The following is a 428143-nucleotide window of genomic DNA, read 5'->3' as shown; positions in this document are numbered from 1 at the left end:
ATGCACATATAGTGCCTTTTCTGTAACCATTATACATATACAGTACATCAAAATGCGTAACACAAAATATAATGTCTTGTAAAAGTGAAATATTAATTCTAAATATATTGAAATAGAGGTTTAGAAATTTAGAAAAATAGATAGGAATAAACAAAAACTAAATAAATATGCTCTGCTGTCCCAGTCTTGCACAAATAGTATTACCTTTGTTTAAGCCAAACACAGGCTCCAGCCAGCAATCCATCTCAGAAAAACTAACAGTTTTTCCATCTACAGGCCTTCAGCTTCCTTCTCCCCCACAAAGCCTCAACATTTTATTTTTTGTTTTAAAAGATTATTTTAACATATCTTGACCCTCCCGTGAAGAAAAACAGACATGCACAGTGCAATTCCATGCTGGAAGACCAACTGCAAGATTCAGAGAACAATACAGAAGCCACTGCACACTCTCTGCGGAGGAGTTAGTCCATCCATATTTGTCTAAATGTTATTATATCACATTATTGAGCAAACATCTAACTTAGCCTCAGTTAAAAGTTGTACCGAAGCCCTCTTCCCTTCTCTCTGCTTGTAATTCATTGTCCAAGTACCCTGGAGTCCAGGATTTAGCCACATCTCCCCCTCTCACACCCAGAAATATGCCTCTCCATACATCCCCTGCCATTTCCAGCTACAGAAATTCCCTCTCTTAGAGCTGGATCAGAAATATCAGCACACAGGCTGCAGTCCCAGCCCAAGTACTCTGATCCCCTTTGCCACCTTTGAAGTTGGCACTGCCTTAGCTTCAGAGAGCAGCCAAGGACACACGGAAGTTTGGACAGCGTAGGGGAAGGAACAGGACTCGCAGCAAGGACCTTTCTTCTCCTGCATGAGGTTCCTCACACCTTCATTGTCTGTAGTTTCAGTTAACAGGGCACCTCACCCCATGCAGAAGTCACACATTGCCACACTGATACAGTGAAAAACATTTCTGATCAGCCAAGGAATGTTACAAAGCAGCATGGATTACAAGAACAGGGCTGTGTACAGCTATATGTCCACGCTGCTTATCCTTCCTCATTTATTTGCAGAGCTGAGCTAAGAGGGCGAAGGGGAACAAGACATTCTGCTAGCAAGCATCTGCATCCCAGGGCAGCACTGCATTATCATTTCTCCTCTAATAAATACTCCACTTAACAAAGCAAGAGCAGTAACAGTCTATCAGATTTCTGAAGAGGGCGATCACACGAGGACTGCGCTGGTCACTTACTAAGCCTCTCCATTTGCTGACATACTGCTCACTTCACAGGCTCCTTGGCACAGGGAGGTGGAACATTCCCTCTGGCCTCAGATATTAGTTCTTTTTTTCCATTATGGTATTTTAGAAACAGTTATACTGTCCAGGCCTTCTCTAGCCTGAAGCAAAGTTAGAACCAGCACTGGTAACGGGCTCTCCTAGGCCAAATTCTAACGTTATTAAACTGCTGTTAATGTAACATGCCTGTAGACACCACTAGCAAGGGCTGCTGTTGAAATGCACAGAGGGAGGAGGGTTCAGTGAAGGAGGAAGTTCTGCCAAGCAAAAGGAAGAGCTCTTCAGGTAGCCATTACTGATTTTAGATATTTTGAGCACATAAACATACAGATCATTTTAATTCATGCTACACAGGAGTTATTTTACCTGTATATGTACATGCAGCTAGTGACTTTAAAAGGGCTTGGCTCTAACTGTTTAGTTAATTATTTGGTTTGTTTTTAAAATATGTTGCTACCTGGATTCTGCACATGCAGAAAAGCCAATGAACAGATTACTAAGCTGTATTAAAGGTGCACAATATCATGATCACGTAAGACCTAAAGCCATAATAAGCCTACAAGACACATGGTCACTTAACATCTGAAACTCTCGCTAAGCTTATAATCCCATGAAGTCTGTAACAAATTAACTTATGGCTGTAAAGTAAAATCTAATTAAAAAATGATTAAAATTGTTCAAACCACGATAGCCTCCCTCAGAAATTCTAATCCTCTGTCACTAGTGTATGCAGGGTATCTCTTAGTTCTCCCACCTGCCTTGATCAAAGTCCCAGTAATGAAGGGAGACTTTTTGGTTACCCCTATCAGCTCTGTAAAAAAGCTGACTCCTTACCATACCCTGCAGGAAAATACCTCTGTGCCTACAGGTGCAGGGTTCTGTCAAGCCTCAGTCTAATTGGTGATCCTGACCACACTGGTATCCAAATTGAATTGTTTGATATTTTTTCTTCTTTTTCTAGCAAATAGGCACTTGGTCTCCTAAAAACATTGGTGCTGTGTGACTTTCCTCAATATGGTATATTGGCATTCACAAATGGACATTGAGCTAGGCCACAGTCTACAAAAATAAGGAACTCCCTTGGAAAAAATATAATGAAGCTCTTTTGGAACTGATATACTTTTCTTTTTAGAGGGCCAAGTGGGAGCAGGTATGCCATCTGTACAGTACTTACCAGTTCAGAAGGTCTAATCTCTGAAAATAATCTTTTATTTCTTATCTTCATATTTCTTATCTTCATGTCCCACTGTTGGTTCTGCAAAGCATATAAAACAACCTGGCTTCCATCCATCTTGAATCCCCAGTCCATCCACAAACTGCACACTAACTGCAGTATTCATCACACCTGCTGAGTCTGTGACCTCATCCTCCATGTTCTGTACCTTCCACATTGCAGGAAAAAAAGTATTCTGAATGCCACTGATTTCACCAAACATCTGCTCCACAGCATAAGCAACTTGCCTGCAAGCAGGAGTAATCAATCCACTTATAAAACACAGATTTGAACAGAGAAAGCTCAGGAAAATACAGAATAGGAAAAGCCTTACTTAAATGTGACAATGGGCTAAAATCACTGCCTCAAAGGGCACAGCAAGCTCTCTCCCAGTGTACCACAGACCAACTCTCAGCATAGTTCCAGTTGCTGAGGCACTAAGATCTCTGGGGTATGCTTCCAGAAATCCTCAGGAGAAATAGCTACAGCAGTATTGAAAGTGTGGGAATATACCATTGGTATGCCTCTATCCCCAAAGAAGGAATTTCTGAATTTTAAGACTGACTGTCTTGTACATGCTGGCTCGCAAAACACAGGAACACACTGAACATGTCCCAGAAGCACAGGAGTAATTATGCCTGGGAGAGCAAATGCTATAAGGCAAGCAGAGACAGCACTACGGCACCTGTCTCCACAATACGTAGAGAAATAAACTTCTGCCTGTTCCAGCTTGTAGATGAACGTACAGTGCCACACTACTCCAAAGACTGATAGTCATTTGTTTCCCTCTCAGATGATATTCCAGAGATATATACAAGCTGCAAGTAGCGCTATAATTCCAAGGGGGAAAAATCCCAACAGAGTGGTTTAGAACAAGCATATCACCCTTTCACATTTTCTCACATAGGTGCCCAGTTTCCTGGGGCAGAGATTATTCCTAATGCCATGGTAATTCTGTTTCTGGCAGCACAGACGCTGTCACTAATTCCTCCCTCACTCTGCCTCTCAGTGGTTCCTACTGTCCCGGCTATTAACTTAATCTAGAAGTCTGGTGATTTGGAACTAGAATCTGATTTTGAAAATCTTTCCTTAAAGTTCATTAACAGACAGAGTAACTGGTTTTATTTTTTCAATCACACATTGTCTGATCTCTCTCTCTCGTTACAAATGTCACAAAGCATTCAAACACCACACTGGTCGTATGTTGAATTTCTGAATACTGACATGTTGCTTTGCATGCTGAACAAGCAATGTGATATAAGAAGTCAAGGTCCAAGCCAGTGAACCACTGCTTTTAATTACCTTGAAACAAATGGAATAAACTTTCACCAGTTCCGAGCTGACATCTACTGGTAGAATATTGCAACAGCACAGGACACTGGGCACAATCGCGAAACGCACAGTGAGCCATTTGCTAGGGGTCTCCAAGGGGTACCTGGTGAAATGAGCTGGGACTGGAAAGGATAAGAGCTCAAAAATATATATATTTATCTTCCTCCCCACCTGTAAAAACCAGTGTCTCAGATATCGGGGTAAGCGTCCTTCTGTGCAAGGAAGATGATAGAGTGGGCACACACCCCGTGCCACCCTATGGTTTTACGTACACGACCATGGAGAGGACATGAGAAAATGGAAAAGTGGAAATGGTCAATGGAAAATCGACCTCGACACTAGAGGCACGGGTATGTGAGTTGAAAGGAAAAAAAAAGGGGGGGGGGGGTGGAAGGGTTCTCTGAGAAAGTTGCTGCTCAACTTCCAGTGGGCAATCCTCTGTCCCAGATCTGTCCCAGCACGGGATAGCCCCCAGATCCACGTACAGATACACCCTCGGTGCAGATTTCTGACACTACTGACATAACAGAACCAAGCTGGCCATTGGAAGTGAGGGCCTGACCACGCAGAAATGATTGAGAATGTAAGTGTAACCCGTGAGGGGAACAAGGAAAAAGGAAGAACTAGGAAGATATAAGGAGCAAGCAGACATCCCTTACCAACCCAATGAACAGTAAAGCCAGGTGCGAAGCAAAGCAGCTGGATGGACACAATTGTTTTGGGTGAGAAGATGAAATGCCAAAAGAAATCTCAAGGCAAAAGAGATTGCTCATCTGCAGGCTGGTAGAGACCAGTAGCAGGAGTACAAGGAACATCTCACTGGCTGAGTGTCAGAAACAATTGACTCAACTGTAATGAAAGAGTTTAGAAATTAATTTTCAGGTAGAGAAAGAGAGAGTTGCCAGCTCCATCAACTCATAATAGGTAATATGGTCCAAGTCAAGATCATTCTGCAATAACTCCTTGGTCGGACACTTATTGAAGGCTGAGTTAATGAAGTGTGAGATGCCTGTAGCAAGTGAGACCACTCTAAATGGCAAGAAAGCAGTAAGTGGGAACAGGGTTGCTTTCTAGAATGGATGATTTTTTTTTTTTACAGTAGAACAACTTTCATGGTATTGGGGTTTTGGCTGGGATAGAGTTAATTTTCTTCCTAGTGGCTCACACAACGCTGTGTTTTAGATTTTTGATGAAAACAGTGGTGATAACACACCAGTGTTTTAGCTGTTGCAGAGCAGTTCTTACACAGAGCCCAGGACTTTTCTGCTCCTCTTGCTGCCCTGCCAGTGAAGAGGCTGGGGGCGCACAAGAAGCCACGAGGGGACACAGCCAGGACAGTGGACCCCAAAGGACCAAAGAGGTATTCCCTACCACATGCATCATGCTCAGCAATAACAGCTGGGGTAAAGGAGGAGGAAAGAGGGATGTTTGGGGTGATGGCCTTTGTCTTCCCAAGAAACTGTTACACGTGATGAGTCCTGAATTCCTGGGAGTGGCTGACACCTGCCTGCCAATGGGATGTAGTGAAGGAATTCCTGGTTTTGCTTGGCTAAGACATGGATTTTGCTTTACCTAGTAAACTCTTTTAATCTCAACCCATGAGCTGTTGCAATGTTACCTTTCTGCTTCTCTCCCCCATCCCACCTGGGAAGAGCAAGCAGTGACTGAGTGGTGCTGAGCTGCCTGCTGGGGTTAAACCACTGGACATGGGCATGCTAGCACAGACTCTTGGATGAGTGTAGCTTTATAAATAACTGGCAAAAGTGATTCAATGAGAAAAATGAAGAGCATAGGGGAATGATCATTACAGCAAACCCACCTTAAATATTGTGTGCAGTTCTGGGCTCCACAGTACAAAAAGGATATTAAGATACTTAAATGCATCCAAAGGAGGGCAACAAAGCTGGTAAAAGGGCTGGGGGGCACAGCCTCTGAGGGGAGGCTGAGGATATTTGGCTTGCCTAGTCTGAAGAGGAGGTTGAGAGGAGACCTCGTTGCTCTCTATAGCTCCTGAGGAAGGGAAGTCCAGAGGGAGGTGCTGGCCTCTGCTCCCTGGGAACCAGTGACAGGACATGTGGGAATGGCACAAAGCTGCACCAGGGGAGGTTCAGACTGGATATTAGGAAAAAATTCTTTACCATGAGAGTGGTCAGACACTGGAACAGGCTTCCTAGAGAGGTGGTGGATGCCCCCTGCCTCTCAGCGTTCAAGAGGCATTTGGACAGTGTCCCCAGTAGCATGCTTTAACTTTTGGTTAGCCCTGAAGCAGTCAGGCAGTCGGACTTTGATGTTTGCATGTCCCTTCCAACTGAACTATTCTATTCTAAATATAAGGCAATTCTATTGAAGTTAGTAGAGTTATTCCAAATTTACTGTGGTATCTGAGAGCCAAATTTGACCTATAAATTAAAGCACTAGTCATCAACTTCAGTGTTTATATCTTGGTATGATCCAGAGTTACTAAAATCACATTTAGCCTGTAGGGAGCTTCAGTCCCCTTTTCTCCATTTCCTGTGGTTTCTGAAGTATTTGTTACTTGCATAATTATGTGTGTTGTCACAGCATTCACACTGTGAAGTGCAGTGCTTTAAATATTCACTAAGACAACAAAATTAACATGCTCTAAGTGAGTACTTTAGGGAAATACCATTTAATTGTAATAAATTAAAATAAAGTCTTCATTCACAAGGTTTCAATTTTGCAGGTTACAAAGCTGATTCAACAGTCTCAGAGTAACAGCCAGAAACACAAAGTAAGCATATATCAATGCAGGTGGAGAGGAAGGGGGAGAAATAGAAGAAAGTAACAGTTCGGAATCTGATTTATAAGTGATCTTGTCTTAGTTACTCCCACAGTCCATGCAATTCTGCAAAGCACTTGCCCTTGTTCAACACTGTTCCAGAGACAATATTACTGAAATGCATTAAAACACTTTTTTTTTTTTTTTTGGGGGGGGGGAGTATTTTAATGCTACTGTAAATAATAAGATCAAATTCTAAGAACTTAATTCTGACCCAAGTGTATTACTTTCCTTATCAAAGGCTCCAATGTTTTAAATTGTTGCATCACATTTCCACAGACTGCATAAAAACACGATAAACTCCATGAGTCAAAATCAGACTAGCTCTTAAATAAAAAACTTCATTCACGTACCATTAGAATCACTATCCTACATCCACAAAGGCTGATTTCTTGACACCTTCTTCCTATTCAACTCTTCTTCAGCAAGTGACCTTTCCTTCTCAGTCTCAGGTTGGCTGCAGATTCAGTATCAAAACCATATAATGCATACACACAATAGATGTTTTGCTTAGCCTCTTGCCACTGGGTCTAGAAATAATAAGGAGCTGTGGCTATTTCCAAAGACAAGATTGCATTTACCTCTTCTAAGTGAGATATAGTAAAGGTGTATCAGTTACAGGTAAAGGTTTTCATAAAGGAGAGTTTCTACCAGATGACATATACCATTGCAACTTCAGAAACTATACTTGAAGTATGATTTCATATGAAAGATATGGGTTAGTCAATGAAATAATTACGTGGTTACAGATGCTAAGGAGTAGGGGCTGAAAATCTATCTATCCTTAACACGCACGTTAAACTTTTTACAAGGAATATAGGACGTGGTTACTGGTGGCAAGAGGAGATTCAAGTCAGTGAGCCAAGATGTCCCTTCCAGTCACAGTTAATAAAAAAAAAATCCTTGTTAGCTCAAGCTGGGTGCATAAATTTCTTTTTGGTCACATCTTCTCCCCTCATTTCTGAACCTTGTTTGTCAAAACATAATGACCTATTATGCAATGAGTATTGCTTATCACCACTAGACAATTTTTATATAGATATTTAAAATCTGGAAGAGTTCATCTTGATTAAGGGATAAACAGCTATCCATAATAGAAGTTTCCACCAGAAGATACAGAATTTGCAAAATATCAACTAACATGATATACAGCAATTGAAAAACATTCCCTTTAGTAAGATGCCATGTTTGATTTAAAGATTAGAAGAAATAGGTAGCTCCCTATTGCACTTGGTTAATTATCTCCAACAATGTTTTATCTCATCCTCTTAGCAAGGATTTAAAATTCCCTGTCTACTCATTAGAACTTCAGATGTCCTTGTTGTAGGTCAGATCCCACTCACAATAGATATTCTCCATGTTTGTAGAAGTTTATGAATAATCAGTGAGACTTGATTTAATAGTCTGAATAACTGAATCACTTCACATACAATACCCAATCTACAGTCACCAATCTATTTCCCTCATGATACACACCAGGTCTACAGAGTCTCAGGCCACTAGCTTAGACATTGTCTTGCAGTCTTCCAGACAGAAACGGTTCGAAGTCTTTGCTGAATAACACATCTTCACAAAGATGCAGTCTAACCCACTGCAGAAATGGAAAACTGTCAAGAAGCCTGCCACTGAAATACCACTCCATCTCAGCCATTCCATCAGCCCTGTAAAAATTAATTGTCTGGAACAAGTTCAGGAATGTTATTCTAATCTCCCACCTGAATGGATAACACTATGATTGTTTCAGAAATAGTACATACTGGGGAAGGACAAAGGCATGAAGGTGACCACCTCTTTCCACTCTTTTGTTGTCTTCTTCTGTCTACTTTTGGAAGAATTGCTGAAAGCACTGTCAGCAGCCACCTACCAAACGGCTGCAAAAAGCCAGAATCCGAGCTTGTAGCAAGCATTAATGCTACAGAGCCAGCAAGGGATACTACAAGACTTTTTCAGAGGGCTTTTTTTTTTCCAAATGTCATATTTAAATAAAAGTTATTATAATTCATTTTTTTCAGCTTATTTTAACTTCAGATACACTTCAAAGACAGGAAGCTGAGTTTTAAAAAAAAAAAACTGAAATTATTACAAACCAAACCAACTTGGTTTTCAAGCACAGTGTTTCCCCATTCACAGCACAGCCTAACAAAGCCAACAGGCTAAAATTTTTTACAGAACAGAATCAAAGAAGATTAAGCAATGACAAGCTAAAAATTAAAGGGGAAAGTTTAAGTAAGACAGCAAATAAAAACATTTAATGGGCAACAGATTCTCTCTTCTTTTACCACAACTGTGATTTTTGTCAGTATCCTCCCTATCCCACTGCCCAACTCCATCAATAGTAAGAAAGCCTCACGGTCCCCATAAAAGAATAAAGTCTTCCATTCAAATAAAAAGATCACTCAGTTCAACAAACCTGGAAAACTACCTATACAGGACACCTCTTATTCCTTAGTTCCCTTCATTGAGGCAGATTTCTACTAAGTCTGTGTAAAAGAAGTCTGCTTTGCTTTAAATACAAGATCATTTCCATCCCAGTAAAAATATCCCTTCCCTATCACCTGTAAAGAATAAATTTCACATTACCTACTCCCAGCTCAGCAGAGGTGCTAGAAGAAGCAACTGTTTTCTGTTTCTCTGACAACTTCATCCATCTGCTCCTAACAGATTGGGCTGCCTGAGTCAGAACACTTAGCACTTGCTGGATCTACCTAGATATTTTAGATCCAACAGCAACACTTCAGACTTTTGCCAGAAACAAAAAGAAGTCTACCTAAGTTTAGCCCAGTCACCAGGACATCTTGCTAGAAAAAAAAAAAAAAAAAAAGCACATTTGCAGTTGACAAACACAACTGCATGAAACAACATATCCAATATACAAATCTGATTTTGCAGTGCAACTTTGTACTACAGCATGCCAGGGCTGAAGTTTATAGGTGTAGTGAGAGCAACAAAAGTTTAACGAATAGCCAAAATTCGAGGTGGCTAAACTGCAGGTCTTTGTAGTTTTAATGACAACAAGCTGAATTTATTAGGGAACACCCTGATCCTTATTTCTATGCTACAGCAGCATTTACTAAATGTATTTGTTTTTTAAATTAAGTAACGGAACTGAATAGCAAAGGAAGGGGTGAACACTGTAGAGTGCTTAACAAGATACAATACTTATGCAGCGCTTATACCATAACCCAGTATAATTCAGAATAACTGACATAAAACATTAGTGTTATGCATTATCTTTAAGCTTTAAACTTTAAAGCTAAGATTAGAAAATCAAACCAAAACTGGCCTAAGTAGAATCACTCATATTTTTACATCCTTCCACCTTGTTTCATTGATTAACTAGCAACTGAGTAGGTCTGACATAAATAGCCATCTGGTGTGTCTTAGCCCTTAACAGCTGTTCCCACCTTCTACTGATAACCTTCCAGTTATAACTGCTCACAGGGCAAATCTTAGGGAGGGTTGTAGGTATACAGCTGTGTTAGTGCTGAGGAGCAAAACAAGGTGAATAGATTATAAATGCTTTTCTGTTCTTTTTTCTGAAGCTGTGTTTTTCCTTTTCCTCTTAGATGGAAAGCAAATGAGGTTTGGTTTTTCTTAAAACTGAGGTAAAAAGGATGCCTGATCTCTTTTAAGGGTAGCTACTCAATTTTGAGTTATTTGAAGCTGGTAAGATGGGCTGGTTATGGTAGGAGCTGTGAATCAATGGTTTTTGTGGTTCTATTCTTTAAATGGTTTGTCTCTACAGTTAATGTTCCTTTGAAGTTTCCCAGGAGAGGTTCTAAAAGTAATGGAATAATGCTTTATGGGCAGTTGTAAGGGGATAACTGTTCCTCTGAAAGAAGGCATTATGCTACTTAGAGTAAATAGGCTAGGCTTGTCTCTGGGTGGCCTTAGTAAGTCAACATAGGAGGGTTTTTTCAATATTTGTTTTTAAAAAAATGTAATGACTAATTATCAGTTTAACAAAAAGCTGTTAAAAAGGCTCTCAAGAATGAAATGTTCATAGTATGTAGAACCTGATAGTATCTTTCATAAAGAACAGAGACACAGTCTAGTGCTTCTTTGAGTTGCTATTCTTGATTATGTTGAGATATATAGGTTGAACTTGAGTAAATTTAATGCTGAACTTAAACAAAAGAGAATAGCCTTTTTCAACAAGTTAGCTAATACTCAGAAAGTTATTAGAAAACAAATACCCTTTTCTTAAAAAGCATAGCATAGAAGTCTTTTTTTTTAAAAAAAAGTTCAAACTGTAGTATTTCTTTTTCTATCTCCAGTTACTAGCCTCTGTGCTTCAGGTGGGAAGGTAAACAACTTGCACTTTATATCATAAAATGTGCTTTTAGCAGAAAGTATCTGGAGAAAATGATAGCGTGGTCTAACAGATGGATACAGTGGACAATTGACTTGGCTGGGTTATGGGGCTCTCAAAGCTGCCTCAGAACTTTTTCCAATTCTTCTGCTATAGATTGGTTAAATGTAGGTCCTGCGTGCCTGGGTTTTTATAAGCTGAGATACATAGATTGGTGGAAAGATCATTATTTAGTATAGTGCGTGGGAGTACAAACTACATGTACTCTTATCTGAAGTTCAATAAATAAATATGGAGTTCAACTTAAGCCCTTCAGCTTGTTTTAACTGTAAGCTCTTCCTTGTGTGAGAGATGACATGGCAGCAGAAATAGCTTATATTCAAAGCAGCTTTTTGGGGACAGGATGCAGCCATAAGTTTGAGGGAATGTGTATATGTGCTTTACATGTGAAGTGTATATTGGGTTGTGAGGGGAGGACACCACTTCGTTCTTTGTGCATGTTGGTATAAAACCTCTCTATGTCCATAGTGCTGGAGTAGATGAGGATGTTACTGCTTCTGCAACTCTTATTCCCTTAATCTTTGTGTCGTCCCCCCCCGCCCCTTTCCCCTCTTGCTAGAGTAAGTAAGACCTTGATTAGATGAAACAACTCAGTATTTGGAATTTAATTGGCCTTCCAGACTAATTTGCAAGTTCTTCATAAAACTGCCTATTAAGTTCTAATCCTTTCTTGTTTTGGATACTGTTACCTATTTGTATGTCTCCATCTGAAGAAGGCATACAAGTTCCAAGACTGGGTAGTTGGTAATAAAAATAAATGTAAATGTCATTCTTACCTATTATGCAGATATTGCTATTTTCTGAGGCACATGAACACTCAGTGTGCATGCAACGAACTCCAGAGAATGAATGAGTGTTTTTTGTGCAGAGTGAGAATAAGGTTGATGCCGTAAACTTGGAGCTGCATCTTTAGAAGGTATCATAGTGACCTTGTTACTGGTTTGTGCTAGCAGGGAGGGAGGGCTCTGCACTGACTACAGGGAGAATGCCAGTAAAGCTGTTCTTGATGCTTCACCTAGCTGGGTTCTCTCTGGGTAGCTAAAAGCATCTCCATTTGAAAGTATGTGATTACTGGTTGGACCAGGTTAGTCTATCAGCCTCTCCCTAAGAGAAAATAAGGAAGACTCTGGAGAACCGACAGCTGTAAAAGACACTATGCTTTTGTGCTATATTGTTGGTGCCTCAGCACCTATAGTCAGCAGATTAAAACTGTGAACTTCTATAAGAAGGCAACTGGGACCTCAGTATTTAAAGGTGAGATGTTGCTAGTTATGGTGTTTCTAAGTCTTCCAGGAAGAAAGGAATGAGAACGGGGGGGGGGGGGGGGGGAACAGGCTGTAAATCACACATGAATTCAAAAGAAGACTTTCCCTAGTACATCATGTTGTATGAAAGGAGAGAAGGTTAGCACTCCCCTTGATAAGGATGGAAGAGGCCCCAGTGGCCTGTACAACACGCATACAGTTAAGGCACTGCCACCTACTTCGTGGCATCTAACCATGTTTTTGGGCCCCTCGCTACAGGAAGGACATGGACATGCTCGAGCGAGTCCAGAGAAGGGCAACAAAGCTGGTGAGGGGTCTGCAGAACAAGTCTTACAAGGAGCGGCTGAGGGAGCTGGGGTTGTTCAGCCTGGAGAAGAGGAGGCTCAGGGGCGACCTTATTGCTCTCTACAGTTACCTTAAACGAGGCTGTAAAGAGGTGGGGGTTGGTCTGTTCTCCTATGTGCCTGGTGACAGGACGAGGGGGAGTGGGCGAAAGTTGCGACAGGGGAGTTTTAGGTTGGATGTTAGGAAGTACTTCTTTACCGAAAGGGTTATTAAGCATTGGAATGGGCTACCCAGGGAGGTGGTGGAGTCACCATCCCTGGAGGTCTTTAAAAGACGTTTAGATGTAGAGCTTAGTGATATGGTTTAGTGGAGTACTTAGTGTTAGGTCGAAGGTTGGACTCGATGATCTTGAGGTCTCTTCCAACCTAGAAATCTGTGATACTGTGATCATTTCCCTAGTATATCACACTCTAATATGTACTACTGTATCAACTAGATTTGCAAAAGCAAACAGCATTGAAAAGCTTAACTTCATAGTTAGCATACTATTAAGCACAAGGCAGGCCATCTTCATCTGTAGGCTACAAGTTCTTTTGCATATACTTGAATATCTATTCCATAAAAATATGTTCCCCTTGGTTCTGTTGAAATCTGCTTTAGAATTCTAGGTTTAGTCTTATCAGAACAGGCAGACTACACAATGTGACTACTTTCGAACTTAAAACTAACATCGTTTGTGATTTATGACTTGAAACTAAAACTTCGAGCCCAAACTAGTAAAGTTCTCTCAATTGAAATTGGTTTGAAAAGTAACAGTACTCTTGAAACCTCCTGCATTGTGAACCTCAAAGAGGTGATCTTGTACTAAATTTATTATTGTTGTCTACACAAGTATATCTCTCAGCCCAGAACTGTTCCTAGCTTTAAAGACTGGTTTTATATGTTCTCCTTATTTAAGGAAGTCCTTTTACTTTGATAGCAGTACTGTTCGATGAAAGACATCTGTGTTCTGTAATGACTAGAATGAACACATGAAGGAGAAAACAAAGCTCTTTAGCTTTAAGAGCTTTGAAATAAGCTTGCTTTTGAATGCAGGTATAAGAACAAAAATGAAAATGTGTTATATGTAATGTCTCATGGGATCCCACAATTGTAAGAGTGGGACATAAACACTATTCTTGTAGTGTGGTGATTACAGTAGCTATCCAGCTACTTATGACCTTTTCTAGAGTTTTCAAGAAATACTATGTACAGTGACCAAAAGCAGGCTACTAGACTTTTTTTTAAGGAAAAAGCAGGACAACTAGAGAATGTTTGATCTGGTGAATGCATAAAAAGCAACTGTTACATGGGTAAAATGAGGAGCTTATCATAGAATGGTTTGGGTTGGAATAGACCTTAAGGAGTATTTTAATTCCAAACCCCCTTGCTGTGGGCAGGGACACTTCCCACTAAATCAGGTTGCTCAAAGCCCCATCCAAGGTGGTCTTAAAAATTTCTAGGGGTAGGGAAAATGTTAAAATGAGGAATGTGGCTTTTTCTCTCTTAATGGACTGAAGGAAGTGGGACTGTCATCTGAGTGTTTAGAACTCAATGACCTAAGAAGGTGGGCCAAGACAGGAATTTCTGTAATTGTGCTTGGTGAAGGTCTTGCCTAGCTTAGTGCTGATGTTATGCATTCCAAACCACAGCTTCTCTACCATACCAAAGTACCTATGTGTTCTACTCCAGTGCAGCAACACCGTGCTGGATAAATGCAAATTACTACAGCTGTTCTTTGAAGTACTCTAATTGATTCAAAATGGGATGGGGGAAAATGAACATTTCATGATTGTATATAACAAAGCTGATGCACACTGGCAGAAAATGCAGTTGTGCACTTGTGCAAACCTGAAAACCAGTGTTAGAAAATGCACTTCTAAGCTAAAACATAGTATTGGTGGCTGCATGACTTCTGTGAGGTGACTTGGTGGAGATGCATGAGTAAGGTAGTATATAGCTGTTGCTGCTTTTTGCTAGATGAGGCACTGCAGTGTAAAGCTGTTTTTTTTCTTTAGGTCAAATGTCTTCCTATAAGACTCCATCTGTGGAGGTGGGGGAGGTAGAGAATGTCTTTCTGGACTTCAGTACATGAACCTGAATGAGGAAGTTTATTTCTAGGGAGACCTTACATGTCTCAGCATGCTTCTTTAAGCCTCTTCAAATATAGCTGTTTATAACCTAAAGAACTGATCTTAGTAGTTCAGCACATCTAACTAGGCATTGTAAAACAAATGTGCCTTGGTTAAACTATGAGGGCATGCCTGCGACTACAGTATTGATACTTTGCTAAGAGAATTAGATCTAGATATCTTTACTGAATAGTATTTTTTCCCACCCACAGGTTAGATGTATAATGAAGATCTTGGAACAAGTGGATATACATCCTTGCTGAAGATGTCTCTTCCAAGCCAGCAATGTTCCAAAATTGTTAACCCTCCTCCACCAGAATATATAAACAATAAAAACAGTGGTTGTCAAACAAACCAACTTCAGTACTTACAGAGAGTGGTCATGAAAGCCATGTGGAGACACAACTTTTCCTGGCCATTTCATCAGCCTGTAGATGCAGCAGCACTGAATCTTCCTGTAAGAACCAATTTGGAAATGGAATATTAGTATGTGAAATATTACAAGACTTGTGAATTAGCTTAAGCTTTTCTTCATGATACACCAGATCATGGAAGACTACTTTAACATGTGAACTACTTTAATTACTCCAAGAACTTTCAGTACAAAACTGCTTTCTCTCTGGTTCATACCAGATGCTGCATCTTTGCTCCTTTTCCTTTCTGAGACTGTTGCAAATCAGTATTTCTGTAAGAAGCATGAACAGCACTTAAATAGGTCTTTTGGAGCTTCTTAATGAAGCACTGGTTTAGCCATATTTCTTAATGCTGGATATAATGAGTATTTTCCTTTTCCTTCACTCTTTCCACTCTTAATGGAAGTGGCCAACCTCTTTATATGGTAAATACTTTCATGATGGAACAGCAGATCTGATTGATCCTAAGATAAATAGGCAAATTTAGATTCAGTTTGATGTATAGAAGTAATTACAGTTTAACTTTAAAGTGATTTGGAGATCTTGCTCTAAAGCTTCTAAAGGAATTAAATGACTCTGCAAAAACAGGGAAGAAAAAGGAGATATGGTATAATCATACTACAGTGGTAGAACATTCTTCTAGGAAATGTAAGGTCATGTTTAAATTCCTGTCCCTGTTTTGTATTGCCCTGTGACTTTGCCAGGTACAAAAGCATGACTTAACACATTCCTGGGCAGAACAGAATGTCTTGCAACAAGCTAGATATATTTAGACTCCAATTTTGGATCACCCCAGCTTTTTCTGTCAAATGAAGACAATGAAATGCTACTGTGTCAAGGTTACTTCAATTCTTCGTTTTCCAGCTTAATGAAATGTATTTAGTTCTCTCAAATCTCCAAGACTAATTCTACTAAATTATTGGTTCTGTTTAGGCAAACAAAAGCCTTTACCTGCAACTGTTTCTTATGAGAAACTCATTTAGTCAGTTTGTCCAAAAGCAAAGTGGCTTTGTGTTTTCTTACCTTTTTTTTCCTTCTTGGAAGGAACTGTCATTTACAGTTAAAATTAGAGGTAATTCAGTCAGAATTGTGGCAACAAATGCAGCTGGCCTCAGGCCTGTTCTGCCTCTCTGGATTTCTAAGCCAGATGTTTGTGTTCTGAAAGTATGTATTAGTTCACTCTCCATACAACAAGCAAAACTCTGGCTTCATGGCAAGGATGGTGAAGGCATTTGACTCATTTGCCTTTCTTCTTGTTGTTAGAATATGCAGAGTTGATGATAGTAATTAGTTGCATTATTTAAGTTTTCCTGCCGTTGCTTTGGTAAACTACAAGTCTGCTATGATGTATTTAGCTTTCTAATTTCACTGAAATTGTTAGGATACCTTTAGAAGCCTTGTTTAATAGTAAATTTACACAACTGCCATGTGTACGCACATTTAGCGGTGATATTCCTATCCTGATTTCTTAAATACAGTGTTAAGAATTGGCTTCATAATCTTAATTACAGGCTTGTAGCAGTGCTGCTAACACAATCACAGTAGTTCATGTTCCTATTGTGTTTCAGTCTTCTTGCATCCTCACTAGACTCTCCCTGAGAGGAGAGGCAATATGACCCAGTAGATAAGTATTTGATAAGCGGCAGTGAAAACTTGGCTGCTTCTCCATTTTTGTCAGCAACTAAGTCGTTGTCTGCCTTTAGATTTTTTTCCCCTGCTCTGTAAGTCAGAGTGCTACTTCAAGTAAATGGCCTTAAGATAGCAAGTGTATACTTTTCGTAAGTACTACTACAAATATAGCTCTGGACCCTGTGGAAACAATTCTTTGGAGTTTTGAAAACTCTTGATCTCACATGAAAGAGTGAGGAGAAAATAGAAGGTGACAAGTTCCTGAACGCTTCTATGGTACCTATGACTACAATGCAAAATTTCAATTTAATAAAATATTCCCTCCAACATAATGAAGTTCTTCTCTTGCAATTTACCTTTTGTAACTGTCAGATTCTTCATGTCCTAATATTTAAGAGATTTGTTATGTGACTCTTTCAAAAACTACAGGATTACTACAGTATTATAAAGAAACCTATGGACCTGAGCACAATTAAAAAGCGTCTGGAACATAATTACTATGCGAAAGCAGCAGAATGCATTGATGACTTCAAAACTATGTTCTTGAACTGCCACATATATAACAAGGTATGTGAAACACGACCATCTCTTACTAGTAACCAATGATATTGAATACCAGCCAATACTTACAATCTGCATGCTCCTTGTCAATATCTTCAGGTTTTTTTGATGCTAGTTGCTTTGAAAAGGGGGAGGGCTTTGTTCCTAGGTTTAACTGAAGACATAAGTGAAGCCTAACCTGCTGTGACAACAACTGAATGCACAGTCTTTACTGCACAAGTATTCTGTTGGCAAAATTTCTAGGTTTTGTTTACACAGCTCCTGAATGGCCCAATGTAAGAGCTAAACAAGTTCAAGGCCAGCTATCCTGAGCTATGCTCCACTACTCCATTAAGTTTAGATAAGCTAACCTAACTTGAAGTGTGAGCATCTGCCCAAGCTTGGATGTTTGTTGGCTGTGCCTTAGTATCATCTTTGAGCTTTGACAGCTTCCTTCAGAACACAGGAATAAAAAATGGAGGTGCAGCTCTGCCCCCTTTTCCCTTTGCTAAGGGAAATATGTGGACGTATGGTAAGGAGGACTATGCCCAGGGACAGTGGGGAAAAGGGTCTATTATTTCAACAGGAAAGCAACTTCTATTAGTGTTAGAGGGCAGGGATGATAAGTACCTGTCTGGTACTGGTGGCTTGCTTCAGTCTGGTCAATATAGACTATGGTTAGTTGAAGAGGTAGCATTTTATTGCAACTTCTCCTGCACTTAATGTTACCAACTGTATTTTGCAGCCAGGTGATGACATTGTGTTTATGGCCCAAGAACTAGAAAAAGTGTTTATGCAGAAAATAGCACAAATGCCACCAGAAGAAAGACTGATTCCCAACAAAGGAAAGAGAAAAGGAAAGTCATCAGAAGGTAAGGGCTATATATTGAATTGTTAACATATTAAACAAGCAAAAGCTGAAAACAGGGAATCCTCTAACTCATCACATCTCAGTCCTGGAGTAGTCATGATGCTCTCCACCTTTCCCAGAACATATCAGACAAGCAATAATGTTATGAAGCTTTAGCAGATTCAGTGCAGCCATAATATTTTCATAGGTACTTTTTTCTACTAATGAAATATATTTGAGAAGGGAAAAAAGTCAGAATTGGCAACTTCACCAGTAGTGTAATAGCACAGTTTCACAGGTGAAATACTCTTGCCCACAAGAAGGAAGATGCAGTCAAGGCATCTCAAACTTATGAGGAAATTATGTAGTAGGTGCTTCAAGCTATATTGGGAAGCTTAGTTAAGAGTCCAGGAGATAAGCTGCAACTCACTACTCATCATCAACTTTGTCTTTAATTGCTCTTGTAATTTCCTTCACTACCCTGGAAAATGTTTCACTTCTACAAAGTGCTTGCTTCAGCATCTATTTTTTAACACTTAGAAAAATATTATTACTAGAAGTAGGACTAGTAGTGTTTTGAATTGTATGTGCATCTCTATGGATGAATTTGAGGACATGTAATGTAGTCTCCCAAATGGGCCTGAAGGTACTGCTGTCAGTTGCTGGATGTATGCTAGCTCTAATGGAAGGATGCTGTGCCTTAGAAGGAGCTTGTAGCACTCCTTCATTTTGATACCTCTTAATGATTTGACTTCTCATAGCTGTTGAGCAGTGATTTTTAGCTCACTTCTTATTGGTCCAGCTAACAGATGTTCTTACAACTGTGACTATGCAACTCTTCAGTGTCTCATGTTTACTTCATTGCCGCCTTCCTGCTGTTAGTGATGTGATGGTCCTTGCTGCTGCCAGTATCTGAAACAAATATTTTTTTCCAAAATAGCATTACTGCTTGATAAATCTCAAGTTTTTGCCTCAAAGTAAACTTGAGGAGCAACACTATCTTTCATAGTGATCTGTTAGATGAGTATGGAAAATCTGTGGATAAATTGATCCCTTCATAAGAATTTCTGAATGGGATTAGGAGGATGAAGAGAATGCTCAGCTGCCTTCCTACTCATTAGCTTGAGGGAAATTTCAGGTAATTCATAACCTTGGCAGAATATTTTCACTGAACAGGTAGAAGTGGCTCCCAAAGAGTCTTCTGAGAAATTTGATGGAAGCTGAACTAGCTTTTTGGTTCTCAAATGACTGCAATAACTTGAGATGCATTCATAATACTGTCTTTCTGGTATTAAAGCTGTTTAATACCCTGATCTGCTTTACACACAAATGTAACTTGAACAACTTTTGGTATGTTTTAAGTACTTGATTTTCATGTGTATGTATAAAATGACTTAGTACTTTCTTGGCAAGAACTTTTTAACAACATGGGGGGGTTTATTACGATGTCTCTTTAATCTCCATTCTGAAGTTAATCCATGGTTTTCTTGAAGCCAAGTATCCATAACCTGGCACAACAATCCAGCTGATGGGGCAAGTAGATAAGGACAACAATGTTGTAATACGTAATGCTTTTGTATAGCTTGGGTGTAGTTCTATTGAAAACTGTCTAGTATGATCATGAAAGAAATTAAGTCATATTTAAAGAGTAAGCTAAAACTTTGTTTTAAAATAACCAGAAATTCAGCAGCCCAACCCTAGGACTTCAACTAAAGAGAGCACAATGCAGAAACAAGCTGACAGTGGTGAGCAATCTCCAGTGATGACTGAAGAGCTACAGCAGGTTATGCTAACTCCTTTGTCAGCAGCTCAGCTGACTGCTTCAATGCCAGCTGCAGTCCCTATAACAAAAGTAAGTTGTCTGAAATAACTTTCAGAAAGGTATTGAAATTACTGCTCCAGGTAATAACAGCAAAACCAAAGTAGCCATGCTTATAGCAGTGTATTTTCAAAACTTCTACTGTGATAGAAGATATCTAGAAGACTTAGATCACTTATTCCCTGATAAATAACAGGGCTAGTACTAACTTTCAGAAATATGCAGAAACTGGGATGACTGCTTGGTAAGTCTTTTAAATATGGTTTAAATACTGTTTCTTTCAAAGAAACAAAGTAAACTAAGATGTTCGTTCTTAAAGCATATTTCATCCCTCTGCAGGTTTCACCTTGATTTAAAATAGTTCTTTCCTTGTGGTCTAAATAAAGGCCTTAGTAATAAAATAAAGCTTTTTCCTAAGTTCTATTAACTTCTAATTTTTTCAATTTAAACCAAATGCTTGAATCCCCCAAATAGCATGTTTAACTAGCTGGGAAAGGTGTTTGTAGCCCACAAAAAGCAAATTCTTATATGAATTGTATGTGAACAGCGACACTTTTGATCAAATAGGCTTGTAACAGATTAGCTTTATTTATCCTCCTCCAATGAGGAACAGGCATGTGCACCAGGCTTTCCAAGAGGGTTTTTACACATTTACACTGAACAGCTTGAACATAATGGCAAAGCACATGCATCTCTTCCAAACCCAATACAATCCAGGGTAAAAAAAAGACAAACTTGTACATAAATCCCTCTGCTAGGTTTAAAATAAAGTCACTTTTTCTTCCCATGGTATTCATCTTCTGGGTATCTTATAACTTCTTATCTTCTTGGAGTTTTCTTGATTGGCTAAAAGCTACCCACAACCTACCTACTTTTCTTTCTCATACATTTCAGACCGAGCTTGGCATTGGCTTGTAATGCCTTGTAGGCTCAGTATAAACTTGTGGATATAACAAGTTATTCTGGTTTCATTAGCTGTAGAAGTTTTGAGACACTCTAGACTTTCTTGTGTAGTCTCAAAGCTGACCATTCTCTCACTGTTCTGGATGTATGTATTTTAAACTGCAAAATCTCTTTTCTAGACAAAAAAAGGTGTGAAGAGGAAGGCTGATACTACAACTCCTATGACTTCAATATTCAAAGCAAGCAGTGAATCTTTGGCAACATTTAATGAAAGTAAAGCTATTAAAGCATGCAGAGGTGATGATGAATGCATGATACCAAATAAGCTTCTGAAGAGGGACTTGCCAGATTCTCAACAGTCACATGGATTTCTTAAAAAAAATCGGTTATCAGAACAACTAAAACATTGTAATGAGATTCTTAGAGAAATGTTTTCAGAGAAACATTCGGCATATGCATGGCCCTTCTTAAAACCTGTAGGTGTTGCATCCTTCTCACTTGGCAAGGAACAAGGGATCACTAAATGTTCTACAGACCTAGGAACCATAAAGGTAAGGGAAACTGGGCAATTTGTCTGCTTAAATCCATTGTCATTACTGTAGCTATTTTAAGTCTTAGTTGAAGAGGTGCCATGAAAGCAGCTTCTGGTTTGAAAGAAATAATGGGCATAGATCCTATGTACAGTTCTCTTCCAGGAAGCCACAACTTAATACAGAAAGTCTGTCTCATTGTGACTATGTGCATGCTGACTAATCTACCTTGAAAAAGCTAATTAAAGGTGTGGTGGGAATTACCCTTGTCCATGAAGTGTTTCCAAGCAGGCTGCTAATAAAGCATATTAAATAGCCTTAAGTCTGCCTGCACAATGCTGTTGCTCTTGCTCTAGAAAACTATAATTTTGTAATGCCTGCTTCTGTCTGAACTTCAAAGTCCTTGGAGTGCCCTGGAACCTCAAACACTGGATATCTGTGACACCTTTTTACCTTTTCTGTGGAAAGTATCCCTTCTAGAAGAAGATATTAGTGGCAGTAGCTTGCAAATACTGGGTAGATCCATTGGGGTTGAATTATTTACTGCAGATCCACTGTTGTACAGAGGTACTTCTAAAGTTAACCACTAAATATGTTTAATTTCCTTTCCTCTAGAAAAAAATGGATAACTTTGAATATAGAGATATACAAGAATTTGCCACAGATGTTAGGTTAATGTTCATGGATTACTACAAACGTAACTCTCCAGACCATGAAGCAGTTGCTATGGCAAGAAAACTTCAGGTGAGTTATTGTTTAAGTCAGATTTGAAACAGGAAACAGAATAGGACTAAAGATACCCTTGGTCATCTTAAGTCCTGATGTAGCATCTACTAATGTTACTAACTACTATGTTGTGTAGTTCTAGAAAACAAGCAGCAGCTTCACAATGTTTTGAGAAGTGAGCACCTATTTGCTGTTCCTAAACCTCACTCTTTAGGACGTTTTTGAGATGCACTTTGCCAAAATTCCTGATGAGCCTGCTGCAAGTGTTTCTCTCCCACTACACACAAGAGAAATGAGAAAAGTTTATTCTAGTGACAGCAGTAGTGATGACTCTTCAGAAGAGAAATCATCTGAAGACTCTGAAAAGGAGAGAAGAGTGCACCTTGCAAAGCTTCAGGAGCAAGTAAGCATTAGTACTCAGTGTGTGGTTGCTGACTGTAATCTCTCTGATAGCGCCCTTGCAATTGTCCATTCTAGAGCTTAGCATTATGAATCAGTATTTACAAGACTCTAAGGAATACAGATGACTGTAATACTAAACTTTACCCCTGTTTGGAGGCACTTGCAAAGATTTTTAATCTGCAAGTGAATAGTGCCTCAGCAACTACAAAGTTTTTACTAAATCATGAGTCTAGTGTTCTTGCCTAGCGTCTTTTCAGATGAGATTTGTTTTGAACAAAAATAAGACTGTTGCCATGACACCATGGATGAGAGCATCCAGGTACTCTGTACGCAGCTTAGTGGCGTGTGATTCTAAATGTCATTTGCTTCATGTGGTTGAAGAGCTCTGGTTTTATGTTCAGTGTTTCAGGGTGTGCTAGTTGCTTTAGGTAGTCATGAATGTTTTTACACCTCTTAAAAGCAAGTCATTAAACTCTACTCAAGAAAGCTCCCTATGAAATAAAACCAAGGAATTTCATGCTGATGCCAATAGCATGGCTTTGTTTTACTGGCTAATAGTAGTCTTGCTTTTGCATGAGCATATCACTCTAAACTGTTGCTGTATCTACAATCCAGGGAGAAAACTAGCATTTGTTCTGCTAGTTTAGTTTTCAGTGTTTACCAGAGTAGTGCATATCCTATGAATATAGACCTAAAGATAAATACTATTGAGAAGGCTCTCTTTTAGAATTTTAGTTGAGTGGGGTTGAATTCTAGTTCTCATTGTTCATTCATCTTTCTAATCCCTATGAGATTTAAACAAACTTTTTAGGTTTAGGTCTTTCACTGAAGCTTAGTTAATGTTCCAGCTAGCCATTTCATATCACAAAATAGCTGAGGCTTACAGATTGAAGAAGCCCAAGCCCAACTCAAGCTAGCAAATACAGGCATTTGGGAAGCACACGAGTGCTTAATTTAAAGAGAAGCTGCTGCATTACTCCTGCTTTTTTCTTTTTTTTTGCTGTTCTTCATAGTATGCTGGAAGACATATGCTCTTAGAAATGCCTATATAAAATAAGTAGCCCCATCTTCTAAATGTGTAGTCTGTGACTTTGTTGAAAGAGTAAGATGTTTGGGGGGGGAAAAACATTAGAAAGCAAATACTACTAATATCCATTTGGGTGCCACAAGCCTCCTGTGATTTATAGGAACAGTTCATAGCTTTCTACTATCTTAAGACTCAACTTTTTGTTTTGGTAGCTTAACGCTGTTCACCAGCAGCTACAGGCTTTGACCAGAGCATCCTTACCTAGACTGAAAAGGAAAAAAGGGAAGACTAAAAGGGAAAAAAGGAAGAACAAGGCAAAATCTAAAATAAAAAGCCTGAATCAGAAGAAGAAAGACCTAAAACACAAGTCAAAGAAAAAGCAGTCTTTAAGCACGTAAGTGTGGGGGATTTGTGTGGGTGTTAAATTATTTTAAACTGCTGTTACTGTGGTATACTTCTTGTTGCAGTCAACCAAAGAAAACCACGCAGCAGGTCTTGTTGGCACATAAGTCGGAAGATGATGGTGCCAAGCCTATGAATTATGATGAAAAAAGGCAGCTGAGTTTGGACATAAATAAACTCCCTGGAGACAGGCTGGGGAAAGTAGTCCATATAATACAGTCAAGAGAACCTTCTCTGAGGAACTCTAACCCTGATGAGATAGAAATAGACTTTGAAACTTTAAAAACTTCAACACTCAGAGAACTAGAGAAATATGTGGCAACGTGTTTGAGGAAGAGACCAAGAAAGCAGCATGGTATGTAGCATAAATAATGCTTTAAAAAGATTTTATTAGATCAGTTTTCTGTTTTGCTGCAATGTTAACTTCTGTTTCATGTACAGTTAAAAAATCAGTGAAGTCAAAAGAACAACGTAATTCTGAGAGGAAACAAGAGCTAGAGAAGAGACTACTGGATGTCAATGGTCAGCTGAACCCGAAGAAAGGAAACTGCAAATGTAACGTGACTTTCATTCATTTGCTAAGAGCTTAGTGTTGTGCCTGTGTACTCTTATGCTGTTGGGGATTTTCTCTTCAGAATATTTGGGTCTTAAGCTTCCGCTTGTCAGTCTGAAGATTGTTCCTGGGGTGTCACAGCAGCAAAATAGACAGGACAAGTAACTTGTTGAAAACATCTGCCTTATTTCTTGTACTTAATCCTTTATTAAGGTAAAGATGGTAGATCTTGCTTTTGCAGTAGAAGACGAGACACAACAATGGGGCTGGTGAAGTTCATGTCGGGCATGCTATTGCTGATGGCCAATGCTATACTGAGAAATCCAACTAAAGACTTATCTCCACCCCTAATCCTATTCTTCTGGATTAGATGGCCAAAGCCTGGCCCAGTGCATTCAAGTGCCTTAAAAGGCTAGTATGGATTGAATAAACTTGGTATCAAAGCTGTTTCTTTAAAGAAATAAGCAATACCTGTCACACCAGCACTTTGATATGAATCTTACAGTTGTTTTGGTTTTGATCCCTTCACAGCGTAAGACACTGAACACATCCCTTACACTGACATACGAAAACAAAGGGGAGGAAAAAAGCCCTGCAGTTTACTTGTTTATAATTCACTTTGTCTCACAGAGATCCAAGAATAACAAACTAGTTATACTCGTTTGGCTGCGGACTCACTATTGTCATTGTGCTAGCAGAACTTCTGTATCAGTGACAGCTGTGCTGTGTCTTTAGGCATACAGAATTGCCTTAGGAGACTCAATTCAGTTTTTCAGGCAATAATGCATTTCAATATCAAAAGCAAGAAATTCAGTACATCCTTGACCATATTGACAGTTACTCATGGATCTCATGCAAGGAGTGAGAACAAATCAATGTGGCTGATGCTACTATTATAGGTCAAGTTGCTCCTCATTAAACTAGTGAGTACTACTATTGCCCTTTATTGGATAGCTATTAAGCTCCCATGTGAAAACACTTTTCTGAAGTGATAGAAGCAGTCTTGCAAGGCACAGGCTTGTGTTCAACATAAGCTCAGGCAACAGTTTTCCTGTCTGGTAATACACAATGGCTTGAAAACATCCTAGAAAGAACAGCTGTAAGAAGCAGCTAAAATCAGTTGCTAAGACCCTTGGGGAAAGGGAGGAAGCAGGCTAGATGATCTTTAAAAGTGGCATTTGACTCCTTTGCAAGGAAGAGCTTAAGCTGGCATTTAGCAAAGATGTATCCAAGGAAACAGGTATGTGGCTTCTTGTTGAAACTTCTATCAGAGCAACACACTTGAAAAAAGCTTTTTGACTATAAAATATAAACTAAGTTAAATCAACCCTGCAGATGCAAAATAATCAGATGGTGGTGAGGTGGCAAAAGATACGATACAAGATGATAATTCTGGGGTACATACAGCTTGAGAAGAAGGAGAGTCATCCTTTGATAAAGGCCTAAGTGTGCAAGTTTGGCAGTGGCAACAAACAGAAACAGACTTAACAGCAGGAAAACTTCTGGGGAAAACTCTGCTTGAAAACTCTACTTGAACTGGCTTAGCAGAAGCTATAACCTAGTTTAGGATTACAAGTTGTGTGGTTACAGCTCCTCAACTCAATTTCATTGATACAACTAGCTTGCTGCTGGTAAATATCCCTCTTCTATAAAGATTTAAAATCTACTGCTAAGCTGACAGGGAAATGATAGAAGACCAGTTGGAGCACAGGCCTGCTAAGGTGGTTCCTAATCTTGTATGTGAAGATTGATTGAAGGGTGTTTTGAATTCTTCCTTTTTGTCCTTCAGTTGAAAGCAATGCTGAGTCTGGTATTGGACCAAGCCGACTGAGTGACAGCAGCAACAGTAGCAGTTCCTTGGACTCTGGCAGCAGTACTAGCAGTGATTCTAGCTCCTCAGATAGCAGCGACTCTGAATCGGGTCAGAAAGCTTCCTTTTGTGCCTGTGCAGGCAGAATATCTGCCTTCAGATTTAGTACCTACTGTTCCAAATGCTTACCAAGAATCTGTCATTCTTGTTCGCTTGTTCCATGTTGAAGGATTAATTCCAGTGCTATTAAATGAATGTCTTAAAACTGAGTTTAAAAAAAAATTGTGAAACTTATCAATGAAGAATTCTAGATTAAAAACCAATGAAGAATTTTAGATTAAAATTTGCTAGCAAGAGGTCTGTATATCTAACCTGGGGATCTGGCTATCAGGCTATAGCTTGACTGTTATTTTACTCCTTTTTAAAAATTTGATTTATGTTAATTGTTCAGTATGCCACACAAAGAGCCTTACCTTGTTGGTGAAGTTTAGTCCCTAAGCCTAGGGACAAAAGTACCAATAGTACTGACTGTAGAGCCAAACTCTACCCTGCTGCTTAAGTTGTCTCAAGCTTGTGCAAGGGACATTAGCATTGCAGCATCAAGGCATTAGAGTGATGCTTCTAGGATGCTTTGTCTGTTTGGGACAGAATAGACTTCCCAAATGTGAGGTGTAGATATCTGTATGTGGTAACAGTCTAAGGCTGGATGAATCCCATGCAGGCTGCTTCAGCATGGAGAAGCAAATGCAGTGAAACCCTTGTAGCAAAGATCTTGCTTAACTTTATCAAGTTCAAGTATTCAAGATAATGTTTCTTTCCATGTGAGGTTTGGCTCTCTGGGTACAACTGCAACTTATATCTTGTATGTGTGAATAATGCAACATGTGGATGACTGATTTCTTCTTTTCCTTTCCCCTCTTTCTGCTCACCTTACTGTATTTACAGTTACAGAAACATGCTCAAAACAGAATGAAACCAGGCAGAACTGTCCAATTTCTATGGAGCAACCTCAGGTAAACTGACTGAAATGTGTATAATGCTTTTGCTCTAAGCAGTTACTTGTTACATAGTGTTATTGAAAATCATTATTTCCCAAGCTATACTCATTTCCTGCTAAATTTGAGTATAGCTTGAATACTACTTGTTACATAGGACTGACTGAAGTAGATTTAAAAGTTGTTTGTTGAAAGTAGTTTCTTTAGCTGTACAGAAGCTGAGGTACTGGGAGAACTGTTTTACCCCTTACAAACACAAACACTGTGGTAGCTCACAAGGGCTAGGAGAAGGGAAGGGAAAACATAAGGAGAAAATGCTTCGCCCCTACTCTCCCACCCACCAAAAAAATCCTTTCCAGCTTATTCTTTGAGTATAAAATTGACTGGTGTGCAAACCCAACTTATTTTTCCCTGCTTATTTTTTTCTATATATAAATAACCTCACTTCTACACACTTTAATTGCATGAGTATCCTAGGTATTTTCTGCTATACCTGCTATATCTCTGTGGTATCATTTTGAGCAACAGCAGAGTTGTATGTAGAAACATTTAATGCCTCTAAGACTGAATTCTCTATTCCTGTATATGCAGTGGGTGTTAATTCCTGTCAGGGTTGTCTCTGCCTCTCACAGCTTCCTTTAAAGCTTCCAGAGATGGAGACCTCAGATTTCAAAGCAAGGAGGATGAAGGCTTTGCAATGATCTTATGACAGACTTGCTTTCATTTAAAGTGCTTAGTTTGATATAGGAATCCAGCCTGCGAATTTGCAAGGATGCAGAAGCAGCAGCTGAATAATAGTCAGACTTGAAGGGAAGAATTATGCAACACTTTTTTGTGCTATAAAGCTCAGTCTCTGCAAAAGCAAAATGAAGACAAAAAACTGGAGGAAACAGGATACAGGAATTATGTTGCAGCTTGGTCAGTTACAACAATGCCAAACTGATTTAGAATAACAGCAGATAATACTTCACAACAAAACGCAATGTGATCATTTGGTGGTTTTCGGTATCTGTCAAACCAAGGTAGGGCAGTTTATTTCATAGGGCTTTGTCACCTAAACTTCTTAGGAACACCAAACTACAAATACAAGGGCTACTAGATCCTATAAATAGTGGAAATGGGGAAGGGAATAAATAGTTATTAAAAATTAAGATTTGACTTATTAATTACTTCAGTCTCCTTCCAGAGAATACCACTGGGCTTACAGAAGATGCCCTGTGATGCTGTTCTGCAAGCACAGCCCTCATCTTCTACCAGTAGCTTGCAAATTTCTGGATCGTCTGAATTGCAGCAGCCATCTCCAAATGTGCTACAGAGGCTTCAGCCTTTACAGAGTAGATCTCTTAAACCACCAGAACAAAATACCCAGTCTCCCTCAGGTAACATCTTTATGCAAGAATCATGCTATTTGATTGAAACCTGAAGAAAGAAGCAGTGGCAGAACTGATGTTCTTACTGGCCAATAGGCTTATCTTAAGGTTTTGGAGGCATCAAGTGGGTAATAACAAGTTCTTGCAGGGTGTGGATTATAAGGAGCATGATGTAGATAAAAGTATGATCAGATAGAACTTGAGATTACTCTGGCGCTTATGCTGGGGCAGAAGAGCATTGAAGCAGGGAGAGGTGTTCCCTCCCTCAAAGAGAAGCAATTGGAGACAAGATGACAAATGATGCCTTAATGAATCTAAGGTTACAAGAAGTATTCAACATCCCAGGGCAGGAATTAAATGCTTAAACCCACCACCACCACTGAAGTTAACATCAAATTCAATACTAACTGAATTTGAGAGCCTCAGGCACTCTGAAATGATTACTGCTTGCTCTCCAAATATATCAAATGGAAGTTGCTTAAACTTGATTAAGGAGCTGTTCTTCTTCCCTCCATCACACTAAAAGGTCTAACTTTGACACTTCTGAGGGTTTGGGTAAAAGGCAGTTTGAGCTGGTTGCTGAAAATCTGAAAAACGAATTTAAAAACGAATAGAAATAACTCTTTTATAGTACAACTAGGATACACATCTTCACAGCTAGTTAATCCACTCTAAACAGTGACCTAATTTTGAGATGTAGGGTTGTACTTTGCAGGTTATGGGGAATCATTCACCTCTTTTTCTTGGGTATGATCACAACTGCATGCTCTGCACAATGTTCCACTCACCCCAACGTCTGAGTGCTCCTAGGACAAACCAGCCTTTTGTCACCCACTGTACACATCCTCTTCCAGAGGTGAATGCATCTCTCCATCACATTCACTTCAAATAGCCTTTTTTTAAAGCACACACTTACTCCTTTAAGATCTGATGTAATACTTCAGGCTTGAACTTGATGCAATGAGGTCACTTTAGATCTATAACAAAGCCCTTACCTAAAAGCCTACTAAATAAGTTGTTCTCATCCTTAATAAGAGCCTGAATTCATGGGCTGCAACATAAAAGGAAAGTTTGGCATTATCAACTTCAAAATGCACTATAAGGCTTCCTTTTATTTCTCTTCTCTTCAGTGCTACAGGTTAAACTCAAGTAGCCCTGGTAGACATAGAGGTCAAAAACCCACCATGTAAACCTACAGTTGTGCAAAAGAAATGAGCAATTAATACTGTGTTCTCACTCTAGAAATATCAATCTCTATAAGTTCAACAAAACTCTGATTTAGGAGGATAGCTCCTGTATAAATGTTGCTTTTTCTTCCTGCTCCTAAAGGCATAGGAATGGGGGCTTTCAGGTTGATAGATCAGATGGTGCAAAATTCAGTCAGTCCATTTGTCTCCATAGGTTTGTCTCCATAGGTCTGTCTCAATATGGACTTGGAGAATATCCTGGTTAGAAGGCCTCTGCATGTGTTGGACTCTACATAAGGAATCTACATAAGGAAGCTATTGTTATTGCAGCAACAGGATCTCTTCAATCTTTGGGTATTAAATTCTTTCTCAGTATGGTTTCAAACATAGCTGCTTTAGCCAGGTTTTAATACCTTTATTTTTCTTCAATGGGTTGAAATCAACTCTTCTCTTGGGGCTATGAGTACAAGAATGCTTTGCCCTTCCTTGCAAGAAACAACCTCCCCTTTATCATTTGCATCCACTATCTAAGGTCTCTAATATTGCACAAACCTGAGTCTCAATATCTTCCATTGTTCAAGGGTTACTCTACTACACCCTCTTGCACAGAGAAAAGGTACCACTGAACTAAAGTAATATAGCTGTTCTCTATCCTGATTTGTAGAGGAGGGGTAAATGCCTTTACAAATGTAAGAGCTGCCTTCTACTACATTGCACCATGTTAAGGGTTAGGAGCTTGTATCAGTTTCTCATATTCTACTTGGTCTGTTGCTTAGAATCTGAGCAGCTCATGTTATAAATCCAAAGTGTTAATATAAGAACACACTTTGACTCCCAGAACATGAATGAAAGCTACTTCTACCGTGGTGTTTGCAGAAGCTAGTGGCAACAGCTTACTGCTCTCATTCGGCATCCTTCATACTGTTCATACTGTTACTGTATAATAACCCATATGTTAAGCATCCCAGGGTATATTTTGAAGTGTAATTTCCTCTTCTAGGTATGCAATAAAACTTCCCAGGTTGACAATGCTGATTGGAGTAAAGCTGAGAAAACAATTACTCTAGACAAATCAAACTTCAAAGAAGGGACAGTGAGAGAACCACTGATCTGATATCCCTAAGTCAAGAGCAAAGTATGTGTTGTCATAATAAAAACTAATTGATACCACGGCTATCAAGTTAAATGTATAGAACCTGGCTTAAAGAAATAAAATTTTGAACATCTGTACACCACTCTGTTTACAAAATAATGGGATGCTGCGCAGTTCTCCCTTCTTCTTTTGACTTGCTGCTTTTTAAAAGAAAGTTAAATGGATGTTATGTTCTTCTTCAGTATTTAATATATAAAGCACATGACTTTGATTTAAGGACTTAACTTTCTGACTTCAGTACAAGGGATAAGTAACTCGGTATTCCAGGAAGTTTGAGAGCACTGATTCTCTTATCTCTGCAGAACTCTGGCCTTTGAATTGTGTTCTGCTGAAGTTCTGCAGAGCTCTTTGCCCCGTGCCTTTGGATCAAGAATAACGTTCTCAACTCTTCACCATGGGACAAACTTGCAGATATTACAAGAAAAGGGGTTCACTGAAAACTACAAAAGAATGCACTGGGCTTTGTGCATATTTCAAACTAAAGACTGAGCTGGACACTGAATCTCTATGCTGAGAACCAAGTGTTACAGACATTATTTTTGTTCCTTCTTCAGTCTTCCCTCTCCAAACACCTTGTATACCCTTGAACAGGGCAGGGAACAACCTGATGTAAGTAAAAGGCACAGCCTTATGACTGAGCTCTTTAACCCTGGCCAAAGAATAGTTCTTGAGTTACATTTAAAAAAATAAAAAACTTGATAGGCCCTAATGCTCTACACACTAATCCATATACACACTGATCCATTTTTTTAAACACTTGTAACAGCTCAAGCAAATAATCATTCCTGAAGTTTCTGGGCCTTCTAAGACTTGGATTCTACCATGTGACTATCAAGACCCTGGTCTTTTATTTTGTATGTTAAAAGGTTGGGAAAACAAGCAGGAATAAAGCTTGCGGGAATGGTAGGGGGAAGTAAACACAGCCAAAATCATTGGGAAAGCTCATGACCTTTGCATACTTAACTGTTTATTGCTTAGTCTTTATTTCTCTTAATTTTTATTCCTAATCTTCACATAATTTGTCCTGTACCACTATCTCTTTTTCTATTCCTTGCTTTTTCAATTTTGCGTGTGCATAGCTGTAGAGGGACTCCGTCGTAATTAATAATATATGAATTACCCATAGAGGAAACTTTGCCTTTGGGTACATGTGAACTTCAGCATTTTGTTGCACAGCAGACCTCCTAACAGTGTTGAGTGAGAGTGGTTATCTGCCATCTGCCCCTTCCATAATAGTGGTGGTTTGACTGTTCCTGCAACTATACGTGCCCCAGATGTTCTCACGGTTATCTAAGAAAAACCCTTCCATTATTAACACCTCCTGACGAAGACCAGAAGAATGGGGGGGGACGACACATTGAATTTTGGCTGGTATTTGTGTTTTTTTTAAACAGCAAAAGCTTTGCCAATCTGGAACTGCTAATCTAATCTATTCTTCTAATCTATTGATGCAAAGTGTAGAGTGCTCTGTACTATATATGCGCATAGGTCAAATAGATTTTTAGGATGGGTTACTTAAAGAACTTACTGAATTTTGTAGATGATTCTACTGTCAGGCATTTCTGTGAGACTACCTGCCTCTGAAACGAGCTCTTGAATTTAGACTTGTTATGCTTCTGGTGCTGTAGGTGCAGGCTTGGTGCTGTGTATTATTGAATTCAGTGGTGGCTTATTAGAAAGATTTACTCATGAAACTGTTATCTATAAGCTTTCCTTAGATTAAGGGTTTGTCAGTGAGAGGTTCTGTAAAGGCTAGTATGGCTGTAAGCAGCTCCACAATGCATGCTTCGAAGTCCACAGTTGTAGACGTTTCAATACAAAGCTTCAGATTCCTGCATTATTTCTAGAGCTTTAACAAACGTGACTGTGAACTTAAATGCATTTTAAGTTTGCTTCAGGTAGGTCTTCTTGGCAGATATAACAGCTCAACTGAAATTTGTTAGAACCAGGAGTTAATTTCCTATCTGTAGTTGAACTGAATCATTCTTTTCTCTGATCCAAACTGGAGAAAAGTGGTCCAAGCCAACTTAAAGGCTAAGAAACATACCTGTATTTGGGAGTGTTTCTGTAATTTTGAACCAAATGGTAAGAAAAACCTGCACTGAGAATTAAGTCACTTTCTAGAATGATTAAATACGTTCTCATCTAAATTTGAGGTAACATAGTCTGTAAAATCAACACAAGTAAAAAAAAACCCTTTTTTATTTTTTCATCAGGTTATTGTAACACACCTAATGGTCAAAATGCTCAAGAGACAGAATTCCAATTTTCTCCAGAAAAGGTAGGTGCAGTCTTGTGAATTCATGTTTTCTGGAATTAAAAGGTGGGCATAAGAGATTGGATAAGAATAGCTGTAAATGCTAATGATTTTTAAAGTATTTTGCTAAAGAATCTCAAAATTGATGAGAAAATGTATTGTGTAAACGTTTAGACTACTGTATTTACATAAACATTCTAGACAAGCAAGGATGTTTTGTTGCAGATGGTCCCAAATAGGTCCCTCAAAACAATATTGTGCTAATGTAAGAACTAAGCAGATAATGGATGACAGAGTAAAAATAAAAAAAACTCTAGTATCTGTATTATTGCTTCTTCCCTATCTTCCTTTTCTGTTTATCTTGGTTTTCCTTTTAAATAACTTCAGGATACAGGAATTAAGAACATAGATTCCTGGGTAAGCTTATATAAAACGATGATGCTTCCAGCTCCAGTAAAGACATCTGCTGAGAGCTTCAAACAATTCAGGAAAGCGGTATTAGAGAAAAAGGATGGGCAAGCCCAGGAATTAAAAAGGCCTCTGGTGCAAGCTGAGAGGGAACTGCAAAACCTTCCTCAAGAAAAAGAGAGGTTTGTAACCACATGTTTAAAAGTTATTTTTTGCTTATGTGTTATCTACGTGCAGGGTCTAACATCTGAATAGCTGAATAATTTTGTGGACTCTCTAAGAAACATAAATACAGCCTCAGGCTGCTTAGTTGATGCAATATGTGTCTCGCATCGTGAATAAAGATACAAAAGTGTTGAAGAACCAAAGCCTTATAAATGGATAGAACCATTATTTAAAATTCTATGATAAATATTGTTAGAGTGGGCACTGTTACAGCTGAATAAACTGGCTAGTGACAGTAACTAGTGGAACACTGGCCTGATGCTCCACAATTGCGCTCATTATGTCCTATAAGAAAATAAGCATACTAATGCAGTTCAGCAATTCACTAATGATTGGTTAGAACCTTTATGGAATCTGTTATGTATCTATGTATTACTTGATTAGTCAGAGGAGAGAAAATTAGCAGCTTTTGAGTTAATAAAGGCCGTAAGCACGTGTAGCTTGCTGTCCAAAACTTTGATCCTGGGTGGCTTGGCTATTCAGGAGTGACTGGTTCAGACTAGGTAGCTGCCAAGTGTCAAATAACTACCTGAAGTACCGGGTGGTTGTACCACTCTAAGCACAATGGCACATCCAAAATTCACAAAGTATTTTTTTTTCTCGAAACGTAGTCAAGAAGCTACTGTTGTAGTATTCATCACTAATTATTGTCAGCCACTGTTTTAGTGAGTGCCACGTAAGTATCCCAGCCTGAGGTCTGTTATTAAGTTCAGGGGGATAGTTGACTGCCTACTAACTGCCGCATTGCAGTAATACCGTAAATAGCTATGTGCTACGTTTTTGAAGCTTGCTGTAGAATTTCCCTCTTTGGTACTCTTTTTTTTTTTTTCTTGTCTGTTTGTCCCTGTTTTAGAGTCAGTGCCTAAGTTCTCCTGCTACTGTCCATCACTGGCTGTCTTAGCATCTTTTGTTTAGAGTGTGTTGGACCTCGCTTGAAGTCCTCCCCCTCCTTACATTAGCACTACTACTTTAGCAGGACTTGTTAGAGATAACAGTGCAGCCTGTACCTAACAACTACAAGAGCAACTGTTTTAGTTGGCAGTGATGGTTCCTTCCCTCCTCACTGCCACGTAGCATAACCATTGTCGGTTCCAGGTAGTTGCCAGAGCTACTGAATCTTTTATTTTCTTTCTTTTTTTTTTTTCCAATGACCTGACAGTTCCTCTTTGCAATTTTGTACCTTCTATAAATAATTCTTTGCAAGTCTTTAGGATGATAAAGATTCCCTGGTGTATGATACTGCTTTTTGTCCAACTACTCCATTTTTAATGCAAGAGAAGTATCTACGGAATGACATCAGAGATGCTTGCCTTAAGTTAGTGAAATCAAACTCAAACAGCTAGTTGAAAAGGAAGAAGTTGGAAGAAAAACATCACTGGCCAAGAAAGTAACAGAAAATTAAGTTTGTATGTCTTTCAAAGAATGTGACTTCAATGAAAGTTTTGTGTAGCATATATCTTTAAATCCTGTGCACATATAGATGAGAAATGTACCATGGGCAGCCTTATCACAGCATAAAAATTACATACATCTTGGGAAGAGAAATTATTATGAATTAACATGTAAAATGGAACCACACCAAATGCCATTCACTGATTTATATGCAGATTCTGTTAAGTTGCACAGGCTTGTTATGAAGAAAATAAGTGACTTTTAGCCTATACTTGTCCCTTCTCCTTTCTCTAAAGGAGCCATGAAGGCACAGGATTGGATGTCATAGCAATAAAAGACTCTGAGTCCCCAGAAGAAGAGGATAAGACCAAACAACTGTCAGAAGCTCAACAACACGCTCTCGTTCAAGACCGTAACTTGGCTAGAAAAATGGAACAAGAACGCAGAAGGAGAGAAGCAGTAAGTTGCTGACTCTTTAAAAAAGATAGATCAGGTCTTATTTTAAAGGACCTGGACAATTGAAACTAACAGAACTATGCTACCTGAAGAGTTAGTCCAGAAAATGAAGCTGGAGACTCAAATAAGTCTTCAAGTGGCATTACATGAAAAGCTTGGTCTTCTTACTCCTATAAGGTTACAATAATTAATTGCACAGTAACATCAAAATGCAAAGGGAAATCCCTGCCCTGTAAATAACTTCAAACCTCAGGTCTTGCAGGTTGTCAGTCCTTGTCAACATCACACATACAACATGTCATCAAAAGCGCTAGCCGTTCTGTTCTACTCTGAAATATCAACATGAGCCTTTTCTTAAACTGATTGGGTTTATTGGTATAGGTAATGAATGGTTTTTATTTGCTATGTTTAAATTTTTTCATAGTATTGTACAACTGAATTTAAAAACTACAGTGTGATGAAGATCATACTAGATTCAGAAAAGGTCTTCTGAAGCTTTCATCCTGTTCAATGTTTTTCAGAGAGGACTTCAGCAATGTGCTTATGCAAACTTGTAGTAACGGGAAGCATACGCTTTTTTGGAAAGAAGTTTTGTGGGTTGTTCTTAGATCTTTATATTTGGCCTGCATAGTATTCGTTACTGTCTAACTGCTCTGAAAAATACACCACTTTGCTTTTTTGCAGATGGCTTGCACAATTGATATGAATTTGCAGAGTGACATTATGGCAAGTTTTGAAGAAAGTCTTGAATGAAAGCTGTAGTTAATGTAGAACTTAACCTCGACACTACTACCAGCCGCACAACTTTGAAAATGTACTAGTTATGAGTTTAAACATTGTCTACTTTAAAGCGCTTCTAAGCTCCTGTAAAATGCTTAATATTAAAAGCTTGTTCATCGACACAAGCATCATAAGAATTTTTTTCTTGTTTACAATGTAATCTAGCCCACTGTGCAATGGAACATCATTGTTTTTTTGATTACTGTTTCATGTTTTGTGTGTATACATGAGAAAATATCAGCTTCTTTATTTTTTTCTCTTTTGCTTTAATCCATTTTTCAGAAACAATTGAGAACATTACACTGTGCATGGCCAAATTCTCATGCTTGTATTAAGTCAGCGTACTCGATATGCACCTATAGAAACTACTTTAAATCCCAGTCTTGTCAATTACGTGATTTCCATTAGGAGAATCATTTACTATGATGCATTTGCACAGAATCTGGGCTGTGACAAAAGACATAATGAAAATTTCTACAGGATGTGTAATGCTACTCATAATCAGAAAACAATATTTCCTGGAAATCTGTAATTTCAGCAGCAAATCTAACTCACAAATCCTGTATATTCACATGTATTGAGACATAGACATGCTGATCTTTTGTTGAATGTATTTTATGCTAACATAACGTTTAGATAAGTGTCCAAGCATGTTTGCCAGATGGTTCTGATTCTTCATGGGAAGAAATTAAAATATTGTACTTCTGGCTCCAGTTTGAAAGGCTTTCTGATTAATGCAAGATTCTAATAATGTTGGGATACTTATCTGAAGTAGGAACTAGTCTAAAAGACCTATTTTCTTCTTGGTTACATATAGCTTTCTCAGTAAACCAAGTACAGGACTAGCCTGACTTCTCTTTGAAGAATTAATACCAAAATATAATGTGTACTATAGAAAAGTTGGGGAAGAAGAGCCCCCCTCAAGATAATCTAGTTCAACAGTTTGCAAACCTTTTTGATCATCAGTAAAAAAAATAAATGAAAAAATAAAGCATGCACCAACCAGTATATGTATACTTATTTATAAATTATATATATGTACTACTCTACAAATATATTACATACATTATAACACACAAATGATATAAAGAAAAGGATTAAATAGACACTAATTTTTGTTGTTTAATAATAGTACAAAATATTTTCTTCTTGTACCCCAGTGGATTGTCTTGTGCTCCACATTCACATTTGAGCTATACTGACATCAAGGCCTGGCTGAATCTCCACCTCAAATCTCCTGGGGAGAGCCCCAGGGAGACCTCTGGTCTATCACGTTCCTGGATCAAAGCTGGAAGTGAAGGTAACACTGGCAATGGTGTAGTGTGGGTCTGTCACAGACCACCCAAACAAAAAACTGGACAAGAGTTTCTACAGACAACTGAATTTTCAGATACAGGAAATAAACTGCATTTGAATACATAAATGACAGTTAAGGTATGCATAAAAACAGCAGCCTTATCTTTCAGGTAGCTGGGTGAAAAGGTAGTGCTAGCTCCAAAATACGTATTTCGCCTTAAAAAGCTGCTCTGTATCTTCTGTTACTCTTGGAATGCTAGTAGTTGATTAATTTGTAGAAAGACTGTATATTGACAAATGCTCAGATTAAGGTATTGCTCCTTGAACTATCTAAGGATGTCCTCATACATGAGCTCCACGTGGATGTATGCTCATGTCCACTGTTTGGGAGATCTGAGCACTTGGCTAGGAAAGGGACTCTGGGTGACAAGATGGGTTATGACACAGAGTGGTGCTCTTAAGATGTATTGTTTGCTCTCCGCATTAAAAGTGATTTAGCCCTACCTTCTTTTCTTAGTACATTGTTAATAACTATTTGTCCTACAATAAAATATTACAGTTCACATTCAGGACTCCCTGCCTTGCCGCTGTATGGGTTAATGCATGCTTAAAACGTCCTGCTTTGGAAATAGGAGGTGATGGAAGGGGAGGTGAGAATTTATTCTTTGCATTTTGTCCATTCTATATAGCCACATGTGCAATACTAATGGTATGAGCTGGTACTTTTGCCTGTTCAAAAAATAATTCTAGCTTCTATAACAACAACTCTGGTCACAGCATCACCTGCTCACCAAGAGCTATATATGAAATTAGCCTTCTCTTATTAATCGCGATGCACGGGGGGAAAAACACTATTATTTTGTACTGCTTTAGATTGTCATGATGACTTGAAGTCATAATATCAGTGGTGCTAATACTAATCTGATGAACCTTTTATCTGCATACTACAAGTCACTTGGGAGATAATGGGTTTCTACCTACAGGCAGACTGATTTCAGCAGAGAGATGGCTTCCAAATGTAAGCAGCAGGCCTATAACGGCTACATTTTCACAGAGCTCTCACCACTCTCGATGCCAGCAAGAATCCTACTTGAGCAGATACAGCCTGTATCCAAATACTGCTTAAACAGACATTGCTTAAGTATGCAAATTACCTAACTATTAAAATGTGAATAAAGTTCTGTTATTCCATTAAGTTACCTTGAACATTTGTGAAAATACCTGCACAAATGCACCATTTCTATATTAGCCTCCACCCTAGTAGATAGTATCCATACTTAAGTGGAAAGTAAGTTAAAAGCTTTGATGTCCTGGCCCTAATCAATGAAACATGTTAATTTTTTTGTACTATCAGGTGGAGGGGAGGATGAAATTAGTTGAACTGACAGAAGATAAGCAGGCAGATGGCACATCATGAAGTGCAAAGCACACTGACAGAGCTTGTAAAACAATCTGCCCTCAGGTTTGTTTGGCTTGGAACCCATTAGAAAAACAATTTAGAGCAGAAAACAGAAAAATCAAAATACAAGGACTCCAGAGAAATAATTGTTGTTTTTCTCAATTTTGCTTATTCATCTTTGCCATTAGTTGGCATGAGATATACAGAAGATTCTGCTATTCTGGAGAATGTGTGGAAGAGATTTGATATGCAAACAGGCTTGCCACAGGTGTGTAGGCACCATGGTCTTGGAATACAGAGGAAGCATTCCTCAGTGGAATAGGAATTCTACTGCTTTTTGGCAGAGGACAGCTAAAGCAGCTCAGCTGGAGATCCAAGGAGACACTGAGCCCAGGGTGGGCTGAAGGCAGCAACAGCAACAATCTCACTGTACAAAAGCTGCTTTGAACTGCCAGCTCCCCAGTGGTATCATCTTCCCAGCTCTGATACTGGATCCATATCTGAAGATTGCATAGCCAAACTCTATAAGCTTTTGCAAAAGTTGTGTGTCATTTTAAAGTTTAACGTAAAGCTACCTAGGTAGTTAGATGTATAAGCTAGAAATAGATTTGGTTCCATCCTTGGGGGGGGGGGGGGGGGGGGGGGGAAGCTCTGAGTTTTGTACAAGAAATATGGCTTAGTTTGGCCAAGTACCTGCTTATAAGAATGCACATCGCTATTCCATTCTTAATCCCTCTTGTGTCCTAGGTGCCTAATCTATGGCTGGGCTTTCATCAACCTTTCTTTGGAAGTAGGTGGAAGCTTGTGGACAACTCCAGGATTTCCAACCTTGTTTCTCCAATTATTCTTAGGGGAGGCTTTCTGCTAATTCATTCTGGTGGCTTCTTTATTAGGGAGCCCAATGACTACTGCAACACAATAATATTGGCTGTTTTCCCCCTGCCAAACTTTCTACCTTATCTAACTGGGTCACTGGTCTACTCAGGTACACTTTGGGGAAAATCCTTAGCCTTAAAAAAAAGCTGCAAAAAGCTTCTTCCCTCCAAAAAAAAAAAAAAAGGGTTATCAGCACAAAGGCTGATGCATAAAAAATCAGTTATGTGCTATTCCTAGGGTTGGTGGTATGAGTAATCGGAATATGAACGGAAGGCTCAGGCTTGGTAGGCATGACTCATATAATCCTGCTGGAGTCTGCAGAGGTTAGTTTCGTAACTGAATCATACCAGCTTCTGATGTTATTCCTTCTCTTCTTGCCTAAGACAAGGAAGGGAGCCTTAAATAGCCCTGCATTTTTTCCCCAGCAGCCTGATAAAGTTCCCAACCTCAAATCTGGGGGTCTTGCATGCAGCCAATAAGCACGGACAGTGAGCAGCGTGATTCATGGCATTTTCTACATACGTAAACCAACAACTGTTGTCAGCTGCTCTGGGCTACTGAGATTTCATTTCTTATTGATAAAAGGAAGTTAGGCGGTTTTTTACCACTGCTTGAAGATCTTATCTGTATCAGTAAAAAATTAATTTCAGATACTGGTTTTGTATTTTTTAAGATTAAAAATGCATGAAAATGGGCAATCATTTATAACATGCCTTTCTGCTGCTTATCTGATTTTTTTAAAAAATTGAACATGTTGAAATCAGCATTAATTCTGCCACGGCTTTCAAAGGGACAAGGTTTCAACATCAGTGTCTATATTTGTAAGTCTGAATTTAGAATGAGTAGGAGAAAGCATTTGGTATGTTACAGACAAAAATTGTCTGCAAGCTGTGTTCTATGCGCAGTTTAAAATGATATATATTCTTTCCATATGTATGTATATCCTTTTTTTTTAATAACTCATTAAATTACATGTGTTAGTTAACAGACACATGGTGTCTTTGCACCAGCTTCTACATGCACTGTTTGAAGGAGTTAAAAAACATCTTTTGGAAGCTCTAATCCTCTGAACTCAGCTGGATCAAGCACAAATTCTGGTCTTGGTCAAATTCAAGTAAAATTTGGCTAAATCCTCAGAAGCCCTGCCAGCAGCTGTGCACGGTTCTGCCTTATTGGCAGTGACTCTCCCACATGGCCTCTAGAAGCCATGGACCAGCCTGTACCCTGAGAAACAAGGGGCTTACACCATGGAGCGGAGGTGAGCAGGCTCTGCGATGAGTTGGATCAGAATTTAACACGCAAGCTCAATGCCGCTTTTCTTGCACTCAGCAACTACTCAGCCCATGCTTCTTCATCTTGCAGAACTAACCAACTGCAGCATGTATCTGTGTTTTGATAACATGTAGGATCAATGGCGTAATATAGTCGTGCTTTATCTTGTAATTTTGGATTACATAAATTGTTCTAATCCTGAATTACTCTTTACCTATCAGTAGGTTCACACCTGATATGTGCTGACTGGCGCCGTTCTTTGTATCTCAGTATCTGTGGCCGCGTGTGTGACAGCCTCCTTGCCTTGTCCCTGGAGCAATTTGCAGCTAGTGGACGGGCATCAGCTTGGCTAATGTCCACCTTGTATGGCTGAGATCTCAGTAGCACATTGATCCCTGCTGGAACTGATCCGGTAACGATGATCCAATTTCCTCTGCTAGCAAATTTCTTGATTAGAATAAATTCTGTTTTTATAGATGTTCGTGCTGGAGCTCCGAATCGGCGTGTTTTTCAGAAACGTGCACGCTGACAGCATGCACTTAAGGTAGTAATGTATTACAGGCTGACCTTTCAGCGGCCAATTGCTAAGGACAGAAGGCAGTTTTACAACCACAGGGCTGCAAGCGCGCAGCCACCTCCCCGAGCTTCACTCCCTGCGCAAAGGAGGTGAGCGCGCCCCAACCCTCCGGCGGAGCGGCGTCGCCCCGGGCCCTCGCGGGGCATGGGAGGCGAGGCTGCCCCGCGTGGCCTGGCGCCGGGGGGAGCCGCTTGGCAGCGCCGGGGCCGGGCCGGGCCGCTACGGCCGGGGCGGCGGCGGGAGAGCGGCGCGGCGCTGTGCCCGGCGGCGGCGGCGGCGGCGGCGGCGGGGCGAGGGCCGCGGGGGGCCGCGGGGCGGGCGTGCCGCTGCCGCTGCTGGTGCCTCAGCTCGGGCGGCTCCTGGCGGCGGCGGCGCTCGCAGCCCCTCCCGGGCGGCGGCGGCGGGGCCCGATGGCGAGACCCAGCGCTGCGTGCCCGCCGCCCGCCCGCCGGCTGCTGGCGGCCGCCCGGGCGCTGCTCTTCTGGGCGCTGGTGTACGGCTACTGCGGGCTGTGCGCCTGCATCGCCGGGCTGCGGCTGCTCTGGAGCATCGGCCGGCGGCCGGGCGAGACGTTCCGCCGGGCGGTGCGGGAGAACCCTCCCGCCTGCCTCAACGACCCCTCGCTGGGCACCCACTGCTACGTCCGGATCAAGGTGAAGGCTCGGGGCAGGGCGGGAAAGGCCCGAGGGCGCCCCCGCGAGCGCGCCCCCGCCCCGTGCGCGCGGCTGTCCTGCGCGCTCCCCGTGCCCGCGCGTCCTTGTCCCTGTCCCTGTCCCTGTCCCTGTCCCTGTCCCTGTCCCTGTCCCTGTCCCTGTCCCTGTCCCTGTCCCTGTCCCTGCCTCTGTGCCCCCGGCCCGTCCCCGCGGGGTCCCCGCCGTGCGCAGGGGCCGCAGGGAGGAAGGGCCCCGGTCCTGGCCCCCCCCGGGAGCAGCGCCCCGCGGAGCTGGGGAGCTCCCGGGGTCGTAGAAGGCGCCGCGGATGTCCTCGAGCCGTATTTGGGGTGAAACGAGTGCCGAGCCCTAAGTTCTGTGGGGTCCGGGCAGGTGCTTTTTTTGCCAGGCGGCACTGATCCGAACTACCGAGCCTCCCCGCTGCTCGTGATCCGCCTGCTTTCTTTTTCCAGCATCACTGGGAGGCACGCACATGCTTCTTCACTCCTGTGCTGCATTCTTCTTCCCTATAGTGCCAAACTGCAAGTGGCTGGGGTGCTGGGAAGTGGGGACTGTGGCAGGACGGAGAGAGCTCTGGGGGCAAAGGGAACTCTGTCGATGTGACGGTTGGTCACGCTTTTCGGGCAATATGAAACCCGCTTGCCGTTGGCTACTGTGTGGCTTTCCTACATGTATCCTACAGACCTGGACAGATTTCAGCAAAAGAAAGAACAAAGCGTGTTTCAGATAAGATGGCAATGACCTACGTGTGTCTTGGGGGACTGCAAGGATTGTTGCAGTAACAGAAAAAAGGGAACTGAAAGGAGCAACCGAAAAGGTAGAGGGTGGGCTTATTTTGGGGCATGTGACATTTAAACTGCTGCTGTGCAAGTGACGATCGAATCTGTATGGGTAAAGGCCATGTCCTTAAAAGCAATAAATAGATTAAAGTAAAAGCACTGAGGGTAAATCCCTAAAGGACACTAACTGAAAGAAGCAGGATGGAGGAGGGCGAACCGACTACCCATGGAATGAGAATCTCTGGAAGAGAACTGAGAAACTTCTGTTGTTTTAAAGGGGTCAAAGGCAGGGATGATACAGGGAATGGTGAAGATGATGTACTGGCCCTAAAATGTAGTGAGAAGGTATCAGCAAGTGCTTAGAAATGTACCACCATCTGTATTTCTAGGGACTCCAAATTCACTGGCATCCCAGAAGAGAAATATTAGTGTAACTTTGGGCAGAACTGAGCCAAAAGTTCCTACTATATCTATAGTGAATATGAAGATACGAAAACATTTTTTTCCATTCCAGAGCTCTTTCCAAAACCAAGATGTAAGTTCATGGCTTTTTAGCTGGTTGGTGACTTAGCAGTGCCAAGGTATTTCAGAGACTCTGAAGCATCTCAGGCAAGAAAAACCTGTGCAGTTGCGATCCTCAACATGACATGAGATCTTGATCTACTGCAAAGGCAGGGTTTTTTTCTTCCCTTTTTAAAATAGCAGCGATGGTGCAGGCTCTGACATTTGTTCAGGAGCTGTATGACCTTTCTTCCTGCAGTTTCTTTCACATGACTTCTAAACAGCATGTTGTATTTTGTGAGCTAAGTCTTTGCTGACTTCTGTATCCACCCCTGTGCAAGAATTCAGTAGCCTGGTAGGCATAATTTCAGCTTATTTACTGGACTTGACCTGGAGTTAGTGCAAGCTTGCATTTATTCACTTCAGTGGCATTTCAGTGTTCAGCATCTGGACTGCTAACAGTAAGTTACTTGCCTGCTGGTAATTCTCGTAAGACCCATTTTCTTAAAAGGTGCATCAGAAATAGTGGCTAGGCTACAAAGAAGATGATTACATTAAGGCTTTATTTTCTGAAGCAAGTCTGAAGCCTTGAACAGTAAAAGAAACAAGCAAAAAGTACTTGCTTTGTAGTTGCTTAACTTCGATTTCTTTATGTTTTTAAGAATGCATGCCATCCTTTATTGTGCCACACTGCAGTGTGATGGTTTTAAATAGTTTTTAAATAGTTGCACAACCTTAGAAACTAAGCGAAAGTGTGAAAGTGCATTTAAAGTATACTATGTCTTAAAGTCTTTCCACAAAGCACATGCCATGTCTGTGTGAAGAAAGGTCCTAGTTCCTACAATGATCCTCACTGCCTAGTGCCCATGGGTGTGCTCTTTCAGACCATGAGTGTGCTCATGGCTGAATCGACACACAGTCAACACAGCTTGGCACGCAGCAAGGACGCCCTGCCCAGGACTGTAGCAGCTGGGGTGTGGGATGCTCAGCATTGCCAGGGGGCAGTGGTACCTGATCTCGGGAACGTGTTAGACTTCAGCTTTGAGAATTGACAATTCGATTTTTTTTTCAGGGACAATACATTGTTCCTTAGAGTATTGTCTAAAGCCATTTTCATTCTCAAATCCAAGTACAGCAGTTCTATGCAGCAATAAAAACACAATACTTCTTCTTCTCTCGTTCTAGGATTCAGGGTTAAGATTCCACTATGTGGCTGCTGGAGAAAGGGGTAAACCACTCATGCTGCTGCTTCATGGCTTTCCAGAATTCTGGTAAAACTCCCTACAAGCTTTCGTTGTATAAATGAGGCTGCTTAAGATACCTGAGAGTGATGATCAAGCTTAAATATCCTCAAAGTGAACTTTTTTATATATCTGTGGATACTAAAAGCATTAAGTTCTAGTAGGAAACAAACCATTGAAATTTTTAACTGCAGCAACCACAAAAAAAAATCCTGCAGTCTGACTTAACCCAACTATCTTTTTTTTGTATTGTCTGTGCACTTTCATTCAAATTTTGGGGAGGAACTACTCATTTTTAATGAACTTCCCACTTGGAAAACACATAACATTTATACTGACATGGCTAAACTTAGGAATTATAGTAGAGGGTGCTAAAATGAGGATCCAAGATATGTGTGCAGTACGGATGGCTTTGTTAAAAATACTACATGTAAGTTTTAACTAGGGGAGGGGGAGAACTGTGAATTCTATAGGCTACTTTGCAGCCTAATTTCAGAGTGCTACTCAGGGAAGAAGGCTCTATTTTTAGTTCGTCATAAGATGAATGACGAATCACAACCAACCCAAAATGTTTGTTTGTAACAAAGAAAAGCAGTCATGTGTCCAGCGTTTGAACAGAATTGCTTGGGCTGTCACTGCCAGATTTGCCTAGTGAGGCACGGCATGCAGAACTTACACCTAAAATCAGTAAGTGAATAGAGGAAGTGGTGATGCCAGTAATTCAGCAAATTAAATGATCCTTTTCCTTTCTAAACTCAGATATGGAGCTAGGCTCCAGCGTTGGAATTGTGATCTTTCAAGCTGGACTCAGGTCATGCCATGATAAAGTGACCCAGGTAAAATAGAGGTCAGTTCTCTTCCCTTAGAAATTTCCTGGAGATAATAAAGGCATTGAGGATGACGGTAGAAAGTCATATTTATTACTTTACAATACATTTTCAAAGAAGCAGATTACTCTAATAATAAATTGCTAATTAAAAGTCTAAAAGCTGTAAACTTTGATTAAAAGTCAGTTAGACGGAGGGGAGTTGCATATTCTATGCAAGCATTATGCATATCTTGCATAACATGTATTTAACGTGTATTCTAACATAATAAGACAGCTGAGACTAGAGCTAATTTCCCCTGCAGTGGGAATAATATGCAAAATTCAGCATTTTATGTATTTATTCTACTGAGATCCAGTGTATTGTTTTCAAAATTCAGAGAGCTGTTTTCATGGTTTGCAATGGTAAATGACAATTAGTCTATAAATTAGTCACACTACAAATACTGATGCTAATTCAATTAGTGCAGAATTTTAATGCAAGAACAGAGATTGTTCTGAGAGCATGTAATAAAATAATCACAAGAGATTTTAAAACAGCATCAGCTTTGTACTGTTTGACTAGCAAAAAAAAATGGATAAAAATGGATAAGATTCACAGTTACAATTCTCAATTGTAACAAATCCTCTGCCTTCAAATGTCTCAAGGTTATAAGTAAGACAACTATAACCAGACAACACTGACCTTAGTGAGTGACTGAGTACATCTGAAGATGAAAGATCACTAAAGAATATAATGCACCAGAGCCATTAAGTGCTTTAGATGTACAAGAACTTGAAAATCAATATCAATTTTGTGGAAAGACAATATTCAAATATTTGAAAATGAGCATGATGTATTGAGACAGCTGAGTACCTATAAAGACATGTGTTAGCTCCTAGATTTTATACAAGCTGCCCTTCAGAAATAATGTGATCAAAAAGTCACAGAGTAGTTTCCATTATTCAGCCTTATGAAAATGAAGGCATCCACCAGCGTTTCCAAATTATGCCTGCAGAACAATTGTCCAGTAGTTACATTTCAGATAGGGTTAAAGGATTTCTTTGGATATAAAGCCCAGTCAGCCAGACATTTGGTGACTGATAGACTGTTGTGAAAACAGGAGATGAGGATAGCAACTAGACATGTTTCTAAAACAAACGCAGTTTATTTATTTATTTATGGGCTTTGTTGATTATTCTTACTCAGGTATATATGATAGCTGCAACAGTTACCATGGCAAATTCAGCTTCCAAGTTATTGTATAATGCCTTTAAAAATTTAATTCCTAGAGATCTTTGCTAAGTCTTGCATTTGCATTATACAGCACTGACATGAAAAGATTCTGACTGTTCTGTTTACATGAATACAAATTTCTATAATTAATGGGTATTATTGTAATATTACTTACGGTATGTTCAAAATCATGGAGGCAAGGCTGGAGGCAAAGCTAAAGTGGAACAGCCAATGGACTGATATAGACACTGTTTTGAATTAAGGTAGAATTCTGTGCTTCTGATGATTCAAATGCATTCAGATAAATATCATTTATCTGAGACTATTGAAACGAGAGCAGAAATAAAAGCTAGATCCTAGCAAAGAGGGATTCAGCCATTGTTACATAGACCTAGAAGGATCGTGTTTTTCGTGTACCTTTCTATTGCAATATAAGATAAGGCCATGTCTTTCTTGGTAGTGGCTATTCTGAAATTTAATTGGTTTAAATTAACAATTGAAGGCAGGCAGTTCTTGTAGGATCAAGCCTTCCATTTTCTTATTGTTTTTGCTCTTATAATGCAGTCATCCACTCAGTATGTACTAAAACAGAATGAGGAATAGCCCAGGACTTACTAAGTTCTTTACCTTGTATGTCTTTAAAGTATGTAATGCTATCACTTTTCCATAGAAATGCAAACAATACAATACTTTATGCAGTACCAACACACTGTGAGATTGCTCTGGAACAATTCTGGTAGTATAGCAATACAGAGGTGTACATAACATAAATCATATGGAATTCACCAAGTTCATTCGTTATTCATTGTATTTCTTTCTTTGGTTAATTTAGCATATGAATTATCTGACATTCCTTTTCTGAAGAGAAAAAAAAATCTGTCCCTTGAGGCATATTTCTCTAGTCTTACCAAAATTTGCATGTGAACAAGCCAGGGAGGAAAGAAAGCTTGTCAGACCTTTCTTTTTGGATGATATTATGGTTACAAAGATAAAACAGAATACTTCTCTCTGTGCTCTGGTTGCCTGCTTCCTTAGCAACAAAGGGACCACGCCAGACTCTAGAAACCACTGAAATATCCAGGCTCTGGCCATGCCCCCGCTCTAGCAGCTGCATTTCCTTACTGGAGAATTCAAGAAGGGAGCACAAAATTGCTGTAGCCACAAACAACTATCAGCGTACCACAGAAAGAAAAAAGAATCTCATTGCAAACAAAGCCATGATAACTTACGTTCAGCTATCTGGGAGCAAAAGCATTGACTGCATTTTAGTATCATACTGCTTGACCTTATAACTCCAACTTTTTTTTTCCTCTTTGTTAGGTATTCTTGGCGCCATCAATTGCGGGAATTTAAAAGCGAATATCGAGTGGTGGCCCTGGATTTGAGAGGTTATGGAGAAACAGATGCTCCTTCTCACAAAGAAAATTACAAGTTAGATTGCCTGATAACAGATATAAAGGATATTTTGGAATCTCTGGGTGCGTTAAAAGAGAAACTACTCAGATCATAGACAATTTAATTTTCTGGGAAAAGAAAACACATTAATATCTATAATTGATTTCAAAAAAAATGCATTCTGTTTAACATATACACATTATGGATATGTATGGATATAAAGCTAAAGATACTCATATTTTATGGACGATTATCAATACTAGTGGAAAAAAATTGTTTTCCAATTGTCACATGTATGTCTGCGTAAACAATATGTAGAGATGATTTTCCGTCATGAGTTTAAAATGCTGTGAAATCCAGCAGGACAAACCTTTGGTCTTTTCCCCTAACTAAAAAGACTTTCACTTACTCCTACCCATTGCACTCAATGGGTACTGTTGTAGATTAGTCTAATAGCACTTGCAGACAAGAGAACTGGTATCAGGTGAAATTCTTCTAGCACAAACAAGATAGAATAAATGTTGTGGGCTTTACAAATATGGTGACAGTGCATCTGCTGTGTTAAGAAAAAAAAAATCCCAAAATACTACTCCTGCATAGTAGTCAGTGCACAAGAGCTGAATCCCCGTGTCTTATACAGCAATGAAAGCAACAGAAGGAAGAACAGCGAATACATTGCTCTCTGTGGCAAATACACGGTGTGGTAATCTTGAACTAAAGCAAGTGTGCAAAATTTGCTCCTCCAGTTCAGCAGGAAGTATAGCTGTTCTGGCAATAAACTAACACCTAGTGAAGGGTATTTCTCCTCTGTACCAATAATAAGATGAGATTAGACCCATTCTCTGAACCATTTTAATTCCTTGGATACTCTAGGGATACAGTGCTAGAGATAAGTACAACTTCCTGCGTTTCACATGAAGAAATAGCAGAGCAGTGATGCCAGTCTTAAGGTTTGAATTTAGGATTTGCTTTGATTGTGATATTTGAATAGCATCAAAAAATTGGGCAAGCTGTCCCCACACTGTGTTTACATTTTCCAACTTTCACTGGTTGTGTTAATCTCCATGGTAATGCCATGGTTATGCTTGTGAAGTGCTCTCATCATAATGCAATTTCATAGGGATTTAAGTATTTCTGGGGGAAAAAAAAAAGTATTTCTGAGGCTTCCTATCATAGTTTGTTCTAACCCCAAGGTAAATTCTTTTGGAGAACTTGATTATATCACAAATGCTCCATGAGATTTCTATTCAAGAGGGGTTTTAAGATGCTTTGACAACTGTGTCCAAATTTCTGTCAGAATTCAAAACATTTGGGCTTTTATACATTTTATTTGTAGCATACATACTCAGTATTACAATCCTCAAGGAGGATTGTGATGGCATGTGAGACTGTAGTATGTATTCTAGGAAGGGTTAAAGGAGGAGTAGTTAGGCTTTCAAAAACAGTCATGATTTTTCCTCCTTTTATTGTTGCAAAAGTCCCATTTTCATGAATGGAAGAATAAGTAGATGAATGCTAAGAGCTTTTAAAATTGCCATTAAAACAGCATGTGGAAAAGTGCTACAAGCCTGCTAAATATATAAATGTGTTTAATATGTATATGTATTATATATATGGCTATTAAGTGTAATTCCCCCTTTTTGCATAATGGTGGTGTTTAGTCCTTAGATAACCTCCCATATTCAAAGCAATTCATAAAGATTAATTTTGTTCAGGAGGGGCTCAGGACATCTCAGTCTTTCTGTTTGCAGTTTCAAACTTCAAACTCCCTAAACACAGTAACTGTACATGCATTATAATGACTGCAGCTTGAATCATGCATTTGACCCTGAATTAGCTGATATGTGTGGCTATTTGGATGCCAAATTACTTCAGCTTCACATTTACACTTCAAGTGTGATTGAAGCTAAATTAAATAATTTTAATTATGTGCTAAATTTTTAGCTATAATAATGCACTATTTTTTCTGCCTTTAGTAATGGAAGCAGTGCAGTATTACATAGTTACATTAATACATATGCTGGACCACCTACTTTACCCAGAAATTGCAATATTTTTTATGGATACAAATTTCACTGAAATAAAAGCACAAATCTGTGTTTATGTGGTAGGATACAACAAGTGCGTGTTGATTGGCCATGACTGGGGAGGAATGATCGCTTGGTTAGTGGCTATATGTTACCCTGAAATGGTGACTAAGCTGATTGTGGTTAATTTCCCTCATCCTTCTGTGTTTACAGGTGAGTTTTATAATAGTTATAATGTTACATATGTATATGTGTTAACCCAGACTATTTGCATTTTCATTAAGATTGTGTTTTCTTTGAGGTTGCTTAAAGAAGAACCAACTACTTGCTCTTCTAGATGTTCAGCGGATAAGTTACCAGAACTCAGTCCTTCTCACAATCTGGAGTGTATTTTATGAAGCTGTAAAGTATTAGGTATTTTACTTTGGGAAAAAATTTACTGTAGGAAGTGGGAGTGTTTGCAAGCAAATTTACTGATCTTTTTTCTTAGTCCTGGAAGGTTCACAAAAACATAATTTTCATGTACATGAACCTGGCAGGATAAAGTTCCCTGAACATGAATGTGTATTGCATTATGCCTAGGTTAAGGTCTCACTGCATTATTATAACTACAAAACAGCCTTTGTATAAATGACGATCAGACTTTTAGAGTTTAATCCTGATTTAGGTGACAAATGAAACTATGATCTTGTACAATATTCACTGCAACAAGACAACTTCTTCAGGCTACATACTAGAGGAGTGTGCTAGCAATGAGTTCAAAAAGGGTGCACTAGCGGAATTTGTTGTATGATAGGCTTTGAGCTTGTCTGCTACCCAGAATGACAAAATATTTCGTAGGTATTAGATCTATGTTCAGTAGTTACAATGACAGTAGTATCTCATTGATTTTAATTTCTTAAATTGCAGACTTTATACTATTTCCATTCTAAAGTCACCCCACTTGCCCAGAAATAGTTGAGAAAACTCAGTGAAGCTTTAATTTTCATCTCAGAACCATTCATACCTATTGTTCTCACAGTGTTCTTGGCCACCTTTCTATGGTATTAAAGAATATTTTGCCAGGTAGTTAAGCTTCACTTACCCAACGAAATGTCCATTCCCCACCACTGGAGCAAGCAGGAGCTTTTGCAGCATTTTCACTGAGATTGGGAGCCAGGCTGTACAGAAGCAAAATACATATTACTATAGCTTTTCTTAGTATTTGTTTGCATATTTTTAAAAGTACAAAACATGTTATGTAGCTTCATAAAGTATCCCTGGATCAAATTTGTTTGACTGTGGATTAAATGAAAATAGCTTATAAATGGAGTATTCTCCATTGCCTTTAACATCGTAATCTTTACTATGATAAAAGTCTGGGTTTTAATTATTTTTTTATTTACACAATTAATTCTGTAATAGCCGTTAACATCCTCCCAACCACTCGTAAGGGATTATTGTATTTATGCATTTGAAATCACGATCTTTCTTTGTGCCTTACATATCACTACTTTGGGCACACCTTAATGACTTAGTTACTTGATGCATGCCATTTCTCATTGCTAACTGATAGCAATTATGATACCAGATTTTTTGAGAGTTTCCATCTCAGGATTTTTTGACTTACCACTACATTCACATATTCTAACATCAATGGACTGGTAACAGTGCTGTATTTGTTAGATTAAGCAATGAGGCGGGGAAGTCTCCCTATTAGAAAATGGTGATTTATCCTTTCCCAATATTGAGAAAATCTCTATAATCCTCTTAGTAAAAATAAATTTTAAAACAAAAACTTTGTATGTCACGCAATATTGGAAATATTTTAGTTTAATAACATATTTGGAAACATAATAGTAATATATTAGCACAGAAAAGTCAAGTAAGCATTATCGATGATGGTCCATTAATGGAAAAATGTAATGACTGATGCAGTTTAGGAGTGTGTAAGATATGAGTGCTTAGAAGGTGGCTGAGGCTCCAATTTACTTTTTTTTTTTTAAACCCATTTTTATTCACTACCAGAATGGGAGTGCAATTTTGCTTTTCTGAATTCGCATATCTAAAGGATAGGTTCTAGACCTCCTGGTATCTGCGTACATTCTGTGCTTGCTTTGAGAAGTTAGACACTTGAATGTCGGTGTTGGCTCTTGCAATTTATCAGAGACATAAAATTTCAGTTTCAAAAAAGAGATTGCAAATTTGGCTGTATCACTCTCCTGTTATATATTCTTCAATGTCTTTCAAAAGTGGCACTGTAATCTTGATTACGGTTCTTGAAATTGCCAAGAAAGAAGACTTAGAAAAATTCTGTCCTTTCATGACCAGGATTGATGCTCCCTTTACAATGTAAGTGGATTGTCATCTACAGATTTCTGTACATCACATCTTTGATGACAGAAATACTGAAATGACAGAAGTAATACTTGCATTTATGCCTCTTATTCTACACCTGAAAAAATGCCTTGGACTCGCTATACAAATAGATCTCTAAGTGAAAATCATATCAAGCAATTAAACTCTCAAATGTCAGTGCTCTCACCCAATCTTTGGCAGGCTTCAGTTTTGCTGTCTGTTTCTATTACCACTTATAAAACAAGAAGTATATTTTAATGGCCACATCATATACTTACTCCTGAAACAGTAATCATCTTATGTAACATAGCATACTCGAACGTAGTATTTTTAAAGCATTCCTTTAAGTTTAAAAAATAGTGATATTAGCAGTAATTTGCTTTGAGTCATCAGTTTTCATTTTTAATTCATGGGCATTTTTGTTTCAGAATACATTCTACGACATCCATCACAATTGATTAAATCTGCTTACTACTTCTTTTTCCAAATGCCATGGTTTCCTGAATTCATGTTTACAGTAAATGATTTCAAGGTGAGCAAACTGAGTGCTCTTCTTTATATATTTAACTGTCAGTGATGGAAGAATTGCCTACCTATGTTGGTGCCTTCTGATGTAATAATTACTGGAAAAAATAAAGAGCTTTCTGATTTTTCTTCAGTTGTATATATTTATACAAAGTGGAATATAAGTGTATACCATCTGTGGGATTCACAATTGCTTTTGCATTTCTGGCAGGCATTCAGGTACATACATCCTTTTAACCTCCATCTCTACTGTGTGTTGCTCCACCTCAGTAGTCAGCTGGTAACATTTTACTTCTGCCAATGCTGTGGGACACATTTGGTGCCTGGAGAACTCCTGCTGACTTAGCCAAAGCTTCCTGTGAGTGGTGGGCCATCCTCTCGTCCCTCACTGCCTGCTTCAGGGCAGGCAGCCTGGGAGTCTGGCTAGCACATTCTTCCAGGTGATTAATCGTGCCCGAGAAACCAATAAGGCCAACACCTTACATAACATTAAACAATCAATACAAATGTGTAGAAATGGAAAAAGCAGCTGAAGGCATGCATCCTCCCAGACGCATGCAGCCCCGTACCATGCTCCCGGTGCTGCATGCCTGTGGGACCGCGAGGTGGGGAGCTCCCATCTCCTCCCTCCCAGCCTCTCAGCTGCTGGGGCCCATCCCCGAGAAAAGTGTGTGCCTGCAGCCTGCCTCTGCCTCTCACGTTGCTGTGCAGAACTGAGTAACTTGGTGATACTCATGTTTGCCTATACTTCAATTATTCTGGAGTAAGTTACACCAGAAATAAGTTTAGTGTGTGCTTTACATATAGCTCTCTAATAAAAGCATTTGAACCATTCATTCTATTCCCAACAACGTATAAATAGATTTTAGAAAGATGTGTCCTCTTGAAGGAGAAAAATAACATTTCTTAGATATCTTAGGCTCTTTATTCCTCCTTTGTAGGTTCTGAAAAGTTTATTTACCAGCCAGGCCACTGGAATTGGAAGGAAAGGCTGCAGATTAACAGCAGAGGATATCGAAGCTTATCTCTACGTCTTTTCACAACCCGGAGCATTAACTGGACCCATCAACCACTACAGAAATATTTTCAGGTCAGTGTAACATTCCGCAACAAGGTAAAATATTCTAGAGACCTCTAGAGGCCAAAAACGTTATTGTATCTTCTGCTACCAACATAGAAGAGAAAAAAGCCAATTGTTTTCAAAGTTTCAACAAGTGATGAATGCGTTGAGTGTCAAGCAGCCCAATGCAAAGTTAATTTTATGATGTATCCACGCAAAACAGTGAAACAACCAGAGTGCTGGTAAGGAAAATCTTTGTTCACAATCTGATAAAGTGAAGCCTCTTCCTCGCTGACAGAACTCATGGCAATCACAAAAATTCATCTCTAAACAATACTTGCAAACAAGTACCATTGATGTTAATTTCTATTATAGCTCCAAGTAAGTTACCCTCACTTTTCCTTGTAACTTTACAAAACTGTGTCTGGCTTCAATTTTGTTGTGCTTGGGCTGTTTTTTATAAAAACATTAGTTAGTTTGTTTAGTAACTAACCCCTTTTACTAACCCCTTTTTTTTGTTCTTGCATAGATTTCATATTGCTCACTGGCACCACTGAGCATGTATAGCAGGGAGCAGTCATGGAAAGCCAGCATCATAGGAAAGATTTTTGCAAGCTTAATATTTTCTCAAACAGTTTTCTGATCGTTTTAACTTTTGTGGAAGTCACTGGCTTGGCCTTAGTGGCTGACACGCTGTGGTTATCTACCAAAAGCTTAACAGGACCAGAGCATCTTTGATTCTGCTTATTCTCTATTTGTGACTTGCAGCCTTATAGCTAGCTACAAGGAATATACCAAGAGGAGTGGGTTTGAACTCTTTAGTCCGTTCCTGCCTCCAGGCTTCAGCAGTGCTAAACCTCCTGAGTGCCTCTCTAGCTTTCCTAAACTCAGCAGAGTCTCTGCAGTAGATTAACTTTCCATTTTCCCTGGACCACGCTTAGTGCCACCCTTACTGCTCTTCCTGTGCCCTCCATGCTGTCCCTGGAACTACACAGCAGGGCCCCAGCATAGGGCTAACGAGGAGCTAGGGAGGCAGGAGAACCTAAGCCTTGCTCGTCACATTTGCTGCAGCACCTCGCACCTGTGAGCACACATGAACCAGCTGCTTCTCTGACAGTGACAGGGAAGGAGCTGTGACAGCCGGTAGCTGGATTGCTGTGGGATTCTGATGAGATGAGAAGAGTTGCACATTTCAACTATTGTTTCAGGCTTTTTGCAGGCTCAAGAAAGAAAGCTTAGTATCAGTTATTAATCAGAATGGATTTTCACAGATATTAATTACTGTTGATCACTATTAATTACTGTTAATCACTACTAATTCCTCTGTGTGTGTATGCTTATGCACTGTTTGGTTTATTTTTTTGATGAAAGTGGGCTGGCACTGGTTGCTTACATGTGACAGGTTTCCAATCCATTGCTATTCATCTGGAGTTTTGGCTCTTCGGGGCTTATTTTTTCTAGGAAGTTATTTCCAAAGAGATGATTGAAATCACCTACTTCCATCCATCATGAGCACATTCTTGTATAAAAAGCACAGCAATCCTTCCATTCACTGTACTTTAGATACAGGCCCAGGAGAGTTTTCCTAAGGCAACAAATCTTGCAAGGCACTTAGCACAAAGGAATAATAATGAACTGTACAGTAGTGAAAAATATACATAAAAATAGTAAAGGGATCCAGAATAGTTTGAAACTTAAAGAGATTAATGTAAATGTACTGAACCAGATCATCAGATAACCAGTTTAAAAAAACGATACTATGAATGAGCTATGGTTCAGTGGGTTGGGTCAATTTGGTTTGAAAAATGAGATCTAAATCCACTGCTACAAAAGTCATTTTAAGAATTTTCCAAGTTCATCCATCAAAATGAAATTAAATAATTATGTGCAATTAAATAATAATGTGACATTTCATTAATAATTATTGATGTTATATATAAGTAGAGAGGAGGAATGTCTTCAAAGTCTCCAGTTTTGTCTTACATTAAACTAATGCATGCCATCTTTGTTCTTCGTCTTTCCCTTCTTACAGAGTATAGTTTCTTAACTAACTCCCAGGTTTCAACCTAGCACTCTAACTGTCATAACAGTTCATTCAGAATATCATTTTTATACATTATTGGTTTAAAATTGTTGTTTGGGCATCAGCATAGTAATGATTTGTATCTGATCACAGAATCTGTTCTGAATTGTTGCAGCTTGTCTGTTCTAATATGTGGCTAAGATAAAGTAATTCAAGAGTGGATATAAATAAAATTTTCAGCATCTCTGAAATAGATGCTTTGGAATAAATTCTGATGTGCTAATATGATTTATGTTGAAATAGTCTTTCATTTGTACCTATTTGTCTTCTACCATCTAATGGCTACCGTTAACATATGGAAGCATTTGTAAAGTAATTCCGTTTAAAATAATTGTATTACATAAAAATAATGAAAAGCTTTTATGGGAAATTTAAATGGGTCATTGTGGCACTATAATTTTTATTAACATTTTACCTTCTAAGGGCTTTTCTTCAAAATATCAACAAAATGACGTATAACGTATTTATCCTTAAACCAGTTTCAGTCTGCCAAATCTCTGGGTTGTGATGTTCGGGTTTTAAATAGATTATTACTCCATGAGAGGCAAATTTTTAAGGAACAGTGTTCTTTCACAGATTTAGGTACATAAATCCAAGGCCTTCAGAAACATACTGTAACTCTTTGGACAAAGAACTCTATTCCAGTTTGAAAGTTATCATGAATTTCATAGAGGAGTGAATGTAACTGACTTCAGTTCAGTATTGCGGTCATCAGTGCTCTATAGAATATCTTTTTCTAGAAATACTTTTACTTTTAGCTATACCACACAGTATTTAATTTTGATTAGGTCTGAAACACCCTAGCTGCTGTCTTCCACAGTGTCTAAAAATGGCAGCCTGCCATTTCCTTTACTTTTTGGGAAAGCAGTTGGGCTAGTCAGGATGATTTGAACACATATTCTAATTGTGAATCAAAGCATCATATTTCATTAAAACCTACTTACAGTAAACAATACAAGTTCAGAAATTTGCTATAGCATTCATCAATCCAGGGAAATCCACTGACCGACAGCGTTCTGGCCACATTGTTCTACGTTCCCTTTTGCAGAGACCATGTGGCTCCTGAGCTCTGCATCTTGAGGAAGCACCATTTGTGCTCCAAAAATAAGACCTCTGTTGCAACCAGCTCCTGAAATCAGACACGTAACTTTAGCATCCTTAAAAACAGTTAGAGTACTTTGAGTCACATTAATGTTTTATTGGTGTTGTAGAAGATAATACAGAACCTGGAAAGCTTGCAATAAGATTATATGTATTGATTTCAAAAGCTAAGTTGATTGAAACCTGTCTTGGTGATTTCTATAAAACAAGACTAAACTAAGTATATTTTATTTTTAAAGCTGCCTACCTCTGCAGCACCATGAAGTCATCATGCCAACCCTGCTGTTATGGGGAGAAAGAGATGCGTTTATGGAAGTTGATATGGCAGAAATTACACGGATTTATGTTAAAAATCATTTCAGATTAACTATTTTGTCTGAAGCCAGTCATTGGCTCCAGCAGGATCAACCTGACATAGTGAACAAGTTGATATGGACCTTTCTAAAGGAAGAGACGACAAGAAAAAGAGAATGACTGTTTGTACATGTTCTAAGGGGTCTACATAAAAGCTCTTCAGATTTAAAAAGTAATTGTTATCAGGGCCATATTTCCAGCTTGCCTTCTATTTTGAGCTCTGTTAGAGAAAAGTGTTTTCAATGTACTGTACATTTGGACACCAATGTTACTGCTAAAAGAAGTGAGTATGAGAATATCTGATACCAACATTGGTTTTACCTGTATACTTGTATTTTGCACATAAAAGCACCTGCCTTAAGATATATGTATTTGTACAGAAAGAAAATCACAGAAAGTTGCTTGGTTTTGTTTTCTCCCTTGCTTTACAGTCTCAATGTATGGTGCCTTTTACAAATTTATAATGAAAGAATGGAGCGGTGCCATACAGAGGGAAGTCATGGGTTGTCATTCTCAATTTACCTGATTCTTTTTTTTAATTTTACCATTATTTACCCTTATTTCACCATTAAACAGTTACTAACTCTTTTTATTATCTGTATTTTAGCATATTGAATGACTGAAAACTTTCTGGGCACATTTCTAGTCTTCAAGTGAATAATGACACAGATCTTGTTGTATTGTTGGATGCAGCTGCTTTGTGTGATGTGTTTTTTTCTTTTTGGACTGAAAAATGGGAACCTGTACACTCAACATACCTGAACAAGAAGAATGAAAAATTACGAGCTAATGTGTATCGAGTCCACCTTTGTCCAATAAAATGCAACTGACACTACTCCCTTTATCTGGCTTCCTACGGAGCGGTTTCTTAGCGAAGCTTCCAGCTGGCCTGGGCTAGCCGAGGTGCCTGGGCACTGAGCAGCCGTGCTCATGCTCTCGGCGGGGGAGCCGGGCCGCGAGGCCACGCCTCCTCCTGCATCGCCCCGCCCTTTTGCACTGCCGCGCCTCTCTGCATCGCCCCGCCCCAGCCTCAGGGGAGGGCGGGGGCAGGGGCAGGCGGGCCCCGCCGCCTCCCGTTGGCGACGGGCTCCCCCCGTTCCCCGCGCGGCTGACGGCGCCGTGCAGCGCGGGGCCGGTTGCGCCTTCGCAAGTAGCGCGGGGCGCGCAGCCGAGGCACCGTGCGTGATCGCCGCCCCGCCTGCGGCACATGGCGCGTTGCGGCGGCGGCTCCGCGCCGAAGGGCCCCGGCCCGGGAGCGACGGAGCGGCAGCGGCTGCGGGAGGCGCTGGCCGAGCAGCTGCGGCGGGACGTAGGCAGGTGAGCACGGGGCGAGGTGGGGTGGCGGCGGTAAGACGGTAACGGCGCTGCTAACGGCGCTGCTAACAGCAAGGGTGCGCTCCCGCAGGCTGCTGGCGGAGGGGACGCGCTCCGACGTGACGCTGCGGGCGGGCGGCGCGGCGCTGCGGGCGCACCGGGCCGTGCTGCTGGCGCGGGCGCCGCGGCTCTTCGCCCCGCTGGGCAGCCCCCGGGAGGCGCTGCGGCTGCGCGGCGTGGGACCGGCCGAGCTCCGGCGCTTCCTGCGGTGAGTGCGCGGCCGCGGCGGGCCGGGCTCCCCGTGCTGCCTGCGGGAACGCCGGCTGGGGGCTCGCCCCTTCCCAGCAGCCTGCGGGACGCCCTCCCGTAGCTGCCCGCTTCGTCACGGGTTTGTAAAGTGCGGGCGGGCTTCGGAATGGGACCGGGGGAAAAGTTGCAAAAACCCCGAATGTGTCCTTTAAACCGGCTGCGGCTGTTGGCACCGCTGAGAGTAGGGCTGCCTGGTGGAAACAGCGAAGGAAGAACTGCTGAGGGGTGCCCGGCCCAGCACAGCGCGCTGGGACGCCAGAGCCAGGAGTACCACGGCGGGGCAGCAAGTGGTGCGAGGGTCGGTGTGCTGCCCCTGTGCCAGCTGTTCGCAGCGATGGGACATCTCACGGGGCTGCCTAAACACTAGGCAGATACCTCTGGGGTGCTGGCTGCTGCTGTACTGAGCACAGCCGTAGGCACTGTCAGACTTCAGAAGACATCAGGATGTGCCTAGAAAACGCGTGCGCTTCTAGGCTTTAGAGAGTTGGCAAGAGGAAGGTGTTGCAGTTGTAGAGTTTAATGCCTAAAATAACATAGGCTGACCTCTCCCTATTGGTGTCATCCATCCTTTCCTTAAAGGTGTAAAGGCAGCAGATGGCTAAAATACGTATTCAGGATATTAAAATTGCAGTAAGTATGAAAGAATACTTTTTGCACTGAGAGCAGCATCTAAAACACAGTCATTGTAGTTGGGCAGGCCGATGAACAAACGGGTGTTTGTCAGTTTCCCACTACAGCCTCAAGCAGGAGCATCGGCCAAGCAGCGAGAAAGAAAACGGGGTTTGTCTTTAGATTTTTCTTAAATTCATCCTTAGTTCAGTTTCATTAATTTGCTTCATATTCGTGTAAGTGGCAGTACAGAAGACTTCCATGCAGAAGCATGACACTGCAAATTAAAAACATATATATTTTAATTTTTAAATTGGGAAATTATTGGGAATAATGATTTCATTACCTGCTGTTATATTATACCTTTGCTTTCTTACTGGTAAGCACTTGATATGTCTACAGTTCATAAACATTTGCTTTCAACTTTGTCTGCATTTGCTGAAAGGCAAATAATGATCTCCAGAGTATTGCAGGTTCTCCAAAAAGTATGCTTTTAAGTCTTGAAAAACATCTTTTGATTCAAAACAGTTCATCTAAATATAAATGTTTTTTAGTTCTTAAAAACTCTTTTTTGAAAAGAGTTCTCAAACCTTTCTAGCCTTAAAGTCAACCTCCACACATACTCTGAACGACATATGAAGTGCATTTTGCAAGACGGTTGTTTCTTCTTCATCTTCAATGCTGTTTGCCACTTCAGCTTTTGAATTCTCTAACTTAGCACACTGTGGAAATGTGTGTCACAGAAAGCACTGAAGTTGGACGGACATAAATGGCTTTAGACCAAGGAAAAGAAGCAGCACTGGTTGAAAAGAGCCTAATTTCGTTGTTGGACTGATGACTTCTGCTTGTAGCGATGGTACTTACAGCTAAGGTATAAATGACTTTGATCTCAGCAAATCCAAAATAATGCCTTGATTTACAGCTTGAGGTTGAGAGGAATCAAGCCTACTTCATCTCCATGCTGAGTTGTAACAAAGACCTTCATAAAGGCCCATTCTTGTAGTTGAGCTCCTGAGAGAAAGTTGTAGTCTACAAAAGTTGCAGGTTTTATGGTTATAAATAATGTTCTTCTATCAAACAGAAGTGGAAGCCTAGTGTAGTATTGAAGCATTCATCAAAGCTGTAGAAAAAATCTCATTCCCACTTCCTGTTTGCATTTAGCTTTTCTTTTAGCTTTCCTTTGGGATTTAGGGATTTTTTTTCCCACAAGCTATATTCGGCTCGCACCTCAGCGGGACTTACTTCCTTTGGGCCCCTGTCCCTCTTAATCAGGAGGGACATAAGTTACAAGTTACTTGCGTGCTGAAGGCTGTGCAGCTCCTATTGCCAAACTTCTGAGCACTTTTGAGCAGGGAGGAGGATGTGGTGAACTTCATGATCTTTCTGCACAGCCTCAGCATGAAGTAGGTAGGCAGCTGAGCGCTGGTTTGTTTCTGTCCCTACACCTCACTGTCTGAGGACACCAGGAAGAAACTGTTGGTCACCAGAAGTACAGAATCCGTACTACAGACACTGCTCAACCCCCATTTTGTCAATATGACAGTAATGTACTATTGACTCTGCCCTCCAATAGCTTTCTGTCAAATCTTCAAAAACGCAACCAGAAAAGGTCAGCAACTGCAAGCACGTCACTGTCGCGAGCTTACTGCTCCAGCAGGGTTCTGCAGTCTGCCTTGAGAGGCGAACAACTTAGCATACCCGAAGGACAGCAGTTTGTCACATGTCATTAGATCATTAATATCTTGCCGTCTAAGAGGCAAACTGCTTTTTACCCTTTGTCCCATGAAGGGTAAGAAAGTATGTGAAGTTATATAGAATCCGTATTTTGAGTTGACTACTTGCTGTGGTGAGGATGGTCTGTTGAACTAAAGCATGTTAGGGGAATTTGTTCCTTGAGATTGCTAAGATACGAGAAAGGAAAGTATTCTTTCTTAATAGGTTTGGAACCTACATTTTATTACTTCATACCACTTAAAAATGCAGAAAAGCACAGGTATGCAAAATATATATGCTACATGGTCAAATAGGATCTAGATGAGAGATTAAATTCTATAGATCATCAAGCAGGAGTATGCGGAACATATATACTATGCACACACATACATGTGTGTATGCACACACAAACATCTACCTATGCACACATTAACAGAACGTTTGGTCTTGGCTATGCAGTGCTTTCTTAGCAAGTCTACAGCTTTAACTGTAAATCATCTCAATTCATTGTAATGCCACCGTGCTTTTAGGTACTTTAACTAAAATACTGGTAGAATGGCTTCCAGTAGAGTTCTAGTGGGTAGTTGATTTTTTTTTCTGTGTTTGTTTGTTTGTTTCTATTTTACCAAGGCAAAGTGAATGCTTCTAATAAATAAAGGGGGTATAAATTATATTTATGGGCATGTGGGAGCTGGGGGCTGTTTTCTTAAATGTTTTTGTTTGTCTTAGTTTGTATTCCCCAGTAAATATTCTGGTGATCTGTGCTCTGGAGTGCAGGTCTGAAACTGAGCATCAAGATGTTATTAATGTCAGGGCCTGCTGTCATCCAGCTGAGGAAAATCTGCCCAAATTCAAAATGAGCACCTCCTCAGCTGATAGACTAGTTAGAAGTTTAGGCTGTTCTGTGCCTGAGCTAGACGTTTTTCCCTGTAGTTGCAGTCTTGATTTGGTAAGTGTTTTAATTTTTAACTACTGTATTTTTAAATATTCATCTGCGTGCTGTTTTAGACTAGTATTAGAAATGTTATGAGTAGGAAAGGGGAGGATAATTGTATATCATAACAAATATCCATGTTACATCATATAACCAGAGGAAAAGTTTCTTTACTGGTGTGTGTTACTTTAAAGTGTGCAATATGTATTTTTTCCATTCATACACTTATGTTTATTTGAGATTTTGAATGGCTTAATAATGTCACAGTGTTTCAGTACTGGTTTAAATAAATAAATAAAATAAAAATGCCAATCTGGCATTTCAGTTTGGAAAAGATAGCTTTAGAAATCAAAGTCTAGTTACTACTCTCATTATCTCCCAATATTTGTATTAAAGGGATGTGATTTAAGGAAGGCCAGAAGAGGACCTAATGACAGGATGCTGAAGTTAAAAATCAATAAATATGGATTAAATACAAAGGAATACAGTTGTCATTGTGACGTTTACAGCCACAGGGATCAATGTGCAGCACCAGCAGTTGATTCAAAGTAGATCAGCCAAGGCTTTGACCTTGTTATGTTTGTATAGTTGCATATCAGGCAGTAGAAGGATGCTACATCTAGTATAAGTACAGAGAAAAACATTCTTGAAGGTGAGCTACCAGACAGCGTGATGACAATAATCTTTCTGTAGACTCACCTTTCCTGTATAGAATAAATTTTAGGCTGTAACAACTACCTACAATTAGTACAACAGATGCCCAATAGCATTGTTGCAGTTTTATCTGTCACTTAGTCACACCTCTTGCAATCTCCCTGTTGTCGTGTCTGTCAGAATCTTTCCTGTGTGCAGGGAACAGCAAACAAGCCAGAAGGTGGGGGTACCTGCTAAAATTACATGACCTCAAGCCAACACCACAGAAGGTGATGGTTTAGCTCTATTTTTAGATTGACCGTCTCTTGCATGTGAGGTTTCCATAAAACAGTTGCACCAAATACAACACAATTTGTTTGTGCATATTTGTTCTTTAAATACAGCTAATACACAGTTAAAGTTTGTTTGCTGTGGTTATAAACAGGAGCTAAGCTAGTCACTAAGAATAATCAAACTTTGCTAAAGCAAGCAAGGTGGGAGGGAACGAAATACGTAAGATACTATGTGAAGCTTGTAGACTTTATGCTATATCCTGTTGTGTGAGTGTTGGGGGAGGGGAATGGGAAGAAAACCTTCACCATGCTGACATGCCTCTTTTACTAAAAAGAGGCTTTCAATGCATGTCAGACAGTCATAATGACAATCTTACCTCCTTTCCACCTACACAGAAACAATGAGTTTCTTTTATTATTTTTTTGATCCATGTTTACATATAATCTCAACTTCTTAGGGAAAGCTGAGAAGTTAAATTGTCAAGTAGCAGTATATTCAGTAGATGTGACATTAGTATCTTGCTTTGGAAAATAAAATATTTTAATGCCATGGATCTACATGTCCCCCACAAGGGAAAAAATCAATTTATGAGAAATGGGCAGAAACCTTTCACTGGGACAATGCTTGCTTAAAGGCCATATTCTTCTTCTGCTAAAATTACTAGTTTTAATATAGAACTGTAAAATTGAAATGGCATCTGCACGAGGCACTGAAGCAGCTGATGTATCTCATGAGAAGAAAGTTACTGAAATACTTGTTGCGATAAATCAATTCAATTAAAATAACCATCTCAGCTACAAAAAGCTAAGAACTGTCAAGCAGATAGTTCTTTTAGCAAATCTAAAGGGAAACAGAAGAATCTTGACGTGATTCAGGTAGGCTGAGGTTGAACATGTGACATGCCTAACTTATGATCACAAAGATGTAGCGCTATAGTAGATTGCTGAAATATTTTAGCAAGCCCTCCAAGGTTAAATGCAGTGCGCAAAAGTGTTTGCTGGAGATTTCAATGCATTAAACCCTGAGTAGGAAACTGTTCAGAGATCTCCTACCTTCTCAGTGTTATTTTATCAACAAAAGTTAACAGATCTTGTTTATTTTGACATTTCATTGTGATGATACATAGCTTTACTGTTTGAGTAAAACTGCATGATACAGTATTTTACACAGGTACAGAAGATATTTCGTGCTAATCTAGCTACTACTTGAAGTTCTAGTAGTATGTGCTATACCAAGTTCTACTGAAAATGGCACACAACATCTGTACAAGTTGGAATAAAAGAAAAACATAGTTTGTTTTATCTGTGTCCATTTATTGCATTATCCCCCACATTACAAGTAAGTATCCTGTTTGGGGCATCTACTTGTTTTGTCCCTTTATTCTAAAGTTACTGCAGTATCTTTTTTTTTTTTTTTTTCCCAGGACAATTAAACTGATGTGCTGCCAAACAGCAGAATTACCTCTTTTCATACAGGTCAGACTTCTGTGCTGACGGCTTCATGCTACCTTTAGTATTTCTGATCAAGAATTTTCTGATGGACTTTAGGATTAACAGTTTGTACTGCTAGCTGAACTTAAGAAAAAAAAATCAAGATAGAAAAATGACCCCTCTCTCCTAGCATTAATGACTTGTTCAAGCCTCCTTTGTCATCTCTTTACTAATGCTCTACAAATCTTGGCATATATACAACATGTACAAGATCCTGTTTGTCTAAACACTGATCATTTAAGAACTCAAAAAAAGCACTTATCTAGTGACATGGATGATGTGTATTCATATATAAATATGTATGTGTACATACATATGTGTATACATATGTATGTGTACATACATATGTATACACATATATATAAATAAGGAGAATGTGGGTAAGGAGAAGAAAGCTGGTAACTGTTTTTCCAGATGGGCTTTAAGTGAAGGACTCTGTCTTAGAAAGTAGAATCTGCAGTAGGGAGGATTTAAAAGGCTGCTGCCTAACTAGTTGAGAATATGCTTTTAGATTTGGATAACATGGATAACATTTGGATAACATTTAAATCCCGTGTTGTTTCATGCTGGTTTACAACTAGGCTCGGACAGTAAGAGTGGCTGTCCTAACAGGTTTCTGTAAAGTGTGGTGGTGATAGTGTTAATTCCAGTGACTACGTATTCTTGGAAATAACAAAAATGGGTTTCTCATAATTTTAACTATTGTATTTCTTTTAAAATAAAGCCTTTTTCCCACCTCTCTGCTTTTTTGTGTTGTCTCCATGGTCACTAGTGGTTTGGAACATGTCAGTTTGGGATTTTGTTAGTTTTGCAGACGATGGGTGTGACCTACAGTAAGGAAAGGTACTTCTTAACTCAAAGGACCAAAGAAGTGGATTGCAGAATAATTTTTCAGATCTGGAAATCAGTTACTTGGTTTTGGTTTAACGGCATATCAGTTTACTTGTTTTATTTGTAGACTTCCTTGTTGTGCTAACTGTTGCCATTTTTATCAACTTAAGCTTACTGGTAACAGAATCACATTCCTGAGGTTTCTGATGTATATTTGAAAATACTCTGAGGATTCCCTAGAGGTTTTTGCCTTATTGCCTAGCTTATTATATTGCCTATGAGTGTGTTTTTCAATTACTGGCAGAAAGAAAGCAAGAACATTACAACAATTATTGTAATGGCAAAGCAGTGTATCTATTATAACCAGTTTTCTTTCTCCCTCAAAGCCAATTTGTACCATCCTTACATGGCAAGTATGCAACAGCAACAGAAAGGTGAAAAAAATAAGTTTTGGCACAAATTTAACCTAATATGTTAAGAATGAGAAGCTGTATCATGAAGAAAAAAAAAAAAAATTCTACCTAACCCAATCCTTTAAATACAGGAATTACAGAAGAAGATGATTTCTTGATTTCTCTTTATCTCTCCTCTGCCCCTTTACAGCAGTGTTCAAACAGCATCTTCAAATTACTGTTCCCAGTATAAACAATAAATCGTCTTTGCCATGGAATGAGTAGTTAGAGGCAGATCTGCAAGTATATATCTACTGAATCCAAAGTAACTGTAGCCCTTCTGTTAAACTGTGCTAACTTCATCTGTCTGGTATGAAACCACTGATAAAACATGTTATCTGTTCACACTGACTTTTTAAAGCTCCATTAAGTTGCTGAAGAAGAGCATCTTTTCATAAATATGAGATCTCTGCAATCACAGACTGCAGGCTTTGTTAGCCGTTCTAGATCTTGAGCCAAAAATAAGCTGGTAAAACAGATGGGAAAGTGAGAAGCTGGAATTACTGTATGGGCAAAGTAAAATCCTTCGGGTAATCTGAACTGATAACATTTTCATGCTTTCAAGCACTTCCTCTGAAATTAAAACATATATCTCTAAAACTTGCTATGGTTCTGTACCTGTAGCCTTGATGTTAGAAGGTCTTTATATTTTGATTTTTTAAATTGATTTACAAAGGACAATCAAATATCAAATGCCTTTTCTTAGTCATGCTAAGATTTATAAAATCAGTGATCTATTATTACTAACACAATTTGCTTCTGCTTTTGCCTGTAGTAGGTGATGATTATAGTAGATGAGGTATGAAGAGCAGATGAAAATTTTGTTAATTGAAAAAGTTGATGGGGATAAACCTTTGTTCCCTGTAACCTGGCAATACATTTTATTTGTAATGCCTGTTTATGCTTTTTGAAGCATTACAGAAATGCATTTGTTTTCAGAGAGAGGTGTTGTTTCAATGATTAAGTGCTGTACTGTCCAGCTTTTTTCTGTTCATGAACTTCATCAGATAAAATACATGTCATTTTAGACCTTTTGTGTTGGTCAATTAAAACATTACATGAGTAAACTCAGTGTCATCTTCTAGGCTTGTATATTCATCTGATAAAAATCTTCAAGAATCAGAGGAACTGGCTATGATGAAAAAAGTACTGGAACCCAAATTAATGCAAGAAAACAACATTGCTGCTCTTCAGAACACTCAAACAGATGTAAATTGTCTTGGAGATGACGAAAGCACAGCAGCTGAACAGAATGCTCCAGGTGGAGCTGTGCAGGAAGAAGTTGCTTATGTATCTTGTATTGAAGAGGAAATTTCAGAAGTAGCCATTGATGCAGAAAGCAACAAAGCCATGGCAGGTAGGTTTGGTATATTTTTCTTAGTTTTATTGTTGTTTGTTTTTTCCTTTTAAATAATTATCCAAAGATTTATACAGATGTAAAAATGAGGGAAGAGGTTAAAGCTATTGTTATAACAACCTACATGGATATTCTTTGCTATACCTCGGTCTCTCACACTTTGAAAAAATGAATTGCTGGAGAAGTTTGGCAGGAACAGTTCCCTACCAATGTCTAGCAGAAATCTGAAAGGACATGCCAGGCATTGGGCGTGTACGTCGTCATTGCGTCCTGTCTTTTCTCTGTAATGCAGCAAACTTGAGTCCTGAGCATGTGGGACTTGCACAGAACACAATCTCTCCATTCCTTTCCTTTTCTAGCAAATTATACAAGTTCCACTGTGCTTTATTTCGTGACGAATATGGAATCTTTCGGAGCCTTTCCTACTACAACTGTGAACTAAGTCTGTAACTCCAGGAAACACACGACTGCATCCACACTAGAGGTGTTGGCTGCTGCAGCTGTGACGTTAGGGTAGGATCAAGCAACTAATCTGGTAGCACTACATGATCCTACCCTTCTTCAAAGTCAACTTTTCTTGAACACTGAAGTACCAGATCTTAGCAGAAGAAATGAACTGGGTACATAATCTTACAAAACAGTCCCTGTAACACTCTTATGCTGTAGATATCAAATGTGAAGCACTGGTTATTTCCCTGAATCTCTGCTTACAATGACAAGTAAAACACATGTTCCATTGCCGGGTCTGAAAAACCTTGCAAGGAAAAATCTACCTTGAATGTGCAATGTTAGAATCTGACACCATGTAAATTTTTTTCTCACTAATACTTCCAATTGTATCCTAACAATAGTCTAGTATACACTGAACGAGTGAAAATAGCCACTTCTCCCCACCTCCAGGTGATTCCAAGCTAGAAGCTGCATCTGTGTTAGGAGAAGACTTAGTGAAGCTCTACAAGAAGCATTGTTGTCCAGATATTAATATTTGCGTAGAAGGCCACAACTTTCAAGCTCACAGGTATATAAACAACTTTTCTTCTAAGATTGCCATTGTAAACTCATATAATGAGTATATTGTCTTGTATAAATACTAGGTAGGCTTTCTTTGCTAACTTCTTAAAATTCGTCTGTACTCTCTGAAGAAAATGAAAAATCTATTCATAAACTTCAGCTATTTTATTCGGCTACTAGTGCTGAATAAAATTACCATACAGGTAGAAGTCTTCTGGAGTTGAAATTACTTCATTTTTTTCTGCTTTTCAGAATCTGTGCATCACAATCTGATTTTACTTTGATTACTTAAGTCATGCGGATGTAAAGACTGTTGAGCTGTCTTCAGGAAGTCATCAGTCTTTATTGGGTGTAAAGTCCAAGACCATTTAACAACTTTGGCTCATTGGACTTCTGTAGGTTGGGAAAGCAAATTATAGGGGCAGTATCACTCTTGTCTTCCCTGTACATTTGGTATCAGTCTGTTTGCATTTAATGTTTGAATTTGAAGTAGCAAACTGGAGAGCCTGTATTTTGTTTACTTTATGTATATAAATAACAGAGAAATGATCAAAAACCTCCACTATTTTTAGTATTTTCTCAACACAAAACCAGTGTGGGGTGTTGTATTACTGGCATCATAAATATCTTTACAGAAGAAGTATCTTAACAGTGGTGATGGTGGTGTTTTATGGTTTTTGTTTTTTTTTTGTTTGTTTTTAAATAATTAATTCTGTTATATTTTAGACTCCCAGAATGGAGTGTAGTTAGGAATGGAGTGTAGTTAGGCATGGTTTTAATTCTGGTCTACACTATAAGAAGGCATGTTCTTAGAGCTGAAACTTTGAGAAACAAATATTTCATTGCAAAAGAAAACTTGACAAAGTATTCCATTGTCAGAGCTTCTTTAATTTAGGCCACTTACTGCCTGGAGCAATGTATGTAGTCTAACCAGAAAAAAAATATGGCAGTAAATCATAGAGGAAACAAGGAAGTTCTAAAACAGGCACAAAAGTTGCTTGTTTTAACACCACAACATATGAATGGTAGGAGTGAATAACGGAAAGCTAATTTTGGGTATAATTGCGAAAGCACCAGTATGATCTATTTTGAAGTTTGTTGTTGTTTTTGTTTGTTTGTTTTTTTGTTGTTGTTGTTGTTTTTTAATTCTAAGACTGGAGACAGTTTAAGCTCCCACCCTCCCCCACGCAGTCATCTCCATATTCTTTACTTTCTCATGAAGTCTGATGACCTTCCAGTAGACTTTGCACAGTGTAAGGAGCAGTGCTCTGAGTGAGGTGCCAAGTTTTGTCTTACTGGTGCTGTGCTGTATCATTACAGTTCCGTGTAGCAACACAACTTGTTCAGTAATAAACTTGTGGCACAAACCATGACAGCAGGAAAGCGCAGATAAATTTACTTCAAGTTCATGTGATATCTTGATATATTTCATAAGTTAAATTTTTATCAATGCCATATATTTAGGTAATACGTATTTGTCAATATTTTGCTAAGTAGCCATCTAATTTAAAACAAATCTTGGAAATAACCACTTAACTATGTCTTTGTAGTTGATTGAGCCCTGTTTATTACTAAAAATTATTTGGAATAGAATGACAAACATCCCTATGGTACTGTGTTCTAACTTTCAAAAACAAGATAGTATGGTATGTATTTTTGAATTTCACGGGGTTTCAAGGGTTGTTTTTTTTTCAATTTCAAGGGTTGTTTTTTTTATTGTCTTTGAAGGAAGTAGAAGGAAATTGGATGAGCCCCTTTATTATGAAGTTAGGCTTTTTGAATATAAAATACAGGACAGTAAGTCTAAACAGGACTGATAGCTCTTCTCAAATAGTGCTGGAAACGCACATCAAGTTGTTGGATTATGTTGTTATTAAGTTTGTTTGACTTTTAGTATGTGCTGGTAGGTAGCCAGCCAATTTTGAGTAAGAGAAGCTTTATACTTCTCTTTTCATTTTAATAAATAGACATTTTGCAGTATAAAGAGAAATTGATACAGAGGTTCAGGATATAACTATTTGGCCTAAATGGTGCTGTGAAAACAAGGTAATTTACTGTTACTTGGTAAATAAAACAGAAGAAATACACTTGCAATTTCATGTTATATAAAAGGAAAATGCTTGTGACAATAGATTTCCTTTATGTGAATGTCAAAGTCATACTAGAAAAAAGCTGTAGCTGAGAAAAATTTGGAGTACTGCTTTTGTTTTTTCTTTAGCATATTTTAAAATTTCAAACATACTGGAAGAAAAGGCATGCAGTATACAGGTGACACCTTAATGCGTAAAGGGCAAAGATTTAAGTCAATGTTATCAGAGTCTCATAATAAATATTTGTATCTAGTGGAATAATGTTTACTTTTTCTCTCTCAGGGCCATTTTATGTGCCAGATCTCGTTACTTTGCTGCTATGCTGAGTGGAAGTTGGGCTGAAAGCTCCCAAGAGCACATCACTCTTCAAGGGTAAGTGTTGTCTTTGCAAGTTGTGCAGGAGCAAAGGTAGGCGATTTAAAATCACTGCAAATATGCAGCAAGTGTGCTGTGTATAGAGCACTGGAGATTAATCTGCCTTGACATTTTTGTTCAGCCTGATACATTTCCTGACTACCGTTTTGACTTCAGTATGAAACAGTGTATGTAATATATTCGTTAATGCTGTCAGATGGCTCAGGGAAGAAGTCTTTATCATCAACAAAAGGGTACTAATCCTTTTTTTTTTTCTGGAGAGTATATCTTAGTATTTACAGTCTATTTAACACCTCTTCTCCTGACTTCAAGTTGTAGACGTCATAAAAAGCATCAGAAATGGATGAAGTGTAATACATTTTCATAATTATTTGTACAGTACTTTTATTGATGTAAAGACAAATAAACAATTATATTTCCTATATAGTTTAATAATGATAATTCAGGATCATACACTAAGATAATTTTGACTAGTGTGCTTGTTCACAATGGCTTTCTTTGTAAGTGCTGAAAATAACAGAGCAGTCAGCACAGGATAAATAGTTAAGACTTTGTAGATAACCCAGGTACTGCCATGTTAGTTCTTTTTAGTATCAGAAAAAACATTTGCAATAGTTTAAATTACCTTTAAAAGCAAACTAATAGTGCTACTTCTACATGTTAGCTTTTTTAATTTAAGCGTGGTGTTGGCTCACTCAGCTTTCTTCAGAAAGAACTGTGTACCTTACAGTGCTGCAAAGTATAATTAGTTTGTGTTAATATAAAATCGCTTCACCAAGTGATGCTTTCTTGTATTTTCATCATTTTAATTTTCTGTCTGTGCAATAATACTGCTGCAAAATCAGGCAGGTTATCTGTTCGTTTGGTTATAACTTTAATGCTCATAAAAACAATGCATTTTTACTTGATTGTTTGGCTTTTATACTGTACTTAGAATGCTTTAGAGGCTGATCGTCACCAATTGCTCTAGTACTTAAAATTCTCTCACTGCAATTGATATCTTTATATGTTAATTTCTGGTTAAGAAACTTTAATCCTTATTTTTCAGTAAAGAATTTCTCCTGAGAGGTACTTAATCTTTTTATTAGTATGTTCTCATTGCCATTGTCTCATAATTTCTGGTATTAAGAATCATGTCAATTTATTTTACCTTTTCTGATTCATTTTTCTGCTAGGTACAGATTTCCGTGCTGTCTTTTTAAACATTTATAAATAAAGTACACATGGCATGTTCTGAAATAATGAAAATTCTGCATAAGAAAACAGCTGTCAAGACTGAGGAAAATTTCTTACTGATTTTATGGCTATCATGTGCTAACAGAGAGAGATAACTGTGTTGGTTTTGCTTCTTAGTATGTTGCAACAATTTTTTTCTTTTGTTTTTATTCATCAATGTCTGTTGCTTAAACATGTCTAATGTTTTAACTCAACTCAATCTGCATGCCTAATTTCTACTTCTGTACATAGCCCTTGTGGGCTCTAAAAATTGCACATGGAGTTGTACGTACGTAAGTAGATCAATGTATTTTTCAGGAGATTGTGTACACCATTTATAATAGACATTCCGTGCCTTTCCCCATAATGGTGCTGGGAGGATGGAAGGATGCAAATGCAGCTCTGTGAAGGACTTCCAGATTTCTTTATCTGAATCTAGCCATAAAGAATTTTTCTAAATATTCTGAAATGCAACATTCCTACCTAGCATTGTCATAAAACTACTAAATCTATTTTTATTGCAGGAAAAGCTTAAATAGATTTGTAAAAGTAATGAATTAAAAATATTATAAAACAATTTTGAAATACAGACTTAGTAATTGACTTACTAGTAGTAAAGGGCTTAGAGAAGATTTGTTTTTAAAATCCTTTCTGCATATTATCAGCATAAGTAATCTAGATATTTAGGTAATTACATCAAATCTTACTAGTAGATGGTAATAGTCTTCTTATGACTAATTTCAAAGATTTAAAGTACTGCAAAATTTCAGCAAGACTACTGAGTAACAAAGTTCAGCCAAAATGTTGATAATTCAGATAATTTTACATTGCAGTGATCTTTAGGATTATCAGGTCATTACCTTCCATTGGTAAGGCTGGATGATGTATTCTGATTAATGTATTTTGGCTAACAAATGTGGTACTTGTTCTGAACTTGTCTCTATTTGTATTTTTTTTCTTACTTTTTTTTCAGCATAAACCATATAGAAATGAGTGTCATCTTGCATTTTATATATGGAGCTATTCTGGACTTCCCAGATGAAGTTGATGTTGGGTATAAGTCAACTTTTATTACTTTTAATTGCAGTTCGTGCTTGTTCTATATTTTTCTCAGTTAAGAGTCTAAAGGAAAAAATGTCTTGTAGAATATAAATAAGACAAAGATGTCAAATATAATGATCATTACACCTAAACATACTTGAGGAAAATCCAAAAATAGAGCTGTTGAAGAAATACTGTTTATTCAGCAGCTACTGGAAAAGATAGGCCAGACGCTTTTGGAATATTAATGAGGACAGTGAAAAACATGAGGGAGTTTTATACCATAATAATGTACATTTTGCTTGTACGTTCCTTTTAGCTTTCAGAACAACATCCACAGCATGTAAAATATGTAAGAGTTATTATTTGGAATGTATTTTGAAACAAGCATTTGATGCAAAGGCTAAGTAATTAGTCTTAGATCCATAAACGATGATATATATAGCAACTAATGTAATTGCTGGCATTTTATTCTGTTAAAGTTTTTAATCCCAGTTTTATGTTGCAATTGTACAATAATCCTGTATTAGTGAAATAAGATCTAAAATGTTTGAATTGTCTTCTGAAATAATTCATACACTAGCTTTTGAACTCTGCCAAAAAAAAAAAAATACATCTGAAAAACTACGTTGAAAAACTACAGCTTCTCAGTGCTAGAAATTGTTGGTCAAAGTTTACATGTAGATTTAAAATGTGGAACTGTTTACAATGTGCTCCCCAATGTCAACTTTTATATAATGAATTTAGATAATAACCAATACCTTTTTTTCTATATAAATTATTAATAGTTTGCTCACTGTGCTTTCTAGTATATGAAAGGGGCACAGTTCTCAGATACTCTGTCATTGCTAACATTTTATGTAATCCTTGGACAAATTACAGAATGCCAAAACTCCACTGGCACAAATATCTTTTCTACTTGTTACTCTTAAATAGAGGAACTGAGAGTCTTTTAAACTCAGCCAGTAGTTGAGCCTTACTTTTATATGGAAATGTGGTACCACTCTCAGTGGCTGCGAGATTATTTTTAGGTCTGTACATGCTTCTGTTTGAAGATTACTCTTTGGCAAGTTTCACATTTGGTTATCAATCTGTTTTTCTGCAGTAACTTCTGACTGAATAAAGAGGTGAAAATAGTGTGTAAATTGTAAGCAAAATGTATATATCAAAATGATTTTTAATTTCTATTGTTTCTGCTTTCTCTTTAGTCGAATGTTGGGCATTGCAGATATGTATGGGCTAGATGGGTTGAAAGAAGTAGCTATCTACATTTTGAAGAGAGATTACTGCAATTTTTTCCAAAAGGTATGTCAGTTCTCATGCTACTTTGTGAATTGTAAAGCCTAGAGAAAGAATTTTGATTCTATTACTTACAGATCATATTGATGAGATACTTAATAACCATGTGGTCCAAGGGTTACCTTAAGTCAGCAGAACCTATTCATATGTGTAAATCTGTTAAATTCAGTAGCACTGATGATGGGAGTAAGGCCTGTGGTATCATCCACCTATTTATAGAAACTTGTAAACCACAACTGATGAAAAGCAGCATTCCATCCCATGAACTAAACATATTAAATTACACTGAGTATAACTTAATACATTCCATGGCATATGTAATTGTTCTTAACAGAAGTAGGAATATGGAAATACTATATATGTGCGTAACAGATTTCATGGGCATATAGTTCAAATCTATTTCTCTCCAATAAAAAATAGTTTAAAAACAAGCAACAGCTTGGAGACAAGCATTTTTACGCATTAGGCTCATTAAGCTGAATGCTACTTTGTTGACCTGTGAGGAAACAGATGACTTCCCTATTCCATATTAAGGCAATCAAACTTAAATACTGTGGCGGCTAACAGTAGCTCTGTTTGAACTGTAGATTTTGTACTTCTGTACAGTTTCTCCATCTCAGAATGTGTAATAATTGTGGTGATTTTATAACAATTCCAGCCTATTCCTGGAAAACAGCAACCTGTACTAGAATGCATGGCTATTGCTCATTCACTGGGAGTGGAAAGCCTATATGCTGCCTGCATGAAGTAAGTAAAACAAATTAAGTTATGGTTTATGTTTTTCATTTCTCTACTTTCTGTTCAAATGATTTTCCCTTGAGAGATTGGGTTTATTTTGACATTAACAGTTCACGTTTAAAACATTTTTCCTCACAATACGTTACAGGGATCACATACACTAGCAAGTGAAGATGGAACATTTTTCATCTTTCTTATTTAAGACTCTTTTTTTTTTTTCAACAGATGGGTGGGAAAACATTTTGCAAAATGCTTGTCAGAGAGAAGCTTTGCCAGTTTACCTCCTGAACTTCAGAACAACTGTCTTGTTATGTTGATAAAGTCTTTGGTAAGTAGTATATAGTGTATTTTATATAAAAACAGTGGTGTAAATTTTTTGCATATTTAGCTGTAGAGTGCAATTTAAGAAATAATAACAGCAGTATTTTAGATCTGTAGTACATACATACTTCATAAAAGTTCCCATTAAAATAACAATTTAAGAAACAGATTTTGATGTGCAGATGTAGTTGCTATGCTTCATGGAACACAGTCTAGTGAAAATCACATGGAAGTCCAGCATAATAATACAAAAGGAGTTTATGAAACACAGCTCTGACATCACAGCACAGCATTCATTACATATTCAGAGAGTGAGGAGCAGCAAATTGCTATATCAAATTTTATGTTAGGTAGCGGCACGCATTGTTTGTGGTTGTCTACTCCTCTTTGCCTATGTTTTAATTTGGAAAATAATACCTTCCTTTTTCCCAGACTTCAGGTGATCACTGGCTATCAGTGATAACAAACCATCCGTTTAAATGCCAGCTATCTTTCAAAAAGAAAGTAACAGTATAGTATACATATCTTCAACTTCACGGGTGACAGTACTGAATTGGTCCCCTCACAGTTCAGAATTCATTGTTTGTAGCATGTATTTACATTGTTCCAATTTTGATCTGCCTAAATGTAAATATTTTATAATTGTCTTTGTGTATAAAACTATCGTCAGTGCTGACTTAACAGATCTAGTTCAAATCAGTTATTTTAACAGGAATTTGGCCCAGTAATTAGCCTAGAAATAGAGTGAATTGCTGTAGAAATATAAAGAGCAGGTAAAGGAGCTAAAGATAAATCTGGACAGCTGTTGTCAGGCATAACTGTATGTGTGTGTATATATAAATACAACTAATGTGGATTGGCATGCACAAAGTTTAATCTAACTAGCTCAGCTAATGTTCACAGGACAATTTTTGTTCTAGCATACACTAGACAGCTGAGTATATACGGTCTCCAGAATGCTTGTGTATCTCATGCTGAAGTTGTTCTTGTGTCTTGTTACTCTTATCCAAGGTAACTAGCTTAGGTATGTCTGACAAACATACCCCTTAGCTCAAGAGATGTACTGTAAAATAATTCTGTCCAAGAACTGCCCCTTGCTGAAAGTGCTGTGAAGGCTTATTGGGGCCTTTCTGGATGATTTATCAAGAGAGTACTTACCCCATCAAGTGCTGAGGCCAGTAGGTCAGCTGTAAGCAGTGGCTGCTAGTCTGTATTCAGGTGAAGGCCTGAAAAACAAGAGATTTCAGATCTATGTGGCTGTACCAGGAGAAGCTTGTGAGTATCCACAGCTATAATAACCAGTCCTTCTACCAGCATGCATCAACTTTTAACAGAATATAGTAGCTATGGCTTTTAAGATAGTAGGAGGGTTTTGCCATTGTATGAAATCAGTACACTCATTTGTTCCCAGAATATGTGTGTAGCTTTGTGGTACTGATTTTGTGTTGAAATACATGAGCTATCTTGAAGCTACCAGCTTTCAAAGAACCTGTGGCACTTGGTACTGCTCTAGCTGTGTATCTAGCCTCTCCAGAACATTTTGGAGTCCAGACTGAAGTGTATTTTGGTTCCCATTTTACTGAGTTAGCATTTTTGTTGGTAGCTCTTTGCAAGACTCACCAATATTTTATAGACTGAAGCCTAGAAAACTTTTCTAATTGCAATTCTAATTGCATAAGCCTCATCTGCCCACAGAACAGTTCTGATGAGTGATCATCTAATTCCGAGCTCTTAAGATACCCAGTCCACTTGTGGAATTCCCACTGGAATTTTTAAAACTAAGAATCTGCAAAAATGCTTCAAGTTGCTTGAGGGAGAGACAAGAAGGCTAACATTAATTTTGCAGGAGCTGCCCTATGTTTTGCAATCCTCTAAGTTCTCTGTTGTAGAACTTTTTAACAGTTACACCGAGTTAAACAGTATGACTCTTGAGCTTGCCATTAATCAATCTTGCAAATGTCAAAGCTTATAAATACAGGCAACCCTTAGAGGACAAAAAGGGACAAAGAAAAGGAGACTGCTGACTGGAAAATCTCTGGGCAGCCACAGTGACAAGCACAGCAATGTTAAAAGGGGAGTGCAGCTTAAAACACCATCCAGGTACTACCCCCGAGTCTCAATGAGATGTCAGAGATTTACACTTTTATAGGCAAGTAAAGTGGACACCATTTTAGAATGATTAGGAGAAACATTATAACAAGAGAAGTAAAACTCAGATAGGGCCCCTCCTGCCAAGGGCTGGTTTAATTAGATGTCAATGACAGCATTTTGTGTTTCAGTGGACGTGTCTGAAGGGGGTGAATGCTTATTGCCTTACAAGCAGGGGCGAATCCTGGACAATTTCAAAAGCTTGCAATTGAGTCCAGTGGGAGCAAGATCAAACCATAAACACATGCTTAATCCTTAATTTACCTTAAATGCATATAAACAAACTTGTTTTACCCGCAGCTGAGTAAAATAATAAAACACATAGTTGAACAGTGGCTGTTCAACAGCATAACAGATGTTATGCTTTAACTGCAATATGCATGAAGAAAATCCTCACTGCTTTTTAATTGCATGGGCCAAACATGGTTATAATCTGAATTTACGGTGTTGGGTTTTTTTTGTGTGTGTGTGTCAAATATTTATCTGAATTGTTGCTTTCTCCACTGTTGATCTGGATAGGCTGGACCAATGGGCTGAGGTCAACTGCATGAAGTTCAACAAGGCCAAGTGCCGGGTCCTGCATCTGGGGCGTAACAACCCCAAGCAGAGCTACAGGCTGGGAGATGAGTGGTTGGAAAGCTGCCTGGCAGAGAAGGACCTGGGAGTACTGGTTGATAGGCAGCTGAATATGAGCCAGCAGTGTGCTCAGGTGGCCAAGAAGGCCAACAGCATCCTGGCTTGCATAAGAAGCAGTGTGGCCAGCAGGTCTAGGGAGGTGATTGTCCCCCTGTACTCGGCTCTGGTGAGGCTGCACCTCGAGTACTGTGTTCAGTTTTGGGCCCCTCGCTACAAGAAGGACATGGAGGTGCTTGAGAGAGTCCAGAGAAGGGCAACAAAGCTGGTGAGGGGTCTGCAGAACAAGTCTTACAAGGAGCGGCTGAGGGAGCTGGGGTTGTTTAGCCTGGAGAAGAGGAGGCTCAGGGGAGACCTCATCGCTCTCTATAGGTACCTTAAAGGAGGCTGTAGAGAGGTGGGGGTTGGTCTGTTCTCCCACGTGCCTGGTGACAGGACGAGGGGGAATGGGCTAAAGTTGCGCCAGGGAAGGTTTAGGTTGGATGTTAGGAAGAACTTCTTTACCGAAAGGGTTGTTAGGCGTTGGAATGGACTGCCCAGGGAGGTGGTTGAGTCGCCATCCCTGGAGGTCTTTAAAAGACGTTTAGATGTAGCCCTTAGTGATATGGTTTAGTGTAGGACTTGTTAGTGTTAGGTCCCAGGTTGGACTCGGTGATCTTGGAGGTCTCTTCCAACCTAGACGATTCTGTGATTCTGTTACTGATCTTACCACATCATTTATTAGTGACCTGCTAGATTATGTTGAGTAGAGCTGTCAATCCATCCTAATGTGGATCCATCCTAATAAATTGCAAGTTCATTTTAAGCCACATATCAGCCAGTAGAAGTTGCCCTTGGTTACTGGGTTGATGAGGCAATGCAAATGCTTAGACAAGTATGAAAGAAGCAAAAGAATTGACCAGGGGAGTAGATATTAGGAATTTGGTTTTCTTTTCTTTCAAATTTACCTATAAACATAACAGTTGTGCTTCTTAGAGAAATGTCAGTTAAAAAAGAAGATAAGTTCTCCATATGAGAAGACAGATATTTGATGTCTCCATTAAATAAGGCAAAAGGATTCATAGCTATGAAAATGCTTGGATATTTATGTATTCTGAATGCTGGACCATCCACAATCACCTAAAATATTCACTTATGCATTTTATTAAAGAATTTATTATGTCTTGCAGTGACCTAGAATGATTTTCTCTGTTCAGTAATATCGTATCAGGTGAGATTTTTTTTAAGGACTGCAGTATGTATGTAATGACAGTTGGAAAATACAATAAAAGCTACTGAAAACTTTACTGCCTAACTTCAGTAGACAAAACAGAGCAACAGATTATTTTTTTTTTCCTCTTTTAGTTTCGAAGGTACCTATAATGTTCAGAATTATCAAAAGCCAAATTTATTTTTTAAAAGGGAAATGAACATATCATTGAATCCTTGTATAAGTACTCAGGAAATGAACAGAAGCTATTTTATAAGCAGCAATTCTTTAGGCAACAGGCTAATCTCTGTTTTTATTTTCTAAGAACCACAAGAATGCTGCTTTCCTTTTGATGGAAAGTGACCGGCTGATCAACAGTCTTCCCCAAGTGAAGTGGACGGAGGCAGCTGTGGCGGTGGCATCTAGGCTACAAGAAGAATGCATAACATTTATTGTGGCAAACTTCCTACATGTAGTACAAAGTGAAGCCTTCCATACTTTGTTGCAGGTAAAAGTGCCCTCAAGTTACTCTGTGTTTCCAAGTAAACTGAATCATATCAGGCTTTGGATAGTTCAGGCTGTTAAATAACTGCAATAGTTTCAACTTTTGCTTTAAAATACAGTAATACGGGAAAAAAAGGCAGCATTAAATTTAAATGTTATAAAGCATTATTAAGGGTTAATACTGCATTTGGCTATGTGCCTCAGCTAAGACAAGTGTTCACACAGAATTTAGTGGGACAATTTCTATGTTGCAAAGAGATAGTAAGTATGTACATAAAATTCCCAAAAACTTTCCTATCTTCAGCCCCGCAGATTACAACAGGTATTTACAGGAATGATTATAAGTATTAGTATACTCAAACTTCAACTGATCTTTGTTGCAAGTTACTGGCTATGCTGCAAGTCCTAGTTAGAAAATACCTGTTTATAGAGGGAGTTCATTGCTCCAATGAAAAGTTTTGTTTATTTGTTTAATGTGTAGAGAATTTTAGATATGGAGATGCTAGAACATTTTGTCTTTGAATTTATAGTTAGATGTGGCTGTAAATTCATCACAGCATGTTTATTCCTAAAATTTGGATTAGCAAGAGTTCTCAAGATTATTTGTTAGAGGCCTGGAGTGGGATGTGTGTGAAAGGAATACACAGGAATGGATACTCAGCTTTTGGAAGGCTTCCCGCACCAGCGTGATAGCAGACCCTTTCTGTTCAGTAATGCTTTTGCATAGTGCGCACTCTTTTGTTTTAAATGGCTGCCTTTTGTTGTTTCCTCAGGCTCAGGCAATGAGCAGCAAACCTGACCTTCTCGAACTAATCTTTAATGCAATTGAAAAAAGTATTAATAACGAAAATAGCTGCTTTCTTCTTGTAGCTGTGGATACATTGCTGGACTCTGCAAATGTGAAGGAGATGGTAGGTTTTGCCATGTGCAGTGTCTGTAGGATAAACTATTCTAGTCTTTTCACTTGAGGGTTCAAATCATGTGATGTACTTTGAGCTCAGGTTGGAAGTGCCCAAGACATTGGCATTTGTTCACTGGATATTAACATTTTTCTTTTAAAGAGAAACCATATATATGGCCATAAAAAAAAAAAAAAGTATTACTAAGTCCCATGGGCACCATTTGCTCTGTTGATCTTTACTATCACTTTAAATTTGTGATGAGGAAAAACTTACCAAAATGTTTCATTACCTGAAACTTAAAGGGGAAGAGAGTTTAATTCTCTATTTCTCTATATAGCTAACCCCCTTCCACATTTTCTAAAAGTCACAGCTACATCTGGGTTTAAGACTGTCCTCTGAAGCAAGGGCTGCCTAATCTAGTGAGTGTGTGTTGGACTGGGGGGAAGTGTCAGTCTGTGTGTATGTAACATACCATGTATATGCCCACAGTCTAAATAATGAATAAAGATATTTAAGCTGTGGTTGACTGTAATGCTGGGGATAACTCATGAATAATATGACATACTGATTAAAATCTGGAATGATGCTACAAGCAAAGAATGAAAAATAAATGCAAAATGAATTACTGCAATCTGGTGCTATTGTAGATCATCTTGGTAAAAGCAATGAAAATTTAATCAGATACATTATTTTTCCCTAGAGTATTTGACCTTGCTGTGACACAGCTGACAGTGAAGAGCTATTAAGGGGTTCATTTAAAAAAAACAGGAAGAAGGAGAAGGAAAAAAAAGGAATGCAGTGTTTTCTAGTGCTTTAGTATGCCTTGCAGTGATTTGGTATCAAAGCATTATAAAAATTACCATGGTGGGCAATAATCCTTCAAAAACAGCATCCCCATCTACCAGGCCATTATAAAATATAAGTGATGACATCATTGATCTAGCTTAGGGAGTAAGTAGATTCTGCAAGGAATAATGACTGGTTGCTATGACAATCTGCCTCTCGCCAGCTGCTGATTTGTTACTTGAACACAGGGTTTTACGTGCAAGATCCAGGCTCTGCGTGATAAGCTCTGGGTCTTCCTGGTTCAGTCTTTTTATGCTGTTCGTCACACAGAAAGCTGGAAGCTGATGAGACCAGACCATCAACAGAAAATACAAGCAGGTATGTCTGGCATCAAATGGCATTAAAATTTTTTAGCAATCTGTTTAGCAGATAAAATGTAGGTGGTATTGTGGAGCCAGATACAAATTAAAGCACAGTTTGTGATGCGGTAGGTTTCTGAAATGGTATTTTAGAATAGATGCATGCTTAGCTAGTTTCAAACATGGAAATCAGTAAGTCATTTTCTGTGAAGTCTCCCCTGCTTTTATTTTTAGGAGAGCATGTAATAGAAGCCGGAGATGGGTATGCTGATTCTCCCCTTGTTTACAGCTACTCTAAGTCATTTAAAATACTGCAGTAGGATTAATAGACCTTATCTGTCTCATTTTTAAGGAGATAGGCACCGTGGAAATATTAAATTTACACAAAGCAGATTACCCATTCTATGAATTCAGTTTCTATCCTTTATCATTTTCTACATAATGTATAAATATTGTCTCTTGCATAATGCTTATCTCAGGCTCCGTGAGTAAATGCAGCTAGCTTGACTTCACAGTTGATTGGTATTGTGATCCTGTGTACGCTACTGCAGAGAGCCCCTAAGGAGCTGCACTGTGCTCTAAAAATGTGGACAGGCAGCCCTTCCAACAAAAAGGAGTTTTTGTTCTGAGCCTTTCTTTGTGCTGAAGTACACAAGTATTCTGCGGGTGCGAACTGATGATGGAGTTGCGGTTGAATATTAACTGTGACAGTACAGTGTAAGACTTGTATAAAATGAAAGCATTTTGACTCAAAGAAGGTAAACGTTTCAGTGTTCTTTCTGTTAAGGACGTTAGGGGTTAGACCATGCTAGTTATAGAGCTGTTCATGCCTGTAGGCTGATGAAAATTTTATTCTAGAATTGCACGCTGAGGTAAAGATGCAGTGTCAGTCTTTATAAGCATGATTTAAGGGTGTAGCCCACTAACGTCTCGCTGCTAAACCTGCATGAAACAGGTTTATGATTATTTTCTGGATTATGAAGTTTTTCAGAGGCTAAGGAGCTGGCTTCAGAAACCAGAGGATTTTTGTTTGTTTGTTGGGGAGGTGTTTTTAGTATGCTTGTGCCCTTATTGTACATAATGTTTGGGCTGTTTTGCACCAGTGCTTTCAATACAAAAAGAAATACTTAAGACTGAGGTGTGCCTTAGTTGTCCAAACTCCATCTTGACAGACATTGTTTTGTTTTTCTCTAAATTAACCCTAACTCAGAGCTAGCATACAGTTTATTTGTAAACAACCAATCTGAAATGTTCCCATGCATTATCTGTTTTTAATTACAGGCAAAGCAATCACACAATATTGGTAGACAAATTTTAATCTTCAGGTGAAATTTGCCTTAGATAATTTAAATCAACTTTCATCTTAAAAGATTTTGGGGGAGGGGGGAGGGAACGACATCTTTTAGAGATTTAGCCTATCTAGAATTGGAACACGGTAACAGAAGAGGAAAAATGCCAAAAGAAGAAATGATATGGTGTGGCTTTTTGGTGTGTTTTTTTTTTTTTTTTTTTTCCAATCACAACATGTCATGTGTTTTCTTAGGCTCAAGTTTAAATGGCTTTTATCTTAGTATGTATTATTGTGCAGAGTCATCCCTGGAAAAAGGGATAGGTCCCTGGTGTGCCATTTTCAGTATATCTTTTCTTGTTTGATTTTTGCAGAAATATAAAAAAAAAAATTATCTTCAATAAGAATTCAGCAGATTTTTTGTTTCATTGTTATAAATGGATACATATTTACATTTTTATATATGTACAAATACTATGTCAGAACAAGAGGAACTGAATGCTTAATTTTAACTACGTTTTTTGTAAAACCTCTTTTTCAGCTGAAACATTAATTAAAAAAAAAGGAAACCTTATTGATTCTGGTTCTGTATAGTGTCTATAAATATCTTTTTTATATTCTACAAGCACAATTAATTCAAAAGCTTTATTGAAAAATGCTTCTCTCCCAGTGTAGAACAGTCAAAAAAAAAAAAAAAAGAGGCATTCACTGCCTGAAAATTTCACATGACAATCACAGGGATAACTCTCATGATGTTAAGCTGCATGCTGTCTAAAGAGGCACTGCTCAGTACATTTAGATATTTTGACTTTACCATGTTTGAAAACTAATTTAATTTACCTTTCTGTAATCAATCTCCTGTTTAAATATTACAAATACTTAATCTATAAATTACAGTATGTCACATTAAAGTCATTAGTACTCTAAATCTGAAGGTCTGTCTTTTTTGTAAATTTTTGTATACACTTTCCAAAGTCTCAGTGTATTTCAAGCTTTAAGTAAGGTAAGCTTGGATCAACAAACGTGTCTTACTATGAAAATGGGGAAACAAGTTAGAGTTAAAAAAAACTTGCTTGTGGCCATGTGACCTCATTACAAATATCACAATTTTTGTTCCAAATATAAAGCTGTTTCTCCTCTTAACATTTGCCACATCACCAAAATTAGCCTTCTTAAAATAATTACAGGACCCAAAGAATCACTTCCTGATTTCAAAAGATGCTAATTGAGTAGGCTGAATTGTTTTCTGTCCCCCTTCTTTTCTGCTAAATATTAAAGAAAGTGCTTTTCCTCTTTACAGCTGCATTTGACAAGGGTGATGACCGAAGACTTGGCAAAAAACCTGTATTCACTAGTTCTCAGGTAAACTTTCATATCCGAGCATTAAAAGTACTCGAAAGCTTGTGAACATAACTATTTTTGTCATTCGTTTTATATTTAATGTTAATTTTTCACATTAATTAATGCAACTTCCTTTTGAAAAAATTGTATTCTCTTGAACTCTTATTTCTGCAGAATCAGTGATGTCCATTACTGGAAACATTTTAGGACTCAGCCTATGCTCTACTACATTTTCAAACAGATAAGCTCAAATAAAAGATTGGAATTTGTGTTCAGAATCTCACATTCCCCTGTTGCTACGTAATGAAACAGATCTGTTTCCCAGAGCAAATGGTTTGCTACTGAGCTAACAAATCTCTACTATTATCACAAGCCATGGCATCAGCGAGTCTGTTACGCTCCCTGCCATGAAAATTATGTTTTAATGCCCTGAACGACAACACCTCTGTTGAGACTCATGCTCAAAATTAGGTTACTATTTAGTAGAAAACTAGTGTGGGTTTCATATGATTTGATGGTCATGGATACATTGCAATTACACAAAGATTCCATTTTATGTACTTAATTCTCCATATTTCAGAATATCTTTACCTAAGAGAGAGAGTAATTATCATCACTTATCTGATGGATATACTTTGGTAACGGTTTAAAAAAAACACATGTATTTCAAATTAATTTTTATGTTTCTAATAATTCATAGTCTTTATTTCTCCTTGGAAAATAGGCGTGTGTAGCTCAAAAAAAGTTTCCTTCCATCAGCAGACAGTAGTAATACATAACAGAAAAAATTGTCTAAAGTAAAAGTGCGACTCTGCTTAGATATTTCTATATCCTCTATATAGAGCAGCATTTTGTAAGACAAAAAAATAAACTAGGCACTCTAGATTTTTTTCTGGTACTTTTGTAAGCCAGCAATCTGAGCTGAAAATATGATTTTTAAAAATTACATCAATGCTGAAACTTGTTGTTTTAGATTCATATACTACTTAATAAATAGCTGTGTTTCAGAAGTTACAGATTATGATTATTTAGTCTTCTGTTTTCTTTTTCTGATTTTCTTTTCTAGCTAAATAAATCTGGTACTGAATCTGTTGGTATAAGGAATACTTCTTGGACAGAACGCGGCAAGAAAGATTGTGGAAGAGATTCTTCCACTAATCAGGATAAAATGAAATCTGATGGATTAGGAGCATCTGGACATGCATCAAGCACCAACAGAAACACTGCCAATAAGACTTCAAAGCATGAGGATACAAAGGGAAAAGATAGCAAAAAAACTGTTTCCAAAATTACTAAAGATTCAAAACCTGGGGAAAAAACTGCTTCACCAAAGGCTAGAGCTGTCATCAAAACAAAAATAGAAAATAACGGAAATACAAAGGCTGAAAGCATGCCTACCAAGCAAGATACTGAAAAGACATCATCTGCAAGTGGACAAAAAAATTCAGGAAGTGGCAAAGGATTAAAGAACCACGAAGGAAAAATCACAGGTGCCAGGCCTAAAGTGCTGACTGTAACCGCAAGTGTGCAAATCAAAACAAAACCATTGAAAAAAAACACAGGGAAGGAATCTCCATCCATAGTGACTGTGGCAGGAACATCCAGCAAGTTAACAAACTCAAGCATGGATATCCAGACTGCCAGCGAACAGGCAGAGGAACCCAAAGAGGATAAATTGGTAGAGGAAGGAAAAAAACATACTGGTAATTTACTTATTTATTTTTTAAAAGTCTATCATCAATTGAGAGCCATATGTTAAAAATTTTACATGTTTAGCATCTATGCAGTTTTCAATAGCTGACCGTCATGTATTAGAATTTTTCAGTACCTATATGCAATGCATTTTCCCTTATAATTAACTTTTAATTTATTTTACAACAGTAATAACAAAGTCTTCTTTGAAGACATCAAATGGAGTCACCAACAAAAAAAAAAAGACTGAGCTTGAGGCTAATGCCACAACAAGCAGGTTTGTTAATAATATGCTTTTTTAGTTTGTATGGATGCATGCTTGTGAAGTCTTTTTTTTTCAGTTAAACTATTAAATTTACTGTTAAACCAACATGTTACTTCTAACCTGAGTATGTTTCAGAATGATTGTCTATTGCATGTTATTTTAAAAAAAAAATAGTTACTGGAAACACTTTGGATTTCGTGTTGGATTGTTTCATGCTAATCATTTGAACGTTGTTGTAGGTCATTCAGAACTCTGCACAATTGGAACAGTTAATGACTACACAAGGTGTTGTAAACTTAGTATTTCTGGGATAGCTTAGAGTGAGCTGCAAAAACACTGCACAGGAAGACAGTTGAAACCCTGTGAAAATACGACAACGGTCACTTGTATTTATATATATATATGTGTGTGTGTGCCTATATACATACATAGGTGTATATTTTCTTTCCAAAAAAGTACAGGGTTTAGGTTGGATTTTAAATGTTTATATATATGTGTGTACATTAAAACACATATATTGCTTGTTCAAATATAATCAAACATTGCTAGATCTTATGCTTGAAAATCATGCATATAATTTCTTTGCAGTCTAACAAAAAAGTCAACTGGAAAAGGGTGCAATGAACAAAATGCACAAGCTGTTCTAAAGAAAAAAGGGAATGTGAGTAGCAACTTTGCTACACAGCAAAAAGCTCAGAACACACCTACCAATTCCCCCAAAAATCAAGGTAAAGTTTCCAGTGGTAATGAAACAGTCCTGCATTGTTTTTACAAAAACTTGGTGGGTGGGTTTTTTTTGGTTTTGTTTGTTTGGCTGGTTGTTTTTTTTTGTTTGGTTGGTTGGTTTGTAGTTGTTTTAATTTTTAGTGCAAGCATTGGCAAAATCTTCTGAACAATTTTATTTTCCATATTTCACTATTGGTGAAAACACTAAACTGTAAAATGTAAATGAATGGCTATTTCAAAATATTTAGAGATGGCCTTCTCTGCCAATTGGTGTTTTCTTCTGTTTATCTGCTTTGCTGAGTCTTTTATTTGCTAATAGCTCACACTTCTGCACTTAAAACTACGACTGAGTTCAATAGAAATCCTGTAGGTCAAGCGCTTACAATATGCATCAAAGATCCAGACTGCAGACTGTTTCAAGAACTGTTAGTTTATGCCTCCCTTTTTTGTTGATTGCCCCCCTAGTAGTTGTTCTGCTGATGCTGACCTACCCCCATGAACGAATATTCAATTTCGACAGCTGTTCAGAGGAGGTGTGGGAAATGACATAGAGCACAGAGAGGATAACCAGCTTTATGAAAATACAAAGTGTTAAGGATGGAGCTCCTTCTAATCCCATTTGGATCTAGCACTTACTGAGGATGGGCTGGGAAAGAACGTTCCAGTTGCGTTATCTTATATGCATTATGATACAGAAACCACAGGTCCTGTCAATTTATGGTCATTAGAGATCTTGCAGTATGATCAGACAGAGCAGGGATGTTCATTCTGGTATTCTAATCACATTTCAAGTAATGCAATTAGCTTGTACCTCCTGTCATTTCCTCTACAATATAAACTGAATACAGTACTCATCACTTCCTGTGCTAACTGCTGTGCGGTGTTTCTGTGCACTATTACATTGCTGATGCTTTCTACTCCAGTGATGACTACTTTGGTGACAGGTCAAATTCTTTCAGGTATAGTCTACAAAGTGCTTTAGTTCCAAAGATGGCATGTAAATGCAGGATGGCATTTTCGTCTTGTTTGTATTTAAGATCTCAACTCTTGATTCTTTAACAAGCCTTAAATCCCTTAGTTGCATGAAAAGTTGAGTAACCTGTTTCTCAATACAAATGCACACTAACCTAAATTCAGTGCATATACATAGACTAAAATCTACAATCTTTGTCTGTTTGTTCACTGTTTGTTAGGACCTATGGTGGAATCACCAAACTCACTGAAATCAGGAATGTCTCCAAAACGTAACGAAGAAAAAAATGTGGTACAGCACCTGGTTCAGACAGCACTCCCAGAAAAACTTCCTTCAGCCAAGAAGAAGAGTGTTAAGCAGTCTCTAGCACCTGTAACAAAAGCCGCTGCAAAAACACTAACACCCAAACCTCAGACTCCATCAAAGCATGGTGAGATCATGAATAATAAAGACCCAAAACTAAGAACAGCTGGGCAATCTGTATTAAAATCTCAGTCCTCTGCCCAAAAACATTCAAGGAGTGAATCTCCTGTTGTTCAGAAGAATATGCACACCTCAGAGCACAGAAGTCCTGGACAGAAACTTGAAAAATATATGGCTGATGCTGTGGCAGTTCAGCTTCATGAAAATAATGAATGCAGTTCTGCAAAGCAAAGTGAATGTCTAAAATCTATGATGGAAGGTAGCAGAGAAGATAAATCCTGCCAACCCGATAAACAAAAACTATTGGATCCTCCTGAAAATGAGGAATACAAATCACAATCTAAATCTTTGCCTCTGATTATAGAAGAAACTCTTTCTAAATTGCATGTTTCACTGCAAAATGAAATGGAAGCAAGACAAATCTGTGAAGATCAGCCTGCAATTCAACAGAATAAAGACAGAAAGAAGACAGATGATAATACTGCTGAATTTCACTGTCAAGCGCAGTCTACCAGTGATGGATACTCAGACTTTTCCAAGAAAACCAATCAAAAGGCTACTGCTTCAGGAGAACTGGTAGAACATTCAAAAGCAACAACAGTCTGTATCAAACAAAGTGATAAATTAAGCAGTGATATGGGTCTTAACCATGGTGAAAATACTTCACCGAGCTTTTCCCAAAGGATAACCAATAAAGATGTAACATCATCTCCTGAGATTCATATGGAGGGATTTCTTTCAGCTAATGAGTTGTGTGATACATCAGCCCTGACTGAATACAAATCAGTTGCAGTAGCTTTAGATGATGTTTCCAAATGTTCCACAGAAGGAGTAAGGGACAAATGTGCACATCATTACACAGAAGGTATTGATCCCATGGAAACGCCAGAAAACCAAGAAAATGCAGAAATTCCCTTTGTGGACCACTGGAATACTGGTGCACTAGATCCAAAAGAGAGTCCCGAATCAGATACTGGCAGTGCCACCACATCCTCTGATGATATAAAACCAAGATCAGAAGATTATGATGCTGGAGGCTCTCAGGATGATGAAGGATCCAATGAAAGAGGGATTTCTAAATGCAGCACTATGTTATGCCATGATTTTCTTGGAAGAAGCAGCAGTGACACTAGCACACCTGAAGAATTAAAAATTTATGACAGCAGCCTAAGAATAGAAGTAAAAATGAAAAAAGAAGGTTCTGATCTCTTCCGTGTTAATTCAACAAGTGATGATGAAATACCAAGAAAAAAAAATGAAATTTGGTCCCATCAGGGAAGCGCAAGGACCAATACTAAAGAAACTGAAAATTCTGCTTTTGGCAATGCACAGTTTACTCAGGAAGCAGACCAAGTTTCTTCTTCTGCTGATGAAACAGAAGATGACAGATCTGAAGCAGAAAATGTTGCAAAAAACATTCCTCCATCAAATGTTCCCACTCAGCAGTTCCAAGGAATTGATAATTTAGCTTTTGAAGATGCAACAGAAAACAATAGTGCAAGACAAGAGTTTTCTATAACTAAAAATTTCAAACGATCTGCTTTACTTTCAGTAGATGAATGTGAAGAATTGGGATCTGATGATAGAGCAGAAACTCATCCTTCACATCAGCATTCAATAGATTCTCTTACTCCTTCAGATGTATTTGACAGTGTTTCTCAAGAGCACCACGGAAAGACTTTTTATTCAAGATACTCATTGGAAATTGAAGGTGGATTCCTGGATTGCAAACAGCCTAAGGATAGAGACAACGGACTGGAAAAAAGTGAAAGTTGTCTCCTACCTCTTCATGGCACTGAAATTCCAGAGAAGGAGAATCAAGGTACGTCAATGACTGAACAAAATTGCCCAGAGAAAGTATATTCAGAGGCTAGTCCATGTCCAGGGGAAAATCAAAAAGTAAATATAAAGAATGAGGTGGCTATTGAGTTTCAGCAGTGCAATAAATACTTAGACAATGATGCAAAATCTCAAGGAAGACCATGTCATTTGGATCTTCATCAAAGAGAAACAAATGTTGATATGCAAAAAAGCAACTCTGTAAAACCTGTAGAAGCCAGTAAGAATCAGGTACTGACTCAGGAAGGTCAAGTGAGAGACAGTCAAGCAGCACCTACTGAATTCGCTAATACTGATTTACTTCCAGGTAATGTACAGAAATAGAAACGTTCAGTCATTCAAGAGCAAATTACTAGGGAAAACTGGCAATTTGCCTGGGATTGAATCCTAAACTGAAGTAATTTTGGCGGAAATTATATTAAATTTAAGTATTTTTAAGTATTTCACTAGGGTAAAGAATGATTGTCTGAAATATCCATAAATACCATGCTGTTCAATGAGAAACTTAACTACTACAGGAAAAGATTTAAATGTAATGCTAAAATAAAGATTGGATGCAGCTTTCTGTACTTAAGTTATTTTTGATCCAATCTAACATTGACAGCATCAACTTTTTATGGAAACTTAGTATTTGTTTTGTCTGCTTGACAACATATAGTATGTCTGAATGGGATGTGCAATAACTACAGTAATAACCTTAACTAAAGCGCACTGAACTGCTTACCTGAACAGCTATATGTATTACTGTTGTAATTTATTTATTTATATATTATACACAAACTTGGTCCTTCTCCCATTGAATATAACTGAATATTTGCCATATATGTCAGTGGGAGCAGGTTTGAACTCTGATTTAGAGCTTATGAGATGTCTAAAATTCTAAATTTTACCAGTAAAAGCTTATTTCCTAAAAGAGAGATTATACTTAGAACTAATGCTTATTCACAGAAGAGTTCTAACTTGTTTGATGTGACTAGATGAATACTTGTCTAGTTGTTTTGTGTTTTGTCTTTATACCAATAATTCAGTCTGTTTTTCCCATCAAAAATACACAATAGTGTTATCAACTATTGTGTATTCAAGAGCAATGAAATGCTGATGACGATCTATGTTCAGCCAGACCATATAACACTTAAGACAACAAAAGTTGTACTATTTTATTTTTTAAGTTTGCTTGCCCTTGCCTGCAGCTGCTGTTGCATGTGCAGTGTAGAAATAAGCCGGTGGATGAAGTATTTTGTTTTTAATTCTTTTCTAAGCTGACATGGCTTAAGTCACCATACAGTAGTCATTCTCTATTAATTCCCTCCATGCACCTCCTGGTCTAAATTTATGTAGTAAATGAGAAATTTCATGTGCATTAAATGTGTATTTACATTGTCATTTTCTGTATCAGAAACTTAATTATGGAGGTTATTGTTAATTACCAGTGGTGATTGCTGCTTTAACTTGATTTATAAACCATACTTTGTTTTTTATATAGGAAATAAATGCCTAAAATTTTGTCAATTTTGTATAACCCTCCATCACCCCCTTTTTAACCTGGTTGGATTATCTTTCATGAATGAGTTAAATTTGTTCTACACAGCCCTGAGGGGAGGATCATCTGCAATTTTTACATTGTACAGTATTGTGAATTATTTCAGGAGACATAGATGATTATGACACAATGGCACAAACCTGCATGTTTGAGCACCGGCCTGCAAAAACCCTTTCTCCAATATATGAGATGGATGTTGGAGAAGCAATTGAGCAGAGGATGGATTCAGAAACAGCAGTTCTAGATGTGGATCTTGAAGATCAGCAGTTTGCAGAACAGGATTGGACTCTTCTCAGGCAACTGTTATCTGAGCAGGACTCAAATATAGGTTTCAAAAACTCTGTTCCTGAAGACCTTAACTTAGCACAATGTCTAATCAATCAGACACTGTTTCTGGCACGAGATGGTTCGAATCCTCAGGGTACATCACAAGTCGACACATTCAGTAGGTGGACTGAACTTATGTCTCCACTTGATGATTCTTCAGCAAGCATTACAGTGGCAAGCTTTTCATCTGAAGACTGTTCTTCCCCTCAAGGGGAATGGACAATTCTTGAACTGGAAACTCATCATTAAGGTGATCAAATGTTTGCAACTAACTCCAATCCATTCCCCAAATCTATTTTTGATGCATTGCTTCCATACAATAATGAAATACTGCATCAGTCAAGAACAAGCAATTCTTGGTACTGAGGCAATCTTTCTGATATAATGAGGTAAATATGTTAATTTATAATCGAGATTTAATTGAAAGTACAGTAATTTTTCAAGACTTAAACGTATGTCTTTTCTAAAATGAATTTTGAGCATGTATTTTCTAGAATTGTTAGAAAAACTAGATGACCTGAAAGGAAGATCGTGGTTTCCTCTCTCCTTTTATCTTCCTTTTTGCCATTTAATAGTCTCATTAAGCAAGAATTTAAAGATGACTGCACAATTAGTAGAGTTATTCCCTCCTTTTTTTCTCTCTCTTTCTCTATATGGTGACTCAATTTTACAACAATAAAGATTCAGAATGGTTGTGTCGAAAGGTCAATTCTGCTTTAAATAACAGAAATTTGTGTTCACAGGAAAGGTTCCAATATGAATCCTCTTTGGGCTTTATTAATATGAGCAGCTTGTTTCATCTGTTTCATCCACGTTTGATTTTTTTTGTATTTTTTGTTTACAAGTTTTCAATAAATTTTTGTAATGGTCTTTCCTTTAAATATAAGTCTTAAGAGGCTCTGTGCTCTAGGAAGGGCATTGTTTCTTGAAAATGCATGTATTTAAGTAAATATTTTTAATGGCATAGTACGTTAATTCAGAAGAGTCAGGAGAATGCTGCTCCTGTTTGAAAAGAGTATGTCTGATATTTCTAAAAGTATATCTCAGTCTGAAGTCCTGGTAGAAATAATCTAGTCACTCATATCAGAAGTCTGACTTTGTCTAGAACTAGCTTTGGGTTTCACTTCCTTATAGTTGCACCCTTCTGACACTTCCTGAGGCATAGCTAGATTCTCAGAGATTTGGTTTTGTTTATTCTCATAGATACTACATTTTTGGAGGGGTAATAAGATTCTTTTATCTCTCTAGTGTAGCTTCTATCCAGAGACTAAATGTCAACATAACCATTCTTCTGTGAGCGGAATGAGATAGGACATCCTTCTCAGTACTGCTCCTTCTGTTGCTTCTAGATATGAATTTGGGCATAGAGGGGACTGTTTATTGTCTCTTCTGATTTGACGGGGGAAGAGGGGAGGGAGAAATTATTCATTGTTCTTACAAAGACAGAGGGGTTTTCTCCCTGCAGGGGTTAGCCTCTCTAAAATACCTTTAGTAAGGAAATGGTAGGGCTTGTCATTCACACAGTTCAAAATCTAAAGAAGTATTCTACCTCCTCTTAGTCATTAGGAGAAGTGCTGTATGGCAGTAAAAGGCTAACTTTTTTTTTTTTTTTTTTTTTAACTATAAAGCACAACTTTAGCTGACTTTACCCACTGATAATACAGTCAGTTTTGCCGACTTTTGCAGAACTCTGACAGGGCACCTTAATTTTCTGTAGGAACTTCATTTATTTTTATCAACAGTCAGAAACTCTCAGTTATGCTGAAATATGAAGTTGCCCTAACACATGACTAAAGTTGTCATAAAGTCATAACTTGTCTTTGGACTTGACACAATAAAGGGCTCTAAGGCAAAACATTTACTCAAGAAAGCCCCTTTTTTGAACTTCTGATACAGAAGTAAAAGTGACATTTTATTTTCCCTTAAGTAAACTGAGGAGGAATTGTATTCCTTTCTTTAATATCAAGAAAGGGGGGGAAAAAATAAAACCCTCCTTTCTCTTCATGTCAATGAAGAAGGACTCAAAACCCATGCAAGAAAGATATTCAATCTCATAGTAACTTTTCCTGTAGTCTTCTTAGCTTTTACCAGCATTAATATTCTGTGATAATAAAATTCATAGTATTTTAAATATAATATATGTTGTATATAGCCAAGCCTTTATTATTGGAGGAGTTAGGAGAACCTTTAGAGGTGCAAGTCATCAAGAAAACTTAGCTTTCACCTTCAAGGTCACAAGCAAGGACATTAACTTCTGAATCAATTAAAGAACTCTAGTATCAGCCACAGTAAAAGACTCTACAGTAAAAAAAACTCTAGAGAAGCTCTCACAGAATGTTGAGGAAATGGTTTTTTTTCTCAACTTCTGTGCAAAAGACTGTCATAAAAGATGATTACAATGCAGTTTAATCAACTTTAAAATCCTGGTTGATGTCTCTGGTGGACGTTCAAATGTTAAATGAAATGATGGAAAAGAGAAGATAAAGGATTAGGAAAAGTGACAAAGTGAAAGAAAGATTCCCCTTGTCTATTTTTTGCTTTAACCATATTTTTAACTTCTTACCGAATTAAAAAAGTAACTGAAAACCAGCACACAGTTTCACACTTCGCATATTGAGATATAATCACATTACTGAGCTGTGTTTTTATTTATTTTTCCAGCTGTAGTGTAACAAATCAGATTCTCTCTTCAAGTACCCACTGATGTTATAATTCCTGTAATAGTTTAGCAGCAGACCAATGATTAGGATTTGGTGTATTGTTCAATTGATGCATATGTAGCAATAGAATTCAGCTTCCCACAGCCACAGACTCTCTGTAGAAGTAGCAGGAACAAAAAGCAGTATTGTTTTTAATTCACATTACCAGACTGCCTGAGAGTCTTAATCAGACCAGCATCCCACTGGCTAGACACTGTACAAACAGAACAAAAACAAAGGCTTCCTAGAGTGGCTATAATCCAAGTTAAGACAAAAGATTTTAAAAAAAAAAATACAAATGGATGTAAAAGTGAAATCAGAGTCAATATTAGTTCAGCCAATTAGCAATAGTTTCAGTGTACCATCAGTTTAAACGGTTGTGTTTTTTTTTTCTCTGTATGCATTACGGGAAGGGAAAATTGGAGGAAGCTGTAAGGATCTATATTCCTGCTCGTGCTCGATGTTGTTTAATAGTCCCTCCTCATTTAGGAGGTTGTGCAAGCTTTAGGCTGGTATAGGTGGCTATCTGTTTAATAGCTTCAATGACTTCAGTTCTCTGGAGTCCTGCTCACATCTCCTGACAATCATTCTGCCAATGTATTGGTCTCTTCTCCAAAACATGAAAGAATGGACAAAGGTTTGTTTGAAAATTTAATATGCAGGTAACCAAAGCTGTTAGTGGGCCCCGAATGAATACTGCGTAAGAGATCCTGAATGACCTCTGAAGTAAAGACAAGATACGTACACCCAGTGAAACAAGATGGCATAGTCAAAGTAATGGTTAAGGATTTACCTTGGCAGTAATATTTTGAATGAGTAACAGCAGTAAAATTGTTTTTTTGTCAAAGTCTAGAAGAGAAACTTGCAGTCAAAAGGTAATACTGACAGCTTCCATAAGATCCGCTTATGTGAACGGATAAAGTTGCCTGTAGCCTACAGGGAATAAAGAATCAGAAATTTAGAAGGGAGGACTTGGAAATCAGACTTTAAGATGATGACCCTGGTTTTGCTTATCCTGAATGACGTTTTATGGAAGCGAAAAACAAGGAAGGATGTTTAACAGGTATAGATGTATTAAGTTCAAAATAGGCTAGACCTCCAGAAGGTGATGTTAATAGGCATAATTAACTGTTTTTGTCTGGAAATGAAGAGTCTGGATTGCACTGGAGAAGCGGCTCTGCCAGTTTTTCACATGCTAACTAAAATTGTATTTGTGGAATAAATCACATTGCAGACATGAAAAGACAAAGAACTTGAGGCCTGAACACTTGGACCCCTACAGGAAATTGAAGAAAGAGGAGGTTCTTTCAAAGGCTTTGGTTGAAAAATAATCAGGGAAGCTAAGAAAATAAGCAAAGGGGGGGACACGAGTTAAATGAGGAAGGCAGAATATAAGAAAAATTATTGAAAATGGACCATGAGATAGATGATGTGAATAAAATAGCAATTTTGAGGCTGGTTAAGAAAATGTTCTTAGGTGCAATCAAAATGAGATTCTAGCTTCCTTCGAATGAATGGCAGGCAGATACCAGCTTGGAGGTGTATGAGAGAAAGGTAGGAAGGAAACTGAAACTAGTGATTAAAGAGAGAGGCATCAGTTAACAAAACACATCAGTTAATATGTTTAATTTTGATTTTAAATGCGTAAGATGCCATATTTATACAGCATAGCACAAGAAATCAGGAGACTAAGACCTAAAATGAAGATCAGGAGAGATGAGTAAGTATGCATGAAATAAGATCAGCATGCAGTCGGGGCTGTTACTGTAAGTGATCGGATGAGAGTGCAAGAGATGAATGTGTGCTTTTGTGGTATGGGTAGTGGAAAAGATGCATCATAAATGTATCATTTTTCTCTTGGAAAAATTTGCTATAGAATCATAGAATGAATAGAAACAGAAAAACCATAGAATTACAGAAGAATTCAGGCCTGAATGGACCTCTGAAGGTCTCTAGGCTAATCTCCTGCTAAAAGCAGGGGTAACTTCAAAGTTAGTTGAGGTTGCTGGGCCTTACGAAGGTCTGTAGCATGTCAAATTGGAATAAGGTCAGTAGACAGGAACACAATGCTCACTGGAAATAGTTACTTGAGATACAAATGTTTGCATTATAATAAAACTACTTTGAAAGTATTTTGAAAAAGATTAGTCAAGAAGTGTAAGAAATACGCCTTGCAATATTTTTAATTTCTCGCTAATACATGATTTGACTGTATGTATTGAATAATCTTATTCCACGTTTTACTTTTTAAGGTTTTAAATCTATTTCAAAACGACACTGAATTGTCAAACCTACAGATTTTAATATTGCTTCAGAGGAGCTAGTGGGCAAGAGAACTTCCCATTTTCCTCACACAAAGTTTGTCCATAATACGAATTCCCCTAACATCATCTATCTTATTTTCTTTCAGGAAATATACACACAAAAATTAATGTACCTGTTCTAATCACAGATCACAGGGGACTATTTTAAAACTCTGAATATATATTACTGCCATCTGCAAAATAATTACTAGCATGTTCATACTACTTTGTTACAGAAAAGCTAAACCTTTGCATGAAGGAATTAAGAACTGCTCTTATGTTGATCATCTGTTGCTCAAATCCAAGACGTTTAAGTAGGCATAATTTTGGTTCCACTAATATCAAAGGCAAAACAACTCCTGTTGACCTCTGCTAAAATAGGTTCAAGGCTTAGCTATATTAAATGCATGTACTAGAAATGCTATTTTTCCAGTATCTGTATTTCTTACTATTCTAGTTTTATTCCAACCTATAATACTGTACAATTGGAATGGTGACAAATTGCAGCTAGAAAGACTTCAATTTAGGAGTCATAATTGTATGTATTCTGTTAATATTTCATGCCTGGAGTGATTTAACATTTATACTTTGATAGATGACATTCTTGCCAGGACTACAGAGGAACTAAAGACAAAAGAGAGAATCAGAGGTAGCAGCTTTGCTACAATAGATGATTCCATGGAAAGGGGCTTTTACATTTGAAACCCAATATAATTAGAAGCTTTAATCTCTTGCAGAAAATCCATAGTGGTTTTCACCTATATCTCTTGAACACTATAGCTATAAGCTATATATGCTGTTTTTCAAAAATAAGCTTTAATGTATTCTATTTTGGAAAAATTACAGCTCAAATCCATTCTTTGCTCATTTAAAACCAAGCTTCCTATCGGCGACTACTACATGTGTTTAAGGAAACCAAACATGGAAGAAAATTATTTATATAAAATGTGGATATCAGTTAAGGAAAAATACTGATTTCAGTGTGTATATATATATACATACATATTTTTTACCTTTGATAACTAATAGGTGAATAAGCTAAACAATGCGTGCAAGCACATGCACACCTATTTATTTCTTGCATTTAACCTTTCTTTTTTACTTGCTATACAATCATCTACACTGTACAGTGAATTAGGCTACAGTTTTGCAAACGTGAATAAATCTGCTCAGACATTTGCCGACTGGCTTTCAGGTTAACATTCACTTCTCAGAAAGGTTAATGGAACTGGCACTGGGCGCAGGCCCTATGCATACTCATGGTTTTAGATGGTACTCTCAACTTACTTAATGAGATTCTAATCCTGATGAACCATCTGGATGGAGTTAAAGTATGCGATAATTAATAATGGAATTCCGTTAGGTTGCTTCTCTGATCTCTTTGATTTATTACTGAAATTCCCAGCTCAGAAGACTGTTCCATTAGGGAAATCAAAGTCCTGAGAAATATAACTTTCTGCATTATGTGGAACAAACGATCTTTTGCTATTGCACTGTAAAATATGAATGCTGATCAGATCTCCAAAACCAGAAGTCTCAATATCTGGGGGGAGGTGACTATACCTCAGTAATTAGATACAGTTAGCAAGGACATCAATGGTCAAAATATTTTTTTTCAAAATGTTAACTGAAGAAAACTGAAGTGGACAGAACTGAATGCTCTGGTGAATCTGAACACTTGCATGCACAAATGTGGGGACTGACCCCCATTACCCAGACAATTCATCACATTTTATAATTACGTACTGGAGTAAAAGTGACTCTGACTTTTTCTCAGCTCCCCCTGAAGTTACTGTGAGTGGTATCAGATACATATTTGTAAAACTAGGGATATTTTAAAGAGTTTGAACAGAAGGATTGGTAACCTGAATAAAAAATTTAGCTTGTATAACCAAATTAAGACTGAGCTTAGTAAGGCTGTAACAAAGGTTGGATATTAGGAAAAACTTCTTTACCGAAAGAGTTGTTAGGCATTGGAATGGGCTGCCCAGGGAAGTGGTTGAGTCACCATCCCTGGAGGTCTTTAAGAGACGTTTAGATGTTGAGCTTAGTGATATGGTTTAGTGGAGGACTTGTTAGTGTTAGGTCAGAGGTTGGACTTGGTGATCTTGGAGGTCTCTTCCAACCTAGACGATTCTGTGAAAGTACTTAAATTGAAAAGCATCCTCATTTCTGCAACCCTCACTTAATCCTCTTGTACCTTGTGTTTACTCTGATCAAACAAATGTGTGATTTTTCTTAAACTTGTGTTTAGTGAGATCATTTTAGTTTCTTGCTTCTTTTTTTATAACCCTCCTTTGAATGCAGCATGGCATCCTGCCTTTCACTAGAATTATATCAATATGCTTAAGATTAGTATAACTAGGACAAAACATACGTACATGCCAGATTCAGTGTTGGTAGCATAAAAACTTTTAGTTACCTTCATAGAATGAGGTAATTTTAATGCTCGTGAACATAAGACCCACCTCTAAGTGAAATTTTGTACCTGTAACAAGAGGTCTGCCTGTATCTTTGTGGTAGAGCAAGAAACTTAAATCCCTATTTTCTGGATTGTCGTGCTCTAGTAATTGAGATTAATCCTAAATATGCATAATGGGATGCATTTGGAGAAAAGTCTGAGTCACTAGCTGTAGTCCATGCCTTAATGGATCCTATACTATTTTGACCATTCAGTCTTTGGGAGAGTAAGGAGCATGTTAAGCTCTCAAGCTGAATGCTTGCATGTTTTCTACCTGCTTGTTTTCCAAACGTTAATAATTAGAATCACAGCTGGGGCCTAAGTAACCGTATTTCCAAATGATTCCTTGTGAACCTAGTCTTTTGCTTCCAGAATCACTGTATGGTTGCATAGTCCCACAAACTTTTTTCCCCATGCTACATATTGAAGATTCTTAATTGATTTGTGTATGACAGATGGAAATAATAAACCCTACATGTAACTTAAAAGCTGTGTCATTGTACTTCATTGAATGCGTGGACTGCTGCCATCAATTTTAATTTGTGTTCTGTAAATTGAAAGAAAAGTGACTTTCTTTTTTCCATTCATTTAGTGGAACTTCAGTCCAACTTTCTTTCCTCTAATACGGAAAAAAATACTTTTTCTTGGATCATGTCATCAGAGAACAAGACAGGTGATGTGTGTGAAGATGAAAAATTAGTTTTCTCATAGGAATCCATAGAAAAGGAAGATAAGTAGCTGTGGGACTGACCTGCAAAATCAGGTATCAAAAAAGGTGCTGATTCAGAACATACAGGATATGTTCCAGGAGAGCAGAGAAACATTAATTTTGTGAGCGATACTGCCTTGTCATAAATTAGTTATTAATCCAAATGCTTAAGCCATTATCTTCATCATATGAAAGTTCTAATCCCAAGATCTTTCTATTCCTGCCTAAGAGGAGTTCTTCACTCTGTGCCCAGGCCTTACTTGGTATGCTGCCAGACACAGCCCTATTTCTCCTCTCTGCTGCAGCTTCACCCTGTCTTTTATCATAAAAAAAGCAGCATAAAAATCTTCTCATTTAAAGCTCTTTTGCTTTCTTCTTGATTCATTATTAGAATTCTAACAATCATTCTCTTGATGCACTGGTCAAGAAGAACTGAAGGTCCTTCAGTAACATCAGTTGTGCATCTACATACTTCCTTTCAACCTAACCCTACACAATTCTTCTTACACATTTTTTACATTCTTGCAGAACACTTGAGTAGGTCTACAAAGTTTAGTAATAATTGGATACTTAATCTCCATACATTTACAACTGAGTTTTTACTGTAGTCCCAAGTAGCCTCCTATGTTGGCCTCAATTGCCTCTTACGTCAAAATCACTGCAAATAACACAAGTTCCAGGGAGTTTGCGTGTGGCGCTGTGTGCATGTCCCCAAAAGGACAAAGAACTGGGTTAACAGCTGTAAGAAGTCATAGACTTGAACCTTTGCTGCAAAATTAAATCTCAATGTTGCAGGGGTCAATTGTAGTGTCAAGGCTGCAGCATTGATCTGAGTGGTTCAGTAGGGAAGAGGAAGGATGGACACTCACATCAAGCACGGAATTAGTGCAGATATGGTAGTGAAGCAGTACTTAGCTCATAACATCAGACTGCACAGGATCCCTCAAAGTCACTTTTTGAAAGGGAGAACACTTAGGGGGAAGAATACTCTAAAGAATATGTTATTGAAAAAGTATACATCTTTTTTTAGTCCAAGCTCTATTTAAATGGCCTTCTACTTAGATGGCAGGAAGCAACTATAATTCGAAATTATGCAAATACCTTATTTCAAAACTAAAACCTAGTCAGTCAGTATATAAATACTACTGTTTCTCATGTAAACACAGTTTTAATAAAATATAATGACACACCTCTGAGGACTAGGAGGTTTAATAAAACCATTTTTGATAGTCCTTCACTTTTTAGTATGTTGAATGAAGACTTGAACGTCTTTGTATTTCTTGAAACCAAGCCTGTTTTTATATTCAAGCGGACTGGCTGGAAGCAAGATTCTTGCTGATGTCATAAACTGCACTGCTTATACTGCCCTACTGCATAAAGCAAATGAATACACTGCAGATGCTGAGGACAGCCTTGATATACCTAGCAATTCTCCACCTCATCAGAAAACTTTCCAGATGTGGATTGAAAATTATTTTCAGTTTCAGATTCAACATGCTTCATTTGCCCACTTGACCTCCAAACATTAACAAATACTATTTAAAAAATATATTTCAGAGATGGAGTCAGTAACAAGAAATCATCCTGCTCAAAAGTGAGAGTAGGACTGTCTAATATGTATTTTTGCTTGCCTGTTTTTGTATAGTTACTGTACTAATCTTTAAGCTAATGATGGGTATCCTAGTGGTAAAATGTTAAAACTTCTCGAAATGGTTAATTTTCAGTATGTGCAAACCTCATACAGCCCAGATACAGCATTAAGGTTAGAAATCCAGCATGAAGAAAGGCACAGCCGAGACAGACATATGTTGAGAACAGGCTCATAAGCTGTGAAGAGGCAACCCCTTCGTATTTAGTAAATGGCTATAGCAGAAAAAGACATCTGCTGGTATCCCAGGAGCCTAAACCCAGTATTTATATTTCTCCATATTTTTTAAAATGTAGTAATTTATTCTTGTACTGTATATTTCTAACAATATTACACAGAATGAAACAAAAACCTACTCACCTGTTAAGTATATTTATATTGTGAATTGTCATTTTATTCCAACCTGCTCCATCAGAATTGATGTAATTCACTTAATGCTCATACATATTAAACATATTCCAAAATATTAATTCAAAGGCACTATAGTGTTATAAAATCAAGTACAACCACTTCAGCAACAGATCCTACTCCGTACCCCAGAATTCCTCTGTACTGGAAGTACTGAAACACCAACTCATTCACAGTGTGCACGAATTCAAACGTCACATCAGCAGATGTCAGTTGGATCATCCACCCTCATCATAAAACTGCCTTATTATTTTATAATTGTATTTTTAAAGAATTCCTGATGTTCTCAATGCTCTGATTTTTGTATGCAGTCAGAACAGTCAAAAAAGGTAACGGCTCCACTGTGTTACAGGAAATGGCTTCACAGTTCATTGGTCATGTCACAGCCATCCAGAAAAACATTGGAGCCTGGATTTGTTTTCCTTTAATATGCTGACTCCTACATTTACACTTCATAGAAATTTAAGAATTAGGAATTAGACGTATTTGATTTATTTTCAATAGTTGTGTGACATTTCCATACTCTTGCAGTGAGGGGTAACTCTCTGGTGCATTTGACCAACAGAAGGTAACCATCAGGTGTAAATCTGCTTCTCATTCACCTGAAACAAGAAGGTGGAAAGTCATTTTTAAATCACTAAGATGTCTAACTCCCTCTTCCTAAGCAAGCCAGACAACTTGCTATTTGTTTTTGTTTTAAATATATACTTAAGGTCACTTTTTTTCTATTTAAAAATGCTCTAAAATGTTTTAAAAGGAAATGTTTTCATTACTATCTCAGATTTTCAGTAAAAATACAGTTTTCAATACATGATCACGAGTCTACATACAGATACAGTGCAACAAACAGAGATGGGAATCAATGTTGTATTTTTTACTACTTTTAATGGCTCTGGGCTCGAGCTCCTCTTTGCTGCATAAAAGAAACATTGTTTCCTCACATATAATGGAAAAAAGAAGCATCAATACTCTGGAATTCCTCTTTCTCTCAAAGTGGTGCTGGGTTTACATTTTTGTATTAACTTCTATATTTAGAACACCAAAGAAATGATTTGGAACATTCTTCCCTGGAAACAGCTGCATAATTAGCTGTCCGTTAAAAACATTCCCTCACGATTTTTCCTATGCTGAAGTAAACTTATTGCCGTTATTGTTTATGACACCTACTTGTTCTGCCTGGGATCTTCCCATGGTTTTTGTCTTTTCTGTCCTTTTTATCACGTAAATATGTTACACAATCATACTTGTGTGGCAGCTGCCTCTCTCACTGACCTTCTGGATGATTTTTAGTAGGACGCTGACTAGGTGTCTGGGCTCCCACCTGTTCCTCAGCAGAGGCCAATGGCCCTGCGGGCTCCAGGGCAACACGGAGACCCTGACAGGGGCCAGGGCGCAGCAACCGGCTTCGGTGTTTCCTCAGTTCCCACGAAGTTCCCTTTTTCCTAGCGGTAAATTAAGTGCTCTTTATCTGTTTGCTGGGAGATGTTGTTCGCTTTCTCTTCGTTCCTGAGAAGCCATGAGGGAAAGCTGGTTCGGTGACCGCACGTCGCCAGCATGGAGCTGCCACGGTTCCTCCCAAGGGCCGCGGGAAGGAGTTGGGGCCCCGGGAAAGGCCGGACTACCACCGGCCCCATGTTCTGCGGTGTCCTTTCATGTCAGAGGCCCCCGGTCCGAAAAAGCCCCGTTCCCTTGCCCAGCTGCGAGGCCGAGAGGCGCCGTGCACGGGAACCACGGCTGTGAGGGAGCGGAGAGCCCTCAGGGCGGGAAGCACGAGCCCCAGCTCCCCTCGCTCCGCCTTCCCTGCGACCTTGCCGGGCCCCGGGGCCTACATCGCTGCCAAATACCCAGTTTTTTTCAAGCGAGGAGAGGCTCTGTTAGAATGTAAATTGGGAACCAAGTGGCAGAAGGGGTTGTGCAAACCACCTCTCCCAGCGCCTAAGGCGGTGGTGGCGTGCCCCGGGCGGGCACCTCAGGAGGGCCAGGCCCCACTTGGGCTGCCTCAGGCACGTCCCCACTGCCCCGAGCGCTCCTCACCCAGGTAGAAAATGGACGCCAAGCTGGAACTCGGGGAGTGCTTTCAGAAGAGTGAAACGCAGCCGTCCACGGAAAAAGCTGCTGATCCGGGCTGGGCAGGAGGCCTGGGGAAGACTGCCTAAAAATACTTTCCTGTAAAAGGAGCAGAGTAACAACTGTGCCCTTTGAAAACAGAGCAAAAGTTCCTTAGACATCAAAGAAATTCTAGAAATTTCTAGAAATGTGTTCTTGAAGTCATTTACAGTGCTCGCTCCCTGTTAACACCTCTAGATGCAAATTCTGTGAAAAGCCATTTAGATACGTAACTGCCATTTTATATAGATCAGTTCAGTGGTGGTAGGTACCTGTAAACATCTTGGAGAACTGGGTAGTGACCTGGTTTTTAATCATACCTTCAATGGATCCCTGTGCCTTAAATATTGTATCTCTTTAATTAAGATATTTGTTATCTCTATTTTCTTGTTTTGTTTTGTTTTTTCAGAGAGGAAGCTGAGATTTCATTGCAAAGCCATTAAAACCACAAAAAAAAAATGACAGAGAGTGGTGGGCAGGAACAGTCAAGATGGATTACAACAGTTATTATGAGTATGGGTCTGCAGGTATAAGACTATTTGTCAAGAGCAGCATGTGACTCGCTAAGAAGCAGTGAAAGAAGTATTTTTTACGTTATATACATGGAAATTTTTTTTTCAATATCAATTAATATACCTTTTAGATGATTAAGCAGCAACGTTGTTTGAAGTTGCTTCTACCACAGCATAGGTTGCTGTCTTTTTTATTTTTATTTTTCCCTACCTACTTCTGTACGTATTTAGTATTCTAGTCACCTCCTATTCTGCGTTGTACTGCTTTAGGCCTGTTCTCCTGACTCATCACTTCTGCATTGTGCTGATGCTGCTTTCAATTAGTAGTATAAATAATTATTCCAGGAATGTTTTTAATTGTCTGAATTTCTCCCTAAACACTTTATTTTCTACCGTACAGTATCAACAATGGATTAGATTATTACTCAGTAAGTGTGCAATTCAGTTTAAAATAGTCTTACAGATAGTGATGTATATTTATAACTGTTAATATCAATTCCCCAGTATAATGAAAGGGGCTGTCAAGGAGCTGATAATTAGTTCCTTCAGCTATGGCCAATTTCATGCTAGCTTGAGAGAATTTAGAGGCTGAGGGCTTTGACTTACGATCAAGTATAGCCTACGTTAGTTTGGCTAACGAGGTTATTACTCTATCTTTGCTGTGCAAATAGGTGAATGGTTTTGAATTAATTCCTGCGTTGTTTCACTTTAAAGCCTATTCTTATCTATCTGCTTGCGTTGGGAGGGTAGCTGGTAAACTGTTCCAGTTTGGTAAAAGTTTCAAGAGCAACCTAATCCGTAATATGGTGAGAGCTATCAGAGTATGATGATTGCATCAGCTATACTGGTTTAACTTGTTCCTTATTCATGAGTCCTATTCAAGGACTCCCAGTGAGCAAAGATACGTAAATAGCTGAAGTACAATTCTAAGATGGCTTTTCTTTTACAGAGGTATTGCTTTGTATCAGTTTTGGTTACTTCTGCATTATGAGCTTCCTCCTACCTGTGCAGCTATCATTTTCTTAAAGCTGTTGCTTATATTTGTACATTAAATATTTCACTTTCAACAGTGACTTAAAGTACAGAGTTTTTCCAGACTTGTAGTTATACCTCATAAGTAGCTGTCACTGAGTGTTCCCATTCCATACCAATTCAAAGCATGAAATTTCTGGTTGCTGTCTCCTTCAGGGTACACTTGCCATCCTGACTGTATTTTGTACTCTTTTATTAGGTCATGACACCTCCCTACATGACAGGTTGGCTACATTTTAAAAGGGTAACCTAAAAAACATGTTAGTTAAAAAGGATTCAGTGGTCTAATCTTTAAAATGTGTGGGCTTGAACAGCTTTTATATACTGCAGAAATGCTTTTTGTAGGCTGAAAACTATATCCAAACCCACTCCATTCTGCAGATGATTATGTTGGATACTGCAGTGTGTTAGTTTGCCTGATTGGATTGCATACTGTCAAAAAGCTTTAATGAAAATCATCTCCCATGCAGATTTTCTGAATTATCTTCCAAATGAAATGCTGATATCCATGAAAATAATGCAGTCTAATTAACTGGAGTCTTAGAAACACACGACTGTATGTTCCTCGCTTCTGCAAATCTTCCTTTAGCATATCTTACAAAAATAGGCTGTAAAATGTTTGAGCTTCTTTATGTTTTATGCAACAGTTCCCTGTGGCAAACTGAATGTATGCATACAAAATTGCCGTTCAATGATTTCATATCTTTCAATACAAATTTTCCAAAATTTAATTAACTGAAAAAGTTTAATTAATGCTTTACTACTTTTATTGCAAGTAGAATAAAATATTTTTAAAGCAACGATGCTAAAGTTCTATCTAAAACCTTCAATGTTTTAAAAATCTTTGTATTTAATTTGTTGGCTGAAAACATAAAAATAACATTACAATTTATTTAGAATCATGAAATCTCTACAGTTCTACAGAGGCAACAACACAGAGTTCGATATTCAGGATCAGTGGAAATTGGATCTGTGATTTTTTCTCTTTCTGGTACGGTACTTTGAAGTTTGTTTTTAAACTCCTAATCTCTAATGATGCACGGAGTCAGGCTCTGTTGTAGGCTGCAGTGAACTGAATAAAAGCTTCTGTGTTGGGGTGTCATGCAGTCGTGGAAGGAGCTGTGATATGGTAGCACTTTAAGTCAAAGGATGGAATGTTTCCATTGATCTCTACATTGGATTTGGTGATCATCAGCTGGACTGTTTAGTATATTTTTGTTAAAACTGAGTAAACTTGTTGAGTGCCATTTAAACCTAAGATAGCCATCGCGATTTTTTAGTATACATGGCTGTAAATGTAAGAGTGAACTGAGATATTTGGCTTTAATTATTCCAGTTGAGTTTGCAGTTCTGGTGGTAACAAGGGAGTTAACGAGAGTATTTGTTGACTGAACAGGTTTGATTAGGAAATCACTGAAACTGCAAACATGAAACACCTATCTATCCTTTTTAGAGCAGTGGATGCTTTAGACAGGTAGACAAGACCTTTAGTCTAAAGCTTCCCTGAACTATAAGGATTAAAGGCATAGATTGGTCCAGTCTTTTGTATCTTCTTGTTAAACCTCCTAAATTTACAACATAACTTTCCCTTTCAGAATGACTTAGTTGATGGGGTTATAATTTCATTTTTCATGGTAGACATTTTAGCTTAATCTTAAGATAAAGAGTATTTGAAATTATTAGAAATAAGAATTGCTAAACTCTTCAATCTGTCTTTGCATTTGTCCTAAATACATTCCATATTAGCAATTTCTTGTTTCTGAAGCATGTACATGCAAAGGCATTCAGATGTCTATACTTTTGAGTAGACTGGATGCTTTTTTGATGTTATGGTAGAAAACCTCTGAGTTTTTTGTAGTTTTATCTTTAAATTACTAGCCAAATCTCATGATTGCATTTCACCATCAAGATGTGTGAATTCATTCACATATTTTGTTCTATTGACTTTTAAACTAATACTTGAATAACAATTCTGCTTCCCAATCAGGGAAGAAGTGAGTAGGCTTAAAAGTGAGTAGGCGTAGTGAGAAGGCTTAATCACATTATTTCCATGACATATATTTATATTAATTTCTTCAATAGGTGTCGCATTTATACTAGCAGACATTCAAGACTTGGTTATGAGAGGGGAAGAACAGTTTTTAGAAAGAATTCAGAAGTTCATAAACATACATCGGAATAGTTTTTTGGTTTTGTCAGCTACTCTTCATGGACCACAAGAATGGAATATAATTTTTAGGATTCAGAGAAGGTATGATTTCAACATCAAACCAAGCTTTTTATTGCTAGGAAGAAATAAAATAATTGTTTACTCAGCAGTCCTAAATTCAGATGAATTTTATTTTCCCCAGGCAAGAAAAAAAAAAAGTTTATTAATGGAAAATGAAAAAAATGCAGAGTGAATCAATTTGACATGTCATAGTTAACAAAAAGGGATCTTCCTCAAAACAGCAAATAACCTTCCTTTCAATCACTTTATGGCTATGTAATCCTTTTTCAAGTTTTTCTCTCGCACTGGAAAATTACGCAATTTTCATAAACTTTTTTTTTTAGTTCTGTCAGCATCTGTTCATGGTCATTTTCAAAACAGAACAGGTAAGTTTTCTTCATGTGAAAAGGCTTTATTGTAAAGTACAGATTCCTTACCAGGTTTTAAAATCTGTTCACTTTGAACAGTGTCTATTATGCACAGCTAAACAATGGAAATAATGTTATTCTACACTAGGAGTATAAAACTGGACATTAAAACTGGTGTATTTAAAATATTATCTGTGATTTCTAATGAAGCCTGAAAACTTGCATGTTTCAGTATGCACCTGCTGAGAACAGTTATCAGATTCTGTTCCATACGTTTAATCAAAACTATTTTCAGGTAGGTACACTAGTCTTAACTGCAGTTGATTTTCACTCTTGACATCAAAGAAGTGACTATTCTAATGGAGTCTTTGATTTTTACCTCCTTGAAACTAGTACCACGTTCATTAAATCCAGGGCACATTGCCAAAATGCTGATGAGTAGCAGAGTGTATGGGATGAAATGTAGGAAATCCATTATCCTTATATGAAAATTCCATAAATTTTCATGAGAGCTCTTAAAAGCTCTGCCATCATTCAGCAACAACGTATTATTCAGCTGATGGCAATGCTAATTCTCAATCTACTTTTGTGCCTATATTCAGCTGATTTGGAAGTGTGTTGATCACTAACAAACGTGACATTTTGAAAATACATTCCCTTTGGCAAGTCAGTAATTTTATTAAAATAAAAAAATAGTTTTCTCATTCAGGCCACGCCAAATTGATAGTGACAAGACAATTATATTTTAGATATTTATATTTTTAGATTAAATTATATTTTCTACAACAGAAAATGACAGCAATGCTAACTTTATTGTCACTGTTACAACATACTTAGGCTAAAAGTCTAAAGAGAGAAGCTCTGTGCTTGTCTAAGCTTTGATACCTGTCTTCCATGACTGCCTTGAATGACAACTGGTGCTAGTTATTTTAATCTTCAGATTCCATTCTCAAGCATGAATGCGTATGAATAACACAGAGAGAGAATGAATTTCAGGTTAAATTACTGGAATAAGGTTAAATTATTGGTCCAAGTCTTTCATTGGTCACAATCTTAATCACATCTAATTCATGTACGGATTGCTATATTTAGATAGCACACTACAAAGATATAGTTCAAGCAGCTGAACAAATTGTATAGAAATGGGACAGATAGGTATACAAACAGCATGAATTCTCCTGTTGCCGTTAAAAATAAAAGCAATCTTCTTCATCTAAAAATAAAAGCAATTTGTGGTGCAGACATAGAAGTTGTTTAGATTGTGTGGGAGTGATTTCTGAGTTTTATGGCATAACAATTCAAGTGCATTCAGAAAGTAACCTAAATTTATTTTGATGTGCAGATTCCTGAGCAGCAATTTACATATAATACCAGTTCATAATACTGCTGAAACGGTTAAGTTAATGTTAACTATAGCAAAGGTAAGTCTAGTTATATGTACTTAAATTTATTAGCTCCTCAGAACTTCAAGTACTTCAGAAGTATATTAACCAGGAAAAGTAAAATAAATAAATAAATAAATAATAAAATACTTAATTTTCCTTACTGGAACTTTGTGCCATATTGACCACAATCCATGTAATAACCTTGAGGTAAAACTGTTGCTCAGTTCTTTAACAAAATGTTTAAACTATTGTTAAAGGTAACTTTAAAAGCTTCTAATAGCATGTATGAAAACAAATGAGATACTTAAGAGCTAATTCAGCTCTTACTTACCACAGTTACTTTAGGGTGTCTCGATTTCATCAATGAGATCTAAGTATGTAATGGCTTCTTAAAGTAAAATAGCTATCTGAAAACTCTGGTTACCTGTAGATTTTTAAATGATGCACATAATAATGTTATTCCTATAGCTTAACAAGTGTAATTTATCTGTAACAGCAACATATCCTGTACACATACACATTATTAAAGTATGTTCACTAATCTGCTTTTAAGAACATTTTTTTTCCACAAGAATTTTAACTTGCACACTAACTATAACAATACTAGCAGCATCTCATGTACCAAAAATTAAAAAAGTAGGTTAGATAGCATGTTAGAAATCAAATATGAATTTTTGTCCTTTCCTGAAGTTATCTAAAAATAGTATTAACCTGTTTAGAGTATTCATCATTTTAAGTGTGTAACCTACATCTCATTTATTGTATGTGAAGAGTTGTTAAACACTTATTACAAGGTTGAACATTGTACTTTTCTAACTTTTTATGGACTCTATTGTGGTCTCATCTCTTAATGAAGCATTAACTTAAAAGCTTTTAAGATTACTGTTGATTCTATAAACCTGAACGTGCTTTTCTGCTTGTTCAGAATGAATACTCCAGATTTCAACAGGACAGCCCTGTAAGAAGTGACATAGTACATACTACGAGTTGTCATTACATTATTTCTTGCTAATGCAGTACAGAGCCAATTTAATGACCTCTTGCATGAGAGTCCCTAATTGTCATGGGGCCTAAAAAATATTTTTTTGTTGTTCTAGCATAGGCCAAGGGAACAATACCATCCAACTAGTCCTGAGCTATCACACCAACTCCTCTTGAAATACTATCCAGATAATCAGAAGCAATGCTGATGGAACCAGTTACTTTAGGACTGGTCTTGCAGCTAAAGGAATACATTCAATCACCTCTGTGTACATTATTTCTAAATATTTACTTCAGATAACGTGATTAAAATCTCATTATGATAAATACATTTATACTATTTGAAAAATAAGATATTGAACATTTGTTTATCTAAAAAGAATTGTTACCTATTTCTAATATTTTTCTTTCCTCTAAGATGACTTCCAAGCTGTGTGCAGATGATATTCGTTACAAAATGGCAATGACAAAAGCCCACATAATGGAAAACAGTCCAGTTTGGAAGACGCTTCAGGAATACCAGTTGCATTGTAATTAATTCACTGGTGTTTTTATTCATAAATATAGCAGCTACATTTTGAACAAAATATAGAATGTTCTTAAAATATACCATTGCATTTAAAAGACTGTATATACAACTTATGCATTTGGAACAAAAAATTGTATTAAAATACCATACAGTGAAAAATAACATACATTATACCCAATGTATGTTCTAACAAAAAATTAAAAATGTGGTTTAACTGCACTAATAGAAAAAACATCCTGATATTTGATTAAGTTCTGAACTTATATATTCATCTTTTTATAACTTCCCAAAATATGTAATGTATCTTAAGGAAAACTTTATCATTAGAAACAACAATGATCAAAACAATTCCAAAATACATTTTCCTGTGCATAAATAGTTGTGTATGAAGCCTTACAGAGTACATTTTTAAACACAAGTTATCTGTTCTGTTACTAAGTTTTAACGTCTTATTTGGCTCAAGGTTGATGTGTTTTTCTTTAAACCTTGTTTAGTTCGCCATAGTCTATTATCTGTAGCTTCCAGTTCAGTTTGTAAATATAGAAGCTTGTTTGTCAAAAAGTGCTAATAAAAATAGCTACTGCTTAAACAGTGCTTTTTAATTCATGTCTCTCCAAGTTAATTTATAAAAATCTTCATAATTCAGAACACCAGTCAGCAACTATTACCTAAAGTATTTTGAAAATGAACAGAACAAGAAATGCACAATCATACCTCTCTTTACACAGCATAACAACAACAACAAAAAAACCTTGTAGACGTACTTTCTAAATTTTGGAAAAAGCACCAAATTCTGAAGAGGAGTACTTTAACAAATAGGCCATCTCTGTGAATCACAGATAAAAATAGCTGAAGACTTTTTAATAATAATAAAAAAAAAGCAACAAGACAAAGAGCAGGATTTACAATTTTTCTAGAGGCTACTCTACACTACTCTTCTTTAAAGGTTGGTAGCCTCCTTTTCAACTAAAGGCTAATAATCAAAATTATCTTGCAAGAAGGATGCTAATTCAAGTATTTCAGTTGACCTAAATGTTTTCATCCATTGCAGCTTTTACTTTCACTTCAATGAGTTCTTCTACTCGAGCTAGAACACTTTCTATTAAATCAAATGTGAAGAGAGCTGAGTGCAAAACCTGAAATGACAGAAGAGATTTGTTATTTTTATTAGAACAATGATTTTCTTATCTACTGTACATTTCCATTTGTCTCTAGATTGAAAACTATTCAATACTTCTGAACAGCTTGGTAAGAACTGCCAACTCACCTGAAGCTGCATTTCAGTAGTCATGGCAGGCATCTTTTCCTCACTGACCGTTAAAGAATAAACTGTGTTAGAATTATTTGCCTCTGTAGAAGAAAAGTACCAGAGATCAAGCTGCTGTTCCACATAACTTTTAGAATATTTAAAAAAACATTTAATATATTAGCATTTATAGGCAGCAGTTGTTAAAAGCAGAAACCTAAAGACTGACAAAACACTGAGGAGAGAAGGTACTGAACTTTAAGAGGACAGGTTGAGCTGGATGCTCTCTTTGCACTTACTATATGATGTATGACTACATTACTAAACAGGTAATATCTGTAACTTGAAACAATTTTATATAGCTAAAATTCTCCTTAAAAGGAAAAAATATATATATACATAATCTGGTCACTTTTTGGATACATTTTTAATACTTTCACATCCAGAGATAGCAGGAGATCCTTGAGCTTCAAGCAACAAATCCAGACATGAAATACTTATTTAATTAAGAAAAGGCTTCAGGTGTCTGTTTCTGACAGACTACTTATCACTGATAAAGCTACATGGATAGTTTGAAAACTAAGAGGAAAATTCTAACATTCAAACCATGTACTTGAAATTTAATGTAATGCTTACAAAGATTATACACTGGGGAGAAAGACTAAACCATTTATTTTTATGAGTTAGATGTTCTCTTCTGAACTCAGATCTCTTTGCTTTGTCAAAGGCTAGAGAAATGTAAGAGACAAAAATGAATTAGGAAGCTTTTTCTTTAAAAGAAAGGTTCCCTTTAGAAAGATATCCACAGGTTACCTTCAGAAAAAATCCCCTCACTCTGCCTTGTACTTATATAGTTTATAACAACACAAGAGGATAAGACTAGGGGCAAAAGACTGTACTGACATTCCTGGCAGCAGAAGCAATTTCCTTGGGCTCTCTTAATTATACTGGAGACCACAAAGGAACAGAGGATGTGACATACACAGAGATGGCCTAAAGCAGCTATAGCTCTCATTCCCTGTGGGATGTATCTGCTTAACCCTGAGCAGAATCTGATTCTGTGTGTCAGAGTAAAAAAAAAAAAATAATAATAATAATCAGTGTAACCCTTCAGGCTTTAAGAGAGTACCTATTTGCTGTGTGAATTATTTCTTTTCTTGTTAGCCTCCCCACATCTAGTATGAAACCTAAGGGCTATATATTCACAGAGAGACTTAGATGCTCCTGTCTAACCTTAAAATCAGAAGTATAAATGCAGAACAAGGTTTGAATGTCTTCATGTGACGTATCTGTCACGATTCCATAAGGTTTACAAATGTGATGAGAAAGAAACAAGTTCAGATTTTTCTGACTAATCATGAAAAGTATTAATATCACATATAGCAACTCCTGAATTATTATTTGAAACCTGAAATAGCATGAACAGTTAAATAAAAATGTAATCTATACATCATTCACCAATTCTCTGTTTCCAAAGGTTCTGAATATGAACAAAGCTAAGAAGAAAATAACTAACCTCTTCTGTTTTCTCTCTTATTCTTTATTTCTGCTTCATAGTGTGCTTTTGACATATTGAGTCCTACATGCAGTGGTTTTAAAAAATTTTTCTCAATCTTAGCAAGTGTGGTCCATACACCAGTCTATTCAAAAAGAAAAGAACAGAGAAGATTGGAAATTATTTTTAATGAAGCATCACAATGCTAAGTTTTCAAGCAGAAGTTTTGACTAGTCTTTATAACATACACTGCTGTGCTGGAAAGAAAAAGAAAAGAATTTAGACTTAACCACTTATTCTTAAGGAAGAATAGCATGGTGACAGATATTTAAGCTCCTTTCTTTCTACTCTCCTGCATTTTCAAAATTATTTTTTGAAAATCAGAGGATGAAGAAGTCAAGAAAAAGGGCAAATGTAGTATGTACAAGAATACTACAGCAATGGAAATGCACATTTTCAACTCATTCTCGTAAATAAAGCTGAAAGGAGCTTGATATGTTGGTACAGTGGCAAAATAGCACAAGTATTTGAATTAACATTCCTAAATCACCATTGTATTGAGATGACAAATGAAAGCTGTGGTAAATGTCATGCTCCTCACATAATAAGGTTCTTGTCTATATTGCAATTAGTTTAAGAAGCAATGGAGGAGTGTTACTGGATATGCTGCTACTTCAGCCTTTATATTCTGAACTGTCATGGTGAATTACACTCTGCCAGTATGTAGAAATTATATGAACTTACTTTTAAGGTCTTTTTATCTATTGTTTTTAGAACATGTACCAAATATGCACCATGTTCCAATCTACCTTAAAATATATACAAAAAAACCTAGATATTTGCTTACTGCAGAATCAATTTTTGCTTTAAGCTGTACCAATGTTGCTACTATACACATACAACCACACTAGTAAGAGTTCAGACTTGTTACTGGTTCTGATATGCTGATAACTCCGAATTTGCTGGCAAGTAACGCCAGTCCCCCAGGCTCTACAATCTAGTTACATAGTTTTTCCTTGTTAACTTCACTATATGTGTATATATATATATATATACATTTTTATATGAAGTGTGTGTATATATAAAACCACAAAAAGCATTCAGCGTTCTACTACTGTTAAGATTTTAATGAAATCCCCAGTGAATCACACAAAAAATAAATATTATATCGTTATGCTCTGTATTCATTTATGCCCTTAGGCACAGTAGTCGAAGTGACACACAAACCTCCTCCCCAGTTTGGGATGGGTGAAAGGAGTATATAAATGGTATTCATGAAGCAAGTGATATGATGAAAAGATGCTCAAAAGCAAGGGCTGTTCAAAGTTATATGCCATGAGAGGAAAACTACACTGCTTTGGCACCTTCTAAACTTGTAGTTACAAAACTTCTGTAGAAAAAAACATATAAAGCAGTCTTTGTGTCTTTAGATACAGGAGCTATTTATATGACTCCTTTCCTCAGGCAGTATCATCAAAGGGCAGGGTAAAGATGAAAAAAAAATAAGAATTCTTGATGTTAAATGGCATTGTTGATTACAGGGGATAATTCACCAAATTTGAATGCTAAGTGACTCAAAGGTAAGTGATCAAATAAAAAGACCAGTAATAACTTCCACATGAATGGTGCTGAAATGAAAAAATAACTATTCAGAAAAATCTCATTTTTATACTTGATTAGTGAAAGTGCTTGTTACGCAGCAATCGAAACATCCAAACTGACATGAAAGGAAGCATTTTCTTTGCGTCCCACTTGTGCTGTATGAAGGGAGACGGGGGGGGGAAGTCAAGAAGAAGTGGTAGCGCTTAGATTTATTTTAGGGAAAACTTCAGAAGTGATGATGTTATTTTCTCCTCAAACTGTAAGGACATTCTTTATGGCAGACACTAGACGTGAATGTTACAGCAATTGCGTGCTACTATATATAGATTTTTAATAATAATAAAAGGGGAACTTTTTTTTCTTACAAAGCTATGCATTTACATGAAATAGAGTAGGCCATAATGAGCACTTAAATTGAAATTACACCATAAATCTGAGAAACAGTCTATCAATGCTAACTAATTAAATAATAAATTAGAAATGCACCAATTGAAAGCTATTTTTACTATTCATTTTCATAACTGTTTTAGTAATCACTACCAATCATGATATTATTATTCTATTTAAATAACATCATTAGGCACTTAAGAAGCTGGTATTCATAGAACCCGCAAGTGCTCTAAAAGTGGATCACAATTTTTTCTGTATTTTAAAAGCAGAAAAAGAGGTGCCAATGTCAATTACTCCAAACCATAAAGAAAGTAGAGGAACTGGGTGATAAACAACAAAATATCTTAGTATATTTATCTGCTGGTTGGAATATTTGTCTGGCTATGATACTGCTTATTGAAGTCAGGAAAGGCTTTACTGTACTTTAAAACTGAAAAGTAGTTTATCTTTACACTATCACTAATTTTAAGAACGCAAAATCAAAACGTTTAGTACTAACGAGATAGGTGATACACTGCAAGATATAGCAGATAAAAAGCTACTGAATTGCATGAGTTAGAGGAACATTGGAACATAATGATTTGAAAGGAGTCAAGAGAAGTTGAAATTATTATTAGAGTAAATAGTCATTTGGTAACAGAATGCAATCAGAAAACTAAACCACACAATTTCACTGGCTCTTCAATGCTGTAGTGACACAATGAAAGTCAGAGCACCTATAAATCATCTGCAGGAATATGAAGTCTGAATATCAACCCAGCTGTGAAAATTAAAACAAAATTTCTGACTACCCAGAAACACACGTCCCTCATCTGCAGATGAACAGGAGTGACTACACACACGAAAAAGACCCAGATCCATCATAATATACTACCTTGAAAAGCCACACAGCACTTGAATAACAAACAGTTAGCACTGATTTACCACTAACAGGTATCGCTGACTGCTTCAGACAGAAAAGAGCTAAACAAAACAGAGAAGAAAGATGTAGGTATTACAAAGTAATAAAATCCCAGTTAGAAGTGAGGCAGCATAACATTATATGGATAAAACACATAAGGGCAGTTTCATTTAAAATATACTGCAAAGTATATACAGAGTATTCCTGAAATATCTACATTCAAACATCCACACACAGGAGAAATGAAGGTAAAAAGATATAGGTATAATAAATACATAGGTAAACTGCACCGGTGGGCAGTTTAGCCTGGCAAATTGCCTTTCTGCATAAAACAGGCTATATCTGATAAAGCAATGGAACAGAAACCTGGACAGGCCTATCAATTCCTTTCATTACTTCAGAAGATGGATCTCACAGACAAAACCTTTTTCTATGTTAATACCCAGAGAAGCTGTTAATATGTACCTATCATGCATAAATACAGAATATGTCTTTGCACAGTTAAAAACTATTTAAATATGATTATTAAATATTTTCTGAGAAATCTTAATGCTAATAACTTTAAGCACGTTACACAAAAAATATTTTACCTAAAGATGAATAAATGGGATCTTTTGAATTGCAAAGGCTTGTAAAGAAATCCATTATAAAGATATTCACTTGGGGGCTTATCAGTGAATAAATAATCAAGACTAATGATTTTTTTTTTCTTATGGGAATACTTGCTAGGGATGTTATTTGATGGTGACATACTCTAAAATTATGGACAGTGACCAGAACTCATTAGGCAGAGTAAAAGGATTAGCTTGTTTATGGTAACAGTTAAGTACGAATGCAACCAAATTTCATCAGGATAAAATAACACATCGTGCATCTCTAAATACAGCCAAGTAAAATATCACTTCTGGATTGCTGTCCATTTTGGAGAAAAATGCAAAAAACATGTTTTTGACTTGAGGAAACTCTCAGTCCTCTGCTAATCAGAAATCAATCAGCTACAAATCAGTTACTACTTACTTGATTGTCACTTTCACAATCCTTAATGACTAAGTATCTCAGCAGATTTAGTGATGCCATAATCCTGTGAATGAGAAACACTACTGATCATTTAAAGTGCAGATATTTATTACAGGGGTGATAACTTAAATTGCCCATTACCCAGGCATCCTAAAAATATCCCTTTGTATAAAATGAAATTACCTCTCTGTTGAGTAATATAGCTTAATTGAGAGCACCAGTGTGCAGTGACTCCCCTGTTACAACAGAAGCTGACACTTTACAAGTAAGATTAAAGCCAGCAGCAGATTAGACAAGGTCAGTGATTGCAAGGAAAAGAGTTTTCTAAAGAGAGAGAACTGTATTACAGAATTTCTAATATATATCACCGGAGAGATCCACAGTTGATTTGAAACTAGTCTAGCAGTTTTCTCTTTTTTATTGTATTGATTTTTTACTTTTGTATGCTTTTTAAATGTGTATTTTGCTTTTGTTTTACTCTACTTTTTCTTTTTTTTTTTTAGCAAAAAAATTATTTATTGCTTTTTCCAGATAAACAGTAGCACTGTCTCCAAGTACAGATTTTACATCTGGGTTTTTAAGCAGTTATGTGTCCATCTGGACACCATCATCCTGTGGATTTACAAGCTCAATTTTTATTCATCACATACGAAAAGACTTGTCCTGTACAGGAGATTTTCAGAGACATTTCCAATTATTTTTATACTATTTAATGCAAGTATTGTTGAGATACCTCTGTATCTGAGCAGAAACTCATGACATACAGGGCTCCCAGCAGCAATCTGTGCAAGAGCCTTGACAAGGCTGTGTGCTGTAAGTTACATCAGATCATTGTTATACCCCTGTATCATGTAAGGCAACACACCACATTTCTTCTGTTCTGCCAATTGCTGAAGTTATTCTTCTGTTTCCGCAGAAAAATGACAAACCATGCATTTCTGAAGGAATAATGCTTTACCAATTAGCTCCGTAGTCTGACATAAGCCTTATATTCTTGAGGAATGCAGGAAGAATTCATTTCTTATTGTTAACACCAATATAATAGCACTGTAACATTCTTCTATGCACAGTTAGTTGAAATGATGTTTTAAATAAATGATCGTTTGCAGCTCTATTTCAAAACGAATCTAAAATACATTGATGTTGTCACTTCATTAATTATGTAGTAAGGTGGTCTGAATTTTTTTAAGCAATTAAAAAAAAAAAAACGAGAGAAGCCTCTAGTTGTAACTACAACTCACCTATCTGAGTTTTGTAGAAGATCTGTCTCAGCGCCTTCAGGAAGAAAAAGCACTAAATCTAGAAGGGAGATCAGGTGATGTCTTGTAAACCAGACGTTGTCATGTGCCTTCTGAAAAATGATACAGAAAGTTTATCTGAGTACAAAATTTAAATCTTAAATAAAGATAAATAAATCTTAAGTAATTTAACACAAGTAATATAAAGGCAAAGGGTCTAAAAGGGAAGCAGTTTAGGTCACTGTTTCTTCAGCCCAGAGCAGAGGAGGCTGAGGGGAAGTCTCATGGCGGCCTGCAGCTTCTTCACAAGGGGAGAAGAGAGGCAGGCACTGAGCTCTGCTCTCTGGGGACGGCGACAGGACCCGAGGGAATGGCATGGAGCTGGGACAGGGGAGGGTCAGGCTGGGGGTTACGGAAAGGTTCTGCACTGAGATGGTGGTCGGACACTGCAACAGGCTCCCCAGGGAAGCAGCAAGCCTGGTGGAGTTCAAGAAGTATTTGGACTTTGCCCTCAGAAATATGTATTTTGGGTGGTCCTGTGTGGAGCCAGGAGCTGGACTCAATGATCCTTGTGGGTCCCTTCCAACTCAGGATATTCTATGATTAACAAGAATAATTTGGGGAAAATAGAAAGCTAATAAATACACAAATCAAATGCTGGAGGAAATATTTTCTAATTACTACATTGTGATCAAAGTATATAAATTAATCTCTTCATAATCCTCTCTATCTGTATACCGATATTAGATGAGACAAGAAGGGTACCTGTCAGTGTTAAGTTAGATCAGATGAGAAACCTAAAAAGATAAAGACTACCTGGGCAGTAAAAATGTTATCCACATTGAAAAAATGTAAAAATGATATCCACATATCATGATGTCTATAGCAGAATTCTTTGCAACAAACATAGAATATTCAAATCCATGTGATAAAATTTTAAAATTATTAGACTTTTAGACAGCTTTCTCTACATAGAAGTTCTGTATTGACAGAATTCTGAAGCTGCATAGTCAACAAATTCAGTAGTAAAGAATTTTCAGAATGTATTTTACCTATTCAATTTTAGTGCAAGCTTCTTTTGGGAGAATTTTCATAGTATTAATTTCTTCACCCCCTGCTGATTCTATATACAGGACAGACTATGATCTAATAAATAGTAATTCACAGTTCTCTAACACAGTCGTGCCCTTAGTACTATATTATAATTGTGTTACACTTCATAAACGCTAGCATGAAATATGTGCAAGTTTACTATGTTGTCCTATTTGACAAAATGAAGACCTTGGAGATGAAATCTGCTTTGAAAAAGGCCTTAAGTAAAAAGGGGAGGAGACAGGAAAAGAAAAAAAAAAAGAAAAGAAAAAGAGATAATCATTTATTTATTAAGTTTTCCAATTTCCTGGTATCAATTATTATAAAATATGAGATTTAAATGGCTTTGATCTGGCTCAACCCTTTCTGATGAATATAACATTTGTGAAGCACTCATAATATAATGCTGACTGTCATAATAAAACCCAAGAGAAAAATCAATAGTCTAGACTGTAGTATTTAAATTATATTCAGGAAATGCAAGAATAAAAAAAAATACCAAGCAGTTCCCCCTTAAGGACTATGTTTTTCAAGCACAGAGAAGGTAGTAATAACCTGTAAAATAGTGTAATTAAAACTGCACATATATAAAATTATAATGTAAAAATACATACACAGAAAAAAGGCAAATAAGTATTTTTAATTATTTCCCAATCTTATGTTTCTTTTCAATGTATAGTTGTTGTTTTTTTTTTGTTTTTGTTTTAAATGCATCACTCAAATCTTAAGTTATATGTATTTGCTCAACATTTGAGATGACAATTTTTTTTTAAAGGCAATAGGCTTACCGTTAATGATAAGTGAATCTGATCTTTTATTTTTTGAATAATGTATCCCTCTACACCAGCGTGGTTGCTTGTCTTCAGTAAACACCTTCGAACAAAAATAAAGATATTATCATTTAAAAGCTGCCTATAGAGTTAGCTCAAGACTTGGATGATATTATGGCCTTATTCACTAAGTGGGACTTCCGCCTCAGAAAAAGAACATATCCAACTTTTAAACACTGGGTTACAAAAGACAGATGATTTTATGAAAGGCAACTGAAATTCATTATTTATCCACAATTTAACATAGTGAAACTACTGTGGCTTACCAGATAGATAAAAATGATTTCTGACTGAGTTTCTAAGCAATTAAGTTGCAACAAGGCTTATACTACACAATCTACACTCATTTGAATGCATACCTGAATAACGTGTACTTTCCTTCTGCATCAAATTTGTCTATGAACAACTGCAACATATTTAAACTCTTCTTTCTCTAAAAAAAATAATAAAAAGTTATCTGATAGTTTTCTAATTAAAAAAAAAAATCACATAATTCATTCTGTGTGTTTTATTACGTACCAGGTGCTCTATGGGACAAAGGGTCATAACTTTCACCAAATCCTGTAGTTGGACAAAAAAAAAAAACAAATTGTAATTACATGCAGATTATTAGACTACCTCACACTGAATAAAATCTATTCAAGGTATTAACAAACAAACCAAACAAACAACCACAAACAACCAAAAAAAATCTCAGCCCACTAACAACTGTGTCCAAATAAGAATGTGATCAAGCAACACACTTCCAAGGAAGGAGCAAAAATTAGCAAGTGCTCTCTTTCAGCTAAGATCAGTGCCCAGCTGCCTCAGTGGCCTGTACATACACTTAGTGTATTTTAGTTGTCACAGTAACTTCATGCTGCTGCACATAGAAAAAGACAAACAATTTTGTATAGCATGACACTACAGGTTTCAATTTGACAACACAATTGTATACAGGTTCAGTAGTATATTCCCTCTCAAACACATAGAAAACTGGTAGGTATTATTTATAATCAACTACAGAGACTTCTGTACATTGCTTCTTATTACCTGAGGCACGTTAATAAAATCTCTGAATTCTAAATACTGATGGAGAAGGCTATTATCTTCCATCCTCAATAAACAGTTCTCAAACAGATCCTGTGGGTGAGAAAAAAAAGAGGCAAACAAACAAAAAACAACTACCAACACCTTGTACATATACAAGACATTAATTTATATGTTTCACATTTCATAGCTACAACTGCCTTTACCATAAATGCTCTTTTGCATATCCAAAGCTCCTAGGAGCTACAAATTTAAGTGGTAACAGTAATTTAAAGGTATATGCATGTGTGTAATGTTCAATAAATTTAAATGTTTGTAAGACTTATGAAAATATTATCTGAACTATTATTTGTACACCTTTCTAAGAAAGGGAAACTTTTACTGTTTACTGAAAGGGAAGTTTTACTGTTTCTCAAATCAGAAAGAGTAAGCATTCTAATAATGAAAATTTGATTAAACTAAAAACAAACTTACAAGTCCTTTAGATAACATAGACTCTTCTGTTCTAGAAAGAAAAAGACATTAAAATTGTTGTAAATTAAAGAGATGCTGCTGATGTTTCAGATGAAATTGTAGAACAGATGTCAAAAAGAAACTTGGCCCTCAACAATTTTCATTCTGCTTTCCAAATATGATACCTTCATAACGTCTCTCAAAGATTTTCAGAATATATTGACTGATAAAAAGTTGCAAACTGGACTCTTCTCTTTAGGGTCAACTTTTTCCCCCTCTCAATATCTGTAAATGCTCAAAGGCAGTAGCTCATATCCCACAGGTATTAATCAACAAATAAAATGAAGCTTCACAGATGATTTCATATGCATAATCCTGCAAGCCAAAGAAAAATATGACAAATCCTAAGATTTGTTTTGGCCTTGGAAAAGGCCAAGAAATTTTGTTTAAATTTTACCACAAAATGATAAGCAGTGATAATGCTTCCCTTCTACAGCAATGCTAGAAATTTTTTGGTCAACGCTGCTTCTTATGGAAGACAAAATGAACACAATATGCAGAAAGTCTGGTTTCCTCTAGAAAGCATAACTTCTAATTAGATTGCGTATCATACCAGAATACATTCAAATAAGTACTATCATTATAGTCTCTGTTAGTAGTAAACTGTTACAGGGTTACAAATAAATATACATTCTAAATATTCTTCATGGGTATAAATGGCCTTAATGTTGCATTTTCAGAATAAAGTTTCTAAAAACAATAAATGAATGTTTTAGGCAACTTTTTATAACTCTTAGAAAAAGAGAACGCTATCTTATCATGTAGCTTTCCATTTTAACCTTGAGCTTTAAAAACCTCCTCTGAATTTATTTGGTTTTCATTTATATGAATTACTATAAAAGATCAGGAACAAACCATAGGACAAACACCTGACACACATTATCTAGAAATCCAAATATCACATAACCTACCTTTTCAGCAGCACTTCAATATGTGTCATATTGCACTGCAGAAGGTATGATGGACTAGAAGAGAAAGTTAGGTTTATATTAAACTGCATAAAGACACATACATTGTTACAGTTAATATATTTGACTGGTTTAGTCTCTTGAAAAATCTACAAAATTACCCTTACAAAATTTATAATTTTGAAATAGACACAAAGCAATAAGTCAAATTTCTGTTCATAATTTGCAGTTGACATCTGCCTATAAATTTATAATTGAAATTTTCATATATGTTCGCTTTCAGAATGAGACAAATCCTGTCAGTTTCTTTAAAAGGTCAGCTCATCTACAATTAAGCAGTAATAAAGTAATCTAAAAGACTGAAGTATGTTCTTAAGCTACATAAATGATAAGTGTTAGCAAAAAAATAAACACTAGGGAAATCCACAGCTTTCATTATAGCTATTCCAAATAAAACGTTTTCTTCTGCTCAGAAACAAACTTCAAAATACAAACTTACAGTAGGTCCTCACTAAGAATAGCTCTTACCTAAATACCATTGGAAAGCAATTGATACCGAAGTGCTGAACAAACATCAGATATGACAGACATGCCAAAGAATCTGCAGAATTCTTTCGCTCTATGTCCTCAAACTCCTGATTCTCCCAGTATGATCTTTTGCCTTTATGATGTAAAAATACTAGTGGCATCAATTCTCTTATATCCTGCAAAATGTCCTAAAAAAGAAAGTTAGATTTCATTCAGTTGCCTTTAGAAAACTGCATACCCAATACTTTTAAAAGCTTAAGCTGTATTTGCAGTAAAATCTCTTATGTAGCATATGTATAAGTTACTAGAAATATTTTGTGAATATTTATGATACATACATAAAAAAGCCTTCCAGGAAAAATAACCACTGTCAGAAGAATGTTACTAAGATAGCAAAGTCAAGCACTCAAAAGTTAGCAAAAGACAAAATTAAAGTCACCCTGCAAAACCCAATTTGGTTCCCTTATCCACAAAAGCTATGAATGATAGCTTCATGATCACATTATGCCACAGGACCCATGTGTTTTTCACTGAACACTCACTTAGTATTTTGCTTTTTGATCACTGGTCATATGCAATGTAATGTTTATCTACTAAAGGCAAGCCCTGTTTTAAAGTTAGAATTGTTTTGTATGGCCTTTCTTTCCAGCAATTCACAACACAATGACACCTGAGTACTTCACAAATATTAAGTGCTTTTTTTCACACATTTTTGTAATTCTTATTGTATGGATTATGAAGAAGCAGAGAGATCAGGGTTAACTCATTCTTCCAGGGTTGTCCAAACCAAACATCCAGGCTCTGACATTTTGGATAATTAGGATTATACAAAATGTCATCTAGTCAAAGTATGTCATTACTAACCTTAGCTGCAGCTCTCATTACCCAATTCCACAAACATCAGAAGTGAATTTCTTGAGAAAATGAAGAAAAGGTAATTCATAATTAGTGTAATAAACATGGTTTCAGACTGTGCCCAACAGGAGAGGCAGGGACAAAAGACCATTTTTCAGAGTAGACTTCAACTATCTTAACCATTAGATGATCTTCTGGTAATCCCTGCCTCCATCGCTACACATCTTAAAAGTACTGCAATAAAAGAAGCAAAGATCTCACAGACAGATTCTCTTGCATTGCACAACCCTGACTGATCCACATAGCAGTTCTATCCTATGGTGACCGAGACTTGCTGTGGAAAAAAGTTGATGTGATCACAATAGAAAACCCAGTTATGGTGGAAAACAACCAGAAGTTTTGCTAGCTGCTTAGTGTGCTTCACTTTACAATCTTAATAAAATTTTGCATGCATAAATTTTTATTTTTAAAAACAAATTGGAGAAGAAACAATTGTATCACATGACAACTTCCAGACTTCCTTTGTGTGCATGCAAACACACACATGTATTTATACATGCTTTCCTCATCCCAGTTGGCTCCCAGTTTTTTGACATCTATCACACCTTCTCATGTCATTCCCTCCTCACAAAATGACAACCTGACCTAGTCTCTCCACTTTTCCAGGACTAGTTCCTCCCCATATAAAAAGCTGCCTCTTTTCTAACTCTCTGGTTCATAGTTCTCAGCCAATTTCAGCCTTCTTCCTCAGGTAGTTGGATTTCCTCAGTTCCTCAGCCAGCTTCACCCCTCCTACTCTACCTTTTCTAAAACTTCCATTTCCCTCCATGCGTTCTTCAATTTTTTTCTCTTCTGTATTTGACTTGTGAGTTTTCCTCCTCTAACCAAAGATAACAAGGTAGAATAAATTCCGAAGCTCAAACTTAGTATCAACTCCATGAAAGAATAGAGTTAAGATGAGAAACAAGTGTATCCATAGCTATGGAAACAACTTAATCTTGCGCTAATAAAACACAGATGCTATGCAAAACATTCAAAACCAGAGTAACAGCATTGGTAGCATGGAGTGGGCATGTTCACACTGAATTTCCAGCTATAGCATCAGCAGCAGTCAAGAATCAACTTACATTTCTTAACTGGCAGCTGGCACTGCACTTTAGGCATATTAGAGATGTCTCTGTGTGCAAAACTTGGATTAATACTTGGATTTTTACCTTCATCTAATACTGCAACAAAAACAATCCTTTAGGTATTTCAAAAAATTAAAAATAATACATCACCAAGAAAAAGTTACAAAAAAAAAAGTTACAACAAAGTAGCAACTGCTGATTCAGAGAACAATCCAAATTGGCTTATCAAGGAGCAAAACTGTGTCTGCAAGATTTATAATTTCTAGGGATGGAACCTTTAACTATTCCAAACCTTTATCTACCTGCATTATCTTACAGGACCTGGTAAGCCATCACACACCAGTAACAGAAGCAAAATGAGCTCCACAACTAATTAATGGGAATTCTGAACCATAACACTGCTTTTGCAAACACTGTAATTCATTTTGACTACACTTACTATAATTTCAGTTGCAAAATGCCTGAAGGGCTGTTCTTCAATGCCTTCAAGCTGTTCGAGCTGAGCGGTCAACAATGGGTATTTCAGGCTTTTCATACAGCTGAAATAAGAAGGGGTGAAACAAAAAATCACCAATAAGGTCACAAATAGAGACTATACTAATGTCATTAATGACCAACAGCAAAGTCTACACTCATATTAGCTGCTGCTATTCCCAATATTCCAAGAATGAAAATAAGAATGTCTCTCAGAGAAGCATTCCTTAGAATTAGCCTCCAAAATACGATTATCCTCAGTTATACCTTTGAGTAGAAGCACAGGGCCGCCAAATTAGCTCTGTATCACAGAGACTAACATTTCTTTACCAATTCCTTGTACTAAAACAATGATTTTTGCCTTTCTTCTCTCACTTCATAAAAATGTAAAGGATTATTTTTTTTTCATTTTTGAAATACAGCACTGGTTTATATGCTGACAGCATTATAAAAACACTAATAAGATGATTTATTTACTGCCTACGCAATAAATGCCTACTGTTCATTTTGTTACTTTATAAAATACAATAATTTGACAAAAAGTGCTCACAACTTTAATAATTCTTCTTTCAGCTCCATGTCATTGTATTCTGATGACTTTTCCATGTTTTTAACAACTTCATTCACAAAAGGTTTAGCAAAGTCCACCACTGCATTACAACATTGGCAGAGACCAAGTTTATCTTCCTGTATTTGTTGTTTTGTGTAAGGCACAGGCAAGGGAGTAAGCTGATTCATAATCATAGCCAAAGATAAGCCCACTGAGTAGGCCTTCTTGTTCTGAAGTTTCAAAAGCACTGAAACAAAGAGAACATTTTGGGACATTAAGTTATTACTTGCAGGAAGAAAGTGTGAAGAAAAACAATGTGACTGCATAACAAAGCCTTTAGTTTCTGGGGAGGAAAGAGACTAATGCCTGAACTCATATGACTAAGTACAGCAAGACTAAACAATACCACCAGCTAGTCTAAGACACTGTAGTTAACATGACTATATAGCTGAGAATGACATAATAAAGCAGTCCCACATTTCCACACATTCTTCCTTTCTCTGTAGCACAGTCATGTTACTTATTTAGTTGGTATCCAAAACCAACACTTTTCATTTTTTTATGCAAATCAGAAGAACGTATCTTTCAGCTCAAACATTTCAACTGCTTCAATTACAAATATAAGTTTTATACCATGAAAATATGGAAATGTATGTTTTAAAAGTTAATTACTGAAAAATTCCCCATTTATATTTTGCAGAATATAAAAAAACTGTAAAGACTACCAGGACAGCAATATTCTGAAACTATTCTAGCAAAGGTTAAAGTAATTTGATAAATAAGATTTTTTTTTCTTCAGAAACTACATGAGCAAGTGAATGTTACCTGTCTGCAGAGGCTGAAGTAGTAGCATGACAGTTGGGCACACTTTCTCTCCCGACGTCTGCTCTATCTGCTCAAGTAAACCCAAAAAAAGTTCCTTCGGATTGCATAGCTGCAAGAGAGGAACAACATACATGTTTTAACTGCTATGGTCATAAAATATTTAAAAAAAAAAAAAACCCACACCACAAACAAACTACAATACAGAAGTTCCTGAACATTAAGAAAGCAGATCAGAACATCCAAAATAATCTTTAAGGAAATAAATATGAAACAATAAGTACTTCCCTACAGTTAATGCCTTCTGTAACATGTATATGCAAGTACACTTTTATGTAAGCTGAAAACATAGCAAATCTAATGGCATAAAACTTGATTTCTACATTCTATAAACACCTCACAGTACTGTAGCAAGAAATTCCTTAGGAGCAGAGAGAAAAGAAAAACTTCAGTGTGAATTCTGCTCAGTTTGCAAGTTGTTCTCTAAGTAGGTGAACGAAAGGGAACTGATTTCCTACAGAATAAATTTTATTTCCCTGTTACTCCCCCAGAATCAGCAGATACTCACTGTCATACTGTAACTGCTGAAGACAAGAGGCAGCATTGCTGTGGCTAAACTGACTGCAGAAGCTGGCCATTAAAAACTTTGTATCAGATGAGGTCTAGCTACTTTTTCCTGAGTAATTCTCTGTCTCTATGCTTTGTCTAGTTAATAAATTCTCCAAATTTGTTAAAAGGCTGAATACCTCTGAGAATGCTAATCTTTTGTCTACTTCAGTGAAAACTGGCCTGTGTGCTTAAAAGTTATGCGGAATGGGCAGAAGAACACAGAAGTATTCATGCCCTGTTTTTTTTGCAAATCAGAAGGAGAAAAGGACATCTCCCTTCCACTTCCCTGCAATTATTTTATTTTAACTATGTATTTCAAAGCCATACCTGTACCAACTGATCTAGTATCTTCAGGCAGTGTTCTCGCTTATCATCTCGCTTATCATCTTCCTGTTTATATGCTAAAATGCACCTAACAAGAGGAGAAATGAGATTCCAACCCATATTCTTGATGATAACCTACAAAACAGATTTTCAGAGAATAAACGAAAACCTGACATCTTCTAAACACAGAAAAATTGTATATATGAAGGTCAAAAAAAGACAACAGATCAATGTCCTGGTTGCAACCAATACCATAATAATGTCACTGAAAACGTAACATCTATTACTATAAAGTTTTGTACTTGACATGCATCGTATTCTCTCCCCATACCTATCAATATAGATTCATATTTTGTCCAGCTTTCTTTAATGTATTATTTCTAACACGTATATAGTTCAATGAATTTACATGGCAATAAATGTCAAACAGGACTAGGTAGAGGGGTTTTGCTGGATTAAGCAAAGCAGAGAAAGAAAGTCTAGAAAAAATGTGTTTAAAGTGAGGGGATCAGGATTTTCAATTGTTACACCAAACTCACAGAATTCGTGACTAGATGGGGACCCCCAGTAACACTGGGCAAAAATTCCATCCTTCACTTTCTTCCTGAACTTCCTATTTGTGTACAACTTAGTATGTTAGCATCATCTTAGTCAACTCTTACAGTTTTGACCCATATTATTGTATCCATCTGTGGTGGTTTGACCCTGGCCAGAAAATAAGCACCCACCAGACAGCTGCTCATTCTCCACCCACATCAAGATGGGGAAGAGTATCAGTGCAAAATAGAGAAAAACTCATGGGTCATGACAAAGACAATTTAATAAGTGAAGGGAAAAAAGAGGAAAAAAAGCAAGTGACGCAAAGGCAATCACTCACTAACTCCCATCAGCAGACCAATGCCCAGCCAGTCTCTGAGCAACAGCTACCTTGGGAAGACTGTCCCCCTTTTCACTGGCAAGCATGATATTATCTGGTATGGAATCTCTCTTTGATCGAATAGGGTCAGCTGTCCCAGCTGTGTCCCCTTCCAACCTCTTGCAACCTCCCAGTCTATTTGCCGAGGGGGCAGAGTGAAAAGTAGAAATGGCCTTGATGCTGTGCATGCACTGCTCAGTAACAGCTGTGACACCAGTGTGTTATCAACCCTGTCTTGGCCACAAACCTAAAGCAGCACCATACAAGCTGCCATGAAGAAAATGCCATTCAGCGCCTCATCTGAAATTCTGTCCTGCAACAGAAGGCCAAGGGCACTTTCTCTTAGTTATGTTTTCGGCATCTCTTTTCTATTTCCTTAACTCACTAGAAAGTAGTTATGAATGGTTTTCTTAAATTACCACGGCTTGACTTCGGTAAACTACCTGCAGTCGCACAAGAACGTGCACTTAACAGACAGCAACTGATTAACTGTTCATATGCACACACTTGCTGCACAGTGAAAGTAGCTTTCCCTTTTTAATAGTTTTATCTATTTAAGTGTGCTTAATGTACAACTAATATATAGTGCAAACTTCAACTCACCTTATTTTTCTCATTTTGAATTACTTCTAACAACTGAGCAGCATATCCATCTTCTAAACATTTCTGACCTGCAACCTGAAACAGATTAAAATCTTCTCCTCTAAAATCAGATTCTTCCAGAATTTGCTAGAAAGAAAATATACATGCTTAACTCCATATTTATAAAAATCAAATAAAAAATAGGTAAATCCAAGTTTTCATCTCAAAATTAGATATACTGTCACTGTAACTTATCATTTCTTACTAACATCTTTTACATGTTAAAAGGAGTTACCAAGAGCTACCACAGAAGACAAAGCAGTATTTCAGTAGCATTTTCTAACTCTAAACTACAGCACAATATATGGATGATGTATTTTCTACAACAGTCTGCTGGTGATTTGTTCCCTTAGACAGGTACCGTTGAGAGAAATATGAACAATTCTTTCTCTGGGAGGCAGAACTTGGGATAAGCACCATGCAGAAGTCAATGAAACATGGAGGCTGAACCTAGCTGCCCAATGAGGAGATCTGCTAATGAACGTCTTGTGTTTTGCAGTCATAAAGAAAAACTTGAACTGCTTACATTTGTCATGTTTATGAAGAGAAAAGTACTTACGCATCTTTGTATTATGGCTTGAAGTTCATCAACTGCCATTGTAGTTTGACTTCGTTCTTCTGACATTGAAAACTATTATAAATTAAGGGGTGCAGTATTAAAACACATGAAGTAAACGTAGAGACTGAAAAATAATCACATTACCAAAAAAATGCCCAGTAGCGAAATGAGAACAATCTATATGAATAGATCTTATGAAGATTACATGATTTTAAAAAAGGCAAAAATATATTTTTAAGAAATGTATACTGTATTATTCTACATAGAAAATAACCTGCATTCTGTGTACAGGGAAGCAATTTCTGAGTGCCATCAGGATCATCTTAGGAAGTCAGGAGGCCTTAGCTATGACACAGACACTGAAAACTGCAACGAATACAGCCTGGGGTCGCTGTATAACAACCCTGGACTCCCATGATACACTATGTTTTCTATGCATGTCTTCACTGGATAAGCTCTCTGCTCAGCTCTGACTAGAACACTCTAACCTGATGCCCAGGATGTGCACAGCTGATCCAGCCGCTGTGCCAGTTTGTGTCAACAGTGTTTTAGTCCAGTCAAGACTACATAGGCAACATCAATTCTTTCCTCCCAGTATCTAGGTTGGTTGTTCAGTGTCCTTTTACCTCTAGATGCAATTAAAAACTTCCTTGCTGAAAAGTAAGTGAGCATTTCAATAAAGTTACCATAAGTTACACATAAAATCAAGCTCAATTATTGCATGATATATCAGAGCAATGGTTGTAATCTTTATAGTTTTGCGTAACTCCACGTGCCTAAACCTGGTTATATAATCACTGTGGCTGTCAATTACCTCTGCACTTCAATAATTGGCAAACTATTCATCCAAGCACCCAAGATTCATATTTACACAGATATTTCAACGTAACATCCTCAATCTTTCCTCCTAAGTTTGACCTCAGCTACCTAACACAGCATCTGGATAACTAAGCTATTTGGACATTTATAAAAAACAGTCAACTCACAATAGCTTAAAAAGCACATGTGCAAATTTTATTACTCAAAGATCAGGTAACTTTCTATTCTCAACCGCCTAATTTAACACTTTAACTTCACTGCAATCTAGCGATGTTTCAAACCTGATCTTTCCGATTTTGTGATTATCATATACTTTATTAACACACATTGTACCACTTGAGCTTTTAATTTTGGAGAACATACTAAGATGCCCAAAACAATTTACATGTACTTTTGAACGCTCATATTTTGGGGTTTTCAGCCCTCAGAAATTTTACAGCGTACTTACAGCCTTGAGATATGCCCTGGCAGGGATTTGCCAGTTAACCTCGCAGACGGTCTCAGGCCTTAATACTTAATCCAGTTTCTAATTATATCTTTTCACTGGTTCCCGCGGCAAGCGTACAGCATCTAAATAACGAGAAAAAATCCGCTTTTAACCCTCAGGAAGCTCCCTCCTCTACCAAACGCACCCCCCAGCCCCCTCCCCAGGCAGGTACCACACGCAGGCCGATCCCGAGGGCTACTACCGAGCCTCTCGTACACGGCTGGACCAAAGCCCCCGACTCCGCTTCCTCACCCCTCGCCCCGCCGACGGAGCCGGGCTCCCCCTGCAGCGCCTCAGCCCTCGGCCGGCCACGCGCACCGCTCAGCCGCCGCCGCTCTGCCGCCTCCCGCCGGGCCGGGCCACACCGAGACGGCTCCGCCTCCGGTGAGAGGTCAGGGGGAGGAGGGAGGGAGCCGGCAGCCGCCACCACCACGATGGCGGCCAGGAGGCCGCAGGGCAGCGCCAAGGGGAAGCCCGGCCGGCGGCGCGCAGGTAAGCTCCGAGCGCCGCTTCCCCCCCTCCCCGCGCTGTAGGCTCTCCCTTGTGCCCTTAGGCCGGCGCAGCGGGCTCGCCTAACTCGCTGTACCGAAGGGGGTGAGGAGCGGCGGGACGGCCGGCGGTGCGGGGACGCTACCGCCAGCGCAGTGGGGCTGGGGCGGGCCGGCGGCGGGTGTGGGGCTGGGTCCCGGGCGCTCCGCCCGCCCCCTCAGGCTCCGGGGGGCTGCAGCGCCGGGAGCCCGCCCCCGGCCGTTCGGCTGGTCGGGGAGCCGCGGCTCCGATATGTTCTGTTGGTGAAGGAAGAAAATAAACTTATAGATTTCCATATTCTTGATTTCTAGGAAATAAACATTCAGCTGCTCTGGAAAATGAAGACGTTACTCAGAGGTATAATTTCTGACTAACAATGCGTGGTCGTCATGTTGTTTTGCTTCACTTTGCAACTGTATTCTTTGCCTGGCATGGGTTTTTTTTGGCTTTCTTAGAGTGCCGTAAGAGATAGCCAGTACCCCCTTCGGGTACACTTGTTTGGGACAACGCTATGTGTCTTTCAACTGCATTCCCACAGTAGTTACTATAAAGATAACTCATCCAAACATTTACAAGAAAAAATACACATGCATTTCTGTACTCAAGGTAAAAGGGACGACAGTGGGATGCTATCACAGTAGTGAGTGGTATTGTTACTTTTTTTTTCCCCCTGGAAACCATTTATTCAGTATGTGACTGAAGCGTACCTAGAAGATACCTTTATCATGCTTTAATTTCATTGTTCAATGTGTGGCTTAATTCTTCTTTTACTTCTCAATTCAGACCTTGTTCTGAAAACAGAATTGTTGATCTTATCCTGAAGGTTTTTGTTAATACGTTGAATGTTTGCTGAATCGTTTTCACAACAGCCAGTAAAAGACAGTATGTTGAGATAGTGTATTAGCATTTATACTTTCAGATGGAAAAGTGAGGCAAAGAGATTAAGGACAATTTTTTCTACTACTTTTGAGTTAGGGCTTCCAAAATAGACTCTGCACATATATACATGGTATAATATGCCACAAGTTTATGAATCTGAACTCCATAGTTGTATTTCCTTACTCTGTAGTGCCTGATTTTTGCCAGTTTAATTTCCTTGCATACTTTCCAGTCTTCTTTATTCACTTTAAAAACCAAATCTGAAAGATTTGGCCATGGCAGATTTTTTTGCCATGGGCAGTTACCTAAAAATTCATTTGACTGCATAGAAGACTTTCAGATGAATATCGTGGACCTCTACCAGTTAAGAAAGTAGAATGATTGTACGTTGACAGCCTCTGTGGGAGGTGCTGCTAGATGGAGATGAGAGACACCTGTATGGGTCCTGGTAGACGACAGGTTGACCATGTGCCAGCAGTGTGCCCTGGTGGCCAAGAGGGCCAATGGGATCCTGACGTGCATTAAAAGGAGTGTGGCCAGCAGGGCAGGGGAGGTGATCCTCCCCCTCTACTCTGCCCTGGTCAGGCCTCACCTGGAGTACTGTGTCCAGTTCTGGGCTCCCCGGTACAAAAAAAGACAGGGATCTCCTGGAAAGAGTCCAGCGGAGGGCCACAAAGATGATACGGGGCCTGGAGCATCTTCCCTATGAGGAAAGGCTGAGAGACCTGTGCCTGTTCAGCCTGGAGAAAAGAAGACTGAGAGGGGATCTTATCAATGTTTATAAATACCTGAAATGTGGGAGACAGAGGGATTTGGCCAACCTCTTTCCAGTGGTTTCTGGGGACAGGACAAGGGGTAATGGCCACAAAACTGGGCACAGGAAGTTCCGCACCAACATGAGAAAGAACTTCTTCACGGTGAGGGTGACAGAGCACTGGAACAGGCTGCCCAGGGAGGTTGTGGGGTCTCCTTCTCTGGAGATATTCAAGGCCCGTCTGGATGCCTACCTGGGCAGCCTGCTCTAAGGAACCTGCTTTGGCAGGGGGGTTGGACCCGGTGATCTTTTGAGGTCCCTTCCAACCCCTACAATTCTGTGATTCTGTGATATCATTGATATTTGGTAAAGATACAGGTGGAGAACTGTTCATGGAACCTACTCTCTGTGTCATTCAATATCCTTTATGTTACAGGAAAGCAGCCCTGGAGGCTGCTACTAGAAAGAAGATTGAATTTGAGAAAAAAGCACTGCATATTGTTGAGCAGCTCTTGGAAGAGAACATTACTGAAGAGTTCCTTCTGAATTCTGTATGTGTTGCAAATTTTTACACTATTTTGTATCTCAGTGTTCAACTTTTTAAGTTCTTGGAGTGATTTGCTGAAGTTTAAAGTAAACAAGGTTATTCTCTCTCTTGTCAGCTCTGATTGCCTTATTTTCAGGAGTTTTGTAATGAAAATATGCTGTAGTTTTGTAGGACTATATGTATTTATGAATCCTCACTTTATTACCTTTGTTTATATCCACAGGTTTTGGACTCAGAGGTGAAGTATAAAAAGTTAGGTCCATATCATATCCTCTGTGAATTTAGACAACGGTACTCTTTACCCCACAGTTCATACTGGCAGCACAATTTTTATAATACCACTGGGATGGTATGAGGATTATTCCTGTTAAAGTTGTAAATACACTGGTAGATAGGTGTATATAACATATAAAGAGAGGAAAATTGTGAGAATAGGTACCACGCTAGAGGCAAAATGATGAGGCTTTCGTATATATGAGTATCCATGTCTTTCTTTTCCTCCGAGTGTTTACCTTGTTACCAATTTTACTTCGGAGGTTCTGAATGCTGTTTATTAAACTTACTTGATACTATTATAAAATGAAATGTATTTACTTGCTTATGAGAAGTTTTGAGTGTGAAAAATGACCTTCCAGTATCTGTTGTTGAACTGTTTTCTTGTCATTTCAGGGAAAAAGTATTACTCCATCTCACTATAAAGACATTGTTGATGAACGGTCTATCATCAAATTATGTGGTTATCCTATATGTCAAAATAAACTGGAAAATGTAAGTTGCTTTTTATTAATGCTGTTAACATAAGAACCTCTTAGTGGTTTTTATATTATTGCTTTTTTTTTACATAGATAAAAATACTGTTAGGTAATGGGCCAGATATCCTGTAGTTCCATTTCAGCTTAAGACTTCTGAAGTAAAAAGTTAAATCTGACCTGTTGACAATCATTGCTGTATGACAGAATCAGTTAGCATATTAAAATATGTGCATTAAGAATCAAGTTGAATGTAAAATCATGACAGAGGTGACAGTCTTGCTGATGAAAGTATATCATTTTAGGTGCCAAAACAGAAGTACAGAATTTCAACAAAAACTAACAGAGTTTATGATATTACTGAAAGAAAGGTATGGTAACAAGCTATTTCTATACTGTATTTAATATTGTTTCTACATTAGAAATGCATTTTGTAAAAGTATTCATATAGTGGCTTGGTTCAGAACCAACATATTTGGATCTGCTCTTTGAACTTTTTTGATTATGTAGAACCCAACACAGGCTTGTTTCTGATAATGAAAGCGCAAAAAGGAGCAGGGGGGTGGGGAGAAAAAGAAAAAACTAAGAGTGATTTGTGGGAAATGAGATAGACCTGTTTGGTTTCTCACATAAATTAAAAAATTGATTATAAGCTGAAAAAGAAATATGAATTGGTACTTAAATTTCACGGGTATGAAAAACAATTGATTTTGTCCCTTTCGTTGAGTATTAAAGATGTCTTTAGTCATACTTTACACACTGCTTTGTTTCCAGTGCTTCTGCAGCAACTTCTGCTACAGAGCATCTAAATATTTTGAAGCTCAAATTTCCAAAAGTCCAGTATGGATGCGAGAAGAAGAAATGTAAGTATAACCTGATATATTTGTAGTTCATTTTGAGGATGCTATTTTCTCTATCCAAGCTGTGATGGTAATTAATTAGTTGCAATACATCCAAATGCTTAGGCTGAAGCAAATGTAACTGATGTTAACATGTTAGCTGAGTATGGTGTCAGTTTCAGAAGTGTTGTTGCAGTATGGATTACTGTAATTGACATGGCTCAGTTCTGCTCATGAGTACTCAACAGACATAACTGTGTTAGTTTAGAGGGCAGGCTAGTCATAAATAATAATGACGTCCCAGTAACTTTAAAATTTCTTGTGATTGGATTCTTAAAAACCACATAACATAATGCAAAGAATTAATTAATCTTATCTTGGTACAAAAGATTTTCTAATTATAGCAGAGCACTTGCATTGGGCTTAAAGTTAGACTGTGAAGGCTTACACCTGAAAGCAGGCTATAAATGAAGAGGTTCTTTATCCTGCATAAAACTATAATTTCAGATTGCCCATTTCCTGCTGTTACTGCAATACACACTTTGGAAGAGTGTAATATGGTTCACGTTTTAATATGCTGACTAGTTCAAGAAACATAGGCTTGCAAATAATGAATTGAGCCACTGGGTGTCACTGTTCAACAATAAATACTTACCTAGAGAACATTTAGGTAAATTTTTCATTCTCCAAGACACTACTTTTCATAGTATCCTGGTTTTCAACAGAATAACCAAGCTGAAATTATATATCTGAGCTCAGTTTCACAGATCCGATCAATCATGTGAAATACCTGATCAATAAGAGTAGTGGTTTAGAACAGCCTGATACGGTAGGTAAAACTGTTTTCTTTGTGAAATATTTAAATAAACTTACCAGTATTATTGTGGTATTGTTACTTGCTCTCTCTAAAGAAAGTGTTTATTGTTAACATTAAAAGCATACAGTTCTGATATGCCTGATGTACTTAATTATTTATGCTGGGGTGGGTGTATTTTCCAAAACAAGCAAAACAAAAATGCAAAAAAAAACAAACAGGTAGTGCACGGCTAGTTATGTCTGTTTGCATAATCACATATATTTGCACACATTGTATGTTTACACATGAGAATATCTGAAATTCTTTTTGAAAGAAAAAGCTAAAAACCTCAATTTTAATCTCTAAAGAGTAAGTATTTGGAATTAATAATTTAAATCACTTTATGTTATCACCTTTAGTTTCCAGACTCAATTCACTCATATGACTGGTGCAGCTTTCAACTTTTTTTAAACCTATTGTTTTTTATATATATACTGACTGAGTTTAAGGTTTTATAGCATTGACTTGTATTCGGTGCATGCTTAAAAGGTTTTCTTTCACTCATAAGGCAGGTGAGGATTTCAACATTCAGTGTTGGGTAAGATAAATAGCATTATGTTACCTTATAACTGAATTGAAGCAGGTGAACTGCAGGTAGAATTTTGGAAAGAAACACATCAGAATCTGTTTCGTAACAGTTCTTCGAGCTTCTGGAAATTTTTTGAACTCAATTTTCCTAAAGCAGTATAACTGTAATAGCCTAATTTTGACCAAATAAAAATTCAAATTAAAAAAAAAAAAGATATCTTGAATATTCATATTTTTTGCATGAATTTGGAGCATTTTCTTACAAACTGCACAGAGCCCTTTTTACTATAGGGACTCTTGTGACCAGATGCGGATGTTTAGCTTCATGAAGAAACCAAGGGGTGATCTGAAAGCAGTCTATAGCTACTTGGGGGGGGGGGGGGGGGGGAGGCAAAGATTACAGACCCAAACTGTTCTTGGTTGGTTACAGAAATCTTAACAACGGGTGACTGTTAAGTGTACTGTGCTTTGAACAGAGGATGATGTTGGACTAGAAGATCATTAGAGGTCCCTTCCAGCCTTAACTGTATCTTCTGTGTGTATGTGTATTTCAAGAGCATTGATTTAGCAGAAAACTCTTCATTCTTTGTCTTCTTTTTGCAGACCACCAGACATAGAGCTGCTGAAGGAGGGGCAGAGGTACACTGAACAATACTTTTTTTATGTGCATTTATAGTTACAAGTATTAGCATCATATAAGATAAAAGGAGAATCTTTGATTTCATGTGTTACAGAAAAGGCCTTATTAGAGTCTACACAAAGGATTACTTGTCTCTCTCTTTTTTTTCTCTTTTTTTTTTTTTATCTTTGTGATTCTAAGCCGGCATGTTTGACCTGTATGATTTAGTGTACAGCTGTTCTTGGCCTGTATGTTGTAATTGAGTCTGTTGAAATCTGAAACCAATACACTGTTTGTACTTTGCATATTTTATACCATCTATTCTTTTAAAAAAAAAGGTACCAATTATATGTGATGAAAGCTTCTGTACTTCCTATTCTGAAACATCAATATCTGGTAGATTAAAATCATGCTACTCTGTCATCTCTCTGTACCTTGCTGTGTGAATTATGGCTTTGTTTGTTTTCTCTTGCAACACATGGCCATTAGATGGCAAACTTACATATACTAAAAGAGCTCTGCTGGCCTACTGATTTTAGAGTACTGTGTTCATAGCTATGTTGAGATGCTGATCTTAATTTTGAATTGCAATTTTTTAAAAATTCATTATGCTAAGTTTAACCTCATTTTGTTGTCTTTAATAATAACTTACTATTCTAATTGCCAATGAGCAACTGGGAATTTATTTCTCTAAACGATGTCTGTACTTGCTATCTTGATTCCAGAACACTAAAACTCCTTGCATTTAAAGACTTTTGGAAGATAAATTATTTATAGAGCAAAAAAGTACACTTCTACTATAAGGGAAAATGTTTTCTTTATCTTACATGAGAAAGAAAAGCTATTATAGGTAACACCCATTTCTTATTTCATTGATGGCGTGTGTTTTCTCTTACAGTGGTGAGTCTGGAGAAGAGGTGAAACTACGTGATGAAGCAATTAAAGCTTCTGACATTGAAAATCCTAGGCTATCTTCAAATCCATGTGAATCTACTTCTCATGACACAGCCAGTGACAGCAGTAGTGATACCGAACAAGAATTTGTTTCTTCTGTTCTACCAGGAAGTCAGTCAAGTTCAGCTAATCTTGCACAGCAATTGCACAGAAACAGCATCCTCAAAAAGAAACATACTCAGAAAGCCTATTCCAGCCCTAAAGCTGAAGACTTGGATGTGGTAGAAGCCACTGAACAACTATCTAATTGTAAATTTGATGTTCAGGATGAAATGCATGCTTGCTCTGTTCAAAATAACGTAACTGCAACACCTTCAAAAAATACTACTCCAGGAACATCAAATGCTTCAGAAAACTACGAAAACACCTATAGCGGATCACAGATAGTTTTTCTAGGTGTGAGCAAAAAGGGGGCAGAACGTCTTACAAGAATACTAGCTAACTCAAAACAATATAAAAAAACTGAACTGCAGGATCCAGTTAATTCCTTGGCCGCCAAAGGCAGTTTATTAGAAGTCCTTAAGCAAACACTTACTGAATGGAGAACTGAGGAAACTTTAAAATTTCTCTATGGTCCAAACTACACTTCTTTATGCTCATCAGAATGCAAATCATCTGCCAACCAAGAAAGTGAAGAACTTGATGAGGATGACTTAGATGCAGCTGATGATCTTGACACTGTTGCAGCAGGGGAGTCTGAAAACAGTTTGAACTATTCCTTACCTTATACAGGCTCAGGTGGAGTAGCTAAGCCTGTGCCTAGTTACAAAAAGTTAAAAGAAGAAACAGAATTCCTAGAACTCCGAGTAAAAGAGTTCTATAAAGGGAAGTGCATCTTGGCTGAAGAGGCAGTGACACATGCACAAACAGAGGAACTTCCAAGCAAAGACAAAGTAAGTGCCCATGAGATAGTGTCCATGCTATTTAAAGCCTGCTTTCAAGCAGTTATTACAAGCTTTTTGTCTCTGTAAGTGGATATGGCCAAGGTACCATCAAGCTATTAATGTGAACTAGTAAAAGGAAGGTTGACTAGATTCAAAACAATCCCATCAGGTTGAGGAAACATATTTTAGGTTGAAAAAGAATGACTTTGGAATACATTCAGTTCTGACAGCAGCCTTTCAGTTTGTGAAGCCTGAAAGATTATTCCATTTGCTCAAGCACAGTTTGATCATGGACTGAGGCAAGCAGAGGAGGTACTGGTAAGTTGGAACGGGAGAGGAGTTAAGAACTATCTGAGCCCTGTGTAGTTTTTGCAAGAGGATGGGTCAAGGAGCTATAGCTGTTGTAATCTCAGCAGAAAGGTTAACTACAACTGCTGTCATCACTTCCAAGGCCTGTCCTTTCCAGCACCTCTACATCTTATAAAGACTCTACAATTGTTGCATTGCATAATTGCAGTGAGGTGAAGCTGTTAAAGAATCAATGTAAGAACAGTTTATTGGCAAGAAAAACTGGTGATTAAAGAGAAAGAAGGACTAGGGCTTCTAAGAGTCTTTATAGCGAAGGCTTTCTCTAAAACTGATGCCTTGGAGGGCGGGTAAGGAATGTTTATGTAGAAGAAACAAATCTGTCATAAGACAGAGTAGGCCTTGGCTGAAGGAAGAACATGATATTTTTCTCTTCCCCTTTAATTCATGAGATAAAATTTATATCTACATTTTTGCCTTTAATTCATGACAAGGATTGGATTTCTTTCTTTTTAGTAAGACTAGATCTCTGACATTATCTGTTGTTAAAATTCTTTGAGTTGGAGCCTGCTGATTTGTTTACATATGTTGCTGTAACCTATACTCTTTTTTTTTTTTTTGGGGGGGGGGGGGGGGCGGAGTCTGGAGGGTTGTAGCCTTAAAGAAGTATAGAGTGCTCTGAGGTTTCTCTATGACCCTTCCAGGTCAGGCAGGCCAGCTGTTAGCAATAAGGTGGTCTTGTCAGTACCGTAAAACAGTGTACTAACTGTGCTAGGTAGGTTGTACAGTTTGTAATGGCATCTGAAATTGCTTTTGCTTTTAAATATTTGCATCAGAGGGTATAACTTTCACAGTGCTGCTTCCTGTAAAATAAAACTATTACATTGCTTCTTGCAAAAAGTTTAGACATATAATTTTGAAGGAATTTACCATTGAATTAAAGTATCTAGCATACTGCTTTGCAAGAAAAGAGGAAAAGTAGGTTAGCTGCAAACTGTATATGGGGTCAAATCAACCAGCATTCTGTCTATTAAAAAATTACTAATTGTTTTTTTCTCTTTCTTCGTTCAGAGATGAGTTTTCCTATGTTTAAACATTTATTGATAATCTGTAACTATTTTGATGCATAGCCTGCAATTAAGTATTAGGTTATAATTGTTAAAGGTTTTAATGCTGTAATACAGGATGATGAACAGCAAGATCTCACGTTCCCACTTGTTGATTCAAATGCACAAATGCAGATTAGAAAGCGAATCGTCCTTGAAAAACTGAGAAAAGCGTAAGTATTCTTTACTTCAGTAAATATCAAATTGAAGTTGGTGCTCATTCATCATCATTTTAAGTAATAAACACACTGTGCAAGGACATTCTTGCCTTTTCCTGAGTGGCATTACTCATAATTTGTAATCATTATTGCCCTAAAGAACTTATTTCTAAGACATTTCTAAGTCATCTGTGATAAAGCAGCAGATGTCAGTTTGCACAGCCTGCTGAGGTGGATGTCAGAATCTCACTGCTAAAGTGTTCTCTAACAGAAACTTCTCCCTTCCTGCATGCACCAGAACTTTTAGTTGACAACATTCATGGCTGGCAGGACAGCATGGTCCCACTCTTCAGCACTTGGCAGAAGGCGTGTTGCTGTGCTGTTACAAGGAAAACTTCTGTGTTTTCTCAATCAAAACGTTGGTGCAACACATGAAGCTTAAAATAAGAATGTGCTTCAAAAAAAAATAATCCACAGCACCCTTTATTTATCAGACTCTTTCTTCTCACATATCTGGAAACAACTAAACTATCTAATTTCTTGCAAGTTGTTTAGAAACAGATTCTGATGGACCTAAAATAGGAACTGTAAATCAACAGTATCTGAACATATAAATATAGAATATGTATATATAAAATAATAAATTATTTTTAAATAGCTGTGTATATTGTATGTAATTTATATATGTACTACATGTAATTTTCATTGTGGTAAAGCACTTATTTCCTGGTATGTTCAGATGAAGCCAGTGGGAATATGAACGTGCACAGCAGAGTTCTTGTAAAACATGCAGTGATATAGAAGCAAATAGAAATCTTGATTCTTCCAGCAATATCAACACACTGCATGCACATATAAATGTAAATATTCAAATGCAAGAGGATATTAACTATTAAACAAGTAAATAGAGGCAAAAGTTTCATCTTAAATCCACCTCTGAAATGTGAATAGTACATGTTATTTCCAGCACTTGTGGATATGGAGACCTAGTTAAACAGCGTGTGTGTTTTGTGGTGTGCTATATCAAGTTTTACATGCAGTCAAGTAGAGAGGCAATCTGTGTTTGAAATTTTCTGATTGCCTGCTAACATCATGGTTCTAGTTATCAGGCTTACAATGGAGTGCTGTATCCTCTTTATGTAGTATAAGAGTTAGCAGATGGATTCTCTGTGTGAACCTCATTTAGGCATGCAGTTTTCCTTTTGTACTGTTATTTTTCAACCACGTAAATATAAACATTGAAAGCATTTATGAGGCCTGGAATTGTAATCCTCATAACGTAAAACTTTTTTTTTTTTTTTTTACAAGAATGTCATATCAGAACTGATATGGAAGTTAATAGAGTATGCATGTAAAATACAGTTAATTTCTACTTCACTTTCACACTAAACTTGATACAAGCAAGCTGTTTTAAAGTGAAGGTATTGCCCAAACACCACTGAGAGAAATATGAAATATAAACATCATGCCAGATCTATTGCACAAAAATAACCCTTTTCTTTTTCTATTTACTTTAATGAGCTCTGGTAGAGAAGAAGTTAAAAACTTGAGGGGAAAAAAAAAAAAAGCAGAGGAAAACATATATTAACCAGTGTCTTTTGCCTTCTAGATTACCTGCAGTTTTGGGCCCTCTTCAGATTACTCTAGGAGACGTTTACACAGAGCTAAAAAATCTTGTGAAAACTTTCCAGTAAGTATTGGTCTTTAATTAGAGATTCTTCTTGATTGATTAATTAAACATCCTGTTGAATGATCTGTGATTTGGGCACAGAGAGGATCCCCCTGCAGATTTTTCCCTTTTCTGGCTGTGTGTTCATGTAGGTAATGCCACGTTCCCTGTGGACTAACGAGCCCTTCCTTGCTCCTGACAGTGGCTGGGTCACCAGGAGTATTTGCAGATTTTTAAAAACTAGGCCAGTGGTCTCTGGAGGACGGTGGTGAGTCTTTTAAAGGTTCTGCTACCTCATCACCTCCTATTAAGCGTGAGTTTCTGAGATCTGTCACTTTCTTTTGCTCTGGCTCCCTGTAGCTGGGCTAACTGGTTTTAACGTGAGTAATAATTGTTAACCACTAACTTCTACAGCTGGGAAGAAGGCCCAGCTTGAGCCGTCTTGCCCATTTCAAGGGGAAACAGACCTAGGGTATGCTCCGTCACCACAATTAGAAGCACTGAAGAGGGTATTTGGAAACACTGGGACTAAAGAAAAGAGGGAAATCAGAATTGTGGTAACTTCTTTGAACATTTTTAGGTTTTGTTTGGGCCACAACTCCTATATCTTAGACCTGGATCATGTCCTGCATCTTGCAGCATTGTCAGAAAAAGGAGCAACAAGAGTTATTAACTCTGTGTATGCTATCACTCTTGGAACTCTCCCCCCCCCCCCCCCCCCCCCCAGTAAACTGCATGATGTTTACATGTGAAATTACCAAAGCTCATTCTTGCGGTATTTGCAACAAGACATCTAGGCTTTGGTGAACAGAGACCCAACTCCACCTAATTCTTCATGATTTATCTGATATCTGGAAGAATGCCACAAAAACACAGATTTCTATATATGTTGGATTTTTTTTTTTTTTTACTATGGAAGATAATCATTTCCTTTTCCTTTCTGGTGATACTGTGCACGATCTCTTATTTAAGAGTTCCTAGTGTTTGAACTTGATTTTGCAATTGCAGTCATTTAATTGTGATTTTATTTTAACAACATTGGAACTGGGAAAGATATTTTTGGTTATACTGGAGCGGCATCTATATACTGTATATATACTGTTTCTTTGAATAAGGTCTTTGTATCTTAAAACTTTGCACATTTTTCTTGCTCTGCAGTCTAAATGCTTAGTAGTGATAGAACTGGAAAAAACTGTTTGGTCTTTTTCAGTCTACTTTTTGTATGCTTACATTAAAAGGAGGAAGGTTACCTGGAGGTTCTCAAAAGCAGAACTTATATTTCAAATTATTTTTGCTATTCAAAGATAATGTGGCCTGGATATCAGGTTTTAAAAGCAGTTTATAGCAAAGGAGCCTTGAAGCCAAAATAGCCTTCTAAAAACGTAGATATGCACTTAAAAACACATGTGGATTTACAGGATGGAACCAAATCTAATTAATTTGGGTTTTGATCCCAAAATGTTATTGTTAATATCTCTTAGTGGAAGTGTGAGACCTGGCTAATGTAGCAATAATTTGCTATTTTTTAATTCTCCACAGATCTCTTTCTGATCCTTCAGATAACACTGAATGAGTTAATTTTTCAGTCTCTTTTGTTAAGGAGCAAGTTGAAGGGAATGGTAGCAAGTTCTTGGGGTTCTTTTGCTGTGAAGATTCCAGACAAATTGCTTAGAAACTCTGCTTTTTGGGAGGAGGGTGGCTGACAACAATTGTGAGCACTACACGAGAATTTGTATGTGCCTTTATGTACATCTCAAAATAATTGGAGTGTTATTGTTGCTGACAGTAAAATAATATGAAAATACAGGAAATAAGTAATAAAAACCTTTGAGCCCTTTCTGATTGTTGCATTTGTGATACAGAAGAGTCTGCTGACAAAACAGGAAAAAAAAAGCTAGCTGTCTAGAAGAAGGCATAGGTTTGAATCCCTATTTCTATACTTAAATATAAATTTACTTAATGGGTGGTCTCTCTGATTTTAAGTTGAATGTGTTAGCAGGGATTCTGAGATTTTTTTTGACTGATATTTGTTTGTAGGGTTTAGAAATTTAAAAGTTACTTTCTTTGTTAATATGGTTAAAATGCTTAATGACTATGGAGGCAGCCCTGACAAATGCTGGTGCTGTTCCTTGCTTTTCATGTTAGAAATGTTTCAGGCTGAAGAACTTGCTGAAGAGGGAAGGAGATAAAACACACGGCAGTAGTAGAGCTTAGCTGAAGAAGGGTAAAAGAGCATGTGGTGAACTAAGCAACAACAATTTTCAGCTCCATTGGTTTTTAAAGGAACACGTGCAGTTCAGCCTCCTTTGGGCAACATTTTATTCAATCACCACTGCTGGGAAACACACTAGAGGGATCTCAGGAGACATTTTAGAATGGTTAGAGCTCTTCCCAAACAGAGTCCCTCAGCGCCTGTAAGCTTTTGTTACGAAAACTGAGATGTCAAATAATTCTCCAGAGGGTGTAAGGGCATTTTCTTAAAAGATCAAGACAAAATTAGCTATTTATATAGAAATTGAGGCTAACTTGCAATGTTTGTGAATGTATGATTTATTTTATTTTTTAAAGCTTAATGTTGTATATTAAAAATAGAATTTCTGTTGTATCTTATGGTTGTAAATATTTTAATTCATTTTATGGAGCTTGTTATTGACAATGAACTCTCACAATGCTAGTGACATAGCTGTTTCTTAAAGATGTGTTCATGATTTTCTATTACAGGCTTTGTCTTGTTTACAAGACAGTATTTTAGCTTTTAAAATATGTATAATGAGTGTATGTTATCTAGTCTATATTCACTAATAGGCTTTTGCTTATTACCCTTTATTAAGTGGAATTTTAGATTCTGAGTTTCAACTCAGTAATACTTCATTGTAGTCAGGGTTTTCTGTGGAAATGTGGAAGTACCAGACGGTCGATGACCTTTTCTCTTCAGCACAGCAGATTATGGGTTTCCATGGCTGAAGTGCCAGTGCAGCACACCATTACAGCCAGATAGGATGGGATGTAACAGTGTTTGTTAACACATCTAGAGTATTTATCCTGTGTTAAACTTGAGCTAACTTGTGTTAAATCTTGATCAGTCAGAGTAATTAGTGTAGAGCTGTTTCTAAAGCAGCAGATAAAAATTAAATGGGCTTCTTCTAAAGAAAATTTAAACTTAAAATAGCAGGCCATTTTTGCTCATGATCATCAAACTGAATTATACTTCAGCATGGAAATATGCTGCTCTTCTTCAGGGGGTAGAGGAGAGCTGGGTTTTATGTTTAAATTTTTCTAGCTGAAGCTTGAAGCATAGATTATGTTTCTTTCATATTTGCCTGTGCTAACCTGGGTTAGTAAAATTACAACTTTGCCCATATTAGTGCAAGCTTTTGAAAAATTATAGGTAGCTGAGCTTCTCTAAAGTTACAACTTGAACATCCTCATCCATGAAGTCTGTCTTACAGAACAGGCAAATGGCCAAACTAGGAGGTCAGATTCTTGAACTGACATTAATAACATATCCCTACATCGAGGAATATAGATGTGTGAGTGAAAAGGCTGCTTTGTTTGCAAAGATGCTGACAACTTTACCTTGCAACAAAGTTCGATTGTATAAACAAATGTTTAGAAAAGGAAAGAATACTCAGGATTAGTTTATAAATGGTTATAAAGAAAATACATTTAGCAAAGATTATTTTATGTTAACCAGTTGCTTTTTTTTTCATCTTTTTTGTAATATCTGATGCTGTGGACCTGATCAGGGGGAGGAGGGGAGGTGTTAATTACTCTGCACAATAATCTTTTTGTCTATCTGCCATTTCTTGTTGGACTGTGTTCCTGTTATCAAATTGTTTCCTAGAAGTCTCAGAAAATGTAATCCTGCTGAGGTGTTGAGCACCTGCATTGCTGAGAGTTTCCTTCCTATAAATTCAAGTTTCCTGAAGTACCTGTCCAAATTCTAGCATAGGGCTTTTATGGATGTGCTTAAATTTGCTGCCACAGCAAGTACTGGTTACAGATCAGGCCATCGTTGCTAATGGAGTTCTGCTAGCAAAATCAGCAGCTGACAGAAATTGAATGGGAAGCCAACCGAAGGAAAAGAAGTAGGACCGACTTGTGTGCTCTTTTTGTGTCATTTTTGGGTTTACTTTTTCATTTACTGCTTACTTCAACCTTGGACTCCCCTGTACTCCCAAAGCTTCTTTATTAGAGTTGACTTTCTTTGCAGGCTGGGCTCCAGTCAGGTACTGGGAGGAGATTCGAAAGGGAATTTGTCTGCATCTTACTTTTTAGTGCTTTATTTGTCAATTTGTGCCACTTTGATTCATCTGCTCAGTCTGAGCTTCTTCATACAGCATTAGAACTGCTTTGTGGGTCCTATTGCCTAATGGATGAGGGAAGCAGTTAAGTCCAGCTATAGTGCATCTTCCTCCCACAAGCTGTGCAGGGGCAAAATACAACACCCATAAACTACCAGTTAAGCAACCCACACAGCTATTTGGGAGCATCCAGGACTCTTGGCTTACCTATCCATTACTACAAAGCCTAAGAAAGTGGAGATGTTCTCTTCTGAAAAGTTGTATATTGTTTTCTTTCTTTGGGTAGGTGTGGGAAAATTTAGCCAAACTGTAACAGAAAATATTTCACTGCAAATCCCAAATCATGTACCCAAACTTTTGTAGTGTTTTAACATTTCCATAGTATGTGTATGACAGAAATCTAGTGACCTTTTTCTCCCGTCTTTCAAGGATTGTTCTGAAGTAACAATTTTGGACAGAAGCAAGACAAAGAATTAATGAACCATTTTTACAGAGGACTTGCACTTTCCTGTTTTCTGAAAGCTTTACTCTTCAGAGGCCTTGGTGTTGACACACAGCATGTTCTTGAAAGTGACTGCCCTTCCTCTGCTCTGTATTATTTAAGGGTTTACACCTGTAGGTTGCCAGCTTTAGTCTGATCTGCCTAAAATGTGTGAGGTTTTTTTTTTTTTTTTTTTTTCAGTTGCACAAGAGCTTTAGGACAGGTGTTGTAATGAAAGGTTGTGGAAGCCTCACTTCATCCAGTCCAGTGACAGGTACATCAGCAGATCTGTACTGCCACATGCTGCTGGTTATCTGTCTTAGGACTACCTCCTTCATAAATGGCATATTGATGGCAGTGACTAGTGTTGAGACCTTGCCAATCAATACTAACATTGAATAAGAGTTAATTGACACAAATAACTGCATCTCTCAGTTTGTGTACAAGAATGACACCTTCCTGTGCTCTAATCAATAATAACTCCTTGTAGAGCATTGAAATAAAGCTGCTTTCTCTATTTGACAGAGTTTTCCCCGGTGATTTGGATCTGTCTCTTCCATTGTGTCTTATCATAGCAGATTAACTGGAATGTTACATATGAATTGCCTGTCAAGATGATTCCATCAGGCATTTCTTGGTAGTGTTTATCACTGTCATCAATATTGAGTCAAGACCTTCAGCCTTTGTTTTGTTTCTTTTTCTATAACCAGAAAAATGAAACAGCTTTGTTGCCAGCTACTGCCATTAGCTATTTCAAATAGTAATTGGTAGACATGCATCTTTTAATAGCAAAAATCATCTATATTTACCAAAATTATTGGTTCTAGTTTGACATGATAATTCCTATACATGTAGTATAATACACTGCTTTTCCTTTCATCATTTAACAAAACTAGGGCAGTTAAGGTACTATTTGAGTAATCATTGCTTCAAAATCTTACTTTGGTTGGAAAACTTGGAGATTTGAGGAGGAAAACAGGATAATATTGCTTTGTTCATTACTATTCTTAAAAATATGTTTTTGAATATATTTCTGAAAAAAGGGAAACAATCCTTTAAAACACCTTCATAACTATTTTTAATGATTATTTTGAATATAACTGGCTAGAATTTTTCAAAAAATAGAAAATAAAAGTTGAATTTTAACAATGGCAAGTATGAGCACGTCTGTTTTTCCACCTTTGAAGGTGTTGGGTTTGTTTTTTTTTGGTAACTGCATATTTTCCCAAAGAGATTAAAAATAATTTAAAAAATCTTACTGAGGGAAGAATACCGTGGAATTGAATTTGTTGTGAGGTATTTCATTTTATAACTTGTGTTTGGAGTAAGAAGGAAAAAAAAAAAAAGACTTAAGTTCCTAGTCTAGAAACCTAAATGTCTAAATGATCTGCATGGTCATTGCTGTGCTTTGGGATCCCTTGAGCACAGTAGCATTCTGGTCTGCTCCTGAAGCTGAATTTATCATACACCACCAGGAGAAGGGATGTGCCTACACTCTGAATGCAGCCGTGTCCTAGTAAGGAAATAGAGGCACAGTTAACATTTGATTTTTTTATTATTATTATTATTATTTTGGGAGCTAACATAAGCTGTGTCATGAGCATCTGTCTTGCTACCATAATGATGTTTAGTTGGTAATATTGTGATAAAATTGTCAGAGCTGGTAAGGGATCTGGTGATAAAGCCCCTATGGCTAGGCTGCCAACTTTTACAGCTAATGCTGCCACATAGTTTTCCATATGTGACTTCTAAATCATGTATTTCTGCCAGCTGCCACAGTGCATTTAAAACTTCAAGGAATCATGTCTTCCTTTGAAATGTCTAAAACAATGTCTCTCCTCCTAAACTGAACCTTGAACATGTTATAGAAACCTATTCTCCTACCTCTGCAGTGGGCGATGTTCTCAACCCTCACTGTGTCCCCTCTCGTAATGAACACTGGTAAACAGCCCCTGATGGAGCAGGTGAAATACCAATTTTTAGGAAAGTGGTTTACTCCCAGACCTTTTAACTGTCTCCCAGCTTCACCAGTGCCTGTAGACCTGTGTTAATAACAGGGTAGCTTCTTCCTGTGTCTGAATTTATGCAAGTCTACAGAGAGGGGAAGCGGAGAGCAAGAAGGAAGCAAACATATTGAGGCACTTACCCATTAGTATTTCTGCTATATGGCGGCACCTGTCTGAATAAAATTAATGCTGCTAGCTTTTTTTGGATGCCTACATAGCCACAGCTTCTTTTTGAGCTGTGACTTTTCCATAAATTGCTCATCCTAAACACATGCCTAAATGCAGCTGTAACAATTGACACATTGTTTTAAGTCAAATTAACATTTGAGTTAAAGAAAATGTCTTACTATGGAATTATACCATGTGAGTCAGTGGGTATAAAATGTAGTGGTCTTGTTGTTGAGCAGCTGTGTGGTTCTTGATTCACACCTTTTCTTGCTCTTTTATCTGCCCTGGCTCCCATTGCATAAGTTAGAATTCTAGATTTTCATTTTAATAACAAGGATCATCAGAGTACTGTCCCCCAGTATCTTAAAATCCAGTCTATTTCTGCAACATTAGCTTTTACAGCAAATCTGGATCTGAAACTAACAGGGGAAACAGTGTAGGAAGGCCCATCTTTGCAGAAAGTGTATGTGTGGTTCCTGAGAACGTCCCTTTGGGTGTCAGGGACAGTTGAGCCCTCACAGCAGCCAAGATTGTGAATTCAAAGAATTAGCTTCTGTTCAGTCTTCCCCATCCAGCTTTCATGTGGAACAAAGACAGATATTGGGACTTGTACAAATCCTTTGTTACAGGATATGAAGAAACAGATTCCTGAAAGTTGGTGACTTGCTCAGACAGAGCTGTAATTTCCACATCGTAACTCTGCATACTAAGTCTTTTAATGGTAGACTTCTAATTCAGCAATTAAAATCTGTTTACTTTCACTTTGAAATGTGCTGATTTTTTTATTTTTTTTAAATTATTACAGGTTAACGAACAGAAACATTATTCACAAAATGCCTGAATGGACTCTAATTGCTATCGTTCTGTTATCTGTGTAAGTACCCTTTAATGTCAAATATTCTTACACACAGCTGTCTTAACTGGCCTATTAAGATGAGATTTAATTTTCAGATAAAAGAGAGAAAATATTTCTTGTAATTGACTGGGGGAATCAACAGAAATATTCTTTTATGCAAATGAAATGAATTATCTGGAACAACAAGTTAACAGTGGACAAGCTTAATGTTATTTAAATATATATATGTGTGTGTGTATATATATATATATGTATGTATGTATGTATTTTTAAAGAAGAATGGTGGGAGGAAGGAAGAGGGTACTTCACTTTCTTCTATTCAGTAATGCCAGACTTTCTTCCCTTGTCTGACAGTAGGATATAATGACACGCATTATTTGGATGCAGCATAATTGTTATAGTTTCCCATTTTACTTCTAGTTTCTTAAGAGATTTTACTTTCACAATTAAAGTCAAATTACTTCCATAAAGATATGGCGTGCTTCTACTTGTGTTTATTTGAATAATCTAGCAAATTTGTTTGGCAAGGGAAAGCTTTTTAAGCAGCTCTGACTTCCTGAAAGCAACGTTGGGACACAGTATTTTATTTTATGTGGATTAGTTTTATTGCTTAAGATTATGATACTGAAGTGCCTAAAGTCCTCCTCAGCTTTGTTCTACATGCTTTCCAAGGGTTTTACTAACTGGAAGTTTGTTTTTATTATAGTGTATTTCAGTAAACTTGTATGCTCAGGCATGAATTATAAAAGCTGTAGTCATATGCTTCAAATACGTTCCTTAATTTCTATTTTCCAAATTAATGTACCTCTCTGAGGTTAAAGATATAAACTCTGCGGTGTATAAAACAGTTATCTCAGACATTCATATTAAACATTTAACATTAGCTCACCTTTTAAGAAATCACTGGTGGTTTCACATAGTGTCAGGCCCTGCCTTTCAGTAGGGTTAAACCATCAAGCAAGCCTTGTATGTCTTTCAGCTTGAATTACAAGATTGCAGAAATCTTATTTCAGAGACTGTTTATTACCGTGCTGCTGCTGCTGGGTTTCCTGGGTCACTGGAGCCAGTAGGACACAGAAGTACTTACAGACATTCAGAGGTCAAGAAGTGTTGTGGGCCAACCTCACAGCGTCCCCAGTACTGCACTTACTTTCTTTGATATTACTGCAGTCTGACACATTGTTCTGGCTTTACTGTCCCAAGGAAGGCTGTACTAGTAGGCATTAGAGTAGGCTTCAGCGAGCCTTACATCTGTGTCACCCAGCCAGATACTGCTCAAATGATTCATTAAATCAGAACACAGAAAGTAACTTTACTTGAATGCCTTGGCATAAATATTTTATCAACTATAAGAACAAATCTTTTGTCATTTTTACTATATATTCTTATGGTTGAATTGGTAATTTGTGAAACAGATCTTACGAATTTTTCAAGTAGTTTCGTACATTTAAGGAAATTGTGATTCTTTTGCTAAGAAGTTAAAATATGTTGCTGGTCTCTGCTGCAGATGATGAGCTCTAAATGTTTACATACCTAATGATTGTTTTACAGTTGTTTTAAAATGTTCTACAAGTAGCAGGCAGTCTTGGTAGTAGAAGCAGAGAACCAAGTCTTGTTTTACCTTGGCTTTCTAAGGGCCCACCCCTAAATAAATAGGTTGTATTCGATCCCAAAGTAGAGTGGATTTTACCTCTAATACTATTCTAGTTAAATTTCTAATACTATTCTAGTTAAATCACAAATAAAACTGCATTTGATTTCAACTCACTCTAAGATTCTTGCAAGGTCATATAATCTTCAGATTTCAAACAACTTCTCCTGGCCTCCTCTTAGGAGAGACTGTGGGAAAAATGTAGACGGTGTAGAATGAGTGTTAGGTTTCTCTATGAAGATTAAATGTCCAGTTTTGACCTTTCCGGAAAGGATGCAACATGCTTCATGACTTGGAAATGATAATCAAACTTGAGGATATAGTGGAAGATAGACGTGTTAGGAGAAAAGCTACTGAGTACTTTTTCCAGAAACCTGGCCAAGATCCTCACAAACAGATCTTCAGATTGTGGGCCTTTGTCACCTCCTATAGTCTGCTAGGGAATCAACCCTATCTTACTGATGGTGCTCACAAAAAAGGATTATAATCTGTTAAATCCTCTGCAGCCTCCCCGTCACTACACTGAATGATGATGCATGTTGCAGCAGATGTAATGTCACTTAGATTGAGGAGTTATATGGGGCCTGAGTCAGAATGCCTTTTTACTAGCTTCTGTAGCTGATGAGGAGAACCTTTGCAGGACATGTGTTCACGTCTTCATCTAGTCCCAGACACAGGATGGCCATTTTACTCCTAACGCTAAACAGTGGAGTAAATAAGCAAGACCCTGAAATAAGGTAATACTACTTCTTTCCATCAGGACAAAAGACCATATTACACATACCCTGTGGTGCAGGATGTTTGAGAACACAGACCAAAAAAAGGCAGAGTGAGCATGGGATTTCAGGGTATACATCAAGAGAAACTACGAAGACCTCAAGTATTTTTGCTTGTTTGGAAGGGGGCAGAGTTGTTTTGTTTCAAGTAGCAACTGTTGCACTTGCACCCCGTTTTGTGCATTGATATTGTGGCTCACCACTTCCTTCTCATATATAGCTGAGGACTCATACAGCGTACTCAACTTCACAGTGCAATTTCAGAGTGCCCTGACACTTTTTGAGGTATGCTACTGGGCAGAATCACTATTATCATTACAATGGTATCGACTTAAAGTGTCATCACTGCTTAATACTTCGTATTATGTTATGATAGTGCTATCCTCTTTTCATTAAGTGCGTGTGGATTAAATCTTTGTAGGATACCATGTGTAGGATAGTAACAACACCTAATTTTGGTGCTTAAATAAGACCTGGGCTCCCTTTAGAGTCTGCTGGTCTTCAAAAATTATTCTAAGTACTTACACACCCTTAAGTCTATTGACTAGTAAAAAAATCTGGGCATTCAATTAATTGTTCTAAAGGAAAGTACCTGAAACTAGACAGTGTGACTATCTTTCTAAAATTTATAAAATGATGGAGATCCCAACAGTGGTGCATTTCTTCTTTCTAGTGAACAGCTGGATTTATTCAATCAAACTATGGTATAAAATATGAACAGCCAGTCTGAGCCTCTGTTGAAAATGTAGCTTGAGGCACTACTGTCTTTGTGACCAGCACTTTCAGCAATGCTGTATCGACTTTTCTAGAGTATACTTCAACAGCCGGAGAGTTACATTCAAATAATTGCATTCATACCTACCATGGAGTGGGTAACTCTTTAAAAATGATCTGTAGAAAAAATTTCTTATTTATTTGCCAGTTGGCAGTAGTAGATTCCTATGTCTTCCTGTTGTAATATTTAGTATGTTAAGCAGAATTTTGTGTTATAGTAATGACTTTGAAATGTGAACTAGAATACAGAAATTATATCTTTTTTCCCCAAAAGAACTTTGCAAGATAACAAATTGAAGCAGATAATAGGTACACATACAGTAGTCAAGAAAGAATGGAGAAAGCAGTGGGAAGATTGGTTGCTATACAAGCATGGGCACTTGCTGTTTTTAGTGTATACCCCTGGTACAGTCTAATGGAAAGCTTTCAAGATATTTTCAGGAAATGTCTGCTTTCATCTTACTTATCTGAGCTGGCTGGTTCCAGTGAACTGTGGTCAGCTTCATCTACAAAGCCTATGCAAGAGGTTCCTCCTGCTAAAAGCTTTGAAACATTTCAGAATGTTCTGGGATTAGTGTATATGCATTGGGCTGTAGTATTTAAACAAACTCAAAATGAACATGATCACAAAACAAAAGCCATCGTTATATGTGTGCAGCCACTTTAGATAAATGTGTCATGTGGAGATGTACTCTAGAGGTTTACTCTCTTGGAGATAACAGTTCAGGAACTGGAGAATCTTGGGTTCAAGTACGTTTTTTTATTTCTTTGCACACCAAGAGTATGTCTATTGCTCAACACTGACATTTCTGCATTATTTTAAGAGGAATTCAGATGTTTGTGATATCTCTACTGTGTTCTCATCTGAATGTCTGAAATGTACTAACACATATCGGATATGAATCAGATTTGCAGAGTGACTGTAAAAAGTGCACTTATAGATAGGCTTTTTCCTACAGAAACCACATACAGATCAGCTGGATGATGCTTTATTTGGCAAGTCTGATGATAGAAAATAGGTTCCAGTTGAGAAAAGTCGTTCCTCATTGAGCTAGAAATATAATTATTTCCCATTCTGAAACAGAGTTTGCAGGATCAAAAATCCAAAAAGCCTTTCTTTTTATAAAAGCATTTGAATTTTGTCCCAGTCTTTGTCCCTACTCTCGGTCACAATCTGTAGAGTCATATTTCTGTATGAGATAGAGAAAAGGCAAGTTTTTTGAACATGGTAAAAATAAATAAATAAATAAATAAATGTCATTCTTCCCTTTTATTCTCTTTATAATTTTAGATTGTCATTTGGGTACGTGTGAACTCAAATATGTTTTCTGTTAAGCAGTTCTTACTTATCAGCACTTCCTAAGCAAACTCAATCTGCTTATTTAGCATGTTGTGCAGGAGATCAGTGTTACTTTACTTCCTCCTAGCGTGTTGCAGTATTACTTGGGAAATATATATATAGAATGGTATTTTGAGGGATTTGCAGGGTTGCTCATTGGGATGTTAATAGTGCCAACATGAAAATTAATGAAATATCTTCTTCATTTGTAAGGGAGAAAAGAGAAGAAGAAGAAACCTAAACAATTTGAAAGAGGTGTTTCTCCCCATACAAAAAAGCGCTGTGTTGCTAGCACTGGTGTACAAGAAAGTGACCGTCTGTCTGTATTTCAGTGCAACATACGTAACAGCTGCAGTCTTTTTCCACTCTAGTATTTCTTGTGGATAGCCTCTTGAATGGGATATTTGGAAGTACTATACCCAGTGCAAACTGTCTGGGGTGAATCCAGGGTAATTAGTTCCCCTTTATGGTTCTGGTCCTTGGTCTCATCAGCAGGAGTGGAGCCTTAGCACACGCTGTGTCCTGGACCTTTGCGTGTCGCTAGCGGGTTTTGGAGCTTCTTATTTAGTTGCCCTTGGGAACTTTATATTCCAAATGTACTTGTGGTTTATGAATTAAAAGAAGGGTACTAGGGAAAGTACTTTCCTCTGCCACTCCATTTTTGCCTTTTGTATGAGTAAACAAAAGATTTCTGTTGCAGCTTCTTTTTCATCCCTCTGAAAGATAGCATGCCTGATTTTGGAAGACATTTTTATCGTGCTGACTCTTTGGGGAGCTTACTTGGTCAGTGGAGTTCATGTCCTATTGAACTTCGTGCCACAACTATGTGCTGATCAAGCAGATCAGAAAAAGTGCCCAGCCCTATTAGAGACAGAACTGTCTTAAATTTATGTTTCTTGAAAAGATATATATTCAGCAGAGTTCTTTTTTAATGTCATATTTTCTCTCCTTCTATAATTGCTGCATACAGCTTTGCTTATTGGAAGTAATGTCATAGTAGAGTAAATTGTACAGTTACTCTGTAATATAGGCAGTTCTGAACGGATAATGCAAGTATGGCATTGTGAGTAATACAACACCTTTATCAGCTGCCCTAAACTTAGTTTTAAACATATTTTAACTTCAACCACTGTGCAAACTGAGCTGTTAATTTTGCAACTGAGTCCTGAAGCTCTAGCCTTATGAAAATATACTTGCTTCCTTATTAATAATTAATCTTAATACATTCAATGCAAACTTTTTTTTTTTTACTATGAAACATTACCCATCTGTTAGAAGAAAAACATGACTGACACACAAACACATCGTTTATTTTCAGAGTTTTAACTTTATCTTGGTAAACTTTCCGAAGTTACATTTGCTGGGGACATAATATACAGATGATGTTTTTGACTTACAGGAAACTTTGCATCATAAGATGCAAATCAATGTTTATTTGGCTTGTTGTTTCTGAACAACAAACAAATAAATTCAGAGGTATACATCATTGAACGGTTACTACCGCTTCTTAGAATGTGATCTCCTGTTATTCTGTACCAGTATAATTTCTAGCATGGGTTCTAGATTAATTTGTTTTGTGCTATGCAGAGTGTCATAACAATACCACTGTTAGCCTAAGAGATGTGTCCTGTTGTTCTTTCAGGTCTGAAATAAACTGTGCCCAAAGTAGAAGTGTTGCATTACTTAACTCTTCTGGAACCCCTATAACAGAAAAACTTTGATTATAGAAAATCCCCAAACGAACAGTATCTTTCAAAGATCTTACCAGTTTTCTCCTTATGGTGCTTGATGCAGATTATGAAATGTAAAACGTTATAATGCAAGACAGAAAGATAGACTATCTAAAAAGACAGTACTTCATTTTGGGGATGCAGGTTTCTTTTGTTGTATTGCTGTTAAAAGTGTCAGACCTGACATGGCACACAAGTGTTTTTATTACAAAGTAAATAACATTTTTTTAAGGAGAAGGAATCCTGCAAATGATGGAAAAGCATGAAGAAGAAAAGTGGCTTTATGAATGAATTACGTCTTGGAAAACAAAATTAGTTGAATAACTGAGCAAAGTTATAATTTGCTTGGATCAGAGCAGTAATCCCGGTAACTACTCAAAGACCCATGCATCAAAGATCTATGTCAGTTGGGGGAAATGAACAGAGATGCATTTCATTAGCTTTTATATGGATAATGTTATGTTGTAGAGTGTTGGTGTTTCTATAATACTCTATAGTAACCAGAGAGAAACTGAAAATTACTTAGAGGCATGAAAAATTTGGAGGGAGGAAGAGGTTACAACTAATTAATTCAGAAAGGAAAGAAATGCGTTTTGATACGATAAATGATAGTGAGTAGTACATTGATGAACTGAAGATTTGTTTTCATTCCCTACTAATGTAGGAAATGAGTACAAAGAAAATTTGTACTTCTCCTTAGTTTGTTACTTCTTGAGACATAAAAGCATTTTGACACCAAGTGTCCTGATCCACTCTGGCAATAAAGTTCTGGTCCTGATATAGAACGTAAAGACAGAAAGTGAAAAATGTACAGTATTTTCTGAAATGTGTTCCTTTCATATTTATGAAAACAGGCAGAAAATACAGTCTTTTTGGGGAGTTCATATGTTTAACTTCTGAAAGAAAAAAAATTGAACACAGTTGAAGCAAATCTATTCCTAGCATGTGTCTTTACTCAGCTGCATTATTCCAGGTGTTTGATTTGTATGTTGGACTGAAAGGCAGATAATCAAGTTACAGTGTAAGAAAGTTCTGAAACTAAACTATGGTCAATTTTATGATCATTGTTTCCGTGGTAACTGAGTACAGGTGAGTACATTTTATAAAGTCAAGTATTGGCAAATTATTTACCTAAGCACATTACGTTGTAGCTGTTCCAACTGTATGACAGCATATTTCTGATTTAATCTTTATTGAAGTGTTGTTGTTTTTTTAGTGTGGGTTTTTTTTTCATAACATTGAGATAATGACTTGATGGGAATAGACTGCCAGTGTGTGGCAGCAATAAAAACCCAGCAACTGCAAAAATGGATGTATGTGAAATAATACTGAATTCATAAAATGCACCAGGTTGATACATAAATCTTTTAGATATTAAATTGTCTCACTGTATGTGCCCAATAATTTACAAAATTTTACAAAGCACTTAAAAGGTTCAGGCTTTCTAAAGCTTAGATCTTAGTATTTGTTAATTTCACTGTGACTTATACCTGTGCTTAATTTCATGTAGCTAAGTAACCCAAGGACTTCAATGGCATAGATTGCAGTATGTGGGAGGTGTCAAAGGAAAACTTTGTGGACCATAAAATTTAAGGAATAGAAGACCGAAAAGGATGAAAGGATCAATTTTAAAATAAATTTTAAATGTATTACGTTTAAATTTTTGGCCAAGTTGAAAAAGAGGGAAAAATGTGGGAGCAAACACTAGAACTGAGAAGTACCCGTGATCTGTCAGCTGGTTAGCAGGAAACAGACTTCACATAAATGGAGCTCTTTAAACAAGGCCTGTCCTTGAAATGTGTACCTAAGAAACTTAGATTTGTTAGAGGGGAAACAGCTGATAGTGATTTCTTTTCTTCTGGGCTTATATTGTGAACATTTTATTGCCTTGGATTTATGCAGCTAAGTAAGCTAAATTGAACCTTTTGGAACAATTCCTTGTATGAATGGGCTTTAAACGGCACACGGTATTACTAAGTTCTGATACTTTGTTTCTGTGAACTAACGTTGTAGTAATAACTTGGAACGTGGTGATGCAAAGGTGGGTACAGTACTGGATTAGGTATTTAAATAATCATTCTGCAGTCATATCTGCTAACACAAAATGGTGAAACAGTCATTGATCCAGCTAAACTGAAAAGTACTTAGGATAAGAAACCACAGAGGTTTTTCTAATCCACTGTTAAAGAAATTTTCTGGAAGGTCTGTCTTATACAAGACTGCCCAAATAATTGTTGTGGTGTGGTTTTTTTGGTTTGTTTGTTTGTTTTCTGAACCTGTATGATATTTTGTGGTGGTAGTCACTTTAAAATAAGCAAATATTTGAAAATAGAGTTCCTAAAATCCTTAATACAGGATGCAAATAGAACCGTTCCGTATTATTGTTATAGCTTTAAGGGAGTCCTGTCCTTGAATTTTTTTCACTGGCATTGTATCACCAAAGTATTTCCAGGGTGTTGGTCATCTTCTTTCCTATTAGACAGGCTAAGCCTGGGTGTGAAAACCAGTGTTCCCCAAGTACTTAATGAAGTCAACTACTTAATGTTCCAGGAACAGCATATATCTGGCAAATGCTGGCAGAGAACGTGACATCATTTTCCATCCGCTGAATGTTCTGAAAAGTGTAGTTCCTTTCCAGGACACTTATCAAGGGAACTCAGTTTGTTTTATGTGTGTATACATAAGGTCAGGAAACTTGTTCAGAAGGAACATTATAGGAGTGGATTCTGTGTCGATGCTTGCATTCCAAAGGTTAAAATAATTGTCCAATGATAAGACTTGTAAACTTACTCTCATCTGCATAGAAATTGTTGTGATCATGCTTATGTACTGCTGGTCACTCACACGGAGTTGAAATATGAGAATAGTGAGAAATTCCACTTTCAATTTGCTTTTGGAGACGAACCATATTACACTATTACGTTGTGGCAGAATTGAATGTCCAAGCCAACCTGGTCCAAGCCCCCTGCTCAAGCTGGGCCACCCAGAGCAGGCTACCCAGGACCATGTCCAGGCGGCTTCTGAATGTCTCCCAGGGGAGAGACCCTCCAGCCTCTCTGGGCAGCCCCTGCCAGTGCTCCGTCACCTGCACAGTAAAGGAGACCTTCCTGTCTTCCAGTTTGTACCCATTGCCTCTTGTAGAAACTCTCATTACTGCAGGTATGCTTTCTGTTTGCTGTTAGTTGTATTCATTCTGCTGCAACAGGAGTGACATTTTGGTCCCACTCAAAGGGAATGGAAGTTGACTTCTATTTGATTACCAACTGAATGAAAAGTGTGCGGAAGGTGAACTTTGAAAGAAGAAAAATATAATTATTGTAAGTATATACATAAATATGGTTCAAAAAACAATTTTGTAGAAGCTGCATACGAAAAAGTGAAGGTAGTGGAAACCGTGAACAAAGCTACCTCTTGAATGAACCCTAAGTTTTGCAATATGTTTGAATTAAGTAGGAATTCCAGTTATTGATTTTGAGTCCATGTTTGTAGCATTGCTTTAAGTGTAGTGGACAAAAAAATAAAATATGAATAATTTAGTTTCTGTTGTCATCAGAGGATTAAACTGTCTGTGCATGGATGCTGTGGACAAGTCAGTACACAATAATGAAAGGAAAGTTAAATAATAAATAAAATATAAACTGCACTTTAGCTACAAAATTCTTGTTTTTATGATGAGAATAGGATCTTTAGGCTACATTTAAAACTAGACCAGAAGTAGCTTTTTTCCCTCAGTAAGAAAATTATCTATTTCTGTCAGTTGCTATCATTCAACATTGTATGTTTTATCTTTCTTTGAGGAAAACAGAAAACACAAATAATAAATCTGTGGAGATGAAAGAAAAATGCCTCTGAATACTAACTTTCCTCTTTGGCCAATAGGAGATACTAAAAAAGGGTCCCAAAGTAGGAGTTGCTTTTATTTCAGAGTTGCAAATGATACTAACCATAATCATATTTTTTCCCCACTAGTATAATTATTTAATTAAAAGGAAGACAACATGAGAGATATTTTTAAATACCACTGCATCATGTTTGTAAGTTAGATTCTTCCAGTTCAAGATTGTCTGTCAAATATTAATGAGTTCTAATGGAAAATTCACTTTAGGACAGTCTTTTGCTTTTAACAAGTTTTTTTTTTTTTTTTTTTGAAATGTTGAGCTTTTTAAATCATGCTCAAACTAAAGTTGTAAGAAATCAGTGTGTTTTTTTAATGAAACTGAGCATAGTGGCTAAATTAAATAATGGGGATGTAACATTTATAATTTCTGCACAGTATGGTTGTGTAACTATTTAAATATACCAAAGATTATAATTTTTCTAAGTTCCATAGTATTGCAACTTTAACCTACAACTACACACACACTGTGCTTCAGATCGATTTTCTGGCTAATACTAACTTGCCTGATGGACATGTTTTGCTTCAACGTCTGTGGAAATCCCTGCTGTGATTTAAGATACTTCACTAACAAAACTGCTGTCCCTAGACAAGTATACTGTGTGTAGTGATACACTGGTGAATGAAGGACTCTATCTCAAATTGAGCAAGTAGACAATATGTTGGGGGTAGAACATCCAGAATGACAGTGATTTATTGACTTACTCTGTCAAAATGCCCGAGCACCTTTCAGTAGGGATTTATGCAGTGGATAAATGCAGAAAGTTTTTCAGTTCATCCCATCAACAGAAGCACTACTATTAAGGGATTGATACATTGGCCACAGTCCAGTTACATGTAGAGGCAGATGGTCTACAGGCCACAATGCCTATCTATTTCAATGAGTTTTACTGCTGATCTGTAACACTTGTTGTATTGACTCAGTCAACAACAAAACAGTGACTTCTGTTTAATCAGTTGCATTAGAGGCTTCCGCCATAGGAATATAATTGAAATGGAATCTAAGAGTGTATTCTGGAAAACTCTGCTATATTAAAAGAATGTCATTTCTGATTAGTAACATTTTTATTGCGTTGCTAAGCCCATCAAATCTGTAACACAAGTAGTACAAATATATGGTATTTGTTAAGGCAAAAAAAAAGTTCCTTGTGTGTTGACAGAGTAGGACAGATTATAATGGAATGGTTGCACCAATTTAACATGGCTTTGTGTATTTCCAGAGGATTGTTAACACTTTATGAGATGAACTATTAATGAGAATGACTTGCAGCATGACACTGCTATTCAGGTTTTATAAATCTGTTCAAAAGCTTATTTACATCTACGGACAAGGTTTTGTGCTATCTCTTTTGGTTCAGTGCAAGGAGTGGGAAATTTACCGTAGATTGGTGCTGAAGGAGTCTTGGGCTGTTGATGAAATTAAAGTGCCTTGTATTACTGAAACAACTTTAGGGGTGCCTGTCAAAGTGACGGCAGCCTCCTTGGCACTGTCCTATGACTTACCGTTGATCCCAGAAGTGGTTCGACATGCTCAGCTTGGCCATCGGCCTACCTTCTGTAGAAGGACTTGCTCTGGGCTCCCCAGTGGCTCCCGCTTTGACCAGCCTTCCACGGGATCAGTTTGAAGACAACACCCTCTCCTAGCACTTGCCAGCCAGCACTGCTGCGTATGGCACATTTTGAGCCGCTCAGCACTGTGCCGATCCTCTACACCCTATAGAAGCAATCCAAGCAGAGATAACTTCACCTTGGAATGGTAGATACCGAGATGGAAAAAGGTACTCTTTTTCTTAATGCTCCTTGTAACTCACCAGAACAGAAGATATTTAGGTAATACTGTCCCAAACTGTATTTTTTACAAAAAGAATATGCAGGATGAGAAAAGTGGGAAATACTGTGTCCTTGTAACTTAGTTCCTCTAAGTACTGATTAATTATTCATAAAGATAACTGCTGTCCTACATTCATGAATTCATTTTTCCAGATACATAAGTGACTTGTAAGAGTCTTGCAAGTGTGAGTTTTGAGTGGAAATTAGCCAGACTTCCAAATTAACTTCCGTTATCTGTGACTCGCACGATGGTAGTAATCCCTGCTTTTGATTTAAAGACTTATGTCCACATGACAACAAAAGTGGTTCACAGGCATGCAACTATTAAGGCATTAAACTATATCTGGTGCAGTAAGAAAACCAACCAGTATCCAATTGTTGAGAACGAGTTTGGTTTTTTTGCAATAGTGTAAACTCTCAAATGTACTCATATGTTTGCATAGCAAGGGTGACTCAGCCCAATGTGGAAGAGTAGAGATGATTATGGCCAGGAAAACATGAAGTGCAGAAAAGACAAAATGGTGTATTTAGCTTTTAGCAGCCTGCTCAATGAGGGAGTCCTCAGATAAGAATTTACATCAGCTGCTCTGCTTTCACAGCCATTTGATCACAGGCACAAAAAGAGCCATGATCTTTCACCAGTCCATGCCAAACCCCAGCAACATGCTTTGATGTAGAGTTGTCACTGAAATATTTGTCATTTGTGCCCAAATATTGGTGATAACCTTGAAAACTTTTAGTATTCAAGGTTTTCCTGTTCAGGCAGAGATCTGTTTAATGCTTTGTTGTAGCTGATAGGTAATGATAAATGGCGCTCTGCAGCGTGGCACCTGCACAGTTACATTGCTTCATGTTTTTTAGCATCGTGTCTCCTAAATCAGTCCTCATTGATAATGTGACATGACTTTGTCATAGCGGTGGAGCAAATATGCTTTGGCTATTTTAAGTGCTAATAGTATGTTGCTGGAATGGCTGCTTGATCTTTCAGGCCCTTTACTAGCTATGTTAAATCACCTGAAGTGATGCTTGAGGCTTGCAAACATTTTTATTCTTTGTCAGGTGTAAACAGTGTGTGATTCCAGACCTTCAGCTAAAATGCTTGTGGGATAAAAGCTAGCCATAGTCCAATTGGCGACTATCCAAAGACAGCAGAAAAATGCTTTGGACTTCCTTGCAGGTGGGGACCCTTAGTGAGAGTCTGCTGAAGGCACCTTGGTCAGAAGCTTGTTGGCACCTTCCCTGAAGCACATATGCGGCAGTCTGTGACTGTTTGCTGGGGAAGGAAAAAAATGTGCTGCCGCTATTTGCCACCAGTTCTTGCTTCATTTCCATGTTCTGAAATGAGTGTTCAAGAAACTTTTGTGATCATTATTGCAACTCTGTCATTCTGGTAGAAAAATAGGTATCAGTCATCCTGGTTATGATGAGCTTAAAAAATATTAAGTGCCTGAAGCTAGATGAAAACTGAGAAAATTAAAAGGAAAAGAACTTCTATGTTGTGATGAATATGTTAGTCATTCATAGTGCTCAAACACCTATAGTTGGCAAAAATGTTTATATCCTACTTTCTAAAGCTTTCTGCACAAAGACAGGTGGCACTTGCCTGTTCCTTCATTCTGCTTTAGAATTCTGTTCTTGCTCCACCTCCAAGCATGCCAAACAAGGTAAAGCTTTTCTTCATGAGTGTACAACTGCTTTGCATGATACCGAGTACACTTCCGTGCACCCCTATTCTCTGCACTTCTTCTGTAAGTTTAAGTGACCAATTTTAGAGACTGGAAAGGAAAACAACTCTTAGGTGGTTGTGTTCTGACCGTTGTTTTCAGGTGCATGTTCAGAGGTCTCCAACTTGGTGATATCATATGGGTGGCTTCAAAATTTTAGCTTTTTCAAAGGGGACTGCAGAGTTCATTTTAAACAAGAAGTCCAGAAAGTTTTTCTTGAAGTCCAGTGTATGTAGGGGGGATGGTTTTGTAAGTATTGTAAAGTTTATTTAGACAGACTTTTTGCATCTTTGTTTAGGAAGTGCCAACTAGTGATTTATCACCATACAAAAATTGCCACTCTGCCATCATCTTTTCTGAATGTATTCTGTTGTATTGGTTAAGGTAGGTGTAGAGCTGTGAACAAATCATTCACACAACACTATCAATTTATTACATTTACTCCATGAAATGTGACTGACTTCTAGAAATGTTCTAATTTAGGTCAAACTTCTAAATGTACTTGTCAAATGTTTTTGTAAGGCGACTAATTCATAGAAAGCTTGGGGCTTGAGTAGAAGCACTGAAGCTATGTAAACATTCTGTAGTAGCCAGATGTCACTTAATGGCTTTATAGTAATACCTTGGTCTTCACATGATTTTTTTTTTGAACATGTAGCATATGTGGAATAGCCAGCAAATACAAATTTTATCGCTCAGATATCGTTTGACAATCTTAACACTTTTTAAACTTTACAAAGACCTGTTTACCATATGGTATAAGTGGGTGTGCAGGAAACGACACTGTTTCATGAAGCCTGATCTATACCGTACTACTTTTCCATGAAGTGAGCATGAAAGTTTCCCCTTAACAGCGTGCTGAGGGCACTCCTTTGAAGCACAGGCGTATAACTTTGGACAGTAACATTTGTGTGTGCTTCTGTAGATGATGGTTGTTTGGTTTTAATCACTTAATCCTTTATACTCTCGTATTTGACTTTTTCACAACAGTTTGTTCCACGTTAATGTTGCAACATGTGAAAGAACTAACAGAAAGGCATGATTTTTTTTTAACTGTTGCAGTAACCAGTCATTATTATTGTCCTAGTATCTCCTGTCCTTTTTATATTCTGCCTTTTTTGAAGATGCTGAGAGTTTCAAGGCAATTCCACGATGCTTAAAGTCGAAATCCTGTATATCATTACATTGAATTAGTCATGAGAGCTTTTTCAGAGCTATGGTCATTGTAGCTGACAAGATAATGATTCCAAAGACTGTTCTGGTTTATTTGCATACAATTATGGTTTAATTGAGTTAGCATGCAAAGATGAGAGCACAGCCTTCAATGCTCTATTGTGCAGTACCTTGAATATACGTTGGACCAGTGTTACTAAGACCATGAAACTTATTACTCAGTGCAAACTGGCAAGTTGTGCTTGCTCGAAAAACAAAAGATTCTGCTTCTGTTCAAACAGCCATTTAAAAGCAGAAAAGTACCTGAGACCAACTGCTTTTCAAATGACAAGTCAGAGCATCATTTAAATGCCAAAAGGACACAGTTTTCCAAGACTAAAGTGTTTGTATACGTGTTCATAAATGTTTAATCCATTGCTTCATCTAGATGCCTTTTTTTTAAATAATTGCTAGAAACTTCTGTGTGTCTCTGAACTTACTTTTCAGTTTTGTCTCCTGCTTATCAGATGATTAATAGCTTAATGACCTTTTTTAAACAAAGGTCATGTAAGAAAAAAAAAATCAACAGCTAAAACTTATTTTCATTTTTTAAGTTTGTTCCTCAGTATTGAATGCCTGGCAGTTTCTCTGACAATAGGAATACTTTTTTCTTCCTTAGCGTGGGCTATAATAGCTGCTCTATATACAGGATGTCTTAAACAGGGTGCAGTAGTTAGGAAATATTTGTAATTTATGAAACTATGTAATTTCACAAACTGCAGTTCCAAAAATATATACATACAAATGCACACACATACGTGTATACATGGGGAGAGAGAGAGACTGTTTAGCCTGTGAGCTTCGTGGCATAAAGGTTTTGGTATGTTAGTATATTGCTTAAAACTGCGTAAGATTTCTGCTCTTTTAGAGAAATAATATTTTTATTACTCTCTTAACCACAAGGTAGGAGAAAGAAAATTCTGTTGAAACGTATGTAGATCTACAGTAGTGCAGTGTGTTTTGCAGCCTCCTGGCACCAGCACTCAGGAAGTCATGACACCAGTTTATGCCACCAGTCTCTTCTCGTATACAGCCTCGTAAATCTGGAGGAGTGACTTGAAGAGGAGGAACAATGCATTTCCAGGTCTTTGACCCACTCACCTCATCTCCAGACCAACAACCTGAAGTGGCCACTCTGATCTTCTATCAGCAATTTCTGTTTCCCTGCTGATAAAGCATCATGATGCAAAAATCAACCTACAGATTGTCAGCCCTGGTTGGAGGCACTCTGTTTTACTAGATGAAACAGTAACTACTGTAATTCTCACCAGGAAGGAGACAACTCAGTCCTGTCTGTCAAATTACAGAAAAAAAAAGTGGCCTCAGTCCAAACATCACAAATCCCACTGTGAATATTTTGCTTTTGTGGGAGGATTCGTATAGCAGGGTTAGTGCATCAGTCTGTTTTGTGCCACACCATGTCATTACTTCGAGCATCCCTTAAAATCCTACTCAGCAAGTGTCAGTGCTAGGTAGTTATTTAGCATATACATATTAGCGTATACATATTGAAATAGAATCAAAAATAAATGAAAAAATAATTCTTAAAAGTATTATTAATGAAAAAATTTCCGAAACTTATTTTTTGTGTTAAGGAACTGTTTTATTTAATTTAAGTCTTTTATATGCAGCTTTTTTTAAGGGAAGATTGTCTTAATACCAATGACTGCATGGAGATTCTCAGTTGTTACTTGCAGGCTCTCTGAGCTGTGAAGTTTATAGAAGCTATAGACTACCTTGAGCAACTTCTTAAAAGCACATCATTTCGCAAACATTCTGAAATATTCCTGTATGGTGTCTATTTATCTATGGCACTACTTATCTAAATATAGTATTTGTGACCAAGTGACTGCATTTTGTGCCGTGCTGCATGGGGGCAGTCCCCCAAGTAACCAGACCGGACCCTCATGTATCTTACAAATGTAATGGTATGAAGCCTGACAGCATGTGACTCTGCAGTTATATACAACGTCTGCCAAGCAGCCCTGCTAAGAATTTGTGGTTAAAATATTCTTAGGTACTTTAAGGTGAATTTTATACCTCTTTTATATTTCATTCATACAAGGAACCATACAACTTCTACGAGATTAACATTTAGGAGCTTTTTGGTAAAGATAAAAATATTTTTTCCTTTTTATATGTAAATTTGCATTTTGTTCTGAAATTTGCCTACGGTAGGTAGCATCAGTATACAACTGATTAGAGGCATACAAACTAGTAGCCCATTTTTTTTTCTATTTAAACTTTTTTAGTTTCACTATATCTTAATAAGATTAAATATTTCAGTACAGCTCATACATATTGTATATAATGTATATAATCTTATGTATTGTACTGTAAAAAACCAAGTGTGACATTATAAACCACCTTTCTTCAGTACAGTGGTTTGAACTTTTACAAGCCTTGCTTTTTTACATCTAATACTGCAAGGTCTCTTTTCTGTATCAAAAAAAAAAAGTTGGTTTGTTTTTTTTTTTCCACAGATTGTCACAAATTAGTCCAGTTTTCAAGAACACTCAGACAAGCCCAACGTACACACAGTTCCTGACCACGTTGCTAGAAGAACTGCATTTCAAAAATAAAGATCTGGAAAGTTTAACAAGAATATTTAGGAAGGACAGCCTACCTGAATGGTCAGTCACTTTTAAGCTATTCTGCATTTCATAAAACTAAGCAAATTGATTATTTTAATTTCCAGCATTTTGTAAGTATGCATAGTAACTATAGATCATATCAACCTTAGTAGAAAATGTGTAAAGTACATTTTAAAGTATAGAAATATATATGGTATGGAAATGAGTGTCATGATTCTGTCACTTACAGTAAATGCCAGCTGCTTATTACTTATCACTTTAATCTTTTGAGAATATATAGTTGTTTTATATGTAGTTGGCTTACTGCAATTTTGGGAGGAATTTTTACTCAAGTTCTATAAGGATTTACAACCAAAAAAAAAAAAAACACAAGTGGCTACAATGGCTAAGTCTCAGCAAAATGTAATTGTTATATTTAGTCTATGTGATACAAAGTTAAGCTAAAAGCTACACATTTTTTTGCAATAAGGCTGAGACCTCATTTTGCATTCTAGATAGGTGGGGAAAAAAATGAGAGCACATACCTTATGTATGCTGACATTCAACTGATTCAATAAATCTAGCATTATAGTATTTAATTAAATAATTTGAGTATTAATATTACTGATCTCAGTCCTTTGTTCCCCACAGAACAAAACAATCATCTTTACATCTCCCGCTATCTGAAATAAGGGCATGGAGAACAAAAAAGAACCTTCAATTGTTGGATATTTTAAAATGAAAAATAAAATAAAGAATTCATTGTACTTGCACTTTTGCTTTCTTATGAAGAAGAACTTTGAAGTCTTTTGCAGAAGCTGACTCAGTAACAGCAATTCTTCAAGGTATGCATAAAAACTAGTTAAAATGTGGATGGTCTGAAGACTGTATTTAAAAGCAGTAGAAAGGAACCCGGATTTTTTTTGGTTTGGATTTTTGTTTAGGAAATTTTGACTCAAATTTGCCTACAGGAACTGGGGAAAGAAAGAAAAAAATCTTGGGGGTTAAGAACACCGCTGCCTTTTTTCCAGTTGACTGAGTGCAGGGAGCAGTATTCTTTAAGAATGATGAAGATGATACACAAAGATGTTTGATCTATTGTCGGTTTATCTTGCTACTTCTAAAAAAAGGTGTGGTCTTTGAACTTGTGTAAAAGATTTCTAAACATTCTCTATTCGTTACTCATTTGGACTTCAAAATAGGTTTATTTAAAATTTATTTTTTAAAGACTAATTTTTGGCTTTCTGTAGTAATTTCATTTAAAATAGCTGCGTTGTTTAGATTGTGTTCAAACTTGCTCCTATTACTAAGTGATTATGAAATGCAATTTAAGACTAATCCACTGGTAATTCTTAATGGTGCAATATACCATCTAAAGGCACAGTGCTCAGTTCATTGACACTGTTTTTTGAGAGACTTGAAAATGAAGTTGTAACTGACTATTTAGTCTGCAGCAAATGCCAGCAGTAGTTAAGACTGAAGCAAGACTTATCAGGACTACTGTATAGCAACTCTATTTAAAAAACAAAGTTTATTCCTTTGTCTTTCTTCCATAATTGGACACTGAAAGTAAACTCTGCACCTCCTTTATTGCTTGGTAGTTCCTTCACGATAAATGAGATAAATATGTTGATTCTCCCTGACACACAGAAGCCCATGCAGCTTTTTTCAGTGGCAGCTCAATTGTACAGTAGTATATTTAGGTGATGCCTGAGTTTTCCTAACATACCTTGTAATGGGAAGTCATGTTCAGTTTAGCTTGTAAAAGCACTGATTAAGAACGAAGAAAACCTTAATGCAGAGTTCAAGCTATGCATTTTTCTAAGTATGCAATAGGAGGAAAAAAATACCCATCATGATCAGAGCATCTGATGTCAAATTCATCAGAATGCATGCTGTAATTTAGTTAGTTTTTTTTTTTTTATACCGTGATGGAAAACTTTTTACTAGATACATATGCAAAGAAGGGACAAGACCTCAACAAAAGATAAGCTTTTAGAAGACTGAGTAATAGGTAAGATACACTGAGCAAAACTTTAATCTTTAATTTAATTCTATTTAGTTCTGATTTAGAAAGGTAGGTAGTTATAGGTATTATTTCCCTGTAGATTCTGAGCCAGCCACTGTTCTGGTCTGTGGATGTTTACCTTGGGACGTAGAGATTATAACTGCCCCATAACAATGCTGCTATTTGGTGTTTAAAATGCCCATCAAACTGGGAATATAAACGTGTTTCATCAGGTTTGCTGTCTCACATTTGAAAAGTTTTTACATTTCCTGTCAGTTTAGTGGTTTGGTTTTTTTTGTTTGGTTGTTTTTTTTTTTTTTTTTTTTTTGCTATTTTTAGGCCTGGTCTTCAGCACTTACTGTGTTGGAAACACATATTTGTAATAAGACTGAACAGGTCACACGTCCAAAGATCTCTTTGTCAGGGTTCACTGTAACTGCTTTTACTTTCTGAGTTAGCAGCTCAAAAAAAGTAAGCTACCAGGATTTTTGCATCTCCTCCCGGGCAGCTGGACAGTAAGCTCACTCATTCTTTTCCTTGTGTTTAGTGAACAGAATAACTTTTCTCCTTCCATGACCTTCTTACCCAGTCCAGAGGAAATACTTCTGTGATAAGCTGGAAGTGCCCTGAAGGGATATTCTTCACTTACCTATAATGATCTTATCTCCCTTCAGTAAAACTTGTGTAAATAAATGCAGAAAGCGTACATATACCCATTACTTTCAGTAGTGGGAAGGCTGTAGACTCATTTCAAGAGGATCTTTCATACTACCAGCCTTAACCAGTTGTACAAAGAGCACAAACTCGAGCACCAAAAATTAAGTTCATTTATGTAGTTTTCTTATGAGCATGTTTTGTAACAGCTTAACTGCTTAGAAATGTTCAAATCTAGACCTCGTGAGCTTAAAGCTAGTTTCTGCTACAACTATCTGTCATTTAGCTGATCTGTCTTTTTCAGCTCACTTTTTTTTTTCCTTCTCATTTTGGTTCTGTTTTTAGGCAGATGGTTTCTTTGTGGCCTGGTTGCTATGCTTAATGTTTTTCTTCCTATGTTTGTTGAACAGGTGAGAACAAGTGACACTAGGCAAAAAGGTGGGTTTGAGCCTCATCTCAGATATACTAAATTTAGTGGCTCACTTGTAAAAGCCTCCATTTCTGAATGAGCTAGACAAAGCCATCAGTTACTTAGATCATAAGGATCACTAAGTCCTGGTAGTTCATTACAATAGCTAAGTAAATTATCCAATTCTGTGTGCCATGGGACCTGTGGCAAGGCAAATACAGTATGATGGGGTTTTTTTGTTTGTTTTTAAGGGGGGGAGGCGTTTTACATCTCTCTGTATGAGAAGTAATTTCAGAAAGAAAACAGTGTTAATAAAGCCACGTATATAAGGAAAATCAATAGTTGTTCAAGGTTCTGCGACAGTCTTCGTGTTAATAAAAGAGGATGGAGTAAAAGCTTTTGTCACACAGCTCAGGCCACAGCCTTGTAAATGCTGTCACTGTAACTACTGCACTCCATAACACTGCATTTCCTAGCACAGAGATCAATCCCTTCACTGCTACAGTTCAGTTCTTTGAGCCTGTTGACCAAACTTGCTGATTCTTCATGGGAAAGAAGGGGACTCCGTGGTTATTTAGTCTCTATTTCAGGGAAGTGAACAGGTCATAATGTAAATTATCAGGTATTTGAATTACAGGTTAAGTTGCATCTCGATGGAGTTTGCAAATCATGTGCTTACATAAGGTAATCAAAAATTCTGCATTAAAACAAGCAGGAGAGCTTGATTTATTTCACTGAAGACTATCAAAACAAAAAGGTGCCATAGTAAATCTAAAGCAACAGAACTGACATGATTCTGCTGCCATCTAAACCCAGGACTGGAAAATTTTATCTGCCCAGTTTTTAAAGAGTGATGCAGGGAGCAACAGAGAGCATGGTGCCTGCATGAGATGCATCTGGGGCCTCAAGGCTGCATCACACAGCGCCTAGATGGTCACCTGGATTTTCACTCTTCACTCTCAGTGAGTAGTGTGATGCAGCTGTTGTAGGTGTGTGGGGTTTGTTCAGTGGTGGTGGTGAATCCTGTGTATCTTAGTGCTGAACCTGCATGCCCTACCCACTTCTCCTTGGGCTGAAGGAATCTGAACTCCACAAAACACAAGAGGGGCTGAGCAGCTCCGCTTGACGGTGAGTCTTAGCTGACCCTTAACCACTGGACAGAAAAGAACTGACACGCATCAGGGAGAAGAAGAAAGAGATAAGCAGAAAGTGGTATTCACACCTTCTATATTTAGTTATCCACCCATAGCTACCTGCCAGTCTACTTCAGAGAGAACTGATGCTTGTAATGTACGTTCTCTAAGTCATACCTTACTGCGCCGTATGAAACAGGTGCCTCTCCCCCTGTTTCCTGGTGGCAGAAAGAAAGCAGATAGAAGTCAGCAGAGAGCTTCGACCATAGCTGACTCTCACTGGAGCCATTTATTTAGTAATTAAAGGCCTGCCACTGCCAAGCAGGGTTTCTGAGCAGCCTGATCCTGTTCGGTTACTGTGATGGCTACCATCTCACACAGAATTGTTTTTCTTGTCCTGTAAGAGTTAAAACAAAAAGAATTGAAGAAGTGAATGACAGTCTTTTGGAAAAAAATTAATGTCACTGTCTTGAAAGTACGTCCAGGAGGTAACAGTCTCGTTCTACAGCTTGCCTCTACACTTTCCACACTTTCTGTTTATTTCTGCAATTGTGTACGAACATCCACTACTGTGGGTGGCAATTAGCTTGATCTCACTGGGGTAATGGGTAACGCTGCTGTCATTTCCAACGAGTATTAAATATTGAAAACCCAGAACCAGCCTCTCTTTGGCAAGTCTTAAGTTTCCGTAAGTGGCAGATGGTATATAAGGCAGGGCTAGGCACTTGTAAAGCTCTGTTTCTCAACTGCATTGCTACCACCTGACAGCCAGTCCTCCTCTGGTTAGAGTCAGAGGAAGTAGGTGTGCCTGCCATTAGCAAAGACAAAGTAATAGTACTAGAGACATTGCCTCCTGTGATCCTTCTTTTTGTGACTCTTCATCTTAGAACCACTTCTCCACACAGACTGCAGGCAGCTTCAGGAAGTGGGCTGCCTGGAAGGTGCTCTAGGATGAACTCGGGCATGTGTTGGGCTAAACAGGATTTGGTTAGGTGGGGGGAGAGATCTGGAAACCTAAGCCTTTAAGCAGTCGTCGTTTAAGCACTCTGGCTTGAAAAAGCAAGTAAAAGCCTACATTGCCGCAGTGACCGATCTGGATGTATGTGATTCATGTTAGTCATTCCCCCTTGGTTGCTAGAAACTACAGGGCAAGGCACAACAAAACAGAGCAGACTAGCAAAAATGAGCACCAATTAGCAAGAAGAAAGTTGTGTAAGAAGCACAAGCCTTATCAATCAGGAATGCAATAACCATGGTCCTCGCAACACTTGAGATGTCCACTAACTTTTTTTTACCATGCTATCCTGCAGCTCACCCAAGAGAAGGGCTCCCTAACCAGACACCTTTCCAAGCACAGGCTTGAGCTGACACCTTGGTGCTCATAAGGCAGCCACATCCCACCACTCCAAAACCTCCTCCCTCCAAAGTCAGTCCCTGGGATGCTTTGGTTGCCTTTGCTTTGTAGCCAAAGTCTTCAGGACATTTTGCAAGCTGAGATTACCTGCAGGAACTGCATGCAAAGATCAGAGAACAATGCCAGTGCATTGGTACATCCTGCATCACTGCAAACCACATCAAATCAGTGCCATTTCTGGTGCTTCTTAGCCTCTTAAGATTCCTGGTATGTGTAACTGAATTGAAGAGGGAGTGGGACAGCAGCAGCTTCCTGAGAAGTCCGATGATTTGGTTAGAATTAGTCATCGCCACGGCGAGGCTGATTGACTTTGGATACAGCTTTAATCAGCTACAAACACAACAGGATTTACATCATAAATCTTGCCTTTCTGTTTTACTCAAATGGGAGTGTCTACAAATCAGGTTAGTATTATTTAACAGTAAAGTAGTTAGTTAAGTAACAAACAACAAAAAAAGATGGTAAGTGGTAGTATTATCTAAGAAGCCAGAACAACCTTGCCTACAGCTGCCAGCTAAGATCTGACTCATCTAAGCTATTTTATAGTAACCATATGTTAGGTATGTGTATCTCACCTATTATGCAAAAAAAAAAAAAAAAAGATAACATTTCCTAATCAGGCTTTGCCACTGAGCAGGATTTTCCGTGAACTTCTCGGTATTGCAAGCACTATCCACAGCCTGTTGCTGACACTCCTGATTTGTTAATTTAACAAATCGAATAAATGGCTATAAATCTGTGGCTAGTACTGACTCAGCAGGGTCATTTTAAAACATCATTCCATGTTAAAAGGTAACTTCAGAATACATGCACTTCTTGTACAGAAAAGCTGGGTGTTTCAAGTTGGTCTGGAAGCAGGAGCTACCCCATGATACGTTTAAAAAAAAAAAAAACCTATCTGAGGCAACACAAGCAGTCATACAGTACAGTCACTTGCACAGCCAGAAAAGAGAGGGTGAAGAATAATCATGGTGTTTTAACAAAGGCAGACAACATTATAAATGCCCTTGTCTGTTATTTTTTAGCCAGATTTACATACGGGTCACTTCTACACAGAAAGCTGCCTCAGCCTACACAGCTCTGCAATTCGAACTTACTCCGTCTTGGCTGAATGTCTACATGCACTGGTCAAACTTCCGTCTGTTCGAACTATTCCTAGGCTCTTGCTGCAGTACCCAGGTACTCTGAAGCACGGGGGGATGAAGCCATGGTCCCAACGCTCCCTCCTGTTCTCTGAAGGGCAGTAATTTTACTGCTCAACGCCCTGACAACAAAGCTCCCATTGACATAACTGAGAGTGAGCTGTTGTCCTGGCAATTGTATCTCTTCTTTAGAAATCATGATTTATTTATTTATTTTATTAAGAGAAGCCCTTCACTTAAAAGCTTTTTTGAATGCATTCTTTTTTTTGACACTGTGGGCGGCTGCTAAATAAAAAATAAAATAAAAAACGAAGTGGATATTCTTGATGCTTAAGATCCTTGGCTTTTTATAAAATGTCACAACTATAACTGTAGTTAAACTGTTTCTTTCTTATTATGATAATTTTCCAGAGGGCATTTGAAAGCTTGACAAACAAGTAATTTTACAGATAGCATGTTAGCCCTCAACAGCTCTGGGTCAAATGAATGTCATCTCTGCTAACTGTTTCTAAGATCCTCCCAAGCTCTGCTTCTTTGTGCACTGAACATTTGATGCTTCTTGTTTTTCTTCTATAACCACAGATGTGCCCTCTTCAAAAAAACTCACAATCTCAAAAAGCTAAACTGACTAGCTGAGTGTCAAACCACACACCCCAAGCAGCAAGCAGTGCTGAAGAAAAACAGAATCACGCTTGAAGAAAAACAGAAGAAATCACACAAATTGTTTCCAAAGAATGAATCTGAAACATTTTTGACTTGGCACAAGCCCTGTTTTTTATGTACATGAGGATTTTGAGCTTTTACACTCATTTACTGTATAAGCAGAGGCTGCTCTCTGAAAGAGGTGAAGCTGAACAACACTTTGCACTTTCCTGTTAGGCTTAATTCTCTCTGAGCCAAACCGGGACCGAGAGGGGGCTCCTGGTTTGCCAGCGAGCAGCCCGGGCGCCTGCAAGAGGCATGGGGCAAGCAAGGCCACGAGTGCGAGGTCCCTGCACGCTGCAGAGCCTCTCTGCTTTGCTAGCACTAAGGTGACAAATATTTACAAGCTAGCTTGGCAGCAATGCCTTCAGTCACCAACCAGGAGTCACAATGCTGCTACACAAAGGAGGACATGGAGGAGCAGTGGGGAGGTCATTTTCACACTGAAAAAATGCGTAAGATCAGCTAGCTGGTTTCTTAATTATTCTGTCAAACAGACCGTGCAGCGTGCTGGCACCTCGTCTCTGCAGTTCAGAACTTGTCACAGCATTAAACACAATTTAAAAGCACAGCTACACGTGTGTACTTGGCTGCCTTGAAGTCTGGTAGCGTGCAACGGTAAGATGGCACTGCTGTGCAGGTTTCACTGAAACAAGCACTTTTTTTTTTTTTAAAAAATCTGGTGATTCAAAGGTAAGACATCAATCTGCAGTTTTGGTATTTGACTGCTGATCTTCTGTAAGATCTGTAAAGTAAGAGCAATGCTGGATCCTGGGTTCCATCAGTTATATTTTAAGTGTCCGAGTCAAAAGCACAGAATTTTTTCCTAGTTCATCTCTATCTGATAACCTTGACTACAGAAGAGGAGACGCCTGAAGCAAAGCTGATGAAGTCACCAGTACTAAGAAGTACGAGTGCTGGGGGGGCACAACAGCACAGATACATATCTTCACATTCCTGTTTCCTTTGCAAACAGGAGGAAGGAAGTTCCCTGCAGGTTAGCCCAAGAGTATACTGTCTTACAGCCTGAGAGCTAGCAAAATGCCGTTTCCAAGAGCCACGGGCTGTCAGAAGTACCAATTTCAGTATTTTACGGATGATGCACTCACTTCATCAGGCTTTTCTATACCCAGCGTTACTGAAAGCCTTTTGCTAAAAGTTCACAACTACGTATTGCAGTGTTCAGAGCTGCACTCACCCCACCCCATTTCCTCTCTCGGCTTTGCTCATCTCGTCCCTCCTCTTCCAAGGCTTTCGGGGGTCTTCTCACCCCTGTGCCTTGCCAGCCCTCTCCCCGGCCCGTTGGCTGTATCAGCCTCCTGGACAGCTCACGCCCAGCACCTCGCCTCCCAGCTCCCTGTCCTCGGGGCACAGCCATGTGGGCTCAGCCCCTCTGCCCCTGAGCACCTGCAGGGAATCCACCACGGTGCTCACTATCCCAAAAAATGGACAACTGCCTCCTCTCTGCCTTTGGCCAGACAGAAGACTTTCACAGGCCACATGCTGCGTGCCCATCACACCCACGGCCTCCAGCACCAGGAGGGCACTGCCACGCTGCGGGTCACCTCCCCTCGGGTGTATGAGGGCCGCTGGACATGCAAAGAGGACTTCTGTAATGATTCTTACAGCAGCATCTATAGATTATTATGAAACTTGTTTATAAAACAGATATGAATCACCCAACAGCTAAAGCAGTGCTCCTGTGCGGGGCTGATTAAGATTTTTTTATGCAACTTCTTTAATCAGAAGAGGCCTACTTGGTTGAAAATGAAACTTCAGCAGGAAAAGGTTGGTTTTGATTAATTTCTCAACTTGAAAAAGTGTCCAAGTTGACAGTATGTTTCAGTTCAACATTTCTAAACACAAAAAAGAAAATCAAGATTAATGTCATCTTAAAATGAAAAGTCACTTTAATTTCACTATGATCAACTGGTTTCCAGCCATTTTAACACATTTCACAGTATTTTTCCCCAAAATTTATATTTCCATTTCTCTAACCAAATTGTACAGGAAAAAAAATGTAAATACTTTTTGTAGGTTAGCTTCTATAAAGAAATTTACATTTGAGTGTTTGTATAAGTACAGTATTTTTTTTTTTTTGAAACTAACATGATGAGAAGCAGTAATACCTTTGTTCAGAATTTCATTCCTATACCAGACTCCCCAAATAACACAGCCTTTATCCCTACAGGCTGCTACCTACCAAAAGCCATTCTCTATCATAATGCAACCTCAGCGAAGATGTTATTGCTCAAAGAAGAGACGCACTCCTACTTCTAACTAATTGCTGTAAGAAGTTGTCAAGATGGATCAAATTGCAGGATTATACTTGTTTTTCGTTGCTAATTTTTTGGACAAAGTCAATTGTCTTCTTATGGCATATTTTTGTGCATTGGGGTGAGCTCTTTACCATCTGAGGCCTCACTTATAAGGATTATCAATTAGCAGTTTCATCATCAATGTCAAGGCGCCTTCCAAAGATAGGTAACCCCTTTTCACAGAAAAGGAAAGTGAAAGGGGAGAGGAGTGACTCACCCAGGCACGTGGACTGCCAGACAGAGCCAGAAATAGACTCGGGGCTCCTGGTACCCGCACACATGGCCTGGGGACTAAGACGGGCTTTCACCGAAATCGATAGCAGGCATCCCACTATTTTGGGAAGGAAAATCCCCTTCACACATATGAACATGCATCTGAAGTTCAAAATATATTTGCTTTTTTCTTGGTGATGTGTGCTGTAGTATTTCCCTTATGCTTCTGTCTAACCCTACCCAGAGCTGAAAGAAAAATAAAGCTTCATTGAACACTTCTGTTACCTTGTCTTGATGTTGCTGATGCTATAAACTTGGCTCCACATCGAATAAAAATTTTACAGCTGAATGGGGTCAAATTTTCATAAGTATTCACCACCAGATGCGGGTCATATTTGTAGATATATCCACTGCAACCTTTAGACGCGATTTTCAACATGGTTAAATATGTTGATTCCAGACATGTCATAATAAAAAGAGACTAAAAACAGGCCATTTGCTCTGGCCTCAATTGTGAATGCCGAGGTCTTTGACAAATCTGGGCCACCTTGTCTGCCTTATTGTCTATTTATAACCTTCCTGTCCATTGAAGAAGAAAGATGAGGCTACAGACGCAGGGGAGCAGAGGGCTGGGACAGACCTGCATGGGAGGTGCTTGGGCGCTGCAGAGTGCAGGACAGGAGCGCACTGGGGATGGAGAGCTTGAGATCCTCTGCTCAGTAACGCTCAGTACACTCAGTGGCCTAGCCCAGGGGCTTTAAACTGACCTCAGGGAGAAGGTAGCACAGCCACTGCAGTACAGTGGGCTATTCTGGTCTATACGAGAAAGAAACCAGGATGACGGCCTCCTTTCCTGTCACCCAGTGTATGCACTAGGCCAACTAATGTTAGGTTCTAAGAGTCTTGCAAAACTGGAGCAAGTTTGAAAGCAACACTGAATTTCATTATGTTTCCAGTAGTAAAAGATGAAAGGGGATATGAGAGAGGCAGTCCAAGGAAGCCTCAGCCAGGTGGTGCAACCCCAGTTCTGGGCCGATCTGGGACTCCAGCAAAGGAACAGATGCATGGGGACTGGGCAAGGGGGGTGCTGCTCACGAGAGCATGTAGTTATGACAAAATAACCCTGACTTTTTCCCCTCCCAGTAAGACTGCAAATCTTGAGTTACTTCTACCAGACAATAAACCCTTCCATTAGGGAGAAAAAATAAGAATGGCACACATTAAATGCGCTGATAAGGAAGGGCCAGCACCAGGTGCTGTGTGGGAGCCTCAGCAGCGCAAGGGTAAGAGGACAGATAGCATCAGCAGAGGTTTGGACAGAGAAAAAAGGCAACAACAGGGGCTTGGTAGACAAGGGAGCAGCAGATCAGCTCCAGGTGAGGAAGAGAAAGGGCTGGAAGAAGCAGCAATGATGCCAAAATGTCCAAAAGGGAAGCCAGCAGAGGACATCAGAGCACACAGAGCAGTAAGGCAATGAGGGGGTAGGTCAGTGCCCCTGAGCGACCTGAATCGCACGGTCACAAAGGGTTTTTAATACAACCAGATGCAAGGGGACCCACACAGGAGAAAAGAAAGCAAATGCATGCGGTAGGATGAGAATCTGCCTCTGAAAGCGATGGTGGAAACTGGGGTACAGAGTCACTCTGAATAAACAGTTCCACTCAGCACCCAGCATGAGGGCGTAAATACGCTTTTAGCATCTGCATCTATGTACCAGTGCTACATACCTCCTATCTCTGTACAGATGTTTCTTTCAGTACAGCTGTAATAATAATAGGAGAATCACCAGGAAATCAGCGCAAGCATCGCAGCTCTGTGAAACCGTTGCGGATCCAAGCCACACTGCAGATGATGAAATACAGCATTGCGTGGGAGTTACCTATTTCCACATTAACGTTATTCAATCACGGTGGCCCATTTTCACACAGCTCACTGAACTTCAGAAAGTTTGCACAAAGGTTAAGGTTTGACATTTTGAGACATAATAGCTTAGACCTCTATCCTCTAGCGAGAGCTACAATAAATAATCAATAATACATGAGAAACATAGAACCTTACTTCATCCCTTTCCAGAGTGGAAGCACTGAAAACATGCTTTTTTTTTTTGACACAAATGCTTATTCTGAGGTCTTCATTACCAGGATTTCCAGTAAAATAGCCACAGGCAAAAAAGCACTTAATCCGCCTGTTACATTAGGCTTCCTTAAACCACACGTAGGTGCAGGCATAAGAACACATCCTCACACTTCTCACGGCCTAACAGAACAATATTTCTATCAATATGTAAAGTTGTGATGAGGTCCTGCATGAACGGTGGTCATTTCGTGTGTTAGGATTTATTTTAACTGCTATGGCTTCCCACGTTAGCTTATGCAAAGTGTGCCTCTAAGAATGAAACAGGTTGAGACAGGGCCTTGTTCACAGCAGCATAATTCATGACCGCACTCAGAAATCACTTCTCTATCTAGATTTAGGTATTGCTTCAGGGATGCTTCTAGAAACACTTGGTTCGACGGATCCCTAGTTCTATGTTTTGCTGATTTACTGCTGTGGTACACCTTATTTCTGCAGTGCAGGATACATCTTCACGAGTGTGCAGTACACGTCTCAACACCTGCAGCATTATTACCATCTTGGAAACACCACTGGCGCTGCTTGTTTGCAGCACGGCTGCTCTTTAAGCTTTTCCTCATCGGTGCAGTGGTACCCCGCAGAGTTTCCTGCCTTTCCCAATTGAACTCCTCTCAACCTTTGTAGCCAACAGGTCAGGGTTCACACAGAAAGCCACCTTGGTTGATTACCCAGTCGCGAGTCCTCCCTAAGCAGGTCAGCCCAGCCTATCCTCTGGATAAAGGTGGTCCTGGAGCCAGAGCTCACACAGCGACAGATGTGCAAGGCAGCAGCAAAAACACCGGCATTTCCACAAGACACCTGCCTTTACAACCAAGCATATCCATTTACCAAGTTTTGCCTGAGTTTTGGTTGGGGAGAAACCCCAAAACCCATTAGCAGAAAAGCTGTTGTGTTGCAGCAAAGCTCCTTTTATAGCCTGAATTCCAGGCTCCAGCCCTCAGCCACGCACGTGGTGTCCCTGCGCATCTCCATTTCCAGGGCCCTTGTCCAAATTCCAAAGTCTCCTCAATTTAACCTGCCCTTGCTCCCTCTGCTCCAGGACCCCTCCACCTGTGTTGGGTGGTTTGTCTCCCCCTGGAGCAGTGTGTCCTCATGCCCTGGGAGGAGATGGGGGACCCCGGAGACAGCCTGCCTGCTCTCCCCTCTTCCTCCTGGCTGCAGGGAGCACTCATCAGGGAATTCAGCTGCAAAGAACTTGAGAGTCTCCACCAAGCCTGTATGAATTGTGGGGTCACAGCCTCTAGAAAGTCTTGCAGGTCAGACAGAGGTAGAATCCTGGTACTAAACCCAGCTACAGCCTTGATCCCCGCGTCCTGGAGCAACACAAGAGCAGTGGAGGTACCAAACCAGGACTCACCACCAGCACAGCAGGGGTCAGAGCCCTCTGGGCTGTGCCCCAGCCCTTCATCCAGACACCACTCCTGGGCCTGCAGGCAGTCATGGACAGGGGCACTGAGGAAAAATGGAAATGGGACCATGCAGACAAGGGATGGGCAGGCATCCCACCCAGCGTGCCATGAGAGGGAACTGCAGCTTCATACAGAGACGGGCACAGAGCCAGAGTGACATTTCCCCAAGACCTCGTTCTGAGAGCGCTGAACCACAGTGACTGCCTGTAACCCAGGCAGAGAGCAACGTGAAAGTTCAGGCAGCAACCTAACAGAGTGCAGCCTACTTTGTTAGTCTGACAGTTACAGGCGAATGAGAACAGGGACCATAACATCAACTGCTAGGCATCTTTTAAACATGTGGTGTTTCCTATAGTCACAACATACAGCAACCACAAGGAATAACTTCTCTTGGCATGCAATGACTGCTAAGTCACCCACTAGAAGAAGAAGAAAAAAAAAAAACCTGCACTGAGCAATTCTGCTTTTTAAATGCAACAAAGAGATCCAAGCAAGGTGTTTGAAGTAACACCTGCTACAAAGCAGGAGAGGATCATCAAATGCTGCCATGTGCATTGTGCTAATCGGACCAACCCGCTCCACGAAGCACTGAGGCACAGCGTGACCCCACAGCAGGCAGGCTCCCATCGCAGTCACCTCCCCGCTCTGCTGAGGTCGACTCCTGATTAGGAACCGGTTAACCCTTTGCCCTGTTTTCTGAGGACCAAGTGTTTTGTGATAGCATTGGGTACAGAATCATAGAATCAGTAGGGTTGGAAAAGACCTCCAGGATCATCTCGTCCAACCATCCCCCACCACCGATACCACCCACTAAACCTGTAATGTTACGTTATGTTAGGCTAGGTTAGTTCCCAACCTGGAGGCAGAGCAGGGTGAAAACCAGACACAAACCAGACACAAGCGCAAACCCCAAATGTGCTGAGCCATGCCAAACTGCAGTGGAAGTACTTTAGATAAGAGCAACGCTTACTGACCTGGCATTTCCAATAGTCAGCAGTGACCAGGAAACAATCGTTTTTCCCCTGGTGGACTGATCTTTGCTGAGTTTTGCCTGCAGAAATGCTCTGCCAGCATGAGGGAGATGCTCGCTATGGCAGTTAGATGTAGTCCACGTATTATTGACCAGGCTACAGAGCTACAAGTAGGTTCAGTTCAGTTTAGAGCACAGTCCACTTAGGTTTACCCTAAATGTGACAGGTTAGATGTAGGTCATCCTATAGTCAAGCTCTTGCTGTTCGATTTCAGTTAGAGTAAGAAAAACCTGTTATAAGTGAGTCAGCTCCTGAACACTCCCGAGGCAATGGGAGTTCGCCTAGATGCGGAGCTATGTAAATACCAAAAAAGAAACTAAAGATTTGACCTTTATTTACCCAAGCGATTCTCTGTTGACCAAAAGGCACATCAGATTTTAATGTGATTTCTAGGGCTGATTCAACCCCTGATTCAACTTCCACAACTCAACTGCAAGCACAGCAAGTGTGTCGGCACGAAGCCTACAGCGAGGCTGCAATAGCACCAGGAACCCGAAAGTCACACACAGTAAAAAGTTTGGTACAGAAAGCTAGAAGAGGAACACAACCAGGAGGGTCAAATACAGTGATTTACCCACTGCCTCCATCACGCACAGCTCTGCCACATCCCATCTGCCCAGGGGAACAGCTGGAAAAGGAGCAGGAGCAGCAGTGGCGAAGAGCCAACCTTGCCCTCACCAGCATGTGGCCACAAGGGGTGACCTGAAACTGTCACCAGCGGCAGCAGATGAGCCTGGTGGCATCAGAGATGGGGCATCAGAAAGCACTGGGTCCCCTCGTCCACATGTTGGTCCAAGAGCAGTCTTCAGCCAGGGCATTCTTCCCTTTAGTCAGAATTTGATGACCATCTTTGTAATACCTTGGGCAAATATTGACTCTGGGATCCAACAGACTGAAAGTATTTGGTTTGTACCAGATGCATTGCATATATACCTTTGAAACATTAGCTAAAGGAGTGATTTGGGAAAATAAAAGTTCTAGGTGGATGTGTTTACTTTGCAAGGTTGTTCGCATTGTGCTCTGATCCCGAGAAGTGTGCCTGAAGCTCTTAACCACAGGAAGAAAGCCAACCGTAAGCGCGGCAGCGCTCAGCTCAACCGTGCACACGCACGTGCAGCCTGCCTGCGAGAGTGGAAGGGCTGGGGATGGCTGGCGAGCAGCAAACCTATCCCACACAACCCCACGCTCCTGGAGGAGCCCATCAGGCCAAGAGCTCACCACCCAGCACCGGTCCTGCACAGAGCTCAGCACCCCGTGCCGGGCCTGCTTTCTGCAAGGACTTGAGCGCTGGCTCCCCGGCTCCCAGCTGCCATGTGGGAACAGCTTTTGGGATTGCTGGCACTGCTCCTGCAGGAAGGTGAGGTGGCTGCCCCCTCCTCTCCCATTTATCTTGACCCAGGTAATTAGAAGAAGTCATGCAAAAAGCACGTATGCAGGCAGAGAAACAGCTTGTGTCAGGAGGCTGAAGGTTAGGGGTGGTTTGAGTGGTTTAAGTTGCTTCACTTTTCAATTTTTAGGTTCACCACCACCACCCCAAGCATCAGTTCCCCAGGTGTCTACTCTCACCTGCTAAAAATCATCGTTCAGGTGTGGTTTTGGCAGTTACAGAGCTTATAGGACTTGGGGGAGGGAAGGAAAACAACATGGGAACTAAAGCAAACACTGCAGCAGCATTCAGTCACCTTTGAGTATTCTTTTTGTCTAATGGTTTCACCGGAGAGTGGAGGGCTGATCATCTGGGGGCCTTTTAGAGGATCAGGGGCATCAGAAAAAGATCTTTTGCATATTTACCAAATCCGCACAGAAGCGGGAAAGGGAATGAATTGTGTTCAGTATATTTTCTGAAGAATTTTTCTTGTGAAAACTCAGAAATTGAGTTATCTGGACAACCTGGGGCCACGCTCAATAGCTAGATGTTACTGCCAAACAGAGTTGTTTGGGACTGTAAATGCATAGCGGTGCTTTTTGACCACTTCTAAAATAATCTTATTTGAGTATGCAATGCAACTGGGACAGCACTTGAGACATACAAGAGTAAGATTTTGCTGAGTCTTTTTTCCCAAGTGCATCTCTGCATCAGATGTACAACAACGCACTGGCAACTGGGGCTCTCCTGCCCTCTGAACAATCATCAGAAGTTGCCCAGAGCAGCAAAAATGGGCAAGCCACACACCAACCCCCTCAAACACCTACCTCGGATGACTTCCCTCCCAATCTCACTGGAAGTTCAAGGGTTTTGGAGCCTTCCTGGTCACAAAACCCCACTGCACAGGGCCACAGCAGCCAACCTGTCCCTCCAGACATGATACCTAAAGGCTCACTGTGAATCCCTGCAGGAAACCAACCCCAAAAACTTCACTCAGACACTAAGCTTGCACTGAAATCAGTCTGATAACCTTTGGGAGCTGTAGGAGCATCACGCCCCTCAAAAAGGCAGTTACAGATTGGTTTCATTATGGTGATCAGCTAAACCAGCACTGAAAACAAGAGATTCACACTTTGGCTATATGTTACCTTGAAAATATTCACAGGGCTCACTGCTGGAAGCCTGTCTTCGAATACTGCAGATCCCAGCCATATCCGGGTCATATTTCCCTTCCAAGGCACCTGATGCCTTTCTGAGGAGGAATCAAATCCCTCCAGCACCACTTTGTGCAACCTAGCCCGAGCCCTCAGGCTACCACACACAGACACACACACACACACGCACGCACGCGTGCGTGCCTTCTCTCAAGTACTCTTGTGGAGTTTCCTCCACCTCTTTGTCAATCCCTGTTACAACACACAACCGAGCGCTACAGTTAGCGAGATGTGCAATTACTCCCCTTGAAATGTCTCTTTCGGGTCTATAGGGCTGCAGACGCACACGGATTCCCGGCCCAGGGTCTTTGTGGGTCTCCTCACACCAAGGACGTGGGAGCCAAACACGATCTCGTGTGGCCACAGCTTTTTGGCCTTCTCCCCATCCCCAAGCCCTGACTGGCCTTTACACAGAGGGTCATTTTTAGCTTGTTTTCGCTTTACAGAAGTGAATTTCAGTCCTCAGGGCAACAAATGAAGCTGTTAGGTCAGATTCTCGGTCATAGGAAGGCTGCTTTGTACTGAGCTAACAATACCCAGGGTCTTTGAAAAGCCCTTTGCTGCTGCCCGGCCAGGAGGTAGGCCCCTTTCACACTTGTTGGAGCTGACAAAACACTTCGTTATGCTGTTAACAACAAGAAACCTCCCAGAAGCATGGCTGGGGCAGCTGTGGTGTCAATGCCATCGGAGATCATGCCACATCCCCTGGACGCTAGCGTCATGCCAAAGGGGTGCCTTAGCTCCCTCCCTCAGCCTTCAGCCTGCTCTCTCAATTTCAGGCAGCACCCTTCACCCGCAGCCAGCACAGGAACACCCTTTGGGGCAAAAGGACTGAACTGACAAGGACAGGAGCACCTGGGACATGGCCACCCACCCTCACACCAGCACGGCCCCATCGCACAGCACAGGGGGCCTCACCCAGCTCCTACCTCTCAGAGGGGCAGTGAGGCTGCAGGAGCACTGACCTGGGGGGGCGTCACTGCCAGCCACGACAGACACCCGCACTGCAGGTCGTGCTGCGTGTCCAGCCACGCTGAGCAATGGCAGCACCTGCCCTGCTTCAGAGGGACCACACCAGCAGCCAGCCCACCAGCGCTGTTGTGCTTTTGTGTCTCTCTTCACTGTACAACATCCCTAGGACCCAACAAACTTTCTGGGTGGAGAACCACATCTCCTTATGCCTGCATTTTGCAGAGAGCTCCTTGGGTCTCCAGCCACTGCTGAGATCTAAAGCACCAGCAAAGAGAACAAGGCCATTCAACTTGCCCGAGCATCAGCACGAAGGCTGCAGCAGCCTTCTCCATCCTGCGCAGAGCCACAAAAAATTGCTCAAACATGAGATTTCAGCAACTGAACATGCAGAGGAACAAAACAGACATCCAAATGGCAAGTGGAAAGAGCCACAGTTAAAACCAAACCACAGCATTCTCAAAAGAGAGAAGTTAGAGTCGAGCATCTCCCCCTGCACAGCCACTCGATGCCCAGCAGTGAGGCACTTCACACTTCAGCAGGCACGTGCTGCCCTGTGCCCCATGCCCCACTGAGTCCCGCTCGGAGCTGCATGGGAGGTTTCAGGCCAAGGTATTCAGAGCACAGTGATGAATACAGAGGACGGAGCTCACTGCACTTGCATAAACCCCTTCCTCCCATAAATGCAACCGTTCTTTTCCATCCCCTGCAAGTGTCGGTGATGCAACCTTGGCTGGGGAAACCGGGAAGGAAGCACAGGCGGGAACATTGCCCCCCCTGCCCGGGATCAGGGAGAGGTGGCAAACGGCCTCACTGCCTCAACTGGCCACAAAAAATCAGTCCAGAGATTGCCAAAGCCCCATCGGAAACAGCATCAGGGAGCACAACGGAGCTGGGCCCCTCCTGAAAAACAGGCAGGGAGTGGGGCTGGGTGGCTCCTGGGGTACATGAACTCTCAAGGAAAGTAACTCAGAGGAAAAAAATAAAAATCATGCAGGAGGAGACTTCTCAATTAATGATAATTTAAACTAATGAAAACACAAATAATTCCAAGATCAACTGAACACAGACATGGCAGAGCACAGAAAAGGTCAGGCTCTTGCAGTGCAAAGCCTTGCATGTGCACACAGAAAACCCAGCTCCTCACACCCAGAGCACGAGGCCGGCAACATGACTCACCCCTGCTGCTATTCCCTGCCCACAGGAGCATCCTGCTCCAGCAGGTCTGAGCTCCTGACTGCCGAGTGTGCAATACATGGGATGTCCACACCAACTGCTAACACGGCAGCTCAGAGCTGGAACCGCTGTATAAAGCAGATCGTGAGCAATTCTCACCTATTCCCTTTTCCTTTCTGGAAGCTGGTGGTCCTCCTGCACATATCTCCATGTTGCCATGTTTCAGAGAGGCGAAGGCAAAAGCACAGGCAAAGTTGACAGTTTGTGAAGCTGGGAATTTAGCCAGTTCAGCACGTAACTTCAGGTCCCTTGGCTTAAATCAGGGTTAACTAGAACCAGCTACTGCAAGCAATTTAGGCTAAGTGAACATCTAATCTGTTCTAGCTAATCACTTAATGAAATACAACTAATTTGTTGTGGCTCTTCACTGCAATACTTAACATTTCCGATATGAAACACTGAAAACATCTATTTTGGCATCCCTCTTGTCAGATGAGCATACTCTCCAACAACCCCAGGAGTTCAGCTTCCTGTTTCTTGCACCAATACCTCTTTTTGCCCTTTGAACTCACCTGCTGAGTCTATCAGCAATGTTTGGGAATACAGTACTCACAAGAGAGAAAAAAAAAAGGGTAAATCATAAGCAGATACATCATACTGAAATGTCCATCACCTTCAAGGATTTTATTTTCTCTTCGCTGCCAGGTGGCTACATTACAGTAACCAAATCAGTGGAACGTATTGGCCACCCTAAACACACGTGGTGCTGCCCTCCTGCTAGTGCTCTCTGCTAACTAGAGACCTCCAGACCGCCTGCTGAGGAGGGGGCTGGCAGGAGGAGCCGGGGGCCAGGAGCCCCCTGGCCATGCCGCAATGACTGCTTCCAGTGCCTCGGCCCATAGGGCTAAAGAGGAGCCTGGGTGCAACCCATGTGTGGTGGCATCCAGCTACCTGGGAGCTTGCACACGTCAGGAAGTTGGCGGGATGGTGTTTAAGAGAAGGAAAACAATCCTTTCATTAGCCATCAGATTATTTTCTATGTTTTTCTTATTCGGCATTGTTTTATCTAAAAAGAATTGTATAGAATAAGAAAGTTTAGAGTAAGTCTCTCTACAAAAAAAAATGAAATCCAGATATGAGAAGAAGCATCTTCTTTGGAACAAGCACACAAAAGTGATTCGCTTTCATCTTATTTGAGAGATTTATCATGCTCCTGTTTAATCTGTTAGGCAATATTATGCTAACAAGGTGTGGCCAGCATTTTTGAAATGTATGAAGCATTTTCTTCCAGATTTATATTCTCCCTCTATGTGTAGTCCATATATTGTATGTATTACATTGTGGTGATAAAGACTCGAGATATTTTCTGTGACTTTTTTTTTAATCTTTCTCCACTCCCCCCCAACTAAATGGACAGTCAAAGCCATGACTAGATACCCACACCCAATGCATATTCAGATGTGTCTGCAGATTTAGATGCATAAACACATTTTTAATTCTGTTGCCATCACTTTAAATGCTTTATAATGCATTATAGACATGTATATGCCTTAAATCAATTTTGACTGCTTTATTACGCAGAGCGGAAAGCACTGGAAATAACCATTATCCTACTGACAATTTAAAAAAGGTTGCCCTTGGTGTTCTCACAAGTCACCTCCAGTGCAAGTACGAACAAGCCAGCCAGCCAGGATGTGGCTTTGCACTGGACTGAGATCTAGGATTCAGCTGGAAAAATCTCTAGAATTTTTACTCCAAGCAGGCATCTCATAAGCAAGGCCCCTGCTAGAGAAGCACTTCATCGACTTACATGCATATTTCAGTGCTTTTCTAAATCAGAATTACCTCAAAGTGCTTCACTATTAAGTTTAGAGTAAGACACGAATCATAAATAACAGCAAAATCCACTCCTGATGTGAACTGGGGTTATGCTGGAGATGAATTTGACACAACTGACCTGTTCGTTTTTTCTCTCTCAAGGAAAAAAAAATACAGAGAACTGAGAACCAACACGCAACAGCAGCATAGCTTGCAAATACAGTTGCACGAGTCTCGCAATCTTTCACCCTGAGCTTATTCTAGAAACCTCTTCCTCCTCCCCCTATCATCAACTGCAACAAAAGTTTTGCTTGAGGAAGGTGCAAGACCCAGAAGAGCTGGTCTCTCCCTTCTGTTGCAATATCCAATCTGAGTGTTACTACCTGCTTTTGGAAACTGTGTATAGAAAGTACAGATGATGCTTGCATATTTTAATTTTAAACATCTCTGCTCACTATAAGGATGGAACCTAGTAAGTTGCTTTGTTTCTGCCTCATGAATTAATTCAGCCTGCTAACTGATTTGGATAAAGCACTTTGATTCCAACTGATAAACTTGTTTTCTGGGCAGGCAAAACAATTTTTGGAGGATTAGTAACACGTTCATTAGCTTGCCAGAAGTACTTTTATAGTATCTATAAGGAATAGACTTTTTTTAACTCACTTGTTCCACCCATGTCTTTTAAATCAATCAGATAAATTCACCTTGTTTTTCAATGCCCTGAATCCTGATAGCTCTGCACATTTGATAGGTAATTTAATCATCATTGGCGTGGATGAACACAAGCTCAAATTAGCTTCTGAAAGGCTTAGTCGCCCTGTAGATAGCTCTGCCTTTCTACTTTTATGCAGGAACTGAGCTTCACCAACTGGTTAGCTGGAGGTGTTATTAAAAATTTACAGAAAGAAACAAAGGTGTGCTCCAGTGTCTCTCCTTACCCTTTCTACTGTTACTCCGGCAGACAAAAGGTATGGAACCTGCTTCATGAATAATGAGTCATGTAATATGCACAATGTATTTTTAATGGCACGCAGTAATAACACTGAGAGAGATATTTCCAATCTTCAGACTTGCACTTCGGCCTCTTAGTAGCCTGTTCTGATTCTCCCCAGATAGATGTTTTTTCCATGCCCGTTTGTTTCTAAGAGCCCACCTCCAGCTGTGGCTGCATCCCAGGCCCGCTGCCTTTCACCTCAGCCCTGTGCCGCACCACAGGCACACCAACTCATCTCAGGTTTGGGCCTGAGGCACAGCTCAGTGCTGGGGCCTGAGGTTCACCACTAAGTTGCAAGACTCTCCAAAGGAAGACATGCTTAAACCATTAAAAATACCCTCTGAGATTTCTTTCCTTGAAAGACAACCTGGGCACGCTGGCCATGTCAGCAACACCACGCCCTGCTTCCCTGACAAACCAACCCACACATTTACACTAGGCTCAAACACCACAAGCTGTCCCATTTGAAAATGAGACACTTCTGGGGAACAACAATATCTTGGTATCATATTTTTAAGGGTAAATGCTGGCAACTGAGGCTCCTCAGGCCTGCTAGATTTACACCTGCCTGCAGGTAGAGCCCAGGCTGGAAAACATGGTCCTGAGGGCAGAGGCTGGGGCACTGCCCCGTGCCTAGCACCACAGGGCCAGCACTCCCTCCTTCCACAGCAGCAGCCTTCCCATAAAATTAAATATAAAACATTCCTCGCGGCAGCCCCGAGCCTACCTGTGCCACCAATTGAGCCACTCCACAGATCCTCCTGCAACGTGCACTGCTCCTGAGGCACCACCAGGCCTTTCCAGGCAGCCGCTTAGTCTCCTATGCCGATCTCCTGTGTTAATTAACCCAACGTAATGGGCCTAATGCGGTGCCGAGAGCACCTGGCAGCTCCGGCGGAGCCTGCACCACAGCCCCTCACGGTGGTCGCTGCGATGGCGAGGGGCGGCCCTGTGGGGCCGGGGCTGCGGGTTGCGCCCTCAGAGGCAGCGGGAAGGAAAGCAGCTCCCGGAGGCACACGGACCTCCGGATCGTCACCCCCACAGCACGGCCCTGGGACCAAGAAGGGACCAGCGAGTTCAGGACTGAACCTCAGGAAACGCCAAGGCCCCTCACACGAGAGGGCTCAGGCACCTGGCTGCCGCTGAGGCTGGGGCAGGGCATCCCCCCGCACTGCTGTTCGAGCTGCTCCCCGTTCTCATGTGACAGAATTAAATATTCTTTGTGTTAAAGAGGGAGAAAGGAAGCAACGCTAACCCTGTAACCCACTGCTTCAGGCACTCGTCAGCCTGCAGTCCTATCCATGTGTAACAAGTTTTTATCCAGAATAAAGGTATAAACAAAGCCAGAAACAGAGCCTGCGTTCATGTGGACGCCCAAGGTTATGTGCACACTGAAAAGCTCTGGCTGCTATACTGTGCTCTGCTGGGAGAAGGACACAAGACTCCTCCATCTTCCTCCTGCGTCTGTTTTGTATGGGCTGCAGCTGCCAGCTGGAGCAAGCCCTGCTGATGTGGCAGGCAGGGAAAAGGCCTTTTTGTAAGCCACACAGGCTTCAGTATAAATGATGCACCTGATGTTCAGGGGTCCCTGTAAACTCCTGGAACAGCCATTCTATCTTAGAGGAGGACATTCAAGTTCCTCCTGGGCTGAGCAGGGAATTCTGGTAGACTGTGTTTCAAATGCAGACACTTAGAACTGCTTGCTGTTCCCCCTCTAAACCCTTTCATGGTGATAGTCCTAAACATAGCATACTCCAGTCTTCAAGTGTTAAGTATTTAACTGAAATCAGTGGGAGCTGTACACATAAATAGGATGCTGGTGTTCTTTAATCACCAGAGCTCCTTGAATACCATCTCTGACCATCACCAGAAGTGGTTTAGCATTATAATGGCTAACATTCACAAACATGTTAAAGACACATATTAAATAAAAAAATCACTCTGGATGATCCTCAATACTTTATTAATTTAAAACATTGTTCCAATAAATATGTACTAATAAACATAAGACACTCCATAAAACCTAAATAAAGACATTTACAAACCTGGCAATAAAGTAAAAACAGCTTTTTTAACTGAGGTACATGCAGGGTCATTTAAGGCAAATTCAGTCAATTATACTTTTATCATGATTCCTGCCCACCTCAGGTGAGTTTCCCTTTAAAAACTAAAAAACAACAAAAAAAACAAAATATACAAATGATGCTATTGAGTAGCTATTTTCCAGTTACTTGTAACAAGCCCAGAGTGCAGAGGCCAACAATTGCTCTGGACAGAAAGTCTGTGCCTCACCTACGCTCCTGCTCTCTTAGTCAAGATCTGTTGCTGGGTAGATTTCCAGTTATAAGGCATAACTCTGTGCTTTGGTTTTTCCAGTTGTCTTTCACAAACTTCCTTTTCCCCAGTGGATGTAGCAAGACGTAACCCCCATACCTCAAACACACACTCACACAGCCAGGCCTTGCTTAGGCACAGAGACAGCTTTGGGAGGAATAAAAAGGGCCTCCTCCTAACTGTCAGTGCAACTCCTGATTTACACCAGAATAACTAAGAGCAGGATCAGGCCCAAGCTAGTGCCTTAGCTTAAAAAACAACCAGATGTCAAACTGCACACTTCAGTTCAGATCCTCCAGGCTTTCCTGACAGGAAACCAAGAGTGAAGCTATTCAGCACTGAAACTCAATGAAGGCAAGCACTCCCTACGCCATTTACTGACTGCTCTGTGATTACCATGTAAACACTGTTATACCCATGTTTTCCTGCATGGTAATTCAAGCTATTGAAAATATCAGGGTTTTCATCTTGGCCATGGGAGAAATACTTTCCTGCTTACAGATATTTGGTAGCTTATCCGTCTTTGGAGAATCAGGCTTCATATCTAAAGGCTTATTTTCCTGTGTTATTTCAGAAAAAGAGAGGGGAAAAGAGAGAAACCTCAGCCTTTGATTTCCACTCTCAGTCATGCAGGTTGAGCTGCCAGTGCCATGTCCCTGTCCTCTTTCGTCTCCAAGCTCCTGGTCAGAAAGGTAATGCCAGGGTTTGTGCTGCAGACAAGGTTCAGGTCCAGTGGGGAATCCGAAGGAGTCTGTTCTCATAGTGTTGTAGGTGCTTTCCATTATTGCAGGGCTCATTTCAGGCCATGCTGTGTCTCCCGGTGTCTCCGTAAATCCACCTTTCTTTGGAAGCCTTTGCCACACAGATCACAGCCAAAGGGCTTGAAGCCTGTGTGCTTCCGACTGTGGGTGATGAGGTTGGAGCTCTGACTAAAGGCTTTTCCACACACCTGACACTTGTGAGGTTTCTCACCTGCAAGCAGAAGGCAGTAGAGAGTGTGTGAAAGAGACAACATGCTGCTTACACAGGGTCAGAGCAAACAGGAAATGCACTCTGGGCCTTAGAGCTAATCAAAGCGATTCCTGTGTGATTACCAAAAAAACTCATTCCTCCTTAAATCATGCAACTGTGAGCCCCAAAGCATTAGCTGGGGCTTTGGCACAACTGGCTTTGTGGCCTAGAAACATCAGGAATTCCTGGAAAGACCCCAGCTCACGATGACTACCTGGTATCAATTATTATAGCATCAACATGGATGCAAGTGGAATAGATGGAGGTTGTTAAGCCAAACCAATGAGCTGGGGCCTGTCCCCAAGGGAATACAAGGGCCATTGAGTAAACCCTGAGGGACAGGGTTCACCCAAAGATCTGCTCTTCTCTCTCTCTCTAGTTCCCAGCCTGAAATGCTAGCAGTCACCTTCAGCAAGCCCTGAAGTTCTCCTGCAGGCAAACAATGGTAATGAGAATAAATTCATCCTCTGAACTACTCCCACAGAGGGGTCTGTGGAACAACTCCGCTGGCCTCCAAGCGAGCAGGATCTCAGTGTGTTTTCGTAGTGTTTATTATCAAATAACGGATAAAAGGGAACCCCAACCACAAAACCAAGCCTGATTTTCAGAGTGACTTTGCACCTGCAGAGCTTACTAACTTCAGCAGGAGCAACTAGCACTCTTTGTACATTTGAAAATTAGATTCTTAGAAAAAAAAAAAATGTGTAAAATGTGCTGGAGGCTCAGTTCACAAGTGTATGTTGCATATGAAAGTGATTCCTGATTCTATTAAGGAGCTGGTTTTATATCAGCAATTTGAAAGCCCAGGGACAGTTTCTGATCTCAGAATAATAATACAAATAACATTTTTGGCCAATTCAAAATTTGGCTGAAATTCCACTTAATCAAGCCTCATTTGAAAAAGTTACTACGGAAATACTTTTTGCTTTTCTTCACAATCAGTTCACTTTCATCCAGCAGACACCTGGTAGAGAATCTTTTTAAGTAATAATTATTTTTCACTGCTTGTGATCTAGAAAAAAACACAAGCAGGCAGCACTATATATAATGCCATCTTTCTACATATTTGCCATTTTTATACTTCACCCTTGATACCTGCTGATATTCCACTCTCAGGAAACAGGATTTTGGTCATCTAAACTTTGGGTTAGGCCAGTAGAGCTACTATTTTATGCCTACAAATGTTTCTGTATCTCACATATCACTCACTTCCCTCTACTTCAAGTGATCAGTGAGGGTCTGAAAGGCAAGATTTACTTTTAAAGAATTCTGATAAACCTACCTTCTCACTGAACAATACTTTTAAAACAATTGCCTTTGGTGATTCACCTGCACTTTATTCGTTTCCATGTTTATTACTAACAGTGAAACTTGAGAACTCTGCACCTCTCCTTGCATTCTGTATCAGACTGCAGCCATTTCTCAGAAAGTCCGGGTGGAAGTGCAGACAATCAATCTCTGAACAAATATTTAGTCTAAGAGTTGGATCCTGGGACTGCCAGTTTAGTGTTTGACCTAGAGGAGGAGACTCCTCTTGTTCCTATTATAAATTGGTAGATCCTGTAAAAAGGGATGCTGCAAATTCCCTTATCATTTTCCAGGGACCTCAGCTGTAAATCAAGGCCACATGAATATAATACTCTACAAATCATCTTACACAAAAGCACTTTGAATAAACATTGGTGCATCCTATTAAGGGAACACTGATTGGATTGCGAGGATTTTGGTTATTTTGCAGCTGCTGTTCATGAAACCACATTCAAATCACCCTCATTTGCACAAGTAGAACTCAGATAGTGTGAACCGCAGCAGGGCAGTGAGAAGCATGGGGAGGTGCACGTGCTGTCCCAGCTAAGGAGGAACAGGCTGCTGCAGAGAAACCTCTTCAGAGACCTGCACCTACAGCTGGGGCTGAACAGCAGCACCTGCAGGGCTTACCTGTGTGAATGAAGGTGTGTTTCTTCATATCAGATTTCTGGTGGAACCTCTTCCCACAATACTGGCAGGGATAGGGCCGTGTGTCTGAGTGAATGAGCAGGTGAGTGGACAGAGTAGAAGATCTCTTAAAACTCTTGCCACAGATCTTACAATCAAAGCTGCGTTCCTGCAGAAAGAGGAGCCCAAACATGCCCACGTTACACCATGCCAGAGAACCCACCAGTAACAAACTGGCCAGCAGCATATCAGTGTTGCCCCTCCTGCCTTAGCAAGCACTTCCACTTCTCCAGAGAACAGGACTGGCCTGAGGAGATGCTAAAACTGGCATGACAGCACCACACGGTAAAAAAGATTAAGTGTATCCTCTCCCAGTGCTCTGCACCACTTTTCACAAAAATTTAATTGAATAGCTCTTCCTGCTGTCAGGAATGGCCAGGTGGGAGCAGCCCCAGCTGGACAGAGTCCGCCAGCACATTTCAACGTGGGCCTGAGACATGATCGCTCTGCTGGGAAGACCAACAGCAGCAGATCTGTTCGAAGGCCACCTCTCCACTCTACACAGGAGAGTGGGTGCCAAGGTCTGCGTGGCTCTCCTGGGAAATCTCCATGGCAGGCTGATTTCTGCTGTAAGCATAACAACTAACTGCATATTTCTATTTCCATTATAATTCAAGTGAAAGGTACCTAGAGCACCTGGGGAAAAGAGCTTTCTGGCTTACTACTTTAACAAATCAAACTAAATGCATTAAGACTCCTGTCTTTCTCTCCTTTCCCTCACACATGCATTTCTATCACTTTCTTCCACCATCTCTTTCTCCCACCCTTTATCTCCCTCTTCCTGATATGCTTTCATACAGTCACCTTATTATATTTGGCTTTTTATTCACTCTCCCTGAAATGTTCTCCCCTCCATGGACTTAATATGCAGTGCTGCTCTTTTCAACATTATTTAATGGGTGATATTTCCCTTCATTGTGTGCTCTGCTGTTGCACACTCATGCAACTGTAAATAAGACAGTTAGCAAACAAACACTGCTGTAACTCTATCCTCCCAAACCCAATCTGAGGAAGGAAGATTTGCCAGGTTAAGTGAGTGGGTGAAGGGGAAATATGGCACAGTATCAGCAGGTGGAAAATGTTACAAATCCTCCTACCAAAATTAACTACCATATTCTTTTGGTGTGTGACTCAGAGGGTGTCGAGACGGGTGAAGTCTGTGCTCTATACCTGACTGGTCGCTCAGATGTTCCCTGCACAGACACAATGACTGCAAACAAAGGAAGATTCACTTATTTGGGGGACAGGGAGGAGAAAGAATGAGGAGAGCTGTGTCAAAAGAAAGCACGGTGACTTGCTTTAGCTGTTAAAAAAGTACACACCCTCATTACAGTTTACAGCTCAGAGAGTAAAAATTTATTATTTATTATCTTTTACTTCTGGATTGCCAAAAGAGACCTTTGCTTATTACACACATATGAAGTCAGGGGAATGGAAACAAAGTCTGTGTTCTTTAATTTGTTGATTTGTTCCTACTCTTCTTTTGCTCCCTAGCTGCCCACCCTTTACTCTGCCTGCCACCATACTCTTCACCCACAACTCTCCGCTGCAGCCCTACCACGCTTTCTTCCTCTCCTCAGCTTCAACGCCCACCTACTGGCCTGTGATTGCCTTCGTGCCCTGCCCAGTGCTGGCTGAAGCAAGCAGCTGGCCCTGGCCCTCCAACTTTCATCCTGGCTGCCCGCCCCGCTCTCACCTGTGAGTGCACGGCCTTGTGCTGCTCCAGGCTGACTGCATGGCCGAAGGTCTTGCCACACATGTCACAGGCAAAGGGCCTTGTGCCACTGTGTGAGCGGCGCACATGTACCTCAAGGCCATGCGGCGTGGAGAAGACCTGAAGGGGAGAGAGTGTACAGGGTCAGGCTAGCCAGGGAGAAGGGGCTGGAAAAGAGTCAAGCCGGAGTGGGAGAAAAAAGTCCCTACCTTGCTGCACTTGACACACTTGTAAGAGCCAGTGCTGATGAGCAATGGGCGGCACAAGAGGTCTGACTCCACTTTGATGCCGCCAGGCACCTTCTCCTGCTGCAGCCCAGGCTGCGCCTCAGCATAGAGTCCGGGTGCTGCTGCTGGAGGCCGCTCAAACAGCCCTGGGCCTGGGGAGCCGAAGTCACCGTAAAGTCCGAGGGAAGAGCTACATTCCGCACCATAGAGGGCAGGCTCGGAGCTGCGCTCACAGAAGAGCCCCAAGGCTGAGGTTCGCTCCAGTGTCGGGCAGGGCCTGTAGCTTTGCACGAGGTGCCTCAGCTCAGAGCCCCCCAGGCTGCTCCACGCATACGGTTTGAAGGGCACTGAGAAGGGGGGTGCTTCATCCAGGGATGGACACACAGATTGCTCCGAGGCTGTGGAAACACAAGGGCATGGGAATTAGTGCATTTCACAGTCCAGTCTCTGTTGTGGAGCAGAATTGGCTCAGCACCCAGGCTTGTGGCAGAGCCAGACCCCTGTACTGCACATTAGAGCTGGCCTTTCACCCCCCGTGGGAGGGCATTTTATATTGCTTCCAGTGCTAACTCCTCACCTGCTGCCCAAAGCCAAATTATTTAAAGCAACCACCAGTTTTGTCTGCCTCCATCTTTGGGTGCCCAGGTGCATAGACACTGATCTGACTGTTGAGATACTAAACAACTCGGTCTTCAACTTCCTTTGGTTTTATCTGCATCTCCTCAGAAAAGTGTATGTATTATATCCCAGGCTGAGCACCGCAGCTGACAGTCCAAATATGTAAGTTCTGATGTAGATCGCACCCACCCATGTTATAAAAATGACATTATAGAGGTATCAAAAGAAGCAAGCGTGCTAAGATTTACCTGTTCAACAGAACTAAAAATTGTTTCTTGTGCAATTTCATGTCCAAATCTAGTCTCTCAACTTCATGTAACAACTGCCTGCAACTGTACTAACTACAGCATAATCGAAACAAAGAACAGCTTCTTTCTGAGATGCTTGAATTTGATGTCTCACTTTTTCCAAAAAAAAGGAAAAAGAAAAAGAAATCTGAAATAAAATCATGGTTGTTTCAGATTCCTCTGAGTAAAGAAACTGAGTCCACCCAAAACACTGAGTTCATAAACACATTATGAAAACCACTGGTATAGACTGCATTAAAAATTGAAGAGACAAAGAGATTTTCCTATCAGCCATAATCAAAGCTATCTTCCACCAGGACAAGCTCAGATGGCTTCAGCTGGCTGTAACAGCCTCACCTTTGGCAACAACATCTGACCAAGACAGTAGGCACAAGATGAATCACACTTGGTGGGGGCTTTAGCAGAGACTGATGCAATGGCAGGAACACAGCCTCTGAGATCAGTGTCTTGACAGCACAAATGCTCAGGGTGCCTTGCGCAGAGGAAAGCACAGTTGGGCAGGGAACACGGGTACCAGACCCCAACTGTGTCTGCCAGAGATGGTGATTAACGCCCGAGGTGCTCTGCTTTCACTCTTCATCACAAGAGTCAGCAGCGCTGGGAGAGTCAAATGTTTCCACTGGACAAATGTGTTAGCGAAACAAGGAAAAGATGAACAAATTAACTGTTCAAGTGCTGATGCCTTCAGAGAGATATTGGCATCCCAATTGGGCTACCAGAACAATTTCCCCTAAGCAAAAACGTGCACACTCACAATTGCTTGACTTTTGTCATTCCTGTCAGCTTGGCAGATCCCACGGCTTTAACAGCCTTCAGCAAATCAAGATAAGCCGGGGTGGGATAGGGAAGAGAGGCACGGTGTGTTAGCCTACCCATTTAGGTAGGCTGATGGTCACTGAGGGTTACAGAAGGGAGTGAAAATAAGGCAAAAATCGAGTTTTGATTGGCCTGTTTTCCTTCTTTTATATAGTTTCATATGTTAACGGCCTCAAGTTCTGCCATTGAAATTACTAGTCTTTCGGATGGAAAGATATGCACGCATACCAACTGGGACATTTGAACAGACAGATGAAATCAAATTAGCTGACATGGTGCTGAGCATGATTTTTCCTGTTCTGCACTGACTGCAAAGTTGTGGTCAGCATCACATCATCTATCTTTGTGTCTTTGCAACCAGTTTCAGTGTTGCCATCTCTCACGATTTTATCACAAGATTCAAAACTATCTTAAAGCCCCAGCTCTTGAAACTGCATGATTTCATCAGGCCCTCAGCTTTCCTTTTGTTTGCTTGTTCTTGTTGTAACTAATTTTTTCCCCTTGAAGTCAACTACTAGTACAGACTGTAAAGAAAAGCACGAAAACGTAGACCCTCAATATTTCAACACCAGAATCGAATATCCATAAGGTATTACTTACAATCTTGATCTCTATGCCAGTCTGTTGAGAGAGAGGGGAGGGAAGGCTGACCTGATTTTTGAGCCCTCGGAATTGGCAACACTGGACATGTAAACGTTGCACCGCAGATCAGTTTGCGTGCAATGTTCCTTCCATCACCTCACACGCTTTGGAGACCTCGCAAGCACAAGTGCAAGGGAGCCACTCACGCTACACTTCCCAAGGGCAAGCTTAAGCCACCCAAGCCCCACATCCAGCGTCAAACCCTGCTCTGCTACACTGCAAGGCAAAAGACATTGCTGTGTCTGCCTCTCCTCTGCTTCACAGCACTTAGCCCTCCACAGGGTGATCAGGGAGGGACTGACAGACTCTCCCTCCTCTTCCTAGCAATTCTGTGCAGCCACTGGGAGAAGAAACATCAATGTTCCTTTTTTGAAGGCAAGGCAAACTCAACCTGAAACGGCTGGGAACTGATTGATACACACAAAAAGAAAGATTCAAAGGTCCACCTCCACAGACCAAAAAATACCACAATGACAATGGAATGACAATGCTGTTATACCCAGTAAATGGTTCCCTCCAAGACTCTAACATCAATTGGCTCATCAGACAATACCAATATACTGCTGCACAGAGTTATCAGGCACTTTCTGCATATGCAAACGTGATTACAGACACACAGAGAAAGCGAGGTTAAATAATACAGTGATTTGCACTGATGGAGACGATGTATGTAGAATGCCAACAACACTGTAAAGGTACTGTGTTGTGCCTCTGTCTGCTCACTTGGATCAGCAGCACTGCACGCAAAGACAGACCTGAAATCAGGCTTTCACTGCACATCGAAGTGCAGCCTGCATCCATGTTCACTGCTGGGGTGAGGGGGTGACGGTACTGCTCACTGCACCTGCCCTAAGCGTGATTTAGAAACATCATTTCACATCTGACCTGCCTGTGGAAGCACAGAAACTGTGCCCCACCCAGGCAAACACAATCAAAAAAATCCAGAATCTCACCAGCACATCCTGCAGAAGCGACCTAGGCACAAATTCTAGCTTCGGACTGAATGTGACCAGGGCAGGGATTCGGGGGGAGCAGAGGGAGGAAGCCCGCCTATCTAATCCTGCTGCCGCTGCCTCAATCCTTAACATAACAGCACCTCTCCCAACATACTGAGGTTCCTTTAATGAAGGCTTTTCATGCCAGGACTGGGAGTCCTGTACCTTCCCTTGTCCCCTGTGAATGCGATCATACAGTCTGAGACTGAGCCTCTCCTCTGAAAAATCTTGATCTGGGGATGCATTTTGTAGAGGTACCTTTCCCAGGTAACTGGACGGGCGGCAGGGAGCTAATGAATCCCACAGCACAGGAAGAAATCATTGAGGAGGAGGCAAAGGCAGAGCAGCCCTGGGAAACAGCTGCTCCATTTTATGTCTGTCTTTTAGACATCTTGTGAGAACGGTCTGTTTCCTATCAAGGAATCATAATTATTTGGGGAATGAGGAGTGGGACCAATTTGTTAGAATAAAAATTACACATTGTTATGCTTTGTGAAGAAATATTAGCAAAAGACAGGCTGTTGCATTCCTGCTTTTGGTCCAGTTTGTCATTTGCACAAACTGAAACCATTCCGCGGCTGGCTGTAACAATACTGTACTCATGAACATTTTGAATGTCCCCTCAAAGGGCTTTAAAACTTTTAAACGGGGCAGGGGCTTTAAAACTGCAACTCCCCATCATTACAATCAGCCATCGATATGCAAGGACGCTATACAGATGAAGCAGGAAAATCAGTGGGGAAACAGGACAAAGTATTCGTTTGCTGGCATCTGCTGTCATTTTGTAAAGCTGAGACAGTTTTTCCTTTGCTAAGATAGAAATTGTTCTTTTTTCAGACATCAATTTTTAACCAAAGCAATAAAAATGTGGGGTTTATATATACATATTTTTGTTATAAAATGTCAACGTTTTATTTTTAAACGAGATAAGTATTCACGCCAGGTTGGGGACAGCATCTCCCACTGCTCCAACCACATCAAAGGCAGGATGAGGGAGCTAGAGACAAGCGCTGCAGCCATAAGTGTGAGTTTCCTGGATTTGGGGTGTTTAAATCTGACTGCCATTATTTTCATCTGGTTTTTACGAATGCGTTTTTATAGAGGAAAAAAAAAAGAGAGAAGAGAAAGAGAGAGAGGGAGAGATCCTTTTTATAGACAAGAGACAAGAAAAAAACTCAAAGAGAGTATGGGAAAACGTCTAGCAGGAATACAAAGCCAACACTGTTTACTACAGGTATACAAATAGCCACATACAAACATTTACTGTCTTAAAAACTATTTATCCGCTAAGCACCAGGGTAGCAGGGCCCTGTAGAAAAATGCCGTGACTTTTCAAACATAACCGGCTTGCCTTTACCAATTAATCAGAAACAAACAACAACAAAAAGAAAACAACGCCCTGTGGTATCACGACTATCGTACAGCCTGACCGTAACCTGCGACTCCCTTAGCAGTGGGAGACGGGCTGGAAAAGCACCCCGAAAGAGAGAGGACACTAAAAGGAGCGGGAAAGGCAAATCTGTCCCTTCCACTCGTTTTCGACAGCGGCGCCCAGCCACCCGCGGCACTGCCCCACGGCACCGGCACGCAGCCGGCCCCACGCCGAGCGCTGGTCGCCCCGCTCCTACCTGGCGAGACGGAGGGCGAGGGCGGCCTCCAGAAGTCCTCGAATTCGGACACCCTGTCGCAGACACTGCCCTCGCAGCTGGGCACTGACTCGGAGGTGCCATCGGCAGCCTCGGTAAGGTGGGACTCCGGGGAGAAGCGGTGCTGGGACGGCTCCGGGTCGGGCAGGACCGTGCGGCACAGCCCAGTGCCCTCGGGGATCTTGCTGTCTGCGGGGAAGTGGAGGCGAGGGGCTGCTCAGCGCGGGGCAAACCGGCCGCCGCCTCCCTTCCCCGCCCTGAGCCCCTCCGCCTCCCGCGGCGGCCCCGCTGCCCCCGAGGCTCCCCGCCGGGCTCTGCAAAGCGAGACGCCCGCACCGGCCCCTGCGGGGGGCTGCGGCGGCCGGCAGCGGGGTGCCGCCGAGGGAGCCCCTACCTGCGCAGATCTGGGCCAGCACCGTCTCCAGCCGCAGGCTGTAGTCCTCGTCGGCGGAGCGGGGCTGGTGGTAGCTGTGCGCCTTCTTGCTCTTCACCAGGAAGGACCTCGGCATGGTGGGGTGCTGGCGCGGCCGCGCTCCGTCTCCGAGCGGCCGGGCACGGCGGCGGCGTCGAGCGTCACCCCCGAGCGTCCCGCGGGGCGGCGGCGGCGGGGAGGCGACCTGCGGGGAGGCGCCGAGCCCGCCGCTGAGGGCCGGGGGCGCCGCTCGCCTGGGGGCGGCGCGCAGGTGGCGGCGCGCAGGTGGCTGCGGCCGCCGCCCCCGCCCCCCCCGCCGAGGGGCCTCTCCCGAGCTTCAGCGGGAGCACCGGCGGCCGTCCCAGCGGCTAAAGCAGGAGCGGCGCCGGCCGCACGCCCTCCCCGGGCCGCCCCGTCCGTCCCCAGCAGCCCCCGAGGGGCCAAGCAGCGCGGGGCGGCCGCCGCAACCGGCAGGACCCGGGCCGGGAGGGTTGGTACAAAACCGCCGCCAACCCCGACGGCCGCGGCGCTCCCCGCCGTCGGAGGGACTGATTCAGCCCCCGGCGCCGAGCGCAATAACATGAAAACGAACAAAGCGGAATGGGACCCGAGGCCCGCGGCTGCCAGCGGCGCGACGCCTCGCAGCTGCGGGCACTCAGAGACGTGGCCGGGGGGCGAGGTGGGAAACGCCGGGGGGGGCCCCGCCGGGAGCCGGGGGGACGGGAGCGGGGCCGCCTCAGCCGGCTTCTGCGGGGCGAACCGAACCGGCCAGCGCTTCGGCCTTGGCAAAGAGCCGCGGTAGGTCGCGTCCGTCGGGCGCTTCCCGAGAACTCGCAGGTCTTTACTCAGCTCCTCGAGCTGCGAGAGAGCAAAGGGAAGGGGCCGGTCCCCCCCACCCCGGAGCTGCCCCCCACGAGCGAACCCGCGCCGGCCCCCGGCAGCCGACGGGGGCAGGGCTGGGAGGCACCGCCCCCGGGCACGGCGCCGGGCGAGCGGGTGGGAGCGGCGCTGCCCGGACCCACCTGCGCCGCCGTTCATCCTTGAGCGGGGCGGGGGGCGAGAGATCAAAGCGGCCCCGGCACGCCGCGCCCCCCCGGCACCAACGGCAGCCACCGGGGGGATCGGGGAGGGGCTCGGTGCGGCGGGGCCGCTCCGCCGCGTGCTGCCGCGCCGTCGCGGCTCTCCTCCCTCCGAGAGCTCAAGGCCGGGGCCCGTGGGAAGGCGAGGCCCGGGCCCACCTGCCCGACGGAGCCCGCCGCCCCCCTCCCGGCGGCCGTTGGCCTGAGGGCAGCGCGCGGGGCCCGCGCCCGCCAACGGCTGCCGCTGTGGGGGCGCGAGCCCGGAGCCTCCCCGAGCCGCTCAGGCGAGGCCGAGGGCCGGGGGCGAGCTGGGCAGAGGGGGCGCTGCCACCCGGCGAGGGAATCAGGAGCGCTTACCCATCTGGAGGGGCGACGGGAGCCGGGCTGCACAGGTGGGGGTTTGCGCCGCAGCCTGCTCGTTTGGGTGACTTTAAATTTAGCCTCCCTTTAAGGAGCGATGGTGCTTGAGTTGGGTTGGTTTTTGGTGTGTTGTTTTTTTTTTCTGTCTCTCTCAACTCCTTCAGAGCTCGGCCCCCTAAACCACAAATTCCACTTCCTGAGCGTTAGGAGCTTCTGAAAAAAAAAAAAAAGCTTAAAAAAAAAGCCAAAGCCTCACAAATCAGCACCGTTCCCCCTCCTCTCTCTCTCATTTTTCCTTAAATGAAAATGTCTTACCGTATTCCACCTCACAGGGCCCGCTGAAGTGACATCAAAGTGTCACTGGAATGGGGCGTTTCATTTCTCTCGGGGTTCTGCTCTAGAAATTACACACATCTATCTGAACTATTCTTGGATCCCCTTCGACTTCCGCAACGAGAACAAGTCACAGATTCAAAACACAGATTGACTCGGCGCAGGCACAGGCAGAGGGCAGGGGATGGAGGAGCCGGCCCCGGCCCCGACCCCGGCCCAGGCCCCGCCGAGCGGAGCCGAGCCTAGCCGGCTGCGGGCAGCATCGCCCCGCTCGGCCCCGCGGCTGGCGGCAGACGCCCCCCGCGCATAATCGGGGCTAAGGCAGGGCCTGGGCACCGGAGACCTCCCCTAGCCTAGAAATAACTTGTTGTGGAAAACTCTTTCGGGATAAATACGCCCAACAGCGCTGAAAATACCTAAAGCCCCAAGCCTGGAGGTTTGCTCATTTCCCCTCGGATTTAGGTAATGGTTAAATATGGAAGGGGTAGGCGAGGTCCCCCGGCCCCCCTCCTGCGGAGGCCGCTGTCGCCTGCCAGCCATCGAGGGCCGGCGGGGAGCGGCGCCAGGCGGGACGGCAGCGGGGGCGGCCGGGGGCTGCCGCGGGACCCCCCGGCTGGGCAGGGCGAGGGGAGCTCGCCCCGCTCCACCCCCAGCCGCCCCCCGCACGCCGTATTCCAGGCCCGGCGGGTTCCCGACGCCAGCATCTTTGTGCGGCAGCGGCTGCAGCTGGGCGGCCGCGGGGCCGTGCTCGGCAGGGTGCTGCAGCACGGCTCTGCAGCCAGCCGGCCTGGGGGACAGCGCCGCTTCACCTTCCGAAACGACTGAGCGACCCCAGAGGGACAAGGCAGAAGCAGCCGCTGGCCCCCGGAGCTCGCTGCCTTGGCGGAGCAGGTGCTTTCCTCCAGCAGACACCGAGAAATTAGTCACTTTGTGCCCGTGAGGGACACGGCACTAACCTAGCTTCCCAAAACCTAGCTGAGCAAGCAAACACCACCACGAAAAAAAAAAAAAAGAAAAAAAAACCTCTCCAACCTTTCGAAGGTTGTGTGTGGTAGTGACACAGAGGAAGTCGAAGCACACGCCTGAGACGTCGCCCTTAACACCTTTATTAACGCCGGAAAGTTCCTGGTGCTGGGCACAGCACTTTTGCTTACAGCAGCTGTGCACAGCGGTCTCCTGGCTGCACTCTGGGCTGCTTACGCTAACTCTGAAAATCATTCACGCCGTCGGTTTTAAAAATAAATGATGGAATCAGTAGAAATAACTGGAACTACTCGACGTAGTTTCGTGTATGCGTAGCTGTGACTTTCTGTAAAGCCATCTCGTTAACCTCCACATCGGGACCGTGAGCGGATGGCCCTTCGCCTACCTTTTCGAGCAGCCCTTTGACTGCACCTTACGAAAGCAGCAGAAAGCATTCCTGTGCACTACTTCTTGCGCTCACAAACTGTTGTGGCCCCGGGACAAGAAAACGCGCACCCCTCCAGGGAGCCGTGACCAAGCTGTACACGCGGCTTACCCAGACGCGTGAAAACGGCTTCGTCCCGTAGCGTGCGGGGCCAAGCCTCACCCGAACGCTCCCCGCCTGCCCGTCGAGGACGGGGAAAGCGGAGCGCGGCCACCGCCCGCCGGGCCGAGCCGAGCCCCGCGGGAGCCCTGTGCCGGCCTGGCTGCATCCCCGCCGGCTCTGGGCACGCACAAGGGCCGGCGCCGCCGGAGCGGTCTGCCACAGGCGCTGCGTGCACGTGCCCGCGGGCGGTGGCGCGAGGCGGGAAATGGGCGCCGCCTCCTCAGCCCTGAGGAGAGCCGTTGCGGGCGGGCAGGTGGCAGCCCGGCCCCGTTCCCAGGCTCCGTTTTCGCCTTCTCCGGGACGGTGGCGAAGGCTGCCGCTGGCTGCCAGGGACCCTCGGGTCTCTGCCGGCCGCCGCGCACCTCGCCAGCTGGGGCAGCGCCGTCTCCTCGCCTGCCCCCAGGGCTTTGCGGGCCCGGGCTCACGGTGCAGTGCGTGAGCTGTCCTCATCCCGCCATCTCCATTTTCTTTGCAGATCGCCCCTCACGCGATCGTGAGGCTGATGAGCAAGGGACAGAAAGGAAAGTGGTGCTGCGAGCCGGGCGGAGCGCCTGAGGGCGATCCCCGCTCCTGTGCCAGGAGGTCGCACCGCCCCCCCCCCAGGAGCTCGCTGACTGAAGTATGACTGAAGCGCAGGGCAGAACGCACACACTGAGCAGGGGGAAAGAGAGCGAGCTTTTAGTCTGGGTTACGGTGCGACCTATTTGCCACAGGTCGGAAATCTTTACGAGGGTGTATGCAGTGTATGCAGTGGTCATCGCATGATACTGTTAGAGCTGTGTGAAAATACTAAATATTCCATATCCCAGTGTGAAAATGCCAAAAGCCAATGATCCTGAGTTGGCAGAGATGGAATTCATATGAAATACAAGTCATAGGAGTGGAGCTGGACTTAATAGAATTTCCCTAATGCTCCCCCCAAAAGGATAAAGGATGTGTAATATTCAAAGTTAACCATCAAAACTTGGCAAGATACAGTTAATGCAACATAAGTACATGGTTATTACCCCATTGTGACAAAAGAGAGGAAATCAATAAAAGGATAGGTTTAAATAATCAAATTAATAATAAATGAAAGGACGGGTTTAGTGTGGGATTATATTACAGCAGTGTTTAAGACTGAAGAGAGCTACTTGATGTAATTTACTGCACTGTTCACAGCAGCTGCCTGACATCACCACTCGAGCTAAGAAGGCATAAGGAAGCAAAGGTGATGGGATGCAGATGAGATCTTCATGGTCAGAAGTGATGAGACTGTAGAGAGAGGAAGGAGTTGAAGAGCTGGATTTGACAGGTTAGCTGCTTGGTATGTTGGGGAGAAGAAGCATTTTTTTATCTGTAGAAGTCAGTCAGAAGTTTTAGGTTGGATATTAGGAAGAACTTCTTTACTGAAAGGGTTGTTAAGCATTGGAATGGGCTGCCCAGGGAAGTGGTTGAGTCACCATCCCTAGAGGTCTTTAAGAGACGTTTAGATGTTGAACTTAGTGATATGGTTTAGTGGAGGACTTGTTAGTGTTAGGTCAGAGGTTGGACTCGGTGATCTTGGAGGTCTCTTCCAACCTAGATGATTCTGTGATTCTGTGAAGTCAGGATTGGGAATAAGCAGCAGTGGAGAGAATGATTCTATGGGGAGCTCATGAGTAACATCCATACTTTAACATGATAAAACCTGAGATCACAGACCACTTTCACTAGGAGAAGCTGCTAGAACTTGTAGCACTGAACATTTTCTTGGGAAGTGTCTTAATTTTTATAATAACTTTTGGTAATATTTAATTATTTTTAATATATTTCCTGCTTATTGTCTTGTGTTTCATTGTTGTTGTTGTTTGTTTTGTTTCTCCCCCAAGTGGCAGTTCATAACTTTATGTTTCTCCTTGAGGCATAAAAATGTGCTGTAAATATGTGAGACTTTAATCAGTGATTTTGATAGTAGTTTTTCAGATCACTGGGGAAACCAAAGTAACTTCATCTGCTGCTCTCAGAGCAGATTAGAAAAATAATGAACACTGCGAGCACAAACTGGAGACAGAAAGTGATAGTAAGCTGGGGTGTTGTTGAAGACTGGGATGAAAAGAAGTATTCCAGCTTTGGGAAGGAGTAGACCCAGAACTTACCTCTGCTATTACATACAAAGGAGAAATATTTTGTGATGAGGGTGGTCAGACACTGATAGGTTGCTCAGAGCTGTGGATGCCCCATCACTGGAGGTGTTCAAGGCCAGGTTGGTTGCGGCGTTGAGCAACGTGATCTAGTGAAAGATGGCCGGGGGTTGGGCTAGCTGATCTTTAGAAGCCCCTTCCAACCTACCCCATTCTATGATTATGACCAGAAGCAAGTTGAATCAGTGGATTACAGAATGTAGACTATGCAAAATGGTCTCAGGAATTTTATTTCTAGTAGAGGGACACCAGAAATTTCAGTCACTTTATGCAACAGTATACATGCAACTCTAAGTGTATGCCACATTGCATTTGTAGCTCATAATTTTGAAATGAGGTATTCATTCTTGGAAAGAGAAGGTGTTACACTTGTATTTTGGATCTAGCATGTGTATGGTTGTATCTGAGTCAATCAGTGACCATGTATGTTTAGTCATATGTACATTACCATGTTTGCTCCACTCTAAGAAGCTGAAACTTCTCGCTATTTAGAATTTATGTTGAAAGGCAATTTGTGGTGTGCTTTTCATTCCACCATTTAGAGTCTCTCGTTCTAAAGACTACTGTATGAATTTATTTAATTGATTTTTCTTGTCTTGAACTAGTTTGTGAAAATAAACCCGAACCTCAGAGCCTTATATTGATGTAAGCAATATATATATTATTGATTATATCGTCTTATATTGATGTAATTATACTGATGAGAGTATTTCAGAGAACAAAATAAAACGTAATTAAATCTAGAAATCCAATAGTTAACACACAGCTTTTTCCTTCCCTCTCAACACACACAGATTCGGTAGCTGATGTGTAATTAAACTTAACACTGTAATTTCTACTTAGATTGTACTAACCACTATTTTATAGCTTGAATTCTTTTTCTTTCTTTCTTAGTCTTTGGGACTAGCCTAATGACTCTCCTAGGAAATTTGCATTTTCTTGCATCAAAATGTGTAACACTTTGCTCCTCTGCAAGTAAAGGAATTAGCAGCACATCCATTCCAAAATGTGAATATTTTTATGCTCACATATCTTTAGGTCACTCTAGCTTAAAATACAATTTTTGTATGAGCATTGTTTCACTCAAAGTCAATAGCATGGTGTCTGATATAGAACAGCGATTACATAAAAACAACAACAGAACAACGCCAAAACGGAGAAACATGCAATTCCTTCTGTGCTGCTATTCCACAAAAGGGCTGAGTAGTGATTAAGTACAGTATTACATGATTTACAAAGTGATTTTCTTAAATTTATGCTAACATCTCTTTTTTTTAATAGCTGATATGAATTTATTTCAGTGAAAATTATATAGGAATCCACATTGACGGTTGAAAATTGAATTTAGTGGGAAATAATACTTTGTTAATATGTACAGAGATGAGGCCTGCATTTTGTCAAAAGCATGGAATCACGGAATATCCTGAGGTGGAAGGGACCCACAAGGATCATCAAGTCCAACTCCTGGCTCCCCACGGGACCACCCAAAAATCAGACCTTATATCTAAGAGCGTTGTCCAAATGCTTCTTCAACTCTATCAGGCTCGGTGCCATGACCACTGCCCTGGGCAGCCTGTCCCAGTGCCCAACCACCATCTGGGTGCAGAACCTTTCCGTAACCCCCAGCCTGACCCTCCCCTGTCCCAGCTCCATGCCATTCCCTTGGGTCCTGTTGCTGTCCCCAGAGAGCAGAGCTCAGCGCCTGCCCCTCCGCTCCCCTCGTGAGGGAGCTGCAGGCCGCCATGAGGCCTCCCCTCAGCCTGCTCTGCTCTGGGCTGAACAAACCAAGAGACCTCAGCCACTCCTCTTATGTCTTCCTCTAGACCCTTCTCTGTCTTTGTAGGCCTTCTTTAGAGGTTCCCTAATAGTTTTATGTCCTTCTTATACTGCGGCACTCAAAAGTGCACGCAGTACTCGAGGTGAGGCCATACCAGTGCAGAGTTGAGGATGGTCACTTCCATTGACCAGCTAGCAATGCTGTGGCCAACATGAACAAATTAGTTGAGCCTTTTATGTATGTAATACATGCTTCTTGCCCTCACAGATATACTTGCTCCCAACTACTCATGTTTTTACTTTTTAACAAATATTATAAAGTCCTAATTTTTTATTATTACAGTAAGCAAAATAAAAGGGATCCATGACTATCACATAATTCATCAAATGAACATGCCTAAAGTAAGAAGAGGTCTGATAATCAATGCTATCCTAAAATGTGAATTCCCTTAGACTGGAGGAGTAAAAAACCTGTAAATACTGAAGCTTTTGTAGCTAATGAAGAAATTTGATTATGACACTGATGAAGCAGAACCATTTTTACTGCCAAACACAGAATAGAATGTACATGGAAACTGTGGATGGCACAGAATCCTCTTTTCTTGCCTTACCTAAATGCCTTCTCAACTGCAGCACTTATATATTCCATAATTCTAAGTTTTCGTATTTACATGGTGTTTATTTGTCTTTTTACTTTTCACATTCAGATTGAGCTCTTGCACCCTGCATGTAGCAAACCAGCAAATATAAGAGATGTGCAAAGCTTCTTTAGAAGGTCATGCAAGCAAGGTCATGGTAATGTAGCATAATATGCCTTCTTTATCAATCTACTAATAAATACATTATCTGTGCTGCTAATTATTTGCCATTATTCATATTCAAATTGTAATACACACAGGCAAAGACATTAGCATCATTTTTGGCAGAGTATCAGAGGAAAAGTACGATGAGCCTGAACAACCTCTGTGGGGTTGCTGTCTGAGGATATTGTGTCTGAGTCTTCTGAAGCTGTAGCACATCAACCATTCACTCTCATCTCTAGAACAGATGCAACTAGCTGGATAAAGCCTTTTGCTTTTCTCTTGGTGTTTATATTTATGCTATTATTCAGTATCTGTTATAATATTATTAGCATACATAGAAATACAGAAGTTCACAAAATAACCCTTGCCAACTAATCTCATTTACTATCACTTGAACAGTAAGGCAGTTACTACAAAATCATAACACTCCACTGTTCAAACAGACAGGATTTTTATGGCACTCCAACTGAATTTTATTTCTGTCACTTAATATATACAACATTACCTCTAAGAGAAGCTTGCAGCTGGTATTGATGACAGGCAACAAGACATTTGTCACCTATTCTCTTGAGCAACAATTGCCCAGGTGCAAAATAAGTTACCAGATGCTCATTGGAAGGGGAAAACAAAAACAAAAGAAAGTGTTACTTACTAGCAAACAAAACAAAACAGCATGGCTTGTCTCTGCACGCCTGGAATTTCTAACAGTGATCAGAACCAAAGTCAAACTAACCCTCCTCAGAGATGACAATTTCCATAGGTTATACGGGGAACAATGTAGTCAGTGGTAAGATGGAGTACCATCTGCAGAAATATTAGAGCAAGTCAGGAGCTACAGAAGTAGGTAAACTTAGGATGTCTTCCACCTGCTTTTAGATTTATATTGCATCATACCTAGACAGATTTTGCAGTTGAGTGGCCCAGAAGGTGCTTTTCCCATTTAGCCTTCCCTATCATTCTTTGAAATTTTTTCTCCTCACTTTTACTGTTTTTCTAAGGACTCATTCAGAAGGTGTTCAAACATGTTCAGCAGTATGCTTCTACAGTTCCATGATTTTAAACAACTACACTGCTTCTCACAAGTTACAAAACACATGCTAGCAGTACCAACTTGTGGCTTATTTTTGAATAAAATAATCGCAAACATTGCTAGAATACAAGTCTTAAGGATTGTTAGTTATGTATGATGGCAATAACCACTCTTAAGGATATTCTTGACTAGAAGGTGCCTCAGAGGATAAGAGTTCATATGACTATATTAGAAGATGAAGTTGTTCTGTTCAAGAACTGAGGGCCATGTTACTTGACCTCAGTTTGAATGAGAGGGTGAAAGCAGAACGCTCCGCACTTACTGCTTTGATGAACTACAACTATTTTGGTGACAGAACCTATCTCAGTACCTAGGTAGCTCTGCCATATAAGACTGCAGTAAACAACTTACATATTTTTACTGCATTGATCATAAGTTCATTAGAACTGTTAAGAGTGAGACACAAGTAATTTTTCACCTTATATGAAGTACCACTCTAATCCAGACCCCAAGAGAAACTACATGGTAACTCAGGACTGTAGGTTAGAAGCAACTAAACAGTAAATGCTACAACCTTGTTAAATCATGAAAAATTTATTTTCATTACATATATATGAAGGTAAAAGACTTCAGTCAATAGTGTTTTGAACAAGCATTTCAGACATGAACCTGTTAGTGTAGCTAGGCTGAAACTAAATGTAAAGTTAGTGTTTTGCTTTTATTTAGTAATTCATTTCTAGTGTGTATATACAGAATTCATTTTCCAGGTAGAGTACCAGAGACAGTCATATTGCAACATTTACATTCCTCGTATAAAATGGTATAATACACATTTTCAGCTTGGTGCAGATATATAAATATGTACAAAATAAACATTATTGTAGTTAATATATTCAGACCAGGTATTATTTAGCAACATCAAAAGCAGATGCACATAAATTTAAGTGAAAATGGTGAAAAACACCTTTATGACAGTGACCAGTATTTGCACATATGAAGTAGTACAGATAAAGGCTCCTCTTTCAAGCCTTCTGTGGGCATTCAGTAACTTGAGTAAAACAAAAGTAATCGAGAAGCATAATTATATATATGCCATGATCAGATGGTTTATTAGGGTCCATCTTGATCACAAATGGATAACAATGTAAAACATACACATTTGTTCAGAGCATAAAATATTGCACAAGAGCAAATTCTTCTGAGGAAAATAATCCCCTGCTTGTGAACAGCAAGAAGGGTTCTTATGCATTAAAGAAATTATGTATTTGTAGTTTCTAAAACAAGGAACATTCAGTAATACTGTCAGAACTGTCATCCATTAACTTCCTTCCAGCTTCTTATGGCAATGGTATATCATTAGCAAGATTTGGCAAAGAGAAGGCAGATAGACAGTACGTGTGTATATTTATCACAGTCCAGACCAGATTCAATAATTACCTAAACCAACTGCTGGATACTTTCAGTTACCTGACAATCTAATCCTTAAACAAATAGAAATAGGAAAGTCTTCAAATGCTAGTCACAGTGATAATCACACAGTAGTAGAGTAAGATTCCATTCTCCTCTGCTTGGAAATTATCTTGTCTGAATTCCCAGTCTGGAGGGCACTTTCCTCAGCATCACTGTCACTGCTGTCTACAACTGTGTGATCCAAAGCCATCTGACCAGTCCTCCTGTGTAGATGAAAGTTCACCCCACTCTCCTGTATGGAGTTAGTTATAAAATCTTCATCAGAAGAATGAAATGATTCATCATCTCCTGTGAAATGGTTGACAATGTGAATCCCATCAAAAGTGGGTTGGTCTGAGAAGTCTCTCTGGCCTTTCAGGCATTTGATCTGTTTAAAAAAAAAAGTGGAATTCAGCAGTTAAACAGAGCTAAAGAGTCTGGCAGTAAAAACCAAAACAGAACCATCCAACAACATTTTCAAGAAGCATCTCCTCATTGAAACCTTACTTAAATTAACGGCTAGAAGTAGCATATTTGGTGATAACTTCTAAAAGAGAACAAAAGCAACTTCTCATTTCTGGCTGTCTAATCAGAGACCTTAATAGAATGTCTTTGACAGTACTGGGAGTTTTCAAAAGTTCTCCTCTTGCCCCCAGACTATTTCAGTTTTAAGGCTTAATAATCAAGGTATGTAGAATCACAGATGACAGATTCCTCCAGGCTATTTACTGCATCTTTAATATCCCCACGATGATGACTTACGCTTGCTTTTCTAGAGTGGATAATTCGTTTTCACAGCACTTTTGGCCTTCACATCTCACACCTTTAAAGCTTCATTCTTTCCCTTATCACCAGACTTCCCTTATCACCTGACTTCTCACTTGAGAAAAGCCCTCTCACAACCCTAAGCAGAAAGATCCCAAGGAAATATTGCTAGTTTCATACAGCCATAGAAAAAACTTAATTTTAACTACACTGCAACATCGTGTCTTTTCATTATCTAGTTCAGAACTGGGGAGATTTCAGATCAAGACTACAAGACAAACTTCTCTTCATACAGCATAAATAAATCCTAATTTCATTTTTTTCAATTTTAGGAGAACAAACAAGAAAAAATATTCTCAGTCCGCAGACAGATATGATAATATTAATTCAAAATGCACTTTGAAGTTAAGTTATTTAACCATATATTCAAGATATTCAAAAGTAAAACTTAAAGCTCTAAAGACTGGCAAGTCCTCCTCTTAATTTAAATCAAAATAAACACTGCTTACTGAAGACATTCCTGAGATTTTCTTTAGAATTTCACTTCTGCTAGCTTTTAGTAACAATCATCTCAGGGTCAGTCTGACAATTCAAGACTATTAAGATAAAAAAAAAAATAAGGATGCAGAAGAATATTAAAAAGCATTACAGAAACTTCCTAACATCACAAAGTTTAAGGAGGAAGATAAATCAAGTGCTATTTTGTAAGCAACTTCTCATAGTAACAGAGTCTTGGAAAACAGAAAAAGTCTGAAGAGCTATTTATAACACAAATCTATCTGATGTTTTGGAAATTTGAAGTGATGTTCACTTTGACAAGTAAAAAGTGCTTGTAGGCTCTTGCTATTTACATCAGTAGAAGATTTTACCTGTCCATTTGGAGAAGAAGAAATCTCTATACTTATCATGGGCTTGTACAAAAGACGAGAGTAAAAAAGGGTTTGGAAAAAAAGATCACAAGAGTCACAACAAGCTAAAAAGCCATCAAGTCAGATGTTACCAGCGTGTAAAAGCTCCATGTATCTAATCACTTTTAATGCATGTAAAAATATCCCTGTTGGGAACATAGGTACATGTGGCAGACCTAAACCTTGCTTATAACTACACATACTAGTGTTAGTATTTGCATTTTATTTTCAGGTGCATAGGCTGCAGTTGTTTAATGAGGAACTTGCTTGTGTAAAGACGAGCAAAACAAGTTCTACACTTGCACAACATAATTCATGATTAAGTGAAATCTGGTCATGTCATGTATTAGATATTGGACAGTAATATATATCTGGAACAAGATTCGTACTAATTCATATACCTGGATACAGAAAGCCTGATACAGAGATTCTTGCATGATTTAGAAATATTGTCCCTAAAAATATCCTGCAATATGATCAGATTAGTTGCCACATAACATTTCCAAAACAGCTATCAGTTTTAGTCACCAAGAAAATAAACCCCAGAAAAACAAAACAAAACCCAGCAATTCCTCTCCACTCTTACCACAAAAAAAAAAACCTACAAATTTCACATTAGAGTAAGAGATAAACACTTTTGTATCTGCACACTTCAGCTGTGGGCTCATCTGAACTATAAAGCTGATATTCAGTATTAGTTGTTTTAAACATTCATAAAGCCAAGCCAACAGCCTCAACTGTTTTTGAAGTCCTGAGGACTTCAACATGTGGTACCTTTAGATGAACACACTTAGGTAACGTGACAGAATCACGGCTTTGTGGTTTTAAGCAGTAGCCTTTCCAGACACCAAATATGTGCCTATGGAAAAGGCGGGGGGGGGGGGGGGTGGGGGGGTGGCTGGCAGATCATAATAGACACTGCCTTTGTGAAATCCTAAAGTAAGTCTGAGATAACAGTGTGATGTTGTATTTATTTTTTTTTTTTTTTTTACCTTAATGAAAGGATACACAGTCTGTTAGCTTCCAGAAACACTTCTTTTGGCCTGCAGCTTTATGCTTGCCTGCCTTCTTTTCCAACTACTCCTCACATCCAAGAGGAACCAGACTGCTAGGAAGAAACATGAATGTATTGTAGAGAACGTGTGACAAGTGTGTGCTTGGTGATACAGTCCCACAACTTCTGTCTGCTTGAAAAATGACTTGCACAGAGAAATACAGAAACACTGTAGCATAGAATTTGTTTGTATTATAGGGATTGACTGGCTGGCTACCAACTCTGAAGATGACATGGGAGTCCTGACACACAGTAAGCTAAACATGAATCACCAGCATCCCCGAGCAGCAAGGAAGGCTAATCTCATACTAGGCTGTACTGCAAGGGCATAGCCAGTACATCACGGGAAATGATTCTTCTTTACCTGGCACTCAGACTACATCTGGCCTATTTTGCTCATTACGTCACTCCTTCCTCAGTACAAGATACTGAGGAGTAGATTCAGTGGAAGGGCATCAGGACAGTTAAAAGACAGGACCTCATGCCCTACGATGACAGAGGTGTGCTCCTTACTGAAATGCATGTTGTGAGAAAAGACATTGATCATAACACAGAACAGAAGGTTGTTTGAATATGAAGGAAAAATAATTGTTACGAGGCAGTTAAGAATTAAAACAGGTTGCCCAAAGAGACTGGTTTTCAACAGCCAAGTGAAAAAAAAAGCCTTGAGCAGCTTGCTTTGGAATTGTCAACCCTGTTTTGAGCAGGTGGTTGAAGCAGAGACCCAGCAGGGTCCCCTCCAACCTGGAAAGATTCTAGTTCAGTGATGTATGAAAAGCATAGACAGTGGGATGCGCATTACTATTCTCATGGCAGCCATTCTGAGTTTGAGAAATTAAAAAAGCAACACCTGAAAAAAAAACTTGTTAAAATGTAAGCGCAGTCATTCATATCCAAATGTCTTTGAACACTGAAGTGACTGAATTGTCAAATAAAATTAATATTCTGCTGAATCTAGGTTTTGTGATCATTAATGTACTGACATTTCATCTTGAAAATACTTTCCCCCCAATTGAAGATAGTGATTTACATCTTAAATTCTTTTAAATATGAATGTTGATAGAAAAAAGGAGATTTTGGAAACAACTAATCTTCAAGAAATTAAAAGCACCAAACAGATGAGTATAGGAAGAACTTGGCACTATTTACAACTTTGAGAAATTTGAGTTGAAAATACTTCAAGGGCACCTCTAATATTTGTTTAGGCACATTTCTGAAGGAGACCCATTATCAGTAGTATGTGTTGCAGCAGAAAAGCTTGGGAAGGTTTCTGAAAACATTTGGAATAACTTGCAAACAGTATGTACTCCTTTGTAATTAGTACTCCTTTGTAATTAGATACCAGTGGCTGACACCAGTAAAATGCTCTAACAGATGTTCAGTAAAATGAAGAGTTTCATACTAATGCCACTTTGCAGTGTAGAAGTGAGGTTCTGCACTTCTAATAAGAAAGTAGTATTCTGCCCCCCAAGACAGGACCTTTAGCATCCTTTTTCAGTCAGGGCAGCAATCCAATCAGCCCAGTATTCTGTCTCCCATAGCAAGAATAGGACTGCACGTTGTTTTGCTTTTAAGGACAAACATGAGCATGACCAATTTTTGCATCCATTCCCTTCATATTCTCAATCTCCCACTTCGGAACTGTCATAGCAGGTACAAGAATACATCTGCCTAGCTGTTTTGGCATTCACTTATAGACCAGTTATCCTTGAATGATGAGTTGGCTTTTATGAGTTGGCTTTTATTTTTTTTGGTGGTGGTGGTTTGTTTGTTTGTTGTGTTTTTTTCCTAGTTTGTCTACCTCAACAGTTTCCTGTGGCAGTAAGTTCCAGGCATTCCTTTGTTTTAAGCTGATCTCCTACTTTTTTTTCAGGGATTGTTCCCAAGTTCTAGTAATGCAGGAGCTAGTGGTAAAAAGCAATTCTTCAGTCACAATTCTGAAACCTTGAAGATAATGCTTCCCTCAACCTTATCTCTAAAACTGGTGAGTTGCAGTCTTCTTAGCCTCTCCTCACAAAGCAGCAGCACTCAAGACCATTGATCATTTTAGTTGCCCTTTAACTTCCCTCCAGACCTTCTTTAACTTCTCTACATCCATCTTAAGGTGGAAACTAGCCCTGCACCAAAGTTCTGTGATGGCAGTAAGGTGGCCTTTTTTTCTTTTTTTAAATACACTCTTCTTGTCACCCAACAACGTTATGTTGGTTTTGGCTGCCACTGCGCACTGATGTCAGAGGACTCCGTGATAACCCCAAAATATCTTTCCTGAATCACAGCTACTGTTTATTGTTCAGTAGGCATGGCTTAGATTTTGCAGTTGATGAATTACCTTATTTTTTTTGTTCACCTACTTTTGAGAGACTCCTTGAGATCCTTACCATCAGCATGTTGCTTGAACATAATGTAGGAAATAAAGCATCATGCCAAGATGTTGTCATTCAGGTAGTAAAGCATCATACATAATGGGACATCTAACTAAGGATTCGGGGGGAGGGGAAAACAAACAAAAACACAAACCAACCTAGTTTTACTCTCTATCTATCTTTATCATTCCACCTGAAGAAAAAGAACAGCCTTTTTCTTGCAGCCATGATGAATAGAATATGGACTTACACCCCAGGTACACACCAGGATCTGTCACTTCTGTAAAAAGAGCCAATACTAGTTAATCCTTTCAGTCTTAGGTCTGGCTCTGCTTCTTATGAAGGGAACTAGACCTCTCTGACCCTGAGAAGTAACACTCAAATGAACTTTGTTTTTTTCTATTGCTTCAGTTTTGCAAGAATCTCCAATCTCATCAGGTCTGTAAAACTAGGTCTTGTAAACCCACATGTTTTGCTTTAATTTGCACATCCAGGTCATACTGTCTAGGTGGCTGTGGCTTTAACCCAGTTTTCACTGTATTTCACTATAACATTCACATGGTCTTTGGGATGTTACAAAGGGTTAATGACACTGACCAAAACATTTCATCATTATCCTTTCACAAAAGCCATCTGAACCAAGAACAAAATCATAATGACTAAACAACCAACTTCTTGCATTTATGTACCTTCTTGTGCTTAAAGGATTCAGCATGTCCTGCTGGTCAACATATGAAGAGACTTACACATACTCATGAATAATGGTGTACTTTCAGAAATTCAGAGGAGCAGGAAAAAAAGGCTGGAAGAGTATTAACAATCAGATCCTTCACCGTCCATGAACTTTCTTACCTGTTGCTGACTGCCTCATCAAGCCAGGCATAAGGGAGAGACAGCAAAGAAACATTTAGAATTTTTAGTACATTTCATAAGTTCTTACAAGTTAAATGGAGGGTGCTAGTCAGTTACAAGCAAGTTAAGTTTCTAAGCCCCTTTGTTTTTTAAATATAAAATGTAACTCAAGCTTTTAAGAGCGTCTTTTTGTTATGAAGAGTTCAACTTAAGCTCTGTGAAACATTTTTATGTTTAACCTCAGATTTTTTATTTTTAGCTAGGAATTCAGTGGTCAAAAGAAGTCAAACTGAAGTATTACTTTGATTCCTTTAAAAGGCTTCAGCAACCAATTCTTGAGATTCACCCAATTCTGAAGTAGTAAGGACAGGTTCCAAGAATATTTGCCAATAAATATTCAATCTATTCACAGTAGGATAAAGCAAGCAATGCACAACTGTTATCAAAATAAGAAAAATATGATTGCTGGCTTGGGTGAATAAAGTTGATTTTGGCAGAAGGCAGTATGTTAAACTTGCATTTACAGAATAATGATACTGAAATTTCAAGGCTACCGTTTGCAGCAAGAGAAATCTAAAAATCAGAGTTCCCTCTTTCTTTGTCTCTACCTTAGTAACAGTAGGAAGTCTTAGTAACTCTTAGTAAGATTTCCTGGTTATAAACCAAATATGATTCAAAAGAAAACTAGTGTGTTGCTGAAAGTGTGATCTAACCACGTTTAGCTAAAGGAAACAAGTTATAAGCATTTTCAAATGCCTGTCCTATAATTCAGTAAAAACACTGTCAACATGAAAAGACAACTGAAAATTAAGTCTAATTATAAGCCAATTAAAAATATCAAATAAATTATAATCACATTTAACATGAATAAAAGCAGTTTAATTTCCTTCAAGTTCCTGAGACTAACGGTCCACAGCATTTAATAGGATCCCTGGTAGTCAGCAGTTGACTACTACTTACTGCTGACACTCATCCATTGTGAGGGTCCCACTCCAGTTAATGCATATACTAGCACACTATCATTTCTCCTGGCAGCTTCTTTGGGAAGAGTGCTCATTTCAGAAAATGAAGCAGTCAGAGCATCTCGGATTGAACAAATGGGAAATACGTTGTAACTTGAGAGACAAATAGCAGTATTATGTCCAGTTGGCACTGCAATGCAGAAACATTTCTGCATATGCACACAAAAAGCATGTACAAAGTTAAGGTTACAAGCCTTTTCATGCTGCATTTTCACTTCCACGCACACAAGCATCTCCTTAGATGTCTTATGCTTTCTGAAACCCATTTTTAAATATAAGGTTGTACTTCCACAGCCAGACACATTCATAATGAAACCATTGCAACATGAACCCTGCACAAACAGAATTCATGAGCTAAACCAAATAGTTGCAGAAACTAATATTAGCAATCCTTCACCTAAAACCTCTTAGCAAGTTTAATGGCTGTACAGCTAGAATGCAAATGGCGTTTAAGTTCCCCAACAAAATCAGCTTCCTTATACAAAAGGTACTGCTAGGCTTGCATTGTGACAGAACTGTATCAGAGCATTTTAACAGTCTGAGATTTAAGAAAAGCAGAAGTATGACATAATATATCACACAATAAAGAAAAAGTTTAATGCAAAAAAAGTGACTTAAAGGCATCCTTAATTTTTCTTCAATTGTAAGGCAGCTTTACCCAAACACATGGGCCATATGCAAAAGGCTAAGGACAGTCTTTTGAGAACTTCCTGATAACTTGCACAGTACTCAATATTGTGTGTAAAATAAGTTATCATGTATTACAGAAGACATTCTTTGTGTAGAAACATGATGACATTCTCTGACAATTTAAGAAAGGTTTGCTAAATTAGAAGTGTACTATCATTATAATTGTATTAAGACAAAGCTCAAGGCTGTGGCTCTTATTTCAGTGCCAGTGAATTTCCTGTCTCACTTTAACGTTGTTTTGTTGTCTTTTTTTTTTTTTAACCCTAAAGCCATAGCTATAAATGCAGGCCTAATTATGATTATTAATTTGTAAATAACAGCCATCACAAATGCCAAATGAGAGTCATTCCTGGAAATTACTGACAATTCACGAAGACCAAACCAACCAAACTAGGACAGGTGCTGAATACAAGAACTTCTGTTTACTCTGCCTATTCAAGTTATCCAATCACTGCTGTTCCTCCTGAGGAAGAGGCCTTAATAACAGGGACTGCTGTTTGAAAGATAGCAGCTGAGAGGGACTGTATGGGCCTCTCTTCCATGAGATCCATATGAAAATTTAGAGATAGCCATCCCTATCTCTTACAAAAGCCATTTTGGTTTCTCCACTGCCATATCTACCCCTAGATTAAAAACTGAAACAGTTAGAATACATTTTGCAGACCTCAGAAGATTTGCAAGCAACGTGTAAAAACAAGAAAAAAGGAAAAGAAAAAAAATCAGTAAATTTTTCTTCCTTTTCACTTTGAGGCAGACATGAAGGATAGTTGTATATCTCCTTAGAAGAGGAATTCAGGAAATAAGTCACATCTTCATTGCATGTTTTCAGACAGTTTTTATGTAAAATATTAAGATTAAGCTATTCAGACTATTCCAGAACTTTGAGTCACCTCAGATTTCCTTCTTTAGGAAAAAAGCTTCAGCTTGAGATCTGACTTGAAATGGACAAAACAGACAAGTATATTCTTACATAGATAGTGTTATTATGCTGTTGTATTTACTGGTGCTTTCCCTCAGGTTTAATTTCATGTCGAAATTCTTAAATCCACACGTAGGAAACTGTCTAGATTTTGCTGAAATGCAAATCATTCAACATGTTCTAATAGCTCATTGAAGAGACATGAACATAAGTAGGAGAGTGAAAATCCATTAAAAGACTGGAAAACTATTTCAGGGAAATTTTAATACAACAGTAGCCTGGACAAAAACACTTACTTCCCTTTGTAGCTCACCTAAACTACAAATAGTAAAGTTTGCCTGAATTGTTAGGGGTGTGGGCTTGACATAAGTTTGCATTCTAGCAGACTGGAATCACCATCACATCACATTGGAATCACCATTACATGGCTTTACAACTTGTCTTTGATTTCCCCTCCTCCCCACCCCCAAAAGTGAGGTTTGTGAGGCAATACAAATCAGTATTTAATGCATTAATAAAATCACTGAACAAAAAATCACTGAACAAAAAATCACTGAACAAAAAATCACTGAACAAAAAATCACTGAACAAAAAATCACTGAACAAAAAATCACTGAACAAAAAATCACTGAACAAAAAATCACTGAACAAAAAATCACTGAACAAAAAATCACTGAACAAAAAATCACTGAACAAAAAATCACTGAACAAAAAATCACTGAACAAAAAATCACTGAACAAAAAATCACTGAACAAAAAATCACTGAACAAAAAATCACTGAACAAAAAATCACTGAACAAAAAATCACTGAACAAAAAATCACTGAACAAAAAATCACTGAACAAAAAATCACTGAACAAAAAATCACTGAACAAAAAATCACTGAACAAAAAATCACTGAACAAAAAATCACTGAACAAAAAATCACTGAACAAAAAATCACTGAACAAAAAATCACTGAACAAAAAATCACTGAACAAAAAATCACTGAACAAAAAATCACTGAACAAAAAATCACTGAACAAAAAATCACTGAACAAAAAATCACTGAACAAAAAATCACTGAACAAAAAATCACTGAACAAAAAATCACTGAACAAAAAATCACTGAACAAAAAATCACTGAACAAAAAATCACTGAACAAAAAATCACTGAACAAAAAATCACTGAACAAAAAATCACTGAACAAAAAATCACTGAACAAAAAATCACTGAACAAAAAATCACTGAACAAAAAATCACTGAACAAAAAATCACTGAACAAAAAATCACTGAACAAAAAATCACTGAACAAAAAATCACTGAACAAAAAATCACTGAACAAAAAATCACTGAACAAAAAATCACTGAACAAAAAATCACTGAACAAAAAATCACTGAACAAAAAATCACTGAACAAAAAATCACTGAACAAAAAATCACTGAACAAAAAATCACTGAACAAAAAATCACTGAACAAAAAATCACTGAACAAAAAATCACTGAACAAAAAATCACTGAACAAAAAATCACTGAACAAAAAATCACTGAACAAAAAATCACTGAACAAAAAATCACTGAACAAAAAATCACTGAACAAAAAATCACTGAACAAAAAATCACTGAACAAAAAATCACTGAACAAAAAATCACTGAACAAAAAATCACTGAACAAAAAATCACTGAACAAAAAATCACTGAACAAAAAATCACTGAACAAAAAATCACTGAACAAAAAATCACTGAACAAAAAATCACTGAACAAAAAATCACTGAACAAAAAATCACTGAACAAAAAATCACTGAACAAAAAATCACTGAACAAATTGAAATTGCTGTTTAAGAACAGTGTATTAGGTACTGTGACTTAGAGCAGGAAATATCTTGATCATGCCATACAAATAACATCAGTAAGAGTTTCAAAGTTTGTTTGCAAAATTGCTTCCTTTGCTACTAAGCTAATAAAACCCTATTAAACATCTCCTTTATCATGGAGGCTTTTTACTTATTTTTAAAGTTTGTTTTTTTTTTTAAACAGCTTTGATTTGGATTTCTTTAAATGTAGAAATTAATTTCCTCATCTAAAAAATTTCACACTACAAAAGTTTTAAATCAGATCAACAAAATGTTGATTTTTAGGGAGTCTAGCAATGCTCTCTGAAATTACGTTGTTGGTCAGTCAGCGTAGGAAAATCCAACTGTACCCCAGCATACTGAAGATTGTTTGGAACTCAGCACATTTGGCCATTTAATTGGGATGGAGTTTGGCATAACTGAAGTAGGAACCTTGCACAATCCACGACGGACCCTAATAAAAATTAGTGATTCTAGACAGAAAAAGTTTGGTGATTTCTCTTAAATAGTATTCCTTTTAATAGGTGTTTCCTGAAGAAAATTAACTCCACTTTGTATTGATGAGTTCAAACTGTGTTTGCCTATTCAGATTACCTCATCTGCCCATACCAAGAAATTTATAATGTTTATAATGTACATACCAAGATAAAAATCAGTTGACAAAAATTCTTCGGCTCTTCCTTTTGAAATGTAATAAAATGAATCTTAGAGAAAATTCCATTTGATTTGTTAGGGTTTTTAAAACATGCAGAAAGAAGCAGATAGAGGAAATTAATTTCATGTTGTTTTTAGTAAGGCATAAGGGATTAAAGAAGGCCAACTTGCAGCATAACTCCATGGTAGGAAGATGCTGCATCTCTCTATATCCAGTTGCCTCCATGGTCTCATGTGTCTGAACTTCTTGATCCATACTATCTCAAAACAGTACAACTGTTTCTGAAGTTTATAAATTGAATTCAGTCTAACAGTTTCAGTATGACCTACCAACTTGTTATAGCAATTGCAGCAAAACACCTTGAAACTGGCAACAATAGAAACTAAGAGACAAGCGAACACTAAATGCCAGGCCTTATAACTTCATTGCGGGCCCAAACCAAACCACCAATGAATGGCAATGTTATTTACTAGAAAGGACCTAGGGTGCCTTTTCAGTTGTACCAATATGGCTGCTGCTGTCTTTAAAAGCTGAAAGCCCAGTCTCCAGAGTGAGATTTTTTTTGTCATCTCTGATGGGATTAAATACAACAGTCATAAGGTACCACGATATTAGATGAATTTTACCCACTCGTCATTAATTCTTTGTATTCCAAGCTCATATGATTATCTATGTTTTGCAGTTTAAAGAAAGAACTACCTTTGGATGATCCTTTAAAAACTATGAGTTTTAAAAGCAGAGTAACACTGGCACACAAACTATTTACTAAAAATGAACTTTGCTGACCATATCACTAAACAGAGTTCAAGCCATTGCAGTGTGTCAAAAGTGAAAAAAGCAAAACAGCAGCAAGAAATTTCCAAGACTGAGTCATTTCAGGCTTATTTAAGTGCTATAAGAAAAAATGTGGCCTCTGTTTTAAATTGCCTCTTTAAAAGTCATACTCAGTCTTACTGTAGTACAAAAGGCTTTATAAAATCCCTATAGATGCCAGTAAGCTGAAATAAAAACTATGAAGTAGTTTTAATGCATTAAAGCAAGCTCATTTCTAGTTCTCCCACTATGTACTTCATATTGCTCTGAATGTAAGAGTACATTTGCTGCCTTTTTTTTAAAATAAAAAGTGTTTTTTCAATATTATCAAAGAGTTCTTAAGCCAAAACGAAATATATTAAGTGTATGTTGTATATCAGTTTTACTAAAGACTAGTCTGCTGTATTGTAAACGTGACAAAGATTAAAACTAGCAACAAGTGTTCAGACCAGAAGGTTTCCAGTGAATCAGAACAGGAAACCAATAAAGCGATCAATGGGAGGTCATGACTTTTTGATCACTGTACTATATGGTTAAAGAGTGTTTTTGATCTACTGCCGTATAATCAAATTAAACTTTGAAGTTCTGTATCAAATACGCAATTGAAATAGTAACAGTGCTAAGGAAGTAACCAACTTTTAAACTACAAATATTTTCAAAAGTAGTCATTCTTCAGTAACTCTAAGTCAGATTTTGTCTATTAAGGGTATTTTTCTAAGATCTTGCCAAATTTATTTTAATGAGATCATATATAATTCCAGAAAAGTTAAGCTGACTTAACCCTGAGAAGTTTCTGTAAGTAGCTAGCTGGTAGGTGGAAAGTTCCCAGAAACTCTTCCCACATGAAGTTTTAATGAAGGTGTTTATTTGGAGTGAGGACATAGCAACAAAAATAATTTAAAACAGCATGATCACACTGAATGCACTGCAATTATCACAAACTTATATCCAAGGAACTACCTAAATCTCACTGCTCCTTCTCCCTATAGAGCACGCACATCTATAAATAGAATAATTACTGAAACTTCAAGTGTTAACTAGAATGTACTGGCTGATACAGAGACTGAAAATGTACCCATAATGGGTACAGTTACAGGAAATGATCATTTCGCACTTTTACTCTGTCCTTTTAAAACACGAGTTAACCTCTGCATTTTTATCAGACTATGTAACATTAATTTCATGGATCAGAGGCAAAAACTTCTATCCATGCTGCCTGCTATTCTGAGAGCAGTAAGAGAATTTTAGGATGGGTTTCTACCACATGCCCACCGTTTGCTCCACATACAAACAAGCTAATACATGGCATTCTTCTCCTGAGCTTGTTTCTCGAGTAGAAAATAGATGGCACCTGTGTTACCACTGTACATACAACATCTTTCCAAGGAGCAACTACTCAGTTAAGTTCGAACCAGTACCACAACCCCTCCCTCTGCTCAATCCCCAACAGAACTTGATTTGTAAGCAGCAGCACAGGACAGATCCTGACAAAGCTCTGTGTGGTACAGCAGAGAGGTCACACACCTTAAGCAACATGCAAGGAGAGCAGCATTACTGCCATGATAATGAAGTACTGTTACCTATAATCAGTTCACTTCCTTTAGCAATCCAAATTCTAAACAGGGAGTATAGTTAGGTACAGCTTGCTACATTCATTTCTAATACTGCAATCAAGAACTAGTATATTTCTCCACAATACAGATCTGAAGCTCAGATATTGTAGGATACAAACAAGGGGAAAAAAAGGGAAGTGTTTCTACAGAGAACAGTCACCAGCCTTCATTTTATCACTGAATCTGTCAGTAGTGGCAGTGAAACAGTTAAGATTCATATCTAAAACTGTTGCCCTCATCTTCTAGTCCCACTGCAGTGAACAAATTCATACCTGCTCTAAGGTGACACTGCATCACTGTTCTTGGTTACACTGTTCACTCATTTTGTTGAAGACGTTATTGAGGGGCATGTAGCTGATGCAAAGATGAAGGTGGAGTCAATGGCCAAAGGTTTGTGGAACAGAGTAGCATTGTTATGAAATCAATCATGCCTTTTTGGACAAGTGTAGGATGTCTGTGTTAACTATGCTATAAACACCCATTCAAAATGAATCAAAATAAAAAACTGATTTTCACAAAATACACACACACAGCTTCCACTGTGCAATAGAACTTCTGCCTGTTCATCGCTTAGTTAAGCCAGATAGTCTTTAAAGCCAGCTGTTTTGTGAAGAACACGGTAACTAAACTAGAGAAAGTAATAGAAAGTATTAAGTCTCTCAATCTGTTCAGTCTCACTTCTGTAACAGTCTTGGGATTATCAAGCCAGCATAACATCTTTGATTCTTAAGTACAAGCTGAAATAAAGAAATAAAGCAATTCACTTTTCTAAAGCATACACTATATATTTAACTATCGTGTGTAGACAAAGCTGCTACATTAGACTGGGTGCTTGCAAACCACATGACCTCACAAACGCTATCTTATCACATCACAGGTTCCTCAGACTGACCACAACCACTTAAATCAGACTCCGCCAGCACAGAGACTCTATCTTTGACACGTACTAGTAGAGCAATTACATTTTTAGCTGTCCAGCAGCCTTGCAAGAACTTTGCTTGTGGGGAGGGAAAATCTGATGGTCTGTTGTCCAACTGTGCTTGCAAGATATGGTAGAAGAAAAGCACATGATTTATTGTGCTATAAACTTCTACCACAAGTTGAAGCACTTGTTTTGTAAATCTGAGGGCTAACATATTTCCTTTAAGGGACAGCACTTCTTATCAAGTAAGAAAACGTTTAGAGAGACACATTTTGAAAGCATTTGTCCAGTAAAACAAACTATTGGAAGGTGATAATGTGATTCTGGTCAGTATTGAGAAACAAGCAGTACTTTTAACAAGCATTAGTTTTAGTGAAAACTGAAATAAGAACAATGTAGAAATTGACTGCAATCTTAGAGATTAGCTGTTTTTATGAAAGCAAGCATGAAAAGTGACAACCACAAAAAGCCAAATACATATCTGCCTGTACAGTACAGTACACAGCATACTACATGGACAATAAGCAGCACACTTCCAACCTTTCATGAATCTCATTATCTCCAGGAGACAAGGAGGGGAAGTAAGTTCACGAGACTGAGTAGAAGAGCATTATATCCAACTATAGATGTTACAAGAACAGTAGTAAGCCTTTTTGGACTTGCTGTTCTCACCCCAATTCTAATGAAATAAGTTACATATTTCTTTCCAAGATCTAAATACTGGTAAGTCTGATCTTGTCTCATTAACTCATACGATTTGATGCATGCAAGTCATTGCCTTATAAATACATCTTCAGTGAAGAACTTTGTTTCTGATAGCTTGAACTAGAATCCATTTCTCACAGTTAATCCTTCTATGTCCATCACCCAAAGCTATGTATAACCTTTAAAGCTCTGAATGGGTGGAAGACATGTCCACATTGCAGTCACTTGTTATAGCAAAGCAGTACAGGCACATCCAAATTGAGTAGCTGGATGACAGTAGCCTAAGTACAGCAGAATAAAGCTCGGTTATTTACCCTGCTTCTGAATGCAGTCTAGTGGTGCTTCAGATTACAGAGCATTTGATTTGCTAAGCATTGAATTTGACTCAAAGATGACCTAATAACAAAATGAAGAGGAAAGGGATAATGCTCCCTGCTGGTATGCCATCACCAAAGCCAGATACTATTGTTGAGAGAATCAGGAGCTAGGAATGCTGCTAGGAGTGATCAACTGATCTCATGCTACTAAAGTGGCCACAAACAGCAGTGTCATTTTGTGCTCATCCATGGTTGACACAGTCATCATTTAGCTGCTTGTACAGCTTGTATAAAGACTAAACTGTGCTTGGGACCAGAACCACTCACTGTACCATGCTGATTTAAGATTAACCACTGAAATAAAAATAAGGAGGAAACAAATGAGCACTTTTTAAACAGAGCTTACCTACAAGTTCATGGTATTTAAGACCAAAGGAACTGTTAATGTGGTTTAAACTTTCCTCCTGCAGATGACAGCACACTGAATTCTGTTTGGTTGTTGTATTATGTGGCCTATACAGGTTTTCTTCATCCTTCAGGCTGATGGCTAGAGTTTACTTTCCCTTCTCCATTTTAGTTTCAGCAGTGGTAAGTCTAGAAAGCTACCCTAAGTTGCAAAAAGTAGCTTTAACTCATAGCTTTAGCCATATTAGCAATTACTCCTTTGAGGATAAATAATGCATAAGATATGACCAAAGTAATTACCTAAAGTGTCCTAAAAGATTTTGCTTGTGTAATAATTCAAAAGCATATTAATTAATCCCCAACTTTTATATCTCTTTTCATTAAGCCAACCTTAAAATGCAAGTTCACCATGAACAAGATCAGACCATGAGATAACACCTGTATCAGAATCTTACTGACTGCATTAGGTTCTTACAACATAGTATCAGATCCATTCCTAGATAAAACTCTGTACGTGGGAATGGAAAGGTAGTAAACTAGTGGTCACTACTTCTTTGAGAAGCCATCAAGTTTTCAAGATACTAAAAGTGAGAAATATAAAAGACACAAACATAACCCTTTTTCTGCATTGTCAATATGCAAGAATTTAATCACCAGAATTTCCCTTGAAGTTACCATTATAGCCTTCTAAAAACCTCACAAAATCATTTTGGAAAGTAATGCTCTAGCTGCATCTGTCATCTTCTTTTCCATCAGCTATGCTGTTAATGAGGGCAGTTTGCAGAGGGTTTTCTAACCTCTTGAATTCTTCACCTTTGTGGCACACTAATATCAGGATTTTGTTTTTCATTCAAACACCAAAAACATATGCATAAGATTTTTATATTTGAGAGCTATCTCATCCTTCCTTCCTCAAAATATTTCAAGCATTTATTTGTTAAAAGCATATATCATTTACAGAAGAACAGCTAGGACAAAACTAGCTCCATATCCTGTCTCTGATGTTGGTCAATAGCAGATGCCTGAGAAATATTATAAGAGGCAGAAAGAATATAAGAGGCAAACAGCAGTATTTTCCCAGAACATTCTCCCTGGCCTTTAGCAAGTAGCTCATTTTTCAGTGATGCAAGTGGCATCTATGCAACTTCAGGAATTTATCCCTGCCCCCATTTCACTTGAGGATCTTGATTTTTGCACTGAAGTGAGTAAATGCTCCTTACTCATCAACTACCAGATCCCTGAAGTACAGGTAAGTGTGAAAAATGGTTTTAAATATATCAGATATACTCCTGCCTTCTATGGACAGAAAGTTAAAGCAGCTAGTCAGCTTGAGTGAGATCAGGAAAACATTTAAATTGAGTCTATTTCAGTCCTAAACTTATACTGCAATGTACAATAAATACAAAATGTGTTGGAACTGCATTAAGAAAAATGAAGTGAGCAAAATCGGCACCTTAGAAGTGAAATTTCAGACACACTGTAGTATTTGGAGGATCCACTTAATGCTACTTTTTTGAAAACTGAAATTGGAGCTCGCCTGGACAATGACAATTTCCACTGGCAACTAAGAAAATCTCATGATTATTCATCCCTTAGACATTCAGTGCCATTCTATTATTCTTGCATGCTTTGAGTTTTATACCCTTCAGTGATTTTCAAATATCAAGGAAGAACACATACTGAGTGAAAGAAGCAGTAAGTTTCTGTATGCTGCTGCTTTCCTTCATAAAGCTATCCCCCAATGCATATGTACAACATGCAGTAGTGACAGCATAGAATAATGCTCTACAATCCCAAATCGTAGAGGCTACGTGCTTTATTGTATTTGAATACATACTAGGAAGAATTTAGCTTATTATGAAAATTGTGCTAAGATTAAAGACTTAATAAAAAACTAAAATGTAACAGCAAAACTCATTAAAACATTCCAAGAGACACAAAAATCAGCTAGCAGTATGACAAGGACAAGTTTTTACACAGTTTTGCTTTGAATACAATTTAACCTTAAGCACTTCAGTCCTAAAACACAAAGTCTGTAAGACTGGAAACCACTTGCTTCTGTCTCCAAAGGTGTCTTGTGGTCTGCCAGTGTAGCTTGTGGGTAAGCATGTCAATTCTAATCTTTTGTACCACTCCTGTAATCTAGGTAACACATATGAGCCTTGCAACATCCAACAGGAAGCAGAGACAGCTGCTGTGTAATATATATAAAGTACTGCATGTACAAAGGGGTAGTATATGAAATACAGAACTTAAGCACTTTATAAATCATTTAATTTCATTCAGTTTGAATTAAAAGTAAAAAAAAGTGGCAAACTACAAAGTACCTCCTCCCTTTTCTTCCTCCCACTATGTGATTTATGTTGAAATGAACAAGAACTAGTTTATGATTTACTTCAGTTTTCCTTAAGCCCTTTACTTTATTTAATGGGAATTCAAAGCAGCTTAACATTTCCATGTATTTTTCCCCCACAAACATTAACTGTTCACTTCTGTGCTACCTACTGAAGTGAGACAGTTTCTTGAATAGTGAAAATGTTTCACAGAAGATGCTTTTACTTAATACCTTAGAGTCTACTCAAAGGAAACTTCACTGAAATACAAGCACTCAGTACACAATCTGACAATACGTAACCCGTTACAAATCTTGCAGTGCCTGTAAACTTATGTCATAAACATTAAAATTTAACCTGCTCTAAATGATGTAAGGTCAAATGACACTCATCTGATCTGACTTCTGTGCCAAAGACAGGGGAACCAAGCTTACTGTATTTAATGACAAGTAATAAAGCTGCTTCACAGAAACTGCAGCCTGTCAGAGCTCAGAAGAGACAGGCCAAAATTAATTACGTAGATGACAACAAAAGGCAGAGGATTGGAAATAAAAACTTTTAAAAATAAAATTTATAATCTTACATTATATGCAGAGTTCTGATAACATAGCTGATTTGGGTTACTTCTCTCACCTGTTCCAGTATGGTAACTGAAATTTGGGTGTCAGCTTTCTCCATTACAAAGTCAAGATGTGCCACATCAGCAGCAGCCTGTTGCTCCTGCTCTGTAGTAGCACACCCAAAACCCAACTTTCCACTGGGAGAATTCAGCTTGAGACCCCAGGCAGCATTAATAACCAACTCCTGCTGCCCCATTCTCTGGTGTTTCTTACTGGAGACCTTCCACTGACATGATCACATCACAGGATGGAATTAGAGTATCTCACTACTCCAGGTTCCACTGATAATAGGGACACACGCACTCATATTTCTGGCCAAAGACACAAAAGTGTTTGTCAGAAGGCTAATATGGACTTCACTCCAATTACTTGTATTCATTCAATACATGATTTTTCATTATTTTGTTCCAGCCTTCAGATTGAGAACCTTCTGACGTAAACTTCTGTAAGAATTCAGTACTGCAAGAAGTGTTCAGCAAGGAAAAGTGTTCAATAAACAGAATCATCAATAAGTATCTTGGCACCGCCAAGAACCTTGTGTCACTTCGCCCAACTATAACTTTTGCGTTAATTGGTGTCCAGTTTAAAGTTCTGCAGGTAAAATATATGAAGTGTTAACTTCATACAGTCACTAAGAACTCTATTGCTTTACCAGTGCCTTTTACCTTTAACCAGCTAGGAGGCTGTGGTCAGCCTATCACCATGTCTTCAGGAAGATGACTTCACAGAGTTATTTGTAATTTTTTTTTTTTGCCCCCAGCTTTTGCAAAAGTATAATAAAAAAGCAGCCAAGTAGTATGGTCATTAATGCAGCTACACACGAAGACATTTCAGTGCAGATTTCATATAGTTAGTTAATCTTAATCGGTGTTGACTGAAGTATACTAGTCCTAGCATTTAGCAGTTGAGAGCAAACATTTTTGCCTCTTCTTATTGCCAGTTAAATATTGCTTTTCCAGGAAACACTACAAATGAAGTTCTTCACTTAGCAGCTGTTGATTGAAGACTTCATTAGAATCAATCTACCCACAAATACTACCTACATTTCAGACTTAATCTTACATTATCATAAAAATCAGCCTAGTGGGTTATGCTCAAAATAAAGCCTTAAGTATTACTTTCCCTCCATAAAGCCTGATTGTGCCTGAAGTGTTACTTTCCCTCTAAAGTTTCTATTTAAATACTAGACAACTAGATATATTAAAGTACAGGAAAAAAGTGATTAATAAACAAGGACTTCCAGGATTAAAAAAACTGTAAGGAAGCATTCAGAGATGCTATCAGCTTATAATTTGTTTAGTATATAAGGGTTTCTTGCTGCTGTTTCTATATATTCTAGAATGAGATATTTTGTTTCTATAGTTTAATTCTCAAACTAGGTAAGCAGTAAGCCATAACAAAGTGCACCACTGGGAGAGAAGTGCTCTTCTACATGGAATTATGTGAACTCTAGTATTGTAGAGATTCGTATACTCCCTAGCTGGCCTTTTCCTTTAAGCAAATAGAAATACTATTAAAGATTTGTCCAGACTTAACTGTTTAGGATTCACTAGAATGACTCCATCATTGTTCTCTCAGATAACAAACCTAACCTTCCTTCCAACCTGTTCACAATAAAAACAAACACTTGTTTGCCTTCATGAAAAGAGTGTTGCTCAGACAGGCATATGACAATTGCTTGTATACAGAAAATTATTCAACAGCTGTCCAACGGTAACCCTACTTTTTCCCCAAAACTTTTAATCTTTTAAACTTACACTGAGCAGAATCAGTACAGTTCTTTTTTTCTTTATTTTTTTTTCATAATGCAAAATACACAAGGTATCTGGCTTTCTGGGAATTCTACAAGCAACGTTCTCATACAAAGCAAGCTAGTTATAGTCCTTTAATGGAAAATGCCAGGTTATTGATTTTTAAATTTATTTTTTAAGTGAGCTTAGTGATCAGTAGAGGTGCTGGACTGATGGCTCTAGAGACTATCTTCTATCTATAGAAGAGACAGCATTCCAAGAGCCTCTGCTATATTATAACTCTCAAGGGATGGGTTCTAAGAGTTTGAATCTACTAGGGTTGTTACAAAAACACTAACTACACTTAAAGAAAGGATGTGCTTATTTAACAAAACCAAAAAGACAAACAAAATTATTGTTGTATTTGTTTACAATTCTACAATTTTAAGCTACTCTATCAGAGCTGTCTATTAGAATGCATACAGAAGCATACTAAAATGCAGTGACGACTGGGCATTTTGCACATAACAGTGTTAAGTAAAGACATTTCTTCACAACATACGACAAACTGAAATGAGCCAGTGAGCACAGCAGTTACACAAGCCATTTCGGTTTCAAGACCTTCTGATCTTTTTAACTAAGAGACAGTTATGACAACTATTGAAGCAAGGAAGTCTGAAGACAAATTTCATAGGCTAAAGGCTTTGGCAGTTTAAAACTTAATCTGTTAACTGATATTAAGCAAGCATCCTTTTTCTTTTTAAGCAATCTCGGTACACTACCACATAAAATTCGTCCTCACAATAGCAAGTACCAAAAGAGATCTCCACAGACTCTTCAGCTTGTACAAACGCAGTTTAGTTTCTAACTGAATTATCCTCAAAAGCTGTAACAAATAAAGACAAAGGGGCTTATTTTCACGCACATAGCTCTGAATGCAGCAAATAACAACACAGCACAATGTATGATCAACTCATGAAATCAAGGAGAACACAAGATGGAACATGCTGGTCTCATTTAATGTCAAATCATATAATTAAGGGGATTTTTGTTCTCTTACATCCCAGGATACAAGGGCAAGACTCATATACAAAAGTTAATTCAATTCATTTAAAATAATTTACGCTGGCAAAATCAGGTTCTGAAGCTATAATAGCTACTTGAAAAGCAAGACCTACTACATTTAAAATATGACAAAAGGTGCAAGTGATCAGACACTAGAATTTTATCACTTACCTCATGATGCAGCTCAGCTATCTGATCTTTCAGTTCTCTGATATACTGGTTAGAATCAGAATTATTAAGCTGCCCTTGAATTTTTCCTTCTTCTTTCTGTTTTGATTTAAAAAAAGAATCTTATTCAAATTGTTCACAGATATGGTATATTAAAATTCTATTTTAACAGCTTGCTTATTTTTGTCACGTACAGACAACATTCACACACACGCACACACAAACCATCCAGCATTTTGCATCTGGTTGAAGTTACAAGCAGGTATAAGTAGTTCAGACCAAGCTGATCCCCTGGGAAACACTGTATGAAAAGGGCTCCCCCCCAAGTAAAATTATATTTATTGTGCAGGAACCCCAGAGAGCAAAAGTGAAGAAAAGAATGTCCCTTAGTACCAATGCTGTAAGAGGTACAATGACAATGACAAATTGGCAAGTAAAAAAAAAGTCAGAGATGAAAAGGTTTGTCAACCTAATGTAGCTCTTAAGTGCCAACGACATCTTTTTGAGCATCTTGAAACGTGAAAGCCTGCAACACTTTCAGCTTATCTCTAAAGGGAATCCTAATGTGGCAATCTCTAAAGGGAATCCTAACGTGACTAAACCAAATTCTTGGCAGATCTCAGAAAAATAACTACCTGCTGCAAAGAACTCTTTTCTGAAAGCAGCCCATGTCTTCACTTTGCTAGGTACAAGTCAACAGCTGTAGGTATGTTGTAGTGTCCCCCTCTACCCTCCAATGAATAATTTCCAAAGCAGCTATAAACTTCGGAAGGTAGAAGCACCTTGATTTTATGCAAGTCTTTAACCTGACTGTAAATCACATACAACCAGAAATCTATAACAAGAAAATCTGGCTTCTCCACCTGTAGCTCATTTTGCTAAATCTCTACATATGCTTAAGAAAGCAAAAAAAAAAAAATCAACTTCAACAGGCAAGCTTGAAGTTACTTGCAAATGGAACTTAAATACCTTGTAGAATGAGAGGTGTCAACTATTCTTCAAAATACAAAGCAAAAAGCTTTAACAGATAGCTTTCCCTGAAAGGGCACCAGGGCACAAATATGTACTAGGACAGTATTTTGCATTCCAAAATCTTTTTGCTGAATAAAGAGAACAATCCTGCATAGTCTCAGTGTTGGCAAACTCAAAGCAATTTCCCTTTCAGAGATGTTTTTTTCTTGCAGAGTATACATCACTAGAATGACTTTCTGATATTCACTGTTAATTTACATATGCACTATTACTCCATGTTGTAAATTAACTGCACAAACTTAGTTTCCTAGCCAATCCATGGCTCAAATTTACAAAAAAAGTAGCAAGTATTATCATTTTTCCCATGCTAAATAGATTAAACAACAACAATGCAAACAAAACTTATCTCCCTTTACAAGGATGACTATTGGTACTGAGAAATCCAAACAGAAGCAACAAAACTTGCAGACCAAAAATAATGCAGTTTACATTCATACACAGAAAAGGCTTCATTGGTATTGAGATTCCAGACAAGAAGGACTGTATCTCTTGCGACAGCAAAAATGTACATGGGAGAAACATTAATCTAAATCCTTTATCCCCATTTGAAATGGACTTTTCCATTTTAGCCTCTGGTACCTTGGATTCCAAATCATGATGTGACCATAAACCACTGTATCATAAAACAAGGGTAAAGTCGGATTTTCACCATAAATTTAAGACAGGTGCCATAACCCTTTTAAAACAAGTAAATATGTGGCTTTACATTGGAATTGAGTGCACAGGAAGACACAAAACAGGCATTTTCCGATTAAATCGGAATAAACAGCAGAGACAATAAAAGTTACTAGCTTAAATTCAACGCTGCACAAATTGCTGAAAACTGCTACTGTATACTATGCAGAGTATATATGCTATTGGGAATTATATATTATCATTAAATTTAAATGCTTTTTATCCCAAATATTACCGTAAAGTTAATGCCAAGTTATTCTGTGATATCTGTGTTAAGTTTGCTCATGGAAGAGCAGACTCTACCTCCAGTCAGCTTAAACTGACTTAAGCTGAATGTCAGCATAAGCCTGGCTTGCAAGGTCCTCATTACTAGTGAAGGACAAGGAAGGTTTCAGTTTTCCTTTCATAACAGAAATTTCCTTACAGATTTTGTAGAGCTGACAACTCAAGAAGTATTTAGCACAAAAAAGGAACCCTGCAATGTGATTTTCTACAAATACATTTTTCAAAGAAAACTCATGCTGTAACTTCCTCTTGCAGTATTCAAAATACTAGAAGTCAGAAGCTGATCCTTTTCACCAGCTGTGGAAAATAAAAATAAAGAAATCAGGTATTTCTACCTCTAACTATTTAAGACTATGTTCTATAAGCTACAAAATATATTTGCAGTGGGTAAATTGGATGGGTGCTACATAAATTTTAGGACAAGGTATTAATCTTCTCAGTTGTTGTCCATCTCTCTGAGCAGCAAAGATGTACATATGCACACATACACACACTTTAAAACCTATTTTAAAGTTGCTTAAAGTTGCTGCTGTTAAATTAGGTTTGTTGTTTGTGTCATTGGTTATTTAAAACACACTCATGCAGCTGCATTAGCAAACCACTGGAAAACATGCAGGCATCAGACATAGCATTAAAATATTTAATTCTTCCGAAGAAGTATTACTTGTTCTCTAAACCAGATATGCAGACAGATGAAATTTTACATCTTTCAGATGAATCAAAACATTTCAAGTAGTTTTATGTCAGAAAATGGTCTTTGTTGTCTATAATTCTTTAAAACTGTAGAAGATTGAAGTTTCTCACCAATATTTTCATATAATAAAAAAATATATGAAAAACTGTTGCATTTTCCAATCATTTTATATTTGCATTAAGTTCATACTACTTGCTAGCAATTTTCAGCTTCTGATGAGCATTTGGTAATTAAAGGCAAGTTTTATTTTGAACAGCTTAAATTTAGTAGTAACATTCTTTAACACTAGCTTTTTATTATTAGAGCAGTTGACAGACATCAAAACCAAAACCTGATGGCAGGAAACTTTCAACATGTGCAGTTCCTTTTACTACTCCAGAAAAGGATACGAACAGCTTTCCCTACTTTTTTTTTCCTATGTCACAAAGGAAGAATACTTACTTCCCAAAATTCTGTCATTCTAGATTTGTTTCTCAGCCTACGCTAGGTTATATGACACAGCACTATGTATTGTTTTTTTTATGGTAATTGTGAAACAAGAACTTAATGTTTTTATAAAATGATCGTGGTATCATCCTAGGGTCACTTTTTAAGGAGTACTGTCAGTGTGTGCGTTATCTTGAAATAGTGAAAAACCACCACCACAGTAAAACCCCAAGTTCTGTCCCCATGCTGGTCAGATTCCCACTTGTGCACCATAATTCTGGATGATGTTAGCTGTGCTTTAATGCTATGTGCCACTGAGACTGCTGGAAACTCCAGACTGTAAGCATACCCATGCTCCAAATATTTGTCTCACAAAAGGAAGCTGCAGAAAGGATTTTTAGGTTCGTGTTTCATTTAGTGGCTTATTAAGCTTGAGCCGTTTCAGCTTAGCTTTTTCAGCCTTGAATATAACACCATATTATGCAGAAATAATTTCTGACTCTTCAAATTTATCTAGTCATGTGGCATGCTGCAACTGATGGTTATTGTTTGTTCTCAGCTCTGAATCTGAATTAAACTTGGCTTGAAGTAGAGGGACAAGGAATTAGCTAGGTTGCAAATGACATACAAGTGGGAAAGAAACTGAGAAGTGAAGATATAACAAGTACTGAATAGAACTGAAACACATGTAAGGACTTTAGACAGTAATACTGATGAATTCTTGCACATTTCATCCTCAACCTATTATTTGCAGGATAAGGTTGTTGCAATTAGTTATGGTTGTTGATATACTGCAGGGTAACGGAAGATAATTTTCGAGGAATAGCTATAGCCCTCTATCATGCATTTCTCTACAGAAATGAGTTTTTCCATTTTTCTGTTCTTCTGCTGCCAGACTTACTTCACTTCCAGATATCAAACTAGTCTGTTCTTTATAGGGTTACTTCTCCTCCTGAGACACCACTAGGAAGGAATATTGAAAATATTTATTCAGACAGGCAGAAATCAATCTTATGTGGATCAAGTCTTCTCTTGCTCCAGTCATTTCAGCCTAGGAACCTGCTGTGGTAGATGGAAGCTCAGCTACTAAGCTTCCATTTCAAGAGTAACTTGAGATGGGGAACAAAGAGCTACCTGCCCAAAGGACAGAGCCTGGACTCTCCACAGTCCAGCCCCAGCAGCCTAGAAGGTCTGAGCCTACATTCAGAACATTTTTAATACTCTTCTTCCTTGTCAATCTTATTATTATTGCTAGTTTCTAGCTTCAAGCATCAAGCCATTGCAGATGTGCTGGAAGATGCATGTTTTAGGATGGATAGATTCAGGAAGTCTTCCACAGCAAAAAAATAAAATTCATCTTAACGGTCTTGAATGCCAAGGGTGGACATAAAGGACAAAGGACATAAAACCTGTCTCGTATAAAGACAGGTAATACAATATAAGGGTTTCTGTTTCCATTAAGTCACATTTTTATATGTTTTGGCTGTAAACTGCCTTGTCCTCCTCATTTAGCAGACAGTTCCACTGACAAAAGAAAAATTAAACTGCTTTCATGTAGGCTGAGTTAATTAAATGCTTCCTATCATAGCATTTACTTCAGTAGGTACCATGCATTTTGCTCTGCATTAGTTTTATACTGTACTTGAGTTGTTATATATTTCTGAAAAAACACTCAAACTGGACTGGTTCAAAAGTGAATGCTTACTTACATCTTAACAAGCCTTTAGGGTATTAACATCACAACTTTTAAAAGGAAATAACATAAGCAATTACTAATCTCTCTTCATAGGGGTTTAAAAAAATCTAAGACGGCACACATAGGATGTGGCTTGTTTTCTTTTTTTTTTTTTAAGTGGAGCATTATTACAGAAAATCTGTGGTCTTTGGGGAGGTCACGACACAAGAATGCCTGGTCTCTAGGCAAATAATAGTAATTTTAAGTTTAAAACAAACATTCTTGAAGCTAGGTAACATATCAAGAAGAAAAAATGTCTAAGTAACCAGAATAGCAAAAAAAATTAAAGCTAGGCAACTCTGTAATCAAGGAATTTCTGTTTAAAAACCCACAGTCATATGAATGAATTTCCACATAAATTTCCTTGAGATATTGTTTCTGCATACTGGCACCAATGCATTGCCTACCTCCCCTTCCCGGGAAGGTTTTTAGAAAAGTTAGAAGAGTAATACCAGTTGGTGCTACATAACATAATTTGAGGGCCATCATCTCAATTTTGCTACTTTTGGAGAGGACTTATTGTCCCCCTCAGACTTTTTCAACTGACGGGCTCTACCAGCACTAACAGGGTTAGAAATCCCTGTACCAGGGAAAAACGCCCTGGTAGCCAGGTATCAGCTCTACTCAAGGCAAAGTTACAGTGCAAACAGCCAACATGCAATCCAGCCTCTGGCCTGAGAGGTTGTGCATAGAGAGGGAGCAGCACAGGCAGCGAAGGAGCAGGAAATGAGCCCTGCAGATCAAAAAAGCAACTGCTAAAACAGAAGTCACTTAGGCCTCTTCAGCTGTAGAAGCTCTCACCTCCCTCACCCTGCTCTGAAGTTCAAGAGTACTTGTCTGCATACCCAGATCTATACCCAGAGCTCCTGAGACAAGAAGTCTGTTCCTCAAAAATTTGCTTTTTAGCTTGAGGAAAAGTTCTGCCCACAAAATTTATCAGTTGAGATACATGGCTGTAATATCAGACATAATCCTCCTTTGTCTGCCTTTTTAAGAGAAAAGCATCGTTACTATACCTTCCCAAGCAGCAGCAGCAAGTTCTCCAGAAGCACATTAACCTGCAGTCTGAGAACTACTGAGTATGTGGAGAACCTCCAGCCTCAATCAGCCCAGAACCAGGGTTCACTGCTGGCAAAAGCAGCACAGGGACAGAGTGCTAGTATTAAATACCTGAAACTATTACTGTATAGTATCCTCTACAAAAATCAAGTACAGTAATAGTCATGACAAAAAGTTTAAATTGAAAAATTCACTGAGAACACCTGGAACACACCGGAGGCCTTATGTCTGTAGTTGCAGGTGCTTCATCCCAAGAAAATTGCAAGATTAAAGTTTTCTAAAACATTCTTGATGATAACAGTTGGAAAATACATGTCAACAAGAAATTAGACTACTTAAATTCGATATCATGGGTTGTTTTCACATTAATAACTATGAACTTAAATACAGAAAAACAAAACCAATAGTTTTATGGGCAGTAAAAATGAAGGGACACCAGACAGATACTGTTCCTCAGACAGTGTATCTATCAGCTTTACTAAAGATGTATAAAGGGTAGGATATTTCCCTCTTTTTTTCCCTGACTTAAAAATATTTACTTAGTACCAATCTGCCTCAGCCTCTTTTCAGGGCAGGCTTTTAAACTCTTACTCTGTGGCAAGATAGCATTAAAAAATGTAAATGAAGTTTATTCAGAAGGGTAAATGTGGTAACTAGTGTCCTTTCAGTGACTTTACAATGACTCATTCTAGACTTTCAAAAAACACATCACTAACATCACACACCACTATTGATAAGAGTAAAAAAAGTTTCCTGTAATTTGAAAAGATGGAAACAATTTCTTTACTCAACAGTTAGTACTTGGAAAAGTTATTAAACAGAGGTCATAGAAAGGCTTCATTCTAGCGAAATAGTGCTAAGAGTTTAAACTGTGGGGGAGAGAACTAGCACAATCATGGATTTCCTTTACAGTTGCTCTTAAAGCAGCTTTGACATGGTTAAAGATAGGGTAAGTGTGACAATTCTCTGAATCTGCCAGGAAACACACCAAGAAGGAAGTGATGTTACCCCCTGTCCAGATCAACATAACCAACAGAAGAATGAACTCTAATAGACAGTTTCCCCTTTAAGATTACTCAGATGTAAAAAGTTTTCTATATTACAAGTGTGCTCTGTACCTCCTCATCCCAATGCAGACACGGACTATTTCAAGAGGATAGCCACAGGTCACCAGCCAGAATGGAAATGGAGAGCAAGGGAGTAAGATGCAGAGCAGAGTCTGCAGCTGCCACAGCTCTGCTTCCTCAGTCTGTCTATGCTTCACTGGCACTGTGCTCCTTACCTTGGCCAGCTGACTAACTGCAGCTTTTAACTACAACTTATTTAACCCTGCCTGAATTTCTCTAAAGCCTCCCTCCCCCCCTTAGCCCATCCTGCCTTCGACTACTACAAGGAAAGCTTTGAAAAAAAAAAAACAAAGAAAACACCCAACCGAAAGAAAACTTCAGCAGTGCAGAGTGACCAACAGGACTGCCGATATGATCGGGAGGAACTCTTGCTATTAGGCCAAAAGTGTAGTTAAGCTTGGTAGACTGCTCTCTCGGCAGTTTTAAGAAAGCACTACACAAACTAATAGTGTGCTAAAGGCTGATATTAGGACATTAAAAGCTATAAGGACATTTAAAGCTATCAGTCCAGATCAAGTGAAAACAAAAAAGATGAATTACATGAGGAAGCATTACATGAGGAAGCAAACCCAGCGTTTTACTGATTGACTATAGGAATAAAGGGAGACAATATCCATTCCTTGTCCTAGCTATCTACTAAATCTTACACAAGAATGAGATAAAAGGGGTCAGAGTACACAGACTCCCATCTTATAACTGACTTATTTTGGCCAAACTAACTTCTGTAAGAAAGTGAAACATCAAATGAGGAGGACGGCTTTTCACCAGCACAGAGGTACAAAAACCTGCAGCCCAGCCATCCAAAAATCCTTTATTTGTTAATGATTTGGTTAAGTGCCCTGTTCAAAACTCAGAAGCCTGCTAAGTACTTCAGGTGATACTTGCTTCACAAGGGCTTCATGAGCTGAATTAGCGAGGGGAAAAAACAAGAGAGCAGAGGACAAAACAAGAGCTGATGGAGTACACCTTTGTTTATATACAACTTCAGGGTTTTTCCTTTGTCACTTCTGTGGCTTAGGCATATGCAACAAATTAAACTTCAGTAACACTTCAGTTTTGTGTTATTTTCATTAAGGAATGCATCAGACTTGTTTAAGAACATCCATCATGCATTGGACTATTTTTTGCACTTCAAAACACATAAGTGTAAAGAGTCAGCGTCAGGAACTGAATGCCTGACAAAGATGAGATGACATTCAGAATATATAAAAACTTCCTAATATCACAATAAACCGACATTTTGCTATACAATTACATCTACTAGTAAGTGATAGAACTACCTCCTTCACCCTCTGTCATTATTACTAACCAAAACTACAAGTGACCCAGAAACTGTGATTTAAATCTAGCATTTGTGTATGTAACGTCAGATCAGTTCTTACGTGGGAGTAGTGATACTCTGTGTTACAGAGTTAACGCCAGTGTCTTGCACCTACACCTACATGAACATTTAAAAAGAAAACCACATGATTTAGGTTAAGCATTTCTATGGACCATGTGGACCTTGCACTGAATCCCTAGATTTTACCCTTGCTTCTCATAAAAGCATCTGTTTTTTTTTTTCCAGGGGAATGGTATGTGTTAACTTCCTCCCTTCACTGTTATCAGCTTTGAAACAATAATCCCAGACAGACCTATTTATGATGCTCCATATTAAGCATGATTACTTTGAGAGAAACCTACACACTAAAGACTAGTCACATGCACTTTATGGTCTTAAATGTTGTATTTCAAATCATTAAGGCAAGCCCAGATTAAAACGCCCTCCACTCTTCACATCAGACCACAGCATCCCAGTAACAAGCTGATCTGAAGAAAATTGAAGGCAGCTCTTTCTCTGGGAAAGAAGTTCTCTAGTATCTTGTCTCTCTGCCTAGACTAGCAGTTTCCTTAAAAGGCCATTTTTTGTTTTTTTGTTTTTTTTTTTTTTAACTGAAGCTCTAGTATCAATTGCATGTTTTAGTTTACTCCTTTGGAAATTAAGGCTTTCCAACTCCATCCGTATTTTTGTTGCAGGTGTTTCAGAGGCCTTTGAGGCCAAGTACCCAAAAAGAAATTTTGACCTTAAGTTTCAAATTTGCTGAGAAAAAACACGCTGGTCAAATACCTATTTGCTTACAGAATCTTACATGCAGAAAAAGTTGTCACAGCCCTATAGAAACCTCTGAAATCAAGTCTGGAGTATCGAAAATAACCAAATTGACATTAGAGGAACTTACTTCAACTAAATCACTTTTGTTTTAAATGTTTCTACACAGTTAACACTCAAAACATGTATTTCACAGCTGAACAAGCTATACTTCAGACTAGCATAAGTTTGAGATGAATAGTTCACCAAAAACCTAACATGGAAACTCATTAAAAGTATGAACCACTGACTTCGTGCTCCAGACTGTACAGAAAGTAGGGCCATTCTCATTCGTGCAGAATGAAAGAATCTTACTAAGAGGTTACAGATCAAGAAATCATTAACAGGTGATGATCTAAGAATACCAAAGAGATGAGAACTTCAAATGTACTTTAATAGGAAACCAAAAACAAGGCAACCTAGAAAATGAGAAAAATGGAAAAACATAACTAAAGATTACATCATGCAAAGTAGTGATTGTGAAAAGGAAGGAGCGATGATGTGGATAAACAAATGAACATGAGACAGTGCATTCTTTGGATGTATAAGGCAGACTTACAAAACAGATTCCCTGCCTGTATTTACCTTCTTAATCCATCTTATATAAGGTATTATAAAAATCTACACACAATTCTGACACCCATAGCTCCAGCAGAAATACGTAAACAATAGAAGAACACTATAGTATGATTAAGCACTGATGATTTGATCTGTCAAACCACAGAAAACAAGTGTATTTACATTAAAATATGAATACAATTCTAATGGGGTGACAAAACAGATCATTGGGGGATTCACTGTTTCTTCATTTAGTAGTAACAGAACTACAGTGCTTTTTGGGCTACCCGTACTAGCGAAACAAACGAAGCAGGATAGCATTTAAAGTCTGTTAAAATAGAAATAATTCAAAATAAACTACTGACTTCTCACCTACAAAATAACATTATTTGAAATAAACGTAATCTTTTTAAAATAAATTGCTAACACAGGAGTAAAAGATTGACCTAAACTCAGCTATTCTCTCGTTATCTTACTAGAAGATAAGTGATTCATATGCAATGCTTACTTAGATAAGTATTTCTAATGCACTGATCACAGCATTATCTAAGCATTATGTGATTAAAAGAAGTGATTACTTTATCTTTTAATATACTTGGTGCCTACTGCAGTACAGGAAAAAATATTCAAAGTGAAAAATCTTTATGCAATCTCCATTAGATTTATTTTACAGTCATTTACATAATACAAGTTGATCTTACAGAAACAAGATGAGAACATGTTACTGTACATTTTTCTCATGCTGTTAGCAAAATGGTAACCAAGACTTATGTAGGAATAAAAAGCTGTTTTAGGAAGCAAGTTAATTCCATATACAAAGAGTTGAAAAATATTTAAGTAGTTGGAAATCACAGGCAAAAAGAAGGCTTTGACACTGTACAATGAAGTCATTGTGAAGGGGAGATTTCAAAGGAAAAATTGACACTAGCATTGCCAGTTTCTAAAAATGTAAGTTTAAAGCTACTTATTCTCTTACAAATAACAACCAAGAAAACCTTTACAGATAGACATAGCAAAATTCAGACAGAGGAACAGTGTAAGAGTATATATGAAGGACAGTATATCCATCATAATTTCTCAAAGGAAAAAAATAGAAAAAGCAATCACTCCCATAAGTGGTTCTCTCATCAAGGGAGCAGTGAGTTCATGGGACTATAAAAGCTCCAAAGGGAACTGAAAGTGTAAGGAACAGCACAGGGGCTAAAGGATACACCTTCAGATCCTACAGTGGCATGACAGCATTAAATAACATTTCTGGTTTCAAGATTTAAACAAAGGGAGTAAGCTTTACAACAAATCCACCAACTGATCATAGCAGAAGAGTAAGTGCAGATAAGGATGCTTACTGGAATTAAAACGTGGGCTTTTTTTAATAATAATTTTCAATCTAATATACTAGTAAAAATTACTAATTACAAGATGAAAAACAAATACAGAAGTCAGAGTTTAAAAGTGTTGCCTTACACAAGCAGCTTGTACAAAAGCAATTACTAACAGCTGACCAGTATGCCCAGAAGATAAATTTAAGGCCTTTGTTTACAAAGGAGGCACATTCAGCAAGATAGTATTATCCCTCTTGGCAAAGCAATGCCTTGTATGCACAGCAAGTTAAAAAGGAAAGAAAGTGGAGGAAGGAAAAAGTACAGAAAGTAATCAGGATCCAGTCACACATTTAATGCCATCACTTATTACCTGGATTTCTAATTCAGCAATATGCTGTTGGAGTTCCACCACAGCTGCAATGCGGTCTGCCTCACGGAGCCGTACTGCCATCACTTCTTCTTTACTCTAAAAGAAGTAATAAATTAAAGCTAACAAATAATACCAGTTTTAATTGATTAAAAACCATGTGCTCCATTTACTCAAAATCACGTAAACAAAGAAAACTTATACCAAAGAGTAGCATACCTACTGATAAGGCATATTCTAAAGAATCCACATTTAATTTTAGCCCATATAATTGTGCAATCATCTGCTATCAATTCCAAACTACAATCCCCTAATACTCATGAAACTTTCAAAAGTACTGTAGGTCCAAAAACGTCCGGGTTCAAACAATACATGTCTTGTGTTCCAGAAACATTATTTTTAAGTTAAGATAAAGCATCAACATGATTATAACAGGCCATCAGGTTATTCTTCCACTTCCGGCTTTGTTAATAAATAGCAAAGCTACATAGAAGTTACTTGTATCATCATTATTTGAATAAGTTTGTCTAAAAGTAATAATAAAGCATTTTAGTCCAGCTATCTTAGTAACAGTATACAACAACGATCTGCGAGACAGTTTAGGATAAAATTCTAATGCCCATAACCTATGATCAGATTCCTGGTATAAGTTTAACAGTGACAGGCAATTCGAGTTTGGACAAGAGAAGGAAATTTCCTTATTTCTATCTGATGTAGCAAGCCCTCAAGACTTGAGAACATAAAACTAATATTATGTTGTCACTAGCTTGGTACAACCACATAGGAAGAAGAGGGATAGATAGTCAGCAACACTTTCAGCTGGAGCACAAATTAGTCTGCTTTTGTCCAGAATAGGCTCAGGGACACAAACTTTTATGGCAGACTCGTGGAACTCTGCAAACTGCAGTTGCTGTGAGTCAGTTACAGTATTTCAGTTACTTCCATGCGTGCTTTCAACTGACAGTACTTAACTTCATTAGGCAGTTTGATCAAGACTGATTTTAACATGCCAAAGTTTATCCATGATAGCTACCTGAAAAGATGTCATTTGTTTTTAAGGTTGCTGTAATGAAAGTGTATCTTCTATAGTATCCAATTAACAGCATTTGTAATCAGTTGATTTCATTTCAGAGGAATGTATCCTGTGCCAGCCAAAACTTAGCTATTATTGCTAAATTCTGCTGCACAATTGCCCACACAAAGCAAAACCCACAAGTCCACAGGATTGCATGAATTTAACTGAAAGCTAAATGACTCTTTGACTTGGTTTGACTTGAATATCTGAGATGAGTCAATAGTGTCGTTCTAGATGGTGCTGATGGCTTTATCACTGAAACGCGGTATGTTCTCAATAATTACCACAGAAGTTGATATGAGGAAAGACAAGACTGGGATGAGGGAACAAATCTTATGTTGTAAATTCCTTAACATAACCGATTAGAGATAGTGCTATGTTTCAAGAAAGTTTGAAGTGAAATTCTTGCTGTAGAAGCACCATTCAGATTAAAGGAAATCCATAACACAGGACACAATGACAGGAAACAATTACTGTATAGGTGGTATAAGATGCACACTTGCTACACAAGTTTTAATTTAAGCTATTATTTAAAGAAAATAAGCTCCAGAACTAATAGACTAGCTCTTTTTACATAGAAGAACTGAGGAGTTGAAAATACAAATGTCTTTTTGATAAACCTTTAAGTAGAAATCTCACTACCTAGCAGAGTTGTAATGACAAATAAAACTAGATCATGCTTCAGATAATTTGAAATAACAGGAGCAGGGAAATAAAATACAAATAAAAATTTCTAATGGAATCAGGAAAAACAAACTTGCCATGTTTAAGGAAATGCAAAGTAGACCTTTAAGTTTCTGTAGCACTAAATATTTTTTAACTTTTGTCTTCATTCCTCAATGACATTACCTGAAAAATCACTGAGACTTTTCCTGCTGCATCAGTGACATTAAATAACCTTATTTCAGGTATTTACACAGCAAAAGTGTCTTTTCAATTCAACCTTGCTGCTATTATCAAGCCAAATTTAAGTCAGTAGCAACACTATAAAGTGACAGGCACTGAATCTACTTCTAGAAGGGCTGTAGATAAGACAAACGTTTTTGCTGGACATCAGCCCTTCACACTTGCCGCATGTACATTACATAGTAGTCAGAGGATACGCTGGTTTCTCATAAACCCAGTCAATTTAGAAAAAAAGGCAGTGATGTCACAAGATTTTGGCTCGGCAAGCATAACAACACTTCTTTCTACTTCAGTTTTTACTTCAAGTTCACTTTAATTTTAAAGTCTCACTTTCCTGATAGTGAAATAACCTTAAACAATCCCAAGCAGTAACTTGTTTGGGGTATAGAGATGGGGAGACAGAAACCTAAGAGAGACTGTTCTAGAACAAGAAAAGAAAACTCGTCATAAATCTTAGATTAAGCTAAAAAAATCATCCTTCTAGTAGCTTGCATGTGGAGAACGAGGGGAAGGAATCAGAACAAACCAACAGTCAAAGTACGAGGGCTTTTAATATCCTCTCATTTTTCACTTAATAGTATGCTATCATATAGTTTGAAATAGAAAAGTTTTTCATAAGTTTGAAATAGCAGTGTTAAGTTCAATACTAAGTTATGTCCTATTTAAGGAGTAGGAGAACAGTTAAACTTGTGTATATTGTTCAACATGGTTTAAGTTTTGATGACAGCATTCTTACTAAATCCATAAAAAATTTGAATTGTTTGTACAGATTGCAGAATAAAGTCACAACAACTTGCAACAAGTGTCAGAGGAAGAGGGAAAAAGGAACAAGTTAAAGCTATGCTTAACAAAGGTAGTTTCCAACAAATTAAATTTAACTACCTTTCAATACAGTTAGCAAAAAAAATCTATTTAAACAGAAAAGGTCACAATCTAACAGTTAAACAGTAGAACTCCAGAGAGTGTGCATACATCAAATGGGTAGTATTTCATTTTACACTATAAAATTGAGACGATGTAAACTGTAATCTTTTTAATAGCAATTGCAAAACAAGTTTCAAAATCTAATGTTACTGTATGTCAGTACTAGTAACTTGTTGGTTATTAACAACTGCTATTTTCAAAGAATCTTGAAGCAATTTCATCCAAGTTAAAAGAAAAACCTTGTAAGACTAATCCTTTATTGCTTTTCCATATCGTATGCACAGTTTATAAGATAAAGTATTAAGGATTGGTTATGAATTTACTTACAAAATTAGTCTGAGACCCAAGCATCAGATAGAGCTCTTGTGCACTGACAGTAAGAAACATTACTTTCTTACCCATTTTTTTTAGGCTGATCTCTTAGAGGCTAGTTACTTTTTAGGCAATGAATACCGTAACACTCCTTTCTGTACACCTCTCCATTCAAACACTACTTTTACTCCCTTTTTTAAACCTAAGCTAGTTCTACAGTAATAGCCAGCGTTGAAGTAATTAACCTCTTCTGTCACTGAAGACAGTACACAGCGATCAGAATCTGTTGAGCAGAAGAGTACCTTTTTTATATATTGCACACAGACTTTTCTGAGTAGAACCACATTTTGAAGTAAAAGCTTATCTTTGTGGGACCACAAAGAAGCAGCTCTGTCAAAGCCTCAAATGATTTTGAGAGATGGTAAATTCAAGATGACACTGTCAAATTGGTAAAGAAAGTTTTGATTTTGTGATTTTACTTCTTAGTTAGAACTATTCAACACAAGTGGAAAATACTAAAATTACATATGCATTAGTGGACAAATATTCTATTCATGTTGTTTACCTTACATTCAATCTCTGCTTGTCTTCGTTTTGCTTCATTCAGCTGAGCAAGAAGTCCTTTGTTCTGTGCAGAAAGATACTGTACCTTCCCTTGTAGGCTAGTAACCTCCTGCTCTGCCCTTCGCAAATGGTTATTATTGATCTGACCCTGACATTTGTAACAAGAAAGAAAAAGAAGATGCATGGTAAGGAAATATTATTATTATTATATTTTTTAAGATTAGTCTACTTCCCTGAAGTCTGACAAGACAGACTTGACAGATCAGTCACTATAGAAAGACTTGATGGAAATGCATTCAGAATTTTCTTTCTAAATACAATTAGAAAAGTTTTAAACATCAGCCAGGATAATTAAAGAGTTCTTAAACAATATAAGATTCACTGTAAAAACATCAGCACAATGCTGCTGTACATCTGTTTCTACTGGTCTCATGCTTAGGTAAGTCAAAGATTTTGTGAACTTGCATCCCAATCACAGCTACAAGCTGACATAACCAAGAAACATCAGGTATGGCAAAAATAAGTGAATTTCTAAGTGAAGCTGTGCACAGAGTAGCACACAACACGAGAATCAGTGCCTTTCTTTCAAGTGACAGCTGGACAACATAAGCATGCACAGGGACTTGATGCCTAACACTGAAGCGAGAACTACCTAGAGGTCTTGCAATTACTACATGTAATGCAGAGTACAGGATACCTATGCCCCCTACCGACTAAACCAAATAGGTAGGGGAAAACCAACAAAACAAAACACATTAGTGCTGCTGTGAAACAGTATTAACACTTCAGTAAAAGTTTTAGAAGTTAAGGCAATAGGAAACTTATCAAGTTACTATAACAAGAAGTGGTCCTCTGTCAGTAGTAAGCCACCACATACCTTACAATCATGTCATCTCTCTCCAGTAGCACTTATTTACATATTCTCCTGGTTTCTGGGATTGCCAAAAGCTTGACAAGTTTTTGTTTGCGTACTTCCCTCAAGTATCATTTAGCATGGGAAGATTTCTCAAAATCCTGTTACAAACACTTCTCAATAAACAACACATTCTGCTGAGTCATTTGAGAGTTCACAAATGTAATATGAACTTAGAAATTTTAATGCACTTTCAGATTTGTTTGGTTAACATACTGTAGTTGCAAAAGAAAGATCTTGGCAGACGAGTTTTTTTTTTTTCCTCCCTTTTCTGCACATCTCAACAATGCTAGATCATTCTTTTCCTTTTTGGCACATTAAAGTTAAAACTTCTGCCAGGAACTGACAACATGCAGTTATTTTGCTCAGAGTCCATTCTAGTAATCACATTCATGCCCTTGGTAGAGGGTCTAGTATAGACAATTTCATCAGAAGTAAACAGTAATTCTGATTCTCAAAGTGACAGTGCTATATGAATCAACAATTAGGTAAAGGCTTGTGAAATTGGAAATAACTTAAGTGCACTTGTTATTATACCAGTTACAATTTGATGAATTAAGACTCACATTCACGCAGAGTCCGCTAATTAGTCCAAATTAGAAATTAAGAAAGCTTAGTACTGTAAGAGACTAAGAGACATTAAACTGGACTGTATGCACTAAATTCTTCCTCCTAATCCACCAGTTGGGAAATGGGGAAAAACAGCTGAAAAAAGCACAAGACATATTTTGGAGCTGAAGTCACACCCATAGATGGTGAAGACCAGTAACTGATATTTGTCATTTGATACCAATTAGATCAATTCACACATGCCAGCATTCAATATCATACCTGCGTTTCCATCTCCATCATTCTTTGTTTGGTCTCCTTTAGTTCGGCCTGTGTTTCTGCTTCTCTCAATCGGACTGTCATCAGCTCATCCTGTAGCTCATTCACTGTATTTTTTCTTGGAGGATCTTTCCATCTTCCAGTGGTGCGAGCTAGATGACGCTAAAAAACATGTCACTGCTGATAAACCTGATCTTTTCTGCTGTTCCCTAATTTCATTTAAGCAATTTCTTTCAAAGAACTCCTTGGTGTCTCAGCTGTATGGTGCACAGTTACTAAGAGCGCTACAGTTTTTCCTCAAACTAGAAAGCCATGCAAATTAACTAGCTTTAAGAACAGAGTTAAAAAGCCAAAGACAGTACTTCCCAACTACAGTAAGTCAGCTAACTGCAAGTATATCCTGAAAGAGAGCTTTGCTTACTTCCAGCTCTTATTAAAATTTAAGCAAGTGGGAATATGGATCAAGTACTTCCTTTCTACTAGAATGGTTGGTAGCACAGGCCTTTCTGCCATCTATAACATTCTTGTGGCAGTTTAATTTAAAGACTTTCTTACCTCATAGGCTTGATCCATAATCACTCATTCTTATTTGACATCTCAAATTTTCAGCCTATTGCTTTATTATCACCGATAAAAAGAAAAAAAAAATGGAACAGTACATTGCTACCCATACCTGCCAGTGTTCTTCTAAATCTTTGACTTGCTGCCTTAGTTCTTTGAGACCCATCAGAGCTTCTGCTTCTCTTAATTTTACTGCAATCAGTTCTTCTTGTAGTCTAGCAACATTTTCCTCATCAGGGAGAGAGCTGTTCCTCTGGAACAAGGAACATCCTCGTAAGTATGTATTTGAATGAAATAGTGCTTGGTGAGACCCACTCAAAAAAAGATATATGGAATAACTCTTATTGTTAACCAAAACTTCTTAATGACATAACCCTTACAAAATAAAATCCCTTAGGTATCTAAGTTCCTGCATGCAGTGAGTCTAAGCATCTTCAAACCATCAACTACAGAAACAAGTTAACAAGGTTTTTAAGTATTCTGACTTCCAGATTTCCTTGGACAGGATCCCTAAAAAAGCATTATTTACTACACTACTTTTGGCACGTCATCAACAGTATGGGGATAAGCATGAAAGATTTTGAACTGGTTGATAAAAGTAAAGCAATTGAGAAACTGAAGTTATACCTTTAGATTTATATCTCTTATTTAGACATACAAGAAAAAATAATAACTGGAAGTTTAGTTTTTGGGAAGTAGGTCATCTGCCTTTGAAAAAGGCAGAAAAGGTATGTTGACAAAAGGAACCAACCATTAATATTTAAAACAATAATTAGTCAAGGAAAGCTCTTACAGATAGCTGAAAGTGCATGGATGTTTACGAAGAACATGAGAAAAAGTAGACAGACTGGAGAAAGCTAAACAGAAAACAGCAAAACACACTGCAGGAATGATGTGGGGCAAGTAAAACAGTGATGACAACATAATAATGAAAGTCTGTAAAAGAGAGAGGAAGAAGGACATGGTCTGCCCAACTACAGTTGGCCTACATTGAGTCACTGGTCACCAGTGACTTCAATACTCAAAAGTTGAACTGTACTTCATCACTTTCCACTATACTTTTCAGTAGTAGTTTTCTGCAAAATCAAGTATTTTTGTAGATACTTAGTACCGTCACAGTTGCCAGATTTTCTTAAGTAATATATAAGATGAACACAAACACCATTTATTAGTATCTGCTTCAAACCACAGGCTGTAAGTACCGCCAAATTTAAGAACTGACAGAATTCTGAAAAAAAGATCATTTAGATGCTGAATTCTTACAAGCATTCAGTAGAGTAAGAACTACCACACTACTAGCCTGTCAGGTTCCCAAACAAACGCCTTAGGTAATTAAAAAAGTGAAATCTTAGTGAGATTAATCCAGTGGAGTTAACTAGTAAGTTCTGGCCACATTCTTGAGTATAGAGCTTTTTAGGGTTTCCATGGCAAAACAATTTCCCAAGCTAATGCATTGGCTAAATAGCATGCTTTATGTAAGGTCAGTTCGATTTCTTCTATTCTATTTGCAGTTTTTTGTTTTGTTTTTTCAAAGAAAATTGTTTGACAGATGGTTTGAGTACAACTGGAGTTCCAGCACAGAGAATTACAAGCTGAGATGTCACCCGAAAAGCAGTAGAGATTTTTATCTACTGTCCTTAGCATCTTCTTTCCCTGCCCATAACAGGAGGTGGGAGAGACTCAAGAACTTAACACCTGCAAGAGATAACATTGAACTCTTCCTTCTTCCCCCTCATCCCCAAACTATTTGTGGATTTCATGTCACTTCAAAGCTTACCATAAGACAACTGCTCATGGCAGGATATAATTTTGAAACAGTTAACATTAATTATGAGGACTATTATGAGGACTCCACCAGAATCTGTTTTCCAGTGTAGTGGGCTTCAGGAAGAAGAGAAAATGAACTTTCTTCATAGACCTTTCCCAGTGCAAGCAGATATATTTTTTTTGGTGTTTCTGGATGTTTTCTTTTGCTATATTAACTTCAGTTTTGAAGAGCATCTTGCAATCAAGGAAACATATAAGAAGTATAGAGCACAACTACACAAACTTACAGGGACTTGTATTCTATTTCTCATACTATTTTACACAGGAGAGCCTGGATTTGATTTACCTTTTCCATCTCTAGAACTTTATCTTGCATCTCCTTCAGGGCACAATGGGATTCTGCTTCACTCAGCCTGGCTTGGACCAGCTCTTTTTCCAGCTGTAGCACAAAGTCTTCACTGTATCGTGAACTGCATTTATGCTACAAAGTTTGCAGAAATATATTTAGTATGAAGCACAAATGGTTTGAAGTGGGTTTTATGTGCCAGATTTAGAGTAAAAAAGATTCAAATGCTTAATATTAGGAACACCACCTTAAGATCACCAGAACTGCTTACCTTATACAGGCCTACTAACACATCCATCCTCACTGCTAACAGTATGAGCCCTAATGCTATTCCTTTCAAACAGCAGCACCTACACACAGCCAAACACATAGGACCAGACTTAGACCCCTAGTAGTACTGATGAGCAACAACTCATACTTTCTTCTCATTGCTATTAAAAAAAGGATCTGTGGCTATTTTGTGATACGCAGAAAAAGAAGCTTGGGAAAGATCAATTATTTACAAGGTTAATACAAGAAACTCTCGATCCCTACTCAGACTTGGATTCAACAGAAGCCTTCCATAACCTTGGGTGTAAAATAAGTGCATTGAAGTACATACATGACTATCACTTTGGCTTGCCTCTTTAATCCACTCCAACCCTTGGCTCCTAATTGTTCACACTAAACATGTTCTTTCTGAGGTTCTCTTTTAAGGCAAGCCCCGTGGATTAAAGTGAAAAAATCCAGACATAAGTAGCAGTATAACCCCTTCTAAACAAATAGCAGAAGCCCAGGCTACATCAAATTCAGTTCTTTCAACACTGGACTTCCTCCAAGATGATCCTCAGCCAGCTTTGCACACCTGAACATTCCCCCAGTAATAAGACAACAGTTCAGAACTTAAATGTCAGTCTTTCCAAACTTCAGGGGGAAGGAAAAAAATCCCACAATCTGATTCAAGTTAATTCCCATTAACCATTTGGATTGTTGATTAGCCAGAGCTAAAGTGAGAGCTTTCCTTCCATTTGCTGAAGTATAATTTTGTGGAACTGTCTCTTTCAACAGATATATCCAATTGAATACAAGTGCTTAGTATGATTTCAGAACTCCCACCTAACTTTTCACTCCAGTGAATAGTAAGAAAATATTTAAAGTCATTCAAGAAAGAAAATGTAACTTGAGATTCATCACAGACTGTGAGACCTGCCTGACAGGCTATGCCATCCTAAATCACCATTTACATTCCTGATTTAGGAAAACAAAGTTGAAATCCCCAAAGCATAGCTGCCCAGTTACTGTCTAGGCATAGCTACCCTCAAAATTCAGTTGAAAGGGAAATTATTCAACACATCTTTGGTGCTTTTAACTACATTGTGACAAATTAATACTATACTTGAACTCATAGATGAAGTTTTATTCAATTAACAATGCAACTTTAATACTCTATGAACTTTTATAAAACTATTTCTATTTTGTTTTTGCAAATGACTTAGTTTTTGGCATCTAAAAACAGCTGACAAAGTTAACAAGAATTCTTCAGTTCTGTACGCTACTATTAGGGTATGACATTCCCTGAACTTCAATGCACAAACTAAAGACTAACAGGACAAAATAAGGATTTACCACACACAACTACATGGTCATGGAAGTTTATCATTTTCATACTTCCTCATGCCAACTAAGCCATTTAATCAAAATTCAACACGTAAATTAACTCCTGAAGTTCACTGTTACATTTTTATTACATTTCTTAAAACACACAGGATATACATCTACAGGGAGCTATAACAGAGGGGATGCATATAAGGCATTAGAAGGCAAATACACAGTCTAATATTAAGGCTATCCATTTAGAACAGTTACGAGTTCATCCTGCTTAGCTGTATAGTTGAACACACCAGGAACACAATACACAAAGATCATAGGATATTTAACTTCCCCTTACACAATACTGATCTAATGCGTACTGTTTTCAATCTGCATGTTATCTTTCCTCAGCAAGTAGCAGAGGTAACCCTGATTTGGATGATACAAAACGATCAGTAGACGACGATGTACTTCTACAATTGCTTCACATGATATGAGAGCATAAGTAGCATATGAAGCAAAATGGGGAGGCAGATAACCAACAGCTTTCTTCTTCCCTGGCTGTTTGTACAAGTTCATTACATGATACAGACAGCAACTTGAATGGAGTCTCAGTTTCTCGCTCCAGATTCTCCTTCTGAGATGGTATGAAACAAGAATGAATGCAAAGTGCGTTTTTCAGGTAGAGAATCCTCCTATACTTTTCAGGAAACAGAGGAAACAGAAGATCTGAACTAAATACATCTGATTTTGGTGCAATATATATATGCACCTACTATAAATAGTTTTGGACTACAAAAAGTCTGATTGTCAAATAACAGGTACTGTAAGAACACTTGAGTGTAAAAAGATAAGTTACTTATCCAGTTTCAGGCACAACTCACCCTTTTTTTTTTTAAAAAAAATCTGTCTTTAGACCTAGCCTACCTAAGGAATATGTTAGGAGTATTTATCTACTTTGCAACAAAAGAAAAAAAACAACCCCACACCTTCAAGCCTAGTCTTGAGAGACTGGCAAGGAAGTACAACCAAGATCAAAACATATTTATAAAACAACATTCAGAAGTTCAAAGTTGTGATTTTTAATTCTTAAAAATGCATATCCTTACATATTAAAATTAACCGAAGTTTATAGTCAAAACAACTTCAAAGTTTTCTACTTTAAGACAGACATCTTCAGCACCAAAAATAATTGCTTTTATGTATTTGCCTTAAGCTGCAATGTTTGTGACAGAACAACATGAATCTAGCTTTCCAAGCACCATCCCAATCTTTTTATCACAAAAGCACCATCTCCTTGGCATGTGCTGAAGAGATGCCTCTGTAATATGAAGTACTAAAAATGTAGTTTTAAAAAGTAGTTTTACAGCCATCTACTCCTGAAAGAAAGAAATCCTTGCTTGGCTTCACAAAACTAGACATTTTTTTCCATTATTCCTTAAAATCTAAGATATTAAAATTCAGAGATTAGTGTCATAACCGTTCTTAATATTATCGTGGTCATCAACAGATTACATGCAATTATATACACTAAATGCCTTTCGAGTACTCTAGCACACCCACACTCCAGAGCAGAGTTATCAGGAGTATGTTAGAGCAGTCTCCCTGCCCTCACTGTAACTCAAACACCAGCACTCTTAACACACCTCAGAACAAGGTCTTCTGCATTCTGTTGAAGTCAGGCACAGCTTCCTTTCTATAGTTCTTGGTTCACTAGCACTATGAGGAAGAAACCACCTTCTTAATCTTTTGGTTACCCACTAGGTCTAGAAGCCTTTGACAAGTTTCTTCATTTAAGGACTGGACATGCCACAAAGATAGATTAGTATCATTTTCTTCGAAACCATTCAGGCAAACGTTTGAGGAGTAGCTGCGGCACTGAATTCTAAGAGCACTACAGAATGTTGTTAGCTTTACAGATATTCTTCCTGGGTAGAAATATAAAAATTGTAAAGATTATGCACTATTTTTTAAAAACATATCACTGATAGAGTTATAAAGATGTGAAAGCTGATGTACAAAGTAAAATGAAATGTGAAGTCTCCATCTCAAACCTTACTATTTTCTGCTTCGTCCTCCTCCATCTTCCCTACCTCTAGCTTCCAAATGACCTAAAATATATTCAGAAATACATAGAATGCGTTTGATGACTTACTATACTATTTGGGGGGGGGGGGGGGGGGGGGGGGCGGCGCGCAGGGCGGCATTAGCATTATTTTCAGGTCATCCAAGGGAACTACAGCAGAATTTCCCTTCCTTACACCAGGAAACGATGGTACAATAAACTTCAAACTCTGTAATTCTGTAATAAGGTCATTCTGGTTCAACTGAAAACTCCCTACAATTACTTCAGCACAGGAAGAGTTGCACATAATTAGGGCTTCCAGGGTCAGATGTCAGAAGAATGTTTTTCTACCCATCTCTATATTTACCCTTAGAAAAAAGTACTGTAAGGGCGAATTTCTTCACGTGCACACACACACTCTGTAGGCCCCTTCAAGATTTACATTTAAGACATCCAATTTGTGCCATCAAAGCTCACAGGACAGATATAAGAAACCTTAAATAATATTTAAATACAAACGCACATCCTTTTTACTAAGGTTATGTTAGTCTTCTTAGAAATTCTATGGCATTTATAATATGTAGCAATAAGTCCACTATGCAATTATTTTTTCTAACCACAAATGAAACTAAAGTAACTGGAGGAAAAAAACAATCAGAACAGCTATAAGGCAATACTGACGATGAGTACTGTCAAGAGCTACTGGCATTAGGATGTGGCAAGAATATTCACCATCAGGTTCTGCCTGAAGTGAAACACCAGAATTGGAAAGGAATTCGTGGCTTCCCACTAGGTGGTGCCCAAGGTGCAAGAGACCTGCTCACACTTGTTGCTCCTGTTAGCATGCTTGGAAGCAGTTCAGTTACAAATTTCATTAATGCAGCAGAATCTAGGAAACTATTAACTCAAACCATAACACTTTCACCACATTAAGTTAATTCAGGCTATTTTCAGAACCATATTACAGTAAATTGCATGTCAAAATTAATCAGCTAGTACGCAAAAATCCCTCTATAATGACTTGAATTTACAGCCTCGGCACCAAGCATTTCCTACAGGCATGCTCATGCTTAAGTGGAAAAAAACCAAGGCTGCAAGCCAAGCACACAAGTTTGGAAATGAGGCATAAATTAAGTGCCCACTCTTGCACTGCTTTCTCTCCACTCCTGCAGTATATATTTGATCTTCTGTACTCACAGATCAAATCCAGCCAATATTGCAATTCAGTTATCTGTAGCATTGGTCAAGACCAGTTCCCATGCCTGGTCAACCTGCCAGGATTCTCTACCATTGCTACCTAATAAGATGCCCCAGCATAACTAAAAGCATTAGCTTTGAACATATTAACCATCAATTAACTAATAGATGGAGTTCAGCAAGTTTAAAACTGAATTCACAAAATGAATTTTTAATGTGGCCTTTTGGTCTTTTTGTAAGATGCAGAAGAGTAAAGTTAATTAACAGTCACTAGGATGCCTTGAAAAACATTCTAAGTGTACTACTATATAATTCTAAGCATACTATCATATTTAGATAGTTAAAAACCCTAGTTAGTTTATAAACGTTTTGTAATCTCGCCAATGAAATAGAATATCTAAAACTTTGCCAAACATTACTAGAACATCCCCAACTTCCTCAGTCATAATTTCTTCATGCTTTTTCCTCAAGAAGAAATTGCTGAAATAGAAATCAGCATTACACATTACAGTCACAGCCCAGTTGTGACTCCCCACAACTACTCTAAAAGCTGTATCACTTGTACACTGAACTGCATTAAACAGAGGTAATAAATACAGTATTATAGGAATAGTTTAAGTTACAATTTCTTTCAGTCTAATATTGAATCTGTTCTCTACCTTCCATGAGGGAAGGCAAGTATTTCCAGACTTTTGGTGCAGGATATGTAAAGAGACTGCTGTACTGACCATAAGGGATTTGGTAAGCAGCTGCAATATGCTGTAGTTCCATGAAATTGCATTGCATACACCTAGAGCACCCAGGGCTTTAGACAAGTACTTAGATACCACTTATTTGAAGCAGTATGAGCATATTTGCATCAACACTGCAAACACACAGTTTATTCAGCAAGTGAAGACTGCATAAACTGCTTTTCTCTCTCTGATATCAAGCATAGGTGGCTTAGGGAAAGTTAACTTCAGTTGCACAGTAACAGTCTGAAGTCTTGCAAGTTATACAACCTAGAACACACAGTACACACAAACACAGTACTTACTACATACGGCTGCTAACAGGCAGTTATTTTCCTGCTCTATCTTCATATAAACCCACACTTTCTAATGAAGCCTGTCCCCAAACCAAGGGATGATACTTTTCTGTTTGTTTTGCAAGAAGTAAATTTAACCATGCCAGAAAAAAATAAAAATGCACGTACCCAGAAGAAACATCAACATGGAATGGACCAACTTAAATGAGAAGCCAGGCAACGGCATTATCAACTCATATCTGGGTATTCAGAGTGACAATTTGCAATGGCTAGATTTTTAGCATTAGGAGCTACCAAAAAGTTGTGTGTGTTGGTTTTGGCTTTGCTTTTTATTTTATTTTTTAATAACTTGCATTTACCTAGGGTTATAAATTCCATCATCTCGCAGTAAGAGACCAAAATATCATGTAGCCCAATTTGTGTAGTTTTTATGAAGGCAAATCACAATACACAAGCATTTATAAGGACAGCATAGAGACCACGTTATGACAAGGAAAAACAAACACAAGTGAATGAAAAATACGAGATGATGTGCTGCCAGGCTCCTTACCCATTGCTGCTGGTGTTGGAGCTCCCTGATGGTATTCTCAGCTTGCTCCAGTTTAGTAATGGCCTCATCACTCTGCTGTTTGATGGTGGCCAGCTCCCGTTTTATGAGGTAGTTTTCCTCAGCCTCCTGGGCCCTTGTCACTTGTCCCTTAGGACATAATTTATTTTAAGCAATTGAGGACAAATCCAAGAAAGACCGCCTTTGTGACACTCAGCTGCTCATTTCATCAGATTGGTTTTGCAAACAGCAAAGAATTGGTAGAAATTTTTGGACAAGGCAGTACTAAGCAGCTGCTTTAGGACTTTATTGTTAAGTTCTGTATCCTTTCAGCAAGCACAATTGTGTACCTGCATTCAATAAAATTCCTTTCATGCAATATTACTCAGTAGTACATGCACAGATTTAAGTTTGCAATATTCAATTTTAGTGTTAATACATCTCAATCCATTTGAAACAAGGATCTGTACCAGAAGTACATTAGGTTAGAAAGAATATTATAACGTGCAGGTATTGGATTTTTATATTTTTAGTATATTAAACAAGAGATTAGCTACACATTTATTCCAAATCATCAAGGCATGGATAGAGCGCAGCATGCAAATATGCATGCATTAAAGTAGTTGGTTTTTTTTTTTTTTTGAGAGTAGAAAGAGTCATACAGTAGAAGACTAAAAGACTATACCTGTATCAATCTATCTGCCAAGGAAGCACTTTCCTATAAAGGAAAAATTCAGATAGGAATAAGGAAAAGAAAAAACAAAGGAGTGATAATAGTGACAAAAAAAGTGAGTAGAGAAAGAAAATGCCCAAATTCTACCCATTTCCTATACAGGCAACTTCTTTTTACAAACAAAAGAACTCTTCATAAAAATTCAGGCATCTCAGCCTGAAAGTCACAGGAAGCAGCCTTTCTGCAATAGATTGTACCAGGCGGTCTTTGATGCAAGAAGGTCTCAAAGTCGACCTCAGTAACACTTAGAATTCACTTACAGGAGTCTGGTTACCTTTATCTGAATGGCTTGCTTTCTTAATTAAGAAGAGTTATCTGATATGATCTAAGATGAATGCAAGACTTGCTCTGTGGTCCATCCACATTAAGAAAGGAAGGCATAATCTGAGCACAAAGGCATCTCCACTAAGTGCTGAGACATTCATGCAGAACTAATGCTTTCATCAAGATGAAGCAGGGAAATTAAATGGTGCAACTGACAGACAAGTAGAAAATTTCAACTATGACAGCTGATATTTTGTTCCACTAAGCTCTAGCAGTAACTCAATTAAACAGTTCATAGATTCTCCTCCCTTGCCAAAATTTTGCAAGAAAGAAATTTATGCATGCTGACAAGCACTACATTCCCCACCCCCTGCATCACCGGGGAAATACACATTTAATGAAAGTTATTTCCTCTCTATCACTCTGTAGGCACTCATTTTTTGCATTTTCTATGACAGAACGCATCTATTCACAGACAGTTAAACCTTATTTAATCTTAATAAAAATTCCAAGGACAAAGTTTCAACTGGCTCATAGGAGCTATTTACTTACATGTAGTAAGGTAACATCTTAAGTCAAGATGTTTGTCATGGTAAACTAAGGAAATTGCAACTAAATCATGTATGTTAGGATGAGGAAAGTTTTAAAAAACAGAAGTTTCCAACAGAAGAACTGAATATTTGTTCACTTTATGACCTTGACTTAGATGCCTTGATAAGAATTTCTGATGAAAATAATTAATAGATGATATTTTTCAATTTTGAAGTATTCCAATGTGACTTGGATAGTCTGGAAGTGAATTCTGAAACTTCAAAAACAGAATTTACAAGAGTGCTATTGTCTTGACAGTGCATCAGAGTTCCTAATCAAAAATTCAAAAAAAAAATCAAACCTCTGCATATTAGGCCTGAAAACATATTTAGTATTCTAAGTTTGCCACAAACCTACTCATGTGAATTGCTACAGTCTTGAACTTTTTAAAATTTTGCTTCTCTTCAGTTATTTTTAATCAAGATTTCAGTATTTGAAATGAAGACAGTATTTGAAATGAAGATACAAAATTGTATTTTTGGTCACAGCTTTATTTCACAAGATATCCTCATTATGGGCATTTTTTCTTTTCCAAATTAAGTTCAGAAATAGCAATTAATTATAATTTAGCATAGATTGTCTGGTTCTCCAAGAAACCACAATAGATTTAACATCCGAAATGTGACATCTTTCAGTTATTTTACTCTAAATTCAGTCTGCTCTTTTCCTCCCTGTAAAACAGGAACAATTCCCTGCAACTCAAGAGCATTCAATTTAATTTGCTCAAAGATAGTTGCTATTCACAGTTCAGATGAATAAGAACGCTTTCATTCTAGAGCAGACCAGCTCAGATGCAGTCTGTCACAGGAAGCACACCAGATACCAGAATAGAGACGCTATCAGAGAACGATGCCTGTGTATTAGCAATTTATAGACAGCTATCATACATACTCCAAAATTATACCCAGTTAAAGAAGGCTAACAGAACTCTATTCCAGACTAAACCTATGAGAAGTAAGTCCTAAAATGGTATTCTTTCCACCTCCCATGTACCTTAAGCTTATGCAACAATTCAAAAACAGTGCAAGACTAACCAATGGCAGATGTCCTGTACTGAATGTGAATGCTGCAACAACGCACCTTTACTGCTGTATTCATTAGTGATAACAGTCTTTCATCTTCATCTCTGACCATTAATAAGTTTGTCATTGAACTCCTACATAAAACACCCAGGAAATTCAGATTTCTCTACCCAAGCATTCCACTATTTCATGCAGTCTTCTGTACTCTGAACAGATGCTCCTTGTTCAGAAAAAGCACTACAAAAACCTGGATGTCAAACATGCTTCAATTTCAAGTAAGAATCAGACATCATAAACATTTATAAACACTGACCTTAATTGCTTTGTTATTGCCGTGCTTTTGACTAAGCACTGTTAGTATACACCATAAATTAGTCAGAAAAATAGAAAGCTATAGGTATGAGATTCTCATTTCATATAATACAATTACCATTGATATAAGTATAAATAACATTAAATCTAGTCACTAACATACTTACTTTTTCTAATGTTTCAATGCGCTGTTTTAGGAGCCTATTCTCAGTTCGTAACCTCTGCAATGTAAACAATTCAGAATTACATTTCTCAAGTTATAAATGGAAAGTCAGATAAAAGCCAAGCAGGTTAACTTTAAAAAAATATCTGCCTATGAAAATCAAAATCAATACAAAAATTAGTAGAGACAGCCTTTTGAAACATCCTTTTTATGTCATGTACTAACTCAAAACACGAGTTTAAACATCTTGACACAGCAAAGATAAGAAAAAGGTATTGTATTATAAGAAAGTATTTGCATCTATTTGTGTCAGCAATAGATGAAAGCAGTAGATGTACAGGTGAACCAAAGGGTTTAACCACACACCATTAGACTTAATCTCTTCATAAATGAAACTGACACAGATCTCATGGTTACGGGACATGAAAATATACTCCTTGAACTAGGACAGGTTAATGAGATGCTACAAAGGTATCTTTCCTTTTCCTTTCAAGGAAAGGATTATGTAATTTTTCTTAAATTATTTCATCTGTAAGAATTTGGACTGAGTTATTTACCTCAAATGCCTCAGAAGTTAAAAATAATTGTACTGAGTTGCATATTTTACTAGTGCATTTCCTGTAAATCATGGCTTGAGAAGCTACTCCAGCAGGTCCTGAAGGAGGTTAAGAATGGTACTAACTGCTTTGCTACCTGTTTATTAGAATAAACTGTCTGAAAAAGCATGGAACATTTCTGTGCTCCCAGGTACATGTCATTGAATTTTCCTCAAGAACTACAGAAACTTTAAAACTGATATTGAAAGCTAAATGAACAGTAGTGGACAGGAAAAAGGAAGGGTGCAACTCATTCCCTCTAACAAGCTCTGTATACCACACTAGCCTATTACTTCTCCCACTGCCTTTTCTCATGGAGCTGACCATATTTTATGACAAAGAAACAAACCCACAGTTAAAACTTAGGAACTATGAAAAAGGAAAAAAGATACCAAAAGTTTCTTTATGTCACAAAAGCAAAGAGATATAGTGATTAAGTACAAGAGGCAGGTCAGTTAGGAAAATATAAACCTTTCGGAACAGAGCTGAGCTTATTGGTCTTTCCACCACCACTCCCTGCCCCCCACATTATATCAATTGCAGAAGCTCCATAAGAAAAAGTGACTGCAGACAGAAGACACCTAGCCTTGGGTCTAACGAATAATAATAATAAAAAAATCTCAAGTCAATGGTAAACCACTCAAGTGAATTGTGATAAAAACTCCTTTAATATACGTTTTCCAGACCTGTGCGGGACACCTACACCCAAGCCAGCATATAATGAAGCTCTGATAAATGAGGTCATCTGTTATCAAGCTTTAGTAAGGAGCAAATAAAGAGAACTAAGCACAGCAGGTCTCCACCAATGATTTTTCTTTAAATTTTTCCACCAGCACTCTCAATTTCACTGTAAGTGTCCTTTATGAACAATTCCACTGCTGAAAGACATTTTGGGACCTCAATTACATGTCCTGCTACATGTCCTTCCCTCCTGGTACCTGTAGGGGGCCCTAAAGGGGGCCTACAGGAAAGCTGGGGAAGGACTCTTACCTGGGAGTGTAGTGATAGGACAAGGGGTAATAATTTTTAACTGAAAAGACGGTAGATTTAGGTGAGACATTTGGAAGAAATTCTTCACTCAGAGGGTGGTGAGGCACTGGAACAGGTTGCCCAGAGAAGCTGTGGATGCCCATCCCTGGAGGTGTTCAAGGCCAAGATGGATGGGGCCCTGGACAACCAGAACCAGTGGGAGGTGTCCCTGCCACGGCAGGTGGGTGGAACTAGATGATCTTTACAGTCCCTTCTAACCCAGACATTTTGTGATTCCATGATATACAGACCAGACATGTAACCCACATCTCAGAAAAGCTGATTCACAAATAAACTTGTTGAGGCGCTCTTACTTTAATTTCAACTTGTTCTTCCATTTCTTTTGTTTTTATTGTAGTGTATTCCTTCTCTAACCTAAAAATTGGAAATCGTAAAGGATGATTAGAAAAATTAGACAACTAATTGGTCTAATAGCTAACAAGCACAGTAGAACACAGAGGTTGATATTTCCTCTGTTTAGACAGCCGCTTGAAAGTTGCCAATACATTCCTCCTGTGAATACTTGGATTGGACATTAAAACTAGTTTAAACACAAAGACTTCTGTAGGCATACTGTGAACCTGCACTTTGAAGTGCAGGTGCTTCCATGTATAATTTTGATAACACATTTGCAGTGACAGTGATTTGGAACTATAACAACTATTCAGTGCAGTTATACAATAATCAATTCAATACATTCAGCTAAAAAAAACAGAGCTAGGAAAACAGCAGGATGCAAAGAGATACAAGGAAAAAAATTTTAATCATAAAAACAGTTTTGTTCCCCCTCCAACAAACCTCATTTTCTCTTTTTTTTTTATTAGGGATGACTTTGAAATGAAAAGTATTGGCTTTCACAGAAAGCGTTTTCCCTGAAAGCTTTGTTACTACTTCTGTTTTAAAGAACACTGACTGCTCACTCCACAGTACTGATCATGGACTGCTGACAGAAGAATTGGCAAATTTATTTTGAAAGACCCTGCCACAAATCTGTACCTCTGCTGTTCTTGCACTGCAATAAAGGCCCAGCTTAAGAACAGAAGAATTGCCAAATGTAACCCTGGAAAAGCAGGAATTATGCAAGCTGGCTTGTTACAGAAGGCAGAAAAATAAAGACATGCAACTAACCTTAAAAAAAAGGTAGCAGTGTGCTCAGAATTTCAAACCCAAAACCAAGATCATCTTAAAATTATCAATGGTGTTGCAAAATCTAATCAACTTGTATTCTAAACAGCAATAATCTTGAGTACATATACATTCTGTAAACTAAACACCTTATTATGATCTGGCCTAAGTTCTTAAGTTTAAAATCCCTTCCCCTACTTCATCCTCACAAGAAAAAAAAACAAAACCACACATCCCACACCACACTGCTTTTTCTACTCAAATCCTGTTTACAGAAGTTCCATGATTTTCCATAACCTATAGCTTTCCTCAACAAGATTTTTAGGTTAGGTGAGATATAACTATTACATTCAAGAAAAATAGCAAAAGCTGCTTTAGAAGTATTCTCTTGCGAACAGAACTTTAGTCCTAACCGTTTACAGTAATAAAGTCCCCCAAAATTTAAACACAGAAAATTCAAAGTGAAGTACTGAACAACTAGCTTTAAAGAAACAAACAAACTAACCCAAAGCAATAGCAGTCTTTTCTCGAAATGTTATTACCTACTTTTTCATCTTTTTTGCATTGTATTTGACTTGGTAGGATGCTTGGATTAATTTGTCTGGACCACTGTCAAACTGATGTGGAATGACCTTTTGAAAGTGCTAAAAGCAATCAGAGCACAAGATTACATACAGTTAGTAGGTGCAAAGAAATATACACACTACACATTTCAGGCATCTCTTACAATTATATCAACCTTAACTTACCTGTAACATTCCTTCCATGTCAAGTTGCAGTAATTCTGCTTGGTTCATCTGAAGTAGAGCTAAACCTACTCGAAATACAATCTCTAAACCCTGAAAACAGAAGTTAAAAAATAACCAACAATTATTCATGGCATTGCCAACAGCATAGGATGATTCTATTATTTAGTTCTATTATTTACTAACATTGGAAAGCTCATCCAGTTTCCTAAACAAGGAAGAGGGAAATTGAAAAATCTCTAAATAACAAATTGGTCCCAAGTTCCTTTTTTGTATGAAGATCAAGGAGGATGTCAGATCCTCCTCAGAGAGGCTAGGGCTGAGGTAAAAATATCTTGAATGACAGTTGTTCTTTATGTGAGCTTTATCAAAAGCATAAAACATATCTAGTAGAAGAAGGGAAAAAAGGAACAAAAGATACGTACTTCTCAAAAAAGGATATTTTAATTTCATATGTGATACAATGCAATTAACTATTTAAAGAGATGCATAGGAATACCCAACTCAGGAATGTCCAAGACACTGTATGTAGAGTGTCAGCTAAGAGGATCCACTTTTGACTTAATATTTCCTTAAAATATTATTGCAGAGGAAGGTTGTAAACAGATCATAAGCTTCGGTTTGTTACTAATTACAACCACTCAAAGCTCTACCTCTAAATATGCTTTCAATGTTATACTAATAATGCCAGTGATTAATTCTATAAACTCCTTTGGCTACTCACCATCTTCTGTGCAATGGTTTTGCCAACATTCCCTCTTCCTGATCTCCTTATCCCCATGGAACTTTAATTTTGGCCTGAAAGCAGAATTACTTTCTACCCCAAAATACTGGAAAACTGATGTCCATGTTATATGATACCACTGCATGGCATCCAGAACTTCTGACAGATAGAGTAACTCTTCAATAGGCTTCGAGTACAAAGTTGCAGTATCTACAGTACAGTATCTACATTCAAAAATGTAGTTGCTCTTCCCAGAGAAGCTATGTGCACAAAAAACTTGCCCTACAAAACAATCTGTTAAGCATAAGGCCTGAAAAACAAGGGTACTTGAGATTTGCCTATCAGAATGGAATTCATACTGCTACCCAAATAACTGCTTTTAACATCTACTCTTGAAATGGAGCATGTGAGTATTGAGTAGTTACCTCAGACATAAAGATATCAAATATTCTTGTTGCAATTGGTAGTGGAAAAGTTGTAAGAAAGATAGTTAAAAACCATGATGATGCATACATAGAAGTGTGGAAACTCTGAGACTGAAAGTGCACATAAAGCTCTGGAAGATGCTCCTGGAAAAGAAAATGAGAAAAAATATATGTTAAGCTTTTGCCAGTAGTTTTTATTATGCACATTGTTTTGACGATACAAGAAAAAAGGTAACTTATTTAGCACAGGCAACAGCTATATAAAACACACAACTGGAAGTGTTATTTGATATGAATGTGGAAAGATAACATTATGAAAAAACATACAGTTCAACCAAAAAGTCCCAGTATATAATGCTCTACAGTATTTCTGCACTATACAGTACAGATTACAAGAACACTTCCTGATCCTAATAGTCACAAACTTCTAAATCCTTAAATCACACTTAAGAATGGGCTAGGCTACAGAAAGAGCTGGAGAGATCTAGGGTATAGCCAGATCCCCATGTCTTATCATTCACTATGTGACACCCTCATGTTAGGAACCATATTACAAAAACACAAGCCTATTTTTCTGTCACCTTTTTTTTTTTAAATGGCTATAAATTGACTATGAAGATATGAATTTTGAATCTCGAATCCAAAAAGGATTAAACATTCACATGCCTAAACTACAGCACCACAAATCCTCATGCTTCAACATTTAAAACCAGACAGAGTCTGCCAAAGTTTAAAAAGTACATCATATAGCCACATGGATATACTTCTGAAGTCCTGAAACCAGCTACTGGCAGAGAACAGCTTATTAGTCAGACATGCCTGCTCTTTAAGTGTAATTTCCAAGTCCATTATTACTAGTTACTGAAAAGGAAGTCCAATAGATTTCTGTATGTACCTGAATCATGCATTCAAACTGGTACATACAAAGGCCCAGTTCAGCCATGCTTGGTTTGAAGAGTTCTCGTAGTCTGTAATCTTGCATTAATTTAACAAACACGCAAAACGCCTCTTCTTCTGGCATCTATATTAAAACAAACAAAACACAGTAAAAACTCAGGAAAAGTAAGGATAGAGTGGGTGATGGAGAGGGTTTACGGTTTTGTTTGCTCTTTTTTTTTCCTCTGTAAAAAGAGGTATTTATAGCTAATTACTCTAATAACCTATTTGTATATACCAAATCCTACCTAAATCCTATCTAAACTGAAACAGAGGTCTGCAAATTCCTTATAATATACCCTAGCTTATAAAGCAAAAGGCAACTTGAGGATTATAAAATTTATGAAGTTTAATTTGAACTTAGAGGAGGTTCCATGTAACAGAAACGAAAGTGAGAATTTCATTAATATCTTAAACAACATTCTGTAATCCTATCTTAGCTCTGGGAAATAAGTGTATTCTCTCACCCAGAAAGGTAGTATCTTCCTGGTAAAGACAAGACTACAGAGAGTAAGTCTCATTTGATTTGCAGAGTAAGTGGTAGCCCTTGACAACTGCGTTGTAACAGAAATTATTTTAAAAAATAATCTAAAAAACCCCCACCCACCACAATGACGCATTCTAGCTGGGATTTTAAACGTTCACATTTTAACACCACGTTTACCTGCATAAGCAGTAATCCAACTATAAAAGCGCTTCCTTGACAATATCCAACTTCACGATCCACCAAAGAATAAGCCTACAAAATAAAGTTTTAAGACCCTGAACAATTAAAGTCTCATTATTAGTGGAATGAAATAATAGGGCATGCTATTATTTTGCTAATAACTTGGTCTTCCTCTCCTAAATCCAGAGATGACAGACATTCTATTCAGAAGTTTTGGTCAGATATTTAGTTGCTACCTGCAGCTATGAAGGAGTATGAACTTTGCTCTCTGATGGCTTTGAAAGCACAAACTAAAGCACACCTAAAAAAAGCTTGCAGTTTTTACCTACATGAATTTGCCAAGTATACTAAGGTAAGAGAGAACTGGCATACAAACTGCACAGCATTACCACTTCTACAGGAGACCTGACAGAGAAACACTAGTTCTCTTCAGAAAAGAAAATCTGAAGTTTTATTTACAGGTGGAAGAAACGTATTGGTTTCCACGCATGCTGCACCTTCATCCTGGAATTATAAAAGTTACTATGATTTAGAAACCTGCTAACTTCTCTGTAAAAATTGTGCTATGGAAAAAAGTCTTTCAAAATTTAAGCTCTGGTACAATGGAGGCAATACAACAACTTAATTTTAGGACTGTGTTCTCATTTTGTGCTTAGGCACTAGGTGCTGCACATTAGCCTGCATCTGCCATTTTCTGTTACAGTATACAGGTTCAGAAACACTTAAACCTTAAAAAACACTTAAAAAGTGCTAGTTCTGATTTACAGTGTTCTCATTGTCAACACTGTTTACCTTGCTTCACAGTATACTTTACTCCATTATAGTCTCAACAGTAACCCTGTGATTGTTTTAATGTATGTTTAGTGGGCAAATGTTTTAAATCTCTTATAAAATCATTAACTATAGGAATATTTCAAAGCTATCTTTGAAACTGGAATATAATTTGGTAAGCAGAACTAGTTTAAAAAACTAGAATACATGTAACTGACGCAAGTTCAGTTACTACAATGCAAATTATTTCCAAACTTCTACACACATTCGTGTTAAATTATTTTCAAGGACTGAAATACTGTCTTACCTTCATTACATTAAACAAAACCTCCTGTCCAAGGCTGTCTTTCTCTTTAAAGAAATCATGTTCAGGGTATGTTCTAGCAATATCCCTTCTTATTAGTTTCTCACATGGAGATGTCATCTTCAAAAGCTCTGAATACTGATCCTTTATTGGCATGCTTTGAGCACTGCATAACAGTTGCCAAACAATTGCTCTGAAATGATGAGGTATCCCTTTTCGAACAAGCTCCTAAAGCATAAAGAAGGATATAAAGTTACTGCTTGCTGAAAATAAGCATAAGCCTAAAAAGCATAGCATTTCAAGGAATTCATTTCCTCACAACAAGAAAACGTTCACAACATGTCACAAACCAATCACGTAGTTCATGAAGTGTAAGCCTCTGTTGTAGCCTGATAGATTACTGGCAGCTAACTGAAGTGAGTCACATCGTTTTAACTGGCTAAATTAGCTAATAAAAGCAGTTCTTCCCCTGTAAGCTACTTCAAAAACCTGAGTATTAAAAAAGTATATACTTTTTTAAAAAGAACTCCCCTGACCCAGAATTTAATAGTTATTTTTCCACAAAATAGTACTGAAGACAACACCCTTAATTATATTTGTAGTTTAAAATACAATAAATTACTGGTAAAAAATAATCCCAAATACAAGTAAACAATAAAGTGGAACTAACCACAACATAGCCAATCAGAAAAAAATAGCACAATACTACTATTGGAAGTTACTTGACACACTTCACTGATGCATCTAATTTCACTGGTGTGCCAGTATTTCCAAGTTCTCTTTTGTTTTAAGAAAGTATTTAAATTTATTTTCTGACACTGTACCAAGAAGATGTAGCAAGAAGATGTACCAAGAAGACATTAAGTTCACATCTACTGAACTAACTTTACATTCCTAAAAAAAAAAACAAACAAACACAAGAAAAACCACCAGCTAAGTACCATACAACTCAAACCTTCCCAGATAAATAGATCTGAGAACCAGATTTCAAGTTTGGTACTTGTCTTTTCATAAAGCACAAGTAGGAAGTAGTTTTGTTGCTTGATCTGAAAAAACTGATGAAAAAGTACAAGTCAGGGAGTTTACAGACTTAGTAGTACTTTCTGCAACTGGGATCAATCTGACCTAGAAGACCCCCTCTTCAAGACAAGAAGGTTCCCTTCTTGTTTTAAACCTTAAGAACTGTTATTAAGTACGCTGTCTCCTACATAATAGTTTATTTTGCTCACTAGTATTTATTCTGAAGCCAGTCATCTTCTATTGTGCAAAGCTTCCTCTTTTTCCTATTTATCCAAGTATTTTTCCTACTTCTCCAAGAAGGAAGATACCAAGCCAGAAAGACTAGTTAATTCAATGATACTTTCAGAGACACTCCTGCTTTGAATTACTTATTAAACTTGAACTCTGCCACAGCAGCTTTACATCACTGACCTCAGCTTTCTAATATCCACAAGATATCCAGCCATTTTCAGAACCATCCTAGTAATGTCACTTCAACTATTTGTCCAGTGTATGACACAACTGTGACACCCTATATTATTTCCTACATCTCCAACTCCAAGACAAGCCTAACATAATAGCTAGAGACAGATGTGGAAAGCTGATATGTCAACAACACACTATCAGATTGCAGATGAGTCATCTAATAACTCAGAAAGGCTAAAAATAAAAACAAAGCATTAGCAAGTAATCCCTTGCCTTAAGTTACCATGCACCTCCTTGACAAAAATAACAGGGTCAGTATCTTCATCATTCCTAGAGGAAACACACCTAGGAAAACACACCTACTAACTATCACTAAGATAGTATTTTACATAGTATTATGCATACTGTAATGCAGGACTTGTCTTCTTTCAGAATCTCCCCATAAACAGGAAGCACGTTCCAAAGCAGAACGAAGACACACAAATGGAACTTACCACATACATAAGAAGGTATATACACCTATGCCTAAAGCTTCAAGAACTTACTAGCTATCTAATAACTTCAAACTAGGTTTCATAGTCAAAACGAAGAGATGGTTGTGCTGCTAAAAATCATACCTACTAGTACCATCCTGAAAAAGGTATGGATGTTCCCATATTCCATTTTAATTGCAGGATAACAAAGCTTAGGTTGACTTTTGACAAACACAAAAACAAAAACACACCTGAGAATTATTTAACAAGCAGTGAAAAACTCACTAGCAATATATTTAAATATTTAGTAAAAGTTAGTCAAACACTCCCTAAATGATACTTGACCAGCAGTAAAAGTGAGTGACACATTACACTTTAAAACGTCCACATGCAGGCAGTTCAAACACTGAACTCTATCCAACCAGATCTACTTATTATCATCCCACTTGTGTCTTTTTCTTTTTTTGCAAGGTTCCTGTGGCCTTCCTTTCATGGCATTTTGGGAACACCTTTCCAGAAACTGTTTTCCCTATGCAAGCAGAAAGTCTTGAATTCATTTTCATCCCTTGTTTCCTCTCTCAAGTCATGTTCTTTCTTCACAACTGCTTCACATAAAAGATACTTTGCTTTAGTCCATTGTTCTGCCTTCCCACAACCTATTCACACACACACACACACTTCAAACTGCTCAAAAGACCTTGAAATTTGTATTCTGCACATAAAACTACTGACTACAGCCAATAAAGAACCAAAGCAGAACAGACTGCCTATGAACAAAAATCCCACGCTGCTGTACTTGCTGCTTCTGAAACACGGATATGTTAAATGCCTTAGATGCTTTTTAGTTTAAATTTGAAGTATAACTGAATTCTGCTGCTGCATAAACCCACAACTGACCCAGACTGGACACACACTGGTCACAATTTGTCTGGTCCACTCAGAGTTCAGAAACTGTGTGTTCTTTCACTTAAGGTCATCCCTGGGGTCAAGTTACTTGGCACGCACAATGAAACTAAGTTCCTATCAGATCTTCATACAGTAGAATTAAGTCCTCTAGTGATAATGTTTTTAAAGAGATTGCTGTTCAGTGGGAAAATAATCATAGCATCCAGCTGTTGTATTACTAAGTAGGTAATTCCATTTTGAAAACGTAGTATATCTCCCCGTGTTCAAGGAAATCTCTCATTACAAGTATGCTGAAATCTCTGGTATGCATCTAATTTCATTAAGACATACTAGGCAAAACCAAAGCCTAGTAATGGTCATGTAGGAAGCACAAAGTCTTAGGAATTGAAGCAGAATTAATCAGAAGCTTCTATTACATATTTATCTAAAAGAATAAAGCCAACAGGAAAAATAAAAAGCTATCACTTATATCACATTACAAATATATCCTACAAAAGCTGTCCAGCTACTACCTTAACTTGCTTTTCTTTCTTTTTCCGTACATCTTCCCATTCATTCACAATCCTCCCCCACAGGATCCACGAGTCTTCTTCAAGATGGCTGAGATTGCTAGAAGCTGATGAGCTAGATACAAGAGAAGATCCACTATTTCTTCTTGACCCATTTACTGATCGCAAGGATTTGCTATCAGTTTCCAGGAGTCTGCAAAGAAAGCATGCAAAAAAAATTAGACCTTATCACAGTATCATACTATTAGTAGTTTGTTTACAAGCCAGTTCTTCAAACTCTTAAAGAATGCATCCAGAGGTTCAGCAGTACAGTTTTTCCACCCATACTAAATTTGAAGAGAACTGCTCAATGTTACTGTTTTTTCTTGAGTTCAAGTAATTCTGAGGACAGAAGAGCACCTCACATTGCAGTCTTTCAAGAAAGGAATAAAAATGCCTTAAAATGCATCAGCACTAACAGAAGTGAGATTTTAATACAAGTTCTTTGTGATCTCATGAACTAGATCTTAAAATGTGAAAAGATCAAATTAGAGAAAGTACAAAAGCATTGCAAGTCCAACTTTTTCACACATTTACCAACTAGAGATTAACAGTGCTACAGGAAATATTGATGAGTTTTATTTTAAGGTGTAAGTACCAGCAAGAGGATTTGATTTTACTAGCAACAGACCAAAAAAATAGGGCTGTCATGCATCACTCTGGCAAAGAGAACACAAACACAAGCAAGTTAAATATCCTTACTCAATATCCTAACAATAGTGTCAAATGTCAAAAGTCCTAGAAAAGACAGTAATTTTAAAGTAAAGACAAAAGAAGCCTGCAAAAAAGCCACCTGTTGACACATTTTTCATTATATTTTTGATGACAATGTAAATACAGACAGAATAACTAAAACTCAAAGCAATTTTAGAATGCCTGAAGTTTGCTGACAACTGTTCAAATTAACACGGTGTTTTCTAAGTGCATGAGAGAAGTCTCAGACCTAAAGAATATGAACCAGGCAACAACAGCTGTTAGTACAGCTAATGAATGGGTAATTAAAGCCTGGAGCTCAGACATGAGAACTTCTCTGATTATCAGGTAGCAAGGTATATTAAAGATGTACCAAGTGCTGGACAGGTTCCTACAGACTGCAGGGCACTGACCTGCGCTGCCTCCTATAGGGAAGATGCAACCTCAGTGCTTCTGCTTTGGAAGAAGAACAATTCACTGATTTCCCTGCTAGCTGGCTGCTATGACCATCAGTTTTGCAAGGAGGTAGAGACAGATGGGGATCCATGGCAAAGAGGCCTGCTCTGTTTATCCTCAACTCATACCGAGCCCCACAAGCGGGGGAAGGTGTTTTTTTAAACCACATGTTAGCTAAGAGCAAAAATTGAAGAGTAACTTAAAAAAAAGTGTTTTGCTGTATCAACAGTTTTATTTGTTCTTGAACTTCCAAGAATTCTACCATCTGTAAAGCAGACAGATATGGTTGATTAACTTCTCATGCATCTGCACAAAATCTAAAAACCTTCCAGTATTTTAGCAAGGCCAAGTCAGGTTTTAGATATTTAGTAAGTTACAGCCCTTCTACACAAGTTTTGGAGTACCTACAATTCAAGCTCTCAACCAAGGTAGAGTTATTTACATTATCTTTCCCTGCACCTAGCTTTCACCTATTGTTTTTTTATGCAAATTAGGAAAAATGTATTTTCATTAATGAAAATAACAACAAGTACCGTCTCTGCAGAAGTACTTCATTATTTAGAGAAAGGTTAAATAGTATGGCCTTCAAACAAACTTCAAGCTTTTTTTCCACAATTGATTTCAATTTAGTTCATATTAAGACAATGCAGAAAAATCTCATTTTGAGAAAAAAATCAAAAATATGTTTAGAAACCTGATTTATGCGTAATGAAAACATAGTTTGGAATTCCTTTACCAGCCTGGGCCAGTATCAAAAGATCAAAGTAATGAAGAGGAAAAACAAGCACAGAAGAAACATTATGATTATAAATACAATTACAAAAACCCTTATAACTGTAAAAGGCTCTGACTAGTTACTTTCAGTTTTCACAGCTTCTGATAAAAGTTATGCCAGATTTCAGTAATTTGACCTTACCTGGATAAGCTCATTATCCATAGATTTAAAAACGGGAGACTTGTTATAAAGCAAGTAGCATACAAGTTCCGTGGTGTTCAGTGACTGTTTTCTTTCACCTAAAACTTCATAAATGATTTACTAATGCCAAACAACTCCAACAGGACTCTGGACTGAGCTACCTCACTATTCTGAGGAGGCTTTCAGTATAATTGGATTATAGAATCCTTGATACCTTCATAACTTGATACGGTTTGAGTTCTTTCAGTTTCTAACTTGTTTAAAAATTCAAATTCTTCTTATTCATATGAAAGTCAACAATGGAAATGAAACCTTTAAAGTTATCCATCACCAGCTATTCTTCCATTAAGCAGAAACAAGAACTTCCCTGTGTTCAGAGTACAATTCCTTGCCAAAGTGTCACTGTGCTAAAATGCAGATTCAAACTGTTCCTAAACTATAGTGCACCTCACATGATTAAATAAACGAAAACTTGGTGCTCTAAAGTATTGTATCTCACAAGAAAAGGTACATTTAATGTAAACTGATAGGACAGACTTTGATTAGAATTCATCAACAAAAAAAGACTAAATATAGGATTGAACAACAGATCTAGCTTAAAAAAATCAAATGAAACCCAACAAGTTTTCTTAACTTTTACTAAATGCAAAAAGCTAATGTGAAGAAGATTAGCAAGCCCAAGTTCACATGCAGCTTTCAACAAGCAAACTAGTCTAACTACAGGGTGTAATATGACTACTCTAGAGGCAGAAGCATTATGCCCTAACACAGATAAGCAGTCCAAAGAACAGATATTACTGCTTTTCATATATAAGTTAGTCCCTTGGTCATGAACAGAGCTGAAAACCTCAGATTAAATGCCAATTAGCTTTCTTCAAAGAACTATTTACCTCCATTTTTTTCTTCTTTTAATAAATTTTGAATTGGTACTAGCATGGTAAAAAAAGTTACACATAATACATCCTCAAAGGAGCGACCATCCCATAAACCATAAGGAAAGAGGATGAGGTGGTTTAGGAGCAGATTTCCATTCTTCATCAAGAACTTCCCTGTAAACTGCATTACTATTAGGCTGCAGAATATGGATATGAGAGAAGGCATGCCAGAAGACAGTGGCATTAGCCCCTCCTTCCAGTTCCTCTTCTCCTCTACTGAAAGTTACTACGCTCACACCTAAATCAGTAGAAGAAAACCACAAGTACCACAGCTGCCTCACTGCAAAGTCCAGCAAGCTAATAGATGCTGGAGCAAAAGCCAGTTTGAGCTCAACTGTCAGTCTCTGCACTTCCCTGAAGCACAAGGGACAGCAATCTTCAATGGAAGGCAGCAGATAGCTATAGAGCTTAAGTCTGAAAGCTATTGGAACTCAAATTTTCCTTTACCGTCAACCTCTCATAGGCTACTAAAACATACTCGTCAAATATAACAAAACATTGCAAGAGGCCAGATAACTTAAAAAAAATCATGCCTCAAGAGCAGAAATAAGGGTTCTAGAAATTCAGCATTAAGAAACCATATGGTCCAATTTTATTTCTGAATGAGATTGTCAATTTGCAATGACTGTGCAAGTCAATAGCAACTGATCCAAACAAAAGTTGGATCTTAAACACAGATGGTGCGGATAAACATACAAGCATGCAAAGGCTGCAAAGAGAATGGCAGCCTATGCAAAAAAAAAGTCCAGAAGAACAAGAAAGACTAATTAGAGATTTACCTTTCATGAAATTAAGGTATTATGCACCAATCACCATTAGCATACCAGCAGAATGCACCTATTATTTCTTGCAAATAATAGATAGTTGAACACTGTCTCCAGCCACATGACATTGGAGAAGATGCAAAGCCTCCTCTATTAATTGTACCTGTACTAGATTAGATATCCTGATCCACAGACTAAATTACAGAACACAAACTGAAAAATTTTGTTTGAGCCGTTAAACTGTATAAGTAACAGAAGAGCAGAACTGCTATTCTAGTGTTTCCAACTAAATTTTATAAACTAAATTTTACCCCATGTAAACCAGTAAACAAGTAACATGCTAAAGACTAAATTTGAGCATATTGTATAGTGGAAAGCAAGAAAACAATGGGATTCTGAGGTCTTTCTGATTTCAAAAAGCCAACAGGAATATCATTTTTATTTAAGAATGTGAGTTTATACAAGAGTCTCAACCCTATGATACTCTATTTTAAATTGAATACTGAAGACCATGTGGCTCCAGCGTAAGTTCTTCAGATAAGAGGCTGTTATAAACACTCCTGTAAGACTGGAAGAGAAAGACACCCTCGAACATTCCACAAAAATAGAGCATCTAAAACACATATCTCAAGAACATCAATTCTTTAACTTAGGGGCCTTGAAATGAAGGTGTTCTGCCATGAAGTTTTTACCCAACCTCCTTTAACAGAGTCTGCTGAAACTGCAACAACCCAATTTTAGTCTAAATTACTATATCCTGAAGACCAAGGTGTTTTCCATTCACCTGTTCTGTTCCTCAAGTTTAGCCAGTAATTCTAAGTCGTCTGGACTCAGTTGTGTTGGTGAGGATGGCGATAACGCAGGCGTAGACAGAGTGGTAGAGGAGGATGTAGTGTGCAAGGAGGCAGATGGACTTGCCACCTGACTGGCCATTTGACTGACGGTGTGCGATACGGTGTTCTTCACCCATGAGAGAGTAGAGCTCAGCTTCCCTGCAACCTTGTCTGTCGCCACCTGTGGTGACAAAAAGAAGAGGTTGCAACAGTTGTTTTTTCATCTTTTCAGTAAACCTGCTGTCACTGAACAGAGGAAAAAAGATACAATATACATAAACTGACATTGGGATTATTTACTTTTCCAAAACACTCAAAGCTGTCAGAAGCAATACAAGGAGCAAAAGCAATAAAATAGTACAGAAGCAGTGACATGCAAGTATGCTGCTAATACACAAAGAAAGACAGAGGAGTTTGTGATGTACGTTCAACAGCTGGTTTTTGCAGTACATACTGCAGATCAGTTAAGACTTCCCATTACAAAAATGAATAGAAACAAAAGCTTACTTTAAAACATCTTAATAAACTAAAGACAGCACAGAAAAATGTAGAAAAATATATAAGGAAGCAGTCAACTACTTCACTGATGGGCACTGAAGCAGAAGTGTATCAGCGTAAATACCCCAACCACCCTGGCTTCTGTTCACCTTCATTAACCCCCTACAGTGACAGAGCAGAGGAGCAGACACCACATTTCTAGACTACAAAGTAAAAGATCCTCTAGCATCTGCAGAAAACAGTCACAAAGCATTTAAGCCCATTAATCCACAACTGCTCCTGACTGCCTTCCATCAGGCCTTGCACTGCCAGCTCTTCTGCTTCCTGACTTTCTCATCAGGTCATCCCTGCACAAACAAGCATCTGTGAGCCCAACCCCACTGCCAGCTCCCAGACAATTCTGGGGCTCAAGAGGGGTCAGGGGCACTCTTGAGAGGTGCAGCTGGAGCAGAAGGGAGCTCTGAGCTCTGACCAGGGGAATCCATCTGTCCCTCTGCTTAGCAGGGGCTGATCACAACCGCACGTGGACTGCAGTAACGCTGGTCAAGGACTAAGGAGTAATGCAGCCAGCCTAGCCGGTTCTTTTGTTGATTTCTTCACTGATCACTAGAGAAGGAAGAGCAGCAGCTGCTGGAGATATTTTCTGATGAACGCTCACTACACCTTCCTTCAGCCACCAAAGGCACAAGAGACCTTGACCTACACTGATTCACCAGCTCAGCATGAACCAGGGTCTGATTCCTGTCCTAGCTCAACTGGAGACAACCTAGACACACCTGAAAAGAAGAGCAAGTTGCCTAGCAAATTTTTCAAAAACAAAACCAGGTTGAAGAGGAAATTCTCCTGAAGCAGTGTTGCTGACAACTGTTAATCTTCTGACTTCCTCAAAATAATGACTTGCTCAATGGTTGTCACAATTCTTCAATACAGCTTATACAGTACTTGCTAAGATTCTAAAGACCTTGAACAACAGGAAAAAAAATGCTTCCCAAGGTCCTCTAACAGAATGCAAGTAAAGCATAATTTCAACTGGAAAAAGTAACTCCATCTCAGCACAGCAGCAGCTAATGGACAGCCCTTTTTAAATGGAGAAATAGGAACCTTTGCAAATCATACCAAACCATAAATCCCCCCTTTTCATACTGCCTTTCAAATATTACATTCAAGTGTGGGATGGCAAAACTGTTTTTGATTAGATGAAAGCGCTCACAGCCAAAAAATTAGATTTGATTCCCACAAGCTCAAATCAAGGGGAGAAAAAAGCCTTCCAACCACCAGATCATTGTACAAAGTATTTGTGAGATGTAGAAAAAACATCCTTTAGAAGGCATAAACGCATTAGCCAGAACTAGACACCAACCATGCCTTCACTCATTGCATCACATACCCTGAAGCTGTGATTTACAGGAATCTGTCTTCTGTGATCAGAACACACAAAAACCAAAATGCACTTTCATCTACTTTTTCATAGTCTAAAAGACCATGCCTTCACCTCCAAAACTTTATTTCTTATCCTCATTCATCTTCCATCTTTCTCATCCTACTTATCTACAGTATATCCCTAATATCCTCCCCATAAGACATTTACCCAGCAATTTTCTCTTCATTTTTTCCTCTCACCCTGAATCAAACATATTGCTTGAAAACGTACTAGAAATCCAAAACATGCTAGGCAAAGAAACTCAAGAATAAAATGCTTCACTAACGAGGTACGCTGTTAGCCCAAGTAGCAGATGTCCACACAGCAAGTCTCTACCCCTCGATCAGCCAGTCAGGAACAAAACACATCCAAACCTAAACGGAATGGAGATATCTGCTAACCTAATGCTTCAGTGTACCACCCAAGCTTACTCTGCAACACAGGCATGCTTGGGGATGATCAAGTTTTCCAGGTGCTGTGAACGTGTGATGCTGCAGGATATCTGGGTCAGGGATGGCAAAAACACCAGTAAGCATACAAGCATATGGTTTAACACCTCTGCTTTAGAAATGTCATGTTGCTTAGCACAACATTCTGGAAAGACTGAAAAAAGCCAGTACTGTCAAACCTTTGATGTTTTCTGTGGTGTTTTTCAACAGTCTCCTCACTCTCCTAAACACATTTCTTTTAAAAGCTGATTATTACTTAACCAGCAGTATTTCCATAGGCCTACAGCCATGCCTCCCTTTCGCAGAGCATCATTGATGTAGCCAAGTTTCAACCATCCTTCCATTTGCTACTCTTTATTATCGTGGCAAAGGGTGCTCAGCTGTTTGCAGCAATACCAAGGACAGCCAGATACTCCACAGCCTATTCAAAATCTTAACAGGAACACAGCAATAAATCTAGCCAAACATGAAACAGGACTTCTGCCCTTGCCATCATCCTCTCACAAGGCATACTACACCTATGCTACATCCACTCTGTTCTGCCTTTTCTTACCAGTGAAGCACAAACACGTGGGGCTGCTCTGCTTGGGGCCCTCCTGTGCTGCAGCAGGTACCAGATGCAGCAGCGAGGCATGCAACCCACCAGACTCTACTCACCACAACCATGAAAGCTCTGTCCCTTTAGCTAGCCAGCTTCAGCAGGACGGTCCTAGCTGACAGCATTGGTTGCTCAGCTCACCTCTGCAGTTTACCGGCTTCATTGATCTCCTTTAAGTTACATTTGAAGAGGTAACCAACAACAGCTGGGATACACACCAAACCAAGAGCACTGTTGATCAAGCCACTACCTATTATTTCACATTAGCAAGACCACTGTGTCAGTCCATTTTAGGAGCACATCTTCTTCCCCCAGAGGGGTCTCCCTCAAGAGCCTGCTAATTAACCAGACTGGGAATACAAGCGCTGCTTGCAGGAACACCGACACTTTCCACCAAAGAAGGCCAGGTTTGCAGACCAGCAGGCAGGATCATGCCTACTTCACCCTTTGCAGCACTCCAAACTGAGCAGACAACTCGGCTCCAAACCAGAGTCATTGAGGCTCCAAGATGGAGGAACAGCGCAGCTGCTCCCAGGTTGCCACAGAGCTTACGTCCAACAGACGAAGAGCACAGGGAGAGCTCATTTGCATCTGCCTGCCTAAGACCAGGTAGATACCTCCTAATTAAGTGCAGGAATTTTGAGTTTGAAAAGATCAATCTTTAAAGAGACAGAGGGGAACAAAACCAAACAATGGCTAAACCACTAAAGACCTTCTAGCCCCCTGCAGGTTCCAGTGAGAAAACAGCCAGCACTGCTCACCTACCTGGTCAAGCACCAGGCAAGGCACAGATCTACGGCTGCTTCTTTAAGCTACAGCAAAGGTAACAGACATTTGTATTGATCTCTGTATAGGTATGTGAGATGTGCACTTTACGTATGTCAACTAAAATACATGAACTCAGCATCTCAGCTTTAAGTTTAGTATCTTTAATCAGGTGCTGATCAGTGCAATACCATGTTAGGTTTGAGTTATTCCAAATGAATACTGCAGTGGAACAATAGATTTAATATTTTATGTAAGGCCAGCTGTAGATAGACCACAGCATCCCACATCACGTATGTATTATCTAGTTATTTTTGCCTGAGAATCCCAGACGTATGCTGCAACACCCTACTGTAAGCCCCAAAATGTTACCATCATATTTGCTACGCAGACAATATTTGTTTAGGAAAAACAACATTGATTTAGACTTATTGACAAAAATGATAACTGAACTCAATGTCTACAGTGAATTAATATCTGCATTCTGTGCTTCCCTGAAAGCAGCACGTATTAAATCTTATTATCTTAATTACCTGAATTATTCTCTCAACTATTCTTATCACACAAAGGAAAAGTAACTGCAAGCCTTATACAAACATTAATATGTATACTATATGTATTTCACATCCTCTCTCTATCCTTTCTTCTCTTCCTAAGAGAAAGAGGTGGGATCCTAAAAAAAAAAACAAACAAGGAAGTGGTTGTGTACATGGTTTTCAAGCAAGTTGTATAGCATTCCATAAACCCAGTCTACTGCTTGCTTCAAAAGGTAACAGCATTCTAATAGCTGAAGAATAAACTAAACTGACTCAGACAATGACATGCAGGAGATGCAGCTGGTGAATCAGCTTGTTATAATGCTTTCTGACAATCTGAAATCCTAATTTAGGACTCCAGCATGGTTTCACTATCAGCTTCATCTGTACCTTCTGTACAAGAAATTCATTTAACTGGTTTCAGCCTAAGTCTGAGAAAGTCCTGATTTACTCTCATATGCCCAAGTTTTTCTTGTAATGTCACCTACCAACAGTCAGGAATATCACCGCTGGCATACACCAGCTTTCATTCCGTTTGATAATCACCAGCTCTCCATGCCTTTCTGATGTAAACAACAAGCAGACTAACATTTTAGACTGTGTAAATCTAAAGCTAGCAGGAAGCTCTCTGTAGTATCACTTAATAAATACACTTTCTTTAAAGTTGTCTTCAGGCTTTGGTGTGCCTAGAATATCTAGAAACAAAGCTGCAAGTTCACAACATAATCTAATATATAAGGTGTTTTGAGATGGTACTTAATTAAAAATGTTGCAGTGACCCACCAAAGGTTGAAGCCATTGGTTAATGATTGTCAAAGTTCATATAAATACTATTTCAAAGTTGTACTGAACTCCGTTTATTTCCACAAACAACTCCAGGTTTTTAATTACCTCTGAAGACCACTGTCGTTTACAGTCTCTCAAGTACTGGCCAGTACACCAGCTGAGAAGTCAAACCAAGGTGCTTTTGCAAGCACTACCTAAAGATGACCCTTTATCAAACAAGTTCTCTCTCAAGCCTGGCATATGAACACTAACAACCTTCAGGGAACCATCCATGCCTTCTTTCACAGGGTAAAGAATCTAGATATGGCACTTGAGTACAAGATGGACAACAATGCCTCAGATCTATGAAAGGAAGCACTGAAGGACTACAGTAAAAGCTTTATGGGGAACTTGAAGGAATTTCCTTTGTTTCTTTGTTGTCTTAGACCTCAGTTTGGAAAACATCTTTGTGCTTCTGAGTGCCAAGCTACATGCTTATCCTCAAAGGACTGTCCCATTGGCTAACAAAACAGGAAGAGTCATAGATCAGTCGGCTGAAATCAAGAACTGCAAATTCAGTTTGTTCATGAACTAGATTGGAAGACTTTGAAATGTTTTTCAATAAAATGCAAGTCAGCCATTTCACTGGAGTTCAAGTATCAACACGTTTCAAAAAAATAGCATAGCCTGAAGGACAGACATGCTTCATCCTGAAAGCTCCTTTCTACAGATTTTACTTTCCTACTCATCCCTTAATATCTAGTTCCTTTAATGTTGCTTTCAGCCAACTTTCTCCTGGAGCAGTGCCAGTACTAGCAGCTAAACTACATTAGGGTGAAAATAAACAAAAGTACATCAGTGCACTTAAATTTAATAAAAGCCTTAGATCCATATTTCATAAGTCAGAAACAACTAAGTTACTTTTTAAAATAGTCACTGAGCCACAATGAAGATCAATGCTTTTGATGTTACTTTTAAAGTATACAAGATTTACAAGGAGTTAAATTGGTAAGTTAAAAGGATCAAATATTGGACAAGATAAAAAATACACCATTCTATACAACATTTATTTCTATATACTGGCAGCCTGTTTTCTAGGTTTAGTTTTCCTTATTTAATTGTGACATACATCACAATCCACAAGCTAGAACTGAAATGCTTATCTCCCTTTTACATGGCTGTGCACAGTCCCCTTTCCCAAGGGCTGCGTGAAGTGAGGTGATGGAGAACACAGGCATGGCCTTACAGAACATGGTAAAGTTTACAATTTTATTACTTACTTACTAGAATTTAAAACAAGTTAGATGACAAAGACTGGCAAGACCCTCCCCTCAGGATACTTCTCTTCTTTCCTTTAATTAATCAAGTAAAATTAATCAACTTCCTATCAGTTACACTCACATTCAAACATGTAAATCAGTTCCAAAGTGACTGACCAGTAACCACCCTTACTTGCAAGCTACAAGTTCATCACAGCTTGCTGCTGCTGACAGAGTATAAGAAAATGTAAAACTTTTAGAAGTGAAAAGCACAACCAATTTAGTAACTTCCAGTTTCAGGAAGTTGTCTAAGCTATCCACAGTAAGCCCAGCAGATCTGAATAGAAGGACATACATCAGTACCCTGTTTCTAGTAACATGATCCATGCCAGCATCCATAGCCTTGCTGTAGTATTTAACTTTGCCCACCGATTTGCTTCGGATATCCGTGACTTGTCTTCACAAGCATTTACAGTATAACTCAAAGCAAGCAGCCTTTTATTGTTGTAGAGTGTCTTCCTCCATGCCACCAAAGTCTGTAGCAGTGCTCCTGCAGTTTTTTCTGAACACGCCACTTAAATTAAAGTTTTTCCTCCAGTTAGTGATTAGAGAAAAAGAAGCCTGCTCTTCAGAGAAATTACGTTACTCATAGCCAAATGAAAAGTTATTTTGATTGTTTAACCACTGAGTCTTATGCTTTTGTTTAGAAATAAATGCCTATTCACTTCTTTTGTAAAGATCTGTCCAAAAAAAAAAAAAGAAAGAAAACTCCCAAGTCTATATCATGGTCTGTAAGTGTCTTATGGAACTTTAACTTGCATCCTCATTTTGTCTTTAGAAATATCAATCACAATTCTTTTTCCACATGTCTGGGAAACACTAAAGCTTCAGCCAAATCCACGAAGTCCCAGCATTCCAAGGCAAAACAAAATCCAACAAAAATAACTTTACTTAATGAATGTTGTTTTTAGCTCTGCTGTTTCAAAGAACATTTAAGTTGGAACTTTTTTTCCCCATGTCTGAAAGCAGTCTGCCATTCAAACTACGTATGCATCAAGAATCTGTGAAAAAGATTTAAAGTTAAGTTCTCCTATACAGTATCACCCTATGTAGTGATATGGAAAATACACATCCAGAACGGTTTTTGGCTAGCTATTAGTTTTTTTACATCCATTTTAAATGACATTCAATAGTTTTACTCTAATAAAAATAACAGTAAGCTCTTCTCATAACATCCTCTTAGTTACAAGTGCACTGTCAAGTTCTGACAATAGCAACTCACTATTACAAGACTGGGCCCATCTGCCAGTCTGAAGAAACCAAATAAAGAAAACAGAGTTAATGCACTATAAGATACTGGTGAACTGGAGTTCTGTATCACCACAATAATTACACTTTCAATGTTTAAAACAATTGATCAAGAACATGTTACGATGCTGTCAAGCAGGTATTTAACATTATATTAGGGAGACAAGTAAATTTTGTTCATACAAAAAAAATAAAGATTTGTGGTAGTGCCTTTTGGCTGTTTCCCAAGTTGGGAACCAACACAGAAAGATTAGATGCCCACAGTCATTCACGGACACCACCTTATTTTTAGTCCAGAACAAAGCCCAACCCTAGCACTGTACTTTAACCCCAACTACACTGGAACTGCCTCACCAGGTCTCAGAAGGATTACTTTTACAGAAAATCACCAAAGTTGACCATTAATAAAGCCTGAAATAACACAATGACCACCATACAATCCCGGTCAGTGTGACCAAAAGGAGATCACATTCTTCATTACATGAATCCTATAGCAGACCAGACATTGCCTAGGCCCTCCCCAAAACACCACTTCAAGGCTAACTGGATAGTTACCAGAGTTCACAGGAAGTTAAACAAATTAGCAGTAATCAAGGACAAGCTAGGATTCACTAAAGCCTCTTGCCAGCACGTAGTTTTTGCTAAAGTGCACACGTGCATTCAACGAAAACATCATGACTGAATGTGAACTGAGCAAAGCAAGGCAAGTCCACCTACGTTACCACCCAGCCTCCTGCCCAATCCCCAGCCCCCTTTTATTCCAATCACCACTTGCTGCAGAAGGATGCACTTGAACTGTAGACAGTTAAGCAGACAAGACTATAATGAAAGCATGACTGCATTCCCCATTTAAATTAATCAAAAATGTACCAACAGATGATACTGGTTTTTTACCAGTAGATAAGACACGGGGTTTTAATTCAGCATGCCATCTACACACTGAGGTGACAGTCAAGAACTTCAGAGAACACATCTAACAACTCAAAGTTCTAAGCAACTATAATATTTACTATTTGCTTTTATAGATATAAAAAAAATGTAGTCACGTCGTGGAAAAAAAAGAATTCAGTGTGTATAATGAAGGCAAGCAGGAGTTGATCGAGAAAAGAACATTCAGTCAGGATTTTCTTTATTGTTCATCTTCCCAGACTATCAGCTGAAAGGGTTTTTCTTTTTAACTATGCCTTTGACAAAATGGTAACTAAAATATTAAATTCTACTGAGACTCTTCCTTAAGCATTAAAAAAACCTTGTTACAAGTTAACATATCAGAAGGAGCAAGAGAATTTAAACATTTAGTACTATCTAAGCATAGCCCAAGATGGCTTTTATTCTTTTACACTGTTGTAATGGAACCTTGAATTAGCAAGGTAAAAACTGTTTTTCAAAATTCACTGACAAAGGACTTTTTTTTTTTAAATACTCCTCCATTTATTATCAGTCTTACCCAGAGACCAAACTGACAGCAACTGTTTAGGCATATCACTTTCCCCCACTCCTCCTGTCAACTTTGAAAGGCTTTTCTCCCATCTATTCCTTTCCACGAACATTTCCACTCTCCAGCTATCTCTTGCTTATTTGTTCAAAAACTATCAGACAAAGGTACAGAAGAAAAACACATGGAGGGCAGTGAAAAACACGATGAAACCCAAGTCACTAAACTCTACCCCAGGAAGTATCTAAACTTCAGCATGCTGGAAGCTAGGAGGAGAAATAGGAAGGAATTAGGATTCCCATGTTTAGTCATTTTCTCCAAACATCTGCTGCTCTCAGAGGCACTACTGGGCTGGGTGGACCTTCAGGGACCCACTCAACAGCTGTTTTCATCTGAGTTTAATCAAATTCAGGCAATGCTGACTCATAATACCCTGTGCTTTCCCCCGATCATGTCCCTCTTTCACTACCATTTATTTCCTCTCCCAACCCTTACTTGAAAGAGGATTTATATCTAAATATTTCAAAATCAGCCTTAGATCTCGATATACAGTTGTGTAAATGTAGAGCTGTACAGCCACAATCAAAGCAGAAACTGCAGGTTAGAAGGTTACAGAAGTAAAAAGATATTTATACAAAACAGCTACCAAAAAAAAAAAAACAAGATACTGTTACCTTCTCTTTCAGCCACATAAAGTGCATGGAAGAAAAAAAGTTTTTTTGTGGGGGAAAAAGACATCTTTTCAGTATTTTCTCAAATACTTTTGTAGAAAAGTAGAACTGAACATTGCCAGTTCTTCTCCATATGGACGTGACTCCATCCTACATCTTTTCTAGATAATCTTGAAAAGAAACTGTGCCAAGATGATTTGAGACTGTTTTAACACAGTCAGTGTTAATACTGGCTCATGTTGGGGTTGGGAATTCAAAGCATTACAGCAGACATGAAGCTAGCATGCAATTGCTCTCTGGCCAGCAAGGCAAAAAAACATCAGAAATCCGACATAACCGCATGAAAACACGGGGCATTAGAGCTGCCACGAACAGTGAGTGGCCGGAACACTCAACTGCTTACCCTTATTATATAATCTCGGTTATGCAGATGCGGCAGGAGGTGCTAGCGAGACCTCCGAAGCAGCAGTTGAAAATTGCATCTCAAAAATGAAATGTCCAGAAGCTCCAGGTTTAACAGCACCCCAATAACAATAATAATAAAAGAATAATAATAAGAGCCCCCCTCTCCCGCAAAACAAATCCGTTAACACGCCCCGCAGGCAGGAGGTGCCCCCTGCCGCCGCCCCCGGGGCCGCCCCACGCTCCGCACGCCCGCAGCCCCCTCACACACATACACACAACCGCCTCAGGAGAGCCCCCCGGCCCCGGCCTGCTCGGTTCGGCTCGGCCCCGCCGCAGCCCCCCGGTCCCGGCCGTTGCGGCCCAGCCGCCGCGCCCCGCCTGGGCCCCGCCGCGCACCGCCCCCGGCCCCTCAGCCCGCGCCAGCCGCGCCTCACCTTGGAAGCGTTGCCCGCGGCGGGGAGGTGCGGGCATCGGTGGGCCCGGCGCGGGGCGACAACCTCCGCTGACCCGCTCCCCGCCCGCCTCCCTGCCCGCCGCCTGCTGCCTCCGGCGGCTCCCCGCGCTCCGCCGGCGGCGGCAGCCAGGCCACGTCCCTGCCGGCAGGGCGCAGGCGCACTCGGCGCGCAGCCGCCGCCGCTTGGGGCAGCCCCGCACCGCCGGGCCCAGCAGCGGCCTCCGCCAGCCCGGCCCCCGGAATCTGGGCTCCACAGGGCCGGGGGAAGTCCTGCTCCCCTGGGCTGGTGTCTGGAGGAACACCGCGTACGCACACCTGGAACTGGGAGGGGGAAGCAAAGAGAACGTACAAACATGCTTCCCTTTCTGATAACAAACATTACCAATAACAAATATTTCACTATAACACCCAAACCCTTAGTTTTTACCTCAACGAATTCAGAGCCTCTGTGGATAGTAGCTCTCGTTCCAGCAAACATTGCTTCTGAGGTGTGGGGGGAAATTGGCCCTGAATTTGTAAGCGGCTCGGCGGGGTAACGAGCCCAGGTGTGGGGCAGCCTGCAGGGTGGAGGTGTGGGTTAGGGGCTGGTTGGGACTGCGCTCAGTTCCACTGGTCGTGTTCACCACCGGGACCCAGCAGGCCAGGCCTGCCCTTCTGTCACCATCGGGCCTTCCGCATCCAGGGGAGCCATTGCCCAGTGGTAGTAGCCTCATCAGCAGGCAGGTGGTTGTGTGGTGGGGAGCAGACAAGATGCTGTGCTCAGCGAGGGTTGCTTTTATGTAAAAACTGAAGAGTAGGTAGAAACCTCAGCTTTTCAAAATCCAGGCTTAGTTCGATAACTTCTGAAGCTAGTGGTGTGGAATCACACTGGTGCTTGGCTGACCCTGGAGATTTCTTTTTTCTTTCGTTCTCCTGTGGTTACTTATAGCAAATGCATGACTTTTAAAAATACTGTTCTGTGAATAAAAATTACTGGTTTGGTTTATCATTTGTAAAGTGGCTAGGTGGACAAATGTGTCAGGTACAGAGGTGCTGGCTTTGCGCGCTTCTCTCCAATAACACCAAGCGATGCGATAGCACTCGACCTGTGTGTCCCCGTGTACACGCACAGCAGCAGCTGCACCGTGCTCTCGATTTATTTAATCAGATACCGATCGCTCCGAGCAGCTCCAGCTTAGGAATTGCATTCCATTGGGGCTGGGTTGGCTTCAGGTATTTACTGTTCAACCAACCGCGAGAACTCCCCCAAGGAAGCAGAAGGCACTGACACCCCCTCGCATTTCAGCTCTTAAGGACGAAGCCATCGCTTCGAAGGACTAGCCGGCCGCCGCTCCGGGTTTCCACTCACCCAGAGGCCGGGCCGCGGGGCGCGACGCGATGGCTCCTCCGCTCCGCCGGGGGGCGGCCGAGCCGAGCCGAGCCGTGCCGCCGTGGAGCTGCGGCTGCGCGGTGGGCGCGGCCTTTTCCCCCCTGCTGCTGGCTGCAGGCGTTGTGCGGAGCGGGCCCCGGCCTAGGCCTAGACCGGACAGTACCTGGCACGATGGTCGGTACCGGTCCTGCGGCACCCGCGCGCCGGGGCGGACTCGGTCCCGCCGCTCGCTGCCCGCCGCGCCGCCCGGCCCGCCCGGATGGAGCCCGATGGGCCCCGGCCCGCCGCCGGCTCCAACGTGGCAATGGCTGCCGGAGCGGCTCGGCCCGGCCCGGCCTCCGGCGGGCGGCGGCGGGAGAGAGCGGGGCCGGCGCCGGGCGGGGGGCGGCGGCGGGGACGGAGCCCCCCGGGCCGAGGGGAGAGCGGAGGTGCTCGGGGGGCTGCCCCCGGCCCTCCTGCGGGGTCTCCGCGCTGAAACCTGGCAGGTGCCGAGCAGCGCCCGGCCGGACGCCCCGCTAGGTTTCCTTTCGTGTTTTTTTCCCTTTTCGTCTGTACTGCTGTCGTTCGGTAGCTGAGGATTAGAGAAGGGGCTGCTGCTGGAGAGCTCTCCCGGAAAATAAGCTGAGTGGGAGTGACCTTACTGCTTCAGTCTGTGCAGACAAACGTGTAGTTATCGACTGTAATGTCCGGTTTGCCCCTGACTTCATGTGGTTTCAGGAGAAGAAAAGTTGCTGTGAAGGATGTGAATTCTGTTTTTTTTTTGTGTGTGTGTTTTTGGTTTTTGTGTTTTTTTCGTGTTTTTTTTTTTTCTGAGATGACTCTCAGCTTAGCTGTAAGATGACCTGTTACTTTATTACAGATTGATCGCTGTTTTTTTCATAGCAGAATTAGTCATTTTAAATGGCTTTGGTTTACATAGTTACACGTTAATAACATCTAGTTATATTTCTTATTCTAGGGGTTTGTGAAAGTTGTCAAGAATAAGGCCTACTTCAAGAGATACCAAGTAAAATTCAGGAGAAGGAGAGGTATAGTTAACTTCCCTGTATCACTTAACTAAATGATATTGACAGATAGTGCTGTTTCTTAACACACATTCTCACACATATAACTGCTGTTTTTCAGAGGGAAAAACTGATTACTATGCTCGTAAGCGTTTGGTAATTCAGGATAAAAACAAGTACAACACCCCTAAATATAGGATGATTGTGCGTGTTACCAACAGAGACATCATTTGCCAGGTAAGGTTTGTGGTGCTTGTCACTTACTTATCAACCTTGAAATGTAGTAAATGGAAAGGGGGATGGATGGCTGAGGCAGCTGTTTGTTGGGTTTTGTCCTGAGCAGTTTGTATATTGTTGCTTGGCTTCAGGGAGAAAAACAGTCTTTAAAGTTGACACGATTTTGGTAACAATCCATATTCACAAAAGTAATTTTGCTAGTGTTCTAAAACAAGGTTAGGGACGGGAAAACTTCCCTATCTTTTCTACTGGCTTAAAACTTAGTACTTTGAAAAGAGAGGCTTTTTTGCTTGATTGGAGACAACAAAACTGCCTGTGGGACGGGTCAACCTGCATTTACTGTTACCTTATTTATAAAGGTGACCTCACTTCCAGGAGGCCTTCACTGTGATGTTAGTGTGGATCGGAGGAAGCAGATAAGCTTTACAAGAGTTTTCCTGTAAGATTAAAGGAGACTGACAAATAAGAATAGTCACTTTTTCATGGTTATTAAGTTGTGTCTTGCGTTGTGTAATGCAGTTTATTGCTGTAGTTCACTTTCTTGGTTTATTTTCAGAACATTTTGAAGCTAAAAACTTAGGCCTGTTCTATCATGAATATGTGTAAAGCTTAAAAAAGCTAGAAATGCTTGTTGTTTCCTCATTGAGTAGTTAGCTCTAGAGAATGGTAGAGAGTACCAGTTTTAACCAGTTCAGACTAAACTGTATGACCTTGGCGAGGTTACTTTATCTCTGAAATTCAAAACAAGAAGTGGTGGTGGCAGGCACTCACATCTGACAGATAGTGCCTTTCCAGTATGTGGAAAACCTGGAAAGAGGGGGCAACTTTTAGGTGTGGAGGAGATGGGAGTCAAAGGGAGAAGGTTCTATACGTGAAAGGAACAGTAGAAACAAATCTGATATTACTGCTGTCTCACAGGAGACCCCTGAGATTGTGAAGATCTCAGATCCATTAATAAAATCACTCCATGAAGTAACACTGTCCTCGCAAACTCTAAGTGCTTTTGCATTTTTCTAAGGTGATTTACATGCTGTGTTATATGAGAGCTACCTGCAGAAAGTGGGACAGAATCCATCTATGTATGTAATAATTATTTGAAAGGTTGCTTTTGTAGGCAGTTTCCTGGCATCTTGATGTCTGTGAAGAAATGAAAGAAAGTGGTTGCCATCATCTACTTTCTCTGCCCTAATATGGATTTGAATTCTTAGCTTCTGTAACAGAGGATTTAATTATGCTGTAAGAAATTTTTGAAAAGAAAAATGAAGCAAAAGCTCGTGAGCTTGGTTGGCAGTTTGCTGGACGTTTCTCTACAGAATTCCTATTGGCTTAAGTAGATGTCAAAGTAATAGTAAATTAAACCCAGCATTACAACGAGAAAACTAACTTATTTTTTTTGCTGTCAGATTGCCTATGCTAGGATCGAAGGCGACATGATTGTCTGTGCTGCTTACGCCCATGAGCTGCCAAAATACGGTGTGAAGGTTGGCCTGACTAATTATGCAGCAGCATACTGCACAGGTCTGCTTTTGGCACGCAGGGTAAGTATCTGACAAATGGTCTGGAAGTAGCTGTTCTGTTTTTCTGGTTTTCTTTCAAAAAGGAAAGCCTACTTAGGGAAAGCCTACTTTCTTAAGTGGTGAGTTAGTATAGATACTAGATCCTGCGGGCTTCTCTAAATTCTAACTCTTTCTCTTTACCGTATAGATTTGATGGCCTCTTGTGACTGTCAAATCACAGCGAGAAGTATGAAAACATCCAATTTCAAGCCCAGCAGCCAATTTTTAAGTCTCAGCACTTAAGTTTGTTGGAGGGAGGGAGTCAGGATAAAAATGTAAGAAATGTACCTTTAAGAGTTCAGACATGTGTAAGCCCCATTTATCCATTTTCCATATGAGCATGTGAATAAGTTTCGAGTTTCCTGGCATACCAGTTGGAACAAGAAATTGAAATATAACAGGCATGCTTACCGTGATGGTTATTTATAACCTTTGTTACTAGTATGGAGTACATCATTTTGATAAATAAATTGGTTGAAAGCATGGAGATTCTACTACAAATTTGTGTTTTAAACTGATGGTGATTCTTAATTTTGTCAGTAAATGGCCAGACTTTCAGGTGTGCTTTTTTCTTTTTTTTCTTTCCCTTTCCCACAGCTTCTGAATAAATTTGGCCTTGATAAGATCTATGAAGGCCTAGTTGAAGTGACTGGTGATGAATACAATGTGGAAAGTGTGGATGGAAAGCCTGGTGCTTTCACATGCTACCTTGATGCAGGTCTTGCCAGAACTACTACTGGAAACAAAGTTTTTGGTGCTCTGAAGGGTGCAGTGGATGGTGGTCTCTCCATCCCTCACAGGTAATCTAGTCTGTCTGGAAAAATCCCTTTAGAATTACCTGAGATATTTCTGTGTATGACAGTCTAAATATACTGTCATTTTTGTGCTGAAATAGTTTTGTTATAACCTGGTAATTATTATTTTAGTGTAGGTTCTGGGGTAGTGCTTTTTTATTTGGTTGGTTGTTTTTTAATCTATTGGTGCAATTCTGATAGAACTTGCATGAATCTTGTGACTATCAAGAGATTCTATTAAATTATATAAATTAATCTATAAATTAGGAACTAAAGAGCTACCTTCTTGCTTTTACTTGAAATCATCCAGTACACCCATATGTACTGGATGATATGTGCATCCATATATGCAGAATGCACATCCATAAATATTCTTTAGTGTTTGTTTTTTCAAGTCTTAAGCAAATTGCATGTAGGTATTAATTTTGCAGTGGTACATCATACCAGATGCAAAACAACCATTGGTTTTTCCCACAGTTGTCAAGACAGTAGTAGGTCTGAGTGGTCCACCTGCACTTAAAATTTCCACATTGAAGTTTTGGTAATTCCTGTCAGAAGCTACCAGTGACAAAATCAAGATTTTTTTGGTAGTATTACTTAACACTAATAATAACAGTTGACTGCTTCTGACAGCAGCAGTGGGGAAAACAATTCAGAAATCTGTTGTGCATTTTCCTACTCCCTCTCATGCTGTCCTGTTATTCTTGACTAATTCTTCAGTTTTTCTAACTTGGCTGCTACATGATGATACCCCGTGACTGAGCACTCTGTAATTGGTCCATGGTGTGTATATGATGTACTGCATTGTTTCAAGACGGGACTGATGGCAGCTGAGATGAACTTCTGTTTCTTCTTTTTCTTTATCTTTCCATTTTTAAGTAGAGGGTCCCATCCCTCAGTTATCTATAGCAGAATCTTATCCAACAGTTATTTCTTTGTGGAAGCTTGCCTCTGAATCAGAGCATTTGGCAGTATGTCTTACTCTGAATGTAACTGCTCTTTCACAGTACCAAGCGTTTCCCTGGTTATGACTCAGAAAGCAAAGAATTCAATGCAGAGGTTCACCGCAAGCATATCATGGGCCAAAATGTTGCAGATTATATGCGTTACCTGATGGAGGAGGATGAAGATGCTTACAAAAAGCAATTCTCCCAATACATAAAGAACAATGTAACACCTGATGGGGTAAGATCTGTCTTTTTGGCTCTTGCACATTAGTAGAGATGCTGATAGGTCTTGTGTAGGGCATTCTCAGTAATGCAAAAAAGCTTGATAATTTAAAATGGGAATGTGGTTTATGTTACGTGTTCTCCATGTAAAAAAAAAAATCCCGTTATTAAGGTATCTGTAGTATATAGTAGGTCTTTTGAAAGGAAAGTGATTTTTCATTCTTTGAAGCTTAGCATTCTGCTTGAAAATATAAGCTTATAGGACTGCATCCTAAGATAGACCACATACATTTTTCCAGATACAGAAATTAAATCACCAGTTTCTATGCTTGGCTACCCAGTCATTCCTAATCCTGCACTGCAGCCTGTCATTTCTGCAGCTGGGGTAACTGAAGATGTGCTCTATATCACATCTTTTTTTTATGATGTGTGACTATAGGTAGCTGTAGGCCTGTGGCAAATTCAGAAAAGCCCAAGCTAGTTCTGTTGCAGAAGCTAGCATCTGATGAAGTATATTCTGAGTGTTGTATATCTTATTTCAGTACAACTTTCCATTTCTGAATATATTGCACAAAACACAAAGATTTGTGGAATTACCACAGTGTTTCTTTTGCTTGTTTCAACTATTAAATGTCTTTCAGATGGCTTGTCTGCTGCCTGTAATAATCTTGGTTTCCTCTGGTTGCACTCTTGACAAGTGAAACAAACATTCTAATGTCCCTTTTCTAGGCTATGAAAAGCTAACTTAATTCTTTATACCTTTATTACTATAGGTTGTTCTGTTTTTTCTGCAAACTTAACCAATTTGCTAATTTTTTGCTATGTAATCTTTACTTAAAAAAATGTAACTGTATTTACATTACTAAACAATGTTAATATAGAGAATCTTTTCACAGCTGGGGTCTAGTTGTAATTAACCATCAGCAAATCAGTGCCTTTATAGAGCCATAGTTGTCTTTGGGTCAGAGAGGCTAGGGTCTTCTGATCTGTGTAACTGAACAGCTCGCTTCCATGCTCCTGTCCTGCTATGTTAAAGAATAAGAACTTATGCACAACGACCTGGTACCCAGAGTTCTGTATGTTCTCATGCCATGTGAGCTCTCAGAAATAACTGCTTTGGCGTAGCCTCTTCTAATGTATTTGTTGCTGCTACATGACAACATTCTTAGGGATGATGCAGGGACTTGTGTGAAAGCAGCTACAGATTAACAAGTCTCACAACTTCTTCCCTTCTCTTTTACTAATTAGCTTTGTAATGTGTACCACAATAGGGTCTGAGAAGTGGTAAGACTGCATCTGATGAAAGTACTTAAGTAATTTTGGTTTAATGTAAGCACTAAGTCTTCAGAGCAATTAATTTTACTTTTAATATTTAAAATAATATTTAATATTTAAAATAATTCAGAGAATTATTTTACTCTAGGTGGAAGTAGAGTAACTTTCTGTACTGCCTTTAAATTTAAATACAGGGAAATTAGCTCCTAGGAAGTAGCCTTCAGAGGAAATAGCACTTCTCTGCTAGCCTGTAGTTATGAGACTTGTAAGTACTACGTAGTTAATCTACATCCTTGATTCACTATCTGTAAAATAGGGGTAAAAATACTTCCTTGGTTTTGTGTCCAAGCTGCCATTTTGGATATTCAAATCAAAATCACAGCGTAGCAATGGGCAGGGATTCCAGTATGTTGTAACAGTGATCTGCATGAAGAAAATACTGTCAAGGGAACCACACAAACTTGTAAGCTGTATTGTGATGAAACCTTTTTCTACTGCCGTCTCTGCTAAGGGTATGTTATTTCTTGATATGATCCTAAAATAGTAACACCTTTTTCTTTCCCCCCCAAGATGGAAGAAATGTACAAAAAAGCCCATGCTGCTATACGGGATAATCCAGTCCATGAAAAGAAACCCAAGAGAGAAGTCAAGAAAAAGAGGTAAACATGAACATGACTTCTGTTAAAGAGACTTTAGTTAGGTTGGAACAGATAGTGATTTATAGGACACTTGTGTCAAAACTCATGTGTTTTAGATCAGATTAAGATATAACCAGTTATATGTAACTTAAGGAGTTATTTTCAACAGAAAATAAAAAATTTAAGAGCCATTAGCTGTAAAATAAAAATAAAAATCAAGTAGTAGACCATAGCTGTGGCCTGAATAACTGGTATTCCTTAAGTGTATTTTAGCATCCTCGTGTTTTCAGAGGGAAGGCGTCTTCTATTCAGGAGAGGGCAGGCTGACTAAGTTGTTAGTATTAAACTATTCAGATTTTTCAGGAATTTGGGAGAAAAACTAAGGCACAGATACTGCAGTGACTTTCTTACTGTCTAGTCCTTACAGGAGCTTAACTGTGCTTTTTGGTTAAGCACAGTTTAATTTACTGCTAGCATACTTTTGGTGGTGCTGCAACGATATCTTAAGAAACAGAACATGTTACAGAAGTGGCAATATATTCTAACATAGAATTCTTAATTGCAGCTTCAGTTTTCTTGACCACCCTTTTGCTTATTTCTGCTCTGGATATATCGTACCCTGTCTTTATCTTGCAGAGTGAACAGTTCCAAGATGTCCCTTGCCCAGAAGAAAGACCGTGTTGCTCAGAAGAAGGCTAGCTTCCTCAGGGCTCAGGAGCGTGCAGCTGATAGTTAAGACAACTTCCACAATTTTCTATGAAGCTTTGGAAGAAGTGGCAATAAATTTATTGAGTAAGCAACAGTGTAAGACTGGCTTATTAATTATCTTATAAAGACTGGAATATGTTTATAATTCAGCTATTGTGTAGCCTTAAGAATTTTTATATTAACTCTTTCAGAAAAGACAAGTGTGAAAGACAAGGCTATCACGTTAGAATTATTCCCATAACAAAGGAAAATAATATTGATTAAAAATTAATCTAACTCATAAGAAAAAAACTACATAAAAGAACTTGTTCTAACTTCGAAAAGACTGAATTATTTAAAAAAAAAGTTTTATTGCTTTAGAGCTTTTCTTTCAGATTATGTAATGCTATGGGAGATCAGTATGTATCTTAAGAAAAAAATCTTAGGTAGCCTTAAGCTTTCAGGAATATGTACGGCAACACATATCCTACTGTGACTTAGTGAAGCTGACAGTAATATATCTTGAGGTATTTAAGCTTCCTCCAGTAAGCGAAATAAGTACTTCCACATTCTTACTGCTGCTGGAGCAGGTATTGTCTTAAGGTTAAACCTTTTACATACTTCAGTGATCAGACAAGGGAATTTACTCTCTAACTTGCATACACATACTTAATTACAGAGGCTGTGACTTGCCTTATTTTATCCTTCATCTCAGGTTCATAGATACTTACTTGCTTCTCATTAGACTTACTGAAGTTGCTTGCACACTTAGAACAAGAGTCAAGTAGACTACATGGCTGAGTTTTGCTTAAAGACAGTGACAGCTATTGAAAGAGAAAAGGAGGCCTGTTATTTATTTTCAAAGTGTATTTTTCCAATGAAAGCTTGAACTTGGTGCAACAGCAATAAAAATGAAGGCTCTGTACAACAAATAGCACTATTAACTATTTTCCAGTTTTTCCAAAAAGCTGTACTTTGGATTCCAAGACTTTTTTTCCCCCCAAACGTAGTAGTAACTAGTCATATTTTTTTCCACCAAAAATGTGACTGCTTTACATTTGAGTGCAGTGCCAGTTACAAATACTTAATTTAGCTCCAGGATGAAGGATATTATCACATCAAGAGACAGTAGTTAGAGCATAGTCATTCTTAAACTAAAAAAGCTGGTGTTTACAAAGAGCACAGTTCTTAGCCCAAGCTGCATAATATTACATACAGTATGGAGAAGTGATCTGGTTTTAGTCCTATATTAGGCTTACTTATTCAAGAAAGGCATTTAATACTGGACCTTTACACAAATAAACAACTTCTTAAATAATGAAATAAAGCTCATCCTTACCTGCACTGAAACTGAATTAAAGGGCCAGCTATCTTGAGGAACAGGGATGACTGCCACTAAAAATCACTAAGGCCTTTGACTGCTTCATACCTAAAACATTTATAAATTAAACATCAGCAGATAAGCACTGAGCACAGTATTAAGGTGTTTTATGCACATCCCATTCTGTACAATTGTGAGGACAGATGAAAATCTAAGAAACAGCAGGGATGCAGATTGAAGGTATTACAGTGGTATGTCACATAGAGTGTCATGATCAAATTGTGGTCATTTAAGACTGGAGAGTTATGACTGATAGATACTACTAGAAAAAAATCCTTCTACAGCATACCCTTCTACCTTGTTACTAGCTATTACCTCAATTTCTGCAAATTTAACTAGTCTAATTTTTTGCTATGTAATCTTTACTTTAAAAAAAACTTTACTTAAAAATCTATGATCAATTCAACTTCTGTCCTGCAGTTACGACCCAGCTTTGCCTTCTTCGCGTACTTTCTGCAGTAGTTGGGGAGGTTTTAAGCACAAGTCTATAACTAAGTTCTTGTGGGCAGTAAAGATTCAAGACTTCATACACAACTGTTACTTGTTTCATTTGTCACAAAGCAGCTTCTTACTATGCAGGTTTCTTTTTTTTTAAGCTGTTAGTACATTTTTGCTATCAGTACTTATTAATTTTAGTTATCTTATAAAATAGCATAGTCCACAGACTTACTTTCAAAGTTTGCCACAGCTTAACTTCAGTTTAATAGAAGTAAAATAATTACACTTTCAAAAACCGATGTTTATATTGCTGCTAAAGTATGCACATCCTTTTAAGTAATAACATCCTAAAAATCTTGGCTCCCAACATGGTTGGACTTTAATTAAAGTGTTGAACTAAAACATTCAAGATGCAAGTATGAGGTAACAAGGTATAAACAAAAACTAATTTAAATCTCATATTATAACCTATCAGTTCCAGGATAAAACTTTCCATAGTTTAAAAATTATCTATTAATGTGCAAATTCTGCTATGCCAAGGTATTAGTAAACTTCAATCACAGCTCAGTTTATACACAACAGCAGCTTGGACTCAGTCACATTATTTGCAGTAGTGGTGGTTCCTCAAAACTACTGAGGATAACAATCTTTTGCAAGTATTTCACAAGTGAACAACGATTTTCACAGATTTGTATGATGTTGTGTTAGTTGATGTGGTGGCACAGTGAGTACTTTCATCCTGTTCAAGATCTGACAAAGTGCACAGAACAATCAAGCATGCAGAGTTGTTTTTGTTTCCATAACAGCACCCTGGAACTCCAGAAGTGCTTTTGGCCTCTGCCCGATCGCTCAGTTGTATGTTCATCCTTTGAGAAGCCCTGTCATAAAGTACCAACTAAAGGGCAAGAGTAAAAGAGCCATTCCTGAAATCTGGGTAAAGAAGGGTCTTTAAAAAAATGCTGCACATCCTTTTTATCAAACATGGTAGGCCACCTCTCATGGCAGGCATCAGTATTTCTGCTGGTGGAGAAGCTAAGAATCATTTGTATGGGAAATTTTCTTCCACAGTAACATTTTTAGGTTATTGAGTATCAAAGAATGCTCCATTTCCATCTGATTTGCTGTGACTTTAAGGGCAATACACAAATACAGTTGTTTTTCTAGTTCTTCATGGATATCCGAAGGAGCACCACGAAGCAGATAGTCTTTAAGTAGCTGACAGACTTTTGCTAAGTTTGGCTGAATAACTTCTGTGGTACATCTCATTTTACTTTGGTCACATACAGTTCTACAGTCTGTACCATAGACACAGTCCACGTCTGATTCACAAGGACGATCTTTAATAATTTCCTTCAAATTCATTTCTGGCACAATTTTCCTCATGTCCATCATTTTCAAATCATATTTATCATTGTATCCCAAGTTTTTGGCACTTGTATCACACATAAGAAAGTTTCCGTAAGGTCCATGGAAAACATCTTCCACAAATTCTAAAAGCCCTATAGCTATTTTTGCCTTTCTTGGCCATGATGGAGTAAACCACTGGTCCATGCTTCTTCTGAAGCCAGAAGGAATGAAAAGTTCTATAATCCATGGAAGACTGATTCCATAGAGAGAGGTATATTCAACTCTTTCGATCACATAAAGATCCCCACAAAAACCCATCAGCTTGGGAGTATGTTCTTTGTCCTGTAAGATCACCATTAACAGGAACTCATCTAGCTGCAGAAGTGCCCATGCAGACTTGGCTTCTGGCAAAGAAACTCTACCATCTTTGTTGCCATCAGCAAAAGATAAGATGAGATTCACCAGTTCTGAAAGATTTCCTTGTTCACCCAGCTTTGCCTAAAAGCAACAAACAAAAAAGATTAAGTGTAAGTTCATTAACTACCACCAATCCATCCATAATTCTCCCTCCTTTTAGTATGGTTGGGTATATTATGTTCTAGTTTTCATTGGTTATAGATGGTACAAGACTTGCTGCCAAGATGCCTGAGGAGCACTCTTGTTCTGTTTTCCAAAGCACCCAGCATACAATCTTCTGAAAGTACCAGTGTTCTTTGCATTTCAAAATGCAAGGGTTAGAATTCAAACACTGATTTTTCTAAAGACTAGGCTGACCAATAACAGAGTAGCTTGGTAAACATTTGCTTAGAAAAAGTAAGTAGAATTCAGATGTTTAGATCAGGTTTCGTTTTCAGCTGATTAAGCCTTATAGGTGTAGATAAATTACACCACAAACTTAATTTCAGACAACTATACGAAATACTAAGACCTCTAGTACAAACCTCATACTATAAGTGCACTGAAATACTTAATTCTGTTATTGATACAGCCACCTCCATTGCATCAATATAAAGAAAAAAGCCATTGCTGGACTCAGAACCGTTGCATTTTCAATTATTAACAATGCACACAGAAACAATGTCACAGACATTTCTTAAGTTTTCCTAACACCTATTCTAAAAACCTGCTGCACATCCAATCCTAGAGACAAAGCCACTGTAATGTGTTAGCAACTATCATCAGCTTTTACATAACTTTATTATATGTGTGCACATTTGTACACATATACTCACTCAGCTAGAACAGCCTTATTTCTATCACCGGAGACATAGGTGTTATGTCAATAGCAGGAGAATTTTAGGACATAAAGCTCCAAATCAGTGTTGACACAGTATCAACATAATGACTTCATATTATAAAATTCTGGTGTAGCATTAGGCAACAGAAAAAATATATAGTTCAGTTAACACAGTAACACTTCCCAAACATGAACACTTTTCAAATTGTGCTGGTCTTTGGGGTTATTGCAACAAGTTTCAAAGTAGCAGAAGTATGTATATATTTTTTCTATACCAATGAAAGCTGTAGACATGCAAGATGCATACCTGCTTCCACCTGTTAAAAAGTAAGGAAAAAATTGTTAGTTACTTCTAACTTTTAGATAAGCACCTCTGGGACAAACTATTTTCGTGCTGATTATTTTTCCAACATTTAGTTGGACAAGGCTCATACAATAGGGCATTCTCTCCAGCTACAGAAAAATAAGCATGTCACAATAAAATGACCAGGCATATACTTACTTTAAAAAGACCATACACCATTTCTTTGAATTTCTCAACAGTGGTTCCTCTTGTTGGTTTGTCGAATAGAACTATTTCCTTCCTTGGTTCTGGATCAGTACCAAAATCAAATTGAGCAGCTTCTTCCATCTGGCATTTTATAACTCCTTGCAGATTTCCCCAGATTCCTAAATACATCTATGCAGGAAAAAGAGGTAAAGAGATAAGAACACTGTAGAAGTCCATCTAAATATCATCTGAACCCCAACCGCTGCTTCAGAAGTCAAGCAGCAGCACAGATTAGTACACTGAATCCTGCTCACAGACAGCGCACACAGTACATTCAAACAGTGGCAGCTTCAAATACAATACACTATTGCAGGGACTTAGGAGACACTACACTGTCAAAATATAAAGAGCTTGATAAACAGCATACTGGCATTACTATCTAGAGTTCAAGAAGCATTTGGACAACACTCTCAGACACATGGTTTGATTTTTTGGGTGGTCCTTTGGGGACCCAGGAGTTGGACTCCATGATCCTTGTGGGTCCCTTCCAACCCGGATACTCTATGATTCTGTATCTTTGCTTAGGTTAAGAGTCTGCTGATTCTGTTTGGGAAGCAGGATAGCAGAGAGATAGTATGCTGTGCAAGAGTATACGTAGGCATACTGTCAAAATGTGGAAGGATCTCATCACCTCCTTGGAAACTGGATTCTGTAACTGTGGAATTAAAGACTTCATGGAAGGTACAGGCTTACTGCTCTTTTAAACTACAGGGCTGTGAGGATTCAGTCAGAGGAAAACTTCTTTGCTTACTCTTCAGCTAGACACAAGTGATCCATATAACACAGTTACCAAAAATTCACCTGAATGCATTAATGGAACACTGAAATTATGCATGATGTGTATTCAAGGAAACAGAGCAACTAACTCCAACATATCTGTGCTATACTTGGGATTTGACTTGAAATTGCAGATTTAGGCAGCTACAGCAGCTTATCCAGAGGCCACTGCTATGGCTGATGCTTCTTGATTCTGAACGTATCTTGGTGTCTTCTCACCTATACAAGCACAGCCATTTCTACAACTGCACTGTCTGCTGGATCAGAAAAGTTGCTACAGCTTAATACCCTACAAACAAGAAAACCTGCAACTCCCTCTGAATAAAATCAGCTGCTTTAGCCGCCAGCTCATCCAAATCCCTGGGACTTGGGCCTACACAGCGGAAGGGGGCAGGCACCCGGACAGGCAGGAACCACATAGACTATCGCCACCTCCAGACACACTCAGATCACAGCAGAGCAGTTCCCAATCAATAAAGCATAGTCATGTTAAAGTACAAAGTGCGTAACAGGAGCAGAACTGCATTGCTCCTCATTGTGATGTAGCTTCTCCAGCAGGCAATCTGCAAAAGGGAAATGCTACATTATAATCTCTGCCCCTTCAGCCTCTCAGACACACAACCTGTGTGTCTTAAAATCAATAGCAGGAAGCTAGAGCAATGCCTGCACACAGAATCACTGAGATTTCAGTGGGAAATGATAAAGCTAAGTTAGATGGGTAAAGCCTTACCTGCTTATTGGGCTTTGTTGACAAACATTTTCCAAAATACAGTGTTTCTTTCGCACAAAGACTGCTACATGCTGACCCATCAATAACTCCAGTCTTGTATTTGTCACACTGAAACAAATATGGAGAAAAGTATTTAATACATTGACCAAGAAAGGAGGCAACAACCATATCTCTCCCAACATCTGACCCTTGAAAGAAGTTAAAAAAGGGGGAAAGGGAAATAAAAGAAAACTTTAATAACCCTACATCAAAACAACAGTAAGAAATAACTGTTTTTATCTGTAATTGAAGATTTAGTATTATTTCAACACAGTAGAATAGTAGCATTTGATTAATTTACACATGGCAGCGACTGAACTGGCTGTGAAATTAGTCAAGACAAACACTTCAGAAACAAGCTATGCTAAGTATACTTACTATTATTTTCCTACAGTCATGTCCTCTGCATAGTTCTGTGTAGGTAGAGTACTGGACATACATAACCCAGCTGCCAATAAATACTACTAACCAAGAGATGAAGAGATATTTCATCCGCATGTATGAGAAACGTACCTAGAGAACACAAAGAGAAAGTATTCTTTGTAATATATTCAAGCATTAGTCAGAATGATAGAAACAAACAGGAATTTCACATCCCCAGTGATAAAATAAACAGACTGCATTACATGGAACATCCACTTCTATCAGTGAACTGACAGGGAGGTCGGTTTGACTTACGTAAAAGGAAAGAAAATTAGGATATAAATAGAAGGAAGGATGACAGACCCTGAAAGGGCAAGCCATGCTTCAATAACAAATTTGATTAAAAATATTATAAACTGTCAAAGCTCAATTGTTTTTTTGTTGTTGTTGTTGTTTTTTTCCTCCTAAGATCAGTCACTTGTGTTCTGATTCCCGTAAAGCAAATTCAACAGACCAGGAATCTTGTCAGAAAATAATGTATTAAAGTATAAAACACTGATATACAACTGATACACACTGATATACAACCTATCAGGGATAGGTTGTAGGTGAACATCAGGGATAGGTTCCCTGTGCTGAAGTCTCCCATTCCTTCCTTGAAATGACATCATTTAATTATGTGAGTAAAATTCCTCTGCACTAGCCTTATCTTCAGTGGTCCTTCCCGTAACTGCAAGCAATGTTCCCATTTTGTTTCTGTGGCCTCACATTTCTGTTTTTCACTAGGGGAAGAGAAAGTATAAACTAAGAGTTAAGGGAGTGCTAAGTGCTTTGTAAAGGAGGGGGCAAGTCATGATTTTTTTAATTCCTCTGAGACTGGTGTGCTAAAAGTTTGATTTCCATACTTGAACTAGGATTAGAAAAAGAATTAGGAAGTCAGGATCAGCTTTAGCAACAGGATATAAGGAAAGTGCATGAGAGCAGCTATACTGGGTTAGTTTGAGATCCATTTCCATTGAGCCACCTGATCAACAACAGTTACAAATAGATGCTGTAGGAAGAGTGATAACATATATATCCCAAATACTTTCCCATTTTCCTCCTGAGGATCTTTCCAAGCCAGACGTGATTTTCTATATATAATAAGTATCAAATAATTTATCTTTTGTAAACTTACCCAGCCTCCCTTAAAATCTACGTAAGCTTTTAGCATCCACAACACTCTTTAGAAATCAGTTCCACTGATCTATCCATTTTTTCATGGGTCAGGGCCTGAACATCATTTTGCTTAAACCTGGCTTTGTTTGATACCCACTAGTTCATGTAACCATTCCATACTCAAGCTGTGCCAGGGGATGTTTAGATTAGACATTTGGAAGAATGTCTCCATGGAGAAGGTGGTCAAGCATTGGAATGGGCTGCCAAGTGGTCAAGTGCCCATCTCTGGAGATACTTAAGAGATGTGGATGTGGCACTAAGGGGCATGGTTTAATGATCAGAGTCTGTAGGTCAGGTTGATGGTTGGGACTTGATGATCTTGAAGGACATTTCCAACCTAAGTGATTCTATCTTTAGAAAAGGTTCTGAGAAAGGTAATAAGAATGAGCAGTTTTGTCACTACATTTATTTATATATATATACACACACATATATATAATATATGTATTGTTTATATATACACACACACACTTACGAGATGGGTAAACTTAGTAATTATATATGCATACACATACTAATTTCAGATGGCTCCATCCACATGGGAGAAAAAGCACTGTAATTCCAAGTTCTCAATTGCAGTGATTCCAAATTATTACAATTTGATAGTAGTTAACCTAAATCACAGTAAATATATGGCTTCAGCTTTTACATGCTTTATATTTTTGAAAAAAATACTGTCACTAAATAAAATACTTTTCTGCAAATACAGGAAGATCATTACTTTAGAACGCACAAAGATCCTTTGCCTAAAGTTTGCTATCTTTCATAAGCGTATGCTGGCAAGCTCCTCCTTTAGAGTTAGGAGCTGCCCCAACATCCTGAAGTCCACCTGTACTTTGTAAGCACGTTGCTGGCTGCCCCCTTGAGCAGAACAGAAACACAGCCCTGCCTTGGGCACATCCTGCTTTCCGCCGAGCACCCACGGCCACCCCACAACCCAGCATCTTCAGCGGCAGCTCCTCCACAGGCTGAGCACACAGGGACATGGCAGGCTGGGCTGCGGGAAGGCCTGCGAGGTACCGCCACCTCCGAGAACACCTTGCAGCCATTACAAACCCCACACAGCAGAGAAAACTATAGGCTGCACCCTTAAGCCCGTCTGACTTGGCTCCCCCTGAAGAACTGAGCCATACTGCAATTGATGTCTGTTCATAACAGCAGAGCAAGCAGCAAGGACATTGCTGCCTACATTGGCAGAGACTATTCCTGCCACCATTGGAGAGGACCCTCCGTCACTCCAAGTGCATCAACAAGGGCACGGCCTTCTGCTAGGGCCCACCCAAACACCTGTACCCATGGCTGGTGGTCTGGGCAAGAACACAAAATCTTCAGGTTCACAACTGACTGAACTTGTGGTTACCATCTGAAGTTTCAGGCTTGCTTCTTTGGCTTCAAACATGTATTTCCTTTTCTAAATATGTAATTTATTTTTAAGGAAACTAAGATCAAAGAAGCAGTTCTAATCAGCTGAACGGTAGCTTGGTTTAATACCTAACTGAAAAAAACAGACTTTTTCAAACCATAACAAGTACAATCACCAGGTACCAGCGTTCCGCTCTCAACCTAGCATGGTTCCAACTCTTCCACTGTAACTTCCCTCACAACACACTTTCCACACAGGCACTCGCTCCATCTGAAGACTGAAGAGGAAGTGTACTTTGACTCCATGTAGCTCTGTAAGGAACATCAAGTCTCAAAGAGAAGCACGAATGCAAGCAACAGAAAAAAAAAAAACCTGCTAGGAAAATGATGCTATATGTCTTAGCCCCTAATTTTATATCCTATTATCATTCCAGTTTACGGCTTAGTGATTTAAAAAAGAAAAACAGATAATTATGAATCAAGGAGAAGGTGCATGTAAGGCATTTTAAAACTTTCAAATGGAAAAGAGCAATCCCAAACTCTAAAAGCAAGTGTATTTGAACTGTTGGAGAGTGTCCAGAGGAGGGCGACGAAGATGGTGAAGGGCCTAGAGGGGAAGACATATGAAGAGCGGCTGAGGTCACTGGGCCTGTTCAGCCTGGAGAAGAGGAGGCTGAGAGGGGACCTCATCGCAGTCTACAACTTCCTCGTGAGGGGGAGTGGAGAGGCAGGTGACCTATTCTCCGTTATCACCAGTGACAGGACCAGTGAACGGTGTTAAGCCGAGGCAGGGGAAGTTTAGGCTGGACATCAGGAAGAGGTTCTTCGCCGAGAGGGTGGTCGCACACTGGAACAGGCTCCCCAGGGAAGGAGTCACTGCACCAAGCCTGTCTGAATTTAAGAAGAGATTGGACTGTGCACTTAGTCACATGGTCTAAACTTTTGGGCAGACCTGTGGGGTGCCAGGAGTTGGACTTGATGATCCTTATGGGTCCCTTCCAACTCGGGATATTCTGTGATTCTATGATCGTTACTCCAATCCTAAAGGTACGACTCATTCTAAAAGAATGGATGAGAGCATTTTGGTTGTACTTTTAGAAAAGCAGGTATGCCCAAATGACGCCACGAAACAATGCTGCTAACATCAAAGGCCTCAGTCCAAGGAAATCTCAATTCTCACAAACCCATCCCACCCCGCAGGCAAAACCACCAAAAAGCCTGAAGTGAATAGCACAAGAAATTAACCCAACAAGCTACAAAGAAAAGCAAGAGCATGCCTGTAAGGCCTTCAGGCAGTTCTAGCATAAATATTGCTCTTGATGCTTTGTGTTACTCCGAAACACACAGTACCACAAAAATCCACATCAAATAATGTTTGTGGTTCCAAGATGCTAATGAATACATAAACACAATCTCTGCACAAAGGTAAACGTAGGTACAAAAAAGGGTGAACACTTCCTGAGGACAATCAGCAAATCAACACACCCAAGGCCTCAAAGGCAATGACTCATACCTAAATGTAGATCTCAAAGTCTCAGTCCACTGCCCTCATCACAATTTCATATTCCTCTCCTTCTACAACAGAAGAAAAATATTTTAATATACTCTTGATGTGATCTACTGAAGTTTGTTTAAATCTGCACATCCTTCACCTTGTTCAGCACAAGAATTCAAAGCTTCGGTTAAAAAAACAAAGCATCGCTACAGTTCATTTGGGAACAACCCTCAACTTCAGTCATCTTACTGAAGTAAATGAGAGTCATAACGTACTTATATAAAAGTCTAATGCAAGAGCCTTGATTTCTAAGTGGATTTTTTCCCCACAGGATCTTCTACACGCACTTGTCCACTTTATATACTAAGCCATGATTATGCACATTTCAGCTGAAAAGTCACATGATGATCTGGTCATACAGCCACAAGAACTTCACTGACAGGTAAACAGGTCAGAAACTGTGTCAAATTCTAAATTTTTCTGCTTTTAAAAACCGGAACTAAAACAGAACGATCACATCTTTGGACCTGCCGAGGCTGCAATTTCACTACATAAACTGCCCAGTACTGCTTCCTTGCATCTCCATACTGAAGACAACAGTTGTCATAATGACACCCAACAAACTGTGAGTCTACACCACAGATGAAAACAGGGAGTTGATCTGATTCACAGTACAACCCTGCAAATAGTTGTGTCAGCACAGTTGTGGGACAGCACATCATGGGAAAAAAAAAATATCCTGAATATCCAGAAATATCCTGATCTAATTTTGATAACAACCTTTTAAAACTGTGGCCTTATTTTGAAGTTTTGCTCCTCCACTGCCAGTGCTACAAGCGAAGCCTGTTTAAAGGCAAAAAACTGCAAACATTACTTGTCATTCACGCGTTAGATTGCTGAAGAGAGTAAATTAATATTCCTTTCTGTAACATCCATAGCACGTTCATGTATCAAAAAGTCACTTGAAAAAAAATTGTACCCACCCACAGTAAATCATATTTATAGAATCCTTGGTCTTCTCTAAACATCCACAAGTAAGACTGAATATTATTGTTTATCATTAAATAACTTAAAGGTTTTGTTTATCCTGTCTAAGATGTGCTACCAGGATTTCAAATTAAAAAATTGATTATGGTAGGGTAGATGTCTGATAGTTTAATGGAACTATACACATCTTTAATATAAACATAGATTAAGAGGAACGTGCAATAAGAGTATCCAAACACACACTTAGTACCCACGTTTTTTTGATGTTTAACTAGAGAAGGAAACAGATGGAGAAAAACTGCTTTAGAGAAAGCTTCAATCTACACTTAGGAAAGAGCTGTAGAGAACCACCGGATTGTCATACTAGACTACACTGATCATTTACAAGTACTTGTAAAAACATGACAAACCACCAATGCCATTTCCTCTTGGAAGAGCTAAACAAAGGGCAGACCCACAACACCCAGAGGTGATCCAGCCGGACAGCTGCAGCCCTGCCCCTCAAAGTGAATCCCTGTGCCTTTGCACACACTCACTTGACTCTATCCTAAAACTACCTGGTTAAAAAAAAAAAAAAACTTTTTTTTCTGGTGATGCATCTTGACCAGAAAGTCCCTTCAACCAGTTCTTCTTTTAAGGTATTTCACTGGGAGTGTTTTAGAAAGAAACAATTTAAACCCTTTTCCTCAGAGCCACAAAGACCTAGTTGGAGTAACATGTAATTTCCTGTAAGGCTTGTTATCCATAATATGGAAGGAGTACAAAAGGAGACCAACAATAATGGTGTGTGGTTTACAGCACATTTAGAAACTGCTTAGAAAACCTAGGAGGAAACGGGCTGGTGAACACAGAACAGACAAAAACAAAACTGGAGGCACAGGGCTGGGGAACATCAAAAGAAAAATGCTTTATATAAGCCTTTCCCTTTGGAAGAACACTACTAAAATGAAAGAATGGCAAGATTTTAATGTTATTTCCTAGTCTAAAAATACCACATCTACAAGGTTATAACATTAAGAAACACAAGCTTTCTTGCAAACCATGCTACTTCAGTAGACGGATGAGGAGCAGTAGGAATCATCTGAGACGTGAACCAGCAGTAAATGAGAACTGATACTTTACCCATCGGTTCAGAAATAACTTTCCCCATATAGAAGAGATCTGAGTTCATGCTCAGCTGGAGCTTGTCTATGTTTTCTTCCTGTCCATTTTCCATATTTAGTCATTTATAATTTTCACCTATTAGTTTTTTCTTTTCAGTATCCACCCCAGGGTGTTTGCTTAGCCAGTCCTCTCAAGCCACAAGTCATCTGCTATTCTCTTTCTTCCAGTCATTTCCAGTCTGTTTCCATCCCCTCTGACTCTGCAAAGCTGGCCTCGGCTCCAGTCTTCCTCCACTGTCTGTCATCCTTTCTCAGGCAGCAGTTCCCAGAACCACTCAGGGCCCCATCTGCTTCTTCAGTTTTCCCAGCACAACTTTCGTGCTGAAGAACCCCTGCCCTCAGCTACTGCCCACCTCCAGAATTCACTCGTCACCCACAAGCATCTTTCCTTCACAGCTTGGGGAAGCCAGCAGATACAGTGTGGCAAATCAGTAGGAGCATGTCTTGCTCCCTGTTCTCACCTCTAGTACCAAAAGAAAGCTGTGAGCAGGGCAGATGGATTCTCTGCAGAGCTTATTCTTTGCACTCATGCATGCTGTTTCAATACACAAAATAAATGAAAAACAGCAACCAACACCTATTCTTCCCCAGCAGGGCTGTCCCAGGCAGGCCAGGTTACCAGCCTTGAGCCAGTCAGTCCTCCAGCAGAGGTCTCTTGGAGCACAGTTTTTAACTGAGAGGTGTATGAGACCAGGAGAGCCAAAGCATTTAAGGTACAGCATGGATGGATTGCCTGGTCTGGCTGTGTTGTAAGCACACAAACACGTTTTTCTCAGACTGTCTTCAGAACACAATGTGTTTTTTTGGTGGTGGTTGTGGTTTTTTTCCACCTTCCCACTTACTACTGGTTGAAGAGCAAACAATACATTAACAGTTTTAGCACTTACAAATAAACATGACGTTATAGTCATTCGGGTTTAATGTCTCCTGTAATAATTTACTTATTTTCATTTGTTCTTATACCCCATAGAAAATATACTTTCATAACCTAGAGCTTAACTTCTTTTTAGTGGCTTCAGCATGGCAATAATACCAATAAGTGCTCTGTAGAGCAGTTCCTGTTAATATCTAGGTGAGTCATTCATCTATTTTTACGTTGGCCCAATGTTTCTCTAACTCAATACAGCATCAAACGGAAAGAATAACCTTCACCTCTGCAAGCACAATGAGAAACAGCAACATCAGAGGAGGAATACAAAAGCTATTTGTAATTAAAGCACAGTATTTTGAGAAAATCAGATTATATTCAGTTACTGTTAACTGTTCAATGAAGGCATGGTCATTAGTTTTTGTACTCACCTTTTTGTTAGGATTAAGTTTTATTCAGTTGAGCAAACAGCTGCCCATTATTCCCATTTCCACCATTTTGCCCAAATCCTCTGCCAAAGGTTACCAGCACAGACCAGAGTCCGTAGAAGCAAACACACTTAGATCTAGTATTCTGGGGGTCAGGCTCTGCATGAAAACTGATTTGCACTGCAAGCTTGCAATAGTCAAATAATGAGGTGGGGTAGCTAAGGTACGGGCAGCATGCTTACCCTGCCACCTTTGCTGTAGGTACATACGTACAGCAAACTAATGGAACACGGGGCTGGAGGAGCACCCTAAGCCACCCCAGCACAACGCCCCTGAGCTCAGTTGCGAGACCCGTTATGCCTCAGGATGTGCCAGGCTGAGGTGAGGATGGCTGCACTGGGAAGGGCTGGCTCAAACCACCCCCAGCTTCTTTCATGCACATTGTCACAAAGCTGACTTGAATTATATTTTCCATCTAAATATGTATCACCAGTGCAGTGCTGTGAACCTAATCTCATACAGAGTTTCATCATGTATTTCATGAAATAAACAAACAACCCAAACACACAACCACTATGCACACACAACTCCCATCCAAACATCGCATCTGAAAAGGAAGCAGGTTTTAAAATAGCACAGTGTTCTACCTAGGTCTGCTGCCAGCACGCACGCACACAAAAAAGGATCTTGTTTGGACTTTCAGGTAAGTCAATCTCCTTCCTACCCAAATTCCCACTCTCCTCAGGCTACAGCCGCTGCGATGCAGCACTACAGGCAGCAAGAGAGAACATCAGTCTCCTATGCTCCATCCAGCACTCAGCCCGCAGCAGATGGAAAGGCTGACAGATGGCATACTGACAATTCCTTCATGTATGAGTTTTCTCCAGAAATGTTTTTAAAGTTAGCAGCCCAACCAGTACAAGCATCGTAGATTAGGAAGTCAATAGCAAAGCTGGATGCCTTCTCTCTCTCATGTACTTTAATTTTAGTGTCTTTCATTTAGGAAGTTATGTTTCTTCAAATTATTTTTTTTAATCCTAGCAGAAATCATCTCATATCTTAACATACCCTGTACATATTTTTGAAGGAAACACTTTCCCTCCAAGTCCCATTCTTCTAGGTACTATTTCATTAATAATGTAAATAACAGCACTGGTTAAAAATAAACCAAAAAATATTTTCAATCCAAGTGGCATAATTTAATTCACTTAAAACACCCATGTTCATGGCTTTGCCCTTTTACCCTCAAAAGGGCAGGCTGCAACACTAAGGCAGGACCAACTTTGCAAATATTTAAGAGAAGAAAAAAAACACCAAGTCAACACAAACTGTATTCAATTATAGCATTTCCTACTTTCTTCCTGTTCAAGGCTACTATCTATAAACAAACTGCAACCAGAATGTCTATTCTTGCAACATAAAAGAACCCAACTTACATCTCAGCCATGCTAAAAATCATACGCCAATGAAGTATGTGAATGACTGTCAATACTTACAATTACACTGATAAAGGTTAAATGTTAGATTTATTTAGCTTCCTTGGGGTAGCGTATAGAGGACCTACTTCATCCAGTCCAAGTCCATGTTCACCCCATATTGTATTCTACATTGCCTTTAAGTTCTGTTATTCAAGTCAGGCAAAGAGGATGATAAAGTGAAACCATGGCCCCCACCATTTCTTTCCAAAATCCATGTGCACAACAAGTTATTAAGAAACAAAGTGTCTTTGTGGACACCACTATCCCCTAAGGAAGGCTAAGTCTTCCGCTGATAACTCCTTTTATTCCAGTGTTGTGCTCCATCTGTAACTCATTATTCTAACACGAAGTTCAAGGAGGAAGATTCATGTCTTAGTGGAATTCTCCCACAAGGGAGAGATCATCACTTGATGTAGAGAAAAGCCAGAAGCAGCTCTGAGAGGTGTGAGCTGTTCTGCTTATCTCAGAGCCTACTTTCACCTCCCCTTTGGTGTCAGCACCCAGCATCCTCACTGAAAAGACTCAGGACCACTGCTTGGTAGTGTTCAGATGAAACAGCTTCACCAATGGCCACTTTTCATGTAGGATGGGGAGGGGACCGAACCTTTTTACTCCTTCCAAATGGGAAAGCCCAACTTACCTAAGGATCATTTCCCTGTTCCCATCATATTGCACATTTCACTTAAACAAAAACAAAACAAACAAAAACAGAAAACACACACACAATCTTACTTCAGCTTTTGCCTGCAGGATGGATATTGCCCTGAAACAAATTAATCAAACCAAGGCAGAAGCTATTGCAAGACACCTCCTTTCTTCTGCATCAGATGTTCTGGCAACTCCAAGTGCTTTTTCTTAAAAGCAATTTTTAGTTTTGTTTGTTCAAAGAAGTATGATTTAAGAAAAAGTGTCATAATCTGAAATACATTCCTCATTTTGATCCCCAACACCACACATAAAAATGATCTATGATAAAAATTGCATCAGCACATTGTTTCTGGATATGTTTACTTCAAATTACCAGCATGTCTGCTAGGGTTTTCTAGCTCACACAAGTCCAAATCTGTATCTTTAACTCCATCACACACACTTTCAGAGGTTCAAAGTAACATGACAACTTTTATTATGTGAAATTCTACCCATGAACATGAAGGGGTACCAACCATAATGATAGGCAATTTTCAGTAATTCAATCAACATCTGTGAGAAACAGAAGCTCATAAAACTTTAGAAAAAAGCATGAGTCACAAATTATTATGAACAAGCAACCACAAGAAGGACACAGATGTGATTTACAGATACTAAATGAAAATATATGAAAGATTATTGTTCCACAGCTGTAGTCAGTCTGGAAAATCAGTCTGCATAGAACAGCATGCTTGGGGCCAAGTTTGAGTACGAAAAAGAGTATTTGTTTTTTCCAAATCGATTTTTTTTTTTTTTAGAAGTGAACCTTTCATAACTATTTAATTACCCAGTGCTTAATAAAACATTGCAGAACTCCTACAGGAAAAACTAAAAATGATTTTTATCACTTTCTCATTTCTACAGACAATTCTGACAATGGTCTTCTTAAAGCCCGTTACAAGACTCTTCTCTATTTTTTTTTCTTTTATTAATAGGATTACCAAAAAAATCTAATAAAATGATTTTCTTTGTTCTGCCCCCTCCTGGAATAATAGGAAGTTCCAATGAATCAGGAATCATAGCAAGTAAGTGCTAATGATTATCTTTCATCTACCTGAAAGAAAAGATGTAGTGATTTCCTTTAGGGAGTGAGCTTTTTCTTTTTTAGCTATTTCTAGTAACCCTAATATTGTAGAACAGAAATACTACAAAACACAGTACCACTGGTAAAATCTAAAAAAGAACATTTGAAATAAATAATCAATTTTAGGCAAAGCTGTTTCATTTATAAAAAAGAATACTTAGAAACCAACATTTTCTGGGACAACTGCCTTCCTCGAAGTTTCTTGCTGACTGCTTCCATGCATGTTTACAACACTAAACTTTAAACCAAAGGGCTATTTAAAGCAACTTCTCATTAAATGCATACCATTTAGTACAATCTCAGAGACTAGCAGTGGTCTGCAAGCCTCAGGACCACTGCTGAGCATTGACCATATTCATAGCACAGGAAATAATACGGTATTATCTGCATTTATCCAAATTTGTCCTCCTTCTCACGAAGACAGAGAAAATGCCTTTGGGACAGAAAATCCACCCCAGATGCCATCCGAATACATCATACACTTGGCATGAAGTTCTGGAGAAGCTGTATTTATTCTGGGCTCAACACTGTGCCAATGCATACTTGTGTGGCTCTTGACCTGAGGGACTCACGTCTTGCCAGTTCAGAGCGCGGACACGAGCACACACCTGCTTGCAGGAGACCACAAGGTTCTGCTTGCTGTGATTCAGGGGGCATTACTTTAATCTGGACCTCCTTATGAAGGTCAGCAAAAGGTCTGATCATTGTTTTGTTCTTCCCATGAACTCTCCCTACCAAATTTCCATTTTAAAATCAGTCTAGGAGTCTAGACTCATTTAGCCCACTTCACCAAGAAGCGTCAGACCTGACATGCTGTATGAAGCAACAGGGACACAGCCTTATTGAGCCTGCTTAGCTCACGTGTGCTCGTACATCCCGAGCGCACCAGGCTCCCTGCATGCACGCTCGGCAGATTGTTTGAGCACAGTTCTGAGTATGAAGTCCCAGGCAGCAGTTTGGGAGCGCTCCTTATAAACAAGCTTCATTTGGAATTCTGACAAAATGCTAGAAAACTTTTAATAAGTAATATATTCAGGGCACCAGAATGACTGACAGTTCTGAAGTGATAAAAAAGTTCAAAACTAGGAAATATAATTTCTCTATTCTGCTCCATTCTTCCAACAAGACTTTAAACACGAGCCAGGAACACAAGGAAGAAGGAAAGCACTTGTAAAGGATACTTAAAAGGATATTATGGTATCAACTTCATCCATCATTTGTACATTCCACTAAGTCATACGCATTGAATAATAATTAGACATTCATTCCCTGGAACAGAACTGGAAACCACTTCTGGCAAAATTCAAGCCTGGATGCACTCCAAAGCATATGGAGAGTAGCAGATCAAAATGCAACATAACTATTTGCCAATTTTTTGATAAGCGTACTTTTTATTTTAAACATTCTTACGGGTAACGGATATAAAAGTGTTCATTAGTTTTACACTATAGAGAGTTTCATTTTCCAAAGTATTTCACATAACCATAGTCTAAGTAATCCTCTCCAAATCGCCAAGTCGCTCAGTCAGTTTGTTCTACATTAGCAACAGGAAAGAACAGATAAAAATCGTAAGCTGATCATGCTAGAAACGCTGGTTTGTTCTCTGTTGAGGTTGATTTATGGATCATAGGATGCACTTCAGGGAGGCTGACATGATCTCTGAAAATATTAGCTCACGCTGTCGTGGATGCCATGCCCTGGGCACATCCGCATTTTTAAGAGCATACAATGCACACTTAAGATTATGCTATTGCCTCAAATTACCTGTATCCTGAATAATCAAATAGGACATATCGTTTGAAATTCAAAAGGGATAACAATCAAGACAGAAAGCAGGATGCTCCCCCTTAAAAGGTTAAGCAACAACAACGAAAAAAAATTAAAAGCTTAGACAAAATGATGATGATACATTATGTGGGGCTTGAAAACTTGTTCATTCTTTAGTCCTTCAAAGACAGTGTCTTTTACATTACTGAAGTCCACAGGATGTCCCTAATGATCTGCAAACTTGGTCCAGAACCTCTAGTGGCCAGAAAGCTTTCAAGCCTGGAAGAGTCCTTTACATGATTATTGACATGCGCAATACTGCTGCCTTGCCCTCAGCCTCATAACCCAATTATTAACTACAACTATCAGAAAGAACTTCAGGACAATTTCATGAATTTGGGATACTAGCCTCTCCTTGCAAAACCTAAATCACAGCTGTAGAAAAGCGTTAAGTCACCCAATTGTAAGATTCGATAAATTTGTTTTTGGTTTGGTTTTTGGCAGTATTTAGTATTGTTGAGATGTTTGTCAGATTTGGAATTTTTTGTTTTGTTTCACTATTACAAGCCTTATTTACAAGCCTTACAGTCAAAGCAGCGGAAAATTTTTTTATTTCATAATTGCTACTGTTTTGTGTTGAAACTTCAGCACTGTTTCTGTGGATCTCTAACCTCTAAGTTTTGAACTGAAGCAAGATGTCCAGAAGTTTGCCCAGCTCATTTTTATATGAGCTGATGATAATTGGCAGCACATTGCCCTTCACTAGAATGATCAAATGATTACCTGTGGTCTTGCATTCTGCATGCAAGTTAAAGAACATGTCAAATACTGACAACAATAAATAATAACAGCACATTTGGCATAAGAGCATCAGTTGCAAACCAGCTCATAGCATCCCGCTTGTACTGCAGCAGGAAAGCTAGAGGAGGTACTAAATTCTTTGTTGCAGAACTTCATGTTCTATCAACTCACTTCACAACACAGTTTTCAAAAAGAATGGAACACCAGCCAATAATATTTGGAAGACAGTCAGCAATGCTTTCCATTGTACAGTCATCTTCCCTGGTGTGCTACATTAAATATTGCATAGCAACACCGCACAAGTCGTAGAACTCCCCTCTCACTCATAGCTACAACTCAGAAAGTCTAGCATTTAGTTAGGGAGCGTTGGCCTCTCTGGAGACAAAAATCTCCATATAGCACTCAGTGAGTAATTAGTAGAGTTGAACCATGAATACATTTGTCACGTACCAACAGTAGCATGCTGTCAGAAGTCAATATATTGATAGCTTGCTGCCATTCTGCGGATGCTTCAATTACCAACACGCATTCACTGTGTAACACAGAAAAATAAGTTAACGTTCACAAAGCTCTCACTATCTCTCTCAAAACAAGTGTGTAGAATACTCTAGTAGTTTCCAGGGTGAGAAAGCACAAGCAAAAATATTTTTAAAATTTGCAACAGAAACAAGTATTTAACTTCTTTGACTTTTCTAATATATGACCTGGCTGTTTCTTAAGAGATTTTAAAATCACATATTTTGCTGAAAAGGCCTTAAAGTAAATGCTGCAACGAACGGAGAAAAAGTTATCCAACATCAGCACACAATGATCAGAGACAGACTTATCATCAAGGCAAAGAAGACAGACAATTTACGGAAACCTAGTTTGAAAGGTAGCACACATACTGTGTATTCATTTTTATTTGTCCCAGAGACTTTCTCCTACGGGAATCCGAATGCTGCACAAATATCCGCTCTGGTAAAGAGTTCAAGGAGAATATTTTCTGGTCTGAAAATCAAGTGATATTTGACGTAGATTTGCTTATACATACCATAAAACAAATGCCAAAGAGGATAAGGTTATACCTGTGTTTGTACACTTCTGTTTGGATTTTAGATCCCATTTTAGGCAGGTCCAAAAACAGAATGGGATCAGAAAAGTTCCAGATGAGAAGGAATTAACACATTAGAGACTTTAAGAATCATCAGGATGAAGTTCAATTTTTTAATCCAACAATCAGAAAACATTTAATAAGATAGCAATAGATGACAGCCGTAAGTAGCATATAAGCAAATATTGTATTAATCCCCACCAACTCAAACACTCATTTTAACTATAATTGAATTTAAGACCTGAGGAAATGGCTTGAAGCTGGGACAGGGGAGGGTCAGGCTGGGTGTTAGGAAAAGGTTCTTCACCGAGAGGGTGGTCAGGCACTGGGACAGGCTCCCCAGGGCAGGGGGCACGGCACCGAGCTGGTGGAGTTCAAGGAGCATTTGGACAACACTCAGACATACGGTCTGATTTTTGGGCGGCCCTTTGGCATCCCAGGAGTTGGACCTTGCGGGTCCCTTCCAACTTGGATATTCTATGACTGTACGCTTACGAATTAAAACACAATGCAACAGATAAAAAGAAACCCCGAGGACCACCTGGACACACCACAAGGCCATAGCGGGCAACACCTCGGAGCAGAACTTGGGGCTTCACGCTAACCACGGCCCCGGCAGCCACAACCCGCGGCCGCACACGGAGCTGCGGTACCCCACGCGTGGACCGGGCCGTGTGGGAGAGCACGGCCAGCAGCCTGCCCCCAGGCGCCGTGCCCACTGCACCGATCCGCCGGGGGCGAGCAGGAAAACGGGGGCGGCTGCCCAGGCGGCTCGGGGAGCCGGGCGGCAGCGTGTCCCGGCCCGCAGCCCCTGGGGCGGCCCAGGAGGCCCGGCCCGGCCCGGCGGGCAGCAGAAAGGGGCGGCGGAGGTGCCGTGGCCCCGAGCCCGGCTCGCACCTGTTCCCGCGCTGCCTAGGGGCCCGGCCACCTCTCGGCCCCGGCCGGCCGGGCCGGGCGACGCAAGGAGCGCTGCGGTGGGCGCCCGCCCGGGAGGGAACGGCAGGCTGCCGGCACCGGCCGCCCCGCACCCGCGGCCTCGTCGCCGGCCTACCTGCGCGTAGTGGGGCTGCCGGAGCCAGGCCCCCGGGAAGAGCCGCCTCGCCATGGCAATGGCACATCCCCGCAGCGGAGCGCACCGCAGCGCTTCCCCGCCAGCCCGGCCTGCCGGCGGAGCCGCGCCGCCGGCCCGGCCGCGAGCAGCGGGAGGAGCGCGGCACAGCACCGCCGGCCGCCAAGCGGCAGCCGCTGTCAGGCGCCGTGCGCGAAGGGCGGGCGGCTGCTGCCGGCTGGCGGGGGAAGGCGGTGGCCTGAGGGAGCGGGGCGGGGCGCGGGGCGGCACCGCCGCTGCCTCCGTTCCCGGTACGCGGCCGCAGACGGGGGCACGGCGGCGAGATGTGGGGACGGGGACAGAACTACGGAGGAGCCTGTTAATGAATAACGTGTCCCGGTCACTGCAGGCAGCCCGCCGCCCGTCACCGACCGGCCGTTAGAGCCAGCGGCGGGGCTGCTGCAGCCCCGGCTGAGCATTTCCCTCATGGTGCGGGGGAGAGGCTGGCCCAGCGATCCCCGCAGCCCCCGGCCTCCTGCCCCTGCCCGCCAGCTGCCCCACGCTGGCCCCACACAGGACCTGAAGTCCCAACCAGCACGCTCTGGACAGCAGGTGCGCACCTCCATGTCCTTCCAGCACTCCTGCAGCACTGACAGTGTTCAACAGCAGGTTTACTGCTGGAAGGAAAATAAAAATGTGCGTTTGTGACCACCTTTGTCATGGCAGCTGCCTCTGGTAGCACCCATAAGCACCACTGGACTAGGCCACACCGTTAGGTAACCGGTGTCACGCTCACCACCCAGGGCATGAGGGAGCGACTTGGGCCTTGCTGAGTGTCTTCATGTGGCGGTGGTCCTCAGCACTGCTCCTCCTCGCTCCTTGGCCATTTGTTCAGAGAGACAAGTAGCCACAGAGTGGTGTAGCATTAACGCTTGAGGGACATCAGGTCTTACAAGTGGGACAGAATAACCCATCACTTCTTTGCCATGCGGTCTCCTAAGGCTTCACATGTTGTGGGAAGTCCCAGTCCAACTGAATTAGTGGGAACATTGCTAACTTCAAGTGAAATTGTCCTTTGTTACGTAGCATTTAATTTTGTTCTGTCTCCATGCATAAATAACTGGTTAGTTTTTTAACACCATGTCTTTAGTAGATTCAGAAGCTGGCAGACTCCAGCTCTGATGCTTTTTGGCTGTGGGACATTAGGCAAAAGGATAATGACACAGTGTGGGGATAAAAATAATGAAATGACCATAACATGCTGTGGCCTTTTTCGTTTTGTACGTGTACCAAAAAATCTGCTTTGATTAAAAGAAAGGTTACAAAAATGCTAGTGTAAGAATAAGTTAACGATTTGCTGGCAAGGAAAGATGTGTATCTGGAAACCAAATGTTAGGAGGTCATAAAGTATTAAAAGTCTTCAGAATTTAAAGGGAGTCGTACTTCAAGATTTAAGAACACTCCATGACCGCTTTTTGAATAATATAATCACTGCCAGACTCACTCTGAAGTATAAATCTGAAAATTAATTAGTAAGATTTGGCAGTCCTGTAAAAGCAATCCTGGCTTTAATAACAGGCAGTGACTCTCACAGTCAGGGTGTTTTTTTTCTCTTCCTATTCAGGCAGGCCCAGATGGCTGTGCTTTCTGCATCACCTCCCTCTACAGTTCAGTGGTTTGCACAAGCTCAGGTAGATTATGGGCATGCAACGGAAAGGCAACACAAGAGAAAACTACAGAGCAGATATTTAAACGTTTTGCTGAATAATCTCAAGCAGTTACTTCATCCTGTGCTCTATGCCAACCCTTGGAACAAGAGGCTGGGATTAATCATGAAATGTGGGTCTCCCATATGGCAGGCCAGGATCTAAATGTTTCATTCCTGTTACATCTGGATCCAAACAGTTCCTGGCATATGTTCATTAGGGGATATATTTTTCACTTAGTACATGATATCTTAGTCATCTGTGAGAGCAGGTGCTTTATGCCAGCACTGAAGTATTTAGTTATTCTTTGTGATCAGTCTTTGCTAGATGCTAAAAAGTAAGGCTATTTCAGCCTTTTTCAGCTACCTGTTAAACACCAAATTCCCAGTTAGGCCTCAGTAGATGCAATGCCCATGGCATTCAGTAGGTGTATAAAACCAAATTCTGAAGATCGGGGGGCAGATGCAGAAAAAGCAACAGAGGTAGAAAATAAATTGTACTGATGTATTTACAGAACATCCTTTCCATTCACGCATACCTTTCCATTCTGCGTTTCACACATTATTCATTTTTGTAAGCCAGTGCCAGCACTTTGTTATGTCTTAATGCCAAAACAGTAAAAGTTACGCTGATTTATTGCTACCTGTTAATACTTCTTATCCAGCTGTATCAACACTGAGTTGATATTGTGATGCACAGATTTAGTGAGAAAGAAATCCACTGATGATTATACATGTGCACTGTTTTTCACTCAGTGTTAAAGGTAAATGTGGCTTTATAATACCTTCATATGATCACTTTCAGTACTGTGACAACTTGGTGCTTATTACGTACTAAGCATGACTCAGAAAAAATTAACAGCTGTTACATGTGCTGAAGCATCTGGTAATTCTGGACATAAAATGAATGAAAGTATGAAACTAATAAGGAGAATAGTAAACCACAGAGAGAAATCTGAATTCTTCAGGATGCCCTGATGTGCACCTTTATAAAATATAATAAAGAATTATAACCAATTTATTTTGAAAGAAGCTCTGTGTTACTTGAGCAAGTAATACAGGTTTTAACATTATTCTTAAGCAAAAGCTAAACATTAACTCACTGCAATACAGCTGGACTTGATTCTTACATAGTTATTCGAAGCAGCTGCACCCACATAGTGATTTAACTTGAACACTATCATAAGAGACTCCATGGGAAAACCTCAGCGTTCACACACTCTCCTCACCATCATATTAATGCAGTGAGCCTCTGGCTAATGTTAATAATCACAAGACTTTTCTTTCCCACAGCAGCTTTTACCGACTTCTATCATGGCTTCCTAGCATGGATAGTCCTAAGACACGCTCTGTGATCCTAAGCAGTACCACAGTTTTAGCACCAGTAGGAATGGAATGCCTTAGTATTTGACAGTTACCAGGTGCTTAAGTTTAATCAATGTATTTACATAGTATAAAATGTGATAATGATTTAAAGTAAAACCACATTTCCTAAAATGATGTCTACAAAAATGTAAAGGTTTCACTCTTCATATTGCCTAGCTGTCAATGTGCTTGCTTGGAGATCTGTCTGGGTATTTGGTTTTATTCTGCCTTCCTTAGGTTTGTCTTTGTGGAAGAGAATGAAGATCTGGGGACTTGTGCAATCTTCAGACCAAACCTTTCCCTCATGTTCCCTTCAGAGTGGGATTTTATTTCCTTCCCGTCCTGCAAATTTATGTGAATTCTGGTTTAGTGAGTGGATAATTTTAATTTTATCCTAAAAGATTATTTCCTATCACATTAAAATCCTTATGAAAGCTAATGCTTCAAGTGTGTGAGTAGGTGGAGCCATCTCTTACCCAGAAAGCAGACAAAGCCTGTTCAGGACTCCCTTGTGGCTTAAATTGTTATAAACAAATCATTAACGTATTTGAGGAAGCAGCCTCTTCTAGCCAGCAAGTTTCATGTCTAAGGCTGCATTTATATGGTCACTTTAATCTAGCATAAAGCCAGCCTGCTGCAGAAGCAGGTAGTTTCACCTTCTTCTCTTGCTGCCTACCTTTATCCTTGAGTTGGCACAGCCATTTCTGTTGTTGTTTAAAGAACTAGAACAATGACCTGAACTACAAACTATTTATAATTCATTTTTCCTCTGCATTAGGTTAGAGGCAGTCCAGTTCCTTTCATCAGTAACTCGGATTTATGCCAAAATTAAAGTGGGTGTTTGCAACCACTGAAATTTCTATCTTATTTAAACATATCTATAAAAAAAATCATGTTTAATACAGTTAGACAAATGACAAACATATGTGACTCATTACTGGCTCTTGACTGAGATTAGATCCAACCATTATTAAACATTCAAAGTTGTTGATTAATTCAGGGTACAAGTGCTCCAGTCCTTGCTTTGAAACTCGCAATGTCTACTAGTTTTTGTGGTATATTGTTTAAAGTTCAAAATGCACTAGAAAACTTAACATGCTTGCAGTTAATAGGTCCTAATAATGTAACATGTTTACAGTAAAAATGTCTTCACAGTTTCAGAATAGAAATCTCTCTATATTAGTCTTTTTTATATTTGAGGACCGAGAGAACTCCAGAAATACTCCATTCAGAGGGAAAGATTTGAAGGTAATTATTACCTCATCAGCAGTCAATCAACGCTAAACAAGTTTGCATTTGTGTTCTCGTTGTTTCAAAGTCTAAAGACAACACAGTTCAGATTCAATCAAGCTATACAATGAAGCTTCCTTTGTATGTACATGTCCTTTCAAGTCTACTTCCTCTATTAATTGCTGTAGTTAGGAGGTCCAAGATTTTACTCGAGATTAGTTGGGATTAGATGTTAAAATTCATGGTCAGAGTACACTTGCCAGCATTAATCTATTTCTGTTTGGGAAATGATTTTATAATTTTTAGGCAAAAATAATCTGTTTGATGCTAAAAACACGGGTATTTTGATTAGTTATCCAGACTGTTTCCTTCGAGTTAACTACATTATAAAGTTACAATCTACTGTGAGATTCTGGATCACAGTACTTGAAGTAGAATACTCTGCTTGTTCTGCTTATCTTCATCTGCTTTATAATCGGAATGTTAGAGTATTAATTCTTATTTATCAACTTTTCCTTAAAGTTCAATAGTCTAGCTGGTATTTCTTAATTCCGTACTGCCATTTTCTGAAACTTCTTACCCTGAATTAGCACTTCCACCTTCCTCCTTACTTTATAAGGTAGCTCAGAGAGCTAGGAAACATCCAAGTTCTCGCCCACACTCTTTCAAAAATCCTACTGAAGTTCTAAATACTGAATTCTAGGACTGAAGCTAGTAGACACTGACTTAAAAAGGTCAACGATGGGAAGGAAATGTCAGCAAAGTTCAGTTCAGAAAGATGTCTTTTCATTTTCCTCATGAAGTTTAGTATTGGAACAAATTACCTAGCAGGATGGCATATTTTTCAACACATGGTATACTTAATTAAGAGCTCTGACTTAAGCACAATGAGGAAAACAGCTGCAATGGTTTAATTCATTGCTACCCCCAGCTGTCCTGCCATCCCCTCTGCTGGAGGACATTTCCACAACAGAACTGCTTCAGTTCACCGTCTGGCATACTTGCTTAACTACCTGTAAAGGTCAGTTCACACTAAAATACAAGACTGATCCTCAGCTGGTGAGGTGCAGGTATGTCCTTCCTTCTGCCAGCTGTGGTATAGAGGAGAAAAAGTGGGCGGAAGAAAGGTTCCTTGTCCTCTACAACTTACACCTCCTCCAGTGTTGTTCGCTTTGTTCGGTCATGTAACTGTGTAGCTGAATGGTGAACTGGTTGCTGAACAGAATAACCCAGAAAAAGAAAAAAGCCATTTTTTCTTCCAGTTTGATTCTGCATGCAAGTCAAAAGACTAATATTCTTAAATGCAGAACAGTTTGGCATTTGCAATAGGGAGTAGAAACAGGAACTGCTTGAAATGCGCAAAGAAGAAAAGGTGTTCAAAGTTTGCCCTTAGACTGATGTCTCCTTAAGATTTTCCTTAGGAAAAATAGATCTTTCCTTTTAGGAAACCTCTTAGTGTAAGGATTATAAAATTGTTAGTTCTATTTTTTTTTTTTTTTAACTCCTGTATAATCTTACTGGAATCAGTAATTCTGATGTCATTATATTACCAGAACTTTCTTTAAAAGCTTATCGCTCATTATAAAGGAAGCAGCACTGGCATTGTCTTTAAATTCCAAGCAGTTAATTAGCTATAAGTACAGTTGATCTACTTTAGTATTCTCTTTTTTTTTTTTTTTTAAGATAAATGTTTTAACTTCCCTTTATAAAACAACAAAACAAACAGCCAGCCAGTTGAGTATATCCCTGGCACAGAGCAAATACCTTTTTTGATCCCTAGAGTAAGCAGTCTATTAATCGTATATTAATTAATTCCCGTAGCTTACTTTCTATAAAATACTGTGGGAGTTTTGATAGAAAATATTTCAGTGGGCATAAGGTATTGAGTTATTTACATTTTTTTTCAACATCTAAATTTCTATGGTAGTTAGGAGCAATTTCCACTATAAACATAATTACTAAAATAAAACTATTTTATTCTTAGAATTACATTTTTTTAAAGCAAAAATGCTGTTTTAAGCAAAGTAAGGAACTGCATTCACACACTTGTTTTCTTACTTTATTAATAATACTGAGGCAGAATAAATTCAGTAGTCTATAAAATGAGTTTTTTACTTAATAGTACACATTTTGAACATATATTTTTGCTCCATCTATTTAAAAACCTAAATGGGTGATAGCACCAACTACTACATTACAGCATTTCTGAAAGTTTTTTCCCCTAACTGTATGACAAAAGGCAATTTTGAAAAGTAATAGTTTAAAACTCTAATCAAAGCTAAAATAGTATGCAGTATTATATTTATTTCTATGCTCCATTAAACTTTTGGGAAGTAAGTAGCACTGCAGTCGCAGACTGACTACGTGACATTGATACACTATAAAAGTATCTTACCCCCAGTTTCTGCAAGGCACTGCAAGCCCGGCCCTGCATGCCACTGCAGCTCTCACTGACCCATTTTGCAAAGTTTATTTTTCAACAATATTAAAGTTCACAACAGTAGTCATTCCCCCACCTCCTCCCAGCTCATTTTATTTCTTTGTCATAGTCACCTCTGCTCCTCCCCTCCCTATTCTGGGTAAAACAGTTTTGAGAGAGTCTTCTAACCTAGATCATCAATATTATTCAATTATTTTTAATTAGGGGTTATTTTCAACCCAGATAGTTTCTGTGCTGACATCCACAGTGCAGCTGAACAAACAGTTTTTGCCTGCACTGAGGGTGCATGGAGGACTGAGAAGGAGATGGGGATAGCAGGACTTCTTAAACCAGCCTCTCTGCTAAAGAAAACATAGCACGGAGCTGCAACCAAATCATTCTGTTATTCAGCCACACAGTATCTTTAAGAACATAGGCCTCAAAGCTTTATTTTAAGATTGCTTTTGTATTAATCTACATCAGATTGTGCTATTTGATTCCTTATTTTTGAGTTGGAAGAAAACAAGGCTTTGCTACTATGCAAAATGTACTTCATGCGGCTTTCTGCTTTTTCGATACAGTTAAGTCAATGGAAAATGTAGCTATAATTTGTCTAACTGTATAAAGAATAAACTATTAGAGTTAATTAAAGCATTTATTAACTCAGAAGAAACCCATTGAAAATACATCTTTTGTGATAAACTGAATATACTCACTGCTGTTACAGTAAACAGTGCTACTGTTGTGCACGTCTTGAGCTCTGCTTGTACACGCTCAGAACCCTCTTTCCAAACAGAGCATTAAAATGCCAGCACCATCACACCCTGACAGTCATTACAGCAGATAAAGCATGTTCTTTTGGCTTAGCTAGTAGTCAAACCTTTTCTGGATCTTATGTAGCTGCACAAAGGGAGGTTTAATCCACAAACCCATGTTTCCAACCCACAAAACAGTTTGGGCTTGGGGTTTGGGAGTGTACCTGAAAAAAAAGTAGCAGTGAATGAGGTAAATTGAACGGTTCTTTAAAGACATAAAGGGTCTTTGTTAGACTTTTACACCTCTGATAAAGGTTAACTGGTAGTTGGGTCAATGCAGTCATTGTATTTGGTAGTGCAATTTCTCTGAAAACATTTTAGATGCCTGCAGATACATATGTTCTATTTTGTCTACATACTAAATAACTTCTTTATAGTTTAGGTCAACTTGTATGTGAGATTCACAGTTTCCAAGCTCTATTTTGTGACTGTCTCTATACACACAGACTTACTGTCTACTGACACCCAAGCTGACTGCATTTTACCTCTGTTTTATCCCAACCTCCTGTTCTTATCCTGCAACTGTCCTCACAAAAACCCTTCTGCACAATATTGTCTGAACCTGGACTCATTTACACAGCTGAGGATATAGGTTTATGGCAAGTTTTTCGGACAGAGTCAAACTCTAACCGCAATTATTGTTTCTCAAGTGTCAGAAATTTTAAATTAAGATGATTAAGATGTTCTGTTAATCAGAACAAAGAGGAAACCACCCAGCTTTTCAGTATTTTTTTTCCCCATCTCTCTAACCAGCCAGTATGTATGATTCAATGTGGATTCTAAACAGAAGAAAACTGCATAGTCAATCAGTGATTAACTCCTACTAAATTTACAGTTTCTGGCCTGGGTTTACAGGTCTAGCAAGTACGGATGCCCTTTTCACCACAGGCTATCCACTGATATTTAAATCACACTAGTAATCTGATACAGCATTATATCTTTACTAGCATCATAGCACTGTCACAGACATTTTAAATCCCAAAACCTGCAGTAAATTAAAAAGTCCTCTGAGGCCATCACTACTTGACCTCTGAGCCTGTTTGCTGAATTCCAAGAGAGGGAAAAAAAAAAAAAGAAAAGAGAGAGAGAGAATCAGTTCTACTTTTGGCAATCACCTAGCATGCTAGCATGGTGTCTTACTAATGCTAGCCTTAATTTCCTCCTGTTCGTGGCAAGTATGGATCTAGAATTGTTCCTAACTGGGAAATTTGAGACAGTTTGGTAAAGCTCCTGGGAGAAGCAAACTGTCATCAGGCTATTGTAATTTGAAGGACAATTAAACTGTAGCAAACTGACTTCTGAATTAGATAATCCTCGCCCATACTTACTGTGCTTTACCTTTTGCGCATTGTCCTCCTAAGTTTGTCTCAGCTTTCTAGAGTGTTTTCTTACAGGCAGGCCCCTTGAATGTGGTCTTTCTCATCCTGAAGTTGTCCCGACATCTGCTTACACCAGGTCTGGATAATCCCCTTTGCCTTCCTCCTGGGCAGGAGGATGGACTTCGATTTGCTGTGGTGGAGCACAACAGAGCCATGAGGACCACTGTGCGGCCGTCGGTGCTGCCTGGGCTGGGAAGGTGCATGGTCCTCGATCCCTGTGATACTGGGAAGCCTCAGCTCAAATGAATTCACAAGGTCATCACATCTACTTGGCAGTCCTGCTTGGCAAAATCCTGCTTTCCTGGCTCAGGAAGCAACTCTCCTATCCCATAAAGACAAATATTTCAGTTATCACCTCATGAGCTGCCCATGACCGTGGAACATGCATTTGGCTATCCAAAGGAGAGATGGCAGGATAAAACTGAAGGTCGATATGTATTTCCTTCTTGGCTTGTTCTGAATGGATGTTTCATTCTATAACTGAAATAGAAGAAATAAGCCTCTTTTCATTTCCATTTTCTAAAATCATTATTTTTATCACTTCTTACACTGCTGTGGTTCTATACTCTCTCCTCAATTTATGCACAGTCAGCTCCATAGCAGAGCGAGCACCCCTCAACCTATTTTAAAAGAATTAAGTTACTGCAAGCAAACCCATTTTTATACATACATATATGCTATGTGTATATATATATGCATAAAAATATTATTTTTCAGCCCAAGCAGTTTGCTTGTCTGGCCAATTGCACAGTCACACGTGTGTGGCTCCGGGCACAGGCAGCACAGCTAAGTCAGCTCTCCGTTAGCAGAACTATGTGCAACCTAACATGGCAGCAGCTGGGGGACAAGTTTGTCTGGGACACAAAACTGTTCCCTCAGCTCGAACTGCAAAGAAGAGCTGGACTGACAGCCCCTCGCTGGGGCTCAAGTCCCCACCCCTCTTTTGGCCCAGTGCTCCCTTGTCTCAGTGAGGAGTAAGCACAGGGTAATGAACAACCAGGAAACTATTTGCCAAGGTTGGGGATTGCTTTGTTGCTTACTGCTATGAAGACGTTTACTGTAACATCAGAGGAGCCAGAGCATGCTGGGAGGGAAGGAGCAGGGCTGCCCCTTTCGATGACAGCCAGCCCCTAGCTCAGTTCATCTGCTTTGTAAAATTCACACCAGTTGCAAAAGTTAGGGCAGGGGACTGCTCAGCAGGCTATGTCACTGTGTTGTGTTCCCCCCCAACCCCACCTTTAAATTTAGCTATCTGGTAACTACATCTGTGCTATGATAGCATCAGATTATACTATTTTAATTACATTAATCTATTTGAAATATAACACTTGTGTTGACAAGAGCATTTCCCCCGGTATTTTGTTAATATAAGAAATTTAATGCTTTACTGAGGCACAATCTGGCTTACATTATGCTTTTGCAGCCTGATGATGTTGTGATTGAACAGTCTGTTGTTTTGTTTTTCCACTGATCTTTAACTATTTTTTTTATCTCATCACAAGAGCACATAGCACTAAAATTACAAAAAAAAAAAAAAGCTTCTCTGCTTGGCAGCTCTAGATTTTAGGGATGAATGCAGGTAGAAATATCAGTGCCTCTCTGAAGACTATCAAAACAGAAAATGAAAGTCTTATGTAATGAAAATTGATTTTGATCCTGTTTATGTATCTTTTTCAGGTGAATGCAGATAAGCAATGCTGTTTTAGAATGTAATCAGGGCTTTCAGGCTGAGATAACTTGGCACAAATGTGGAAAGATCAAAATATATGCAAGAAAATAGATATTATGCTTGGATTAGCCAAAACAATGATACTTAGGTTAAGCCTTTTACCTAAGCATATCAAATCTAACAAATATAACAGCACCACTGTTTTATAAACAGTAGTAAAATAAACTAGGGAATTTATGACTTGACTAGTACATCAACCTAGGAATGCTTTTTTAAAAAAACAAACAAAAAACTTGGCTGTCTTGGATTGGCAGCAGCAACAGAAAGGGTTACTGCCTTATCTTCACCCCTTGCAGCTGAATTTATGGGACTGCAAACAGCTGTGTTAGCAGGATCCTGTCATTCTGCACCATTCAAAAGCATTTTGTCTCCATCTTCATCAGATACAGAGATGCTATTAAAAAAAGAAAAGAAGAGAAGTGAGGGACTTTCCATCTGAGTGGGACTTGGCAGGTCTGCTGAAAGATTGTGAGAAGGCCCATACTGCATTCCAGGTGGTGGAGCGCAGAAGGAATGCTGTACTAATTCTCCCTCCGGCCAGACTGATGTCCAGAACAGATTTTTCACTGCAGATGAAACAGCAATATTCTGCCATGTAACTGTGTCCTGAGGGGCCATTAAACTTTTTTCTTTTTAAAAATTTCAGTTTGGAGTTAAGAGGTAAGCCTTGTCTGTACTTCTACAAAATTTAACCATACAAGAGCTGGAGATTCTACTCTTGCAGAAGTTTTTATAGTATACAAAGAAGCAGGCAAAAACTTGACATAAAAATGTGGTGCCACAGGCTTCAAGAGGTTATGATATAACCCACCATAAAGTGAAACATTTGAGACTGCAATTAGTTTTGCAACTAGGCAGAGCACAGCTGAAGTGAATGAATAAGGTAGCTGCTTAGACTTTAACTCTGAAATGCTGACTATGGATTATTAAAAGTCTCTAAATCTTCAGTAGCTGCTTTCAGACCTGTACTTAGAAGACAAGCAAAGGAATGCATCATGCCATTGTATGACTGAATTCTCAGGAGTTTGGGAACCAGAGCTTCTTTTAGATCAGGCAATTTACGAAGACTTCAAATCTTGGCAGCTGTTGGTTTTCTGGAAGAAGCTAGTTATATGAACACAGCAATAGAGTGATGGTGCAGAGGGAGGATTAAACCTCACAGACTCCAGCTCTTGAGTAATGAGCTTATATTTTTATGTACTAGCCTCCAGAAAAAGATGGGAGAAAAGATTAGTCAGGACTACTTCTGCATACTTTCACAAGATTCCCACTATCTAGAACAATGATGAGCTATGGTTCTCAGCTATGTTCTAGCGCTAAAGCAATGCTACATGTGCTTGTAAAGCCTTTGATACAGAAAAGACAGTACTGTTAGTAAGAACACAGTAACTCACATTTGAGCATCCTCAGTAAGGCCATATCAAGGCATATATTTACTTTTTCTCCTTAGGATCTTACTCACTGTCTTCAGATATAAAAAGAATATTAGTATATCCAAGATAAATACCAGATACATGCTCATATATCTTACAGAAAAAAAAAATCCTCTTCAACTAGTGTAACATCAAAGGTGCTGTAAATAGCATAAAAATAATATACTTTAAACTCACTATTTCAGCTGTGACATACCTCTACCTGTTAAAAGCTTCCTTTCTTCCACTGTATATACATGTGAACTGAGGGACTTCTTATTCAGCCTTTTCTAGCAAACAGAGGTTTCAGCTGTGGTAGGGTATGAACTGCAAATTAGGAATAATAATCTTATATTCAAATTATGAGAACATTTAACAGCTTCTAAGTGCTTTGAATTGTGAACTATACAGCACCTGAAGATCTGTCCTCCTACCAAGGACGAGGTGTACAGATCCTGACAAGATCCTGATGTTTTACAAATAATTTCAGAAAGGTTATACATCTGGAATAAAATTTTAAGTGAATCAAGTATTAAGGACTCTTTTAAGTTGTAACTTTTTTTTTTTTCCATGCATCTCATTTATATTTTATTAGATGCAGAGGTAAGAGATTTTTTTTTAAGTCTTTAGTACTTTGACTGATAGCGTTAGGAAAAGAACAGAGATAAATTGTTGAATGTTACTTTATAGAAGGTAAACAATATTCTAATGGTTTTCCAGTTTAAATGTGGCTTAGTTCAGAGACTGTGATACAAATGGATCATATACTAACCCACAGAGCAATTGCTATTTAATGTGTGTGGTACGGACGTGCTTTAGAGACTTCCAGTATAAAATAGAACTGCAGTAATCTAAGGATATTCTATCTTCAAAAGCTACAAGCAGTAGATTGTTAAAAATTAAGGAAGTGAGAATGAAGTAACATATGAATAACTGATCAGGATTAGAGGAGCAAATGTGATGTTTTTTATATGTATCGATGATCTAAGTTAGATCAGTAATGACTGTGATGGTGAATACACTGAAAAGAATATTTTCAGTTTGACATTTACCAATATCCTGACAATCACAAGGAGATGAGGAAGTATGGGACAATTTTTTTTTTCAGGATTTCCTGATCCTTTTTGAAAAGTTACAATTGTGTAAAGAAGATGGGAATGGTAAAGTGCTTGTACTAGAAAAAAGTGTTTGTGTGAAAACCAATATCAGTGTTTTCTACATCCAGAAACATTCATATATTTTCCTCTGTATGGTTGATATACAAGGATGAAAAAATATTCATATTTTTGTCTGTCTACAAAAATATCGAGAGGTGTCTATTTTAAAATATTTTCAGTGCTATTTTTATTTCTTTAGTATAAAGACAGAATAATGTCTGTCATTTTATGATAATTATTACCTAGATATAAGACAATACAAAATGCTTTATATCTCACAAAATCACTTATCTATTTTTTAAATTTTGAAAGTGAAGATTCCTTTCTGAGTCAAGCCATAAGAAATGTAATGTAAGTGAATCATCTCACTGATTGTTATGTTTATGTAAAAATAGATGTATCATATTTATCTCGTTTTAAGATATGAAGAGCCCAGGTGAGCTTTCTCACTGTTCCCATGCTAAAACACTACAGAGAAAAGGACTTGGGATCTAGTTTTCCATCCTTACTGAATTGTGGTCATGACAACCATCCGTACAAGGGTAAGCTTTACAGTATTGTCTTGTTCAAGGGTATCATTTCAATGTTATGCTGTGTGATACAATAAGGTAATGGAAAATAATACTGTACAGCAGTTGGTGCTCTCATCAGCATATACTGCTGACTTACACTTTTTTGTGTGTATGTTTTGTTTTGTTTAATATTTATGTGGCTGTTGTGACAAGGAAAGTATGGAAACGATACCAGCTTTGAAAAAAAAAAAAGTTAACATTCAAGAGAGAGACTACTGGCTAAGGGAAATGTCACCATGTACGACTCTTCAAATGTGTCCAGCTTTCCTGGGTACAACAAAATTTGTTTTGAATACAAGATTTATTTTTTCTCTACTGTGCCATCCATTGAGGCAAGAAATGCTTTTTAAAAGCAAAGACTTTGCTTTTGCTTGACTTTATGGCAAGAGCTTGCCTAGCAATATGTGCACAAAAATAAACAAATGTAAAGTCAGTGCCAGGTCATTATTCCTGAGCTCCCTTCTGAAACAGAGCTATTTGTGAAATGAGGTGGAATAAACCCAAATATACCTGTTATTAAACAGAATCTAATGGATTATCAAAAGTGTTTTTTTTTCTTTTTTTTTTTCCCCCTGAAATTTCTACACAAGAAAGCCCTTACTGACATTGGAGGGACAGTAATTTAATTTGGCTTTGCGCACTCCATGCCAAAACATATATGTCTCAAATTGAAAACATAATCATAGGGATTGCTTAAACTGTATGTTCAAGTACTTTTGAGGTATCAACAGAAGTGAAAAAGAAAGTAAGGCAGGAAAGTTCAGTCTAAAGGCACGACATATAGTCATGCCATACGTTAACAGAAGGTATAACCGCTTGTTTCACTGCTAGTGCTGAATAGAAAGCAGATGAAGATTCCAGCTTGCTCCAAATTGGCTTAATCACACGTCTCATAGTATAGTGATGTTAACCGTGTAAGGAGTGTTTAAACTAATTTTTTTACTGTTGCTGTTGATGTCTTTGCCCCACATATGCCAGTGAAAACAAGAATCCTTCTGCTGCAGCATGTGTAGGTTTGCTGATCTGAGCATTTTAACCTGAAAAACATTGGTAAATGATTGTTTGCACATTTCTGGTAAGATTTCCAATCCTATAATCATCTGGTCAGGTTGGGCAAGGGAAAAATGAAAGTGATTCTTCCAGCATAAATTTCTCCTAGAGTACAAATAGTTGAACTTAGTCACCAGTGTCTAGGGATACCACAACCATTAGATTTGTGTGATCTAGTAGGTGGAGCAGGTGGGTAAGAGTGACACAGTCCCTGCTGTAGAAAGGGGCTTCCTCTTGGATATCCAGTGACCTGCTAAACTGAATAAAAAAGGATGTTCTGTTATGAGTTACTAAATTACGGTGAGGTTGCTGTGTATGTGTGACATATACAGCCTGGAATTTTTCTGGCTATACGTAAAAGCTGGCCTTAAAGGATATGGAGTTTACAATGACTTTATTTGTGGTTTAGCTATGAGCTTATATGGTACTTCTTGTATATTATAGGAGAAAAATATTTTGTGGAATCTAGGTTGTGGGAAAATATTGATACAGTCCGCTGTTGGCAGTAATAAAGCTAATGGTAACAAGATTTGGGAGCAACATTCTGGCTTTACTAGTGCAATCCCTGTAACAGCACACTAATCAGTTTATCAAACCCTAATTATTCTTATATAACACGGGGATTCCTGGTTTCTTTCAGTCCTACTCTCAGATAAAGATAATGCTATGCCAGACGCGACTCCTGGCTTGGTGACAAGTGGTGCTTTATGGATAGGATGGGGTCATGCAGCTCTGTGCTGGAGTGATGCAAATGGTTTGGGGAAGACTATTCTAAAGAAAAGGAGGGTTGAGCTAGCAGGTGTCTTGCTGGCCAGGAACTTCTTTTTTGAGATGGTGATGCTGGTGGTTAAACAAATTTAAATTAGAGGGGAGGGATTCTGCTTTGAGAAGTTCAGATTTAAGTCGTTTCAAGGATACAGGATGAGGCTGCTTCAGGCCCTCCCAGTATGACTCTGAAAAAGCCAGCTGTGAGGCAATTATCAACGTTTAATCACGTTTATTGTTGGTGGATAGAAAAAATGTTCTTTAAGCACTGCTTCTCACATCACTGTTGTGACTAAAAAATAAACACTGGTCCACAGGTGTTTCTCAGATTGAGTGCGATTTGCTTCCTGCAGGTGACCTTTAGCACCAGTGGTGCCCGGCTGCTGTGTGAGCCGCAGGGGCCTTGGTGTCGTGCAAGCCTGTTCTGTCCTCAGCCGCAGAGACCCTCGTGGTAACTGAGCAGTGGCCAGTCTGCTCCCTACAACTTGTATTTAAAGCAATTCCGACCAAGAAGAGATGCGGCCCATAGATGTTGTTTTACTTTGCTGCACCTAGGGGCTAGCCAGGAAAGCGGTACTCATGTGCCCTGCCAGGCTTCCCGCCCCGGAGGGCTGCCAGGCTGACCCGGCGTCTGCTCTCCACAGGCTCGTCCCGGGACAGGAGGCAGCGCTGGGACCCGAACCGTGTGAGGGAGCACAGGCGGGACGGGGTCGGGATCAGGAACCGGCCCTCCGCTGCACCGAGGTCAGCTCTGCCCTGCTCATTGCGGTAGCTGAGGGTCCGCTCCGGCAGGTATTTGCACTTCGGCACCGCTTACAGCTCTGAACGGCACCGAATAACCGCCCCTGGGGGACCGGGGCAGATTTCCTAGTGTGTGTCACCGCTGCAGCGGGCACCCGCCGCGCCGACCCCGGCTGAGCTTACACCGCTGGTAAGGGGCAGCCCGATAGCGGTGGAAGCGAGCAGAAACTGAAGCTGAGCCCGGCTCCTAAAATGGCAGCGTCCCGCCGTCAGGGCCGCGCTCCCGGCGGCACCCAGCGCGCCCGGGATCCCCGTCCCCGTGCGGTCGGCCCCGACCCCCGGCCAGGCGGGGAGCCCTCAGGTGCGGCGGGAACAATGGGCGGCGGCCGCGAGCGGAGGGCGGCGCGCGGCCCTACCCAGCGCCGCACCGAGCGCATGGATACACAGCGCGGCGCGCACGCCTAAAGTAGTCCGCCTTTGTTCCGCGGGAGGCAGCGGCTCGCCTCCACCTGTGTCCCTCCGCCGCCGCTCCGCACCGCCCCCTGGCCGACGAGCTGCCTGGCGGCGCGGGCGGGGCGGGGCGGGGCGGCGGCCCTTTGTGCTCCCACAATGCACCAGCGGCTCCTCCGCGGGAAACAAAAATGGCGAGGGGCTGCGCCGCGGCTGGGCTGGCCCTGAGGCGGCTCTGAGCCTTCCCCCGCCCTTCCGTCCGCCAGGGCCGCAGCTCGGGGGGGGTCCCGCCGCGCACCGAGGGCCCGGGCCGCCGGGGGGAGGCCGCTGCCGCGCTCGGCGATTTCCCTGTATGAGGCGGTTGGCACCACTGGGGGGACCGAATGAGGTGAGGGGGGAGGAGGAGGAAGGAGGGGCGGCGGGGGAGGGAAGGAAGCGAAGGAAGGGCTGGGAAGGGGGCGGCAGCTCGGGCCCCGCAGCGCCCCCCCGGCGCCCCCATCCCCGCCCCGAGGGCTGAGGGGGCCCGGGGAGTTCAGCGGGGCCGCAACAAAGGGAAGGGGGCGGCGGGCGGGGGCCTCGCACGGGCTGTGCTCTGTCTTTTTATTTTTTCCTCCCTCTCGGTCCGTGGGCATTGGCCGAAATGGCTACGTTCGCTCACGTGTGAAGGGAGCGACACAAAAGAGGCGGTGGCGGTGCTCGCTGGTAACTTCGGGTTGGTTTTTGCGGTGCCTCACCTCCAGCTCTGTCAGCAGCGCGGCCGGCAGGCTGAGCAGCGTGCCCTCCCAGCCCGTGAAACACGGCCCCCGGGCTGCCTCGGGGAGCTGCCCCGAGAACGCCTTGTCTCTGCTTCCCTGCTCGAGTGCCGTAGGGAGAAAGGGTCGGTGCTCCTGGTAGTCGGGGAGAACAATACGGCTCCGGGCGGCGGCGGGACAGCAGGGGCCGTCACCCCACAGAGCATCTGGGTGCTGCGTGCAGGAGGAGGCCTCGGCGTGCAAGGAAGGGCCTGCTGGGGAGGCAGTGTAGCGTTCTGCTTGCTCCGTGGGTTTCTGGTGGTTGGGCCCAGCTCGTTAATAAGAGGCCATACACAGTGATGGATAATCGCATGATTTTTTTTCCTGGTTTACAATGTAAGGGAACGTGATAAATGTCTTGTGTTTAAGCTGGCAAAAGCATGGAATAGTAAGAAAACAGGTTCCCTGATTTTTGTTGTCTATAATCAGGTTGCTAAAAGCTAACAACCTAATGTTTGTCCCTCTTCTGAGAGCTCAAATTACAAATCTATTGGAAGAAGAGAAAAAACGTAGTTAACAATAGTATTGGGAAAGAGGTTAATACACTTAGTTTCTTCTTAAGAGAAAAGAGAACAAGGGGGTACAAAGATTGAAAGTAAAATGTAAGAAAGTGAATAATAAAGTAGTGAGAGAGAAGGATGGCTCTTTGCAAGGAGCTACAAGCTAGTGAAATGTGCATCTACAGTGAGAGTTTAACAGTAATGCTTTCTGCAGTTAACTCACATTTTGTCAGTTATGTGAAAGACAATTCTTAGAGAAACTACATATGTACTCCAGGACGAATTCTTAAAAAGTGTCAGTTGGTTCTAAAAGTTGGCTTGGTATAGTTGGTTAGCAGTTGAGGTGTGTGTATAGATTCTAACTAGTTGAAGGTGATACATGTGGCTAGTTAGTATCAAGACTGAACTCAGATATGCTTGTTCTTCACTGCATTAGGAGATCAGGTGAAGTATGAGAAAAGCTGCTGTAACAAGTAGCCATAGTTCATTTGCTATTAGGCAGTGGGCATCTGTATTTCCTGGAGATAGGTGTGAATAAAGATAGTACCTGAGACACTTCAAGTTGCTTTAAAGCACGTTTTGCACAACTAACATGGGGAGTAGAGGAAGAAGTTTGTATGGAAGAAACAAGTAAGTGAAAGCCAGAATGAATTCTTAGTTTTTGATAGTACTTTTTGTGTGACTGCCTCTGAGCTTGCTGCAGTTGGTTTAACCTTTTTTACAGACCTTCCTTGCAGGAAATGGAGGGGATGTATCTTTGAGTAAAGCACAATAGGAGAAGAATTATAAAACCACAGGTATTGCTGGAAGGTCTCCGGGCAGGGTGATACCTGTTAGTGGAAGTACTGAAACCAGTTTAATTTGTACCTTAAACAACCTTCGTTTCAAGCTGATGGCTTCTTCCTAGAAGGTAGAATCTCTATTGTTGAGTGAAGTCGAGAGGCTTGATTTTCTATCAGAGATGATAACTAGTGATGAGTGTTCCTGTTGAGTCTGGGCATATTTTGTTCACTAAAATACCCGGGGATAATACTTTATTTTTTATGTTTTAGTTAGATTTATTTCTGAAAGGTTTCTTACAAGAACTGACTTTTATGAGTGCTCCATGGTAATAAATTTAAAATAAGTCTATCTTCATGAGTTTTGATCACCTGTGATTTTTTTTTTCCCTCCAGTGCAAGTCAGTGTGTTGTCTGTAATCTTTACAGCCTGGGTGCCTGCTCATTCTATGCTCCCTTAGGTGCACTGCTGGGCATGCTGTATTTGGATACTGTGGAAACCCAAAAGGCAGTTGTTATGTTCAAGGGGGGGCTAAGTATATGTTTAAGGGAAGATCTGATTTGAGAACCTGATACTCTTCTCTCCTTAATGCTACCTTCTTCCTCTTTTTGTGTATAAACACATGATCAGTCCCAAAACAAATGGCTTTTACAGAACAAATGGGGTGGTACAGGACTACCCCACCCGACCTCCCAAGGTACTACAATATGCAGGGAAATATGTTCTTCCTTAATGAAGACCTAAGGACTAATACTTTAACTTTACATGTCAAACAGAATTAAAATACCTCTAGTTGTTTCTTGAAGAAGGACTCGATCAAATAAAACCAAAATCAGAAATGTTTATGTTGTTATAGGGCCAGGCAGCTGCTGGGATAAATGCATTCTTCCTTTTCATGGTATGAATCGGTCCTATTAAGGAGAGTCATACTTCATAAGATCAGAAGATGATTTGGGTCATAAGGGATCTTGGGAAGTCCCCAGTTCTGCTTAGTGCATCTTCAGCCACCAGGCCAGGTTGTTCAACGACTTATCCAGTCAGCCCTTGAAAGCCTCCAGTGATGGAGGCCACACAATCTCCCTAGGCCTCTGTTTCACTGCTAAACTGTCTTTATGGGGGGAAAATTTCTCCCCTATATTCATCAGAACATCCTTCTTCCACTTACATACATGAAGTCTTGTCTTTCTGCCATGTGCTACTGTGAAGAGGCTAATTCCATCTTGCTGATCCTCTCATAGGCTGCTGTTAGGTCTCTCTGAAGCCATTTCTTCTGCAGGCCAAATAAGTCCAGCTCTTTCAGCCTCTTCTAACAGGCCAAGTGCTCCAGTCTTTGGTCGTCTTGGTAGCCCTACAGCAAACGCATGCTAGTTTTGTATCTTATTTTGCACTGGGAAACCCCAAATGCAATATCCTTCATGCTCTCAGAGTTCTGAGTAGAAGGGAACAGTCACTTCCCTTCAATCTTCTGGCCAAGCTTTGTTCTAGTGCTCAGTTCATGGACTCAGCTGCTCATCAGCTGAATTGGCTTATGCCTCTTCTAGTTCTTAGTACCACATTTTTGGAAAAAGGCAGAACTTAGTACTTTTATCAAATAATGTAACGGATATACTTTTGAAAGGACAGAAGTACTTTAAAAAAAAACTAGTGAAAAGATGTTCTGTCATTAGCATAAAATTATTGAAAGTGTCTAACCATACAGAGTAATTTGGAGTGAAAATCATAGCCAAAATGATGGTAAGTCTTCTTCAAATGATTAAAAAAAACACATTTGCCCTATTGGGATAGCAATGTAAGTAATGTATTGCATGGAAATCACTTCTGATGATGATGAATACTATTATGTTAAACCTGAGTAGTGCTGGGAAGTAAACAAGGTAAAATTTCTCATCTTGCTACCATGGAGCAGCTCATCTAGAAAGTGGGTGCCCTGAAACCTTCATGCCTGAATCTTCACGCTTTAAATGATACTTTAACCTCCCCACCCTTGATGGATTTGTTTAGCATGGCTTGCTTGCGTGGTCTTCCAATGGGCTTGCCGCACATGTTTAAATAAGAATGTGAACTTGACTCGTATGGAACTGTGGGACCAGATGGGCTGCTTTCAGGAGCATGCAGGTAACTGATGTTCTTGTGGAGCTGCTTTTTATCATCTGAGGTAGTGGAGAACAGAGATAGTCAGCGATGACTAGAGATAGCAAATGTTAAACCCATCTTCAGAACAGGCCAAAATGTCAACCCAGGAACCACAGGCTGGTTAGCCTCACTTGGGTTAGTGGAACAATTTTGAGAATGTTTTTCTTTTCCCACAACCATTGCTATTTGTTTTTCTAGGTTGAGGTATGCCCAGGTTAGATTCCGATTATCCTTTTTTCCTGCACATTAGTGATGTGGCTTAGGCTTTTCATCATACCAGAACATAAAATAGTGTGAAGGTAAGGTGCTAAAAGTACACCTTGTATGTGTTCTGTGACACAGCACGTTGGAAGTGGCTCCATGAATCAGTACAAAAGGACAGACTATGTTTAGACATGTATTGGAGCTTCTGCTTATAAGTATACCAACTTCCTAATATAATGTGTTTCTGTATGATTGGAACAGTGACTACTGCAACAAATTTGCCACTATCACAAGCGAAGTGAACTTCCTAGGTTTTTTGGATCAAACTGATTGTATGTTTGGATTCGGGGCAAGTGTGGGAAGTATCCTACTACATCTGTCTTTGCTCATGGCCCAGCAGAATCTTTTTGTTTGGGGGAAGGGGTTTCGCTGCCACAGCGAGTTAGTATTTTGGGTTGGAACTAGATCATCTTCAAGGTCCCTTCCAGCCAGAGCCATTCTATGATTCTAATATTGTTCAGCGTTAGATCTGATAAATGGGAGAGATGGTGCAAGGAAGGGAGAAGAAACATGCAGTTGCAAGCTAGCAGCTGCATTGGAAGCATGGCTTTGGACTTGGTTATGCAGTGTTGGGTAAATGAGCTAAGACTGTGGCTCCCAGAAGAGATTAATTCCCCTTTTCTGCCACCCTCTGGCTGTGAGGTCTTGCTGCTTACCTGCTGTTCACCTGTCTAGCCACCTTTGCGAGGTGCTTGAACTTGTTTAACGTATCAGAAAAATAATCCACAATAAGGGGGGAGAAAATGGATAGGAAGCTTATGGAGAAGTCAGCCTGTTATCCCAGAGCTGGTGGGAGGGGAGCAAGCTGCTGTGTTGGATCAGTCATACGAAACTGTACTGTTTGGTGTGTTCCCAGTCTTTGTTAGGCTCTCCCCTCTGCTCCCCCTCTGGTCCCTGTGAGATGCTAACTGTCCTGTGTTAAAGAGCAGAACAGACCACTGGCATTTTACAACCCTTATTCATAGCTGAGGGTGTGTTCCGTTTTTTTAAAGGTTAATGGAAGCATACATTTCATCTAATTCTAGACACAACAGTTGAAACTGAAAGGGTGAAGCTACTTCTGATCAGAACATAAAATTATTATCTCTATTATAAGAGAGGAAGGTCTAGTGAATGAACTTGTGTGATATCGCCTTTTCCAGTTTTGAGGCAGCTTTGGGATCTATGAGTTGTCTCAGTAGGATGCAGTGTGTATATACAAGTAAATATTAAAAATGTGTGCCATTTCCAGACTGAGTTCCTTCTAAACCTGCTGGACTATCTAAGCTTGGCTTCCCTTCAGTGTGGCTTGTATATACTGGGAATAAACAAATTATCTCCAGGTCCTCCTTCTGTAAGTTCTCAGTGAATTAAAAGTTTCTGTTAATGTTTTGGATGCTTAATTGCTAACAATGTTTTTGAATTGTTTTTCAAAACCTGGGCTCATAGGGTAGCGATCACCTCTAACCGTGAATGGTGAAGTATTTGTGTATCACGCAGTCCTTCTGAAACAAGCTTCTTGAAGTTGCCTGGGCTGTCAGCGAGATGCTCTGTGCTCAGTGGTATGCTCTGGCAGTGCCAGCTGAGGGAGTTCCTGTCCCAAGCTGCTTGTTTGCTTGTGCTCTCTTTTGCTGATAAACCATTCCGTGAAACTAACCAGTGAACTGCGCTGCCTGGAGAAACAACTGGAGAGTTCTTCCTAACAGCAGTGCTTCAGAGCAGCTGTTGAAACTGAAAAAGTACAGAAGTATGAGTGACCTACCCTGGTACTTGGAAACAAGAGGGTGAATGCTGCCATCCTCTTCCCATCTTTTCTCCCTGGCTTCCCTATGTCTTCTTATAGGGCTTTTGGGGAGAAATGGGAGTCAGAGGCGCTGCATGAACATTCACTTTCTAATGTCCAGTAAAGATACCTGGCAAGTTCTAATTTTCATTTTAGTAGATACAATGCTATGAATAGGGTGTCATGGTTCAGTCCGCTTACTGAACCAGATTTTTGGGTAGCTTACTTTCTGAGGGAATTTGCCATTCCAGTTGACAAAGAATGACAGTGACCTCCTCCTACTGCAGCATGTTACTGTAACTTAATTCATTAAGTAGATGAGTAGAAAGGCTTCTGCTTGTCTTGCTTGAGAATATGTATGGTTATGATCAAGACCCTGAGGTGAAAAAATGAGTGTTCTCAGTACTTCATGAGATTACCTTATGAAGGAATGGTCAAAGTGCATTTCCTATTTTGAAGCATATTTCAACATGCAGACTGAATTCCCCTACTAGTGAAGAATTGCATGGGTACGTAAGTACTTTCTTTGGACTTTAAGTGCTTGAATAAGAGTAGAGCCACAGCATATAAACAGTATTGAATAAAAGATATAAAGCTTAATACATGCTTAAGTTGGACATTCTGTATGACATGCAACATAGCTCAGTTGTGCAAGTTAAATGAGATAAAGTAAGTTTTTTATATTAGATGCATTTTTTGGGGCGGGGGAGAAGTAAGACATTGAACATTGTGCAGTGAGAAGTGCTAGAAGGGAAATCTTAAGATGGTGAGTAAATTGTTACTTAAATGTTACTGATTTTATTGGTAATCCTATAAATTGGTGGGAAGATGCTATGGAGGTAGCATTAGGGAAGACCTGAAAGCAAGTTCCTTAAAAATGTGGAACACTTACATTAATTCCTTGCCATTTTGAAATTGATCTAACTTGCATTTTCATTTAACATCCTATAAAAATTGATTTTAGTGGTTAGTGTAACTTTCTGGTAATGGTTTGTTAATTAAAATCAACCAGTTAAAACAGTGGCTGTTCCCACTTGATCTCCATTAAAACACTGAGGACATGTTTCACTGAGGAGGAATTTCTGATCCATGTGGAAAGCAACTGCTAAGCTTAACAGCAACTGTCAGCCTGTTTTCCAACTAACCCTGTTTTCTGTCTACACATCAAGTTACACCCGAAACTGCCTCAGCAGGAGCTACTTCATGAGCTGTTCGGTCATCGCTTCAGCAGTGCTGTCTCCCATAGAGCGGTCAGTGTGGACAGGGGAGAGGTGACTGCTTCATTGGCTCAGACCTTTGTGGTGTGTGAGTCAAGATCCTTCGGTGTTTGAAGCATCTATTGTGAATTTAGGCTGTTGTACAAGGCCATGTATAGACTCCTTGTAGAAGTGCTCTGTACTAGGAAATGATGCACTAGGCACTTAAGTTAGTCACTGAAGTTATACTTTGGAATTATGGGACAAATTTTTCTGTACTAAAGAAGTCTTCACAAGCATATGATCATTTCTTTTGTAAAACTCAAAATATTGTGCTTGTTGATTTGCTTTTTTAATTGGAAATCTGTACTAGATTATATATAATAAATGACCTGACTGTCTTTTTGCTTACTGTGTCCAAGATCTTTCAGACCCTTTTCATGTGCTGTTACAGAAGAGACACTGTTACTACTTTTCAGCCACTTTCTCTAGTCCTATAAATCAAACTGAATAAAAAGCTGGAAAGAACACCTTTGAATGTCTAGAAGAGTTGTTCTGTCAATACACGCATTAAACGGTTTCAAGGTACACTAGACTAGTCAATTTGCTTTGGGTGTTTTAGAATACCCACTGCATTGTATTGACCTAAATCAAGTTCATAGATGTGATGATGTAACTTGTAGTACCAGAATACTTTGATACTTCCTAATGATGATTCCTTCCCCCCCAAAAAAAAGCAGTTTTTGGTTCACAGCTATTTCTAGGTTGTTTTGAACTAACCTTGCCTAACCTTTGAACATTGCTTGCTTTATGCCAGCTTGGGCATTTATGTAGTCAGAGGAGTTGGGAGAACTGAGGTTTTAATCTTCAACCTCAGGTTACTGGCTGACTTCAGACACACTTGTTTCAGAGCCTGTTTGGTACTTGGGTATGTAAATGCTTGTACAGATACAAAGGAGAGAATAGAAGGTGGCAGCAACAAATGTTAAGGGCTGACAGCATGTTTCAAAGGCTTTTCCAAAAACTAAAGCTAATGCACAAGAGAAGGGTTAAAATCTTGCAGTGATGTACAGAAGATGGTGAGTTCAAATGATGAAGTACTTTAAGGATATGAGTTTATTCAGAACAATGCAGAAGGTGCCTGGCCAAACAGAAGAACAACCTACTGAATAGCTGGGTAGTGAAATGACAAGTGAAATCCAGTGCAAAGAGAACATACAATGGGGAGAGAAACAGTAAGCTCTGGACTGACTGCAGTTAGAAAGAGAACCTGGAGCGTCTAATAGTTTGAAAATTTTTATGCAATGCCTGATGGCACTGTTGGGGGGAAAGACTGCAAATGTTATTCTTAAGAAGTAAAATGACCCAGGCTAACAGGCTAAGCTACAGCAATTCTCTTGTTATAAACTTATATTTTGAATGCTGCCTGCATCCTGGCTTCTTTATCAGAGGCTGTAGTATCATAGAATCATATCCTAGAATGACATGAACTAGATGGTCTTTAAGGTTCCTTCTAATTCCAACCCCCTGCCATGGGCAGGGACACCTTCCACTAGATCAGGTTGCCCAGGGCCCCATCCAGCTTGGTCTTGAACACCTCCAGAGATGGAGCATCTGCAGCTTCTCTGGGCAGCCTCTTCTAGTGCCTCACCACCCTTGTAGTAAAGAATTTCCCCCAACCTCTAATATAAATCTCCCCTCTTTTAGTTTAACACCATTCCCCATTGTCCTGTCATTATCTGCCTGAGCAAAGAGTTGCTCTCCATCTTATTTTGAATAAGCCCCTGAAAGTATTGAAAAGCTGCAATAAGGTCAAGCCTTCTCCAGGCTGGACATCCCCAGCTTTCTCAGCCTGTCCCAATAGGAGAGGTGCTCCAGCCCTCTGATCATTGTTGTGGCTTTCTCTGGACCTGCTCTAACAGCTCCATGTCTTCCTTGTGCTGGGCTGAGGGCCCCAGACCTGGACGCAGCACTCCAAGTAGGGCCTCGCAAGGGCAGAGCAGAAGGGAACAGTCACCTCCCTTGACCAGCTGGCTGCTCCTCTTTTGGTGCAGTAGGACTTGGGAAAAGCAGTGCTAACATTAAATAGCTTTCACGTGGGAAGCAGCAGAACTTATATTGCAGAATCATGAGGGGGGAAAAAAGAAATGGTGATTCTAGTAATTGTATAAGTTTGATTTTATGTGTGAAGAAAGGCTAAAGGACCTCACTTTTCCTTTCTTATTCTAACGTAGAAGTAAACTGTTTTACATTAGAAATGTAACATGTGGAAGTCATTCCTGTGCTGGAAACCTCTACAGCTACGTTTAGTGGCAAAACACGTTACAGTACTGGGTGTATCTGAGTTAACTTAGACCTTGAGTTAGCATAATGCTCAACCTACTGTTCCCCCATACACCATGTCTTACTACCCTGAGTAGCTAACTGCTGTGCACCACATTAACTGTAGACTGATGCTCTCACTCCTGGGGTAGTAGAATTGTCTTAGGACCCTTTTAGTTTCCTTGGAATTCTAGAACTCTGATAGTGTCTACCGTGATTCATATTTGCAGAAGCAATCCTCCATTGAATGTTTTGATGTATTCTCTGATGCTTCTGGTACCCTTATGAAGAGATTGAGCAGAAAAGTTGTTTGAGTGTCCCCATCCCTATTTATGTTAGCGTCATAGAAGATTCTTCTTTTATACAAACTTGTCTCTTTCAAATTTGTGGAGTCTCTGCAACAGAGTCTGAAAATACGACCAGCTTCTTAGGTAACTGAAGTTCTGGAGGTAGCTAAGTGAATTCTATCGGTAAATCATTAATATCTAAAATAACAGTTTTCTTACTTTACTATAGTTTTGTTTACATTTTCTCTTGCTTCTCTTCTTTCAGAGACTCTACAGCGGTGGGTAATTCACTGGTCCATAAGCGGTCTCCTTTACGTCGAAGCCATAAGACCTCAGCATCCTTGACCAAGCTGTCATTACGTGATGGGCAGAAAGCCAAAAAGCCACTGTGTAAATTTGAAGAAGGTCAGGATGTCCTAGCTAGATGGTCAGATGGCTTGTTTTATCTTGGAACTATCAAAAAGGTAAACAGCTGTTTAACTTCAATAGAGTCTTACAGTATATGTTGGTTAAATAAGACAGCGTTATTGTTTCACGTACTTAAGATTAAATACTTCTACTTAGTCCTTTTACTCATGGCCTCCACTGTATTCATGTTTTTCAGATAAATAAACTGAAACAGAACTGCTTCATTATATTTGAAGACAGTTCCAAATCCTGGGTTCTCTGGAAGGACATACAAACAGGCAAGGACTTCAGTGAAGTGGTCATTGTTTGGTATTTTGTTTAGATTATTATATCTGTTAAAACGATTGTATTGTATGCTTGTTTCCTAAAGAGCAATATAGTTTTAATGTGACCCAGGGTCATGAATTACGCAAATTAAAAAACAAACAGAAAGCCTCACCTCTTTTCAAAAACTCTTTTCATCGAAGTTACTTTTTTGTTTGTTTGTTTTCCCATAACTATGTGCAGGAAGGGTAGAACACTTCTAAAAATAATCACGTTTGTGTTTATTTGGATGGGAATAGAGTATAATGCTGTCTTAACAGAAGACTCCAGGACCTCATTTACAGAGTTTGACTTCCTGTTGTTTTCAGTTGAAACAGCATAATGTAGAAAGAAACCAAAGACTGGAAGATCCTGCATTTGAATGGATTTTTCACGCTTAAAAATAGCACCATACTCTTTCACATAAGAAAGTATGGGGGTATTTAAGTATTGTAAAGAAATGTTCAATTATCAGGTGAGATGTCTGTTTTGTATTAACTTTGGTTTTTCAGATATTTTGGGACTAGCAAGTGCTTTAATAATCTAATGCTAGTAAAGCATGGATGAGAATTTCAGTGAGTTTCATCTGATTGTGTGAAAATCAGTTACTTTTACATGATGATGAAATAGTAATGGAAAGCTGATCTGTCTCCTGCTGATTCTTGATATTTAAACACTATTTGTGAAGAGGAAAAGCTTTGCATTCATAATAGCAAATGTTTTATTTCTGAGAAGATTTTAAATTTTTTTGTATGGCACTAATTTATGATCTTTGAGTCATTTATGGTAACAGTCAAATGTTAGTTCATGAGTATGATAACAAGTAGATTAAATAGCTTGTATTTTAATCCGTATTTTTACCCTGTTATGTGGTGTAACTGAAGCAAGATGTACTTTTTTTTTTCCAGTCTAAAAGCTAACATTTCTCTTAACCTCTACAGTTATTGTGTGCTTTTGTTTGCTTGCAGATATTTATAAGAAGTAATAACATGTTTCCTAAGTGTGTTGTAAATTTAAAATTTAAAGCACTTTGGGCAGATCTATTAAAAAGTCATGCACTAAATTGTGCATTTAGTATTTATAGGAAGATGCAAACTGCTTTGAATACAAAACATATCTGTCAATTGTCCAGATAGGATTTGTCGATGCATATTTTTCAGTCTGCTTTTATATTCTTTATTCAAATATTTAATTTTTGTTGTTTATATTGAGGAATCGTGGAATACATAGTCAATAGGCAATATATAGCCTATATCTATCCGGCAGCCTATGATAAGTGATGAAGATACTTAAAGTCTGTTCAGAATGTGTGAATTTATTTTTTGCTAGGGAGTTTGGCTCAATAGCAATCTGTTTCTACAATTCATGGATCTGTAACTCATTACCAAAAAAGCATATATGTGATGACAGTTCCAACTGCAGATGTAGTCTGGAGAGGGAAAAATCATACCTTTGTCTTTTTCTAGGAGCCACTGAAAGTGGGGAAATGGTCTGTACAATATGTCAGGAAGAGTATTCAGAAGCACCGAATGAAATGGTTATATGTGATAAATGTGGGCAAGGTAACTAGATTTTTTTTCCTATTTCCTGCATTTTAAAAGGCATTTGTTTCATGGAGGAGGATATTTACATGGCTATCACTGATTGCTCAACTAATCTTAAGTTTTGTAGCTCTTAGAGGCTATTAAAAATTCAGTGAATAATTATAATACATGTTAAAGTAACTAACACCTCTTCTGTAAGTAAAGCTACTTTTTTACTGAGAAAATTTAAAGGAGCATTTTGAATGTTACTGTTTTTTGATCAGAGTTTTGGCACTTGGCAAAGGATAATGTGTTATAGTTGGATTAAAATTATATGTAGTTATTTTTCTTTTGCCTTTTTTTTATGTTGGTTAATCACACTTAATATAGGTTATCATCAGCTGTGTCACACACCAAATATTGATTCCAGTGTGATTGATTCAGATGATAAATGGCTCTGTCGACAGTGTGTTTTTGCAACAACAACAAAGGTATGTTCCTAGAAAAAACTCTTCTTAATATTCCCAAATTGCTCGCATAACTTGTTTGAATTTGAAACCAGCAAATAATACAGCATTTTTTCAGCAACTTCTCTTGTTAACTTTGATCTGGATGAAAAAGTTTTGTATTTTGGGAATTAATCTTTATTTTAGAGATAGATGACATTCCTTTTTCATTTCATTTTTTGAAAATATGCTGGTATATTAAGGCATAAGGATAGGTGAAAGCACTTTATTTGATTATAGACAAACTTTTGTAACTTTCAAATTAAAGGATTTGAAAGTTTCAGGAATGTATGATTACTTTTGTAAACTAGTGTATTTATTTTGGCTCAGAGAGGTGGTGCGCTTAAGAAAGGACCAAATGCCAAAGCACTGCAAGTCATGAAACAAACATTACCATATAACGCAACAGACCTTGAATGGGACGCAGGCCATAAAACCAATGTCCAGCAGTGCTACTGCTATTGTGGAGGACCTGGAGAGTAAGTAAACAGATAACTATGCAAGCACTTTTCTCCATAATAAAGCTGCAAACTTTGACCCTGATCCTGTAGACTTTTACTTGTTACATTGGCTGTTTCTGTTGTATATAGGTATTAAAGTTGATGTGGAGTGGAATTTTTAATTACTCATACTGTTATTTTAAAAATATCTCCTGGGAAATATATTATTAATGTCTTTCATTGTCCCATTCAATTTGTTTTAATTTTGTCATGTGACAGAAAATAAAACAAGCCCCTTCTACAACAAACAGTAATATAATTTTGTTGCATTTCTATTGTTCTATGCTTGAGGTCAGATGGAGTTATTCCTGATCTTGCAGTTGTAGACAACGTTTTTCTGATGTTAACACACCTGTCATTAGTCAGAAATGTAAATGTATCTGGACATCAGTTTATTAAATACAGTTAGAATAAACAGCTGTATTTATTGTGAAGTTTTTTGGGTATTTTTTGAAAGACAAGCTTATAAAACATAACTTAAGTTTGTGTATATATAAACAGTGACACGCTGAAAAAAGGAGTATTTTGTTGCTTTTATTGTCTAGATTTGCACAGGTGCTACACTGTCTTTGTTCATGTGAGTAAAGTTATGTTGAATTGTTCCCTTACATCAGGGTCAGAATTAATATAAGGTAGGATACCAGGAGGTAGGATTCTGTCTGATTCTACTTCAACATGATGCCCTGTATTGTAGCTATTACCATAAGCGGCTGGCTCTTTTTTCTCTTAACGGCATTATAGAGTCCTTCCTTGGTTCTTCCGTTTCCAAGGAGTAAGGACATCTAAGCAGATAGAAATGAATACTGTGGTGACTGCATGGATTAGTGAATGAGTAAAGTAGCACTGAAGATTTGAAGTCAAGGCAAGTCAGAGTCCCACAAAGAAGTAAAGCTTTTGGGGTTGGAACTAGGTGATCTTTAACGTCCCTTCCAACCCGAGCCATTCTATGATTGATTTTGAGTTTATACTCACATAGCAGAACTTTGAGAATTTTGCAGACTTACAAAAATGTAACTTTCAAATTTGCATGGTTCATTTTCTCAAGGGAGAAGGTGGAAAAAGGCCAAAAAAAAAAAAAAAGAGCCTAAACTGGGGCTCAGTTTGAGGATTCAAATAGTTGAACTCTCAGAACAAATGTTTGTGACGTATGCGACTGTTGTTGCTTTAGAAAATGACGAGGAAGCTAATCCAGTATGTGAGAAGGCATTTAAATGTTAAATGGATTTCTTTAATTCTTATGATCAAGAATTAAAAGGTCAGAGGAAATTCAATTTTATTTTTTTTAAATAACTCAATTCTTTTTTTTTTTTAATTATTATTTAGGCCTCTTCTAGTCAGACTTTTCTACTAATGGTTCATTGTGAAACTGTGTTACTGAAACATTCATATTCATATTTCAGTAACACGGGTGACTTTTATAAATAGTGAAAGTTTGGGTCAGAAGATCCCTTGCTATTTAATTTAAATTGAAATGGTTCTTTGTTACATTTAACATGTCTTGTTTTTCTTTCTGTTGGTGAAGCTGGTATTTAAAGATGTTGCAGTGCTGCAAATGTAAGCAGTGGTTCCATGAGGCTTGCGTGCAGTGCCTCCAAAAGCCCATGCTTTTTGGTGATAGGTAAGAAACTTGAACTATACTTTACGGTTGTCTTTATTTAAAATGTGGAGGGAGTATGTCATAGGTGAGCTTTTATTAAGGCATCTGTAATACATCAGTATTTTCCAAAAGCATTGTGGTGAGTTTAACATAGAAGATTATAGAAAATAAAAGATGTGTTCAGGTGCCGAGAAAATGGACTTTGTCATCTCTGTTTAAAAAGGAAAAAAAGGAGGCAGAGAAGATGTAATCAATGGATAGTTGACTTTAAACTGTTATTGATTTGACTTTTTGTGGAGATCCATTATACAATAGGCTATTGGGAGATCAGAAGTGTTAAAGCAGAACACTTTAGTGGGCCTGTAGTCTAGATATGGGCTTTCAAGTTCTCACTGTCTAGGTGACTAATCTCACATATGCAATAGGCACTATGCTTTGATGTAGGCTGTCAGCGTGTGTGCTGTAGGGAAGACCTAGAAACAGTGTGAAAATCGACCATTAGTGGAACAGGGTAAATAAAATGTTTTTCCAACTGTTTCCCTTGTTCCATTGTCTGTAGTGCATCAGTGCTCCTGTCTCCATCCAGCTCGCCTGAGTAACACCAGCTCTTTTCCAGCTGAAAAGAAACTATTGAAACTATTGAAACTATTTGAAACTATTAGTACGGGAAACTGGAGAAACAGGAGGGATAGTTAGATGACAACTCTTTACATCCTCTGTTCATGTGTGATGAGTGGAGAAGAGCGCTTGTCTGTGCTTTCCTTTTAAAAGGAATTTGGAGTATTTGGAGCAGATAAGAGAGAGAATTTGAGAAAGTAATCAAGGAGCATCTCATTACGTTTTCTTCTACCCCTCAGTTGTACTGAAATGTTTGTGTGAGGGAACCAAACTAAGACCTAGGAAATGCTCCTTTGAACACATGCTTACCCTTTTGCACAGGCTTCTTCACTTGATTGAATGGAATGGGGACACTGGGGAACATCTTTACCAATATAGTCACAGGTTGAGGGAGCTAACTTTGAAGACATGGAGCATAAAATTTACAAAGTAGGGATAGCTGTGTCAGGTAGAAGACAGGGTGCATCGTAGAAGCTGATGGTGGTGGATGAAAGGACTATCAAATGCTGTATGGCTGGGTTTCTAGACTGCTTGCTTTTCATTTTTCCCCAATCCGTCTTAAAAAAAAAAAAGCAAGTGAAGAGTCTTGTCAAGAACGATGAGGTGGTAGCTCATAATAAGTAATATGTTAAAATATTTTTTTTGTGTGTGCTTCTATACAGACACCTACCACCTAGTCACACGTATATATACATGTGTATATATTTTTAGGTTTTATACGTTCATTTGCTCAGTTTGCAGTTCTGGACCAGAATACCTCAAGCGTTTACCCTTGAGATGGTAAGTGAAAGTTTAAAACAAACCAGGAAGGTGAGTTGTGTACATAGTGTGCTTTTTTTGGTTTTGTTTGTTTTTTGTTTTTTTGTCTCATTAAAAAAAAAAAAAAAAGGAAATTCACGTGCTGTCTTGAGTTGTTGTTTCCTGGGTTGTTCTTGTATGAACCGGAACAGTTTTCCTTTCAAAGTGTATGCATAAATGCATGCACATATTTGCAATTGCGTTCACTTAGGATTTATTCCTGGAATTTTTCAGTAAATTTGCAAATAAATACTTGTTTGTGTATGTGAAGTTTGAGATACCTAAACAAAAGTCCTTTTTGCAGGTTTAGAGTCTTGTTGTTAGATGAGCCAAAGGTACAGAGTACAATAGTAAGCATCTTGACACATTTTATAGTAGTTTCCCTGATGAGATTTAATATCTAGTTCTAGTTTAATATCTAGTATCTAAGTTCTAGTTTGAAGTCTTTTAACTGTAGCTTGTATTAGAAATAATATCCAGTTTAATGGATATATATGCTAACAAATATAAGGTGGAAATGACCTTGTTAAATGTTAATTCATGATAATACTTGTATAAATTTAGAATTATTTAAATGTAATGTGGTTTAAACCAGTTTTGGAGTTTAAAAGAACATCATGAGAATGAGGTGAGGCAGAAATGAAAGTACAATTCAAAGCTGAAGCAGTCACATTGGGAAGAAAAAGGGTAGGAGATTTCATAATGTTGTTTCCTGGACTGAGCGTTTTAAGTTATGCTTTGTGTTTGTCTAACTGTATTGTGCTAATCTTTTCTCCTAAATTATTTCAAAGAAAAGCAGTTGGGGAAAACCTTTTGTGTTGTTTTTGATTCAAATATTTCTGAATTCTAGGGTAGATATAGCACATCTATGCCTTTACAACCTAAGTGTTATTCATAAGAAGAAATACTTTGATTCGGAGCTTGAACTCATGGCATACATTAATGAAAACTGGGATAGATTGCATCCTGGTGAGGTAAGTAGTTAGAATACTTTTTCCCCCCCCCCCCTCACTCCTGAGTCCTGAAAGTCAGTGGGAGTTTAGGGACCTATGAACTGCTTTATGGAGCATATTAAATCTATTATTACCATAAAATCTGGTAATTCAAATGATGAGAAGATCATGTTCAATTTCCTTGCAAAAATTGGATGTTCAAGTAGTGTATGTTTTTCTGAGCTATGGAATTTCTAAAGTGACCCACTGAACTATTACTTTGTTGTTTGTATGGCAACTTTATTTTTATACTCAACTGTTTATTCTGTGGCATACATGTTTTACTTTTCTTTTCTTTTGTAACTGTCTCATAGTTCTTCGATATTTTCATGTGTGCAGACCAGAAAATGTAGAAAATATAGAACTGAATGCAGAGTATATTTAGCATGAAGTCTCTTAGGTGTAAAATCTGACAAATTATTATAAAGAAACATTTATTCTTTCCTCCCTCTTCCAAGCACGAGTGGTCAGTTCATCTGCCAGTCTAAAGACTTCGATCTTTTCCATCCATTTGACTCACTAAACAGTTATCTTACGGGAGGGGAGATTGAAAATTAGAAAACTCACCTCTTTAAGTGGTACTTTTAATTTCTTAACCAATGCTTCTATACCTCCATTGAAACTTCAGTCACAAGGCTACATTTTTTGATGGACTAGATTTTGAGTAACTGTGTAAAAGCTGTAAGGAAATCTTCAAGACTGTTTATGCTGATAATCTTCTAAATATCTCTCATGAAGTTGGGAAAAATTGTATCCTGAAAAATTTGAGGCAAGTTTTTTTGTTAATCTGGTTTCTTTATTGAGCAAAAATTAGTTGCAGAAAGAATAACATATACAGTACTGATGGTATGAGTTTTCTAACAGTGACAAGCTAAGAATATTACAAAAATGACATATTTCTCTAGCTGGTTAGAGTTGAATAAGAGATAAAGCTTTTTATTATTGATAAGCTAGGATTAATTGGTGGAATTATGAGAGCTCTGAAGTCAGTATTTTTATCATGTTACTACTTATGATACAATAAAAATATTGCAATTTTCTATAGCTAAGTGCTGCAGAGTTGCAAGACCTGTGGATAGCAGTGGATTGTACTGAATGCATATGGTAAAGATGCCTAAAAGCAGTTGTTACTTTGTGAAAAATCGGTCAAATTTCTCCCCTAACTTTGGTAGTCAAGTAGAATGACTGTGAATCTTTCCCTCTTGCCCTAAATTATATTAAAAGATTGTTGTGCGTTTTTGAGTTTATATTTAGCTTTTAGAAATGCTAAATGGGTTGAATGTGCTAGCTCTTCTGTTTGGTCACCATTTTATTCTTTAGAAAGTGTCTGAGGGCTTTTTTTTGAGCTGCAGGTGTTGTACAGTCTCCTGTAGTATCCATACTGAAAGTGAAACTTTATCAACTGTTCATCAGTTCTATAATTGAAGATAAATTAACTGCAGATCCAGTTGGGTATAAATTCTGGAGCATTTTGTCATGACAGCTGAAAATATGGTAGCTTCATGGCTACTTTAAAAAATAGCTGTCTAAATACAAAAATAATCTTGTAAACTCTATTACATGAATGTTATGTCCACTTTATAGTCACCAGTGCAGGCAAAAAATGGGAATTAGGTCCAGTAGCAGGATTTTGGTTAAAATAAACAACAATAAAATAGTTAAGTTTTTGTGCCAATGTAGTTGTACTCTGCTTGCAATCTCAATTAGTTTGGAAATACTTAATGCTACTGAGGAACTCTTGTTAGCAGCCTTGGGAGGGCAGACTAGTATTACATTCTTTGAGTATACCAAAATACATTTAAGAGATGTTTTTCTTGTAATTCTTAAAAGTAAAAGGTAAATTATTTGGCCTGGGCTTAATTCTAATATAAATTCTGTGGATGTGAACTACAGAATGTATGGGGTAATGGGCTAATACCCTTTTGGGGTTAGGCAGTTTCCACAACTAATACCTTATAAATGTACTTCACATCCAAATCTATAATTTTAGTGACTCAAAGTAACTGGAATCTTTCTATTACTGAAGAATTCGTCAGGTTAAATGATTTCTTAATACTTCACAGCTGGCAGATACACCAAAATCTGAAAGATATGAGCATGTACTGGAGGCATTAAATGATTACAAGACCATGTAAGTTGTTGGTATTTTTTGTTCTAAACGTTTGCAGTTTTATTGTTTGTAGTTTTCAGTCTCCTTTGCTCAGTCAACCTGATAATCACTCTGGCTGTGGATAATACTGACATATTGAATACTGTTTCTATTTCAAACTATAACATCCCATTCCTATTTGAGTGGAACACAGATTATGAGAAAGTTTTTAATTTCCATCCTCTTCTGAATTCTCATTCTGTATTTCAGACTGAGGATTGCAGTAGAGGAAGAGGGTGAATAAAATAGCATTAGGATGAGTATTACTATTTTACCATAGATTTGTTTTGCATGAACATATATATGTATTTGCATAATTTTTAATGTTGTTTTCCTTGGAGTCAGAATTCTAACAATTAACTTAAAATCATCTAGGTTTATGTCTGGAAAAGAAATAAAGAAAAAGAAGCATTTGTTTGGCTTGAGAATTCGTGTTCCTCCTGTGCCACCAAATGCTGCTTTAAAGGCTGAGAAAGAACCGGAAGGAACTTCTCATGAGTTCAAAATTAAAGGCAGAAAATCATCTAAACCAATTCCTGATGTGAGGTAAAATAATCCAAAGGTTTTAGCAATGTTATGGTAAACTGGAACTACTTGCAGTATATTTTGGTACCTATAAAAAAGTCCTTTTCATTGTTTAATGTACATTTATTTAAATAACTGTAAAGGTGGACTGCTATTTGTACACTTTGCAAATATTTTAAGTTTTAAATTGATTTAGCTGTATATTCTCCTTTAAGGTGATTATGAGAACAAGGTCTTCAAGATTATTAGTTTTCTATTATGATCCTTCTGAAAAAACTTGATATTTAGCAGTAAGAACAATACAAAGTATCTCATCTTTGCTGCCACTGGGGAGACAGTATCTCTTGCCTTTCTGGTGCGTTTATGCAATGATATTAACTGGATTTTTCAACAGAAAGTATGATGTGAAGCTGTATCTTATATCAGTATATCTCTTTTACCAAGTGTGATCATAAGAGTAAACGACATTTAACACGTGTCCATTCCTCTTCAACATTAGGGAATCCGTAATGTCACTAGAAAGATCTTGTATCCGTTGTATTATTCTAGAGACAAAATGTGTGGCTTTTACATGACAATTTTGGTTCACCAAAAGTTTATTTAGCACAATGTTTATTCATTGTCAAAGGAAAACATTTATTCACTGAAAACTATCTTCAATAATACAGAACAAAATATAAATTTTCTTCTAGGGAATTAAGTAATGGTATAGAAAGAAAGGGGAAAAAAAAATCAGTAGGTCGTCCACCTGGTCCCTATACAAGAAAAATGATTCACAAAACTCCAGAGTCGTCTCCTCTGGTAAGGTTTTGGATATATTTCTTTTCTTTTGCTGTAACTGGATTATAATTTTTGAAGAAAAATATAACCAGTTAATCTAAATTGTGATATCCTTCCCCATTTACCCTCAAACAAAACTGATAAGCTATTCAAACTTAATCTGAAATACTTTGTTTTTTTCCTTAGGATAACGAACCAGTTCCAGTGATAGAGAACCCAGCCTTGGAATTACCCTGCTCTGTTGGGTAAATTTAAAAACAAAACAAAACAAAAACCTCTGTAAAGCTATTCTAACAACATGTCATTTATTTGTTTGCTTCTGAAATGTCAGCTGAGTTTTTAATATAAGATTATTTTCATTACATGGCAACCCTTATCTTGCATACCAGGAGATCTGATGGAACTGCACATTCATCCAATACCTCAGATGTGGAATCCACAGGTGCTGCCAGTATGAAAGAAACTACCTCATCTAGCATTTCCAGACATTATAGGTAATTGTACAATTACTCTATCTGCTATAACGATTAAGAGATTTAATATATTCATTTTTAAAAAAGACTTTCAGAAGGAAATCTTCAGGGGAATGTTCAGGGGAACAGAAAGCAAGCGGTTCAGCAGTAGTTCACCTTTGATAAACAGAAGTTGTGGAAATAGTACAAGAGGTATCTTGCCAAAGCATAATGTTTAATGTTCTAAGTCTGGCTTCTTGAAAAGCAAGGTTGTGTTATGCTTTCAGTGAGTTTTGAACCTTCTGGCTAACTTTGACTAAATCTGAGCCAGGTAGTTCCAAAGAGATTGCATTTTAACAAGCTTCAAGAAGATGCTTGCTTGGATGAGAGAGAAACCTAGAATAGCAACTCACTTGTAGTAAGGCAGGCAATTTTCTAATCATCTGTATTCTAGACACTTCCAGTGCTGTGTGGCTCTTCTTTTCTGTCTTGTCTTTAATTGAAGTTTTGGCAAAGCAAAGCTAGAAGGTAAGGTGGGAGATTGAAAAAAGTTGTGAGGCAGTTATAGTAGCTGTGAAATAGAGATAAGGATATTTTGGAACTGGTCGGAGAAGGACTGAGGATATTACAAAGGGACCTAACACTGAGGAAGTGGGAATTCACAGGGATTTGGTATAATGAGCTACTGAGATGCAGAGCTATAAATTGGCTGGGGGAATCTAAAGAAATAAGACAAAAAACTTTCTTCACAACACAGGTGTTTTTTGTACTAACTGCTGTTCTTTGGTAATGTAAAATGCATACTTAAATTACTTTTACAGAAAAGAAGTCAACTCCACAAACACTTTCTGAGCTTAATTTTCTAATAATGGTCAGAAAAGAACAGATATGTACCCCAGATTAATTTTAGCAGTTTTTGTTTTGGTAGGTTTCTGTACTCATGTAAAAGAACAGTAAGTATGCTGCAATTTTTTACAGTCTAATAGAGCATGAAGTATTTTTGGCACAGTCTTCATAAATAACTATGACCCACATTTATGACAATAAATTGCTACTTGAATTTTACTCTCTCGTGGTACATGATTCCTCAGTCTGTGTATTTGGTGGATGGATCCTCAGTCTATATTTTCTCCTGTCTTTCTGGTTCATGCTATTAAGTCCTTTCATAGGGATCTTTGTGTGCATTATTGCTACAAATAATCTGTCTTCAAAAACTCTTCTGCCTTACAGAATGCTGAAACAATTACGTAAAGACTTAAGTCACGTTCTTGTATTTTTGCAGTTCATTCCATTTTTTTTTATGTTAAAAATATGCCCTTTTTTCCTCATGATGTTACGTAACAGACTTGAACATCAAAGTAAGCGTACTGTTTAATTTAGGACTTGTTTTAGAATATGGAAATTCTAGATGTAGGTTTTTACATAAGGTTTTATATGTTGGATAATTAATATTTGGATGATGGTTTATTCTTGGATAATGCCAGAAGCTCCTGTTTTCACTACCAGATAACAAATCTGTGTGAGTTTTCAATATACATATTTTCCTGGCCAAATACAACAAATCTTTGGAATGTCAAATGTGTACTATAAGAAATAGTCATGTAAAATAGATTTTTCAATTATTCATTCACATGTCCAAGTTTTAATTTGCTGAGATATATTCAGCTTGGGAAAAAAAGTATGCATATATTCCTTCTTCTGCTTACGGCCATCTAGTCCCAAACTCTTATAGTACAGCTTTTTTTTGTAATTGAGTGTGATACCTGTGTGAGAAAGCTGTATTTTTAATTTATAAATCTCAGCACATTTGGGGCAGATTCCTGTGAAGAAATTTGTTTTCATTTGGGATTCATCTGTATCAAAATACTTTCTTACCATAGCTAGGCATAAGCTAGTATCATTAGTTAAATTTGTACAATTTTTCTTATGTAAATCTTTGGCAAATGCCATGTTGGTCATCACCTAACTAGTCATCATTACGTATAGATAACAACTACTATTATCACTGAAAGAATAGAGCAAAAGTTGTGATTTGAATTGTGCGGGAATAACTGATGATAAAAGATACATTTTGAATGTTTTTTTCTTAGAGTTAATGCTGGTGTATTTTTTTAATAGTTTATCTGACTCAAGAAAAAGGACTCGTACAGGAAGAACTTGGCCTGCTGCAATACCACATTTGAGAAGAAGAGGTCGCTTTCCACGAAAAGCACTCCAGACTCAAAATTCAGAAATTGTAAAAGATGATGAGAGCAAGGAAGATTACCAGTATGATGAACTCAATACAGAGATACTTAATAACTTAGCAGATCAGGAGTTACAGCTCAATCATCTAAAGAACTCAATTACTAGTTATTTTGGTGCAGCAGGTAGAATAGCTTGTGGTGAAAAATACCGTGTGTTGGCTCGTCGGGTGACACTTGATGGAAAGGTGCAGTATCTTGTGGAGTGGGAAGGAGCAACTGCATCCTGACTGTAGGACTGAACATTATGTTCACTGCACTGTCATCTGTAAGTACAGTTCATAACGCAGAGCCACGAGAGAAGCGTGTCTTTAAATGTTTCTAAAAACAAAACAAAAAACCAATTTAGCCTTAACATGTAATTGTTATCATTACAGCTCTTGTGATAAAGACTTATCTTTTTAAAATCTGATCTGAAACTTAAATTTTTTAATCTGAACATTGTTAGATTGTTTTAGGTTGGGATATTTTGGGTTACAATTGCTTAAAAATGTGCATGGTGTTTAAAAAAAAAAAAAAAAAGACATTTTCTAGAGAACATTCCATGGATACAGTTATTGTGATTTAGAGAAAATATTATGTAGATAGCACAAATCTTTGAAAAATTTTGGTTTGTTTTCTTACCCAAATGTTTGCAGAAATGTATTTCTATTTCAATACTTTCTAGATTTCATAAGTGCAGTGTATATAATGCCTACTGAAGACTGTAAAATACTGAAGTTTTCTTTCAAACAAAGTGTAAAAAAAAAAGGAAAAAAAATATATTGAGCCTGTAAATTGCTCTGTGACCAGACTTCATTGTCTTCTTAATATATTCTTTTGTGTGTGTGTGTGTGCGCGTGTGTGTGTATATACATATGTATATATGCACACACTTCCGTGTGTGTGTATATATATGTGTGATTGTGACCTATGCAATACAAATTATGGGATTGGTCAGCTTCTGAGTATACATCCCATAATTCTTTTTTCAGGAATAGTTGCCAGTATTTACACAGCAGCATTTCTTCTCAGGCTTATTGGGTGCTGTTGCTTTCTGTGTACTAAGGAAAAGTGTCAAACCAATGCAGCATGTTCTGGCAATGGGTGCAGTCATTTATGTTCATATGTCCTAGGTAATATATTCCATTATTTTTCATGTGACTTAACTATTAAAACCAATGCAGGATTTGAACATTTTAACTCTACTAAAAATAACATTTTTAAAGTTATTGTGGCACCTTGATTGTAACTTTTGTGTCCCAGTTATAAACTAAGTTGACAGGAAACGCACACAAGATTCCTACATACCTGTAGTTCGCAGTCATGTTTTGATAAAGGTAGTATGAACAAAGTGTGTTATTGCACAGGGTCAACAAACAGTGTGTTGCAATTTGAAGTAACATTACTGGTTTTATTACAACATTACCTCTTTTGTTTTTATAAAATGTACCGAGTTTTAAATTGATAAGTTTATTTTACTTGTTTAAAAAAAAAGTCAGTCTCTTGCCAGTATTAAATGTTTTTTCTTTGTATGCTACTTTTAAAGGGGGGGGGTTAGCCAAAGAGTAAACAGAAGAATATTTTTACTTTGGTGGTTATTCACTGTACTACATAAGGCATCTTTTCTTCTATGATTACAGTTTACCACCAAAATAAAATTATGTAACAAATGACAGTGTGGTTTAAAATGTACTGCCTGAGTTAGTGCTTATTTATTCCATTACTTGATTATTTGATTCTTTTTCTGCTCATCTTGAACATCTTGAAAAGGTGATCTATTTTTTTCCCTGTCACCTTATAGCCAAAGGAAGCAGAGAAAGGTTTTTATCCTGTGCTTGGGTTATGGCTGGCTGGGTAATATTAGCTTTATAAAAAATTGCTAATTAAAAATTGCCACGTCTGTTTACCTTCACTAAAATGTTTTTTTTTTTCCTCACACCCTCAGCTATTAATTTAATGTTGCCTTGGCTATAGCTGCAATATTTTGATAACACAGCAACTTCATGTTAACTTTTTGAATGTTTATATCTTGGGATAATGCAAAATGTAAAGCCTTTGTAACCTTACTTACACCGTCTGTATCTGTCTTATTATTTCACTTAATTCAAGTCCTTTAATTCTAACTGAACACCAGCAGTATTTTCAGTAAAGTTTCTTTTGAAGATAAATATTGGAATGTACTTGGGAACTTTAGCCTGGGGGAGAGGGGAAGGGGAATATTTGTCAAACTTAAGCTGTCCATAGACTTAACTATTGTGAATGTCATTGTTTCATTTTATTATGATGGTTGACTTGACTCTGATGTTCAGTTTGTATTTTTGGAATTGCTTTTTTCTTAGAATTAAAGATGAACATTAAATGTGTGTATTTTCTGAGAGAGAAGAATGAGTTTTGATTCTGTATTTTTGTGAAATACATACGTGGTGGCTTCCTCCCATCCATTATTCCTCTATCTCTGGCTTGCCTGTTACTGTCCTAGAGACACTTGCCCTGTGCATAGACACTAACTAGTGTTCGAGCTGTGCTTGAGAGATGCCCTGTGACAAATGTCATGTACTGGAAAATGCTGCAATGGTGCTGCTGAAGCTATGGCTAGAGTAGTACAAATGCCTTTCTCTCTTTGTGTGAATTTTGCTGTATGTGGTAATGGAGTGTCTTAACAAAAAATACAAATGTTGCTGTACATAATGATTTCATTTTAGTATGACTTGATCATTTTATGTATGCATGTGTGTAAATATATGTAATTCAGCTTTGTTGTGGTCACTGATTTAGAGCCGTTTCCTTATGTATCAGATTTGATATTTTTCCATTATATATTATTTGTATTACTGTAGTATTTAGGTAGGTGAACTCTATTTAGAGACCATTCAAAAAAATGTAGGCATCAGATAAATGAGCAAGACAGCAAAGAAATAATGGCACATTGCTGGTCAGAAATGTGAAATAAACATCATAGCAAACTACTTGTCAAATCATTGTTCACAACAAAAACTTGAAGAGGAATTTTCTTTCCTCTTTTCCTTGAAGAGGAATTTTCTATGCTTTTCTATGCATGACAGGCATTTTGAGTGAGATTACAAAGTAATTTTGAAAGATCTTTCATTGTGGTATATAAAAACGAATGTCAAAATTGTCATTTAATATGAAAGATGACAAATAATCCAAACGTGGTCTTGAAGGAGAAGAAAAGCAGTTTGTCTTGGGAGCAGGAGGAGAGATAAGTGAATAAATAGGAAAATGGTCAAGTATTTGAAACCTCCTACTAAAGTGATCTTTAGTGTTGTATTTTAAAAGGAAATTGGTGAATTCAGATGGCACATACTGAGACCGGAGATTGAGCAATAATAAGAACACAATGATAAGGATGAACTGGACAGGAGCATCGGTTCTGTGCAAGGAGGGAAGAGGCTGGATCTTGCAAATGCTATGCAGGTAACATTTTTCAGGCTTCAAACTGTCACTTTTCAGTTCAGTGTGGAACTGATGCCTAAACACCAGGAGTGTGGAGGTGTCAGGTCTGTTGAGATCCTATTTTAGTCAGAAAAAAAAATAAAAATTGAATTGTCAACCGTAAGTTCATTGGAAAGTTGATTTTTTTAAATAAATTGAATCATTTGTAGATGAGATATAAAGAAGAGAGAGTCTTTTGAAGTCCCTAAAGAAAGTTCAAAGGGGAATGACCATTTTCTGAAAAAGACAGTACTAGGGCAATTAGAAAAGCAAAACATGAGTAGAAAAAGAAGCTGTGCACAGTGTGAGAATGATCTTGGAATTCAGTGCTTTTGCTATTCTTTCACTTCCATCCTTCAGCAGCTATGAAACGGGGTTTTGTACTGTGGTATTTTACTCAAACTCTTATGGTTTATCTCTGTTTTAGCAATGTCCAGTGCATTCTTCATACTCTGTTTTTAACTCTTGTTACTCATTTTTCATTTCTAGTATTCATTTCGGATCACTCCTGTCATACATTGAAAACCACCACCTTTTGTCTGTGATAGCGTAGTAGTTTGGTAACTCACAAATGCAGAACAGAAAAGAATATTAGATGCTAATGTTCCTCTCAGCTAGTTCATCTCTGCTACTTTTTGTCATGTTCCTTCATTGAGAGCCATATACCATCAGATCAAGTTGGCTTTTATTCATACGAAAGTATTTTGCCTTGAAGATTTTAGTCTCTCAAATACAGCTGTAGCTCATACAGTTTTTACATATCTTTGTCCTACTCTATTCACTGATATGAATTCACCAGTGAGGATTTTTCAATTGTTTTAACTTATTTCCAGCTTCTTTGTTTGACAATATTCTGTTCTTTCAATTTTTAGCCAATTTTGTGTTTGGCATTGATTGACTATTATGTGGATTTGGTTTCCTTGTCTTCTCTTGAAATACTTAATGTCCAGTGCAGTAGCATTAACTTGCAATCTGGAAATCTGCAGGATTACTCGAATAAGCTCATTTATATTTTATGTATTTCTGCAAAACCTGCTTGACAGCAAGAAGCTAATTAATGTTTTTATCTTGCTGTAAATAGTCTGCTCTTTTGTAAACACCATTTTGAAGTACTTCATTTGTGCTCTGTCATGTCCTAATGAATACTCAAAACTGTTGCTATTATTGCATTCATTCACCACCCAACTTGGCAGTGATAGCTTTCTACATATACTTTTTCCTCATTCATGAACGTTACTGAGAATGTCATAAGCCGCCTGTTTTGTGTTCTCACCTGCTTGCTGTAGCTTGGTATTCATAATCTGACAAATTGGTTGCATGAAATTCTAGAGGTTATACACAATGGTTGGAAATTCAGGGAAAAGTAAGTAATGAATAAACTGTTGCAAATGTTTTCAGGTTTTAGGATGCCTGAATATATTTGTAGTGATAGCAGGAGGAAAAAAGGAGCCAGAAAAGGAGGGGGAAATAAAAGGTAGAACTAAGAACTGATCAAGTAACAGTTTCTGAGTTAGGGAAATGGATGCTTTTTCTACAAAAACACACTTGGAATTGTCCTTGCTGACGAACTGACTTAGGGAGGATAGCTGGCTTCTTGCAGAAAAGTGTACATGTATACATATGTGTACAAATATACACATCCTGGAAGGGCAATGAGAAACAACTTGAATTGTATTTAATTGAGAAATTATTATTTCTAAGAAAGTTTTTAAGTGGGCTGTGAAATCCTTATTAAAAAGACAGCCGTTGAAGGACTATATATATATATATGTATTAAAAAAAAAGCAGGTCCTTGCCTTCTCTCCTCCCATGCTTTTTCTTCTCTGCTTGTGATAATGAGCCCAGGTATTATATGTGCTCACATGCCCTGCAGTCACTGAGAGGTAAGTACGCCAATGGCACCTGAGCCTACTTCCTTCTTCCCGGTGTTGTGGTGTCATCTTGTGGAAGAGAAGTCTAAAATAATGCTTTCAGAGACAGCATAAATGAATAATGGATGAAGCATCCTCAGGGCTTGGAGGGTGTCAGGGTGTCTACTGTCTCTTCAGAAAATGTAATTAAGAGTCTTCTCATTAATTGGGACTAGGATTGATAGAACTGTGAGTGAACAGTCATGGGTATCTTTTACTTGGAGTTTCACCACTCCCTAGAATCCTCAAGCATAACAAAAATGACCTTGACTCAACATTAAGTATTTTCTAATGCTTTAACATTTAGTTTGAAATAAAGATACAGACTATAGATAATGCACTTTTATAGCTTTTCTCTTGGCAACTCTCTCTTCCTTACACACCTGTATTCCAATTTGGCAGGTAGCAGGTGGACAGTGAAGAACGGTATCTTGTTTCCAGAAATGGAAGAAAGGGACTTGTGAGCTGCTTGGGTTTCCAAGTCTTACTAGCTATCCTCAACTGTAGCAATTGATAGCATGAGAGAAGATGATGTAATTCAAATGCTTCTGATGAAGCTTCAGCAGTATAGGTATGTTTACTATTAACATTTACTATACATTTTCACCTGTGTTAAAATAGTTGCCTTAAGTAAATTGTTGGTTTTGAAAACAAAACCATTCCCTAAGGCAAGGCCTACAGCTTTTGATCTGCTGTGCAATAATTTATGAATGTGGTGCTTATTCACTTCTGTACTAACATTCCTCCTATATGAGCAGTGAGTTTTTGTGATAGAGTACTGTTGCGGAGGAAGCGAGTTAGACTTTTATATTTCCTTGACATGCCTTGGTCACTTTGCATTAGTAATACTAATACTTAAAATTGGCTTGCCTCCCTTTAAACGCCTTCTACCAGAAGGTTGCCGCAATTTTACTGCCTTGTGAATTCTCCAAACTTGGTTCATTATTTGAAGTAAATCATGCCACCGAGACTTAAGTACTTACAAATGTAAGGTTTTACTTTTAACTGGAAGTCTGATTTTAACCAAGACTATTTTTGTCATTTTTTTTTTCATTTATGACAGTAATCATTCTAATTATCACTGTTAATAAAAAGAAAACCGACAACAGCAAAAAACAACCACACACACAATTAAAATGACTTCTATCATAGTAATTAAATGAATGGTACATTCTTCATCTTTCTCAAATATGTTGTTGCACAAGATTTTCTTACCTATGGTAGTTGCTAATAGATGTTAATAGAAGCTGAAGCTCTTTGTGAATTCACAGTACTAATTCTAAGTACATGTGATTATTTTCAGTTTAGAGTGGCCTTGAGTAATGAACTAGTTTATTCTATTGTAAATTATAACAGTACATTTTGAATTCTATCTGTTAGGTCTTGGTGAAATTTTAAAATATACATAGCCTTAAATTTTAAGGAATTACTTCAGCAGATGGAGAAAAGCTTCTCTTGTGGAAGAAACAAATAATGCTAAGGCAGGCCTTCCACACCAGAGGGTGAATGGTATGTTGCTTATTTTGGAAGACAGAGAATGCCTTGTTAAATGCAGATTTCTAGCTGGGAATGTCACAATATTTCTGCATTCTTTCATAGCCAGGATGAGGGAAGAATAACAAAAGTTCAGTGGTTATTTCTTTTGGCATGAATTCATTGTCTACAATGCAATCAGGACCTGGACGAATAAATATAATACTGCAATTCAGTTACTGCAATAACTGAATGTTGCCTTGTACTTTGCAGAAGCACTGTACCAAGGAGTAACTCTAATTACTGTTAAACATTTTATTTATTACTGCTCTCAGTAGTATTACTGACCTCTACTATAGTTTTGCACAAGACAGTCCCTGCTGTTCTTCCCAGAATTGTTCCTAACCCCATTGCCTGCATGAAGGCTACTCAGTTCTGGGTTGGTGTAGTGAACTGCACGTGCAACAAGGGATATTTTTAAATTTGGACTCTGACATGCATTTGATAACTTCAAAACTAAGTATGTTTTTCTGTTGCAAAGATTAGAAGTTAGTGCCAAATTCTGATCTGACACTGATGTAAATCTTAATCTATTTGCATTGATAAAATTGATTTTGGATTAGAGTGAATTAGAACAGTATTTGACCAATGCACAAGGAAGAAATGTGAAAGCTGCATTACTTAAAAGCAAGGTTCTTCTTAGCTTAGCATGCTTGATCTTTTTGCAGAAAGCATCCTTCCTTCATTATAAAATGAAGAACACAGGTTTAAACTTCATTTATTGAAATAAACTTCATTTATTGAAAATCTCAGGGTATTGCATAATTTTATTCAATGTTTTCAAGTCTTAAAACTTAATTCTGAATAAAAAGTCCATTAAGAAAAAAATTGTAGATTGACGTTGTCCTTTGTAAATTTTATACAATCAAAAGCAATCTAGTCTTCAAAATCCAAATGAGATTTTATTTAATGGCAAATTTAAATGCCAAATCCTTCACCTATGATAAGCATTCCAGCTGCCACTATCAAAGCACAGTGACAGTTTTTCCCTGTTTAGTTTTCTACAGTAAGCCTTGAATGGGGAGAAAATATAGCAAGAGCTCTTAATCACAAAACAATTTTTCAGATAACCTCTGACAATTGTTGCATTATTTTCCTTCTACCAGAGACTGTTGTGTCTCTGACTGTCTGTGAGAAACTGCTGCAGTTCAGTTTTGTCTTACCAGAGAAGTCTCCTTTCATGAGCAGCTTAAGCGAATACACTAGACAAAAAAGATGAGCGGTTGTTTTGCTAGTGAACGTATAACCTTTGTCAGAGAAGCACAGCAGAATTGTTAGCAAACCTAATTCCTTGAGGTGTCCTTGAAAAAGGTGGCAGAGTTTATCTCTTGGAAGTCTAAGCTGACAGCTAGAATCCAGTAGCTTTGGTGTAAGAGGTAGATGTCTTGGTCACAGCTTCAGAACTGTACCAGCATTTTGCAGATGTTTTGTAGCATCACATTTTGAGTGATGCAAGCAAAGAGAGATCTTCTAGAAAAAGGGACGGAGACCTAAGAATCTTGATTTGCTTGCCCTGAAGGGACCAGATCAAAAATTTGGAAGCTGATTCCAGTGAGCTTCAGCTTATGTCCGGATGTAGCTACACAGTATATTGATATTGGGAGATGTATGGGAGAAATAACATGAAAATATTATTTGCCATTCCAGCAGAAAGAATCAATGTTTCCTAGACTATGTTCTGATCACAGGAGTAAGCTTTCTCATTCAGGACATCGTGGAAAAAAGACATGCAGAACCTGAAGATAAACAATCTTATCTCAGCCACAGATTTGCAGAAGGAAGAAGTAGCTCAGCATACTTTGCAGTCCTCTATAACAGGTTTTGTAAGGAATAATACTTCTGCTTATAAAAACTATTTAGAAATACTATGGCTAGGTCCCACTGTCCGAAGTTGAAGCACTGTTGCTATGTACTGTAGCCCTTGCTAGTAACTAAGACTGTATCGGTGTTTCTTTATTCATATAGTGACCCTGTCTTATTTCCATATAATAACTTTATTCACAGAAAGTCTCCAAGTTGCAATTTTGCTTTTCACACATATGCTGTCATTCAGACACTTCTGTGATGAAATAGTTTAACACATTCATACAGGAAATTACTGTGACTTGTCACATTGTAAAATAGACTAAGTTTGAATTATTAAAAAAATAACTCACACACCAGGGGTTTTAAGCAAACGTTCTTCATAATCTTACTATGCTGCTAAAAGCCATTTCATCTGGAAATTACACATTAGTGATTTGAGGATGGCTTTGCTTTAGTTGAGGCATATGGCACGTTCCTTTGATCCTAAAATCTGAAGCTCACTTAATTCATGCCTTTTCATATAAATAGCTAGGTATACAAATGCTGCTTATGTGATCTGAGTGTACTCACCCACCTAAAAGACTGGTTAGGGTGAGCAAAAGGGGAAAGTTTAGTTGAAGAGCTTTGGTTTTTGATGCCTGTAAGTCACTTAACTGCTGCATTAGTCATACCCATGTAGTAGACAAAAACTAATAAAAGAAATAGGTAAATAAAAGTGATTTCGAGACTACAAAAATAACTTTAAGGTAATGTTTTCACATACTAGGATACACCCCCCCCTTACAAAAGGGAAAGAATAACATGAGAAAGAACTTCTTGAGAAGCTACCTACTACATGAGGTTAATATTGCATAGCCTTCACAAACCATTCTTCTGTGTGTGTGCTTTGATCTGTATACCCTATAGTCAGTTGTTTCTTGAATCTTATGTAACAGCCAAAAAGAAAAATAGGGTTGTACAGCTATCAGAAACAAGATTTATGAACAGGAATGGCATCTATTTTCTCCAGTTCTGTTCAACATCACCCCAATTTCACAGACAGTGCTTTTTTTTCTTTTAAAGTGCTGATGTTAGTCACCTATATATTAAATAAAAAAATTCTTTGTTCTCACAATGTTAGCCCAGTGTTTCTCCATGACGCTGTACACTACAAGCTAAGGACTTCTTAAGACATGTAATTTTGAAAATAAATGACAGCAACACCAGACTAATCCTGTGGGTCCCAATCCCATAAATGCTTAGGCACATATGTAAATTCACTCACTGTTCACCAGCAAATAAACCCATTGCTAGAGTTACTATTTTAAGTTCTGTGAATTTGAAAAGAAAACCAAACAGTATTAACATTACTTTGCATATGCAACAAGCATTCTGCTGCACTGCTTGCTCATAAGCTGGTCATTAATGATCGTTAACAAATGCTACAAGCATAAAGAATGTTTGTTAATAGTAGTTGCAAAAAATGGAAGAGCAGGGGGCAAGGCATTCTGTTCATGATAAAAAACAAAACCCCAAAACATAAGAATTGAAAACCTGATGTGTCTATTACAAGTTTAAAGGAATCTGAAAAATATTTTCTTTCCTGTAGCAGTTTTTGCCCTCCTTCCCCTGCCACCTGTTACACTGTTATAGCCATACTGAATATTAAGTTCTACTTTTTCTCTTATCTTCGAAGAGATTTTTCAGCATGTAAACTTGAACAGCTGATACCACCACCATTACTCCCAAGTTGACCATGGACCAGAAATTCACTCTGTCAAAGTTACTTTCTTGTATATTTCGGTCGCGAGCTTCAAATGCTCTGAGCAGGGTCTGAATCTGGACGCTTTTGCTTAATCTGGCTTTGACACTGTTGATGGATTCCTAGTAAGTAACAAAAGAATATATTTAGAAGAAAAAACAACACTTAATAGCTTGCAACAAATACTGAAACTGTATTACTACTTTTAATTTCTTGCCAAGTAGACAGTTAACTTCAGTTTAAAATGTGTACCTGTTCGCAGGTTTTTCATGAATTTATCTAGCCTGTCATATGTCACTAAAAAGGCTTAATTAAAGTAGCATTAAGGTTATACAGCAATATCATAGAATCATCATAGAACAGTGATTGTCTTTCCTTTTCACAGGAGGATAGGGATGTGGGAGGGAAATCAAACCTAAAATCATTTTTTAATATTCAGTTGTATCTTAGGGAAATGTGATTCCAGGTACTCAGAAAAGTAAAAAGCAGTTACCTCTAACGGATTAGTCTTAAAACAAGTGATGTACTAGAAGACAAATGTAGGTTTTTCTGCTGGATAATCAAGTTAAGGTACTTTTTAATGCAACCTACTATCAAGATTATAGCTGTAGGAGAAGAAAAAAAAGTATAGTAATGTTATATTCCCATATTCTGTTTTATGCTTTCACAGTAGTGGCCATATGCTTTCACAGTAGCACTCAGTATTTATTAAAGTCCTCATTGAACTTGCAAATAACGCCATAACTTGACTAAGGGAACAATGACATCAAACACTAATATTAACATTACAAAAATTATAAGATCTGTAAAGCCCTCAAATAAAGACAAGCCCTGCCTTTTTTCCTTTTGGAAGAGATATTTGTATCTACATAAGTAACTCAAATTCACCTATTTTTTTGTGATTATTGCAAGAGGGTTTTTCTTCACAATTTCCCCTATAGTAATTATTTTCTGTAATTGGCTTGACTACTGGTTTAAAGAAGATCTGGCTGGCTTCTCAGATTCAGTGTTTGACTGACCCTAGTTAAAAATATACCATACACATGTAAAAGATCTGTCATCTTTAACATTTTGTTCAAATGTTTAAAAATCTGCATTTTGCTTGTTGCAAGGAATAGAGTACCTTTTTTTTTTTTTTTTTACAAGAGTCTTCAGTCTTTGTGGATGCTATTTTTTGTCTTAAGTAGATACATAGATCTGATGTAAATAGTTAACAGCAAACAAATTTTTTCTGCATCGTAACAATTCTGCATCGTAACAAACACTAGCAGTGTTCCAGGAGCACCAAACAATGTTCTGCTTCTAGAGAAATCTAAAAGTAATCATTTAGTGATGAAAAGAAATAAAAGCTTTGAGTGGGCAGCTGTTTTCACCCTAGAGCAAACAGGACCAGCGTACAGCTTAAGCAAGTGTTACCGTTCATAGTAACTGAAAATCCTAACGGTGGCTGTTGTGACTGTAGACTGGATCCAGATTGACTTAAGCATGCTTTAAATAAGAAAAAAATAGAAGCAAAGCAGCTATGACAGCAGGTCTCACATTTTCTTGGGGTCTCTGTGAAGTGTTGCCTGCAGTTGCTTGGGGCCTCGGGACATAATGTGCAGTATCTCTGCCACACCAGTAACATATAGCATCTACTTCTCTCCATGTACTTCAGCAGTAGCACCATGCTCAGCAGCCCTAACGATGGTTCACTATTGCTCTTCCAGATGTCATCAGAACACCAGCAGGGGTGAACCTGCAGCACAGTATAGGTTACTTCCTGGTCTGTTTATTAGGTGGGAAGTTGGAAATAAAATTGGGAAGACAAAATATAAAAACAAGAAGAGAAGAATTAACCCATGTGCTGGCTGAGCCACTTCTACAGAGATGGGAACAAGAGGCTTAAGCAGTATTTCTCAAACATATGATAAAAATCTAAGCAGATTCTAACTACATCATTGGGATTAAGTAATATTTTAATGGTATAAACATTCATTTAATTGCTACAAGGGAAAAGTGTCCCATTTTAGCAATAGGAAGAAAGGAAGCTGAATGGGAAAAGGAATTACTTTGATGGCTACACAGTTTCTTCTTGCTGATTAAGGGTCTATTCCAAAAATATTCTCAAGTTTCTGTGGGGAAGCATGAGATTGATGGTGCTAGGCTTCATGTATCAGTAGAAAAAAAATATGGGACTGGAAGAGTTTCCAGGATGACATGACAGACCAAGACTGAATGGCAGTAAATCTTTTTTCCAAGTAGTCTTACATTCAGAAGTATTAAGTATCAAATACTAACCAGAATGTCTTCCAGTTTCATATCTAGAAGATCTGTGCCTGTAACATACTTCTTCCAGTCCTCTTGATCTTGACCTTCTTCTCCCATATTATCCAGGATCAGTTCAAAGAAAATCACCTTTTCAGAAATGGTACTGAATGTGTTGTCAAAGCAGAACATATAATCCCCATCTTCTGTTTCCACCCTGTGTATATAAGCATGTCATTAAATTAGCTACACCTTCCGTGATGGTTCTCAAAGAGCAAGTTCTGTAAGTGAGCTTTTTCTCTTTAAGAAAGACAAACATACACTTAGGAAAAACTGAATAAGTTTTTTATATAAAATTAAGAATACATTACAGATTGGTTAGTCATAGCAAAACCACTCCACTGACTAAAGGCTTAAAATCACGAAGATAACAACTTAATTTAATTTTATTTGAATTTTGAATCACTGTTAACAATAAAGAAGAAGCTATATTATGAGTGGAATTCTTATACTCCACAGTAAAATACCAGTGATTAATACATATCTTGATAAAAGGACTGGAAAAAGAGGGTACTTTTGAGTTATACTGTTTATATGCCTAAAAAGATCTTTTACTATTATATGTGGAGACTTTTTTCAACTCCACACTAATTATTTTTGTTCACTGACCATTAACTGTTACCGTTAAAATAAAAGTATACTTAACTTCATGGCAAGATCCATATAAAAAGAGATGTTTATAAACATATAACTGGTATTCTCAAACTGTCCTAATAAAAAGTCTTCTATAATACAAAAAAATAATAAAAAAGTACTCAGCCTTCATTTTAGATGTATTTGCTAAAGAAATCAGAAAAATGCTTTATGTAACACTTGAAAGATTTTAAACTTACGTATGAACTCCATCTGATTTTCTTTCATCAAAAACTAAAGTTTCACCTTTTGGGGAGAGTAGATGAAAATCAACATCTAATCCTGCTCCATCTAGAACCTGTGAAACAAACAAACAAAAATCCTCCAACCAGTGCAATTCGTGGTTACATTGATGAAGGTAATGCTTTTAGGTAGGGGAACAGAGAAAGATCTGAAATCTGAACCTGTCTGTATGAGTTCATACCAAGTTAATTTGAAACAAATTAGAAACTGGTTCAACCCAAGAGCATTTTAACCATTTCAAATCTTAAACTAAATATGATCTAATTATGCAAGACTGGGCTTATATTGAACATTTCCATAATGTTTTTAAAAACGCATACAATTTCATCAAGGAACAGGGTTAGGCAGCCTTGCAGTACCAGCAGACAGCTAAACCTGGCATTTCTATGACGCATCATTGATGAACAAATACCAGTATTCGTCCTGTGGTTGCAAAGAAATTTCACAACAAAGGTTACATGTATACCCGTATATATTTGTGTAAGAACATAATCTATGCAGCATCATCCCTAAGATCTCCTTGTTGGGTGAACTGACAGCATAGAAGACAGGACTGGACTTGTTACACCAATTAAAGATGTGCCACAGAACTTCTCACCTTTTAATGCAGATTTAAGGTCTAACCTCTCCCAGGGCATTCTCATTTCCCCAAAGCAGAAGGGATGGAAGGCATTTTGTTTCTAGACTCATAGTAAATGTATACAGTATTACAAAGCTGTGCTGCTTTAACTATGACACAGCTACAGTTGGGTCACCACATCTGTTGTGTTGGAGACTTCTCTGTAGGGAGGTAGTGACTGCGTGGGGGGCTGCGGGTGCAGAGTGGCATCATTTTTATGACATTACTTAGCTCCATGTTTGCTTTCCAGTGAGCTATTTGAGCACAGCAGTCCTGCTGAAATTGAGGGCAAAGTTTACACCAACTGGAAGCAATGCTGGAGACTTACCAAAAAAAGAAAAGGCTGGGAAAATGAATCACTAACATTTGATAGAAAGAAAACCATACATAGTGATACACCTTTAGGGCTATAATACAACCTAAACATACAGGAAGAAAGCTTCCTATCAGCATAGCATTTACTGCATTATGTCACCGGAGGACAACCTGCCTCTCCACCTTAAACACCCTAGGCTTTGGCCATTAGAAATTCAGGATAGTATTTCAAGTAACATGGAGTGCGTTTTCCATGTTCAAGTAGAAAGATGAATCACTACTTTTAATAGTAGCACAAGAAATTTATGCTTGAGGAGAAATAAGTCTCCTGTTAAATACATTTGTTTTCTCTTTAAGAAAAAATAAAGGTCTGCTATGATTATTTTGCACTGACGTTTTAAAGTAGGATTTTATTTTAAGCTTCAGTTTTGGTTAGAGAAGACTGCATGAAAAAAGCTTGAACACCTCAGTCTTTGATTCTGTTTCAGTTCTGCATGGAACAAAAATAATTAGAAAACAAGTGGGATTATCAGCTTTGTATTTTAATTGGGAAAGAGGAAAACAAGGAGCAGGGGGCAGATCCTGCCCCATTCTGAAAGCAGCACGTAGAGTAGCAGGAAGGGCAGCAGGGCCTCTCTGGGAGCCCAGTTAAATAAGGCTGCTTTTGGAAAACTTTCCTCACGGAGACAAAAGGTGTTTAGTACAAGCAGCGACAGGCAGGGAGGCGTTATGCGCACCCGCAGCAGCTCTGCTCACGGTGTCGGGCTGCCACTACACAAGGGCACAGAAGCCCAATTTCTACTTTTTTCCCCTCTGTTTTAGAGGGCGGCAACTTGGAGACCTGGTACAGCACAAGAACCTGTTACATCCCCAAAGAGAAGGGAGAGCAGCGGCCTCCCCCCGGCAGCGCCGTTGTCCCAGCAGCACGGCGACGCCGGCACCCCGCGCCGCCCCGCCGCCCCCGACCTGGTACTCGAGCTCCAGCGAGGCCTCCTTGCGCATGGGCTGGTAGAAGCACTCCCTGCGGCCGGCGGGGAGCGTGAAGGTGAAGTCGCTGTCCAGGGACGGGCTGAACTCGGCGGCGCCCAGCACGGCGCAGCCCGCCGCCAGCACCAGCAGCACCGCCCGCGGCGCCATGGCGGCCGCCGGGACCCCCGCCCACCCACAATGCACCGCGCCGCCGGGCGCTGCGCTGCCCGCTCTAGGGCAGCGGCGCTGACGCAGGCGCCGTGGGGGCTCCCGGCGGGGAGAGGCGGAGGCAGAGGAGCGCTTCGCGTGCGCCCTGTGGGGGAGGGGGGAGGGGGGAGGGGGGAAGAGGGAAGAGGGAAGAGGGAAGAGGGAAGAGGGAAGAGGGAAGAGGGAAGAGGGAGGCGGGGCCGGTGCTAACGGACCGCGCGGCTCGAAGCGGATCGGAGCGGCTGAGGGGAGCTCGCAGACGGACGGACAGACACACGTCTTCTGGGGGGTCTCCTGCCGCCCGCGGGTACGTTTTCCTTACTTCAGGAGCTGTGTGCAGCTCTTTATAGAAGAGATCAGAATTAATTTTCAAAAATCGTCGCGACCCGCGGCGAGCTGCAGTGGGCGGGGGGCACGGGCGTCTCCCAGCCGTTCGTCAGCGGCGGCGGGGCTGTGCCCGGGCTCCTTCTGTCACGCCTGTCTGTCACCGTGCTGCCCGCAGCAGCTCGTCCACAGGTTTCCTCAGTAGAAATTCACGAAGCTGCTCCTACTTCATGAGTAGGTACAGGACATTTTTTCTTTAATAGGGCCATAAGTTAAACATTGCGTTTGTACAGAGTGTTGTTTATCTAGTGCTAGTGAATGTAAGAAGAGGTGGTGTGTGAAATGTGTGTTTACATTTGGAAATATTTTTTTTCTTTTCCCTTTTAAGTTTTAAATTTTTAAATTATCTTTAAAACTATAAAATATATTTGCAAGTAGTATTCACATACATTTAACGGTGTTTTAACATCTTAGCCAAGTGTGGTACCAATGGAGTGTACTGTGTGGACTCGTTCTGAAAGTGCTGATGAAGAACTGGTTGCAAATGTACAGTCGTTACGAGATCAGCTGAGGAGAACTGAAAAAAGTCTACAAAGTCTAGGGGAAGAGCTTTCCAGGTATGAATGTGTTTGGGAATTAAGAGTGGCCTGTCACTTGTAGCGTAAATCTGTTTTACTGAGTGTAGCAGATTACTGCAAGTAGTTACTTTAGTGTTTTGCTCTTGAGTACTCTTTATGAGCAACTTGAAAATAATAAAGTGGGGTAACAACTTCTTACTCTCCCCCCGGCACTAGTACAAGTGAATATTCTGACAACTGCTTTGATGAAACTGCAGACCTCACCCTGGAGGACCTTGTTCAGCCTAACTGCAACTATCAGTGCTCTTCCAACTGCAAGAAGATTGCTGGTAGAACATCTCGCCAGGATTTTCAAAGAAAATCTGAAGTAAATATTGCACTTGATAAGTTTTTTTTACTGCTTTTGTTTGTTTTATGTTCTATGTTTATGAAATTTTCTTGCTCTTAGAACTTCCATACACTTTATCCTTGGGTAGCTGTATCACAGAGCACTCTTTAAACGTAATATGATATACATATATTTGTTCTGCAGAGATTCCAATGGTGTATATATTGCTGACATATGCACATGTATGTAGAGATAAAAATACATTTTTTTTATGTCTAGTCTGAATTGACACCTATAACTTATGATAAATCTGTGGAAGAAAATGAACGTCTTAGGGAGAAGATGAATGATCTTCATGAGCAAAATGCATCTGTGGCTTCTCAGAACCACTACCTAAAGAATAGAACTGAAGCAATGAACTTGGAATTGATGCAGTTAAAAACAAGAGTACGTATCTTTAAATGTATTTGCTTTCAAAAACAAACAAACAAAAACACTAGGGACCATGACTTCTGATGTGGTTTTTTTTGTTGTTGTTTTGTTTATTGTATTCAACTTTAATATTTAAAGTTTGTTTAAATCTTCTATACGTTTTTTTAATAGTCACAGTACTGTTTAGTACAGTTCAGCAATAATTTTGGAACAGAATAGTTTGGAATCTATTTCTCCATGAACAGAATATCTATTAATTTTATCTATTCATGTTCCAAAATTTAATCTTAAAACCAATAAGTCATAGAATACAAGTAAGTTGGAATGATAAATTGTTATACAAGGAGATAAATCAAGGGGGGGAAAAGCCTTTCCTGCTCTTCACTTTGTAAATCTTAGTTTGCTAATAAAGAGATAGAAGAATAAGTTATATAAGAGAATAGTTCAATGATGTATTTAGTACTGTATGTTTGTGTGACTGTATTTTTCTGAGCTATATTAATGTGAGTAATAACGCATAGTAGTCATTTGTCTAGGAAATGAAAAATAACATCTTGGGTTTGAATCGTATTGCTCTTTTGAAAAAGAGAAGATGAATTAGAAGGAATTATTGTAGTTAATCATTACTGATTTAATATACGCTTTGTATATATACTTTTTAGGGCAATTGTTATTCTTCGTTTATATGTAACACTGATAAAATATAGCTATGCTTAATTCTTTTTGTTTGACAGTTGCTATTTCCAAGGCAGTGCAAATAAGTAGATAAGCAAAATATTTGTCTGTCTGGCCTGGAAAGAACAAGTAGAGGAACATAAACCTTTGGGGAAAAAGACAGAGACAAGATCAACGTGTAAAGAAATCACTCTCTGCTAGACAGCATATCAAGCTGGAATGGTGCTAGGGAACTGGAAGGATATTAAAAGAGCAGAAAGTTGGAGATCAGTTTGTGTTATATGAACAAGCATCTTCTACCGCAAAGTGAAGAGCACTGTGTCATTCAGTAGGCAGATAGTTTGCAAGCGTCTCATCTAAAGGTATATACGCAAGCACTAATGAAGCCTTAAATATGTTTGTATTTCAGATTTTTTATCTTGAATCAACTTTAGGTACACGTTTAGTCAGCATTCCTAAGTTAGAAGAACGGATTGTAAATCTGGAAGCAGAAGTTTCAGCTCAAGATAAAATTCTAAGGTAATGCTCTTCGTAATGCTATTATGGTCTGCTTTCTAGTTGCATCTGTTTATTTAGGATTACATAATTACTGTTTCATTGTGGGTCATGTAATGTAGGGCTTGAAGCTTTCATTTTTAGAGCAATGTATCTAAGGAGGGAGGTGTTCTATTTTGTGCATACATCCTATATGGAGAATGCACATCAAGAAAGGGAAAAACATAGTAAAGGGAAAAGAAACCAGTTTACAATCTACACTGAACATGAATGCACTTATAACTGAATAGAGTGATTGTATGATACATGACTGTACAACTTCTATAATAAACAAGCATCCATATTTTCAAATGTGACTGTGTACCATGTAGCACAAAGGATTCTTTCTTTATGACTATATTAATCAACACAAATGACCAAATAAAGCTAATGTAATCAATGTCTAGAGGATGTCAGGAAGACACACCTGGTTGTCAGTTTATCTTAAAACCTCATGCTATATAATATTCATATAATGCCTCAAAAGTCCATTTTCACAAAAACTTTTTCACAAAACGAGTAAAAATAGTTACCTTACCTTAGTGTTGTTTACCATGTGTATGTGCTGGCCAGTCACGTATTTCTAGAAAAATAGCGATTTCTGTGTTCAGATGACATAACCCCAGTCATCTAGGTCGTTGGCAGCCGTGACACCTGATGCCTACTGATGTGTTTGAACATCACTCCAGACATAATGCTGGGGAGTTTTATGGTCCATCTGGAAGCTGTGGGTTGTTCCAAACCTAGTTTTGAGAGTTGCAATATGTTTGACTAGCTCTTGTCAAACAGCGTGTGCAGAAAAGTTTCCACTCCTTGCCTTCCTCATTTTTTTTAAAAGGTTTCTTTATGAAAAACTCCTGTTTTTAAATCACTCTTTGTTTGTTTGCCAGAGATGCAGAAGATAAACTAGAGCAAAGCCAGAAAACAATAATGGAAAGAGAAAGCATGTTGCACAGATATAAAAAGGACTATAAAAATCTGAAAATGGAGTTAATTGAACAAAGCAAGCAAGGAAAAAGGTGACTAAGTGATTTTAATAAACTAAATATAAAATAGTAATGCTTAAGTGTTTATTCCTTTTGGCAGATGTTTAATTTATGGAATCAAATTATTTCTATGCTTTAGCAATATTACTTTAAAAAAGAAAAGGGGAAATTGGCCTTTCTTTAAAGGCTGTTTTAAGTAAGCTTTTTTTGTCTTGAAGCTTGCTGGTAGTTGCAGGCTGATCCGTTACACTAAAATGTAATTTAGCTGTTTATCCAGTTTATCATATGTTTTTTTCTCTTCACAATAGATGTTCTTTAGTGTTGAAATTTGTCCAGGATGTATTTTTCCTGAATTATTTTTGTTTCTGTCTTGCAAGAATCTACATCATATGCTTTTTATGTTTCAAGTATATGATGTTGTGATGAATGGAACTAGTTAACAGTACTCAGTGCTGTGTTTTGGGGGCAGGTGTGGGGAAAGCAATAGAAATGCAACTTAGATCTGAGAGAATCATAAAATGGTTTGGGTTGGAAGGGACCTTAAAGATCACCCAGTTCCAACCCCCCTGCTATGGGCATGGACACCTTTCACTAGACCAGGCTGTTTTTTATGTTATCTTTAATTTTATTTATATGTATGGTACAGTTGAAAAGGGCACTATGAAAGCAGGAAAAATAGTGAAACAGTTGGCAGTGGGGGGTGCTTCTTTGAATGCTTGTTTACCTGATACCACCCAAGTCTGTTTCCTTCACTTATTGATGTCATCTCTCTAGTATCCCCAGAATAATTTATCCTTTGATCAGTTCCTATCAGACCTGGCAAGGGGACAGGAGGATTATTTAAATAGCAAGTGTTTTTTGAACAGCATCAAAAATGTTTATTTTTAGGTTCATAGTATTATTGGAATTTTATTTACCATGCAAAAATCACATTTAAAATGTATTCATGCCTTGTGACACTTTTTATCTAGGGGCTTGGGAATCTTGAAGGAGAAAGGAAATTACCTGAAGTTGTTAATTTGGTTGTTTCTTCTGTTTCCTATAACTGGAGGAAGGAGTTAACTAATCATTGAAATTCTCTCTTTTTTTTTTTTTTTTAAATTTGTATGTTGCTTTGCAGAACAGAACAGCAAAGAAATGAAGCTTTGTTGAATGCTGAGGAGCTGACAAGAGTTTTCAAAAAGTATAACGAGAAAATAATTGAAAAATTAGAAAAAGTGGGTTTCTTTTCTTTACTTTTTTTTGCTACTCTTAGTATTTTCCTTCTTTTAGTATGCTGGGCAGCAAACAGCTATGGGTTCACTGGTGGATCAGTTGTTTCTGTTGTTGGTGAGCAAGTCTTAAGAGAGGTGGGATGGGATAAGCAACTGTCGGTGGTGATAACGCCAGTTTATCCAGTTTTAAACTTTGTACAGTGTGGTTCTTATTCATCCCTGAAGTCCCTGAGGTATCCTAACAATGCTGCTATTTCTTGTGTCTTGCCTGCAGCTGGGAATCTTGTATTTTTAAAGGTTTACAATCCTTTTTAAAGAATTGTTTTGACTCCATCTTTATAATCTGTCCAATGAAATGCATGCTAGAGAACAACTGAGATAAAAAAATTCATATCCCACAGTTCTAATGGTCAAAATGTTTCCTGAATTTCAGAAGGAGAAATTATACAGGCTTCATACTGTTGTCTCGTATGGAGAATTTTGATTTGATTTGATTTCTTTCCTTTTGGAAGGAGATTGCCAACCTCAAATGTGCCCTAAAATATTAAAACAAAATGACATTACATTTTCCCAAATGATGGGGTGGGGGGAGGTGAGGGAATGTTTTCTGCTATTCTCGTTCTACTCACAACAGAATTATCTATATGCTTAACAAGGGGGGTGCATGGAGAGAACGAACAGCATAGTGTTTATAGTATTTTTCTTAAAATACAATAGCAAAAAAAACACCCCACCTCTCGACCTTCAAAACTAGATTATTGCTACACAGTAATGAAAACTTACTTTTTAAGGTTCAAGCAGAAAAAGAAGCCTTGGAAAAATATTTAATGAATTGTGAAAAAGAAAAAGAGAAGTTGAATGAAAATTGTATCAGCTACAGGAAGGATCTCGACATCCTAGAAGAGCAATTAAGGTAACACAGGCTTTTAAAAAATTCTGTACAGTTATTTTACTGTTACAGTTATTTGGGAAGAAATTTCATGTTCAACTGTCACCGGTAAACTGCTTCTCAATTTGTACAGTTCAAACCAGATCAGGACCAGCATCCGTGAATACTTAAGGTTTCTCTGTTGTATTGTTGATATTGATCCTAATACTAGACACATTAAAAAAAAATATTAGCATACACCTACAGATTTTTAAATGCTCTTCTGTAACAAATCCCACACGCTGCCACACATTCACAGTTACAAACAACACTTCTACAGCTTTCTGGGAGCATGGGTTGCCCTGCTCGCCCACAGTTTCTGTGGGAGGTGTGGGTGTTCTTTTTTTTTTTGTAGTATACCTGTTCTGCTGCCTACAGTCTGCTAATATACATGCTGGTGAAAAAGCACCCTAAGAGTTCACCTGCGCTGTGAGGTGTGAGTGCCTACTTGTTGCACACCATCTTGTCAGTCCCTAGCTAGAATGAAGGCTTTTCTCAGCATCCAATGGGGAGATTGCACTCAGGTCTGAAGGGAGGCTTTAATGCTGGCTGCAGCTTCTGTTGGTGTCCAGCCAGGTTTGACTGCTGTTTTTTTCCCACTCCAAGCTCCTTTCCCACTGTTACGAACTTTTGTGCTTCCTATACGTTTCTTTTCAAGCTGAATCCATCTTTGTTTCCAAATCTTTTGGTAATTCTCTAATTAGTTTAAATATAGTAAGTTGTTTTACTCTTTTTAGCATTATTAGGTTTAGACAAACACTTCCTCAGACAGTTTTGGGTGTCCCTTTCGCACACGCTATCCACACTCATTCCTGTCTTAACAATTGTTCTTTAGGCCACGTTGCCAATGGCGGATGGTGTGAGCACCCTCATGCCAGCTTGAGCCTGTTGAATAGCTTTCTGTTGCTGATGAGGACCTTTCCTCTAGACTGCCATTTTTTTCCTGTTAATTTGTGCTGATTTTGGCACTCATCAAGACCTTTGAGCTAATTCAGTTTGCTAAACCAACAGGTAACTTAAAAAAAGTAATTTATGATGGGCACTATCTCACTGTACATTTGGATATGAAGATAGAGAAGAAATAGTACTCCTTGTGTTTGCTTGTAACAGAGTACAAGATTAGCTCAGTCTTAGTATGTTACCTTCATCCTCTGTCTTAGATACAGTTATATAGTTATTTTATCCCGTTCTTAAATTTCCTTGGCTTCAGCACAGTTAAAGCTACCTTGATCTATTTCCTACCAATGACTCCCATGACATTGCTTGAAACTTTAAGTTGCTTGAGAAAGAGAGAGAGTTTATTCTCTACTTTAGTTTGCTGACAGCAGTTTGTATTGTGGTTCTTACGAAGAGTGAAAGCTTAATAAAACAGTGACAACTTTTTGTCCTTTGTGTGGTGCTCATTCTAGATCTTGAAAGGGAAGAAATTACTAAAGCAATATTTGTTGTGTTCTTCTGGTACTTTTAATAAAGAAAATCCTAATCTATATCTTTGTATTGAGCTATCCCTTTTGAACAGATGTACTTTTTTTTTAGGAAATTAAGGAAAGAGAATCATAACACAAAAGAGGAAATTAAGACTCTAGAAGCAAAGAACGCTGAAATGGTATCAGTGCTGAGTCAGTCTAATCAGAAGATTCTTGAGCTTGAAAGTGAACTCAGTGAAAAAGAAACAATACTTAAGGAGAAAAATGCTCTCATTAGTGAAAACACAAAGCTGAAAGCGCTTACTGCACAGCAACATAACCGCTTGAAATTATGCCATCAAGAAATTGAGGATTCAAGGGAAGAGGTCAATGTGCTAGAAACCATTATTTCCCAGTTATCTTTAAGTACATCTGAAGAGGTATAGTAACTGATGCATCATTCTAGTTTGTGTTTTGCGTCTTAAATAATTCTAACTGATGTTACATAGAAATTCTGTGAAGTTACTGAGAAATAATCTGAGTGTAATATTGTTTTCAAGATGCATGGAGAAATGTTATCTTTGTTTAAATATTTTACTTTTGTCTTCTGATTCAAGAACAATGAATAGATGCTTTGGAGTTGATTAATTGGCAAGCATGTAAAATTACATTTTCTTTCCCTCTGTCCTATGTATTTATTCTTCAGATGAAGGTGTATTCTCCAAAATACGATATCGTGTTATGTGATGCTGAGATTCTTCTCAGCTGAACAGTATGACATTTCCCAAATGGCAGACACATTGTGGCACACAGCCACAGTCTGAGATAACCTTGACAATGGAGAAATTAGAACAGGAGAGATGTTTTAGGAACTTATTTTTCTTGGAAAGAGAAGGGACACCTTCCCTGACTGCAAATGAACTTTTGTTTTACCACAATGAACTCTGGCTTGTGAGCCCAAATCTTGCACTGGTCAAGTTTATGACTAAACTGAATGTGTTTGGGAGTGTTGTTTAAAAAACAAAACAAAAAAAAGTTGCGAACTGACGGGGGTTGCTGTGGAGGAACTGCTTGGGAAGCTAGAAAGGACTAGAGAGAAACATGCAAGGTCAGGAGTACAGATTGCATCAGATCTCTTTATTTTTGAAATATAAATGTGAATAGCTGTAATGAAAACAAAATCAAAAGTATTCTTTCTGTATGGCCAAAGTGACTCCTGCCCAAGAGAATGTAGTAATTTTGTATAAAATGTGATGCTTTGGGCTGTTGTGACCATAGACATTTATTTGGATGATCCTCAAAAGTTGTTTCATGATCTTATTTGGAAAATGTATTTTCATTTTCTGGAAAAATGAGGGATTATTCTGGTAATTCAATGGAATATTCAGAAGCCCTCTAACCTGAGGGTGAAAAAATGGTATTAAATGCAATCGCTGAAATCTGAAAGGAAGTAAAATGTGGAAAGTTCAAAAAGTAGAATTTCTGATAGTATGTCCATGTATCTAATTTTTCATGGTAAAAACAGTTGTGGTTCTGTGCCTGTACAGAGATATATAAAGGAACGAGGGCCTTAATGCGTATAATTTCCTCCAACATGAGATGAACCTGCAGTGCTCTGCAAGCACTTAGGAGAATAATTTTAAAGATCAAGTTACCCAAACTTTTAATATCCTGGCACATCTTAAAATTATATACTAGTATCATATATGAATTAGTCATACTGTTAGGCAATAAAAAGTCAATTTCGCGTTGTTTTTGTTTTTCCTTTAACTTTTAGTTTAAATGGCACCACTTGAAACATCAGCTATCCTGTTCATCTGCAAAAGAGACTGCCTCTGAATCTTGTGAATCACGTAAACCTTTGATTGCAGACTTAAGGTATAACTTCCCAGTTATTGAATTATGACAAGAGGCAGATATTTAGGTGGTACTAGAACTAGCGTGTACAAATAATATTAAATAATTATCTCTTTCTTTATAATAGCATTGAACTAGCAATGAAGGAAGCAGAAATTCGAAAGCCTCACGCTGACTTAGCTGTCTGTAATATTGAACATCTTTTGGATGATAATGAAAGACAAGAAAAGAGCAGGTTATGTGGCCTGGAAACAGAGCCTGTCAAATTGATTAGAGATCAGGGAGGTAAGCTTGCAAAAAAGTTGCACAGTTTTGTTTGATTAATTCACAGAACAGAGGAAGTATTTGGGTTTTTTTTTGGTGGGGTTCAAATTAGTTTTAGTGTGTGTGTAGAATAAATCTTTTAGCTAACAGATGTGCTTGTGTTGAATGGGGAGCATTTGTCACTTAGGAGTTCTGGAAATTGTCACGTTCTGTAGGCCCAATATTCTTTTTATAGCTAGTTAAGTTACTTGTGCAGCAATATGCAAGCTACAAACTGTGTTGAAATGGAACCACTTTTTTTTTTTTTTTTGCAGGTTATGCTAGTTAGTACCTCCTTTTTTTTTTGATTCTTTTGTTTGCATCCTGTTGTTACAGAATTTCTGCAATGGCCTCTGCAATTACAGTTAGGATTGCTCCGTGAATTGACTTCAGAACACCCACATAATGACGTGTGTGGGGGGGTAGGGGGAAGGTGGTGTTCTTTTTTTATTTTTGTTTTCCTGTGAGTCGCAGCTAACAATAATTAAGTTACAGAGAAAAATTAAACAGTCTTGTCTGTGTTGGTTTAATATTCTGTCATTAAATTGTTTCTCCTCTTTGGACTGTATGATTACCTGTGTGAGTGCTGCTTTGTATGTTCTCTTATAAAAATAATCTCAAATCATTTTTTCTACTTTGAGAGAGGAAGAAGTGTCAACAGTTGGAACTTATCAGCAAACAATTTGAAAAGGAGAGGCAAAGATTCAAGAAAGAGATAGAAGAATTATGTATTAAACTGACAAAAATTGATGATGAGAATTCTTTTTTGAAGACCAGCATGGCTCAGAGCGCCAGTCAGTTTCAAATCATACAAGAAGAGCTATTGGAAAAGGCTTCAAAAACTAATAGTTTAGAGCAAGAAGTAAGTTACTAACAGCGCTGAAAAAACGTATCACACTTTGCTTAGTTCAGTCATCAGAGACAGTTAAGACAATCATTATGGAAAAACTGCAGTTGTCATCTTAATTTGAAAGTTTGGCATATTTAGAGAGAAATTGGAAATAAACTTTTGAGTAAGTGGGAAAACTTTAAGACAGAAGCCTCAATTTGTCTTTGTCAGAAATATGTAGTTTTAAAACTGATGTTCTTAGTGGGCTAGCTTGATTTATTATGTGGAAAATGTGCATGGTCTTGTTGCTTTGGAATGGCTGAATTAATGTGGAATATTAAGAAGGTAACTGTTCTTTCAACATCTAAGTATTTTTCCTCATTAAATTGCAATACAGTTGCCAGAGATTAACATCAGGAAAGAAATCAACCTTCAGCTAGCTCTTCTCTGAATAAATGTTAATATTTACACTCTGGTGCTAACGCATTAGTTCCAGCATGATTTGATTTTGTGATATTTCCTAATAATGACCATAAATATTATAAATTTGTGGTAACTAATTACAGTGTGTGGCACTAAATTATCACAGATAGGATGCATTAGAGGTAAATTGTCCTGAATTCTTCTCTGTGATGAATAAAGATTAATAGAGCTTACAAAAATAAATACATTATTCATAAAAATTATTAATGAATACAAGTAGCTACTACAGAATTGGCAATAAGAAAGCATATAATATACTTGAATAAACCAGAAATGGTAGTCTTCACCTCTGTTTTTTTTTCCATATTTAATTCCAGATAGTAAAGAAATCTTCTCAACTTTTGGCGCTTGAGAAACAATTGGAAGAAAAGGCTGTTACTTATTCTGCTGCTGCAGCAAGAAATACAGAGTTGGAACAGGAACTTATGGTAAGATGTTCATGGTGAGAAACAACGTCTGTGTAAAATGACGAAAATGAAGATCAAAGTTTAAATTAAAGTGTTATTATTCCATGTATTCAATGTGGATAGACTTCCAGGTCTGCTAGGCAATCTGCATGGTTTTTAGATGGCATAGTTTAAAAAGAAAAAAAAAACTTTAAATAAAACATGTTTTTTTCCTTGCTTTTGAGTATGGTTAGTTGTTAATGGACGTGATACTGTTTCCTTTTGATGATGTACATAATGAAAATCTAGCCCTGTTAAAATGAACTGCAGCACTACCATTTGTTTTGGTGAGATCATCATTTCATCCATACTATTAAAAAAAAAAAGCATTGAGCTTGTTCTCTAAATTTCTTTTTAATACCTGCTTAATAAAATTACTTGAATGTGGACCTGTGAATAAAAATGTCTTGTAGATGTTAACTTTTGAAGAAGGTGATCTAAAACTTGGAGAACTGTATCTTCGAGTTCTGGTATTGTTATATAAATATTTTTAGTTTTGGGGAGGGGTCAAAAGTTGCTAGCAAAGAAAAGAATTTGTGTTCCTTTTCAATGGAAACATGTATTTTAAGAGATTGCATCTGTCCATTTTTTTTTCTTATCAGATGTTCCTTCCTCCACTGGCTGGTAGTTGGTTGACCTTAGCAGGCACCCCATCTCTGTATAGTGGCTGCAGTGGTATGCTACACCTTTATTATAGGTGTGACATCCTTTCAGAGGAGACATACTTTGTATAACTTTAGCATTTTCTGTGGTGTTTGTAAAATCTGGGAACTTGATCATCGAATAACAACTAATATCAGAGCTAGCTATTTTTATTAAGTCCTTCTTGCTGTTGCCATTTTCCAGGGAAAAAATAGCCGCATTCGTGAGTTGGAAACAACTGTCAGTGGAGAACATGAGCAAATAACTTCTGCTTTTGAAAAAGCAAAATTGGTTCATCTTGAGCAGCACAGAGAGATGGAGAAACAGATAGAACTAGTAAGACCTTCTTTGTGTGCTAGTATGTATGCATGATAGATGTGATAACTTATTTCCTGTGTTAATTTCTTCATTTTTTTCAGTAGTTCTGAGAGACACAATTAAAAATGTATATTATCTTCTTCCTCCGTTCCCTGATTTTTAGTTAATTGTCTGTCTAATGCTACACAATCTCATGACTTCTGTCTGAGACACAAGTATCTTTTCTGCTCAATTGAACAGAAATGCAGGCTTAAGAATACTGTGGGTCTTTGCTCCAAACACCTAGTACAAAAAGAAAAAGTAGAATTGTAGCTTCTAAGAGTACTCTTGCTTGCTGAACCTCTGCCAACCTTATGAGCATCTGTATTCAGGAAGAACTGTCAGTGGGATTTTTCATTCTTTGTAGAGGAATTCAGTTGCTCCATGTCATTAGAAATTTAACCTTGGCTATTTCTATCTGTTAAAGAAACTTGTTACCTTTTAGTAAAGAATGTATGAGTGTCTCAGTGCTTTGGCTGACAACAGGCAATTATATTCTTATTCTCTTGTTTCTCCTATTGCTTTAAACTAACAAGGAATGGGGATTTCTTGTTATATTTAATATTGTGCAACACTGCTGATAGCAGAAATCTATTTACTTTTCATTCTTAGTGGTGGGTGAATAAAATTGAATTACATATTTAGATGTATAAGTTCTCTGAAAAAGCTTGTTAAAGTAGTAAACCATTAACTACTTATGGACAGCTTCAGACACAGCTAGACAAGAAACATCAACAACTTGTACAACAAGAAAAAACAATATCTGTTTTGCAACAAGATGTTATACATAAACAGCATCACATTGAATCATTGGATGAGCTACTGATAGAGAGCAGAGAGGTAAGGTTGGCTTTTGACTTTCTTTAAATACAAATCAAGCAAGTGGCTAATAATGAAAAGCACATCCATGGACACGTGGAAAAACTGGAGAAAATGAAAGATAATGTCTTTGCTTCCTTCTTAATTTTAGTTTGAGTCATTGACTGAATCTAGTGTACTCCCCATACTACTCTAAAGTGTGTGAACTTTCATGACCCCTTGTTGTTTACCATCTCAGCAGTCTGTTTATACCTCTGGTTTGCCCCTTGGGCTTCTTGCTTTAATTAAGGAAAAGAGATCTGGATAAAGAACTACTGCATTTATTCTGCACTAGATGGAAAAACAAGAATGTTCTAATATGGCAATCTATGTTTCTTTTAATAATTCCTTTTGCTGCAGAATATGAAGGGACGCTTCTTAGGAACCAAATTCTCTTTGAAGTATGATATACACAAATACAGTATGCAAGCTGTATACATATATGTACAATGATCTATTTTTTCCTCTGATTCCTAGTATGAATTCTTAGTAGCTATACTTTTATTACTGCCACTATATTTACCTTTTTTTTTTTTTGTTTTGGAAAAAAATGCTTAAGCAGGAAGTGAAAAAACAAAACATCAAGAAAGATGAGGGACTGAAGATACTGCAGAGTCGGTTAACTGAGCAAACAATCAAAGTTAGTAAACTCTCTGTAATTTTCGATTAATAGTTTTAAAGTTTGCAATAGTGATGTCTTCTTTTCTTATCCTCTGTGGACAAACTATGTTGAGGCTGTTTTACAGAAATGTCTTGCACAAATATTTCAGAAATTGTTAGACTGAAGTATTCCCACTACTTTTATTTTTTTTTTTTAATAAAAGCTATGCTGAAATCTGCCATAAGAGATTATGCAATGCATAATTGCCTTATTAAATTACTGTAGTTACAAATAGGGCAGATTTGTACTTGTACTTTGAAAGCAAGAGGTTGCCTAACAAAGGTAATATTTCATAGGTTTTTGCACTAGGTATAGTTTAGACATATGATATCATAATATTGGTCGTCTATTAAAACAAAAAACAAAACCATCTGTACTTCTTAGTGTTTGCTTGGTATTTTCCATGCAATAATTGCAACGGTTTTACTAAACATTATCATGTGGTGACTTAACACAGTCAGGTTTCAGGCAGTATTAGATCTTCAGGATACTACCAGGAGAAGATACTTGTGACATAGCTGGTAGCATGTTCTCTGAATTTGTGTTGGATCAGTTTTCTTTTTTGAGTGTCTTTCTAGTATTTGGGTTGTTTTCCAGAGACTTAAAATTAGGACCCCTGATCTCTTACATTTCTGAATGTTATTTCAGTTCTTTGAAGCTTATAATCTTTCACGTCTGTTTTAACGCTCTTAGATTAAAATATCTTTGCATAAGATGTCTGAAAAGCTATATATTTTCAACATTTTTGGACTACTAGCTAGCTAACAAAAAATAGCTAATTTGAAGTAATTTTTACATTCAACTAGGTGAAACAACTTGAGTCAGCACTAGATATATGTAAGGAAGAACTTGCACTGTTTTTGAGTCAGTCGGAAGAAAATAAGGAGATGTTTGAAAATCAGCTCAAAAAGAAGTCTGAAGAGGTAATAATTTATTTTAGTGGTTCTTCTGTATTGCAGAGAAAGCTGTTGTTCTGATGTGTTTAATATAAAAGCTTGTGAAATACGAAACAAAGCCTTTGCAGCATGAATTGTGGTGAGGAATTGAGCTGGGGGCAAATACTATACATTTTGTGAGGGTAAAGGGGAAAAGCATAACTAAGAAATGTTGGATAAACCTAGGAAAAAGGAATACCAATTGAAATGAGTTGTTTAAAGAAGTAACAGAATCAGGATTAAAGAAATCATTGTCATAAAGAATGGAGAGCATGCTATTGCAATATAAAGTTACATGTCCATAGTTGATTTGTGTCACAAGTATCTCAGTGGGGAAGAAGTCCTGGGGATACAAAACTTCTACTTCAAGCCACTGAGTTTTTATCACGCTTCTCACTGTTACATGAAAAAATGTAATAAAAATGCATTAAAAATGTTTTACTGTAATGGAAAGTAAATGTATTTTCAGGTTTTTTATTTACAAAAGGAAATAAAACTGAAAGGTCATGATCTTCAGGACACAAGTGAACAAAATATTATTCTGCAACAAACCTTGCATCATCATCAGCAAATGTTGCAGCAAGAAACTATTAGAAATGGGGAACTGGAAGATAATCAAACTAAGCTTGAAAAACAGGTACAGTACCATGAAAAGAGTCTACGTAAGGACAGTTGTTTAAATTCTTTTATATGCATTTTTGTAACAACTTTAGAATCTGAATGTTTATCTGATAACTGAGGTGATAGTTGTTAATTTAGATATATCTAAAATAAAGGAATTACAGTTTGTTTTGTATTAAAGCAAGCTCTTTGCTATCAAAAACTCTTATATTTTTGTGGCTAAGTACTTGGAAAATCAAGCCCTAGACTTCAGTTAAGGTGAGGTGTATTGAAATTCAAAAGTTGAACCTAGTTACACTTACTCAAAAACATTTGTCTTCCAGATGTGACTGCAGTTGTGACTATATAGTGACTTAAACTATATACAATTTTAGACTATAGAGATACCTGTTGTATTAAAAGTGTATGAATTACAAGACAAAGATGTATTTTTCTTTGTTACATAGTTTAAAAGTAATATATATATATTTAAATACAATTTTAAATAGGTATCTACTTTGGAACAAGAACTTCAGAAACAGAAAGCGCGTGCAGAAGATGAATTGAGAAAGGTAGAACAGAAGCTTTGTCTAGCTTCTCAGGAAGCAGATTTAAACAGAATGAAGGTAGATGAACTTAACAGCATAATCAGGTAGGTTTAGAATAACTGGGAGGAATATTCTGCATATAGATGTAACGATGTTTGCTCTGAAATGGTGTTCAGCTATGTAATTACACCGCTCAGTCTCTGGCTAATAGATGGGAATTTAGAAAGTTTCTAACTAGCAGAGGCATGAGGTTCTGGAACAGACTTCAAATGGAATTAATATGTGTACAGGCAACCTATTTAGTCTAAAAATGGCACTTCATAATACAATTCAATTCATAAATATATCAAATTGTTTGTACTTTGAGGAGGGCTTGGTAGTCTTAAAGAATGTCTTCTTGTTGCAAGAAAAACCTACTTTATATGACTTCTTGTTGTTCCTATGAATGTCACAGTTACTCACATAATTGATGGGAATAATGATAATTCTACTTCTGTAAGATCTTCTTTTCCTAGCAAACTTCCTTTAACTTTATTGCTTCAACTGAACTTGACAGGATCTGCTGTGTATTTGTGGCCGATCTGCTAACAGAATTCCACTAGATTCAATGATATTATTCACTATTCATGAAAGCATCTGTCTTTTCAGAGCATGTAAGGATGTAGATTTGCTGCTTTTGTTATTACAAGGTTCATTTTGTTCTGGCTGCATCTTTTATTTAGGCAAATTAAGTTGGAGATGGATCAGTACAAGAATGAACTTACTATTATGGAAAAAGAAGTAGTACAATTAAAACGAGATGCTGAAGACAAAGCAATGCAAATAAATCAATTGGATATCACTTTGAAAGAAGCACAATCAGAGCTCAATGAAAAGACAAATGAGGGTAATTTAGCTGTTTTGTTTTCCAGGCTTCCTTTAATCACGCCATTTCTCTGTGTATTAGGTTCGATATTTTCCCTTTTTATTATTAAGCACAAGCAAGTCAGAATATGATAGTTTTGAGGGTTTTCCATAGTCATATTTTTAAATTTTTCGGTAATTCTATAGTTAAAGATAAACAAACAAGCCACTGACTTATTTTCAAGGGGTTTCTGCAAATTCTCTTTTTTGTGGGTATACCTTTACCTTATGTGAAATAACTAAGCAGATTTGCGTCTGTAAACTGGCAATGCAGATCCTTAGTATGGTAATCAAACAAGACACACAAATTTAACAAAGTTGTAATGACATTCATGAAAATTCATCTAATTTAAAAGAAAAAAAACCACAAGAGCTTGTGGAAATAAACTTTCTAACCACTCCTCTTCCATTTATTTTTACCATTCTTTTAAACTGGAGGCTTACTAGCAATTCTGTTAGCGTTTTTTGTAGCAGTGTATATTCATTTACTATATTGTCTCTCTCTTTTCTCATTGGCAAAATGTTTTAGATGCATACTCAAATTTCAAGTCTATTGTAGATTGTGAACTGAATAGAAAACGGTGAAGACTTAAGTGCCATGAATGGGTGGTTGTATAATTTCATTGTCTTTCTAGATTTTCCTAAAAATAGTGATACTGAAAATCGGTTACAGCTACCAGTGCTAATAGACAATGGTGTTCATAAAGAGCCTGACTTACTGATGATTCAACACTTTGATTTGATTTGTTTTGTGTGTGTGTCTGTAAAACAGTGAATGATTTAGAAGATAAGCTGCTTCAAAGTGAGACTTGCCACAGGGAAGCATTACAGAAAATAGTAGAACTAGAATATGCATTACAGAATGCCAATGAAGAATTAAAAATCACTTTAACACAACTTCAGGAATTGCAAGAAGCATTACAGAACGCACAGTCCTCTCTAGAAGAGAAACATGTTGCTGTCATGAGTCTAACAGCTGAGCTGAGGTTAGCTGCTATCTTTTCTATCATGAAAACTGAATTTTACATTCTGACCATAAATTAGTGATACCTTTATTTACTATTTTTTTTCAACAATATGTTGTCCTTATAACCAGTTAAATACATTGAATAATGAAGTTATTGGGAGATCTCCACAAGGAAACTATCACAATTACTCTATTTGGTTTGTCTTTCCAATCAGTAGATTCACACTTTAAAGTAACCTGGCTTTAAGCAATAGATGTGATGTTTTTCAAGCTGAAATTCAATTGCTTGAAGCTAAGCAATTGAATGTGCATTAAGCAGTTAAACATATGTGAATTTCAGGTATTGCAAGGGAGAAATGGAAGACAAAAAGCAAGAACTGCTTGACATGGACCAAGCACTGAAAGAAAGGAATTGGGAACTGAAACAAAGAGCAGCTCAGGTCAGATCGTTTTTAAGTATGTTACTGACAGCTGTTCCTATTATGTAGTATTATGATACTTTATGAAAAATATACTGAATTTAATTGTGTTAACATATCATTCCAAACTGTACTGCTAAGCTAGCCATAGTATTGACTATAAAACTTGCTGTATCTTCCTGAAGCCGTATGGCAACAGGAAGGATCAGGTTGTGCTCCCCTAAAGGGGCACAAACTATTATTTTCATAGAACAGAAGCCTCATGTAAACCCATCCCATAATTCTTTTAGTAATAAAGTTGCAGGACACTGTTGACATATTGATTTTTGATAAAAGGGAGGAAAGGTCTGCACTGAAATGTGCCTTGAGATGATAGATTCCTTTCCTGGTTTTCACTGGATCATATTTAATTAGATCTAAAGCAATCTCTAAATATAAAACAGCATATTTACTGTGAAGAAATTTCCGTATCTCACATGAAATATTTTCAGTCTTTTGATTTGGCTTCAGCATTTGGTACTCCTTGTGGAAAAGCTATTATTTTGTCACTTACAATTAGCCCGCAGCCTTCTAATTGCTACTTCCTGCAAGAATTAACAGCTTGTGTATCCAAGAATATTTAAGGTGCAAAAAAAATACATCTGTAGAAGGAACTGAGACTGTAACGAGGTCAGATCTTCCAGTATATTCTTGTCACAGCACCCTGTGAGCTGCTCTGGGAGTTCACTAAAGCAACAGAATTAATTTATGTATCTTGCTTTGGCAAAAATCGGCACTTTCTAACATAATGGACAAGTATAATGAACTACTAATTAAATTCAGATTAAACTGAATTAAATTAAACTTGGTTTGTATTCTGTATATCTGATGACCAAATGTGTTCTGTTAGGGACTTTTTTTTCCCCCCAATTTTCCACTTTGCTCTTTGTGTTTTGCCCCTGCTTTTCAAATGAGGTAGCTAGGGTGCATTTTTATTTTGACTGCTTGGAAGAATATTTCTGAGACTACAAGAGTTTAGTTTAATTCCTTTTGCTATCGTATTTTGTCATGTTGCTGCCTAAATTCTGCATAGTAGTTCAAAATAATATGTCTCCTTTTTTCCTGTTTTGTATCTAGATTACACAGTTGGATATGACAGTTCATGAACATAGGGGAGAAATGGAACAACAAATAATTCAATTAGAGAGTAATTTAGAGAAATCTGAGTTAGAAGTTAAGGAATGCAATAAACAGGTAATTCTTGCTTTAAAACACAGTTTCCCTAACAAAGGGCAAATGATTATATAAGAATGTCTGGTTCTGGAACACAAAACTGGCCAGGTTTAACCTGGAAGAGAATACTGGTGCTGTATTGTAGGGAAGGAAAGAATACCTTAATATACTAGCAAAACTATTTTATTTGACAATTAAAACTATTACAGGGATATGACAGTGCAAAAATGAAAATGTGTCTTTCTACTTAATATGATAATTCCCAAACTGCTCTTCTAATATAGGAAAACGTTAGCAAAATAAAATCAAAAATTAGCAAGGGATCCCAAAGTCAGTATTAATATTGGCAGTGTTTGTAAGGTTTTCTTAATTGTTCTGATTTCATTAAAATAAATGGCCTGATATTATTGCATTTTCTGTTCAGATTGAGAGCTTAGAGAACAAACTCCAGCATTCTAAAGATGAGCTTCGTGAAAAGGAGTTTGAAATACTCCAAAGAGATCAAGAAATAAATCAGCTGAAGAAGAAAATTGAAAGAAAGCAACAGAGCCTAGAAGCTCTTGAGAAGGTGAAATGCTCCTTGGATTTCAATCCCCTTCCCTTAGCAACTGTTATTCACAACGTACTGCACAATTTTTAGTACTTAGGCCCGTGTGATTGTTTAATAAACGATGCAAGTAAAACAGCCTTCTCCCTAAAGATAGTGCTTGCAAATACTGTGGAGTTATCTACTTAAATTCTTAAGTAGAGTTCATTTAAAACAAATTGTCAAATTTTTAACGCCATTACTGTAACTGCCTAGAAAGAACTGTACGGTGTCTCTTTAGAATAAGTGTCATTACTTCTCCCCATATAATTGTATTGTATATCCTGATTTTTGCTGGATCTTAATGCCCTAAAATTAAACCAGTTTAATGATTTAGAAGTTAGAAATTTATTGGCAGACTCTTGTCTGTTTTGTGAAGAAATTAAAATATTGATCATCTTCAGTAATCTGATGCTTTGGCTATGGAGATGGTCTTCCTTGAAATTAAATCAACAATCGATCATTGTTCATCCTAATATCTAATCTAAATCTACCTTGTTTTCGTTTAAAGTCATTACTCCTTGTCCTATCACTACATCCCCTGACAAAGAGTCCTTCCCCAGCTTTCCTGCAGGCCCCCTTTAGGCACTGGAAAGCCACTATAAGGTCTCTGCAGTGCCTTCTCTTCTCTAGGCTGAACAACCCCAGCTCTCTCAACCTGTCCCCATAGAAGAGGTGCTCATCTTGGTGTGGCCCTCCTCTGGACTCATTCTGTATCAATGATACTGTGTGATGAGAGCTTCTTGTGTCTTAAATATAAATATTTTAAATATTTATCTTGTGGAAATAATTGCATCAGAGGAGTACTGAGAGCTAGCGTGCTCTTAGGAGCTAGAAGAGGTGTGGTGGTGGTTTTCTTTTTTGTACAGTGAGTTGAAGCATACAGATGAAACAGAAAATAGCTAACTTTATGAATTATACAAATACTTGTTTTCAGGCATATATGAGATGCTAATGAATAGGTGTTAAAATAAGCTTTTTATGAATGTGTTAATATATATAAATCAAGTTTTGTTACGTCTTCCTTTTAAATATCTATGTTGGCTGCTATGAGATGACACAGAACTTAGACAACAGATCTGTGGTCTTTTAGAGTCTATTATATTTATAGAGTCTATATATTTATATTATTTTTATATTTATATAAATGTTATGGTTTTGGGACTTTGTGTTTGATGGGAGTTTGGCTTGGTGGTATTTTTTCTTTTCTTGCTGCTGTTTTTTCCCCCTCTGAAAGAAAAGAATTAATGCAGAATGTTTTGGGATTTTTTATTTGTTTGGTTTTTCTTTTGAGATCTGTTGTTGTTTACCTGTTACAGAGAGTGAAAAACCAGGGGAATTGCATTGGAGACCAGTACAAAGAAGCATTAGATTTGGGTCAGCAATTGAAGCTAGAACGAGAACAGCGGCAGCACACTCACTCAGAATTGGCGGAGACTCGTCGAATGTTAGTTCAGGCCCAAAGAGAAGCAGACAGGCTCTCGCATGAATTGGAAGAACTAAACCATCTGTCCCAAGAAAAGGTGACTGAATGTTTCAACATTTCAACTCAGAATATACGTTCAGTAGTAGTAGAATTAGGTATTAAAAAACTTTTTTTTTTTTTTTTTTGGAAAGGATGCATTTGTTTAGGGCTTAAAGTTTGTAATATGCATATTGTAGTTCTGTTTTGAACTCCCACTCTGTGGGAGTGTCCAAATTCTGTTTTCCCTTGCCATTTCACAGTAATTAGTAGCTTCCTTCTTTTCAGTTCTGAAAAGAGAAAAATTCATTTTTTTTCCCGGTTAATAATGGACAAAAGAAATGCCCAGATTTAAAAATGAAATCGCTGCCAGTGTTTTTTGTTATTACTTACCAGAGTTAAGCAAGCTTTTCACCAAAAAGTGGTATTTCCTTTGGTATAGGGAACAGAAAGGGAAAATAGCTGGTATATTTCCATAACTAAATATCTGCAAGGAACTAGACTAAATCAGAACTCACACAGTAGCTGTCTGCCCATTGTCTTTCCTCTTTCTAGTACACAGGTCAGACCCAACTGCAGTTCCTGTTCTCCTCTGAAGACAGCTACTCCTTCTGTAACACCAGTTATGAAAAAAGAAAGTTAGAAAGAAAATGAGAGAACATTGTAGGTTAGGAGGGAACATTCATTTGTGAAAGTGTACTTTTGTCTTTGCCAGTTTTCAATATCTAGAAACATAGTGCTGCAGCTATGTGGTCCTGTCTAAGCTTTGGAAGAGTATTCTCATACAGAGATTTTTTTAAAAAATAATTTATGAAAGCAACTTCATTACCATCTATCTCAGGTAATCATTTCCTGTTTGTGCAATATCTAGAAAACATTCTAGATTCTGAAGTTTCTTGCTTGACCTGTGTAACTACGTTAATGGCAAGCAAACTCCCTCTTACTTAAAGGAGTATGACTCTACCAGTGTTATTCAGTAGGCTTATATTTGGCTTAAGAGCTAAACAAGAAGGTAGCAGCACCTTGATGACTACCATGTTCTAGGCCTTGTCCTAATGTTGATTCCATACGAACAAACAAGGAAATGGGTAACCTCATTGTGTTTCTTTGCAGAAAACAGAGAAACTGATTCACTTACGTCATGTGATTTTTTTTCAGGTGGAAATAATGTTTTGTGTTTACAGTGTTTTTCAGGTACAGGCATGATTAATAGTATCTCTTACTGTCTTTCAGGAATCTCGTGCAAACCGTTTGGCAGAAGAACTGGGTGCTGCCAAAGTTCATGAAGCTCAACTAGAAGTACAAATGCAATCTGAGATAAACAGGCTTTCTGCAGAAATATGTTCATTAAAAGATGCTTGTCAGAGAGAGGTAAGTACTAGAACTGAAATTGCTCCTGCTGTTTTGATTATGTTGTCTTTGTTATTCCTTGTCTCGGAATAAGACATCCGAGAAGTCTTCTGTCACTGAAGATATTTGATCTGTGTTCTAGAGCATGGGGGCTTGGCTGTGTCCCACCTGGATATGAAGGTTCTTTCACTGCAGATTGAAGCAGTGTCAGTTCTTCCACCTTGACTTCTGTTAAAGGAGATGATTTAGAACAGTCAAGGACTGGACAAGAAAGGATCTCCTACCTAGTGCCTGAACAAATGCTGACTAAACGCTTCCTTCCCAGACAAAAAAAGTAGTCTGTTAAAAGAATACACATACACCTTCTTTTGAAGCAGTAGCTGATAGGCTTAGTCAGAACTGCTTTCAGTCAACCACTTTTATTTGGACAGGGAGAAGGTAGGAGCCTCAAAGGCCATTTATGGCTTCTGGGTTTTTATGCATCAACTAGATTTCAAAGGTACCAGATCCTTGAGGAAGTATCTAGTTGTGTATGGAGTTACCTTCTAAAAATGTAAGATCCACATTTATTCAAAAATAAATTCATATATGCAGGGATTGTCCTCATGTCATGAAATGCCTAAATCCTAAAAGAATGAATCCAGTGTATTACTGGACTCTTCAGACTCTCACAGTGAGAATGATATAAATGCAATTAAGGATAGTTTCTTGTGATAATGGTGTGTCTTTCTCAAAGAAGTACACCTGGACAAAATTCTACAGCAGATTAAAGTTGCAAAAATAAAAGTCAATAGAAAAATGGCAATCCAAAGATGTAAGATAAATAGTCTATGAAGCTCATAACTCTAATGAGATTCTCTCTACTGATTACCATTTATGCTGGGAAATGTTCTTTTTTTTTTTTTTTTTTAAAGAATCATTCTGTATAAAAAATGAATACATTACAGAGGTTCTAGCTCCATTCTGAATATTATGTGGTTGCTTCTGTGTTTGAAAATGGTGTCTGTCATAACATCATGTAAGAGAAAACTTTCTACTTCAGTGGTGTTTATGGCAGACTCACTGACGAATCTTCTACCTTTGTGCAAGTTCTAAAATGTCAATTACTAATGTATCTGGGGAAAGCGGCGGGCGTGGGTCTTAAGAGGGATGGTTATAGCCTCTCTCATTCTTTTTTCCTTAATACACAACTTTTCCTGCCTGTTACAGTGCAGGTTATAAGTTCTTATCTGATTGTTTCCTTGCTGGATTGATTTCTCTCCTGGTCCACTCTTGCCCTTTTGAGATTCATAAAATAACCAGGGCACAGATTTTTCAGTTGACTCATTTTGTTCTTAATTTGCTTTAATTTGCGTTGAAGATCTTGTTACAACAGCACTCTCTGGGAAGTTGAAGTAACTTTCTTTTATTAAAAAGAAAAAAGATTTGACTTAATTTACAATGGTAGATGACTTTTATGACAAATTAACTTCTATGGCCAAATTTCTTACTGAAGTGAGAAATAAAATTTTGTTAATAATGATAATTGAAGTAATAAAAAAATGAAGTACTTTTTTTCTTCTTTAAATGTAAGTCTTTAACTTTTACAATGTTTTTGGCATATTTCTTAAACTTGAGAAGTGTGCTCATCTGAAAGACCAAGCAAAAAGGCAGATACCAACACAACACCAAAAATTTGGTTCTTATTATCTAAGTGGACAGTTGCAACAGATGAAGCGAGATTTAGCAGAGGCTCAAGATACTGTTACTAATCTGCAGCAACAACTTCAGGTTAGAGATGAAATGTTTCATGCTGCAAGTGAAGCATTGCTTGAGGTAAGTTTACCTAACTAGCCATTATACGTAAAGCATCTAAGGTGATTTTTGCACACAAAAACAATTACAGGATCTTTAACCAAGAGAATTGAACAAAGTGAATTACCCAGTTCTGGTTTTGCATTACTTGCTTTTGCTTTATTTGTAATAATTATTGAGAAACTAGAAATAACTAAAATGCGTGTAAATTTAGGCCTGTAAGGCTTAAAAAAAGTTCATCTTTCCCAGCCTCCTGTGTATTATAGAACTATAGAGGGTACTACAGAACTCTAGAGGGCTTTTTCTTTGTTTTGTTATGTGAAGGACGTGGAAGGACAATAGGAGGATTCTGTGTCGTCTAAGACTTGAGTGTGTCACTTAGTCCCAATCCATTTTTGTATATCTATGCCTTTAGAGCTCGATGTTTACATATATATATATATTTTTTTTTTTTTCTGCAAAAAGTGGTCTGTATAAAAGTGGTCATATAAAATGCAGAAAGCTATGAGGAAGATGAGACATCTAATACATGGTATAAATAATTAGAAGTATGTGTAATAGTCTTTCATTCATTAGCTCTAAGCTTATTATGTGCTACTTATAGATGTCTGTGTACTCCATTTATAGCATTCCCTTAAGAATAAGCATCTAGCTAATAGGGAATAGATGCAACATAATGGCTTTTATAGGTATAATTAACAGGAGCCACAGTATATTGTGATGTTACCAAATATTAGACTGGCTGATATGGGCCACAGTAATGGCTAATGTAAATGTAGCTGCTGTGAATCCTGTATGAGAGCAACCATTTTGTTGATCAGCTCATACTCCTGGTTTTTGTTTTGTTTTGTTTTGTTTTATAAATGTACTGCCAAATAATTAAGTCCAGAATGCAAGCCTGTTCTTAAAGGAGGAGAAAAAGCCAAGCCCCTTAGAAATTAACAACAAAAAGCGTACTATAACTGACCACGCATTTCTGTTTACTTTATAAAATCCAGAATATTTAACATTTATTTTAATAAGATTTTTTAAATAAGATGCTTTAATGGTAGAAATCATAGGCTTTTTTCCTTTCACATGGTGGAAGCACTTCGATACTGTCGATATGTTTTTTAAAAACACATCATGAATTTTTAGAGTCTTAAGTTGTGAGGAACTTAAACGCAATAATCCAGTTCACAGAGAAACCTTAAGCCTTACACAGTGCAGTTATTTCAAAAGACAGTACTCCTTCAAATTCTACAATTTTGTGGAGAATTTGTATATTAATATTTCTTCTCAAAATACACTGCATAATATTTTATTACACTTCTCTTAAAACTTAACATTGCTTACAAATTCTTCAACATTTATTTATTTTGAAAGCAAATGCACTTCGGTTGACAGAACAGTAAACAGGAATGCAATAATAACTTAAGTCTAGGAGGCAGAATTTGAGAAAGAAGCCATGGACTTGAGACCTGCACGTAGTTGGCTTAATTTGTTAAGAGAGTTCTTCAAAATAAAAAGTAACGTCTTAGTGCAAAAGGATTTAGATAGGGTAAATTGAACTCGGAAGTTTGAAGTTGCTGATCAAAGATATTTTGTTGCAGGGGCAAGAACTGTGAAGGAAGAAATGTTGCCTATTGGACAAGCAGTAACCCACGAATGCTGTTGCTGGCAACATAATAGTACATTCAAAGAGGAAATTTTAACATTGTATTTGTAAATTATGAATGTATTTTTATTGATGCAAAAGCCTATCTTGCTTTTTCCAACTGTTTTTGAGATTATTGCCTTAAAAAATTCACTTATTTTATTTTTCAGAAATAAATTTTATTTTTAAGTATCTTGAATTGTAGGAATTAATTTCACCTCTAGTGTCACGTCCCCTCTTCCCCCCCAGGATTTAAAATGATGTAGCTGTGTGGCACATCTAATAAGAGCAAAATGGTATTATCTTTTTATCAGTTTTTCTTTGGGAATAGTTTTTTGTTGTTCATTTGTTTGTCTTAAGATACTGTCCCTGTAACATTTTATGTTTATTAGAATGAACCTGTGTGTAAGACATTTTAGGTCACTGATTCGGTCATTAATAGATGCTGGGAAAATCTGTGTGCTTTACTCCAACCAGTGTCTTTCAGATGCAGAGATGTGTGGGACGGGGCCATAAGGCTTGACTGTTTCCTTACAAACTAAAACAGTTTTCCAGAAGTATTACACAATTTAGTATAAATGGCTAGTGACCGCAGTCTTTAGCGCTTGTATTACATAAGTGCCAGAAACTGCAAATATGAGAGGCATAAATGTGAGTCTGATTAATGCAAGCATGATTTATGCGCATTAAGATATGAGATTGGTAGTTCAGAATATCCAGTTAGCAACGGCATTTAATGTAGAGCAGAGAAGAACAAAAATTAATGTAAGACTTAAGCCTGAATGAGGTGTTTAGTGTTTTAAGAGTGCATCTCAGACAGAAAACAAAACAAAACAAAAAAACCTATTGTATTTCAGAAACTCTGCAGGTGGAAGTGTGCTAACCTCCTTGGTAGCAGGTAGGTCAGTTTAACTAGTTATTCGAACATGCTCCACAAATCCAAATATTCTACTTCCAGTGGTTATACAAAATCAGGCACACACTTTGCAGCTGTTGTTAAGTTCAAGATACACTCATCTGAAGTATATATTTCTGCAGTTTCAGTGTATTTTTCTATTATAAAAATTATGATGTAGCAAAACCTGCTGTTTACTTGGGGAAATTACTGTATGACGTGTTTCAGAACAAGCTATCTGCTCCTCTACATAACACTAAATTAAAACCAGTAAAATTAATTTGACGAGCGCAATTGAAAAAAATATTATTTTTTTTCCTCTTGTTAAGCAGATCAGTTTGCCTTCAGGCTAGAAATCTGTGCATCAAACTTCAGACTGGTCTTTTGAAGCAAAGGAACATTAAAGCCCTTCAAACCAAGATTTCAAGGGGAAAATATATCCTATCTGTAACTACAGTTGCATCACCACACTAGAGGAGTTCCACTAACATAGTATTGCATAAAGCCTTGCTTGCCCCTCCTACATGCACTAAATATAAATGTGCATGAGCAGCAATAGCAATTTGCCTAATGGCTGAATCAGCTACACAGCATTTGCGGTAAAATTGTGTATCTGAATACTAACTTCTTTGGTAAAGCCCTGGGTCAAACCTGATAATTAAGTAGAAACATAATTAAAATTTCTCATTAACTTTAGATGTTGTGTTGTTATTTTGCAGGTCTGAGAGGTTAATGATTTCATTTGTTATACTGTCAACATTAGTTTGTCTGGAAAGCTTACATCATTTCAGTGAAACATTTCTGTAGAGTTCTACTCTTTTGAGTTACTAACTAGTTTACATCTACACAAATCCTGGAAAACTAAGTTAATTCTTCTGAACTGTATTGTATTAACATGGGGTTATTGTCTCTTAGAAAACTTTTTTCTTTCAACTTGTCAGCTGGAGAATAGAAAATGTTCAAAGACTCAGTGATTGCAAGGATATAGTGAAGCTGGTCAGTTTAGTGTCTTTCTAGTTGTTCTTCACTGCTAGCATGCTTGCTCACTTTCCTCCTTCTTGTATGGGAACAGTGCCAAAAATAAATATGAGGAATCTGTCTAAATAACTTTTCTCCTTCCAAATCGACAGCATACTTTTCAGTTACTTTTTCTATAAAGCCTGTTAGACATGTTTGTAACTAAAAGTCCTATAGTAATAAGATATCGGAATAAATTCAAGCGCTGCTCTATTTCAAAAGGATGTGGAGGGTGCTGTAAGCATTGAAATTCTGAACACCTTTAGCAAAGGGATCGTATTTTGGGTATTTGTCATTAGCGTTGAGTCCAGCACTCACATCAGAGACTGGTTGTCTCTAGTGGCAGTTGTAATTGTGGCAAAGCTTTTTCTTCCAGTAATGTGCAAAATCATTATTTTACTATTTAAAAAATCTTATATAGTTTACAAATGTCTCATTTCAAAGACTAATCAAGTTTTATATTAAATATTGTCCATATTGGTAATGCAGATTATAAGCTCATGTAGGAGCATCTGTTTCTGTTTTTGTCTAGTTGGAGATTATCCCTTAATCATGCAGGGTCCAGGTGTGCATTTTGGGATTTGTTGACTCAGGAAAGCTGCAGATTGCATTAAAGGCCAGTGACATTATACTATAGCTGCATTTAGGTTGTTGTGCCTCTGAGCAAGAACTCTTGCTTGAACCACACAGTGAAAAGGATGGCAAAAAGAAATGTCCTCATTACAGGTTGCTCCTCAGGAATTGGACTGGCCTTAGCTGTAAAAATGGCAAAAGATGAACAGAAAAGATTTAAAGGTAACAATATTTCTGTTATTTATCTTTATTTATATATATGTGTACGTTCTTCAATGCAATATTCTCTTCCCTCCCTCCATGATTTATCAGAGCTGACTGTATTCAATCTGGTGATTGCTTCCCGTTTAACCCCCTTCTACCATGCAAGAAAATGCAATACAGTGAAAATAAACTGCTTCCTGTAAGCAGATGGTATTTCTGTACCTGTATCAAAGCTGAACACCTACTTGAACTGATTACAAAATTAGATTACAAAAAAAACCCACCATAAATAGTTGAAAATGTCTGCAGTGTACTGCCTGGATATGCATTCACACAGTTAACTTTGCTTCTAGCTACTAAATTTTTGTTGAATGAAGCATGCATGCCAATTGGAAGACCAACAAAATTAATTTAGGAAAAGAATTCTTAAATTTACATTTTTTTCCTGAAGTGTGATTCATTATTCCAATGCTGTGCACCCATAAAAGTGTGAGAAAAGGACTGGGATTTCTTTCTGCTGCAAAATGGGATATTTGCTATGACTGAAAATGGATGGCAAAGTAAATACAGCAATCTGTAGAAAATCGGTTTCTCAAGCTTATTCTTACGGTATTTTACTGCTAAGTGGCTGGATGCAGACTCGTAGTTTTTTGGGTAATTAGGGCATAAGAACGGTAAAACTAATTTTAAATTTGAGAAGTAGGTTGCACAAATGAACATTTTTTGCAATCTGAGGAACTAGCTGTCTTCCACTTTTTTTTTTAATAAAGTCATGGTATTTCTGCTAAACATGTTGGCAGTGCTTTTAAAAAAAATAATCTATATTCCAATATTGTGCTTGGATATTAAAAATGATTCAGCAGCCTGACTTGGTACCCATTGCTTTAAATTTTGCTGATAGTAGTGTCTTCTCATGCTGCATGTTTTACATTGTGCATACTGGTTTAATTCTTCTTTTAGATTCCTTGAAGGTTTCATAACGAGATTCTGGAAAAATAGTGTCATATGCATTCAAAATAAGTTCTTTCTACTTCAAGTTTTTAACTGGGTTTTATCAATGATATTTAAGATATGAATGAAAAAAATATTGTTTAATACTTCTCTGTAACACTACCACAGAAAAGGTTTTATTTGTGACTAACTATTGCTTCTGACATGTTGCAGTGTATGCCACAATGCGGAATCTGGCCAAGAAGGAGGCACTTGAGGAAGCTGCAGGTCGCAGGCTGGGCAAAACCCTGGAAATTAAACAACTGGATGTCTGTGATGAACAGTCCATTAAAACTTGTGTGAATAGTATCCCTGACAGAAGGATTGATGTCCTAGGCAAGTACAAGATGTGTATGCTGTGAACAGATAAGTTTTCTGTTTATCGTCTCTTCAGATACTCTGGAGAAGTTTCATTAGTGTATTTTTTAAATGATCAAATTAATAATAATTGCCTAATTTATTCATGATTCTTAAGGCTTCGTGCAGACGTGGATTAAATTTCACTGTGCTTCTCTTAAGCAGGGAAGCTTGTTTCTCCTATTTACAAAGGAGAAACTTGATCACAGTAAAGAAATGTCTTGGATAAGATGATGCAGTTTTTTAGTAAGTGTGAGAATAGGACTTTTGCCTAAATCTGTGTCTTCATATACAACTTTCTGCCCTATAGATGAAGCACAGCTCTGTTTATAATAAAATAGTGTTATAATAATAGTGTTGTCTACTAAGAAAGCAATAGCACTTGGTAATTAGCAAGTAAAAGAACAAATGCAAAGTACGAGTACTTTAATTTTTTATTGAGAATTATAGTTCTACTGTGCAAATCATTTAACAAGAAGTTTTCTTGTACTGTTTTGCTAAAAATAAATAGTAATAGAAGAAAGATGCTTATATTCTCAGCAATGAAATCTCTAAGAGAAAATCAAGGACCTGTCTTCATTTTTAGAACTCATTAAAGAATCGTTTAACAAAATTTGTCTGCAGCCTGTATTATGCTCCAATTTGACACAGTAGTTTTATTGCAGCATGCCAGTTTTATCAGTCATTCCCCACTTATAAACACCTAGGAGACACATGCACACACACACACAAAAAACAAACAAGTTTCTTTTTAAAGACGTGAATTTTTAAAGCAAAGAAAAACCTAAAAGGCATACTAAAATATGGCCTAGTCTAGCACCTTTTGGAATAGATTGAAGTCTTGTATTCATTGATATGGGCGTTGACTGTAGCCGCTAACTTATGCTACTGAATGATGAACAAATAATGATGATTCTTGGCTCATTTTCCTGTAATCCTTTTCTAATTTAAAGAAAAAGGACTGATCAGAAATAAATTGGTTAAAATGCAAAATATCAGGTAATTGGATTTTTAAATTGAATTAAAACCATAATTAATCAAAAAATAAAAATAGAGAAGTGTATTTGCAGAGCTTGACTAACGCAATAATATCTTTTGTGTTTTAATCCTTTCTCTAAGGATTATTTAATCCCTAATCCTTATTTTACTTCTAAATGCTTTCCAGTAAAGATAAGCTAATGTTTAGGGATGTTATCGGTCACTGTTGTCTTCCATTTTGTGCAGTTAGCAATGCTGGAATGGGGCTTATTGGACCAATTGAATGTCAGACCATTGATGAAATGAAAACGGTGATGGATACCAACTTCTTTGGACTGGTTCGACTCCTGAAGGAGATTTTGCCTGACATGAAGAGGAGAAAGAGCGGGCATATAGTTATAATAAGCAGTGTTATGGGAATACAAGGCAAAGTGTTTTTTTTTCTTTGTTTAATCTAAAAGTTCAGTATGTACAATCTAGAGCACACCTCTTTTTTTTTTTCCCGAAAAAAATGTAGGAGTTAGCATATCTATTTATTGAGCTCTGTAATGCTAAAACTCCAAGAAGCGTAGCATTTAGATCTGGCGTTTTATGTATCCCAGTAGTATGTTACTATGCACAACTACTCTCAAGATATTTTAACAACAAAAGCTGTGAATTCTTTTTTCATGGGAGTAAGGCTATCAGTTTTAACTCACATTCTACTTTTTATTTTATTATTATTATTTTAATTACTAGAGATTACCTGGAAAACAGGATTTAGGAATATTACTTTTCACTTTCCTGTTGGAAAGGATTATGGGGACAGGCAAACACACTTGCTATGCTGTGCTAATGGGACAAACTCCAGTCATGTCCTGGACAACTCTACCATCTTTTGGTAAAGTTTCCCCTCATAAAGTTTCACAGAGCTAATTCTAGCAAAAAAATAATGTTTCTACCGTTCCCTCTGGTCTGACTGTATTTGTTTCAATTACTAAGGCACTGGCATTGATCTTAACCTGGATTATTCTGGTGAGCGAGTGTCCTAAAGCAAACTGCAAGTGTGGTTATTGGATTGCTGTACTGCCTTTTCCAAGTCATAGAATGGCTCAGATTGGAAGGGACCTTAAAGACCATTTAAGAGACACCTCCCTCTAGATCAGGTTGCTCAGGGCCCCATCCAGCCTGGTCTTGAACACCTCCAGAGATGGAGCATCCGCAGCTTCTCTGGGCAACCTGTTCCAGGGCCTAACCACCCTCTGAGAGAAGAATTTCCTCCTGACCTCTAATCTAAATCTCCCCTCTTTTAGTTTAAAACCATTCCCCCTTGTCCTGTCATCTGACTGAGCAAAAAGTTGCTCTCCATCTTTTTTATAAGCTCCCTTTAAACATTGAAAAGCTGCAGTAAGGTCACTCTGGAGCCTTCTCCAGGCTGAACATCCCCAGCTCTCAGCCTGTCCCCACAGGAGAGGTGCTCCATTCCCCTGATCAACTCCATGGCCCTAAGCCCCTCAGATGCAAGATGGATCTCTTGCATAATCAAATCTGCTCAGTTTCTGTGTTTATCTCCAGCCTGCTCAAAGTCTTGTGCAGGTGGTATTGTATGTATATACACTTATCCAGTAGACTATAGAATATTTAATAGCAGCCAGAGAGATCACAGTATCAGCTAGAAAGAGGAAAAGCATTAGGTTAGTCAAGCATGCGTTAGCATAAGGAATTTTGAGAACATATGCAAAAACAAACAAACAACCCAGCAGTATTTAATACTACTTAACTACTCATAATATTAAACTATTATTACTAATGAACTGTCTCATTAGACCAGTATCCACAAGGATTTTCTTAATGTATTTTCCCAGAATTTCTACAGTCTTGCTAGGAAAACAAGCGTTAAAACTAAACTACTTGCATGTTGAATATGATCGCATTCTCAGGCTGTTTTATTTGTACCATCAGGTATCTTATTTAATGATGTTTATGCTGCATCAAAGTTTGCGGTGGAAGGATTTTGCGAAAGTTTAGCTATACAAGCACTCAAGTTCAAACTTCAGTAAGTATCGATCCACAGGTGTAAATTACAGTTTAGACAGTTTTAAATATATTCAGAGTTACTGCACAAATGTTTAAAGCTTGCTGCTATCTAGGAGAAACAGACTGAGAAACCCATGGAAATCATACATCACAAAAGGCATCGAAGTCCACATTCTTCACACTACATAAGCAAGTAGTTTTGATACTAAAATAAACATCCTTATAGACAGTTAGAGGTTTTTAGGTTTGGATAAAATATACTCTATTTAATACTTCTGAAAACAGATTCTTGCATATAATATCGAAATAAAATTGTAAAACAAACCTGTAATGTTTTCCTTTTAAAAGGATAATAGTCCTTTCTAGAGATCAAGATAAAAAAGGTCAAGGGCTCAAAGAGAGCATGTAGAAATTCATCAGAAAGGAACACAGGATGAGATTGCTATAAGGACAGGAGGTGGGAGGAGAGCAACAAGGATGCAGTACTATTTTTTAGTGTTTAAGACAGTATTTGAGAGAACAGTCCTGTTCGTTGTCTGTGGGACTTTAGTGTTTGATTTGTCACATATATTCACTTTGGTATAATTTTCCCACTGTTCTTTGAGTGAAGTCCAACAACTGTTAAACATCCCATGTGTCTCTGTATGCTTGAGTGTTCAGCTCCTGTACAGTGGGAGAAGAGACAGCTGCTGTCATGGGATTACAGAGTCAAAGCTGCCTCCAAACTTTGATTTTGCATAAATCTCTGAAAAGCCTGGAGAGATTTAAAATGAATACTGTAATAATACAAAGCAAAAACAGAAAAAAGAAGGTTTAAAAAATGTAGTGTGCAGAATGTAGTACAGGAAAAGTTCAAGGTCCAGTGTGAAGAGTGATGCAGGAGAAAAGGCTTAAATTCCAGCAGCAGTTGGAATTCTGCTGTCCAGTTCAATAGTAGATTTAGTTCTAAAGAGCCTGCCCAAAATTCAACCCTACGAAGAGGTCCTCTCCCAAGGAGTGTTTTATTAGAAGTTGTGACTGGGGATAATTGCTGCCTGAGAGTAGAACCAGAAAAGAGCTGACCAGTATCAAAATCAATTTTTCCATATTTGGCAGCAGCCAAATCGGTCTATCAACAGCAAAATTCTTAATATTTTGTTTTATATGGTATTGTAGGGGAATCTTGAATTATGTAATATTGACAGCTTGACAAAGAAAATCCATGTTTTCGCAACTTTCATCTACTTCTAATATTATCATGAGAAAGCTATAGAAAATCTATGTAGGATTTTGTCCAGAGAATATATATTTTTTTAATGATCCTGAAGTTATTTTTTCTTTGTATTTCTGAAATTCTTGCGGATAAATCATCTTCAGATTCTACAGCTGTGAGACAGCAGGTAGCAACTGTATTCACTTCCATATGAATTAAGTTGCTGTACTTCCCTGAAATTTAAGCTGTACAGATCTTCTGCTCTATGAGGATGGGTAGGAGTTTCAATAATTCAATATTCATTGAATAAATTCAATAATGTGTTATTGATCACCTTGTCAAAATACAATGTTAACATTGCTTGCTAGCATGTACTCAAGACTGCAATTCGTTAATATACTTTTTAAAGAATTATAGGGAGGTGTGTTTCCCATGAGGAGAATAGTCCGTAACCAGTATATCTTGGCTTTTGAACAGGTTAAGTCTGATTGAACCAGGCCCAGTGATTACAGAGTTTGAAAGAAAAGTGTTTGAAGATGGAATGAAAATGGATCTTTCAGCTGCAGATGAGGAAACAGCTGAGATGTTTACTAATATTTACCTTAAAAATTACAAACAAATTTTCCAGAGCCTGGGACAAAGTGCTGAGGATGTTGCAGAGGTAACCTACCAACAAATCTCTCCTCTTGTGTATTTTTAATTTAAGAATGCACTGGTTGGTTGGTGTTATTTTTTTTTGTTTTTGTTTTTTTGTAGAAGTGTTAAGATTTAATTACATGGAATTTATGTAATTTAAAATGATTTTTAAAACCTTGAGAGAATTTCAAGTTTTAAACAAAATCAATACGAACATTAAAAGAATGTTCGTTTTTCAATTTAAGACTATTGTGAACTGTAACTTACATGCGACTGTGGACACAGACCATCTAGTGAAGTCTGGGCTTTCTGCAGTGCTACCTTCTGTCTCTGCAGGGTTCCCACCTTTGGGAACCTTTGTTTAAAGCCTCTCTATCTCACTAATAATCCCTTCACTAATGCGAGGCTAATATGAAGTTCACTTGGCTACCCCACACCACCGAGGCATAATAGAAAATACCTGGACGTAGTTCCTGGTGTTTAGGGCTGTCTGTAGAAAGACAAGATTAGGCAAGATATGGAAGGGGACGACAATTTCAGATGCTGGCTACTAACGAGGAGCTTCAAGTGTCAGCTGAAGCTTCCCTGATCTTGCTGCAAAGCGCACTGTTCTGATCCTTTTCCAGTCAACAGTAAGAGAAAGTATCTACCTATTGTGGGCCTACAGCGATAACTTTGGAGGACTATGCAGGATACTTAAGTGTAAAGTGCTATCATCATCGTGTAGATGAACAGAAATAGGACTATGAATAAGTAAGTACTTCTGGCTTTAACGTTATTTTAAGAAAAAAAATCTAATGAAATCTTCATAAAACTACATCCAGCATTTTACACAACTCTAAAACTTTATTCTTCCACTTTTCCTCTGCTTAACTGAAAACTAAATGTTTAATTTACTATTTTGATAAGGGTTCTTTAAAGATCTAATTTTTCTTTCTTAACAGCATACAGTAAAGATAATTCTTGCAGAAAACCCACCTTTTCGCCATCAGACCAACACCTTGTACACTCCGATGACAACTCTAAAATACGCAGATCCAAATGGAGATCTACCCATTGATATATTCTACAAAATGGTTTTTCATCATGACAAAATCTTCAGTGCAAGTCTTAACTTTATCAAATTGCTAAGGTGGAGAAGCAGAAAGAGCTTTGACCTGGGAAAACCCTCACAATAAGCATGAGATTGTGTAAACCGGAACATTTGTTATAGTAACTGTTTTGTTAAATGTCTTCACTTATGATTTTATGTAAGCTCAAAGATATTAATCTCAATGCATTTATCTTGAACATTAGGTTGCAGGACCTTAAAATTAAAATCCTCTTAACTATAGGTTTAGTCTGCTTCGTGCTCGCTTTTTGGAGATTTGTTTTCATGGAAACAAGCATTGACTAATTCTTAAGTATTTAATATTAAACTGTGCTCCTTCACTTATTAGAATGTAACAACACAGACTGCAGTGTGTGCTGTATGTAAATTACTTATTGATTCTTAACAACAGCTTTTTTTTACTTGAGTATAGTAGTCCTTCAATCACAGTAGCATTCTCATTCAGGAATCAAGACTATTTACTGATATTGTACCTGCAAGTCTAATCAATCTTAAAATGTCACAATTGGCACGTTTATTATTTCGATTTATCATTTCCTTAATGCTTCCTTTGTATGTGACAGCTACTGCTACCATTATGCGCTACGGGCAGTAAGTTCTTAAAAAGGCACCTCCGCGTGGCAGCTCATGGCGATGGGGCTGCTCCGGAGGAAGTAACCTCAGCGCATTCTCGGGGTCATTTCTCATCACGGCGCTGTGACTTTATTTCCTTCTTACACAAAAGCCCAGACTCACGCACAGCGCGGCACGGACCCAGGCGCTACCCGGGACGCGGTACCCCAGCGGCCCCCGGCCCAGGGAGCGGCGGGGCGGGGCGGGGCGGGTGTGGGCGGGGCGCTGCGCCCCGCGCCCAGCCGCGTCTCCCCGGCGCTGCCACCTCACGTGACCCCGCCTCCCGTGGCGCCGCCGCTTCCGGCGCTCGCAGGGAAGGCAGGGGAGGAGGCGGGATGCGGGCGGTGGAAGCGCGCTGCGGCTTCCGGCGGAAGTGACGCCCCGCGCAGCCCGTAGTCGGACCGTTTCCGCCTCGCGGCAGCCCTCAGCGCCGGGCCGGCCGCTGCTGCTGCCGGGGAGCGCAGCCGGGGGCGCCCAGCCCGGCCCAGCTCGGCTCAGCCCGCCCCAGCGGAGCGGGGCCCGTGTGCTCGTGCGGCCGCCCGCCCGCCGGCCGCTCCTGAGGCGGCGCCGCCGGCCCCCGAAGGATGTGGCGGAGGCGGCCGGGGCAGGCGCCGCGGCCGGAGGAGCGCTGAGCCCCGAGCCCCGCCGCGCCTCCCGGCCCCCGGCCCGCTGCGCGCCGCTCGCCCGGCACCGCCCCCAGCCTTCCCCGCCCGCCGCCCCTCGCCGGGTCCCCCCGCGCTGGAGCCGAGGGGGAGCCCCTGAGCGCGGCAGCCAGCATGGCCTCCTCGTCGGGCAACGACGACGACCTGACCATCCCCCGGGCTGCCATCAACAAGATGATCAAGGAGACGCTGCCTAACGTCCGCGTGGCGAACGACGCGCGGGAGCTGGTGGTGAACTGCTGCACGGAATTCATCCACCTCATCTCCTCCGAGGCCAACGAGATCTGCAACAAGTCCGAGAAGAAGACCATATCCCCCGAGCACGTCATACAAGGTGAGCCCTGGTGGGCAGCCGGGCTTTGGGTTGCTCCTGGCCCCGCGCAGCTTTCTTCTCTCTGGCTTCCTCGAACTGTGTAATAGGCAAAAGGCAGAGTTTTGTAGAGGTTCTGGAGGAAAAGCATGCGTTGTCTGGCCTGTCTTGCATTGCAAGGGAAGGTTGTCTTTGTGTGGCTAGTGAGCGGTGAGTGTGCTTGGCATCAGCCCTTGTTTAGTGATTCAGAGGAGTCAGCGATGCTTTGGGAGTCACCACATTCATAAACCTTTCTTGTAGCTGTGAAATAAGGTCTGCTTTTTGGAATAGCTGTGCAGGTTTCTTTTACAACATGTTTCAAGACCTGCACTTTCTGAATGTCTTTGTAATTGGAGACTGACAAAAAAGATGTGATTGGGTATGTGGGGCCCAGTTTCTAATCCAGAGCATTCCTGTCTGGACCTTAGAAAGAGTAAAATATTTCTCCAGGGTTACCCACCAAGTGTGATCATTTAAAATTAAGTATTCATATCTGATGGAGAGACTACTTAAATGAGACATACTCCCTTGCATCTTTTTCAGCTGTTGCCTTCTAATTCCCGTTGTTGAATTAAAATTTCCTCTGTGTGTCTCATCTACTTTTTCTTTAATTTCTGCCCTAGTTAGGGAGTTTACTTCCCTCATGGGTAAGTCTGCAGCAGGCATCTTTTGTCAGGAACCATTTGCTTTGCTTTTTAAGCAAAGATGGTTGATGCCAGCGCATGCTGCAAACAAATTTGTAGCAATAATAGTGAAAGGGTGCTTCATTTCGCTGCCTGGATGAGCTGTAATCTGAAGCACTTGCAGAAGAGCTATTTCCAGGACTGTGAAGGTATCACGTCAGTCAAAAAAAAAAAAAGTGTTTCATTTTTGTAATGGGCTGCTAGATTCCCTGTTTAAAACAATCAGACAAAACAAAACTTGATTCCTATTAGTTTGCTTACCAGAAGAGTTTCAAGTACTTGACAAGGCTATGAACAGCAAAGAATATACGGCATTCATGTGAGCTTGAACGTTAAATAAAAAGGACATGTACCTGGAAGCTTAGCAAAGCAGCTCTGTTACAGAAGCTCAGGAAGTGAGGAGTCAAGCAGGTGCCTGCATGTGGAAATGTTCTTTGGGTGTGATGCTTCTTAACGCAGGGGTAGTTTCTTCAAGTGATCCCTGAAAGTCTGGAGCTCTGTTCTTAACGTGGGAATAGAGGTAGTCTTTAAGGTTGAGCACAATAAAGAATTCAGGTATGAGAGTATTTTATGCTCAGTAGATGTGGTTCTTAGAAAACCTATTGCTGTTGTAGGATTATTCTGTTTTTTTTATTTTGAAGACAAACTGAAATCAGAATGTATATATGCGTACGTGTGTGTATCATCGGCAGGTGTTCTCCAACTGAGGATCTTGCTGAGCTCGTGTCTTTGTGTTATCAGACTTAGTAAAAGTTTGTTTCAGACTAGGTTTCTCCATTTTATTAAGATATTGCTGAATAAAACTTCTTCCAGCACCTACAGTTTTCTTCAGCACCTTCTTGTAGTGCTTCTGGAGGTGGAAGTTGTTGTTCCTGGATTTAGTGCTGTCTTCACCTGTGGGGAGGTGTTTGTGCTGCTAGCTTGTGCCAGGTGCTGGTCAGTTAGCAGCTGGTACTTCTGTGAAGTATGAGGATCTAGATTGTTAGGGTTGGAAACAGCAGAGATCTGTATATGGGTACGGCATTTCAGCATTTTTATTGATCTTCATACATGCTAGGTACTTGCTCTTTTGACTGTCTTTTAGCGTAGCTTCATGACAGCGATGCTAACAAAGCCAGTAATTGAAATATGTTTGCTGTGGTCATCAGGATGCCTCTGTCCTTTTAACTGTGTGAGCCAATTCCATTACAGGTAAAGTGAGGCTAATGGGTATCACATCACAGCTAACTGGCTGCTACCAAAAGGAGTCTCTTTGCACCCTCCCTGGAGCTGACTCCAGCAACCTCTGATCCGACTGTCCCTGCGGCTTTTGGAGGGGCTGGGGGCGGGAGGGGGACTGTGTTCTGTTGGGTGAGATCGCTGATCTGGCTGTTCTGTAAACAAGAAGTTGCTGGCTGGGAAGCAGGGAGCAGGAAGGGTATTTCACTGGGCAGGAGGAAGGGGAAAGAGACCCCCTTGCAGCTGGTGACACTGCTGCAGGGCTGTGTTAGAGGTAAAGTGAAACTGCAACTATGTTGCTGTAATTACTGGTTTGGCAGCAGTGGTACTTAAGCCCACCCCCTCCTTTGCACTAGTGAAAGTGGCTGTGTGACCCTGGCCTAGGCTAGGACTCTTCCCCCTACCAGCAGCTTCTGTTTCAGATGGGGGAAGTCCTTGCCATGTTCCATTGTGTGGTAGCGCAAACACTCGGCTGGCACAGTGCCTATGAGCAGCATAGGGAAAGGAAAGCAGAGGCTTCTTGCATCCCTTGGGAGGCCTGACTCTGTAGATGGACTCAGGCTATGCCAGGCACTCGCTCCTAGTAATGTGCAGCTGCTTCCCTGCAGAGTGCCCAGAGGCATTGAGGCGATGACGGCTGAAGTAGAGATAGTCTTCGTGCCTCTTGCTGAAACTCACTGTTGGGGACTTCCACATGGAACAGAAAATAGCCACACTTGGTAGTTGAGTTATGATGAGGCAGATTTTTTTGTGAGAAACTGAAATTCCATTGAATTCTGAAAATAATGAGGTGTTAAATCACTATTTTTAAGAAGCTGATTACTTTGATTATTTTGTCTACGAGGCACTGTGTTGCAGGAAGGTAGGCTCTTCTCTTCATGGACCATCAGGCTATTGACACCGTTTACTTCAGCATTTAATGTAAAAATCTGTTTTGGTTTGGAATTTCACATTGGAAGCTATTTTTCATTTGAAAGGGGCATAAAGAGTAAAAATCTCAGATACGAGTGACCTGATTGTATTGAAAACAAATGTAGAACTAATTATGCTTAACTGATTAATCAGAGATCTGTGCCTTCCTGCAATCTCTAAGAGTGGGAGGAAGCTGGGGAGTTGACAGTTGTGATTTGGTGTTTGTAAATGTTTCCTTCCCCTCAGCCCTTAAAGATGCTGCTTTAAATTTCATGTGATCATTCTAACATCTGCAAGATACTAAATTTTCAGCAATCTGGCTAGACAGTCTTTAAGATTCTAGAAATACAAAGATTCTAAATTTTGGTGGAATAGTAACTTGGATAAAGTAGTAACTTACTGCACATATGAATACCACCTTGGTATAAGGGGGTGCTTGTTCCTGCCATGCATGTACTCCATAAAGCCTTGATATGTTTCAACAAGATGGGATTTCTAAAGTTGTTTTGCTGCCAGTGGAATTTTGAGGCAGCAGACCTCTGTTCTGTAATGCTTCTTCATACCTTGAGTATGTTGAACTATTGTGCACTTTTGTCATGGTTATATCATGTTTTCTTCTGGATCTTTTTCTATTGTGCGATATTCAATATATAACTAAGTTCTCTTTGTTAATTTCTCTTCTGTAAGTGCCATGTAAAGCTTCTATAAAAGCCTGCATCTTGCTGTTCACTTCAGGTTGGGCTGTTCCTCATACTCTGCAGCGGATTGCCAAGCCTGATCACTGTGGATGTTTTTTTGATGAACATTTATGTATTTGCTGTGATAGTTAATCTTAGCGGAGTTAGGCTTGTAGGGCTCTTAAACTAAAAAGAAAAATCGTTATGAGTTTGCATGGTTTAACGTATATGCTATTTACGTATTAGAATTAAATGAGTTCTTTAATATTTATGGGCTGCTTAGTTAACCAGTTCTGCACGATGAAACACATTTCCCTCCTCTCTGCTGAGGCTGTATTAAATAGTTTCTAGAAGGCTTTTGGTGATTCTCACAAACTGTGGACTAATTTTAAAAAGTGTTTCCAGCATCTGTGTGGGCTGAGGCTCACCTGGCATACTGCCTAATGTAATTTAATTATCTCTAAATCAGTTCATCTTTTAATTTTATTTTTCTTAAGAAACATACATATTATGTAAATTCATCTGCCAAACGGTTGCCAAGTCTCTTAAAAGAATGGTAGTCCTGCATGACTAGACAGCTGTGGTGCTGCCTGCTGCAGACAATGCGCTAACCGCCTCCTCGGGTCGAGGTTGGAAGCCAGGAGCTTACAGAATGCCTTTGGTTATTGTTTAGGTGTGCGATACAATGGCATGCTGCCTTAATTATGGGTAGGAAAAGATTGCTTACAAAATTAATGTTAGAATGTAGTCTGAGTTAGTGTAAATAGGAATTGGTTTAGAATGTTACTAATGTTTGCTGCTGCGTATTGTAGGTTAGTGTTATTTCTTGAATAGTGTGTGACAGGATTGAAATAAAGTAGGATAAATATTAAAATAACTGGCGTTACGTAAGAAAGATTTGTATAAACATTGGAAGTGAATGAGGTGTAATAAAATCGAGGCTTGTTTCAGATGTAATTGATGTTTATGTAATACTTCTAGCATAGTCTGTAATAGGTTGCACTTGGGGGGGTGTATGCATGGAGGCATATGGCAATAATTGGTGAATCAAGAAGCAGTATGCCTTTTACCACATGTTCTGTCTGTATTTTTAAGTCTTCTGTTACTTCTGCATTATTTTAAAAAATGTTTTTGCAGTATATATCTGCATTTCAATTTTTTGGGGGGAAGGTTAAAATGCTGCATTTTAGTTTCTGAGTTCGTTTTCATGTAGAGATAAAAGGGTTATAAAAAATAAAAAGGGGTTGTACGTAACTTTGCATATGTTTAATATACACTTCTAGTTCATGGGCATTCAGAAAATAAATTTAGATATGTAGAGACAAAAGCTAAAAGTTGTAGTTCTGTGGTAATATCATTTCTGTATTAATCGAAGATCTGTGGTCACTTTCCATGTGTTATATTTCTGCTCTGTTATAGGTAGCTAATTTACCTTTACTGAAGGCTTGCAGCAAAAATGGAAATACAGAGTTCCTCAGAGATTAATGGTAAATGACATCTTCGCTCTGTAATTCCTACTTGGTTCACTACTTGTAGAACACCTAAAAGAGGTCTTCGAAGAATCATGCCTCTCTCTAGAAAAAAATGCATCAAGTCCTGAATCCTCTGCAAGTGAAGTTGTCTTTGCTTGCACTTGACTAAACTTAAAATTTCTAGCCTGAAAACATGCACTCTTAAATGGCATAAGAGAAGTGGAAGGGAGAATACCATCAGATCTTCTTACGAACATAGATTTTCACCAGATAATAGAAAAATGGTCAAACTTATTTCTTAGAAAAAAATCTTCCAGATAAACACGCTGGTATCTATTATCAAAAGCCTTCTAAAAGACGAATGTGTTTTCTTTCTTTCTAGCACTAGAAAGTTTGGGTTTTGGCTCCTATATCAGCGAAGTAAAAGAAGTCTTACAAGAATGCAAAACAGTAGCACTAAAGAGAAGAAAGGCCAGTTCACGCTTGGAAAACCTTGGCATTCCAGAAGAAGAGCTTCTAAGGCAGCAACAGGAATTATTTGCGAAAGTAAGTGAAGCAATACTTGAACTTATGAGGGTGGAATAATTAACGTGGTAGACCTAAGTCCACAAAAACATGCACACCTCCAGAATTATGCCTTTCCTTTTCAATTGCTATGGCATCAGAGATACTATTGATTTCCTTGGCCTGTTAGAATTAGGGAAAGGAAAATCAATAAAAAAGATGCTACTTCTGGTTATTTCTTTGATTTGACATGTACAATCAATCAAATTTTATACTCTAGTTTTAGTGGTTTTTTTGATGCTACTTACAGGTATTTCCATTGTGTTGTAGAGAATACACTAAGAATTACTTGGCTGAGGAAATTAAAAATGGCAACTGGTGTAGGAATTACCAGTTTTGATCATGTAAAAAGTGAAAATATGTTTCTGATGGCCAGAAACAGTGCGCACGTTAATTCTTTGGCTTTGAAAGAAACAGTTATTCAAAACTTCTAATTTGTCCTTTCTTATCTTTACTCTTGGCAAAATTGTTTGAGTGAATTCATGCATACGTTTTTAAGGAGGCGATTCAAGCACAGGAGACTGCACGCAAATACTGTGTGCGTGCCTTCACACGTTCTCTTTTATCTCAGTCTTCACTTTGCCATCTTTCCCAGATAGTTTGTGAACGCTTCTGAGTTCAAATGACAAAAAACCGATTGTATTTATTTTTCTACACCATCTTTCTCTCTACTATTCTTAGTTTGAAAATAAGGTGGTTCTCTAAATTAAATGATGTGAAAATAACCTTTGCTTTCTCTCCTCTTACCCATAGCATGAGTCTTGTTTTCTGATTTTGCTTGCTTTAATTTCCTCTGAAAAATTCTTACTAAGTTGTCATGTCTGATTACTGCAACCTCCTCTCCCCTTTCTTTACTCTCTTCCTGAAGCACTTAATAACCATTATTTTTCTCTGATTAGGTTACAACTATGTTAACCTAGTTTGCATGATGGATTTTAAGGCAGTTAAATTTCAGCATTGCACATGGCTCTTGTCAGCATTCATTGAACTAGTTATGACAAATTCACGTGTGCCCGATTTTCTTTGTGCTAATGTTGCAAAGACCAATATGGCTGCCTCTGAATTAAGGGCGCACTTTACAGTGAAGTTTGCCATGTTTTTTACTTATTTTTTGTTAAATCTCTTAGCATAGTTTGCAAAATAATAAAAGAAGCAGCAGCAAAGATAAAAGTGTATTTCGGGAGTATTAGCTCCTGAGTAATGTAAAACCATTGCCACCTTATGTAGGCCATGCTTCATGACCCCTTGAGGCATATTCTTTTTTAAATTCTGTAGTACCGTGCCTCAGTGTGTGAACTAAGGCAATGACTACAGCTTTGACAATATGGTATGAATATTTTTTTAAAAAATATTCTTCCATAATATGGAAAATGTATGCTTAAAATCAAAGATGTCAGTCTAACTTTCCAAAAAAACTAGTCAGTAGTTGGATGCTGATGGAGGTACTATAATTATTCTTGAAAATACTTACACAAGTGCCTGTTTGTTTGTGTTAATCTTGTTAATATTCCAAAACAGGACACTAATGCTGACTTCCTGAAGGGTGAAAATACCTACTCTAGTTTTAAAATATTTGCCTGTTAATGTTATGAATGCTTGACATCTGTAGCTTGGATGTTTGTAAATATTTGAAGTCAGTGAATGGCTCATCCTGATGTTCGTGCATGTCTCTTAAAATATCTTTGTAAGATGAGGGCATCAGCAGATTTTTTTTTTGAGGCTTCCTTTCTAAAGGTTGCAGGTGATGTAAATGGCCTGTCGAATAAATGAGTTAAGTTTACCAGATGCTATTAAGGTTTCTTAGTCAATACAACTCAATGGAATTTTTCTTTTTCCATTTTTGAAATGGCTAAGAACAAATATGGCAGTGAGGGTAGGCACTGAAAATTGAAGTGCTGAGTCTCCGATTAGTGGTGCATGCATGTGTATTAGCTCATTGAATGTACAGTAAATTTAATTGTAGCAAGGTTAGTAGGGAACTCTCTTGTTACTTTGCATGTGATAAATATTTATGCCTCTGTGTACAGATACTCATGTCTTCCTTTGTTTAAAACTATAAAAACTTTATAGTGTCTTAAGTTGTTTTTCACCCCTTGTAACTTGACTGCCACCTGAACTTTGAAATACTGAAAAATCCGTGTTGGAAAGGTCTCACAGGCTGAAATAAATGTGATACGATATGGGAAGATTCTTATTTTTCTCATTTTAAATAGGTAAACTGGTTTTGATAATTTTTTCTGAAGCGTCATCTTTTGGCATTTGAAGCCTGAAACTGATTTGTTTATGCTTTGGAAAAAAAGTGGAAAATTCAGTGAGTGAATAATGAAGACTGAAGGACTTTTAATTCAATAACTTTTTTCTAACGTTCATTGAAAACAGGAATTGAAGTTTTAATTTTAACGCAGTGGGCTAGTATACTGTTGAAATCAAAAGTGGTTGCCAAACAACAAGCAAAAAGCGTAAATGGAAAAATGTGAGGGCACCATTTGAAATATTTGAAGTGTTTTGTTAGTGTCTTGTACCTTTAAGTACAAGCACTGTACCTTTCTGTAACAGACACCCTCGATGTGTGTCTTTATTTGAGAAGACCTTAGATTGCTCTGCTTTCCAAAGATTGCTTAGCCAAATAAGATAATGGCTTTCTTTTTTGTAATAATGTGTGTCTGTGTGATACAGCGTATGACTTCATAATTGTGAGTTTTAGTATTTGTAATCAACAAAGTGAGGCTATTCCCATCTCTAAACAGTGGTTGAATGTTAAGATGCCTTGAAATTGAAGCTTAAGTTTTCCATTGCTTTGCCTTGCTTAATTTTTCCATTAGTAAGTCATTCAGGACAATCTTTACAATGGAACTTGAGTAGACTATCTCCTGCCTCTTGTTGTTGGAAAGTGTAAATATTCCAAGTAGTGGCCTCTTGAGAGGAAGAGACAATATAGCTAAACATTTTGGTACAAAAACATGCTTAGAAGTACCTCTATTTGTATGTACAATTAATAAAAATTATACAGAAGGAATCTGCAGGTGTGCAGATAGAGCTGCTTTACAGCTGAGGTGCTCTAGAGATTCTTCACAAGTTACAGTATGGCCTTAACAATTAAATTCATGTCTTTAGGCTAGACAACAGCAAGCAGAACTGGCACAGCAGGAATGGCTACAGATGCAACAAGCAGCTCAGCAGGCACAGCTTGCTGCTGCCTCAGCCAGTGCATCCAATCAGGCAGGATCTTCTCAGGATGAAGATGATGAAGATGATATCTGAAATTCACCAGCTGAGTTTCTGTCTTCACTAAGAAATACTTTTCCTGCACAATGAAAACAGTGAAATGAATGCTTACCTGTAAGTTTGTATGCATCATGGACTGGCAATTGGTATTCTAGGGGTGTCTGCTGTTGTGTGCTGTACATGTATAAACTGTCTTTTTTTGAACTCTTGAAGATTTAAGGTTCAGTATCATATCAACTTTGGATTTTTAATGGTGTATATGGAAATTTTAGATAGCAGTGCGTCACTTATTTGATCAATAAACAGTGTTACAATAAACAACAAGTTTATAAAATATAGTGAGATTTATACAAAAAGCTCTAAATCCACGTTTGCATTTTTTCCCTTTTAACTAAACTATAAAATCTTACTTAGAATTTTTAATTGTTTTTGGGGGGAGTGGTACAGTAGACATAATCTGTTAACGGGGAAAAAAAAGTGAGTTCAGCATAGTACAGTCTGAATTCTTAGTTCTTTTTAAAGTGAGGATGTGTATGGCAATAAATATTATATATGCTCAAAGACCACACTTATTAAAATTTGAAAATGATACATTTTCATGAAGCTAGGAAAGGTATGTTTAATAGGAGTTGTACAAATTTGGTCATTTTTTGTATAGGGGTGGAAAAAAATAAACCCATGGTTTTATTATAACATCCTTTGACAGTCCTAACTGAATATTTCACTTCAAAGACTGCCCATTTTGGAGAACTAACTGTTATTTCACTCCAATTTAATGTTAACTGTTGTTGATGGTATTGCTTAGTCCAGATATATTCATGTTGTTGAAATATAAAGCTGGAACTTGATAAAAACAGAATTGTTCCAGTTCCACTGATTATAACTGGGAATGATTAAATATTCAAGCCTATGAAAGCTGAAGCTAAGAGCATGCTTACAATAAAAGAGGGATTTTATTTAACCTTGATTAGTCGTTGTTGGCATAATGCTAACATTTTCCAGATTAGATTGCCACTGGATTACTAAGATACCTTGCTGTATGTTAACATTTTCTTCATTCAGATTGGTTTGTAGGTTTGTCCAGGTTTTTGATAAACCATTCCCCAGAAGTGGTCAGCAATACATGGAACAGAAAAGATGTAGTAGTCCTTTTGATAGTTGATTTGAAAATTCTGTTGATTAATGGATGAGCAGCTGTTCTTTGTGTTGAAATAAAGCACAGTAGTGTCCATTACTGAGTTTTAATGTGTTACTTGAAGTAATACTGGCATATCTTCTGGTACACTAATCTGAGCAGACTAGAAAAGCCACTTGCATACTGCTGTAGATGATCTGATAGCTCTGTAACAATGCAGATTGTTTATTTTAACTTATGTCCTCAGCAGGTTTCTCCAGTCACAGTTCTTGAGGAGGGCAGCAACACTCTGTTTACATAAGGAAGCAAACAGAAAATGATGTGCCCAATTTTACATAAAGATCTGAACAAGGTACAATTGGCATATATTCAGGTCTCAGTCACATAGTGGCATTTGATTTAAGTGTGAGATGTGTTAAGTTTCATATTGATTAAATGTGAACACTTCCTTAAATGCATTCAGGCAGTGAAAACTCAGAAAAGTATATGTTGGAATATTTAATTTAAAACAAACAAGCAAACAAAAAGCCTTTCATGGCTACTATATGAAATAGGCAAGGTTTGACTAAGGAAGTGGTTTTCTGTGAAGGTTTAAGTACCAAAGGTAGGAAAATGTAGTCTAGTGATACAATGTTAATGTGCAGTGTTGGCTTTTCTAATTTGTACTGTAACACCTTCACACTTTCTATTTTAAACATCTTTTCCTTTTAAATATTAGGTATATTTTCACACATTTCTTTTCTGATGCAGAATTCAGGATAACATTTTACTGCATCTAGTATGTATGGTGTAATATGTTTGGATCCATGTTACCTTTCTTTTGGACATTCTTGTGCTTTTTTCATATGCTGTATTCTTCAAGCAATAAAATTCTGATGTGTTTTTATAAAACTGCTTTTATATTTAATGAATAGTTTGCTTTCTTTGTTGCATTTATAAAGGAAAAAAAGACTATTTAAACTCTGCTGTTATTTTGACCCACTGAACACTTCATGTGACCAAAGTCTTTACAACCTGAGTGCTGTTGGATGGCGTTGCTGTTCACTGGGGTTGTTACATGCTTGCAAACAATATTTCTGGGCTTGTCCTGCACTCCTTCCTCTTGGGAATTGCATTTTGTGTATAGGTGTTTTTATAAGCTGACCTTCGTGACTTGGAAAGTTGGACAAAAACCCTGTAGATCAGGTAGCCTACTGTTATACTGAAAATATGTCGAAGTGAAAGACCACAGCAGAGGCTAGGGAAATAATATGTTTGTCTTCT

The 428143-nt window shown here is 38.6% G+C and overlaps 14 protein-coding genes and 2 long non-coding RNA genes across 69 annotated transcripts; 10 read left to right on the top strand and 6 right to left on the bottom strand.

Moving 5' to 3' along the window:
* The first annotated feature begins 10030 nt into the window (after positions 1-10030).
* BRDT (bromodomain testis associated) lies at positions 10031-38419 on the top strand. Of its 16 annotated transcripts, none has more exons than XM_080602849.1 (18): positions 10031-10140; positions 14945-15189; positions 17204-17341; positions 18060-18186; positions 19844-20016; positions 21066-21437; positions 22032-22160; positions 22357-22545; positions 23784-23965; positions 24039-24328; positions 24415-24528; positions 26316-26447; positions 27282-27349; positions 28518-28710; positions 33258-33322; positions 33686-33888; positions 35620-35782; positions 36464-38419. In XM_080602849.1, the coding sequence occupies exons 2-18, from the start codon at positions 14950-14952 to the stop codon at positions 36530-36532; spliced, it is 2847 nt and encodes a 948-aa protein (XP_080458975.1). In that variant the 5' UTR covers positions 10031-10140; positions 14945-14949; the 3' UTR covers positions 36533-38419. The 16 variants fall into 16 exon arrangements, 12 of the variants coding, with proteins under 12 accessions (XP_080458975.1, XP_080458985.1, XP_080458984.1 ...); XM_080602854.1 differs by lacking the exon at positions 10031-10140 and adding an exon at positions 10186-10244; XM_080602855.1 differs by lacking the exon at positions 10031-10140 and adding an exon at positions 10193-10221.
* Positions 38420-42108: 3689 nt separating this feature from the next.
* On the top strand, positions 42109-58930 carry EPHX4 (epoxide hydrolase 4). 6 transcript variants are annotated; one of them, XM_080602919.1, is made up of 7 exons: positions 42290-42632; positions 45116-45201; positions 48534-48691; positions 50720-50848; positions 53401-53504; positions 54439-54587; positions 57981-58930. In XM_080602919.1, exons 1-7 carry the CDS (start codon positions 42390-42392, stop codon positions 58213-58215), a joined length of 1104 nt encoding a protein of 367 aa, XP_080459045.1. In that variant the 5' UTR covers positions 42290-42389; the 3' UTR covers positions 58216-58930. The 6 variants fall into 6 exon arrangements, 5 of the variants coding, with proteins under 5 accessions (XP_080459044.1, XP_080459046.1, XP_080459048.1 ...); XR_013954428.1 differs by lacking the exons at positions 45116-45201; positions 57981-58930 and adding an exon at positions 50937-51049 and having other exon boundaries at positions 42109-42632; positions 54439-54472; XM_080602918.1 differs by lacking the exon at positions 45116-45201 and having other exon boundaries at positions 42109-42632.
* Positions 58931-59041: 111 nt separating this feature from the next.
* Positions 59042-93759, top strand: BTBD8 (BTB domain containing 8). 4 transcript variants are annotated; one of them, XM_080602813.1, is made up of 18 exons: positions 59042-59412; positions 59501-59677; positions 67760-68031; positions 68932-69049; positions 71415-71504; positions 73696-73776; positions 74972-75068; positions 75721-75809; positions 76026-76128; positions 80417-80599; positions 81369-81506; positions 82532-82661; positions 85231-85292; positions 86338-86974; positions 87153-87240; positions 87817-87956; positions 89148-91172; positions 92836-93759. In XM_080602813.1, the coding sequence occupies exons 1-18, from the start codon at positions 59303-59305 to the stop codon at positions 93303-93305; spliced, it is 5010 nt and encodes a 1669-aa protein (XP_080458939.1). In that variant the 5' UTR covers positions 59042-59302; the 3' UTR covers positions 93306-93759. The 4 variants fall into 4 exon arrangements, with proteins under 4 accessions (XP_080458939.1, XP_080458936.1, XP_080458938.1 ...); XM_080602810.1 differs by having other exon boundaries at positions 89148-91496; XM_080602812.1 differs by lacking the exon at positions 59501-59677 and having other exon boundaries at positions 89148-91496.
* An 856-nt stretch (positions 93760-94615) lies between these two features.
* On the bottom strand, positions 94616-105735 carry LOC308199184. Its single transcript, XR_013954437.1, has 2 exons — positions 104557-105735; positions 94616-103886 (listed from the first exon to the last, which is right to left on the bottom strand). It is a non-coding gene; the product is annotated as an uncharacterized lncRNA (long non-coding RNA).
* Positions 105528-112430, top strand: LOC308199180 (protein SPO16 homolog). Of its 2 annotated transcripts, XM_080602963.1 has the most exons (7): positions 105528-105654; positions 105800-105917; positions 107832-107925; positions 109017-109185; positions 109488-109529; positions 110854-110932; positions 112296-112430. In XM_080602963.1, exons 2-7 carry the CDS (start codon positions 105849-105851, stop codon positions 112413-112415), a joined length of 573 nt encoding a protein of 190 aa, XP_080459089.1. In that variant the 5' UTR covers positions 105528-105654; positions 105800-105848; the 3' UTR covers positions 112416-112430. The 2 variants fall into 2 exon arrangements, with proteins under 2 accessions (XP_080459089.1, XP_080459090.1); XM_080602964.1 differs by lacking the exons at positions 105528-105654; positions 109488-109529 and having other exon boundaries at positions 105822-105917.
* GLMN (glomulin, FKBP associated protein) lies at positions 112406-193045 on the bottom strand. 8 transcript variants are annotated; one of them, XM_080602905.1, is made up of 20 exons: positions 192908-193045; positions 133344-133465; positions 132077-132148; positions 131479-131604; positions 129963-130094; positions 129030-129138; positions 128205-128451; positions 127620-127719; positions 125196-125383; positions 124671-124724; positions 123721-123751; positions 123250-123339; positions 122737-122778; positions 122577-122650; positions 122176-122260; positions 120299-120408; positions 119058-119121; positions 115169-115292; positions 113674-113756; positions 112406-113542 (listed from the first exon to the last, which is right to left on the bottom strand). In XM_080602905.1, exons 3-20 carry the CDS (start codon positions 132140-132142, stop codon positions 113435-113437), a joined length of 1833 nt encoding a protein of 610 aa, XP_080459031.1. In that variant the 5' UTR covers positions 132143-132148; positions 133344-133465; positions 192908-193045; the 3' UTR covers positions 112406-113434. The 8 variants fall into 8 exon arrangements, 7 of the variants coding, with proteins under 7 accessions (XP_080459031.1, XP_080459030.1, XP_080459029.1 ...); XM_080602904.1 differs by lacking the exon at positions 192908-193045 and adding an exon at positions 133969-134070; XM_080602903.1 differs by lacking the exon at positions 192908-193045 and adding an exon at positions 133635-133773.
* Positions 133793-170844, top strand: RPAP2 (RNA polymerase II associated protein 2). 2 transcript variants are annotated; one of them, XM_080602901.1, is made up of 14 exons: positions 133793-133874; positions 134222-134267; positions 135980-136094; positions 136760-136858; positions 137145-137210; positions 137614-137702; positions 139043-139072; positions 139666-139701; positions 140580-141528; positions 143010-143104; positions 144699-144779; positions 152523-152591; positions 169988-170137; positions 170729-170844. In XM_080602901.1, coding segments are annotated over exons 1-14 (1884 nt in total). In that variant the 5' UTR covers positions 133793-133816; the 3' UTR covers positions 170730-170844. The 2 variants fall into 2 exon arrangements, with proteins under 2 accessions (XP_080459027.1, XP_080459028.1); XM_080602902.1 differs by lacking the exon at positions 139043-139072.
* Positions 193046-194126: 1081 nt separating the features above from the next.
* On the bottom strand, positions 194127-206479 carry GFI1 (growth factor independent 1 transcriptional repressor). 2 transcript variants are annotated; one of them, XM_080602924.1, is made up of 7 exons: positions 206335-206479; positions 204881-205103; positions 204469-204675; positions 199444-199859; positions 199217-199354; positions 197464-197629; positions 194127-195486 (listed from the first exon to the last, which is right to left on the bottom strand). In XM_080602924.1, exons 2-7 carry the CDS (start codon positions 204993-204995, stop codon positions 195308-195310), a joined length of 1221 nt encoding a protein of 406 aa, XP_080459050.1. In that variant the 5' UTR covers positions 204996-205103; positions 206335-206479; the 3' UTR covers positions 194127-195307. The 2 variants fall into 2 exon arrangements, with proteins under 2 accessions (XP_080459050.1, XP_080459049.1); XM_080602923.1 differs by lacking the exon at positions 206335-206479 and adding an exon at positions 205921-206057.
* LOC308199188 lies at positions 206320-224676 on the top strand. The gene is made up of 3 exons (XR_013954442.1): positions 206320-206369; positions 212886-212973; positions 218386-224676. It is a non-coding gene; the product is annotated as an uncharacterized lncRNA (long non-coding RNA).
* Positions 214587-293515, bottom strand: EVI5 (ecotropic viral integration site 5). Of its 8 annotated transcripts, XM_080602841.1 has the most exons (21): positions 292124-292313; positions 281532-281761; positions 276948-277137; positions 273635-273859; positions 272554-272628; positions 271849-271974; positions 270954-271097; positions 269808-269897; positions 269605-269702; positions 268248-268308; positions 266313-266366; positions 263909-263941; positions 263227-263373; positions 256819-256953; positions 254818-254958; positions 254148-254306; positions 252405-252551; positions 248626-248721; positions 237218-237313; positions 236784-236867; positions 234503-234562 (listed from the first exon to the last, which is right to left on the bottom strand). In XM_080602841.1, the coding sequence occupies exons 2-21, from the start codon at positions 281678-281680 to the stop codon at positions 234518-234520; spliced, it is 2295 nt and encodes a 764-aa protein (XP_080458967.1). In that variant the 5' UTR covers positions 281681-281761; positions 292124-292313; the 3' UTR covers positions 234503-234517. The 8 variants fall into 8 exon arrangements, with proteins under 8 accessions (XP_080458971.1, XP_080458966.1, XP_080458972.1 ...); XM_080602845.1 differs by lacking the exons at positions 234503-234562; positions 236784-236867; positions 292124-292313 and adding exons at positions 214587-215848; positions 292571-293515; XM_080602840.1 differs by lacking the exons at positions 234503-234562; positions 236784-236867 and adding an exon at positions 214587-215848.
* Positions 293516-293555: 40 nt separating this feature from the next.
* Positions 293556-300985, top strand: RPL5 (ribosomal protein L5). The gene is made up of 8 exons (XM_080602939.1): positions 293556-293686; positions 294471-294540; positions 294638-294753; positions 296157-296291; positions 296907-297109; positions 298111-298288; positions 300118-300206; positions 300822-300985. The coding sequence occupies exons 1-8, from the start codon at positions 293684-293686 to the stop codon at positions 300919-300921; spliced, it is 894 nt and encodes a 297-aa protein (XP_080459065.1). The 5' UTR covers positions 293556-293683; the 3' UTR covers positions 300922-300985.
* A 739-nt stretch (positions 300986-301724) lies between these two features.
* DIPK1A (divergent protein kinase domain 1A) lies at positions 301725-323458 on the bottom strand. 4 transcript variants are annotated; one of them, XM_080602916.1, is made up of 6 exons: positions 323217-323457; positions 321523-321604; positions 307750-307884; positions 307333-307440; positions 305778-305954; positions 301725-304536 (listed from the first exon to the last, which is right to left on the bottom strand). In XM_080602916.1, exons 2-6 carry the CDS (start codon positions 321532-321534, stop codon positions 303724-303726), a joined length of 1245 nt encoding a protein of 414 aa, XP_080459042.1. In that variant the 5' UTR covers positions 321535-321604; positions 323217-323457; the 3' UTR covers positions 301725-303723. The 4 variants fall into 4 exon arrangements, with proteins under 4 accessions (XP_080459042.1, XP_080459040.1, XP_080459043.1 ...); XM_080602914.1 differs by lacking the exon at positions 321523-321604 and having other exon boundaries at positions 323217-323458; XM_080602917.1 differs by lacking the exons at positions 321523-321604; positions 323217-323457 and adding an exon at positions 311828-311889.
* A 16633-nt stretch (positions 323459-340091) lies between these two features.
* MTF2 (metal response element binding transcription factor 2) lies at positions 340092-364219 on the top strand. Of its 3 annotated transcripts, none has more exons than XM_080602910.1 (15): positions 340092-340390; positions 350303-350501; positions 350642-350723; positions 352215-352310; positions 352662-352762; positions 353108-353256; positions 354800-354895; positions 356204-356272; positions 357141-357264; positions 359346-359413; positions 359807-359977; positions 360649-360757; positions 360923-360981; positions 361126-361230; positions 363307-364219. In XM_080602910.1, exons 1-15 carry the CDS (start codon positions 340386-340388, stop codon positions 363659-363661), a joined length of 1788 nt encoding a protein of 595 aa, XP_080459036.1. In that variant the 5' UTR covers positions 340092-340385; the 3' UTR covers positions 363662-364219. The 3 variants fall into 3 exon arrangements, with proteins under 3 accessions (XP_080459036.1, XP_080459037.1, XP_080459038.1); XM_080602911.1 differs by lacking the exon at positions 340092-340390 and adding an exon at positions 347402-347533; XM_080602912.1 differs by lacking the exons at positions 340092-340390; positions 350303-350501 and having other exon boundaries at positions 350648-350754.
* A 6807-nt stretch (positions 364220-371026) lies between these two features.
* Positions 371027-379227, bottom strand: TMED5 (transmembrane p24 trafficking protein 5). Its single transcript, XM_080602961.1, has 4 exons — positions 378940-379227; positions 376997-377094; positions 376137-376320; positions 371027-373978 (listed from the first exon to the last, which is right to left on the bottom strand). Exons 1-4 carry the CDS (start codon positions 379108-379110, stop codon positions 373760-373762), a joined length of 672 nt encoding a protein of 223 aa, XP_080459087.1. The 5' UTR covers positions 379111-379227; the 3' UTR covers positions 371027-373759.
* Positions 379228-379323: 96 nt separating this feature from the next.
* On the top strand, positions 379324-409394 carry CCDC18 (coiled-coil domain containing 18). Of its 9 annotated transcripts, none has more exons than XM_080602837.1 (29): positions 379324-379456; positions 379948-380090; positions 380268-380418; positions 380659-380826; positions 381896-382005; positions 382911-383039; positions 384127-384223; positions 385012-385133; positions 386685-386994; positions 388332-388432; positions 388539-388696; positions 389356-389576; positions 390344-390454; positions 391319-391450; positions 392177-392311; positions 392892-392969; positions 393797-393913; positions 394395-394562; positions 395035-395177; positions 395796-395959; positions 396749-396962; positions 397284-397383; positions 398479-398595; positions 398999-399142; positions 400480-400683; positions 401856-401993; positions 406260-406300; positions 408041-408109; positions 409256-409394. In XM_080602837.1, the coding sequence occupies exons 2-28, from the start codon at positions 379963-379965 to the stop codon at positions 408090-408092; spliced, it is 3753 nt and encodes a 1250-aa protein (XP_080458963.1). In that variant the 5' UTR covers positions 379324-379456; positions 379948-379962; the 3' UTR covers positions 408093-408109; positions 409256-409394. The 9 variants fall into 9 exon arrangements, 7 of the variants coding, with proteins under 7 accessions (XP_080458963.1, XP_080458961.1, XP_080458959.1 ...); XM_080602835.1 differs by lacking the exon at positions 406260-406300 and adding an exon at positions 403593-403787; XM_080602833.1 differs by lacking the exon at positions 406260-406300 and adding an exon at positions 403590-403787.
* Positions 409395-416613: 7219 nt separating this feature from the next.
* DR1 (down-regulator of transcription 1) lies at positions 416614-427771 on the top strand. The gene is made up of 3 exons (XM_080602968.1): positions 416614-416979; positions 422339-422502; positions 425635-427771. The coding sequence occupies exons 1-3, from the start codon at positions 416760-416762 to the stop codon at positions 425779-425781; spliced, it is 531 nt and encodes a 176-aa protein (XP_080459094.1). The 5' UTR covers positions 416614-416759; the 3' UTR covers positions 425782-427771.
* Positions 427772-428143: the final 372 nt, after the last annotated feature.

This window comes from Anser brachyrhynchus (genome assembly GCF_964034855.1).
Source record: "Anser brachyrhynchus genome assembly, chromosome: 8".
Classification (NCBI taxonomy): domain Eukaryota; kingdom Metazoa; phylum Chordata; class Aves; order Anseriformes; family Anatidae; genus Anser; species Anser brachyrhynchus.
This window is presented reverse-complemented; position numbering and strand designations above follow the sequence as displayed.

Coding starts and splice junctions, on each gene's coding strand:
- BRDT (XM_080602849.1), top strand. CDS start 14,950: ATGTATAATGAAGATCTTGGAACAAGTGGATATACATCCTTGCTGAAG. Junction 17,342..18,059: donor ACTGCCACATATATAACAAG/GTATGTGAAACA, acceptor TGTATTTTGCAG/CCAGGTGATGACATTGTGTT. Junction 33,889..35,619: donor CTTCCTCAAGAAAAAGAGAG/GTTTGTAACCAC, acceptor CTTTCTCTAAAG/GAGCCATGAAGGCACAGGAT.
- EVI5 (XM_080602845.1), bottom strand. CDS start 292,621: ATGTTTGCTGGAACGAGAGCTACTATCCACAGAGGCTCTGAATTCGTT. Junction 271,975..272,553: donor TTGGATTACTGCTTATGCAG/GTAAACGTGGTG, acceptor GTTTTAATATAG/ATGCCAGAAGAAGAGGCGTT. Junction 237,314..248,625: donor TTGCTGAATTAGAAATCCAG/GTAATAAGTGAT, acceptor AAATCAAAACAG/AAAGAAGAAGGAAAAATTCA.
- GLMN (XM_080602905.1), bottom strand. CDS start 132,142: ATGTCAGAAGAACGAAGTCAAACTACAATGGCAGTTGATGAACTTCAA. Junction 124,725..125,195: donor TGCTTTCCAATGGTATTTAG/GTAAGAGCTATT, acceptor TTTCTCTTCTAG/TCCATCATACCTTCTGCAGT. Junction 122,779..123,249: donor ATTTTATTAACGTGCCTCAG/GTAATAAGAAGC, acceptor GTCCAACTACAG/GATTTGGTGAAAGTTATGAC.
- BTBD8 (XM_080602810.1), top strand. CDS start 59,303: ATGGCGCGTTGCGGCGGCGGCTCCGCGCCGAAGGGCCCCGGCCCGGGA. Junction 80,600..81,368: donor CCTTCCATACTTTGTTGCAG/GTAAAAGTGCCC, acceptor TTGTTTCCTCAG/GCTCAGGCAATGAGCAGCAA. Junction 85,293..86,337: donor CTGTATTCACTAGTTCTCAG/GTAAACTTTCAT, acceptor TTTCTTTTCTAG/CTAAATAAATCTGGTACTGA.
- DR1 (XM_080602968.1), top strand. CDS start 416,760: ATGGCCTCCTCGTCGGGCAACGACGACGACCTGACCATCCCCCGGGCT. Junction 416,980..422,338: donor CCCCGAGCACGTCATACAAG/GTGAGCCCTGGT, acceptor CTTTCTTTCTAG/CACTAGAAAGTTTGGGTTTT. Junction 422,503..425,634: donor AACAGGAATTATTTGCGAAA/GTAAGTGAAGCA, acceptor TCATGTCTTTAG/GCTAGACAACAGCAAGCAGA.
- LOC308199180 (XM_080602963.1), top strand. CDS start 105,849: ATGACAGAGAGTGGTGGGCAGGAACAGTCAAGATGGATTACAACAGTT. Junction 109,186..109,487: donor ATTTTTAGGATTCAGAGAAG/GTATGATTTCAA, acceptor TTTTTTTTTTAG/TTCTGTCAGCATCTGTTCAT. Junction 109,530..110,853: donor TCATTTTCAAAACAGAACAG/GTAAGTTTTCTT, acceptor TTTGATGTGCAG/ATTCCTGAGCAGCAATTTAC.
- RPL5 (XM_080602939.1), top strand. Junction 296,292..296,906: donor GTCTGCTTTTGGCACGCAGG/GTAAGTATCTGA, acceptor CCTTTCCCACAG/CTTCTGAATAAATTTGGCCT. Junction 297,110..298,110: donor GGTCTCTCCATCCCTCACAG/GTAATCTAGTCT, acceptor GCTCTTTCACAG/TACCAAGCGTTTCCCTGGTT.
- CCDC18 (XM_080602833.1), top strand. CDS start 379,963: ATGGAGTGTACTGTGTGGACTCGTTCTGAAAGTGCTGATGAAGAACTG. Junction 380,419..380,658: donor ATTTTCAAAGAAAATCTGAA/GTAAATATTGCA, acceptor TTTTATGTCTAG/TCTGAATTGACACCTATAAC. Junction 382,006..382,910: donor GCTCAAGATAAAATTCTAAG/GTAATGCTCTTC, acceptor TTTGTTTGCCAG/AGATGCAGAAGATAAACTAG.
- DIPK1A (XM_080602914.1), bottom strand. CDS start 323,270: ATGGCGAGGCGGCTCTTCCCGGGGGCCTGGCTCCGGCAGCCCCACTAC. Junction 305,955..307,332: donor CAACAAAGCCCAATAAGCAG/GTAAGGCTTTAC, acceptor TTTCCTGCATAG/ATGTATTTAGGAATCTGGGG. Junction 304,537..305,777: donor TGGTGTATGGTCTTTTTAAA/GTAAGTATATGC, acceptor TGTTGCTTTTAG/GCAAAGCTGGGTGAACAAGG.
- TMED5 (XM_080602961.1), bottom strand. CDS start 379,110: ATGGCGCCGCGGGCGGTGCTGCTGGTGCTGGCGGCGGGCTGCGCCGTG. Junction 377,095..378,939: donor CGCTGGAGCTCGAGTACCAG/GTCGGGGGCGGC, acceptor TTTGTTTCACAG/GTTCTAGATGGAGCAGGATT. Junction 373,979..376,136: donor TGAAACTGGAAGACATTCTG/GTTAGTATTTGA, acceptor GTTACTTACTAG/GAATCCATCAACAGTGTCAA.
- MTF2 (XM_080602910.1), top strand. Junction 356,273..357,140: donor AAGCGTTTACCCTTGAGATG/GTAAGTGAAAGT, acceptor TCTGAATTCTAG/GGTAGATATAGCACATCTAT. Junction 359,414..359,806: donor TTAAATGATTACAAGACCAT/GTAAGTTGTTGG, acceptor AAAATCATCTAG/GTTTATGTCTGGAAAAGAAA.
- EPHX4 (XM_080602918.1), top strand. CDS start 42,124: ATGGGAGGCGAGGCTGCCCCGCGTGGCCTGGCGCCGGGGGGAGCCGCT. Junction 50,849..53,400: donor TCATCCTTCTGTGTTTACAG/GTGAGTTTTATA, acceptor TTTTTGTTTCAG/AATACATTCTACGACATCCA. Junction 54,588..57,980: donor CACTACAGAAATATTTTCAG/GTCAGTGTAACA, acceptor TTATTTTTAAAG/CTGCCTACCTCTGCAGCACC.
- GFI1 (XM_080602924.1), bottom strand. CDS start 204,995: ATGCCGAGGTCCTTCCTGGTGAAGAGCAAGAAGGCGCACAGCTACCAC. Junction 199,860..204,468: donor CTCGCCCTCCGTCTCGCCAG/GTAGGAGCGGGG, acceptor GTGTTTCCACAG/CCTCGGAGCAATCTGTGTGT. Junction 199,355..199,443: donor AGTGTGTCAAGTGCAGCAAG/GTAGGGACTTTT, acceptor TCTCCCCTTCAG/GTCTTCTCCACGCCGCATGG.
- RPAP2 (XM_080602901.1), top strand. CDS start 133,817: ATGGCGGCCAGGAGGCCGCAGGGCAGCGCCAAGGGGAAGCCCGGCCGG. Junction 137,703..139,042: donor TGGATGCGAGAAGAAGAAAT/GTAAGTATAACC, acceptor TTCACTCATAAG/GCAGGTGAGGATTTCAACAT. Junction 139,702..140,579: donor CTGCTGAAGGAGGGGCAGAG/GTACACTGAACA, acceptor TTTCTCTTACAG/TGGTGAGTCTGGAGAAGAGG.